The sequence below is a fragment of the Geotrypetes seraphini genome, chromosome 3 (assembly GCF_902459505.1).
Source record: "Geotrypetes seraphini chromosome 3, aGeoSer1.1, whole genome shotgun sequence".
Taxonomy (NCBI): Eukaryota; Metazoa; Chordata; class Amphibia; order Gymnophiona; family Dermophiidae; genus Geotrypetes; species Geotrypetes seraphini.
In genome coordinates, this window is record NC_047086.1 from 189464366 (window position 1) to 190041081 (window position 576716).

Below are 576716 nucleotides of genomic sequence, written 5' to 3' on the forward strand. Positions count from 1 at the left end.
AGCTCCAGACTTCCTCGCACCTTCTCCCCTCCCCCTTTGGATCGCTATTATTTTAAATGTTATAGCCGCGGAGCTGTATCCATCAGTGGAGATGTCTAACCGCGGCCTGCCCCGGAACTCTTACTGCAGCAGCCGCCCGTCTAGGCAGGAACAGGAAGTCACTGTTGCAGTAAGAGTTCCGGGGCAGGCCGAGGTTAGACATCTCCACTGATGGATACAGCTCCGCGGCTATAACATTTAAAATAATAGCGATCCAAAGGGGGAGGGGAGAAGGTGCGAGGAAGTCTGGAGCTGCAGGGCCGACATTAGAGGGAGTAAGAGTTGATGGTGCCGCAGGGTCCCGCGGGGGGGGGGGGGGAGGAAGGAAGGAAGAAGAGGAACCGAAGCATGGCAATTGTGGGGAAGTGCAATCCCCGCAATGCGTCCCCTTACCTTACCTCCCCTTACCTTTGCGACGCGTGTGTGCGCTGTGAAGAGAAACTTTGCGCTGCGATGTAATATTTTGTGCGCGCGCGCAGGCCAACGCACCTTAGCGGGAACACTGGGCACTATTATTTATTAGTTATTTATTATGCAGATGTTTGTTAGTTTGTTATTAGTTCAGTATTAGACATATGTTAGTTTAGAATAGATAGGTATAGATTAGTTTAGTTTAGGTTAGGTTAGGGCCCTGCTGAAAGAGTCTACCTTGACGTGGTTGCAGGCTTACAAATCTTTTGGTCAAAGAGTGCGGCGACAGAGAAAAGTATGTGTGTATTCGGCCCATGGAAGAAGGGGGTTCGGGGGGGAAGGGGTGCGTGGGGGGCCCAATAGGATTGCTCAGTAAGGGGCCCAGAAATTTCTGATGGCGGCCCTGCCTGGCAAGCATAGCTTTAGAAAGTTCTGGCAGTGTCCCACCGGACAAATGTCGGTACCTCAATTGTACAAATTAATATCTGAATTCTTGAATAAAAAAAACAAAAACTAGTCTTTGAGACATTTGGAGCATTGAGATTAAGCAGCAGATTTCTGCATCTAAACTGGCCACGAATTTGGACTTGGAGGATGAGATGTACAGTGTCAGCATCTATGAGACAAACATGGGGTTTTTTTTATTGCATAGAAGATTACAAAAATTAGATAGTTCTAATTCAAATAGATGCTGGCACTGTCATCTCGATATAGGGACACTGGATCATCTGCTCTTCTTTTGTCCCTTGATACTTAAATTTTGGTAATCCATTTGGAGTCAAATCAATAGAATACTGGAAGCTCCAGTGGCATTTGACATATGATACAGTGCTGTTTGGCACATTATTGAGGGCCAAGAATCCAATAACTTCATGTAATAATAGATTACCGGTACTTTTCATCATGACGGGAGTTGCCATATAACTTATTCTGAAAAATTGGGACAGGTTAAACTATAGTTTTTAGTGGGAATCCTAGTGCCAAACTTATAAATTTGAATGTATGAGAGCAATACAATTGGGACATTGTAAGAAATTTAAGGATGTTTGAGGACCCATTGAAAAAATTTTGTAAAGATTGATTATTGGTTTTAGCCCTTTGATTATACACATCCAGGAGGGGTGGGGGGGGGGGGATATGCCTTTAAATTATTATTTGATTGTAATTTGTTGGTCTTGATCATTTGTATTATTCTTATCTTTATACTGTATGAAAGGATGGGGGGGAAGTGTTAAGTATTTATTATATCATTTGATGGAATTAAGTGCTGTTTATTTTGTACATTGTTTGATAATATGTTTCACTTGATGTTGGTTTTTAAAATGAATAAAGATATGAAAAAAAAGAACTTCAAGTGCCTTCCTGTGCTAGTTTAACATTTTTCAGTTTGTTTCTCTCAGAATTTTTCCTTTTGTTGCCTTCCTTATTATTTTCATATTTTTTCAGGCCTTCAAGTTTTCTTTATTGATTTGTGGCTCTTTAGGCCGGCTTAGGCCTAAACACTGGCCTCGATTTGAATGTAGCCCCTTTTTCTGACCTTCAAAATTGAGGAGTTTAATTTGACCACTATTTTTTATCTGAGAAGACCCCCCCCCTCCACAACCACCACCACCACCACCAATGGCTTCAAAAGGTACGCCTGATTTAGCTGAGTAATTGGGTGCATGAGGTGTCTAGGACCTAACCACCAGGCTCTTGTTTTCTCTGTTTAAAAATGCAGTTGCAGGTTCAGAGAGTGTGTCAGGTCCAGCAGGAGAAACATTTTGGCTTTTTGAAGGCCAATCCATTGAAATCAGCACCGGAAGCATTGACCTTGCTGGCTGCTCAGACTACCTCTACTACTGGAAGTATACTGGCATCAAGGAGGTCTCCACCTTCCTCAACACTAAGCACTGATAGTAGGCCCCAAAACCGGTCAGCATCGGACTTGATACCAAGGATGCATAAGATTTCAGTATCATCCTCTTCGTCACCAAGAGACCATGATGCTGTGCATTGAGGAAAGCCTAAGAAACATCGGCATCAGTCCTTATTGAAGCACGGTGCTGGGAGCACTGCGGCAGAGTTGCCAGTCCCTGAGAAGCATTAGCACTGAGAAGATTTCTCCCCTTCTTTAGTAGAGGTGCCATTACGCTAGTCTATGGGCAGCTAGGCTTTCGCTTCCGGTATATTGACTTCTCTCCAGGCTATCTCTGAACCGGCTTTCCAGCCTTTGCTGATATCTCCTCTCAATGAATGATTCTGTGCCATGCTCAGGGAGGAGCTGCCACAGATGTTCCAGCTGCACAGGCATCTAGGGCACTTGCTGCAGCTCAGCCTTAACTCCTTCCTGAGGTCCAGGCTCTGCCTGTAGAGCTATCATTGACACTTGCACCTCACTGTGTATCAGTGTTGACACATGCAACACCGCCCTAAACAGGAGATGCATAAATTTTCTTATAATCTCTCTTTCAATGGTTTTGTAAAGGGGATGGCTTTGGCCATCCCATTTAATTTGGAAACCAAGGAAGTGCCCAGAGCTGAGATGCTATTAGTCTTGGATTATGAATCTCTTCCCAGGGAGCACCACAGTAGAGAATAACAAGAGGACAGGGACCTACTTGTACCCATGGTAAATCCGCCATAAAAAATACATTTAGGAGCATTTACTGTGAATGAGGGAGCAAAGTTTTTTTACTGCCCCACAGGAGCAGTAAAAAGCCTTGCATCTGCAGTTTAAAAAAAAAAAAAAGTGATTATCACAGGTCCGGCTGACTCTAGCATCTCTGTCTCCCTCTCCTGTCACCACCCTAGCCATACCTTATGGAACCTCAGAGCCACCGCCGACAACAATCCTCACAGGCCTGCTCTGGGACCTTCCCTCTGCAGGTCCCATCTTCTAATGCAACTTCCTGTTTTGAAAAAACAGGAAGTTATTTCAGAAGAAGGGATTCCAGTAGAAGGCCTTAGAGCAGGCCTGCAATCGTTGTTGGCAGCAGTGGCTTATGAATAACATGGCCCGGGGGCGGGAGGGGGTAGAATATGCTGATGCTGCTATTGTTGGACCTAGGGTGGGAGAAGCTGGAAGCTGCAGAGCTGGAGATGAGGAAGAAAGATGCTGGACCAGTGGCTTGGGGCTGGAAGGAAGGGAGAGAGGTGCTGGACTGCAGGGATGCTGGAGCAGGAACTGCAGCTGGAGGGATGAGACAGAGAAGGTGCCTGACCCGTGGAGGGAGGGGGGGGTGGCTGGAGGAGGAGGGAAGGGAGAGAAGCACTAGACTAGTGGAGGGAGCTGGAGGTAAAGGAAAAAAGGGAGTGCTTGACCTGCAGAGAAGAAAGGAGCTGGAAGGGAAAGAGGTGCTGGACCATGGGAGGTGGGGGGGGGGGGGGCTGGAAAGAAGGGAAGACAGAGAAGGTGCTGGACCCACAAGGGGGGGGGAGGGCTGGCTAGTTGGGTCTGGAAGGAAAGGAGAGAAGTACTGGACACATGGTGGGGGGTGGAGGGGGGAGGAATGGAGGGAGAGAAGACCTGGACCTGCAAGGAAGAGGAGAGAGAAGGCAATGGAAAGTGAGATGCTGAACTAAGAGGATGAAGGAAGAGAGAGTGAAATACTGAACACACAGCAGAGGGTGAGACACGTTGGTATAGAAGAGGAAGAGAAGGGAGAAAATGGATCAAGCTTTCATTTTCTTTCACACTGTAAGCACCATGCTCTCTATCGTACATTACGGTAGATAAAGACTTGACTAGTCCATCCAGTCTGCCCAACAGTTACACTCATTATAAAAATGAATGTTTAAATTAAATCATCTCTTTTTTATATATATATTACTGGGTGCTAGACCATAGAAGTCTGCCCAGAACTATTGGAGTTACTGTCAAAACTTGATACCTTGGGTTCCAACTACTGGAGCTGCCACTGAAGCTCACTCCAGCCTATCCAAACCATCACATCATTTGTGGGATATACTGTAGATTATAAAAATCCACCCAGCACATTCCTCATGTTCTAAATTACTAGGGTTTCCTTCGAAGCTCTCCCTAACCCATCAAAAACCGAATTGCCATATACAGAACAAAGACAATGCAAGTCTGCCTTATTCTTCAATTAATGCCATTCATTTTCTAATTAGAGATCCACTGTGTTCATACCACGCCTTTTTGAATATTGCCACCATTTTTCTTTTCATTTCTTCCCTTGGGAAGGCTTTCAGGCATCAACCACTCTCTCCACCATAAATTCTCCATGAAAAAGAAATTCTTTACATTACTCCTAATTCTACTACCCCGCAACCTCAATACATCAACAACTTCTGACCATAATGGATCTTCAACCCTTCCTACCAACATCAACTCCATTTTTGCAAGATTCAAAAAGAGTCTATGGCACATCATCCAATCATTAATTGCACACAAATATAATGTCAGTTTATCCTTCAACTCATTTTGTCAATCTCACAGAGGAAAGAAAAATTGTATGTTGTCTGCATACAGATGATAACTACTACCTAACTTTTTAAAATTATTTTATTTATATTAGTTACATCTCATAACATAACAAATCCAAGCAAATCGCAAATATAAATAAAGAAAAACCAAAACCAACTTTTTTGTCCACATTATTGGGGGCTATCTTGTTCCTTAATAGGCTAGAAAAAATCTCAAGAAATTATTTATTTATTTCAACAAACAGGCTAAATTTCAATCTAAAATCACTTGTTATCATCAACCTCTGTATTAGTTTCTAAAACATTCTCACATAAAGGCTTATCCTGAAGACAAGTTTCCAATTGGGATGGATCCACAAACACAAACTTATTATTTCCATTAGATATTAAACATTTGCATGGAAATTCAAAGACTTTAGGCTTAAATTGTAGGAACTGTCTCCTCCTAAATTGCGTTTGTTTGGCTACATCTGGAACCACTTTTAATTGTTGATCACAAAACAAAGCCTGCTTCTTAAGGAAATATAATTTAAGAATAGCTTGTTTTTCCAATTCTGACTTAAATGTAACTAACAATATTGCTCTTTAAGCTATATAATCCTTAGATGATTCTAAAAATTGAGAAATATTCAAACTATCAGGAGATACAAACTGATCCATCCCCCTTCCCATCCCCCCCCCCCATTCTTCAGCAGTACATTTGGAACTCCTGGGGATATAATAAAGATTATCAGTATAAAGTATCCACCTGAGTATATTGAAGAATATATCTCATATACATCTTCAAGAGCTCTATTGGAGCTAAATAATGGGAGATAGGAAAGTTTAAGAACCAAAGGTTCTTAGATCTCATTGCATTTTCCATTTTCTCCATTTGAAAATGCAAAAATGTGCTATCTTTAATATTTGATGTTGCTGACAATTGTAATGGTGTCTAATTTATCCACTCTATTTCCTATTAAAACTAATTGAGACTCACGCTCAGTTACTTTTATAGTGGTAATTTCCGATGAGAACTGACAAAGCTTAGAAACAGTACCTTGCAGTAAGGTTTCAATTCGATTTACCACCATCAAGACATCTTATATAGTAATAATTTTGTCATCAGGAACAAGACTTACACTTGGCCCTGACACCATTTGAAAAGGAGATATAATCTGTGTATTAGTTATTCCCATGTCTTCCTTAAGTGGATCCAAATCAGCTGGCTGTGGGGAGAGTGATTCTTTCCTATCTTTGGATTTTGAATGAACTCTCACTCCAAAGTTTAATGCAAGTTGGATAAGAAATGAAAGCTCACCCGAGGAGACTGAAGCAGATTGAGACAATAAATTTACCTTGCAATCAAAAGACATTGTTAAAATGGGGTGAAGATGACGGTCCATCGGACCCATTTCAGAAGAAGATGGGATAATCTTCGCCTTTCTTTTCCCCATTTCTTTTTGTACAAGAATCCCTGCTCCCTGTTCCTTGAGAGCTCCGAAGGGACATGTCCTGCACTTTTGGCCACACCCTTTTGGACTCATGGCCGTGGGCTGTATTCCGTGGCTTGATGTTGTTTATAAAGGGTAAGAGGACCTCTCCTCCCAGCTCTGATACTCAGCAGCTAGCTAACTCCAAGGTAACAAACAGCCTTCTAACTACTACCTAACTTACAAAAGAAATTACCCAACGATGCCAGATAAAGATTGAACAAAAGCGCAGACAGTGTAGAACCTTGTGGTGCCCCTATCTATAGTCAGCTTTGTAGAAATACATCAATTGCTTTTCACTTGCATAGATCTATCTTGAAAGTAGGAAACAAACCATATCAATGACAGAACCTCCTATCCCCATATTAGACAAAGTACCTAATAAAATCTTAGTATCAACCATATCAAAAGCAGATGACACGTCCAATGACACCACACAAAAGGTTTTACTTTTATCAATTCCTCTTCTCAATTCATCCATCATGGAAGCCATAAAAGATTCAACACTGTATCTGATTCTATAATCATATTGATGACAATCTAGTAGGTTCTCTTACTCCACAAAGTCCTGTAATTGTTTCTGAACCACCTTCTCAATGATTTTCCCCACTAAAGGCAGCACAGCAATTAGTCTGTCGTTCCCCCAAATGCACAAATCTAAATGATCCTTTTCCATAATGGTTTAACTGTAGCTGTTTTAAATACATCAGGCATAATACTAGTCTCCAAAGATCGGTTAATAATTAATGTCAGTGAAAGCACAACTTCCTCACCTGTTTCATTATAGACAAAGCGCACAAATCAACTATCGATCTTGTATGACATGGAGAGTGTAAACCTATCAGTACTTCAGCCTCTGAAACCTTTGCAAACTCACCCTATTTCACATGCTTTACCTGGATCTCATCTGTTTCTAAATTTTTCAATTTTTAATAAATTTCCTTGCAGCCCAGTAATTTTTTGAACCATAAATAGTATAAAATAATCCAAAAAACTAATAATATATTTTAAAAAATTATATAAATAGAGGATCCCTAACCAAAGCATGCAATAAATGGTTGTGAAGAATGACCAATTACAAATCTCAGACATACAGACGTGAGACTATCTCCCCTTTCCCATACAAAGACTCATAAAAATCACAGAAAAACATTGACATTTCTATGGTATTGAATTCAAAAATATATTTCTACCCTTGTAGTGAATGCCTTGTCGGGATACAGAGAATACATGGAGCACACTTACTCTTTAATTGTTCAACAGAGTGTCCTTTGCTTATCTAAGTACACTGTTCTTCCATAGGTGTTTCTAATTGCTTGGGTTTTTTGGTGCAACTTTTGTGTTCATCCAGTTTAGTGCATAACTTACTGAGCATGCAACAGCATGAATCATTCAATTTGTTACAATTTGAAAAAGTGAACAAAATAACATTTCCTTTTTTTAAGGTCCCTGGTACAGTAAAAGCAATTAGTCACTATTATAACCTCATAGAAAGAACACTTCCCACATTTAAAATGTTCCTTCTTCCCATTTTATGACCTAGGAGAAATGATAGCAGAGGGGTCCCATATATCATGCAAATTATGGACCCTAGTGTGTGCTACCCCAAATGTTTTGTTCTGGCTCTATAATTAACTTTCTTGATAAACCTCAAAGGGTAGCCACTGTCTACGAATCTATTATATGTATTATCAGATTGAAGTTCAAAATCACTTTTTGTAGTTACATACTGTAGCTTTCTTAGATGTAAGAATTGACTCTTAGGCAACTATGCTAAATATATCAATCTAACAGGAAAACTCTGATAGTGCAGAAGTCTATTCCTATCTGAGGTATCTTAAAAATAAACATTGTAATATCATGTAGTTTTATTTATTTATTAAAATATCTTAAAAAAAGAAATTTTGGTAGTACTGTAAGACATTTAGAACTTCAAATTGTAGTCACATCCATGTAACCATTCTAAAAATTCTTGTAAAAGGTAGACGTTCCCTTCCCAAATTATTAAAACATCAATGCATAGTTTCCATGAAAGAACATAACCCATAAAAACCTGTGGTCCTTTGAACAAGTTTATATGAAATCATACACATATAAATTGGCCTATAGCAGTGGTCTCCAATCTTTCTCATGTAAAGGGGCTCAGCATGATTACGAGAAAGCTTTGAGGGCCACCAAAAGATTTCAGTCTTACATATGCTACTAATTTTGTAAACTGCCTTCACCTGCTTGTTCAGACTGGCTATTAAACATTAAAATTTAACACTAATTAATACGAATACTCATTCTACAAAACTTCAGGAATATATTTTTAAAACTCACTTTATTCTGGATTGTCAACAGTAGCAAATTCCAATGGGCTGAGTGTGGGGCAGTGGTTAAAGCTACAGCACCCTGGGATTGTGGGTTCAAACCCATGCTGCTCCTTGTAACCCTGGGCAAGTCACTTAATCCCTCCATTGCCCCAGGTACATTAGATAGATTGTAAGTCCGCCAGGACAGATAGGGAAAAATGCTTGAGGACCTGAATAAACTCATGTAAACTATTCTGAGCTTTCCTGGGAGAACGGTATAGAAAATTGAATAAATATTTGCCCTCATGTTTCAATGGATAAATCTGGATGTCTGGTAACCCTAGATTGATGGGAGATGGTTTTTGTAAGATTTTTTTTTCTTTTAGCATATTGATTGCTTTTTAGTGTTATGGATCATAAGAACATAAGAATAGCCTTACTGGGTCAGACCAATAGTCCATCAAGTCCAGTAGCCCATTCTCATGGTGGCCAATCCAGGTCGCTAATACCTGGCCAAAACCCAAGGAGTAGCAACATTCCATGCTACCGATCCAGGACAAGCGGAGGCTTCCCCCATGTCTTTCTCAATATCAGTCTATGGATTTTTCCTCCAGGAAATTGTCCGAGCCTTTTTTAAAACCAGCTACGCTATCCGCTCTCACCACAACCTCTGGCAATGCGTTCCAGAGCTTAACTAGTCTCTGAGTGAAAAAAAAAATTCCTCCTATTGGTTTTAAAAGTATTTCCCTGTAACTTCATCGAGTGTCCCCCTAGTCTTTGTAGCATGCCACTTTTTTTGTTATAGGAATCAATGGTTTTGATTGATGTCTTGGTTCTAATGTATACAGTATTTGTGGAAACAAATACAATTAAAAAAAAAAAAAAATACAGAAAGACTGGTACCAAGAGCTGAGCTGCTTCTGTTAGGGATTTCTCCTCTGCATAAAAGAAGAAGTCACAAGAATGATTAAAACTCTTTTTTTGTTTGTTTGGTTGTTTTTAGCTGACGCGAAAAGGAACAGAAAAGGAAAGACCAGAATACACACAGAAATTTCATACATTCTTTTTGTTCCTGTTTCGTTAATGGTGCAAGTACAAATTGGCAACTAGTTTATAACTGCAACAGATGTAGTGAAGGAATTCTTATTTGAAATGACCTGGATCTAGGGGAAACTTTGGGCCACTCTGGTTTGCTGATACTACCTCCTCTTTTCCCACCCTCACCATCCTCCTTTCAGACTCAGAGAATACAGACCATAGCAGCTTTATCATCCTAAACCAAAACCCAGAACCTGCATTTGTTTTATCCAGTCTCTCCTCAGCTCAGTTCTTACTGTATCCCTGCTCTTTGTACTGAAGAGCCCTGGGCTAGAGTGCCCATGAGGTGGAGGTAACCTGGTGATGCTGCGCCTCCCCATGGTGGGAAGAGAGTATTATCTCCTCTTCCCCTCTGGTATTATCTGAAGGAAGGATTGGCTCCTCTTCACTGCTTGGCAGTTGGGACAGAAAAGAACAAGGGTGGTCCCAACCAGGCAGGAGGTAGGGCAGCAGATAAGCTTTAAAAGGCAGTGAATCGAGTGGCTTGGCCTCTTTTCCGTTCCTGCTGTCTTGGACTCAGATAGGTTAAACTGGTTTAATGAAGCCCTCAACGTATGCTTCTCTCTTCATGGAACCCTTTGCTTCACTGGTAGCTGTTTCCTACTCTTCTTCCTCTATTTCTCCCTTTCCAAGTTTCTCTTCTCCACATGCCTGAGATGTCCTGTGGCAACTGCTAGATTTCCCAGTAACAGGTTTCTCACCACAAGGGCCTCCCCTCCAGGACTCTACATTCCCTCTTTAGATGCACTCTCTGGGAGTGCGAATGTTGCAGTTGGTCCTGGAGTGGGGTAAATACCAGGGACACAATAGGGTAGGGTTCACTACACCCAGATTGGTAACCCCTGCTCAGCTTCCCAAATAACATGCCCACCTGACAAGTAGAGTGGAAGAGTGGTCCAATGATTAGAGCAGCTTTCTCTGCACCCTGAGTTCAATTTCCACTGGAGCTCCTTGCGACTCTGGGCAAGTCACATAACACTTCATTGCCCCTAGGTACAAGATAAGTACTTGTCTAAGACATGTAAACCGCTTTGATTGTAACCACACAGAAAAAGCAGTCTATCAAGTCCCAGCCCTTTTACCTATACAAGCAGAGCTGGTTATAGCACGGGTGGCCCTGCGGGCGACCTGTTTCCCATCTTCCGCATGCGCCACTATCGCATATTGGCATGCCACTCAGTGGGGGGTAAACGCTGGGGTTGGGTACACCACTTCAAGGGTTGGACCATACAGGTTATCCTGTACATCATGCTTCCTGATTAGAGAGTAGGAGTAGTTTAATGGTTTGCATGGTGGCAGGAGAGGACAGATTAGAGCTTAATGATATTTACAGCTCTACATGCAAGGGCTTAAAGCCTTCATAATCTGACTCAGGTGACCCAGCAAGGGTTCCAGTCCCCCATCGTGTAGCCTCCATGACTACCATCTCCATCCTCTGCCCCCATTAGTGAGTGCTGATTGATGATTCCTTGTGGAAGCAAGGAAGGCCCTTGCTCTTGGGGGGGGGGGGGGGTGGAGAAGGTTCCTGCAGATCAGGGTACAAGCTGCCTAGAGGGCACAGAGTAGCTTCTTACTAGGGAGGTTGGAGCAATTTGGCTCTGCAGCAATAGTTTGCACAGTGGAGGCAGCAACCAGAGCACATATGAGAACGGCCAGGAATTGGTTATTGTGGCCCTCCAGCCAGCAAGGCATCCACTGGCCCTTTCGGAGTAGCAGCAAGGTAAGTGGAGCTAGGGGTCCTAGGATTTACATAATTTTTAAAGAAAGAGAAAAGGGGGGCAGGTCTGAGTCCATACAATACCTAATAACTGTTAACACCATATTGGTGAAAGAGCTGTTCTTTGCCTCCCAGGTGCAGCGATATGCCCATAGTGCGACCAAATTGGAGTTTCAAGTTTTCTTAAAAATTTCTTATATCGCTCAATCAGGCTTCTGAGTGATGTGCAATTAGAAGTTGTACCGTATCCAAAAAATAAAACTGGTTAAAACTGACAAGTAATTACGACAGGGAGTATTAATCGAACAAAACAAACAAAAACTTTCAGAGACAAGAGGGGGAAAAAAGGCAAGAACGACAATATTCAAAGTAAAGAGAACAAAAAAGGGGCAAACAATAGGAAGGGGGTCTGAGGAGGAACATAAGAATATAAGAATTGCCGCTGCTGGGTCAGATCAGTTGTCTATCGCGCCCAGAAGTCCGCTCCTGCGGCAGCCCTTAGGTCAAAGACCAGTGCCCTAACTGAGACTAGCCTTACCCGAGTACGTTCTGGTTGTCTAACTTTGTCTTGAATCCCTGGAGGGATTAGCTGTAAGGGTTTTAGCCCTGATAAGGGCTGTTAAATGTCAAAAGCATATTGAAATAGAAAAGTTTTTAACTTTGATTTATATTTAGTTAGAGTTCCTTCATGGCGAAGATGATTAGGGATAGAATTCCAGGGAGAAGGAGCGGTCACTGCAAAATTATTAGATCTAAGTGTATTAATTTGTTTTAGGGAGGGGATTGTTAGGAGGTTTTGGGATACCGAACGGAGGGCTTCTGATGACCATGTAACTGACTGTTATAACCATAGTTTCTAAGGCAGGACCAGTGTGTTCCGGCAAGAGGTTGGGTAAGTGTGTGCCGGTTTCTAGTGGGATGACTATGGGGAGGAGGTCAGGCAGGAAGGGGAGTTGGATGGTATATGGAGTGGAGTAGAAGGGGCTATTCCCAGGAGAGACCATAAGAGTCATGGCAAATGGACAGCAATGGTGCTAAAAGGGCATCAAAGCCAACCTCTGGGCTCTGACGGAGAGATGGGAGGCATCGCCCCATCTAGAGGATTTGGATAGGGCTGACCTGGCATTCTTCCTGTTTGGTAGGGAGCTTAGCCTAGTGGTTAGAGCAGCAAGCCTGGAGGGGAAAGCCAGGATATACCCTGCGACAGCTGCAGGTAGCCTTGGGCAAGTCAGTCTGTGCCTCTGATGAAGGGTGATGGCAAACCACCTCATTATGCTAAAGGAACTATGAGACCACGTTGGTTGACTCAAAGGCACACATGGATCCATATTGCTAAACGCTCTTGCTAAGTAACATCTGGGGCAAATGTATGGTCCCTAAAGATTTGGAGGCACCCCTCTTACTACACCAGTGGGTCTGCTACAGACTGAGGGAAAGAACTGGCAGCAAATGCAAGAACTTTGTATGATGGTGTGGGAGTGGGAACACTGAGAGAGTCCATGCACTCATGTGTGTATATTTCTACGTCATATCAATAGAGGCTCCCTTTGAAAGTCCACCGCTACCAATGTACCTGTGTGCATTCTATACTTTCAGCCTGAGGAATTTACCCAGCTAGCTATTACATTTCCTGGATAAATTCCTTTGAACACTGACCTACTACAGCCTTCTCTCTATCTACATCCTTTCAAAAAGTGACTTTTTTATTTTGCTGCCTCTGTGAAGCTTTGCTCACATGCAAAACTTAGTAAATACAGTATATACCTCAATTAAGTTATCCCTTGGCACCTCTAGTTTGTAGCAGATGCAATGGAGGGTAAAAATAGCTTGTACGACTTCTTTGGTTCTTGGCTCACTGCTGCAGAGCTGTCAAATTACCCAGCTCCAGGAGGGAGACTTTTTGGGCAATCCAGTGGCTGAATTTACTAAGGCTCTTCATTTGAGGCATGTGCTTTGCAGGCTCCAGCTGCTCACTCACAACAACTAGGCTCTGCACGTTCCCTGCTACTCCTGGAGAAGTGAAATGTGGGGGGAGGGGGGTAAAATAAGTAAATCAGGGAGGGGGGAAGGGGAAATCCTGGTAGGGAGGCCCAAAAAAAGTGTTAATCCAGCCCTGTACGGAATGCCTATTCCGCTTCTTGATTTGAAACATGGAAGTGACATGGAAGGTGTCTGGGGTACTGGTTGAATTGCTGACTCACTCTCGTGCTTTAAATAGTTTTGTTACAGGAAGCTGGCACCATAAGCTACGGGAAGGACACGCAAGTGATGGAGGACATTTGAACACAGCAAAGAGAGTTATCCAGAGAACTAATGTCACATGGTAACAGGGGTCTATACCCTGAGCACAGTCTATGGATGCTTAAAGGGGAAGTGAGGTGACTTTCAAAGCAGAACAGGTGTGTCTCGGTGACTTATGCATGCCAAAGGCACAAGGAGTCTCAAAATGGACAGATAAATGGCACACTTAAAGATCTAGAGCAGGGGTGTCCAACCTTTTGGCTTTCCTGGGCCGCATTGGCCGAAAATTTTTTTTTCTGGAGCCGCACCAACGCTGCAGCAAGACAGAGGAGGGAGCTGGCAAGACAGTAAACACCCGGGGGCAGCAGAGGAAAACACTGCATCGTCCTCGACCAGGGCCGCACAAAATACTTCATGGGACCGCAGGTTGGACACCCCTGATCTAGAGTGATTCAAAGCTGTGAAGAGGAGAAAGTCAGTGTTCAAAATGTCATATCAAATTAATATTATTTATTTTTTTTTTTTTTAGATATTATATACTGCCTGAAAGGAATAGATAGGTTTTCTGTCTCTGTCTATGAAAGGACACATTTTAAGTTTTCTGTCTCTGTCCATGCTGGAAGTAATCAAATGTAGAATGTTGGGTGTTTACTCTCTTAATGGTTTGGGAAGAGGTCATTTAATTTATGTTAACTAGGTTAGTTGTCTGAGACATGAAGGCTCAACCCCCCCACAGCTCTTAACACCTTTAAGATTTAAACAATGGAGTACATATCCTGCTCACACACCCCCTCCCCTCTCTTGTCCATCCCCCTTTTCCTGTGATGGTTACCACTGACCCATGTGAAAAGATATATAACTGGATGTATTCTGAAAATTAAAACAGGTAATTTCTTTGGGCCTTCTGTGAATCCTTCTTACCTAAGGAAATTGCCTCCGGACGTCTGTAATAGATGATAGAATGTTTTGCAGAACGATTTCGGGACCTAGAAACGGATCATGTTCGTTTCACTGCCTATCAAAATTGTCTGAGCGGTTTACAATCAGGTACTCAAGCATTTTTTTCTTATCTGGCCCAGTGGGCTAACAATCTAATGTACCTGGGGCAATGGAGGATTAAGTGACTTGCCCAGGGTCACAGGGAACAGCATGGGATTCTGTATGCTATGCCTTAGGCCCTCTTTTACCACGGTGCACTAACCGATTAGTGTGCGCTAAACGCTAACATGTGCGTGTTAGTCCATGGACACATTCGCGTTTAGCGCCCGCTAATTCGATTAGCACGTGTTAATCGGTTAGCGCACCTTAGTAAAAGAGGGGCTTAGTGTCGACAACACATTAGGGCGTATTTTCTTGTCATGGGTTTAAAAACTCATATTCATATTATCTTATAATTTTTTGCATTTTCTCTCTTTTTTTTCTTTTAATTACATGCAAAAGTGAAAAAATGGTGTCTTCCATAAGCTGCTTCTTAACAAAAAAAAAAAAAAGGGGGCACTTATCTTTTTCCCGATGGTGGTCTGTATCGTTTCACGTCAAGGCTTCATCAGGGGAGTGCTTCTTTGTATTATAGTTTATTCATTTGTATCCCGTTTTATACAAAGAGGGTCACAACAAGTACATACTCAACAACACAAGATTACAATAAATCAAGATTCGATAAAACCACCGTCTGCAAAATAGTCTTAAAATTACTCCCCGATAAATAGGGTCTAAGATTATTTCATAGGCATAATATGATTATGCTGCTAATGAGACTATCTTATGCTGCTTCTTGCGGTAAGCTGCTTGTTAAGAAGCTGCTTATGGAAGACACCATTTTTTCACTTTGTATATAATTAAAAGAAAATGCAAACATTATAAGGTAATGTGAATATGAGGTTTTTGACCTATTATGAGAAAATATGCCCTGTGCATAGTATACAGAATCTTGAGGTCTTTTCCTCGTGTTAATAACATCTTTTTATGTGTTCACTAGTTAATATTCATTTGATATGATGCTTAAAGATCTTACATCTTGCAGGGTTTAGGTGCATTTGTAAGTCTTTTATATGTTAATGTGATGTTATGTTAATCAGGTTTTCTATTCTGCCTTTACCTATTCAGTTCAAGGTTTGATTACATTACAAGAGGTTTGTTTGTTTGTTTATTTATCTCCTGCCCTTATCCAGGGCAAGTAACACTTTTACATACAAAATAATACATTACATTTAACATACAAATCACATCAACACTACCATCATTTTGGGCTGGGTCAGTTACCCAAGAAGTTACAATGGACAGTTTGACATGGACATTCAATAGAGTTGCTAGAACGGATAGACCAGTACAGCTACTAATACAGTTAGGTTGTAGTTACAAGTTCAAGTAGGTCATCGTTGGCTCATCCTTATGTCCCAGGAGTTGCATTGGACAGTGTAGAAATGGGCTTATACAATTACCAATTCAGTTACTTCCGGGTTGGCTCCTTATCTTGGTTTAGAAACGCTTTAAAAAATTTTCTGAACCTGAGATAGTGATTACAAGATCGTAGTGTAAGTGGCAGTTGGTTCCAGTATTTTGCTAATTGATATTGGATGGATAAGGTTGTTTTCCTGGTAGACTTCATATTGTTGCATGTGGCAAATTCAAAGTGGAAAAGATTTCTGGCCAACTCTGTTGGGCAGTTGGGGGTGTTGCCTGTCAGGATCTTAAAGGCAGTGATGCCTAATTTAAACTTGATCCTTGCAGTTATGGATAACCAATGTAGTTTCACACAGCAGGGCTGTGTAGTTGTTCTGATTCCCGTAGTCCGTACTGTACACGAGTCTTACTGCTGCATTTTGAACTAGTTGTAGATGCGATAACAATGTTTGAGAGCAAAGAACTAGTGTTTCATTACAGTGTGAAAAAAACAACAGACCAATGTTGTAAAACTTATTCGCTGCAGACAAATAACCCAGGGAGGAACTTACGAAAAGGACATTTACAATGTGGAACGTGCTCAGTCTGTATGGTTAACGTGAAAATCCAGACGTTCATTCACCTCATCGATGAAGATAAATTCGAACAAAGGCATTTCTCTAATTGTAAAACAGAACATGTGGCTTGCACTGTTGTTTGCCCAAGTGGTATGATGTACATCGGGAAAACTAAGGTCCTCTTCTACAAAGCTGCGCGGTAACGGCCCTTAAGCCCATAGAGATTTAAAGGGCTTTGGGGCTGTTGCCAAACGGCAGCCGCTAGCGCAGCTTTATAGAAGAGGGGGTAAGAGGAAATTCAATGTACACAGTGGTAGGGGGGGGGGCAGGGGCGATCTGCCCCTGGTGCTGTCTTGCTAAGGGCATGGCCCCCTCCTCCTTTCCTTGTCATGCGCATGTGCCCCTTGCCACCTTCTGTACCTTTTTTTACTTCCCCAGTGCGAGGTTGCTGCTCATGTCGGCATCAGCGATCTCTCTGATGTCACTTCCGGGACCTGCACCTAGGAAGTGACATCAAAGAGCAAGCCAACACTGACATGGGCACGCTTGAGAAGTTAAAAAGGGACAGGGAAAGGGAAGGGGGCACGCGCATGAGCGTCAGTGGGGGGGGGGGTGAGGAAGAGGGTGGGGGAGGGGCACCACTGCCCGGGCACCACACACTCTTACTATGCCAATGAATGTACATATTCTGTAACATAAAAGCGCTCATAAGAGACAACTTAATATAAGCCACTGGTGGACCATTCCATTCAAGCAAGACATTCATTTGATGAATATAGATTTTGTGCCACTTCCTGCCCCGTGACCTTCTTGGAGAGGGGCTGAGGTGGATGTACTGCCTTTAAAAATGGAACAGAGATTGATTGTACTATTCAAAATGCTGACCCCCATAAAGATTTAACCTCCTCCCCCCCTTTTACAAAGCCGTGCTAGCGGCTGCCGCTGCGGTAACTGCCCCAAAGCCCAGAGCGATTTAAAGGGCTTTGGGGCTTTTGCCGTATACAGCTTTGTAAAAGAGGGGGGTTGACTTGGAAAGTGGTCTTTCCATATTTTTACAACTGCTCTTTTTATCTGGCATTACCTTATACCTTATTTAATTATTTATTTGATAGATCAGGTTTTGAATTGTCTGTTTTCATTTTAAGTGAGAATCATATTTATGATATTAATTAAAAAATTGATTTGCATTGCTTGAAGTGAAATATGAGATTTGTATGCATTTTAAATGTAAATGTGTAAGTATTCTTTTAATTTAAGCAACAAATCATTTTTATGGTTTTACATTATTTGAGGTGAAAGAAGCTATTTGCGGGCATTTTAAACATGTGCTAGGGAAGTTTTTTGTATATAATTTAACCTTTTCAAATCTTATCACATATACATACAATTTAGTGTTAGCCCCGATGTTAGAGCACCTGATGACATCACTGGACAGCAGTGATGTCATTGCAACATGGAAGTGAAATCACAACTGCTTGGAATTTTTAAAGTGATTTGAACACTTTAAATCTGAGGGTGCTCTTAAAGATGCAACCCTCAATTCCCCCCCCCCCCCCTTTACAAAACTGCGATAGCAGTTTCTAGCACGGGGAGCCGTGCTGATGGCCCACATTGCTCTCGATGCTCATAGGAACTCAAGAGTCAGGAGCAGCATGGGCCATTAAGCGCGGCTTCCTGTGCTAGAAACTGCTATTGCAGTTTTGTAAAAGGAGGCCTTAGTTTTTTAAGGCCCCTTTGTATCAAGCCACATTATGTTTTTTTTTATTGCCAGCCACTGCGGTAAAAGCTCCGACGCTCATAGGAATTCTATGAGCGTTGGAGCTTTTACCGTAGCAGCCGGTGATAAAAATCCCTAACGTGGCTTCATAAAAGGGGGCCTAAATTTTTCAGCATTTTGAATGCTTTTTAATATAAATAAAATATTGTTTTCAGTCCAGCAGAGCTATTTTATTCACACGTCAATCATGCACTGGCACCAGCTGCAGAATCGTGGCTACATGAAAAAGAGGTGCCGGAAATGTAGGCCAGAGTTTCGAAGGCCTACATTTCCAGCATCTAAGTTTCATGTAAATTGTGGCTACTGAGGCATGTAAGGACGCCTAAGGTCATTTCTGACGTTAGCCAAGCCTTCTTCAACCTTAGGCGCTATTAGGTGCCTCCATAGCTGTATTTAGGGTGCCAGTTCAGGAGGCGCCAGCAGGCAGCTAATTTTTTTGGTTTTTTTTGTAATGCTGGTTTAATTACTTTTTAATGATGCGATTAATGATTGCCCCCTAATCAGTAATAATTATTTTTTTTCAGTGGTTATAAGTCAGTTGTATTTTGTTTTGTATGTGAATTACTTCATTGAAGCTGGTCCCTGAAATTATAGCTCTGAAAAATGTACATCCTCCCCCCCCCAGTTTCTACTATCTTGGGAGCAATGGTATTAAAGGGGGGGGGGGTCCTAATTTTTCTGCTCCTAACTATGCCACTGGGCAGAGCTGTATAATTCTTGAGTTATTCTCCATACTGGAATAGGAGTGTAGCATGAAATGATTTTATAATTCTGCTTGGAGTTAAAATATGTAGAATGATATAGTTAATGTTGCTGAGGTTATTAATTTTGAATTTGAATTATTGCCTGACCCAATAGATCATTTATTCTGAGGGACTTAAAGTAAAAATGATATAGTTTTATAATTCTGCTTGGAGTTAAAGTATATCCATTTTGATGAATTTAAAAGTGAATTTCTGATGTGGTCTCTGAGCCAGCAGAGCCATCTGTTTAGAAAGGTGTTAGGGGGGTCACGTGATGCGTCTGACCTGAGCGGACGCGTGTTCTTGAGCTCTCAGACCCGCGGTCTCCAATAATCTGCATTAAATCATCTGCAGCCCTGCTAGACTGCTCCAGCTGTCTCCCGGAGTTTTCCGCCATATGCTGGGTGAGAGTGGGGCTTCCTAATTGCCTGTTTAGGCCCGGTATGCCGGTACGTTCGGCGAAGCAGCTGAAAGTTAAGCAAGCCAGCTCGGAGCACAAAATGGCGTCCTCGCCGACTGCAGCTTCTGCCCCGGCACAGTGGGGAGATTGGGCACAGGAGATTTTGCGCCTGGTAACGGCGGCTCTGGAGGATCGATTGCTCAAGCTGCAGTCAGCTGTAGACTGTATTAATGAGCGGTTTGACTCCCAGGCCAGCCGTATCGCGGCAGTGGAGCAGCGTGTCTCCGATGGAGAGGATGCAGCACTTCAGGATAGAACGCAGGTGGTAGCCTTGAGGGCTCAGGTGGCTGCTCTGACAGGTCGGCTGGATGAACAAGAAAACCACCAGCGCCGGAACAACTTCAGAGTGGTGGGTCTTCCGGAGCTCCGGGCTCATCAGGATATCTATCACTTTTTTCAAGTCTGGCTTCCGACTCGGCTTGGCCTGGAGATCCCGGCGGCTGGATTTACCTGTGAACGGGCGCACCGCATGGGCCCCCGCTCGGGAGATGGTAATCATCCCCGGGCTGTGATTGCTCGCTACATTAACTGGAAAGAAAAAGAGCTGATCCTGCAAGCAGCAGCACAGCACTTTCTGGATTCCCTGCCGGCAATTGCGGATGGTGGAGCGCAGGCAGCTGCTCCGGTGGTTTGATCATGTGGACTGTCCTTTGTGCTCTTCCTCTGCGGCCTCCACCAGGTCCCACCACTTCTGGGATGGCTTGGATCACTGAGGGCAGATTTGCCTGGATTCTCCTCTCTAGTAGAGTGGGAGTGGAATGCTCCGTTCAAGATGGCCCCAGGCAGCAGTACCGCTTGGTGCTCCTGGCCTGCTTCTGGGCTTGAGGGGTGGACTGTTTGCTGCCGGACCCTTTGTTTTTGTTTCCACTTTCTGTAGTTTACATACTGTAGCTATCTCTTAGTCTGGGTTGTTGGTGAAAGTCTTTTGGACCCGGAGCTGGCTGAACTTCCTTACGGTTCTAGCAGTGGCCATCTTTGTGGGAGACTATGGGTCGAGAGTTCAGACCTGGACTTTAGGTTGCTCCGGTCTTTGGGAGCGCAGTTTTTTGTTCTTAGTTTTTTCTTTTTGGGGGGGTTTGGAGGTTTGGGAGTACTTCTTGGGATGGGCTTCCCTGGGGGAGAGGGTGGGTGTGGTGGGAGGGGAGGGGGAGAGGGGTGTGTGCGTGGGGTTGTAGGAAGGTGTCTGTTGTGGTTGAGTGTTGGTATGAGTGGTGGTTGAGTCTGTGGGTAGGGGGGAGGTTTGGTCATGTGGTGGGGTGGCTTACCTGGGGGGGGGGGGGGGTTTGTCCTGCTCCGGAAAACCCTGAGAATAACCGGGGTGATACTGCTCCTGGAGTTCCAGATGGGGGGCCTAGCTGGGGGGCTTTCTATCTTTTTTCCTGTTTTGTTATCGGCTATTGCCTTTGAGCGCATTTTTCCTCCATGACTAAGTTGACTATAGCCACTTTAAATGTGGACGGAGTCCACTCCCCTGTTAAGAGGAAGAAGATTCTGAATTGGTTCCGGAAGAGGGGGACGGATATTGCCTTTCTACAAGAAACCCATCTCTCCCCTGCTGAACACCTCAAGCTCCGCCGAGATTGGGTGGGTGAAGTCTGTTCTTCCTCCTTTGGTACCCGGAAGCGGGGAGCTGCAATACTTATTCATAAACAGTTACCTTTCCATATACATAAAGTCCTCCAAGACCAAGCGGGGCGTTTTGTCATAGTGTTGGGGGAATTATGGGGGCATAAATGGTTATTATGCAATCTGTATGCTCCTAATGTGAATGATCATAAATTTTTTTCAGCTCTGCTTGCCAAGATAGCTATGTATCCAGATTACCAGCCACTGGTGGGAGGGGATTTTAACATCACTGTAGATCCTGCCCTGGACTGCAGTACAGCAAAGGCGGAGGCACGGGACCATGGAGCCAAGGGGGTAAATTTTTTCCTTAGCCAGTTGCAGTTGTTGGACACCTGGAGGATTTTGCACCCAACGGAACGAACCTACACCTTTTACTCCCATCCACACAATGTCTATGCTCGGTTGGACTATCTGTTGGTCTCGCCTTCTCTGCTCCCCAGGGTGTCTGGGATAGACATTGAGGAGGTCCCTTTGTCAGATCATTCCCCGGTTGTTATGGAACTTCAATTTACACCTGAGCCGAGGGAACGCCATTAGAAATTTCCGTGTTACCTTTATAGAGATGTAGAGTTTCATAAATATCTGCGGGAGCAGTGGTTGGAGTACAGTTCTCATAACCTTACTGCAGACGTCCACCCGGTGCTGTTCTGGGAGGCCTCCAAGGCTGTTCTGCGGGGATTCATTATTGCTTATCTTTCTCGTAAGCGGAAGAAAATGGATGCTGATTTATTGACTTTGTCCGGGGAGCTTCACCAATTGAGGGCGCGCCACTGCACTTCCCTTTCAGTGGATGATAAAGTTCGCCTGACTGCCGTACGGAGACAGATTGACCATATTTTAACGCAGAGGGCTTCTCGTGATATTTATTTTCAACGGTATAAATTGTATTCCTGGGGAAGCTGTTGGCCAACCTAGTCCGCCCCCCATGGAAGCGCCAGGTTATTTTGTCTATTCAGGACCCGAAAGGGAATCGTTTCACCCGGGAGCAGCAGATACAACAACAATTTGTTCACTTTTATGAATCTCTGTATGCAAACCGTCCGTTCTCAGACTCTGATCGAGATGCTTTCTTTCAAGGGCTATAGCTTCCTAGATTGACGGTTGATCAGTTGGAACAATTGAATATACCTATTAGTCCTGAGGAGGTGCAGCTAGGTATTAAGAAGCTTAAGTTAACTAAAGCACCTGGACCTGATGGGTTTGGCTCCGAATACTACAAGATTTTGTCGGATCAGGTCTCTCCTGTGTTGGCGGAGGCCTTTAATGTGCTGTCTGAGGAGCGGGGTTTGGGGACCCCTAATCCAGCCCATGTTGTGTTATTGCCTAAGCCAGGTAAGGACCAGGTCCAGGTGGGGTCCTATCGGCCCATTTCTCTTCTTAATCAGGATGCTAAGCTTTTTGCCGCGCTCTTGGCTAACCATTTGAATGCATTCTTGCCACTTTTGATCCATGAGGACCAAGCCGGGTTTGTGCCAGGTCGATATGCATCCATGAATCTGGCTCGCGCTTTGATGGCCCTTCATTCCAGACGCGGACTGGAGGGCACATCGGCTATTGTGGGCCTGGACATGGAGAAGGCATTTGATAGCATCTCCTGGCAGTATCTCTTCTGGGTTTTGCATCAGTTTGGCATTGAGGGCCCTATTCATCAATGGATCTGTAGCTTATATATCTGACCGCAAGCTTGGCTTTTAGTGAATGGTCAGTTTACTGATCCGTTTGCTTTGGGTAGGGGGACGCGACAGGGCTGCACTTTGTCTCCGCTGCTCTTCGTGTTAGCTATCGAACCCCTGGCCGCCAAGATTCGTGGAGATCCGCATTTTCGGGGTATTCGTCTTGGGGAGCAGGAGAGCCGCATTAATCTCTTTGCCGATGATATTCTCCTTTATCTGGACCGACCCCGCCAGGATCTGGGGCGTGCCCTGGCTCTTGTTCGGTCCTTTGGGGACATTTCTGGCCTGTGAGTCAATTGCGATAAATCTGAACTTCTCCCGTTGCGGTCCACTACATTGGAGCCTGGACTTATGGGCTTAGAGATACCACCGGTACGGGGGCCGATGCGGTATCTTGGTGTGTATTTAAGTCCCAATCTCAAGCTTCTGTACAAATATAATGTGAGCCGCCATCTGGATGAGATCCAGCGTTTGTGTGATAAATGGAGAAACCTTCCGTTGGGAGTCTGGGGTCGAGTGGCCTTGTCAAAGATGATACTTCTTCCCAAGATCCTGTATCCTTTGCAGACCATATCTCTTTGGGTTACTGATAAAGATGTGCGCCTGTTTCGTTCTATCATCTCCTCCTTTATTTGGCGTCATAAGCGCGACCGGATTAGCTATGCTACTTTGACTTTGGATAAGTTTAGGGGCGGTTTGAATCTTCCTGATCTTCGTTATTACAACGTGGCAGCTCTGGTTCGGTTTATTCATGAAGGTTGGTCGGGTTGTTATAAATTTTTTCCCCGGGGATGGGTGGAATCTTGGTGCGCACCCCACTCGATCTTGTCTTTTCTTCATGCTCCACTGTCGGTTATCCCAGGAGGGAGGCCAAAGTTTGCGTTTCTCCTGCCCCTGCGCCGCGTGTGGAGGTGGTGGCGACGACAGCAGGGGAAGACTCCGGCAGCTTCCCTTTTGTTGCAATTGTATGTGAATGTCGACTTTCCACCGGGAGTGGGTCATTCTTGGTTTCACCAGTGGGAGCGGAGGGGGTGTAGATCCCTTCAGGATTTCCTTACCGTGGGGGGTGGTCAGTTTCCTACCTTTGTCCAACTGCAATCTCACTGGCACCTGCCCCAGACTCATTTCTGGGCCTACCTTCAAGCTCGGCATTACTACTTGTCCCTTGGTCGCAAGTGGGGGATGCTTGGCTCTGTGGTCCCTTGGATATTCAGTTCTTTCAGGTGCCTCCTGCTTTCAACAAATTATCTACCTGGTATCAGATCCTGAAGAATGCTTCGGATCTGGGATCCATTGATAGGCTGGCCTCATGTTGGCAATCAGAACTTGATCTTCCCCTTGACCACAAGGCATTTCTTGATCTGTTTGCCAATGTGCAGGCCTTGGGGGGGCTCCACGGAATTTCAGGAAATGCAATTTAAAATTCTACATCGGGCTATATCTCCCGGGCGCAGGGGGCTCGCATGGGGCTTTGGGAAGGAGCAGTTTGCACTAAATGTAATCGCTCTTTAGGTACCCTTCTTCACCATTTCTTGGAATGCCCTTCTACAGCCTTGTGGCTGCACGTTCTTCCATTTTTGGAACGCCTTGTTCGGCGAGTTGTGCCCTGGAGCTATGGTTTCCTGCTATTGGGAGATCAACGAGAGTTGATTGAGCAGGGGATAACGTTGCCCCAGCGTAGGGTTCTTTACCTGGCTGTCTTGGTGGCAAAAAAGATCTTGCTGCAACATTGGGTGGCTGACTCAGTGGCCTCTTACCCGCAGTGGCTTGCTCGTTTGGCAGAGGTTGGGCGTTATGAACTCCAGCATCACCCTCAGTCTGGGATCCTTGCTCACCGGTGTTATTGCGCTTTATGGACTCGGGCCTTAACTTTATGTCCTGGCTCGGCGACGGAGCATGAGGAACCCATGCTTTGAGTCTTTTTGGAGTGGATTCCGTTCTCTCTTTTTTCTCTTCTTCTCTCTCTTCTCCTCCTCTTCCTTCCTGGAGGGGCTGCACCGGGGGGGTTGTACTTGTGTGGTTGCCACTGTGTGTTCGGTTGATTGGGGGTATGAATGCGGGGTGATTGCGGTATGACTGTTGAGACTTGGAGCCGAGTGTCTGTGGTCTGTGTGTGTTCGCTTGGGGGTTTTGCTATTCAAAACTGTTAATTGTGATGGACATCCAGCCACAGGTTTTCTATGCTATGAATCCCATGATGCTGTTCTGGTTTTCGCTTGTTGTTTTCTCTGGCTGTTGTATTTTTCTGCACTTACTTCCTACTGGCTGTGTGTGCCTTTTGCAATTGCTAATAAAGATAGATAGATATATATATATATATTAAAAAAAAGAAAGGTGTTAAATGCCCCATTCAATAGAGCACAAAAGAAAGGACTGAGCTATCACCTTCAGAAAGTGTTAAGTACACCTATTCAGATAAAACAAAAGACATGACCAGAGTGGATACCAGAGCTAAACAGAACTCTACTACCCCATAATAGAAGGTGTATCAGTAGAACAGGATGTAGATCAATAGAAGCCATTCACACCAAATTCATCTCTCGATTAGAAGCTCTTCACACCATTTTAAGCCACTCAAAGAAGATTCAATCAGATGAACAGAGAAAAAGGCTGAACTGCTATGCATCATGGGTCCAGAGAATAGATTCAATTCATAGAACAGGTCTCAGCCCTATAAATATGAGGGGAATTTCTTTCTAACACAGGCTCTTTTCCTCTTCCTCTGGAACCAGCCTGGATCAAGCTACAACAACTCTTCTTCTCCCTGGATCACCATGCTGCTTCACTAGGCCATGTGGCCTCTTCTCCATTTTAAGACTATTCACATCATGAGTAACTTTTTGAATCCAGATAATTTGACCCTTCTGCTTTAGCAACATTTGTCTTGTTTAATCCTATTATCATTGCTTAAAAAGATCCTATCTGTAACAGCTTCTACCAGATTGATTTTAATGCTTTTAAATAAATTTTCAGTTTGCTTATAAATGTTCTGAGCCTTAGTTCTTGATATTTAATTAGCTAAGTTTTAATCAAGCAAGCTAACTTTCCCCAAATTAATAGTTCTTTATAATATATGTTTCTCTAAGCCAGAGAGAGATATATATTATTGGTGGAGTTCCATCCATTTAATAATAATAATAATAATTTTGTAACAGGAGGGATTCCTGCAGAGCAGGATCATCGTACATTAGCAGGACTCTGTGATTTTCACTCACTACTGGAATAGCAGAGGGTGCTGCAGGGCAGAATTAAGGTGCACTGGCAGAACTGTCTGTGTGTTTCTCAGTACTGGAATAGCAGGGGTACTGCTGGGCGGGATTGAGATACATTGGCAGAACTGTGTGTGGTAATCTCAATACTGGAACAGTAGGGAGTGCAAGAGGAGAGTGCCTAACGTGTAAAATCTTAGGCGTTGATATATTCAGCATAGTTTAAAATACATTGAGCTGGCCAGCTACCAATATTCAGTGTCTTTTAATCAAGCAGCATTGCTGAATCTCAGCTCTGAGAGCTGCAGCACTGCCAGGGCGGTCAGAGGGCAGGATTGGGGCACTCCTGTATGTTATTCAGTGCCAGTGCTGCATAGTTAACCAGACAAGCAGAACCTGCATAAAAAGCAGTCCCAACTTTGCTCAGTTAGCTATGCAGATATGGCGCTGGATATCGTCCATACCCATATAACATCTGGAAATCCTTATTTACACGAGTGAAATGGTGTGGTGGCCATGTTAGTCCACTTTTCAAAACAAAAACATAAAGGAAATAAGGTGATGACCTTCTTTATTGGACTAAATTATTGCATTTTAGGGTTAGCTTTCAAAAGTAACCCTTCTTCCTTAGATCATTATTTACATGGATATTCAATGATGGTGCCCAGACATGGCAGGTCTTGAACATCCAGGTATAATTTGGCCGGCGACATGAGCAGTTTTCTAAATACTCACTGCCACTTGCTGGATATTTTCTGGTCAATGATCAACCTACATAGATATCATATTAAGAATTGCAATACCAATCAGGATGTCACCTCTGTCGGACAACGCTTTGGAAAAACCGATCACTGCATCAATGATTTTATGGTGAGAATACTAAAAGGGAACTTTAAGATGAAATCAGAATGATAAGGTATTTGACACCACACCTACCAGACAGGACTTAACAGAGATTTGGGCTTTCTTTCCCACTATAAAGACATTTAAAACTGCTTTGCCACCTTTCTGTCTCCTGCTCGCCCACCCCTCCCTCTTCCTATCCCTGAAATGCTTTCATGTTTTCTTTAAATATACTGAAATTTGTCAACATTTGCTTTTTTCTGATCTGAAGAAGAAGGGTTACCTTCAAATGCATTAAAAAAATCACCTTATTTCCTTTGATTTTTTTTTTTTAAATATTACCTGGTTAACGATATAATCTGATACAATATTTTGGTAGATTCTTTGGTCACTAGGTGGGGCTGCAGAGCTTTCCTTGCACGTGAACAGTACCTTCATTTCTGAAACAGCTAATTTAGTGTGATGTGTTTACATTTACCTTATTTCTGTCACATCTTCTGTTATTTAATTTTAGACTCGGTGGGATACAGTCAAGCACATATGGTTTTGCTCAAGGTTTGTTTGCAGGATAGATGAGGGAAACGAAGCTCCCTAGAAACAGACGGTAAATTCTTACGAACAGGAACTTACCACCCATGAGCTGAAAAGCAAGAGAAGGGGAAATTCTGTGCAGAGGATGAGGATCATTGATGCTGGGTGCTCCTGAGTGAGTGAGGAGGAGGAGGGATTATGATTGGAGATGGGTGTAGGAATACGAGATAGCACTGGTATGAGAATTGTAGGTGGATATTTGAGTTGGGTTTGTTATATTATATTAATGCATTTATTTGTATTATATTCTGCTTAGATTTTAAGCAGAATATAAAAAAATGTTCTTTCTTTCTTTTTTTAATTGATCATTATTTAATTACATATTTCAGTGAAATATGCAAATGAAATACAATAGTCCACATCAACGGGAGAAGGCAACAAAAACAATAAATTGTTTTAACAAATAATGCTATAAAGGAAATAATATGGAACCCATCTTCCTTTTTACATTCTATATCTAATTCATTCCTTAAATCTCCTGTCCCACAACAGAAACCTTTTTCAATCAACAATCTCTCAAGCTGAGAAGGATCAAAGTAAATACATATCTATTAGACTGTAAAGTTATTACACATTTGCAAGAACAAATACATAATAGGAAATGGTTGAGGGTTATCTGTGCTGTGTGCTGAACCAGGCTATATAATGTAAGAGAGGCAGAGGTTTTATTGTAGCAAGGATGAGGATCTCCACTGTGGTGTGCTTCTCAGTATTGCTAGGTGCTCTGGGCTCTTCAGCACTGCCATGTAATGCGGCTGAGAAGGAAGGATTATTGTGGATAGGATGAGGCTTATTTATTTTTAGAATTTATATACTGTCTACATCCATAACATTACAAAAAAGCTGACTCTTCATGACATTTCTTGCCCACTTCCATCTATTACCTGTACAAATAGAAAATAGTTCTTTACTTGAAAGCAAATAGCTGTGTTTTTCAATAGTTGGGGATTTTGGGTTTTTTTTCCAATCTGTCAGCATATAGGCGTAATTGCCTCGTCAATGCGTTCCACATTTTAACACCTGCCACACAAAAAGCAGCTGTTCTAGTCTCAGCATATCGCACTTAATAAATGTTTCAAGTAGCATGGCATTTTCTGAACGCAGTCCTCTACTAGGACAATATAACATCAGCAGTTGCTTAAAATATAAAGGTATTGGGTTGTAAAGCATCTCAGCAGCTCTGTTATACAAATGCCTGCTTCATTCAGCAGCTGGTCATAGAAAGGACAATGGGGGGAGGGGGGAGGGGGAAGACCAGATAAGAGGTTAGGAACTTTGGGCACAATATTCATACCTTGGGACATAGCATACCTAAGTCCCATGCCAGGTCTTTTCGGGTGACTGGCATTTGAAAATCTGGATTAAAAAAAACAAAACTGGTTACAATGGCATAGCAAGAGTAGGAGGCGCCTGGGGCAGTGGCTCCACAAAGCTCATTCCGTACCCCCCATGCCACATTTGTACCCTCCCTTCTCCCCCTACCTCTTTAAATCTTCGCCTGCCCGAACAGCTTCTCTGGCCTGCTGCTCTTGCCGGTGTTGGCTTCCTCATTCTATGCAGATATTTCAAGCCTGCACATCTGGTGCATTTGATCTCTGCATCCCTCCAAGAACTGATGCTGGAGACACGATAGTCTGTCCCAGTGGAATATTCCCAAATGGGTGACCAGAAGCTGCAATTCACTTCTTTTCCTGATTATTCTGACCTTATTCGGATTCTCACAGATACTTGGGTGGAGTTTGAAGGCCCCTTGATGCTTTCCACCAGTATTTATGTTTCCTCGAAGGTAGATTCCTCGGTGGCGCAGGTCACCAAGCACACTCAGAGAATAGTTAAGCTCTGGAATGCATTGCCAGGGGATGTGGTAAGAGCAGTTAATGTAGCTGGTTTTAAAAAAGGTTTGGACAAGTTCCTGGAGGAAAATCCATAAATTGATATTGAGAAAGACATGGGAGAAGCAACTGCTTGCCCTGGATCGGTGGCATGGAATTCTGCTACTATTTAGGTTTTTGCCAGGTACTTGTGACTTGGATTAGCCTGCCCTAGATGGACCATTGGTCTGATCCAGTAAGGCTATTCTTATGTCACTTCCTGGTCCCAGGATCATGAAGTGATTTCAGAGGGGTGCCCACCGGGACAGATAGGGAAAATGCTTTAAGTGCCCTAACCATGCCTCTACGCAGGCAGGTACCACTGAGGTGGGAGATGTCACTGTCCTTGCGGATTTCCAGGACAGGATCCAGGTGGAGTCCTGGACCTGCAGGAAGATCCCACTGTATGCAGATATTTCAAGCCTGCACATCTGGTGGATTTGATCTCTGCATCACTCCAAGAACTGATGCTGGAGACTTGATAGTCTGTCCCAGTGGAATATTCCCAAATGGGTAACCAGAAGCAGCAATCCACTTCTTTTCCTGATCATTCTGACCTGATTCGGATTCTAACAGATACTTGGGTGGAGTTTGAAGGCCCCTTGATGCTTTCACCAGTGTTTTTGCTTCTTTGAAGGTGGATTCCTTGGTGGTGCAGGTCACCAAGCGCATTTTTTCACCTGTGATTGGGGGGGGGGGGGGTCCTGACAGATGTCCAGGAACATTGAGTAGATTTGTTTCTTCAGCGTCCATTTAACTCGGTGGCTATTGGCATACAGGCAGCGACAGCCTCTTCCTTTGTTGCCAGGGTGCACCATTCTAAGTTCCACCATGATCCTGACACTATTGTGTGCCCTGTATGACATGTTGAAAATCTTCTCTTCAGCTCGCAGGATGTGGTGGGTCAGGTGATTCATCCTCTACAGTGACTTTGAGCCAGTTGCCCTTCTGTTTGGCCAGGGTCTGGTTGATCTCATGCTAGTGTGTAGGAATGCAAATTTAACTCTTTGCCTGTGAACAGGTTCTGCCCCTCTGGGGCTCGTGGTGCCATAATTTTTGCCCTTCAGGCGTTCTCATCTGTACTTGGGGGGACCCGGCTGGCCAGCGTTCCCCTCCATCTGCCAGATTTCGGTTCGGCAGTTCTCAGTGCCAGCAATCCACAGGGATGCTGTATGCATCTTCTCGGACAATATCACAATGCTGGCTTATGGCAGCCAACACGGAAGCACCAGAAGTGCCTCCCTGATCGTGGTGGCCCAGTTTCTCTTCCTGTGGACGGAGAGATGCCTTGAGGGCACTGTCAGTGACGCACATGGCCGGGAGTGATCTATGTTCAGGTAGATCTTCTCAGTTATCAGACTCTGGACTCCGGGAGAGTGGTCCCTGTCCCAAGGAGCATTTGATTGCATAGTGCAACAATGGGAGCACTCCCGATTTGACCTCTTGGCCTCAGCGGATCACCAATAAGTGGCTCGGTCTTTCAGTCAATGCCGTGAGGCCAACAGCAAGGGCCTGGACGTTCTGGTCCAGCTTTGGCCGTGGGAAGGCCTTCTGTATGTCTTTCCGCCATGGTCAATGATTGGGCATCTGTTGAGATGGATAGCGTCCCACAGTGGTACAGTGATCCTTGTCATGCCGATTGGCCAGTGCGCTCATGATGTTGAGCCTGGTTTGGCATCAGTGGAGTAAGGAGCTTCAGCTTCCTTGTCATCCTCGCCGCCTACAGTAGGGCCCAATCGTGCTGCAGGATTCGGACCGCAGTAAGAAGATGTCCATTGTGGCTGCCTACGCAAAAGCTTGGAGATGTTATCATACGTGGTATGTCCGGCAGCAGGAAGACCCATTCCTCCCATCAGGTCCTCATATTCTGGAGTTCCTACAGGCTTGCCTCTCGAAAGGCCTGGTGGTGGCTTCTCTCCAAATCCAAATTCCCAGTTTTTCTTGTATGGGCCCTACTCCTCTGAGGGGCTCCCTAGCCACTCATCCAGATGTTATCCATTTTCTGCGGGGCACCCTGAGGCTTCGGCCTCCACTGCGGCTCCCTTGTCCGCCTTCAATTCTGAACCTGGTTCTCCGCTCTCTGGCTTGTCTGCCTTCTAGCGGCCATTACCTTCACTGTAGGCTTGAGGAGCTTCACGCTTTTTCTGGCTGAGATCCCTTTCTGCATATTACAGATTCCAGCATTGTGTTGCGCACTGTTCCTTCCTTTCTTCCGACCCAATAAGACTATTCTTATGTTCTTATGAAAGTGGTATCTGTTTTCCACAGTAATCCAAAAGTCCAGCTTCCTGCTTCTGTCTCAATCTGTCCTCCATACTAGAAAGTTGCGCGGGGACAGAAATCCCACCCATCCCCGCCTGTCTCTGCCAGGATTCTCTCTGGCCCCACTCGTCCCCATCAGGATCCTCTCTGTCCCACCCATCCCCGCAAGGAATTACCTCCATCCCTGGCCGTCCCCATAAAAAGCAGCAATTATTTCTGACAGGATCATCAATTCCACAGTTTCTTTTGTGTTTGTGCTGCTGTTTTCCTTGTGGAATCTCTTTGGTGGAGCCCTTTTTTTTTTTTCTGTTCAGGTAATTAACTTATAATCTTCCTCTTTTACTAAGGCTGACGTGTCCATTATATTATATGGATGAATCCTGTTTCCAAAGCCTTCCATCCCCGTGGGAGTCCCGTTGGCTAGAGGGGGGTCCCCGTGGGAGTCCCGTGGGTTAGAGGGGATTCCCGTGGGACCCCCGCGAGATTCCCGTGCAGATCTCTACTCCATATTTCCGTTGCTTTCAATGGAAGTAAAACCTGGATGTCTCGATCCGCCCTCCTTTTTCTGGAGCCATATGGTAACCCTACATTCACTCACAGAAGGGACTGGAGGTGATTTAGTAAAAAAGGAACTTTTACTGTTAATGCTAATGCAAAAAAAAACAAAAAACAAAAACAGCCTAGCTCTGCAAGCTTCTCTCCCCATTCCTTTCATTATTTCCAAGATGATTACCTATAGCACCATCTAGTGATGATACTTTGAACAGTAAACATTTACTTTCAAGACAGCCACAGTGGTTTGCAATAATTTGCACTTTTTCTTCTGGGACTGGGAACAGAGAGAAATAGGATTACAAAGGGAGAGCTTCTACTAGTTTTTCACACCAAACACTGTGGTGCAAGAGCTTGGCAGCAGTAGAGCCCTTATGAATCCAGATTATTCAGCCTAAGAGGGCATATAACATCTGAAAAGTGACATAATGAGGCCTAGACTGTTCTATCATCAGCACAGAGAAAAATAAATCTCTCACATGGATCAAGTGACATGTCACAGAAGTGTTATCAGATGAATGATTGTATGATATGCGGTATTATCTTATGGTCCTGTGGTTTTTTATTTTCTGAATGGACTGTGAAAGCCCAAGGAATCCCTTTCTTTCTCAAAAACGGTGTCACAAAAACCAGAGAAAAAGCATTAGAGCTCTAGAACTGAGCCATTTGGAATCTAAACTCAAGCTTGCTTTGCTGTGTGAGTTTCCAAGAATGCTATAACAGCAGGTGGTACATTCTGGAACTGGGACCATTGAACCTTCTGCAGGGAAGTAATTATGGGACTGATTTCACAAAAAGCTAAGCTGAAAATTAGGCCTGCTTATTTTTAGGTTACTGAAGGTTTGTGTGGTTTTCACACCTACAAATAGTGGTGTTTACATGCACAAATAGCTTATATATGTAAATAATTTTGGAAAGTCATTATTCTCATATGGAAAAAGCCACAGCTCCCCCCTTGAAGCATGTCTGGAGTAGGCCAGAAAACTATGCATATATTTCTGATTTTACAATGGCACTACATGTATACTTTCATGAGTTATATTTCTTTTCTAAGATGGTTGACTGTAATTTTTGTCCAATACAGATTATTAAAATATATATTAACATCAGCATTTACACCTACATTGAGGTAGGCATGTCAGCTAATTGCTCAAGCGTACCTGGGGTTTGCACTAGTAATAGAGGAAGCAATTGTGCTTATCTTTCCAGTGTTTACAATCCCATTTTTAAAAAGTTATTTCATTTTATTTCTTCACTATCCAGGATTGATTGATTGATTTTAGTATTTATAGTGGTTTACATTCAGTTACTCGGGTATTTCTCCCTATTTGTCCAGGTGTGCTCACAATCTTGACTACTATACCTTGGGCAATGAAGTGTTAAGTGTAAGGTTACTAGACGTCTGGATTTCCCTGGACATGTCTGGGGGTCTGGACGGCTTTTCAAAACCCGACACTTTGTCCAGGTTTTTAAAAGCTTCCTCAAATCGTGTCAGTCAGGGAGGAAATCTGCGCATGCGGACAGACAGACATGACCTATAGGTTTGGGGGATGCAGAACCCAAGGTGAGAGGAGATACGAGTCAAAACCACTCTCAAAGAGGTGGGCTTTTAACTGGACCATGAACACCGCCAGAGACGGAGCCCGCCTTAGGGATTCGGGTAGCTTGTTCCAAGCATACGGCACAGCAAGGCAGAAGGGATGGAGTCTGGAGTTGGAGCTGAAGAGAAGGGCACAGAATGGAGGGACATACCAGCTGAATGGAATTCACGGGAGGGATCATAGGGGGAGATAAGTGAAAAGAGAGAGTGAGGGGAGCTGAGTGAGTGCATTTGTAGGTCAGTAAGAGGAGTTTGAATTGTATTCCGAACCCTGTGAATATGTGGAGGGGCAAAATAAAAAAAAACGTCTAAGTCCCCTTTTGGCCTAAGTCCCTAAACGTTCAACCCAGAAGCAGGGAAAGTGCCAAAACACTTATCCATGCCCTCATCACCTTGCGCTTAGACTATTACTGCAACTCTCTGCTCGCTTGCCTTCTGCTTAGCCATCTCGCTCCCCTCCAATCCATCCAGAATTCGGCTGCAGAATTCGGGAAGCCAATGAAGTGACTTTAAGAGAGGGATAACACGAGTATAGCGGCTCTCCCAGAATATAAGTTGTGCAGCCGAATTCTGGATGGATTGGAGGGGAGCGAGATGGCTAAGCAGAAGGCAAGCGAGCAGAGAATTGCAGTAATAGTCTAAGCGCAAGGTGATGAGGGCATGGATAAGTGTTTTGGCACTTTCCCTGTTTCTGGGTTGAACGTTTAGGGACTTAGGCCAAAAGGGGACTTAGACGTTTTTTTTTTATTTTGCCCCTCCACATATTCACAGGGTTCTAAACAATCTGTGCTGTTAACTTATGAGTTAACAGTATAAATGTAATGTAATGTAATGTAATTTATTTCTTATATACCGCTACATCCGTTGGGTTCTAAGCGGTTTACAGAAAATATACATTAAGATTAGAAATAAGAAAGGTACTTGAAAAATTCCCTTACTGTCCCAAAGGCTCACAATCTAACTAAAGTACCTGGAGGGTAATAGAGAAGTGAAAAGTAGAGTTAGAGGAAAAATAAAATAAACATTTTAATAAGACAGCATTGATCTAAATACTTTGGAAGGTAGAAGAGAGGAGAGAAAGGAATAGAAGCAGAAGGGGGAGCCGTTGAACAGTAGAATTCTGGAGAAATTTAAATGATAGAAATAGAACAAAACAAAGACAAAAGGCAAAACAATAGATAAGATTAAAGATAAATCATAAGCTGGAAAGAAAAATAAAATAAAACTTTGTCTTCAATCCACGGTTTCAGCGTCAGTGATGAAGTGGAGCAAGTAAGTTTAGGAGGAGCGATTGACGTTTATATGATTCTTCTTTTTTTTTTTTTTAATTTGAAACTGCCTTCCACTAACGTTTCATTAAACATTGGGATCTCTGACCACAAGTGATCCATTTAGGAAGAGGAGAAAACCTAGGAGTCATTCTGGGGAGTAGAACCCAAAGTTAACCTGATAGTGCCATTTTTTAGTGCTAGCTGATTAATTTTACCCATTTAAGTCAGACCATATGAGCACATGCCCTGCCTAACAGATATCCATTTAAGTTCTAAGAGTTGCATATAGTAGCGATTTGACTTAAATGGATAAATAGGCTGAAAATCAACTTAACCACAAAGTGATCCAGTTCACTTTAAGCAGATTTTACCTTAGAACATAAGAATAGCCTTACTGGGTCAGACCAATGGTCCATCAAGCCCAGTTCTCACAGTGGCCAATCCAGGTCACTAGTACCTGGCCAAAACCCAAGGAGTAGCAACATTCCATGCTACCAATCGAGGGCAAGCAGTGGCTTCCTCCATGCCGTTCTCAATAACATACTATGGACTTTTCCTCCAGGAAATTGTCCAAACCCTTCTTAAAACCAGCTATGCTATCTGCTCTTATCACAACCTCTGGCAATGCGTTTCAGAGCTTAACTTTTCTCTAAGTGAAATAAAATATTTCCTCCTATTGGTTTTAAAAGTATTTCCCTGTAACTTCATTGGGTGTCCCCGTGATCTCCATTTGTTTTCAAAAACGTCCATTTTCTGAGTTGAAGCTCTCTGACCAAGATGGTTCAATAAGGTTTGTTTCCCATTTATATATAATCTCTATAGTGCTTGTTAAAGAGAGACTGCTGTCATTTCAAGCAGACCCTGGGCGCAGGTGTAACGTTTGAGGGAAAAAAACGGTGACGGGATAATCGCGCGCCAGACACCAGCATGCTGACAATCCAGTTCCGACAATTCGGCGCAAGACAGAAGCGCGCGGGGGAAAAAGTAATTTTTAAAGATCTCCGACGGGGGGTTTGGGGTGGCAACCACCCCACTTTATTGGTTAGTGTTCGCGCTGCCGTTGCGGGGAGTGTGGGGGGTGAAACCCCCCACATTATAGAGAAAACGGAACTTTTCCTGAAAAAAATCAGAAAAAGTTCCGTTTTCGCTATAATTGAGGTTTCCAACCCCCCGAACCCCCCTCCAACAGCAGCGCGAACACTAACCAATAAAATGGGGGGGTTGCCACTCCAAACCCTCCCCCCGTCGGAGCTCTTTAAAAATTACTTTTTCCCCCGCGCGCTTCTGTCTTGCGCTGAATTGTCGGCGCTGGATTGTCAGCGCGCTGGCGTCTTGCGTGCCACTGACTATGAACCAAAGAACACATAGAAGGCTTTTATTTATGAGTACTGCACAGTGGCACAAAGAATGTCAGACTTTTTTAAATATCATTATTGTCGAGAGTCCCTGTAATCACTCCCCATGGGAGGCTATGATTTTAGAAACACCATATGTGGGGCTTTTTCTCTCTATTTTAACACAGTATTTGCAGTTGATGCTAAAAATATGAGCTTCTGATGCCGCTGTGGAGCTGCAGCTCCCCCTATACAGGAATCAGCTGCTCAGTTTCAACTAGCACCGCTGTTTAAAGTAGACATGTTTTTAAGAATACATGTAGTAAGACACCACTCTCCTCGTTTGTGTGCCATTCATTCATGTAAGTGGCAGTAGCATGCCTTCATGCTAAAGTGGCTTTTTTGTATACTCCCGCTCTATTCCTGGAGAAGTGGGTTATGCATCCCATGTTGCGAGACTGCTTGAAGGAAGCCTCATTTATATAATTTTTTAGACGCTCCCCTCTTACCTCAGGACTGCCCTCAGGTATCCAGTTGCTTTCCTACAAGCGAGACAGTAGGAGCTAGTTTTTTCTGCGCACTCTTCCTTCTTTTCTTCCGAAAGCAGTCTTCAGTTTCCACTTCAATCAGAAGGTACGACTTCCTATTTTCTTTTCTTCCGGTTCGAGAGAGCAAGACCGAGTGATGCGGTTGCTGGATGTGCGCAGGCTTTTGTCACAGTTCTTGGAGGTCACAAGCAAACTTCGGGTTTCTGACCACCTGTTCGTTCTGGTGGGTCCTGCCCGTGAGGACAGGCCGGCTTCATAAGCCATCATTTCAAGCTGGATCCGTATAGCTATTTCATCTGCCTACATCACGGCTGGAAAGAAGCCCCCTAGTTCTCTGTGGGCTCATTCTACTAGAGGCATCTCATCTTCTGGGGCAGAGCCAGCTATTTCTTTGGAGGAGATTTGCTGGGCTGCTACTTGGTGCTCCTTGCTGACCTTTGCCAACTTTTACAAGATCAATGTGTCGGCCAAGCAGGATTCTGCTTTTGGTCCCTCCATTTTGGTAGCAGGCTCATCAGTCTCACCCTGACTCTACGGGACTGCTCTGTTATATCTCACTTGTCCAGGAATAGAGCAGGATTGTACAAGAATGAAAGATTAGGTTCTTACCTTTGTTAATCTCAGGAATCTCAGGAAAGGTAATGAAATGGTTCCAAGAATTCCTAACAAACAGATCCTACCGAGTAACCAGCAACGGAAATTACTCCAACCCAGTGGCGTACCAAGGAGGGGGCGGGGGGGGGGGGGGCGGTGCGCCCCGGGTGCCAGCCCTAAGGGGGTGTTCACGGCCTTGCCGTTCAGTCCCCCGCCACCCCCGAAGGACCGCTCGCCCCACTGACCTTCCTGCACCACCTGTGAAGCAGCCCGCAGCAGGATCGCGAAGTCAGCGTCAGCGATCCCTGCGCTGCTTCCTGCGCCGCGATCCCGCCCCTCCTCTGACGTCAGAGGAGGGGCGGGACCGTGGCGCAGGAAGCAGCGCAGGGATCGCTGACGCTGACTTCGCGATCCTGCTGCGGCTGCTTCATAGGTGGTGCGGGGAGGCCAGGGGGGCGAGCGGTCCTTCGGGGTGGGTCGGGGCATCAGGCCTTCAGGGTGGGGCAGGCGGGCAGGCAAGCAGGCTTTCAAGGGGGAGGGGGTGACAGGCAGGCAGGCAGGCCTTCAAGGGGGGACAGGCCTTCGGGGGGGTGCAGTCCTTCAAGGGGTGCAGGCCTTCAAGGGGGGCAGGCAGGCCTTCAGGGGGGGTGCAGGCCTTCGGGGGGGTGTAGGCCTTTGGGGGGGGTGCAGACCTTCAAGGGGGTGCAGGCCTTCAAGGGGGGGGAACAGGCCTTCAAGGGGGGAAAGGCAGGCAGGCCTTCAAGGGGGGGGGACAGGCCTACAAGGGGGGGGACAGGCCTACAAGGGGGTGGGACAGGCCTTCAAGGGGGGTGCAGGCCTTCAAGGGGGGGTGCAGGCCTTCAAGGGGGAGACAGGCCTACAAGGGGGTGGGACAGGCCTTCAAGGGGGGGACAGGCCTTCGGGGGGGTGCAGACCTTCAAGGGAGTGCAGGCCTTCGGGGGGGGTGCAGGCCTTCAAGGGGGTGCAGGCCTTCAAGGGGGGGAAAGGCAGGCAGGCAGGCCTTCAAGGGGGGGACAGGCCTACAAGGGGGGGAGAAGCTACAAGGGGTTGGGACAGGCCTTCAAGTGGGGGACAGGCCTTCGGGGGGAGGGGTGCAGACCTTCAAGGGAGTGCAGGCCTTCGAGAGGGGTGCAGGCCTTCAAGGGGGTGCAGGCCTTCAAGGGGGGACAGGCCTTCAAGGGGGGGAAAGGCAGGCAGGCAGGCCTTCAAGGGGGGACAGGCCTACAAGGGGGGGGGAGAAGCTACAAGGGGGTGGGACAGGCCTTCAAGTGGGGGACAGGCCTTCGGGGGGGTGCAGGCCTTCGGGGGGTGCAGACCTTCAAGGGGGGGACAGGCAGGCAGGCCTTCAAGGGGGGGACAGGCCTACAAGGGAATGGGACAGGCCTTCAAGGGGGGTGCAGGCCTTCAAGGGGGGACAGGCCTTTGGGGGGGACCATGATTTAGAAGTACACGGAGGGAAGGGGATGTTCAAAGAGACGTGCATATGCCAAACTTTGGGGGGGGAAAGAAAAAATGGGTCTGAAAATAGAGGAGAGGGAGAGAGATGATGGACCATGGGATTTAGGGAGGGAAGGAACAGAAAGGGAGAGAAATTGGACACAAGGGATGGTGTGGAGGAGGGATAGAGATACTGGATAGGAGGGTAATTAGGAAAAGAAAGGGAGAGATGGTGGACTCTGGGATGGTGGGGAAGGAGGGAGAGATGCCGGATGAAAGGGTATTTAAGAAAAGGTGGATCTGTGGAGGGAGATGAAAAAAAGGAAAGATACCAGACTTCCTGGGAAGGGAAGGGAAATGGAAAGGGAGGACAGAGTTGGCAGATGGATGGTTAGCATTCAGAAAGAAGGAGACCCTGGCAAGCAAGTTATCAGAAGAAAACCAGAGCCTTGGACCAACAAGATTTGAAATATAACCAGACAACAAAAGGTAGAAAAATTAATTTTATTTTCTGTTTTGTGATTATAATATGTCAGATTTGAAATGTGTATCCTGCCAGAGCTGGTGTTGGACTGCAAACGTGAGCTAGGATTTAACAGAGAGAGGAAAAGTCCTTTTTGTTTCTTTATTTTATTTACACCACAGCGCCAGTGTGGTTAGGAGAAGCCAAAGGGGGTGAAAAAGCTATAAAACCCACCAGGAGTTTTGAAAAAAATCACCCAACTGGGCAGGAAAATCGAATTGAAAAACCAATTCAATAGGCTGAATCGAATCGAAATTTTTTTCCTGAATCTGGCAGCATTAGTTTGCGCTACTGTCTTAGACTTTAGGACCTGGGATTGGGGAGAGATGGCATCCTCAGTACTTTATAATGCAAGTGAAACGAGGATTTGGTCAGACTTTTGAAGGGTCTGCAGAAAAAAAATATTGTATAGGCCGGGGACATGAGACAGCAGGAAATGGGAACTTTTCTTCCTTCTATTTTTGTGAATGGAAAGGCTGAGGATGTCAGAGAGTTCAGTTAAAATATGTGCTTTATAAGAAAATATAATAATGTGTTTTATAAAGTTTATAGCATAGCTGGCCTACCCAGTGAGGTGTTCCTAGTGGTGATGGTGGCAGCGTGTCAATGTGTTGAGAGGAAGAGGTGGTCTGGGAAATTCTGCTGAGCAAACTCCGGGCCCATTTCCACCCCCCAGTTAGTCCACTCCACTCAATTGGTTCACACACTGAGTGGGTCTTTGGGTGTTGTTTTGGGATCTCTTCCAGTGGTTTATCTCCTTCTGGTCCAAGGAAGGAAACTTTGTTATCCTTAGCATTGACCTACAGAATATGTTTGTAACAGCGCTGCTTGTGTGGCATTAGGCTATGTAGTGATCGAAAGAAAAAAACAGGCCTTTGCACATTTTTGCACTATATGGTGGGTGTATGAGGAGATTCACATTTCCTGCACAGCTAAGTCCATGTGAAGTTACCTTGTGCTGTATTTGACATCTAGCAAGGTCTCTGTTTGAAAGGAAAGATCTAAACTTAAAAATGAAGTGGCCAGAAGTTATGTTAAAAGCAGATAGTGTAGCTGGTTTTAAGAAAGATTTGGACAAATTCCTGGAGGAAAAGTCCATAATCTGTTATTAAGACATGGGGGAAGTGTCTGCTTTGCCTGGATCGGTAGCATGGAATGTTGCTACTCTTTGGGTTTTGACCAGGTATTAGTATCCTGGATTGGCTACCATGAGAATGGGCTACTGGGCATGATGAACCATTGGTCTGACCCAGTTAGGCTATTCTTATGTTATGTTCTCATCTGTAGGGGCCTTTGTTTTCACTTCTTATTTTAATGTATTTTTTTTCTGGGAACTTATCAGTGTTTTTTAGAATGGGAACAAAAATGGAAGAGAATTAATGTGTGTGAGATGAGGGGGTAAATAATTTCTTCAGCTAAATAATTCAATCCACTTCAACCAGACATAGGAGAACTCACGCACCATTCACACACCCTCCAACCAAAAACGTCAAAAGGAAAAAAACTGTTCGACAACCTCCTAGCCATTCGAGCTGCAACACTCGACCCCCAACTCTACAATCAATTGACATCGACCACAGACTGCAAAACCTTCAAAAAGAAATAAAAACCCTTCTATTCAAAAAACACATAAAACCGAACTAACACAATCAGAACTGTCCCAAGCATCACCTGCAACTACTCCATATGTACTTCTGATGTCATGACAATTCAGACATAATTTATGTTATGTTATGTTTGGAATATAAGAAAATTTTCACTGCCTGTTTCTATTCTGACCATTTATTCCGTTTCATGGTCATTACAAAAAATATTTTTTTACATAGGGGGGTGTGTGTCAAAAAATGATGGGCCCCGGGTGCCACATACCCTAGGTACGCCACTGCTCCAACCCATGCTAAAAACCCATCAGGAGTGCCCCAAGGCTCCCCTCTATCACCCACATTATTCAACATCTACCTCGCATCCTTAGGTCACCTACTACAAAAATTAAACTTAAAACACTATATATACGCAGACGATATATCCATCCTAATCCCCTTAAATGACATCACAAATGAAACTATAGATAACCTCTCACACACAATGATAGAAATCGAAAAATGGACCACCAGCTTCAAACTAAAACTAAACACAGAGAAAACAAAAGTCTTTTTGGCAAGCCCCAACAACAAAATAACGAAAACATCGTTAAAAATAAACGGCCATGAATATCCAATCGCCAAAACCATAAAAATACTGGGCATCACTCTAGATACTCACTTAACCATGACTGACCACACAAACCTACTGGTGAAGAAATGCTTTTACATGCTGTGGAAGCTAAGAACTATTAAAAAGTACTTTGACACAACATCATTCAGATTACTGGCGCAGTCGCTGATCCTATCTACCCTAGATTACTGCAACATCGCCTACCTGGGCATCCCCAAAAAAACAGTACAAAAATTAAGATTAGTGCAAAACACTGCAGTTCGCTTGATCTTCAGACTGAGAAAAAAAGACCACATTAGCCCCTATTACAAGAAATTACACTGGCTATCTGTGGAGGCGCGAATACTGTTCAAATTTGCTTGTATCTGCTTCAAGCAAGTCTGGGGCCTAGCACCTTCGTACCTGCAAACACACTTCACTCTACACAACCCCACACGTACAACCAGAAACAAAAACATCTTTGCATACCCAAAGATCACAGGTTGCAAATACAAATCCTTCCTAGACAGAACCTTCAAGTTCCAAGCAAACAGACAGCAATCCTGGCTGGGAAACCACATAAATAAAGCCAGGCAAACCTACAACACATTCCGAAAATCAATTAAAACCGTTCTATTTAACAAATTCCTTGCTTAATGAGATCACCTCTCTCAGGTGTTTTTTTTTTTTTTTTTCACCTTATAACCCCATTGTATTATGTAACATCTTTCTTCTCTCATGTATTCTTTCACAATGTTTCTCCAATTCATGATGTACTTCCTTCTTCTTGCATTTGGTAATTCGCTGATTGTCCAGCCTTCTTTCTATGTGAACCACCTAGAAGTCAGTTTGACTATGGTGGTATAGAAAAATAAAGTTATTATTATTATTATTGTAAATTCACACTCTGTTCCTGGAACCCGCCCTGGGAGTTGCTGATTCACTGATTGTCTGCCTTGTACAGACAATCAGTAATTGTCTGTAATTACAGACAATCAGTAATTGGTAAGCTAGACTTATGATTTCTTGACCAGCCTTTCTATGAGTAACATCTGACTACCATATGCACTTTGCCTTGGGAGTCCTTAGAGGTGGTGCCCCCCCCCCCCCCCTCCTCTGTTAAGGCAGGCTGTTTCCTTGTAGCACTGTTTCTTTCAGGTTTAGAAACATAGAAACATGATGGCAGATAAATGCCAAATGGCCCATCTAGTCTGCCCATCTGAAGTAACTATTATCTCTCCCTCTCTCTAGATCCCACGTACCTATCTTACGCTTTCTTGAATTCAGACACAGTCTCTGTCTCCACCACTTCTTCCGGCAGACTGTTCCACACATCTACCACCCTTTCTGAAAAAAAATATTTCCTTAGATTGTAAAAAAGATTTATACTGTTTAATACACTGTTTTGGATTGTTTTATTTGTTTATGATAGTTATGATGTTTCATGCTATGAACAGATTAGACTGATTTGTCAGGGAGTTTTCCCATACCCCTCCCTTTTGTCTGTGTTCATTACAGGTGTGACTGCTTTTATACGAACTACATACCTGAGAGCAGTCCTGATGTAAGAGGGGAGGGTCTAAAAAATTATGTAATTGAGGCTTCCTACAAGCAGTCTCGCAACGTGGGATGCATAACCCACTTGTCCAGGAATAGAGCGTGGATTTACAAGAAGGAAGATTAGCAAAGGTAAGAACCTAATCTTTCATTGTGTTAGGGAGGGACATGGATGTGTCCTAGGTGAGATCAATATTTATACAGGCTACTTACAGAATGCGTTATGTGTAAATATACTGTATTTAGGTACACACATTTTCACCAGCCAGAGACCTGGTGTAAATGTGCATATGTATATTTAGACATGCAAGTGCTGGTTTCCGCTAGTATGCCACAAGACCGCTTACGCAGGTCAGAGTTCTTGTTGAATAGGCTCACTACCCGTGCAAATATGGTGCCTAATGAAAGGAACTGGACAGTAGAATTGGGATGTTAAATAAAACCAGTAGAAGCCAGATATCCAACAAGTGACTGTTTTCTCTGGGTTCATAATCAATTTATTGACATAAAGCCATTCAGATAGAGCAGAGAGACAGGGCTGTAATGGCTGCAGAATGGGAAGTGCATGGAACAGTAAAAGAATATCATATTTAAAGTCCTGGACTACTGTAGCAAGTGAGCTTAGGAAAACGTTAAAGAATAAAGGGGAAGAATCAAACCCCGAGGGGCCACACATGATAAAAGTTGCAGCCTAGAAATTTGGTCTGCCACATGAACTGAAAAAGAACAGTTTGAGAGAAATGAAGAGAACCGTTACCAAACAAGAACAGCACACCCAGCCTGATCTCCGATGTATGTGCTCACAGAAAATCGTGAACCACTTCAGGATACAGGGTAGAGAATGACAATGGGACAAATTTGTCCCTTTCCCTACCCCATTCCTGCGAGCTCTGTCTTAACTGCACAAGCCTCAAACACTTATGATTTTAAAGTGTTTGAGGCTTGTGCAGATGAGGACAGAGTTTGCAGGGATGGGGAGGGGCAGGACAAGAACTCATGGGGACGGGGAAAAATTTGTCCTCGTGTCATTCTAACTTGGATTTTCACCAAGTGCATTGTGCTGGCGGCAGCAGCAGCACATCTTTGACCAGATCACGGTAGCAGCTTATTTGCTACCTGTCCAACATATGGTCGCCAATATAGTTGTTTTAAATGCCACATTTTCCAGTTCCATAAAACCTGCTCTAGTTTCCAGGTTTGTGTGCTGCCTTTGTTTCTAGCAATTAGTCGGGGCCAGCTTAATCAGCCATAGCAGCACGAGGACCACAGCAGGGCACAGCTGCAACCAAGGGTAAGACCCTGCGTGCCCCTCTGCTAGGGAGTCAACTACAAGGGGCTGATGCATCCTGCTTGTCCTAAGAGAAAACATAGTTACTTACATGCAATGAGGGTTTTCTGTGGACACAATAAGATAGCCACACAATCCACCAGTTTCCCCTTCTCGCTAATCTGGCCCTAGCTAGTTACACACTAAGGGCTGAAACAGGAACAGCCTCCACGTATGCTGAGAGAGAAAGAGCTCTCTGAGCCATCAGGGGATGTCACCTGAATGTGGTTGACTTATTCTGCTCTTTACAGAGAACTCTTATTTCAGATAAGTAACTGTGCTTAATATTCATACACTCACCCAGGAACCTATACGTAATCTATTATACAAGGTAAAACCATACAGCACAGGAAATATAGAGCAACACCAACGAGAGGGTCGGATTCTCAAACCTTACCAGTTTAGCATGCCAGTATTTTACTCATTATCAGAATGGCTCACCGTGATCTTTTCCGAGCCCACTCCCTCCTGCCGCCACTGCTGGAGCCCCCTGCCCCCTGTGCCTTTAAATTGAAAGCAGGAGGGATGCCACCCCCTCCTGTTGCCAGCATCCTCCCCCAACCCCCTGCCCCCTCCATACCTCAAAATTGAAGGACGGCCGGAGGGAAGCCCACTCTTTCTTCATAATGGCGGGCCTTCTCCCTCCTGGTACATCCTGGGATGCACTGGGAGGGGCCTTAGGCACCTGAGTCAATCAGGGCCTTATGCCCCTCTTAGTGCATCCTAGGTGGGTCTGCCGACCAGAGGGAGTGGGAATCCCTCTGGCCGTCCTTCAGTTTCAAAGTACGGGAGGAGTGGGGGGTTGTGGGTATGTGGAGGACAACAGTGGTAGGAGGGAGTAGGCATCCCTCCTGCCGTCTTTCAATTTAAAGGTACTTGTGGGTGGCAGTTTGTTGGGGGAGTGGGGAACCCTGGCATGGTGGTGGTGGCAGGAGGGAGTGGGAACCCCTCCTGCCAATCTTGTTGAAGGGGCTGTCAGCTGGAGGGGTGACCTTTCTGCTGCTTTCCCTGCTGGTTAATCATCTGAGCCAGCAGGACTCGGGGAGAGCAGCTTTGACAGAAGGGAACAGCTGTGCTCAGTGATTGTTCTGAGCAAGCGCCAGGCACAGTTCTTCCTGCTCTTTACTGGCTATTCTCCGCACAAATAGCGTGCAAATAATTTGCACGCTATTATGCTGAAAATTGCTTGTAAAATAAAAATTTCTCCCATTTCGGCCACTACATTGACTCGCTGGATTTTACCAGCGAGTTTTGAAAATCCGGCCCAGAGTCATAAAGGGATCCACAGAAGAGATTGTTCCAAGAACCTTTAGAACTGTTAATCCAATTAAGGGATACTGTTAAGATGTGTTATTTTACCACAGGTTCCATTGTATGCTATGAGATCTAGTTATTAATAACTGGGTAGCCCACTTTGATAATTTCCCCCTTAAGTTGTTTGCTCATTTTTGCAACTATTTTGCATTGTTTTTGTTTATAAATTGCCTCATCGTCTTCACTGTTCTTTCACACACCGGGACTCTTTTACAAAGCTGGGGTAGTGATGCTGCAGCCATAAATGCACTGAAAGCCCACTCAATTCCTCTGGGCTTTGGTGCATTACTGCGGCTTTGTAAAGTTCAAGTTCAATTTCTTTGCTATACCTCAAATATAAACCCAAAGTTAAAATCTAAGCGGTTCATTATTTGTTACAATTGGTCTGCTCATCAAAGGAAGTTGTTATTTTAAAGCCAAATATTTTCTCCAGTTCTCTTTTTGCCTGCTTCGTTACCATGCTTAATTATTATTAATATTCCATCCAAAAAGATTTAAACTCAGTGGAGGGTGACATTTGCAGTCTCTGCGCTGTGAGACCATAAGAGAGGAGCTTTGGCACTAGACACCACTCATTGTGTAGCCACCTTTGGGGTAACCGTCAGCCCTAATACACAAGAGAAGGGCTAGTACATATGTTTTCTGTGAAGGGTCCGTGTTTTTGGAACATGTTGCTTATGAATGTATAAACTACAATATTACAAGTGAAGACTTTAATGTCATTTGGTGTATGTGTTTTAAACACTGAATTGAACATCTGAACACTCCATAAATTAAATGTACTGTATTATATAGCAAAGGAAAAAGACTTCAAAGAACCCCGGATGTCAAGTCAAATGAAAGACATCGCTTTTTGGGGTTTAAGTGTACTATCATTGGTCAAAATACCTCTGCCAATTTAAACTTGCTTGTGAAATTATTTAAAATAAAATCTTTCTGAATTGTGTGTCTATTCGTTCACTTTTTTTTTCCTTTTTTTCTTCTAATGCTTTAATGCTAGTTAGCCCTCATGTTCAAAGGTGGATAAGCAGCCATATATCGTATTTTTCGCTCCATAAGATGCACCTGACCATAAGATGCACCTTAGATTTAGAGGAGGAAAACAAGAAAAAAACTATTCTGCACCCTGTCCCCCCTCCCTGCCAGCGGCTCTGTAGGCTGTCTTGGCCTACCACTAGACTACCAGAGTAGGGACAGGGTACAGAGCCTGGCAGGGAGGGAGGACAGGGTGCAGAATGTTTTTTTCTTGTTTTCCTCCTCTAAATCCAGTACCTTTTAAAACACTCCCTGTACCTTTTTAACCCCCCCCCCCGTCCATGTTTTTTTGTTATCTACCTATACTCTAAGGAAAGGTGTCCTCCTGTTTGCCTGTCTGTTCAATAATCATCTTCCATATTTTATTAACTTTTTCTAGAGTCAAAATAAAATAAATGAAAAATGTCCATCTCCAATAGCATTAGATTTACTCACTGTCATACACAGAAATTCCTCCAATAGCATTAGATTTACTCACTGTCATACACGGAAATTCATGCTGCCGGCCAGTGCATGTGTCAGTGAGGGCATTACCTGCATCAGCCCAGACAGACAGCAAGAGCGGCTGCGCTGAACTTTTTTAATGAAGCGAATGGGAGGCAGACCCTGGGTACAAAGGCGCTCACAGAGAGGATCTTATGCTCGTACATGAGCACTGTAGGAACTGCTCCCGTCCCCCAGCTCTGGTTTCCTACTGGAGATCGCCCGCAACAAGTCCCACCCTCTTTTGACACAGCTTCGTGTTTCCAGCACATGCGAGATGCTTGCGAGGGAGAAAAGTTGTGTCCGATGTGGTCGGGGGACCAAAGAAGGAAGGCTGCGGAATTTGGTGATGGGCGAGCTCAGGTACCGATCTGATGGTAGGAAAAGGAGGGGGAGGATGTTTTAAAAAGGTACGGGTGGGTGTAAAAATTTGTATCTTCACTGCATAAGACGCACCGACATTGCCACCCACTTTTGGGAGGAAAAAAGTGCATCTTATGGAGCGAAAAATACGGTAAGGTATTAATATGCAACAAATTTCTTCTGAGGTACATATCACATTTGAGACAGCAAATATAGTAACTAGGCACTTATCATATGCATTAATTTATGAATTTAACTTTCCACAGGAGAATGAAGGCCTGGTCAAATGTCTGAGCTTTGGAGGGACAAATCTTTGGTCTGTTATGAGCTGGATTTTGTAGTACCACGTTTGTGTATATACCTTCCCTTTTACAAAACTGTAGTGTGGCTTATAGCACTGGACATGGTGATAACAGCCCTGATGCTCATAGAATTCATACGACTGTCAAAGCTGTTACCACCACGGCAGGTGCTAGAAACCACACTACGGTTTTGTAAAAGGAGAGGATAGAGAGATTCATTTTATATAAATGCTTGTGTATTTGTTTATTTTATAATAATTACCACTCAATAAAACTTGTGAATCTCACTCTCCACTTAAACAAAAGCGCTGTCGCACAAATTTTTCTTGCACTCTCACAGGATAATTAGAGATTAACAGGGGTCTCAAGTGCTCACAGCCAAGGATCTGAGATATTTTTCAAAACCAATGGCTGATACCGTGAGCTATCATCGGTCCCGTTTATATTCTCTATATCTCTGATTCGTGCATATTTATTTACTTTTATTAATTCATTATAAAACTATATATTTTCTAATAATTTGCCATTCCCTATTAGTCAGGATTACTTGGCTTTTTTTCTATTTTCTTTCTCCTTTTATTTGACTTCTCGTTCGATTTCTTTCTTATAAATTATTTATAAAATGTATAAATTAATGTTTTGCCATTCCATCTAATTCAGGATTACTTAGCTTTTTATGTTCTCCTGCTCTTATTCAACTTCTTATATTTCTACGGAAGATCTCCGTTTCGCCCCCAGGATTTAACACGGGGCTTCATCAGGAATGTGCCAACATTCTCTCATTTTTATCCATGGCACGATGTTCCTAAAGGCTGAATACTCTGTGAGATGCACTTACTCTCAGAGAGCCCGATCCTCAGAAAGCATTATTTTATAATAATGCCATTTATGTTTACAGCTAACAATTTAGATTTTTAATTTTAAAATAAGGCTAATAAAGTAATACTAGGTTTATTTATAGCAACACACTTAAAAAAAAAAACCTCTGTGGTGGTCTTTTCAATTTGACACTAATACTTGGATGTTTTTGTAGAGATTTTGCATGTCTCCTGTCTCTGGTTGTTAAATCTGTCTCCTCGTCTTTAACCAGATCCACTCCTGTATTTAACAAAATCCATTTGTCCATCCTCAATTCGTCATGTTCAAATGGGAAGAGATGCCTGCTTTGGGGTGAAGAGCTCAGCAGCAAGAAAGCCAGACAGCTTGGAATTCTAGGAGAAATTCTAGAAGGAGAGGCGGGAATAAAGACAAGGGAACATATGTAGGAAGCATAGTGGGGCTGGCTGTGCTGTACAGATGGATACAGCCATCCCCTCTCTGTTTATTGCTATTTCAAATCATTACATCAACACCTTCTGCAGCTCAGTATAGTTCATAAAAACAGTGTTCAGATCCTGTTTGAGTTCCAGTGAACATTGCAGAATCCAGTTTAATAAGACACGACTTGAATGTGTGCTGAAACTCTCCCGTTTGGGAGGCATGGTCCTGTGACGCCTTCCCACTCCAGACCTGCCTTGGTACTGTACCTTCTGCAGCTCTCCCTTAGGAAACCTAATTTAGGAGAACAGCTTTGTACTAGAGAAGCTGTAGGGCAGGACAATGTCAAGCGACCACAGCCAGGTTCATATTTTAGCCTGGTTCACCATCCGCACTTATACCGTTACCATTAGCTTGGGTTGCTATTACCAGTCATGGTTATAATCACACTAATGGTGTTCACACTATGGTCAGTAAGTCACACCACTGCCACTCATACACTGAGGTTAAACAGGTGACAGGGATGTCTTCCAAGCTAATTATTTAATGCCAAAGTGCCTTAAGAAAATAATAGGAAGTATCAACAGTAGACAATGGTTCTGAGATTGCTCAGCTAGCCAGGAAGCGCTACGGTTTTCAAGTCTTTTGATTTATATACATATGTAATTATATATCTTTATTTTTTTTTTTTAAAGTTTTGTTATTGCAAATTTCTTCTCAACAGACAAGGAGGCAGAGTTGGCCTTGCTGCTTGTCAGGTGTGCTTGGCAGAATATGGCAGCTTGTTGCAGTATGATCGGATTCTGGTCAGTGCCGGACGGCTCATGGCTTGTGTTGGTGCACTCTACCCTTCCTCCAGCCCCAGCATGCAAGCGCCCCCACCTGAGGAGGAAAGTCTGGGGAAAAGGTAGAGGAAGAGATCTACAAGTTGCTCTGTGATCAGTATCACATGCCTCAGAGGCTCAGTGTCAACAACATGGCTTATTCATGGGGGAGAACATCGATGAGGTTTAGTGAAGCAGTGCCAGGAGAAACCCTTAGACGCACAAGGCCTTGTAGAATCCCTTTTTTTAGCTCTGTGATGCATGGGGGGAACTCTTCATTTTCTCATGCCTTCCTGATATTATTACAGTAATATTTTTTTAAAAAAATCCATTCCCTGAAGTCATGAAGGGAATACCTCAGTCTCAAAGTGAAGTTAGGGCTCCACAATCCATTGTGATTAAAGATTAGCAGGGAGGTGAGAGAATTTGCACATGCTCTCCAGATTACTAACTGCCCCCCTTTGCCTTCTTTGACTCTGTATCCCCAAATTAAAGTAATAAAGTAGAAAAGGAAACAAAACAGCCCCCTCCAGTCTTCTTGGAAGTCAGTGAAAAAATGCCTTCCCCTATGAGGAGAGTTTTTTTTTGCTCAAGAATGTCAGAGAGGACATCAAGATAGGATGACTGTACGGACAGTTTGCCCATTCTGTTCCTTGATAGACACCTGTCCTCTCACTGAGAAAATTCCAGCGCTCCAGTTTAAAAACAATTGTCATTCAGCGCCAGTCATAAGTGGCTGGCTAACCGCATGGATATGAGCATGTAGGTTTGCATATGTGCGAAAGAATAGAAAAGGGATTTGTGCCATTCCAGTGAATTGCTGCTCTAAGGGAGGTGTGCCCATGCTGCTGGCATAAGGCCAGCACTTCCGTCTCCAAAAGCAGGTAGTTTCATTAGTAGGGTGAGAAAAGAATGGGTCCATGAGTAGTTCGGATCGGTCCAGGGGCTGGTCGCAGCAAGGGGTGAACTAGGGGTGGGGCCTGCAGTAATGGTGGTGTTGGGGCAGGGCGCAAGGTCAGTGGGGAAGACGCAGCTGCCGCCATGGCAGCAGCAAAGGCCAAAGGGTTATGAAGGATCCCAGCTGTGAGGGGTTTTGAAAGATCTTTAGTGAAGGCCAGGCTTGTCTGCAAGAAAGAAAAAAAAAAAGAGAGCCTATATTACTAATCATGAAGTCATAATATAAAGATTAATACTGAACATTTTAGGATAGATATGGTCAGGCTATGTCCTAAGGGTTCTGTGAAAAATTCTAGAACAGTCTACATGGACTATCTATCAATGATGACTCTCTACCAGACCAATCAGATTACTCCATCCTAACACTTTACTACTATTACTACAGTGCTGTGCATTAAACATTTGAGAGACAGTACCTGCTCAGTAGAGCTTACAATCTACCGTAATCAAGCAGACAAACAGGACAAGTAGAGGGTTAGGGAGTTTCTCAGATAAGGAATGATGAAAACAGGCATGAGTGCTTTACAAGCGACTGGGCGTTATGAGTTAAAAGCAAATTCAGGCAAATGCAGCACTTATTAATATTATCTCTTTATTGATAGTGTACCGGGAAAGGGAAGGCCCATCATTTTCCATGTGCGAGCCTTGGAACTGGAGGGACCATGCTTCCCTCCAGCTCCCAACATCTACCAAAGATACGGGGAGTTTGGGGAGTGGGGGTGGGGTTCGGGGGGGAGCATCTGGTAGCAAGAGGGGGTGGGCATCCCTCCTGCCTTTTTTAGGGGGAAGGGGGAGGGGATGGTTGGGGGGAGTGGTGGTCTGTGTATGTGTGAGAGGGGGGGTCCAGGACCAGGTGGGCGAATGGCGCAGGGGTATTAGGCCAGGCAGGAGGGATGACCCAGGATTGCTACCTTCGGCATTCACTGGGAGTACTATACTCTACCATTTTCATTGGTCTCTAAAACCTTTTTTTTTTTCTTCTTTTTATCAAAAGTTAACTATCATGAAAAATGTCTTAGAAGAATAAAATATTCTTTTAATATAAATGACACATATAGGAGTTTGAGGAAGAAGTCCCCAACTGACATAAATTAAGTAGCACAGGAAAAGAAAATGAAGACAAGAAAATACCAGGACTTAAATTGCATGTATACTAATGCAAGGAGCCTAAGGAACAAAATGGGAGAATTAGAAGTCATGGCCAAAAAAGAGAACCTAGACATCATTGGGGTCTCTGAAACATGGTGGAATGAAGAAAACAAATGGGACACAGTACTACCGGGGTACAAACTCAATCGCAAAGACAGGTCAGATCAGAAAGGAAGAGAAATAGCCCTATACATAAAGGATAACATACACTCGACCAGAGTGGACACAGTGGCGATGACCAACAAACTAGAATCACTATGGGTTAAAATACCAGGAAGAAATAGGCCTGAGATAAAGATGGGCCTGTACTATCATCCACCTGGGCAAACCAAAGTAAACGAAGAAATGAAAGCTGAGATGAGGCGGGAATACAAAAACGGTAACACCATTGTTATGGGAGACTTCAACTATCCAGGGATAGACTGGAGTCTTAGAAACCCAAAATTCACTATGGAAATCGGATTCCTGGAGGCTATACAGGACTGCTTCATGGAGCAGCTTGTCAGAGAACCGACGAGAGGAAATGCCACTCTGGACCTAATCCTCAATGGGCTAAGAAGACCTACAAAGGAAGTGGAAGTAGTGGGACCGTTGGGAACCAGCGATCACAATATAATCCAGTTAAAAGTCGAAGTAGGAATATCGAAGGGGAAAACCACAGCGACAACTTTTAACTTCAAGAAAGGAAACTACGAAGAGATGAGAGTAATGGTAAGAAAGAAACAAGAACAGCTCAAAGAAATCGCAGACTGTGGAGCAAGGTCTTTATTCAAGGACACAGTGAATGAAGCACAAAACCTGTATATCCCCAGATTTAGAAAAGGATGCAAAAAGACCCGACATGGATAACTAAAGAAGTGAAGAAAGCGATAGGAGATAAGAAAAAATCATTCCGGATGTGGAAAAAGGACAAATCCGGGGGAAACTGGAAAAAGCACAGGAAGCATCAAAAAGAATGTCACCGATTGGTTAGAAGAGCTAAAAGAGAATACGAAGAGAAGCTAGCCAGGGAAGCATGAAATTTCAAACCGTTCTTCAGATATGTTAAAGGGAAACAGCCGGCAAGGGAGGAGGTGGGACTGCTGAATGAAGGAGATAGGAAGGGAGTGATGAAGGAGGAAAAAAAAGTGGCGGATAGACTAAACATGTTCTTTTCATCAGTATTTACAAGAGAGGACACATCCAACGTGCCAGAACCTGAAAAAAATCTTCAAAGGAGATCAAGCAGAAAAATTAACATCCATAGAGGTAAGCCTAGAAGACGTACTCAAGCAGATAGATAGATTAAAAACTGACAAATCTCTGGGCCCGGACAGAATCCACCCTAGGGTTTTGAAAAAACTAAAAGAAGAAATAGCGGAATCACTACAGCAGGTTTGCAATCTATCCCTGAAAACAGGGGTGATCCCGGATTGGAAGATAGCAAATGCTACACCCATCTTTAAAAAAAGGATCGAGAGGTGACCCGAGGAACTACAGACCGGTAAGTCTGACATCGGTCCTGGGGAAGATGGCGGAAGCGCTGATAAAAGACAGCATCGAAGAGCATCTAGAAAGAAATAAACTGATGAAAACAAGCCAACATGGCTTCTGCAAGGGAAGATCGTGCCTAACGAACTTATTGCACTTCTTCGAAGGAATTAACAAACAAATGGATGAAAGGGCCCCCATAGACATCGTATACTTGGATTTCCAAAAAGCCTTCGACAAGGTACCCCATGAACGCCTACTACGGAAACTGAAGAACCATGAGGTGGAAGGAGATGTACATAGATGGATCAAAAATTGGCTGGCGGGTAGAAAGCAAAGGGTAGGAGTGAAGGGCCACTACTCAGACTGGAGAAGGGTCACGAGCAGTGTTCCCTCTAAGCGGGCGGGTGTTGTGAGCAAACTTTTTTCACTGTGAGCTAAAAATATCGGGCGCCAGCAAGTTATGAGCCAAATAAATATGTTGCTTTCTACCACAGAACTTCCTTACGTTTGTATGGAATCTATCCCCTTTCAACTTTAGAGAGTGCCCTCTTGTTCTCCCTGCCTTAGCTACTAAGTCTATTCCCTTCAGTACCTTGAATGTTTCTATCATGTCCCCTCTCAATCTCCTCTGCTCAAGGGAGAAGAGGCCCAGTTTCTCTAATCTTTCGCTGTACGGCAACTCCTCCAGCCCCTTAACCATTTTAGTTGCTCTTCTCTGGATCCTTTCGAGTAGTACCGTGTCCTTCTTAAAGTACCAGTGCTGGACGCAGTACTCCAGGTGAGGGCGTACCATGGCCCGGTACAGCAGCATGATAACCTTCTCTGTCTCTTCAGTCCAGCATCTGCCCCTTCCATTCACTGTCTGTCTTTCCCTGCCATCTCTCCTCCTGCCCCCCCCACCCCCCAATTTGGTCTAGCATCCATCATCTTCCTTCTGTTCCCCTCATGGTCTGGCATCTCTATCCTTCCCTCCCCCCTGTGGTTTTTAGCATATCTCTCTTCTCATTTCCTCCACTCAGATCTGATCATTCTCTGCTCTCTCTTCCCTTTTCTTCTCTGGTCTTCCTTCTCTATTTTCTGCCTCCATCTAAATTAAATTCTTTCTTACTATTTAGTCCCGTTTCCCTCTTTTCACTGTGTCTACACACAGCTTGTCACCCCTTTCCCTCACCCCTCCATTATCTTACTATTTTCTTCCCCCTTTATTTATCTCCTCCTTCCATCCAGTATGTGTTCTTTCCCCACTTCCATTCAGCATCTGCTCTCCCTTCTCAACTGACATCCATCTGCCTTCTGCTCTCTCTCCCTTCTTCTCACTTCCATCATCTGTCCCCTTCTCTCTCTCTCTCATCTCCTCTATTCCATCATCTGCCCCTTCTCTCTCTCTCTCTCTCTCCCCCCCCCCCAACTTCCATCATCTGCCCCCCTTCCCCTCACCTTTGTGGGTCACTTTCTTTCCCCTGAGGGTGGCTCATGTCACAGGGGAAGCTTTGGCCGAGCAGAACCGCTTGATTAACAGTGGAACTTACTTGATTGATGTCGATGCTGGGGCCCGTTGCCGTTTGAAGGAAAAAAAAAAAGGTGGAAAAAAGGAACCTGTAAAGGCGAGAGGAAGGGAAACCTCCAGGACAGCTGCTTTTTGCCCTCCTTCAGCGGCCCAAGAGTTCAGACCAGCAGCGGCAGCTCTGTATGCTTTTAACTTCGGCACAGAGCTGCCCCTAATCAATAGTTTAGCGCGGTTTCATGAGGCAGCCTCGGGGCCTTTGATAGCCGGCCCGCTTCGATGATGCGATGTGGGCCGGCCTAGTTAAAAGCATACAGAGCTGCCGCTGCTGGTCTGGAGGTGCGGAGACAAGGCAGGAGGCAAACGCGGTGGAAGGCAGGAGTCCCGGCACAGCGACTGCAACAGGAAGTTGCAAGTCAGCTGACGCCGACCTTTCGTTGCGGCGGGGACCGAATCCTTCGCGGACCGGCAAGATTTTATTTGCGGACCGGCGGTTGAAGAACTGTGCTCTACACTGTGTGCGCTGTGACGAGAAACATGTGCGCTGCGAGGTAATATTTTGTGCGCCAACGCACCCCAGCGCAGCTTAGCGGGAACACTGGCACGAGTGTTGTTCCGCAAGGGTCGGTACTTGGACTGCTGCTGTTCCATGTATTTATTAATGACCTAGAAACAGGGACGAAGTGCGAGTTTATAAAATTCGCAGATGACACAAAACTTTTAAGTGGGGTTAGGACTAAAAGAGGACTGTGAAGATTTACAAAGGGACCTGAACAAACTGGGAGAGTGGGCGAATAAATGGCAGATGAACTTTAATGTAGAGAAATGTAAAGTCTTGCATATAGGAAACAGAAACCCGATGTACAGCTATATGATGGGAGGGCTGGTAATGGGTGAAAGTAGCCTAGAGAAGGACTTGGGTTACTGGTGGATAAGACGATGAAGCCGTCGTCACAGTGCACAGGGGCCTCAAAGAAGGCGAACAGAATGCTAGGTATTATCAAGAAAGGTATTACAACCAGAATGAAGGATGTCATCCTGCCATTATATCGGGCAATGGTGTGCACGCATCTGGAGTACTGCGTCCAGTATTGGTCGCCGTACCTTAAGAAGGATATGGTGATACTCCAGAGGGATCAGAAAAGAGCAATGTGATTGATAAAAGGTATGGAAAACCTTTCATATGCTGAAAGATTAGAGAAACTGGGACTCTTTTCCCTCGAGAAGCGGAGGCTTAGAGGGAACATGATAGCGATGTACAAGATCATGAAGGGCATAGAGAAAGTGGAGAGGGACAGATTCTTCAAACTCTTGAAAACTACAAGAACAAGAGGGCATTCGGAAAAATTAAGAGGGGACAGATTCAGAACCAATCCTAGGAAGTTCTTCTTCACCCAAAGGGTGGTGGACACCTGAAATGCGCTTCCAGAGGGTGTGATAGGACAAAATACGCTATTGGGTTTCAAGAAGGGATTAGATGATTTCCTGAAGGAAAAGGGGATTGAACGGTATAGATAAAGAATTACTGTACAGGTCCTGGACCTGATGGTCCGCCGCGTGAGCGGACTGCTGGGAACGATGGACCTCTGGTCTGACCCAGCAGAGGCATTTCTTATGTTCTTATAAGTCATTTATATTAAAAGAATATTTTATTCCTCTAAGAATTGTTTCGTATTAGTTAACTTTTGATAAAAAGAAAAAAGATTTTAGAGACCAATGAAGATGGTGGAGTATAATACTCCTAGTGAATTCCGAAGGTAGCAACCCTGGGTCACATTGCTGAGGTCCGTGAAAAAAATTTGTTTTGAATACTGGACTTCTTTTCTTGCAATATGTTTATAATTATTAAAGAAAGACTACCATAAAATTGAGCCACTTGATATCAGGCATTTCCTAAAGCTGACATTTACAATTAATAAATAAATTTTAAAAAATCTTTTCTACTACTTTTGTTATTTGAGCATTGCTTTGGTTCTGGTCTCTCTTGTCTACATTCTCTCTAGTGTAGCCTATTCTTTTGACATTTCTTCTGTCTATGTTCAGCTTGCATCATTTGTTATATGTCCCTATCTATCCTATCCAGCGTCTGCCCTCTGTATGCCTGTCCTCTGTATGCCTATCCTCCCTCCATGTTCAGCATCTCTCCTCTGTGATCCTTTCCTTCCCCATGTGTCCGGTATTGCTCCTGTCTCTTCCATGAACATCTCTTCTGTGTCCCTTTCCTCCCCATGTCCAGCTCTCTATTCCCTTCCTTCTGCACCCCACCCCACCCCTTCCTCCCCTTCTCTCCTCTGATCTAATGTCTATCTCTTCTCTTTACTCCCTCCCCAGTCCAACATCTTCCCCCTCTTTTTGCTCGAGATATCTCTCTCTCTTCTCTGTGCCCCTCAGTTCTAGCACCTCTTCCCTTCTGCCTCCTTCCCAGCCAATTTGGCGTCTCTCTATCCCCCTTTGCGCCTGGATCTGACATCGCTCCTCTCCTCCCCCCTGCTTCTAAACACTGCACTAGGGAACATGGCAGCGACAGCCTGAGAACACTCTGGCTGCCTTTTCTTCTGTCACATCCTGCCTCTCTGATGCAACTTCCTGTGAGCAGGATGCAGCAGAAGAAAGGCCTCACTGACCAATGCAGCAGCTTTTAGGTTGTGCCTGCCGTGATTCCCACTGTAGTGTGTGAAGGCCTGGCTAGGGGGGTGGGGGGAACAATGTCATACCTTGGTGCAGAGGGAGGCAGATCAGGAGAATTCAGCAATTTATTTCGTTTCTAGCCCGTTGTCCCCAAAGAGCTCAGAAAGGGTTACAAGTTTAACATACATAATTTCTGTACAAGTTTACAATACAAGTTTTTATCCTAACTTGATACATGCTAGGAACTAATAATAATATACAGTTTACTGGTTACAATTTGCTATGGTTGACCTTATGATGCACGCTTTCCAGTACAAGTTATATCTAATTTGACACACAGAAAGTTACAGTGTATGATACAAGTTATCCTTATGTGACACATACCGGTTCTGGTATCAGTATACATCTCTTTGTAGTCTATTGGTCAAGGATAGGGGTTTAGGTGAAGAGGTATGTTTTTATTGCTTTTCTACAGCTGAGGAGTCCTTCAAGGGATCTGATCTGCAGGCAGTTGATTCCAATGACTTGGTATGAAGTAGGAGTAGGACCGTAGCTACAGGTGGCCCCTACCACTGGGCAACCCTTCCACAGACTTTCCATTACTTTGCTGAACCCCAGTGCCAAACTAACAAATCTGCAGTTTATTCACTTTCTTGCTGTTCCCGATCTTGTGTCTCTTAAAAATGCTAAACAGAACAGAAGTTTGAGGAGGAACCCTCAGTACCTTCTTCAGCGTAGTCTGAGCAGTAGCGTGTAAGGGCTCTTAGTCTTTCCCGAAAGCTATTTTTTGTTCATACTTTTTCTCCTCTGTTCTTGTCCCCTTGTTAACATGCTTCATACAATGATTTATTACCATTTCAATCTTACTTGTTATTGCTGCCCATACTTCCTCTGTAAACTCTTAGATCCCTTGTTCCTAATAACAACTTCCATTTCTTAAAATGACAGCGCTTCCGAGTTTTGGTCTGGTCTGTACTCCAGGCTGTTCCATTCTATAATCTCAAAGACACTGTCACCATTTGTTAGAACCAGGTTCAGCACTCTTTCATCAAGAGTAAGCTCCTTCACTAAACTGCTTAACAAATCTCTTCCAAGGACCTCAGTATCCCCTACTTTAGTTGATCCTATAGCCAGCATTCTCCAACCTGCCAATAATAAACTGATACCCTACGAAAACAGAATCTCTCTTTGCCATGCCATCCTTCTCTATGGTTCCTATTATACTGTATATCTATGTATCCATCTCTTCCCATTATGCTGGTAACCAGTTGATTACACTAGGTAAAATAGCAAATCAGTAGCTCATTGACAGCTTTGGATGTCGATGACTTTTTATTTTGTCCCTAACGTACAAAGCTACACTTCCCCAATTTTCACCTGTCATGTCCTTTCTGAAAAGAGGTATCCTGGTAAATTCAACTTCCAATACTCATTATGGCTTTTATATAAATCATTTGCAGACATGGCTTTCTAAATGTTTTTTCTACAACCTCTCTTGTTTCTTTTTTATCTTTGGAAACTACTTCAAGCTGGTCACCACCACCTGATCATCCACCCCTGGCTCGCCCCAATCCACACTCTTCTAACTTCGATCTAGTATTTAAACAACCTCCAACTTACTCCTGCTAGTAGTAAGCAAATTGTGACAGAACGTAAGTGTGATAATTTTGTAGAAATGTGATATATCAAACCTAAATAAAACTTGGAAACATTGGGTTAGATTCACTAAACCCTCCTTACCTTTCCGATCAAGTTCCAATCCGTGGCTGAGTCTTGCTGGACGACCAATCCACTAAAGGCCCCCCATGCAAATTACCTGATTGGACACATGCCCGCAAGCAATCCCACGAATCACTGAAGACCAATTGTGATACATGCACAGACCATCATTGTTGGTTGTAGATGCGATTTGTGCATGCGCTTGCTCTCCTGCCCAAGCGAGGTCAAAACAAAGGGGGAGGGGTGGCATAGGAGGTCACAGCTCCTGAAAGGAATCAATATTAAACAGTGCTTTGGGTCACATCTCCCGAAAGGAATCAAATATTAAACAGCGCTTTCAGAACACGCTTTAAACCCACCCCAACTCTCCTGCTCTCTGCCACCCTTCCCTGCAGTGCGAGTCCGTGGTTTTAACCCGTGGATTTAAAGCGGGGCTGCACTGTGGCGTGTTCTGGAACAGAACAGAACAAGCCGTAGAGCAGCCCCGCTTTAAACCCGTGGATTGAAACCGTGGGCTCACACTGCAGGGAAGGGTGGCAAAGCAGGAGAGTCGGGGCAGAGAGCAGGGTGGCAGAGAGGCAGGGTGGCAGAGAGCAGGGTTTAATATTTCAGGGCGGCAGAGAGCAGGAAAGAGCTCCTCAGCAGTCGCTTCTTTTTTGATCAGCCAGTCCAGTTGGTGTTCCTGAATTTGTTTAGTGAATTGAGGCCCTTTCTACTTTGCATGCCGTTTCCCCTCATTTGCATGCGCAGATTGGATCGGGTGCGGATTGGATGTAAAGTTAGTGAATCGGGTCGGGGTTGCAAACTGGTCGGAACACGATTGGTGGGCTTAGTGAATCCAGTCCATTGTTTTTTGTCCCTTACCTGTGATCCTCCCTTTTATTTTTATGTTGTATCTCGATGTATTTATTCACTTACCCGTCCCTCCTTTCTTCTGTTCCAGTATGTCTTCTGTTATGTTTTCCCCCCTCATAAAACTTTTATTTACCATACTAGTTTTTAGTATGTTTTATTCTTTACTTTATATTTATTTATTTTTTTACTTTAGTCTTCCATTGTAAACCGTTTAGGTACTTGTTGATTAAATGGTATATCAAAGGATAAATAAACTTGAAAACTTAGGACAGGTACCGAAGGTATTAATAGGAGTAGTTGGTAGAAGAAATGACCCGGCATGGATAACTAAAATAGTAGAAGAAATGACCTGGCATGGATAACTAAAATAGTGAAGGAAGCGATAGGCAATAAGAAAAATTCATTCAGAAAATGGAAAAAGGACAAAGCTGAGGGGAACTGGAATGAGCACAGGAAGTATCAAAAAGAATGTCACCGTGTGGTTCGAAAAGCCAAAAGAGAGTATGAAGAGAGACTAGCCAGGGAAGCACAAAATTTCAAACCATTCTTTACATATGTTAAAGGGAAGCAGCTGGCTAGGGAGGAGGTAGGGCTGCTGGACGACGGAGAAAGGAAGGGAGTGGTGAAGGAGGAGAAAGAAGTTGCGGAAAGACTAAACACGTTCTTTTTGTCTGTAACGAAGACACAACCAGCATACCGGAACCTGAGCAATTCTTCAATGGAGATCAAGCAGAAAAATTAACATCCATGGAAGTGAGCCTTGAAGATGTGCGCAAGCAGATAGAAAAACTAAAAACTGACAAATCCCCGGGTCCGGATGGAATCCATCCAAGGGTTCTGAAGGAATTAAAGGAGGAGATAGCGGAACTACTGCAGCAAATTTGCAACCTATCCCTGAAAACAGGCATAATCCCGGAGGATTGGAAGATAGCCAACGTTACGCCCATTTTAAAAAAGAGATCAAGAGGTGACCCAGGAAACTACAGACCGGTGAGTCTGACCTCGGTTCCGGGGAAAATGGCGGAAGCAGTGATAAAGGAAAGCATTGATGAACATTTTGAAAGAAACGAACTTCTGATAACCAGCCAACATGGTTTCTGCAAGGTGAGATCGTGCCTAACTAAATTATTGCACTTTTTTGAAAGAATTAACAAATGGATGGACAGAGGAGACCCCAAATACATCATATACCTGGATTTCCAAAAAGCCTTTGACAAGGTGCCTCATGAACGTCTAATCCGGAAACTGAAGAACCATGGAGTGGACAGAGACGTACATAGATGGATCAGAAACTGGTTGGCAGGTAGGAAACAGAGGGTAGAGGTGAACACTACTCGGACTGGATGAGGGTCACGAGTGGTGTTCCGCAGGGCTCGGTGCTCGGGCCCTGCTATTTAATATATTCATAAATGATCTAGAAACAGGGACGAAGTGTGAGATAATAAAATTCACGGACGACACCAAACTATTTAGTGGAGCTCGGACTAAGGAGGACTGCGAAGAATTGCAGAGGGACTTGAACAAACTAGGGGAATGGGCGACAAGATGGCAGATGAAGTTCAACGTTGAAAAATGTAAAGTATTACATGTGGGAAGCAGAAACCCAAGGCACAACTATATGATGGGAGGGATGTTATTGAATGAGAGTACCCAAGAAAGGGACTTGGGGGGTAATGGTGGACATGACAATGAAGCCGACAGCACAGTGCGCAGCGGCCGCTAAGAAGGCAAACAGAATGCTAGGCATAATCAAGAAGGGTATTACAACCAGAACTAAAGAAGTTATCCTGCCATTGCATCAGGCGATAGTGCGTCTGCATCTGGAGTACTGCATCCAATATTGGTCGCCATACCTTAAGAAGGATATGGCGTTACTTGAAAGAGTTCAGAGGAGAGCGATGCGTCTGATATAAGGGATGGAAAACCTTTCATACGCTGAGAGATTGGAGAAACTGGATCTCTTTTCCCTGGAGAAGAGGAGACTTAGAGGGGATATGATAGAAACTTACAAGATCATGAAGGGCATAGAGAAAATAGAGAAGGACCGATTCTTCAAACTTTCAAAGAATAAAAGAACAAGAGGGTATTCAGAAAAGTTGAAAGGGGACAGATTCTAAACAAATGCCAGGAAGTTCTTCTTTACCCAACGTGTGGTGGACACCTGGAATGCGCTTCCAGAGGACGTAATAGGGCAGAGCATGGTACTGGGGTTTAAGAAAGGATTGGACAACTTCCTGCTGGATAAGGGGATAGAAGGGTATAGATAGAGGATTACTGCACAGGTCCTGGACCTGTTGGGCCACCGCGTGCGCAGACTGCTGAGCACGATGGACCTCAGGTCTGACCCAGCGGAGGCATCGCTTATGTTCTTATGGAAATGGGGCCTAGGAGTTGGACTAGTTAAGAAAGCTTCTATGCTCAATCATATGGAACAGAAGAGGTCCATAAAGGAGGAAAAGCAAAGCCAACTTGTGTACAGTTGTGTCAAATCCCACCCCCCTCAAAAAAAAAAAAAAAAGATAAAGCAAGCTCTCCCAGCATGAAGAGCATAGTACAAGCTAAGATAGTGAGATATAAAAAGATGGTAAGACATGGTATGGTATAGAACTGGGGGAAGGTGGTAAGTTTCCAGGCATGGACTACTTGCACTTCTCAGCTAATGAGATCTGTGGGCAATCAAGTTTGACAGCAGGCAGCTGGGAGGTATCCTGATTTAGACTAGTGTAGGATGGTCCAACTGTTTACAATATTTGCCACTATAGTATTTATGACCACCACCTATCAGGAAGACATATCGTTTCATGTATCTGTCAATATATTCCATCCATCAACAAAATCTCTCTCTCTGTCTTGCCATTTGTGAATAAATGTCTTTAAGCAAGATCAACAAACCTTCAATCAGACGCATTTATTTTTAGCTTCTCCAGCAACAAAATATTGTGCCTCAAATCTTATATGTTTCTTATTTGACGTTGTTTTTTTTTTTTTTAAATTTATAGTCTAGCTTTTCTTTTCTTTTTAATTCAAGATTTTATAACATATCACCATCCACCTGGGATATAACAGAAATATTAGAAAAATATGAGAAGTAAAAATACAATCCAAGAAACTAACGGCCTCTTTTACAAAGCCACGCAGCAACAGCCCTGAAACCCTTTAAATCTCTATGGTCTTCGGGGCTGTTAGCGCAGCGCAGCTTTGTAAAAGAGGCCGTAAGTCATTACCAATACAGTCCACTATAAATATGAAATATGGACCCAAGAATCAGAAAAAGAAGAAAGGAAAAAAAAAACAATTTTGAGGATGTAATCCCATCATCCATTTCTAGCCAGCCTTAAGCAGCAACCATAAGGGTTAAGAACATAAGAAATGCCTTCATCGAATCAGACCTTAGGTCCATCTAGTCCGGCGACCCGCACACGCGGAGGCCAAGCTAGGTGCTCCCTAATGAAGACCCTGTTTTACCCGTATCCCTCAACGTGATTTGCAAAAAGGTGTGCATCCAACTTGCCCTTGAATCCCAGAATGGTGGTTTCCGTCACAACCTCCTCCGGGAGAGCATTCCAAGCTCGTTGTGTGAAACAGAACTTCCTGACATTTGTCCTGGGCCTGTTGCCCCTCAATTTCAGTCCATGACCTCTTGTTCGAGTCACATTTGACAACGTGAATAACGGTGTTTCTGGCTCTATTTTGTTGAATCCTTTTATTATTTTAAAAGTCTATCATATCCCCTCACAGTCTTCTCTTCCCCAGCGTGAACAAGCACAGTTTCCTGAGGCGTTCTTTGTAGCTCAAATTCTCCATACCCTTAACTAGCTTCGTGGCTCGCCTCTGCACCCTCTCCAGCAGGGTTATATCCTTCTTTAGGTAAGGAGACCAGTGTTGGATACAGTACTCCAAGTGTGGTCTGACCATTGCTCTGTAAAGTGGCATTATGAAGTCCGCCGATCTACTTGTGATTCCCTTCTTTATCATGCCCAATATCCTGTTTGCTTTCTTTGTCGCCGCTGCACATTGAGCCGACGGCTTCAGGGTCCTGTCTATCAGTACTCCCAGGTCCCTTTCTTGTTCGCTCTTGCCCAATGTCACACCTAACATTTTATGTTCATGGTTCTAATTGTTCCTGCCCAGGTGCATCACTTTGCATTTTTCTATATTAAACTTCATCTGCTATTTTTCCACCCACTTCTCTAGCCGGTTCAAATCGCTCTGGAGTTCTTCGCTGTCCATGTGTGACCCAACTGTCTGACATAGTTTAGTGTCATCTGCAAACTTGATTATATTACTTGTTGTTTCCTCTTCCAGGTCATTTATGAAGATATTGAATAAGATGGGCCCAAGAACCGTGGAACCTTGGTTTACGAGCATAATTCGTTCCAGAAGCATGCTCGTAAACCAAAATACTTGTATATCAAAGCGAGTTTCCCCATAGGAAATAATGGAAGCTTGATATGTTCCCACCCCCCATTCCACCGAGGCCAGCGGCGCTGCTCCCCCCTGCACCCTCCCCCACCACGCGAACCAGCACCCTCCGCCCGAACAACTTGAAACTTACCCCCCATCTAGCACCGGCATGCAGCCCACAGGACGTGCCGGTGCCGCTTGAAAAACTTCCTGCCTCTGCTGGGCCTTGAGCATGCATCTGCGCATGCTCAAGGCCTTCTAATTCTCCCTTTCGCCGAGATTCTTGGAGATCTCCGAGAATCTTGGTTTATGAGACAAGTTTTGCGAGAATGTTTTGCTCATCTTGCAAAACACTCGCAAATCGAGGTTTGACTGTATTCACATCTTCCTTAGCTTTAAGAAGCTCTTCCAATTGCTCAGGCTCAAAAACTGAAGTTGTTTATCCTCAAAAATTATAAAGCATACACAAGGAAATCTGAGAACAAAATTATCACCTAGGGCTATAACCCTGGTCTGAAGAACTAGGAAAGCCCTTTGTTTCATCGGTCCAGTTACAAAACAAAAGATACTACCAATGTAGTTCTTTGGGTAATTACTTTCAGGGATGATTCATAAAATGATGTGAGATTCATATTATCAACATATCCCCTTGTCCCCTCCCTACCTTATTCATGAAGTCTGGCTGGAGAGATGCCTACCTGCTCTGGCTGGCAGTCCCGCCTCTTACAAAATGGCAAGCCTTCCCCTTTCTGGTGAATCCTGGGATGCACCAGGGAGGGCCCTAAGGCTCTGATTGACCCAGGTTGCTTAAGGCCCCTCCTATTGGGCCTTGGACCCCTTTCCTGATTCACCACTGGATGGAGTTTATAGAATCTGGCCCTTAGATCCGGAAGCACTCCTTCCTTTAGGCATCGCTGGGCGCAGTTTATAGAATCTGGCCCTTAGATACTTCATATGAATTTGGGTGCTGGTCCTGAAGTATTATAGGAGTCTTTCTCTGGATCATTCTGGCCTATCTCTATCCTTTCAGAGGTATGGCCTCCAGCCCTACAAACAGTGTTCTATATTTCCTGCTGTTGTGCTTCTCCCTATATATTCAATCATCCCTCTGGTTATTGCTTTATCTGAATGTTTTCCTACCTTGAAACTATCAAACATTATCACCCTGAAATCTAGGTCCTGGCTGGGGAACAATAGTATCTCACCCTCCATCAGGTACAGCTCCTTTGATGCTGTGTCCCTAAAATTTTTGATTCAACACTTTTTTTTGCATTGAATTTTAATGGTCAAGCAGTCAAGCATTCTTTCATTTTTCTTAGATCAATTTTCAGCATGCCTAGTGCTCAGGGAAGTCCATTAGTGTCATCTTCAAAAAGCCAAACAATGTTACCCCCTTCCGTCCTTTATCTCTTGACCCCTAAACTTAGAAGCCCATTTGAACATTTCTCTGTCCTTTCCATGACGTACCGCCAACTCTGCCATACTGCGCTGCTTCTTGTGTCGGCTCAGTAAGGGGTTTGGTTTCCCGGCCACTCCATCACGGTGTCTCCTGCTGGAGATGTGCTGCAGCCAAACACACAAACAGGTTACCAACATGCAAAGAAACATATGTGTATGTTACCAAGATGTAAACACATGCACAGGCATGTAACTAGTACATGAGACATTCACACATCACTAATGTGAAAAGACATATTTTTAAGACACCCAAAAACTGAAGGGAATCATAAACTTTTTTCTTTTTTTTTTTTTGGAGGGGGGAGAATTTAATTTTAAAAAGCTTTCCTCACACAAAGTCTGTTATACATGCAGAAAAGTTTTTAAAAAAATAAAATTAGACCCTTATGCTACTCAGTGGCATAGCGAGGGAAGAAGGCATTTGGGCAGTGGCGTCTCCCAGCATCCTCCTTTCCACCTACCCCCCACTCCCCGCTCCTTCCCTGCCTCCATGCCCTTCCGCCCCCGTCCCCCCCGTACCTCTTTAAATCTTTCCCAGTGCCCTTCCGGTCTGCTGCTCGCACCAGCATGCTTTCCTTCTGACGTCACTTCCTGGCCCTGCAACCTGAGAGTGGGAAGTGACTTCAGAAGAGAGCCAGGCTGGTGTGAGCAGTAGGCCGCAAAAGTTGCTTGTACTGGCAAAGATTTAAATAGGTACCGGGGGAGATGGAGAGAAGAAGCGGGGAGGGCGGAGAGGAGAATGGATGCCAGCACCCCTACTAAGACGGCTCATAGGGCAGACCGCCCCCACCCCTTATTACACCACTGAATTCTACCCTCTTTTCATACCCCCAAAGGACTGATAATCTCCCTGTCTTCCATCCCTAGTTCCTACACCTTTCCCTCCCTATTCTCTTCGTCAGATTATCTCTCTTTCCTGTGATTTTTATCTTTCTCTGTCTCTCTCTGCCTTTCTTCCTCCACCTCCATGAGTAGTGACACAAATTTGGTGGTGAGCAGCACCAAACTCTTCTCATGGCTGCTGGATCTCACCACCTCAGCCATAATTTCCACCGGTGGTTCTTCTAGTTTTACTTGCGGGTCTGAAGATCATTCCCCTCCCCCACTCAGGTTTCAGCATCTGCCCCTTTCCCTTCTTCCCCTCCCCCCCTCCCACAACCAGTCTGCCATAAAGGCGGTTGGTCTACATCAGTGGAAGCGCTTTCCTGTTCCACTTCCTCTGACATCACTTTCTGTTTTTGAATGGGTGGGACACATAGTTGCCAGGTGCTTTGGAATGCTGGTTGCGGGAAATTTTGAGTAGCTGCGGGTTGCAGTTTTTTGGGCTGGTTTTAGATTTTTGTGCTGTAATTTGGGCTGCATCATGGCACGGTATTCTTGGCAAGTTGGCTCTGCATTCAGCAAATCAGCACTTAATGCACACCATGTGTTCAGTAATGTATCCCACCAATGACGGCCCTTGTCCTCCCTATCCCCAAAGCCAATCATAATCAGAGCATAGCCTTGTGTGTATCTCAAATACATTTCTCTTGGTCACTTCTCTCTCTTTCTCATGTTCTCCTCTAGCTGAAGATTGTTGTCCAGTAGTTCTTTGGCAGAAGGAGAAAAATTTTCCAGCTAAACCCTAGGAGGTAAAATTGCTTCCCCCACCCCACAAGATGGCTAGATTTAAGCATGGAAGGAAAAGAGAGGGAGCATACACCGGATTTGATTTGCAAATACAGCCCTTACCCTAGTTAAGGCAAGTACAAAGTATTCGAGGTTTTTGTTGTACATGTGCAGGTTCTCTTTCAAAATGAGCTTGTAAGTCCACAAGTGCAAAAATGCCCATGCTGTGCTAGCCGCTGTTTTTCCAGGTTTACTAGAATTGTTTCTCTTCATTGTGGGGGGTCTTGGATGTTTTCAGTTTGTTTTGGGAAATGTACAGTACATCTCTGAAAATATTTGTGTTATGCTGAAAAGTTTTCAGCCCGTCCAACAAAGTTGGGGCAGTCTCCATCGAGTCCAGTGATTTTCCATCGGTAAAGTACTGAACGAAAAAAGTGAAAACTCGCTGGACCCTTGATGGAGACTGTCATATCTGAAGTTAGTTGGGCCGAGAACTTTTCAGCACCCCCTCAGACATTGGGCTGTTTTTAGGCTGCTTTTCCAAGGTAACTGGGCGGGATTATAAAAAAGTATGTGGCAACACTGGTGGCACAGGTCAGAGAGAAAGATTTGGACCAGGCCTTAGACAGCATATATTCAACACTGCTGTTGCTGGGGCCAACAGCAGACTGCCTTTAAGGAAGACTGGCTGGGGGAGGTTGAGGAGGTGATGACAGATCATGCCAAGGACAGGGGATAGGAGTGGAAGAAAGCAGAAGAGATGTTTGGAGGAGACACGAGATGCTGCAACGTGATTAATTTTTTTTTAATCGTGATTAACAATGAATGCATTAATTGCAGAGTTAACTGTGATTAACTTACAGCCCTAATAAATAGGTTTCAAAGGAGGCTCATACCAAAAGCAAGATCTATGCTTATCTGCACTACTGGGTGGATGGTGGATGTTTCACAAGTTTTAGGTGTCTGGTTTTGAGTGATGTTTTATGCGAAATCACATACACAATGGGATTTTATAGCTTTTTGGTGGTTAGAGCTATAGCCTCAGCACCCTGAGATTCTGGGTTCAAACCCATGCTGCTCCTTGTGACCCTGGGCAAGTCACTTAATCCCCCACTGCCCCAGGTATATTAGATAGAGTGTAAACCACTTAGCCTATAAGTGGCATTTATAAATACTAAAATAAACAAAGGAAATAAGATGATACCTTTTTTGGACTCAATGCATTTTATGATGAGCTTTCGAAGGTAGCCCTTCTTCATCAGATCAGAAATAAGCAAATGTTGACAAATATCAGTATATATAATGAAAACATGAAAGCATTTCAGGGATAGGAAGAGGTGGGCAGGAGACAGAAAGGTGGCAGAACAGTTTTAAATGTCTTTATAGTGGGAAAGAAAGCCCAGATCTCTGTTAAGTCCCATCTGCTCTGCCACCTTTCTGTCTCCTGCCCACCTCTTCCTATCCCTGAAATGCGTTCATGTTTTCCTTATATATACTGATATTTGTCAACATTTGCTTATTTCTGATCTGATGAAGAAGGGTTACCTTCGAAAGCTCATCATAAAATGCATTGAGTTAGTCCAATAAAAAAAGGTATTTTATTACCTTGGAAAGTGGACTAACATGGCCATCACACAAATTCACTCAAGATGATAGCTTTTTGGTAAAATGAAAAGTTCTGGCAAAAGTCTGGTGTACGATTGTAATATTATTCTAGTTTTCATTCCCTTCCCCCTCCCCCCCAACCCCACGTCCTCATTCAGCACAGAGGAAGAAGAGAAAAGTATCTGATGCCAGTTCGCTTAATTATTAATATATTACTCGTAGCACAGAGCTGTTTTTAAAATCTGTTTCTATAACAGTCTATGATCCCCTCTTTTTTGGCCACTGTTAGAAACAGGATACTGGGCTAGATGGACCATTTGTTTCGTAGGCAATTTCTGAAACCACTTCGATGGGCAAAAACTGTCTTATCAGCATAAGTTGGTCTGACTCAGTATGGTTAGTCTTATGTTCTCATTTATAGACTAGGGGTAGGCAATGAGGGCCACAATCCAATCGTGTTTTCAGGATCTGCCCAATGAATATGCATGAGATCTATTTGCATACAATGGAGGCGGTGCATGCAAATAGATCTCATGCATATTCTTTGGGGAAATCCTGAATACCCGACTGGATTGTGGTCCTCGAGGACCAAGGTTGCAGAAAGATTTGTAGCATTTACACATATACCTGCTGATATTTTGATTAGTTCAGACAGTTTATAAAGAAGTACTATTGCCTTCTTTACAGAAATAACCCCATAAATGGGAATGTGGAGGACTGTCTGCCTGTTGGTATCTCACTCTGAAGCAGAGATCCTGTTTTGCAAGAAGGACCCAAAGATTTAAACTCTCATTTCCCTCATTCAAGGGAATTAAAGCTGTCGGTAAACTGAGCCAATCTTTCTCCTTTAAACTGACTTGAAATTTGGAATGGAATGCCGTTTGCTATAAGAGGTCCAGTGTCTTTTCTTTTATTTCGCAAAACTCTGAAAACATCTCTGTTTGCAAATCATTTTGCAAATCATTCTTTTTAAATTTCCTAGGGCTTGTTATTCTGTATAGTCTTTTTCTTCTTATCCCTTTTTTAATGTACTGTATTTTTATTCTTAGTTACTTTTAACCGAGTCGATCTCCTGTTTTTGGTAATGACCCAGTTTATAAATCATAGGTTTAGTTTTAGTTTCGTTTAGGAGCAGTGCTTTAGAAATCCCTCCGAGATGTGTTCACACACTCTGCACAAACTTACACCTGTGGCCTTGGAATTGTAGAAAAATTGCCAAAGTAATAATTGTGAATTTGGATCATCAGCTTACAAGACTCTCTAAAGCTCATCTGGTTCATATTACAGTGTATCGGACAGAAAACAGCTCAGAAGTACAAATTATGTCCAAAATGGCTTTGTTTATATCAAGCTAGAACCTTTAAAATACCATTAGGTCACATTATCCAAACCTTGCACTTTACAGTTGTATTTCAGTTTAAATGCTCAGCGTATAAGAACAAATTAGTCCAGCCTTAGTGTTTGGTCACACCTTCAGAAGAGAAAGATCATTGGAGAAGGATGTCATGTTTTGGTAGATCGAAGGAACTAAGCGACGAGGACGACCTGCAATAAGTATACACTAGAATAGATAACATGTACGTCGTATAGACAAGAGTTTATCAATGTTATGAGTGTCTGCGTGTGTAAAGATACAACCACCCAGATAAGCATCATTCTTTGACGTGATTGGCTCTTGAAAACTAATGGCAAGTAATTTGACTCACTCTGTGCATCGTTTGGCTGCATTTTAAAAAGGCTTTAAGGGGATTATTCTATAAAGAAGGTGATAGCATTTGGGCATCAGAAACGTGCTTAAATGACCAGAATACCAGTACACATGTGTGCATGTGAGCAGACACGTGTGGTAATGCCAATATTTCAGCTATGCATGATTCTAAACAGCACATAGTTGACAGATGGGTGTACACATTGGCCGAGAATAGGGCAGGACTCATACTTATGTAATTTATAGAACACCATGGCTCCTTTTACTAAGGTGCGCTAGCGTTTTTAGCACACACAGGATTTGAGCACGCGCTAAACCCACGCTACGCTTCTAGAACTCACACTAGCTCAATGCTGGCGTTAAGGTCTAGCGTGCGTGGCAATTTAGTGCACGCTATTCCGTGCGTTAAGGCCCTAATTCACCTTTGTTAAAGGAGCCCTATATGTTACACGAGTATCTATGGTACCTAGGCACAAGCGTTTACATCACTGTACAGCTAACATACGTTCAAGTTCAAGTTCAATTTATTTAATATACTGCAAATATAAAATCAAAGTTAAAATCTAAGCGGTTTACAATGAATATCAATCGGGGAGGTAAAACAATGCAAAAACAAACTCCATTACATTTAAAGGAAAAACCAATAAGATTAGATTACAATAAAATTTGCCAGGGAAAGTAGGGAAAGGGGAAACCATAATACAGTGTGTCTTAAACTTTTTTTAGCTCTGGCACACTAAACGGAGCAAATATTTTTTGTGGCACGTTATAATTTAAATTATAAAATTGCAAAACCAACAAAAAAATTAAATTTGAGAGTTATTTCTTTAAATTCTTTAAACTATGTATGGGTAATTGTTACAACTGAAACTAAGGCATGCTAACCGATTTAGCACACCTTAGTAAAAGGACCCCTAAAGTAGATAGAATAGAATTCTAATCAATGCGATGGATGAGCTTGTTTTTGAGTGCAAATTCATTCAAAATGCGTGTCGATAGTCTACAAGCAAACACGCATTTCATCATCCACCATCTGCAGTCGTTCTCTTTTTTTCAATTTAATTTCTGGCAGAGCTGATAGTCCAAGTTCACAAAGATAAGAAGAGCCAAACGGTAACAAAGCCTTGATTGCTTTGTTGCTCAAGTTAGGATAACTATTGCATAAAAAATCATAATGAGGGAGAGAAGTTTATGCTAATAAGATAGTTTTTGCCCATGTAAGTGGTTTTGAAAATTGCTTACAGGATCCTGTTTCCAACAGTGGCTAATACTGGTCACAAGTACCTGGGAGAAACCCAAACTACTACTACTACTACTACTATTTATCATTTCTATAGTGCTTAAAAGTGTACGCAGCCCTGCATTGTACCATCAACACACAATAGACAGTCCCTGCTCAGAAGAGCTTACAATCTAATTGGACATACAGACAGGACATATACAGGGGTTGGGGAGTTTCTTGCAGAGAGAATGACAGGATGGACATAAGTAATTTTATGGTGAGTGGGAGTTAGGAGTTGAGGGCCCTAGCTATAAAATAAGTACCTGTATACCAGTGTCTCTCAAAACTTTTTTTTAGCTCCGGCACACCAAACGGAGCAAATGTTTTTTGCGGCACATTATAATTGAAATGATAAAATTGCAAACCAACAAAAAAATGAAATTTGAGAGTTAGTTATTTAAAGTTCTTTACGCTATGTATAGGTAATTGCTAAAAACAACTACAAACAGTACAAAACACAGCCCTGAGACTAATTTATTCGCTGAAGAAATACAATTCACACTGGCTCCCGATAAAAGCAAGAATACAATTTAAATTTTATTGTCTACTATTTAAAGCAATCAATGGAGACAGCCCAGCCTACTTGAACAACCGCCTTATACAAACTGACACAACCAGGCAAAGGAGAACCCAAACACCATTCATGCACCCCCCCCAATCAGAAATGGCAAACACAAAAAAATGTACACAGGCAGCGAAATCCATTATCCAATCTACTGAGACAACACCAGACTACAAAACCTTCAGAAAAGAAATTAAAACCCTACTATTCAAGAAAGCCATCAAGACAAACTAACTCCACATAAAGTATCTTAATCCCCCAAAGTAAACTGCTCAACAATGTACCGTATTTTCACGCATATAACGCGCGCGTTATACGTGTTTTTACCTACCGCGCATACCCCTCGCGCGTTATACGCGTGAGCGCGGTATACAAAATTTTTTTTACATAGTTCCCACCCCGCCTGACGCCCGATTCACCCCCCCCAGCAGGACCGCTCGCACCCCCACCCCGAACGACCGCTCGCACGCGCTCCCACCCGCACCCGCATCCACGATCGGAGCAAGAGGGAGCCCAAGCCCTCTTGCCCGGCCGACTCCCCAACTCCCCGACAATATCGGGCCAGGAGGGAGCCCAAACCCTCCTGGCCACGGCGACCCCCTTCCCCCACCCCGCACTACATTACGGGCAGGAGGGATCCCAGGCCCTCCTGCCCTCAACGCAAACCCCCCTCCCTCCAACGACCGCCCCCCCAGCCGACCCGCGACCCCCCTGGCCGACCCCCACGACCCCCCCACCCCCCTTCCCCGTACCTTTGGTAGTTGGCCGGATAGACGGGAGCCAAACCCGCCTGTCCGGCAGGCAGCCAACGACGGAATGAGGCCGGATTGGCCCATCCGTCCCAAAGCTCCGCCTACTGGTGGGGCCTAAGGCGCGTGGGCCAATCAGAATAGGCCCTGGAGCCTTAGGTCCCACCTGGGGGCGCGGCCTGAGGCATATGGGCCCAACCCGACCATGTGCCTCAGGCCGCGCCCCCAGGTGGGACAGCGCACGGAGAGTCGGGGAGGGCGAAAGGAGAGTCGGGGTGGCCAGAGGAGAGTCGGGGCGGGCGAAAGGACAGTCGGGCTGCATGCGCGGTATACCCGTGAGCGCGGTATACAAAAGTTTTTGTACATAAAATCGTGGTTTCTGCGCGCTATACCCGTGTGCGCGTTTTACACGGGTGCGCGTTATCTGCGTGAAAATACGGTAATCTCCTCTGGAATTGTCCAGATAACCTCTAATGTAATCCGCCTTGAACAGCAAGGTAACGGTGGAATAAAAGTCACTAATATAATGTAAAGTAGATAGAATGGAATTGCTAATCGATGCGATGGATGTGCTTGTTTTTGAGTGCAAATTAACTCAAATGAGGCTCGATAATTGACAAGCAAACATGCATTTCATCATCCACCTTCTACAGTCATTCTCTTTTTTCGATTTCATTTTTGTCTGATCTGAAAAGCCAAGTTCGCAAAGATAAGAAGATCCAATCGGTATCCCACAAGTTTCCTTCTTATCCTATTTGCTCTTTAATATCTTTATGGCACCACTCTTAACCCTAGGCCAATCCATTGGCTTTACAATGTTTGCATACGTGGACGATATGCAATTGATTCATCCAATCAACTTTAATGACCCAGACGAAGTAATACATATTAATCAGAAACTAGAAAATGTCAAACTATGGCTAGATTCAAATATGTTAGCTCTTAACGTGGAAAAGTCCAAATTAATGATCTTCCCCATCATAGAAGGTCTGTCGATCCAGGCTCCTCTCAAACTTAACTCCTCGACCATTAAAATTGTAAATTCCCTAAAATTACTAGGGATTACCTTCGATAGTAAATTTACCTATCATCTTCACATAGTACCGTAGTTCAGCGTTGTTTTCATAGATAGTAAATGATCAGATCTTTTGCTAAACTGTTGGAACCTTCCTCTTTAAACATACTAATTCATTCCCTAGTGATATCATGTATTGATTATTGCAACGCCCTTTATAAAGGCATAACAAAGAAGAACTAAGACGCCTCCAAATTATGCAAAACACCACAATAAAAATTATATGACACTAAAAAATACAACCACGTTTCCCCTCCTCTTGAGCAAAGCACATTAGCTGCCTGTTGAACACAGAATTAGTTATAAAATTATATTACTTACATTCAAGACACCCCAAAGTAACCAACCTAAATTTATCAATAGCTTACTAATTCCCTATTGTCCATCTAAACCACTTTGCTCTATGACACAAAACCTTCTTGCAGTCTCATCTCTAAAGTATATTAACACGATAAGATCAAATAACTTTGCAGTGACTGCGCCATCCCTTTGGAATTTTGGAATTCTATTCCTAATTACCTTCATGAAGAATTATCTCTGCGTCATTTTAAAACAAAGCTGAAAACGTTTTTGTTTCAAGATGCATTCGATACGTAATTGCCCTTGTAAGGGCTAAACACATGCTGACAGCAGTTGGCAACATCCTTCCTCTCCCTGTCGTTTATCCTTAATTGTTCTCTTTTCTTAAAATATTGCAGTTCCTCCCCTTTTTCCATCCGTTCCCATCCGTCTTTGTCTGAGTTTCTCATGTAGATTTTACAGTGTCTTTAAATGCCAACCTTTATTTTATTTGATGAAAGCTGTATTTTTATTGTACAACGCTCAGAAGTCTGATTGAGCGGTATAAGAAATTTTAAATAAACTTGAAACTTGATTGCTCTGTTGCTCAAGTTAGGATAACATAACATAAAAACTGCCATCACCGGATCAGACCCTGGGTCCATCAAGTCCGGTGATCCGCTCACGCGGAGGCCCAGCCAGGTACAACCTGGCGAAAACTTAGTCACCGGTATCCCTCTATTTGCCTTCCGAGGAGATGTGCATCTAACTTGCCCTTAAATCCTAGAACGGTGGGTTCCGCAGCATTCCACCGGGAGAGCGTTTCAGGTGTCCACCACCCGCTGTGTGAAGCAGAACTTCCTGGCATTTGTTCTGGGCTTGTCCCCCCTCAGCTTCAGTCCATGACCTCTTGTCCTAGTCACATTTGACATCGTAAATAACTTTTTGTCCTGCTCTATCTTGTCGATTCCTTTTATTATTTTAAAAGTCTCAATCATATCCCCTCGCAGTCTCCTCTTCTCTACTGCATAAAAACTACTGCATAAAAACTAAAACTAAAATTACTTGCTGTTAGATTTCAAGGATCAATCACATAAAAGAATGATGCTTGTCTGGGTAGTTGTATCCTTACTCACACAGACGCTCACAACATTGACAGACTTGTGTACGTGATGTACATGTTTTTTTTTATCATTTTTATTCCACATATCCTACAATTCTATGCAGATTACAAATTATTCAGGTACTCAAGCATGATTCCCTAACTGTCCTGGTGGGCTCCCACTCTATCTAGTGTACCTGGGGCAGTGTGGGATTCAAACCCACAACCTCAGGGTACCAAGGCTGTAGCTCTAACCACTCCACTACCCCCTCCCCCCCCCCACACACACACATGTCATCTACTCTAGTGAATACTTATGAAGGGAATTTTAAAAAATAAAGTAAAAAATTCTGGAATCTTTCGTAGCACGCCCAGAATCTTTTCGGGGCACACAGTTTGAGAGACACTGCTGTATACAATATGTAAACTGCTTTGATTGTAATCACAGAAAGGCGGTATATCAAGTTTCATCCCCTTTCCTAGTTACACTAGTATTCTATAAAGGAAAGTAGGTGCCAATTTTCCTTTACAGAAGAGGCTCCAGTCACCCTCTAGGCACCAAAATCTAAGCATCCTGTTACAGAGTTGTCCTCTCTGTGCAAGGTTTTCAAGGTTTCAAGGTTTATTAAATATTTGATGAATCGCTATATCTTTATACAAAGCGATGTACATAATAATAAAATAAATTAAGTTAAAATACATACAGTATATATAAACAATAGAAATCCAACATGACCAACAGCAATTGGGAGGGAAGGGGGGTTAAAGTTACATCTATTATATTGAGAAATACATTTAAGGAAAAAACAATGGGGAGTAAGGGGATTTTAAAAGCAAAAATTAATAAAATAAAGTAAATTTTAAATATTAAAAGCCTGTTTAAAAAGAAATGTTTTCAGGGATTTCTTGAAGGATGAAATGTCTTTTTCAATTTTTATGTATTGGGGCAATGAATTCCACCATTGAGGGCCAACTACAGAGAACATATCTAATCTTCGAGTGCCTATTATTTTTAAGGAGGGAACAACTAATAGATTTTGGGAAGATGATCTAAGTGCGCGTGTGGAACTGTGGGGAATTAACATTTTTGAAATGCACTGAGGTTGATTGAATATCAAATTTTTAAATATAAGTATAAGCAGCTCCTCCCTTTGATTTCAGATGCACACCAAGATTCTTCACCCCTTTAATCCAGATGCTTCCCATGTGTTGCTCCCCTCTCACTCCAGATGAACACTGTGCAGTGCTCCTTGTCTGAATAAACCACATTTATTACACTCTGTGCGCCTTGTTCTGTCTAGCCACGCCCCATTCCACCTGTCATGCCCCATTCCACCCCTTCAACCTATTTGCTTGTCGGGATGGGATCTGAGCATGCGCTGGTGTAACGCGATGAGGTCCCGCACATGCATGTAACGTCGCCGCATTCCATCCACGCATGCGCAGATGCTGTCCCGCCGACGCTTGTTGCTAAAAGTGCCGGGTTTTGAAAAGCCGTCCAGACCCCCAAACATGTCCTCAAAAAGGGGAAATCCAGATGGCTGGTAACCCTAAGTAGAGGGCTGTGTCACTGGACGTACCTGTTTGAGTTGGACCTCCGAGTTCACTTTCACATTGCAGATCTCACAGTGAAAGGTCCTCTCCTGAGTGGAGGGGTCCTGGCTCCCGGTCTCCCCACTCGCCGAAAGGCCCAGCCTTGGATAGGCCTTTATTGGACCCAAACCACTGCGGGCTTCGAGAATGGTTTTGTGTTTAGTGCCTGTAATAAGAACATGAAAGACAGTGTAAATAACCAGAGCAGATTCTGTCCAGCTGTGTCTTACTGGATCCTAGCTTGAAGGGCAGTGGAATATCAGCATGCCTGTCTACGCAAGTATCTTGGATAGCTTGGCATGGCATTGAGAGTCTCGTGTACTTCACTCAAAAAAAGGGTTATGTTTTTTGAACGGAGCAGCAGGTTTTTGGTTTATCTGAATGGAGGAAGGCTGATATGGAATTTCAGCTATGCCTGTGAAATATCAGACTGATTGTTACATTCAAGATAAGTTTTATATCCTTATGCAAGATTGCTGCAGTTTGTGAGTGCCCTTTCTCCACTGCAAGTTGTAAGGTTGCATTTTTTTTTTTTTTTTTAATGCCTATAACTGTTTTGTGCAGTACAGGCAGAGTCCCCTGGTAGAGAATGACACGGTGATAAAATTCATCACCCTTCCCGTTACCGCGGATAACCGCGGGAAACCATCTTCATGTCATTCTTTAAGGAAAGAGGGAAGAATCAGAGTATGAATAGCCACAACCACTGACTCTCAAGCTTTGCTTTGAAGAATGCTGATGTAGAAGGATTGAAGTTAAGATAGACACTACAGAAATATTGTGATGTCATAATGCCTCATTCCACCAGTGCCTAAGAGCCAATCACATCAGTGATGTCACAATGGCTTCATTATCCTTGGCTCACATAAGAATCGGAGTATGAATGGCCACAACCACTGACCCGCAAGCTTTGCTTTGAAGAATACTGGTGTAGAAGGACTGAGGTTGAAATAGACACTAGAAAATGACATGGGATTATTTCCCGCGATTATCAGCGGGGACGGGAATGGTGTTGAATTTTGTCACCGTGTCATTCTCTATCCCCCCAGTTAGGAACAAGTTACATTTTAAAAGCTGCTCTTAAGTCGTATTTGTATGTAACTCAGAACTTATAGATTTTAAGATTCTTGCTGCTTACCTCTGCTCCCAGTTGACAAAAGGTACAGCATGCACAACCACACACTGTTCTTAATGTGGCCATGCATCATTCCTGAATCTGCTGCAGGAGTCTATGCCACTGGAAATACTGCTCAGTGAAATCAAATGAAGCCGCAACCAAGTTCTTAAATAAGAGTCGTACTTAAGACAGGCGTCTGTAACTCGGGGACTGCCTGTATTTGTAAGTTGGATATTTACTACTGCTGCTGTATTCTGAGGCTTTTTTCTCCACCTGAGTGTGTGCTTGCAATGTGGATTGTAGTTTCTCCCTCTGTCAGTATATAAAACAGTTCTTCCCCCTTTTTTGATTGATGGGTCTCACCCTTCCACAGTGATCCCCCATCCCACTTTGCATTACACAGCCCTGAAGCCTGCTCTGACCAAGGCCATTGGTTGTTTGAGGTTTTACAACTACAGCAACCACTAGAGAGATGAGAAGCAAGGCAGATTAAAGTCTGGCAAGGAAGAAGAGGATGGTGACAGGAGTTAGTGGTGAAAAACCAGAAGGCAGACAGCAAAGGAGAGAATGGGAAAGTCAAGATGCTTGAGAAAAAAAAGTCCAGTTCCAGGAGGGAGACTTGGTTTCGAACTTATATCTGAAATAGTAACATAGTAGATGACGGCAGATAAAGACCTGAATGGTCCATCCAGTCTACCCAACCTGATTCAATTTAATTTATGTTTTATTTTTTCTTCTTCTTAGCTATTTCTGGGCATGAATCCAAAGCTCTGCCCGGTACTGTGCGTAGGTTCCAACTATTGAAGTCTCAGTCAAAGCTCACTCCAGTCCATCTACATCCTCCCAGCCATTGAAGCCCTCCCCAGCCCATCCTCCCCCAAACGGCTATATAGAGACACAGACCTTGCAAGTCTGCTCAGTACTGGCCTTAGTTCTTCAATATTTACTATTATTTTTTGCTTCTAGATCCTCTATGTTCATCCCATGCTTTTTTGAACTCTGTCACCATTTTCCTCTCCACCACTTCTCTCGGGAGCACACTCCAGGCATCCACCACCCTCTCCGTAAAGAAGAAATCAGTGTGGTATTTGTGATCCCTGATTCAGATTACTAAAATCAGTGTTCCATGTCCCATAATGCATTAAAAATCTCCCTCATGTAAGGAGGTCAGATAAAAATAAAAGGTACACGACAGCTATTGTGACTCACCATTTCAAATGCACTACTATATCCTAAAATTTCATCATTCATTCTTTCATATTTGTAACTAGAACATAAGTTTGCCCACCAAAAAGTATAATTAAGTCGATCACAACTCTTCCAGTTGCGTGTTATCATCTGGATGGCTATTCCCGTTACACATCCAGGGTGGGAGGGAGGGAGTTGGGAAAACATTATAATTATTATTCATTATATCTATTTTTTTGAAATTATACATGTGGTTTTATTTTCATTAGTGTGAAAATGTTTGGTTTTGAAATATTTATATATTTAAAGTGCTTTTGTTTGATTTGATTATGTTTAAATTCACTGTATTGCACTGTTAATAATTGAAAACTAATAAAGATTTATTAAAAAAAAAAAAATCTCCCTCATGGAATGGGGTATCTTGGCAGCTGTGCAAAAGGCTCCTGTTATGGAGGTGAGGAAGAGGTGAGAGAAGTGGTCTAAAGGGAAAAAGTGGGATAAAAGGGAAGAAAACAGAGAAAAGAAAGAGCACTGCTAAAAAGATAACAGAATGAGTGAAAACTAATACTCTAGTCAAAATACATAAAGAACAAATAACTCTTTAGTATGTTTCAGTAGTACTTATACCACCCTTGAAGTGGAATCTCACGTTTTTTCCCTTAGAAGCACACATTGAAAGCATGTGGTAACAAACATTGATCTAGAAACCTTTTCTCTATGTTTACATCTACATGTGTATTTATATGTTTCACATAATAGTTGTTCTTAGATACAACCTTTTATAGTTTACTTGTATGTTTATGTATTAATTTCTTAGTAGTTAATGTAATATTATAAATATATTATGACTATTTAATTCATGTTTTACTATGTTCATACCCACCCCCCTCATTTACAAAACTGTAGCGTAGTTTTTAAAACATCTCTCCTCTTCTGTTCCACTCCCCCAACTTGCCTCTGTCTCTTCTCTCCGCCAGTCTGGAGAAAGGGAGATACACTGGATTCAAGGTGGGGAGAAGAAGAGAGATGTTGTCTGGACCCAGAAGGGATGCTTCTGTCGCCCCTGAGCAAGTATTTCAACTCACAGCAGCAGCAGCATGGGTGAAACAGTCAGGAATCGGCCCTTTTGTAGGGGGGGGGGGGGCAGACTGTGGGCAGGCTCTTTTATTAGGAGCTTTTTTGTCAGGGCTATATCAACCCACTACCCAGACATATGACAGGTTGGAGAAATTGTTTCCATTTTAAATAGCAGATTTTCAGTAAAATGTGCATTTACAGTTAAATTAAAATGCTACAGAATCTCAAAAATGGTACTATAAAAATTGTTTAACCCTTGCTGTACCCCTGAAAATATTCCTGAACTGTGGCAGGTGATTGAGGGGTGAGAAGGGAGTGGTTTTGGTTGACATTTTTATGATGGACTATGCTATCCTACTACAGCAGGTCATGTCACTATGCAAAAAACAAAAACATATATTTTTTTTTAGCCCATCCTCTCAAAGGAACTCAGAATGGGTTACATATCAGGTACTCAAGCATTTTCCCTATCTGTCCCTGTGGGCTAACAATCTATTTAATGTACCTGGGACAGTGGAGGATTAAGTGACTTGCCCAGGGTCATAAGGAGTAGTGTGGGATTTGAGCCCACAACCTCAGGGTGCTGAGGTACAGCTCTAACCACTACACCACACACTCCCCTTATTAAAAAGAAAATATTAACATTGATGAAATGCTTATTAAGTTGTTAAGGATCTCCAGCAAAAGAGAAGATACAACTGTAAAGAAAGTGGACAACTGGACATAGATCATCAAAGAGTAGGTATCCCTCCTGCCAAGGATCTTTGGGGGAAGGGGCTGTCTGGGAGAGTGTCTGGGAGGTTGCGATGTTCGCCAAGGGGAGGGGTCATGGGGGAGCCAGTGGCAGGAGGGAGTGGGAATCCCTCCTGCCTCTTTTTTATTTGGGGTCATCATTGTGGGGGGGGGGGGCGGGCTGGCACGACATTTTTTTTTTTAATGAGGACAGATATTGTACATAGGTAACACAAGCATAACATCTGTTCCCATTAAAAATAAAAATAAAAAATGCTTCCTGTCCCGAACAGCTGAACAGCAGGAGGCTGCTTTGGGGCTTCCACTGCAGCTCAGCTGTTCAGGATTACCCTACCAGCTCTGGTGGGATGGGATTAGGGCAGACATCTGACTCAACTCATTTGCATGGGAAGCCTTTTGAGCATGGATCGCTGTTTTGAAATCAGCTAAAAATTGCCCACAGCAACCTGCACAGTCTTAATGATCATGTTTAGTGTATCTAAGTCCTTGTCCTCACAAAATAGGAAAGGAAGTGAGCTATAGACTTGTAAGCACCTGTTTTAAATGAGAATCAGAGCTTGTTTCTTCAAAATGGTGGGCCTTCCCCTTCCTGGTTCATCCTGGAATGCAACAGGGAGTGTCCTTTTTGGTGCATCCTGGGATCCTTAGTGTACCTGGGCCAGTCAGATCCATAGGCCCCTCCCCAGTGCACCTCAGGATGCACCAGGAAGGGAAATACCTACCATTTTGAAGAGGCGGGCCTGCTGGCAGGAGCGAGTAGGCATCCCTCCTGCTGGCCTTCATCTTAAAGATACGGGTAGGGGACGCAGGTTGTTAGGGGTAGTGAACCCCGGTGATATGAGGAAGTGGGCATCCCTTCTGCTGTCCTTCAATTTAAAGGTGCAGAGGGGTGTCGGGATGGTCATCAGGGGGGCAGGGGATCCCAGCAGCAGGTGGGAGTGGGTATCCCTCCCACCAATCTTTGGCAGGGTAGCAGCAGATGAGGGGGGTGTTGGTGGAAGGGGAAACATTTCTTTCTGCTCCTCTCCCTGTTGGTCAATCGACTGAGCCAGCAGGACTCAGGAAGAACTATGGTTCAGTTGATCGGGGCAAGGAGAGCAACCTTGTCAGGAAGGAGGAGATGTACCTAACGTTTACTCTTCCAAGTAAGAGCTAGACACAGTGTGATAAGTCTGGCAATACACCTGCCCCTTTCCCTTTTAAAAGCCAAAAGAGAACAGTTCCCAGGATGAGAAAAATGGACCGAAATTACAGTTCAGACTCATTGACAGATTTGGCTGCCTATTCTGACACAGTTGCCCCAGAGCAGAAACCCTGGCAGGAAAAAGCAGGTTACTCCCACACCAAAGGAAGCAGAGCAGGAAGACCCACTATGGAGTGAACCTAAATTGGGCAAGGTAATGACGTGGAAATTTTGGAGGTTGAAGAACCTGACCACTTCAACCAGGCAGAGTCTCTAAGTCAGGAGATGCTAACAGAGATCCAAGAACAGTGGGCTGAGTGAAGGCATGGATGTGAGTTGAATCACTTGAGATGCTAATGTGTAATTTTTGCCTTTGGACAAGCTACTACCTGAATGCTAAAGTGACTTTAAAGCTTAAGAGTGTGGGCTGAAACTTAGAAAACTATATTGAATTTATCCAAACTTGAAGTCAAGAGGGACTATTTTTGGAGTTTCTTTTTTTTTTTATTATTTTTTTTTAAAGAAGCAGAATTTGTAGAGACTGTTTGCACCAGTTGCTGAAGAGCCACAGAGCCGTGCTCAAAGGGAAACTGAACCTGTTTTTTTTTAATTGAAAGGGGTTTTTTTTTCTGTTTGCTTTGCTGGTGCTCATAGTTGAGCTGAGAATTGAATGGGGGAGAATCCGCTGTACAACTAAGGGCCGGGCGTAAGCAATTGTTTGCGGATTTAACAATTGTCCCTGACCAGCTCCCAGGAGCTGGAGGCCCAACTTGATTGGAGATAGAGTGAGTGAAATGAACTTTATTATGCGTTTTTGAACTGAGTTTAACTGTACTTTTGGTTTTGAAAGAAAACCCAGGTAAAGAAAGCCTGAGCTATAGCTGGGAATCAGGCGTGGCGCCCGGCCGACTGAAGGAACTGTAAAGGAGTATTCTAAGGAAGGTTCATGCTTCTGTGACACCTAGGGCTCCTTTTATCAAGCTGCGCTAGCGAGGTTAACATGCGTGACTTTTCATCACACGTTAACCCCCGCGCTGGCCCAAAACTACCGCCTGCTCAAGAGGCTAGCGCGGCCGGCGGTTTGACACACGCTATTACGCATGTTAAACCGCTAGCGCGTTTTGATAAAAGGAGCCCCTAGTCATACTAAAGCCTTTTGGGCTGTTGTGTTTTTGTTTTATTTTTGACTTTTTGATATTGCTGATGTTTTGCTTTGCCCTGCTTTAGTGCTATATGACTGTGTTTGCTTTGTGAAATAAAATGCACTATATGAAGCTGAATTGAAGGGCTCTTTTGGAGTGAGTGCCATGTGCTGGGGCTGAACTTTAAAAGCGGTGTTTGGCAGTGGCCTATTTGTCAGCACCCATTTGTAGGGCTATCCATAGTCAGAAAGCACGCCAGTTCCAATTTGTGTCGCCCGATGGGGTGTTCGCCATAAAGCCTGTGGACCATCAGATGACAACAGTTCCCCCCTGTACCAATGCTTCTCCGCACAAATTGCGTGCATATAATTTGTATGCTATTATGCTGAGAATCATCGGTAAAAATCAAATTGCTCCCACTACGGCCACTACATTGACTCGCTGAATTTTACTGGCAAGTTTTAAGAAAACAGCCCTCAGACTTAAGGGTAATATAAGGAAATATTTCTCTAGAATTGGTGGATGTGTAGAACAGCCTCTCTCAGCAGAGATGGTAGAGACAAGGACTATCTGAATTCAAGAAAGCGTGGGACAAGCAGAGGATCTCTAAGGGAGAGGGAGGGATTATACCAGGGGTCTCAAAGTCCCTCCTTGAGGGCCGCAATACAGTCGGGTTTTCAGGATTTCCCCAATGAATATGCATGAGATCTATGTGCATGCACTGCTTTCAATGCATATTCATTGGGGAAATCCTGAAAACCCGACTGGATTGCGGCCCTCAAGGAGGGACTTTGAGATCCCTGGATTATACTGTGAAGCCTATTAATTGGTAAGGATGGGCAGACTGGATGAGATATTAGATTCTTTACCTGCTTTAAAATCTCTTTGTTTCTATTTTAACTTTATGCACTCCCATCCTGTATCCCTGTTTTTTGGGCTATGAGTTTTAAGTATTACAAATGGATTTGAAATGGATATGAAAGATGGTATAGGAGGTTTATTATATTTTTAAAAAATCATAATAAAAACATAACAGAGAAAAACAATCCATTTCCCCACTAGCCAGTGAATAAGGCTTAGCGAGAAGTGATGAAACAGAAAGAAATGGAGAATTAAAATAGAGCAGCTGATTCATTCAGTAAATATCTATATCCAGCTCATTTATTTTCTCAAGGAAAACTCAAACTCTATTTTAGAAAACTGAAGGCAAGATCTATTAATGGATTGTGCACTATTCCCATATATGTCTTGGTAAAAAAAAAAAAAAAAGCAACAAGAAAACCCATGGAAAAAGCAGCATATTTCAAAACAAAATAATAATAATAATTTTATTTCTTATATACCGCTATACCATAAGTTCAAAGCGGTTTACAACAAGTTACATACAATGAGAGTAAGAGATGTAAGGGGAACAGAAAAAGTACTTTCTGGGATACAAATTGCAAATGGAAGAGAACCAAGATGGTTTGAATCAAAAGGAAGTATCTAGTCAGAGATTGGGGTGCAGGGGAAAACAATTTGGGTGGAATACCTTTACAAATGGGAAAAAGGATGAGTTAATCTAAAATCAAGAGAATTGGGGAATGGGATGAGGATAGCTGAGGGGGATTGGGCAAGAATTGGGAATTAGAATTTGTTAAAGAGACGGGTCTGTTTGAGTTGAAGTGGTAGGGAACATTCATAAATGCGTTCCATCTGACCTCTGAACTGGAGGAACATGATCTCTTGACATTTTCTAGGCCAGATGTGCATGAGAATGCTGATCTCTGAGGGCTTCCGACTGGCCAAGTTTTCTGGATTCCTCAGACATACTTAGATAGTTGGGTTTTTAGGAGCACAGAGTGCCTTACAAGTAGGGTTACCAGACATCTGGATTTACTCGGACGTGTCCTCTTTTTAGAGGACTGTCCAGTCATCTGGATGGCTTTTCAAAACCCGGCCCTTTGTCTGGGTTTTGAAAAGCTTCCAGCTCGGGACTGCATTGGGAGGACATCTGCATATGCATGGATACAACTCAGTGACATCACACATATGTGCGCATGCATGTGATGTCATTGCATCAAATTTGCGCATGCGCAGATGCCCTCTCAACACAGCTCTGAGTACGAGAAGAGGTTGGGGGCAGGGATAGGGCAGAACAAGGTGTGACTTGGGGGGGGGCAGGGCGGGGCTGGGTGGAACTGGGCAGCCTGGGGGTGGGGTCATGGGTCCAGATTTTACGATTGTAAAATCTCGTAACTCTACACCTTTCTTTAGTGTGCTTCCCAGGACAATTTGAATGGGCTGATGTTACAGAGTGACTACTCAGGTAACTTAACAGAAAATTTTTATAATTCTGCTCAGTACTCCCTCGCCCCCACCAGGCTACTCCATCATCATGCCACCCAACTAGCTAAAATTTCTGGGGAAAACACCGTTGTCCATTTTTCACATTCTGATGTCTCAATATTATAATTTGAAATGCATTAAAATAGGAGTTTGTTTTTCTGATCCATTCCACACTACATACTCTATACTTTCAACCCAGAAGAACAATTATGGTGCCATCAAAACAGAGGTATGGCTCAGAATTGGCACTGGCATCAGGCAGACCAGGCATCTACCTAGACCAGGGGTGTCAAAGTCCCTCCTCGAGGGCCGTAATCCAGTCGGGTTTTCAGGATTTCCCCAATGAATATGCATTGAAAGCAGTGCATGCACATAGATCTCATGCATATTCATTGGGGAAATCCTGAAAACCCGACTGGATTCCGGCCCTCGAGGACCGACTTTGACACCTGTGACCTAGACAGTAGCATTTGAAGGACAACAGGAAAGCAGCATTGCCTCTCCCCTTCCCTACCTTTATCCTCTTCTATGTTCAGAATCCCCCCTGTTCCTGTCAATGCTGTCCAACCTCTTCTTGAACCTCAGCCAAAGTCTCAAGCAGACTCCACACCCACGCAGGCCTTTAAGCATAGGCTCATGCTCCAGCGTTGCCGCATCCCACGCTCCACCCAAGAGGGATACCTGAGTTGGAGGGGAGCAGGACAGAACAGTGCTTCAATATGGCCTGTATGTTAAAGCTGCATGCCAGTACTGAATATGCTTGAAACTTTGGTTTGGGTCCAGGAGTAGGGTTATCGCATGTCTTCAAAGAAATGAGTGAAGCTAGGAGTGGAAATGTCCAATAAAGACTGGTGGACTCAATCTATTTCTAAAATGTCCTTTAATTCATCCAAAAGCTCAATGACTCAACATGTACATGTTTCAGCTGCAAACATAAATATGCATAAATTATTAAATATAACACAATCACAAACCTTATTAAAAGTAAAATAAAAACAAATACATAATATATAGTGCATCACATCTTCTTCCAATAATCTTCGAGAAAAAGAAAAATCAATGACACAAGAAATAACCATGGTAAATAAAAAAAATTAATTAATAAAGAAGAAATATAAACATTCATATCTCAATATGGCAAAAATAAAATCAATCAAACATAATAAAAGTAAAAAGTAAAAATATATACAACTCAGGATATAAACAACTCAGGATATAAACATACATAATATAAAACCATGATCACTTAAAATCATTTAGATTTAGAGTGACATATGAAGCATTATATCAATCATTCAGGATATAGAATATGTTAGAGTAACACAAAAAGTTTTTCATAAAGAACCAGCAAACAAACAAAAAAAAGTCAATGAAAGTACATTGCATAATGGCAAAACTAAAGATACATTAAATGACCAGCAGTGAATTTTTAAATACATTATACATTAACAAAAAAACATATTTTAGCTGAAACTTGTACATGTCGAGTCATTGAACTTTTGGATGAATTAATGGGCATTTTAGAAATAGATTGAGTCCACCAGTCTTTATTGGATATTTCCACTCCTAGCTTCACGTCTCTGAGTTTGTGAATTTGGTTCTCCTGTTTTATACTCTTCAGAAAAAGGAGGCCAGATTGAGACATCTGGGTTTTACTTTCACTGAAAGCAATAGAACTAAAACCCGGGTGTCTCCTTTTTCTGGAACCATATGGTAACCCTCTCTAGGAGGATGGAGGGCAGCAGGGATAATCAACAGAAGGAGAACTTGAACACGAGACTGAATTGGAGTAGGAAAGTGTAGAAAAGAGGAAAGGCTGACTGGAGGAGAGGATGTGAAGAGGGTATGCAGGTTACCTGCAGGGAGGAAGGAGAAGGGAAGATGCTGGATCACAAGGGAATTAAGGAAGGGAAAGGGAAATGCTGGACTATGGGGATGACTAGCCGCGGGTAACCTGCCAAAACGGTGACCAAAAAAACAAAAGGTCACTGCAAGATCGGGGACAAGGCCATTCACTGCCCCGTGGAGCGGTGAATGGTTAGCACGCGCGGTGAACGAGCGTTCGATCCGGCAGCTCTCTCTCTCCCGCCAGCCATGCATCTCCCTCCCTCCCTCCTTTTCCCTTGCCTTTTCTTGTTGAAATTGGTGATTTCTATAAGGCTATGAGCTGTATTACAGCCGGAGCCTTGAAGTTACGTCACGTTGCCTGCTGGAAAAATCTCCTCTGACGCAACTTCCTGTTTCCGGTTGCATCGGAGGAGACTTTTCTAGCAGGCAACCCGACGCGACTTCAAGGCTTCGGCTGTACAGCGCATAGCCTTATACAAATTGCCAGTTTCGCCACAAGAGAAGGTAAGAGGGAGGGAGGGAGAGAAATGCACGGCTGGCTGGCGGGAGGGAGCTGCTGGACCGCGTGAAGGGTGCTGGGGGTGGGGGGATGGAGAGGAGAAGACGCTGAAGACGGGGACGGGGAGGTGAAAGGGAGAGTGGGGACGGTGACGGGGCGGTGAAGGGGTCAGCAGAGACGTGAACGGGGCGGTGAAGAGGATGGTGGTCCGGGGACGGGGACAGAATTTTTCCCTGTGTCATTCTCTAATAACAAGCTACAGATAAGGACAGATAAGGGTTCAAATTCTGCTGAGCTTTGTCAAGTCATATTACCCTTTGTTGCTAGCTTAACTAACATTCAAAACACGCATTAATAAATTTAGCACCTGAATGTAACTTACCTTGAACTACTACTGGAGCTAAACAGAACTGACATGTTATTTATTTATCTATTTAAAAACTTATATCCCCACCTAAACCTAAGCGGTTCACAAGATACTTACACAGTTTTTAAAAACAATACAACAAATTTTTTTTAAAAAAAACACCTCTCCAATAGAATTCAAGAAAAAGCCCCTATAAATAAAGTCATTATTAACACCTTTTAAAATCTCTGAATGTCACAGAACATCCTAAGTGACCTTGTCAGATTATTCTATAGTAGCACCCCTGCCACTGAGATTACTGAAGCTCTCAGTTTTGCGTAATGTACGTTTGTCAGCCCTTCACTAACTCCCCATAGTGTCCCCTCTGACCTCAGGGCTTGACCTGGTTGATATACTTCCAGCACCTGAGTCAGATACCAGGGGATATGAAAGTCTATCACTTTAAAAAATCAACAAAAGAACTTTATAAACAATCTGATATTTTATTGGTAACCAATGAAGTCGTTTCGGTAAAGGCGAGATATGATCGAATCTGCTCCCTCCACAGTTCAACCGAGCTGCTGCATTTTGATGCTTTACATCTGGCAGCTGTAATCCCCAGATACAACGCATTACAGTAATCTAATCATTGAATGATAACAGTTTGTACAATGATCCTAAAATCATAATGTGGCAACATCACTTTTAATCTATTAAGCACTCGCATCATCTAGAAGAAAGCAGACCTGATCACAGCCAACACCTGAACCTGCATACTCAAGGTAGAATCTAACTAAACCCTTAGTAAGTTGCTTATGTATTGGACTTCTCATATTATTGATTTCAATATATTGTGGCACTTGGCGTCTTCTTCCTTCCCAATCGACATCACATCAGTCTTTGTAAGACTGAGTGTCAACTTGTGATCCACCCATTCCAGAGGAAAGACTTTTTGGCAGGTTCTAGTTTAACTTACGTCCTAAAGTAATGTAGTATTTGTAGTTCATGATTCTATCCATCAACATTAGTGTTGCCGGTCACTAGGATGAGGCTAATAGAAATCCAGGACTAGCCAAGAAGTCTCCCTCCTGGAATGGGTAACTTGGAAGCTCTGGCTAAATCCAGAAAAATTATATTATAACTAGGGTTACCATATGGCTCCAGAAAAAAAAGAGGATGGATTGAGTCATCCAGGTTATACGTCCAGTATAAGCAATGGAAGAAACCCAGATGTCTCAATCCATCCTCCTCCTTTTATGGGAGCCATATGGTAACCCTAATTATAATAACAGATGGCTATATAAAAAAAAGATGCATTACTTTTATCCAAGAAACCACTAAAACAACATAAAAAATCAAAATCTATTAGAAAAACAAACAACAAAAAATTTCCACAGAGGTATAAAGATAAGACCAAACAAGAAAGCAGCACAGGCAAGGAAAAGGTAACCAGACATCTGGATTTTTAGGACCCAATCTAACAGCATGGTGCCCTGTTCAGCATCTGGGGCAAGGGAGCTTTATCTTGGGGCCCAAATTTCACCCCACCCTCATTGATTTCTTACCTTTGTTGTGGGCCTCCAGCTGGGAGAGAGAATTCACGGCTACTTTGCACAAGGAACAGTATAGCAGCTTTTTGGCTTTGTCTTCTTCTGACTCAAGGGTTGTCTCAGGGCCAAGGGTTCCATTGGTGCTAAGCATAAGGGAAGTGGCAGCACCTGGCGTGGGCCTGATCCCTTTCACCAGTTCACTTTTTGCCGCCTGAGTCTGGTCCAAGGGAGATGCCTGGAGAGCAGGTGCTGGCGGTGTTGAAGAGGGCGATTTCACTGAGGAGCTGGGAATAACAACAGGTGTGCATGCAGGAGGAGCCGTGATACTGAAATCATTCTGGTGCTCTGCTGAAAAAGATTTTAAAAAGGAAGAGTTAGGGGGATGAGCACAGAGATATATTAAAGCCTGTCACCTTTAGCACTGGATGGCTAAGGGGATGGACACAGGGATACAAATCCTCTCACCTTGAGCATTGAATGGCTCAGAGGATAGTCATAGGGATACAAAGAATCTCACCTCTATGTAGAGAATGACACAGTGACAGAATTTGTCACCGTTTCTGTCCCCGCAGATAACTGCAGGAAACCTGTGCCTTTCTTTAATGTCTATCTCAACCTCAGTCCTTCTACACCAGCATTTTTCAATGCAAGGCTTTGAGGGTCGGTGGTTATGCCCATTCATACTTTGATTCTTCCCTCTCTCCTTAAAGAATGACAAGGAAATGGTTTCATGTGGTTATCCTTGGGGACAGAGACGGTGACAAATTCCGTCACTGTGTCATTCTCTAACATTTAGTATTGAATGACTCAGGAGTTCAGCAAAGAGATACAGAGGGTCTCACCTCTTGAATGGGACAGCACATGAGAAGTGCTCAGGGATATAAAGCCTCTCACCTCTAGGATTGAATGACTCATGACAGTGTTACTCACTAACGATGCTCAACAGCTGCACACAGGTCAGGTTTTCTGGCTATTCCCTTTGAATGTGCATCACATAGATTTCCATACAACATGCTTGCAGATTTATCCCTTGTACACAGGACAGGATTAATTTTTCGAGGGCCCCTAGGCACACCAGTACACTGGACCCCCTGGCCCCATTCATTTACCTGTTTTCTTATTCACTTCTTTATTTCCACTTGTATTTATTTTTTTCTTTTATTTTAAAATTTAAAATAAACATCAAAGTTTTAGTTCCATGCAAGCCCCAAACATCTCTGAACAAATCCCCCCATTCCTTCCCTTCCCACCTACTTGCCCAGGACTTTAACTCTGAACCCTTTCTGTACGTATATAAAAGTGTTCAAACGCATTGTAAAGCAAGAATACTATCTGAAACATAAGTCTATATTAATAACCAAGTTTGCAACTCTTTTCAACTGCCTCACTCTATGTTGTCCAACTTTAACCCATATGTATTGTGACAGGGAAGCCCCTGTCCCTGCCAAAAGAACTACAAAACCCAGCATGCACCCTGCCCTGGGCCCGGGAAAACCTGGTATGGAGCCGGCACTGCCGGCCCAGTCCGGCAGGGAAGAGAAGAACCAGGTCGTAGCCCAGCCTAAGAGCCAGAATGGGAGGGCCCTTGAAGCTAGTTCTTCCCCCTATTACTTCTTTCCTCCTTCTCTGAAACCTAAACCCAATTTAGAAGAGGGTGGAGTTAACCCTCGGGGCGGGCAGATCAAAAAGCCTCAAATACAAACCAGGGGAAGTCAGAGGGGAAGCTCAGGTGGGACTAATTCCAATCAGCCAGCAACCAGGAAGGATTGCAGCTACCAGAGAGTTCCTGTGCCTCAGCCCCTTTGTTATCTAGGAGTCAGCCCCTAAGGAGGGAAAGCAAAGGCCCTGGACCAGACCTTGTCAGGCTGTACAAACCCTGGGAGGGTGCACCAAGAGATTGGCCGTGGAAAGGACTGGTGGGAAAAGAGCTAACATCCAGGCAAGACGGGGTTGGGAGAGGCAGTCCGAGAACACCGGGTGGAGAACCAGCCAGGGCTATGGGTCTATGGACTGGGAGATGAACCTGAGTATTCCTGGGGAGAGTGAGCCTGGGGAAGATATGGATTTAAGGGAGAATGATATATGAGAGGTCTGTCCCATTCTCTCAACAATCCAGTCCAGGCTAAGGGAAGCCTTGGACACTAACCGTGTTTGAAGCAGGGTCAGACCAATCCTGGCCAATTGAGAAATAATTATCAGAACTGTTTAGTTACCTTACTTCTGGTGGACTTGAAGGGGGTAAGTGACTTCTGAAAGTTAGCCCAGGGTGGGCTTTGTTACGTTTAGTGATCCAGGACATTCTGTGTAGGAGGATCTGGAAGCCAAACCTTTGTTTTATTTGTTGGGAGGTTTGGGGTGTTAATGTGCTTTGTTTTGTGGACCTGGAAACTCCAGGCAGGGCACAAGGACTGAAGCCCAGGTTATGCTTGAGGGTGAAAAGTGTGAAGAACATACTATATGTTCCAACATGTTTTTTTTCTTTCTTTTTTTTTTTAAACTTTAATAAATCCGGTGCCAGTTCCTAGGAAATCCGTCTTCCGGGTTTTCATTCATCCAGCCATATAAAAGGCGCAATAATAAATCTACCTGTGGTCCGAGCCCGGTCTCCCACCTACCTGGGAACCGGCCCGGTCACAGTATGTATAAACAACCAAATCTGTAACTCCTCTGGTACGTTCTACTCCATGTATGTTAATTTGTAACAAAACAACAAGGCAAGCAGTCCACCAAAGAATCCAACATGGAACAAAAGAAGATTGGCCGGCAATAAGGAGATTCAAATCAGGTTTATTCAAGGAGCTCCCAGGAACCATGCCTGATGAATTTCGCCAAACAAGGCTGGTCAATGCTAACAGAAAACCATATCTTTCATACACACAGGACACAGAACCATCCTCATCCAGTATGGAATAAGTAATCACAAACTAACCCCTCCCCTTTTAACAAAATCACAGTGCTGGCGGGTTGAATGTTCTGTGCTGTTCTGACGGGCATAGGAATTCTATGACCATTGGAGCAGTGCAGAGCATTCCACATGCTGGCTTGTGCTGCAAATCGAAGAAACTGTACAGTTTAGGGGGTGAAGAAACAGTGGTGCATATCCCCCCCAATACTGAACAAAATATAAAGGTAACAGATGTAAATTTGAAAAAAGAGAAATAACAAATCACTTTTCAAATTAACAAATAAAAATAAAACAAAAAAATGGAAAATAAGATAATACCATTTTATCGGACTAATACATTTTTTAATTAGCTTTCAGAGGTCAAATCCTCTTTCGTTAGGTCAGTAAATATACTGCTGTTACAGTATCCTGTCCTAACCTGAGGAAGGAGAATTTGGTCTTTGAAAGTTAGTCAAAAATGTATTAAAATTACCAGTAGTCCAATAAAATGATCACTATATTTCCATTTTTTTATTTCTAAACATTTATCAACACAGCTACAATACTACTTTATCCTAAAGCAAAAAAATATAATTTTTTGTACCTTTGTCATGTGGTTTCTGCTTTCCTCATCTTCTTGTCATTCTCTTTCTTCCATCCACTGTCTGTCTCTCCCTGCCTCCCCCCCCCTTTTTTGGTCTGGCATCCATCATCTTCTCTCTGTTCCTTCATGGTCTGGCATCTCTCTTCTTCCATCTCTCCTTCCTTCTCCCCTGTGGTTTTTAGCATCTCTCTTTTCTCATTATCTCCACTCAGATCTGATATCTCTGTCTCCTTCCCCGTTCTCCGGCATCTCTCTCTCTTCCCTTTCCTTTTCTTCTCTGGTCTTCCTTATCTATTTTCTGCCTAAATTAAATTATTTCTTACTATTCAGTCCTCAGTTTCCCTCTTTTTACTGTGTCTACCCACAGCATGCCACCCTTTCTTTCACCCCTCAACTATCTCACTAACTATCTTCTTCACCCCATCCAGCATATGTCCTTTTTCTTTATCCCCTCCTTCCATCCAGTATATGTTGTCTTTCTCCACTGCCATTCAGCATTTGCTATCCCCTCTCAACTGACATCCATCTGCCCTTTTCTCTTATCCCTTTCCCCACTTCCATCATCTGCCCCCTTCTATCATCTCCCCCTTCTCTCAATCTCTCCCTTCTTCCCACTTCCATCATCTGCCCCCTTCTCTCAATCTTTCCCTTCTGCCCCACTTCCATCATCATCTTCTGCCCCCTTCTCTCAATCTCTCCCTCCACCCCAGGCCCATCTCCCTCCCTTCCCCTCACCTTTCTTTCCAATTTTGGCAATTTCCAATTTTGGTAAGATCGCAAATGGCACCTCCCCCCTGGCGATGGCACATCAGATTGGCAACAGCCTCACCTCCCCCCCCCCCCGGCATCAACAGCACTTCAGATTGGCAATGCGATGCTCAGTCCAAAGCTTCCCTCTGACGCGAACTGCCCGGGTGGAAACAGGAAGCTGCATCAGAGAGGAAGCTTTGGGCTGAGTACCGCGTTGCCGATCTGAAGTGCTGTTGATGTGGGGTAGGGTGAGGGGGGCTGTTGCCGATCTTAAGTGCCGCCTGTCGCCATTTAAAAAAAAAAAGGCTCTCTCTTTGCCCTCCTTCAGCGGGCCCTCCTAACATTTTCGGGCCCTAGGCACATGCCCACTGGGCCTATCCTTCAATCCGGCCCTGATTGTACATACATTAGTGGCAGCTTGAAAACCTGACCTAAAAGTGGCCCTTGAGGACTTGAATTGAATGCCATACTTAAATGATAGCACGGTAATATTATACAGAGACTTTAATGAATAATATCAGACTTCTATTGTTAACAGAAACAGTTCTTAGAACACTTAAGTTTTGAGGGGCAGATTCTCAAACCTAAAATCTGCCTTAAACATGCTCGCTAAACCAGTTCCAGCTGGTTTAGCGTGCATGTATTTTAGCGGCAGATTATCAAAATGGCTTACAGAAGTCTTTTCCGAGGTTTCTAGCAGTCTCCAATATTGCCATGCAAATGTAGTACAATGAAGTCAATATTAAAATGATCACTTTGAGCAATTCTCTATAATCACCGAGTGATTCTCTAACCTCGTTGTGCCACATTTGCAGCCAAAATTTACCGACAGGTCATTGTTTTACTTTCTGATCATTGCCTGAGTGCTGATTGGTTCAGGCACTGACAGGAAAGTAAGGTTTGACAGCTCCAAAAGCAAATTAAAATAATAATTTATTTTTTTTTAATTGAAGATCGGCAGGAGAGATGCCCCCACCTCACAGCGGGAGAAATGCCCACTCCCTCCTGCTGCCCATGTCAAGTGACTGCCCACATGAAACCCCCCCCAGCAGTGGGAGAGATGCCCACTCCCTCCCACTACCACCATAAAGCAACTCCCCACCAGACCCCCCCTCCCCCCGTTGCAGCAGGAGAGATACTCACTCCCTCCTGCCACCAATGACATATCCCAGACACCTCCCGGCAGTGGAAGAGATACCCTCTCCCACCGCCATGCAACCCCCACCCCATCCCTCTTACCATACTTACAATGGCTGGCTAAAGGGACGCCTACTCTCTCCGGCTAGCTGGCCTGCCTCTTCAAAAATGGTGGGCTTTTCCCTCCCCGGTGCATCCTGGGATGCATCAGAGAGGGGCCTGAGGCTCTAATTGGGCCAGGTTGTTTAAGGCCCCTTCTATGAAGCTAAACATAAAAGTAAACATAATTAAATTGCAAGAAAGAATATGTAATTTAACAGCATGCAGATAATGAGAAATCAAAAGAAGAAAAAAAGGAAACGTGAGGCATTCTTTTCTTCTCTTTTGACCTCACATTTCCTTTTTTTCTTCTTTTGATTCTCATTCTCTGCATGGTGTTAAATTACATATTCTTTCCTGCAATTTAATTATGTTTAATTTTTTTGTTTAGATTTATTAAAATATCCATGACATTCCCAATTGTTAAGGATTCAATTTTAGTTCTGAAATATATACCGATATGTGAAACCAGCATAGCATTTGGGTATGTTGCTTCTCTTTTTTATATTTTTGTATTCGTTATTAAATGTTACATTTTAATTTCATATTCAATCTTACTCATAGTCAATTTTTTAGATTTTCAATTTATTCTGTTTTGAATAACTTTATGAATAATTATTTTTATGTACAATACTTCATATACTTCTTTAGTATTTATGATGTTTTATTTATATATTATTTAACACATATTCCATGTTATCCAGTTCCATTTACAGGTAATTTTACTAAGATACGGTAGCCGATTTAGCGCACGCTAAACGCTAACACATCCATAGACTATAATGGGCGCATTAGCATTTAGCGTGCACTAAATTGATTAGCGTGCACTACAACGCTTAGCGCACCTTTGTAAAAGAGGGGGTTAGTTTATTGGTTGTTTTTATACTTTTATGTTTTGATTTTTCATAGGTTCCTGATGTAGGCCTTAGGGGCCGAAACACGATTCGTATCGAGTCTTTTTAACGCCATCCATTGGTTTCCACAATAAAGGCAATTGAACTTGACTCGTGCTATCCAGTTTGTCTGACTCCGTCGCCGTTTCCTTGTGTTGGTCTGTCTGTGGTGGATTTTGTTCTTCTCTTTCTATATCAAAAGCCATTATCAAAGAAAGATACTGGAAATTAACAGAAACCCAAGTCTATGAGGGACAGTTTCTTTCTCTTTCTTTTCTCCTTCAGTCTTTCACACCGCACACACCTTCCTTACCATTGCACTAAAGCAAAGATGTAGTTAACCACAATAGATGCTATTTTTAGAACAAATTTCCAACCTATAAAAACCTCCTCTCTTGACCACCCCCTCTCTTTCTCTGGACCCTCTGGCTTCCTCCTCTCTTGCTGAATTCTCTTTTTCCCTTTCTGCCTATTCACACCTATACACCCATCATTCAGACCAAAGACAGGCACACATTCATGTGGGTAAACTGTCCATTCCCTCTCACCTCCCACAAGGTGGACCCTAGCATCCAGGAACTGTGATTTGGGTTATTCTTCCCAATATACATCACTTTGCATTTGTCCACTTTAAATTTCATCTGCCAATTGGATGCCTAGTCTTCCAATTTCCTAAGGTAGGCCTACAACTTTTCAAAATCCGTATGCATTTTAACAACTTTGAACAGTTTAGTGTCATCTGCAAATTTAATTACCTCACTCGTCGTTCCAATTTCTAGATCATTTATAAATAAGTTAAATAGCACCGGTTCCAGTACAGATCCCTGTGGCACTCCACTGTTTACTCTCCTCCATTGAGAAAAATTACCATTTAACCCTACCCTCTATTTTCTATCTGATAACCAATTCCTAATCCACAACTGAACTATGCCACCTATCCCATGACTCTTTAATTTTCTCAGGAGCCTCTCATAAGGAACTTTATCAAAAGGTTTCTAATAATCTAGATACACTACATTAACCAGCTCACCTTTATCCACATGTTTATTCATACCTTCAAAGAAGTCAAGAAATTTGGTGAGGCAAGATCTCCCTCAGCTGAACCCATGCTGACTCTGTCTCATTAAATCATGTTTGTCTACTTGCCCCACAATTTTATTTTTTTATAATTGTTTCCACCATTTTGCCCGGCACTGAAGTCAGGCTTACCAGTCTATAATTTCCCAGATCACCCCTGGAATCCTTAAAAAAATCAGCGTAAAATTGGCCACCATCCAATCTTCAGGCACTACAGACGATTTTAGCAACAGGTTATAGATCACTAACATCAAGTCAGCAATTTCATGTTTGACTTCTTTTAGTACCCTGGGATGTATACCATCCAGTCCAGGTAATTCATCACTTTTTAACTTGATGATTTGGCTTAGCACATCTTCCAGGTTCACGATATTTCTTTCAGTTTCTCTGCATCATCACCCTTGAAAACCATTTCCAGTTCAGGTAGATCTCTTATATCTTTTTCCATAAAGATCAAAGCAAAGAATTCATTCAGTCTCTCTGCTACAGCCTTATCTTCCCTGAGCGCCTCTTTTGCTCCTTGATCATCCAATGGTCCCACAGATTCCCTCACAGGTTTCTGCTTCTGATGTACCTAAAAAAATTGTTATGAGTTTTTGCCTCTTTTGCAAGCTTCTCTTCATATTTTTCTTACGTTTCTTTATCAATGCTTTGCATCTAACTTGCCAGTGCTTGTGTCTCTTCTTATTTTCTTCATTCAGACCCTTTTTCCATTCTTTAAAGGATTTTTTGGCTCTAATAGCCTCTTTCACTTTACCTTTTAACCATGTGGCTCTTGTTTTCTTTTCTTTCCACCTTTGCTGATACATGGAATACATCTGGTCTGGGCTTCCACAATGGTAGCATAGAGGCTGGAGGCAGTGGCTCCAGGACAGAGCTGGCAGCTACCCAACATATCAACTCTTTGGTGTTGAGGAGGACTTCAGTTGACAGAGCTTGGGGATCCCTGCCACAATAGGTATGCCATTTTTCTTGGGTGGTGCCATTTGGGGAGAGAAGCAGAAAATAAATTTTGGGTTGTTTTAATTGGGAATGGATGGGGAGAAATATTTGGCCCACCCACTTTCTTTTGTGCCCACCCTAAATCAGCTGTCTGGTTGCACAATTGGCTGTCACAATGACAAAATTCCGGAAAAGGCATGTTCTGCTGATGGTATTCCCACAGTTATCATTTACCTCCTTTTTTCTGAGTTCACCACTTTGGTAATACCTCTCTCACCACTGTTAGCAAAAAGACATCAGTGCTTCACAGAACTGGGAAATGAAACTAACTTTATTCTCATCCTCTTCATTTAATGGCCCTGATGTTTACTTCAAGTCAAGTATCCCCTAAGTGAACTGAGTCCCTTTGAGCTCTGCTCAACAGATATTTTGAAATAAGCATTCAAAAAACTGACATATTCTAATCAGAAAACAGAAAATAAAATTACTTTTACAATCTTTGTCTGATTATTTTATTTTTCTAATTGTGTTGGTCCAATCTCTGGTTTCTGCTTTCCTTCATCTTCTGTTAAATCTCTTGTAATTTTTTTCTCTCCACCTTTTCTCTTCAGCTTTCTTCCAACTATTTTTATTGCAATTTAGTTCCACTCTTTCTTTGCATTCTTCCATCTAGCTTCTTTCCTTTTCTCTCCCCCATCTTCCCTCCTTCTCTCCACATCGGTCTATCCAGCATATATCCTCTTTCTTTTTCCCATCCTTCCATTCAGTGTCTCTACTCTTCCATCTCCCCTCTATTTTTCCTCCAACCAGTATCGTTTCTCTCTTCTTCCATGCCTACACTTGCATCTTCTGTTCCCCTGGCCACTGCTGCCGCTTCTCTAGACCAGCAGCAGCACTGGTAAAACAGCATAAAGCAGATGAGAGGCCACAATCTTCATGTGCACATTGCTGGCTCTGCCAGTCCTTTTACACCTGGACAGGAGATTGACATTAGATGGGTCAGGAGACCGGCAGATTCAATAGCACTTCCATGTGAAAGTTGCAAAACTTTCAGTTCCACATGAAAGACACTTATGCAGATTCTAGCTGAATATCAGTCAGGACTCAGATTAAAAATTCTTGCCCAGATCCCAATAGCCCCTGTGCCAATCCCTGCCTCCTTCCCTACAAAGGAAAGAATTCCCCAGCTTGATTACACCTCACTCCCCCTGAACATATAGCAAGGTAGGTACACCCTCCCCCCACCTGAGCCTACCTTGAAGAAACCCTGGTGGTCTAGTGGTAAATAGGCAGGGGTGATGCCCATTCGCTCCTACCCATGTCTCGAGGCCACAACAAAATGGCTGCTATGACCTTAGCGACAACCTCATGCTCCTTCAACTACCATGAGGCTGTCGCTAGAGGTTGTGGCTGCCTGGCCGTTTAAATCATTTTGAAAAGCGGACCCTTAACGTTTGTAGCTGCCTTTTAGGTTTTAATAAATCATTTTCCTCATCTTTTCTGTTTCCTTTTTGAAAGTTAAATGCTAGTACAGTAGACTTCCTGACAGCCTGTTTTACAAAGCTGAGCTAGTGACTGCCGCACAGCAACAGCCCGAAGCCATTTAAATCTCTATGGGCTTCGGGGCCGTTACCGCACAGCAGCCGCTAGCGAGGCTTTGTAAAACAGGCCCTTGGTGTCCTTGGATAAATTAAGTCACAATTGATCACATTATAATTACTATTGCAAAGTGGCCACAGGACCAAAACCTCTCACGTCAAAATCCTGCATTCCACTAAGGGCAAGATCTAAAACCGTTCCTTCTCTTGCCACTTCCTGAAACAACTGCTCCATGAAGTTAGTTCCTATTCCATGAGTCATTCCTTTGTATCCTCCTGCTGCACTGTTTTAGAGCAAATGCACCAGTACAGAGATGGATTTATGTCTTATGCACAGAAGAGCCAACTGGCCTTAATGGTGGAAGCCATCTGCAAAGCAGCAACTTGGTCATCTTGGCACACCTTCATAAGACGCTACTGCCTAGATCGCCCACTGCATACCACGAACGATTATAGCCAAACAGTCCTCCAAGTAGCATAGGGTTACCAGAAGTCCAGATTTACCAACATGGTCCCGAGGATGAGAACAGGTTGAGGGGGGGGGGGGCAGGGCTGGGGGGAGTGAGGCTGGGGAGGAACAGGGTGGGGTTTGGGCGTAACAGGGCATGGCTGGGTGGGCCTGGGACAAGGATCCGGATTTTACAGGAGTAAAATCTGGTAACCCTAAGGGGATCACCCTCCCCTGGCCAAGGACAATAAACCCTAACCAAAACTACCTCACCAAATGGGACAGAGGCAAGTCTGCCTTCAGCAATGCAGCTTACCATTGAAAGCTAATTTGTTACATACCACACAGGTTGTATGTTCTGAAGCATAGTTGACAGGTGGTAATGTTAGCTTACTAGTGTTTCCAAAACTTTTTGTATTATGATGCCCTATTGGCAACAGTTCCCCTATCAGGCGTAAAGTTCAAGTTTATATAATGTTTGAAGTTACCTGCAATACTATGTAATAATAAAAGAACAAAAAATAGTTCTTTGTAAATTGAGGCATCACGGGCTCCCACAGCCTCATCCTACCGCAGCGGCAAGTCAAGCTGTGGAGAGGGTCCTGCCACCAGGCCTGGCTCCAAAATTACTGGCCCTTCCTTACCACTCAGCTAGAGAGTCACCATGTTGTGGCTGACTCATCCTGGCTGTCCATGGAGAAAGTGAAGTTACTTACCTGTAACAGGGGTTCTCTGTGGACAGCTGGATAAGTCAGCCACACAGAACCTCCCTCTTCATCTAAGGATGATGCTGCTAAGCAAAATTCTTGAGTCTAGCTGGGGAACATCTGAAGCAGGAAGAGATTAACTAGGGTATATAAAGGGGGCTAACACATTCTCAGAGGGAGGCTATAAAGGCTTTCCTCTGAGTTCTGGGAGAGCAAATCTGCTCAGGGCTCGTCAGATGACGTCACCAAGGTGTGCCTGACTTATCCTGCTGTCCACGGAGAACCCCTGTAACAAGTAAGTAACTTTATTGACTCACCTAGAATAATAGGACATATCCTCTCTTCTCTCTCATACACAAACACATACACACATCTTCGCATCTGTTCTCTGCTCTGCTCTCGCTCACACATAGCCTTCCTTAAACATCCACAGAAAGATCAAAATCTTATTTATACAAAACTAAAAAAAGCAGCTCTGTGACACATCTCTCCTCTAAGCATTGTAGGTTTGTTATAATAAACCTATTTCTATATATATAATATACTAAGGGTGACCAGGTTACCCATTCCAGAAGGGAGACTTTTTGGCCAGTCCTGGATTTCTGCTATCCTCATCCTGATGCATTATTCTATGTCAATTCTATTGTATTCTATTTAAAATACAGTTTGGAGACATCTCGTTAAATTTTCAAAAAAATCCATCTTTGAACTTAAGAAACAATGATACTTTTTGGTATCTAGTCATTAGGAACTTTTAATTCCACATAGGCATATCAAGCAGCAAAACTATGGAAAGCATTACCAAGTTTTCAAGTTTTTTTTAATTTTTGATATGCTGTTTATCAAACGAGTGTCTAAACGGTTAACAATAAAATGAAATTTTAAAAATAAAAAATGTCTTAAATGAAAAAAGTAATATCATATCTATAATTACCAACTAATACTAACCAGCAATCTAATTTTAAATGTTTCAAAACAGACCTAAAGAAATATCTATTCCATGAATTTGTTACTAATAATTCCTAAATATTGTAACACTAGTTTTTAATTTGTATCACCACTGTGAACTTCATGGAGGTTTTGGAGGTATACAAATAAAGATTGTATTGTATTGTAATATGGAACCTGCAGCACTGATTTCAATGGACAGAATCATGGACTACAAATATTACACTGCTTTGGGATGTAATGTTAAAAGCAGGACTGGCCAAAAGTCTCCCTTCTGGAATGAATAACCTGGTCACCCTAAATCAGGGGTGTCAAAGTCTCTCCTCGAGGGCCGCAATCCAGTCGGGTTTTCAGGATTTCCCCAATGAATATGCATGACATCTATTTGCATGCACTGCTTTCATTGTATGCTAATAGATCTCATGCATATTCCTTGGGGAAATCCTGAGAAACCAACTGGATTGCAGCCCTCCAGGAGGGACATTGACACCCCTGCCCTAAATACAAGGGCTGTTCAAAAAGTATCAGACCTTAATTTTTCTTGCGTAAATAAATAAAACTAGGGAGGCGTGGTTCAGTGCACATATGTAGGCAACTCTAATGCGCATGTTTGCATTTTTTCCTGCCTACAGAAGCTGTCAAGTTGCCGTCAGATCGCCGATGAATGAGGAAGTGTAAGTGAGTGTCGTCGTATTTTCTTTTTTGACAAAATGACAGAAAAAGTTGAACAACTCTACTGCATTAAATTTTGTGTAAAGCTTGGCGATTCCCAAGTGGAAACGATCTGCAAGATTCAACAGGCTTTCGGGGATGAAGCAATGGGCACCACATAGATAAAGGAGTATTACAACCGCTTCAAAGATGGCCGCAGATCAGTGCAGAGTGAAGCATGTTTTGGTAGGCCCTCAACATCCAGAAATGAGATTATCTTTGACCAAGTGAGGAACCTGGTGATGCAGGATCGTTGAATCATGATCAGAGAACTTGAAGACTTAGGCTTCAGGAGAATTTCTGCGAAGTTCATGCCTAAGCCTCTAATGATCGAGCAGAAGCAACTCCATTTGGAGATCATACAGGACATGCTGGAGACTGTGAACCGTGATCCCAACTTTCTCAGCACAGTGATCACTGGCGATGAGTCCAAGGCTTATGGGTATGACCCAGAAACCAAGTTGAAGTCATCACAATGGAAGCATTCAACATTCCCGAGGCCAAAAAAAGCAAGGCAGGTCCGCAGCAATGTCAAAGTCATACTGACCGTGTTCTTTGACTCAAGTGGTGTGGTTCATCACGAGTACACTCCACACTGCACAATCATCATCAAGGGGTACTACCAAGAGGTTCTGTGTTGCCTTCGTAACGCTGTGAGATGCAAACATCCTGACCTGTGGGCTGCGGGCAATTGGCAGTTCCATCATGATAACACACCTGCCCATTCTTCACATTTGATATGGAGTTTCCTGGCCAAACACAACACACCCGTGATTCCTCAGGCTCCCTATTCTCCCGACAAGGCTCCATGTGACTTCTGGCTTTTCTCCAAGCTGAAAATGCCCCTGAAAGGGACCAGATTTCAGTCGAGAGAAGACATCGTGCAGAATGCGATGGACCAGTTGCGAGCAATCTCAAAAGAGGCGTTCCAACGCTGCTTCCGACAGTGGCATAACCTTTGGAAGAAGTGTGTGGTAGCCCAAGGGGACTACTTTGAAGGAGATTAGTATAAGATTGCTGTATCTGAATACGAGTATTTTTTATGAATAAAGATCTGATACTTTTTGAACAGCCCTCGTATACCTTAACTTAGGGTTCCCAGATGCCTGAATTTCCCTGGACATGTCCTCTATTTGAGGACCGTGTCGGACGTCCAGGCAGATTTTCAATTTAACAACTTTTGTCTGGGAAAACCGGACATCTAGTAATCCTACAGTAGTTCAACCTATCCGGAGTCGACCTCCTCCCCACATGCACCTATCCAGGGTCCTCCTCCGCCCCTCCCCCACGCGCACCTATCCGGAATCCTGTTGCCTTTCTAGCCCCCCCCCCCCACACACATGCCGTACACCTATCTGGAGTCCTTCTCCCTCTCCCTGCTCCCCATGGGATATTGTGTTTGCTCACCCAGCACTTTTATAACTCTTCAGTCATCGTCAGCGTCAGTGAAAAAGCAGAGAAAAAGCTTCCGGATCCCCGAAGATAGCATGTTTAGTTCACTGACGCTGACAACAACCAAAGGGTTACAGCAGCGCAAGGTGAGCAAGCACAGGATTGGGGGGGGAGGGGAAGAAAAATGCTGAACCACGGGAATGGGGCGGAAAGGGAAGAAAAGATGCCTTAGACCTCCAGGGGAAAAAAGGGAAGGGGCAGATAGATACACCAGACCATGAGAGGAGGGGAAAGGAGTGAGATGTCGGACCACTGGATGGGGAAGGAGGTGGGGGGGGGAAGAAGAGAGAGATATCAGATAAGGGAAAGGAAGGAAGGAGGGGGAAGGGGAAAAAGGGAAAGACAGAAAGATGCCTGACCACAAAGGGGGAAAAAGGGAAAGGAATGAGGGGAAAGAGAAGCCAGATTATGGGAAGGAGAGGATAAAGATCCCAGACAATAAGAGGGGGAAAGGGAGAAGACAGATGGCAGACCATAGGAGAGGGAAAGAGAGGGAGGAGATGGTACACAGGGATGGAGGGGAAGGGAAGAGATAGGGAGGACATGGTGATGTGAGGGGTAGGGAAGGAGAAGGGGAGAATGAGGGAGGAGATAGCGTATAGGGATGGGAAGAGTGGGGAAGGGAAGAAAATAGAAGAAATGCTGTTTATAGATGAGATGGGAATAGGGAAGAAGAAAGAGGGAGAAGATGGTACACATGGATAGACTGGAAGGGAAGACATGGAAAAGTAGATAGATTTGAAGAGGAAGTAGAAAAATGGAAGAAAGTTTAATGTTAAAAGTTAATGCCAAAGAGGGATACAGATTCAAGAGAACAAGTCTCCCTTTATCCAAAAAAGAAGGGTGAAGGGAAGAGACAGCCCGAACAAAAAACTACCACACAAATTTTTGAAAGTGAACGGGAAACCCTCAGTCACACAGCTTGCAATGGGAACACGCCCCTAATGCACCAGCTGTCACATGCATACACCCAAAAGGCTGGCTACATTTCTAGTTCTACGGAGAAGCTAAGTACCTCCAGTAGTCTGTTCAGCTCGTGACTGTGCCTGCTTGGCTGATTTTGGACGCTCCTATACCCTTGGAAGAGGGGCAGAGACAGCCTCAACAATTTATTTATTGATGATATTATGTATTATTATTTCTTTCACTTTTAGCACACGTGGTTTGTCACGTTGAATTTATATACGGGTTAGCCCGGGGATGTTTCACAGATAATACCTTTTGGGTGTATGCATGTGACAGCTGGTGCATTAGGGGCATATTCCCATTGCAAGCTGTGTGACTGAGGGCTTCCCATTCACTTTCAAAAATTTGTGCGATAGTTTGTTGTTCAGGCTGCCTCTTCCCTTCACCCTTCTTTTTTGGGTAAGGGGAGACTTGTTCTCCCTTGTTTTGGGTTTTTTTAAAAAATGTTCTAAAGGGATACAGGGCAGAAAATGAAGGAGAGAAAACCAGCAATTGGATAAGAAGGCCATGGAAACAGTTAAGAGCACAGACAGAAGGAAGTGAAACCAGAGACTGGGAAAAGATGAGTAGAAAAATAAAATCACTAGACAACAAAGGTAGGAAAAGTTCTGTTATTTTCAAATTAGTGATTGAAATATGTCAGTTTTCAGAATTTGCATCTGTTGTCTAAATTTTGCACTGATCAGGAAGAAACATATTTCTTTCTGTTTCTCTGGTGTTGCACTGCATGCAGAGCTTGGCCTCTTAGGGTTTTGTTTGTGTATATTAGGACTTTTAGTTTGTGGTCCTGTATAGGGTTTATCTGTGTTCTGCATGTGTGACCAAGGCCAGGTGTTCTGGTAGGAATGAATGTCATGAAGCATTATTGGTGTGATGGCCCCAAGTACAAAGATATTTGTTGGCAGTTTGTCCGGGGCTTGGAAGGCCCCGAGCTCGGGGGCTGCGTCTGGAGAGCCTCTGCGCATGTGTGGATGTGAACGTGATAACATCATATGCATGTGTGTCTGAGCGTGATGTCAGCGCATCGATGTCCACACATGTGAGGAGGCCCTCTAAACACGGCCCAGAGCTCAGGGAAGGAAACATGAGGTTCGTGTGGGGGCGGGGCTGGGGGTGGAATGGGGTGGGGCCAGGGAAGAACAGGGGAGGGCTAAGTGTCCTCAAACGAGGAAATCTAGTAACCCTACCTTAACTTCACCACCAGGCAACCCCACTGCCTGTCTGAGGACTAGACCCGGGACCCACAAATACTAAGAAAAGACAAGACTGCCAGCCAAATCTACCGCCTCTCTGTTATTCAATCAACTCGGTTGTTGTTTTTCTGGCCTTAAGACTACTGTCCTCACGGTTCCAGATGATATTTTTGATAACTTCAGGGGGAACAATTCCTGGCTGGACAAAAACCACCAAGCACTATGAAAGCCAAAGGGAAAATACAAACTTACGTCAATCCTTAACTTTCACGTTCTTATGTGCTACAGGTCAGGGTCTGCTTCCAATTTAGTGCTCGCTTTCTGGACTGGTGGGAAGTAGAGATGGCTGGAGGCAAACAGGCTTTTCTTAATGCCAGAATATAAAGATATCCCTGATCATCTGCAACAATGTTTAGAAAACTAAGCATGCAAAGCTGCCCCCCTTTAAAAAAAAAAATAAAATAAAATTGAAAATCCATCATTAGACTGCTCGTTTAAAACAAAATCCTTATTATGTCAATCATCTTATCTCTTTTGAAATTGGATTTTCACCTTTTCCATTTCTATTTCTTTTATATCTTCACTTTCTCACTAGTTTCTCAAAAAACTTCTTGGCCTCTCAACTGTCTCTACTTTCCTTCATTTCACCCCTTCCTATCATTCCATCTTTCCCTTTTAATTTCAGTTCTCCCACTTCCCTTCTCCTCCCAGTTTCTTGAGATGCAAGGTTCTTTTTTTTTTTAAAAAAAAATCTTTATTAGTTTTCAATTATTAACAGTGCAATACATTGAATTTAAATATAAATGAATCAAACAAAAGCACTTTAAATATACAAATAATTCAACAACAAACATTTTCACACACACGCCCTCTCCTTAACTAATGAAAATAAAACCACATGTATAATTTCAATAAAATAGATATAATGAATAATAATTATAATGTTTTCCCATCTCCCTTCCACCCTGGATGTGTAAGGAGGACAAATATAAAGAAAAGGTACATGACAACTATTCTGACTCAATAAATGATGTCAATCACTTATTCAAATGCACTACTATATCCTAAAATTTCAGCATTCATTCTTTCATATTTGTAGCTAGAACATGTGTGCCCACCAGAAAGTATAATTAAGTCTATTATAACTCTTCCAGTTGCATGTTATCATTTGGATGGCTATTCCCATCATTATTAAGAAAAACTGGCTTTTATAGCAATTCAAAGAAGGTTTAACATGTAATAGAGTACTACAAATTATGGCTTCATAAGTCAGTGGTATCGATGACCCAAGTACTACATTAATTTGGGCCCATATCGACTTCCAAAAATTTTATTTCACACGTCACCAGTGGCATAGTAAGGGGGGGGGGGGTGAACCACCCTGGGTGCTGTATTGGTGCAGGCGCCAGCATCTCTTCACCCCCCTCACGCCATGCTCGCACTCTCCCTCCCCTGCCCCCATGCTTCTTTAAAACCTTCACCAGCACGAGTAACTACTCTAGTCTGTTGCTCACGCCAGCCTGGCTCCCTCTGAAATCACTTCTGGGTTGCAGGGCTAGGAAGTGACATCAGAGGGAAAAGCCAGAGCTAGCAGCAAGCTGGCAAACTACTTGCACTGGCAAAGATTTTAAGCATTACGGGTGGGTAGGAAGGGCACGAGTGTGGCACGGAAGGAGCGAGGGGGGGGTGGTCGGCACGAAAAGAGCGGGGGAGGGTAGAGAGGAGTGCACGGGGACGCCACCACCCCGGGCGCCTCCTACCCTCTCTACGCCACTGAATGCCGCAAAAGTCTTTTTTTTTCTTAAATCTTTATTGATTTTCAAACTAATTGAACATAAAATACTGCATAAAACCCACTATTAACTACACAAATAATACATAAAACAATCATTTTCTCCCACCCTCCTCCCAATTATTAATACAATATTACATATGATGTGATTACAATATTATAATTAAGTAATTTTAATCCTATTTAATCTATTTAAAATCTAAAGGGTCAATATTGAATCAGTAGCAGCCAGTGGCTTTAAGCTGCTGACCACTAAAAATAGAACTAAACCCAGACAGTCAATGCTGAGCCATATTGAGCTTCTAGCATTGAATATGGTCATCTGTGGTTACCTGGAAGTTAACCGAATACCAGCTAATATTCAGACTAATGCCCAGTTGATTGGGTGGATAAAGATAGGGCGGCGTTTTTTGCTGTTCTTTTTTTTCCAATTCTTTATTCATATTTTAAAAATTTGCTATGTCTTATATTTTACAATTAGATGTATTTCTATTATGAATTGTATGTTTTGCTGCATGTTCAGCTCTATTTGTTGTGAACTGACTAGAACCATTTCTGGTCTGGCGGTATATAAGAATAAATTATTATTATTATCACTGTTCAGCAAGCTATACAGTATACTTTTCATTTTGGAACACCATAGTCTGGGGTTGTCTTTATTCTAAAGCAGAGGTTTCAAAGTCCCTCCTCAAGGGCCGCAATCCAGTCGGGTTTTCAGGATTTCACCAATGAATATGCATGAGATCTATTTGCATGCATTGCTTTCACTGTATGCTAATAGATCTCGTGCATATTCATTGGGGAAATCCTGAAAGCCCGACTGGATTGTGGCCCTCGAGGAGGGACTTTAACACCCCTGTTCTAAAGCCACAAGAGAATATCACTGAATCCTACGATTTTGAAGCAAATTCTCCTTCCTGCTACAGGAACCCTCAGGGAACCCATGGGTTGCATGATGGAGCCGCAGTTCTCAGATGTGCCCCCTGCCCAATGTAGGATTGGATAGGGTTACCAAATGTCCAGGAAAACCTGGACATGTCCTCTTTTTGAGGACTGCCTAGGTCAGGGGTGGGCAACTCTGGTTCTTGAGGGCCGGAATCCATTCGGGTTTTCAGGATTTCCCCAATGAATATGCATGAGATCTGTTTGCATGCACTGCTTTCAATGCATATTCATTGGGGAAATCCTGAAAACCCAACTGGATTCTGTCCCTCGAGGACCGGAGTTGCCCACCCCTGGTCTAGGTGCCCGGAGGGATTTCCAAAACCAGGCAGTTTGTCCAGGTTTCGGAAGGCCTCAAGCTTGGGGGTGCATCTGGAGGGCCTCTGCGCATGCATGCAATTCGGTTTGATGTCACGCTAAGAAGTGTTATTATTTTCACTTTGAGTCTTCGCAGTGCTACTAATAAAGTGAACTTTGAACTTTACACCCATGGCTGAATTATTGACATCCCATCCTCACGGCTTCTCCGTTGTGCCATTGTTTTCACTTCACCAGGCTCATTGTTCTCTTTAGTTTTTTGACACTGATTGTCGGCGGTACATGAATGTTTCTTTGAACCACGCAGTGAGGGAAGTTTTCTCTTTTGCCTGAAAGCTCTCTTCCTACAATGCTGCCTTATAATCTCTGTTTTAAGAACAATGTGGACCGTACTTGTAAAGAATGCATCAGTCATAATGGATTTCTCTGTTCTTTGCATCATATTGGTACCTCATAATCGGCCACCCATAGAGTAATCATAAGATCACCTGCGGCGAATGTTTTTCTCTCATTCATAGTTTAGATTATCAACCTTTTTCACATATAATCACTAGTTCTATTTAATTCTGGATATCTGCTATCTGACTTCTGTCTAACCTTTCATTCATAGAAACATAGAAACATAGAAATAGACGGCAGATAAGGGCCCACGGCCCATCTAGTCTGCCCACCTTAATGTCCCTCCCCTACCTTTGCCCTGTGAAGAGATCCCATGTGCCAATCCCATTTGGCCTTAAAATCAGGCACGCTGCTGGCCTCAATCACCTGTAGTGGAAGACTATTCCAGCGATCAACCACTCTTTCAGTGAAAAAGAATTTCCTGGTGTCACCTCGTAGTTTCCCGCCCCTGATTTTCAACGGATGCCCTCTTGTTGTCGTGGGACCCTTGAAAAAGAAGATATCTTCCTCCGCCTCGATGCGGCCCGTAAGATACTTGAACGTCTCGATCATGTCCCCCCTCTCTCTGCGCTCCTCGAGCGAGTATAGCTGTAATTTGTCAAGCCGTTTTTCGTATGGTAGATCCTTGAGTCCCGAGACCATCCGGGTGGCCATTCTTTGCACCGACTCCAGTCTCAGCACATCCTTGCGATAATGCGGCCTCCAGAATTGCACACAGTATTCCAGGTGGGGACTCACCTTGGATCTATACAATGGCATAATGACTTCCGCCTTACGACTGACGAAACCCCTTCGTATGCAGCCCATGATTTGTCTTGCCTTGGACGAAGCCTGCTCCACTTGATTGGCAGACTTCAAGTCCTCACTGACGATTACCCCCAAGTCTCGTTCTGCTACCGTTTTTGCTAGGATCTCGCCATTAAGGGTATAAGACTTGCATGGATTCTGGCTGCCCAGGTGCATAACTTTGCATTTTTTGGCATTGAAGTTGAGTTGCCATGTCCTAGACCATCGCTCCAGTAGGAGTAGGTCGTGCATCATGTTGTCGGGCACTGAATCTTCGTCTGTTGTGCATTTGCCCACTACATTACTCAGTTTGGCGTCATCGGCGAATAATGTTATTTTATCTCGAAGCCCTTCTGCCAAGTCTCTTATAAAGATGTTGAATAGGATTGGGCCCAAGACTGAGCCCTGTGGTACTCCACTAATCACCTCCGTCATTTCGGAGGGGGTGCCGTTCACCACCACCCTTTGGAGCCTACCTCCAAGCTAGCTCCCAACCCATTTCGTCAATGTGTTACCTAATCCTATAGAACTCATCTTGCTCAGTAACCTGCAGTAACATTCCATCTTAGCCCTGCTCTTTTTCTATATTTCTTAGTAGTTTCTATCCTTTACCGTCTTTCCTTTGGCCTCTGGGGGATTTCTCATTTTCTGTTCCCTCCCCCTTCCTGCTTTTCTTCTTATTTAATCTCTCTATCTCCTCTTATAGTTATTGTATAATGCTACATTAAATAGTTTGGAGATTATACTTTTCTTTTCTATGAAACAGTTATTGAATTGACAGTATAGTCAAACCTCGGCTTACGAGTAACGCGGTTTGCGAGTGTTTTGCAAGACGAGCAAAACACTCGAGCAAACTGTAACTCGCAAACCGAGCATTGACTCGATTTGCGAGCCTCCACCCGACCCGACCGCGGGAACTGGCAGTATTGCTCCACCCGAGGCCACCGGCGCTGCTCCCTCCCTTCACGATTGTCTCCTCCCCATCTACTGACCGGCCCTGTCCTTACCTGTGTGCCGCTGGAGTTACAAATGGCCTGCCGCCAGTCTGCTGCTGAGCCTTGAGCATCTGTTCATGCTCAAGGCCTTCTGGATCTCACCCTCACCGAGATTCTTATGAGACTCGAGATCTCATAAGAATCTCAGAGAGGGTGAGATCCAGAAGGCCTGAGCATGTGCAGATGCTCAAGGCTCAGCAGCAGACTGGCAGAAGGCACTTTCTATCACCGGCAGCACCGGGGTAAGGACAGGGCCAGTCGGGGAGGGGTGGGGAGGAGGCGATAGTAGCGCCGGTGGCCTCGGGTGGAGCATGTGAGTCGGGGTGCATCCAGCAGGAGTGAGCCAGCACCTGAGAGTCCCAGCAGATGGGGTAGTGGCATCCGGGGGGGGGGGGGGGGGGGGAGGGCGGAGGGCAGCGTCCGGGAGCGGCAGGGCCAACGGTGCCTAGTCGGGCTCGGTGGCGGCAGCGGTTTGCTTACAGCCAGCACCCTGGAGCCGGGGCACACTTTCACCACCCGCACAACCCGCAGTGAGAGGCAGCGAACATTAGTGAGGCTGCGAACAGCAGCAGAGGAGGAGAACTGGAGGAGCCGCGTGGATAGGTTTGTGGTAGAGGCAGCGGTGGAGGCGTCGCTAATGGTAATTAAGTTTTAGGGGATATGGAACAAATTGTTCTAGTTTACACTAACTCTTATGGGAAAAGTTGCTTTGATATACGAGTGTTTTGGTTTACGAGCATGCTTCTGGAACAAATTATGCTCGTAAACCAAGGTACCACTGTATTAAGTTTTTCTTCATCCTTATTGATGGAATGTCTTCAGTTGTCTTCTCCCATTTTGTAATTTGCTAAAATTTTCAATAAAATTTCTTGAGAAAAAAAATTTCTGTATAACTTAATTTTCATTGTGTCATCATCTGTGACATTTTTAGATTGTCTAGTTTTAGAGTTATATAGTATTTTTCATCCTTTTCTTTTTATGCCCTTTTAAAAGTTTTAATATTCATGCTTTATGGTTGTATTTGATTTTACGTCGTGTCCCTTTAGTAAATACTTACGATATGTACTTTTTAAAATATTTTTAAAATGATATGTATGTTGTTATAATTCATTTTTACATGTTTGTTCAATTTTAGATTGTATATGTACCCCTGAGGCAGGCTTCTGAACCAAAACATGGACCGTGATGGGTCCACCAATAAAAGACTCATTAAGACTTGATTTATTCTGGTTGATGTGCACTGTTCCATCCCCACTTTCTTGTTGCCCAAAAAAATGAGCACTAAGTGGTATTCTTTAAAGGGCACTTTGAGTTGGGTGTCATCTATAGAACGTTGATTGGGTGATATCATTCTTGTTGAATATTAGGCTCAAGTGAAACCTGGTGTAAATCCTCATTCCTAAATTAGGTGCAGTTTGGCCTTTATCTGTAGCGCTGTGTGCTAATTCCAGGAACGCTACTGACCTGCACATGCCCCCTTATCAGATCCACACTGAAAAAATTACACGCATATCTTTATAGAATAATGACTATAAAGATGTGCCGATTAATGCCAATAATTATCAGTGCTAATTGTCTCACTATGAAATTACAATGCATGAACAAATTGGGCACATGCTCAAATTTGCGAATGCAATTTTGAGTGACATACATAGAATTAGGGGGTGCATGTTTATGTGGGGGACCCAGGCAGCATTAGGTAACCCTTTATTTGCCATTGTTGCTCAGAAGCAACTTGTGTCTTCTATGGCCTGTTACTTGGCACTGTTGCTCTCGTTCAACATCAAGTTATGTAAAGCAGCTGTTTCACCATCTGCCAATTAAAGGGTTAAATAGCAGGAGTCTCTCATGTTACCTAGTGCTGAATGTGAACCCCTGATTTTTTTGTACTCTAAGGGCTCCTTTTACGAAGGCGTGGAATAGCGCTTGCTAAAATGCCGCGCACGTTAGCCGCTACCCCCTCGGCAGAGTTTACATATCTAATCATAAACCCTTAAAATTACAATCTATAAAAACCTAAGAATACCCTTGTCTCAAAGTGTTGATACATTTTTGTGGGGGCTTCATCACATTACATGAGCACCGCTTGCACAGTGTGGGCCCCTCTCCTTCACCACCCAGATACAACATATTGCTAAAACCTGCCGCTTCTTCCTCTATAACATTACCAAAATCTAACCCTTCCTCTCTTAACAAACTAACAAATCACTTATCCAAGCCCTCATTACCTCGCGCTTAGACTACTGCAACTCGCTACTCTCAGGCCTTCTGCTCCCCTCCAATCCATCCAGAATTCAGCTGCATGACTCATATTTCAGGAGAGTCGCTATACTCACGTTAACCCTCTCCTAAAGTCACTTCATTGGTTTCCCATCCATTTCTGAATACAATTCAAACTCCACATACTGACCTACAAAAGCACTCATTCAGCTGCCTCTCATTATCTCTCTTCACTTATCTCCCCCTATGTTTCTGCCCGTGAGCTCCGCTAAGCTGGTAAGTCCCTCCTATCTGTGCCCTTCTCTTCAACTGCCAACTCTAGACTCCATCCGTATGCTTGGAGCAAGCTGCCCAAATCTCTATGGTGGGCTCAATTAAAAACCCACATCTTTGAGATTGTTTTCAACTCCTAACTCTTCTCACCTTGGGTTCTGCATCCCCAATCCTATATGTCATGTCTGTAAGTCCAAGTTAGATCGTAAGCTGTTCCGAGCAGGGACCGTCTATAACTCCTAACTCCTCTCACCTTGGGTTCTGCATCCCCAACCCTATATGTCATGTCTGTAAGTCCAAGTTAGATCGTAAGCTGTTCCGAGCAGGGACCGTCTATAAATATCAAAATGTACAGCACTGCGTACGCCTTAAGTAAGTAGTAGTAATAAGAATCCTGTTGAAATAGCTGCACAGGGTGTTAGAGAAGGAAGCAATGGCATCAGATCTGCAAGCCTGCTCTGCCAGATTTTCTAGGGCTAGAGAGATACAGTTCCACAGGGAGAATAAAGAAGGCCGCCATGATGGAATCCATATACCACCCACTCTCAACAAGCTCCCTTCATCCACTTCCATCACATCCTTTATCTAGATGTAACCATGCTTGTTTCAATTCAGTTCTTCAGCCAGGCTATCTCAGCAGACCGCTTGGCCCTTCTCTCTGATTGCCTGGGGAAACATAGAATCCTTCTCTAACCCACTGTATATCCCTGGCTCTTTCCACCCTCCTCTGTGATGTCCATTTAACTTAACAACTCTGGCAGGTGAAGAAAACCAGCCTCCCTCCTCTCGCCAGCCTTGTCATGAATACATTACAGATTTGCTGGGTAGACTTGTTATTTCTTGACTGATACAATGGAAAACTTGGAATCCTGGTAACCATGGAAGGAATACACAAACACATAGACATGCACATAGGGGTATGCATAGCACCAGAAAATTTGTAAATGTATGTGTGTTGGAGGGGGCTGTCTTTTTATAGCACCCTATATGCTATGGGGTTAATAATCAAAACAAGCGTCTAAGTCTTTAAACGTTCAAAGCAGAAGCAGGGAAAGTGTCCATAACCAAAACAAACTTCCTTGTTTTGATTATGGCCTGCGTCTTCTAAACGCCCAGATCACCACGACGTCTACACGTTTTGGCCATAATGAACCAAAAAAACGCCTAAGCCCCAAACGTCCAACAGAAGGGCTTTTAGGCGAAGGAGGAGCCAGTCCTTCGCCTAAAAGCTGGATTCTGTAACCGGTGTCTGTCAAAAACAACACCGGTTACAGAATCCCCCCCCCCACAACGATCCAGGCAGGATCCAAGGCCTCCTGCCATATCGAACCGTGAATCCCCCCCCCCCCTCCATGACAACATCAGGGCAAGAGGGAGCCCAAGCCCTCTTGCCCTACCGACTCCCTGACGATATCGGGGCAAGAGGCAGCCCAAGCCCTCTTGCCCCACCGACTCCCTGACTCCTCGACAATATCGGGGCAAGAGGGAGCCCAAGCCCTCTTGCCCTGGCGACACCCCCCCCCCCCGAGTACGATCGGGCCAGGAGGGAGCCCAAACCCTCCTGGCCCCAGCGACCCCCCCCTTGACTGGAATGGGCCAGGAGGGAGGCCAAGCCCTCCTGGGCCCGGCGACCCCTACCCCCCACCCCCTACTACATTACGGGCAGGAGGGATCCCAGGCCCTCCTGCCCTCGATGCAACCCCCCTCCCCCCAACGATCGCCCCCCCAGAATCAACGATTGCCCCCCCGGCCAACCTGTGACCCCCCCACCCCCACCCCCCTTCCCTGACCCTCTTAAAGTTGGCCGGACGGACTGGTGCCAAACCCGCCCGTCCGGCAGGCAGCCGACTCCAGAACGGGCCCGGATTGGCCCAGCCGTCCCAAAGCCCCACCCACAGGTGGGGCCTAAGGCGCCTGGGCCAATCAGAATATTTCTTAGCAATCTCATACTAGAGAGCTGCACGGGAACGGGGACGATGGGAATCCCGCGGGACCCGCGGGAACTCGCGGTTTCCCCCTTCGGGTCACGGGGATCCTGTGGGACGCCCTCTAGGGTCGTGGGCTCCCATAGGGATGCTCCCTAGGATCGCAGGGATCCCGTGGAGACGCCCCTCATTCTCTCGGGGATCCCGCGGGGTTCAATGCCGTGAGGCTCATCTGATTTTCCTACCTGCCCTGTTGCAAGGCTCGTCTTTCATTTCCTGCCTGCCCTGCTGCAGCACACATAGCCAAACGGAAGTCTTCCCCGATGTCAGCGCTGATGTCGGAGGGAGGGCTTAAGCAAAGGGAGGGGATGGGAAGATGGGAGGGGGGAGAAGGACGCTGAAAGCACATGGGGAAGACAGAGGGGGGAGAAGGACGCTGAAAGCACATGGGGAAGACAAAGGGGTGGAGAAGGATGTTGAAAGGACATGGGGAAGACAGGGAGGAGAAGGACGCTGAAAGGACATGGGGAAGACAGAGGGGGGAGAAGGACACTGAAAGCACATGTGGAAGACAGAGAGGGGAGAAGGATGCTGACTGGACATTGGGAAGATGGGGGGAGAAGGACGTTGAAAGGAAATGGGGAAGAGAGAGTGGAAGAAGGCGCTGGCAGGGAAGAAGACAGAGATGCCAGATTATGGGGGGAGCGGAGGTAAGAAGGTGGGTGCCAGACCAATTTGGAAGGGGGGGAGAAAGGAAGAGGCACAGTAACAGAGCAAATGGAAGACGCAGAGAGAAGAGAGACAGTAGATGGAAGGAATTGAATGAGAACATGAGGAAAGCAGAAACCAGGCAACAAAGGTAGGAAAAAAATTCTTTTTTTTTTTTTTTTGCTTCAGGATAAAGTAGTATATCAGTTGTGTTGATAAAAATTCATAAACATTAGAGGCTCTGGTAGAAACCCGTTTACAAAGTATGTATTCTTCCCAATTAATATTTCCAAATTAATAAAGTCTTTTTGCATATTTTTAAATGGGTTTCTACCAGAGCCTTTAATTCAGTTGCATAATTAACTGAAATAACTATTTCTGAAGTTTATAGGGACGGGTGGGGATGTAGTAGATTCCTCGCGGGGACAGGCGGGGATGGAGGGGATTCCTCACGGGGACGGGTGGGGACGGAGGGGATTCCTCACGGGGACGGGTGGGGGTCCTCACGGGGACGGGTGGGACTTTGGCGGGGACGGATGGGATTTCTGTCCCCGTGCAACTGTCTATCTCATACTGACCCAGGGGAGCTTTTAATATGGTCACCTATCGGTGGAGGTAGGGTTACCAGATTTTACTTTAGTAAAATCTGAACCCCCTAGATCTGCCCCCAGGCCCGCCCAGGTCCACCCATCTCCGCCCCATTACACCCCAATCCCGCCCCAAATACTCTCCTGCCGGAGGCGATTTCGAGGAAGCTTTTCAAAACCCAGACAAAGTGCCAGATCGAAAAGGAGGACATGTCTGGGGAAATCCGGACGTTTGGTAAACCTGAGTGGAGACCCAGACCCTTATACATCATGTTCTTGGTGAGCCAGGGTCCTTCCACTGCCTTTGCAGCAGAGAAAATGGCCACAAGTCAGAGATGGATTCTCTTTTGGTCCCCAGCCACTTCTTAGACTTGCTATTTCTAGCTTATGTACATTCCATAAAATGACGTATTGTAATTAACAAATAGGAAATAAAATTCCTTTTTCTACCTTTGTGAGAGAATGACGGAAGAAATAGGGAAATGGGTGCTTGTGCCATTTATTTTTGATATACCGTTTATCATACAGGTATCTAAATGGTTTATAATAAAATGTAATATATATTTTTTAAAAAATAAAAACTTATCTAAACTCACCCCCTCTTTTGCAAAGGTGCGCTAAGCTTTTTAGCGCGCAGTAAATATTATCGCGCGCTAAACATTAACGTGTGCATGTTATCGTATGGACACTTTAGCGGTTAGCACATGTGTTAATTCAGCACACACTAAATCCACGCTAAAACGCTTAGTGTGCCTTTGTAAAAGAGGCCCTAAGAGAATGGGGAACATTTATGCATATACGTACATGATACATTAGGAGAGAATGGGAAGGAGAGATTAATAAATACATCAAGATGAAAATACAATTAAAAAGAGGAAAATGGGAAAGGGAAGTACAGTTAGGTTGGGGAGGTCACTTCAAAAGAAGTGTTTTGTTTGTCTTAGGATTTCTGCAAAGGATGATCAATTTTCATAGATAGTGTAATTTACAGGGTGAAGGTGTCTTTAAAGAGGAACGTTTTAAGTTTGGATTTAAATTTATCTAAAGAGTTTTCTAGATGAAGATCAGTGGGAAGGGCATTGCACAGTGTGGGAGCTGTGACAGAGAAGATGGATTTGCGAGTGGTGTCTTAAAAGAGTTCTCGTATGGGAGGGACGGTGAACAGGTTTTGATTGCTAGATCGAAGGGTCCTGCAAGATGCATATGGGATTAAAAGTTTATCCTTATCATGACCAGGATTGCCATCCAGATGATAACCCGAAATTGGAAGAATTACGATCGTTTAAATTTCCCTTTCTGGTGGGCAAATCTGTGCTACAGTTATTGATGTGAAAGAATGAATGCCGATAGTTTGGGGCACAGTAATTCATTTAGATCGGTTGGGGGGGGGTCCGTTGACATCTTACATTTCTTCACTTTAGTAGGTATTTGATCAGGAGTTAGTTTTTGTTTGTTTTCATGCACATCCAGGGAAGTAGGGGGGGGGGATAATTTCTGTCTTAATTTTGTTCTTTGGATATTTGCACTTCAGGTGGGTGGGTGAATGGGAGGATATCATTAGTTTGGATTAGGAAAAGGTTTTTGCGGTTTTTTATTGAATAATCATTGGATGAGTGGGAGAAAATGGTTGACTATGAATATGTGTAATCTGAATGTGCTTTTATGCTTTTATTGTAGTATTATATGTTACATTTTACGTATTGCACTATGAAAGTTTGAAAAATCAATAAAGAATTTAAAAAAAAAAGTTTATCAATGAAAGCTGATTGATGGGAGTTTTTTGTTTTGAAAGCAAGAAGTAGTATTTTATAGGTGAAGTGGTGTGTGGCTTTGATGCTGGGAGCTATACAGGGAAGGTTTATGATCTGCCAGGGGTTGGGAGGGAGTGAAAGATGCCATGCTGAGGGGCAGAATTAAAGAGAACCAGAGACATGGCAGTCCATGGCAGTGGACAGCAGCCAATGTGTGTGAAAAGTACCTTTAGGAGAGCTGGAGAAGGGATTCAAATGTGTATGTGGTTTGACATGTCTGGGGTGGGGGAGGGGAAGCAAGTAAAGAGTAGAGGCTAACAGCTAACCCTGAACACAGCATGAGAGCCCAGTGTCAGAGGGGCTGCCATTGCCATCTCTAATGGGGAGTGTACTCAGGCGCAGAGGAGTTGGGAAGGAGCAGTGCAATGTTAGGCATGGGGGGAGGGGAGGCTGGAAGTCGTGTGAAAATGGTGGTGCGTGGCTGTGAGTACCTCCTCTTATGTCATGTCAGCACAAGCAGAAGGCTCTAGATTTCTTCCTCATCTTAATCTCAACTTCCTAACAAGTGGCATCAAAATTTGAAAAAAAATCTTGTGCTCAAATCACAGGGCTGCCAATTGGCTCTGGGTTCATTTGACAGGGTTAAAGCGATCATGGGTTTACTCCTAGGGTTGCCATATGGCTCCAGAAAAAGGAAGACAGATTGAGACATCCAGGCTTTACTTCCATTGCTTTCATTGGAAGTAAAACCCAGATGTCTCAATCTGTCGTCCTTACTTCCATTGCTTTCAATAAAAGAAATAATCATAATAACTTAATTTTTATATACCGCCATACCACAAACAGTTCTAAGCAGATTACAAGGGAAGAGACTGTATATAGACAGTGACATTACAGATAACTTTGGCATGTTAAGTTTAATCAGGTTTATCTGGAAATGTTTTGGAAATACAATCCATCCTCCTTTTTCTGGAGCCATATGGTAACTCTATGACTCCACTGTTTTCCTTGCTTATGGAATAAAATTGGGAAATTAGAACTACAGTTCCTTACATACAATAAACTAAGGACTGGATGAACCCTTTTAGGTTCATTTGGAACCCACTAGCCAGATAAAACCAAATTGTGCCAACATGCATTAGTAAGCACAGCACACACTCGGGTACAGATTCGGAACAAACTGAAGAGGGCTGGTGACAGAAGCCTGGAAAGGATGAAAGGAATTAAAATAGATCCCAGGCTACGGCTCCTGCATGCCCGGCCCAGACTGCAGATCCCCTTACATTACACGCATATTCCATTTTTAATTAGCGGACGTTCAATCAGAGCTCTTCTTGGTTTTCAGCCTCAAAAGGCCGCAGCTGTTTCCTGTGCTCTGTGCCAGTGGGAATGCTGAGGGCATAGGGATGGGCTCTTAGCTACCTGCTCAACAGCGGCAATGCCAAAGTTTGTTCCCTACACAGGACAGGAAAGATTATATCCACTTCCAATACATCCCAGACTCTCATTTGCTACTACCTCTTGCTTAAAGAAAGGAAGCCTGGAATATGACAGACAATACAAGCAATGTTTTTTTTTTTTTCATTAGTGCTGTGTTTCATTCCCCCACTCTGCTATTAACACAAAATAGACTCTGGAGATTATATCAGCATTTCATTACCAGGAGAGGTGTTGTAGAGGGCAGCCCATAAAATGCTCTTAACTGCAACTGAGATGAGCCAGGCACCTGCCTCGGGCATAACACACAAATGATTGCAAAGCATTTACTATGTCAGCTAATGATAGCTGAGGGACAGCAGTGGCAAAATAGCTCTCTCCTTTGTGGCCAACCAATGCTTTGAAGCTGGTCCGAGTCCCATGGCATGTGCCAGGAGAAGGGCACCCTGGCGAAGTGGGTGGCAGGAGCAGGTACCAGCTCTTGTTCTGGGTTTGCTAAAGAAAAGATGAATCCCAGATGTTGCTGCCTCTCTCTTTCAGCTTTTTATCAGTTCAACTTTGGGTGCAGCCTGGTGGGGTGGCCATGTGGAATGCAGGAAGAAGTATTTTTCAACCCACTGCTGCATCTCCTGCAATTCACTGGTTTACTCTACTGAGTTTGCTCAGGAGACCTAGTGATATGCTTCCCCCCTCCCACCCACTTGCCAGTCAATGAATATGCATGGAATTGATTTGCAAACACTGCCTCTACTGTATGCAAACCACTTTCATGCATAGTCATTGTGGATATCCTGAAAACCTGACTGGCAAAGGGGTACTCCAGGACTGACATGGGGAAACACTGACCTAGTGAGCCCTGAGAGAAGGGAAAAGTCTCTTCCTTTTCCTGTCCTAGCTGGGAACTACAAGCTGGAAATGGCACTAAGAGGTACAAGCCTGAATCTTTGCCTTGGGTACAAAACTAACTCACCTTCATCCATAAACTGTACATGTCAATTTCTTATAAAGAGCCAGTATTAAAGAGATTGACAGCTACAAACAAACCAAGTACTACCAACTAAGAGAGAGAGTGAAAGACAGAGTGTGTGTGTGTGTGCATACTGTCTGTTTGTATTAATAAGTGTGTGTGTGTGTGTGTGTGTGTTTGAAAGCTTCCTATTAGTGCTGCCCGATTTAAATCAATTTACCCATTCACTTCAGTGAATCAATTCATTATCTGAAAAAAATTGGACTCACCGATTCAGTGACCAACTCCCCTGTGAGATCTGTCATACCTCCAGGCCTCCTAAAGCAGCAGCAGAGGTGGCAGTGGCTGGCCTTGAAGAGGCAGCACTTGTAACGGTCTGCTCAAAGCCTGCCCTGCAAGGGCTATGGGTGAATTTTCCACACCTATTTTTCTCTAAAGTTTATGTCTTTTTTATGCACATAAAATGAAGAACATTTATAAATTGCATTTTCAAGCAAAAATATCTCAGTGACACTGTTTTTTCATTTTGCTTTTCCCTTCCTCAATGCACACATATCCAATGATTTCACGAACATGTGAAGTCTAAAAAAAAAAGCAAAGATTCTTACATCTGCTTCTCTGTCTCTTGTAAATCAATTTTCAATGCTTTGGAAGGGACATACCACAGAACATTCTGTAAAATTAGCTCAGTAAATGAAACATAGTGTGTGTGGGTTATCAAAACATTTTTTCATAGGTAGGTAAAGAATGGCAGATATCCAGAAGTTCCATTAAGTTCGATCTAGTTCCAACAGAAATCAAGACCAGAAAACTATAAAAGAAAAGGAAAGCGCTGGGCCTTGATGGTTACTGGAAGAGACCCACCCAGTCCCATCCACTCACCTGGTCTGTCAGAGTCAGTTTCACTGACGCTGGATGTAGGGCTACCTATGGAAGTAGTTTTCTCACTATCACGGTTGCCAGACTCCTTCTGCCTGCTTTTAGCAGCTTCCATTCCTTTAACACGGCGGGCATGGCGGTTCCCCTTGTAGTGTGCTTCAGCCTGACTCTGCCAAGTGATAAAAGAAAAAAGATTAGTCAATCAAATGTGGCCTTACAAGGTCAGTTGTCAATATTTATCATGTAAATATAATTCTTTACAGGTTAACCACTATATTTTTCAGAATTAATTAGCAATTATTTTAATAGCCATAATGGGTTATGCCTTCCTGAAGTGCACTGTCATATGAATATTATTCACAATGGATTTCTGGCTGCCTCTAGAACAGCTCAGATTTACCACCATCTGCATGAGAACTAGGGGGAGATACACTGAGTTTCAATCAAAATACTTTTGAAAAAGTGAGGAAAAGCAATGAATCTCTGCTCATTTTCAATCCAGAAAATAATCTCTTTTTTATTATTACTGCAACATTAATTATGCCACAAGGGACTAATTACTGAAATTAATTATGTTAATAACTGATACAGTAATATATTCAGGGGATCAATTTGGGGGTTCCAATTAACTACACAGAAAAATAATAATTATAATAATTTCATGAAATATACAACATGCTATTTTTTTTCAACACGCTGCACTGATGCAGGTTGATTTTTCACCCCCTCCCTTTGCTAGCCTCTGCCCTAATCATATTGCCCTTCCCAAGCAGTCCTGCCAATCCTAAATAGGCTGGGATTTGTTGTGGCCATTTGGCACCCTCTCTTTTCCTTAGCCAGAGTATTCTCAAAGCAGTCTTTCACTCTTGCACAGGACTGAAGTTCCTGTGATTGTCTCTTTGTCAGACCATATATATGTTCTTGGGGGGAGGGGGTCTCATGGCATTTTTTCTCAGGCTGGAGGTCCTCATTACAATCCGTTTACCTCTTTAAGAATGCGTTTGAGATACTGTACTACAACAAAAGTGGTTTGCACAATACATACGGGTACAGTAGGTATTTTCCCCTTCCCTAGTGGGCTCACAATCTAAGTTTTGTACTTGGGGCAATGTAGGGTTAAATCGCTTGCCCAAAGTCACAAGGAGCTGCAGTGGGAACTGAACCTGGTTTTCCGCTCATTGCACTAATCATTAGGTTACTCCTCTATTCCATGAAAGCCGATTATTAAAACAAGACACCAAATGGGTTCTTAAAATGCACCTCCTGCCCGCAGCACACCTGTCATCTTATCATATTCCAGGCATTAGGAATGGGGATGGACTTGTGAGGGGCAGTAACTGCTGCTGAAGTAGAGGAGACCTGGGTTCAAAACTAGCACTGCCACCATTTGAAATTATTTAGCGGTGTTTATCTGCATATAGCTAATGCTCAGTTTAAGCCTTGCTTGTCATCCTGAAATTCTACCCTCCTCTAATTGTGCCCATCTTTTCATCTCATAAAGCTGTCAGCTTTTGCATGAATCTAGTGTGGTACAAGCAGTGGCATTTCAAGATGTTTGGAGAGTCAGCACAAGCCAGAAATCAGCAAGGAGCAAGGGTTCTAAATGACACTCAGTACAAAACTAGCACAGGCTCCATAGCGTGGTAAGGGGGCACCATATCCTCTCCGCCCCCTGCTCCTGCCCTCACTCCACTACCGCTTCCCTTTTCCCGTACCTCTTCAACATTCCTGGTGTGAGCAGAAACCCCCAAGCTGCTCACACTGGGCCAGCGTCGGCTATTCCTCTGAAGTCACTTCCTGGACCTGTGCTTAGGAAGTGACGTCAGAGGAAGAGCAGATGCTGGCGTGACAGCAGCTTGGGGGGTTGCTGCTCATGCCAGGAATGTTACAGAGGTACGGGAGAAGGGAAGCGGTGCAAGCTGCAGCAGGAAGGGGTGGGGAAGAAGCGTGTGGAGCTGGGGGTGTAGAAGAGGGTGGGGGAGGGGTGCTACCACCCCAGGCGCTTCTCACCCTCGCTACGCCACTGAACAGGTTAGGGCTGGTTGATGGTACTGCCAGCGTTGTGTGCTAGAAACTCAGGATTTCTCAAACTGTCCATTATACCACCCAGGCTTTAAAAGTAAGGTATGGAGAGCTCCAGGAGGGAGGCGAGGGTGGTTCAGAGTCAGCCCTAAGGTTATTTGTGAATTTTTCTTATTTGCGAGGGGGCTGTGCCCCTAACCCCTGCAAATATGGAGGAGGAGTGTGGTTGATTTTGTTGTGTCTTGATTGGTGGGTGACAGTTGGTGTCGTATTGGCTGAATTTTTGTCTTGAAGTAGTTGACAAGTTCCGAGGATGGGGTGGTGGTCAAGTTGTTTCCATTTGCCACAGGATTAGTGTTGGTTAGTTTCTTCAGTAGTGCAAATAGTTTTTAATGTTTAGCTTTTTGTTGACTTTGATTTGTTTGGAGTAATATTCTGTTAGTAGTAATTTGTATTCTTGGACTTTTTGGCACCACTTGGATCTATTTTCTGCTGTGGAGTATTGTCGCCTTTAGCACTCTGCTTTTTGACATGTTCTTTTGAGGGAGAGTACACATCTCCCTTCATATTCCTGGGGGTTAGGGACACAGCTCCCTCGAGAATATTACATAATCAGAAATAACTTTAGGGTTCCTGCCCTGACTCCCTCCTGCCTCCCAGACCCCTCCACAGCTTACCTTTGAAGGCTTGTGATGTAGCAGTGAAGTAGGGCCGGAGCAATCTTCCTATGCTCCTGCCCTCTGCAGATCCGCCATAAAAAATGGCTGCCTCAAATTCCCATAGCAGTCTCGCGAGACCATGGGAAATCATGAGACCAATGTGGGAACTTGCAGCAGCCATTTTTGATTGCAGATCTGCAAGGGACAGGAGTGTAAAAAATCACTCATGCACTGCTTCACTGCTCTGATGAGCGTCGGAGCAGTATCAGAGCATTTAGTGCTTCAGGCCGCAGTAGAAACCTCTACTGCGGCTTAGTAAAAAAAAAAAAAATTGGTGGGGGGGGGGTGTAATTAAATCTTCTTGGCCCTGATTTAATTTGTTTGTAGGACTAGTCTCTTGATTCTACTGCTCATGGTAGAATAAAGCTTTTCATAGAGTAGATTAAGTTTTTCAATTTAGTCCCACATTGTGGATCTTTTCTACCTTTGACATGGCATAGCAGAATGGTCAGTTGGTCCCTGAAAACACACTCTCTAATTAAAGAGTATGTCAAAGATACCCCTTGGCAACTATATGCACTGGGCTTCATGCATTTCCTGTTTTTGCTGCACAGATGACTCACTGGGCTGGTCCTACAGAAACTCAACTTACAGGCAGTGCTTTTGGCTTATGCCAACAAACACATTTCATGATCCACAACCTACTTGAAATGCAAAGTGTTTATGCTTGTGAACAAGTCTTTTCTGCAGCACTATCAGCAATCTGCAAATAGGCTAAATATTTCTAAAATATTTCTATCTCTCAGTAGGAAAACAGGTGGGCATGCTCCCCAATGCATTCTGTAACCAGCACAGAGCAGAGAGACCTTGAAACATCTAGAAGTCTACTTGCCAACTACAGGATTCAGAGCTTTCATCCAATGGCATGAGGTAAAAGACAAATAGATTGCCTGGCATCAAGAATGTGTCTGCAGAAAACATTATCCTTCTGGAGAAGGGCCTTTGTGATTAATCTGCTGGTAGTAAGAATGTTCTGGCATTAGGTCAACTTGTAAATACAAGCCCTGAGTTCTTGGCTCAGATTTCTTGGCTCAGACCCTAGAGAAGAGTTATTTATTTATATTTATTGATTGCCTAATATTTCAGCCAAAACTAACTAATTTATTTTCATCATTAATTTACAAATAATAAAACTACATTCATAAAACAAAATCATAAATAAAAATAAAACACCTCCGCTAATGTTCTCCAAATAAAAATATCTTCCGACTTCACATTCTATTTTGTAAGATAACTTCAATAAGTGGGGCAATCATTTAACTACCTACCACAGTAGGAAAGAAATAATTTCCTACCACAGTAGGAAAGAAAAGAATTTTCAAAAAACTGTTTTATTTTTTCAGTATAGTCCCCTGATAGCTCCATACACTTCATCCACTTTTCCTGCAATGACTTTAACCCCTTTGAAAATAATTCTTCTCTTTGACCTTCAAACTAGGATGTCACAGCTTCCTTGAAAACCGCTGTCCACTGAGAGATTTCAAAACTTGGAACAGGAAATAATCTAAGGGAGTTAGGCTAGGACTGTAAGGTGGATGGTTTAGCTGCTTAAACTCACATTCTCAAATAGCAGCATGTGATTGCCATGACATGTTCACCAGCACATTATCATGAAGAAGCAGCATGCCTGCTGTGTGTTTTCCTTATCTTTTCTCCTTGATTAATTCCCACAAAGCAATCATTGTGTTGGCGTAACTCTCCCTAGTTATGGTTGTCTTGTGAGGCATGAACTCCAGAAGCAAAGTCCTTTATCATCCCAGAAGACAGTTGCCATGACTTTGCCTGCAGATTTTTCTGTATTGAACTTTTTTGGGGTGGGGGATGACTTTTGCTTCCACTGTATTGACTCCATTTTGGACTCAGGATCTCTATGATAGACCCAAGTCTCATCTCCAGTCACCAAATGATTTTAAAAATTCACTTGGTCTTTATGAAGCATCTCCAAGTTCTCCTGGCAGCACTGGAGCCCTCTAGCCTTCCGATATGGTGTCAGCATTCTTTGAACCCATCTTGCACTAACCTTGGACATGCCCAACTTTTCATTAATTATTTTCCCAAACTGTACCTGCCAAGATACTCATTTCTTCAGCTATTTGGGAAACCTTAATTTATGTCTGACAAAATTAAATCATTGACTTTCTTGCACATTTCTGTGGAAGTTGCTTCCACAGGCCATCCAGTAAGAGGGTCATCTTCAATGGACTCTCTACCCCACTTAAACTGCTTGCTCCAAAATTTTACTTTGTAGGATGATGGGGCAGACTCACCATAAATTGCAGTCATGCATTAAGGATCTCCATTGGCTTTTTCCCTTTTTTGAAAAATTTTATCACTGAATGGTGCTCTAAATCTAGCAGTTTCATACTTAATTCACATGAGGATTCTCATGACATCCTACCTCTTGTAATGTTAGGCTTGCACTGAGCCGCAACTGTGTATGAGTAACCTTGAGACATGTCACAACATTGGAACATGACGGCAGATAAAGGCCAAATGGCCCATCTAGTCTGCCCATCCACACTAGCCATTATCTCTTTCTCTCTCCGAGAGATCTCACGTGCCTATCCCAGGCCCTCTTGAATTCAGATACAGTCTCCGTTTCCACCACCTCTTCCGGGAGACTGTTCCACCCATCTACCACCCTTTCCATAACAAAGTATTTCCTCAGATTACTCCGGAGCCTATCACCTGTTAACTTCATCCAATGCCCTCTGATTGCAGAGTTTCCTTTCAAATGAAAGAGACTCGACTCATGCACATTTATATTACGTAGGTATTTAAATGTCTCTATCATATCTCCCCTCTCCCGTCTTTCCTCCAAAGTATACATGAGATCTTTAAGTCTGTCCCCATACGCCTTATCATGAAGACCACACAACATTTTAGTAGCCTTCCTCTGGACCGACTCCATCCTTTTTATATCTTTTTGAAGGTGTGGCCTCCAGAATTGTACACAATATTCTAAATGAGGTCTCACCAGAGTCTTATACAGAGGCATCAATACCTCCTTTTTCCTACTGGCCATATCTCTCCCTATGCAACCTAGCATACTTCTAGCTTTCACTGTCACCTTTTCAACCTGTTTGGCTACAGACTTATTTCAACATGCTACTTTCTTTCATACTCAGGTAGATAAATTATTGAACGCCCCTCGAAAAAGCCTGGGCAAAATAAATGGGTCATAGGCACAGTGTGACAGAGCGTATGAAACTTTGCCTCCAGCAATCCCCCTCCTGGCCAGCTGGAAGAAAGGCAAGGACAGCTCAGAAAGGGAAACAGTTTCAGGCGAGGGAGAGGGGAGGAAAGGGCCAAACCAGGAAGTAGAGGAGAAGAGTTTAAAAGGAAGAGCCAGGATTAGAACCAGAGGCCCCAGAGTAAACAAAGGATGGAGGGATCAGGAAATAACTGTAACTTATTGAGGTAGGAACCCACTGAACTGAAGTTTTTGCTTACACAGGAATAAGTAAAAAGGCTGCATCTTAAAACTCTCTCAAAGGCGGGGTTACATGAACCATGCTCCTGGCTGGACATGAAGGACTGTCACCCAGAACTTTGGACTGACTAACCTTCCCACCTACTTACTCAGGACTTTAATTCTGAACCCTTTCCATGCTTTTTATAAAAGTGTTCAAATATATTGTAAAGCAGTAATACTATCCAAAATATGTCTATATTAATAACCAAGTTTACAACGCCTCTCAACTGCCTCACTCTATGTCAACCAACTCAGTAACTCCTCTAGTATGTTCCACTCCATGTATGTTAACTTGTAACAAAAAACAAGGCAAGCAGTCCACCAAAGAATCCAACATACAATTCTTTTTTCCTCCCTGAATTTAATCTTGTTTGCTGTTTTACTTTTTTATCATGTCAGTATACTGATTGCGTTTCCTTGATGTGTCTGACATTACATTTTATTATGATGGGGATAGGGCTAAGGGGGGACAGTGTCTTTTTTGCTCTTTCTGGCATATTCTTTTACTGTCCTTCTTGGGTGGGGTGGGGGTGGGGATAAGGTGCTGGGCACTGTTGTTGAATACAAAAAAATATGAACATTTCCTGTACCTTATGTTGCATTACCTGTTTCTTTCTCTGTTTGTTCAATAAAAATTGTTGTACCATAAAAAAGGGACCAGGGGGGAAATAAAAAGTTACGGGATGGGACAGGGGGATTAAAAAAGGTTCGGGGGGGGGGGGGGAAGGTTACAGGGCAGTGAGACAGGGTACAGAGCCTGGCAGAGAAGGGGGGTTGGTGCAGAGCCTGGTATATATTAGTACACAATTTGGTTCAGAATGTTTTTTTCTTGTTTTCCTCCTCTAAATCTAGGGTGCGTCTTATGGTCAGGTACGTCTTATGGAGTGAAAAATATGGTAGTTTCCCTTTCTATGTATAAGAGAAATGGTTACATCTGATATTACCTAGGCAAGGCCTGCTTCTAACAAAGAAAATTAAAGAAATGATTCAGAAATAGTCCCAGTTCCATTAAATATTTTTGAAAGAAAGTCAGTGATAGCCTTCAGGTCCAGGGCAATCTCCGCCATGCAGAGCGTGAGCTGAAGTTTGAATCTGCTGAGCTTCCTGGCTTGTTTCTCCTTTCAGACCAGAAAGTCTGAATCAGCAAGAAATAAACTGAATCCGTCAGTCACAGCAACAGGGAAGTCAACAAACAGGGAAGCAACAGCTGATTAATCTCTGATGAGTTATGAAGTATTGTTCCAGAGCTATTTCTGATTAACCAGCTAGCAACCAGTCAGCTTTGTTACTGTGCTTGTAAGAGTAAACAAATGCACACTCTGTCAGAGATAACTGGTGAGGCTTCAGTTCACCTCTGACTGCCATCTGAGAACCTAGGGCTGGATTCTCAAAACTTACCGTGCCTTTAACAATGGTTACCAAACTGGTTCCAGCCAGATTATCAAAATGGCTCACCAAGGACTTTTCCAAGCTTCCTAGCAGCCTCCAACTCTGCCATGCAAATGTAGTACAACCATTAAAATGGTGGCAAAATAGGCTCATTAAAATAGGCGATTATCTATCATCACTGGGTGATTCTCCAAAGTGCTGGCTTTTAACAACCAAAATTACTGACTGGTCCAGGAGTGCTGGTACTGCAAAAAGCGCACTTCAGTCACGTCTTAGGCGCATGCATATTTCTGGCTGTGGCTCATGATAAAAAAAATTTTAAACACACTATTCACATCTTTCTAGCTCCCTTGATGATTCTCTGCCAATTTAATGCATTTATCTATGCTGATGACATCCAGCTTCTACACCCTATAGACTCTGAAAACCTTCAAAGACGTCCCATCGATTAACAGTAAACTTGAACACATTCATCAGTGACTTGATAACAATAGGCTTGCTCTTAATGTGACCAAGTCGAAAGCAATGCTCTTTCCATGGAAGACTTAAACTTGATTCCCCCATTACTTTTAAAGGCAACACTTTTCAGGCTGTTACCACTATTAAGGTCTTAGATATTATCTTTGATCAGAAACTTTCATATCATGATCATATCAGCAGCATAGTCAAATCCACCTTTTACAGATTACGTCAAATTTGCTCAGTTTCAGAATTTATAGAACCTCAATCAAAACATTCTCTGTGATTTCCAAGATCGATTATTGTAACTCCCTATTTAAGAGAATTATCCAAAAGGAAATAAGGAGCTTACAAATTATCCAAAATACATCTATTAAACTCATTATGAAAGCAAAGAAATTTGATCATGTTTCGCCACTTCTTTAAAAATCCCATTGGCTCCCAATTCCCATTGAATAACCTATAAAATGTTTATTAACTCTTAAGACACTTCTTTCCAAGGCCCCAGCCTTCATTGACAGACTTCTTATTCCTTATGCCCCCACTAGAATGCTCAGATCCAATGACCAACATTTACTGACAATTCCGTCCCTTAAATTATTAACACATGACAGCAATACATTTTTTCAGTCACAGCACCACAAACGTGGAATTCCCTCCAAATTCATTTACGAGAAGAATATTTTCTTGATAGATTTAAGAGTAAGTTAAAATTCTTTCTTTTTAAAGATGTATTTGACCTTTAACTCTTCAAGTTAAGATAATGTCTTCAACTTTTGACCTCTGATTTCTTTTGCAAAGGTGAAGTTCCATATTTCTTATTCTCTTTCTATATATTATTCCAAATACCTCATTTACATTTCATTCATTGTTATTTCCTCTTCTCTTTTCGTTTCTCCATGCCCTTCCTTTTGTCTTTCCCCTATTTGTCTTCTTTTCTATCTTATATTGTATTTCTCACCTCCCTTTCCCATACGTCAAGTCTATGGGCTCCTTTTACTAAGGTGCGCTAGCGTTTTTAGCACGCTAGCTGAAAAATTACCCCCTGCTTAAAAGGTGGTGGCAGCTAGCGCGTGTGGCATTTTAGCACACGCTAAAACCGCTAGCACACCTTTGTAAAAGGAGCCCTATGTCTCATATATTCTACTCCCTGAATATTGTAAAACTTTTTAGCTATGTTCATCGCTTAGAAGTATGATTAAGCGATTAATCAAATTTTAAATAGAATTTGAGTATAGTGATGGGAAAAAAATCTCAAAAGCATGTGTATTAGAGACGTGTATTAAAGGTGTGTCTTTTTGTTGAAAGCCAATGATTGCACCTCCACTCCCTTCCCCTCTATCCAATAGCGCTAGCGCGCCTATGATTGACACAATGATATAGCGTTGCTGGTAACTCTCCGCCCCTCCTATCCACCCTTGGCCTATTTCCATGGACTATTCTGCACATGTGCCAATTGCTATCACTAGTGACTGATCTCATGTAAATTTGGCAAACCTCCATGAACCTCATTTGCATGTACAGTTCTCCGAGAATGACTCTTTCTTTTGAATCATTAGATTTACAGCCATTACAGCGACCTGGCGGATTTTACCAGCGATATTAGAGAATCCGGCCCTTAAAGTTTTCTTCAAGTGATCTTCTTTAAGAGATTAACTTTTGCCAACAGAAAAGTTTTGTTTGGTAACTGTAAATAGCTAGTTTAAATGATTATTATATCCCCTGAAATCACCTCTAGTGTTACCTATCTCACAAATGGATTATAATTCAAGATCAAATTGTCAATATTGTAAGCTTCAGCGGTATGAGACAAGTATAGAAAAATGGGAATCACCGAGAGAAGTATTTAATCTTCAAGTTGTCACTCCTAATTTACCAAAACAGATATACTGTAGTGGTTACAGATACAGCAAGTTTGTATGTATTATGGTTTTGATTTATATCCCGTTTTATATAAAGCGGGTTCCAAAAACACATATACAGTAAAAATAAATACAAAAGCACACATTACAAAACACTTACATGCAAGCATGGACTTGCCTTAACTGCCTTGTCCCACATAAAATACACATCAAAAACAATCCACCCCACCCTCACATGCAATACTCACCCACATGCCACAAATACCCACCCCTGTCTCTTTATATCTTTTCTACATTTAAGTTGTAAAACTGTATCGCCTTTTCTCTTAGCATTCATATTTCATCTGACAGAAAAGATGATGTTTCAACAAATGTTTAAATAAAGTAAGATTCCCTTGCTGACATATGTAACCTGGAAGTTACATTATACAGTGTTCCCCCGCGAATTTGCGGTTTGCGAATCGCGGACCCAGTCATTCGTGGTCTGCTCCAACCGCCTCTTCCTGTAGTAAAGTTGAGCTACACCAATCAGGAGCTGCGTGTCAAAGCAGCTCCTGATTGGTGTCGCCCGACTTTACTACAGGAAAAGGCGGTCGGAGCAGACTGCGAGTGATTTCCTTCACCTGCTGGCACTCCAGCTGCCCTCTCCTTTCTCTCCAGCTGCCCTCTCCTGCCTTCTCTGCCTAAAAAACGCATTCGCAGTTTTTCAAAATTCACGGGGGGTCCTGGAACAGAACCCCCCGCAAATTTCAGGGGAGTACTGTATTACATTATATTTTTGAACATAAACAACCAGACCACTAGACTGGAGGAACCTAAGAAAAATACATAAATTCTACCGTACATACGAGTATATATGAACACTGGGTCGGGGCATACTAGTTGGAAAACTTAAGACTCCAGATGTCTGCAAGACCAAAATGTTTGATGAAGTCCAAAGATGCAGAAGGTGTCAGGGGTGGCAGCAATAACATGAAGACAGACTTTCCAAGTCCCACCCATAAGCAAACCAGATGGTTTGAATCCTCCCAGAGTGTTAGCCAAGCTGTAAAAGTGTTTTGGCCAGAACTCAGACTGTACAACACCTAAAGTAACTAGCAGAAAACACAGCACAGTCCAAAATAATGAGGTGGCCTCTGGGATCCGAGCAAGATCCTGTAATCATCATGGATTAAAATACAGGGCCCCCACCCATGAACCCAGAGTTAGTGATGCATTAAATATATCCGATCCACCCATTCTGCCTTTAACTTGTCATGTTCGTCTCTCATCAAATTAAGTCTTTTGGAACTGCTATGTGGGTTCTTGGTTTTAGTTTTTGTTCCAGAAACCGGCTAATATGGAGCAGCCTAAAGGTTAGTGTAGGGAAGCCTGGTTCAAATTCCACTGCTGCTCCTTCTGATCTTGAATTCACTTCTTACTCTGTCGTCTCAGGTGCAAACTTAGATGTCATTTTACTGAGCCGCATGTGCCTAGTGTGGTAAAAATGGCCTAACGCAGGACAAGCTACGGTGTTAGTTTTTGAATGTGCTTGCACTAACCATGCAGGAATATATATATATATTTTTGGAGGTAGTGTGTCAAGGGCAGAGAGTGAGCATTCCTGTGCTAAGTACTGCAGTAAAAATGACCTTAGTGTGTGGGGGAAGACCTGCGTAAGGGTGTGCTAAAGCCAATTTCTACCGTAGCTTAGTAAAAGGACCTCTCAGCTTGTACATCCTCCATGGCCATGAAAATTGTCTATTGTATCTTAATGTAATTTACTCTGAATTTCTAAGAAAGCTGGGAGCTAAATCCAACATATCTTCTTTCAACTGCAGAGGGCATGCCTTTTTTCTTTTTCTTTTTTTTTTTATAATAACATCAGTGGAAGTTGCTGAAAGGATTCAAACCAGTAATTGCTGGGAGAGAGAGTTTTTCAGACTTAGCAATGGAAAGTGGTGGTTTTCACAGTAAGAAAATTTAGAGGGTTAAGGGTAGCTTCCCCTTCCACTCCAGCTGAAATAGGGAAAAGGAAGAAAAGAAGTTCAAAACGTTCTGAGTCAGTGATGAAAAGTTCTGGTCACCAGTCCAGACTGGATTGGTGACCTGGCAGAAAAATCTCCATTGACAATGAAGCAGGGGTCACAACTTGCAGCTCACAACCCACATATGGCTCTTCTCCCATGCCCCCCCCCCCAACTTACCGAAGAACCTGGTGGTCCAGGAAGGTCTTTGTGGCAGAAGCATGGAACCTCTGGTTCCTTCCTCCTCGCAGCTCCCTTCTAAAATGGCTGATGCGACCTCTTGTGGCAGCTCATGGTACAAAAGGAAATGCCACAAGCAACCACAAAAGGTCACAGCAAACATTTTAGAAGGTAGATGGAAGGAGTCATGAGAAAGAAGGCCATGCTCCTGCCACGGACCCCCACCCCGGACCACCAAGTACCTCAGTAACAGCTGGGGGGGGGCTCTACCTATACATGGCAAAGTGGGAGGTGTAGGGGCATGATGGCAATGCTCCTGCTCCACAGACCTCCCCCCCACTGGACCTGGTACCTAAGTAGGCCTTTGGGGAGAGGGGGAATCATGGGGTTGGGAGGGAGATCAAAGGGTCACGGCATGGAGAGGGAAGAGAGTCTTGGCTATGAATTAGGGAAGGGGAGGGGCAGAGGAGAAATCTGCAAGGGGTTGGAGGGGAGAAAAAGGGCAAAGCTAGACCTTGGAGAGGGAAAAGAGTGAGAAACTTGATTGGCATACACTGTCTCTGTTATATGCAAATTTCTTTCATGTATATTCATTATGGATATCCTGAAAACCTGACTGGCAAATGGGGGTATTCCAGGACCCAGTTGAGAAACACTGTGCTATAGTAGAAGCAGCTGGTGTTAGTCCTTATGACAATTATTTCTTCAATTAAAGACTAAGAAGAAGAATTAAGCCTACACCTGCTTCTTGAAGTAGAGAGAGTTTTGTGTTGGATTGAACTACAAATTCAACTCCAAATGTACCTGTCATTGAACTCTAACCTTCTGTCCCTACTACCCTAAGTGATATCCAGATGTTGCAACAGATCCAGAAGGAACATGTAATCAATTTCATGTTTCAAACTTAACCTAAAAACAACAGACCAAGTACAAAAATGAAAGGAACCTATATGTACAGAGGTCCATAAACCTGAAATCAAGTATGACCATGCAGAGAGCCGACTCATAAGAACATAAGAATGTAAGAGTTGCCATACTTGGACAGACGGAAGGAACATCAAACCCAGTATCTTGTTTCCAACAGTGGCCAAGTCAAGTCACAAGTACATGGCAAGATCCCAAGGAGTAAAACAGATTTTATGCTTGTATTAGGAATACATAGTGGATTCCCCCAAGTTAATCTTAATAATGGTTGGATTTTTTTAAACCCTGCTAAACTAACTGCTTTCACCACATTCACCGGCAACGAATTACAGAGGTTAGAGGAATGGTCTAATGCCTGGCAACTAAAATTCAATGCAAAGAAATGCAGAGTAATGCATTTGGGGATTAATATTCGGAAGGAACCATATATGCTGGGAGGTGAGAAGCTGATATGCACGGACGGGGAGAGGGACCTTGGGGTGATAGTGTCGAAGATCTAAAGGCGATAAAACAGTGTGACAAGGCAGTGGCTGCTGCCAGAAGGATGCTGGGCTGTATAAAGAGAGGCGTAGCCAGTAGAAGGAAGAAGGTGTTGATGCCCCTGTACAGGTCATTGGTAAGGCCCCACTTGGAGTATTGTGTTCAGTTTTGGAGACCGTATCTGGCGAAGGACATAAGAAGACGTGAAGCGGTCCAGAGGAGGGCGATGAAAATGATAGGAGGCTTGCGCCAGAAGACGTATGAGGAGAGCCTGGAAGCCCTGAATATGTATAAACTAGAGGAAAGGAGGGACAGGGGAGATATGATTCAGACGTTCAAATACTTGAAGGGTATTAACGTAGAACAAAATCTTTGCCAGAGAAAGGAAAATGGTAAAACCAGAGGACATAATTTGAGGTTGAGGGGTGGTAGATTCAAAGGCAATGTTAGGAAGTTCTACTTTACAGAGAGGGTGGTGGATGCCTAGAATGCACTCCTGAGAGAGGTAGTGGAGAGTAAAACTGTGACTGAGTTCAAAGAAGTGTGGGATGAACATAGAGGATCTAGAATCAGAAAATAATATTAAATATTGAACTAAAGCCAGTACTGGGCAGACTTGCATGGTCTGTGTCTGTGTATGGCCATTTGGGGGAGGATGGGCTGGAAAGGGCTTCGATGGCTGGGAGGGTGTAGATAGGCTGGAGTAGGTTTTAACGGATATTTCGGCAGTTGGAACCCAAGCACAGTACCGGGTAGAGCTTTGGATTCTTGCCCAGAAAAATTGCTAAGAAAAAAATTTTAAAAATTTAAATTGAATCAGGTTGGGCAGACTGGATGGACCATTCGGATCTTTATCTACTATGTTGCATAAGTAAAGAAATATTCAGAGATACCTAGGACCATATCCCATTATTTACATGCAAAGTACTCTATTTCTCATTACTTTAGAGCTTGAATTGTCTTATTCCTTGGGAATCCAACAAGTATTTCATGATGTGAGCCTGCCAGGATAGACAGGGAAAAATGCCTCTTCTCTGTGTCCAGCTCCATGACCACAGAGAACATCAATCAGAATTTATTGATGGAAAATGCTATGAACTGGAAAGACACTCATGGGAACCTACAGATAATATCAACATGCTAGACCACATAAAATCTTTCCATAAGCAATACCTCCAGAAATCAGGAGGAAAACATAGAAGTGATATAGAAAATAAAAAGGAAGCCATAAAAAAAAAAAATTACTGAGTCAGAATAGATTTTTGTTATCTGGCGAAGAATACTTAGATACCCATGTTTTCCAGCTCGTGTCAGCTGGTACTGGACTCATTGGAAGTTTGTAATTCTATCTGGCAGGAGGAGGTCAACCCAGTTACATCATAGGGGGCCTTGCAGCTCTCCATAAGAGTTTTGTGCTTCTGTGGTCTACAGAGGAGTTATTATCTGGGGAACTGCATACCCGTATATTCCAGCTCGCAAGTCAGCTGGTGCTGGATTCATTGGAAGTTTGCTGATTCTACCTAGCAGGAGGAGGTTGACCCGGTGGTATCACAGGGGGCCTTGTGGCTCCCCATAAGAGTTCCGCACTTCTGTGGCACATAGCTACAGGGCGTGCCCAGAGGGGCAAACCCTGCCCCTTTGGAGCCCCTTGAAATGCCAGGGAGAGAAGCTTCAAGGTATTTTTTGTTTTTCTTTAGTTTTTCATTCAGCATGGGGAAACGCAAGGCAAAAACTAAAGTTTCCACACTAGTGGCAACTGGTCCAATGGATCAACATTTAACTCTACCAGATTGTTGGACTTTAGTAAAAATCAGGGCTCTTTCCCATTGGAGGCTTCATTGACTCCTCCAGAGTATATTCTTCCCTTCTCCCTCCCCCCCCCCAGATATTTACAATAGAGGGTTCTTGGTGGTAGGTCCCTTGATTGAGACAGGAAATGGGAAGGGACCACAAATTGATTCAAAATTGACTTTTACTAAGTTGTTTCATTGTTAAAATCTCAGCCAGTGATGACTATAACCGATGATAAGCAAGATATTACTTTGAGAGACTTATGGGATATCAATTTAAGGATGGAGGAGATGTTAAAATCTGTTGTGTATCAAGAAGTAGTTGATATATTTGTTAATGTGGACTCAAATATATCTTTTTTGGATAAATGTTTTAATATGGTAGAGTCACAAGTTTCACCTCTTCAAGCTGTTTCAGTTTCAGAAATCAAAGACTATTATAATATTCATTTCAAAATGGCAATGTTTGAGAATGCTGTTAAAGCACAAAATGTATATTTTGTGAATTTTCCAATTATATATTTGTATCACCTGAGATCCTTGTGAGGAAATACTTCAAAGAGATCCTAGGTATGGAGAGTGCTGCCACATTGTCTTTTTGAAATGTTATTATATGCCTTAAAAAAAAAAAAAAGCTCCCAGATGAACAAGGGGTAGATCATCAGAAGTGGATTTAACTGCTTTTTTTTTTTTTTTTTTTTTTTGAGAAGATACTCACGATATGATACAGACAAGATCTACTCTTTTGGTAACTTTTTTTTTTAATGAGGGGGACAAATCTTTGATATTTATTTATATCCTTTTTTATTTTATTTTATTTATAATTTTATACAATATTCCCAAGCATAAACATAGAACTAAAGAGTTCCTGGGTCAGAAAGTACAAATCTTTCCAGATGTCACCAAAGAGACTGAAAAACGAAAAAAGCAGTTTCTGTTATTAAAATCTGGAGTAACTACAGTGGGAGGAAAATTTTTCCTTAGATTTCCTTGTAAATGTATTGTTCATTATGGTTCAGATAAATATGTTTTCTTTGATCCGACACACCTACTAAATTTGTGGCGTTGAAACGTCTTGAGAAAGGTGAAAAAAATGGAAGTAACAACAGAAACTCATGATTAAGCTCCCCGCAATGTCATCCACTTAGATTTTCTTAAGTTTAAGATTATTATTATGATCTTTTCGATTTTTCTCACTCTATTGAAGTCTTGGATCCAATAATTGTGGACTAGAGATTGTCTTTATAAGGAGAAGATGTTAAGATGTTTAATATCTTCTATACTGTATTGTAATTTATTTTCTTTTTATTTGTCTTAATACAATCTTACTGTACAAGATGTTTATTTATATCCTAAGTGGTTTTACATTCAGGTACTTTATCATATTTCCCTATCTGTCCCAGTGGGCTCAAATGATATCTAGTGTACCTGGGGCAACGAGGGGATTAAGTGACTTATCCAGGCTCACAAGGAGCAACGAGGGATTTGAACCCACAACCTCAGGGTGCTAAGGCTGTAGCTCTAACCACTGCACCACACACAGATGAGATTTTCTATGGGGCTACGATTATGATATTTCCTGATGTTGCAAGGGCAAGTCAATTACTACTACTTTTTCTAGAGCGCTACCAGACGTTCACAGTGCTGTACAGGGTCACAAAGGAGACAGTCCCTGCTCAAAAGGGTAGATGTGAATCACTTGTTCACTCTTTCCAAAAATACTAGGACTAGGGGACATGCGATGAAGCTATTAGTCCCACTTTTTGTGTTTGATTTGCTTTTTCTTGGGGATTTTGTGTCGCTCTTCATGGAGGATACAAAACAAGCTTGCAGATGGCGCAGTGTTTCAGGGGAAAACGCCTGCTTCAGGAGTCACAGAACTAAAAAAAAAGACAACTCATAATTTGCAAAGTACTTGTAGCTTCTAGATTCATCGTTTAGTATCGGCATTTTTCTGAGAAGAGTAACCGGATGCATTAGCAATCTCCTGGCGAAACTGTTATTTGGCCTGATTGGTTGGATGCCTGTACTTGTAGAGGTGTGCTCTCCATTTTTCCATTCTTTGGAAGGTTTCAGATTACTAACAGTAAATCAGCTATTTCAATTTTTTGTTCTTTCAGTACCTTTTTTTTAATTTATGGCCACCTATGCACAGTCCCAAGCAAGTTGCAAAAGTGATCTGCATTCTGATTGTTCAGCAGTTTGCCAACAAAAACCTGTAAAAATCTGTTTCTTCAAGGGACTGGTATGCTCTGACTCAGTTCCACACTGCTTATTTAGCAAAGTGCCCACTCTCAGCATAAGAAGTCCTCTTCCCCTGAACCTGCTATGACCTATTTTTAAAATGTGCCTTTGTTCTGGGACCGATTCACTGCCTGCCACAGGGATGCATTACCAAGATGTGCTTTCTTTGGCCTCTTCTCAGAGGCTTGTAGATTCTTGGCTTCATTTTAAGAGGACACTTGAGCTCAGTTTATTTTTCGATATTGTTTTTTTCTTTATCTTTATTCAGATGTGGGAGGAACAGACTGCAAAGTTATCTTAATTTGATTTTGCAGTGTTCTCTGAATTTAGTTTTGGTGAAATGTCATGAACTAAGTATATGAGAAAATAACAAGGCTCCCCCCTCTCCCCCCCTCCCCCCTCGCTATTAAGAGAACAGGTACATCAAAGGCACCTTTACACATGCAGTCCTACTACAGACAGACAGATTGTCCCACCACACACACACACAGCTGATTCGAGTGGAAAAAAGAAACAGCCTGAATCAGTAAACTATGGTTGCTTCAGTGGATATTTTGGTCTTATTTCTAAATCTTATCTGTGTTGAACTATATTGGATTCAATTTGTTAAACCTCTTTGGAATAAAATATCTGTATCTTGTTATACAATTCCTTTCGTATTCATACTCTGTATGTCTCAGGGTACTACTGTCTCCTCTCCTGAGGTCGCTATTTAAATGTCCCTTCTGTATTCATATTCTTGGTACAGCTGTCTCTTTCTCTTAGGCCTCTCTTAAACTCTCCATGCTGTATTCATACTCTCAGGACTAGATACACAAAATATGATCGTTAAGATTGTGTGACTCGCTGTTGGCCGATTTTTTGGCTGACTCTAGAACAGCAATTCATGCACCAACAAACCTTCATACAAATTATTTGCACAGAGGTTCGTAGTAATCCCTGTACAATCAGTCACTCTCAGAGCGGCAGAGGAAGCCCCTCAGATGCCGGGGCTTTTTTTTTTTTTTTAATGGCACAGATGTTGTGGGTGTGTTACACATGCACAATATCTACCCCATTAAAAAAAATGCCATGCCGGCCCCATACTCCCACAGATACCAGTCCCCACCCCTCTCCAAAGACCTTTCACAAACTGGCACCGGGAGATCTTCCTCGTGGCACCAAAAATGGCAGGAAAGATGCCCACTCCCTCCTGCCAATGGAGACTCCCCCATGCCAGGCTCCCCCCCCCCCCACACACACACCTTTACCACATTTGAGTGTCACAGTTACCCCAGGTCTATGGCTGGTGTAAGTGTAGTTACTAAATGTAAGATATGCTGATCACAGGTTACGCTAGTATTCCATAGTAGAATCTGGGGTTCATCTAAAATCCCACCCAAATCGGCATTTCGACGACCTTAAAGACAGGTCGTCCAAGTGCCGAAAATCAAAATGGGTTTTAGACATATCTAAAAACAGCGTAGGCCTTTTCAGTGCAGCTGTATGCCCAGAGCTGAAAGGGGCATTTTAGGAGGAGTGGTGAGGGCGGGATTTGGCACAGGTTGTGGGCTGGCCTAGACTTAGTCGTACCGCAAGTATAATCGAAAGTTTAACAAGACTGCCTAGACAGAACTTATATGTAGTGACTTAAGCGATCTAAAAACAGGTCTAAATGTCCAGAAGGTATCCAAAGTGACCAGATAACCACTGCAGACACAAAGTATACAGAAGACCCACACACACTCCCCCAATGATCACTGACCCCCAAAACTGCCATAAAAATTGGAATAAAAACATACATACCTACCTCCAGAACATCAGCACCTGGCATAGGAAAGCCTAGTAGAGCTGCACAGAGGTGGCTTAAGTAGTCTGGGGGGTGGGCTACTGAACCATAGAGAGGAGGACCCAGGCCTATAAGCTACTCTAACCACTGCATTCATGGTGAAATATGGGCACCCCCAAAGCCTCCCCCCCAAACCCTATTGCACTGCCATATAGGTGGCACCTGCAACTATAAGGGTTATTGGGGAGGTAGACAGATGGGTAAAGTAGGTTTTGGGGGGCTCACCATGACCTATAAGGGAGTTGTGGTGAGATGGTTATGTGGCGCCCTTTTTGCGAAGTTCGCAGCAGTGCCCTGTAAGGTGCCCCACTATTCCGTTGCCATGACTAGGTGTCCAGTGCATCACTTTACTGACCCCTCCCATGTCCAAAAGGTCTTGTTCTAGACATTTTTGATTTGGATGAATTTTTGGATGAGTATGGGGTATAAAGGTAGATGACTTGGTGGTCTGGACGATCAAAAAACCCCCAAAAACTATTTTGGACATATTTTTCGAGAATGGACTTTAGACATGTCCAACTTTGGGTGACTAGCGACATAGGCCCAAAACAGACTTAGACATATTTTTTTATTGTGCCCCTCTAAGCTTTTATTGTACAGCATTAAGCAGTGGCATAGCGAGGGTGGGTGGTGCCTGGTGCCATGGCGCCCCTCCCCTGCCCTCTTCCCCGCCTCCCTTGATGCATGCATGCACCCCTTCTCTGTACCTTCTTAACTTTGGTGCGAGCAGCCACCAACTTACTGCCCGCGTTGCTTTTGGCGTTCTCTCCGACATCACTTTTTAGGCGTGGGTCCCAGAAGTGACGTGAGAGAGCACTGAGGTGATGTGGGCAGCACGTTGGTAGCTGCTCATGCCGAAGTTAAGAAGGTATAGTGGGAGGGAAGGGGCATGCACGCAGCAGGGGTAGGAGTGAGAAGGAGGGGCGGAGAGGAGGAGGGGTGCCAACGGACCTCCCCCCCCCCCACTACGCCACTGGCATCAGGGCTTCAAAGAAGGAGGCATCCACCAATAGAACTGTCTCTGTAGGGGGTAATTTTATAAGAGGGTGCCTCCTTTTAGGCGCCTGAGGTCGTGCAGTAAGAGTCTATTCTGTGACAGCTCCATACAAACTGATTCTCTTACAGAATACAAGCATAATCCGATATTGGCATGCATGCTTTATATTTAGGTGCCCACAGTTAGACCTGATCTAACGACAGGCGTCCAATGGCTGCAAGTGTGCATGTAACTTACAGTACAGTACTCCCCCAAAATTTGCGGGGGTGCGAATTTTGAAAAACCGCCTGTCAAAAGGCAGCGGAGGCAGGAGAGGGCAGCTGGAGCGCTGGCAGGTGAAGACAATCACTCGCGGTCTGTCCGACCGCCTCTTCCTGTAGTTGAGTCGGGCTACACCAATCAGGAGCTGCTTTGACATGCAGCTCCTGATTGGTGTAGCACAACTTTACTACAGGAAGAGGCAATCAGAGCAGACCGAGAATGAGCGAGTCCGTGATTCGCGAACCACGAATTAGTGGGGGAACACTGTATTCTATAAGTTGTGAGTATATGTGGCTGCCCTAACTATCCCTCCTGTGCTCTAGCCATTTGAACACCCTCTTGCATTTATGCACTACACCGGTGGTTCTTAAACCTGTCCTATGGGCCCCAGCCAGTCAGGTTTTCAAGATATCCCTAATGTTAGGAAATTCTTCTTTACGGAGAGGGTGGTGGTGGAGAAGAAAACAGTGACAGAGTTCAAACAAGTGTGGGATGAACACAGAGGATCTCTAATCAGAAAATAATGGGTTATACATTGAAAGAACTAAGGCCAGTACTGGGCAGGCTTGCACGGCCTGAGTCTTGTATATGGACATTCAGTTGAGGATGGGCTGGGATGGTTAAGATGGGCTGGAGTGAGCTTTGATGGAGACTCCAGTAGATAGAATCTAAGCAACCAGGCAGGGCTCTGGGTTTCTGGCCCAGAAATATCTAAGAAAAAGGACCATTTAAATTAAATGATTAATATACGGAGCATGTATGGTTGGGCAGACTGGATGGACCATTCGTGTTTTTATCTGCCATCATTTACTATGTTATTATGTAATGAATATGCATGAGGCAGATTTGCATATAACAGAGGTGAGCGGCATGCAAATCTGCCACATGCATATTCATTAGGGATATATTGAAAACCTGACTGGCTGGGGAGTCCCCCAGGAAAGGTTTAAGAACTATTGCACTATACTACGTTCATACACCCTGACAGGACGGTGCTTAGGTGTTTTGCTGCCACTTAAATGCATGTGTCCATTTACCTGTGAAAGTGACAATATTCTGCATAAATGTGGGCTCCCTGATATAGAATTGCCTTTATTGTGTCACTCACACTTTTGTGACTGCATAGGATCTTCCACTGCTCATAAAAATTAAAAGGAACATAGAGGTGGAAAGACAGAAAACTGTAATGAGTCAACTGAAAGTGACAATAACTCAACCACTAAACAATGTAATGTCTGAAATGTTTCCAGACGCTTGCTTTTTCCTTCTTTTGCTACTTAAGTTTATACAAAGGGCTCCTTTTACGAAGCCGCGGTAGCGGTTTAACGTGCGTAATAGCGTGCGCTAAACCGCCGGCTGCACTAGCTGCTACCGCTTCCTCTTGAGCAGGCGGTAGTTTTTTGGCTAGCGCGGGGGTTAGGACGTGATGAAAAGTCGCGTGCGCTGAAGCTGCTACCGCGGCTTCGTAAAAGGAGCCTATAGTTACAGCAATGTTCATTTTGTCCATTTCCCTGAAATATCCATATTATCAAATATTAGAGACAAATTTCCCCTAAAGGAAACTAGGTAAGAAATGTAGCCATATGCCAACCACAGGAACTAACCAATGGCAAGGCAGCTTAAAAAAATACTCAATGACATCACAATATGTTCCGGCCTTCCTGAAATTACAAGTGAACTGAATTGGCCTATTTCTGTATAGAAAACTGAGGTTTTAAAAATTGTTTTAAGATTAGGGAGTATGAAAATAAGTGATCTAGGACAGTATTCTTCAACCTTTTGACACCTATGGACTGGCAGAAATAAAAATAATTATTTTGTGGACCGGCACTGGTCTACAGACCGGCGAAGAACACTGGGCTAAGTTGTGGGCCAGACCCCGCCCATCTCTACCCAATCTCTGCCCCAGACCCCGCCCTCATAATAGTACTAATTGTAACACCATATTTTCCATTCATTTTTCATATATACGCACACACAAAATATAATCTTATTAAGAACACATAATGGTTAACCACAAAATTAAACTACACAAAGCACACTGTATGCTTCTCAACATTCATTCCTACCAGAAAACAGATAACCCCATGCAAATGTGGGACCAAAAACTAAAAGTACTAATATATACAAACAAACCTTAAAATGCAAGATTCTGCATGCAGTACAACCCCAGAGAAATAGAAACAAATGCACTTCTTCCTAAACAGTGCAAAATAAAGATAACAGATGTAAATTCTCAAAATTAACACAATTCAATCACCAAATTCAAAACTAAAATCATTCCCCCGACCTTTATTGTCTCCCTCCATGCTGTGCCTTAACTTCTGGCCTGCTCCCGCCTGGCCATTTTATGCCACCCCCGGTGTTATCTTCGGGCCGGCACCCTCTTCCTCAGTGCTGCACTGCACAAAATACGTGGGCAGTGACTCCTCGCGCGTCCTGCACCTCGTCTTGAAGCCTTCCCCCTCTGACGTTGCGACATCAGAGAGAAGGCTTCCGGTTCAGGCGCAGGACACGCTGCCTGCAGCTTTGTGCAATGCGGTAGTGAGGAAGAGGGAGCCGGCCTGAAGATAACGCCGCATCGATCGCACCGGGGACCGGCGGCTGAAGAACACTGTCTCGGGTCCGATGCCCTGTGGACCGGCAAGAAATTTCTGCGGACCGACACCGGTCTGCGGGCCAGCGGTTGAAAAACCCTAATCTAGGAGGTACTGGGAACTCTAATATCTCCGTCAGAAAATTGAATAAAATTGTATGAATAGTTCCAAAATTACTGGGAAATAAGACTCACATGGCCAGATTCCGTAAGAAACTCCACCGCAAAAGTGAGAAAGGAGTCCAAACTGCTGCTTTAAGAAGCTTTGGATCGAGGCAAAGAGGTTTCCTAAGAATCCTGCTTTGTTTGACAGTTCCAGCCAGAGTGTGTGGGAATGGGAAGAATGCACACTATGTAAATAAAGCAGCTCTTGAACTTTGCAAGCTGGGCTCGATTCCAGCATATTCTGTGATTTTTAACAATTTGCAGTGGTTTTTTTTTTGTTTGTGCTGCTAATTGCTAATACCTTACCTTTTCAGTTTCTTAGGAGTGGGAGAAGGGAGCTCGATTACAAAACTGAGTACGGTGGTTCTCTGCTCTATTCCATCTGCTCTAGTGTCACCCCCCCCCCCCCCCCCACACACACACACACACACATACACTTCTCCTCCTGCATTCTGCAGGCTATTGCCTGGGATGGAAGAGGCTACATTCTACAGACACTGTACCCTTCCCTTCTGCCTTGATGCGCCTTATACTTGGAACAAGCTGCCCGAATCCCTACAGCGGGCTCCATCTCTGGCAGTGTTCAAGGCCCAGTTAAAAGCCCACCTCTTTGAGAGTGCTTTCGATTCCTAACTCCTCTCACCTTGGATTCTGCATCCCCAACCCTATAAGTCATGTCAGTCTGTCCAAGTTAGATTGCAAGCTCTTCTGAGCAGGGACCGTCTATAAATGTCAATACTGCGTACGCCTTTCAGCGCTTATATAAGTGATAGTAGTAGTAGAGACAATACAGAACAGCATGATTACACTTTTTTTTTCTTTTTATAATCAATTTGAGGTAATTCTATACAGGTAAGAACGTCTTTGGACGTCGACTAGCCCGCCTACTTCGAAGGGCTTTAAACTAGGTAAGTTGGGGGAAGGTACCCACTCATACGCTGGAGCAGTAAGTAACTATCCTGAGGAGGTGAGTCGCCACTCTGAGTACGAGGTAAGTGCACACACTGAAAACAATACATTAGGGCGGGAAACTCTGTACAGGGACTTAGCAAACATAATACATGGAGAGCTATGTATGTCAATGCACACAGTTTGGGCAATAAAATTCTGGATTTAGAGACGGAAATAATGAACACCGACCTTGAGGTAGTGGCGATATCCGAAACTTGGTTCACGGACTCACACGGGTGGGATATGGTTATACCGGGTTACAACTTACTTCGTCGAGACAGGGAGGGCAAGTTAGGAGGAGGGGTAGCTCTATACACCAGAGAAGACATCAAAACTGCGATAATCACAGATGTCAAGTACACCAGGGAATCCCTCTGGGTGAACCTGGCTAGAGGAAACGAAAAATGCCTGTATCTTGGTGTGATATACAGACCTCCAAGACAACAGGCAGACAAGGATATGGAATTAATCGAAGACATTGAAAACATCACCTTGCGTGGGGACACAGTACTGTTAGGGGACTTCAATATGCCCGATGCAGATTGGAACGCACTTTCCGCAAAAACCAGCGGCAGCAGAAGGTTGTTAACCTCCATAAAGGGTGCACGGCTCAAACAATTGGTATTGGAGCCCACTAGGGACCAGGCGATACTAGACCTGTTACTCACCAACAGAGAAAGCCTATCAGAAGTTTCGGTAGGTGATACGCTGGCCTCCAGCGACCATAAAATGGTTTGGTTCAACCTTAGGAAAGGTTTCACCAGATCGACCACAACAACAAATGTCCTTAACTTTCGGGGCACTGACTTCAAACGCATGGGAGATTTTGTCCGTCGGGCACTGCAAGACCATGCTGAAACCAATAATGTAGAGGCTCTGTGGTCAAACCTGAAATCTACCCTATATGAAGCAACAAATCACTATATAAAAACAGTAAGCAAACGACGAAGAAATAACAGACCTCAGTGGTTCACTACAGAAATCTCGGACCTCGTTAAGAAAAAGAAAAAAGCATTTGTTTCCTACAAACAATCAGGAAGAGGAGAGGTAAAAGAAGACTATCTGGCCAGGTCCAAAGCTGTCAAAACGGCAGTCATAGAGGCCAAGCTTTGAATAGAAGAGAATCTAGCAAAGGACATTAAGAAAGGGGATAAATCCTTCTTCAGGTACATCAGTGATAGGAAAAGAAACACAGATGGGATAGTACACCTTAGGAAAGCAGACGGGACTTATGCAGAATCAGATTCCGATAAAGCCGAACTACTAAATGAATTCTTCTGCTCAGTCTTTACCTGTGAGGTGCCGGGGTCCGGTCCACAGTTGCAAGCAAGGCAAAGATCAGAAGACCCGTTCTGGAATTTCGAATTTACTCCCAGCAGCGTCTACTGTGAACTATCAAGACTCAAAATGAACAAAGCCATGGGACCGGACAATCTACACCCCAGGGTGCTTAGAGAGCTGTGTGATGTCCTGGCAGAGCCGTTATCCATGCTCTTCAATCTTTCCTTGAGTACGGGAAGAGTCCCCTTGGACTGGAAAACAGCCAATGTAATCCCACTCCACAAAAAGGGCTGCAGGACAGAGGCTGAGAATTACAGACCGGTGAGTCTCACCTCCATAGTGAGTAAACTCAGGGAAACACTAATTCAGCATAAATTAGATACGATCCTGGATGAGAAGAATCTACGGGATCCCCGCCAACATGGATTTACCATGGGCAGGTCCTGCCAATCCAATCTAATTAGTTTCTTTGACTGGATAACAAGGAAACTGGATGTGGGGGAGTCCCTAGACGTCGTGTACTTGGACTTTAGTAAAGCTTTTGATAGCGTCCCACACCGCAGTCTATTGAGCAAGACAAAATCAATGGGACTGGGAGAAACATTAACTGCATGGGTCAGTGATTGACTAAACGGTAGACTTCAGAGAGTGATGGTGAACTGTGCCCCTTCAAAAACGTCAGAGGTGATCAGTGGAGTGCCGCAGGGCTTGGTCTTGGGCCCGATCCTCTTCAACATATTTGTAGGAGATCTGACTCAGGGGCTTCAGGGTAAAATCACATTATTCGCCGATGACGCCAAACTATGCAACATAGTAAGTAAGAACACTTTGCCAGACAGTATGACGCAGGACCTACTTCTATTGGAACACTGGTCCTCGACTTGGCAGTTAAGCTTCAATGCTAAAAAATGTAAGGTCATGCACCTTGGCAGCAGGAATCCGTGCAGAACTTACACACTAAATGGTGAGACCTTAGCTAGGACCAAGGCGGAACGTGATTTGGGGGTGATCATTAGCGAAGACATGAAGACTACCAATCAAGTGGAGAAGGCTTCATCAAAGGCAAGACAAATGATGGGTTGTATCCGTAGAAGTTTTATCAGCCGGAAGCCCGAAGTTATAATGCCATTGAACAGATCCATGGTGAGGCCTCATCTTGAATATTGTGTACAATTCTGGAAGCCACATTACCAAAAAGATGTGCTGAGAGTTGAGTCGGTTCAACGAATGGCCACCAGGATGGTCTCGGGACTCAAAGATCTCCCGTATGAGGAAAGGCTGAATAAATTGCAGCTATACTCACTCGAGGAACGAAGAGAGAGAGGAGACATGATAGAGACGTTTAAATATATCACGGGCCGTATTGAGGTGGAGGATGATATTTTCTTTCTTAAAGGTCCCTCGGCCACAAGAGGGCATCCGCTGAGAATCAGGGGTGGGAAATTTTATGGCGACACCAGGAAGTCCTTCTTCACCAAAAGGGTGGTCGATCATTGGAATGAACTTCCACTTCAGGTGATTGAGGCCAGCAGCGTGCCAGATTTTAAAAAGAAATGGGATACACATGTGGAATCTCTAGGAGGGTAAAAAGGAAATGGGATACACATGTGGGATCTCTAGGGGGGTAAAATCAAGGGGGGTGGGTCATTAGAGTGGGCAGACTTGATGGGCTATGGCCCTTTTCTGCCATCATCATGCACCTAACTTTTGATGTTCAAAGAGAAGGCAATGGTAAGTAAGCGCCAAAAATGGGGGTTAAAACTGGCAGCTGGGCTCCTAAGTATACTTAGGTGCTATTCAATAAGGGGTCCTTTTACTAAGGCGCGTTAATGATTAGCACATGCTAAATGCTAAGGCGCCCATAGAATATAATGGGCGTCTTAGCATTTAGTGCACGCTAATCGTTAGCACGCCTTAGTAAAAGGACCCGTAAATGAGCGGCTAAGTATTCTAGCAAAAGTGGGAGAGGCACGGTCGCATCATGAGCATCCTGTTTCGGTGCACACTTTACAGAATATTATCATAGGCCCCTAACTCCTGCATTTAAGTGCTCATGTCTACACCTGCCGTAAACCAGGCATTAGTAGAGGTTCCTAAATTTCGGTTCCCAATTTCTGACTTAACGCTAGTATTAGGTGCACAAATTTGCTGTTACAGAATACAAACTTAGATCCTGAGATGCTTTATGGTCAGGGCAGGATTAACCAATAGGCCAAGTAGGCACGTGCCTAGAGCCCGAAATGGTCAGGGGGACCCGATGAAGGAGGGCATCAACATTGTTTTTTCCAAACGGCGATGGGCCCCTCCAGCATCGATTGGCAACGCGGCCCCCCCCCAATTGGCAATGCAGGCCCCACCCCGATCGGCAATGCGGCCCACCCCCCAATCGACGGAAAGTAAGACAAGCAAGCAATGCGGGTAAGAAAGGCAACGGGAACTGTAATTGTGCAAGCGGTGCTGCTTGCCCAAAGCTTCCCTCTGATGCAGCTTCCTGTTTCTGCCTGGGCGCATGGTGGGGTGGGACGGAGCAGAGGGCCCAATGTACTTGTGTGCCTAGGGGCCCTCGATGAATTAATCCTGCCCTGCTTATGGTAATGTTTTTCACTGGCACCACAAGGTAAAAGTTAAGCCCTTGGAACAGCCCATGAAGGCGAAACATAGCCATGACAGGCAGTATTTTAACCTACTTTCATAAAGATTTTTAAAGACCTTTTCAACTTTGACCTTGTCTGCCTCCACAATGTCCTCCTAGCAGACCACTTGCCTATTTGTTTCTTGGGACCCACATATGAGGGCCAGAGATTACCAGCGTGAAAGGGAAACCTAAATATTCAAATACCATACTTGGACCCATTGAAAGGATCTGTTAATGCTGGTTCTTTCAAACCCAATAGCCAAAGAGGAAATCAGAGATGTGCATCAAAAGGGTGACGGGTACAGTAAGACTTAGGGCTCCTTTTACAAAGGTGCACTAGCGGTTTTAGCGCACGCACCGGATTTAGCGCGCACTATAGCACACACTAGCCGAAAAACTACCACCTACTCAAGAGGCGGTAGTAGCGGCTAGCGCACGTGGCATTTTAGTGCGCACTATTCCGCGCGTTAAGGCCCTAACGCACCTTTGTAAAAGGAGCCCTAAGTAGTTCATCAACAAATAAGCACAAAGAGGATCAAAACAATCTTAAACTTTTGACGATACTCTCACCTTCCACGAACATATAAGTACAGTTGTAAGAAAATGCTTTTATCGTCTACGAATGATTCGCTCATTAGCTAAACTTCTCGACAAATCTGCTCTAAATACTTTAATTCATTCATTGGTTATTTCTTGTCTGGATTACCGTAATGCTTTATATCACGGAATTACCAAAAAAGAGTTAAGACGTCTACAGATAGTCCAGAACACCGCTGTAAAAGTTATCTACAAGGCTAAAAAATTCGACCACATAACTCCTCTCATGATAAAAGCCCATTGGCTTCCTATCTAACACCTTGTCACTTATAAAACACTATTACTGACTTTTAAAACAAGAAATACATTATTGCATATTAAGCCCCCCATGGACTGCTATAAATGCCGGCTTTTCCTAATTATGACCAGGATAGCCAAGCAAATGATTACTCGCAATTGGAAGAATTGGGAGCACCTTAGTTTTCCTTTCTGATGGGCAAGCATATGCTTAACTTATAAGTATGAGAAAATGAATGCTGACTTACTGGGGCATAATAAGATTGGTTGGGGTCCATTGACGTCTTTTGTAGATTTGTTATAGTTACCCTTTATCTTTATTTCCCGTTGTTTTGCACCCACACATCCTGTGGGGGAGCAGAGGGGTATATCATTTATTTTGGTATTATTCCTGATGGTAATGTTGGATGGAGAAGGGAATTTTATTTTTTGTATAGATTCTGATTGTTTATAAGTGCTTATTTGATTATTATTATTTGTATGTAAATTGTATTGCACTTTTTGTTGGCATTAAAAACTAAATAAAGTTAAAAAAAAATAAAAACCCAAGAAATACAGGCCAACCGGAATTTATCAATAAACTCTTGATACTTTATACTTCATCACGTCTTCATTCCTCTGATCAAAATCTATTAGCAATCCCATCTCTGAACCACATAAATACTGGAATTCAGCACCGAACGCTTAAGAGAGATAACAAACCTCGAGAAATTCAAGTCATTTCTTCAGACTTTTCTTTTTAAAGATGCTTTTCAAGTTCGAGTGTCCTTTTAAGGATTTTAAAACTTTTTCTTTGTAGTCCATTTGTATTAGACCTACATGTTTTTAACCCTGTCCTTTTGTTTTCTCCTTTGTACTTCACTTTCCTTTAACTATTGTTCTTCCCTTTTCTCCATTTGTACCTGTTTGTCTAGTAGTGTATCTTATCTTTTGTTTAGTTATGTTAATTGTATTATCTGTTTTACCCTAAATTTTTTTTATTATTATTATTGTAAACCACCTTGAAATAAATGACAAGGTGGTATAGCAAATCAATAATAAACTTGAAACTTCTCATCTGTCAAGCTTAAAAGAAGAGGAATCAGCATCGTCTACCTTATTGGTGCTCTTCAGAAACGATGGTTGCCGAGTCAGCAAATAGGGAAGGACTGAAGTCTGGCTGCTTAAGAATGCTGCTTTTTTGGACTGAGAGCTCTGTCAACTTAACATTAAGTGAACATAATTCATCTAAAACTAGGATTTTTTTTTTCTACAAACCAGCCCGATTTTATATTTCCTTGGCACCGGTTGTTATTCACTTACTTTATCAAAAGTTGATTGATTATTACTAGCTTGTATTTCCTCTGCTTTCTTCCCTCTCGACATTCATAGCTGTGGTTGGATTGTATCTCTTGCTAGTGGCAGTTGACTGGGCTTTCCAATACAAGTATATACAGAAGTAGGGATAAGAAAACGATGAGACAAATAAGTCCATAAAAACGAAAAGAATCAAAATGTCTCAATGGATTGGTAACTCTGAGCAGTATTCTATTTTTTTTTTTTTTTTAGTCACAGATTTATTAGTGAATTCTTTATTGGAGAAGGGGATGGTTCCTTTTTTTTTTTTTTTTTTTTAATTCTTTATTTATATTTAACATGAAAACCATCAAGAAAAAACTTTCTTGTTCAGATTATTGAGAAAGACATTACAATATATAATAAATGGATATAAAATACAAAGAAAACAGTTTTCTTAATCAATCTTTAGTCCATTATTTATAGATCCAAGAATGTTAATGAGTGAAAAAAAGAGGAAAATGGAATCATCCAATTAAACAATAAGATAGCGATTTCCTGACTGTGGTTACAGGATTAACTACTAAATTAACTTGATGTTATTGGACCCCCTTCAAGGCGTTTCATGGTGAGAAAACCTGTTAACTGAGATGGTTCAAAGAATATATATGTATTGGATCTATATTTTACAATACATTTACATGGATATCGTAAAAAGAAAACTCCCCCCACTGCTGCCACCCCTGGTTTAAGAAGCAAAAACTGTCGTCTACGTTTTTGGGTTTCCTTTGTCACATCTGGGAACATCTGTATCTTATGTCCAAGAAATTCTTTGTCTCTATTTTTGAAAAACAATTTCAGTAACCAATTTTTATCAGGTGTTAATACCACCGTAAGTAAAAGAGTAGCAGGTTTTACTATTTCTTTAAGAGAAGTTTCCAAAATTGTTGTTACATCCATTGGAGAATTCTGATTTTGTTCCAACTGAGAAGATTCTTCTTTTATTTTTGTTGGCAAGTAAAACACTTGTAGGAAAGGAGGAAGCATATCTTCAGGAATATTTAATATTTCAATCAAATATTTTTTCAACATTTCTTTTGCGGATATCGTTGAAGTTTTAGGGAAATTCAAAATTCTAAGATTATTTAAACGCGAAGTATTTTCTAAACTTTCAACTTTCCTTCTTAAATTGGTATTATCTCTGATTAAAGTACCCTGTACCTGTTTTACTTCTAATAATTCCTTCTCAATTGTGTCCACTTTAGTTTTCAGTAGAGAAGTATCTTCTTTCACAACTTTAAATTCTTCCTTTTGTTCCAAAACTTTCTTTTCCAAATCTAATATTTGTGGAGATAAAGTCTGTCCCAAGCTTGCAACTAGGTCCCAAATTGAATCCAGGGTGACATTAGTAGGTCTTATTGAAGCAAATGTACCTGGTTGTATTGATTGAATTCCTCCAGTCTCAGGGCTTGTCTCTCCTTTGCCTTGTTCTTCTAACTGCTCCACCGCTGTTTCTGCCTCAAGATTAAGGACTTCCGGGGCCAAGCTCAAATTAGCCTCCCGGGGTAGAGAGTCCAACACTTCGGTTAGACTGTCGTCCCTTGGTGAGCTGGCTCTCTGGGGCTGTGGAGGCGGGGATCTTACGTCGGGGCTCAGCGTCGACTCGAGCCCAGGGAAGTTCACTGCCGCCTCACTCGTTGCCGGAACTTCCAGCGGGCGAATCCCCGACAAAACTGGATCCCGTTGTAGGCGCTTCAGAAACTCGTCTATAGCCACCGTAGGAGGGGCATCTGCACGCCACGAGGCTCCGACTGCGCTTCTACCCCTTCTCTTCGGCATTTTGCAGAAAGGTAAAGTAGGGAGCTATTCCGAAAGCGTCTCACCCACAATCATTCCATCGCGGCCATCTTGGATCCAGAAAAGAGTCGGGGATGGTTCCTTAGGAATGGAAATGTTCAGTCAACAAACCCAAATTGAAAGGTGAAGAGAAAAATCCTAAGATCTGTGTGAACTATAGGCCTATAGCCAACCAATCATAGTTACCTAAGCTTCTGGATAAAGTAGTTTATGAAACAGATAACTGATTTTGCTCAGTAAGTATTTAGGAAAGAGTTCCCCTGAGCTTTGACCACTCTTGTATCCACTCTAGGGTTCCCATATGGCGTTTGGTTTAATTTTTGCAAATTAAAATTCCTGCACCCTGTACATTTTCCTGCAGTTTTGTTTTGTTTTCCAGAAAAAGGAGGACGGATTGAGACATCCGTGTTTTACTTCCCACACTGCTCCTTGTGACCCTGGGCAATTCATGTAATCCTCCATTGCCCCAGGTACATTAGATAGAGTGTGAGCCCAACAGGCCAGATAGGGACAAATGCTTGAGTACCTGAATGTAAACCACTTAGATTATAAGTGGTATATAAATACTAAAATAAATAAATCCAAGCGTGATGGTGAGGTCCAATTCATCAGCTTCAAGTTGAAGGGGCCCTTTGAAGTGCCTTTGTAGCTATATGACAATGTTAAGGTCAGCGAGAAATTGGCTTAGTTCCAGAGAGGAATTAATATGATCAAAAGACCTTAACATTTTTTCTGAAGCATGCCATACAGACCATGTCAGAGGTACGGTATTTACTAGAAAGAGAATGAAAACTAAAATATGGAGTTTATATTTTCCCTTGAGCCTTGTTAATCTCAGCATGTTTGATTTGAGCAGCATTTTTCATAGGGCTAGATTCATTAAGCCCACCAATCATGTCCCGACCACTTTGTGACCCTGAGCCGATTCACTAACCTTCCTCCCGAGCGTATCCGCACCTGATCCGATCCGCGCATGCAAATGAGAGGAAACGGCTTACAAAGTAGGAAGGGCCTCGATTCACTAAACAAATTCAGACACACCGACTGGGCTGGTCGAATCAAAAACAAGCGATTGCTGAGGACCAGTCGCTTGTGCAAAAAACTTGCTCTCTGCCGCCCTGCTCTCTGCCCCGACTCTCCTGCTCTTGTCACCCTGCTTTCTGCCTCGACTCTCCTGCTCTTGCCGCCCTGCTCGCTGCCCCAACTCTCCTGCTCTATGCCCCGACTCTGCTGCTCTTGCCACCCTGCTCTCTGCCCCAACTCTCCTGCTCTTGTCACCCTGCTTTCTGCCTCGACTCTCCTGCTCTTGTCACCCTGCTTTCTGCCTCGACTCTCCTGCTCTTGCCGCCCTGCTCGCTGCCCCAACTCTCCTGCTCTATGCCCCGACTCTGCTGCTCTTGCCACCCTGCTCTCTGCCCCAACTCTCCTGCTCTTGTCACCCTGCTTTCTGCCTCGATTCTCCTGCTCTTGCCGCCCTGCTCGCTGCCCCAACTCTCCTGCTCTTGCTGCCCCATCTCCATGGTTTTAACCCCCAGAACACACCACAGTGCAGCCCCGCTTTAAACCCGCGGGTTAAAACCAGGGTGTTGGGGCGGCAAGAGCAGGATCGGATCCGTGAGGTTAGTGAATCTCGCTTATCTGATGTTCTGGATTATCTGACATACCTAAGTAACATCACAGCATCATCAATGAGATGAGCACTGGTTTCTCTCTCTTTTTTCTGGGCATCACATTTAGTTAAAAGGCAGAAGTGCTAGGTAAGATTTTTGAGCGAAATAAAGCTGCACTAAAAAGTGACTTGTGCTGTTTTTAGCATGTAGGTTTCCCATGTACTGAGGACCCATTCTCTCATATTTCCTATTAATGGACACCCATTAATTTACCAATTAACACATAACCATTACCACATGAGCTCTTATTGCCACCTATTTATTACATGGTATGGACTCATGCACTAATTTATTTATTCAATTTTCCAAACTGTTCTCCCAGGAGAGCTCAGAATAATTTACATAAATTTATTCGGGTACTCAAGCATTTTTCCCTATCTGTTCCAACAGGCTTAGAGCTTATGTACCTGGGGCAATGGGGGGGGGGATTAGGTGACTTGCCCAAGGTCAGAACAACCACGGTTTGAACCCACAACCTCAGGGTGCTGAGGGTGTCACTTTAACCACTGTGACATATAGGGTATGCCAACCCCACTGTCTCCACGGACTGCTGGCTGTTTGCTTGAAGTATGACGTTGCAATTAGCTGGTAGAACGCGCCGGATATTTAAATGCGGGGTTGAACACCACCAGCATCTTAATGTTGGAAAAGTGGATGACAGACTAGGTATGTGGGGTGAAGTGGTCTGAGTTATTGAGTCTGGTAAAATCTATGTGACAGTATGTGAGTATGTTTATGCTGTTGTTGCGGGGATTATGCCTTGAAAAAGTTTGTGGCGAAACATGTTGGCTAAGCAATCCCTATCTATGGGCTAGATTCACAAACCTTCTGATCCGTGTCTGATCCATGGGCGATTGGAGGCAGGCCGACCGATTCACCAACCTCTTCAAGCAAATGGGAGTGATCGGAGGCACACTCCCATCCGATGACACGGATCACTGGGTAGCAATCCCGATGCATGCGCAGACTGTGCTTTTTTTTTTTTTTTAACTTTTTTACTCGCGAGCGCGTGGTATTAACTCGCAGGTTAAAACCACAGGCTTGCACTGCAGGGAAGGGAGGCAGAGCAGGAGAGTATAGGAGCAGCAAAAGGCAGGAGACTCGGGGCTGAGAGCAGGGTTTTTGCACAAGCAACTGGTCCTCAGCAGTCGCTTGTGTTTGGATCGGCCAGCCCAGTTGGTGTGCCTGCTTTTTGTTAGTGAATCGCGGCCCTTCCTACTTTGCATGCCGTTTCCCCTCATTTGCATGCATGGATCAGAATCGGATCGGCACAGAGATTAGTGAATCAGGTCAGAAGAAAATCAGGTCGCAAAGGGTTCGCAAACCGATCGGTACACGATCGGTTTGCTTTGTGAATCTAGCCCTATGTGACCACAAAGTTAAGTAAAAATTTAAATTATTTAAGCTTAGTAAAAGTGTTCTTTAACCGCCGGTCCACAGTGCGATCGATGCGGCGTTATCTTCGAGCCAGCTCCCTCTTCCTAACTGATTCAGTGGCTCCTACGGGCATCCTGCGCCTGAACCGGAAGCCTTCTCTCTGATGTTGCAACGTCAGAGGGAAGGCTTCCAGATGAGGCAAGGGATGTGCAAGGTGCAATTGATACTATTATGGGGGCGTGGTCTGGGGTTGACATTGGGTAGAGATGGGCGGGGTCTGGCCCACGACTTATTAGCCCAGTGTTCTTCAACCGCTGGTCCACAGACCGATGCCGGTCCACAGAATCATTTTTTTATTTCTGCCGGTCCATAGGTGTAAAAAGGTTGAAAAACACTGCCTTAGAGCACTGGTTCTCAACCTTCCTAATGCCGCAACCCTTTAATACAGTTCCTTATGTTGTGGTGACCCCCAACCATAAAATTATTTTCGTTGCTACTTCATAACTGCAATTTTGCTACTGTTATGAATCGTAATGTAAATATCTGATATGCAGGATGTATTTTCATTGTTACAAATTGAACATAATTAAAGCATGGTTATTAATCACAAAAACAATATGTAATTATATATTGTGAAATATTTATTTCTAATTACAAATAAATGTATGTGGGCGTATCTGCATGTGGGCGGACCCGCCTGGAGACGGATAGATGAGTGGTGTCTCGGTTCCTAAGACCAGTGTTCTTCAATCTTTTGACACCTATGGACCGGCGGAAATAAAATAATTATTTTGTGGACCGGCACCAGTCCTTGGATCAGCAGTTGAAGAACACTGGGTTAAGTCGTGCCCATCTCCACTCAATCTTCGCCCCAGACCCCGCCCCCATAATAGTACTAATTGTAACACCATTTTTTCCATTCATTTTTCATATATACACACAATAGAATTGTATTAACAACACATAATGGTTAACCACAAAATTAAAATACACAAAGCACACTGTATGCTTTTTAACATTCATTCCTACCAGAAAACAGATAACCCCATGTAAATACAGGACCAAAAACTAAAAGTACTAATATTTACAAACAAACCTTAAGATGCAAGACTCTGCAAGCAGTATAACCCCAGAGGAAAAGAAAGATGCATTTCTTCCTAAACAGACAAATCAATCACTAAATTAAAAAAATAAAAGCATTTCCCTTACCGTTGTTGTCTCTCTTCCTCCATGTGCTGTACCTTGCCTTCTGGCCTGCCCCACAGTGTTATCTTTGGGCCGGTCCATTCTGCGATCAACACAGCGTCTTCAGGCCGGCTCCCTGAGTGCTGCAATGGCACAAAGCTGTGGGCAGCGGCTCCTTGCACGCGTCCTGTGCCTCATCTGGAAGCCTTTCCTCTGACGTTGTGATGTCAGAGATAAGGCTTCCGGTTCAGGCGCAGGCCACATGTAGGAGCCTTTTCCCACGGCTTTGTGCACTGCAGCACTCAGGGAGCCGGCCCGAAGACGCTGCATTGATCGCACTGTGGACTGGCAGCTAAAGAACGCTGTCATGGGCCCGATGGACGTGCCGGCCCTTACAGACTGGCTCCAGTCTACAGACCGGCGGTTGAAGAACATTGCCTAAGACCATTGGTAATATGTGTTTTCCGATGGTCTTAGGCAACCCCTGTGAAAGGGTTGTTCAACCCCCAAAGAGGTCACGACCCACAGGTTGAGAACCGCTGCCTTAGAGGAAAGGAGGGACAGGGGAGCTATGATTCAAACGTTCAAATACTTAAAAAGTATTAGCGTAGAACAAAATCTTTTCCAGAAAAGGAAAATGGTAAAACCAGAGGGCATAATTTGAGGTTGAGGGGTGGTGGATGCCTGGAATGCACTCCCAAGAGAGGTGGTGGAGATGAAAATGGTGACGGTGACTAATGTGCTGATCCTTTTATGGTCTCCTTTCCTTTAACAATTTGTATTTCACCCTTAATCCTTTCATCTCCAGTTTGTCAATTTAGTTTAACTAGTCAATGTTTTCCCCATGATTTTAATAATTTTAATTTTGTGAACCGCTTAGACAATTTTTTTAAGCAGTATTTCAGATTTTAAATAAAACTAGGTAAAAGTGTGGGATGAACACAGAGGATCTAGAACAGAGGTCTTCAAAGTCCCTCCTTGAAGGCCTTAATCCAGTCGGGTTTTCAGGATTTCCCTAATGAATATGCATTGAAAGCAGTGCATGCACATAGATCTCATGCATATTCATTGGGGAAATCCTGAAAACCCAACTGGATTGCTGCCCTCAAGGAGGGACTTTGAAGACCCCTGATCTAGAATCAGAAAATAATAGTAAATATTGAAGAACTAAGGCAAGTATTGGGCAGACTTGCACGGTCTGTGTCTGTATATGGCCGTTTGGGAGAGGATGGGCTGGGGAGAGCTTCAATGGCTGGGAGGGTATAGATCAGGGGTCTCAAAGTCCCTCCTTGAGGGCCTTAATCCAGTCGGGTTTTCAGGATTTCCCCAATGAATATGCATGAGATCTATGTGCATGCATTGCTTTCAATGCATATTCATTGGGGAAATCCTGAAAACCCGACTGGATTCGGCCCTCAAGGAGGGACTTTGAGATCCCTGGTGTAGATGGACTGGAGTGAGCCTTGACGGAGACTTCAGTAGTTGAAACCTAAGAACAGTACCGGGCAGAGTTTTGGATTCTTGCCCAGATATAGCTAAGAAAAGAAGAAGAAAAAAAAAACCAAAAATTTTTTAGATTGATTCAGATTGGACAGACTAGATGGACCATTCAGGTCTTTATATGCCGTCATCTACTATGTTACTATGTCACCTGTCAACTCGTTTATGTCAGATAATCGAGACCACTGTTTGGGGGGGAAAGAGATGATGTCATACCTAGGGTAAAAATCATATGTCTTCCTATTCCTGAGTTCACTTTTTCTGCTGGCAATAAGAAAACTGAGACAATAATTCTATATACCGAACATAATAAAAACAGCATCTAAGGCAATAAAACAGATAATGTTATATCAGTTGCAGTTCTGTTACAAATTCATATCTCCTCAAAACTAACCTCACATTTTTTCTTAATATATGAAAAACCCAAGTAACAAATTTGACCCACACTCCTCAAACAGAAAGTAGGCACTAGAGAATGACACGGGGACAAATTTTTCTCCGTCCCCGCAGGAACTCAATTTCCCCGTCCCATCCCCGTGAGTTTTGTCGCAGTCCCTGTCCCATTCCTGTAAGCTCAGCCTTAATTGCACAGACCTCGAACACTTATGATTTTAACGTGTTTGAGGCTTGTGCAGTCAAGGGCAGAGCTTGTAGGAATGGGGCAGGGACAGGAAAAGAACTCGCAGAGGTGGGACAGGAAAATGAGTTCCCGCGGGGACGGGGATACATTTTCTCCCTTGCCATTCTCTAGTAGGCGCTACCTCTCCCTTATAGATTGCTGTAGGCAGACTTATATGTAATCAAGAGAGAAAAAAAATGAACAAATATATAAAAATAGAAAAAAAATTCACAAAAACACAAAAGTATTTTTGTCCCAGTTCTAAAGGCATTTTTCACTCCTGTTGGGTGTTGTTATTTTCTGCTGTATATTTAGACTCCCTTTCTCTATATGCAAATTCTACTCTAACATATTTTGCATTGGAAGTTGCTGCTAGTCTTCCAGTCTTAGATAACATACTGTATTTTTATTTCTTTTACAGTAAAGTGTCTTTGATTCCCCAGAGAGGATCCCTTCTCATATATTTTTAGACTTTTACAGGTCTTGTGATCTGCCTAGGGATGGAGTGTTCTGTAGTCCAGAACATATTCTAGGAGAATGAAGCAGAAGGATGACTACTAATGTGGTTGCTTTAGTACAGTAATGTTTTATGACTTTGGAAGTGCATTCAGCTGAACTGTGGATGTCTTGTAATCTGAGTGGTAACTTTGAATGGATCATGAAAAACCCAGGTCATAGGTTCAAGAGAATAACCTAATATTCCAGAGAGAAATTTGGAGACATGCTAACATGCATTCCCCATCCAGTGGATGCCATATTGCCATGGGCTCAAGTATAATAATGGTGTATGTTGATTTCTAGAAGTGTAATGGAAATCAGATGTTACGAGTTTGCAGTTTCCTGTTGGCAGGCAGAATAATGAAATCTGCATATGGGTATTTAATGTCTTGTTTCTTTCTAGGCTTAGGAAAGAAAGTATGGGGCTCTTAATCAAAAGAAAAATATATCTAAAAACCCGCCCAAGTCGGCACTTGGACAACCTAAAAGATAGGTTGTCCAAGTGCCGATAACAGAAACGGGATTTTAGTCATATTCAGAGACTTTTTAGGCCTTTGAGTCTCACTATGTGCCCAGAGCTGAAAGGGGTGTTTTTGAAGGAGTGGTTAAGGCGGGATATGGGCTGACCTAAACTTAGTCGTACTGCAGGGAAAAATCACAAGTTTAACGAGAATGCTTAGACGGAACTTATATGTTATGACTTAAGTGATCTAAAAACAGGTCTTCTCAGCTCGACCCACTATGTCGGCATCAACTTGTCGATCTACAGCTCTCCCCACTGCAGGGGTGGGGGTTGTGTGGCAGTGGGAGAGAATGGCATCTTTCCCACTGTTGCTGTGTTTTTGTTTTTATGTTTTTTTTCTGAGCAAGTGCCCATTGCTATCATCAGCGATGGGCACGTGCAAATTTAGCGAGTCTTCGTTACTCTCCGCCAACTTCAATTACATGAGTGTTTTGGGGAGAATGACTCACTTTTTTAAATTCACTACCAGAACAGCTGCGATAGCAGCCTATCGTTTTTTAACAACCTAGGCCTCAGTCCTTAATCAAGCTGAGACCAAGGTGCAATTGATAACTAGAACTTTTACTTGAACTTGATTGCAGCGTCAATGCATAGACTATTTACAATTTCTTCTGGTGTGAATACTGAAACTGGTTTACAAGCTTTTTTATGATAAAAGTTACTTCATAAACACTTCTATTATGTTCCCCAATCTCTTCATACAATTCCTTAATATATGTGGTAAGCCGCTCCAGGGACCCTCCCTCTTTCCTTAGCCCGGAGCCACTGTATCTTTCCCGCCAAGCTGAAACACTCTACACTACTACTACTATTATTTCTAGAGCACTACCAGACATACGTAGTGCAGAACAGAATCACAAAGAGATAGTTCCTGCTCAAGTGAGCTTACAATCTAAACCAGGGGTGTCCAACCTGTGGCCCAAGGGCCGCATGTGGCCCCGTGAAGTATTTTGTGCGGTCCCAGTTGAGGGCGATGTAGTGTTTTCCTCTGCTGCCCCCGGGTGTTTACCGTCTTGCCGGCTCCCTCCTATCTTGCAACAGCATTTGCGTGTTTGTGCGGCCCCAGAAACATTTTTTTCGCCCAATGCGGCCCAGGGAAGCCAAAAGGTTGGACACCCCTGATCTAAACAATCAAAACAGACAAACAGAATGCCAGGAGAGGGGTTACAATTAGATGGGATGGTTAAACTGCTGGCTAGGGTGGTGAGCAGAGGGGAGTAGGGTTATGAGTTGAAGGTTGTCTCAAAAAGGTAGTTTACTCCAGGCACATGGCTCTGCAAGAAAGAGTCTTTTCATTCACAGTTTCCCTTACCCTGTCCTCTCCTGGTGACCCCCTTGGAAATGTAAAGTCTCTTATATTCTCTTTTAGTGAAACTCTCCAGATTCTATTTTCTCTTCTCTCACTCGGTTATTTATTCAGCTTTCTATACTGTTCTCCCATGGGAGCTTAGAACAGCTTACATGAATTTATTCAGGTACTCAAGCATTTTTCCCTGTCTGTCCTGGTGGGCTCACAATCTATCTAATGTACCTGGGGTAATAGGGGGGATTAGGTGACTTGCCCAGGGTCACAAGAAGCAGTGTGCGTTTGAACCCATAACCTCAGGGGGGCTGAGGCTGTAGCTTTAACCACTGCACCACACTCTCCCCATACTTTTCTAACAAACCCTCTCAGACTTTCCCTCCACAAGCAGTCAGTACCTCAGGAGTCTCCCTCAGTACTAGGGTTCTGGCAGGAGAATCAGGATAACCAAAAGCCTCGATCTTACTCCTCAATCCTCTTGTATATTGTTCCCCCTCTTACTCATGCAAGGGAAGCCTCCAACTCCTGCCACAATGTTCTACTCTCTAGAGAATGACATGGGGACTGTTTCCACTAACCCGCAGGAACGGGGGAAAAATTGGTCCTTTGCCACAGGTACGGGAACAAGGCTTTTCACTGCCTTGTTCCCACAATTGATCTGCTGCAAGTCACCTCCCTTCCCACCCCTCCTTGCCAGTAGCCCCCCTTGTGATTGCAGGTCCAGAAGCCCCCCTAGAGTCCAGCAGCCCCCTCCCTCCCTATCGTGGTCAAATAGCCCTCTCCTTTACACCTCCCTTGCTCCTGATCTCGGGTCAAAACCGGCAAAAAAATCCAAACAAACCTGCGACTCCCCTGGGTTGGCCCCTTTGCGCCTCCCGGGGCGGGCCTACCAGCCTCTTAGAAGCTTCATGGAAGAAGTGGCAATATCGCATGCAGGAATGATCCAGGATCTTCTTCTGGCCGAGTCCCTCCTTCTGATGTAACTTCCAGCTAAATGTATGGAATGTAAGAAATCCTAGGATTCATCACCATTTTGGAGGCAAGATCAACAGAGCAGCAAAGAAACCAGAGGGGGGGGGGGGGTGGTTCATTATCTCTGAGGACCTTAAAAAGGTCAACCAATGTGATAAAGGATTTGAGAAAGCTAAAGATATACATGGATGTGAAAAGTGTGATTATCAGTTCTACAAAGAGGTTAGCAATATTAGCCTCTAATGAGAATTCACCTTGAGAACTGTGTTAAAACACTGTTTTAAGTGAGGCAATGGCTTTGAAAATTGCCCGCCCTGTATCTGGGTTAAAGAATCCATGTTGTTTCTTTGAAGCAAATAATCTCTTTATTGAAAGCTCATTACAGATGTCAAAGAAGCAAGGAACTTATGGGGAATAATTTAAAAAACATGGATATTAGTATATTAAATGTTTTAGAAATAAACTAAACAAATATGTTTTTTTTTAATAGGGATGATAAGCCTTGAAAAAAACCTTCTGTAGGTGAAACATGTTGGCTCCTATTTCCCCGAAAAGAAGACCACAATTAAAAGCTAAGTACCCTTGAAATATGCTAGAAGGGTTGTTGAATAAAAATTTTAAATTTAAAAGTAAAGTTTGTTAGTAAAAATTGATAGCGGCTCCAGTGAGGAGGTAGTACATAAAGCCTAGGGCAGTGAAACCTTTTGAGCCCAGGTGGTACTTCTGAGGAGCAGGGGATTATCTAATGGAGGTGAGGAATTTGAGATATATACTGAGTTTGGAGAGAGTTTAATTATTGAGGGAGGCATTATTGCCTTTTGATTTCAATTGAAGTTTGACTTCCTTCTTAATAATTATTTTGAATATATTCCCCTGTATTTGATTTTTTCACTGAGTCCTGAGTGCAGCAAGCAAGTTCTTGGAGTTGGCTAGTGGGTGGTATAGTGAACAGAGATGACACCTGCAGGCATAAGGGCTTTTGTTGTAGTGTACAGTTGGGTCTAATAGCTTTGGGTGGGTTTTGAAGAGCTCACTATATAATATAAGGGGCTTATGCTGAGATGTGTATCCACGCCTTTTTATGTGAAGTTCACTGCAATGCCGCTAAGGTGCCCCGCTGCTCTGCTGGGATGTCTGTGTGCCACACAGTGTGTGGCCAGTCTACTAAGAATTCTGGTCCCCCTTACATCCCAATGGCTTGTTTTATGTGGTTTTCTTTTGGATGTGTTGTTGTTGTTGTTTCTTCCAAAAAAGATAGACGCATCAAGTACAAGCATATCTGAGAAATGGCCATTTTCGAAACAAAAAGACACACTGTTCTGTTTCAAAAATGGTCATGCTTGCTACTGGATTTTTGTGCCTGTTCCACAAAACGTCCAAACTCTGATTTGGATGTCATATTGAAAATACCTCTCTAAGCCTCTTATATGGAGAACCTAAGGAGCGAAAGTATATTTGGTTGAGAGAAGTTGGGTGCTATTAGAGATAGATGCTCATAACTATTTTATAAAAGCACATAGGTGCCTGTGTGTCTTTATAAAATCTATTTAAGCATATTACCTGAAAAACATCCAAGGTGAGTAATCAAAGTGAAATAAATACATTTTTAGGCATCCCGATATGAAACTATCCCATGTGGCTGTACATTTACTTTGCATATAAATATACCCCTCAGACAATTTTTGATTAAAGTTTATATTTATAGTTATCAAAAAAAAATTCAAGATAACATAATCTAATCTCAGTGTTAGATTCTCATAATTAATAGAAAATAATAACAAGTCCCAGCATGAATTCAAGTAAACCTTCTTAAACACTGACTAACCCATAAGGAGTCAAATGCATCATTAAAGCATTCAATTCCTGCCATGGTAAAAGAAAAAAAGACATCAAGGCATACAATCAATGCACTAATATATATATATATATACACACACGTCTCTAAACTAGAGAAATAGAAGGTTACACTGCAAGAGTCTCATTACACAGAGGACAGCTGGGCTGGCTCAAAGAAAACAAATAGAACTGCCGGAAAACAAATTAAACACTTCCAAGGGCATCTCGGAGAGAAAGCTGCCTCTGACTACAGGACTTATCATCTGCCTATCATCCTCTCTTGAGTCACACATCCAAAAAAAAGCCTCAATCTCACACTCCAGAAAGGGCATCTTCCTGAATGTAAATGAACACTGGAAAAACAAATTCAACCTCAGCAACTAAGTAAATTTGACGGCGAAAGCTGGAAGGATGCTAGGGTGCATAGGGAGGGGTTTGGCCAGTAGGAAAAAGGAGGCATTGATGCCCCTGTATAAGACTTTGGTGAGACCTCATTTAGAATATTGTGTACAATTCTGGAGGCCGCACCTTCAAAAAGATATAAAAAGGATGGAGTCGGTCCAGAGGAAGGCTACTAAAATGGTGCGTGGTCTTCGTCATAAGGCGCATGGGGACGGACTTAAAGATCTCAATCTGTATACTTTGGAGGAAAGGCGGGAGGGGGATATATGATAGAGAAGTTTAAATACCTACGTGGCGTAAATGTGCATGAATTGAATCTCTTTCATTTGAAAGGAAGCTCTGGAATGAGAGGGCATAGGATGATAGGCTCCAGAGTAATCTAAGGAAATATTTTTTTATAGAAAGGGTAATAGATGCGTGGAACATTCTCCTAGAAGAGGTGGTGGACAGTAGACAGAGACTATGTCTGATTTCAAGAAAGCCTGGGATATGCACGTGGGATCTCTCAGAGAGAGGAAAAGATAATGGTTACTGCGGATGAGCAGACTGGATGCCTTTTGGCCTTTATCTGCCATCATGTTTCTATGTTTCTCTGTGACTTATCTGCTATCACAAAAGCATCAAAATGATCAGATTCAGTGTCTAGCAATGATGATGCCTGAGAAGCCCTTTGTAAACATACAGGGCCTGGTATTCAGACTGGGAGGCAGCCTGCCTAAGTCACGCAATCGGCGATGAACCCAGATATTGAATGCTGGGCCATTTCCAGTGACTGGCATTTAAATATCAATTTTTTTAACCAGCTATAACTTAACCGGTTAAGTCAATATTCAGCGTTGACCACTTTAGGTATAACAGACAAAGACAGGCATTTAGGCAGTCTGATTTGCCTACTAATTTTCGCTGGTCAACGCTGAATATTGCTGCTTAACTTTCAGCCATTAACCGTAAATATTCAGTGTGAAATAACTGGTTATCTCTGTTGCATATTTACGGTTAGCTGGTTAAATGCTATTTAACTCGTCAGCAGCCATTGCTGGCTTGTTAAATAGCTTTGAATATCGGATGGGGGGGTGGGGGAGGAGGAGGACAATAGGAGGAACCAAACACCACAAATATGGCGCCTAGATGTGGATGAGGGCTAATTCTATAACAGCATCTGGAGAGTGTGGCACAGAGATTAAAAGCTACAGCCTCGGCACCCTGAGGTGGTGGGTTCAAACCCACACTGCTCCTTTGAACTCTGGGCAAGTCACTTAATCCCCCCTTTGCCTAGGTACATTAGGTAGATTGTGAGCCCACCAGGACAGACAGGGAAAAATGCTTGAGTACCTGAATAAATCCATGTAAACCGTTCTGAGTGGTGTCAGGTCAAAAGCGCGCCAGGACAAAGGCGCGAGCAGACAACTGAGTGCAGCGCGGAGGCGCGTGCCCAAGAAAAAGACTGTTTTTAGGGGCTATGACGGGGGGCGTGGGGGGGAACCCCCCCCACTTTACTTTATACAGATCGCGCCGCATTGTGGGGGCATTGTGGGGGGTTGTAACCCCCCACATTTTACTGAAAACTTAACTTTTTCCCTGTTTTTAGGGAAAAAGTTACGTTTTCACTAAAATGTGGGGGGTTACAACCCCCAAACCCCTCACAACGCCGCCGCGATTTGTATTAAGTAAAGTGGGGGGGGGCTCTCCAACCAAACCCCCCGTCGCAGCCCCTAAAAACAGTCTTTTTCTTCGGCGCGCGCCTCCGTCTTGCGCTCAGTTGTCGGCGCGCGCCTTTGTCTTCCGCGTTACTGTCTATGAACCGAAAACTGAATAAATGCCCAGATTCCACTGTAGAATACTAGATTAAGCCAACATCTATGTGCCCATATTTAGGTGAGCCCACTTACACCGTATCAATAGCAGGCTGAGTGGGTACATGTAAATGCTTCACATTAGCTTATAATAGCCTAATAGCAAAGGGAGAGGAGAAGACTGCAAAAGCAGAGAAACAAAGATATACCGAAGACAACAGATTACCAAGATGGCAAAAAGGTGTTTATTGGACAACAGGAGACCTGAATCAGCCAGATTTCGGGCAGTTGCATGCATCTGGGATATACTTTCTCATTTAGATGTGTATATCATCTTTGCATATAGACTGTCATAGACTGATGACCAACCCCTTACATTTACATTCTAAGCAAGTTTGATGCTAAAATTAAAGTGTACCATTTAGCACCCAGTGGATAACTGTAACAGTGCTAGGATCGCACTCAGCATATAAATAGAGGTGCCAAGTTATAGAGTGGGGGAATAATATTTTCTGAAAATTGATGGGATGAATTTGGTTGCCATAAGCAATGCCTCAGACATTCTGGAGTAATTCTACAAAAGGATTTCTCATGCCTAAAGACCATTTTACATATGTAAAAGGGCTTTAAAACAATTACCTCGGGGGTTACGACTTACAATATGCACACTGCCCCCAATCCCATCTATAGGACATTAGGCTGCTAGATTCCTTTTTTTCCTGACATGCGCTTCCAAAAAGAATATTTTTCTCAGAAGCTTCTTCATTACTCCCTTCAAATATTGCCCCCTGCTCAAGTTAAATTGTCATCCAAGTTTCCCAACATCCTCTTTTTTCTTCTCAACACCAGCCTGGATGCTAGGCTGGAGGAGTAGGAGGTGGGAAAAAGGGGGGGAGGATAGACATACAAGCCTCCAGCCTCTGCCCTTTGCCCGACCTTAGCCTGGGGGGAACAAACATTTCTTATTAAACCAGTCCAGCTGTTTAAACATCTGTTTCCTTTGGCAGTATGATTACCCAGTGGAAAGTGCGCAGGAAAGCAGAAGATTATAAGATCCAACTGTGCGGATTGATTGGTGTCATGCAATTAGCTTGACTCGTCTCTAAGTACTGCTGTTCTCCAGAACCAGCTGGCCTAGCACCTTTCTAATCAAGTCAGAAAATAGGAGCCCAGGAAACTATAATCTTGGAATCCTTATTATTGCTTTTTGCTCTCGTGCCAGTGAACTGGCGGGGAGAGGCATCTCCATCTTTCCAGTTCAACATGTGCATCTCTAGCTGCCCCTTCCTTTCCCTGGATGTCTGGCATCTTTCCTCACCATGCTCGTGGTCCAGCATCTCTCTTACCCTCCCCATGGTATTCCCCCTCTCCCCTTTGCGGGATCCGGTGCTTGCTCTGCTCTAACTCTTCAGGTCGCTGGCAGCGTGACTGAAGTAAACACGCTGCCTTCGGTGACCTAGAAGCTTTCTTTCTGCTACTGCTTTCCGCCAATGCAGAGACAGGAAGCAGAGGGAAAGCTTCCGGATTGCCAAAGGCAGCATGTTTACTTAAAGCTTGATGCCAGCGGCCCAAAGAGTAAAAGCAGAGCCACTGGGAAGAACGTTGAGCAAGCACCAGATCCCGCACACGATGGGGGGAGGGGAGGGATTTGACTCCGGATAGGGGTGCGAGCTGCTATAGGGTTACTAGATGTCCAGTTTCTCCAGACAAAGTGGTAAAGTAGAAAAGCCACCCAGACTCCCGGCAGAGTCCTTAAAAAGAGTACATGTCTGGGGAAACCGGACATCTGGTAACCCTAGGGGAAACATCAACCTTTTAATAAAGGTTCACCAGTTTAAAAGCATTTCTGGGCTGTAAGTGCATTTTCTTAAGAATGAGTACAGTGACTGAAAGCTGCTGCCTTAAACCCTACAGCCTACCAGGATTTAGCCTGACCCCAGCCTGTGCCCAGCTCAACAACCTGAACTCTGTTTTGTACATCCTGGTCCCAGGTACCCATCCTAAAGAGCTTAGCTGGTGTCCAAAGACTCTGTGAAAGGGACAAGGGTTACATTAGTGTTCTTCCCTGAGACACCAGTGGCTGTGGAAAATGGGGTTCAGCAGCAGTGGTGACTCCTGTTGAGGGTGCAAGAAGTGGGTGGCAGGAACAGATGGACTCCCTAAGTCAGAGGAGGAGGAGAGCATGAGAAAAGTACACAGCAGGAGCTGATCCAGAGGAGGGAGCAAGAAAATTAGTTCACAGGACAGAAAGGACTGAGCTTCTGACCATATTTAGTCCCTGAGCCCAAGATTCCTCACTCCTCCTGCCATACATGCAAAGGGAAACCCCCCCTCCCCCCCGGATTGGATCAGTGTGGACGGTCGATTGGTCGAGTCTTCTTTTGGGTGATTCTTCCTGTTCCTTTGGGTTCCTTCTCGGGCCCTTTCGGACGTTGGTCACTTCTGGTCTCCAGTCACTTCTGGTCACTCAGTGGTCACTTCCAACTTCTGATCTCCTCTGGTTACTCTGTGGTCACAATGGTAAGTTTTGAGCTTACTGGGGGTTAGGTAGGTAACAGCAATACATCCTCCACGGGCCGCCCATAGGAGTCCTTGTTGCCAAGAATTTCCCTTCTGGTCTTCCTTAGTCTGGAGGTCTTGTGAAGGGGGTTCCCTAGTGCCTTAGGGTGAGATTACTCTGGAGGATCCTCATCTGGTCTGACCCCTTCCTTCCTTCAATGAGTCTCTATAAGTTTCTTTTCTCTTCTCCAGACACATCTTTTCCTTGTTTTACAACTTATATAAATGACATACAAATTAGGATTCTCTTCGTTTTGATTTATGGGTCGTGTTCAAACCCAGTTGGTCTTAGCATATTATCTGTGCTTGAAGGTTGCAGATCTATTGGTTCTTCATGATGGAATGTATACCCTGTCACAATCAGCCATTCTGCAGTGACTTGGGTCATGTGGTTGTCTGGTGCATTTGGCATACTCAGCTCCATTCCCTGCATTTTATTGGAGTCTCCTTTGGCATTTCTTGAAGAATCCATGTTCCCAGTCTGATAGAAACCCTTCAGCACAGCTCTGAAGGTCCTCAGAGGAGGAATGAAGAAGATGTGTGGTGGCATCCCACCCTGAATGGTGCCAGGGATAGTCCTGATGCCAGAGAGAGAGAGAATAAACCTGGCAGCATAAATATGAACAGACACTTCTACAGACAGGGCCATAAGGAGACCCTAAGGGGCCCATAGAAAGGAAGATGTTCTTCTCTGTCAGTTTAGTTTAAGATCTTAATTTGGACTGCAGAGAGCAGTTTCTCAGAAATAAAGAGGAAGCTTTTGTGCTACACCATTCCCTGGGTGCTCTTTACAACTTTAGCTGCTCATTCTGGAACTCACTTAACTCAGGATCCATTCATCATCTCTCTGTTCCTGAGGTCCAACCTCAATTCCTCTTAGCAGGTCTTTAGAAACCTGAAAGAACTCAGATTTTCAGAACAAAAATATGCAAAACTGAACTCAATTCAACATCCGAACATGCAGGCACAGAACTCAGAAACGGCTTTTATAATAACAGAGTACGTGACGGAAGAAACCAGAGACTATGACCCATGCAATCTAGCCAGATGTCCTCAGCAGATGAACAGAAACTCAGAGCTGTGCGCAGATCTCCAGCACCAGAATGCAGCAGCCTGCCTCCTTTACTCCCACATGGTTCCTGTTTTTAAAAGGCTCTAGCCTCAAGTTTGCTTTTCCCATACTATATATACTGGCATAAAACACATTGTTGTCTTCGCCTTTGTCAAACCCCCTACTATATTTATCCTTTACGTGGATAGGGGGCTCTGATGATGATTTATTCTTCAGTTCTTTGTGCTGTATTCATGTTTTACTTACATTTAATCTGTTTCCTAGCAGCTGCATAAAACTGCTCTTACCATCTGTAGCTACAGCACTGCCACATAACACCAGTGTTGTGACCACAAGCAAAGTATGTTGGCATCTGCTGGATCAGGCACCTCATTTGACTCTTCTCTGCTTATGATGATGATATGTCTGTATGACGCTCTGACGAAGATTCACTTTTCTGCTGTTTGTTCTGTATTCTTGCTTTACAGTGTTATGCCTACAAGGGGCTCTAATGAATATCCCATTTTCAGCTGTCTATGCTGTATTCATCCTCTACAAAGATAATTTTCAAGCAGTTTTACCCAGGTCCCCAGTTAACTGAGTTCATTCTCCCCCTATTCAGATAAAAGCACCCACGCTCTTTCACAGCATGTCTTACCCAAACCAAATCCAGCATGTCTGGGGGTGGGGGGAGGCTGAAGCCAGATGGCAACATGTAATGATTTCATTCTGAAATCCACATACATGGTATCAGCTGTGAATATTATCCACACTAGATAGATACAGGCAACCAAAAAATATTCATGTTGTGTAGTTACAGTTTTTCTTTTATGTTCCAAAATAAATGTTGTCAAATGTTCACATTATGTGCAGAGGGCGTACTCTTCTTAAAAACATTTCCCAATAGCAAGGGCATGCACAAATCATCATATATGTGTAAACCATTGCATATCTGTGCACATGTGTACACTATTAGGAGTGTTTACTCTTTAAGACTAGATTCCTTTTTATGGTGCCTAAAAATAAATCACTGCCCCACCCAAAAAAAATGCTGGGCACTATTCTAGAAACAGCACTCAAGATTAGGCACGGTTTATAGAAAGAAAGATTAGGTTCTTATCATGATAATCTTCTTTCTTGTAAATAGGTGTGCCATTCTGGACAAATGGGTAGTGAATCCAAACCCATACACTTTGCAGAAAGTATCAATCACAGTTTTCAACTCTTCCTACTTACTCAGTGGTGCCCCCTTCAGTTTGTACCAAAGCAGGTGATAGCCCTCATAACAGAATATAAGAAGGAGGGGTGCAGGGACACTCCCCGATAACACAGGTCTACAAGAAATATACTAATCACAATTTATGAACAAAGTAAACCAAGAAAAAAAGCAGTGTAAAAAAAACTGCAAGCTTAACATTTATGGAGCTCATACATTCCCCAATGGGTGACGTGGCTGATTGACTCTGGAGCATCGAAATCCTCCAAAATTTGAAGAAAAAAACAGAAAATATAAAAGTTTTAAACAGAGCATATCGGACACACACCTTATTGCAAATGTGCAGGAGGAAAATCTGAAGGGGGCAGAACACTTCACTGAGGAAGGAGGAGGAACTCAAAACTGTGACTAATACCTTCTGCAAAGTATGCAGGTTTGGATTCACTACCCACTTGTCCAAAATGACAAATCTATTGCACTAGAATAGCACTTACACCCAGGAACCATGTCTAACTTTAGGTACGGCCATTTGCACCAACTGACTTGTGGTCCAAATCCTTATGCCTAAATTAGGTGCGGATTCCCCTTATTCTATAACTACGCACGTACCTTGCAGGAATGTCTCCTGATCCACCCATGGCTCCTGATCTGCCCATGACCCTCCCATTTTCACATGCCCTTTTTGGACTCGTACATAAAATTTAGACATGGATCCCAAGCCTAAAATTGCATGAATAAATTTTCATTTACAAATTAACATCAATAATTGCTCGTTAAGATCCCCAGTTATAGGCACATTATTCAATTAAAGTGCATTTGCACAATTTATTAAAATATAATTTGAGGGATAGTGTGCCCTCTGTACGCTTACCCACTCATTCTATAACAGGTCACCTAAAGTTAGGCACCAATTGCACATGTAAGTTATAGAATACTAGTATCTAAATGCAAGGTTCTGCACTTTTGTTCAATCTCTATCTGGCATTAGTTATTGTCTGTATGCAGACAATGTACAATTTTTCTTTCCTATATCAGACTGGCAAAGTGAGTTGAAGGATAAACTGACTTATCTGCGTGCAATTAATGACTGGATGTTGTGTCATAGATTTGCAAAAAACAGAGTTGATGTTGATAGGAAGGGCTGAAGATCCATTGTAGCCAGAAGTTGTTGAGGTAGATAGCATGACGTGTACAATATGAAAGAAAATGAAAGTTTTAGGTGTTTGGCTAGATTTTCTTTTATCTGATTTCTTTCAGATGTGACTTTTGAGTAAAACCAATGCTGTCTCCATATGATTTTCATCTTGTAGTTCAGAATGTTGTATTGCAAAGGTTGGATTATTGTAAAGCACTGAATTTGGGTATGTCATCACCCAATTGTAGATTTTTTACAAGCAATTCAGAACATTGCAGTGCGTTTAATTTTTGGTGGCAGTAAATTTGAGCATGTGACAACTTTACTATGAAAATTGCGTTGGCTACCTTTTAAATCTCGAGTAGTGTTTATTTTGAGGTTTTCATCCACAACTCCATGATTTGGTGATTCCCTAGCATAGAGAAAACAGGTATATTGTTTTTGATGCTTTACAAAATCAGGAATATTCACACAAAGGACCCCTGAGGAAGGCAACATATTGCCGAAACACGGCCTTTGTGGGGTCAGGCCTTCAAACACAGCATCATTTTTATTGTTTATACCTAATAATCTGTTTGCATTATAAATCACATTGTTATAGTATAGTACTCCCCCAAAATTTGCGGGGGTTCCGTTCCAGGATCCTCCACGAATTAGAGGGCAGCCGGAGAGGCAGGAGAGGGCAGCTGGAGCACCAGCGGGTAAAGAAAATCACTCGTGGTCTGCTCTGACCGTCTCTTCCTGTAGTAAAGTCAGGCTACACCAATCAGGAGCTGCTTTGACACGTAGCTCCTGATTGGTGTAGCCCGACTTTACTACAAGAAGAGGTGGTCGGAACAGACCGGGAATGAGCGAGTCTGCGATTCGCGAACTGCAAATTCATGGGGGAACACTCACTGTTTATGGAAGTTGTGTAATAAACTGCTAGACACCTACTCCTTGGTGATTTAGGAACATGTTCTACACTGTCTGCTTTTGAACTTTCCCGTTTTGATTGTGGAACATTGGTCCATCCCATTGGAGGATTGGATGGTATTTCGACCACTCCATTGGGACATTTTGCCTTTGATTGATCTTTTTGTTTCAGATTCCTTCCATTTATGTTTTATTTGTACACCCCTTTCCCTCATCTTACCCTCTCATTCCCCTTCCTTTTATTCCCATCTTTCACTAACTCTTCTGGTATAAATGCTGGCACCAGCTTACCCGGTATTCATAAGAGATTACATAACTTTTCGGAACACCCCTGACACAACCATGCCCCCTCACATGGTCACAACCCATTTTGGGATTCACACTGTTAGAGTTAGGTGCCCTGTCTTATAGAACAGCGCTCAGCTAGATGTGCATCATTAATTGGTTGATAGCACCCAATTATTGATGGTTAAGAGCTCATTAACTAATTCATCTGCATGCACATCTCGGCAGCGTGCCCACTAAATGCTGGTGCATCAATGCTAACGTATGCTAGTATTCTAGAATGGAATCTGGGCACACATATTCTGTTCTAGACTTAGCAAGTATGGCCTGATTCTATAAACAGCACCTAGCAACTAAGCACAACTTGGTCCAGCTGTCAATCAACTGCTAAACACCATTTGTAGAATAATGCCTATCAGCATAATGTTAGGTGCTGGTGTCATAATGTTAGGTGCTGGTATAGGCTAGGGTATTCTTAGCTTAATTTACCGGCACCTAACATAAACGCCTACTGGCACCTAAGGTAATCCATGTCCAAACTTTTTTCCGAATCATGCCTACTTTTTGGGTAGGCGCTTTGGCGTAGACAACTACATGGCACCTATGTGAAAATTATTATTTTTTAAACATTTTTAATTGGTTTTTAGTGGTGCTGTTCAATTAATAGCATGACTGAACCAATTAAAAAGTTAAGTTAGGAGCCTACATCGGTAGGCATCCCAATCTAGGCACCGGTAGGCACCGTTTATAAAATCAGTGCGCTGTCTCCTGCCTTCTAATCTTGGCTGATCTTTACAGAATTATCCTCAAGTGTGCAGTTTTTAACAAGAGTGTGTACTAGTGCTGCCTCATTCACAATTCAAATTGATTCACCGATTCATTTCGGGTGAATCGATTTGAATCGATTCAAAACCAGAAAGAAAAAAAATCGGCCTCCCGATTCACTGTCTGACCCTCCCCCCTCACCCCCTAAAGCAGGATCGGCAGCGCTGCCTCTTGCTGGCTGGTGCTGCCGCTCCTGCTTTAGAGGGCAAGGGGGAGGATCAGTCGGGAAGTGCTGCATGTCCGGCTTCCCCCCTGGCCTCCTGCACCTCCTTTTACCTGATTGCAGCAGAGAGCAGCCTGCAGAAAGGATCACGGGTACTTTAGTGATCCTTGCAAGTTGCCAAAGGCCTCCGGAGTTGTCGTCCCCCTGCCGCGATCCTGCCTCTGACGTCAGAGGAGGGGCAGGACTGTGGCAGAAGGATGATAGCTCCTGCAAGGATGGCAACCTGCAAGGATCACTAAAGTACCTACAATCCTTTCTGCAGGCTGCTCTCTGCTGAAATCAGATAAAGGGAGGCGCGGGAGGCCAGAGGGGAACACACAGGCCTTCCGGGGGGGGGGGGGGGGGGAGAGACAGTCCTTCAGGGGAGAGGTAGAGTCCTTCAGGGGTGGGGTGCAGGCCTTCAGGGGGGATAGGCAGGCCATCATGGGTGGGGTGTAGGCCTTCAGGAGGGTGCAGGCTATCAGAGGGTACAGGCCTTCAGGGTGGACAGATCTTTGGGGGGAGGTGCAGTCCTTCGGGGAAGACAGGCCTTCAGGGGTGGGGTGCAGGCCTTCAGGGGGGACAGACCTTCAGGGGAGGGGCCCTGGTGTAGAAGTACATGGAAGGAGGGAAGGGGGCTTCAAAGAGATGTTCATATGCCAGACTTTGGGGGAAGAAATAATGGGTCTAAAAACAGAGGAGTGGGAGAGAGATGTGGATAATGGGATTTAGGGAGGGAAGGAATAGAAAGGGAGAGAAGTTGGACACAAGGGATGCTATGGAGGGGGATAGAGATACTTGATAGGAGGGTAGTTGGGAACAGAAAGGGAGAGATGGTGGACCCTGGGGTGGTGAAGAAGGAGGGAGAGATGCTGGATGAAAGGGTGGATGGAGATGAAAAAAAGGAAAGATGCCAGACCTCCAGGGGAGGGAAGGGAAATGGAAGGGGAGGACAGAGATAGAAGATTGATGGTTAGCACGGAGAAAGAAGAAAAGAAGGAGACCCTGGCAAGCAAATTATCAAAAGACAACCAGAACCTGGGACCAACAAGATTTGAATATTGACCAGACAACAAAAGGTAGAAAAAACAATTTTATTTTCATATTTGTGATTACAATATGTCAGATTTGAAAAGTGTATCCTGCCAGAGCTTTTGTTAGACCGCAAATGTGAGCTAGGATTTGTTTATTTTGTTTACACCACAGTGCCAGTGTGGTTAGAAGAAGGCAAAGGGGGTAAAGAGGCTATAAAATAAACCCACCAGGATGTTTTATAAAAATACCCAATTGGGCAGGAAAATCGAATCGAATCAAAAAATCGATTTAATAGGCTGAATCGAATCAAATTTTTTTTTCCTGAATCGGGCAGCACTAGTGTGTACTGATATCTGCAAACAAGTCTGTCGCAAAAGACAGCGCATCCTTAATCCTTACAGCAAAGCAGTTGCAAAGCCCATGGATACTGAATCTGCAAAGGAAACTCCCAGCATGGGATTTCAGAATTTTCCCCTTACACAAATTAAGATAATACTGAGCCTTACTCCTGAGCAGAGGTATCTGGAGTATGACCTCACTGTGTCAAATGTACTGTTAACACTCTCCGTAGTACCTGCACCATGCCAAACAGAGCTTCCTTCTGGAGTTCATAACATGTAATAAGAACAGATAACTTGTAAAGTGTGCTTGGAAATAGCTTTCAGTGAAACCTGTGGCACCCAACAAGCTGGGAAATATTTCCGTATCTTTTTGTCACATTTTCTTTCTCTCTGTCTGTATTGATTGGTGCTTGAGGATCTTCCCTCTCTGCACACAATGCACAGACTAATCGCATGCCACTGACACTTCTATTATCAATTAAGTTCTCAAGCATTTCTCTTTTACCACTATGGCGCTTTTCACCCTCAAGCTTTTTATCGGTTGGAATAGGTATATCCCAGGTGATCAGCATTTCGATTCAAAAATTAAAAACCTAAGAAACAACTGTTCGAAAAATAACACTAATGGTCATCAAATAGCTAACATACAAGGAAATGAAATACCAGCAGACATGATCTGGAGTTCCTTTCAAGATTTAGAATGGAATAATTATATCAAACTATATAACAAATACTCTAAATCATACTGTGGTCTGGACTCATGTCCCTCAGAAATTATGAAAGCGGCTCCACTAGAATTTAAACTATCTTTGCTGAATTACTTAGCCCATAACCTAAAAAATGGAAAGTTCCTCACTAATAATGGTCACATAATAATAACCCCAATTCCAAAAAATAGTAAAGAATCATCAGCACTGGTAACCAACTATAGACCAGTAGCATCCATTCCATTTATTGTAAAAATCATGGAAGGATTGGTACATACCCAACTGATAGAATATCTTGATCAGTTCTCTCTCTTGCATGAAACTCAATCTGGTTTTAGACCTTTGTTCAGTACTGAGACAGTAATTGCGGCTATCTTAGAAAATCTACATCTCTTGTTCAGTAAGAGCCTTAATCCTGGTTTCAACACAGCAGCAAAGAGGGGCCACTCTAACGCTGTCCTCTAGTGCCAAGTCACTTGTGAAAAAGCATACCAGGCTCTGAGGGAACTGTTTTTTCTTTCATCTCTCCTAACTGCTGCTCTTCCTGGGGATTCTATCAGCTGGTTCAACACAGCTTTCCCTGTCCCTATATAACCTGTATAGCTTGTATAGCCTGCTTATTTAACTTGTACAAACTGCATGTCCAGCATGTCATAGATTGTTATAAACTGCACCTATAGCCTGCTACCGCATGTAAAACCACATGTATAGCCAATATACGCCTGACCCTGACCCTGTTCCAAGTTCTCCTGTAGGACACTATTCAGTTGCTAAGTGCCTGACCTTGTTCAAAGTTTCTTATTTGACACTATTCAGTTGCTAAGTGCCTGTCCTTGTCCACAGCTTCTTATAGGACACCATCCAGTTGCTAAGTGCTTTCAATGTTAAGGGACGAGCACAATATTTAAGCCCTCTCCTTTACCTCTATACTAGTTCCATCAAGGTATGCTAAGTCTGTCTAGTCCTCTCTCTACCTAGTTGTCTAGATCCTCTTCTTACTTAGATACCAAGTTGCCTAGCTTTCCCCCCCCCCAAAAAAAAAAAAATAATAATAAAATATATATATATAATTTTCACAACCCAAAAGCTCACCAAAGGCTCACCAACCTCTCACCATGAAGCCACCCTCGTGGCCCTTTCTCCTCCTACTTTGCTTTTCCCTCAACTCCACCCTCTGCGTAATACCTCCTTCTCCCGATCTTCTCAATTCCGCAAATACCAATAATATCTGCCCTGGCCTCAAAATCCCCACGCTGATTCGCACCAGACCACATCCTCCCAAAAAAAACCCCCGAAGAATCAACCATGCTTCTTTAAAGTCTGTGTCACCTGCCTATCTCCCCAACCTTGCCTCCGACTTGCTCACCCCAGTCCCAATGCTTTATTGCAACGCAAGATCCGCTTGCAACAAGATTCAAATTCTGAAGGACCTACTTGAAGATTCTGACCCTGGTTTCCTATGCATCATGGAATCATGGATTAAAAAAGATGACCTATTTACACAAAATGAACTCTGCTCCCATGGCTACGAAGGTCTCTTTTCACCTAGATCTAGCCGTAAAGGAGGTGGCCTGGCAATTCCCTACAAATCCTTTTTCGATGTTCAGCTCCTCAAAAGGGGTTGCCACACCTCACTAGAATACATGCTTGCTTCCGTCAACGATGAACTTCACCCTCACCCACTGGGCATCCTGCTTCTATACCGCCCACCTACCCCTTGGAACAACTCCTCTGAACTCGTCCTTGAGACTATAACAAACGCCTTCCTCAAGTTCCAAAGATTATTGATCATCGGAGACATCAATCTCCACCTAGACGACATCACCAGCAAGGATACGATTGAACTTATTAGTTTCCTCACCTCCCTTGGCCTCACCCTCTCTGCACCATCCCCAACCCACGAAAAGGGGCACACACTAGACCTCATTAGCTTCCTCGACCTTACCGCTCACAAGACGTCAATTGACGACACTCGCTGGGAACATGTCCCCTGGTCTGACCACTTCCTAGGGGCTTTCTGTCTCCCCATCTTTATGTCGCACCTTGGGGCTCCACCCCGTACTTCCAACCCCATTACCTTCCGCAAAAAAATCACAAGCGACCTGTTCTGGTCTAAATTTCTCAATCTATTCTCCTCTGCCCCTAAGCCTGCAGATTCAGTCTAAATGGCATAACTGGGTCGCTCTCTCCAAATCCACCTATCTTTCCCTCGCCCCCCTTTCCACTAAATCCATCTCCTATCCCCACAAGGCCCCTTGGTTCCTCCCATATCACAGAGAGCTAAAACAGAAATGTTGAGCTCTGGAGCGCATATGGAAAAAATCAAAATGTCCTATAGTCAGACAGTCCTGGAGAGTCAATATCAAGCTGTACAATACAGCACTAAAAAAAGCAAGAAAGAACTTCTATGGTGACAAAATCTCCAGGTCCAGCAATCAAAGCAGTACTCTATTCAACATCTGGAGCTCCCTAACCTCCAAAAGAGACCCCACCTTGCTCCCCTCCTCTCCCTCAGCCGATGTTCTAGCAAAATTCTTCAACGATAAGGTTTCTTCCTTGAGATGCTCTTTCCCTCCTTCAGTCTCTTACAACTCCCTAGTGCCCACCGATTCCACTCCCACCCTAATGGTCTCCAACTGACAGATCCTGGACCACCTTTGAGCACGTATCTGAATCCCTGGTCCTCAATCTCTGCCTCAAACTGAAATCCTGTAATTGCTCCTTGGACCCATTCCCCTCCTACCTATACGAGAACATTCCCGCTCAGGCTATTTCTTCTATCACCATTCTCATAAACTCTGCCCTTCAGTCGGGCCATTTCTCCCCAGAAATGGGTCATATCGCCTTGACCCCACTACTGAAAAAATGTGACCTTGATCCTTCCATACCATCCAGCTATCGCCCAATTGCAAATATCCCTCTCCTAACCAAGATGCTAGAGTCCATCATTTCTTCCCAACTCTCATCATACTTAGAGAGATTCTCTATTCTTTTACCCTATCAATATGGCTTTCATCCTAACTTCAGCACCGAATCCCTACTGTCTTCCCTGATTTCAAGGGTTCAACAACTTCACTCTCGAAACAAGTTCGCCGTCCTCCTACAATTTGACCTTTCCGCTGCTTTCGATGTTGTTCACCATGATATTCTTGTTTACCAACTCTCTGAGATAGGTATCAACTTCACAGTCCTAGGTTGGTTCTCTAAATTCCTCCGCTCTCGTTCTTACATTGTTAACATGAATGGCACCTCATCCTCCCCCTGGAAACCGAATTGTGGAGTCCCACAAGGCTCTCCACTATCCCCTATCCTTTTCAACATCTATATGTCCTCCCTAAAATTCCTCCACCTATCCCCCCTTGAAACAATTTACACTTATGCAGACGACATCCTCGTCCTCCTCGAGACCGATTCGAACCTCACCGACCTGTCTAAGAACATATCCTCTTGTATAATGAACCTACAATCCTGGGCCCACACTGTGCAAATGAAATTGAATGAGTCCAAAACAAGACTTCTTTGGCTCGGTCCAAAACTAGATCACCTACCCACCTCCATCCCACTACCCTCTGGCTCCTCTCTATAGCTTGAGTTCTCGAGCAAGGTCTTGGGCATCATCATTGATTCTACATTGTCCTTCAATGACCACCTCCAATCCTTGGTAAAAAAAAAAAAAATGCTTTTTCAGCCTTCACATGTGAGGAAAGTTAGATCCTGCTTCCATCAAAAACATTTTACCCTCCTTGTCCAATCCATCAAACGCTCCAGATTGGATTATTGCAACTCTATCTACTTAAGCCTAACTAAGAAAAACCTCCACAGACTCCAACGGATTCAGAATGCCGCGGCCAAGCTCATCTTCGCTAAAAGTAAATTTGACCATGTCTCCCCGCTCCTGGCCAAGCTCCACTGGCTTCCGATAATCGCCAGGGTCCACTATAAATGCGCCTGTTTAACTTTCAAAATCCTATATGGTATCCTCCCTCCCTTTATCCCTCTTTCTTGGAATTCCTCAAACCCTAATACCACCAGATCCTCCCACAAATTAAAACTATCCTTCCCCTCACTAAAAGGCATTTCCCACACAGGAAAGCTAGGGACCTCCCTCCACTTCAAAATCACTGAGCTCTGGAACAACCTTACCTCCCCTCTTCAGAACTTGAGCTCTCTCCAAGTTTTCCGCAAACATCTGAAAACCTGGCTTTTCTCAAAAAATGTAAGTCTCCCTCCAACTTAGGAATCAAGGAAACTCTTATATCTTGGCATCCCAAGTCCTCTAAATTTTCTTCACACTTCTACCTCTAACCCTCTGTTGTAGGTCCTTCCTATTTCTCCTACTGTAAACCGCGTCGAGCTCTATGAACGTGGAGATGATGCGGTATACAAACCTAAGGATTAGATTAGATTAGACCATGCAATTTGATATGAGCTCTGCCTTTGACCTAGTTGACCATGGGAAAATGTTACAATGCCTAGATGCAATTGGTATTAGGGAAGAGGTGTTGGACTAGTTTCGAGGCTTCCTTATGTCCCGTACCTATCAAGTACGTTTCAATTACGATCTCTCCGATACCTGGAGCAATCCATCTGGCGTACCACAAGAATCACCACTATCCCCATTGCTTTTCAATGTCTACATGTCCTCACTAGGTGCACAATTGACCCAGTTGGGGATAAAATTATTCATTTATGCAGATGACTTTACGATCATCATTCCATTTACTAACTCTCTCTCGGAAATTACTCCCAAGGCATCGGAAGCACTAAATTTGATGGAGCAATGGATGACTGAATTCAAACTGAAACTTAACTCAGAAAAAACAAATTTTTTTGTAGCTTCGCCACATCCGTTTGACACCAAAACACTGCTATGCATCAATAAACTTAGTTATCCTATCCAATCTACTATGAAGGTATTGGGTGTAACACTAGACCAGGGCTTAACCATGAAGGACTATGTAGACTCCTTAATCAGAAAGGATTTTTTCACTCTCTGGAAACTTCAATCCATTAGAGCATATTTTGATATGCCAGCATTTAGAATCCTGGTACAATCCCTCGTACTGAGTCAACTTGATTACTGTAACATCACCTATTTAGCAATTTCCCAAAAGAATATGCGACGATTACAATTAGTGCAAAATGCAGCGGTCAAACTGATTTTCGGGCTGAAGAAGTTTGATCATGTGACACCTTACTACCAACAGCTGCATTGGTTACCAAGGGAGGCACGTGTGAAGTTTAAGTTTGCCTGTTTCTGCTTTAAAGTACTATACGGGTTTAGCCCCTATATACATAACTGATCTTTTCTCCTTCTCAGCCAACAGACATAAGAGAAGTTCACATTTAAACTTCGTTTCCCCTCCATTTAAAGGATATAAACTCAAAAGACACCATCAACACCTTTTCTCACATCTGGCAGCTTTATGGGGTAAAGATCTAGAACAATTACTTACGCCTACTACTTATGGGGAATTCAGGAAACGCCTAAAAACATATCTGTTCCTGAAATATCTAGGCAGCTAACCCGTACAACTCTCTCTCCTCAATAACTGATCCCGTGAGCTGTTAATCATTAGCTTCCACCCTGTTAAGCTCAATCTATTTATACCATCTTTTAATCTTTGTAAACCGCATAGAACTTCACGGTCCTACGGTATATAAACTGTTATTATTATTATCACAGCTGGCACTCACCTGTGGATGTTGCAAAATCACCACTTCCACACAGAAGCTGACAAGTTCATGCTGCTCACTTTTTCTACGCATATGACATGTTTGTAAATCATATGCGCCTGCTGTGCATGCCATGTGCACTCCTACACATCTTTGCATGCATTTTACAAAAGGCTCTGTGTTCAGCAGCATTTTGTAAAACCTCTGAGCATGCTGTGACCTGAAACTCCTAATTCCAATCTCAAAATGTTCTCTGTATAAACTGTATAGCAGTATGAGGACTGCTTGGACTTGCAATGAAGATCTACGTCTGGCATGTCCAGGCTCGTGTCGTGTTTTACATGTATCAGTGTGAACTGTACATGGAGTTATGATGGCAATTAACACAGCAGCCTTCCGATTTGGCAAGACTTATTACGACAGAATTTGAAATTCATACAGCATACACAAATTACTCCTCAGCAGGAAAACATAGATTGGATGGCATAAAGGTGTATTCAGTGATGTAGTAAGGGGGAGGGGCGGACCATCCTGTGCCAGAACCTCTCCTCCTCTCCACCCTCCCGCTCCTTCCCATTCCTCCTCTGCCACGCGCACACCTTCAGTTCACCCCCACCATAGCTCTAGCTCTTTCCCAGCTCCAACCTGCTCCTCGTGCCGGCCTTGGCGCTCCCCTCTGATGTCACTTCTGGGTCCCGCCACTAGAAAGTGACACCTGCGCTATGGTTTTGTAAAAAAAAAAAAAAAAAAGGGGGGGGGGGTTAATTTGTCAATATTTTAACTACATTTTTTAACTCTGACCAAAACTTTTAATTTCCCTCTGTTGTCCAGTGAAGAAGTAGTCTACTGGTTAGAGCAGCTGCCTCCGCATCCTGAGGTTGTGAGTTCTATTCCCACTGTGGGCAAGTCATTTAACACTTCAATGCCCCAAGAGCAAAATAATTACCTGGCTAAAATATGTAAAGTGCTTTGATTGTAACCACACAGGAAAAAGCAGCATATTAAGTCCCATCCCTCCTTTACTTTCTCTCCCCCCTGCCTATCCCATGGTCTAGCATCTTTTCTCCCCCTCCCCATGATTAAATGTGTTTAATAGTGAGATTAAAATTTTTAATCATATAATTAATTGTGATTAAAAAATGTTAAGTGTTGCCAATGCCTAATTTTAACTCAAAACTATTATTTAATTGCTAAATCTGCTGTAGGAAGTCAGCTGTTTGAGGAGATTATGACTGGGGTGAGGGGGAAGGACTAGTGCAAAATGGGATGGGGTGTGACAGAGCGAGTCAGCAGTAAAGTGAACACAGCAGAAAAGCATCATCTGCCTTCCCTGTTACTGAAGGCATTATGGGCTCCTTTTACTAAGGTGCGCTAGCATTTTTAGCACACGCAGGAAATTACTGCATGCTACGCGGCTAGAACTAACGCCAGCTCAATGCTGGCATTAAGGTCTAGCGCACGTGGCAATGTAGCACGCGCTATTCCGTGCGTTAAAGCCCTAATGCAGCTTAGTAAAAGGAGCCCTATGTGTACTGAATACCTTCCAGGGAAATATGTAGCAATAAAATCAGAATAATGCACATCAAAATAATCCAACCAAAAACCAGAAGAGAAATTGTCCTCCACAAATCGCCAACAAGCAACTCCACAGCGAAGGAGACGAAAACAAATGGTGTAAGCAAAGAAAAATGAACTGGGTAATTCTAGGAAGTACATTTTTTTTTCTTTATCCTCCTATTAGTTTTTTAATGCCTGTTTTAATTCAGAAAATACCTGAAGACTCACCTCTATGACAATTAAGTGTCTTCATCTCTATATAGCACCTCCCTCTTCTAGGTCCCTCCTCTTGCTTTTCCAAGACCCCTTCCCCTTCTACTTTCCCTTTCGTCTTTGATCTGTCGCCTTGAGCCTGTTTAGGTATGTATGACTCACAAGCGGAAGATTAGATTAGATTCATTTTATTACATACATGTTTTATACTTTTTAATTTGTTTCTTTAGATTTTAGCTCATTAGGTCTAATTAGAATATGCATGTGTTTTTATATTTTTAGACTCCTGATGCAGGCCGTTGGGCCGAAACACGAATCATGTTGAGTCTTCCTAGAATTACTCAATAAATTTTACTTTGTTTACACCATTGGTCTCCTTCACTGTGGTCTTGCTCATGAAAACAATACGACATATTAAATAGAATTGTATTTGCAGTATTATGTGCAGGTACTTTAATAATAATAATAATAACTTTATTCTTTTATACCGCCATAACCAAAAGTTCTAGGCGGTTTACACTAAAAAGAGCTGGACAATCAGCGAAATACAATAATACAGTAAAAAATACAAATATTTATAAAATAGAATTTCAATAATAAAACTCACTAAGTAATAAACTTATTGAACAAAGTGGTCTTAATTAATTTCCGAAAACTGCAATAGGATAACATAGCTTGCTGAATACATTTACCTAACCAAGATTGTTGCCTACCAGCTTGAAATGCTAAGGTCCTATCTAAGAAGGTCTTATATCTACATCCATTAATTTTTGGATAAGCAAATAGGTAGAAGTTTCTAGTTTCTCTCGATGGTCTATGCAACACAAAATGAGGAAAGAGGTAAGCTGGAGACAATCCCGTAAGCTGGAGACAATCCCGATATCAGCTTAAAGCAGATGCAGGAAAATCTGAATAATACTCTTGCCTCCAAAGGCAGCCAATTAAGTAAATGATAATATGGAGTAATATGGTCATTCTTTTTTAAACCAAAAATCAATCGAACAGCTGTATTCTGAATTATCCTTAATTTCCTTAGAATTTTTTTGGGTGCTCCTAAATAGATGATGTTACAATAGTCTAAAATAGATAAAACTAATGCCTGCACCAATAGTTAGCCCGGCTTTTTCCAGTTAGCCATGTGAACAGTGGTGTTCAGTAGCACTGTATCAGAAATCCTGTGGTTACTGGTAACCCATAACTTGACTTGCCTATCAGTTTGACTGGTTGCCGAATGGCTATCAGGCTTCAGATCTGCTAGCTTTTAATTTACTGTTGAGGTAGCAAACATGTTTGGAATATGGTTGCATTTTTTTTTTTTTTACAATTTGTGGGCAGGATCGATATTTGAGGATGCCATTAGATCACCAGTTTTTTGGGGAAGCCCATCTGGGGCATGGTGGTAGGATTGGAGGGAGAGAAGGGGTGCTGCTATAACCCTCTAACACTACTCTGGATCTGGCGGAAAGTTTCCTGTACTAAAACGCTCTTGGGAAGCTTTTATTGAGCATTGATTTAGGGAAATAAAGACATACATACTAACTCAACGTTAAATCCCTTTTAGCGTTAGTTTTGAGCATCATCTCCTTAGACTGCAAGCTCTCCACAGAAAGAAAAATACCTTCTGTATCTGAATGTAACACCTTGAGCTACCACTGAGAAAGATGTGAGATAAATCCAAATCTAATAACAGGAATTTGTGAAGCTATACACAACCCTGCAAAAGTCACTCAGGTCTTCCAACAGTTGCACAATAAAGGCCTACCTAAGAATAAGTAAATACACTGATTCAGTGGTGTAACAAGGACTAGACAGTATTACTATAACTTATTATGGGATATCAGATTGACCTTTTAAGTATTCTAACTTATCAGGTCTGTCGATTTCTCATTCATCCCTTTCTGTCTTATTTTTTCATTGACTATAGGTGATATAAATACTTTAAGTAACTTAGCTTTTAAGTAGTATTATTTCATGCTTCAAGCACATTTCTCCAGCATTTAAAAAAATGCTCCACATTGCCAACGCGTTTTGCCACTCTTTATCAAGGCTGGGGATACTGAATAGGTTGACATCGCTGTCTACTATGCCGATCTTTTGCTGATTGTGTACTTGGTTTAGTTAAACAGCTAACATTTATTACTTGTTCGTTAATAACAGATGATTTCAAATGTCATTTTTTTTTTGTACTTCTCCCCTACCAGGGACCGCTACACTCATCTCGTGGCATAATTAAGAAGTAAGTGTCACACACTTTCAAACATATATATTAGATTTCCAGTGTTGGTACATTTTTGAGAGAAAAAAAATAGTTGCCATGACTTATGAATCAACCCTCTTATGAGAGGCGTTCCATCCCCTTTATCATTTGGGTCACCCTTCTTTGAACCTTTTCTAATTCTGCTATATCCTTTGCATGGAATAAGTCTCTCAGTAGAGGTGGTGGATGTGTAGAATAATCTTCCAGTACAGGTTATGGAGACAAAGACTCAGTATGAATTCAAGATAACATGCGACAATCACATGAGATCTCTTAGGGAGTGGAAGAGGTAGTAGATGCTGCGGATGGGCAGACTGGATGGGCATTTGGCCTTTATCTGCTGTCATGTTTCTATGAGATATGGTGACAAGAATGAAATGCAGTACTCAAGGTGAGGTCACACCATGGTGTAATACAGAGACATTATAATATTCTTGATCTTATTTACCATCCCTTTCCTATAATTCCAAGCATCCTGTTAGCTTTTTGGGTTGCCACCACACACTGGATGGAAGATTTGAGTGTAGGTGTCTACAATGACACCTAGATTAGAGAATGATGTAGGGAAAATGTGTCCCCGCCCTCACTCTGTCATCGTGAGCTCAGTCCCTGTCCCTGCCCATCCCCATGAGTTCGGACCCCATCCTCGCAAACCATCTGATCTCATCCATACAAGCCTCGAATAGTTATGATTTTATATTGAACTTATTTTATTAAAGTATAAAAAGAAACAATATTCTGTACAACTGTCATTTTATAAACACAAATAATACAGAGCAAGGATCAACAAAACCCCTATCTCCCTTCCCTTCACAAATATCCCCTCCACTATCGAGAAAACTGAACAAGCCAAATTACTACAGAATGCTACATAGTGTTAGGGGAGTGCAGCTAGAGCGTCTGCCTCCTGGTCAGAGAGAGCTCTAAGCCAGCTGGAAGCTAAAGAAGCACAGTCTGGGCTTTGTGGTACCTGGTTATGTCTAACACCAGCTCTAGCAGGATACATATTTCAAATCTGATATATTCTAATCACAAAATAGAAAATAAAGTTTTTTTCTACCTTTTGTTGTCGCGTCATTTTATTCTTCAAATCATGTTGGTCTCAGGCGCTGGTCTCTATTTTCTTTTGTCTTCTCTTAAATCACTTGCCAGGGTCTCCTGACCATTTGTCATTTCTTCTTTCTCCATGCTCACTATCCATCTTCTATCTCTGTGTATGTATTGTTCCCCATGTTCAGCATCTCCCTTCTCTATGTCTCCTATATGTCCCTTTCTAGTAGTTCTCCTGTGCCCATCTCCCTGCCTTCATCATTTCATCATTCTATGATCCCATCCCCCTGTGTATAGTATTACTCTTCTATATGCCTCCCCTTCAGTTCAGCATCTAACTTCTGCATTCTTATTTTCCCCATGTCTAGCCATCTTCTCTCTATGTCCATATACACTCCCATGTCTGATATTACCCCTCTGTAATATGTCCATATACCACCCCCATGCAGCATTCCCCTTTTTGTCTCTGTTCCTATGCTCCCATCCATGCCCACCATCTCCCTTCTTTTTGTATATCTCACTGTGTCCAGCTTCTCCCCTCTCTTATTCCCTTACACTAATGTGTCTCTCACACGCTCTCTTTCCTCCCTCCCTCCGCTTTGTTCAATATTTCACTCACTTTTCCTTCATCCCCTTGGTTCAGCTTTTCTCTTTCCATTCCCTTCTCTTCCCTGCAAGTCCTGTACCTCTCTCCTTTAACCTCTATTCCCCTTCCTATGGGTCCAACACCTCTATCCCCTCCCTTCAGCACCCAGGTGTGGGTCTTGCTTCTCCCCTTCCCTCTAGCTCCAGTCCCCCCACCACATGAGTTCGGCATCTCTTTCCCTTCCCCCCAATCCCTAACTCAGACCCAGCATGTATCTCTCTTCCCTTCAACTCCAGCCAGTCCAGTAGACCAAGCAACCCCTTTCCCCTTTACAGGTGAAGCAGCAGCCCCCCCCACCGAACAGTAGTCCAACAGACCCCCTCCCTCCTTCCCTCACGATTGTGGGTCAAACAGTGAAAAAAACCCAAAAACAAGCCTTCGACTCCCCTATCGGCTCGGCCCCTTTGCACCTCCCACCCTGGGCCTACCAGCCTATTAGAAGCTTCATCGAAGAAGAAACATCACAGGTTTATTCTACCTCACTAAAACCTACAGAATGGGAAATGGTTTATGCTTTTATTTGATATACTGCCATTTCATGACAATGCGGCAAGGCAGTGCACAAGCAAAATAAAATATAAAGGAAAAGAACTATGCTGTTTAGTAGGAAAAGAGGAAAATAGCTAGGGTTATCATTTAATTCCAGAAAAATGAGGATGGATTGAGATATCCGGGTTTTACTTCCTTTGCTTTCAAAATCTTTCTTTTTCTGGAGCCATATGGTAACCCTAAAAATAGCAGATGTGTAATCATTTAGAAAACACACACACACAGAAAGGGGCATGTTCATGTCAACAAACTGCCCAACAAACTTACAGACTTAACAGACAGAGTTAGTTGTCCCCCAGGGTCACAAGGATGCAGCCATGAAAGGGAATAGAAATGATGCACTGACCTCCGAGTTGAAACGGATCTGGCAGACGTTACAGGATATAACAGGTCTCTTAGTTTTATTAGCGGAACGCCAAAGGTATGATTTATCACGGCCTTCTGTACTGGATCCATCTGTAAGGGAAGAGAAGAGGATGAGAGTCATGGGAACATCTGAAAAGACAGAGAGAAGCAGTGGGAAGAACATCTGGGACAGGAGAGAGGGAGAAGAGGCAAGAAAAACATCTGGGACAGGAAACAGAGAGAGAGAGAGAACATCAGCATTAGAGATCTCTAGGCTGCAAAGTAATTTTATGGAGTTACTGGAATCCTGATGGCGATCGCCAAGACTTACATTATAGAAAAAGCCATAATCCTGAGATTAAAACCGGTCACGTGTTAACCATGCTGACAGAACATCTTATCATCAGTGCATTTAAATTCCAGACAGCAGTTTATAGGGGAGGCCTCTTTAGAGAGCTAGCACATGCCAACTTTGGAGTCACTGCAGCACTAATATGGCCATGAATAGCACACACTGGATGGAGCCATGTCAGTCCTATCAGAAGGGTGTGAGCTAAGCCTAAAGAAATGCAAGAAACATTATGTGTAGTGAAGTCAGAATGCAGAGATTTCTTGTCAGGAAGAATCCGTTGCGTAAGAGGCATAACAATGCACCATCATTGAGACACTATAAGAACATAGGTAGTGAGCCTATTCTATAAGGACATTTATACACAAAAAGGGCCAAATTGTATAAATGGCATCCCGATTGTAGGCGGCAATAGGCATCCTACCACTGCTAAACAGCCAATCGGGATGCACGTTCACAAAAAAGCCCAGAGGAGGGTTGCCTACATTGTAGGCATTTTCACAAGCCTAGGGAGGTGCGTAGGGCTGTCTAAGCTTGCCTAAAGCTAGGCATGGATGTGGTTTCATCAAGAAGAGCTTAGGCGGCCCTAGGCGTCTCCCAGACGTTGGCTGATAGATATAAAGCTAAGTATCTATACATAAAAAAATTTTACGTACATACAACGGAAAATACTAGAAAATAAATATAACATTAATAATTTATTGTTACATAATAGAACGTATATGGGCAGCCAATGATGAAGTGCCACGTACTTCTTCCCGTAGGTATGAGGTAATACAGCGGTGGAGTGGTGGGGCTGAGGCTTACTCATAAACGATATGAGTTTTTGATATCCAGTTCCAAATGACAGATTGGAACTAAACTGATTGCGGCAGGAAGATTCCCTTGCTGCGATCAGCTCAGCGGCAACCCGATTCTCTAACCGGTGTCTGTGACATGGACACCAGTTACGCGATTCTATATAGGACGCCCATGTGTGATTCTCAAAAGCTTCTTAGGCGGCTTCTGAGAGTGGGCGTCCTATACAGAATCCGGCCCAAAGTATCCATATAGAATATCAGCCTATCCTGGCATCCGTGCACCTAAATGCAGGCATGCGCATTTACGGCAGGTCTTTTATAAATTGCCCACATAAATGTCAGCTGATTGTATAATTTCTTTGTGCTAGGAATATACCACAGTCTAATGCTATACAGACAAAATGAAATTTACCCTCCCTCTTACAAAAGCATAGTACAGTTTTTAGTGCTGGCTGCAGCGGTAACACCTCTGAAGCTCATAGAATTCCTATGAGCATAGGAGCTGTTACCGCTGCACTGGCGCAAAAACCCACGCTATGCTTTTGTAGAAGGGGGGGATTAATTTGGAGTACGATTTGAAGCATTCTAAAGTGGGGCCAAAACATATATAGATGCAGTGCAATTCAGCCCCTCTAATTCATATTAACATTTCATAATCCCTAATTGGAGGATCATAGTAAACAGGAGAGTGTGGCATAGTGGTTAAAGCTACAGCCTCAGCATCCTGCGGTTGTGGGTTCAAACCCTGTGCTGCTCCCTCTGACCCTGGGCAACTCACTTAATCCTCCACTGCTCCAGGTACATTAGATAGATTGTGAGCCCACCAGAATAGATAGGGAAAATGCTTGAAGTACCTGTACGTAAACTGCTTTGAGTGTGGGATCTCCCAGAGAAATAATGGTTGCTGCAGATGGGCATACTAGATTTGGCCTTTATTCCCTGTGGTTTTGGTTTGTTTTGCACAAAGAGAACAAATTTTTTCCTGCCCCTGCGGGAACTCATTTTCCCGTCCCATCCCGGCGAGTTCATGTCCTGTCCCTGCCCCATTCCTGCAAGCTCTGTCCTCCTCTGCACAAACACTAAAATCACAAGTGTTTGAGGCTTGCGCGGTTAAGGCAGAGCTTGCAGAAATGGGGCAGGGTCAGCGACAAAACTCACGGGGATGGGGAAGTTGAGTTCTTGCAAGGACAGGAATAAATTTGTCCCCATATTATTCTCTACTTTAGAGTGAAAGATGGCTCATTTGGAGTCCACATCAATTCTTAGGCTTGGCGATAAAGGGCATTTTTATACTGGGATCCCTGTTTTTGTTTTGTTTGGTCATTCCCACTGTCTTTTTGCCCTTGCTGTTATGATTTATACATGGGGGGATTGCTTTCTTCTTTTCTATGAATTTCAGTATATTCCACATATTCAGCAATGCCATACTGAGCAGAACTGAATTTGCATGGACATCGGTGACCATCAACATCTATGTGGCCTAAAATTCACATAGCTATATGGATAGCAACTGAATGCGTTAGAGATAATTGGAATGCCCAGGCTTCCACTTCACTCCAGCACTATAGCGCCAAGACAGCCTTTAAGAATTCTCAGCAGCAAACTCATGGATAAGGCACTTGCGAGGGTGTGCTGAAAAGTTCTCAGCCCAACCAACCAACTTCCTAAATTCTGAGCATTATTTTGCCGCTCTAGCTGAAAAGAGTATCTTATTTTGTTAAGTGCCAATTTGCAGAAATGGAATTCTATGTTTTGACATTGTTCAGATCATTGATTGAACCAGATCCACGTCAGGCCTGTCAAGGATGCCTGAGGTTTTTACTGTCTGGGCAGTTGCCCATCTGTGAGGACTTGTGTTCTATTATCTACAGAGATCACCTGCTCCAGGTATGTAACTTGGTTTTTGTTTTTAAAATGGTAGGTATAATTGCATTATAAATCAATAATTCAGAACATTTTCACAGAGCTAACAATGTATCCTCGATGCAAGAGGGTAACGCGTTGCCAGAGGATGTGGTAAGATCGGATAGCGTAGCTGGTTTTAAGAAAGATTTGGACAAGTTCCTGGAGGAAAAGTCCATAGTCTGTTATTGAGAAAGACACGGGGGAAGCCACTGCTTGCCCTGGATCGGTAGCATGGAATGTTGCCACTCTTTGAGATTCTAGAATCTTGTTACTCTTTGGGATTCCAGAACCTTGCTATTCTTTGAGATTCAGTATGGAATGTTGATACTCCTTGGGTTTTGGCCAGGTACTAGGGACCTGGATTGGCCATTGTGAGAACAGGCTACTGGGCTTGAAGGGCCATCGATCTGACCCGGTAAGGCTATTCTTATGTTTTTATGTGAATAGAAGGATCACTTCCTGCCTCTTACGGATAATGCTGTCTTTCCTGGTGACCCTTTTGCTCCAAGGCAGCATAGAAGCTGTCAGGATGTATGTAGATCCTCTCTATTGACCTGCCTTACTACTTGCAGGTCTACCATTCTAGCTTCCAGTGGCTATTCTACTGTAGTTTATCATTCATTCGTTATTTTTTCTGTTTTATATTCATCAGTTGGCAAATGCTTATGTTTGTACTTTTTGTGCGTTTCCTTGTACACCACTATGAGCTGTACTGTGGATTAACAAGTAATAAATCTGCCACCAATAAATAAATTTACCCTGAGTGCACACATATAACTTTTCCCAATAGGAAAATAATCATTCCTTTGGCATCTAGTATGAAAGACTGGAGAGCCCCCATCCTGTTGCTGCGTTGCTCTCCACATCTTTCCTTTTTTTTTTTTTTTTTTTAAACTCTGAAACAGTTCCAAGCAATAAAAATGTGAGTTATCTAAAACTCAGCAAACTCTAGAGTTTCTAATAACCTCTGAGAGAGCACTGAAGGCTTTATGCCAGCAAGAATCCCAAGAGCCCTGAGGGAAAAAAAAGATATTCAGAACCTGTCATTCCGCAAAACCAAGTATTATGGTAACTCCCAGAGCACACACAGTACAAAATCTACCGATGCATAGACATCTGTCACAACAGCAGATCAGCTCTTTTTGGGACAACCCAATAATACAGACTGCCACAGATTACCCACCAGCAGAGCACCTCATCACACAAGGAAAACACAGAAAGACCCTCTGCAAAATACAAAATAAGCTACTATCCATTAGAAATAGAATAAGCACATATTAAAAATTGGGAGGAGGATGGAAGGAAATGATTGTTTTATGTATTGGGGGGGGGGGAGCCTAAAGTGCAGGTCTTCCCATACTGCACGGATAAACAAAACCAGAGAACATAAGAGAATTGTTTTAATAGACATAAATGTAATATCATTATACTGAAACAGGCCACAGTTCCATCAAGACCAGTATCCTGTTTCCAACAGTGGCCAATCCAGATCAAAAGTAGCTTGCAAGATCACCAAAGAGTAAAACAGATTTTAGGCTACTTATCCCTGGAAAAAGCTGTGGATTTTGCCAAGTTCATATTAATAAGTGTTTATGGGCTTTTCTTTTAGGAATTTGTCCAAACCCTCTTTAAACCCTGTTACATTAACTGCCTTTTCCACATTTTCTGGCAACAAATTCCAGAGTTTAATTACATGTTGGGTGAAGCTACCCATTTCCAAAACTAATATATTCCAATCACATAGATGAAATTCATTTTTTTTTTATAGTTGTCATCTGGAAGGAGATGGCAGGAGAAGATGATTTTTACCACTCCTTGCAGCTTGCCACCTGGGTCATGCCATTCCTGAGAAGAAACTCAGTAATGCATGGATATCAGAACGATGGGGACAAGGATATACCCTGGAGAAATGCAAATATTTAAATATTATTAGAATTTTGAAAATCGAAATATGAAAAGGCAAATATATCTAATAATCCACGTAAACGGGGAAAACAGTACAACTAATAACATATTTTCCACTAGTCTATATCAAGTGGAGCAAGTGAAATTTAGTTAAAAAAAATAAAATCAAGCAAGTAAGGAAGCAAGCATTCCTTCCTAAATACAATCACAGTGTACACAACACACCCTCCCCCCATCCAAAATTACAGGAGGTTGAGGTTGCATGAGTAAAACATAGCACATGTCAGGTTTTGCATATAAAATAATTAACCCATTTTCATGGGCATATACGGTATTCAGATATTTAAATTAAAATTTAAAAAAAATCTGTTTCACTTTTTGTCCATATTATACTCTTTCTTTCTTTTCTTCTCTCATTTCCCGACTCCTTTCTCTGTTTTCTTTCTCTTACTCCTTGTTTTTCCAGTCCTCCCTCCTCCTTCCTTGTCACTTCTCCCCCTCTGGTTCTTCCATCTAGCACCATTTCACATCTCTCATTCTTTCCTATCTAGTCTATTTTTAACTCCATTCTCTCTTCCCATCTTGTTGCTCCATCAAGTCATCATAGCCCTCCAATTCTGGTGTCTGACTCCCAACCAGGCATCTTTCATTTTCCACCAATCCTTCCCCTTACTTTCTCTCTCCCATTCCTCATCCCCCCCCCCACTGTCACTCTTTCTTTGAGCTCCTTCCCTACTTTCATACTTCATTGTTTCTTTTCCCCTTCTGTCTTGCTTTCCTCTTTCCCCTATGATGCACCTCTGTATCTTTTCCCCTCCCTTGTGGCCATCTTCTGACTCTATTCCTCCCCCTCTTCTGTTGTGGCTGCCTACCTCTTCCCTGTACTTTCTCTGTCCCTTTCTTTTCCCTGTTCTGTCTCTATTTTTAACAGAGCAGCTCTGGACCTCAGGGTCAGGGATTCAGCATCGGCTGCTTTTGTTTCCTCCAACAAGGGAAGTCTGTATCAGAGGGGGAGGGACTGCCAGATGATGAACAGCTGAACCGGCTTCAAGGCTCCAACAGCTCTTTACTTTTACTTCTGTCAAGACCTTGGAAGATGGCAGCAGTGGCAAAAGCAGCAACAACTCCAGTGTGGAAAAGAAAAATCAGGAGATATGTGAGCTAGGAGAAAGGGAACAGAGGGAGAAGTGAGTGGTGGAATGAGCCTGATTTGCTGGACAGAGCAAGGGAAGAGACAGAGATTCTGGACATAGCAGAGTAGTGCGGGTGGGAGAAGTGCAAGGAAAGGGGACAGATATGGAAGACAGGAAGATAATAGACCAAGGTGGGGGGAGGGGTGATGCTGAACCAAAGGGGGAGAGGGGAAGATATTGAACTATGGTAAGGGGAACTGAAGAGAGGGGGAGATGCTGAATCTTGGGTGGGAAAGTAGGAGAGAGAGGGGAGATGCTGGACTGCTGTAGGAGAGAGAAGAGGCAAGGAGGCTAATGCTAATGCTGGGTGGGAAATAAGGCATCATTAAAAGAAGGATCTGATTTGGGGGATGGAAGCAGGGGGCAGGGGGCATGAGGCTGACTCTGGGAGATGGTGGGGATGGGAGAAAAGTCTGATTCTGTCATATGCTGGGGCTAGTGGTTGAGTTTGGAGAAGAGGGATGATTTGGGGGAAAGGTTCTAATCCTGGAGCTGAGAGGTGGGTATTACTGAAGGCATCTGCAAAGGCTGAGGCTAGGATAAAGCGTAGATGCTGGAAGAGTAAGAAGGGAGGACAGAAACTATGTGGGGGGTGGGGATAAGGAGGGGTAGAGCGATGTATACTGGAAGCAAGCAGATGTTAAAGGAGGGGGAGGGTTGTAATGGTAAAAAGGCAAATGGATGGTAACGATGGAGGAGGCTGGGGCGATGGATGCTGGGAGAGTGAGAGACAAAGAAAGGGAACCGATCTTTGAAAGAGAGAGGGAGGAAATGGGGAAGAAAAAGGGAGGGATGGCAGTCTGGAAAATGGGGTAAGACATAAGAAAGGGACAGGGATGAGTGACAGGGAAGCAACTGGGACTGGTGAAGGGATGAGAGGCAGTGGTAGATACAGCTGGAGAGAGAAGGAGTACAGAGGACTATAAACTGAATGAAAGGTAGCAGCCATATTCAGCTGGAGAATAACATTATAACAGGTCACCTATGTGGGAACAGCATGTAGTTACCTATTTGGAGCCTATTTTATAAAGACATTGAGGGCACCTAAAATGTCGTTATAAAATACTAGGGACAAAACCGAAGAAATCATACCTAGATTCAAAATGTGCACAAAATATGTGTCTATGAGTATTTTATAAAGAATGCACATAAATCGCAACTCTGGCCGTGCTCTGCTCAAACTCACCCCTGAACACGTCTACCTGAGTTCTTAGAATCACACATACCAGTTTAATGTGATTACCAACTTAATAAAGTGCATTCATGGGCTAAAAGAGAGACAGGTAGCCAACAACAGCAAAGAAAGAAAGTGGTCTTTGACAGTTTTATACATTAAAATGTAACCACCAGGGTAATTCCATAAAATCCCTTTGCCCAAGAAAATTATTTTATAAAACTATCTTCTTAGTGCCAGAGTGGTGACCACATTCCAAACTGTACAGAAGTCAGTGGTTTGGATAATGTGCTCATCTCACTACCTACTATTTAAAGACATAAATGGAGACAACCCAACCTACTGGAACAACCGACTAACTCAATCCACCTCAACCAGACACAGGAGAACCCACACACCATTCATACACCCACCAACCAAAATTGTCAAATGAAGAAAAATGTATGACAACCTACTGGTCACCAGAGAAGCAAAACTGCTATTTTCGAACACAGACTACAAAACCTTCCAAAAAGAAACAAAAACCCTACTCTTCAAAAAACACATAAAACCTAAATAACAAAAACAGATCCTCCCAAGCATCACCTACGTTACAATCTACTTCTTAGCAAATCAAAAATGTTCAAACCACTCCTTATGTTTCTCCTAATATCTTAAAATATAAATATAAATCAAGAAGGATGTCAAATAAATCCAAATGCACACAAAAAAACACCCTTAATGCTCAAGATTCAATCTCAGATCAACTTCAATAGGAAGAAAAGACCTCAGTGTCTAGGAGTTCACTAAATGGCTACCCACATAGACAAACTGATCTCAAATAGAACTTGAGACCAGAAGACACATCCTTGGTCAGAAAAACTCCCCAAAAAAAGGAAGATGCGATAAGATAACAATTTATAAAGTGAGCCTATTCCAAAAAACAGTCTTATAAATCTTAGCTCACAAATCACTTATCTGAAATTCGCTGTCTTCAGTCCATTGATACTAGTGGAAACTTGAGACTTGAACGCAGGAAAAAAACAGCTCCAAAAAGGGATCAGCTTAAAGGATAGCAGCTACTTTTATCCAACTGCTAGCCCGCCTCCATGAAATCCAACAGGGTTCCCCGTTTCGCTAATAAGCTTCTTCAGGGATTTGAGCGTCGATTCACCCGCTTCCACTCCTGACAGGAGCCGTTTTTTTCTATTTGAGATCAGTTTGTCTATGTGGGTAGCCATTTAGTGAACCCCTAGACACTGAGGTCTTTTCTCCCTATTGAAGTTGATCTGAGATTGAATCTTGAGCATTAAGGGTCTCCTAATATCTTGACATTTCTCATGGAATCCACTTTATGTATTCTGTATCATCTTGACAATCGTATGTAATCCGTCTTGAACCGCAAGTTAATGGCGGAATAGAAATCACTAATGTAATATAATGTAATGATTACCCCTTTGCTCATGAACCTTTATTGATTACCAATTAATATGAGAATAATTTTCAAATTTATTTATTAGGATTTATTTACCACTTTTTTGAAGGAATTCACTCAAGGCGGTGTACAGCAAGACTAAGGGCTCCTTTTACAAAGGCACGCTATGACCTTAACGTGCGGAATAGCGCATGCTACAATGCCATGCGTGCTAGATGCTACCACCTCCTTTTGAGCAGGCAGCATCGCACCTTTGTAAAAGGAGCCCTAAGTCAAACATAAGCGATAGACAATTACAGTAGTAAAATATTCAGATTACAATCAAAGTATGTTATAGTATGCTACATTACAATGTCAGCACAATACATGGCAAAACATTTTAACAGACGGCATAGGGTGTAAGCAAACCTGGAACATATATTATAGGTAGATAAGATAGAGTAGCAGGAGTAAAAAAATAAGGGGTCTAATTTAAAGAAGTTGCATATGAGGTCATAATGATGTTTGAGAATTATGTATGATAATATTTAAAGTCCTGTAAGGTAGGGATCCAGCATACATGTCAGGTATATTTTTGATACCCAGTAATAATGCTGAGTCCAAATTACGAAGTCAGATCTTTTACATTTTCCAACATCATAAAAAAAGAGCTGAAAAGCCATTTTGCTTTTTTTTTTTCATATCAAGCAGCTATTATCTGGAACTCTGTGCTAATTCAGATAAGATTGCAAAACATAGAAACATGATGGCAGATAAAGGCCAAATGGCCCATCTAGTCTGCCCATCCGCAGTAACCATTATCTCTTTCTCTTTCTGAGAGATCCCACGTGCCTATCTCAGGCCCTTTTGAATTCAGACACAGTCTCTGTCTACTCTCCACCACCTCTTCTGGAAGACTGTTCTATGCATCTACCAACCTTTCTGTAAAAAAGTATTTCCTTAGATTACGCCGGAGCCTATCACCTCTTATCTTTATCCTATGCCCTCTCATTCCAGAGCTTCCTTTCAATTGTAAGAGACTTGACTCATGTGCATTTACACCACGTAGGTATTTAAATGTCTCTATCATATCTCCCCTCTCCCGCCTTTCCTCCAAAGTACATAGATTGCGATCTTTAAGTCTGTCCCCATATGCCTTATGACAAAGACCAAAAAAAACTGTTATATATTTAGAAAGGCAGTAAAGACCTTCCTCTTTCAGAAATATTTGTTATCCTCTTCCTAATCTGTTTACTGATTGCTATATAATTCCTAATTTTGGTCTAGCCTTCTTTGTGAATCCACAAAGAACTAGAAGATAATTGCGGGCTACAAGAAACGTAATATACCAATTATTTTCGATCATGCTTCCATTTGTCCTGCTCTCAAAACACCAACTTTAGACCCTCCACTTCCTAGTGGTTATTGTCATATTTCTAGTCTGCTTTTTGTGGTGAGGGTTACAGAGCAGGTTGGCCTAAAACAAATCTGGGAGTTATTGGAGGAAATTGGCTGTCTGGACCTGAATGAATATGGCTTCCATAAACACCACAGCACAGAGACTCTTTTACTCTTATTGCTTGATACTTTTATTCAAAATTTTTCTGAGGATCAGGCTTTTGATGTGTTCCCTGCTGATATTTCTGGAGCATAGAAACATCTAATAAAATTGACCATAAGAACATAAGAATTGCCATACTGGGACAAACTGAAGGTCCATCAAAACCAGCATCCTGTTTAGAACAGTGGCTAACCCAGGTCGCAAGTACCTAGCTAGATCCCAAGTAGTAAAACAGATTGAATGCTGCTTATCCTAGGAATAAGCAGTGGATTTCCCCATCTCAATAATAACCTATGGATTTCTGTTTTAGGAAATTATCCGCCCCTTTTTTAAACCCCGATAAGCTAATTGATTTCACCACATTCTCTAGCAACAAATTCTAGACTTTAATTACACATTGTATGAAGAAATATTTTCTCCGGTCTGTTTTAAAGCTACTAAGTAGCTTCATCACATGCCTCCTAGTCCTAGTGTTTTTGGAAAGAGTAAACAAGCAATTCACATCTACCCTTTCCACTCCCCTCAATATTTCATAGACCTCTATCATATCATCCCTGACCTGCTCTATTGGATGATGTGGAAACAACATTTGCTCAAACACTTTGGACAGACCTGCAAGTTTTACAAAACAATTGATTCAAGCTGAACTTCATTCCGGTACTTAAAGAAGGCAATGATTTCGAGAGACTTACAGATCCTATAGGAGCCAAAAACCATTAGCAATGATAAAGCAATCATAGAAAAGTGGAATGCTATTTTAAAAGTGAACTGCAGCAGGGGCCTTATGATTTTGATAATGGGAGCCAAAACCTATGTTGAGAAACAATTGAAAGATAAGATCTTGGAAGTGGAACAAGATTTGAGATCAAGGACTGTACTGGATCAGTTTGAACAAAAATATAACGAGTTGAAGAAAACAATGATGGAGTACAGAGATTCAGTTAAACAAGTAAAAATTAAAAAATTATAAAGAGATGAACGTGATTACCAACTTAATAAAGTACATTCATGGGCTAAAAGAGAGACAGGTGGCCAACAACAGCAAAGAAAGAAAGTGGTCTTTGACAGTTCTTCCATTGACACAGATGAAACAAGTTAAGTGGTGTGGCTTCAGAATAAACGGGGGATGATTCGAGCAAAATGGACTACAGCAAAAGTAGCAGAACCAAGTTACCTCAAAGGTGGTGAACGGAGAGACCCACAGACACGAAGAATGTTGGAGAGTATATGTGATACAAACTGTAATAGCAATCCGGTGCTGTATGTAATAGTATGTCCACTAGCTTGATAACTACACAGATAATAATCTCAATATCACCTCATTGCTGAGTCTGGGTATTCAGCAATAGACTCTATCCAGCACTGAATATCTTAATTTAATTCAGCTACAGATGAATATTGACCTGTTAGTGTGCACACAGTTGATTTCATAAATACGAGCCTTTGAATTAACGTATGAACAATCAATTTGCATTAAGTTCTGAGCGTTACGATTGTTTATTACAACGAATGTGTGAAACCCACAAAAAAGTCTGGAGCCCTTCTATTAAGCAGTTCTAACACTGGCCAGCAGTATCCCCATTTTCCATTATTCCTATTTCATCAGTAGCGAGTGGTCCAAGTTTCCAAGTTTATTTAAATTTTCTATCCCGCACCAAGGGTCAAAGCTTTCTGGGCAACTTACAGTCTACAAAGCCAAACAATTAGGTTTACATAAATCAATATAAAAATAAAATACAAATAAATTAAGTGCTCCTTTTACAAGGCCGCGCTAGGGTCTTAACACACGCTAAATTGCCACACGCGCTAGCCGCTACCGTTTCCTTTTGAGCAGCGGGTATAGCGCGCACCAATCTGGTGCGTTCGATAAAACTGCTAGTGCGGCTTTGTAAAAGGAGCCCTAAGACAATCTAAATTAAAATTCATTTAGATCAAAGTCAATATCTAAATTTCTAATGTCTCCAGGGTCATCAGTGCATATGCACTTACTGACACTGACTCCTATTTTCTAGGCAGTAAGTTTAGGCCTAACCACGCACTAATCGGTTAGTGTACGGCAATATTGCTGCAGTAACCACTCTCCATTTCCAGCACTAAAAATAGATGTTATTTTTTAGTGCATGAGTTGCACACTCAGATCTCAAAACTACCGTGGGACGCCTAAGTAGGGTTGCCATATGGCTCCAGAAAAAGGAGGATGAATTGAGACATCTGGGTTTTACTTCTCTTGAAAGCAATGGAAGCAAAACCCGGATATCTCAATCCATCCTCCTTTTTCTGGAGCCATATGGTAACCCTACGCCTGAGCTTGCTCTGTATTAATCCTTTTTAAGCTGCAGTAAACAGGCATTAGTGCTTACATCAGTTTAGTAAAAGGGACCCTGAAAATATTTGTGTGCATATATATATATAAGTACAAAGACACTCATAGGCTGAGACACTTTCCTGTCTGCAGCCCTCACAGCAGAGTCAGATCTGTGCAGCGGTGTCAGCATCGTAGCACATGACGGCGGATGAAGACCAGCATGCTCTATCCAATCCACCCAGCAGGAAAGGAGAATTTTGGGGACCAGCCCAACTATCTGGGACACTGTGTTTCCCCTGCTGCCATATCTTGGCCACTCTCACTTCTGTGGTAAATTTTTTACATGTCCATTTCTAGCATGCCACAGGCACAGTTAGATCTGAAATTCAGGGTAATTCATATTATCTTTTCCTAGGCAAACGAGCACTGAGAGTGCTGTCCTGAATGTTCTCTGGAATAGCCTGCATCTGTCCAACAAAGTACATTCTTGTGTGTGGTCCCCACCCCTCTCTCCTTCTCTGGAACTCTTTGCTTCTGTCTTTATGAATAGAACCCTCTTTTCCAAAATTTAGAGAAGCATTGAAAACATTAAAAAAAAAAAAAAAGAGCCCATGAAAATCAGTAAGACTCGGGTTCCTTCGGGGCTTGTGGACAGTCTCCCTGTACTTATCTTTGTAACCTAATTCTATGTTTCTCTTTCTCTAATTGTCATGGTATTCTTTTCTCATTTTGATTTGTTGTAAGCCACTTTGATTTGTTTTAGGGAAAAGTGGTATATGATGTTAATAAACCTGAAACCATATACTATATCTTGAAAGTAAGACATACTTGAGGTCCTTCAGAATCAAAGCTTGGTGATTTTCATATAACCCCCTATCTGTAGGGTTGAGTGTCAATGCTGAACACTATCCTGACTTCTCTGAAACCACCAAGAATCAGTTCTTCTTTTACATGTTCTTTTACAGTTCTTCTTTTACATCTATTCCATGTAGAACTAGGGATGGACACTGGCCTCTGCTTTTCTGCATCCACCAAGAACACAAATTGCACCGGCCCACTCCCTTTGCCCTGGAGAGCCAGTGCTCATGACCTAGCATAAGATCGTTGGGAGTTAAATATCCCAAACCCAAGAACAAAAATCTGTGTAAAAGTTTAGGCCAAGCAGTTGAGAAGTACAGGCCTGTAACCAGTTGAAGGCTTTCAGGCCAGCTGATATGTTTCAAAATCTCAGCCAGACCCCAGGCTTCACCCAGACCCCATACAAGCAATGTGGTGAAAAGAGAGCTGGTCCTGCATATCAGTTCCCCTCCCAGTCTCTTGGGAGATAAGAACAAATTCCTGGCTTGTAATGTGTCCTGTTGCAGGGTGGTAGAAATAACCCAATTCACAAGGGAACATGCATGTCTTTCTCCGGTCAAGGTCTGGGATTACCACACCAGCTCTCCTTGTCAACAAGACCTTAGATTCTGAAATGATGAACTTCAAGCTACAAGTGTGATTCCAATTCACAGAACCTTCACACCCATCCCTACATACCATATAATTTATCAAATGTTGTAACCACTACAGGTATAAAACATGAATTTGTACATGAATAAAAATGAAAAAGGATATAGAAAAACACATGGAAAAGTGCATGCTTTATAAGCATAGCAAAAAAAAGTGTTTTATTGACTGGCAGAGGGAAATGGTCTTTGTAGTACGGACCACAGGATCACAGTCCACAATTTGCCAGGTTAACAGAGCATATGGTGGAAACTGGATATTGTGGTATGCGAAACAAGCCTGCTAAGTTTGGGCCTAGTACAAACCCCATGCCTAGAGCAGGTAATCCCTATGCTGTTCAAAATAAAGAACATTTTGCCTTCTTGCCTGACTTTCCCACTAAATCCAGCAGAGGGAGCTTAGGGGTTGAATTCCAAACTTCCCCTCCCCCTCACCTTCCCAAGGTTGATGACCGGAAATGCTTTGCACCTGGGAAGGTTGGGCGGGGTTGTAAGTTGCTTAACCTCAGAGCTGGGCAGTTGGAAAGGCAGAGGGAGAACTGGAGAGGAGGAGAAAGGTCACAGGAACAGCACTGGCAGTCTAGCTCAGGACTGAGAGCTCTGCAGGATCTTCAAAGCCCTGAATGCATGGAGATTACTGAAGCTGATACTGACCTGACTCCTGACATCTCTGCAATTCCACAAGCCATGGAGTTGGGGCCGGAACCGTGCTCAGAGGTACCGCTGGAAATACAACCTATGGAAATATGTTACTCCATGCCAAGTAAGGAAACTACCTATTGAAGATTTCCATTGCTAAGGAGTTTGCTGAACTGTTTTGTTTTTTTTTCTTTTTGGGTTAAGCTGTGCTTTGTTCTCCCTTTCAAGTTGATGCAGGGAAGCACAGACCCTTGTGACTGAATGAACCTAAGTACATTTGTTGGTTATGCTTGTTCCTGTTTTGGAGGAAATAATCTTTTTTCCAGCCAGTGTGGTGGGGGATTTAGCCCCACGTTTTTGAGGTGGGATTGAGGGCTCGTTTGTGTAGCAAATTATTACAACACGTGGAGCACACCACCTGGCCAGCATTTCCATTTGCTGCAGGAGCACAGTGCTGTGTCACTGATCTCTAGACCAGTTTCTATGAAAAGGAAGAGACTGTTTATTTTGGTTAGTTTTATTTTTGGTAAGAACTTTAAAGCTGAGACTCATGAATACAGAGTCCTTCTCACTTTAGCTGTGAGTTTGAACTTTAAACCAGATAATGTTGAAATTGTGTTTTTGAAGACTGCATGATTTTTGTTTGGAATCCTGAGGAAAAGTTTGTTTTTGTTTCTTGTTTACTGCTATGCAGCAGAATAAAGTCCATTCCTGATTTGCAAGAAAACTTACCTGACTTTTGGCAAAATCCTTGCTCTAAACCTGGTGTCTTTTTCTTTCCTTGTGGAGCTTTCCGCGGCTCACAAGGATACAAATCTTGCTCCCGCAGTCCAGGACCCATTGCCCTGAGAGTGCGGGTGACACTATACATCACATGGAGTTTGCTTAAACCTGATGTGTGGATAGGGTAAAGGAGTGACGTGTAAGGTGAGGTTTGCACCGTATGGGGTATCTATATCAAGGGTCTGTGTGTTCATGGAGTACGTATGCCTAACTGAATGTGGTTGTGAGGGGGCATGAAGTGATGTGTTTATATGCTGGCATTCTGCTCATATATCGTGTTCATGACACCTAAAAATAGGGAACAAAAAGGAAAAAAGTAGGATTCACCAATATTTCATAGAAAAATTTTATTTCCAGTTCATGGATGAAATGTTGACAAAGTACTCAACACAGCCATGTTTTGGCTGGCCAGCCATCATCAGGAGTCAATAAATTTTGGGAGCCATATATATCAAGAAACAACTAGAATGACTGATGAAAAAAAAGCAGCACTGCTGGTTCTATTCAGCAAAATGCATTGGGCACATCATTCATGGTGTATCCATTTGCCGATTACAATTGCTCTTCTTTTGTCAAGTGTTTTGGTTGTGTATTGATGTATATGATTCCCAAGATTTGTAGACTCCTGACCTAGGCTGACCAGCTGAAACTTAGCTGTGTTGTGTCCTTCCTCAATACCCCATCCAAGAACTAGAAATAACATTTTTCTATGGAATATTGGTGAATTCTGCATCATTGCGAATCTCACTTTTTTCCTCTTTGCTTTGGCATCCGTGAGGTGTATATCTCCATTTCTTCTTCCTCCCTAAAAACAGGCACACTTTTAGAATTACGGTACTCCCATTAAGGTGTGTCAGTTTTGGAGATATCATAATTTTAAAACGCAGTGCATGTGGGATCTCTCGGAGAGAGAAAGAGATAATGGTTACTGCAGATGGGCAGACTAGAGGGGCCATTTGGCCTTTATCTGCCATCATGTTTCTATATGACATTGTTATATTACGATTGTCTAATCCTAAGATTGACATTACATCCACTAGTTCCAGGTTATTTGATTTTTTTTTTATTATTTATTTAATTTTATAGATATACATTCATACAATATGTATATGAGAAAGAGAGATTAAACACATTAATTAAAAAGAAAAAGGAAAAAGAAGAAAACTAAATAACTTCCAATACAATATAAATCATCTCTCAACAAAAAGTCCACATTATTGGAAAAGCAATTCACATTAGTAGGGCCTTATATTATACAGAAATTTATAATACGAAAATGCAGTGTTACTTCTTCAAATAAATGAAAACTAGACCTTATTCCACTGTGGGAGCACTGGACAGCATTACCCCTTTAGACTCAAGAAAAAATCGTAATTGGGGGGGATCAAAAAAAATATATGAATGTTGATCCAACAAGATCAAACATTTGCAGGGATATCTGAGTTGAAACTTAGCCTCCATAGTTAATACAAATTGTCTCATTTCCAGGAACTGTTTCCTTCGGGATTGAGTTAATTTAGATACATCCGGAAACATGGAAATCTTTGAGTCCATAAAGGTCACCTCTTTAAGCCTAAAAAACAGCCTAAGAAGTGCCTCTTTATCTTGCTGAAAAACAAATGTCACCAGAAGTGTAGAATATTAGATGACTTTATCCTCTGAGGTTTCCAAAATTTTTGTAACATCCATAGGGCTTAAATTAGCTGAAGCCTTCTTTGAAACTGGAAGGTAATAAACTTTGTGTAATGGAGGAAAACCATTCTCAGGATATTTAAATATCTCTTTCAGAAATTTGTAGAATAAATCTTTAGGCGTCATTGCTAAAGTTTTAGGAAAGTTAAGTAATCTTAAATTCAACATTTTAGTATAATTTTCCAAATTTTCTACTTTCCTTACTAATAGCAATTTGTCCTTCATTAAAATAGTCTGTGTTAATTGAATGCCTTGGACCCATTGATCCAGGCAATCCATCTTTTCCCCCTGAGTTTTTATTTCCTCCTGCATAGAGTTAATCTTTATATTATGTGCATTTACCAAAGGAAGAGTTCCTGCATATAATTTGTATAGTGAGTCTAAAGCAGTCCAGATAGATTCCAGAGTGAATTCAGTTGGCCTTACCAGTGGGGGGACCGATGGAATTTGTCCCCCAACCTCTGATGCCAACTCTGCCTTCTCCAACGCTGAAGTCTCTGCCTAAGCAACCAGGGATACCGGTGAGCCCTCCAGCTCTCTCAGGGTGGATCCTTCCTGTCCCTGCAGAGCCGTCGTAGTTCCCTGGTCTCGCAGCTGTTGGGGAGGCTCGGGTCCTGCAGGGCTAAGTGAGATATCACTCCCGATAGCCGAGACCTCCCTCTGCCTCGGCTGAGCCGGTTCGCCCCAGGGGGAAGAAGAGAAGAAGCTCGAAATCGTCTCCTGTCTTCTCGGGGTAAGTTCAGCCTGCCGGGCTGTGGCAGCCGCTCTTCCCCTTCTTTTCGGCATATCGAGCCGACTCACGGGGGACGTGCGATCGGCGAGGAAAATAGTAAACGCAGGAGAACCGATAATGAGCGTCCTCACTGCACCGTGGCCATCTTGCTTCAGGTTATTTGATTTTTTGATAGCTCTGGCTCTGAATATTGTGATCCTCCACTGGAAGAATTATCAGTATGTCAACTTTCATGAATGGTAGAATAACTTATGTGCATATAGGAAATATGAAGAGATTATAGCATTACAGCACAATCATATATCATCCTTTATTAGAAACTGGAACATGACATATATTATACTCATTGAGCTGGTTAACTTTCGAGGTTGTTATGTATACATTTGCATTTTATAGTATTCTTGTAATATATTTGATTAATTTTATGAGCAACATACAAGTGCAAGAAATATAATACAATAAATACATAGAAGCACTTATGTTCTAACCATAAAACCCAAAATGCCAAAATACCTCCCCCCTACCTACTTCCCCCCCACCCTCACCTTTATCCCCTATTCAGGAAACTACAATAGAATAATGAAAGCAGACAGGAACAAGTAAAACCTTATTAGGGATCTTTAAAATAAGACTCCAATGGTCCCCAAATCTCATTAATTTTTTGGGAGACCTCTAATTCCTCTGCTAGAATTTTTTCATAACGGTAGTATAAACAAAGAGACTCCCACCAAAAGGTTAAATTTAATCGATCCCATTGTTTCCAATTTCTCATAATCATTTGCAAGGCTACACCCGTAATTATTAGAAGGAGATTATCCCTATGTTTTTTAAGTGAATAATTAGTCATGAATGAGGTACTAAATAAGACCGTTCTGTATGATAACAGTATGGGTACCTCAAGAATATATATTATCTTACTCCAAATTCACTTCCAAAATGAAAAAGATCAAGGGACATAAAAATAAAAGATGATCCAAGGTACCCACCTCCAAGTTACAATGCCAACACCTGTAAGATCGTGTTTTGTCAATTTTATACAATCTTACAGGAGTCCAAGGAATTCGGTATAATAAAAAATACTACGACTGTCTCATTGAAGCTGAGGCAGTGCATTGCATTCTGCGCTTCCATAAAAGGGGCCATTGTGCAGCTGAAATATTGTAATTTATCTCTACATTCCAAATATCACTCAACCCAGATTTAGGCTTTAGAGATAAGTATTCACGCATTACTTTGTACCAAGTAGATGCATGATGCCTTAGGAAATCTACCTGGAAGCACAAGAATGGCAAGGTATGTTGATCCAGTAATGTTCACCATTGGGGAATTCCCTTCTGGATCACTTGTTTTAATTGCAACCATTTAAGATTATGATTTTGCTAATCTGAATGCGCCCTGCAAATGGGAGAAAGATGTCAATTTACCTTGAGAACAAACATCTTCTAGTGTCCTAATACCTGCCTTACTCCAATCATTCCATAAAATTTTTGATTTTGCTATAGTAAATTTTGAATTTAACCATAACGATTGACTCTTTGACCCATTTACCGGTATTGGTAATTTAGCACGACTTGATCAACAGATTGGCTATTAGTTGAAGCAGTTCAGCTATAGCCCCTTTCAGTTCCTTGATTACCCTTGGATGGATGTCATTCGGTTCCAGGGATTTATCGTTTTTAAGCCTATTAATTTGCCTGCATACCTCTGCTAGACTGACCATCAACCTTGTCAGTTTCCCATCTTCGTTTCCTCTGTATAGCCTGTCGGCTTCCAGTATGTTGTGTATATCCTCTTCTGTAAATTCAGACACAAAAAAATGTGTTCAGTTTGTCAGCGATGGCTTTGTCTTCCTTTAACATTCCCTTTATTCCATGGTCATCCAACAGCCCCACTGCTTCCTTCGCGGGTCGTTTCCCCTTAATATATCGAAAGAATGGCTTGAAGTTTTTGCCTCCTTGGCTACTTTTTCCTCATAGTCTCTTTTGGCCCCTCTTACTGCCTTATGACACCTGCTTTGATGTTGTTTGTGCTTTTTCCAGTTTTCATCTATTTTTGACCTTTTCCATTCCTTAATCGAAGTCATCTTGTCTCTGATCGCTTCCTTCACCGATACAGTGAGCCATGCTGGTTACTTGTTCTTTTTCCTCTTGGATCCCTTGTTGATATGCGGTATATATAGATTTTGCATCTCGGCGACTGTGTCCTTAAAAAGGGACCCTTCTTGCTCTAGCGTTTTTACAGTGCATATCCTCTTCTTAATCTTCCTCCCCACCATGATTCTCATCCCTTCGTATTCCCTTTTTGGAAGTTCAGTGCCATGGCCATTGTTCTGGATCGATGTTTTGCCCCTGTGTCCAGGTTGAAGGAGATCATATTGTGATCACTGTTTCCCAGCATCCCTTCTACTTCTATACCTTGTGCCGGTCCTCATAGTCCATTTAGAATTATTAGAATTATAACTGATGACATCATAATCTGTTCATATAGTCCCAAACTGTTACATTCCATGAAACCTTTCCATAACTGATGACATTGTAATCTCTTCATACAGACCCAAACTGTAGCATCTCCTAAAAGCATTCCGTGACTAATGACATCATAATCTGTTTATGCAGACCCAACTGTGATATCCTCCAAAACCATTCCATAGCGGATGTCATTATAATGCAGGGGTGGGGAAGTCCGGTCCTCGAGGGCCGTAATCCATTCGGGTTTTCAGGATTTCCCCAATGAATATTCATTGAAAGCAGTGCATGCAAATAGATCTCATGCATATTCATTGGGGAAATCCTGACAACCCAACTGGATTACAGCCCTCGAGGACCGGAGTTCCCCACCCTTGTTATAATGTGTTCTTACATTACCAAACTGTTATATCCCCAAAACCATTCCATAACTGATGACATCGTAATCTGCTCATACAGATCCACACTGTGATATCCCCCTAAACAGCTTCCTCAGGCATCTGGCAGAGTTGGATTACTGCCTTTCAATTAAATATGCTGGTATATAGACAGGGCTGTGTTTATCCATGTAGATGCTTTCCTGAGTGTCTGCCTTTCTACTGTCCATGTCCCATAGACAGCACTGGGATAGGTACGGTTGTTTCAGGAAGTGGAACAATGGGGTTGTACCTGATTCCACCTTTCATTCAATGTATTGGCTGGAATAGGAATATGTTTAGCCTCTCCCTCCTGTCTCACTGCAAGTTTGAAGAAGGTATTGTTAAATGACAGGTCTTTGGCCAGCTTCTATGCAGAAAAGCATCCTCCACATACCATTTAAATCCCAGAGCAGCTGCTGTGCCTGTACACACATAAAGGTCATATTGCCTTCTGTGTTTCTCCTTGGAGCACAGCTTCTCCCATCTCTCTTTCATCGGGGAGTCATCATGTGCTCCTTCTTTCTTTCACCTGGCTCTCATCAGGTAGCCATCATGATGTACATCTCTCTCCTTTCCCATCTGTTTCTCATCAAAGAGCCTCATACATTACTATTCAGCTTCCTCCTTTTGTCTGGTTTTCATCAGGGAACTACCTGATGGTGATGATGGCAGATAAAGACTAAAATGGCTCGTCCAGTCTGTCATATACTGACAGGTTCAAGGGTATCCAATATTCTAAAATAATCTTCTGCCATATGCCCCCGCCACCCCTTAGGGCAGCACAAAACCCTACCCCCTGTAGTCTAGCATCTCTTCTTCCCTTATGTACTTACCCCATAGCCAGCATTTCCCTATCCTCCTTCAGGTCCAGCATCACCTCTTCCCCTCCCTACCCTCTCAGTTGGGTCCAGTGTCTCATCACCCCTTTCTTTCCCTCCCCCCCCCCCAGCTCCAGTATCTTATCTTACCCACCCCCAGTCTAACAAATCATCTCCCCTTTCTTACCCTGGTCCCATGTCCAGTATGTTCCTTATGCTGCCATCACTCCAACAGTTGCATGTGCAGAGAGATAGCTAAGGTTCTGCCTGTCGAGCAGTACAGGAACCTTTTAGTTGCTGTACCAGAGTAAAGAAATCCTGAACTTTTCTTACTCTCCAGTGTCCAGAGTAGGGCATTGTCTTCCTCTTCATTGGAAAAGTGAGAAGGGAAAATCTATGCTGATATAAATAAATACCCTGCCTAAGGAGGAGGGACGGGGAGGTTCTTATCATTGGCTCCAAATCCTTGGCCACTGCAAGGGGACCAGGATTTTGGATCTGGGTCCCTGACCATTTCCTTAACATCAGTGCAAGGGGACAGGATTTTGCTATTCTTCTCCTGACTGCATCTTTTTACCCACTAAAACCGGCATCTAGCATAGCTTTGACCCTAAAATACTGGGAGTGGGAATCAGCTAGAGAGCTTGGAAAGCTGCTGGACTGTTTAAGGTGAACACTGGAACAGAGAACCAGTCCACCACCACATGCTACAGAGAAGAATAAGCGATAATGGAAAAGAGGTGCTACAGAATCCAGCCTGAGAAAGGAGAAAAAAGCAGGAACTAGGTAAAGTCTCAGAAGATCAGAGTCCTTTTGATGTGGCCTGTGCAATGGTGGGAGCAGCAACAGGGGATTAAGGAAAGGAAGAGAAGATTAGATAATGTTCTCCTGCCACACCACTGTCCCCTAAATGTTTAGTCTGCCTATTGGCAGGGCTGGTCTTACCCAGTACAGTAGTTACGATTGTAATTGCGGCTCCATGCATGTTCTACATGGCCTTCTTTAGTCTTTCCAACCCAGTGAATCGAGAATATCTGTCTCTCTGGGGCAAAATAACTCTCAAAGTTTTGACAGAATGGGACCAATTTTGACATGGAGACACCCTCCCCTCCCCCTCCCCCTCCCCAGTAAAAATACACATCAAAGTTTGAAAATGGGCCAGGTCGACTCTGGAATTCCAGAGAAATAGTTGCCAACAAATGGCCCAATGCATTTAAATGGAAGAAGTAGTTCCAGGTTCTTCAGCATTGAAACTTAGTCTAATGGCTCCATATTTTACCAGATTTTATTTCATTTTGTTATTCTTTCCATATCAACTGAACATTGGGGTGCCACTCCATTCAAACCATCTCACCCTTCTCTCCTTCAGGGCAGCATACACCCAGAGACAACACAGATACACAATGCACAGAGGGGTTGGAAAGAAGAACTCCAGAAGCCAAGCTTGTTAGACATTGAAAAAGCTGTTTCACTGCTCTTTTGATCTGAAGTGCTCAATGTTTGGCTTTCATCTTCTTGTAACTTAGGGCATCAAGTATCACACATTATAATACACAGGGGGTGGAGAGAACAGAAAGACATCTGAGGACTCAGCTCTCCCTTTTCTTTCTGCCAACAGCTAACTTACGAGGGAAATATATCTGCTTGTGGAATCTTCAATTGGCACATCTGAGAGCCACCTTTTAAACATTTGGACCATGGTTTGCCTATGCCTTATTTTTGCCTTGAAAGACTTTGCAGCAGATCCTACATAGCAGACATGGGCAAAGGTCCCAATTCACAAACATTTCCATCTAATAGGGATAACACAACTGGGTAACCTCCCTGATCTGGTAGAGGAACATGGAGTGGACAAGGACTCGAGACATCCCAGAGACTCCTGACCCAAGGCACCCCTAAATTCGAGTGCCAAAATCTTAACTCTGCCCCTCCTTTTTTCCTGCACAGACATTTTCAAAGGATTTACAATTTAATCTCAACTGTTACTGTAGTAGATTTTCTTTGTAATCTGCTTTGTGTTGCTCAGATAACATTACTTTAGCTCCACAGAAAATCTCATCTTTCTTTTTTAAATATAATTTCATTATCAAAGATTTAACACCTTCATTAAGGCAAGTTACCAAAAGGGTAGATCTTGTCTGAATCACATCTTGAGAATCCTCTAAAATGGTAGATAAGTCTAATTTTGAAGGCACCAATCTACCCTTTGTTCGCCCAGGAGCTTTTATCTAGAAGAAATACACTTCTCCCTCCGTATTCGCGGTTTCTGCACTCACGATTTCAATTATTCACAGGTTTTCCATGAGTGCAGAAACAGGAACTAAACTGAAAAACCAGGAAGCAAAGTCTTCGCTCCCATCCCCATGAACTACATCTCCCAGGGCTGTTCTGCGAAAGAATGTGCCTTCCTACGCAGAGCACCGTAAAGTGCATGCCGTGACTCTCCACCTGAGTGACAGGACTTGCAGCGGCTTTGGAGGCAGGAGCGTGAGGCCGCGGCTGCTCTGTCAGGATTCCCAGGAGTGGGAGAGGAAATCCGTGGTGGGCTGCCTCCCCTCTCCCGCCCCCTCCACGCTCCCGTCCGGTTCCAGAGGCCGTGTAGGGACCAGCTGAGGCCAGTCCGTCCCCATTGTGAGGAAGCTGCCAACATGCTGAATATGTGGAAAGTGCAGGAGCTGGTGGATAAAGCGTGAGTATGGCTTCCTCTGGCCAGGGAAGAGGTACCCCTGGCTCCCCCTGCCCACCATCCCCCCTCTCTCAGCTGCTGAGGAGGACCCATCATGTTGGCGACAGGCTCAATTTGAAGGAGGCCGCAGGCAGGGCAGGGAAGGTTGAAACACCATATGATAAGTTATTTGCGGTTTTTACATATTCGCGGTTCAGTCTAGCCCCAATCACCGTGAATACGGAGGGAGAAGTGTATAATAACATTTTGAAAAAGACTGGGTGGCAGCATTCTCCATACATACCTAGAATCTCTTTGAGGTATTTCCTCAAAAGGATCTCAGGTAAAAGTAAATATATAATAGGAAAATTAACAAATCTTGAGTTTCTGGCTCTATCAGCATTTTCAAGCATTTCCATTTTAAAATGTATGTACAAGAATCTTTAATTGCTGAAGCTGAAACAGCTTGTAAAGCTGAAACTTGAGACTCTACCACACTACAACGTTTATCCAACAAAGAAACATTTGAATCCACATTAACAAATATTTCAACTACTTTGTGTGGAAAAAACCTTATTCTGAGAAATAACAGATCTTAACATCCCTTCCATCCTTTGATTAATATCCCATATCTTAAGTTACAGGTACAATAAGTTGGGAATCTAAAAAAACAACTACTTGAGGCATCTTAGTAAAAGTCAATTTTGTAGCACTTTGTAGTTCCTTTTCAGTTCCTGTTTCTGATAAAGGACCTTCCAACAAGGTCCCTTTATCGCAAAATCCAGGAGGAGGGGGAATATAATCTGGGGGAGACAATGAAACCTCTAAAGAAGAAGAGCCCTGATTTTGGCTAAGATTTAAACAACCAGCAGGTGCGATATGACAATCCATAAGGCCAACCAACACCAGAGTAGAGACTTTGGTTTTTGCTTTACGTTTACAAAATAAAAAGTACCTTTAATCTTCACTCCATGGAGCACCAGGGGCAGGGCGTGCCCCTCTGGGCACACCCTTCAGGCCATGACCTTTGGCTGTGTGCCACAGAAGTGATTGTCTCTTGTAGAGAGCCGCAAGGCCCCCTATGATGTCAGTGGGGGTGATCTCTTGTTTGCCTGGTGGAGTTGGCAATTCAAGGCAAGTCTGATGTTAGATAACCCGACAAGCTGGAAAAATGGGTTCAAAAATCCCCACAAAAGTATGCTCCAGGAAACAGTTTCGCCTATTTTGCACTGTTAAGGAAGAAATTAATTTATTTTTATTTCTCTGGTGTTGTACTGCATGTAGAATCTGGCATCTTAGGGTTTCGTTTGTGTATATTAGTACTTTTAGTTTATGGACCTGTATTTGCATAGGGATTCTCTGTGTTCTGCATGTGTGACCAAGGTCAGGTATTCTAGTAGAAATGAATGTTGAGAAGCAAACTGTGCAGTTAAATTTTGTGATTAACTATTATCTATTGTTAATAAGATTATATTTATTTATTTTTAGCATTTATATACCACTTACAACCTAAGTGATATTGTGTGTATATATGAAAAATGAATGGAAAGAATGACATTGCAATTAGTACTATTATTATAGGGACAGGAGCAGTGCTTGGGTTTAATCTGGGGAGGGTCTTTTGAGCACCCCTAATAATTTTGAAAAGTTGGCTTCTAGAGCTGGAACCCCTCCATTGTGCAAGGACAACAGAATACCCCAAAGACCAAAGGAAAGGAAACAGGATGGTTTGAAGCATATAAAAATCCCGCAAGACTGGATTTTACAAGTGCCCTCTAGCAAACAAAAATGCTTAGCTAGAATCCTGCAAAATATGACAGAAAAGCTTGTACACACCCTTTTTCCCTGCCCTCCAAAAGCATCCTATCCACCCATTCATTGTAGATTTTAATATAACATCTTATCAAATCTGGTCAAAGCAGCTTCTCACTTGAACTCTCCCAGCTTGGTTTTCTTTTCTTTTTTCCCCCAAATTTATGCACCAACCATTGTTGAATCTGTAACCACAGATTCAGAGGCAGCCACTTTCCACATAGAGCTATTCGTGATCACATGGCTGTACTATTTACCCTTCCCTCTGCCAAGGCCAGCCTTCTGATGCAACTTTCTGTTTAATAAAAACAGGAAGTTGCATCAGAAGGCAGGACCCTGCATAAAGCCCCAAAGCAGGCCTGTGTGGGGATCCTGGAAGCTGCATAAAGGCATTGATACCACAGGGAGGAAAGGGGTAGAAGAAGACACAGAGATGCTGGACCCACGGGTGTGGTAAACAGTTTTTTGTGTTTTTTTTACTGCAGTAGCAAAACATTTTTACCATCCTTCAGGGTAGTAAAAAATTTTGCTCCTGCATCTGCGATAAAGTGTGCTATATTTATTTTTACCACAGGTTCCTATCCCCATGTCATTCTCTAGTCCTGCAGAGCTTGCCTGTGCCTGCTATTAAAAATGTGATAATGACACAGCACCCCCCCCACCTCCCCACACACACATATATACACTTTCAGGACTGTAGATGGAGGACACCTGCTCAGCTTAAAAGGAACAGTGATTGCAGGAAATTAAATCTTTAGACCAATGTCTTGCAAACTTTACAAGTCATGGCACACTAAACTTGTAGCCGTGGTTCGAGGTCAACCAGAAGTGTGTGGACGCCCTCCAGATAGGGCCCTGAGCCACCAGTGGGGGATCCTGTAAACGAAGAGGCACGGAGAGGAGGAATGCCAGTGAGGAGGAGACATTTTTGACAGCCAGCGGCAGTAGAAAATGGATTAGGTTTACCCTTATCTCTTGTTCCCCCGACCTTGAAAAAGTGACACGAAACACGTCGGGAAGGGGAATCGATAAGGATTTAAAGATAAGTGATTTAACTTTTAAATCTATTTAATAAATTATAATAAAAAAATAAATTATAATAAAATTTAAAAAGTATATAATTTAACAGTGAGGAATTATGAAGAATCCCACTATCACCAACTCTGCTTGAGTAGGTAGAATCTGAATTCCCATTTGATAAGAACAGCTTACACTGAGTGGATAGTTGTGATTGGTATCTCTGGTGAATTGAGTTGTGAGTCATAATTATTTGGTAGTGAGGAGGAGAGGCACTGGCAGCAGCTGACTGCCTACAGGACCATGAGAGGCACATCCTGTAGGCCAGGGGTAGGGAACTCTGGTCCTCGAGAGCCGTATTCCAGTCGGGTTTTCAGGATTTCCCCAATGAATATGCATTGAAAGCAGTGCATGCAAATAGATCTCATGCATATTCATTGGGAAAATCCTGAAAACCCGACTGGAATACGGCTCTCGAGGACCGGAGTTCCCTACCCCTGCTGTAGGCAGTCAGCCGGTGCCGACACCTCTTCTCCTCCCCAGTGTCTCGTGGCACACCTGAAATCTCATGGGGCTCATTAGTGTGCGATACACTGCCTTAGAGAAATGATATGCTATTTGAGAAAAAAAAACCTGCATTGTAGCCTGTCTGCACTTCTCTTGTCTTCCGGACCCAGAGAGCCCTTGCCCCTGCTAAGCTGGAAGATACTATGCCCATATCTGCTTTCCTGTGTAAATATTCCCACAGGGGACTCGGGCAGATATCCAAGTTAGCTTCTAAACCAATCAAAGGGTCCCAGTGCTTTAAACAAACCTACAACAAATTCCCGACCTCGCCCAAACCACATTTATATTAACAGACAACTGGAAAGTTCACCAGGGAATCCGCTAGAGATCAACATAGAATTTTTGTCCTTGACTCATCTTTTGTATTCACTCACAGATTTAGTTCCAGTAATAAGTTTAACTTCTTGAGAAACAAAATCTCCACTCTACCCTGGGAGGGAAAACCCACCGTTAAGAGTACTAGTCAAAAGAGCTTTACAGACATTCCAATACAACAGAATGATATCACATCTGTTCAGTCACTTGTAGTGGTGATATATGGTGAAGAATCAGGCCACATAGATCCAAATATCCAGTTTTCACACAGATCTGTCAATGGCCCTCAATCCTGCCCTATAACACCTCCTGTTATTACAGTATAGGGATTTTGGATTCATTTGATGTTGGGGTGTACTGTATAATGTGTATGTTTGCACATATCTGTTAGGATTTATTTACAGCTTTTTGAAGAACTTCACCCAAGATGGTGCACAGCAACTATAACCCAGACATAAACAATTCCAGCAGTGAAATTATTCAAATAACTGTACACATTATGAAATAGTATATTGGTGAGAAACACTGTCCCACTGGCCATTTTGAACAGGCCTCCCAGGTATTCCAACCAATGAGAGGGAACCAAATGGCTCAGTTCATCACCCAGCCAAGGCTCTCCAAGAACTGTATCACCCGGAAGGTGGCTGGTCTGGACTCCTCTGCTGAATTTGCCATGATTAGCCAATTGTTGAGATGGGTTGCACTCTGACACCTTGGGAGTGAAGTTGGGTAACCAGGATTGTCCCAAAATCTCCAGCCTGGAACTGAGTAACTTGGCATCTCTGCTCCCCTAACTGTAGAGCGCCTACAGGGAGGGAGGGATGAACAGGGCAGGATTAACCAATAGGCCACGTAGGCACGTGCCTAGGGCGCGAAATGGTCAGGGGAGCCCGATGAAGGAGGGCATCAACATTGTTTTATCCAAACGGCGATGGGCCCCTCCAGCATCGATCGGCAACGCAGGCCCCCCCACCCCCGATCACCAACGTGGGCTCCACCCTGATCGGCAAAACGGTCCCCCCCATTGACGGAAAGTAAGACAAGCAAGCAACGCAGGTAAGAAAGGCAACAGGAACTGTAATTGTGCAAGCGGTGCTGCTTGCCCAAAGCTTCCCTCTGACGCAGCTTCCTGTTTCTGCCTGGGCGCATGGTGGGGTGGAGCGGGACAGGGGCCCCAATGTACTTGTGTGCCTAGGGGCCCTTGACAAATTAATCCTGCCCTGGGGATGAAGACACACTCCAAGAGGCATGGGACTGAGCCTGAATGTCTCCCAGCAGGCATCCTTAAGTACTGGTAGAGAGCTGTGAAACCCTATCTCTGTACTGAACTGGCATTGGCTGCAGAGATGCTAAGTTACCCAGTTCTAGGCTGGAGATTTTGGGATACTCCTGGTTTTGAACTTACATCCCAGAGCAGTGTGGGATTTGTAGTGCCTGATCCTGCCCATAGAAATCAGTGCTGCATATCCCATAATGCACCAGGATTGGATCCTCAGAAATCTAGGATGGTCCAAAAATCTCCAACCTGGAACTGGGTAACTTGGCATCTGTGTGGCTAATGGACTGGAGTAGAAGTGAGGCTGTTAGACTCAATTGTAGCACCAGGTTAAAGGACCTGTTCACCATAAAACTTGGCCTTGGACCAGCCCTAGCCTGAACACCCTTACCATCTGCTGGAGGTAAAAAATACTAGAAATTTGCAGGAGAGAACCAGGCAATATCCCAGGGGAGTCAATGCTTTAATTTCCTTTTGAAATGTTCTATAATCCAGTGTTTTGGATAATATTCTAATAACATCTACTGTATGTTTTATGTTATGTTGGGTTCCTGTATCCCGCAATATCTTCACCAAATGGGCCCCTTTTATTAAGCTGCATAAGGGTTTTTTTTAATCGCAGACCACTACGGTAAAAACTCCAACACTCACAGGAATTCTCTGAAGGTCAGAGCTTTTACTGCAGCGGTCTGCAATTTAAAAAAAACCCTTACACAGCTTAATAAAAGGGGGACTATCTATTTAAACATAAATCAGAGATGCATACATAAAATAGCAAATATCGAAAGCCTATCCTCCTAACAAAAACTTTGGAAATAAACAAAGTCTTCAAGTTTTTATGAGAAACAATTTAGAAAGTAATTCCACCAATCTCCAGAAGGAGTGAATTTCAAACCTGTAGTAGTTGATAACTGTGTATCTATTTATATTTTACACCACTCATACTGTAGATGGAAATGTCAGATACCTCCCCAACCCTGAAATGTCCTGTCTAAATTAGATTGTAAGCTCTTCTGAGCAGAGACTGTCTATTGTATGTTAAAATGTACAGTGCTGCGTACGCCTTCCAGCGCTATAGAAATAATAAATAGTAGTATGGGCCTGAGACTGTCCATGTTCTTGCAGAATAGTTTCCCTTAAAATAAGGAAGGTTAGCTCGTGGCCGCAAGGGTCTGCCCATGTCAGGTTTTCTTATTCCCCCCCCCACACACACACACGTACACTCTCAGATATCAACAATGAATATTCATAAATATGATTATAGTGCTCATTAGTTTAAATTTGCTGCTTCTGCTTTAAAGCACTACACGGACTTGCCCCTAAATACATAACTGACCTTTTCTTCTTCTCAGCCAACAGACACAAGAGAAGTTCACATTCCAATTTTGTTTCCCCCCAGTTCGAGATTGTAAACTGAAAAAAACCACCATGAACACCTTCTCTCACACCAGGCAGCATCGTGGGGTAGAGACCTAGAACAATTGCTTTCGCTCACTACTTATGGGGAATTTAGGAAACGTCTAAAAACACACTTGTTCCTAAAGCATCTAGACAACTGTAATGTAATGTAATGTAATTTATTTTTTATATACCGCTACATCCGTTAGATTCTAAGCGGTTTGAAGAAAATATACATTAAGATTATAAATGAGAAGTAAGAAGGTACTTAAAAAATTCCCTTACTGTCCCGAAGGCTCACAATCTAACTAATCCTCTCTTCTCTCTCCCCTCTATAGCGATTAACTTGTCCTTTTGATCTCTCTCTCCTCAACAATGAATTTCCTGTCCTATTAATTCTCTTTCTTCCTCCCCTCTTAAAGTCAATTCAATTTGTTACCTTTGCTTAATCTTCTGTAAACCGCATAGAACTTCACGGTATTGCGGTATATAAGCTGTTATTATTATTATTATTAGCATATTTTCAGTTTTCCTGAAAAGCAGATCTCTCTACACTCCTAGAGGACAGGAGTTAAGGCCAACCCGGACTTAAAGAGACATCATCAGAGCATCGTAACAGAAAATCATTCTTAGTTTGTATATTAGTTTAGTGGTGCCTTGCCTTTTATAGCTGCCTCGCTGGCTTTTACAGTTCTGGAGTGCTAATGTAGGGCAGCAGGATAGGCTTCTTGCTTAAAACTTGCATATTTCATATGCTGCATCCCAGAGAGGTGGGGGGGGGGGGGGGAGAGTGGAGGGAGGGAGGGACATCAAATCCATAAACTTGTTTAGGGAACTCAGTCATCATTCTAAAAGCTTGGAATAATTAGTTAGTTTCTCTGCAGTTTCTATGAAAAATATAAAATCATGTATTTTATTAATATTTTTTGTGATTCTCTGGAGTGCAGAAGCCAAGATGGGCACATTTTCAGAGTAATGCTTTAAACCAAAGTGCAAAAATAGTCTCGCTGTGTATCCTTTTGAAATGCGGCATCTCATTTTTACTCCCAAATGCTGGTTTAGTCAACGGAAAGCAGAGTAGAGAGCTGAACATTTCCGAATCCGTACCACTCACGCACTAGCAAAGGGTCACCTTTCCTTCTTCCCAAAAGGGCTTGAATGCAGCCCCTCCGCAATGCACTTGCAACTAGTAGGCAGGAGCCCTGGATTTGAGTGTCCATCACCACTCAGATCAAGCCATATCGTTTTCTTCTGTAGAGCAACTGTGTCCTGCAAATCTCTGGCAAAGCACAAATACACAATTGGGAAGATACAGAAAGGCAGAATATAGTGTGTGTGTGTGTGTGTGTGTGATAATCAGAAAATAATATTAAATATTGAACTAAGGCCAGTACTGGGCAGACTTGCACGGTCTGTATATGGCCGTTTGGGGGAGGATGGGCTGGAGAGGGCTTCAATGGCTGGGAGGGTGTAGATGGGCTGGAGTAGGTTTTGATGGAGATTTCAGCAGTTGGAACCCAAGCACAGTACTGGGTAGAGCTTTGGATTCTTGCCCAGAAATAGAAATTTTAAAAATTTAAATTGAATTAGGTTGGGCAGATTGGATGGACTGTTCGGGTCGTTATCTGCCGTCATCTACAATGCTATGCTACTATGTATGTGTGTGTGTAGGGGGGGGGGGGGTTAACGGCATCCTCTATGGCCATTTAATAAAATTCCTCCATTCTAGATAACAAAAATTACAGGATTCCCTGTATTTCTTGAACAAGGTCTGCAACAAATTAATGTCTGACTTTTCAGCAGGTCAGAAGCAATAGCAAAAGGAACTGAAAATATCCACCAGAAAGCAGAAAACATGATACTGCTCCGAGTGTATGTGGCTGATTTGTCTACTACTTAAATATCTGGTTTACAGTGAATGGTGATCAGGTACTGTTAGGTGTTCCACATACCTGTGTGCTGGAGCAAGCTCCTGGGGGGGGGGGGGGGACTATGAGATCTTTATTAAATTACTGTGGTATAATAAAGCGCCTTTCACCAGGCACAACAGAGCTCGAGGAAGCCCCCCACCAAAATAAGAAATTTGCAGTACATCACTACTGCTATTCACCCTACAGGGAGTGGCAACTGTCTCCCATACACGAAGTCTGGGACTCTATGGTCAGATCTCCTGTCCAGAGTGGTGCGGTGGGGGCGCGATGTGAGGGCATGTCCATAGGTAAAATGTCCAAGAGTTTATCCTTTAAGGAAGAAAGAGTGAAGCCTACTACAGAAGCATTCCCTATTGCCACAAAGCAACATTGAAAGATTCTGGACTTAGCTTCCTCTACCCCTCAACTCCTTCCCAGTCTTGGAGCAACGAGGAGGGGGGGGGGGGGGGGGGGGCTGCAATCTCTAGTTCCATCACCCTGGAGGAGGGAAGGATGGAGAGAAATTAGAAAACAATAAGAGGTTTGATGTGATACTTGTGAGGCACTTTTTCTTTTCCTAGCTAGTTTTGAAAGCATCAATTATATGCTGTATAACACACACACACACTCTCTTAACGGAATCTTATCTTTGCTGTGTCATATAAACTGCTCTCTAAAATAAATTGTTTTTACAAGACGGTATTGCATTATTTTTAGAATGTGTTCAAATCAGGCATTTTTAATCCACTCCACATAGAGTCTCTCTCTCTCAGTTAAACAGTGTATACAAATTTCAGAGCTTCCTATTCCTCACTATCCCTCTCCCCCAGCTTTCCTCTGCCCATAGGAATCTAATTCTCTGTTCCGCAGCTAATTGCAGTACAGACGCCTCACAGTAAAGTGTCTTCTAATCAGCTGTTAAACAGGACAAGAAGGGAAAAGGAGCATCCTCCATCCAAACTCTTACCCCGTCCGAGCGGCTGCAACCCCAGCCTCCGTCCCCCATGCCCCCGGGATGATCACCAGGCTGTAATGGGATGCTAACTCCCCCAGGTCACATCCCTGAGTAGCTGGATGCTGTCAGTGTACGCATGGCTCTCTGAGGAACACTGATGGGAGAGCGGCTGCATCCACTGCCTGAGAACTGAGAGGGGGGGGGAGTGTAGGGAGACTTGCTGCCCGCCTGCAATAGGCTGACCCTGACTGGGCAGCAAATAGAGAGATGAGAAGGAAGGAAAGAGGGAGGTGATCCACAGGCTTCGACTGAGCTCCCAGACTCATAGTATGTTCTGCCGCCTGCACTCTCTCAGCTCTGACACTAGCTATATATATATATATATACTGTATATATACTGCGCTAGGTTCTGTAAATGCAGCATTTATCAAGATTCCAAGTTTATTCTACGTTTGATACACCGCATTGGCAAAACATCTATGCAGTTTATATATAGTAAAAAAAAATAGTTAAAAATTAAAATTAAATAAAATCAGAAAATAGAACTACATAGTCGACAGTAAAGCTAGAGCTTGTATAGATATGTGCGACACACAAATGGAAGAAAGAAAGAAAATAAAGTATGTAAAGGAAAGATTTAAAACTGATCCAACAAGGTCATCTGTGCCCAGCTAGATTCCATTTGGCGAGCAACATATCAGAAGTCCGCTATAAATGCCAGCTTTTCCTTATTATTGCAGCCATGCAAATAATTACTCGCAATTGGACGAATTGGGATCACCTTAGTTTTCCTTTTTGGTGGGCGAGCTTATGTTTAACTTATAAATATGAGAAAATGAATGCTGACATGCTGGGGCATAATAAGATGTTCAAATTACTTTGGAGTCCATTGACGTCTTTTTGTAGATTTGCTGTACTTGTCCTTTATCTTTATTTTCTGTTGTTTTTCACCCACACATCAAGTTTTCAAGTTTCAAGTTTAATATATCTCTTGATTGATCGCTTAGTCAGATTTCAAAGTGATGAACAATTTAAAATACATTCATTAGAAATTACAAAATAAACAATACAATACAAACTTTGAATAGTAACATTGGGTTAAAAACTAAGACATCATTTAAAGAACATAGGGAAGGAAGGGATAGCGAAATACAACTAGGAATAGTAAAGCAATTCCTCCTGCGTCCCCGGAACCTTATCTGGTGGTCTAGCGGTGAAGCGGGGCAGGAGCAATCGTCCTGCCGGAAGTTCCCATTGTAGTCTCGAGAAACCGCGGATTCGGAGGGAGAAGTGTACACTGATTAAGATAAGTGTTGAGTTACTTCATACTTTAAATTGTGACCACTTGTTATTTATTTATGTATTCGCACAACATAGAACCTTTTTTAAGCTTCACAAGAGTAAAGCATCCAGGGGGGGTGGAAGCGGGAGGGGGATATATCTTTTGTTTTGGTATTATTCCTGATGGTAATGATGGATGGGAGAGGGAATTTTTATCTTTTGTAAAGATACTGATTGATTATAAGTGCTTGGTTGATTATCATTATTTGTATATAAATTGTATTGCACTTTTTGTTGGCATTAAAAACTAAATCAAGTTAAAAAAAACAAAACAAAACCAAGTCCAACTATAAAGCACACTGCATGGGTTAAATCTCATTGAGCTAGGCGACACGGTTACCGTGCCCCGTTTTGAAAGCTCACAATTGGAGGCAACACCCTGAGGCAGCATTATGTGAAACGCTGGCCAATACTGGTGTTCCGACCGAGCTTTACAACTGACTACACTTCTCCCTCAGTATTCACGGGGGTTAGGTGCAGAGCCGGACCGCGAAGTGTGAAAAATCACAAATAACTTCTCGGCCGGCTCTGACCCACCCCTGCCTCCCTCCTGCGTCCCCGGAACCTTACCTGGTGGTCTAGCAGTGAAGCGGGGCAGGAGCAATCGTCCTGCCGGAAGTTCCCATTGTAGTCTCGAGAAACCGCGGATTCGGAGGGAGAAGTGTACACTGATTAAGATGTGTTGAGTTACTTCATACTTTAAATTGTGACCACTTGTTATTTATTGATTTATTCGCACAACATAGAACCTTTTTTAAGCTTCACGGGAGGTTTCTGCCGATGAGGTTCCCCGCCTGAACACCTTATGCCACAATTGTGGCGGTGGGAGGGCTTTGTCTGAGGCTTTTCCTCCCAGTGGAGCCTTATCCGACTCATGTTGTAGCTTTGCCTATTTTGGGGATTTTTCACTGTTTCTGAGTTATTGGTATTAAATCTCATTGTGTGACCTCGAGCAGATCACGTTATCTTCCCTCCCCCAACTCATCACTGTGTTCAGTGGCATAGTAAGGGTGAGAGGTGCTCGGGGCAGTGGTGCCCCTCCCCCGCACTCTCCTCTGCCCCCCGTCCTCGCATGTGCACCCCTCTCCTTCCCCGTACCTCTTTAATGTTCACAGCACGAGGAGCAACCCCAATCTACTGCTCGCGCCAGCGTCGGCTCTTCCTCTGACATAACTTCCTAGATGTGGGTCCAGGAAGTGAGATCAAGGGAAGAGCGGATGATGGTAAGAGGCAGCAGGTTGGGGTTGCTGCTCGCACCTCGGACGTTAAAGATAGAGCAGGACAAAAAGTTATTTGCGATGTCAAATGTGACTAGGACAAGAGGTCATGGACTGAAGCTGAGGGGGGACAAGCCCAGGACAAATACCAGGAAGTTCTGCTTCACACAACGAGTAGTGGACACCTGGAATGCTCTCCCAGTGGAGATTGCTGCGGAACCCACCATTCTAGGATTTAAGGGCAAGTTAGATGCACATCTCCTCGGAAGGCAAATAGAGGGATACCGGTGACCCAGGTTACACCTGGCTGGGCCTTCGCGTGAGCGGATCACCGGACTTGATGGACCCAGGGTCTGATCCAGTGATGGCAGTTCTTATGTTCTTAAAGAGGTATGAGAGAAGGGAAGGGGGGCAGGGAAGGAGGGGGCAGAGAGGAGGACAATTGTTGGTGCCCCCACCAAGATGGACAACCCCCACCCCCCCTTACTATGCCACTGATTGTGTTGGACCTTAGGATGAGCCATTTTAACTCCCTGTGCTCCATTGCCCCCCCCCCCCTCCTCTCTGTTCTCAAGCAGTGGATCTCAGCTCTGCCCACAATTCTCTGTATGACATTGAGTTCGAGTCACATCCCCTTGTGCCTCAGTTCTAATCCCAGTTCTGCCACTGGCCTATGTGATCTGACACTTTAGCGCTCTCTGCTCCCTAATTCTTTGTGTGACCTTGGGTGAGCTGTATTATCTCCACAAGCCTCAGCACCTAGTTCTAACTGTGCAATAATTATCCTTTTATCTCTTTCCCATTATTCCCTATTTCAAATTTGTCTTTCTGACCATAAATTGATGGACCAATGCTCAGAACTCTGGCACCATAGGGAGCACCACAGGAAAAAAAATCCCAATGCTCAACACTAAGGGCCTGATTCTGTATAGGACGCTGATCTTGGTGGTTGCCTAAGAAGCGGCTGAGAATCGCGTACTAGCGACCTATATAGAATCGCGTCTACCTGAAAGAACAGAAGCCTTACACCCCCCCCTCCAATTCTCTAACCGGCACCCATGTCAACCTGCACCAGTTAGAGGATTGTGCCTGCCTGATTGCAAAGATAGGTGGCTCAGCCATCTATGTTTACCAAGGGATCCCCTGCCATCAGCTGATCACAGCACGGGAATGCATAATCAGCTGAGCTGGCAGGACTCCTCAAAACTTCAGCTTCGGGGAGTCCTGATAGTTCAGTTGATCTTGGGGAAAATACTCCTATCACCCGCCTGCCAGCTCCATTCAATCATTCCCCGCCACAACTCTGGGCAAGGAAGGGCCAGGCGCATGTAGCGATTGTATGCCGCCGGCCCACAAGCCTTCCTCCACCCCTCCCCTGACGTGAAACACTGATGTAGATCACCAACCATTTTAGTTGCCTTTCTCTGAACCGACTCCATCCTGTTTATATCTTTTTGAAAGCGTGATCTCCAGAATTGTACAGAATATTTTAAATAAGGTCTCACCTCTTTTCAATACCTCCTTTTTCCTACTAGCCATTCCTCTCCCTATGCACCTAAGCATCTTTCTAGCTTTCACAGTCACCTTTTCAACTTTTGTAACCACCTTAAGATCATCACAATCACACCAAAGCCCCGTTCCTCTTTCGTGCACATAAGTTCTTCACCCCCTAAACTGTACCACTCCCTTGGGTTTTTGTAGCCCAAATGCATGACCTTGCATTTCTTAGCATTAAATTTTAGCTGCCAAATTTCAGACCATTCCTCAAGCTTCACTAGGACCTTCCTCATGTTTTCCACATCATCATGGATGTCTACTCTATTACAGATTTTGGTGTCATCTGCAAAGAGGCAAATCCTACCTGTCAATCCTTCAGCAATATCACTTACAAAAATGTTAAAAGAACAGGCTCAAGAACCGAACCTTGAGGCACACCTCTGGTAACATCCCTTTCCTCAGATGAATCTCCATTGACCACTACCCTCTGTCACCTTCCACTCAACCAGCTCATGACCCAGTCCATCACTTTGGGACCCATACCGAGGGCACCCAGTTTATTTATTAGAAGCCTGTGAGGAACTCTGTTAAAGGCTTTGCTAAAATCTAAATATGCCACATCTAGCGCTCTTCCTCTATCCAATTCTCTGCTCACCCAGTCAAAGAAATTGATCAGATTTGTCTGACAAGACCTACCTCTAGTGAATTTATGCTGCCTTGGGTCTTGCAATTCACTAGATTCCAGAAACTTCACTATTCTCTGTTTTAAAAGCAGAAATCCTCTTCTGTAATCCGCCTTGAACTGCAAGGTAATGGCGGAATAAAAATCACTAATGTAATGTTTCCATTAATTTACTTATCACAGAAGTCAGTCTTACCAGCCTGTAGTTTCCTACTTCTTCCTTACTTCCACTTTTGTGGAGAGGGAGCACATCCACCCTTTTTCAATCCTCTGGTACCACTCCTGACTCTAAGCATTGAAAAGGTCAGCCAGCAGAGCTGCTAGAAATTCCCTAAGTTCCCTCAGTATCCTTGAATGTACACCATCCGGCCCCATCGCTTAATCCACCCTTAGTTTAACGAGACCCTAACAAACACAAACCTCTGAAACCTCCAGCCCTATTTGCTTTTGTTTTCCATACCTTCTCATCTACTACTTCTCTTCCACTGACAATTCCAGACTTCGCTCCTTTCATCTAGCTGCCTCCTATACCTGGAATAAATGACCCAAGTTTATCCGCCAAGCCCCTTCCTTTAGTTTAAAAGCAGACAAAAAATGCACCTTTTTTGATACAGCCTTCAATCCATAACCCTACTCCCCACTAGAGAGCTGCATGGGGACCGGGGACGACAGGAATCCCGCAGGTTCCCCCTTGGGTCACGGGTGTCCTGTGGGGATGCCCCCTAGGGTTGCGGGGATCCCGTGGGGACGCCCCCTAGGGTCGTGGGCTTCCTGCGGGGTTGGATGTACTCGCGAGGCTCGTCTTCTCCCTACCTGCCCTGCCGCAGCTCACAGACGATCGGAAGTCTTCCACGATGTCAGCCCTCCCTTCCTCCGACGTCAGCGCTGACATCGGGAAGACTTCCGGTCGGCTGTGTGCTGCGGCAGGGCAGGTAAGGAAATACTCCAGCTGCTGTAAGAAGGTAATTTAGATTCGCGGCTACAGGGCAGAGAGGTTTGTCGGACCGGGCCTGTTCTGTTGTTGGTCGGGCGGGGAAGCGCCACGAACGTAAGGGGCAGGGAGAGAGAAAGGGAGGAAAGGTGGAGTGGAGAGGAAAAGACGCTTAAGGGAAATGGGTAAAACTGAGGGGGGAGAAGGACGCTGAAAGCACTGGGGAAGCAAAGGGGTGGAGAAGGACGCTAAAAGCACATAGGGAAGACCGGGGGGGGGGGGGAGAAGGATGCTGAAAGGACATTGGGAAGACCGAGGGGGAGAAGGACGCTGAAAGGACATGGGGAAGACGGGGGGGAGAAGGACGCTGAAAGGACATGGGGAAGACGGGGGGAGCAGGACGCTGAAAGGACATGGGGAAGACAGAGGGGGGGGAAAGGACACTGAAAGCACATGTGGAAGACAGAAGGGGGAGAAGGACGCTGACAGGTCATGGGGAAGATGGGGGGGAGAAGGACGCTGAAAGGAAATGGGGAAGAGAGAGTGGGGAGAAGACGCTGGCAGGGAAGAAGACAGAGATGCCAGACTATGGGGGGAGCGGAGGGAAGATTGGAAGGGGGGAGAAAGGGAGAGGCACAGTAACAGAGCAAATGGAAGACACAGAGAGAAGAGAGGCAGTGGATGGAAGGAATTGAATGAGAACATGAAGAAAGCAGAAACCAGGCAATAAAGGTAGGAAAAAATTTTTTTTTTTTTTTTTGCTTAAGGATAAAGTAGTATATTAGTTGTGTTGATAAAAATTTATAAACATTAGAGGCTCTGGTAGAAACCCGTTTACAAAGTATGTATTCTTCCCAATTAATATTTCCCAATTAATAAATTCTTTTTGCTTATTTGTAAATGGGTTTCTACCAGAGCCTTTAATTCAGTAGCATAATTAAATGAAATAACTATTTCTGAAGTTTATAGGGACGGGCGGGGACGGAAGGGATTCCTCGCGGGGACGGGTGGGAACGGAGGGGATTCCTCACAGGGATGGGTGGGGATGGAGGGATTCCTCGCGGGGACGGGTGGGGACAGGTGGGATTCCTCACGGGGACGGGTGGGACTTTGGCGGGGACGGGTGGGATTTCTGTCCCCGCGCAACTCTCTACTCCCCACTGCCCTCCAACCCAGCCAGAAGATTAACCATTCCCCTTAACTGTATCTATGACATTCTGTTTGTCTGTTTAGGCTGCAAGATATTTCATGAAGGAACTGTCTTCTTTGTGACTCTGTACAGCACTGCATACGTCTGGTAGCGCTCTAGAAATAATTAATAGTATAGTATAGTACTTTTGAGAACCAAAGAGGCTTTCTTTTCCTCTTATTTTTCTCAAAAATTGGTTTGTTGCCCTTGCAACAGCTCTTTTCAGTTTTACCTGTTGCTTTCCTACTTCTTCCAGATGTTCCCATCCAGACACTTCCTTGAAATAATCTCCCATGTGAGCAAAGCTAGTTTGTTTGTTTTTTTTAGTTTAAAACCTTCAATTTCGAATGAGCCCTCTCTACACTTGCCTTAATATTAAAGCACACCACATGGTGATCACTGGATGCCAGATGATTACCCACTGTAACATCAGAAACACTTTCCCCATTTGTAAGTACTAAATCCGGTATGACCCCATCCTGCATGGGTTTCATTTCCAACTGCTGGAACAGTTCTCCTTGTAGAGAATCCAGGCTCTTCCTACTTCTAGGCGATCCTACAAAAGGGATAGCCCAATCAACATCTGGCATATTAAAATCTATTAATAGTACTTCACCTTTTAAAGCTACATTTTGAATGTCTTCTATTAAATCTCTGTCCAGTTCTTCCATCTGTGAAGGAGGCCTGTATATCACACCAATGTAAATATATTTTCCATTCCCTCTTACCATTTTGACCCACAGTGCCTCTTCCTTACCCTACCAATCCTGCATTTGTGTGGCTTTAATATAGTAGATGACGGCAGATAAAGACCCGAATGGTCCATCCAGTCTGCCCAACCTAATTCAATTTAAATTTATTTATTTATTTTTTTTTATTTTTTTTCTTCTTAGCTATTTCTGGGCAAGAATCCAAAGCTTTACCCGGTACTGTGCTTGGGTTCCAACTGCCGAAATCTCTGTTAAGACTTACTCCAGCCCATCTACACCCTCCCAGCCATTGAAGCCCTCCCCAACCCATCCTCCACCAAACGGCCATACACAGACACAGACCGTGCAAGTCTGCCCAGTACTGGCCTAGTTCAATATTTAATATTATTTTCTGATTCTAAATCTTCTTTGTTCATCCCACGCTTCTTTGAACTCAGTCACAGTTTTCCTCTCCACCACCTCTCTCTGGAGCGCATTCCAGGCATCCACCACCCTCTCCATAAAGTAGAATTTCCTAACATTGCCCCTGAACCACCCCTCAACCTCAAATTATGTCCTCTGGTTTTAGCATTTTCCTTTCTCTGGAAAAGATTTTGTTCTACGTTAATACCCTTCAAGTATTTGAACGTCTGAATCATATCTCCCCTGTCTCTCCTTTCCTCTAGGGCACAGGTGTCAAAGTCGGTCCTCGAGGGCCAGAATCCAGTCGGGTTTTCAGGATTTCCCCAATGAATCTGCATGAGATCTATTTGCATGCACTGCTTTCAATGCATATTCATTGGGGAAATCCAGAAAACCCGACTGGATTCCGGCCCTCGAGGAGGGACTTTGACACCTCTGCTCTAGGGTATACATATTCAGGGCTTCCAGTCTCTCCTCATACGTCTTCTGGTGCAAGCTTCCTATCATTTTCGTCACCCTCCTCTGGACCGCCTCAAGTCTTCTTACGTCTTTTGCCAGATACGATCTCCAAAACTGAACACAATACTCCAAGTGGGGCCTTACCAATGACCTGTACAGGGGCAACAACACCTTCTTCCTTCTACTGACTACGCCTCTCATTATACAGCCCAGCATCCTTCTGGCAGCAGCCACTGCCTTGTCACACTGTTTTTTCGCCTTTAGATCTTCGGACACTATAACCCCAAGGTCCCTCTCCCCGTCCGTGCATATCAGCTTCTCTCCTCCCAGCATATACGGTTCCTTCCTATTATTAATCCCCAAATGCATTACTCTGCATTTCTTTGCATTGAATTTTAGTTGCCAGGCATTAGACCATTCCTCTAACTTTTGCAGATCCTTTTTCATATTTTCCACTCCCTCTTCGGTGTCTACTCTGTTACAAATCTTGGTATCATCTGTAAAAATCACACTTTTCCTTCTAACCCTTCAGCAATGTCACTCACAAACATATTGAACAGGATTGGCCCCAGCACCGAACCCTGAGGGACTCCACTAGTCACCTTTCCTTTCTTCAAGCGACTTCCATTAACCACTACCCTCTGGCATCTGTCCGACAGCCAGTTTCTAACCCAGTTCACCACTTTGGGTCCTAACTTCAGCCCTTCAAGTTTGTTCAACAGCCTCCTATGAAGAACTGTATCAAAGGCTTTGCTGAAATCCAAGTAAATTACATCTAGCATATGTCCTCGATCCAGCTCTCTGGTCCCCCAATCAAAAAATTCAATCAGGTTCATTTGGCACGATTTACCTTTTGTAAAGCCATGTTGCCTCGGATCCTGTAACCCATTAGATTCAAGGAAGTACACTATCCTTTCTTTCAGCAACACTTCCATTATTTTTCCAACAACTGAAGTGAGGCTCACCAGCCTGTAGTTTCCTGCTTCATCCCTGTGACCACTTTTATGAATAGGGACCACATCCGCTCTTTTCCAATCCCCAGGAATCACTCCCGTCTCCAGAGATTTGTTGAACAAGTCTTTAATAGGACTCGCCAATATCATCCTTTAACATATAATGCTACTCCCCCCTCCTTTTCTTCCTACCCTGTCTTTCCTGAACATGATTATATCCCAGTCATGACGCTCTATGAACCGCGTCTCCATGATGGCCAGTAAATCCAACTCAGCCTCGAGATCCAGCACCTTGTTTTCCATACTTTGATCATTAGTATAAGATGCTTCCCCGGTCATTTGAGGTCCCAGTCATTCGCAAGGGGCAATGTCTGGAAAGCAGTACAGTACTCCCCTGATATTGGCGGGGGTTCCGTTCCCCGTGAATCTTGAAAAACCGCAAATATGGTTTTCAGCAGGGGAGACAGGAGAGGGAAGCCAGAGATGCCGGAGCGCCAGTGAGTGAAGAAAATCACTCGCGGTATGCTCCGATCACCTCTTCCTGCACTAAAGTCAGGCCTCACCAATCAGGAGCTGCGTGTCAAAGCAGCTCCCGATTGGTGAGGCCCAAGTTTAGTGCAGGAAGAGGCGATTGGAGCATACCGCGAGTGATTTCCTTCACTCACCGGCGCTCTGGCTGATCTCTCCTGCCTCTCCAGCTGAAAACCGTATTCGCGGTTTTTCAAGATTCACGGGGAATGGAACCCCCGCCAATATCAGGGGAGTACTGAACTGCTTTCCAGAAATTGCCCCTTTTTCTCATTTCTCATCTGGAGACATGCCTCTTGCCAGAGACAAACTAGAACAGCAGAGGGTACTGAGGGGCAGGAGTGAGGTGCATTAGCAAAGCTGTCTATGTGAATCTCTGTACTGGAATAGGAGGTGTGGGGGTGCTGCGGGACAGGAGTGAGGTGCATTGGCAGAGTTATCTGTGTGAATCTCTGTACTGAAATAGCAGTCTATTCATAAAAGAGAATCAGAACCTGGTCTGGAGTATTCCTCTTTAGCTTTCAGTAGATTCTCTGCACATGAGACCTTTGTGATGGATCTTGATCCTGTGGCTGTCAAGGATGGAATGGTGTGGTGTGATGTGGTATGCATTTGTTACCAGATGGCACACAGTCTGTCCTACTCATAACAAATTGGCAGTTTTTAGCAAATGTTGGAGCCTTCTTGACTGGCTCGGGTTCCTAGTTCATTTTCTTTCCTGTGACATCTTCTGTATATTATTGCTGTTTCCTGGTTTCCCTGGTGAAGTTCCAAGATTTAATGTTGAAATCAAATGAATTTATTGAATTACATGCAACGTTCATGCAGCTGTCTCTGAAGTGCATTCTGCAGGAGCTGCCCAGATCCAAGAGGAAGATTTGGGGAGAGTCCTAGATTTCTAACATTCCTGTATTATGGGACTTGCATCACTGATTTCAATGGGAAGAATTACTGCTTTAGTAAATTCAAAACCAAAACTGGCCAAACTTGACATTTCTAGGAAATTTCATGCCAAAATATACCAGGAGAGGAACTGTGTGCATGGTGGGTCTCCAGTGAGAGCCAGACGGGGAGGGGGGAGGTACTACAGATGATGGTTCCCTGATGAGACACAAATAAGTGTCACAAATAAGTGAGTGGCAATATAAGAAGGCTTCCTGAGAAGAGGAGAATAGAAAGACTGAAGGTTGTTGAAAAGATAGCAATTAGAAAAGGAGAACGTGTTAAAAATTATATAGTTGTGCAGATGGAAATATTTCACAATATATTTCTTCCTCAAGATCAGAGGAGTAGCCTAGTGGTTAGGAACCCAGTATATTTTCTCCTCACATTTGGACATGGGGAGGGGAGCAGGGGGGGAAGAAGGATTTGATGCTGAGCCTGCAAACCTGAGTATGACTCTCATATTTATTTAGCAAAGGATGTAGTGACATTGCATGCATAGCCTTCTCATTACTCTTTAAAATGAGAAAACTGCTTATTGGAGGCATTTAATCAGAGTGCCACAAACCTGGCAGGAAAGTAGAGTAGGGAGAGAAGATTGAAGCTTGGAGGGATGGGGGAGTCAGAACTGCCTTTGAGATTGAGGGCATTGAAAGGCAGCTGCTGTACCCAGTGAAAAGGATCCCCTGGCTCACCACAAAGTTAGGGGACTAACAAGATCCAGTGGCACCATCTAGTATTTAGCTATTTCAAATTATCCAGTTCCTGGATTTCTGCCAACCTCATCCTGATGCATTATGGGATCTGCAGCACTAATTTCGGTGAGTAGAATCAAGAACTACAAATCCCACACTGCTTTGGGATGCAAGTTTAAAACCAGAACTAGCCAAAAAGCCAAAAACCTCCAGGAGCTGAGTGAGTTGGCAACTCTATAGCACTCAAAGTCAAGGCAGGATTAAGTTTTTTGGTAGGCCCTAGGTAAACAAGTATGCTAGATCCCCCAATCCCCACCATAATATACAAACTTTTTAGAAACCCTTGATATCCTCACTCCCCTAACATAAGCACATCAGCCCCCTATCCTCTAAATCACAGGTGTCAAACTGAAGGCCTGCGGGCCAACTGCAGCCCGCCTGCTCATTTTATGCAGGCCGCGGTCCGATTCCCCCAGTGTTACCTTGTGGCTGGGTCCCTCCTCCTCACAGCCATAGTGTGCATAGAGCTGCGTGCAACAGCTCCTCATGCGTCCCACACCTCATCCAGAAGCATTCCCTCTGACGTTGCGACCCCAAAGAGAAGGCTTCTGGTTCAGGTGCAGGACGTACGAGGAGCCACTTCACGTGGCTCCGTGCACATTACGGCTGTGAGGAGGAGGGAGCCGGCCACAAGGTAACACCGGGGGGCATCGGACTGCGGGACGAATAAAACGGCCAGGTTGTAGCCGGCCAGATGGTTAGACACCTGCCGGAGGGAGGCACAGCATGGAGGGAGGGAGACAACAAAGGTAGGGGGAATGATTTTATTTTCAAGTTGGTGTTTGAATTTTGTAAATTTTGAGCATTTTAATCCGCTGTCTATCTTTTGCACTGCTCAGGAAGAAATACATTTGTTTCTTTTTCTCTGGGGGTTGTACTGCATGCAGAATCTTGAGTCGTAGGTTGTTTTTAAAAAAAATATATTAGTACTTTTAGTTTTTGGTCCCGTATTTGAATAGGGGTTATCTGTGTTCTGGTAGGAATGAATATTGAGAAGCATACAGTGTGTTTTATGTACAGTGGTACCTTGGATTAAAAGCATAATCCATTCCAGGAGCATGCTCGTAATCCAAAATGCTCGTTTATCAAAGCGAGTTTCCCCATAGGAAATAATGGAAACTCGCTTTGATACGTTCCCAACCCCCCCCACCCCCCGAGGCCAGGGCGCTAGTCCCCCCCGCTCGCAAAGTCCCCCCCCCCCGCGTGATCCGGCACCCCCCGGGAGAACAGGCACCCCCCGCCCGACCAACTTTAATTCACCCCACCCCCCGGCTGGCACTGGCACGAGAACTGCTCCCCCCCGCTCGCAAAGGCCCCCCCACTCGAATTGGCACCCCCCCCCACGAGAACAGGAGATTCTCGGCGAGAGGGAGAATTAGAAGGGCTTGAGCATGCGCAGATGCATGCTCAAAGCCGGCAGAGACAAGGAAGAAGATCTTCAAGCGGCACTGGCACTTGTGGGCTGCGTGCCGGTGCCAAAGGGGGGGTGAGTTAAAGTTGGTCGGGCGGGGGGTTCCTGTTCTCGCGGGGGGGGGGGGTGCCGATTCGAGCGGGAGGGGGCCCTTTGCGAGCGGGGGGGAGCGATGCCGGTTATCGGGGGGTGCTCGTAAATTGAGTCAACACTCGGTTTGCGAGACACGTTTTGCGAGAATGTTTTGCTCGTCTTGCAAAACACTCGCAAACTGGGTTACTCGCAAACCGAGGTTTGACTGTATTTTAATTTTGTAGTTAACCATTACCATTATTTATTAATAAGATTATATTGTGTGCGTATATATGAAAAATGAATGGAAAAAATGGTATTATAATTAGTATTATTATGGAGGCGGGGTCTGACCCGCAACTTAGCCTGTGTTGTGGATTTTGGCCCCTTAATGTGATTGAGTTTGACACCCCTGCTCTAAATAATCTCCTCATCTCTTCCAGCAACAGAAGTCCCTGAGCAGGGCTCCTCCTCTGTAGTCAGTCAGAACTAAATGATCACATGAACTGAGCATGCACGGAAGTGCCAGTTTCAGGCCCAGATAGATGCACTAAAGTCAGCGATCGTCTAACAATCATCGTTAAACCAGTTTTGACTGGTTTAGTGATGATTGGATTTACCGACCCAATGCACAAAATCACTCACCGCATGCTTTTGTGCATGATCACTTATTCTCTGATGAGGCCATGCAAATAAGGTCATTAATATTGAAGTGTCATGTAAACTAACAGAGTGATTGATGCTCTAACATGGCTTCCCGATGCACAAAAAAAAAGTGATTGCTTTTAGCGATCCAAAAAAAGAAACTAGTCAAGACCGGTTGCTTACCTGTCCTACTGATAGTTCAGCCCTGAAATTAATATATTTATAACATACCATACCTTTTTTTAATGGGTACAGATGCTGTTTGTATGTTAAACATGCACAATATCTGCCCCATTAAAAAAAAAAAGGTGAGTCGAATCACCCACCCCCACCCCCAAAAACGACTGCGGATCTCTGAATGCCCCGATAATGGCCACCCCCTTGACACACCCAAAGAGACAGGAGGGATGCCTACTCCCTCCTGCCTCAGTAACCCGGTTGTGCATCCGGACCACCTGGACTCCCCCGCCCCAATACTCTCCCCAGCATTCCCCCAAGTTCAAACAGACAGCCCCCAAACCTATCCAAAGATCCCCCCTATCTCCACCCCACCAAAAACAGCCCTTCAAGTCTGGTGGGCTCTGGGGTCAGCTCAGAACCCCCCAAGCTCGAGCAGCTCCCCAGCCCCTCCCTGTTCCTTGTTGTAGAATCTGGCAAGAGGGATGCCTATGCAGCAGGCTTGCCTCTTCAAAATAGTAGGCCTTCCCCTTGCCAGTGCATCCTGGGTTTCACTGGGGAGGGCCCTAAGGCCGGGATGCACCAGGAAGGAAGCCTAAGGCCCTGATTGGCCCAGATACCTAAGGCCTCTCCTATAGAAGGGGCTTAAGGTATCCAGACCAATCAGGACCTCAGGAAAGGTGAAGGCCCCTGCCAACCCTGCGCATGTGTGAGAGTTGCTCTCACAGCAATTCATCAGCAGGATTGGACAGGGATTACAACAAACCTCCACTCAAATCATTTGCATGCAATCTTGTTTGAGCATCAGTTGCTCTTTTGGAATCGGCCAAAAATCAGACCACAGCAGACCCATGCAGTCTTACCAACCCTGTTAGTGCATCTAGGCCTCAGAGGCTGGAGCAGTGTGCCAGGCAGCTTCCTTGCACTTCAGATAACAGGACCTCCAGACTCCAGCAGAGAATGTCTTCAACTGGCAGGAATTGTGCATCCCTACTAGCAAAGGTATGGTGGGGGAGGGGGCAGCAGAGGAAGAAACAAAGCAAATGCTTGTGTCCCCCATTTCACACCTGCCCCCCCCCCCAATCAAGTTCTGGCTATGCCCATGGCAGAGCGGATATCTCAGCAACAACAAATACATAGAGAGATTTCAGGCCAAGATGAGTTATAGGTGAAAAGTAAGCTTTTGTCCTACAGGGTTGAGGATCAGAAGAACAGAGAGAGACAGAATAATATTTGAGTGATGGGCCTCCCCAAGTTTGTTAAAGATAATGAACTGCAAACCCTGATTGAAAGATGGCTTCTGAAGGCTCTGGTTTTCCCAGTACTAGAGCAGCCATGAAAGCTGAGCATGGACATCGAGTGGGGACAAGATGGGAAAAGAGTGCCAGACCCAGGCAGATCACTGCAAAAAGTGAGCCCACTAGGTAGGGTTACCAGAGGTCCAGGGAAAGCCAGTCAGAGGACTGTACAGGGTCCCGGATGGACTTTTCAAAACCCAGTAGTTTGTCCGGGTTTTGGAAAGCCCTGATAGCTCTGGCTGCATCTGGAGGGCATCTGAGCATGCGCAGATGACATCACACACATCCACAACAAGCTCCAGGCCCTCCAGACACAGCTGGAGCTTGTGGTGGAAGAAGAGAGGAGGTTTAGTGGGGGCAGGGCTGAAGGCTGAACTGGGTGGGGCTAGGGTGAGGCTGGAGGCAGAATAGAGTAGGGCCATGTGTCCGAAGTTTTGCAGCCCGAAAAATGGAAGCCCTACTACTAGGGACATACGATATATGTAAACAGCTTTGGTTGTATCACAGAAAGTCAGTATTTCAAATGCCTGACCCTTTACCCTTTACTACCAATTATGCAGATAAAACTCTCCAGAGTGTACTGATACCTCCTTGAGGAAGGCAGTTGCTCTATAGTGGCTGTTCTCAGGGCTCACATGGTAAAAACACTATTTGCTCGACTTTCTTCCCAAACAGAATACCAGTGGTGCAGAGTGCATAAGCTAGTTTCAGATGAGCATCTTCACAGAGCCCTGAAGTATGTAACATGCTAGGCTGCATGCAGGAACAAAAATCTCTGGTTAATGTGTTAAAGCACGTATGTTGACCAAAAGAGTTGCTTACCACATTCTTCTACCTCAGATACCTGTAACTGGATATTTCGATTCATCTGATTCAAATAAATAAAAATAAAAGTTGTTTCAAACTGATTGCTTCTTTTGAAGACAAGTGTTTCCGAGCTGATATTTTAGAGATATGTGAGAAATGTTTCCTATCAGGCCTAGCATCTTCATCTCTTTCCCCAGAAGCTATTAGAAAAATCCTTTCACTTTTTTGCTTTTCTTATAGCTGATTCTACAAAAGAACATAAGACTAGCCTTACTGGGTCAGACCGATGGTCCATCAAACCCAGTAGCCCATTCTCACAGTGGCCAATCCAGATCCCTAGTACCAGGCCAAAACCCAAGGAGTATCAACATTCCATACTGAATCTCAAAGAATAGCAAGGTTCTGGAATCCCAAAGAGTAACAAGATTCTAGAATCTCAAAGAGTGGCAACATTCCATGCTACCGATCCAGGGCAAGCAGTGGCTTCCCCCATGTCTTTCTCAATAACAGACTGGACTTTTCCTCCAGGAACTTGTCCAAACCTTTCTTAAAACCAGCTACGCTATCCGCTCTTACCACAACCTCTGGCAATGCGTTCCAGAGCTAGCCAGACTTTCATCTGCAGATCTAACAGCAATCTAGGTTAGGGACCCCTGCCGTTTCCTTAGGTGCTTTGAGATACATATTTCAAAGAGCAAATACTTCTGCTAAACTAAACTAAACTAAACCTTAAGTTTATATACCGCATCCTCTCCATAAAGATAGAGCTCGGCACAGTTTACAGCAGGGGTGCCCAACACGTCGATCGCGATCGACCAGTAGCTCAGGAAGGCAACGCAAGTCGATCGCGGAGCCCATCCCGGGCTCCGTGATAGATTCGTGTTGCCGTCCTGATCTACCGGGCCGATCAGCCTTCCTCTCCAGTGTTCTCTCTAGGGCCTTTTAGCTGGGCGGTCCGCCCAGCTGTCATCTGCTGCTGCCGCCGCTGCTGAATATTAAAAAAAAAAACCGGCTTGGAGATTTCAGCCCGTAGCGAACTTATGCTCCGTGGCTCTAACGTGTGCATGCCGGCTTCCCTTCTCTTCCCTCCGAAACCGGAAGTTATGTCCGGGGGGGGGGGGAAGGGAAGCCGGCACGCACATGTTGAGAGCCCTGAAGCAAGCGTTTGCTATGGGCTAAGGCGGGAGAGAGGTTAGTGAAGCATTTACTCTTCTTGCTGCCGGGTCCTGCCTACTTTCTGTTTCCGCGAAGGCAGGACCCGGCAACATTTCCCTCAATAGGTCGATCGCGATCTTGGGCCAATCAGCCTTCCTCTCCCCGATGGCAGAATTGACGTCAGGGAGAGGAATGCTGGTCGGCCAAAGCAGGGAGAACTTGGGGCGGCGTCGGCTTTTGGGCCTGTTATTGGTGGCGGTTTGGGGCCTGTTATTGGTGGCGGTTTGGGTCCTGGTCCCCGATGGCAGTGGCTTGGGGGAGGGCAGGGAGAAAGAAAGAAAAAGGGCAGGCAGGGAGTCAGAAGGAAAGAAGGGAAACAGAAAAAAAAGAAAGGGAGGCAGAGAGAAAGAAAGGGCAGGGAGAGAGGAAGGAAAATTTGGGGGAGGGAACGAGGTCTGGAGGAGAGGAAGCATACAGGCTAAAAGAAGGGAAGAAAGATTGGATGCACAGTCAGAAGAAGAAAGTACAACCAGAGACTCATGAAATCACCAGACAAGGTAGGAAAAATGATTTTATTTTAAATTTAGTGATCAAAATGTGTCTGAAATTATATCTGCTGCCTATATTTTACACTAAGGTCCCCTTTTACTAAACCGCAATAGAGTTTTTTAGCGCAGGGAGCCTATGAGCGTCGAGAGCAGCGCTGGGCATTCAGCGCAGCTCCCTGCGCTCTAAAAACTGCTATCGTGGTTTAGTAAAAAGGGAGGGGGGTATATTTGTCTATTTTTGTATGGTTGTTACTGAGGTGATAGCGCATAGAGTCATCTGCTTTGACCTCTTTGAAAAACCCTGGAATAGGAATGATAATTAACATTTTCTATGCGTACAGTGTGCGTTGTGTTTTTTAAAAATTTTATTGTTGGTAGATCATTTTGACTTGGTCATTTTAAAAGTAGCTCGCAAGCCCAAAAAATGTGGGCACCCCTGGTTTACAGGAACTTTAACATAAGGAGGAAACACATAATAAGAATTAGTGATTATAAAGAGGGTAGCGAGATTTACATTTTTGAGAATAGCCTTCTGCTCTCAACTTAGTTGAATCATATAAGGTATTTCTTTTGTTAAGTGAGCAGAGCATTTGGAGAAGTTATATCCTTATACAGAGAAGCATTCCTGAGCAGAGGAGGCAAAAATCCGTAAACAGCTCCTTCTCCATATAGTGTGGAAGCTCATGGTAACAATGTGAATCCCCAGACACTTCTGAGTAGAAGGATTATTCTGGGCTTAGGGTTACCATATGGCTCAAAAAAGAGGAGGACAAATTCAATGGAAGTAAAACCTGGATGTCTCAATCTGTCCTCCTTCTTCTGGACAACAAAGAAACAAGTGGGGAATGGACTGTGTGTGCACTTCAGCCTCTAGAACAAATATAATTTATTACATAAGGTAAAAACATATCACATATGTAAAGCCAAGCCTAATATAGTGTCCTTTAACTTTTTTCTTTGGACCCATCACAGCCCATGTTTCGGCTTCTAATAGAAGCCTTCCTCAGGGGGTGAACTTGTAATCCAGTAGATGGCGCTGAAACAATGTATATCTGAAAGAATGGCTCCAGGCTTGTTATACGATGCTAATGAGCTTAAAAAAGTCAGTCCAAAATGGTGCCGAGAAATGCATGCAGCGTTAGCCATGTTTGTTTCTAATAAATTATATTTGTTCTAGAGGCTGATATGCAGAGTCCCGTCCCCTCTTGTTTTTTTGTTGCGTTTTGCTCTGCGTGGGATTGAGTTTTCCTCTCTCTTGTGTTGTGATCTCCTTCTTCTGGAGCCATATGGTAACCCTAATTCCGGTAACTGTCTAGAAAAGCATCTCCAAAGTCTGGATGACTGATGGACAAAAAGAATACTTCTCCATGAGCAGGAGATTCCTGGAATCTTTTGGCAGGCATGACCAGAGGCAGGATTTCTGTGAAGAATTATCCTTCATCTGCGTTTAATTTGTCAGAAAAATAGAAGACCATTAAAACCACTGGTCATGCATATTTGAGTAGTCTTCTGTTTAAGAAAGGACAGAAGCTGTGACAAGTATTCTTGGAAAGGACCAGGGAAATGATTTTCTTTGCCTTTTTGCCAATGAAAGACCAAAGTCTGAAGAAGTAGTAGAAGGAAACTGACAACTTGAGCGCCTTTGGGAGAAAAGGGTCCTTTTCATAGTTTCATAGTTTATTTAAATTTTGATTAAACACTAAACATAGAATTCAAAGTGTTGTACATTAAAATAAATGGGGAAATTAATATTAAAACAACAGATCTACTAACCTAACATAGGGTGGGATATAAAACAAGAGGAAAGGTGGAGAACTCCATTTATTAAAGAAAAGAGAACAAAAAAAAGGAAATAACATCAAGGGGGGTAGGTTAAAAATGATTAAATATCCAAATGGTGAATTACTCTTAAGCATCTTTTAAAAAAAAAAACATTTTAAATTGCCCTTAAATTTATCTACATCTTTGTTCTACTCTAATGTGTAATGTAAGGGAATTGGTAGTAGAAGCTTCTTTATACCATCAACTTTACACTGCGAATCTAGGCCTTGTAATTTGGGGGTGCCTTACTGAATCACATTTCAACTGCCAGGATCCATGTTGAAGTATCGCACCAAGAAGTCGCCGATCAGGGATTTTGCTGAGACTTTGCAGCGCAGGTTCTGCACTGATGCACTCGGCACCATCTGGTTTGATCCGTGATACATTGCTGACTTTGTGGGGCAGATCTCTGATGCCTGCCTTATGGCACCGAGGTATAGCAAAAACTTTGACAAGGTTTTAAAACTTTTATCTCACTTTTTCCAGTTCTTTCTGATCTCAGAACAGTACTCAGTCCCAGAATCATCAGAAAAGATCGCCCATTTGTACGGCGATTTCATCCTGCTTGTTGACAGAAAAATAGTAGGGCACCCAAAACCAGAGGCAGAGGAGGTGGGTTTAAGCATAACAAACCCGTGTACTTTTCTGTGCTATTGTGTATGTTTGCTTGAGTCTTAATCAGTGTTTGAAATTGACAGTGCATCTTAACCAGAGGACAGGAGCAATTCCATCAGTAAGTGACCCTCCTAGAGCTTTAAGATCTATTTCACAGTATAATCTTAATGTTCCATCTTTAAAAATAATTGGTACACGTCGTACCTCAATCTTTTCCGTGACAGCCCCTATGATTTGGAATTCTCTTCCTTTACACTTAAAAATGGAAAAAAACATGCAAAAATTTAAAAGCAATTTAAAGTGCTTTCTTTTTAAAGATGCTTTTAGTTGATCAACTGTCTTTTAGTAATTAACTTAATTTTGTTTCTTACATTTATTTCCCAATTCCCTTTTGTGTTTACCTTAATTGTTTCTTACATTTTCTATATCAAATGTATTTCTCCCCCCTTTCTTATTTGTGTCCAGGGGCTTTACGGTCCTTTTACCTAGTATGTATTTGTTGTTGGTCATGTAGTTTTTTATTCATTTAATTAATAATAGATTTGTTATCATGTTAAAGTATGTTTTATTTGTCAAAATTATTTGTTTAAATGTTAATTTTTATATTTTGTAAAACGCTTTGTAGTTTCGAATAAGCGTTTAATCAAAAACCTGAATAAACATAAACAGACAGAGGACTTCAAGGCATTTCTGGGTTGGAAAGGTCCCCTGCAATGCTCCCTCTAAAGAGTGGCTTGGTGCGTACAGATTTTTGGTTTTTTTCATGCAAGCGACAAGTTCTAGAAACCAACAATTTTTGATCCCTGTATTAACAATGCATTTCTGTATTTAGCACCAAAAAACCACCACACATATAGCAATCGATTGATTACTTTTTTCTAGTTTGATTTTGTTTAAAAGTCAGGTCAATATTTTTGTGAGCTATATATGAGCAATTGCTCACATGCACCACTAGGGAGCATACAGTAGACCCCATGTAATTTTAGCTTTTATTATAGATGCTGTGGCTTTTATTAAAACTTAGAGTGCGCTAACAAACATTAATCTGTGCCGTCACATGGCCCATAAGTATAAAATAGGGCACGAACCATTTAGCTCTTACTAATGTGTTAGCACTTGCTAAAAAACTTACCCCCTCTTTTACAAAGGTGCACTAAGCTTTTTAGCGCGTGCAAAACATACGCTAAACGCTAACGCGTGCATGTTATCCTATGGATGCATTAGTGGTTAGCAAACGCTAAATCCGCGCTAAAACGCTTAGTGCGCCTTTGTAAAAGAGGGCCTTAGTAAAAGGGTCCCAAAATGAAAATAAAAAGCACAATATATATAAAATAACCTTATTTAGTTACCTCTACACAGAGCATGATTTACCCCCCTTTTATATTACCGTGCTAGTGGCTGCCACTGCAGTAACTACCCCGAAGCCCATAGAGATTTAAAGGGCTTTGGGGCTTTTGCCGCACAGCAGCTGCTTGTGCGACTTAGTAAAAGAGATAGGGTTGTTGTTTTTTTTTGTTTTTTTTTACAAAAACAGATTTAGGGCCTCTTTTACAAAACCGCGGTAGTAAGTCCCAGTGTACCAAATGTGATGCAGTCCATAGGAATCGCTACCATAGCTTTGTAAAAAAGCGGCCCCTAGCTCTTAATTTTAAACCAAACAATGCTATTGTATTCAAATTAAAAACATATGTTTTTTTTTTCTTCTTTTAAAAGTATTCTATCTATATAACCCCTTGACATGACAATGAAATAATAGTGGACACAAAAATGGAGGTCTTTAAAATCAAGCTTTTGTAACAAGGGTATCTCTTGAATGTCAAATACAGAAAAATTGTAGCTGTAAATGGCTCTGAGCCAAGCTGTTCATTCACTAAATGGCAGTATACTGTACGCATTAGCTGCCAAGCACTTTGAAGCAGAAGTCTGCAAAAGTAAGTCTTTGAAGTTTTAGTCACTCTGGTTTTGTTTATAGCTTGCAAGCCTTTTTTTTTTTTTGGGGGGGAGGGGGGTTATTTAATACAGACAGATTAATTTTACTTAATTTCCATTGCCTGTTTCAGCATTTGGTTTTTGAATGGTAGTGTTTTGTTTTTTTTATCTTGTTTTGATAGCTATTGTTATACGAGAGGGTCGCTGAAAAGTTCTCAGCCCAACCAAGAAGAGAATGGCGTGGAGCCATGAAACTTACAAGTTAGTCCACTACTTTTCTCGACACTTGTCGTTTCATTCATGGCTCCACATCATTCTCTTCTTGGTCGGGCTGAGAACCTTTCAGCGGTCCCTCGTAGGATGATTTGAACTAGTGATCAGGTAAAACCCAGATTTTCAAAGCACAGTGGGAGCTCTTGACCTGAAATGTCTGGCACAGGCGCAAAGCCCTGTCATTCAGAGGTCCACTGGGCTACGAATGCTAGACTACAAAACAGAGCATTCTTGGACCAGGAGACAGAAGTAACATCAACTATCCAGTATGCCTGAAACTGGGGAAGTAGGGCAGTGATAAAGATTTAGGGGGAGAAATACCCTTAAAGCGAATTGCATGATATGGGCAACATTTATGATTTTAGTCTGTAGACGCTGTAAATCTTGCACTGGACTAGAGATATTGTTGATAATTATCAGAGACAAAGAAAGTTGGCAGAGAGATTCTGACCAGCTGGGAAATTACCAGCTTGGCTGTACAAGAGAATTTATTCATTTGCCTGCTAAGACTAGAATAAATCTAACCTTTCTGTTTTTGGAATTATGAAGTGTATGGGAGCAGTGCTACACATATGGCAATGGAGGAAGTGAAACTATCTTTCAGCACATGTTTTGGAAGACTCTTGATGATTATATCTAGTCAGTATCACTGGGAAGATTAAAGCCCTTTTTTTTTTAGCAGTGGGAGGACTGAAACTCACAGAGCTGAGCTAGCACAGTTACTTACCTGTAACAGGTGTTATCCAAGGACAGCAGGCAGATATTCTCACATATGGGTGGCAGAGCTCCGGTGCAGACATTTCAAAGTGTGCTGTCACTTTAAGAGCCTTCAGCGTGCCCTCACTGCATTTGTGTCAGCTGTCCCATATCCTCCCATGTCTCACAAGACATCCAGTTCAGTTCCAAGCAATGAAGCCAATAAAGGGAGGAAGGAGAGTTGTGAGAAAATCTGCCTGCTGTCCTTGGACAACACCTGTCACAGGTAAGTGTGCTTTATCCCAGGACAATCAGGCTAGATATTCTCACATTTGATAACATCTAGCAGCCAGGTTCATGCTTCTAGGAAAAGGGCTATTGTCAACCTCCATGAGTCTGGTAAGATTAAGTGGGAAGGAGGGAGATTGGCTTCTAGGAGGAGAATACATTTATGTAGAATAACTTGGCCATCATGCCTGGAATAAGGTCTCCAGGCAGTTGTGCGATGTGAAGGTATGAATGGAGGACCAATGGGAGTGGAGATGAGCCACTGTAGCTGCCATGGTTTGAACTCTGTGTGCTGTGTTACAGCCTTCAAGTGGTAGTCCAGCTCCAGCATAGCAGAAGGAGATACAATCCATGAGCCATGTAGAGATTGTCATCTTGGTGACAGGAGCCCCCAGTCTATTAGGACTGAAGGACAGGAACAGATGAGTGGAAGCCTGTGAGGCTTAGTGTGATCCAAGCAGTAAACAAGAGCTCACTTGCAGTCCAAGGTGTGTAGTCTCGCCTCTCCAGGGTGGGAGTGTGGTTTCAGAAAGAAGATTGGGAGCACAATGGACTGGTTGAGAAAGTCTAAGACTACCTTCAGGAGAAAATTAGGGTGGGTGCAAAGGATGGAGGTGATAGGACAGAGTACGTTTTTGGGTTTCAAAAAGGGATTGGATGATTTCCTGAAGGAAAAGGGGATTGAAGGGTATAGTTAGATGGTTTCTAAACAGGAAGATATTAAATAATTAGGGAATCAAATGTTTTAGGTAAAAGATCACTTATAGGTCATGGACCTGAGGGGCCGCTGCGGGTGCGGACTGTTGGATGAGATGGACCCATGGTCTGACTCAGCAGAGGCAACTCTTATGTTCTTATGACCTTGTCGTGGTAAAACACTGTATAATGAGAATCCAGCTCAAGGGCTTGGAGTTCACTGATTCGGTGTGCGGAGGTGAGGGAAATGAGGAAGGTCACTTTCCATGTAAGATGTCTGAGAGATGAAGACGAGTGGTTCAAAGATAGGCTTCATCAGCATAGTCCCAAGGCACCACAGGAGCCTTGATTAGTGGTCTGGTATGGAGCAAACCTTTCATGAATTTCGACACCAAGGGATGCCTGGAGAGTGGTTTTCCCTCCAACAGAAAATGAAAAGCACTGATAGTGCTGAGGTGATTGAAGTGGTCTGCACACCAGATTTAGAGAGGTGGAGGAGATAGTCGAGCACTTGCTAGGATCCAGCAAGTGAGTATTGCACCAAAGTGAGAGGCGAGTCCACTTGAAGTGGTAGGAGTGCTATGTAGAAGGCTTTTTAGAGGCTTCACAGGGCCTGAGAGGGCATCAGCATCTAGTGGATGGGAGAGAGGTATCATGCTATGAGAGACAGAGAACGTAGGTTGGGATGGAAGAGTGAGCCATTGTTCTGTGTCAGCAGTGTTGGAAATATTGGGATGGTAATGAGTTCCCAGGTCGTGAGTTGCAAGAGGAGTGGGAACCATGGCCCGCTCCTGGCGAAGCCTGAGGAGAGTTTTGCCAATTAGAGGGAAGGGAAGGAAAGCATGCAGGAAGTGGTGTCTTCAATTGAGGAGAAAGGCATCAGACTCCAGATGACTGGGGGCATGAAGCCTAGAGCACAAGAGTGGGAGTTTGTGATTGTAGGGTGAAGCAAAAAGATCCACCTCTGGATCTCCACCAATTCAGAAACAGTTGGTGTATGATGGCAGAGTCCACCAACCACTCATGCGGCACCAGCAGTCTGCTCAATCTGTTGGCAAGGAGATTTTCTGTACCTGCTAAGTAGACTGGAAAAAGAAAAGGAGAAGATACACATGTCTAAACTTGGTTTCTTCACTCTGCAGAACACAAGAAACTAGAGGTCTCATGAAACAAAGAGGAAATGGGACAGCAGATGCACATGCAGTGTAGGCATGCTGAAGGCTGTTAAAAGTGACAGAGCACTTTGAAATGACCTGGGATAATACTTGTACCCATCAGAAAATGTGTGAATTGCTGCAGCAGTGCTTGCTGGAAGCAATAACACCTCATCCTACAACTTTAATAAATTGTGTGATAGGGCTGTTTTTTATTTAGACAAAAGAAGGAAGAGTTCTATTAAAAGAAAGAACAATTTTAGGCTTTATCTGAAGTTCACCAGAATAATTTCTGCTGACCAGAGCAGGGCTAGGACTTGCTACCTAGAAGGACAGAGATATGGAATCAAAAATTAAAGGCAATTGCTAAATTACATGATAACCGGAACAGAGCTAGTGAAATGCAACATATGTACTTGTACACTGCCTTTAGTCATGTGGCAGCCATGAGGTTAGAAACATGGATGCTCCACTCCAAGATTGCATCATCGAAGAACAACGTGCAATAGTACACTTTCTTTGGGCAGAGGGAGTGAAACCTGTGGAAATTCACCATCAGATATTGACTCAGTGTAGACATAGCACCATGAATCAACGAAAGGTTTATGAGTGAGTAAAAAGGTTTAAAGAAGGAAGAACAGGTGTAACTGACGTCCTGCGTGCTTGTACGTGGTGCACATGTTGTCGGGGCGTCGGCCAGCTTGACTCAGAAGTTGAGAGGTCCTGCGCATGCTTCTGCAGGATGGCGGCTGGCTTGAATCGGAAGCCGGGAGGCGCTGGTGGATGGCAGAGGCATCGGCCGAAGCAAGAGGGCAGCCGCACGGGAGCCTTGAGGGAAGGAAGCCACCACGCTGAAAGCGCTGCAGCATCCACAGGCAGGTGCCCAACCCTGGGCCACCATAGCAAACTTTGGTTGTAGAACAAATTTTCTGAGTTTGCATTATGGCCTATGGGGAACTTTGCTTTGATATACGAGTGCTTTGGCTTACGAGCATGCTTCTGGAACAAATTATGCTCATAAACCAAGGTACCACTGTGTGTATATATATATATATATATATATATATATATGTGTGTGTGTGTATGTATACAACCCATTGATAGAAGTCAAAATGACCTGCAGATGATTTTCTCTGATTATTAATTAATTAAACAGGAACAAGCCTCAGATTGTGGAGTGATTTTCCCATTCTGGGATTTCTTCCAAGAGAAAGAAACTTCTTTTCTCTTACTCCTAGTTACATCACTGGCTTGAACCCATCCTCCCTACTAGTGCACTTTAAAAAAAATATAGCACAGTTGTTTCTGTCAGTTTTGAGTGTTGAAATGAACTGTGGTCCTTTAATGAAAAAATCCCCCACCTTGAAATATTATTGAATTGCAAAGGCTTTTTAGATTTTTATATTTAATTAATTTAATTTAATTGGTGAATGAAAACTAATTAAAGATTAATTAAGATTAGGTAAGGAGATATATCAATTTAAGGAATAAATAATAAATTAATGGTTTTAGTTATGGTAGAGAGGATGGGTTCAAGCCGGTGATGTAACATTTTTTACTTTCTTTAGTTATCAGACCCGAGCAGTTGTGGGACGGATTCCAGCAACTCCACCGCTTCAGAATAGTACAGGCTGTTTTTTTAGCTTTTGAAAGAGAGGTCTGTGTGCGGTGGCATGAGACAGTGATGAGCTGTGATGGTCTCATTAACAACTGGCTCCGTGTTTATTACTTGAGTTTGGTTGTTGGGTCTGAGCTTTTCACATTCACTAATATTTATATAATGCATTCAGATATTTAAAAGGAAAAAAATAAATAAAAAAGTGTTTTTAAGACATTTGAAGTGATTAGTATATTTTGAGTTAAGACTTTGATCACTCAATCACAATAGGGTTTCTCATTAATTGTTTTAGTAGTTTCTCAATATCAGACCACGAACTTTTCCTCCAGGAAATTGTCCAAACCTTTCTTAAAACCAGCTACGCTATCTACTCTTACCACAACCTCTGGCAATATGTTCCAGAGCTTAACTATTCTCTGAGTGAAAAAAAATTCCTCCTATTGGTTTTAAAAGTACTTCCCTCTAACTTCATCGAGTGTCTCCTAGTCACTGTAATTTTTGATGGAGTAAAAAATCAATCCACCTGTACTCGTTCTACTCCACTCAGGATTTTGTAGACTTCAGTCATATCTTCCTTCAGCTGTCTCTTTTCCAAGCTGAAGAGCCCTAACCTTTTTAGTCTTTCCTCATACAAGAGGCATTCCATCCCCTTTATCATCTTGGTCGCTCTTCTTTGAACCTTTTCTAGTGCCGTTATATCTTTCTTGAGATAAGGAGACCAGAACTGAATGCAATACTCCAGGTGAGGTCGCACCATGGAGCGATACAGAGGCATTATAACATTCTTAGTCTTGTTTACCATCCCTTTGCTTTTTTGGCTGCCACCGCACGTTGAGTAGAAGGTTTCATCGTATTGTCTACAATGACACCCAGATACTTTTCTTGGGCGCTAACCTCCAAGGTGGACCCTATCATCTGGTAACTGTGATTTGGGTTATTCTTCCCAATGTGCATCATTTTGCATTTGTTCACATTAAATTTCATCTGCCACTTAGATGCCCAATCTTCCAGTTTCTTAAGGTCTGCCTGCAATTTTTTCACAATCTGCATGTGTTTTAACAACTTTGAATGGTTTAGTGTCATCTGCAAATTTAATCACCTCACTCATCATTCCAATTTCCAGATTATTTATAAATAAGCTAAATAGCACCCGTCCCACTACAGATCCCTGTGGCACTCCACTGAGAAAAATGACCATTTAACCCTACCCTCTGTTTTCTATCCGATAACCAATTCCTAATCCACAACTGAACTTTGCCAGCTATCCTGGCAATATCTGAATTATACCTTATTCTAGAGTCCAGGGGTTCCATTATTAATACAAAAAAGGGAAAGGGAGCAATCCTGTCTGATGGCTAACAATACCTTCAAAATTAAATTTTCTTAATTTTAGCTCTTATCAGTGTTTAATCTCTTTACACATTTGTTTGAGAGTCCACCAAATTTTACGCTGGAGCTCCCCATTCTCTCTCCAGCAGAAATATTCTGAAACTGCTTCCATTAACATAAGCAGACGGGGAGCTATATGTAGCCGTAATGCATTTCAAGAAATTAGCCTCTAAAGAAAATTCCAGCTCACTCCATTGAATTCCTTCTCAGCATTGGTACAGAAAAGCATGGTAGGTATACTTTCCTGCTTTGAGTACCAAATGAGGTTGAATAATTAACTTCAGGGTTAAGACTAACTGTTGGGAGGCTAGGATTTTTACCAGCAATTTGATATGTATACTAAGAAATGATATGGGATGGTATGATTCACAGAGAGGGCTGTCCTTGCCAGGCTTTAGGATAACAGTAATACAAGTTGATTGCATAAAATTCGGTGACGGGTCAAAAGCGCGCGAGGGCAAAGGCGCGCCGACAACCGAGCGCGGACAACTGAGCGCAGGGCTTAATCGCGCCGAAGAAAACCCATATTTTAAAGGGCTCTGACGGGGGCATGGGGGGGAACCCCCCCACTCTACTTAATAGGGATCACGCTGCCTCACGCTGCCATGTTGGGGGGTATGGGGGGTGTAACCTCCCACATTATACTGAAAACTTTTTTCCTAAAAAAAACAGGGAAAAAGTTAAGTTTCCAGTATAATGAGGGGGGTTACAACCCCCCCAAGCCCCCCACAACGCTAGCGCGATCTCTATTAAGTAAAGTGGGGGGGTTCCCCACCAACACCCCCCGTCGGAACCTTTTAAAATACGTTTTTTCTTTGGCGCGATGAAGTCCTGCGCTCAGTTTTTCGCGCTCGGTTGTCGGCGCACCTTTGTCCCTGCGCGCTTTAGACTATGAACCTAAAATTCAGACAACCCCCTCCCTTCCTTCAGCAAAACACTGAATAGTTCAGCTAAAGGTTTATTTAAGCTATATGGTTTTATCGAGTTTAGCCATAAATCTATCTCTGGAGCTTTGTCTAATTTAAGGGCTCCTTTTACTAAGCTGTGATAGCGGTTTTAGCGCGCGCTAGACCTCAATGCCAGCATTGAGCTGGCGTTAGTTCTAGCCACGTAGCGCGGATTTAGCGTGCGCTAAAAACACTATCGCAGCTTAGTAAAAGGAGACCTAAGTGTTTAACGAATCCACTTATTCATGCTTCCTGCCTTATTCCTCTGCAAAACTACTTAGGGCTCCTTTTACTAAGGTGCGCTAGCGATTTTAGCGCATGCTACGTTGCCGCACGCGCTAACCCCACGCTACGCACCAAGAACTAACACCAGCTCAATGCTGGCGTTAGCGTCCAGCGCGCGCAGCAATGCAGCACGTGCTAAGCGTGCGCTAAAACCATTAGCGCAGCGTTAGCGTTTTTAGCGCACGCAGAATTTTAGCGTGCGTTAAACCCACACTACACAGCTAGAACTAACGCCAGCTCAATACTGGCGTTAGCGTCTAGCGCGCATGGCAATTCTGCGCACGCTAAAGTGCGCACTAAAACCGCTATCGCAGCTTAGTAAAAGGAGCCCAATTATTCAATAGCCCACTAGAGCAGGCTCTAGTCTTTTGCACATAATTTTGATATTTTTTATCTTTCAGTTTTAGTGCTAAAAGTTTGCCAGCTTTCTTCTGTGACTCAAAAAAAGTATGGTTTTGTTTTACCAGATTCAATAATATGAATAATTGCTTCTACCGGCAATGCTTTCAACACTCCATGCTCTGTGTTAAGTTGAGATAAGACCTCAGGCCTTGGCTATTGAATTATTGATGGCAGGGAGAATAGAAGCTCTAGCATGGCCTGAAGAGATTGAAATAGATACTATGAGAATACCAGAAAAGAAGAAAATTAAAGTTCTTGGAACTTGGTTAGATTCAACATTATCAATGAGAAATCAAGTGTTAGCTACAGTGAAATCTTCATTTTTCCAAATGCGGCTATTGAATAGACTGAAGCCAATGTTACTATTGACTTTTACACTGTGTCAAAGATCTTCGGAGTTTTAATGTAGTAATCCATCAGGTTTTTTAGAAATACTGCTGCAATCGTCATTGATCCTTTATATATATATGCTTTTTACTTTTTATCTTAGTTCAATACTTTAGAATTTCTTCTTAAGCACTTATCGCAGGTTATAACATTCTTGTCCAGAGAATAGATTGGGCTTGATGGTGGGACGGATTGTTATAGGGCAGTGGTTCCCAACCCTGTCCTGGAGGACCATCAGGCCAATCGGGTTTTCTGGCTAGCCCTAATGAATATGCATGAGAGAGATTTGCATATAATGGAAGTGAGAAGCATGCAAATCTGCTCCATGCATATTCATTAGGACTAGCCTGAAAACCCGATTGGCCTGGTGGTCCTCCAGGACCGGGTTGAGAACCACTCTTATAGGGGACAGCCTTGACATAGCCTGCGGGGCGAAACATGTCAGCAAAAGTCCCCAGGCGACAGAACTTCAGCTTATTGAGATAAGTGCTTAAGAAGAAATTCTAAAGCATTCAAATATGACAAAAAGTAAAATTCATATTTATACATACAAAAAGAATCAATGACGATTGCAGCAGTATTTCTAAAAAAAATGTTGAAGGATTACTACATTAAAACTCCGAATATCCTTGACACAGTGTAAAAGTCAATAGTAAAACTAATTGAGTGGTAAACAATTGCATGTTTTATGGAGTTAGTGCAGGCCCAGTAAGCAACATATGGAAATAGATGTTATTTAATGATAATGGTGAGTTGAAGAAGAGAGTGTCTGGGATTGCCTGAAACTGGACTCTTCATAATCACTGGGATGCTAAACCCAGGGGCAGACTGACCATTGGGACAATAGGGAAGTGCCTGAGAGACCACAACAGTAGGGGGCCTTCTGGGCCCTTAATCTTATCTAATTTAATTAGTTTGGAGAGGTGGTCGGGGGGCCTATTACCCCTGTTTTATTTTCAAATTGCCTATGACCCTTTTTACCCAGGTTCCTTGTCAGTGTCAGTCCACCCCCTGGCAAAACCCATCATAAGTTGCCTCTTCTAGGACAAAGTGAAGGCATTTGCTCAATATTGGGGATGCTCAGGCACTCATAGAGCTGACACCTATGCTTATGAGGGAAATTGATTGTTTAGCCTTTGAGTTATAAAAGAGAAAGGGAATGTAAAGACTTGAGTTTTTGCCAGGTGCTTGGGACCTGAATTGGCCACTGGGCTAGATGACAATTGATCTGACCCAGTAGGGCTAAATGTTCTTAACATGGAATTTATTCAGGGGCAATGTTAGGAAGTTCTACTTTACGGAGAGGGTGGTGGATGCCTGGAATGCGCTCCCAAGAGAGGTGGTGGAGAGTAAAACTGTGACTGAGTTCAAAGAAGCGTGGGATGAACACAGAAGATTTAGAATCAGAAAATAATATTAAATATTGAACTAGGCCAGTTACTGGGCAGACTTGCACGGTCTGTGTCTGTGTATGGCCGTTTGTTGGGGGATGGGCTGGGGAGGGCTTCAGTGGCTGGGAGGGTGTAGATGGGCTGGAGTAGGTTTTAACGGAGATTTCGGCAGTTGGAACCCAACCACAGTACCGTGTAGAGCTTTGGATTCTTGCCCAGAAATAGCTAAGAAAAAAATTAATAAAATTTAAATTGAATCAGGTTGGGCAGACTGGATGGACCATTCGGGTCTTTATCTGCCATCATCTACCATGTTACTATGTTACTATATTTATTTAAAAGACTTATAGGCTGCCTAAAAACTAAGCAGATTGCAACCACACATACCTAGACTTAGTTGTCCTGCAGGGATAATTGAATGTTTCACGAGACTTCCTGGACAAAACTTATATGTTGTGAGTTAGACGATGTAACAGCAGGTATAAGTGCCAAAAAAAGGTATCCAACGTGACCAGATAACCACTGCATAGACAATGTAAAGACCCCCCAATGATCACTGACCCCCTCACACTGCCACAAATATCAGAATAAAAATGTACATACCTATCTCTAGAACATCAGTACCTGCTATAGGAAAGCCTAGTAGAGCTGCATAGAGGTGTCTTAAGTAGCCTGGGGAGTGGGCTAGTGAGCCATAGAGAGGAGGACCCAGGCCCATAAGCCACTCTACATTCATGATGGAAAATGTGAGCCCACCAAACCCCGCCCCAAACTCTACTGTACTACCAAATAGGTGCCACCTGAAGCCATAAGAGCTATTGGGGTTGTAGACAGATGGGTATAGTGTGTTTTGGGGGTCTCACCATATCCTATAAGGGAGTTCTGGTGAGATGTTTATGTGGCACCTTTTTTGTGAAGTTCACAACAGTGCCCTGTAAGGTGGTACAGAGGTTACCATGTCTGGGTGGCCAGTCCATCACTTTGCTGGTCCCTCCCACATCTAAGTGGTCTTGTTCTAGGTGACATGGATAACCTGGACATACAGATGATTCAACTGGACATACTGGCCTCACTTGTGTATGCTGGACACTACAGACCTATATTTTCCCATAGCCAGGCCCAGCCTGTACCTTGCTGTCTGTAAACACCTGCAGCCTTTGCAATGCTAACGTTTTTGTCTCCATTCCCTGCTGGGAGGATATTTCTCCAAGGTTCTGCTGAACTGTTATCAGTGCTGTATGACTTCATATGCCAGGCACCCTGGAAAGCCATAAAACTTTTATAATGAATAAGGATCCCTGCAGGACGATGTGGGTGTAGCGAGATGAGAGAACTTGGTACCAAAACATTTGCTCCCTGTCTCTGAACCAAGTTATGGGAACCAAGCAGCTGGATTGTTGAAAGGTCACCTTTGCCAACTTTCAGCATACAAGGACACCATCCCGAAGATGCACAGACTAATTAACATCTACAAAGTGATAAAGTGATCTCAGCGCTGGAGAAAGAAAGTTCACCAAGAGTTCTCTGTTTCTGCAAGGCCCCCCTATTGGGGAGGGGGGTGGAGGAGAGAGAGGCGTGGACTGAGAGGAGGAGTTAGGTATACATTATTTTAAGTACCAATAGGGAATTACATAACCAGAATTCAGGGATGTACTTTTTGGAACAAAGGAAGAATTGCTCTATATAAAAAACACGTGCATTCTAGGTAAAGCCAGAGATTCACTTACTTATGCTACGGGGATCTGCTAGCTTCCCTGCTAAGCATATGGGTGCAAGTTCTCTCCATTGCATATTCTGAACTGACAATACATTTTTCTGATATGTTTCTGCTGCTGTAATACTGTAAGTTTGTTGTTTTTTTTAATTCTTTATTCATTTTCACAAATTACATTAAGTGTTAATATTTTTTCATTCACAGTAACAATAAATAGATCACTTATAAACAATCATTGGTATATTACATAGATTCTTATCCCTATCCCTCGCCCATCCCCCCCAACCACATACTCCATTCTTGTATGATATATGTAAAAATAAAATACCCCCCTCCCTACCTCATAAACTGATAAACATAAGGGAAATACTTCTACTTAATCCTGACAATATTTTGTTAATGGTTTCCATACATCCTGAAATTTCTTAAAATATCCCTTTTGTAACGCAGTAAATCTTTCCATTTTATAGATATGGCATAAAGAATTCCACCAAAAGTTATAATTTAGTCTTCTCCAGTCTTTCCAATTATATGTGATTTGTTGAATGGCAAGCCCTGTCATTATTAGTAATAATTTATTGTTATTCGCAGAAATCTGACTTTTTGCTCTCATATCCATACCAAATATCACAGTATCATAAGATAATGCCACTGGGTTCTCTAATAAATTATTAATTTGGTCCCAAATTGATTTCCAAAAATTCATAATGTATGGGCAATGAAACAATAAATGATCTAAAGTTCCTGCTTCTAAATGACAATGCCAGCATCTATTAGACAAATAACTATCTAATTTTTGCAACCTAACAGGTTTAAGAGATATTTGGAGCATTGAGATTAAGCATGAAATTACTGCATCTCAATGGCCACGAATTTGGTCTTGGAGGATGAAATGTACGGTTTCAGCATCTATGAGACAAACATGGTTTTTTCTGTTGCATAGAGCGTTATGGACCCCTGTTACTGTAAGTTTTTATACTAACAATAAACGAATATTGTCTGTTTTGGAAGATACAATGCCGTCATGTAGTTATTCCAATGAGGTAAACAAAGTAGCCTTTACTTCATGGGCATCTGCAACTTAGACAAATTTTTGGTAGAATATGTGGTATAAAGATAGATGTACTGGCGATCTGGATGATCAACTGCCTGGACATCCAGATAAAAGATTTTCAGGGAAAATAAAAATTCTAGATGTATTTTTTGAAAATGAACATTTTTCCACTGCTGACTTTGGGCATCTAGCGCCATACATCCGAATTGGACTTAGACTTTTTTTTATTATGCCCCTCTATATGTTTAAGAAAACAGTGCCACAAATAAGGTTATTTTCAGCAGCTTTTTAAAATTTTGTATATTGTCCATCATTCTTAATTGTCCAACTAAGTTGTTTCACATTTTCACCCCTGCTATCGAAATCGACTTCGCCATAATCTCAGCATATTTCACTCACTGCATTCCATCTAGGTACAAGTGCATCGCCATCTCAGATCTTAACGAGTGATGTGGGTGATACAATGTCATAGCTTGTGATAAATACCAAGATATTCCATTACGCTCTGCCTGAAAAATTAATACTAAAACTTTAATCAAAATTCTACATTTAACAGGAAGTCAGTGTAATTGTCACCTATCACTTCCAAATATCATTTGTGCAGCGGCATTCTGGACTACCTACTGTGCCCTACACTTAGAACATCCTATCCCCAGGCACAGTGCATTGCAATAGTCCAATTTCTGTAATATCATACATTGAACCACTATCCAAAAATCATATTTTAATAACATTGGCTTCAGTCTATTCAAAAGCCACATTTGGAAAAATGAAGATTTCACTTTAGCTAACACTTGATTTCTCATTGATAATGTTGAATCTAACCAAGTTCCAAGAACTTTAATTTTCTTCCTTTCTGGTATTCTCATGGTATCTACTTCAATCTCTTCAGGCCATGCTAGAGCTTCTTTTCTCCCTGCATTAAAACTCCGAAGATCCTTAAAACAGTGTAAAAGTCAATATTAAAACTAATGGAGTGGTTAACAATTGCATGTTTTGTGGAGTTAGTGTTCAACTACTAGTGCAATTAAAACTTATAACGCCATAATAATAAGCTTACTAGTCCTGTACATATCGCTTGATCAATCAATAAACTATCATTGAGCTTCCAAGTACTGTTACCTTTGCAGCCTTAAACCATCTGAAGAGCCAACTGAAATAGCACGTAACCACATCAATCTCTCCTTGAGACACCTGGGCTTCCAGCTGAGACTCAAATATTACTAAATCAGTAAGATCAAATTCAAGAGCAGTGATATTGGCTATAAGGTTCTGTGAACCAGTTCCAAACAGGAGAGGTCTGGTTACAGAGGTCTGGAGGCCCACATCTGTCTCACGATTCTTGGTGAAAAAACAAAATAAAGAAAGGGGCATACTGGTAAAGCTCTAGGCAAAATCACACAATATATGAAAAACTCACTACTGGTAAGTATTGGAAGAACTGCCACAGATGTTCAAACAAAAACTCAAATTATAGAAAATAATAAATAAATTGTAGAGCAAACAGGCCTCAATATAGCAGTTCCCATGCCGCAAGGTACTCAAAAGGAGCCTGTACGATCACTGGAATGAAAAAACTTCACCTGCGGCCCAGAAACCACTGGTATTGAGGCTTGTTTTCTCCACAATTTATTTATTATTTTCTATTATTTGAGTTTTTGCTTGAACGTCTGTGGAAGTTCTTCCAATAATTACCAGTAGTGAGTTTTTCCATATATTGTGTGATTTCACGATTTTTGGTACCACTCTCATCAAAAAAACTCTGTGGAGTGACGATGTTCCCAAATGGACTTTATTTGAAAGTATCAAAGTTCCAAAGGTACACTAAAATCATCCACATAAAATAATTCCATCCACATAAAAGTAAATCATCCACATAAGAGCCTTAAAGGACCTAGTCCGCTAGGGATACAGGACCCAACCCGGTCCGCGTTTCGACAAAAAATCTTCTTCAGGGGTCCCTGGGGGTCCTATAAAGGTGAGTACGTGGGAAACAATTGTGTGGTGAATAGGAAGTGAGATACTGCTTCCATTGCAAATGCAAGCAATGTCTCACTTCCGGTTCACCACACAATTGTTTTCCACGTACTCATCTTTATAGGACCCCCAGGGACCCCTAAAGAAGACTTTTTGTCGAAACACGGACCGTGTTGGGTCCTGTATCCCTAGCGGACTAGGTCCTTTAAGGCTCTTATGTGGATGATTTACTTTTATGTGGATGGAATTATTTTATGTGGATGATTTTAGTGTACCTTTGGAACTTTGATACTTTCAAATAAAGTCCATTTGGGAACATCGTCACTCCACAGAGTTTTTTTGGTTTTCTCTGGATTTTCTTCTTTGTGGATATTTTGGGGTCAATTCCTTTTGTTGTTTGCTTATCACTCTCATCAGCCATATTTTTCTCTCCTTGCAAATGAAGTCCCATACTGAAATAAAACTACTTCAGATCCACTGAGGATTTTTTTTGCTCGCTATCACCTCTTCCGTGGCTTATTCTAGTCATACTTGGACAGGTGCTAGGGGAGAACCTGGTAATCACCAATTTTTATCTTTCCCCTTGGATATCCTGTTCAGGTAGTTTGGAGCTCTAGCAGCTGCAGCCAATAAGGCAGATGATGTCACAATTTTATAAAGACTCATAAGGGAACATACTGCCTTTACAAAATGGGCCCAATACATCTTCATAGTCCAGACACTTGTTCTAAAAATTGCCATTTAAATATTTTTGCTCTCCATATCATAATCAGCTGTCAGTCTGCCTGTCATCAAGTCCCTGTCAGAATCTGTGACAAAATGTGTGGTAGGATTCACAGATTTCTGTAACCAAAGATCTCACACATCACGCTGCCTGCAGGTCTCATTTTCACACTGATTTCATCACCACTGAATCTTTTTCTAGTATTTCAAATCAACAAACCATAAATAAAATAAAATAGCATTCTATCATCTATTTACTGCACAAAAAAAGAGGCATGAAAACTGGAATTTTCTGTGACTGATTCACATTTCTATGTGTTTCCTAAACAAAATATCCTGAGCTGCTGACTCCAATGGCTTCTCTAACACTGATAAGATAGAGGTTTTTTCCAGTGGGTGTGAGGAGTACAATCATCATTCCCTTACCGTGTTGTAGCTGGTGAAAAGCCCCAGGGCTGGTTGGGCTTCCATGGGGAAGGACAGGAATTGCTTGACATCGAGCGGAGGCGCTGGCTGCACTAGGGCTGGACCTGTCCTCAAGAGGGTGGGGATCCCTCCAGCCCGGCTGATGCTCCCTAAAAAAATAAAACATATCAACACAGTTAGCAATCCAAGTTGACCAAGAACCAAATACGAACCAATTCTTGAAGCTGCAGTCGGGTGAAGTTACTTATTCCAGCCCGTCCCACTAATCTATGGAAGCATTCTGGAAACTGGGAATTAGGGAGGAAGATGTATGAGGACAGATAAGTGCCAGTTCTTCCACCTGCTTCATGTAACACAGTAACATAGCAGGTGATGGCAGATAAAAACCTGTACGGTCCATCCAATCTGCTCAACAAGATAAACTCATAGCATCGGGAAATGAGGACTGAGTATAAGGTTTTGACGATTGTGCACCAGGTGATCTATGGGGTAGCTCCCTGGTACCTAACTCAAGTGTTGAAACATTATATTCCTCCTAGATCTTTGAGGTCTCAATTGAAGCACTTGAAGAGACACACTATAGGAGGATGCAGAGGTTGACAATTTCAGTGGCAGGTCCACATCTATGGAATGCACTATCAGGATACCTGAGATTATGTAGGGACAAGATATCTTTTTTAAAAAACAATTAAAAACCTTATTATTTGTTAAGGCTTTCTATTAGCTTATTATTGGAAAGGCTATTTTAGAGCTTTTTAGCATATTCTTTTATGGAAAAGGTTTGATGATACTGTTTTTGCTAAGCTTCAAAACTATGTATGTTTTCATTGTTATCTGCTTAGTTATTAAGCAGAGAAGAAATTTTTAAAATAAAGAAGGTAATTGTCCTTGTTATTTTCAGGGCACAGACTATAGAGGTCTGCCTGGCTCTGGCTCATTCATACAGCCACGACTAGGGCACAGACAGCAGAAGTCCTCCTGGCACTGGCCCCACCCTCCAACCACCGAAGCCGATTCTGTCCAGCCATGATCATGGCACAGATGTAGCTTCTTATACAATAAATTGAAAAATTGTACTATATATTTTTTGTTATAGACTTTTGTGCAAGCAAAATTGTACATATAGAAATAAGAAAAGAATATCTCCTCCACACCCCTTTCAATAAACTCACACTTGTTTCAATTTTTTTTTTTTTTTCAATATTCATCGACCCTCAGAGGTGCCACCTTGATACTCAAAATATTTCACTGTATCCAGCTTCACGCACCATATCTTCACCGGGTCATACTTTTATAAACGTTTTTAATTAAATAATTTTTAAACATTTTATCAATAGCTTTCACCGCCTTATCAAACCACCAAGTATTGTGAATACTTGGTGGTTTGATAAGGCAGCGAAAGCTATTTTAGGGATATGAGCCTTAAAAAAACCCACTGGGTGAAACATGTCGGCATAAATGTCCCTATCAACAGACCACTAAAAGACTAAAAGCACATACTTTGTTTTAAAGAAAACTATTGATAAAATGTTTAAAAATTATTTAATTAAAAAGTTTATAAAATTATGACCTGGTGAAGATATGGTGCGTGAAGCCGGATACAGTGAAATATTTTGAGTATCAACATGGCACCTCTGAGGGTTGGTGAATATTAAAAAAAAAATTGAAACAAGTGTGAGTTTATTGAAACGGGTGTGGAGGAGATATCCTTTTCTTATTTCTATATGTACAGATTTAGCTTCAGCAGCCATAAAACAAGGCTAGCACTGGGCAGAACGCCACAGCCAGACAGACAGGCTAGTGCCAGGCAGACCTCCACAGGGACACAGAGAAGAAACGCTGGAGACCAGGGGAAGGATAAGGACATGCAGGGAAGATGTTGAATATAGCGACAGAATATGGAGCCTGAGAAGGCAGATGCTAAACATGGTGGGAGGATAAAGTCAGGGACACATATTAGAAGCACTGCACAGGAAGGATACAGACACAGGGGAAAGATGGATGGTAGAAGAAATGTCAAAAGGACACCTTGCATATAATCTTAACCGTATTATTTATGAAAGCACCGTTACAATGTATAATACACAGTGAGCCCATTATTTAAAATGATTTAAATGGCTAGAAGAAGCTGTGGTTAGTGTCTAAGCCAAAACTAGCTATTTTGAGGGTGTTCCGCAGGCAGAGTCAGCACTTGGCTATTTAATAAAGAAATTTCAAAATAAAATAAATAAAAAAACATGAAAATGCTGATATTCAGCACTTAGTCAGCCAAGGTAACTGCATAAATAGGACGGCATACAGGTCAGTTTTATCTTTAGTTTACTAAACCAGTTACTTGCTAAAAATCGCAAATTACCAGCTATATTTTCTTCAGCCTCCTATAACACACAGGGTTCCTTTTACAAAGCCGTGCTAGGGCCTTAACGCGCGGAATAGCGCACGCTAAATTGCTCCGCGCACTAGCCGCTACCGCTTCCTTTTGAGCAGGTGGTAGATTTTCGGCCAGCACGCGCTATAGTGCGCGTTAATCCGGTGCGTGCGCAAAAAAACGGTAGGGTTGCTTGATGCGCAACAAACTTTTTAAAGTTCCTGCCACAAACTTAGCAACAAATTTTCAACTGTGTGAGGCAAGCAGCCATCTTGTCCGTAAAGACTCCAGCGCTGATTACGCATTCACGCCCAACACTCATTCACCAGCGTTTCGGTTATTAAAACCTGCTTCGGGGGATTCATAGCACCACACACATCTGAAACAAGATATCCCAAACGAGACACTGACTTCACTAAAAGTGCCCCTAACTCAAAAACATTATCAAAAATAATATACAAGCAAACAACCTCACCACTGAATCAAACAATTCTTTTTTTTTTTTTAAATTCTTTATTCATTTTTGATATTAAATACAAAGTGCAAACACATGAACATTCAAGTAACGTACCATATTGCACTCTATTCCAACAATAAAATATAAAACTGTTTTATCCTCCCTTCCCACCCTAACCCAAACAATTCTAATGCCCACTATCAGTGCTACTGGCATACCATAATGATGTGACACACAAAGAACCCTTGATATAAGTCCAGTGTACTGCTACGCAAATGCGTCACTTAAACCTGCATCTCCAATACAGATCACACCATTCATCTATGTACATGCACACATGCACTCACTCCAAACGCACCCAATCTCACAAAAACAAAAGACCAAAAACTAAAATCTAAGCTGATTACCCTTAAACTCCTCCCATCCTCCAATTATGTAATAACTAACTATGCTTTACTCCTGGACACATTATCTAATGAAAAGGGAATGGTGACTTCTATACTGCCTTTTTGTTGCTTTTGTATTTCAAGGCTGGCATTCAAAGTGGTGGGCACTGGAGGATTAAGTGACTTTTGCCCAGGGTCACAAGGAGCAGCACTGGGAGCTGATCGCACATCCTCTGGGTGCAGAGGCAGCAGCTCAACCAGTGAGCCACAGCCCCTAAAATGTAAGCCTTCCTATTGTTAAAGGCCAAGGCAGAGAAGCTCGGATCTTGGAGATGAAAGCATGGCTGTGGGATGGTGTCATCAAGAACATTTTGGCTTCCTAGACCACTGGGATGATTTTCCAAAGGCTTCTGTGAAGATGTTGTGCATCTATCAAAGAAAGGAAGAAGTGTCTTCAGCAGCAGATTGGCTAACCTACTGAAGAGAGCTTTAAACTAGAATAGTTGGATATGGGTAATCAAAACCCCCCATAAGCCCTCAGGTAAGTGAATCATTAAATACCTCTGCATACATGGGTAAAAGAGGCAATGTCTGGAAAGCAGTATATACTAATGCTTGAAGTATGGGAAACAAGGTACTGGATCTAAAAGCTGTGATGGAAGAGGCTGATTTGATTTAGTGGTGATCACAGAGATATGGTTAATGGAGAACCAAGACTGGGATGTAATTATACCAGGCTACAATCTGTTCAGGAAAGACAGGATAGGAAGAAAAGGAGGAGGAGTACCAAATAACACCAAGGAGTCCAACAGGATGTGAACCCAATGGCACAATGAAGCAATGAAGTCAGTGGGAATGGACAATGAACAAACCACCAGAGCCAGGAGGATACAATCAAGCCTTCTTTATTTCAATCCAGGACGTACAGTAATAAGGACCCGACATAGTACACAAACGCCTGCATCAGGGGGTCACTGTATCTCAAGCTTCACAAAGAAAGACTTTACTTTTACAAATAAACAAATCTCATGAATAGCACAAGCTTCTTCCACTGTCAGTGAAATAACGAGGAGTCTATCTGCTGGCATCCTTTTAGTTGAAGAGGAGAGTCTTCATTGCTCTTCAGAATGTCATCAGTGAGCTCTGTGTTCTTATCTGTTCAGGTAGTTGGTTCCATAGTTGAGAGATAAAGTGGCTATAGGAGCGCTTACGAGCCGTTTCCATCTGGAGGGACATTCCTGGGGGTATGCATAGTCATCTCTCTGCTTCAGAGCGGAGTGGGAGTTTGGAGGTGTACTGGTGTAGCTTGGATGTAATGTAGGTAGGGGTTATGTTGTGGAATCTTTTGTGAGCTATTACCAGGGTCTTGAATATGCTGTGATCAGTTCAGCGGCTCAGGCAACCTGTTTCTCCCCCTCCCCGCAATGATCGCGGCAGGAGGGATGCCAAATCCCTCCTGCCCGAACCCGCCGCAACTCCTCACAAGCATCACCAGCAGGAGGAATGCTTAATCCCTGTTGCCCGAACCATCGCAAACCCTCCACAACCTTCGCCAGCAGGAGAGATGCCCACCCGAATGATCATGGCATGAGGGACTGGGCATCTCTCCTGCCGCGATCATTCAAGGGGGGGGAACGGTTCCATGATTCTCTAACTGGCAGACGCTGGTTAGAGAATTGTGCTTTTAGGCAAAGGACAAGTCCCTCCCACGCCTAAAAGGTCTTGTTATGGGCATTAGGGACAATTTTTTTGAGAATAGGGTTTAAGAGTAGATGTAGTGGCGGTCTGGACGATTAAATGCCTGTACGTACAGGTAGGCCATCCTCAAACACCTTCTTCCCCCCCCCCCCCCCACACACACACATTTTGGATGTTTTTTTGAGAATGGGCATTTCCCTGCTGCCTACTTTGGGCACTTAAAGCCTTAGGCCAAAAACGGACTTAGGCATTGTTTTTATTATGCCTCTCCACGGGTCCAATGTGGATTTTCAAAGTTTATACCTTTGAAAGATATCTTAAGATTTGACTTAATCTTATCCAGTTTAGCTACTGATCTCACACTCCATCCTCAGATGTTTCGCAGACTGATTCCTTCTATAGGACCAACACAAGACCAATCCAAAGCTGATATTGCCCTCAAGTTTCTTAGCCTCTGCTGCAGATTTTAGTGTCTAGTTCCTGCATCAGCACAGGAAAGCCTGTCAAGTTCCTTCCTGAATGAAGCTGTTGTGGCAAAGCTCCAGCCCTGGTGGCTTCTTCTTGTTCTCTACCAAGGAGGAAACATCTTTCATTTATAAGGCTCAATGGGATTTTTTGGCTTTTGAAGTCCACTTGGTCTCTGTACCTGCACTGTGATTAATATTCTAGCAGCTTCCATTGTCTCTTGGGAAAGGAAGCAATTCATACCTGCAGCAGAGCTCCCAGGACAGGAGTCACAGGCTCATGACACATAAGAAAAGCCATGCAAAGTCAAAGCAAAGTCCATCCTGTCCAGATGGCACGTATTCAACAGATCCTATAACTATTTCCCATAACTTCTCCTTCCTAAGGATGAACAATGGCTCACCCAAGTTTGCCTAATAATTTTATGGGATAGATTTATCAAAGTTCCGTCCCTTCAGTTTTTCAACTAATAATGTTGGGAGCTTTTAATGTCATGTGTCAAAATCTGAACTGATCGTCAGACAGCATGCCAGAAGGTTTTGTCAACCTCAAGGCTAGTCTAATTGGTGTTGTCCCTTCTGTCCCATCTTTTTCTGTCATTCATCTCAATCTCTCTTTCTCTTTCCTTAGCAACCTCCCTCCCTTATAGCATTCATCACACTGTTGCTCCATCTCTCTTGCTCTTTTCTCCATGCCTCATCCTCTCCCCTTTCTTCTGCATGTCTCACAGAAACCTCCTTATCCTCCATTTCATTCCTCACTCATTCTTCCCCTCACTTCTCTCCATTCTCTGCTCCTAGAATAGCAGTCACAATTCCCTACTATATCACAGGTATTTTTCACAGCATTTATCAGGTTTGCTCTAACTAGTTTCCTACCAAGGGGGGATTTTATCATTTTGATGCAGCTGGCACTTCAAAACACATCATAATTATCAGCCACCTGGTCTCCCTACGCAGCCATTGCTAGGGCAGGATCGCAGGGCTGCTCGCAAGAAACTGGATTTGCATAATACAAATCTGCAGAACCTAAAGGAAGCTTGCAAGCTGGATTCCTGAAGAGTTACACAGCAGAACAGCGCTGAGATATGATGGAGTGATGATCAATGAAACAGAATAAATTCCAGGCACAGCCCCTCCTAAGACTAATCTCTTACAGCTGCCAACAAAAACAAACTCTCCCAAGTTCAAGAGTGCAGGGTGGGGGACTAGGAGTACTTGAAGTGTGACAGCTCTCTACTAAACTTCTCCAAAATCACCCGTAATGGAACTTCAGGGACACCCAGAGTCTCTAATATACCACGGGAGATGTACCTAATCCAACAGGAAAAACAGAGCTCGTCCAAGCAATCTCTCCTAGTACCAGACAGCTGTGTTTTAACCAAATTCAGTTCTCAGAAAAAAAGCCATATTCTTAACAACATCAGCACATCACATAGAAAGATATCATAAAATAGGCATTTCAACATCAGAATGGCAACATCTTTTTTTTTTTTTTTTAGTTCAATCATCTTTATTGAAAGTTTCTGAATAAGTACAAAACAATAGGGCAACAATGGCCAATATCTGAAGCAGATAATAACTTTACTAATGATGTTTTTATTGTGATAATATTGCATTTTACACATCTGGCCAGCTTTCCTGGTTTTGTTACTTATGGTTATTGGTAGGACGTTTCCTACCCTGTTCTCTTCTTTCCTGGCAATGATGACTGCAACATCTTTTTATTACTTGAACATGGCATCTGTAAACAGAAGCATTTTGAGTGGCAACAGTGGAGGAGGCAAACTTTTGAGATTTGTGATTATATTGTAAGTCAGGAATTAGCCTCCAGATCTGGGTTTGAGTTCTGTGCCACTCCTTGTACCCCGGGACAAGTCACTTAACCCTTCATTGCCCCAGGTACCATGGCTAGATTGTGAACCTGCAGGGAAAGATATGGAAAAATACTCAGAGTACCTGCTTAGATTGTAAACTGATTGTGAACCGCTCAGATGGCTGCACCAAAGGGCAGTATTGCAAATAAAAACAAACATGACAAATCAAAATGAAATTTTCACACAGCATGCCTACCACCATAGCATGGCCCCTCCCCCACCCTTCCCCTTCTACCAGTGTGGCTCACTGGTAGAACTGCTGCCTCTGCACCCTGAGGTTGTAAAATCAAATCCCAGTGCTGTTCCTTGTGACCCTGAACAAGTCACTTTAATCCTCCAGTGCAGGGGGTCCCCAAAGTCCCTCCTTGAGGGCCGAATCCAGTCGGGTTTTCAGGATTTCCCCAATGAATATGCATGAGATCTATGTGCATGCACTGCTTTCAATGCATATTCATTGGGGAAATCCTGAAAACCCGACTGGATTCGGCCCTCAAGGAGGGACTTTGGGGACCCCTTGATCCAGTGCCAACTGCTTTGAATGTCAACCTTGAATGCCAAAGCCACAGAAAGGCAGCATACAGGTCCCCATTTCCTTCCTTAAATTAGTTGTACAAGAGGCTGCAAGAAAAAGTCTCAAGGTTTTCCTATACATAAAGAAATCCCCAGACAGTTTTCAGCCAGCCAATAAAAGAATCGCCAATAAAAGAATCATTATAACAGACAGCATCATTTAACAAATATTACCCCCTTTTACTAAACCACGATAGCGGTTATTAGCGCAGGGAACCACGCTGAATGCTCCACACTGCTTCCTATGAGCGTCAGGAGCAGCGCAGAGCATTCTGAATGATTCCCTGCACTAATAACCGCTATCACAGTTTTATTAAATGTGTGTGTGTGTGTGGGGGGGGGGGGGTTATGTATGTTAGCATTTATATACTGCTTGGATTCTATAGAAAATTAGGTAGAAGCTTACTTCTGTAGTATACCTTCTCCCAAGAATGGCCCTAGGATATTTCCCCTTACCACTCACCCCACAAAAAAATATATATTCAGATTGTAGTGCCACCTTCCCATACCATGCACTTTGCAAAGTAACACAAAACACTGCATAAAGCAAACCGCTGTATTCTTAATAGATGTTCAGCTGACCTCCTGTGCACACACTAACTGTCTTCCTGTTTATACTTCAGACTCCAAGTGTCTAATCCAGAACAATTAAATTAGACGCACGGTATTCTATTGCCTTAGGGCTAGATTCACTAACCTATCTTCCATGGCCGATCCATGGCCGATCCCAGCAGGCCCGACAAATTCACCAATGGAAAAAATTCAAATGAGGGCGATCGGAGGAACGCCTTCATCTGCGGACACGGATTGCTAGTGTGCGATCCCGCCCATGCACAGACCATCTGTAGATGGTCAGCATATGCGTCTAAGACTCCTCTGAGCCGTGACTTTTTTTTTTACTTTTTTGTAGCCTAGTGAGCCCATGGTTTTAACCCGCTTTAAACCCGCAGGTTAAAACCATGGGCTCGCAAGGTGGGGAAGGAATGGAGAGATTTGGGACGGCAGGCAGGAGAAATCCAGGGATGAGCAGGGCAGCGATTCAGGGCAGAGCAGGCAGGAGAGATCGGGGCAGAGCCAAGGCAGGATTAATTCATCGAGGGCCCCTAGGCACCCAAGTACACTGGGCCCCCTGCCCTGCCCCACCCCACCATGCACCCATGAGGAAACAGGAAGCTGCGTCAAAGGGAAGCTTTGGGCAAGCAGCACCGCTTGCACAATTACAGTTCCCATTGCCTTTCATACCCACGTTGCTTGCTTGTCTTATTTTCCGTCGATGGGGGGGGTGCGTTGCCGTTTGGGGTGGGGCCCGCGTTGCCAATCGGGTGGGCCCGTATTGGCCATCGATGCTGGAGGGGCCCATCACCGTTTGGAAAAAACAATGTTGATGCCCTCCTTCATCGGGCCCCCCCTGACCATTTCGGGCCCTAGGCACGTGCCTACTTGGCCTATTGGTTAATCCTGCCCTGAGCAGAGCAGGGCGGCGATTTGAGGCAGAGCAGGCAGGACAGATTGGGGAAGAGCAGGGCGGCGATTTGGGCAGAGGAGGCAGGAGAGATCGTGGCAGAGCAGGGCGGTGATTCAGGGCAGAGCAGGCAGGAGAGATCTGGGAAAGAGCATCGCGGCGGCACACAGGAGAGATTCGGGGCAGCAGAGAGCAGGGCTTCAATGGAGCTGGAGAGTCAGAAAGACGTTTGCGACTAGTCCCCAGCAGTCGCTTCTTGGGTTGATTGGCCAGCCCAGTCGGTTTAAAAAATTTTGTTGGTGAATCACGTCCCTGTCTACTTTGCATGCGTTTCCCCTCATTTGCATGCACAGATTGGAAGCGGATCGCAGGAGCGGTTAGTGAATCGGGCCAGAGGGAAATCTGGTCGCAAAGGGGGTCACAAACCGATCGGTCAACGATCAGTTTGCTTTGTGAATCTAGCCCTTAGTCTTCTGTTCCTTGTTGTTAATTGTTACATGTCTTATTGCTAACTGTTGTGTTACCACGTAACCCGTTCTGGGCTTCTTGGGGGGACGGGCTTTAAATCAAATTAAATTAATAAATAATTACCATGCAACCGCAAATAAATAAAACAATCCAGAAATCCTTCACAATCATGAGACATCTGAGACAAGTCCGGAAATTCTTTGAAAGAAATCAATTCCAGCTTATAGTACAATCCCTAATCCTAGGACTGCTAGACTACTGCAACATCCTTTTCCTCCCATGCCCTGCTACTATGATCAAACAACTTCAAACAATCCAAAATACAGCCTTGAGACTCATCTTCTCATTGAGAAAATATGACCACATCACAGAAGCGTATATCAACTCACATTGGCTACCAATCCAAGAAAGAATACAATTCAAATTCTACTGCATGCTATTTAAATCCCTAAATGGAGACAGTCCTGCTTACCTGAATAACCGCCTCAACCAAGCATCCACACTCAGGCACAGAAAAGCGCACTCCCCATTCATACCTCCTCCGATCAATGAAGTAAAAAGATCAAAGCTTCATGACGGCCTCCTAGCCACTCAAGCCGCAAAACTGGATACCCGGATCTCTAACCTGCTGATGACCACATCAGACTATAAGACATTCAGAAAAGAAATAAAAACAATACTTTTTAAGAAATTCCTAAATCAGCCCTAACTTCACCTACTATTAACAACGCCAAAATAGACAAAAATCTACCCTCACTACACCAGCAATAACAACTATGCTACTAATGTAACCTCCATTTACACACTTCCTGTAAACTGTATTTATCCTGGCCCGAAATTATCTATTTACCACTCTAATTTATCATCGGTTCCTCCATTGTAACCCAGTTTATAAATCTTTTGTAAGCCGCCTTGAAACGCAAGGTAAGAGCGAAATAGAAATCCCTAATGTAATGTAATGTAATGTAAGTCGAGTCTATATAGCAGATAAATTATGCCATAACAGCCCTAACTTCCAGGACTCAAACTACAACAACCCTACAAACTGTTGGGAAATTCCATCAAGCAAGACTGCTAGAGATCACTCACTGCACAGGGACTACACACTAACAGAATCCCTCACACACAGAACATGGTCAGACACTCGGCTAACGGAGAACAAGGGACCGCAAGCATGCAGGCAAAAACTAAAATGGAAGCCCCCAGAAAGCTATACTTGCAGTCAGGGCTGTGGAGTCGGAGTCGAGGAGTCGGAGTCGGAGGAAATTTCAGGTATCTTGAGTCGGAGTCGGAGTCAGAAGTACAAAAACTGAGGAATCGGAGTCGGAGTCAGAACATTTATCTACCGACTCCATTTTTGAACTTGGCATACCAATCACGAGCGATTCTTTCAGCTATAGCACCCACTATATACACAGCACAAATGTTGCGAGCAGCTTCTGCGGCCTTAGAACCTTGATTAAAAGCAAAAAGAAGGTGGTGTCGAAAATGCTCATTTCTCTCAACTTGACATTCCATTTTAACGATCTGAAAATTAACCAGTGCTGCGGAGTCGGAGTCGGAGGAAATTTCGGGTACCTGGAGTCGGAGTCGGAGTCTGAACTACAAAAAACTGAGGAGTCGGAGTCGGAACATTTATCTACCGACTCCACAGCCCTGCTTGCAGTGCACAACTGGAAAATGATACATTTCCTCTTGTGCTGTGCAAAATGCAAAATTAGAAGGCACGCACTTTTTTCAAAGCTGACACAGTCTAATAATCCCTAAATATTTAAAATAAACGGTTTTCTTTTTTATCTCTGATGTCCGGGTATTGGCTGGTTCCACACTCTCTTTTCCGCTTTCTTTGAGTATGTTAAAATTGGGCTTCACTTTTGTCAGTTAATGGCAGAGTGAACTCTTAGGATTGCTGCACAATAGATGTGTACATTAAGGGCTCCTTTTATAAAGCCACGTTAGCGGTTTAACGCGTGTAATAGCCTGCGCTCATTTGCCGGCCGCCCTAGACGCTACCGCCTCCTCTTGAGCAGGCGGTAATTTTTCGGCTCGCACGGGGGTTAGCGCGCGCTAAAAATGTGCGTGCGATAAAAGCCGCTAATGCAGCTTCGTAAAAGGAGCCCTAAGGTATTGCTTTTATTGTCAAATGTATGATTTTTTTTAATTCATTTTTCTCTATTATTATTTTTGTAATTTCATTCACTACCCCCCTCCTCCAAAGCATGCACACACACTTTTAGAAAACCGCAAAAGCGGTTTTTAGCGCAGGCCGGCACAATGAAAGCTCTGCGCTGCTCCCGACACTCATAGAGTTCCTATGAGCGTCGGAAGCAGCACAGAGCATTCAGTGCCCCGGCCTGCGTTAAAAACTGCTTCTGCGGTTTTGTAAAAGGATTTAGCACTCATATACATTTTGTATTTAATTTTAGATCATTCTTGTTCAACTCCCCTTCCCCCCCCCAACTGTGGCAAAACATAGATTTGTATCAGGGAAGATCTCAAAATGTGATGTAATTGTGGTGGATTCACTTTGGGGCATTTATTTGAGAAAGACAATTGAATTATTTGCCAGCACTTTTAACCACATGCAAATTCACATCTAATACCAGCAAGATAAATAAAAGGTTTGGTTTTTTAAAATCATGTAGGTAATGTAGGTAATCACTCTTGGTGATAATAATCTCAAATGCAGTGGTAGAAATATTTTATATATATTTGACAATAAGTCGATCCCAAGTATAAATCAAGGGCAGTTTTGGTATTAAAAATGGCCAGAATTGGTGTGACCAGTGTATAAACTGAGGCCATACACACAGCTAAATTTAACACACACCCTTCCCAACCAACAGATCTTCAGTTGGGGGGGAGGACATTTGTGAGGGGGCTTATCACTGTGATGCCTGAAATGACCCAAAATTATTTCCTAGTGAACTTTGAAAGAACTGCTTGCATGGCTGATTAGATAGGGTGACATGGACCATCTATAGGAAAACAGTTCTCCCTGCCTCATTCACACACCCCTCCACACAAAACTAGCATGTCCTCTCTGCTGCACCCCCTCCCCCCCCCCAACACAAAGATGCAGCATGCCCTCTCTCCCCCCCTCCTCTCCATTTCCCACACACATACTATATGATATATATTTATCCCTCACTGAAAAGTTTTTCACTCTAAACTTTGGCAAAATGTATTTTCACAAATCACTCACCTTCCTATCCAAGGAGAATGTTCTATTCAGGAATCAGTATTTCTCAGCACATACACACTCTCCTGTTTTTCTTTTACCCAAAACAATCAGAATTTCAGTCACCAACTCTTCCCACATGGTCTCAGCTAAACTTCCTCTTTGAAAAAAAAAAAAATGGTTTTAGCCATCAGTTAACCAAATGGCTTTTAGCTGTCTCCAGAACTCCTGGTTGTCATCATGCAAATTGAGTTCAGGCATGCGACATACCCTTCACTCAGTGTATATATTCAACACAAACTTTCAACCAGACAGAACATTTACAGATGTTAAACAATCACTACTACCGGTATTTATTTTTAGCACTCCCCAGTCTCACTTCCTTCAGAAAGAAGTGGCCACAATTAAATCCTATGTAAAAGATACCACGCATATGCTGAAAATGCTGTCCGAGAGTCAAGACATAGAACCTCATTGAATATTAGTGACTCTAGACGTTACAGCGTTATACACAATGATACCAGTAGACCAAGCTCTGAATTTACTTCAGAATATTTTCCAAAAGCAAACCATTAGATCTAATATTACTGAAGAATTTCTGAGCAAGTTAGCAAAGCTGGTACTTACTAAAAGTTATTTCTGGTTCTCTAATCAATTTTTCCTACAAACCCATGGGATAGCAATAGGTGCGTCATTAGCACCATCGCTAGCCACCTTATTTATGGCTAGGATTGAAGAAGAGCATATATATAAAATGATTGAATTTGACCATGTGGTAATTTGGAAAAGGTTTCTAGATGATATCTTCTGCATATGGTCTGCCACTGAGGAGGAATTACATATTTCTGTGGAGCATTTAAATCATATTGATGTAAATATACAATTTACAGCTACCATCCATACTCATGAAATCGCATTTTTAGATATAAAGATCACAAAATCAGAAGGAAGATTGTTGACTACTCTTTACAGAAAGCCTACTGACAGAAACAGTTTTTTACGCTTCCATAGTTTCCATCCGACTGGGCTAAAGCGCAGTTTACCGATTAGTCAATTCCTTCGTTTGAGAAGGATATGCCACTCGAGGGAAGAATTCCAGATTCAAGCCAAGGATATGAAGGCATGGTTCTACCAGCTAGGGTATCCTCGGGATGCTATCCAGAGAGCATATAAACGAGCTAAATATGCTCAGCGTGAACTACTGTTATCATATGATTCACAAAATAATGCTAATCAAGAGCCTATTGCTTTTGTTCAACAGTATTCTATTTGCCCAAACAATTTCAAAAATTGTATTGAAATATTGGCATATTGTAAGACTTGCGATTCCGGCTATATGCGATAGGCCTATATGTTCTTACAAGCGAGGCAAAAGCATTGGGGAAATTATTAATAATAGCATTTTTAGGGAAGTAAAACCCCATACTAAGGGAGCCCATCTACCCTGTGGACAGTGTCAGTGGTGTCCTTATACTCTGGTTGGAGAAACATGGAGCTACCCAATTACGGGCAAAGTATATCAAGCCAGGCATCTTACTAACTGTAACTCCCACCATGTTATATATCTTATACAATGCCCCTGCCCTAAGCTATATATCAGATGTACAACTCGTACGATTCAAACAAGGCTAACTGAGCACAAATCTAGAGTTAATACGCAGAATGAGGCTTCCCCCCTGGTCCGCCATTAGAAATTATGTGGACACAGGTTAGTAGATTTGAAATGGAGGGTTTTAGATGTTATACAGATTGGGTGAGAGGGAGGAAACTTTGAACGTACATTAAACCTTAGAGAACTGAAATGGATGTTTGAACTCTATACTATGGCCCCGGAGGGTTTGAATGAAACTACGGACTGGATGGCCCAAGCGGACAGCTGAATTTTGTCAGCTGCCTCTGTCAGTAATTGAAGTGATATCATGTGACTTCATGATGTCATAATGAGGGAGGGTTTATAGTATGAGTAGAGAATGCCGTGGCCATTTTTGAAATGGCTGACGGCCGATGATATGAGGAGAAGCTATGCTGTAATGTTCAGGTAACATATAAGTTATTTTTAACAATTCTGGGATTATAATGATTATAGATTAATTTATTCACTATTGGTGTTTGTATTTTTGCTTTTTAGTTCCCCCGACCTTGAGAAAAGTTAGACGAAACGCGTCGGGAAGGGGAATGAACTTTGAATAAAGCTAAGTCCATTTTTAATAGATATTGAATATATGAAATAATAAATAATTGATAAATAGTAGAAAACAATACTAGGAATTATGAAGAATCCGACCACCTGTGTCTGGTGATAAAGGTGGATATCTGAATTCCTAACAAAAATTAGAAAACATTGATAACATACCCAGTGTTGTTATATGGTTGAGACTGTTGTGGTGAAAAGAGTGAACAACATTTTCAAAAAATACATCTAGAATTTTTTTTTTTTTTTTTTCAAATATCGTCTAGGCTATTGTATGTCCAGACTTCCAGGACGTCTATCTTTATACCACATTTTTGACCAAAATTTCATCCAAGTCCCAAATGCCCAGAACAAGACCATTTGGTCAAGGGAGGGGCCAATCTTGTAATTGACTGGCCACCCAGACATGGCAACAGTCTGCACTGCTGTGAACTTCACAAAAAGGGTGCCACATAAACATCTCACCAGAGCTCCCTTATATAATAATAATAATAATAATAATAACTTTATTTTTCTGTACCGCCATAGTCAAACTGACTTCTAGGCGGTTCACATAGAAAGAAGGCTGGACAATCAGCGAATTGCAAAATGCAAGAATAAGGATGTTACATAGTAAATTGGAGAAGCATGAATATATGAGAGAAGAAAGATGATACATTGGAGTATAAAGGGGGAAGAATACCTGAGAATACCTGAATAGGTTATGGTGAGCCCTTGAAAACACCCCCAAAACCCACTATACCCACCTGTCTACAACCCCAATAATCCTTATAGCTGCAGGTAGCACCTATATGGCAGTAGAGTAGGTTGGGGGGGCACACATATTTTGTTTTGGCTGTGTTTTCAGCCTTAGCAATCCTAAATACAGTGCACATTCAAAAATTTTAATTTCTGTCATAACGGGATATGTTAAACAAAATAGCTGAAAAAGAAGAGCCCTGGGGTGCTCCTACAATCAAATCTCTCATCATTGGTTCTCAACCAATGTATAGTGTGTCACCAAAAGTTTGAAACAAACAGCAAGCCCATGCTTTCCTTAACAACCACATGTGCCTAAGTACTGAACCAGGTACTGAAACTCCTCTAACCACTCTGTTTTCCCCCACATCCAATGATCGTTGTTGTTGCAATCCCAAGCTGGAAATGTTGTAAGGTCTGCTTATCCCCTCCTTTCTACCAGCAAGCAGCGCCAAGCGTCCTAAACTTAAATGTGCTTCCACCAACCTGGGATGGAAATGCTGCACCTTGCTTCCTCCAATATTGCCAGCCTGGCCCAGAAATGCGGGCTTCTGGTCCTTGCTCTGTAGCTGCCATCACTGCTGCAAGCCTGGCCCAGAAATATGGGGTCTTGCTCCATGCCTGTGACCATGAGTACTGCCACTGCCATCCTGTTTGTCTGTCTTGCCTGTTTAGATTGTAAGCTCTTTCGAGCAGGGACTGTTTTCTTACTCTTTGTGATTCTGTGCAGCGCTGCGTGCGTCTGGTAGCGCTATAGAAATAATTAATAGTAGTAGTAGTATATAAGGCACAGTATTATATTATACTAGCTGATGCCCCGGCGTTGCACGGGTATTTAATTATAGCAATAACACTGTAAATGGATTCAAATAAAGATACTTTATAGTGGTGAATGAAATTATTTTTTTACAGCTTAATAAAAAGTACAATATTCAAATTATAATGTGAAATATTTGACAAAATGAATACAATACAACTAACGCAAAACGTGATTAGAAACAACATTTTTAGTTTCACCTCCTGGAGCAAGAACATATAAATTATTGGGTGAACCCACCCTTGAGCAAGCAACATAGAGTTGTGGGCCGCGAGACCCCCAGAACATATCACCCCAGGTAGTGAGGGATCTGCATACCAAGTTTCGTTCAAATCGGTCAAGCCGTTTTTGAATTACTGTGAGAATGGCAGCTTTTTACATTTTTTCCATTGACATGAATGGGTGAAATCTGATTTTATGTTTGTAGCTCCGCCCACGTGTGCAGGTGGGCCGCGAGACCCCCAGAACATATCATCCCAGGTAGTGAGGGATCTGCATACCAAGTTTCGTTCAAATCGGTCAAGCCGTTTTTGCGTGATCGCGGCACATACACACATACATACACACATACATACATACATACATACATACATACATACATACATACATACACACATACATACCTCCGATTTTATATATATAGATTGGAGATCCAAATAAATAAAGCCTAAAATCTGTATGCTGGATCTGAGGAAAATTCACAGCCCAATTTAATTATGTGGTGTCTGCAGTAACCAGTAGAATTTGGAGACCCGGGATGAAGAAAGTGAACATTTTGCCCAGCAAAGGCTTGCTTGGCTGTGAAGAGAACCATCCTTAAATTATCCTTCCGTGATACAATAATTGCAGGTTGTCCTGTCTAGTATTATAAATAATGTAAATTTTATATATACGTAAATATTTAGCAGTTTATGAATAAACTATTCTGCAGACACACAGCTCTGCCAGTATACCTCAACTGAAGTAAATTAAGCCGTCAAATGGAATGACAGAGTACTATTATGATGTAAAAAGCATCCATGGGGAGTAACTTGAGTGTCTAAATTCATTTCGTGTGTGACCTACCGTAATAGCACCTGAGTTACAGGGTTGAGCTAATCACTGTAATACTCTGAGGGACGTGCTGATGGCAGAATACTCCGGGCTCAACATGTTGAGGGTAATAATTTAAGGGCTGTTCTCTTCACAGCCAAGCAAGCCTTTGGCAAGGCTTCAGGTATGCTAATCTGACACCACAACTATTACCCAGTGCCCTATTTAAAGCCAGATAAGCACATAAGCTGGAAGAAATTCAACCAAGCAACCCCGTGGATTTCAAGAGGGACAGCAAGGTGTCAGCTTCAGGGCTCAGAGTAAATATCCATTGAATCAACTTATTTGCTCCCCCTTTTATAAAACTGTGGTAGCGGTTTTTAGCACTGGCGGGTGCGCTGCTCCCGACACTCATAGAGCTCCTATGAGCGTCGGGAGCAGCACAGAGCATTCAGCGCGCCGACCTGTGCTAAAAATCACTATTGTGGTTTTGTAAAAAAAAAAAAAGGGGGATATTTATTTATTCAATTTTCTATACTGTTCTCCCAGGGGAGCTCAGAACGGTTCACATGAATTTATTCAGATACTCAAACATTTTTCCCTGTCTGTTCCGGCAGGCTCATAATCTATCTAATGTACCTAGGGCAATGTTTATGTTTATTAAAATTTGGTATCCTGCAAATTACAACAGATTAATACGGCTTACAAAATACAAGAAAATCAGTTAAAACAAGAAAAGAGTGTCATTAGTTTGACCAACACCTTTCCAACCTACTGTTGAAACCACTGGACTACAAAACCCCCCGAAGGGAAATAAAAACGTTGCTATTCAAAAAATTTGTCAATACAGGCTAATGTATTATTACCTCTAATAACTCTTATCCAATGATCAGTGTATATCCCTGTATATCGCCTGGTAATGCCCACAACCTTCTTTTGTAATCTGCCTAGAACTGCAAGATATTGGCAGAATATAAGCCACCAATGTAATGTACTGTAATTATCAATAGGAAAGCCCTAATCTAAATACTGAGGAGAGAAAATTTTTTAAAAACTCTCTTTGTTGTGGTCTCATGAATGCAGTCTTCTCATTGCCACTGACAATCTAAAAATGACCTCAAATTAAATGCCAAATTGAAAAAAAAATGAGTTTTCAACATAGACTTAAATGGGGATCAGAGACAGAACAGGTGATTCCAGAGACACAGAGAGAACAGCCAGAGTCAGAAGAGACACAAACAATTCTGCCCCTGCACCACACACACTCCCTGAGCCAAGAATCTCACGTTTACCCTGCAGCACCCTCTGCTGTTCTAGTATTGGTATGACGGCCACAAATAAACCTACATATGCCAAAATAACAATGAATACTACAAAGCAAAAATTTGGCAAGAGAAACTTCAAATCCCCTTTTAAAGACCGAAACAGCACTCAATCAAAAAAAGATATATATTATTTCATATTTAATAAAAGGACAAATCAGTATGGGCCAAAAAAGTTGAATAATAAATACATCATACTTTTACAGCCCCAGGTAGGAAACTCATGAGTGACCAGCACCAGGTTAATAACCTAAATAAGTCCTGCCCCGTACATCATCTAGTCCTGGGCAAAATGCATACAAGCTGCCATTTAGGGCACTTAAGGTGATGGAACAGACTCTTCATTTTCGCCAGCCTCCTATTATAGTGACCACTGCTTTTCTTATGGACCTTACAAATTTGGTTCTTACAAAAAATTACTTTAGGTTCAATACGTCCTTTTACCAACAATGCCAAGGGGTAGCCATGGGGACAACTGCTTCCCCCAGCATTGCGAACCTATTTATGTAAAAATTTGAAGAAGATCATCTTTATTCCAATGAACGCTTCAAGCACATCCATGGCTGGATGCGTTTTATTGATGATATCTTTTTTGTTTGGACTTCTACTCAAGAACATTTAACAACCTTTGTATTCTGGATTAATTCCCTAACTCCTTGCTTACGTTTTACTGTAACCAGTAGCCAACGTTCTATTACATTCCTTGATACCATGGTGTCTTTAGAGAGGGGGAAGGATACAAACCAGAGTTCATCATCTATCTACTGCAAGAAACAAGTTTCAAGTTTCAAGTTTATTGGTTTTTTAATATACCGACCATCAAACAAATATCTGGACGGTTTACAATATATATAAAACAAGATAAAAGTAAGATAAAATATTAAGTATTAAAAATAAATATGTGTACATATATAACATAGACAGGACAAACTTGAAAGTGAGGGTAAAGGGGAGGGAAGGGGAAAGTTACATAGTGAAGAAGAACTGGTGACAGTGGGGAAGGGGAAAGAACATATAGGATGGGTCGCTTTATGAAAGCGGTTGGTTGAGATTAGAATGAGAGGGAAAAAAGGGGGAAAAAAAAAAAGAGTAAAAAAGAAGATTAAGGTAAGTCTGAACTTAGCCAAAGGCGTCACGAAATAAAAAAGTCTTTAAGTTTATCTTAAATTTGTCTAGATGAAGGTCGTCACGGATTTGCTGTGGTAAAGAGTTCCACAGTGTTGGCGTGGTTACTGCGAAATTTGTTTTCCGAGTATAGTAAAAGTCTTTTATAGAGGGAATGAAGAGAAGTTTTTGGTCTGTTGACCTTAGAGTACGAGGGGAGCATTGGGGAATAAGAAGTTTATCAAGAAATAAAGGTTGGTGAGAATGTTTTATTTTGAAGGTGAGTAGAATGATTTTATAGGTGATGCGGTGGTTAATGGGGAGCCAATGAGCCTCTTTGAGAAGAGGAATGACATGATCGAATTTGCCTTTTTTGTCTTTTTCTAGCTGTTATCCTGGACGTTTAAAATCTCCAATCCCCATTGGCTGGTTTTTACGGGCCAGAAGAATATGCACTACTGATACAGATTTTAAAAGAGAGGCAAAATTGCTACAAGAAAAATTCTTGTCTCAAGGTTATCCTCAGTCGGTCATACGCAAAGCCTATTTAAGAGCTTGGTATGCAAATAGGGAGCTCCTTTTAACCAAAAGGACTAAAGAACTTTCTTCAAATCATGTTTGTGTTCTTTCACATTCTACCCAATCATCTACAGTCGCCCACAGTATACGTACCCACTGGCATATACTTCAGTTTCATCAGGTATTTCAGGAGAACCCCTGTATTGCTTTTTCTAGAGGTAAAAAGCTTTCTGAATATTTGGTATCCTCTCATTTCAGACCTAAACATCATCTCCAACTGAGAAGGGGGTATTATTCTCCTTGTGGTCATTGTTCTCATTGTGACACTTCATGTGTTGGCACTCATTGGGTTCATCCCACCACAGGGAGGTCTTATAAACTGAATGTTGAAACCTCCTGTGGCTCCACCTTTGTGGTTTATGTCATCTCCTGCTCTTGTGGTTTAATCTATGTGGGTTGTACATCTAGGGCCATAAAAACCAGATTGACAGAACATCGGAGCTGTTTGAAGACTGAGAAACACGCAGCTCCCATGGTGTCCCATAAGGGAGGAGCTGCGGTCGTACCGTCCTATCAACAATATCTCACATATATTATGAATTTTTGGAAATCAATTTGGGACCAAATTAATAATTTATTAGATAACCCAGTGGCATTATCCTATGATACTGTGATATTTGGAATGGAAATGAGAGCAAAGAGTCAGATTTCTGCAAATAATAATAAATTACTACTTATAATGACTGGTGTTGCCATTCAGCAAATTACATATAATTGGAAGGATTGGAGGAGATTAAATTATAACTTCTGGTGGAATTCTTTATGTCATATCTACAAAATGGAAAGGTTTATTGCATTACAACGGGGATATTTTAAGAAATTTCAGGATGTATGGAAACCATTAACAAAATATTGAAAAAGATTAATTGAAATTGTTTCCCTTATATTTATCAATTTAAGGTGTAGGGAGGGGGGAATTCTCTTAATTTATATGATAATGGAATATATGGGTGGGAGGGATGGGAAAGGGGAAGGGATAAGAATTTATAGGATGTACCAATGATTATTTGTAAGTGATGTACTTATTGTTAATGTGAATGAATATATTTAACACTTAATGTAATTTTGAAAATGAATAAAGAATTTAAAAACAAAAACAATATCTCACTGAAGCTTATCGTCAACTAGCTGATACAAAATTTTACTGTAAATTAAACGAGGATCCTTTGCTTCAAATCAGGATTATTATACTTGAACTGATTTCTCACGTGGTGAGAATTGGTATGCATACGTCTAGAGAAGGAGCTTTCTTGATGCCTCAGAAATACAAGAAATCAACAATAAACTAGAAATACAAGAAATCAACAATAAACTAGATAAAATAAGTGATTGGCTTCACACAAATAAACTTTCTCTTAACATCGATAAATCATGCGGCCTCCTATTCCCAACCAAAAATAGTGAGTCATTATTAGGAAAATTTTTTATCAAATCCTCCCCTATAAAAATCGAAACAAAAATAAAATTACTGGGAGTAATTATCAATAAAGACCTTACTTTCCACGACCATATCAGCTCAGTGGTAAAAACATGTTTTTACAAGCTTCGCCTCATTCGTTCTCTTACTTCTATTCTAGATACAGACGCAATCACAACTTTGGTTCATTCCTTAGTTATCTCCCACCTTGACTACTGCAACTCTCTATACAATAGAATTTTCCAAAAAGAAATCCGACATTTACAGTTAAGCCAAAACACGGCAATAAAACTTATCTACAAATTTGGGAAATATGATCACGTCACCCCTCTCCTGAAAGAAACTCATTGGCTTCCTATTACACACTGTGTTACTTATAAAACCATCATGCTGACCTTTAAAATTAAACTCTCCCACCAACCTTCCTACCTTGATAGGCTCCTCATTCCACAATGCCCTACACGGACGCTCAGATCAGCAGACCAGAACTTCCTTTTATTCCCTCTATAAAGGATTTTTTCTACACTAGGAAATCAAATTTTTCAGTAGTTGCCCCAACACTATGGAATGCTTTACCATCTCAACTCCGCCATGAAAAACAGCTCAATAGATTTAAGATAAGCTTAAAGACTTTCTTATTTCTTTTCCACTCAACCAACCGCTCCTACGAAGCGATCCTATCCCAAATGTTTTATCCTTTCCCTCCATTTTCTTTCAACCTCCTTTTTTTGTTGTTGTTGTCTTCTTTCTCTTCCTCTTCTAATTATGTAACTTTACCCCTCCCTTTCCCCTTTATCATCACTTTCAAGTCTGTCTTGTTTATGTCTTTAATGCACACTTTTATTAACTCCTTTTTATAAATATAATCTTTTATCTTTAATTTTTAACATTTTACTGTAAACCGGCTAGATTCCAGTTGATGGTCGGTATATTAAAAATTAATAAACTTGAAACTATATATATTTCCTTCCCAAGGTCCATAAAGATATCGCTCACCCTCCAGGACGCCCTATTGTTTCAATTCGTCATTCAATTCTTGAACCCTTGTCTATTTTACTAGATAAGATTTTATAACCTTTTGTGTTTAACATGAGATCTTACGTTTAAAATACCACTCATATGCTATGGCTATTGACAGAACTGGACTGCCATGCCTATGAAAATATTTTTTTGGTACCTATGGATGTTTCAGCACTTTATACCAACATCCCCCAAGATCAAGCTCTTATTTTGATTAAAGATATCCTGACTACTCGGCCCCCCCCATTCAAGACTTTTTGATGAAGACAGCTGACCTTGTGTTAAAATATAATCATTTTTGGTTCGATGATGCTTTCTACCTTCAACATCATGGGTTGGCAATGGGTGCTACTGTCGCCCCTGCTATAGCTTCTCTTTATGTGGCAGCCTTTGAAAGAAACATGATTTATTCTTCTCATTTTTTTTGAACATATCGCTATGTGGAAATGCTACTTAGATGGCATCTTTTGCATATGGAAAGGCTCTGAAGATCTTTTGATTCAATTCCAATACTGGATAAACACCTTGGATCCTAATCTTCAATTTACCTTCTCTTAACACTCTTTTGAAATTGATTTTCTTGATATTCATATTTACAGAAATGGTAGTAATTATTTGACTACCCTTTATCGGAAATCAGTTGATAGAAACACCTATTTGCGTTTCCACAGCTATCACTCATATTCTTTGAAGAAAAGTTTGCCTATTAGCCAATTTCTTCATATCCGTAGAATATGTGCTACTGATGAGGAATTTTCTAAGCATGCCTATTTGCTTTTCCAGCGCTTTCTTGATCATGGCTATCCAAAGAAGATTGTAAGACAAGCTTGGTTGAGGGCACGATATGCTCAACGCCCGCTTCTTCTTCAATATAAATGCCCTACAGATGATGAAAAATTTACCTTTTTCTCCTTTAGCATTTAGAATCAACACTAGTATACATTGTCATTGGGAAATATTACAATTTCATACATGTTTTCAAAATCACCCAGTGACAGCCTATACCAGAAGTAGAAATATTGGTGAGACCTTGACAAAAAAGCGGAGAAGAAAAAAGGTTTCTTTACCTGCATATTGCTCTGTAGAGTCATGTGGCTCTTGTCAGTGGTGTGAACATCTGATATGTGGCCCAGAGTGGGTTGACCCTCAAACCAATACTTGTATTAAATTCTATATGTCAGGCTAATGTCTTTCTCAGAACATCATATATGCCATTATTTGCCCCTGCTCGCTAGTCTATATTGGAAGAAGCAGCAGAATGATTAAGACAAGACTTACGGAACATAAATCAAAAATCAACACTAAAGCGGATGAAGCCCCGCTGGCAAATCACTGGATAGAAAAAGGCCACACTATTACTGACATTAAATGGCGCATTATTGACCAAATGGACAGTGCTTGGGTGGTAATTCTCAAGATAATCTTAATTATAAAGAACAATTATGGATTTTCAAACTCAATTCAGTAGAACCTTTTGGTTTAAACAAAGAAATTGAGTGGATGACGTTGGTCTGATCCTCTGATTCGCTCTTTAAATCACATGACCTCGGCGATGCTCAACTCTTTCTTTTTAAAAAAACGCCGCAGCCATTTTCAAAGTTCACTTTAAGCCTTGACAAGCAGTTGAAAGAGCAAAGGGTGAGTTCCACAGTATAAAGTCTGTTCTAAAACACTGTTGGTTTATGTATTTCACTTTTTTATGAGTAGTTTGCCTTAGCTGCGTTCTAAACCTGTTTATATTTGCTTAGGGAGAGAGAGTCTTGAGACAGCCCTGGTGGCGAAACATGATTGTGTCGGCTTATTTTTTTTTTTCCTTCCCTGACGCGACCACAAAGCTAAGTTGGCAAAATCTACTTACTATTAATTTGACAAAAAGTTATTGTCATAAAGAAAGACACAAACAGTTTTTTTAATTATACCTATTGAAGATATTTATTGAAGATTCTAAGTAGTTTTAAAGCACAGTTTGCACTTTCATTACTACAAAATCAAAAAAATTGGACTATTGATAGGACACTGTGGTATACAATGAGTTCAACAAGTGTCTCTTCTAAAAGTCCTACAAAAAAAGCTATGTTTCAATGATTTGATTCTTATACATAAGCTAGTTAATCTTTTCCCATAATATACATCATCATAAATTTGCTGACCTAAGGTGGTGTGATTTGTAACAAATATGTCTCTTTTGAGTGATGAGAGAAAACTTCTGGATTTTCCATTTAAAATCCCATTCACCAGTGGGATTGAATGAAAATGTGGACAGATGTTTCACCAGCTGACTTGGATTTGAAATGAGTATTTTGTAGGTTTTCTGATTTGTTTTTTGCTCTTTTACTTACTCAACATTTTTTAAGCCTTAGATTTTTCACATATATTTTTTATTTTTACTTTTACACCCTCTGGGATTTATATGTATTTTGTTTTTTCATTCATTGCCTTGACGTTATGTTACACCATGACGCACAGTGCATTGCCAACGCAGATCTCCAGGGCATCTTCAAATTCTCTAGCCACTATTGTGCTTTACCTCTGTCGCAGGACTAATTTTTTTTGACCGGGACAAGAGTTTGATGCGGGAGTGCATTATTTTTCTCTCGCTAGTCTCAAATGACTTTTTTGTGGGACTTATTTTCAGTGTCTCAGCTCCTGAAGAAGGTTTTCGAAACGGAGCTCTGTCGAGCCATGACAGGAATTACCTGTGCTTTGAACTGTGACAAGAAAGCAATGTTACTTACCGTAACAGTTGTTATCCAGGGACAGCAGGCAGCTATTCTCACTAGTGGGTGATGTCATCAGACAGAGCCCGATACGGACGTCTCACAAGCACGTATTGCTTGTAGAAACTTAAAAGTTTCGAGATGCCCGCACCGCGCATGCGCCGGTGCCTTCCCGCCCGGAGAGCCGGGCGTGCCTCCTCAGTTCAGGTAGCTAGCCTGAGAAGCCAACCCAGGGGAGGTGGGTGGGACGTGAGAATAGCTGCCTGCTGTCCCTGGATAACAACTGTTACGGTAAGTAACATTGCTTTATCCCAGGACAAGCAGGCAGGTATTCTCACTAGTGGGTGACCTCCAAGCTAACCTCAGTGGGATGGAGGGGGAGTTGGCGACTTAAGAGAATAAATTTTTCAACACTGTTTGGCCAAACTGTCCATCCCGTCTGGAGAAAGTATCCAGACAATAATGTGAGGTGAAGGTGTGAACCGAGGACCAAGTGGCAGCCTTACAAATCTCCTCAATTGGTGTTGATCTGAGGAATGCTACTGAGGCTGCCATTGCTCTGACCTTATGGGCTGTGACCTTACAAGGAAGTGATAATCCAGCCTGGGCATAGCAGAAAGAGATACAAGCCGCCATCCAATTGGAGATGGTGCGCTTTGATACGGGTCTTCCCAACTTATTAGGATCGAAGGAGACAAAAAGTTGGGGGGTGGTTCTGTGTGGCTTGGTACGATCCAGGTAGAAAGCCAAAGCACGTTTACAGTCTAGAGTGTGAAGGGCCGATTCTCCGTGGTGAGAATGGGGCTTAGGAAAGAATACTGGAAGTACGATGGATTGGTTGAGATGAAATTCGGAGACCACTTTAGGCAGGAATTTCGGGTGAGTGCGGAGGACCACCTTGTCGTGATGAAATACTGTGAATGGTGGGTCCGCCATCAATGCCTGGAGTTTGCTGACTCTGCGAGCAGACGTAAGGGCTACAAGAAAAAGCACTTTCCAGGTGAGATACTTAAGAGTGGTTCAAACGGGGGCTTCATGAGATGGGAAAGGACTACGTTGAGATCCCAAACTACTGGTGGTGGTTTGAGAGGAGGGTTAACATGAAAGAGCACTTTCATAAATCTGGCAACCACCGGATGGGCCGAGAGGGGTTTCCCTTGTAGAGGCTGGTGGAAAGCTGCAATAGCGCTCAGGTGGACTCGTATGGATGTAGACTTGAGCCCAGATTGAGATAGGTGTAGGAGATAGTCCAGCACGGAGGATAAGGAAGCTCGCTGAGGTTCCTTTGATTTAGAAACACACCATGAGGAGAATCTAGTCCATTTCTGGGAGTAGCATTGTCGAGTGGCGGGCTTCCTGGAAGCCTCCAAGATCTCCCTCACTTCTTGTGAGAATTGGTGAGGGGTTACGTTGAGAGGAACCAAGCTGTCAGGTGGAGAGACTGCAGGTTGGGATGAAGCAGTGATCCTTGATGTTGAGTAAGTAGTGAAGGAAACACTGGAAGTGGTACAGGTTCCCTGCTGCTGAGTTGAAGTAGAAGGGAGAACCAAGGTTGTCTGGGCCACCGAGGAGCTATTAGGATCATGGTGGCCTGTTCGAGTTTCAGCTTGACCAGAGTCTTCTGGATCAGCGGGAATGGTGGGAACGCATATAGAAATCGTTTCCCCCAGTCCAGTAGAAAAGCATCTGCCTCGAGGCGATGAGGAGTGTAGATCCTGGAGCAAAACTGAGGCAGTTTGGAGTTGTGGGGAGCCGCAAAGAGGTCTATCTGAGGCGTCCCCCACTGTGTGAAGATTTGGTGAAGGGGGCTGGAATGGAGAGTCCATTCGTGAGGTTGTAGAAGACGACTTAGGTTGTCTGCTAAGACGTTGTTCTTCCCCTGAATGTAGACAGCTCTGAGGAAGGCATTGTGGCGAACCGCCCAGTCCCAGATTCGTAGAGCTTCCTGGCAAAGGAGGGCCGAGCCCGTGCCTCCTTGCTTGTTGATATAATACATGGCGGCCTGATTGTCTGTGCGAATGAGGATCACCATGTTGTGAAGTAGGTGTTGGAAAGCTTGGAGAGCATTGAAGATGGCTCTGAGCTCCAGTAGATTGATTTGATCTAGTCTGTCCGCACTGGTCCAGAATCCTTGGGTGCGGAGACCATCCAGGTGGGCCCCCCATGCATAGTTCGACGAATCGGTTGTGAGAACTTTCTGATGGGGGGGAGAGTGCAACAGCAAACCTCTGGATAGATTCGAAGAGGTCATCCACCAAAGTAGAGACTGCCGAAGAGCAGGTGTGACTACGATGTGTTTGGTTAGTGGATCGGACGTCTGATTCCACTGTGATGCCAGGGTCCACTGGGGGATTCTGAGATGGAGTCTGGCAAAGGGTGTCACATGTACTGTGGAGGCCATGTGGCCCAGGAGCACCATCAGTTGTCTCGCCGGTAGAGTTTGGCGAGTAGACACCGACTGGCAGAGATGAAGAAGAGCCTCCATGCGTTGCAGGGGCAGGAATGCTCGGAGTCGACTGGTGTCCAGGACTGCCCCGATGAAGGGGAGGGACTGGGTGGGTTGTAGGTGGGACTTGGAAAAGTTGATCTCGAAGCCCAAGTTCTGGAGGAGGTAGGTTGTAGCCGAGACCGCCGAAGTGACCTCTGGGGCTGACGGGGCCTTGATGAGCCAGTCGTCGAGGTATGGGAACACCTGTAGGCCCCTGTCCCGGGGCGGCCACTACCACCAGGCACTTTGTGAAGACTCTGGGGGACGAAGAGAGGCCGAATGGTAGCACTCGATACTGTAGATGCAGATTTCCCACCCGAAATCTGAGGAACTTTCGGGAGGCCGGGTGAATGGGGATGTGAGTGTAGGCCTCCTTGAGATCCAGGGAGCATAACCAGTCGTTCTGCTCGAGGAGGGGGTATAGAGAAGCCAGAGTCAGCATACGAAACTTCTCTTTGACCAGAAACTTGTTGAGGGCCCGAAGGTCCAGAATGGGTCGCAGGTCGCCTGTTTTCTTCGGGACGAGGAAGTACCGGGAGTAAAACCCTCGGTTCAATTGGTCTGACGGGACCGGCTCGACGGCCCGAAGCTGAAGTAAGGTTTGGACTTCCTGAAGAAGAAGGGCGGTCTGTGTCGAGCTTGAAGGATACTCTCTTGGAGGATGGTCCGGGGGGACCCGATGGAAGTGAAGAGAGTATCCGTCTCTTATGATGGTAAGGACCCATAGGTCCGTGGTTATGGCCTCCCATCGATGGTAGAAAAGATGGAGGCGGCCCCCTATGGGAGAGGCTGAGGGGTGCAGAACGGTGTCGGTTATGCTCCCCGGAAGGGAGTCAAAAGGGCTGGGTAGCCTTAGGTGCAGCCGGCGGCTGGGGTTTTTGCTGAGACTTCTGGGGAGGTAGTCTCTTCGCAGGTTGTCTAACAGCAGGCGTTTGTCGGGGCATGTAACGCCGCTGGTAAATCAGGGGTGGCCTGGAAGGTCGAGACTGTTGAGGTTTGGGTTTGGGCCGCAGGATGGATTGAAAGGATTTTTCGTGATCCGACAGCTTCTTGGTAACAGTTTCGATAGACTCATCGAACAGATCAGCTCCCGCACATGGTACGTTGGCGAGTCTGTCTTGGAGGTTGGGATCCATATCGATTGTACGGAGCCATGCCAGGCGGCGCATGGCTACCGCGCTTGCGGCAGCACGTGCCGAGAGTTCGAATGCATCGAAGGAGGATTGCATCAGCTGGAGGCGTAACTGGGAGAGGGAGGCTACCACTTCCTCGAACTCGAATCGAGCGTGGGTGTCTATGAAAGGAGTGAACTTGCGGAGCACCGGCAAGAAGAACTCCAGATAGGAAGAGAAAAAGAAATTGTAGTTCAGCACCCGTGACGCCATCATGGAGTTTTGGTAGAATTTTCTACCAAATTTGTCCATCGTTCTCCCCTCTCGGCCCGGCGGTACAGAGGCGTAGACCTGAGAGGGATGAGAGCGTTTAAGAGAGGACTCGACCAGTAGGGATTGGTGAGAGAGTTGAGGGCCTTCGAACCCTTTGTGGTGCACGATGCGGTATCGAGCATCGAGTTTGCTGGGAATCGCCGGTATGGAGTACGGTGTTTCGAAACACTGCATGAAGGTCTGATCCAGCAATTTATGCAGAGGAAGCCGAAGCGACTCCGTTGGAGGGTTAGGTAAATGCATGGTGTCCAGATACTCTTTGGAGTATCGGGAGCCCGTGTCAAGAGTCACATCCAGATCATCCGCCATTTGTCGGAGGAATGATGAGAAAGACAATTGATCCGCCAGCGTCGGTTTGTGAGACGGGCTGGAGGAGGAAGAGGCCTCCGGGTCCATGGACATCGGGGAATGGCAAGGAGAGTCGGGTACGGGTGTTTCCTCGTACTCCGGTCCCTCCGGTGGGGATACCTCTGATGAGGGGTATCCCATACGTTGCAGTTTTTTCTGCGGTGACACCTCCGAGTGGCGTGAAGAGTGCCAGGATGAGTGTCTGGATCGATGTCCCTCTCGGTGGCGGGACGGAGATCGGGATCGTCTGTGCATCGCATGGTCTCCCGAGGCCCCCAAGTGATGGATAGGGCTGGAGGCGGTGGATCGTAACAGGGGTTGCGATGCGGGTTCTTGCGATGCTACCCAAGTCTGGTAAGGAGTGCGGAAGAACTCTTCCTGACTATGCCCAGGGCTTTGATTATCGATCGGAGGTCTGGTCCCATGTTGGCGCGGAGGCATAATGGGCTCTAATGGCGGCATATCAGTGAGCGAGGCTTGCCGCATGGGCATCGCCGCCCTCCCCCGTTCGTCCTCGTCGGTTGTCGAGGTCGAACGGCGTGGGGGAGGGGGAGGGGGAGGACCGCCCCTTTGGACCGGTACCGGGAGGTCACCCTGTATGGCAGCGATGAGCCCGGGTCCCATGGTCTGCATGAGCTCAACGAATTGAGCTTCCAGCATGGACCGTAGCGAAGCCGATAGGGAGGGATCCGCACCGAAAGGGTGTCCTCCTGCACGGACATCGCGTTCCTTCGAGGTCGAGTGCTTCTGCTTGGTAGCTTTCGGCACTTTGATGACCACTGGTGGTACTGTGGAAGGAAGAGGTACCTGAACCGAGGAGACCGGGGCAGGCACCGACGTCGAGCTCGTGGATGGTGTCAGGATGAACGATGCCGGTTTCACCACACTCGATGCAGGAGGGGTCGATACCGGTTTCGCACGAACCGGGGAGGTATCAGATGAAGTGGAGGCTGAAGGATCCTTGGCTGCGTCCATCTTGAACATCGACTCCCACAGTAGGCAACGCCGTTTGAATGAGCGTGCCGTAAGGGTAGAGCAAGGCCTGCACGATTTCGGAATGTGGTCAGGACCAAGACACTGCAAACAGCGTAGGTGCGGGTCCGTGAGTGAAATCGCGCGTTGGCACTTGCTGCACTTTTTAAACCCGGTGATTGGCCGGGACATAGGCCGGAAAATCTCCGCCGCGAGGTCGAAGCCAGTAGGCCTGAGCCACGTGGCCGGCCCGTTCGACCCGCCGGAGGAAATAATCTTTTTTTTTTTTTTTTTTTTACTGAAAAAGAAATGTACTACAATTAAAATAAAAGAAAGTGAAAAACGCGGACAAGGAAGGCAAATTTAACTGAATTCAGCTAGCGCATGATGAAGTTGAACTTCTCAGCTCCGCGGAAAGAAAAGAACTGAGGAGACACGCCCGGCTCTCCGGGCGGGAAGGCACCGGCGCATGCGCGGTGCGGGCATCTCGAAACTTTTAAGTTTCTACAAGCAACACGTGCTTGTGAGACGTCCGTATCGGGCTCTGTCTGATGACATCACCCACTAGTGAGAATACCTGCCTGCTTGTCCTGGGATAATCTTGTTTGTGTTTTTGTGAACTGTGACAAGAATCCTCTGTGTTCCAGACAAGTTTTTTGATTAATACCATTTGGACATTTGTTTTTGTTATTGTTTTTGTGGACATTGATATCTTTTGATAGTTTTTTGACTTTTTGATTAGCTTTTCACTAGGGGATGGGTTTTTGTACCATCTTTTTTCCTTCTTTTCCCCTTTCAATATTGATTGAAGTGTTTCACCGGCAGTTTATATGCATTTTGCACAGGACTAGATGATGTACGGGGCAGGACTTGTTTAGATTATTAACCTGGTGCTGGTTACCTATGAGTTTCCTGCCTGGGGCTGTAAAAGTATGATGTATATTTTATTCAACTTTTTGGCCCATACTGATTTGTCCTTTTATTAAATATTCAAACCAAAAAACCAGGTTTCTATACCACAACTGGAAGTGAATGTCATAGCTGTCAACATTTCCATGAAACCCCTCCCCCCCCCGAGGAAGCCATTATTGATTGGCAAAATGGGCCCCATCGGGTGATCATTTCATTCCATAACGCACTTTGCACAAAGGCACTAAAGCACTTTTGAAGACGTTTTAAGATAAGTGCATTTTTTGGCTGATATTTATTGAGCATGATATTTATTGAGTATGATAGATTCACATAAGCTTTAAATGAATGAGTGAGAGGTTTTGGTCGATGAACGATAATCCTTCCTGCATTTGTAAATCCAATGCTCATTCATTGAATGAAACAGGATATCTGAGACCTTTCCTCTCAACATTGACATAACTTTTAAGTTGTGGTATAGAAACCTGATTTTTGGTTTGAATGTTTATTCAGAGAGGGTTCTAGCATTTTCTAGAAATTTAGTGTTCACTTTTATTAAATATGAAATAATATATATATTTTTTGATTGAGTGCCAAGTCGGTCTTGAAAGGGGATTTGAAGTTTCTCTGCCAAATTCATGCTTTGTACTAGTATTGACATCACATACAGAGCTTCACAAATGGTGAGATTTTGCCTACATTGTCGCACCTTCTGTGCCTGCAAGGACCCGAGATAAATGGTCTCTTGTTTGCGCTACTGAACATAACACTGCAATGCACCTGAAAATAAAGAACCCAGTATTGGCTGTTCCTCCGTTAGAGATTAATTATCTGCTACATTTATAAGCAATTAATTCCAGCAGCTCTCAGACCAGTTCCTTTCACGTAAAAGCAGCAGCCTGTACTGTATCTGTTTTATGGTGGGAGAGAGAATGTGTGTGTGTTTTTTTTTCTGCCTGTGCCATATCTCTTCTATGGTGAGGCAGTGTGTATGGACGAGAGAAGCTTACACTACTGCTGTCTGTGTTATGCAATTTGTCAGTCCCTAATGGAATCCCTCGGTAGCGGGGTTGTGCTTTGGAGAAGCTGCAGCAATTGTTGCTTTTCTGATCCTTAATAATCGGAGACATCTAGTGGCTGTGTTGACATTTTAGGAAATGAACTTTTCTTCCATTACCTTTTTATCTACAGCTTCAGAATTTAAGTTTAGGGTCAAACATGTAAGGGAGTTCCAAATTACTGTTTTCAATGAAGTCTTGATTCCTGTTAGCCAGAAGTAACCAGAGACTTTCCATTCTCTTGGCATCAGTTTTTATTGTACAGTTTTAGAGATTCCTCAGTGATTGGTGTGTTTGCATTCATGCCTTGGTGATTTATTACTGATGTATCTACCTCTATAAAACCTTAATCTAAGGGGAGTGGGGGATGGGAATACTATGCCTTTCTTCTGAATCTTTCTGCCCTTCTTGCAGACTGGTTTGGGACACACACTCAAGAGTGCTTAGAACAGGGGTGTCAAGCTCAATCACATTAAGGGGCCGAAATCCAAAACACAGGCTAAGTCGCGGGCCAGACTCCACCCAATCTCTGCCCCAGACCCCGCCCCCATAATAGTACTAATTAGAACACAATTTTTTCCATTCATTTTTCATATATGCACACACAATATAATCTTATTAACACATAATGGTTAATCACAAAATTAAACTACACAAAGCACACTGTATGCAAATACGGGACTAAAAACTAAAAGTACTAATTTATAAAAAAGAAACCCTAAAATTCAAGACTCTGCATGCAGTACAATCCCCAGAGAAAAAGAAACAAATGTATTTCTTCCTGAACAGTGCAGATTAAAATTCTCAAAATTGACACAATTTAAACACTATTCATTCCCCTACCGTTGTCGTCTCCCTCCCTTCATGCGGTGCCTCCCTCCAGTGGGTGTCTTACCTTTTGGCTGTTTTATGCGGCCCACGGTCCAATGCTCCCAGTGTTATCTTGTGGCTGGCTCCCTCCTCCTCACAGCTGCAATGTACACGAAACCGCGTGCAGCGGCTCCTTGCGCATTCTGCGCCTGAAACGGAAGCCTTCTCTCTGAATTCGCAACATCAGAGGGAATGCTTCTGGATGAGGTGCGGGATGCGCGAGGAGCTGCTGCACACGGCTTCATGCACACTGTGGCTGTGAGTAGGAGGGAGCCGGTCACAAGATAACACCGGGGGCATTGGACCACAGGCCGCATAAAACAGCCAGGCAGGCCGGATTCGGCCCGCGGGCCTTGAGTTTGGCACCTGTGGCTTAGACCTTGGCCAAGGTGGTCAATGGACAAATGAAAAAGTTTTTTCTCAGGAAGCTCAAATAGGTGTTTGTCTCTCTACCAATTTCTGGGGTACCATAAATCAAAGCTGAGTTAGAGGGATTTAGGGCTAGATGCACTAAAGTCACAATTGTCGCTAAACTTGTTTTCACAGCTTTAGCAACAATCACTATTACCGATCCGATTCACAAAAGAGCTCACTGTGTGTTTTTCCCCTCGATTGCCCATTTTCCGATCCGGCCATGCAAATTAGTTAAAACCCCATACAAAGTAGCCAAGCGACTGATGCACTAACATCACTTGGCTATCCTCCCAAAAATAAATAAAACAGGGGTTTTAGCTGTCAGAAAAACCCAACAGTTTAGACCTGTTGGTCTGCTTTTTGTTTACTTTTTTTTCCAATGGCATAGATATTATGCATGTGTTACACACGCACAATATCTGTCCCATAAGAAAAAAAAAAGCACCGCTGCTCCCCACCCCCCCCCCGCCAATGGCGGCCCTTCCTCTTTGATGAACCGGCACTGCAAAATGGCCCTTGTGCCAGCGAAAACGGCAGGGGAAATGCCCACGTCCTCCTGCCATGCTGCCCCCTCCCGGTGAAAGAAAATTGGCAGGAGGGATGCCCACTCCCTCCTGCCAAAGTGACTACCCCCCCATGGCAGCAATATGGCAGGAGGGATGCCCACTCCCCCCTGCCACCGGAGTACCCCCACCATCTCCTGTCGCCACTGAACTCCCCCCTCCATAACTTCTCAGAGACATTGGAGCAGGGTGGAGCTCAATCTGCCTGCTCTTAGGCTCACCGCTCCAGAATGGCGGGGTTCTCCCTCCCTGGTGCATCATATGATGCATGGGGAAAGGCCTAAGGCCCTGATTGGCTCAGATGCCTAAGGCCCCACCCCTTGGGAGGAGCCTTAGGTGTCTGAGCCAACCAGGGCCTTAGGCTCCTCCTTCTGTATTCCTGGATACAAGGGGGAGGAGTCTAAGTAAATTAAGCCTATGCAATACAGGACCTCAACCTAAAAGTCTTAATATACACAAACAAAACCCTAAGATGCCAGACTCTGCATGCAGTATAACACCAAAGAAATAGAAAGAAATACATTTAGAGTTTCAAGTTTATAAAAATTTGATATACCACTTATAATAGCTGTCTAAGCGGTGTAAAAAATTATAATGTAACCCTATCTATTTGGGTATGTGTCTGTTTTATAGAATCTGATCGATAAGCACCTTTCCTTTTTTCAACAGCCATTCCAACTGGACATTGCTTTTTTTTTCATTTTTTATTTATTTATACTTTCTTTACAACCATAAAATGGTACAGGAAATACTGAAATACAAATATTTAGTCAATACAGACTAAAGAAAATATACAAAACAATATACTAACTATATAGTCCTCAATTTAAGGAGGTAGGCAAGACAAAAAGAGAAGACCCCCTGGGGAGAGGGGATACAAGTACAATAAAACATATAACAAAAGGAGCAGCAATGAGATTTTAACCTACTTATTTAATCTAATTCCGCATTGGTCACTTGATTCATTCTGGCTGCGTTGAGATCCCTTTACTGTCCAAAAAGAAACCTATTTGGGCAGGCTCAAAAAATATATATTTATTCCCTTGATAGGAAATAAAACATTTGCAAGGAAATCTTAACTGAAAAGTTGCCCCATTGAAATCACTTTAGGATGAAATTGCAAAAATTATTTCCTCCTGGACTGTGTCCATTTTGAGACATCGGGAAATATGTATACCCTTTCACCTAAAAAGGTGATTTGTTTTAAATTAAAGTATAATTTCAACAGCATTTCTTTATCTGCTTTTTTTGAGTAAATGCACTGATTGTGGAGGTAAAAGCCAGAGGGAGCGTTAGAACCACAGAAGACAGGGCCTTGAAGAGATTTCTCCCCCCACTGCCCCTCATGGTTCTAAGAGAGAAGGGTTGCACTGCCAGATGACCCACACTGCTCACGAGAAAGCAGCATCGCTTCATGCCAAGAGCTGGACGAGCAACGAGATAAGGGAGAAATAGACTGGTACCGAGTATGGCCCTGCTCAGTAAACGAAGAAACTAAAAAACACTGTAGGGTGGTCAAAGCCAAAAGGCAGGCGGTACAACTCCTCACCGCAATAGGCCTTGGTACCACGAAAATCAAAGGTAAAGAAAGCAAAAGGTGGAACCAAGTCCTGGACTTACAGGAGTTAAAATATCAATGTTTGTTGGTGTATATTAAAAATGCAATACAATGTCATAAAAAACATTTTATAAAAATCTGACCGATGCCAACAGTTATATAACCTGAAAAAATAGTGCTATTTGTAAAATAAACAGGTCTGAGTAAGGGCTTCCAATTTAAATTTCCAGTGAGGTTGATTTCATTAGGAAATTACACAGTGCTCATAAAAGAAGCTTTCTTGCAGCCCGAGGCCTCCTCCCCGCTCTCCTCACCTCCCCCCACAGGAGTCTCTGTGCATTTGTCCAAGGGCACTGGCTGATTTTGTGCCCGATGACAGCCTGACAAATGAGCTTCCATTTAACTTTCATCTCCTGCAGATATCGGTGCTGTTCTCTAAATACAGGGACAAATGTGACTGAGGAGAGAAGGATTAGGGAACCTAAGACATGTGGCAGGTGCAGATCTCATCAGAAAGAGGGTGGGTGAAGGAGACTGAGGATTAGAGAAAACTGGAGGGCGCCTATATCGCTGGCTGTCCTGGATTTACCCCACTGTAGAGTTTACTGATCTGATATGTCACCTCATAAGCATGAAGCATATCGAAGAGACTTACAATACTAAACACTTTAAAAATAGTCAAATAACAGTAAAAAGAGAAGACAGAAAAGTGCTGATCAGGCAGTGTTATTCCTACACTTCTCTGCACTGAAAGGGAATTCCTAGCTCTCTGGAGCCAACCAATCATCTGGCATAAACTAAAGTTATCAAGTTAGATCAGAGCAGGGGAAGCAGGTACTGGGAGGAAGAACAAATTAGGTAACTATCTGTCTAAGATGGGTTAGCTAAAGTAGAACTTGCATATGGGATATGATGACATCTGGTTGTTAGAAGGACACGTAATTGGATCCTAGTGCTTTGTGGGATTTGTAGTCCTGCTAACTTTTATGATGACAGCTTCAGCTATGTGTCTTGTCAGAGGCAAGGGATAGAGCTGAAACACTCCTGTGGTTTATTGCATCTATTTCTATATCATTCTGTGGCTGGCTTTCCCTTATGTAGCATTTAACCTCCCAAAACATGGATTATTGGGTTGCTTCTCATGATGACGACTATTGTAGTTGAACTTAATGTTTGAATAAAAGAAAATGAAAAAAAAAAACGTCTATCAGAAAAACAAAATCAACAGCCTTTCAGTATAAGCAACAGACTGCCATTTGGCGTAGGACATTATGGCCCTATTCCCAGTGGTCAGCAGCCTAGGGTTACCATATGGCTCCATAAAAAGGAGGCTGAATTGAGACATCCGGGTTTGACTTCCATTGAAAGCAATGGAAATTAGGAGGACAGATAGAGACATCTAGGTTTTATTTTCATTGAAAGCAACAGAAGCCAAACCCAGATGTCTCAATTCATCCTCCTTTTTCTGGAACCATATGGTAACCCTACAGCAGCCTTTCCACTGAAAATATTTCATAGCCAAACATCCTTAGGAACAAGAACACAGAAGCCTGGTGTGACTTGGGAATGAAAGAGGAAAATTTTCACATAAAACCCAGAGCAGCCACTCAAGTGCTTTCTTAATTCAATACAACCACTGCAGAAACATAACCACAAACTGATAACCTTCAAGTGGGGAGTGTGTGACAAAGTGGTTAGCGCTACGGTCTCACTATCCTGAGATTGTGGGTTCAACTCCTATGCTGTTCCTTGTGACCCTGGGCAAGTCACTCAATCCCCCATTGACCCAAGTACATTAGATAGAGTGTGAGCCCACTGGGACAGGTAGGGAAAAATGCTTGAGTAACAGAATGTAAACCACATAGGCTATATAGATGGTAAAATTAAATAAACAGCAAATGTTCATCCTTTCTGATTTTGATGTACTACAGTCCAGAAAAAGAATTTATTAAAGCATATAGTCTGCCTTTGAGCTTTTGTAGAGGTTGTTAAGCTATCAACTTAAATAAATATCAATCCACAACCACCTTGTCCTTTTCATATCTCTCAGCTTTGTGTCTCTGTTCAAATAAGTCCTTCAGGGAGGGAGAGAGGAGGGCTTTGCAGCTTGGGACTGCTGCTGCGCTGGTGCATTGGGATGGGAGGGGGGAGGGGGAATTGAGAATGTGTTAGACATGATTTCTAACACACTCTCAATTAACCAGAAAAACAGTTATCTGGTATCCATCAATCCCTTTAGGTGCTGGATAACTGAGATTACTGTACTGGAAAAAAAAACCATATACTGTAACTATGGCAAATTGTAACCTGTTAACCGTATATTATGCATGTTGACCTGTAACCTGTTCTGAACTCTTTGGGAAGGATGGGACAGAAAACTAACTAACTAAATAAATACTCTGTGTATTCTGAACTTTGTGGCTAGTGCTGTTGCTAGAGCTCTATATTTGTATAAAACTTTATAGAATGCATAAAATAGAGCTAATTATTCAGAAAAAGGGGGATGAAAGGGGGAGAAAGAAGTTTGCTGGCAACTTGGTCACAGAGGCAGTGGTGTGACATCAGGGGTGTAGGGAAATGCTGCTCTTGGTCACATCACACGTGGCTGGATACTGGACTGCTCACTTTCAGTGTTCAATAGTTACTCTTTACACATCCTCACCTTCTCCACAAGATGGTAGTATTTCACCACTAATGTTAGGAAAATATCCCCCCCCCCCCCTCTCTCTCTCTCTCTCAAGCTTTGGTCTCGGAAAGCTTTCACAATCAATAACTCTAGAATGACACGGGGACAAAGTTTGTCCCTGCCCATTCCCTGTCCCTGCAATCTCTGTCCTCCTCCCCACAGGCTCTATCCCATCTCCACCCTGTCCCCATGGGCCCCGTCTCCATTCCTGTCCCATCCCCGCAAGTTCTGTTCTCATTTACACAAGCCTCGAACACATATGACTTTATATTTTAAATTTTTTATTAAAGTACTAATTTTTTAGCCCATTACATTAACAGGTGCTAGAATAGTTGTGTAGACTTAGGCTTTTCTTTTCTTTCTTTCTTTCTTTTTTTCTGTCTCTCCCCCCTGTCCAGCAGCACCCCTTCCCTGCTCCCCCTGTCCAGCAGTAGCCCTTCTCCCTTCTTTTACCTACCCATATTCAGGCTCCCATTTCCCCTTTTACCTTCCCTATTTCCGTCTGGCGCTGGTGGGATTTGGGATCCGGGGCAGCTGACTTGTACATTGGGTGCTGACACACTCTGGCGCGGGGCCTCTACTGGGCCGCGGGGAGCTGGTTTGCCCACACTGCGTCTGTGGAGCTCGGTGTCCGAGATTGTCGGGTAAGTAGGTTGTGTCTGGGAGCCGACAGGATAGCGCCGTGGCTCCCTTAGTCCCTTGCCGTACCCCCCTTCCCTTCCCGAGGTTCCCTCGATACATACCACAGCTTGTTTAACTTTCCGGCGGCTTCTCTAATGATCGCCACCTGTGTTGGAAGCCTTCTCCAATGCAGGAGTGGCTCGTGAGAGGAGCCGCTGCAGCACCTTTTAACTTAAAAAGAAACTTTGGTCGGTAGGGCCGTATTTCCGGGATGGAGGACTGCGCCAGGTGGAGAGCAAGGAAGCCATTGCTTTTCAATTTGTCTGGCGGCCACTGGCACAGCTAAGCGCGCATGCACACTCTTGGCGGGCAGGGACCTACAGATCACGCTTAGCGTTTTATTATAGTAGATAAAAAGGGACAATATTTTGCACAACTGTTTATAAATCACAGAGCCTTTCATTTCAGTCTGGTTTTAGTATAACCTTCCCAAAGTTTCAGTTGCCCATGTTTATTACATAATTTGGGAAGGTAATTAGATTGTCTTTCAGACATGGGTATATAAAAGAACCTACACTGTATAGTGGATAAATAGGAAAATAAGTGTCTAGTAAATGTTGGAAATGTTCCTTGATGCCAGCAACGATGGATGAATCTGTCGCAGTAACAGAAAGATGAACAGTTGGGTACGCGAAGGAAGGATGTTGCAGATGGCAGGAGTCTGATCAGCAGACAAGACTCTTGTTGCCACATCAAAGGCAGACAAGACACAAATGATGTAATTTAACAGTAGATCACTTAAATCCAAAAGCAGCTTCAGCAGTTGTTTGGGTTTTTTAAAAAATCATTGAATTCAGTTGCCATTTGTCTAAGATAGCACAGTTACTTACCGTAACGGCCATGGCAGAGGCCCGAGAGGTAAGCTCGAAGGAGTCGTATATCGAGCGGACCATATACTTGCGCATTTGGAGAAGGCCAGAGATGTGCTGTTGGAATAGCGGGACCTTGCGCTCAGGAAGGTACTTTTGGAGGGCAGACAGTTGTTGGACCAAATGTTTGAGATAGAAGGAAAAATGGAAGGAATAGTTGTTTGCCCTGTTTGCAAGCATGGCATTCTGGTAAAGCCTCTTGCCAAACTTGTCCATGGTTTTACCTTCTCTGCCAGGAGGGGTAGAGGCATAGACACTGGAGCCCTGAGTCTTTTTTAAGGTGGATTCAACCAGAAGGGACTCATGGGGCAATTGAGATTTGTCGAATCCAGGAATGGGAATGACACGGTAAAGGTTGTCCAGTTTACGGGGGGGCTCCCGGTACCGTGAAGGGATTTTCCAAGTTTTTGTAGAACGTTTCCCGTAGAATGTCATGCACGGGAAGTTTGAGGAACTCCTTAGGAGGTTGCTCAAAGTCTAGAGCCTCTAGAAAGGCTTGAGACTTTTTTGAGTCCGATTCCAGAGGAAGGGATAGGGCAGCAGACATTTCTCTCAAAAATTTGGAAAATGAGGACTGCTCTGGTTTAGAGGTGGCATCGGGTGCCGATGGTTCCTCATCAGATGAGGAGGGATCCTCCTCGGTACCGAGAGGAGTTTCCTCCCATAAGTCAGGGTCCCTGACTTCTGGTCGAGACACCGGGGTGGAGGGCGCGGTATGTCGAGTTTTGGACAAGGATTTTCCAGAGCGCACCGAAACGGTACCAGGGGAGGACGACCGGCGTCTATCTCGGTCCCGAGAAGAATGCCGTACCGCCTGGTGCCGAGGAGGATCCAATGTGGCATGAGAATGAACCACCGGATCGCCTTGAAGTTGTTGGGCCGAAAGGATCGGCATGGATGTGTTCACCGGTACCGAAGGGGTGGACACCGGGGGCTCGGGCCGGTCTGGTACCGGAAGGAGCGGTGCCAGGATAGTGGGCAACAGTTGTTCAAGTTGTTTCTTCAACTGTTCTTGGAGTTGAGCCTTTAAGATGGCCGAGATACGGTCATCTAGGGGTGGCATCGGAACCGCTTTCTTTTTCTTCGGTTCCTTAGATGCCGCTCCACGCCCCGGCGATGAGGAGGCCGATGACGAGGCACTCACCGAGATCGGGGCGGAGCGTTTGCGGGACCGGTGCGATGCCGGTAGGGACGGTGTCGCCACCGTAGCCGGAGGGCGCTCGAGGGAAGAGGAAGGCTTCTTAGCCGGCTTACCTGGCGCCAGTGACGCCGATGCGGGGTCGGTCGGTGTCGAGGACGACGGTGCCGATTTTTGAGGTACCGCTGTTGAAGGTGAGGAGTCCATCGCCGACTCGGTGCCGAAGAGGAGAGTTTGCTGAATTCTTCGGTTTTTAAGGGTTCTTTTTTGAAGAGTAGCACAGCGGGTGCAGGAGTCCGCCCGATGCTCCGGACCCAGACACTGCAAACACCAATTGTGTGGGTCAGTGATGGAGATCGGGCGTGCACACCGCTGGCACTTCTTAAAACCGACCTGCGGGGGCATGAAGGGGAAGATAGCCTCCGCAAAATCGAAGCCCGAGGCCTGTATACTGGCAACAGGCCCCGCCGGGGCAAAAACGAAAGAAAAGGGAAAAAAGCAAAGTTTTTTTTTTTTTTTTTTTGCAAATCAAAGAAAAATAAACCCGAAGGTAAAGGAAGAAAAAAGAAGGAAAAAAAGCGCGAGCGGGAAGGCAAAAAAGTGGTTTCAACGGCCGTTGAAAAAACACACGCGTCTTCTTCGCTCCGCGGAAACGAAGAAACTGGGGACCACGCACTCCTCCGTCGGGCGGGAAGGCACTCGCGCACGCGCGGTGCGGCCAACTAGAAACTTCTAGTTAAAAAGGTCCGTACCGAGGGCTCCGTCGGTGACGTCACCCATGTGTTAAGAATATGCTGCCTGCTTGTCCTGGGATAAATAAGTTTTTATATATATATATATATATATATTTTTTTTTTTTTAATAGCATTTATATACCACTTATAGTCAAAGTGGTTTATATTCAGGTACTCATGTGTTTTTCCCTATCTGTCCTGGTGAGTTCACAATCTATCTAATGTACTTGGGGCAATGGGGGGATTAAGTGACTTGCCCAATGTCACAAGGAACAGTGTGAGTTTGAACACACCTCAAGGTGCTGAGGCTGTAGCTCTAACCACTGTACCATACACCCCCACACGACATCAGAGAGAAAGTTTCCGACGCAGGCACAGATCGCGCGAGGAGCCGCTGCCCGCAACTTTGAACATAAAAATGACTGCAGCAAGGGAGCCGGTGAAAAACTAATCACTTGCCAGAGAGAGGCACAGAAGAGAGAGAGAGAGAGAGAGAGAGAGAGTCTTACAACTCGCTGCTCTTGCTTGCTTGCTTGCTTGGGGCCTTCCTTTGCGGACACAGAAAGTAAGTGGGACCGAAGCAAGCAAGAGCAGCGAGTTGTGAATGCTGTGCTGCTAACAGGTGTGTGAGACAGGGAAGGGGGGAGGGAAGGGGGAAGAGAAATGCTGCTGCTGCTGCACCCAATTGGGGAGAGAAATGGAAGGAGGGAGAAGGAAGACAAGGGAGAGGAGAGGATTGAGAGATGATAAGTCCAAGGGAGGGAGTGAAAGGAAAGAAGGATAGGAGATACCAGGCCATGAAAGGAGAGGGAGAGATGCCAGGGCATGGGGGAGGGAAGGAGACAGATGCCAGACCAGAGGAAAGGAAGGAGGGAGGGAGGGAGGGAGAGAAAGGAGAGGAGATGCCAGATAATGGAGGGGGAGGGGGAGTTAGAAGGAGAGGAGAGGAAAGAGATTCCAGGGCATAGGGGGAGGGAAGGGAAACTAAGGAGATAAATGCCAGGCCAGAGGGAAAGGAGGGAGAGAAAGTGCCAGAGCAGAGTGGGAGAGAGATCCAAGTTTCCAAGTTTAATATGTATTTGATTAATCGCTTTGTCATTCTTCAAAGCGATTTACAAGTAATTAAAATTACAGTAAAAAGATATATATATAAAATAAATAATGACTGACCGGACACGGACAATTGACAAGAACTGTAAACAAAAGGATAGGTCGGGGAAGAAATTACAATGTATAATTAAAGAGCGGGATACAATAATGGAAAACACATAAGGAAAGGGTAAAATATGAAAATGATTCGATATGAGATTGTGGAAAGGAGAAAAGGTTGATTTTAAGACTCATTAAAATTCTTAAAAGGAAAAAATTTCCGCTGGGGTTAAATTGTGAAGGCGTCGTTAACCCTTTCAGGACCAAGGGACATATTTGTCCCATAACTTTAAAATCCTATAAATTTTGATTGGGATAATCTACAGTTCTAAATTTGATATGTACGGATTCCATATGATACTGCCTTTATGTAAACAAACTGGTTCCGACATTCATTCATTAGTGTCGTTGCCAGATTGACGAGAAGATTCACTTGCCACACTGTCCATAAGCCAGAAGTTTGATTTAAAAAAAAAAAATAATGATATTTCACACAAAAAATCAATTTTTTGGCATCTGCAAGCCCTTTTTACCATATAAATGTCGTCAAAACCACAAAAATTGGCCTACGATCCTTATGGTCCTGAAAGGGTTAAAAAGAAAAGTTTTCAGTTTAGTTTTAAATTTTTCTAATGTGAGTTCTTCTCGTAAATAACCTGGGAGAGAATTCCAGTTTTGAGGAGCTGTGACTGAAAAAATATACTGCCGGCGCGTATTTATTATTTTTAATGAAGGGATTGTTAATAAATGCTGTTCATCTGATCTTAGAGTTCTGTTAGAAGAGTAAGGGATTAATAATTTATGAATAAAAGCAGGAGTTTTAAAAAGAAGAGATTTAAAAGTGAGCCATCGTATGGGGGAAGGGAAGGGAAGGGAAGGAGATAGAAATGCCAGAACATGGGGTGGGGTGGGAAGGAAGGAAGGAAAGGAGAAGAGAGAGATGCCAGAGCATAGGGGAGGGGTCGAGACAGAAAAATGGAGAGGGGGTGAAGCTGAAACGAATCATGTACAAAGGAGAGAAGGGGCATAGGATATACAGTTTATTGAAGGGAAATAGAAAGAGGGAAGATGCCATATGGAAGAGAGAGAGGGTAGACAATAGATGGAAACGGCAGAGAGGGTGGAGAGTAGATGGAAGGGGCAGAGAGAGAGAGGGTAGAAGCTGGGTGGAAGGGGCAAGGAGAGGGCAGATGTTGCATGGAAGGGAGTGAGGACAAATGCTGTATAGAAAGAAGAGAGCAAAGAGAAGATGATTAAAGCAGAAACAACAAAAGGTAGAAAGATTTTTTTTGTTGCTTTACTTAGAATCAAGTAGTATTGTAATTGTATTGATAAAAGTTCATAAATAGGAAATGGAAATAAGGCAATATTTTTTTGGACTAAACCCCTTTCCTCAGGTCAGGACAGGATACCATAACAGCAGTATACTGTACTGTTCTGAAGAAGGATTTGGCCTCTGAAAGCTAATTGAAAAATGGATTAGTCCAATAAAATTGTATTTTCTTTTTTCTCATTATTTGTTTTATTTCTATTTGTTAATTTGTAAAGTGGTGATTGTTATGTATCAATTTTTTCAAATTTACATCTACTGTCTTTATATTTTGCACAGTATTAGGGGACGTGTCACTGTTTCTGTGGTGTTGCATTGTATGCAGAGTCTGGTTTCTTGGCAGTTCAGTTTAACTTTTGTCTACATATTTCTATTTTTAGTTTGTGATTATTCCATATTGGGCGAGGGTGTATCTCTGTTCAGTGTGTATGAAAAGGACATGGTTTTCTGTTGGCATTGACTGTACAGTTTCAATTGACTGTGTAGGATCTGGCTTGTTTAGTTTTACAATGTGTGTGTTGGTGTTCTAGTACTCACTGCAGTCCTTAAGATGCTGCCTTTTCCTAGGTACACTCTTGTGTGATATGTGGATTGTTACTAAAAATCATGATTTTCATATAGATGAGGGGGTGTCAAAAAATGATGGGCTCCTGGGCATCACATATGCTAGATACGCCACTAACTACATATACAGTTGACTAAGCTGTGTGAAACTGATTTTGGTTATGTGGGGCAAGCTAGTCCAAATGTAAAGTGAGTGGATAGTCAGTCACCACAGTTGTTAAAGGCTTAGGAGAAGAGTCAAACTTTCACCTGTTCTCTTAGGCTTCCACAGCTAGTGACATGATTTTTGTAGTTGCCTGGGTCTCACTGCAGAAGTGGAGCTGATGTTTCAGCCATCGTACTGTGGCTTTCCTCAGGGTATGCTGTGAGGGCTACAGTTTGTCTTTATATATAGTGGGTTCTGAAACCTGATTGGCTGGGGTTTGATAAGGTAGTTAGTTTCCTAGGGTTACCATAAAGCTTCAGAAAAAGGAGGACAGATTTAGACATCTGGGTTTTACTTCTGTTGAAAGCAATGTCTCAATCTATCTTTTTTTATAGTCATATGGTAACCCTGTCTCCCACTAAATATCCTATTTAGCAAATTGGCCGGTGACCGGCTATATTTCACAATGCCAATATTCAGCAGCTCGCCAGCTAAGGTACTTGGCCAGATAAACCCACCATAGAAACAGGTCTGTCTTTGGCCGCTAGGCCTTAAGCAGCTGATGAATATTGGCTTGGCCATAGGGTTACCAGACATCCAGGAAAACCTGGACATGTCTTCTTTTTAGACGACTGTCCAGGTGCCTGGAAGGATTTCCAAAACCCAGCAGTTTGTCTGTGCTTTGGAAGTCCCAGAGCTCAGGGCTGCATCTGGAGGCCCTCTGTGCATGCACGGCGATGACATCGTACCCATGCACACATGCACTTGATGTTGCCTTGTCTACATCCACATATGCTCAGAGGGCCTCCAGACGCAGTCCTGAGCTCAGGGAAGGAGACCGGAGGTTTGTGTGGGGGCAGAGCTGGGGGGCAGAATTGGGTGCAGCTGGAGGCAGTAAAGGGCAGGTCTGGAGGCGGAACAGGGCGGGTCATTTTTAAAGAGTAAATATGGCAACCCTTCTTGGCCGACCAAGTCTTCGGCGGGTGAATTGAACCCGGTCATTCACTGCTGGTGGCCCAACACTGAATATCCGTGTTCGCCCCCAACCACTAGAAGCCAGGCTGCTTTCTGTGGTCTTATTATCAGGGCCCATATGGCCTATCTAGTCTGCCTGTCTACCATATCTTCTTCTTTAGATGTCCTATCCACTATTTCTTCCCCTCCATTAGACACTGGTCTGGACAGTTCATAGTCATTCACACACGAGACTTCAGCGCGCTGACATTGGAGCGCAAACAATTTGGCACAAGATTCCCAACGCGCCGCCGAAAAACTTACTTTTAAAGAGCACTGACACGTGGGGAACCCCTCAGTTTACTTCATACTCTTCGCGCTGCTTTGGGGGGGAAGGGTTGGGGGGTTGGAACCCTCCATTATAGAGTAAACTTAACTTTTTCCCGATTTTTTAGGAAAAAGTTACACTTTCTCTATAATGTGGGGGGTTGCACCCCCTCCCCACGGCATCGCAAAGACTATGAAGTAAACTGGGGGGTTCCCCACTCACACCCCGCGTCGGTGCTCTTTAAAAGTAAGTTTTTTGGCAGCGCACTGAGGTCTTGCACTGAACTTTCTGTGCTCCAATTTTGGCGCGCTGAAGTCTTGCGTGCTTTTGTCCCGTCACCGGTCTGGACAGTTCACTTAATGGGGTGCCTGAGGTGAGAAAGGGATGCTAAGCGCAAGAAATAGACCAGTGTGTCGCAAATGTTTTAAGCTGCTGGCACATTAATCTCGGGGCATCTGGAAATGCGCGGATGTCATCCAGCCACAGCCCCAAGACTCCTATTACTGCCGGTTGCTGCAGAAGGAGAGGTGAGGTGAGGACGAGAGGAGAGGTGCAGTTGCCGGCTGACGGACTACAGGATGTACCTCTCATTGTGAGAGGCATGTTCTGTAAGCAGTCAGTTGGTGCTGGCGCCTCCCCTCCTCGCCAGCATCTCTGGACAGACCTGGAATTTGTCGGGGCACACTAGTGCGCCGCAGACAAAGTTTGCAATAAACTGAAATAGACTAATGAAAAAGAGATAGTGGCTTGAGGGTTAGCCCTCTTCATGCCCAACTCAGCCCCAGAGGTCAGGAGCCTCTTAAAGTGAAGCTCCTCAGCCACCCGGGTCCTTACACGCACATCCAAAGGGCCAGACTGATCCTATTCTGGTCTTACCCTTCAATTCCTGTTGTTCTTACAAAAATGGGAAAGAGAAGTCTATAGATGCACTAGGGCGGTGGTCTCAAACTCACGGCCCACCAGGTACTGTTTTGAGGCCCTCGGTATGTTTATCATAATCACAAAAGTAAAATAAAACAGTTTCTTGATTATATGTCTTTTTAGCTATAAATGATAATATTATTATTAAAACTTAGCCAAAGGGAAAGATTTATAAACTATTAAGAGTTTTACCTCATGCAAAATTGTAATTTCTTTAATAAGACATTAACTTTTTTATTCTGAGGCCCTCCAAGTACCTACAAATCCAAAATGTGGCCCTGCAAAGGGTTTGAGTTTGAGACCACTGACTGGGGTAAACACAGGCTTGACTCAGCCTACCCCATATGACCTGGAGCTTTGTGGCAGCGGTAGGAGACTACCTCAAAGGAAGAAGAGATTTTACTTTCTAGAGAAGACAGCAAAAAAGATAATTTGGATTGAGCTCCTTCCAAAAGAATGTTAATTGCCCACTCTCAGAAAACTGCAGTGCAGAGCTTCTCCTATGTAATAAGGCTTCTAAATCTGCATGTCCCTGCCTGCCTTAGCTGAAATTAAACTTGAGTCATTTTCTTCTCTCTCTCTCTCTCTTGATTTTAGTCTAAAGACAGAAAGTAATTATTGGTTTCAGTGTCATCAGGTAATACAAGACATGCCCTTTCACAGCTCAGGGAAGCTGCTCAGGTGTAAGCAGGGAGCAAACCCTACCCTATAGGATTCACCCTTTCTTTAAGAGTCTCTGCCATGTAAGCAAGGAAGGTCAAGAGTCACCAGTGAGGCATCACACAAAGGAATTCAATGGGTGTCGTACAAGGGTTTATCACCTTGTTGGTGACATCATATTCAGTTTTAGCGAATCAGACCCTGAGTGGATGATGTAGCAATCTGACCTTGACAAAAACAGATGCTTTCAGGTCATCTGGAGTAGGCTGAGCCAGGCCTGTGTTTACCCTAGTGCTTACATAGACTGTTCCTTCCCATTTTTGTAAGTACAGCAAGAACAAAAGTGTGGGGGGTGGAACTGGTGAGGAAGAGGTCAGGCCATCTTGTACCTTTGCCTGGAGCGAGTGAGAAGGGACAGAAAGCCTGCTGGTGTTGCACACAGCGTCAGAAATGGAGACACAGAAGCAAATGGCCTCAGTTTACATGGCTGCTCCTTATGACTTGAAACAGCATTTATGTGACTATACAGCAGGGGTGCCTAAAACGTCGATCGCAATCTACAGGTAGATCACAAAGGCTATGCGAGTTGATCGCAGAGCCTGGGATCTCTCCCTGCTCTCCACTGAAGCTGCCGCAAGGAAGGGCCAGGTGCGTGCAGCAATTGCACGACACCAGCCCCCAAGCCTTCTCCTGACATCAATACTGATGTTGGAGAGGAAGTTCCAGACCAGCCAGGCAGCAATTGGCTGGCCCAGAACTTCCTCTCCAACATCAGAATTGACACTGGGGGAAGGCTTGTGGGCCGGACGTTGTGCAGTCGCTGCATTCGCCTGACCTGGCCCTGTTACTGCTGCGGCGGTGGCAGGGAAGCAGGGAGAAATCTGTGGTGACGGCGGTGGCTTGGGGGGGAGGGGCAGGCAGGGAGAAAGAAAGAAAAAAGAAAGAAAAAGTTGGGGTTTGGGGTTGTGGTGGGTTGGGGGGCAGGCTGGGAGAGACAAAGAAAGAAAAGGTTGAGGGAGAGAATAGAGTGTGTCAGGTGGCAGGCAGGGAGAGAGGAAGAAAAAATTGGACTCATGGAGGGACAGAGAAAGATGTTGGTTGGGGAATGGAATGAGATCTGGAGGAGAGGAAGCATGCAAGAGGCAGAAAGAAAGAAATATTGGATGCACAGTCAGAAGGAAGTGCAACCAGAAACTCATGAAATCACCAGATAGCAAAGGTAGGACAAATGATTTTATTTTCAATTTAGTGATCAAAATGTGTCCGTTCTGAGAATTTATATCTGCTGTCTATATTTTACACTATGGCCCCCTTTTAATAAACTACAATATGGTTTTTAGCGCAGGGAGCCGCGCTGAATGCTCTGCAAAGCTCTATACACTCATAGAGTTCCTATGAGCGTCGGGAGCAGTGCAGGGCATTCAGTGCAGCTCCCTGTGCTAAAAACCACTATTGTGGTTTAGTAAAAGGGGGCCATAGTAATGAAGAGTTTTGCAATCCCTCTGATATAGCTTTGTCGGTTAAGTACTGTACAAGTAGATGTTGGCGTATTTGAACTGTTACAACATTTAAATAAAATTGTTTTGACTTAACAGAGACCTACAAAGTGAATGCATTTAAACTTTGATTTGAGTTCCCTGAAACAGGAATCAAAATATGGTCCATGGCAGGACCCTATAGCTTTTTCAAGTTGTTTGTTTTTGAATTTTTGCATTATTGAAGAGTGTGGAGCTTTTTTGTAATAAGCTGCCTATATACACATGCATATGCAATGATTGGGTGGTGAGACTAATTTTGGGACTGAGTTTCCAGATGGTCTCCAGCATATATCACGTATACACTGCATACATCACATATGAAATTTGACAATTAAGTTTGTGAACTCGTCCTAGAAAAAGTGTTACATATCTCATTGCTAAATATCACTACGGTCACCTTCAAAGTGCTCCTCTTGGGAAACTATGCACCAATGCCAGCGCCTAGTTCACTCTTCAAAGCAATTTTGGAACACTTCTGGAATGTCCTGAATGTCATCAAAATATCTTCCTTTCAATATTTCCTCTATCTTTAGGTAATGAAAAAGGTCATTGGGGGCCAGATCCGGTGAATAGGGAAGGTGTTCCAATAAAATTACTGTATTTGTTTTCTGGCTAAAACCTCCCTCACAAATAGTGCTGTGTGAGCTGCTACATTGTCGTGATGCACGAGCCATGAGTTGGCGAAAAGTTCAGGTCGTTTTTGTCTAACATTTTCACGCAGCTTTTTCAGCACTTCCAAATAGTAAACTTGGTTAACTGTTTGTCCAGTTAGTACATATTCATCCCTCTGATATCAAAAAAGGTTAGCAACATCATTTTGACTCTTGATTTGAACTGGCAGAACTTTTTTGGCCATGACTTCCATTGTCTGACTTCCATTGTGCACTTTGACGCTTTTGTTTCAGGGTCGTATTGGTACACCCAGTGATAACAAGGCCCAAAACATCGTCTTGCCTCTCCAAAAGGTCTTGACAAACTTTGACTCTCGCCTTTGCTTTTGTTCATCAGTGAGCTCCTTCAGGACCACTTTTGCACACACCTTTCTCATGCCAAGATTTTCAGTTAAGAGTTTCCTAACTGTTCATACTTGGTCTGCAATGCTTCTACAGTCAGTTGACGATTTTGACGCACAATTCAATGAAGTTTTGCAATGTTTTTGTCAGTTCTGTTCATTATTGGCCGTCCTGACCTTTCTTCTAGAGTGATGCTATCTCTCCCCTCAGAAAACTGTTTAATCCATTTTTGTACTTCTGTTTTCTTTATGCCATTATCTCCATATACTGATGTCCCTGATTTCACTTCCACTCTTGCTAAGTTTAACAAGAAATTTAATGTTTGTTCATTGCTCTTATTCAAGCTCCAACATTCTTGCGACGGCACACAAAAACACACAATAACAATAATGAACTGCCACATGTCGACACAAACACAGCTGTGAGACAATGATATACCAAGGTTATGAAACCTTACCGAGTTGCTTGCACAGTACTGCCAATGTGAGTGCACGGAAGCAAGTTCATAAACTTAAATGTCAGACCTCGTATATTTTGGATGTCAATTTAAAGTTTTAGTGAAAGTGATTGCAGTATTCCTTCTTCACCATTTCTTTTTCCTTTCGCTCGTATGAAGGATTTTTGTGCATTTTTTACATAGTCGGCAATTTGCTAAAAGTTAATGCCAAAAATGGATGTAGATTCACTCCACAGCCCACCAGGAACAGAAAATCACTTCAAATCACTTTATAAGTCCCAACTTTAGAACTTCTGTGTGCTCATAAATCAATGATTCACCACATGGCGCCTGTGAATCATTGATTTAAGAGCGCACAGAAATTCTAAAGTTGGGACTTATATAAAATGATTTGAAGTGATTTTCTGTTCCTGGTGGGTTTTAGAGTGAGTTTATATCATATTACTCCCATAAATATATACTCCTCTATACCCCTTGTTTGTTATGGAATAAAAATGGATGTAGGGCAGAAAGTGAAGAAAGAGAGAAAAACAGCCAATGGATAAGAAGGCCCTGGAAACCCAGTTAAGTGCAACCAGAGTCTGGAAAAAGTTGATTAAAAAAATAAAATCACCAGACAAAAAAGGTAGGGAAAATGATTTTATTTTCAATTTCGTGATTAAAATGTGTCCGTTTTGAGAATTTATATCTACTGTCTATATTTTGCACTATATTTGTCTATTGGTCTGTAGCAGTTACTGAAGTGACATTGCATATTTTAAAGTCATATGCCTTGACCTCCTTGAAAAAAACTGAATATAAATGCTAATTAAAATTTTCTACATAGTAACATAGTAGATGATGGCAGATAAAGACCCGAATGGTCCATCCAGTCTGCCCAACCTGATTCAATTTAAATTTTTTTTTTTTTTTTTTAATTTTTTTCTTCTTAGCTATTTAAAAAAAAATAAATAAATAAATTTAAATTCTCTGTAGTTTACGGTAATTTTGTGGTTACCATTATTTATTGTTAATAAGATTATATTGTGTGTGTGTGTGTATATATATGAAAAATGATTGGAAGAAATGACATCACAGTTAATACTATTATTATGGAGGAAGGGTTGGGCAGAACGGGCAGGTCTGGGCCGGAGCTTGGTCAAGGGTACTCGGTTGATATTTGTTAGACTTAGGGGGTATTTGGCTTGAAGAAGTTGAGAAATACTGATCTAGAGATGGTAATAACTAGTGAGATAATTAAATTTCATGATCACACAAAGTTGTTAAATTGCAAGAGGACCTTTCAAGTCTGGGAGAATGGACACCAAAATGGCAGATGACATTTAATGTGAGCAAGTGATGCATGTGGGAAAGAGGAACCCATACTATATAGCTACTTGATGCAGGGTTCCCCATTAGGAAAAGGATCCAGGTGTCATCATTGAGGATATGTTGAAACTCGTAGCTCAGTTTGCAGTTGCAGCTAAGAAAGCAAATAGAAGCTTAGGAATTATCAGGAAAGGAATGGAAAACAAAGGGCTCCTTTTACTAAGCTGCGATAGCGTTTTTAGCGCACGCAGAATTTTAGCGCGCGCTAAACTCGTGTTATGCCGCTAGAACTAACGCCAGTTCAATGGCGTTAGGGTCTAGTGCGTGTGGCAATTCAGCGCGGGCTAAGCGCACGCTAAAACCGCTATCGCAGCTTAGTAAAAGGAGCCCAAAGATGAGAATGTTATAATGCCCTATATCGCTCCATGGTGCGGCCATACCTTGAATACTGTGTGCAATTCTGGTCACCGTATCTCAAAAAAGATATAGTGAAATTAGAAAATATGCAGATAGTGGCAACAAAATGATAACAGGGATGGGACTTCCCTATGAGGTAAGCCTAAAGTGGCTAGTATTATTTTTTTGTATATTGTGTATTTTAATAATGGGTTTTTTTTATTTACTTGTTTATTTTAAAATTTTCTATACTGCCAAAAATCTCAGCGGTTTCCAAAATTACATATATAAAAACATAAAATTACATATACACTAAAGCATTGCAGTTCAAAATCATCACACATCTGGTTAATAATAACTTTAACAGATACCTATCAACTGTAATTAAGGGAAAACAAAACAATTTCAGAGGAATAATTATCGTATCTTATCATAAATAAGCATCCACAAACAACTTGGTCTTAAGCAATTTTTTAAAAATGGAGTGAGCGTTCCACACATAATCTGATTTGACCAGTCACGTTATTCCACAAAGACATCCCAACAACCGTAAACATTTTTGTTTTTGAGGACATATATTTTATATTCATGGGTGACTGACATTAACATTTTAGACTGTAAGCCGCCTTGAAGGTTTTCTCTAGGGCTGGATACAAAATTTTAAATAAACTTGGAAACTTGGATATATGATAGAGGTCTATAAAATGCTGAGCGTAGTGGAATGGGTAGACATGAATCACTTGTTTACACTTTACAGAAATACTAGGACTAGAGGGCATGCGATGAAGCTACTAAGTAGTAGATTTAAAACAAACTGGAGAAAATATTTCTTCAATCAATGTATAATTAAACTCAGGAATTCATTGCCAGAGAATGTGACGAACGCAGTGAGCTTAGCAGGTTTGAAGAATTTCCTATAACAAAAGTCCAAAAGCTCATAAAATCTCTTTTACTCTTTGAAATCTTGCCAGGTACTTGTGACCTGGGTTGGCCACTGTTGGAAACAGAATACTGGACTTAATGGACCTTTGGTCTATCCCAGAATGGCAACACCTTATGTTCTCCTTAGAGCAGGGGTGTCAAAGTCCCTCCTCGAAGGCCGCAATCCAGTCGGGTTTTCAGGATTTCCCCAATGAATGTGCATGAGATCTATTTGCATGCACTGCTTTCATTGTATGCTAATAGATCTCATTCATATTCATTGGGGAAATCCCTCGAGAAGGGACTTTGCAGCCCTCGAGGAGGGACTTTGACACCGATACCTTAGAGGATGCATTGGTCACCATGCTTGTCCACTTTATGTAGTAGCCTTAAATTCTAATGCTGATTCTGCACACATCTTTTAAAAAAAAAAAATTCTTTATTCATTTTACATCTTACAAGAAGTGTATCATAAAATAACATTTGAACTTATACAATATCACTTGATTCTCTATCAATTTAACTTAAATTATAGTATTTAAACCCTCTCTCCCACACATCTTTAAAAATGGTTAGGATTACCAGATTTACCCGGACATGCCCTATTCTTAGAGGACTGTCCAGATGGATTTAGAAAACCTGGCACTTTGTCTGGGTTTTGGATGGCCTTGGCTCTTCCGGAGCTCAGGGCCTCCTCTGGAGGGCCTCTGAGCAAGCGCTGATGTGACATGATGATGTCACACACATGTGCGCATGCATGTGACATCATTGCATCACAACTGCGCATGCTCAGAGGCCTTCCAGACACAGTCCCCCAGTTCAGGGAAGAAGACGACATGAGGTTGTGTGGGGGCGGGGCTTGTTCAGAACGGAACGGGGCTGGGGGACCGAATGGGACAGGGCCATGTGTCCTCTTTTTATGCCATAAAAATATGGTAAACCTTACAAATGGTGCACCTGTTCTGGTATTCCAGTACTGAGATCCACACACAGTTACCTCAGTCTTATCTACAACCCCCCATGAATTACTAGTGAACTTAATTCCTGCCCTTCAGCACTGCTATCATAGTTCAAATATCTGTATACAGAGCCCTGCTAATGCATTTCACACCTGCTGTGCAGTATATTCTATTATTCAACTAATGAGCTGTTACTGTTGTCCTCATATAGACCAAGCTCCCATAAACAGCTTTACCAATGCACCCCACTCCTGCCCTGTTGCATCCCTGCTATTACTTTTTGCTGCTGACCTCATAAAGGGCAGGTTTTTTTTTTCTTTTTTAAAAAAGGAGAACTGAATGCAGGTCTGTGGATGCTTAGCATCTCTGGGTGTGAAAATGAATTTTCAAAGGGAAACTCCCAATGATGTTACTTTCGATGGGTCACAGTCTTTGTTGCAGTCTGTGTGAATAGTGTGCAGGAATTTAAAGTGAAATCCATTCCCTTCTCCATGCTCATGGTCTGCTAATTCTCTCTGCTCTTGGATCAGATATTTTATCTGCACAGAGGGAGGGCAATTTTCAGCTAAAAAATAGTTGCCCAGAGAAAAAAAAAAACTTTTGAAAATTGCTTTCTCTGATTTCTTTTTTTTTCTATGTTTCTTCTGGGCCACAAACCTTAGAAGTTTACCTAGCACTATCCTTAGGTTCCAACTACCGGAGTTGCCATTGAGCTTACTCTAGCCCAGTGTTCTTCAACCTTTTCACACCCGTGGACCGGCAGAAATAAAATAATTATTTTGTGGACCGGCAAACTAATAGGACTAAAATTTAAAAACCCCGTTTACGCTCCATCTCCGCGAGCTCGGTCCCCGCAAACCATCTGATCCCATCTGCACAAGCTGCAATTATGATTTTATATTGAACGTATTTTATTAAAGTATAAAAAGAAACAATATTCTGAACAATTGTGATTTTATAAATACAAATATACAGAGCACGGACCAACAAAACCCCTGTCTCCCCTCCCCTTCACATATATCCCCTCTACTATCAAGAAAACTGAACAAGCCAAGTTCATAGAAATATCATGCTAACAGAATACTGCAGTCTCCAGTTATGTCTCTAGCAGGATATTTATTTCAAATCTGATATATTCTAATCACAAAATAGAAATAAAATAATTTGTTTCTACCTTTTGTTGTCTCTGGTTTCTGCTTTCATCTTCTTTTCACTCTCTTCCTTCCAGCTTCTGCCCTCTCTGTCTCTTCAATCCAGCATCTGCCCCTTCCATCTACTGTCTGACCTCTCCCCCTTCCATATGATATTTGTCTTCTTTCTATGCCCCTCTCCCCTTTCCATCCAGCCTATGCCCCTCTCTCCTTTTTACACGATTCACTCCAGCTTCACTGCTCTCTTCATTTTTATCTCTCCTACACCAGATCTAGCATTTTTGTCCCTCTCAAATTTCTCTGCTGACCCCCCTTCCCATCTCATTCCTATCTCTCCCCTTCCCCTCCTCTAATCTCCCTGCAAGCTGTTTCCTTCCTTTTTTCTTCTCCCTTCCCTCCTTCCCCTGTCCAGCAGTAACTCTCTTCCTTTTCCTTTCCCTCCTCCCCTCCCAGCAGCATCTCTCCTTCTCCCTCCCTCCAGGTCCAGTAGCAGCTGTCCCTTTTCCCCCCTTGCCCAGCAGCTTCCCAGACTCCTTTCCCTCCTCTCCCTCCAAGCAGCATCTCTCCTTCTCCCTCTCCAGGTCCAGTAGCAGCTGTCCCTTTTCCCCCCTTGCCCAGCAGCTTCCCAGACTCCTTTCCCTCCTCCCCTCCCAGCAGCATCTCTCCTTCTCCCTCTCCAGGTCCAGTAGCAGCTGTCCCTTTTTCCACCTTACCCTGCAGCTTCCCAGACTCCTTTCCCTCCTCCCCTCCCAGCAGCATCTCTCCTTCTCCCTCTCCAGGTCCAGTAGCAGCTGTCCCTTTTTCCCCTTGCCCAGCAGCTTCCCAGACTCCTTTCCCTCCTCCACTTCCAGCAGCATCTCTCCTTCTCCCTCTCCAGGTCCAGTAGCAGCTGTCCCATTTTCCCCTTTACCCAGCAGCTTCCCAGATTCCTTTCCCTCCCCCCTCCCAGCAGCATCTCTCCTTCTCCCTATCCAGGTCCAGTAGCAGCTGTCCCTTTTTCCCCTTGCCCAGCAGCTTCCCAGATTCCTTTCCCTCCCCCCTCCCAGCAGCATCTCTCCTTCTCCCTCTCCAGGTCCAGTAGCAGCTGTCCCTTTTTCCCCCTTACCCAGCAGCTTCCCAGACTCCTTTCCCTCCCCCCTCCCAGCAGCATCTCTCCTTCTCCCTATCCAGGTCCAGTAGCAGCTGTCCCTTTTTCCCCTTGCCCAGCAGCTTCCCAGACTACTTTCCCTCCTCCCCTCCCAGCAGCATCTCTCCTTCTCCAGGTCCAGTAACAGCTGTCCCTTTTTCCCCCTTACCCAGCAGCTTCCCAGACTCCTTTCCCTCCCCCCTCCCAGCAGCATCTCTCCTTCTCCCTATCCAGGTCCAGTAGCAGCTGTCCCTTTTTCCCCTTGCCCAGCAGCTTCCCAGACTCCTTTACCTCCCCCCTCCCAGCAGCATCTATCCATCTCCCTCTCCCTCTCGAGGTCCAGTAGCAGCTGCCCCTTTTTTTTTTCACCATGCCCAGCAGCTTTCTCCCCTCCCAGCGACTCTCCTTACTTGCCAGCGCTGCGATTCAGTAAGGCAGCCTCGGGTCCTTTGTTGGGTCGCACTGCCTCTGAGGAAAGCGGAAGTTGCATCATCAGAGGCGGCCCGACTCAGCAAAAGCTCCAAGACTTCCTTCCTGAATCGCTGCGCTTGTAAGGAGAGCCGCTGGGAGGGAAGAAAGCACAGTCTGAGGCTCCCCATTATCTCTCCGGCCCTGCGCTCCTCGATCTTGCTGGTCCTGCACGGACTGGCAGGAATTTTCTGTGGACCGGCACCGGTCCGCGGACCGGCGGTTGAAGAACTGTGCTCTAGCCTATTCAAACCATCTCCTTTGCGAGATTCAGACCGTGAAAGTTTGCACATTCATATTCTAGTTCAAGATCCTCTGTGTTCATCCCACTCTTTTTTAAAATTCTGTCACGTTTTCCTCTCCACAACCTCCCTCGAGAGGACATTCCAGGCATCTACCACCCTCTCTGTGAAAAATAATTTCCTAACGTTACTCCTAAGTCTACCACTCCTCAACCTCAAATTATGTCTTCTAGTTTTACCAGTTTCCTCTCTCTGGAAAATATTTGAACATAAGAACATAAGAATTGCCGCCGCTGGGTCAGACCAGTGGTCCATCACGCCCAGCAGTCCGCTCACGCAGCGGCCCTCTGATAAAAGATCAGTGCCCTAACTGAAACTAGCCCTACCTGAGCACGTTCCGGTTCAGCAGGAACTTGTCTAACTTTGTCTTGAATTCCTGGAGGGTGTTTTCCCCTATGACAGACTCTGGAAGAACGTTCCAGTTTTCTACCACTCTCTGGGTGAAGAAGAACTTCCTTATATTCGTACGGAATCTATCCCCTTTCAATTTTAGAGAGTGTTCTTTCGTTCTTCCTACCTTGGAGAGGGTGAACAACATGTTCTTATCTACTAAGTCTATTCCCTTCAATACCTTGAATGTTTCAATCACATCCCCTCTCAATCTCCTCTTTTCGAGGGAGAAAAGGCCCAGTATCTCTAATCTTTCACTGTACAGCAACTCCTCCAGTCCCTTAACCATCTTAGTCGCTCTTCTCTGGACCCTTTCAAGTAGTACCGTGTCCTTCTTCATATACAGCAACTAGTGCTGGAAGCATTACTCCAGGTGAGGGTGCACCATGACCCAATACAGTAGCATGATAACCTTCTCCAATCTGTTCATGATCCCCTTCTTTATCATTCCTAGCATTCTGTTCGACCTTTTCGCCACCGCAGCACATTGCGTGAATGGCTTCATTGACTTGTCGATCATAAATCCCAAATCTCTTTCCTGGGAGGTCTCTCCAAGTACCGCCCTGGACATCCTGTATTTATGCATGAGATTTGGTCCTATATTAATACCTTTCAAATATTTAAATGTCTGTATCATATCACCCCTGTCCCTCCTTCCTTCCAGAGTAAACATGTTCAGGTCCTCCAGTCTCTTCTCGTACTTGTTTTGGCACAGACCCCCTAACATTTTCATTGCTTTCTTCTGGACCGCTTCATCTTCTTATATCCTTGGCCAGATGCGACCTCCAAAACACAGTACTCCAAGTGGGGCCTCACAAACGACCTGCAGAGGGGCATCAACACCACCTTTCTTCTGCTGGTTACACCTCTCTCTATACAGCCTAGCATCCTTCCAGCTACAATGTTAACACAATGCGCAATAAAACAACTTAATAGACAGCATAGGGAGTTAGCAGAGGTGGAACGTGTAGACAGATAAAACAGAGTAACAGGAATTAAGAATATAAGGGGACTAATTTGTGACTATGATAGAAGTATTCTAGATTGGAAAGAGTGTCCACTGGCTACAAAGCTGGATTAATAGATGTATTATATGGGCACAGAACAAAATGCTTTATAAAAGAGAGGTAAAAAAATCACCAAAAATTGAAAAAAAAAAGACCAAACCTCCCCCCATACCTTTGTCTTTTATTTTATGACTTGCTTACAGTTTAGTATGGAGCTTAGGAGGAAATTCATCAAAGGGCGTTAACTGATTTAACACTCACTAAACGCTAAGACGCCCATAGGAATAAGTGTGCGCTAAATTGGTTATCCCCGCACCCCCTCGAATTTCCCCCTAAATACTATAAAGGCAACTGTATAACTACAAGGTGAATGTACTGTAAATATCCAAGTTTGATTTCATACAGCCAGGACGTGATATGCATTAAGACATCAGTTTAGCTTGTTACTGTGCCGTTCTCCCCCGCAGCTACCCTGAGCAATATCCATATATCAGCGCATTTATGTAGTATTGCGATGCAGCCTATCTAGCAATGTTAAAGCAACCCCATTAATAATCCAGCGCACAAACTACAACCTAACAAATACTCCAATGTTAAAACGCAGTCATAAACCTATTTCCCCAACAGCTTACCTTACGTGACAAAAACAACATTCAAATAAGGCTGTTTCCAACCTTTTTCTAAACTGCAACAAAGTAGACACTCGTCTTAACTCCAAGGGTGGTGCATTCCAACACACTGCAAGGATAACATTGTTTTGCAACTCACTGATAGCTTCACAGTACTCAAAGGCGGCGCCACCAGACATATCTACTGTGTTTCTCTGAAAATAAGACAGTGTCTTGTCTTCATTTGGGGCCCAAAAAAAGGCTAGGTCTTATTTTCGGCTAGGGTTTATTTTTTTTAAGTACATGATCTCCTCTCCCTTCCTCTCCTTCACCCAATTCTTCCTCTTTCCTTTACCCCCACATGTGCAACATCTTTCCTAACCGCTCACCTATCCCCTTGTGCCTTCCCTCTGCAGCATCTTTCTATCCCTCCATCCCTCCTATCCCCCAGTGCAGCAGAACCTTTGCCCAGCTTCCATCCTTCCCTCCCTTCCATCCCTCGTGCAGCAGAACCCTTGAGCAACTGCCGCCACCCCTGCCGCGCAGCTGAACCTCAGCTGACCTCCATCCTTCCCTCCCAACCGATGACATGATCAGTAACGCGGCACACAGAAGGCCCCAGCGAGAAGGCTGCGTGCTGCTGGCCCGATGCTCCTCTGCTGGAAGGTATTTAGGGTCGCGATCGGCAGGGATCGATTGGGAGGGAAGGATGGAGGATCAGCGGGAGTTCGGTGGTTTGGCTGTGTGGAGGGTGCGGGTCAGGGGGAAGCGCGGCTGCCTATGACTAGGGCTCATTTTCTGGGATAGGGCTTATATTAAGACCTACCCCAAAATCATGCTAGGGCTTATTAACGGGGAAACATGGTATCCATAGATCGCAGAACACGTGCTGGCTGATATAACTGCAATGCAAGAGCGTAAGAGAGACGGACAATTGTCCTACAACAACCTGAAAATAATGCACAACACCTTGAATTAAGGGAGAGTGTGGCGCAGTGGTTAAAAGCAACAGCCTCCGCACCCTGGGGTTGTGGGTTCAAACCCACGCTGCTCCTTGTGACTCTGGGCAAGTCACTTAATCCCCCCGTTGCCCCAGGTACGTTAGATAGATTGTGAGCCTGCCGGGACAGAGAGGGGAAAACTGCTTGAGTACCTGAATAAATGCATGTAAACCGTTCTGAGCTCCCCTGGGAGAACGGTATAGAAAATTGAATGAATAAATAAATGAATAAATTGAATTCAACACACGCACCAATAGGCAACCAATGTACAGCAATTCACGAAGGATTGGTGTAATATGATCAGATTTTGAGGCAACATACAGCCTTCTGCACTAGTTGCATTGCTTGCAGCACACCCTTAAGTAACCCCAAGTAGAGAGAATTACAATAGCATCGTAACAATGACAGTTCTAAAATGATCACTCAATAGGTAGTCTCTCGGTCAGGGTTTGTTTTTGAATTTTTTATCGTGAAGAGGGTATTTTGTTTTTTGTTCTGTGCATTTTTATTGTACGATTCTTTTTTATTATGTATGTGATGCTGTTACCCGCTTAGAATTGTTGGATATGTGGGTTATACATATTTAAATAAATTAAAATAAATATCAAAGCTGAATAAATAGGGAGCTGTGACCTGAAGGAAGAACCCAAAGATCAGATGAACAGTGTCCCAGCACTATCTTCTGTGGCCGGTTCTCTAAACAGACTTACACCATTTTAACACTGTGGATGAAATCATCAGGGATTCAAATCTAGTCAACAGTAAATCAAGAATTACTGTGTCAAAAGCCGCTGTCAGGTCTAGTAGCATCATAATAACACATCTATCAGGTGATCTAAGCAAGTTGTCCATGAGTGTCAGTGTGGTAATGTGACTTGCGGCTGGCTGCAGGATGTCATAGACACAGGGAAAGGGCAGTATAAAGGCAAAGCAAAAGCTTTTTCTGGTGATCAAGTAATCAAAGCATGATAGTTCCTGTTACACATTCACTTCCATCCTGGGCAACAACTACATTCACATCTACTCCATTCTCTCGTACACAGTTCTGTCTTCTTCAGTACAAGTTCCAGTTACTCACACAAAGGCATAACTACCATTGAGCGAGCCCAACAAAATGCCCAGGGCTGCCTAATGGTAGGGACCATTTGCAACTGAACCCTCCCTTCTGTGCCCTGAGCTCCTTTCTGAGCGCTCAGCTACTTATTTGCCCGCTAGGTTCTCCACAGCCACAGCGTCAGAGACAGCACTAAAGGCAGCCTCTCTGGCCAGCCAGATTTTAACTTTGCCATGTCCCATTGCACTGATGCAACTTCCTATGGGCAAGAAAGGGAGGCCACCCTTAGCACTGTCTCTGCTGAAAATGAATATGCATGAGAGGGCTTTGCATGCACTGCCTTCTTGGTATGCAAAGCTCTCTCATGCATATTCATGGTGGATATCCTGAAAACCCGACTGGTCAGGTGGTCCCTGAGGACTGTGTTGAAAACCATTGACCTGTATCATATTCTGAGGACATCTGTTTCAAGCATTTTGTAAAATCTGAAGGGACAAGTTTAAAGCAAGGGTGCACTATTCTAGAGTGGATGACACAATCAGACTCCTGTTCTACTGTCTCTACACTAAGGAAGCTGTGACCGGACCAGAAAACTATAACATTCTTTAACATATCCGTACTGAGTAGAGAAGGGTTCTCAACCCAGACACCTCTTTCCAGTCAGGTTTTCAGGACACCTAAAAATGAACATGCATGAGTTAGATCTATATACAATGGAGGCTGTGCGTGCAAATATCCTGAAAACCTGGCTGGTTAGGCGGAAGGGCAGACCGCCCCTGGCATCATCTTGTTGGGGGCACCGGCACCTCTCCGTCCCCCCCAAATCATACTCACGCCCTCCCTTATCTACCCCCGTACTCTTTAAAATCTTTGCTAGTGCAAGCAAGTACTCTACCCTGCTGCTCATGCCGGCCTGGCTTCCTCTGAAATCACTTCCGGGTCACGGGGCCAGGAAGTGACATCAGAGGTAAAGCCAATGCCAGTGTAGCAGCAGGACGGAGAAGCTGTTGACACTGGCAACGATTTAAAGAGCTACAGGGGTGTGAAGGGAGGGTGTGGGTGTGGTATGGTGGTGCATAAGGAGTGGGGGAGCAGACAACAGGGCGTAGAGGGGCGCCACCGCCCTGGGCGCCTCCTACCCTTGCTACACTACTGCCTAGCGCAGAGGGAGCTGAAAAGGGATAGAATACAGAATCTGAAATATGTATCAGTCGTCAATCCTCTGGATCAAATCCAAAGAGCCATATGGAGGAGTAGCCTAGTAGTTAGAGCACTGGGTTGACAGCCAGGGAAACCTGGTTCATTTATTTAATAGGATTTATTTACCGCCCTTTTGAAGAAATTCACTCAAGGCTGTGTACAACAATAAGTCAAACAGAAGGCGTTGACAATTACAGCAGTTTTGTGTTTGTTTGTTTTTTTTTGCTTCTTCTAATCTTGGGCAAGTGGCGTAACTCTACACTGCCTCGGGCACAAATTGGTGGCAGGTCTACAACTGGGTGCCTCATGTGGGCAACCAAGGAACAGGAAGCAGGCAAACTCTGCGCCAAATCACGAAGAAACACATAAAAAAGGAGCAGAGAAGACCAGACCTTCAAGCTTGAAAGGTCACTTTAATGGCAACTGTATACAGTAGCTCCGTTCTGCTGTTTAGACGTTGCACAAGGCAGCTCTTCTTTATACTAGGTTTTGTTCCTGTATCAAGTGCATTCTTTCTGAGAACCCCTGATGCAGGCTTTTTAGCCAAAACATAGTCCATGCCGGGCCCATTTTTTTAGTTTTTACTCTGCATGGTTGCCATTAAAGTGACTTTTCAAACTTGAAGGTCTGGTCTCCTTTGCTCTTTTTTGTCTTGCCTCTTGTAGGCACCCACATACCGTGCAGTGAGAGCCTCCTCTAAACCAGTATCTGGGTGCCCAGGTTCCATTATAGAATACTAACGTAATCCGGTATTGGTGTGCCTACATACTGCAAGGATGCAGGTTACTTGAACCCCTCCCATATGTACACCCCCTTGCATTTACACATCACAGCACATACATGCACCCTTAGAGAACAGAACGTAGGGTACGAAGTGCTATTTTTTTTTATGCATCTGTTCATGCAAAGGGTGCATAACCACAGCTGCCTAGTTATAGAATTGCTCTTGACAGCTGCACACCCTCCGGGGACAGGGAAATGACCTAATGTAGCTGAATGCAATTCACCTGGACCTCCTACTGAAAAGGTGTGAGCTAAAGCCAAATAAATAATCAATTGCTTTAAAGCAGGCTGGTTTCATGTTACCTTCTGAAATCACCAAACATGGTGTAATATCTGTCTACTCAATCATCACTCCCAAAGACATGCCGTTGCCCCACCTCACAGCAGGGAGACAGCTACACAGATCTGACAGAGCTTTACTGTAACCCTGTGTGTGTTACAGTGTGAGACTGCAGAAAGCATGTCATTATACCACATGCCCTGTAGTTCGATTCAAAAAAATTGCAGACTGGCATTCAGCATGGAAACTCCTTTCGTTGTGGTCTCACAAAGCAGTGTGTGCATGCAAAGCCTGACAGTAGGGCAAGGAACACTCTTTTCCAGGTTTTTCCAAGGAAAAATAATTATGTCAATGACCCATAGACAGCAGAATGGGATAGGCCACCAGAACCATGGCCCTACCAATATGTTAGCCCATATGCATCAGTGATTATGAAGCTTGGAAAATGGGAACAAATTGTTTGGCTTCCCCAACCCAAATAATATTCCAGTTCCCTTTCAAAGATCTCTTGATCTTAATGGGAGGGCCTTGAAGGCAGCCTGTCCCCATTTTGATCCAACATTTGCTGCTCTGGGCAAGACGGTCCTTGCTCAAACGAGCTTACAATCTAATTATGACAGACACACAGGACAAAAGGGGGAGTCAGAACATAGTGCTTATGTAGGGAATTAGAGGGGGGTGGATGAGGAGGAATAACATAGGAGGCCAAACAGAAGAGCCCTCGTCTTGGTATATTGCCAAGACAAGGGGGATGTCGTAAATAACCGAAATAAAGCTTTATTCAAAACAGTAAATCCAAACAAGGATCCTAGTTTTGTCACTTGGAAGACACCTTCTTCAGGGGACACTTTGCTGAAGATGATGCAAATGAAGAGAAACGTGAGCAAAAAAAACCCCTTTGCATCATCTTCAGCAAGTGTCCCCTGAAGAAGGCGTCTTCCAAATGCCGAAACTAGGATCCTTGTTGGGATTTACTGTTTTGAACATAACATAAGAACATAAGAAGCACCATCTCCGGAACAGACCCTAGGTCCATCAAGTCCGGTGATTCGCACACGCAGTGGCCCCGTCAGGTGTACCATGGCATAGTTTTAGTCCCCATATCGCTCTAAGCTTCTCATAAAGAGAAGTGCATCTAGCTTACCCTTACCCTTCATGCCACTCATAAGGAGATGTACATCTAACTTACCCTTAAATCCTAGAACGGTGGATTCTGCAATTACCTCTTCTGGGAGAGCATTCCAGGTGTCCACCACTCGTTGCGTGAAGCAGAACTTCCTGATATTTGTCCTGAACTTGTCCCCCCTTAGCTTCAGCCCATGTCCTCTTGTCCATGCCACATTGGACATTGTAAATAATGTTTTTTCCCGCTCTATTTTGTCGATTCCTTTCAGTATTTTCAAAGTCTCGATCATATCCCCTCGCAGTCTCCTTTTCTCAAGGGAGAACAACCCCAGTCTCTTAAGTCTTTCCTCGTAATCCAGGTTCTCCATACCTTTCACCAGCTTTGTTAAGCTCGTCTCTGCACCTCTCTAGCAGTTTTTTTTTTCTTTCTTTAGGTATGGAGACCAATGCTGGACGCAGTATTCCAAGTGCAGTCTGACCATCGCTCTATAAAGCAGCTTTATAACTTTCTCCGATCTACTCGTGATTCCCTTCTTTATCATGCCTAGCATTCTATTTGCGTTCTTCGCTGCCGCCGCACATTGCACCAACGGCTTCAGTGTCCTGTCGATTAATACTCCCAGGCCCTTTTCCTGTTCAGTTTTTCCCAGAGTTGCACCTGACATAAAGACTTATCTCGGTTGTTTAAGACATCCCCTTTGTCTTTCCTTGTTGTTTTATGGAATAACATAGGACATAAAGGAGAATCTGAACTTAGTACTCGTCTATGTACAGAATAAGAGCAAAAGTACTATACATATGTGTGTTATTGGTGTCTAAATTTGGACACACTATATATAGTAGAATTACCCTTGTTGAGTTTACTTAACAGTTGGCTCAGAACAACTGCCTTGGAGTGGAGTGGAGTGGACTGGACTGTAGTGAGCATGAGGAGCTCACACACATTTATCTCAACCAGCCCGAGGCTGAAGACAATCACATAAATTTATGCTCTGTCCAAGAGACTGTATTACTTAGGACCTCCAGTGCAGCAACAGAAAAGTACACATAGCAGCAAGTAAACTCGACTGCAGAACATCTGTTAGTTGTCTCACGGGTTCTTGCTTTATTTTGAGATAGATATTTCACTTACAACAAATTAAAAGCACAATCAAAACACTGCACAAAATAGTCAAGTTCAAAGTCTGTCCAAACTTATACAGTAGATATAACTCAGAGAGAGTGTTCTTGTGTCTGTTTCATGGATATATCTGACTTAGGGCTGCATAGGGGAACAACGTCAGTAACTGAGTACAGCTAAGCCAGATTCACAATTTTTCTGATACTTATCTTCATCACCTAGATAAGTGTCTCTCAAACCTTTTTTAGCTCTGGCACACTAAACGGAGCAAATGTTTTTCGCGGCACACTATAATTGAAATTATAAAACTGCAAAACCAACAAAAAATTTAATTTGAAAGTTATTTATTTAAAGTTCTTTAAGCTATGTATGGGTAATTGTAACAATGGTGAAACTAAAGTAGATAGAATAGAATTGCAAATCTGTGTGATGGATATACTTGTTTTTGAGTACAAATTAACTCAAAACGTGGCTCGATAGTCAACAAGCATACACACATTTCAACATTCACCATCTGCAGTCATTCTCTTTTTTAAAATTTAATTTCAATCAGAGCTGAAAATCCAAGTTTGCAAAGATAAGAAAATCCAAACGGTAACAAAGGACCAATCGCGTCAAAGATCATTCTTGTCTGGACAGTTCATAGTCATTCACGTGCAAGACTTCAGCGCGCCGACAATTTGGTGCAAGACACCAGTGCGCCGCCTAAAAAGTGACTTTTAAAGAGCTCCTATGCGGGGTGTGAGTGGGGAACCCCCCCTCCCCAATTTACTTCATACTCTTCATGCTGCCATTGGGGGGGGGGTTGGACCCCTCCATTATAGAGTAAACTTTAAAAAATCGGGAAAAAGTTTTCTCTATAATGTGAGGGATTGCACCTCCCACACACCCCCAATGGCAGCACGAACAGTCTGAAGCACTTTTTAGGCGGCACGCTGGTGTTTTACGCTGAACTGTCGGCGCTGCAATGTCGGCGTGCTGAAGTCTCGTGCGCTTTTGTCCCGTCACTGTCTGGACGGTTGTATCCTTACACACACAGACACTCATAACCATGACAGACTCTTACGTATCCAATGTACATGTCATCTATTCTAATGAAAGGAATTAAATATAAAGTAAAATTCTGGAATGTTTCCTGACACACCCAGAATCTCTTCGGGGCACACAGTTTGAGAGACACTGCCCTAGATTCAAATCCCACAAATGGATTATCCTTATTGAGCCCATCAGGTGATATCTATGCAGGATAGCACTTTAAATGATTATTCCAGTTTCCAGAGGCCTCAGGCACAGCACAAAAATAATCTCCCTTTGCCTTTTAACTGTTTCCAGCTCAAATCTGGATCCAACACAAAATGTGGGCTAAAAAAGGCATATATATATAAATCTTGAAGAGTGGGCAAATAAATGGCAAATGAACTTCAATATAGAGAAATGCAAAGTCATGCACATAGGGAAGAAGAACCCGATGTTCAGATACAAAATAGGGGGATCAGTGCTAGGGGAAAGTAACCTTGAAAAGGACTTGGGTGTGCTGGTGGACACAACAATGAAATGAAAGGCGCAATGTGCAGCGGTCTCAAAGAAAGTAAACAGAATGTTGGGTATTACAACCAGGATAAAGGAAGTCATCATGCCACTGTATCGCGCGATGGTGCGCCCGCATCTGGAGTACTGTGTCCAGTTTTGGTCACCGTACCTCAAGAAGGACATGGCGATACTGGAGAGAGTTCAGAGGAGAGCGACAAAAATGGTAAAAGGGATGGAGAACCTTTCTTACGCAGACAGGTTAGAAAGGCTGGGGCTCTTCTCCCTGGAAAAGCGGAGACTCAGAGGAGACATGATAGAGACCTTCAAGATCATGAAAGGTATAGAGAAGGTAGAAAGGGACAGATTCTTCAGCCTATTAGGGACCACAAGAACAAGGGGGCACTCGGAGAAATTGAAAGGGGACAGGTTTAGAACCAATGCTAGGAAGTTCTTTTTCACTCAGAGGGTGGTGGACACCTGGAATGCGCTTCCTGAGATTGTAATAGGACAGAGTACCCTACCGGGCTTCAAAGAAGGATTGGATAAATTCCTGAAGAACACGGGGGTTGAGGGATACAGATAGAGATAGAGGTAGAGATAGGTTATGAAAGAGGGCTTACATAGAAGGATAAGGGGACTAAAAGGGTTTAGATGCCAACCACCTTACAGGTCATGGACCTGATGGGCCGCTGCGGGAGCGGACTGCTGGGGGTGATGGACCTCTGGTCTGACCCAGCAGAGGCAACTTCTTATGTTCTTAACTGCTCTTTCTAACCCTCAAGAGAAAACTGAAAACCAAGAAATCGCAAGGAGTTTGCCAGCCAAATACATCCATCTCTCTGTGTGCAGGGAAGTTTCCTCAGCAACCTCAGCTCCCTGTCACTGAACCCCCTACTAACATCTAGCCCCTTTTTTATTTTTCTTCCCTGCTATATAGTTTCCCCCATCCCCTTCTCAGATCAGTCTCTTTATACTGCCTCTCAACCCTACAGAGCTGAAAAGTAACCCATTCCAAAAGGGAGATTTTTGGGGGGTTGGTCCTGGATTTCTGTCAACCTCATCCTGGTGCATTATGGGACCTGAAGCACTTATTTCAATGGATAGAATCTAAATTTAAAACTAGGTCAAAATGTCTCCCCCTGGAATGCTCCTTTTGCACCATTTTTTCACCCCTCCCGCCAGATACTCTTCCCCTTTCTCATCCTCTTCCTCCATCTAGAGTTAGCAGAATTTTTCTTAAAAATAAAAGAGAATGTGCGGCCCCGTCCCATTCTGCCCACAGCCCTGCCCCACCCCCAACCCCACACAAACCGCGTCCCTTCAGGGCCACGTCTGGAGGACATCTGAACATATGCAGATGCCCTCCAGAGGCATCCTTGAGCTCAGTGATTTTCAAAACCCAGACAAACTGCCTGGTTTTGAAAACCCATCTGCACACCTGGATAGTCCTCTAAAAAGAGGTCTGGTAAATCCAGACATCTGGTAATCCTACATCCATCTCTCCAGTCTTCCCCTTCTCACCCCTGTTTTCACTCATTTTCTCCTCACCCCTTCACACCTGATCCCTTCTCACCACTTCCCTCCATTTTTTCTTTCCATTTTGACCTTCTCACTAGAAAGCTGCATGGGAATGGAAGAAGTTGCCCTGGGATTCCCACAGGAGTGTAGTCAAAAACCTCTGGTGACTCCAGAATGAGACTTGGAACACATGGAGAAAGGCAAATGGAGCACCAGAATGAGGCTTGGAATATATGGTGTGAGGCAATTGGCGTGCCAGAATGAGGCTTGGAATGCCCAGAAAGGCAGCACCAAATTCAGGCTTGGAACACTCACTGGTTGAATAGTGAATACTATTAAAAAAAAACAACAAAAAAAAACTGTAGGGTCATGAAATGGTTAACTATTGTTTAAAATATTGCTCTAGCCTACATAGCTGAAAACAGTGTACAATCTACTGACCTCATCTGCCCAAAATGTATGTCCCTACCTTACCACATTATAAGCTAAATAGATAAGAGTTTAAGCCATGATGTACCCTGCCCTTCTGTACATGTAACATTTAGACCTGTAAGATTTAGATAAGCAGAGAAATGAGCTAGTTTCCTTTAGGACTATAAGTTGTATCCCTGAACCTATCATAAGTGCTGGCTTAGGACCAATAATAATTGTAGAAAAGTTATAGAAGTAACAAATGAAAATTGTAGTTTTTGCATATATTAGTTTGCATATGTTTAGTAAAAAGGGCATAAATGTCCGTGCTTTTCCTGATTCTAACACTCTAGTAGGCAGGCTGTTAACTGCACTAGAGTCCAGCACGCTGTAATAAACCTCTTGTACTTTCTTCACGCCTCTGACTTTGTGTGTCCAAGTGACCTTTCACAACAACCCATAGGAGGCTGTTGGGAGTTGGGAGGAAATAGAGAGCTGCAAGCAAGTAAATAATACGGTTGACTCCTGTGGGTACGGGTGGGGATGAAGGAGTTTAATTGTGGGGTTGGGTAGGCAAGGATAGAATGGATCTTTGCAGGTACAGGAGGGTGGGTTAGATTCCATTGGGGATGAGTGAAATTTCTATCCCTGTGCAACTCTACTTCTCAAAGGAAAAAACAGGGGAAAAAACAAAACCACAAACACAAATGTACCAAAGGCTGAGTGGAATTGTCCAGATCAGAATGATGTGCACTAATGGAAGTGTCCTCGAATGCATCTGATAATATAGGAATCTTTATTCATCCAATGACATAAAAATACATCCAAGACTCAATGAGTCATTGGATGTATTTTTATGTCATTGGATGAATAAAGATTCCTATATTATCAGATGCATTTGAGGACACTTCCATTAGTGCACATCATTCTGATCTGGACAATTCCACTCAGCCTTTGGTACTCTACTTTTCACCCCATCCCTCTATCTCCACTCTTTCTCCCTTCCTCCCTCTTTGCAAACTGAGACCCTTCTCAACCTCTGCCTCCTCCTATTCTCCCTCCCTAGGACCTGAATCGTCCCCCATGCTCAGCATCAGACTCATCTAAATGTCCTAGCTTCCTTCTCTTACCTGCCCCCTGTCAGTCCCCAGGCCTAGTATTAGATTCCTTTTCTCACTCTTAGCCCTATGTCATCCCTAGGTCTCAGCATCTTACCCTGCTCCCTACTTTATTTCCAACATCAACTCCTTTCTGCCAGGCCTAGTTCCCAAGTACCAGCATTTTTTTTTTTTGTGACCTTGGGCAAGTCACCTAACCTTCCACTGCCCACCAGGGACAGGTACAGCATAATAATGTAAACAGCACTGCGTTCATCTAGTAGTGCTATAGAAATGAGTAATAGTAGCATCAGACCTTTTGTTTCCCTTCCCTATTAGAATCAGGCCTCGGCCCTGCTGCCCCCAGCTATGTCAACCCACAGTTCCCTTCTCCCAGGCTCAGCATCAGACCCCTTGTCTCTCCTCAGCCCCAACATCAGACTCTTCTCCCTGCTCTATTCCCAGCAGTGGCGTACCAAGGGGGGGGCGGTCCGCCCCGGGTACCAAGCCCTGAGGGGGTGCTCCCGGTCCGGTCCAGTTACCCCCCCCTGCGCCGGGTGTCGCGTCTGGAAACAGCCTGCAGCAAGATCGCGATGCCAGAGATCTTTGCCTGCTTCGACTGTTTCCTCCGCCACGGTCCTGCCCCTCCTCTGATGTCAGAGGAGGGGCGGGACCGCGGCGGAGGAAACAGCCGAAGCAGGCAAAAATCTCTGGCATCGCGCGATCTTGTTGCAGGCTGTTTCCCCAGGGCAGTAGCGTACCAAGGGGGGCGAGGGGGAGGTCCATCCCGGGTGCCGCCTTAGGGGGGGGGGGGTGCACAGCTGGCCCGGTCCCTATCGCGCTCCTACCCTCCCAGCGAAAGCAGCATCGGCGCCATTATCGAAAAAGGTAATGGCGCCAGGCCTTGGAGCACCAAGGCAGACCGCTTCTCCCCCCTCCCAGCCGAAACCCCGCTGACCATCCTATCTCTCTCCCCCCCCAAGTGAACCTTTCTGACCCTCCCAGCGAAAGCAGCAAACCTCCCTCCAGTAGCGTCGGCTTTATCCTCCCTCTGCCGCATCACTGATGACGTCATCAGTAACGCGGCAGAGGGAGAAGAAAGCCGCGAAGGAGGTTTGCTGCTCTCGCTGGGAAGGTCGGAAAGGTTCACGGGGGGGGGGAGATAGGAGGGTCAGCGGGGGTTCGGCTGGGAGGGGGGAGAAGCGGACTGCCTCGGTGCTCCATTACCTTCTTCGGGCAGCAGCAGCGTTTACAATTCGCTGCTGTTGCCGGCTTCAGGCCTTGTTCTCTGCCGGGTCCTGCCTACTTCCAGTTTTCATGAAGACAGGACCCGACAGAGAGGAAGGCCTGAAGCGGGCAACATCAGTGAATTGTGAATGCTGCTGCTGCCCGATGAAGTTCAGGACATCAGGACATCGGGGAAGGAGCAGGGAGAAATCGGCTGCTGGCTTGGGGGTGAGGGTAGGGAAAGAATCGTGGAAGTGGAGAAATCGGCACGATGGCTTTGTGCAGGCTAGGGGGAGAGAGAAAGAAAGGAAAAAATAAAGAGGGGGGCCAGGGGGAGAGAGAAAGAAAGGCAGAAAGAAAGAGGGGGACCAAGGGGAGAGAAAGAAAGGCAGAAATAAAGAGGGGGACCAAGGGGAGAGAAAGAAAGGCAGAAATAAAGAGGGGAGCCAGGGGGAGAGAGAAAGAAGAAGGATCAGAAGAAGGACCAGAGACTCATGAAATCACCAGACAAAAAAGTAGGAAAAATGATTTTATTTTCAACTTAGTGATCAAAATGTGTCCGTTTTGAAAATTTATATCTGCTGTCTATATTTTGCACTATGGCCCCCTTTTACTAAACCGCAATAGAGTTTTTTAGCGCAGGGAGCCTATGAGCGTCGAGAGCAGCGTGGGGCATTCAGCGCAGCTCCCTACGCTAAAAACCGCTATCGCAGTTTAGTAAAAAGGGAGGGGGAATATTTGTCTATTTTTGTATAGTTGTTACTGAGGTGACATTGCATAAAGTCATCTGCCTTGACCTCTTTGAAAACCCGCGGAATATAAATGATAATTAACATTTTCTCTGCGTACAGCGTGCTTTGTGTTTTTAAAATTTTATTGTTGGTAGATCATTTTGACTTGGCCACAAAGGTAAGGGGGAGGGAGGGAGGGGAACTGCTGAAAGACATCTAATAATCCTTGCAGGCTTGACTGCAGGGAATTATTTTTGTAAAATCATGTTTTGTTATGTGACTGGCATTATCTAGACTTTAATTTCTATGAATGAATAGAATGAAAATGATATAAAATTACTTGCTTGTTTTTATGTGCGTGCGCTGAAGGAAAGTGGAGAGAGAGTGGGCTGAGGATGCTGAAGGGAAATGGGGAAGAGAGTGGGGAGAAGACGCTGATTTATAAATTGACAATTGTACAGAATATTGTTTCTTTTTATACTTTAATATAAACAATTCAAGGCTTGTGTGGATGGAATCAGGTGGTTTGCGGGGATGGGGACCGAGCTTACGGGGATTAGTCCAATAAAATTGTATTTTTTTATATCTCATTATTTGTTTTATTTTTATTTGTTAATTTATAAAGTGGTGATTGTTATGTATCAGTTTTTTCAAATTTACATCTACTGTCTTTATATTTTGCACTGTATTAGAGGACATGTGTTACTGTTTTTTGTGGTGTTGCATTGTATCCAGGGTCTGGTTTCTTGGAGGATCAGTTTAACTTTTGTCTACATATTTCTATTTTTAGTTTGTGATTATTCCATTTTGGGCGAGGGTGTATCTCTGTTCTGTGTGCATGAAAAAGACATAGTTTTCAGTTGGCATTGACTACAGGACCAATTGACTGTGCGGGATCTGGCTTGTTTAGTTTTACAATGTATGTGTTGGTGTTCTAGTGCTCACTGCAGTGTTTAAGATGCAGCCTTTTCCTAGGTACACTCTTGTGGTGCGATATGTAGATTGGTACTAAAAATCATATTTTTCATATAGATGGGGGGGGTGTCAAAAAATGATGGGCCCTGGGTGCCACATACCCTAAGTACGCCACTGCCTGCAACTACTCCATATGTACTTCTAATGTCATGACAATTTAGACATAATTTATGTTTTGTTATGTTTGGAATAATGGTTACATATATGAGGTTCAATAAAAGAAAATTTTCACTGCCTGTTTCTATTCTGACCATTTATTCCATTTCATGGTTATTGCAAAAAAAAAAAAAAAAAAAATTTTACATGGGGGGGGGGGGGGGGTGTCAAAAAATGATGGGCCCCGGGTGCCACATACCCTAGGTACGCCACTGATTCCCAGCCTCAGATCCTATCTCTCACCTCCATTCCCTGGGTCAGTCTGCATTCCCCTTCTCTGACTGTCAGCTCCCATAATCAGAACCATCTCATTACTCTGTTTCATTTCCTACCTTTCCAGCACTTTTAAATTTCATGCATAGCAGCTGGACCTTATTTCTGTACTAGGCCAGCTCTGGCTGCTGGTACTGCTCAGGAGTTAAAATATAAGAGGAAGTACTTGATCTCTAATTTCTACAGCCATGCTGTGCTAGCTGTGAGAGCTGATCAAGGTCAGGAAGAGAGGTAGGAACAAATATAAAGGTCCAGCAATTATGCAGGAATTGTAAATGTTCTGGGCAGGTAGAAGAAGAGAGATAACTCTGATGCAGACCTGGAGCTGAAGATAAATTTCATTGGTGCCACGAACCATGCATTCTCCCCATTCTGATGTGGCTCTGAACCAGTTTGACAGATTTTGAGGAGGCTTAGCCTCCCCATCTTCTTAGGCCAGATGCCTATGTACATTGGTCATTTTTCAAACTACCTGTCTGGTTTTAGTATCTGTGGGATTGAGCCATGTATTTATTTAAGTTTCAAGTTTATTTAAATTTGATAATCGCTTATATATAATTTACTAAGCGAGTTACAATAAAATATAAAATAAACATATGATTTAACGTACAACTTAAAATGGGTTAGACGGACAGACATATAGACAAACTTGAAAACATAAGGAAAAAAAGGGAGAAAGTTACAAAGTTAATATTTTTCATTTTTAAAAAAGAAAAGAAGAAGCCATGAATGGAAGGTACATGAGGAAAGGTAAAATTTTTTTTTTTTAATATATAAATGGTGTTTGGAACGTTGGATATAAGTCATTTAAAGATTAAAAGCGTCTCTAAAAAGGAAAGTTTTCAGGTTGTTTTTAAATCTATTAAGATCTTTTTCTTCTCTTATATGTTGTGGTAGGTTATTCCAGGTCTGAGGGGCCATTACTGAATATATGTCATGGCGTCTAGTACCAATAACTTTTAAAGAAGGGACCGATAACAGCCTTTGAGCTGTGGAACGGAGAGTGCGTGACGTATTATATGGAATGAGCATCCGGTTTATAAATTGAGGTTCGTTTGTGGACAGTGTTTTAAACATTAGAAGCAGGATTTTATAGGTTATACGGTGATTAACGGGGAGCCAATGCGAATCAATCAAAAAGGGAGTTATGTGATCAAATTTTTTTCCGTTGTGGATGATTTTAACAGCGGTATTTTGAATTATTTGTAAACGTTTCTTTTCCTTTTGAGTGATATTTAAAAATAGTGAATTGCAATAATCGAGCTTAGCAATGACAAGTGAATGTATTAAAATATTTAATGATTTAGGTTCCAGAAACTTGGACATAGAACGGATCAAACGCAAGCGGTAAAAACAGCATTTGACAACATTACTAATATGATCGTGATACAATAGTTTGTCATCGATAATAATCCCAAGAGTCCATGGAAACTTCCAGAGATGCAAAGCAAAGTCCAAACCTTTTTGGAGATTTTGGGGCAATGCCAGATTACTGACCACCCTATCAAGGGTGTAGCCAGACATGTCATTTCATGTGGGCCCACAACCCATTCATATATACAATACAGTTTTTTTTAACCTTTCCCTCCACTCCTGCATCCATCTACCCTTGCTCTTCCCTTCCATTCCCTCTGCCTCTAGATAGTCACATGTTTTCATCTTTCTCCTTCTCTGCCCAAGATCCGGCATCTGTTCCTTCCCTCTGCCCATGACCTGGCATCTGCCCTGTCTTTCCCTGAACCCCTCCAGTCTACCTCAGAGCTGTTGCCGGCAGTGATTCATGCAACCTGCACCAGCCCTGCAAGCTTCCTTCTACTACATCCCCACCCTCGAGGATGTCACTTCTTGTTTCTTTACTGGTAGGAATGTGGTAGAGGGAAGCCTGCAGGTTGCCTATAAGAATCACTGCCAGCAAGGGCTCTGAAGTAGACTAGGGGAGAGGGGCCGGCCTCAGAAAGAGATGGACAGATGCCAAACCATGAGTGGAAAAGGAGGGAGTAGAGTAAAGTGCAGCCAATGAGGTATTTTGGGGGCTTCATGGACTACTACATTGGGTGAACCTGTGCCTGTAACTATACCACTGCATCCTATCATGGTACATGATGGGACTTGCAGTACTGATTTCAATGAGCAGGATCAGGCACTAGGAATCCCACACTGCTTTGGAATGTAAGTTCAAAACCAGGACTGTCCCAAAATCTCCATCCTGGAATTGGATAACTTGGTTGAAACAAAGTACAATTGACTCCATTGCTTCTCAACACAGTCCTTAGGGCACATCCAGATAGCCAGAGTTAATTCCTACAAAAAGAGGGTTACCCATGTATAAGTAAAAATTCAGTCTGCCTGTACTATTTTCCTGCACAGATCTACAGTAATTGCAACTCTTCACAGTCTGGTTGAAAATACTTGTATCGCTGAAGATCGCACATATTTCTAGCTGAATTGAGGGAGGGTAGCTTTTGGACAACTAATTTACCCTGATAGATTGCTCTTTACTCAAGTAAATAGCTTTGGAAATCATCTTTCCCAAGGCGCTTTGTGAGACTATCTCAGAATATTAACAGCACAGTATTGCAGCCTTTGAAATGTCTATCAATTCTTTCCCTCATCAGACATGGCATTCAAGAAGGATTTGACATAAAATTCCTAGCCCCACAACAATCAACCTTGAGGAGGGCAGGGAGCGCTGAGGAAACTGAAAACCAAATCTCATATCTGTCAAAAGTGATAGGAAGCAGGGTGGGAACTGGGAAGAGAAATGACTGTAGGGCAAGCTCCTTGATTGCAAGAATGGTGTAGTAATATAAAAACAGAGAAAAATGAAGGCAGATAAAGACCATATGATCTATCCAGTCTGCCCACCCATGCCATCTACTATCCCTTTCTCTCCCTTACAGATCGTTTGTATGTATGTACTTTTTCAAGAAGAAATTTTTTTTAATTCCTTCTAAGTCTACCCCTGTGTTCTAGAAATTCCTTTCCATTAAAAGGGGTTATTTCTTATGTAAACAGGCAGATATACAAAGGCGACCCGGTCGACATTGTATATCTGGACTTTCAGAAGGCGTTCGACAAGATTCCACATGAACGATTACTTCGGAAAATTGCGAGCCATGGAATCGAGGGTGAAATATTCACGTGGATTAAAAACTGGCAGAGCATAGGAAACAGAGAGTGGGGGTAAAGGGACAATACTTGGACTGGAAAAGCGTCACCAGTGGGGTGCCGCAGGGCTCGGTGCTTGGACCCGTGCTCTTTAACATCTTTATAAACGATCTGGACTTGGGTACAATGAGCGAGGTGATTAAATTTGCGGACGATACGGAGTTATTCAGAGTAGTGAAGACGCAGGGGGATTGCGAAGATCTGCAACGTGACATAATCAGGCTTGAGGAATGGGCATCGACATAACAGATGAGGTTCAACGTGGATAAGTGTAAATTGATGCATATTGGTAACAAAAATCTCATGCACGAATACAGGATGTCTGGGCCGGTACTTGGGGAGACCTCTCAGGAAAGTAACTTCGGAGTTCTGATTGACAAGTCGATGAAGCCTTCCACACAATGTGCGGCGGCGGCGAAAAGGGCGAACAGAATGCTAGGAACGATAAAGGGATCACGAACAGATCGGAGAAGGTTATTATACCGCTGTACTGGGCCATGGTGCACCCTCACCTGGAGTACTGCGTACAGCACTGGTCGTTGTACATGAAGAAGGACATGGTACTATTCGAAAGGGTCCAGAAAAGAACAACTAAGATGGTTAAGGGGCTGGAGGAGTTGCCGTACAGCGTAAGATTAGAGAAACTGGGCCTCTTCTCCCTCGAACAGAGGAGATTGAGAGGGGACATGATCGAAACATTCAAGATACTGAAAGGGATAGACTTAGTAGATAAGGACAGGTTGTTCACCCTTTCCAAGGTAGGGAGAACGAGAGGCACTCTCTAAAGTTGAAAGGGGATAGATTTCACACAAATGCAAGGAAGTTCTTCTTCACTCAGAGAGTGGTAGAAAACTGGAACGCTCTTCTGGAGTCTGTCATAGGGGAAAACACCCTCCAGGGATTCAAGACAAAGTTAGATAAGTTCCTGCTGAACAAGAACGTGTGCTGGTATGGCTAGTCTCAGTTAGGGCGCTGGTCTTTGATCAGAGGGCCGCCGCGTGAGCGGACTGTGGGGCATGATGGACTACTGGACTGACCCAGCAGCGGCAATTCTTATGTTCTTATTTATTATTCTCTTGCATAGATTTTATGAATTTAGACAATGTATTGATGCACTCTTCCGTGATCACCCTGAGCATTTTATTTTATAAATGGTTGGCATTTGGTATGTTTCTCAACTTCTAACTAGGGGCGAGTTTAAGGCTTTTAAGGAGTTGAAAAAGAAGTTTGGATTAGGGGGTGTCTCAATTTTACCACTGACTGCAGCTTTGGCATTGTTTGAAAGACAGCACATTGTTAAGGCTTGTTGAGAATGGTAATACTGGTTTGCGAGATTTCGGTGAAGGGTTAATTGGGCAGCTTAACAAAGCTTCAACTGTGTATCAAAAGTTTAAGTTTAAGGAGACTAATTGGTGTATAGTTCTGGAAGAAATCTAAGAGCATGATTTTGGGGAATCACTGGGAAAGGATGAAAGAGTGATTTTTTTGGACTAGAGTCTGTAAACCTACTTTTTTGGCCTTAATGACATAGTCCCTTTTTATGTGGCTCATTGGACCCTCTGGACACCTTATAAGGTGTCACGGTTGTTGAGGGCAGTCAGGTGTCCGTTGGTCATGTTTGGATGTGGGAACTTTTCAACATATGTTGTTTGCCTGCTCTTGTGTACAATTGTTTTGGAAGTCAGTAAGGGGAAAAATAATAACTATTTTAAAGTTTCATGGGATCTGTTAAAGAGAGGAAGAGATAATGGTTACTGCAGATGGGCAGACTAGATGGGCCACTTGGCCTTTATCTGCCATCATGTTTCTATGTTATCCCAAGCTTGCTTGAATTCAGATACTTTTCATCTCTACCACTTCCACCATGAGGCCTTTCCAGGAATTCACCATCCTTTCCATGAAGTATTTCCATAACCTTTTCAACCTATGCTCTGCATTCTAGAGCTTCCTTTCTGTTGAAAAAGGGTTTAAGTTCTGTGTTGGTATTAACCTCTCAATAGCAAAGGGCACAGCATGTACACCAAGACCCCTGTTCAATCTGTGCAGTGTTAGAGATAGCCTCAGTCTGGTACCAGGTCAAAACAGCCCCAACAAAAAGCTCTTGACAATATAGCTCCTGACAAATGAGCCCCTGACAAAAGAACCTGCCCACAATTTGACCCCTAACTGTTTTTCCCATTCTGTTGCTGCTGGTATTTGGGCCAATCAGGGCATTAGGCCACCCATAGGAGGGACTTAAGGTATCCAGGCCAATCAGAGCCTTAGGCCCCTCCCTGGTACATTCCAGGATGCACCGAGAAGGGAAAGGCCCAGCCATTTTGAAGAGGCGGGCCAAGAGGGATTGGGCATACCTCTTGCCGGCTTCTACAATAAGGTATGGGGGAGGGGCTGGGGGTTGCTTGAGCTGGGGGTTGTCTGAGCTGACTCCCTCCAGCCCATCAGGGTTGACTTTTGGGGGTTTGTTGGTGAGGTGGTGGGAGGGGGGGTTCTTCGTGTAGGGTGGGGGAGTGTTGGGGGAACATGGGGGATTGCTGGGGGGAGAGTAGGAGGCAGAGTGTTGGGGGATGCCAGGTGGCCTGGATGCACAACTGAGTTCCTAAGACAGGAGGGAGTGGGCATTCCTCCTGCTCTCTGGGTGGGTCACTTTTGCAGGGGCAGCCGTCATCATCAGGGGCGGGGACCCGCAGTTGTCATTGGGGGTATGACAGTTATGGTTGGGAGGGGGTCCGGCATGACTTTTTTAAAATGGGGACGGATATTGTGCTTGGGTAACACACACAAATCTGTGTCCATAAGAAAAAAGGTCTCCTGCCCCGAACAACTGAGTGGCAGGAGGCTGTTTCGGAGCTTCCCCTGCCTTTCAGCTGTTTGAACTTCCCCTGCTGGCTCTGCGCATGTGTGAAAGTCGCTCTCACAGCGATTCATCTGCGGGGTCGGATGGGGATTACGATGAATCTCTACTCAAATCATTTGCATTCCTCAATCACTCTTTTGTAAATGGTAAAAAATTGGAACGCAGTGGACCCACATGGTCTTACCAACACTTTTTGTGCATCTAGCTCCAGATTGGGGGGGAGGAATGGGGGTGGAATATAAGAGGAAAGATACTGGACCCAGAGATGGAGTTATGCCAGACCATGGAAGGGTAGGTAGGGGATAGAGAGGGAGAAGTTCTGGGCCTAAGATGTTGAAGGAAGGGAAGAGAGAGGGGTAGGGGAAGGACAAGGCACAGCCAAGAGATGTTGGGCATAGAGACAGGAATATAGGGAAATGCTGGAAAAGGGATAGACAGACACACTAAAAGGGGAGATGGTGAACAGGAGAGGAGAGATGCTTGACAGCACAGATAGGGAAGCAGAGAGGAGATGGATGGCAGACAAGGAGTGAGAAGTTGTGTCAAGGGCTATTTTGTTACAGGCTATTTTGTTTGGACTATTATGTCAGGATGCCCCTCAGACTGTGCCAGTGTCCCACACATCAAGAGGTCCCCTTAGACCAGGGTAGAAACTTGGGAAGGGACCCCAAGGCCCACCAGCGGACTCTATCTCTTTCACATTCAGGATCAGTATAGTTTGCCGGGCCTATGCTTCCAGATTGATTTCCTAGGACATTAGGCCGCCAAGTGGTATAAATTAATATCAGAATATTTGAACAAAAAACCAAAAACTAGTCTGAGAGACATTTGGAGAATTAAGATTAAGCAGCAGATTTCTGCTTCTCAGTGGTCATGGATATGGACTTGGATATGGAGGATGAGATGTACAGCATCAGCATCTATGAGACAAGCATGTTTTTGTTTTGTTTTTTGTTACATAGAAGTTTCTGGACCCCTGTTCGTTTGCAGAAATTAGATAGTTCTAAGTCTAATAGATGATGGCACTGTTGTCTAAACATAGGGACAGTGGATCATTTGTTGTTCTATTGTCCTTTAATATTCAACTTTTGGAGGTCAATATGGGGCAGATTAATACCATACTGGAGTCATCAATCCCATTGACATATGATGTAGTTGTATGTGGGATGATATTGCATATTAAAACCCCATTGGCCAATATAAATGTCGGCTTTTCCTTATTATGACCGGGATAGCCATGCAAATGGTTACTCGCAATTGGAAAAACTGTGATTGCCTTAATAAAAATTGTTATACATTTTGTTTCGTTCTCATGAGACATTATTGATACTGTGCGCCTGAAGTAAGGTAATGACACACTCTTCGTCCTGATCCCTGACGCAGGCTCCAGCTGAAACACAGGTCATGTTGGGTCATTTAAATTAAAGTGTCCTACATTCCAGTTCTCAAGGCCTATTGTGTTTTTATTTTTTTGTATGTTTGGTGCGTTTTGTACTTTTTATCCCTATATTTTTGCATACAGCTATCATAACCAGCAGCAAGCAGGCTTCTAGTGCATGAGAGTTAATTATCAGCTATTCTCTTCTTCTGACTGTACCAATTAACCAGCCATTGGGACATACATTTCAATTAACCTCTCTCGCTCTCTTTTGAAATTCATTCCACAGGTAAAAGCTGCCGTGCTTCTATTCCACAGGGTCTATGAAGGCTGCCTGGCAGCAGTCTCAGCCTCAGTCAACCTGAAAACAAAAGAAGTAGGGTTACCAGATTTCCTCTTTTAAAAAAAGAGGACACCTGGCCCCGCCCCCCAGCTCCACCCCATTCCATCCCCAACCCCATCCCCACATGAATTTCATGTCTCCTTCCCCAAGCTCAGGGCAACGTCTCTAGAGGGCCTTTGCACATGCACAGATGTCGATTCAATGACATCACATGCATGTGATGTAATTACATCAATATCTGCACATGTGCAAAGGCCCTCCAAAAGTGGCCCCGAGCTCGGGGCCTTCCAAAACCCAGACAAATTGTCGCTTTTTGGAAAGCCCTCTGGACACTCGGACAGTCCTCTAAAAAGAGGACATGTCTGGGTTTTCCCAGACATCTAGTAACCATAAGAAGAAGTAGCTTGAGATAAGGTTGTCAACAGCATTCACGCAACAAGGTTGTTCCAGTCCTGGTTTTGCCCCACTGCATGCAGGGAATTGTAGTCTTGCTTTTTGTAGGGAATGCATGGAAAAATCAAAACTACAAACCCTTGCATACCCTTACAACCCTACCTGGGACTTTTAACATAGCACTGCCACTGATTTGACCCATCAAAAACATTTTATTTTCTTCTGGGTACAGTATCTCCAAATGGGCTAATTGTGTGCATATCATGGCAGCAATGAATCTTACTCCTAAGCCAGGGTGTGTGGCGTATGTTCTCAATCTCTCAAATTTACTACTAACACTCTCACTGCCGTACTTGCTTCATGCCAAAGACAGCTTCCCTCTGGAGCTCATAAAAATGTAACATGTGTAGACAACCTATCCAGGTGTGCTTGACAATTCTATTTAATCAAACCAATAATATCAAGCATAGTTAGGGATATTTTTCTATATCTTTCTGTCACATATTTGTGGTCTCTGACTTCATTTCTTGGATTTTCTTCCTCTCTTTTATGCCATACATCAGGAGTCCTTGTTCTATTTGTTACTGCAGAATGACCATGGAATATATGGCTCAAGATGTGATTTATTTGCCTGTTATGGTCCTGCCTGGTGCAAGGTCTGATAACAATGGATCTTTTGCAGGCTGTGACAGCTTATATTTACCTGGCATCAGAATTAGCTATAGATCAGGGATCTCAAAGTCCCTCCTTGAGGGCCGAATCCAGTCGGGTTTTCAGGATTTCCCCAATGAATATGCATTAAAAGCAGTGCATGCACATAGATCTCATGCATATTCATTGGGGAAATCCTTAAAACCCGACTGGATTGCGACCCTTAAGAAGGGATTTTGAGACCCCTGCTATAGATGATGATGTACTAGAGCAGGGATAGGCAATTCCGGTCCTCGAGAGCCAGAGCCAGGTCAGGTTTTCAGGATATCCACAATGAATATGTATGAGATGGATTTGCATTCACTGCCTCCTTGAGATGCAAATCTATCTCATGCATATTTATTGTGGATATCCTGAAAACCTGACCTGGCTCCGGCTTTCGAGGACTGGAATTGCCTACCCCTGACCTAGAGCTTCTAAATTTGCAGCTTTGAAAGATCTGTTTAATCTGGAAATTCATTTCCATCATCTTTGGATAAATCTCTCTCGGATCTAAAAGTTACCATGGCCTGTTAAGGAACTGGGCTTCTTCAAGATTAAAATAACTAAGAACTGTGCTAGTATGGTAAGACTCTGGAGGGTGAGCAAATTCAGAATTCCTGATTTATATAACCTGTGATATACCTCGAAGAAACAGACAGTTTAGGAGACTCAGTAACATAAGGACACTCACTGACATGGTCCCCCAGATTCTATATAGGCGTCTTCTGTTCACCATCTATACTTATTCCCTTGGTGCTCTGATCTCCTCCCATGGTTTTCAACATCACCTCTGTGCTGACGACTCCCAGTTCTACCTCTCTATACCAGAAATCTCTACAGGAATCCAGGCCCAAGTCTTAGCCTGCCTGTCTGACATTGCTGCCTGGATATACCACCGCCACTTAAAACTAAACATGACTAAGACTTAGCTACTTATCCTTCCACTTAAACCCACCTTTCCTCTCCCCCCACTCTTTATCTCAATGGATAACACTCTCATCCTCCATGTCTCATCAGCTTGCAACCTTGGGGTCATCTTTGACTCCTCTCTCTCTCTCTCTCTGCCCAAATTCAACAGACTGCTAAAACCTGTTCTTTCTTTCTCTATAAAATCTCCAAAATCCAGCCCTTCCTCTTTGATCACACTACCAAAACCTTATCCACACTCTTATTATCTCTCGCCTAGACTATTGCAACTTGCTTCTCACAGATCTTCCACGTAACCATCTCTCTCCCATTCAATCCGTTCAAAATTCTGCTGCATGGCTTATATTCCACCAGAGTTGCTATGCTCACATCACCCCTCTCCTCAAGTCACTTCATTGGCTCCCTATCAATTTCTCTATATAGTTCAAACTCCTCTTATTGACTTATAAGTGCATTCACTCTGCAGCTCCTCATTTTCTCTTATCTCTCCCTATACTCTTCCTTGGGAACTCTGTTCATCATGCAATTCTCTCTTTTCTACACCCTTCTCCTCTACTTCTAACTCCAGAGTATGTTCCTTCTCTCTTGCTGTACTGTATGCCTAGAATAGGCTGCCTGAATCAATATGGCAAGATCCATCCCTGGCAGTATTCAAACCCAGTCTATAAGCTCATTTTTTTTCCGGGGTTGCTTTTAACTCCTAATCCCTACCCATGCCTGAGAAACTCCCTAACCCCCTACTTGTCCTGTTTGCCTGTTTGATTGCAAGTAGATTGTAAGCTCTACTGAGCAGGGACTGTCTGTTGAATGTTTTAATGTACAGTGCTGTATACGTCTAGCAGCACTACAGAAATGATAAGTAGTAGGACAAGGAGGAGGCATCAATTATGTGCCTAACTTTAGACACTCAAATTGAAGTTAGTCACCTAATTGCACATAGGCACTATTCTATAAGTGAGTGCATAAGTTCAGTAGCACCTAACTGCAAAGGGAGTGTGCATGCAGGCAGGGCACTTAAGACACCAACCATTTAGAATACTGTAAGAACATAAGAATAGCCTTACTGGATCAGACCAATGGTCTATCTTGCCCAGTATCCCTTATTTACAGAGGCCAATGCAAGTCATAAGAACCTGCTCTCCTAAGTGACAATATTTAGGCACTAACATTTACACCTGCCTTTTACATGGTATACATGTGAGCACCTAAAGGACCTCTTTTACAAAGCTGTGGTAGCGATTCTCCCACAGCAAATGAACCAAAGCCCACATAAATTGAATGGGCTTTGGTGCACTTGCTACAGGGGAATCACGACTACGGCTTTGTAGAAAGGGGGAGGGGGTCCAAAGTTATGTGCCTAAATGTTGACGCCCAAAAACCAAGTTAAGCACCCAGATACCATTCTAGAATACTTTCTTAGCGTACAGATTTTGGTCATCTACCAGATGATTTTTAGCTTGACTTAACCAGCTGGGAACAGCCGTTGACCAGTTACCGCATCTCGGTGAGTAACCAAGCATTTCCAGTGGCATTCAACTGGTTATCATTGCTAAAAATGCCATGTTAGCACAAAAAAAATAAGCCAATAATATTACAGGCATTCTGGGGTGTAGCCACTTAAGTCCCAGTATGCGGAACTTAATCAGACAGGCCTACTAGGCAAATAAGGCCACATAAAAAGCAGGCTTATCTTTGCCCACTAAGCCAAGGCTGGCTAAGTCTGAATATCACCTTAACCAGCCACACACTAGCGGGAGCTATTTCTTACTATCTGAGGACACCGGAGGAACATTTTCGCTGCCCCGATTGACCCTCTACAGCAGCAGTTTCGTCAGAATAACGGACAGGCAAACCCGAGGATGGACCCCTGACGTCACCGGGTCCGTCTTTCAGTGCCTTGCTTTTGCCTATAAATTCTTCACTGAAGCTGTGGAGAGATCGGGAGCTATTTCTTACTATCTGAGGACGCCGGAGGAACATTTTCGCTGCCCCGATTGACCCTCTACAGCAGCAGTTTCGTCAGAAAAACGGACAGGCAAACCCGAGGACGGACCCCTGACGTCACCGGGTCCGTCTTCCAGTGCCTTGCTTTTGCCTATAAATTCTTCTCTGCAGCTGTGGAGAGATCGGGAGCTATTTCTTACTATCTGAGGACGCCGGAGGAACATTTTCGCTGCCCCGATTGACCCTCTACAGCAGCAGTTTCATCAGAATAACGGACAGGCAAACCCGAGGACGGACCCTGACGTCACCGGGTCCGTCTTCCAGTGCCTTGCTTTTGCCTATAAATTCTTCTCTGCTGCCACGGAGGCGGCCGCAGGGCGTGCCCTAAGGGGCAGGTCACGCCCCTTGGGAGCCCCTTGGAGCAACGGGGAGCACTGTGGTGTGCAGCAGGATACCAGGTCGTATAAGTTAAATTGATTATGGGGAAAAGGAAAGCTAAGTCTAAAAGTTCGACACCTGTTGTTTTGGGACCCATGGATAGACACTTGACTTTTTCCCTAGATTCTCCAGCACAAAACTTATCTGATTTGAACTCTCCCATATCAGGAGCATCGATAAGTCCTCTACAAAGGACACCCCCCCCTTCATCCAATATCCGGGCCAAGTGGGAATATAACTCCCACTATTTCCACAGGCCAAGAGGTTTCATCCACTATAACAAGTAAATTGATTTTTACTGACATACCTAAACCACTTGAGTTTGCTAGTGTAGTGGATGAACAACCAGTAGCGGTGGAAAAACAGGATATCACCTTAAAAGATTTATGGTTAGGTATTTCTAGGGTTGAGGGGTTTCTCAGAGAGTCAATGAAACAAACATCTGATTTCTCACAGTCTGTGGCTCAAAAGTTTGAGAATGTGGACGCCAATTTAAATTGTTTGGAAAATAGATTAGGTACGATTGAAACTCAAAGTAACACATTGCAGGCTGTTTCACTATCAGCTGTAAAAGATTCTACATCATTGCATTTAAAAATGGAAATGTTAGAAAATATGCATTGGGGAAAGAACCTCCGCTTGGTTAATTTTCCAGTAACTCATTTGTTATCACCAGAAATATTATTAAGAAAATATTTTAAGGAAATACTGGGATTACCCAATGCGGATAGTTTTCCAATAAATAATTGTTATCATATTCCTCAGAAGAAAAAGGAAACTGTACATGATGTGGACCTTCTGGTAACAGATGATGTTAATTTGACAGAGTTTTTAGAAGATTCTCAAGATGTTATTCAGACTCGGTCCACATTGATTCTAACATGCATGAGTGAGACAGATAAAATGTTAATGAAACTTTACTTTAAAAATAGACTTACCAAGTTCTGTGGGGATTTGGTTAGTATATTTCCAGATGTCTCAAGAGCTACTCAGTTTAGAAGAAAAGAATTTCTGAAATTGAGAGCTAGAGTAGTGGCACTTGAGGCATCATTTTTCTTGAAGTTTCCTTGTAAATGTCTGGTTAAGATACAAGATATAAGATACTGAATTTGTCTTTTGGGATCCCATTCAATTGCAACAATTTTTGGTAGCTCATGAACAGAAGTGAGATCTCTTTTCTTTTTCTTTTATTTATTGATGAGGAATTAGGGTAGGAATGTCAGATGTCCTAAATTTAGTTGGGAATGATTTGAGTTCATTGGAACTCAACCATTTCTTTGTTTTCCTTTAAAATTTATTTGAAATAAGCAATATGTCTCCCCTTTTAGTGGGCTTGTAAAGGATTGTTTTTTGTAATATTTCTTGAAATGAAAATTTGTATGGAAACCCTTTTTTTCCTTGATATCTTTATGATATTGTAAAAGTATTAAACTCAATTAAAAAAAAAAAAACAGCCACACACTAACTGGCACTGGAAACAGCCCGCCATTGAATATCTAGGTTTAATGCCAGCGGATGAATATTAGGCAACTAATTTTTAAAACCCTTTATAAAATTGTTCTCAATATGCTCAGCTTCCACATCAGAGGCAGGGAGCTTATTTCGCACTGCCAGCCCAGCCCATGTTAACTCAGGAACGATACTACATTTTGGTGCTAAAATAGCAACACCCAGGCTACTTCAGGCATGCAGTAGGGGTAGGTGGAGGGAAATGGAACAATCTCTTCATAAAGGCTCCTGATCGAATGAATATAAATGATCGAATGAATATGAACAACATTTATATATTGGGACCAGTTTATTGCTTGTTTATTGAAAGCTATACTGCTGCTAATGACTGAGGGAGTCAATTCAGAGTGGTTTCGCTGATTGTCCAGCCCTTCTTCATTGTAAACCGCCTCGAACTACTATGGCTTTGGCGGTATATAAGAAATAAAATTATTATTATTATTTATGAGCTTTGTAATGGTGTTACAATACAGTGTTAGCGTTTTCTCGGATGGTTTCAATACAGACATTATTAAACCATAATCAATCCTCTTTCTTATTTCTTCCTATAACGTACTGTATAATCAATCTACCTGTTTATACATACCTACTTGTACATACCTATGTAAAATATGTCATATATTTATTCATATTATAACTTCTTATACCCACACAGTTAACTGCCTACATGAAGAGATTCACCTAAGGCAGTATATAGCAGATCAAGCTTGAGATTAAAAAAATTACAATTTTATTAAGAACATCACAATAATGAAATGTCCAAATATAAGTATAAATGCACTCAATGGGGAAAACCTGAAGATGGCAAACTAAATCCTAGTAATAGGACTGAAATGGTACAGCAACAGAAATATACACATTTAACAGCACTGAAGAACAACCTTATAACAAAAATATGATACACATCAGCAGAATGGGAATGATATTATAATAGCCTAGAAGGACATTCGTACTGTATAACATACTCAGGATGTCAGCATAATACCAAATGAAACAGCTCAATAGACACGCATCATATAGTGGAAGAGGGGCAGGAAATTGTTTGCATCTGTAACCTCCATCCTGCAGGGATGCTTCGGCATCTCCCAGCACTAACAACTATAACCTCGAAGCCTCAATTTGGAGAGTGTAGGCTCAATTTCATGCATCCCCACCCCCATCATTGCTTTATCGGGCTTTGCTTGTTTCTGACAACTGCAGACTGGCGAGGTTCTGCCAACATCCTTAACAATTGCACTGATCATCCACAGCCTTCTGGTGCCAGTGAGAATCTGAGAGTGGGGTATTTTATTTATTTAAAACATTTATTTACCGCAGCTGCAAAGTTCCGTGCGGGTTACAGATATAACATACATAAATCATAACATACAATTATACATATTATTTATTCAACCCTGAACATGTTAAGCAACACTGTTAAAACTGCCTATCAAGCATGATAAAAAGTAGGCTTTCCAACTTTTTTAAAAATTTACAAACGTAGGAATAAAACAAGCTGAATCAGGAAGGGAATTCCACAATTGAAGGCCTACTACACTGAACAATGGGTAGGAACAATGGTGACTGTAGCAACTTCCATTCCAGCTCGACCACTAATACATCAAAGTGAAATTATTGAGATCGACCCAAACCCTCCCCTCCTGCATACACTGCAATTTTAGGCAAATCACCTATTTCCCTGTACCTCACTTCTAATCCCAGCTCTGTCACTGACGCTCAGAGTGATTTTAGGGTGACATTTTCTCTCTCTCCATGATCTCAGTTCTAATCCCAGCCCTGTTACTGAAAACTTTTAACCCTATTGGTCATTTCTGGAATCCCTAGTTCTTGTGGGTAATCTATTACATCCCCCTGCAAGGCAAAAAAAAAAAAATCTCCTTCATGGACTTGGAAAGCAAGCCACTGGACTGTGTATTGTATGTTCATAACTGTCTTTAACTTTCTTACCTTCCTATTATATACTGACCAAATCTCCATTTTGGGCTCAAAAACCAAGCTACTCCACCGATTTTATTCCTCTAGAAATTACATTATCTTTAACCACACACACCTCATTTTTTTCTTCAGTCATCTCAATCATCCATTCCCAAGCACAATCTACCCCTTCAGCAATGGTTCAACTGCAGTAGCTGCAGGAAGACCCATTTCTAGGTTACCATATGGCTCCAGAAAAAGGAGGATGGATTGAAACATATGGGTTTTACTTCCATTGAAAGCAATGGAAGTAAAACCTGAGTGTCTCAATCTGTCCGCTGTTTTCTGGAGCCATATGGTAACCCTACCCATGATACTTGTGATAATGTAAACCAGAATCGGTGCAACACTCTTGTTTTTAGCTATCTCCAGTAAGTTGCTTATTTGCTTATTTATAATATTCCGCCTGGGAATCGCAAAGAAAGAAAAGGGGTGATCACCCAGGACTCATAAAGAGGAATCTAAGAAACTAGAAGAGACCTGCTCATTAGCATTCCAGTGAGAAGAAAGAGTTACCAGAGGGATTAATAGAGAAGCTTGCCATTCTGGTAAGCTCAGTTCCTGAACTGTATCTATTTGATATCTTCTACTTTTCATTTATCCTACTCTATGGCTGCTTTCAGGGTGGTCTGTTCTGAATGGTCCTTTTAATCATGTGACTTAATATTGTTTAAATGAGGCGTTATGATGACGTTCTGATGAAAATTCTAGAGCTGACGGCGGGTCTTTGTTGAATGGTGAGTTTTAATATAAACTGATTGATTATAATACCTAAGCTAGATAGAGGTTTTAATCTTTAAAATTGTCCTCTCTGACATTTTCTACTGCTGATGCTTTGCAGGGATTGCTCCTTGAAACAGCAAAACTGGCGAAACATGATGTCATATTGGAGCACTGAACAGCAGCTTTAAATATAAGTACTCATTTTCAATACAATTAAATAGAAATAAAAACTTTTGATATGGTTGTTAGTGGAGTGGTGGACCGATGAGGAGGCTAGCTACATATAACCCGAACGTCAATGAAGTACACTTCTCCCTCTGTATTCGCTTTGATAGGGGATTAGCAGAACCACAAATACAGAAAAACCGCGAATAACTTTTTCATATGTTATTTGCTGTTTTCTATTAAAAACCATCATGAATATGATGAAACCATAAATAACATGGTGGGAGACCTGGCCTGTTCCTGAAGGAGAGGCAAAACACGGTGAACAAAGTGCTGGGAATCATTGATTTTCTCTGTAAAAGCTTGGAACCAGCGATTTCTCTATGTAATTGGGGGGGAGGAGCCAGCAAGCTAAAAACCATGGCTAATCGAAACCGCAAATGCTTAAACCGCAAATACGGAGGGAGAAGTGTATGTTTGTTTGGGTGTAGCCACAGAGGTCTTTTCTCCAGATAAATGATTATACCAAACTCTCTTTTGAAAAATTTACTGAGTTAAAGAGAAGATATCTAAGGGGAAAGTAAGATTGAAAAATATATTATAAAGTTCAGAATACTGTGACAGTGAAGATCTATATATGAACTGATTACTGTGCTTCACTTAAAAATAATAATTGAGGAAAGAAACTGCCAAGTGATTAGAGGTTTGGGTTTAGCCATACTCCTAGGTTTCTTACCCCACTCCATGGAAGATTTTAAGGTGTTGCCATTCAAGGTTAGTTGGTTTCTTGGGCTATTTCCTCCCCATTTGTATTTTTTGTTTGTTTTTTTATTAAACTTTACTGATTTTCAAATCTAGAACAGTGCTTTCAAATTATACATACAATTATCAATTAGCAGTAATTCTGTTTTCTCCTTGTTGGCTCCGTTTGTTTGGAACCACTTGAAGATTTTTTTTTCTAGGCCTGCCTTGAGCCTCTGTTTAGTTTTCACATTTTGTTTCTTTAGTGGGATGATAAGTTGGATGTCATCTTCGTAAATGTAACATTCCTATCCCAGTTTTCTGATGAAATTTCCTAGCAGTTGGAGGAAAATGTTGAAAAGCATGGGTGACATAGCTGATCCCTGTGGTACTCCTGTCTATTTTTCCCTATCTGTCCCTACAGGCTCACAATCTGGGGTCTTGGACTGGGATACAAGATGTCTGGAAAAACCTGGCCATGTCCTCTTTTTAGAAGGCTTTTCAGACAAGCTCCACCCTCATCATGAGGGACCTCTAAGCATGCGTGGATGACCTCAAACACATCTGCGCATGCTCGAGGCCCTCCAGACATGGCCAGAGTTCATCGGAAGAGAAAATGAGGTTTGATGGGGCGGGGCCATGTGTTTGGGTTTGTGAGGCTTCAAATAAGGTAACCTTAATTTTGGATGCCCGGAGTCACAAGGAGCAAACTGAGATTGAACTCACAAACACAGGGTTCTAACCACTAGGCCATTCACTCCCACAAGACTAAAGTGAGTTCGGTTTATATTCAACTCAATCTTTTTTCTCCTTTTTTGGGAGGAAAAATGTTACCTCGGTTTATATGCAGATAGGTTTATATTTGAGTATATACAGTACTCTGTGGAGTGGAAAGATGGTGGGTGTCTGTGGTAACAGGAGGAAGGGAGGGAAGAAGTAAATGGAGTAGGGAAGAAATTTTAAATAGGAGCTTGCAGAGGATGGTAGAAAAGCTGTGGTCCTGCAAGGGAGCATGGAATATGAGTGAAGTAAATTGTGCATCCCCCTGCCCTCATAAGTTGTCTAATCCTCTACTTTCACTTTTGTGTGTCTGTACAAATCCTTTGTTGTTCCCATTTGTGTGAAGAGAAAGGCAGGAAACCCTAGAAACGGGAAAAGAATTACAACCAAGCGATGTTTGAACAACTCTGAATGCAAAGCAAAGAGCAATGAATGAACCCAACGTTATCAAGCCCTGCATCCTGCCTTCACACCACAGAGACCTCAAGGATCCCTTTTCACCAGCAGAGGGGTGAAACTGGGAGTTGCAAGGAGGAAGTCTGTGAAGCACCAAATGTTCCTAGTATCAATTCCTCAAACTAGTAAAATACCAAGACAGAATGCAGTCACTAGGTCAGGCAGTGCTTTTTTTTTTTTTTTTTCATTTCAGCAGCCATCAGCCTCAGACAAGTGAAGCTTTCATGCTTCATTTTGCAGAAACAAAGCAAGGCCCAAGCAGGGTCTTATACACGCTATAGGAATACAAAGTATGTATTCACTATGCCACCTCTCCCTCCTTTTGCTATGCCAGAAAGGGCTTTGGTCCTCTGACATCTCAAAGATAAATTGTCAGACCTATCCAATATTTGGGACATCTGCAAGTGCCACTGGGTGCAGCAGAAAGTGGAGGATCCTTTAGGAGACACCTTATCATGCGGGCTAGTACTGATTCAGTGTACCAGAATGGTATTAGGGGAGACTCTTGCCTCTAAATCAGTACTGACCTGCTGTCCCAGTATGGTCAGAACTGACAGAAAAGACAGACAAGAAGGGCAACTGCCTGGAGTGTCTGGCCCAGGGGTCACTAATATGCCTCATCAGGGTGCATGCTTGCCCTCTATGTTGCCCTGGGAGGTTTCATAAGCTCTTCAATGGCTTCTAGTTTGCAGCTGTATTATCAGAGGTGGGGGGATCCTAACCAGCTGGGACCTGCCCTTCTCACCAACCCCCTTCCCCTCCCACCCTTGAACAACAAAATATTGCCAGGGGGTACCAGTAGGCCTGGCAACAGGCTTGAGCAGACATGGTGTCAAGGGAGACACATCCCTTTTAGACAACACAGATCAAAAAAAGCGTGGGATGAACACAGAGGATCTCTAATCAGAAAATAATGCTATATATTGAAGAACTAAGACCAGTACTGGGCGGATTTGCAGGGTTTGTGTCCTGGATATGGCCATTCGGTTGAGGACAGGCTGGGGAGGGCTTCGACGGCTGGGATGGTTTGGATGGGCTTTAGTGAGCTTTGACAGAGACTTCAGTAGATGGAACCAAGCTCAGTATCGACCAGAGCTCTAGGTTTCTGGCCCAGAAATATCTAGGAAAAAGGACAATTTAAATTAAATCAGTAATTTAAAGAGAGAGTATGGCTGGGTAGACTGGATGGACCGTTCGGGTCTTTATTTGCCGACATTTACTATGTTACTATGTAATGGACATATTTTATGCTAGGCTGGCATACAACAATTAGTGGCTTTTCCAGTCACTGCGGTTTGGTTGAGCCAAACTCATGACAGGTTATCACTTTTCAGAACTCCTGTAGAGGTGCACTGTGAGAGTGACTACCCCAAATTATGAAAACAGCTAAAAGGGTTTCTATTTGTGAAGGCCTTTTGATCTGTGGCTCAGGTTTTAACTATATATTTTGAGAGTTTTAATTTACATGTTATTTTATCTAATCTTATTGTTTAATGTATCTGGGCACATAGTTCATCCTATTTTATGTCTGGGATATTATGACCTACAAATGTTAATAAATGAAATGTCCCAGCATGGTGCTAAGGGAGACTGTTCTCTTCCGAGCCAGATGGCGACATACTGACCGTGAGACCTTCAAAGGATTCAGCTGCACATGGTAAAATTCAGCAGAACCTCAGCAATAAGAGATCAGTTCAGCAGCAGGAAACTACCACAGCAGTGCTTCTCAACCATTTTTATTTTGGGGCACACTTTCAAGCAAGCCAAACCAAATTTCGGTCATATTTTTTAGCCATTGGCTTCTGGAAATATGACTCTGAAATGCCAGAAAACATTCTTTAAACTAAAAGGTACAATATTTAGAAGTCTAAAACATAATTAGTTAGGTAGAGATTTAGGAGAAGAGTATAATGCAATGACTGAGGTGCCCACTAGAGAATGACATGGGGAAAAAATTTGTCCCAGTCCCCACCCCAACCCCACGAGCTCAGCCTCGTCCCCGCCCCATCCTCGTGAGCTTGAACCCCATCCCTGCCCAACCCCCTCAAACCATCTGATCCCATTCGCACAAGCCTTGAATAGTTTTATACTGAACTTTTTATACTTTAATAAAATAAGAAACAATATTCTGTACAATTGTCATTTTATAAATCACAAATAATACAGAGCGAGGATCAACAAAACCCGTCTCTCCTCTCCTCTCTCTCACAAATATCCCCTCAACTATTGAGAAAACTGAAGTCAAATTACTACAGAATGCTACATAGAAAAATCAAGCTGACAGAATACTTCAGTCATACATGGCAGGAATAATGTTAGGGGAGTGCAACTAGGGCAACTACCCCCTGTGCTTTGCAGTCTCCAGTTATGTCTAACACCAGCTCTAGCAGAATACATATTTCAAATCTGATATATTCTAATCACAAAATAGAAAATAATTTTTTTCTACCTTTTGTTGTCTGGTCATTTTATTCTTCACACCACATTGGTCTCAGGCTCTGGTTTCTGTTTCCATCTGTCTACTCTTCACTCACTTGCCAGGGTCTCCTGACCATTTGATATGTCTTCTTTCTCCATGTTCACCATTCATAGAAACATAGAAACTGATGGCAGAAAAGGGCCACGGCCCATCCAGCCTGCCCACACTAATGACCCACCCCTACCTTCCTCTATGAAGAGATCCCATGTGCCAATCCCATTTTGTCTTAAAGTCTGGCACGCTGCTGGCCCCAATTACCTGTAGTGGAAGGTTATTTCAACGATCAACCACCCTTTCAGTGAAGAAGTACTTTCTGGTGTCACCATGAAATTTCCCACCCCTGACTTTCAGTGGATGCCCTCTCGTTGCCACGGGACCTTTGAGAAAGAAGATATCTTCTTCCACATCGATACGGCCTGTGACATATTTGAACGTCTCGATCATGTCTCCTCTCTCTCTGCGTTCCTCGAGTGAGTATAGCTGCAATTTATCCAGCCGTTCCTCATACGGTAGATCCCTGAGACCCGAGACCATCTGAGTGGCCATTCGTTGAACCAACTCAACTCTCAGCATATCTTTGTGGTAATGTGGCCTCCAGAATTGTACACAGTATTCCAGATGGGGGTCTCACCATGGATCTGTACAATGGCATTATGACCTCGGGCTTATGGCTGACGAAACTTCTTCGGATACAACCGATGATTTGTCTAGCCTTGGACGAAGCTTTCTCCACTTGGTTGGCCGTCTTCATGTCTTCACTAATGATCACCCCCAAGTCACGTTCTGCTATAGTCCTTGCTAGGGCCTCACCATAAAGGGTGTTAGTCCGGCATGGGTTTCTGCTGCCAAGGTGCATGACCTTGCATTTTTTGGCATTGAAACTTAGTTGCCATGTCCTGGACCAATGCTCCAGTAGGAGTAGGTCATGTGTCATATTGTCGGGCATTGAGCTTTTGTTAGGCACTGTGCTTTTGTCTGTTGTGCTTTTGTCTACTATATTACATAGTTTGGCATCATCGGCGAATAACGTAATTTTACCTTGAAGTCCCTTGGCCAATTCCCTTACGAAGATGTTGAATAGGATCGAGCCCAGGAACGAGCCCTGCGGCACACCACTGATTACCTCAGTCGTTTCGGAGGGGGTGCCGTTTACCACCATCCTCTGAAGTCTGCCACTAAGCCAATCCTTAACCCATGCAGTTAATGTGTCTCCTAATCCCAGCGAACTCATTTTGCTCAATAACCTGCGGTGTGGGATGCTATCAAATGCTTTGCTGAAGTCCAAGTACATGATGTCTAGGGACTCCCCAATATCCAGCTTCCTTTTTCCCAGTCAAAGAAGCTGATCATCTTCCATCTCTGTGTATGTTTTTCCCCCCATGTTCAGCAAGCATCTCCCTTCTCTGTCTCCTATACTTCCCTTTCTAGTATTTCCCCTGTGACTTCATCATCTTACCATTCTATGATCACCTCCTCCTGTGTATAGTATTACTCCTCTATATCCCCATGCCCCCCTGTCCAGCATCTTCCTTCTGCATTCATATTCTCCCCCAAATTTAAAGCCATCTTCTCTCTCTGTCCATATACAGTACCCTCCCATATCTAGCATTATCCCTCTGTGTCCATATACCACCCCATACAGCATTTCCCTTTTTGTCCCTGTTCATATGCTCCCATCCATGCCCACCATCTCCCTTCTTTTTCTATATTTCCCTGTGTCTAACTTCTCCCCTCTCTTATTCCCTTACACCAAAGTGTCTCTCACACTCTTTCTTTCCTCCCTCCCTCCGCTATGTTTAATATTTCACTCACTCTTGAACGGGCCAATCCAGGAGTGTTGCAGGTTTGTTTGTTTTTTTTGTTTGTTTGGGGGGTTTTGCCACCAGCTATCAGGAGGGGGGGGGCTGTTGGACCCATGATAGGGAGGGAGGAAGGCTGTTGCTGCACCCATGATCATGAGAGGGGACTGCTGGACGTGTGATTGTGAGAAGGGCTGCTGACCAGGAGGGGTGGAAAGGGAGGCAACTCGTGGCAGATACTTTACTGTTGGGACAAAGCCATTCACTGCTCCTGAAAACCCGACTGGATTGTGGCCCTCGAGGAGGGACTTTGACACCCCTGCTTTAAAGTTTGTTACTGTAAGCTATATTTTGAAGACAATTTGGAGAAATAAGAATATTTCTAAACTCTAAGATGAAGTACTGATGTGAAGTCTAAATGTATCTTAAGCTCCTTTTTTTGGAGTCATATGGTAACCCCACTCCACCCATTATTTCCTCTCCCCTCTGTCTACTGCCGCACCCTTCCACCAAAGCTTCATCTTTCTCCCTCTGTCCCAAGCTCTGTCTTCACTGCTTTCCAACCCGTTCTTCTCCCTCCTTTCCAAATCCCTCCCTCTGTCATATCTTCTTTCTCCCTACCCCTGTCTCTCTCAGCTCATTAATAAAGCAGCCGAAGAATTTGCCAAACAAAGAATGCGATTCAGTTTAAGGAATGACTGCAAGGTTTTCTTTGTGCGTTAGCTGCAAGGTGATCTGTGATACATATCTCAGGAAAGCCTAGTAAATGTAGCTAGTTATTACAACTTACTATCTAGCTGTAATCTGATTCCTTGCTTTCCCTAATAAATTATAGGGGGGAATGTATGTGTTGTTGGGGGGGAGGGGTGTTCTCAAGAAATAAATCTAGAAAAGCTATAGTAATGAGTTTCTTGGGAAGAATGAACAGATTACTTTTGGTACCGTGCCCCTTTTTCTGGTAGTCTTTCAGTTCGAATGCCTGGAGGAGGATTCTCAGGGGTGGAGGGAACAGCCAAATTAATTAATTTATATCTCAGAAGTGGAGCCAAGCTGTCACGGTGAGAGCGCTTTAAACAAAATGCTGGCAGCACAATACTGCCCCTATCCTGCTGCAAGAAGTGGAAACTCAGGGCTAGATTCTCAAAACTTTTGCAGTAAAAAAAACGATGGGCCGCTCTCGCAGCCGTTATTATAGCGATTTCAAAAAGATGAGTCATTCAAAAAAAAAACTGCACATGCAAATGAGGTTGGCAGAGAGTAGCGAAGGTTCGCTAAATTTACATGAGATGAGTTGCTGGTGATAATGACCGGCACATGCAGAGAATGCACCACGAAAGAGGCACAAATGTGCGCATGTGCCGGGTAAAGCAACGCCATAAGCAGTGTGTCAGTCATAGGCGTGCCAGAGCTACTAACTAGATGAAGGGAAGGGAGGGGAGATGCAACGTCGGCTTTCAACAAGTGCGCATAAGACATGTCTTGTTTTTAATGTTAAGTTTTATCATGAACTACAACCAGAAACACATAAGACATGGCTATAATACAAGTGTTCAAGAAGTGTGCTTTTGTCCACCGCCCCCCCCCAAAACGGCAATAATTTATGTGAATTGTGTAGTTTTTTTTTTCATGAGCCACAGTCAAAACACACACCAGGAATGCGCTTTTCACAGTACTGGTTCCCTGAACCAGTCAGATTTTTGGTCACCAAAAGCCGACACCGCACTTGGAGAATCACTCGGCAGTGTTGAAGAATCCACCGGAGTGCTCATTTAAAAATTGATTAGTCCAGAGGTGTCCAACCTTTTGGCTTCCCTGGGCCGCATTGGCCGAAAAAAATGTTTCTGGGGCTGACGCGCAAATGCTGCAGCAAGACAGAGGAGGGAGCCGGCAAGAAGGTAAACACCCGGGGGCAGCAGAGGAAAACACTGCATCGCCCTCGACCGGGGCCACACAAAATACTTCACTGGGCCGCAGGCAGCCCTTGGGCCGCAGATTGGACACCCCTGGATTAGTCCATTTGCATGGCAGAATCAAATATTGCTAGGAATCTCAGAAAAGACCACGGTAAGCCGTTTTGATAATCCGTTGCTAAAATACATGCACGTTAAACCGGCTGGATCCGGTTTAGCAACCATGTTAATGGCAACCTTAAGTTTTGAGAATCTGGCCCTCAGTAATGCCCTGTCATATGATCCGTTCACTCTCTGCACCTATAGCAAAATCCATTAAACAAGAGGAGCTGGAGTTTATTGCCTTTCTAGTTTTATAAGACAAGCTTGATGGTTGTACCAACTACTTTCTGGTTGGGTTTCAATACTTGTTTGAATTGTCCCGGATGAATAGTTCCAATCAGCTCAGTGCAATTTTTTTTCACAGGGGGAGGTGGGGATTAGAGAATGACACGGGAACAAATTTTTCCCTACCCCACAATAACTCATTTTCTCATCCTGGACAGTTCTTTTCCTGTCCCTGCCCCATTCCTGCAAGCTCTGTCCTCGCCTGCACAAGCCTCAAACACTTTAAAATCATAAGTATTTGATGTTTGTGCAGTTAAGGTAGAGCGAATGGGGCAGGGATAGGGATAGTGATGGGGAGATCGAGTTCTTACGGGGACAAATTTGTCCCCGTGTCATTCTCTGGTGGGGATTGGGCGGCGGAGAGGAGCATTTGGGGTGGGGAACTGTAAATAATTGTACTTGTTGAATCTTTGTTCGGATGGAATTTGTTCTGTAATGCGTTATTTCTTTGTTCAACAATAAAAAAAAGATTTTAACATAAACAAGAGGAGCCGTTGCAGCCCCCAAGAGCTCTATGCAACGATGTGTTTCTTTGTACACCATACTAAGATCTAATGTTTGTTGCAGGCACACAATTAATCACAAGGTAGCAGAACTGCCATGGGCCACCTTCCTGACCAAAGCACAGAGGAGAAACAAAGAGGTAATATTTGTTCATGAGCCATTACTTTTGCATTAAAAAAAATTCAAAAAGGAGTGACAGCAACTTTCAAAGCACTCCAGCTCAGAACATGCCCTCATAAGTGATGTGCAATGATGTCCAAAATACATAATTTCTACAGTATACAGAGGCAGAAATATACACACACACGTGCACACCCATCTATAGGAGAAAGGCCAAAGCATACCACCCTTTTACTAAATTGCGATAGTGGTGGTTAGCGCAGGGAGCCGCGCTGAATGCTCCGTGCTCCTCCCGACGCTCATAGGAACTCTATGAGCATAGGGAGCCGCGTGGAGCATTCAGCATGGCTCCCTGGCCTAATAACTGCTATTGCAGTTTGGTAAAATGGGGGGGGGGGGGGGCGTGTTAAAACACACGCACCTTATCACAGAATACTGACATTGCGTTTGGCAAGAAGGGCTGAGCTCAGGCATACCAAGATGAATCTGAAGCCATCAACTGTTACATCTGGAACAACCCCACGCCAACAGATTAAATGCTAGAAAACTGGATGGAGCACAAGGACTTCGCTGCTAATAATAATGTCTGTCAATATTGAGCGACTATTCGGTACTATATGCAAACAGATGCTTTCTTTCTTTGCTTGTTTGTCTATTGATTTATTAGGATTTATATCCCTCTTTGTTGAAGAAATTCACCCAAGGCAGTATACGGCTAGAAGAAGCCGAACATAGTGCAATAAACAACTACAGCGGTAAAAATATACAAATAACAGTGAACATTATGGGCCGCTAAATAGTTCTCAGTCCAACCAAGAAGAGAACGATGTGGAGCCGTGAAGTTTACAAGTTATGCCACACTTTTGGTTTCAGTGATATGAAATGAAATGAAAAGTGTGGCATAACTTGTAAGTTTCACGGCTCCACAGTGTTCTCTCTTCTTGGTTGGGCTGAGAACTTTTCAGCGGCCTCTTGTAAGTGGAGATGGAACAGACGGAGAAGACAATGTAATGGGAGTTAGATAGAGAATAAGGAAAATAACTTAAAGAAAGTTACTTGTGAAGTCAGACAGGTAAATGAATATAATCTCAGCTAGATAAGAAGGCGGTTTCATCGTCTATTGTTATTTGAGACTTGGGAAGTTAAGCATTCGGCTAGGAAAATTCGTATGTTTATGGAAATTTGGGATCCATATATTCAGAATGATTTACATTGAAGCTGTGATTATTTATTTAAAATTCCAGTTTTTTATGTTTTTTTATTCTTTATTTTTGTCAACTTTCATTGGGTTTGGGGGGTTTAGTATGATTCCTTCAATAAGATGTTCTAAACTAAATTTTGGGGGAGGATAGGGAGAGAGGTGAATAGGGAAAAGGGAAGGGGGTAGGAATTAGGGGGAGGGTATTGAGAGATGTAATGGGTAATTTGGAAATATATTTTGAAGAAATGAAAGACATTTGGAAATTAATATGATGAATTTTAATGTAATGACTATTTTATTGTATTATATTATTGTATATTTACTGATTTCTTCAATAAAAATGTTATAAATTAAAGAAGGCGGGTATCACATTGTGTAATGTCCTTTGGAGAGAATGTGGTTACGGATACTCCTTGCAAAGACCTTATTGGCCTTGGAGATGTGTAGAGGGAAATCCTGTTTTTCAAGCACTCTGGCCCATTTACTTTAAATGCCTTGAACATAAGAATATAAGAATAGCCTTACTAGGTCAGATCAATGGTCCATCAAGCCCAGTAGCCCATTCTCACGGTGGCCAATCTAGGTCCCTAGTACCTGTCCAAAACCCAAAGAGTAGCAACATTCCATACAGAATCTCAAAGAACAGCAAGGTCCCGGAATCCCAAAGAGTAACAAGAGTCTAAGAACATAAGAACATAAGAAGTTGCCTCCGCTGAGGCAGACCATAGGTCCATCCTGCCCAGCGGTCCGCTCCCGCGGCGGCCCATCAGGCCCATCGCCTGAGTAGTGGTCTATACCTATCTATACCCTTCAATCCCTTTTTCTTCTAGGAATCTATCCAAACTTTCTTTGAAACCATTTAATGTTTTCTTGTCTACAACAGCCTCTGGAAGCGCGTTCCATGTATCCACCACCCTCTGAGTGAAAAAGAACTTCCTAGCGTTTGTTCTAAACCTGTCCCCTTTCAATTTCTCCGAGTGCCCCCTTGTACTTGTGGTGGTCCTTAATTTGAATCTCAAAGAATGGCAACATTCCATGCTACCAATCCAGGGCAAGCAGTGGCTTCCCCATGTCTTTCTCAATAACAGACTACCTCCAAGAAACTGTCCAAACTTTTCTTAAAACCAGCTATGCTATCTGCTCTTACCATAACCTCTGGCAATGCGTTCCAGAGCTCAACTATTCTCTGACTGAAAAAAATATTTCCTCCTATTTTTTTTTTTTTTTTAAATTCTTTATTTATCGTTTTAAAATTCTTAACAAAATCAAAACATTTTGTACAGAAAGATTGTTAGATCAAACACAAAATTATAAGAAAATCATTTGCATGATGTAGAAAGAAAAAGTTCTAGTCAGACAATCTCAAGTCCTCTATAATATGATCCAAGATTATTTATGAGTGAACTTTAGGAAATCAATTTATAATTCTATACAAAGAAAACAGTATCGCGTGCCTGGCTTGAGGAATTATTCTAATATCAAATCCAATTAGTTTTACTATTACGTTGTTGTTACTGTAGTAGTTGTTGTTCCTTCTTTTTCCAGACGTTTCAGTGTCAGAAAGGCTGTAAGTTGAGATGGTTCAAAAAACACATACTTATTATCTCGATACCTTATTATACATTTACATGGGAAACGTAAAAAGAAAATACCACCCAGCTGTGTAACTCCTGCTTTCATCAAAAGAAACTGCCGCCTACGATTCTGAGTTTCTCTACTAACATATTTCCTCCTATTGGTTTTAAAAGTATTTCCCTTCTTTGTAGTTTTTGACAGAGTAAAAAATCGATCCACTTGTACCCGTTCTACTCCACTCAGGATTTTGTAGACTTCAATCATATCTCCCCTCAGCCAACTCTTTTCCAAGCTGAAGAGCCCTAACCTTTTTAGTCTTATATAGTTCCATCCCCTTTATCATCTTGGTTGCTCTCCTTTGAACCTTTTCTAGTGCCGCTATATCTTTCTTGACATAAGGAGACCAGAACTGAACACAATACTCCAGGTGGAGATTAGATATAGGGTTTTTAATTAGTCCTGCATTGTACTGGTAGCTAGTGATGCTTTTGCCAAACTGGTGTGATGCGGTCACATCACTAGTCTTGCTGCAGCACTCTGAATCAGCTGGAGCTGCTGTAAACCCTTTGTAGTCAGGTCAGTGTTGAGTGCATTACAGTAATCCGGTCTTGATGTTATCATGGCGTTCACCACTGTGAGAAGACTTGCCTTCTCAAAGTATGGAGAGAGGCAGTGTAGTTATAAATGACAGCTGCAACACTTGAAGATTGCTTGAATTGGGGGGGGATCGGTGTATTTTGGGGGGGATCGGTGTATTTTGTTATGTTTAGCTGATGCATGCCCATGTGTGATGTTTCACTAGTATTATTTTTGCTAGTTGTATTATTGTACACACTTTTTATCGCATTCACCTTGCATTTTATATTTTATTCTTTTACTAGTCTTATAGCCCGTTACATTAACGGGTGCTAGAATATATGTGTGTGTGTCTGTCTTTATTTCTTTCTCTCTCTCTTTCCTTAGCCACTTTCTGTATTTCTGTCTTTCTTTCTTTCTTTTTCCTTGGCTGTCCATCACCACCCCTTTCCTGCATCCCCCAGTCCATTCTCCCTTCCTTTTATCTCCCATGTGTCCACCACCACCCCTTCACTTCTCCCCTTATCCAGCAGCAGCCCTTCTCCCTTTGTTTTACCTCCCCCCTGTCCATCATCACCTCTTTCCTGCTCTCCCTGTCCAGCAGTAGGCCTCCATTCCTTTTTCTTCCCCCCCCACCGTCCATCAGCACCTCTTCCCCTGTCCATCATCACTTCTTTCCTGCTCCCCCTATCCAGCAGTAGGCCTCCCTTCCTTTTTCTTCCCCCCCCCTTGTCCATCAGCACCTCTTCCCCTGTCCATCATCACCTCTTTCCTGCTCCCCCTGTCCAGCAGTAGGCCTCCCTTCCTTTTTCTTCCCCCCCCCGGTCCATCAACACCTCTTCCCCTGTCCATCAGCACCTTTTTCCTGCTCCCCCTGTCCAGCAGTAGGCCTCCCTTCCTTTTTCTTCCCCCCTGTCCATCAGCACCACTTCCCCTGTCCCTCAACACCTCTTTCCTGCTCCCCCTGTCCAGCAGTAGGCCTCCGTTCCTTTTTCTTCCCCCCCTGTCCATCAGCACCTCTTCCCCTGTCCATCAACACCTCTTTCCTGCTCCCCTTGTCCAGCAATACGCCTCCCTTCCTTTTTCTGCCCCCCTTGTCCATCAGCACCTCTTCCCCTGTCCATCAACACCTCTTTCCTGCTTCCCCTGTCCAGCAGTACGCCTCCCTTCCTTTTTCTGCCCCCCCTGTCCATCAGCACCTCTTCCCCTGTCCATCAGCATCTCTTTCCTGCTTCCCCTGTCCAACAGTATGCCTCCCTTCCTTTTTCTGCCCCCCATCCATCAGCACCTCTTCCCCTGTCCAGCAGCACCCCTTACCTCCTTTCGCGTGTGCCCTCCGCCGACAGCCGCCTCAAGCTGCCGTGGTCTGCAGGTGCCGACAGCTGCCGCGGCCTACAGGCGCCAACAGCTGCCGTGACCTGCAAGCGCTGACAGCCACAACGCGTGCCTGAAGCCGACAGCCTCCTCGCCTTGAAGCCCTCCTTAAAATACCGGACATATGAATTTCATAAACAGGTGCTCTATGATTATTACACCTCTCCGTCCTCATCTGTGTCCCCATTCCCTATGTTACAAGTTCAGTTAGTATCTATTCTACACAGCTAATTTTCCAAAATGACTGGGATGCCAAACCAGCACAAATCAGGAGTCATCACCCAGGAAAAAGATCTAGGCATCACCATGGACAAAATGTTAAAATCTTCTGCTCACTATGTGGCAGTGATGAAATAAAACCTCAAATAGAATGTTACAAATTATTAGGAAAGGAATAGAGAGCAAAACGAACAATATTATAATCCCTCTGTATTGTGTGCAATTCTGGTTGCTACATCTTAAATATGATATAACCAAATTAGAAAGTATATAAAGAAGGGGGACCAAAATGATTAAGGTGACAAAAACATTTTCACTCATCGTATAGTTAAGCTCTGGAACTCGTTGTTGGAGGTTGTGGTGAAAGCAGTTAGCATATCTGAGTTTTAGGAAAGGTTTAGGAAGGTTCTTGGAGGAAAAGTCCTAAAACTGCTATTAAGGGAAACCTGGGGGAAGCCACTGCTTAACCCTGGGCGTGGTGACAGAATCTTGCTACTTTTGGGGATTCTGCCAGATACTTGTGACCTGGATTGGCCACTGCTGGATGCTGGGCTGATACGGTATGACAATTCTTATGTTCCTAAGTAAAGAAGGTTTTGGCAAAATTAGAAATCACTAGAGCATTATGGGGTACTGTTTTAACAAAATAAAGATCCTAATTTCTGTTTTAGGTTCGTTTTCTTCTGTCATTCATAATGACAGAAGCAAAAGCATGTTCAATCAGCCTTTAGCTTTCTCCCATCTACAGTCAAAGCGAGTTCTATACAGAAACAAAGAAAATTATGCTTATAATACGGCCTATGCAGTCTGCCCATCTATACCATCTACTATCCCTTCCTCTGCCTTAGAGATTCTATGTGTTTGTCCCATTCTTTCTCAAATTTAGACACAATCCTCATATCCACCATCTCCGCTGGGAGGTCGCTCGTTGCATCTACCTTTCACCATCATCCTATGCCTCCACATTCCAGAGCTTCTTTTCAGTTGAAAGAGACTCGCCTCCTGTGCATTTATGCCATGGGAGTATTATATTTCTTTTATCTCACCTTTCTTCTACAGTCGACTCCGCTTAAGTGCAAGCCCTTCGGACCGGTTTGCCGCGTGCGCTTAAACGGAGCGTGCGCTTAATCGGAGTACCATGTGAAGAGAGTCAAGCGCCGCCATTTTTCTCGCAAGATCAGCAGCTTGGGGGGCCAGGATTCCCTGCTTGCATCGATCACTGTCATCAAATATCTTAGGAGGAGTGACCTGCAATCACATTTGAAGTTTGCGATTATCCCTTGGCCCAACAGCTTCGCTACATTTGAAAACTGTATATAGGTCTCTATCGCTTTAATTGGGAGACCATACTGTAGTTCGTCTGTGCGAGCAACTGCAGAAGGACCTGGAGTACATCACTCTCAGGGGACAGGCCCTTCCAATTTATGTACAAGTATGCTGTAATAACAACGCCTAAGCGGCGTCTGACATCAGCATGGTGGACACGTTCAGCCAAAGACTAGAGAATGACACGGTGACAAAAATCATCACCGTTCCCGTCCCCGCGGGAAACCATCTTCATGTCATTCTTTAAAGAGAGAGGGAAGAATCAGAGTATGAATGGCCACAACCACTGACCCACAAGCTTTGCTTTGAAGAATGCTGGTGTAGAAGGACTGAGGTTGAAACAGACACTACAGAATGACAGTCTCTGGTATCCAGAGCAGATATTGTGATGTCATAATGCCTCATTCCACCAGTGCCTAAGAACCAATCACATCAGAGATGTCACAATGGCTTCATTATCCTTGGCTCACATAAGAATCAGAGTATGAATGGCCACAACCACTGACCCACAAACTTTGCTTTGAAGAATGCTGGTGTAGAAGGACTGAGGCTGAAATAGACACTAAAAAATGAATTGGGATTATTTCCCACGGTTATCCGCGGGGACGGGAACGGTGATGAATTTTGTCACCGTGCCATTCTCTACCAAAGACAATGATTTTTGTCCGTGTGACGCCACGGTGCAGCTCCGAAAGTTCGAACACATGGCCAGGACTAGACTGCTGTTGCGAAACACGTGACTCATCTACGTGATTGCTTTTAACCGGAGTGAACGCTACATGAAAGAATACAGGTGGGACCTACGACATCGGTGCGCAAAAGCAAACTGTGTGCTTATCAGAATTTGCAAATATCCGGAGTTTACGTCCATTGACTTTAATGTAAAAAAAAAAAAAAATGGGACCGTGGTGGCCAGGTGCGGATAACTGGAGCGTGCGCTTATCCAATGTGCACTTAGGTGGAGTCGACTGTACATGTTGCGATCTTTTAAGACTGTCCCATATGCTTTATGATAAAGACCACTGACCATTTTTGTAGCCACTCTCTGGACTGACCATCTGTTTATACTTTTTTATTTATTTATTTCATTTTACATCCCATCCTCCCCAGAGAGCTCAGAACAGGTTACAAGGTAACACACATAATATTTGGACAAACGAGTTACATCATGATAATTAGTCAAATGGGCTAGTGACAATTGTACAGTATAGTTTAACTTCCTAGAGACCTAGATTGAGACTCGCATATCCTAAATTAACATTCAGTTCCGAAATTAACATTCACCAGATGACATGGTTTGATAGTTGCAAATTTAGCATTGAAGAGTTTGGATTTTTGGTTTCCTCCCTGGATATCTTTGGAGCAAAATGAACGCTATTTGTAGAATAACCCCAACTGCTGTGGTCATGTTGTTTATCTGCCAATTTACTGAAAAGGATTATAAGTCAAAGGGCCTTGGAAAACTCGCTTTACCTCCCCTCATCTACCCAGGATCAGTGATGCTGGGTTGTTTTTTTAATGTCTGGCCTCTAGAATTTTACATAAGTCATAGTCCACATAGGATCTCACTAGACACTACCACCTTCCTTTTTTCTGCTGTCCGTTCTTCTGCCTAGTCACCGAAGCATCCTTCTAGCTTTTCCTGTCACCTTTTCTACCTGTTTAGTCACCTTAAGATAATTAGATATGATAAATTCCAGGCTGTACTCTTCCCTCACATACAGAAGTACTTCAGCCCTAATAATATACCTCTCCCTTGGATTTTTGCAGCCCAAACCTATGATCCTGCATGTTTTAGCATTAAATTTTAGCTGCCAAATTGAACACCATGTATCATCTCCCCATCATGTTTGTCTGGCTTCCTCATGTTTATCTATATCTTCCAAGGTGTCCATCCGATTGCAGGTTTTGGTATAATCGACAAAGAGGCACGTTCCCATCACCTCTAGTGTCAACTTCAAGCTGGTGAGGTTACCATAAGTGTATAAAAGATGAGAGGGTAATGGATGATAGGTGAGGACAAGCTGAGAGTTGTTAGTGAGAATGTTCTGGACACAAGGAGCAATGGTAGGAGGCATTACTGGGGATGTAGGCAGTGGCATAGTAAAGGGAGGATGGGGGACTGCCCCTGGCACTGTCTTCGCGAAGGGGGTGGGACGCCAGCACCTTTCCTCCTCTTTAAATGTTCACCGATGTGAGCTGCATATCCGGCTACGGTACCAGGACATGATGTCAGAAGGGAGCCGAAGCCAGCATGAGCTGCTCGTACCAGTGAACGTTTCAAGAGGTGCATGGCGGCGCCCAAGTGGCGGGGAAGAGTTATGTTCTTTACCTTTAGCAATTAGGGCCAAACTTTCTATTGCAAAATTCAAAATAAGTTTAACAAAGAGTAAACTTTCAGTATTGGGACTTGGGGGTGATGACTGCATGCCTGGCATGAATTCCGCTCTTCTATTTCTAATTCTAATTATTTCTTTGAATTTACTTCTATTTCCGCTTACTATTTCTCCTGCCTTAATAGATAAATTGCAGGGGGGTTTTTCTGGCTATATTTTAATCTGTAAAACACTGAGGGCTCCTTTTACTAAGCTGTGATAGCGGTTTTAGCGCACGCTGCAGATTAGCACATGCTAACCCCCGTGCTACGCGCCAAGAACTAATGCCAGCTCAATTCTGGCATTAAACCGCTATCACAGGTTAGTAAAAGGAGCCCTAAGGAAACACTTTTTTTTTACAGAAGGGGTGGTAGATGCATGGAACAGTTCCCAGTAGAGGTGGTGGAGACAAAGACTGTCTGAGTTCAAAAATGTATGAGACAGACATGTGGGAGCTCTTAGGGAGAGCAGGAGATAGTGGATGCTGCGGATGGGCAGACTGGATGGGCCATTTGGCCTTTATCTACCATCATGTTCCTATATTTCTAAGTTAACACTGATAGGCAATATAGCGAATGCCAAAATAAAGATAAAAGCCCTGATTCTATAAAGTCCACCTAAAGTTGGGCACATACATTGGCACACTTTGCTGCTCCTCTTTCCTCCTAAACCCTCTGCTCCTCCTCCTCCTTTCTCCATCTCAGTAAATAATACTGTCATTGTTCCAGTCTCCTCTGCTCGCAACCTTGGAGTCGTCTTCTATTCCGACCTCTCATTTTCTATGCATATCCAACAAGCTGCAAAGACCTGGCACTTCTGTCTCTTCAATATCACCAACATTCACCCCCTTCCTCTCTGAGCACACTACCCGGACCCTTGTTCACTCTCATAACCTCATGCTTGGATTACTGCAGTCTACTTCTAACTGGTCTCCCGCAACAATGCCTCTCCTCTTTGCAATCTGTGCAAAACTCTGCTGCATGACTCATCTTCTACCAACCTTGCTACACTCATGTCGCCCCTCTCTTTAAATCATTTCACTAGCTCCCTATCTACCTTCGCATACAGTCCAAGCTCCTATTGCTGACCTACAACTGTGTTCATTCTGCTGCCCCTCAATATCTCTCCTCTCTTCTCATATACCTCCCAGAAAACTCTGTTCCTCAAATAAGCCGCTCTTAGCTTTACCCTTCTCCTCCACTGCCAGTTCCAGACTTTGTTCCTTTCATCTAGCTGCCGGAATAAATTACCTGAGTTTGTCCGCCAAACCTCTTCCCTTGTTTATAAGCAGACTGAAAACCCACCTTCTTGATATAGCCTTCAGTTCTTAATTCTACTTCTCTGCCCTCCAACCCAGCCAGCAAATTAACCGTTCCCTTTAACTGTATCCATGACATCTTGTTTGTCTGTCTTGTCTGTTTAGATTAGAGAATGACACGGTGACAAAATTCATCACCATTCCCGTCCCCGCGGATAACCGCGGGAAACCATCTTCATGTCATTCTTTAAGGAGAAAGGGAAGAATCGGAGTATGAATGGCCACAGCCACTGACCTGCTAGCTTTGCTTTGAAGAATGCTGGTGTAGAAGAACAGAGGTTGAAATAGACACTAGAAAATGACATGGGATTATTTCCTGCGGTTATCTGCGGGGACGGGAACAGTGATGAATTTTGTCACCGTGTCATTCTTTAATTGTATGCTCTTTTGAGCAGGAACTGTCTTCTTATGACTCTGTAAAGTCCTGCATATATCTGGTAGCACTATAGAAATAATTAATAATAGTAGAAGTAGCGTGAAGAGTTTCAGTTTTTTGGGAAGCAGAGCTGAGCTTGTGATGTCATAATGCCTCATTCCACCAATAAGAGCCAATCTCATCAGTGATGTCACAATGGCTTGATTGGCCTGTACTCCCCTCTGCCCTCCAACCCAGCCAGCAGATTAATGACATCCTGTTTGTCTGTCTTGGCTGTTTAGATTGTAAGCTCTTTCGAGCAGGGATGTTTTTCATCTTTGTGACTCTGTACAGTGCTACGTACGTCTGGTAGCGCTATAGAAATAATTAATAGTAGTAGCAGTAGTAACTTAATTAATAGGCTAAATCAGTGCTCATAACTGGCACTTAAATACCTCATAATTGGCTTTAATTGGACTTAATTGGTTGTTAGTCTGAGGAAGGTGCCTACCACAAAGTCGGCGTGGTTAGGTGGCAGATCATGGGCATGTTTTGGTATGTTGGCACCTGTTTAGTACTTCGGCACCAGTGGACACCTAATTTAGGCACAGGCATTTAGGCCAAGAAAACCCTGGCATAAATAGGGTGTGCCTAAAGTTAGAGCGTTTAGCCATGCCTAAGTACGCTAAGGTGCTAAGCGTGATTCTTTTAAATGCACATTTAATAGAATCGCACTTAGCACCGCAAAAGTCGGCACCTAACGTGCAGGCGCCATATATAGAATCAGTCCCCAAATAACTGGTAGAGCAGGGACTGAAACTCAGAATTTTCTTCAGTGCTCTAAAGATTAGCCCTCGCCCCATAGCCTCATCCACAGAATCCTGTTACAGGAAATAAGCTGCTGTGCGAAAGGGCAAGTTATAAACATATTTCTCTGCCAGGATTACAATGATGTACACAGATGGCCCAGACAGACAGCTTACACAATCCCTAACTGTCCCTAATACACAAGAGCCATGCTAAGCCTTTCACACGTGCACCTCTCTACCGGTGCTTCTCTGCTATACTTTAATTATCTAAGAAGAAGTTGGTTTCAAGGGGCCTAGGACACACACAGAGACAAAGAAGCGACCCCCCCCCCCCTCCAGTATTTTCCCTTAAAACGAAGTTTCTTACTTGCCAAGGGAAGTATTGTTTCCAGGGATTGTCTAGGAGCTCAGCTAACCAGATCTCATCTGGCAGGTCAGTCCCCCAGGCGCTCTCTCTCTTTCTCTGCCTCCCACATCCCACCTGCATCAGGTAGGACTGCCTGCATGTTTCAGCTTCCAAACCTAATCCTTTCAAGTCAAATAAAGGAGAAAGAAGAAAAGGAAAAGGGGGGAGGGGAGGAGGAGGAGGAAGAAAAGCATGCCCTGGGGATAAGAGCCCAAAAAAGAAAGACCCGGAGCGAGACGGTGACAGGTAGAAAGTGTAACAAGCACAATGGAAGACACAGATTCCCCCTCACTATAGACCTACCAGCTCAGTGAATGCACAGAAAGGGCACTGCCAGACACTCATCCGCTGACATTCAAAGGGATTTAAGGGGGCGGGCCACTTAACCTTCCGAGGAGGGCTTCCAGGGCTTTTTAGAGCCTTTCAATAGTTATGTGGGTCCTGGCCAATATTTAGATGGGATCCACTTAACTGTCTTATGTGGGGCCCAGCTTAATATCAGCCAGGACCCCAATAAGTCTTGGCAGCCAGCATTGGGCAAATGAGCCCTGGATATTCAGTGTTAATATCTGACTATCTGGGGCTAATTTTGCTGGCCACGTTCAGCATTTAAAATAAACTGACCCAGTGGCATAGCAAGGGTGAGAGGCGCCCCTCCCTCACCTTCTTTCCTACCCCTACTGCTGTGCACGTGCCTCCCCCCCCTTCTCATTCCCTGCACCTTTTGAACTTCTCCAATGCGAGCAGCATGCCCTTTGATGTCACTTCCTAGGCACAGGACCAGGAAGTGACCTCAGAGAGAGTGCCGATGCCAATGTGATCTTTGTGGATAAACCAAAGAATGCTGGTTCCCAGGGCTGGAAGGACGATACTAAAATCCCTAAGGGGACTTTCTATAACTGCGCACATGTAATTAAATGCTCCATACATACATATGTGCGGAGATAACTGGCACTTAGGCATGTGTGTGGGCTGCACTTTATTCTATAAAATAGCACATATATGCATTAGCATGTTATTGCAAGGGGGTGTGCATGTAAGCAGAGCATGGGAGGGGCATGGACACGTCTTCAAGTTATGCACATAACTTATAGAATACTGTCAGTTATGGCTATGAAACAGATGCAAACATTTATGCCTGCCATTGGAGTTCACACTTAACTTTTGGCTCATTGAGATCAACTTACGCTAGGATTCTATAATGGCATTTTGGTGCAGAGATAATAATGTCATATAGCTGGCGTTCAGCATCGGTGCATCTACTTTGAGGTCATTGACCCAGATACAAAATAAGTACCTGTATATAATATGTAAACCGCTTGATTGTAACCACAGAAAGGTGGTATATGAAGTCCCACCCTCTTTCTCCTTTTCCCGGTTATAGAAATGACCCCTAATAGCTGGATGTTCTTCCGTTACTTGATGATTTCACTGATGAGCTCTAGCACTAGATCCCAAGGAATAGTATCTTTCGGTAGAATTAATGCTAAGTCTACACTGGGTTAAAAGCACAATTGATGCATTTCCCGTTTTAAAAATAATTAATTCAAGGACCAAGGGTCGTGGCATATAAAGTTGGAGGGAGCAAAGCATGAAGGAAATCTATGGAAAGACTGTTACCGAGAGGGCTCTGGATGCCATGTAGTAATAACGAACAGGGAGCAGATTTAAATAGTCGGGGGGGGGGGGGGGGCAACTGCAGAGGTCCAAAAGGGTGAGGGAGGCAGAAAAGCAGAGATCAGGCAGTGTGTAGTGATATCATAGTAGGAAACTGTGTTGCTCCTTTCTTTGCTGACCTGTGCTATGTCACTATGAAATTTTAACAATTCCAACTTTATAAAACAGGTAATTTTCCAGGGGAATTAAATGTCTTGAAACCCCCTCCCCCCACCCACCCCCCAAAAAAAATCAGCTCTAACTCCAGGTTATCATAAGCTGCTAGGTCACTCCTGATTTGCACTTATTTTTCCCCCCCAAAAAAATCTGGCCTTTGCTAACCTGGCCATAACTGCTGGAACACCAAGGCTGAACTAGCATCTCACAAGGAATGCCACAGAATACTGGCTGGTTGGCTCCATGGTACAACCTCATCTGGAGTATTGCGTTTAATTCTGGTTTCCTTATCTCAAGAAAGATATAGTGGCGCTAGAAAAGATTCAAAGAAGAGCGACCAAAGTGGTAAAGGGGATGGAACTCCTCTCGTATGAGGAAAGATTAAAATGGTTAGGGTTCTTCAGCTTGGACAAGAGATGGCTGAGGGGAGATATGACTGAAGTCTACAAAATCCTGAGTGGAGTAGAACAGGTGGATCGATTTTTCACTTCGTCAAAAATTACAAAGACTAGGGGACACTCGATGAAGTTACAGGGAAATACTTTTAAAACCAATAGGAGGAAATTTTTTTTCAAAGAATAGTTAAGCTCTGGAACGCGTTGCCAGAGGATGTGGTAAGAGCGGATAGCGTAGCTGGTTTTAAGAAAGGTTTGAACAAGTTCCTGGAGGAAAAGTCCATAGTCTGTTATTGAGAATGCACCTGCTTGCCCTGTATCAATAGCATGGAATATTGCTACACCTTGGGTTTTGACCAGGTACTAGTGACCTGGATTGGCCACCGTGAGAACGGGCTACTGGGCTTGATGGACCATTGGTCTGACCAGTAAGGCTATTCTTATGTTCTTATGACTTAACTGCTAGGCAGACTAGAAGGTCACTTAGGGCAGCAGCAGCTTCTACGGGGTGGCAAAAAGCAATTACAGTCAAAGCAAGCCAGTATGTCCTGACAGATACAGAAAGAACCAGTAGGGTGTGCTTTCAACCACAGGGAGGGTGGATAGTTTTCCAAGAGCTCATTTGCCTGGAAAAATTATGTCTAAAACCTGCCTTCATTATATACTGGATGGATTATGCTGCTGAGTTGGCCACTGACTCCTGGCAACATGCAGAGTGAGGAATCCACCCTGTGATGTTTCATGGCAGAGTACAGGAGTGGCTGGCCCTTGCCTTCTCCTGTGTAGTGTGTGGCTCCACTGTGTTGCCGCTGTAATGTAAACACTGTTCTGTAACCCGCCTCGAACTCCACTCCGGAGGATTGGGTGGGATATAAGATCACATATAACATAACGCAGTGTATCACAAACTGTGTGCCGTGGCACAATATTGTACCTCCTGAGATTTCAGGTGTGCTGCGGCACACTGGGGAGGAGGAGAGGCACCAGCACCTAGAGGCACGTCCTGTAGGCAATCAGCCAGCGCCAGCACCTCTCCTTCTCTCCAGTCCTCTTCCCTGCTGGCACCCCCCTACTAGCATCTCAGGGCCCATCTGGAGGGTCTTTGCGCATGCGCATGACATCATCATGGCGACGTCCACGCACTTCCGGATGCCTCGCGACGTGGCCACTATGTTTAGTGTGCCGCGGCTCGAGACAGTTTGCAGGACACTGGCATAACATAACCTTCTGGAAGGGCTGGAATTGGGGTGATCATAATTAATGCTGGAGAACCAAAATGACCATCTAGTCTACCCACTGTCTGGTCAGGTAATTAGGGTGGTAACTGCCCCTCTGTGCACACTGGCACCTTACTATATATCGTTCCAGAAGTGCAAAAGGTCATATCACTGCTGTTTTGAGCGGAAGCATTTGACACTTGATTTCCGTAATCATGTTCGGTTTAATTATATTCTCAGGATGGCCTGAAAGCTAATGGGGGGAGGTATGAAAAGCTGCAGAAGGTTCACCTAGAATGCCTAATACCATTGCACCAACCCTACATGGAATTACTATAGAACAGAAACATCAATCCCAGAGGGACGGAGAGTTTAACACCTAGATGAATATAATATTTAGCTGATGCAAGTGCTTACCTGGCAAAGGGCAAGTGATGTTTAAAGGGGGGGGGAGGGCAGCCAGGGTGTAGCCTCTACCTCAGCAGTCTCTGCCATTAATTACTACACCATGCTAATGCTGACTTCATATTCAGGTCAGATTCCTTTGGCAGCCAAACCCCACTGCAACTTGAAAAGTTTGCAGCATTTGTCAGTGTGTCTCTACCTCTCAGCCTGGGAGGTTCCCACCTCTAGCACACCCTTAAACCTCTGGGATATGCCAGGGCATTTTAGGATTAAACTGCTTCACAGTTGACTGGATAAATGAGATGGTGCACAGTCAACCTGTTTAATTTAATGGAGTGTTAGATAATTGGGAAGGATCATCTTAGTGGGAAGTGTCGGTGCCAGAACTCGGGTGCTAACATGTGCACTTCTCATCTTCCAAAACACCCTGTCCCGCCATATTTACTTAAAAGATAAGGTGGCATGATGGGATACAGAAACATTGCAGCCACAGTCACATTTGGGAGGTTCCTTTTTATCAAAATTGTGGGAGGTGGGGAGGCTTACAGCTCCTGTGAGGTTGCAAGGTATATAAATCAGGTTCTGAGAGTGCTACACAGAATGTAGACAGAAAGTGCTACAGAAATCTGATCCATAAAGAACTGAGGCCAGCCCACACGGCTGAAGGTTTAATCTAATCAAATCTGGGATTTATGAGTTGCGCTATGCCTAAAAAGGTTCAAGGTGACATGCAGTACAATTTATGGAAATACAGTTTAGAGCAGTGCGAGAATGCAGTAGAGATACATTATAGAACCTTTGAGATTTATGTGGTAGAGATTGCCAAATCGAGCAATTCAGGGATGCTGCAGGAAGTACATTACATAAACATATTGAGAAGAGGAGGCTGCGAGGGGACATGATAGAGACGTTCAAAATACTGAAAGACATCGATAAAATAGAGCAGAAAAACAAATTATTTACATTGTCCAATGTGACACGGACAAGAGGACATGGTTTGAAGCTAAGGGGTGACAGGTCCAGGACAAATGTCAGGAAGTTCTGCTATACGCAGCGAGTGGTGGACGCATGGAATGCTCTTCCACAGGAGGTTATTAAGGAATCCACTGTGCTAGGATTCAAAGGCAAATTAGATGCACATCTCCTTATGAGAGGCATAGAGGGATATGGGTGATTAGAACAATCAGGTGTATACCTGACTGGGCCTCCGCGTGTGCGGATCGCCGGACTCGATGGACCATGGGTCTGATCCGGAGATGGCAATTCTTATGTTCTTATATGTTCTTATATAGGGAAGGGGTAAAATACTGCGAGAAGAGCTAATAAAGCCTCAATTCCACTATATGTCAAGCTAATGGAAGGGCTCATAGCTAAACTCCTCACCAACTACCTAGAAAACCACAACTTGCTCCACCCTACACAGTCTGGATTCAGAACCAACTTCAGCACTTAGACACTACTAGGCTCCCTTCTGGACACAGCTAGACAACACCTCAGCAGAGGCAAAAAAAAAATGCTGATTATACAACTAGATCTCACCGCAGCATTTGACCTGGTAGACCACGACATCTTGCTACAAATACTAGATACAATAAGAATCACATGCAAAGTGCACACATGGTTTCAAGGACTCCTACAATCCAGGACCTACAGAGTAAAGACAAACAATGAAAAATCAGAACCATGGTCCAACCCCTGTGGCGTACCCCAAGGATCACCATTATCCCCAACACTCTTCAATCTCTACATTGATTCCCTCGGCACCTGCCTAGCCAAAATAGGCTTAACCTCCTATAGCTTTGCAGACGACATCACCATTCTCCTTCCTTTTGATCAGCCAACGCCCACCATGACAGACACACCACACAGAACTCTAGAAACAGTGGCAACATGGATGAAAGACCACAAACTAAAACTGAACCCAGACAAAACAAAATTCATACTTCTCGAAAAAAATAAAACCCCAGCCATAACAAACCTAGTAATAAACTCAATCACATATCCCATTCAACCCACTCTAAAACTTTTGGGAATGACGATAGACAGATGCTGCACCATGCAACTACAAATCAACAAAACAATAGTTTCAAGTTTATAAAAAATTTGATAAAACGCTACTCATAAATTCTAAGCATTTTACAATAAAATTTAAAAAAATTTAAAAAGGGGTCCAGTTAACAGACTTTTAATGATATAACATTACTTACATGGAACAATAGGGTAGTGGGGAGAAATACAATTTGAAAGAAAGAGAGAACAATTAAGGATAATAACATAGGGAATGGGAATAAATAAATTTTGTATAGAAAATGAATTTTTATATTGAAAATGAGCTAGAAAAGTCCCATAGACCAATTAACAGTCATATGCGTCTTTAAATAAAAAGCTTTTGAGGTCACCCTTGAATTTATCCAAATTATGTTCAGATCTTAAATACAGAAATTATTCGCGGTCATGAGAAACCTAAGGCAAGTTCAAAAATTCTTTGACAGAAAACAATTCCAGCTCATGGTCCAGTCCCTAGTCCTAGGTCTCCTTGACTATTGCAACATCCTCTATCTCCCCTGCCCCGCAACAATGATAAAACAACTACACACAGTACAAAACACAGCCCTAAGACTAATCTATTCACTAAGAAAACACAACCACATCACTGAGGCATACCTTGACTCATACTGGCTTCCAATTCAAGCAAGAATACTATTTAAATTCTACTGTCTACTATTTAAATCCATAAATGGTGACAGCCCAGCCTACTTGAACAACCGCCTAATCCAAACTACCACAACCAGACACCAGGAGAACCCAGACACCATTCACATACCCTCCAATCTGAGACATCAAACGGAAAAAACTGTACGATGGCCTTCTAGCCACACAGGCAGCAAAACTAGACCACCAACTCTCCAATCTACTAATCGTGACCCCAGACTCCAAAACTTTCAGAAAAGAAATAAAAACCCTGCTATTCAAGAAATCCATGAAGACTAACACCGTATGAAACATTTCAATCCTCTGAAGCAACCCACTCTACTCTGTAACACATCTGGACATGTCCAGAAATCCTCTTCTGTAATCCGCCTTGAACCGCAATGTGTAATGTAATATAATTAATGGTTCAAAAACTCAAAAAAATGAGGGTAATCAAATTATCAAAGGTGATATGTAATATATGCACTATCATTGATCACCTAAAAATATTTTATAAGTCTCAAAATATGTTCAATTCATGAATATGACTTATACAAAGTGAACATTCAGACCCACAACTTTAGCCCACGTCCCTCCCAAATCCTGCCCTCGACACTCCTTCTGAAACGCCCCTTTTAGCTCTGGTCGTTCAGCAGCACTGTGAAGGCCTAGGTCATTTTAAAATACGCCTAAAACCCTGTTCGATTATCGGCACTTTGACGTCTTTTGTTACTGATTGTCCAAGTGCTGATTTAGGCCGGTTTTTAGACGTTTTTCTGGTTTCATTATGAGCCCCATAGTCCTTAAAGAACAACAAAAGTGAAGAATTCATGGACTAAAAGATATATGGGCCCGTGAGTTAAACGTGGAAATATCTGATGAACAATGGGATCTTATACTACTCACACGTATTAGATGCTGTCAATCTGCCTCCATGAAGCAATCATTGTATTTTATGATGGTAAGGGTTAATTGGACTCTGGTTAACCTCAACAAAATTAGTGCTGAAAATTCCCCTCTATGCTGGTCCTGCACGAGTAAAAAAAGGAACGTTGGAGCATATGCTTTTCTATTATCCATTGTCCATTGATACAGTCATTTTGGATACAGATTTGGAGTCATGTTCACATATTATTATCTACAAACATGCCTTTAACATATGCAGGTGTTATATTTAATATCTTTGATGATTTGGTTGACATAAGCAAGAATAATATTAGATTAATAGCCATTTTGTCAGCGGTAGCCATTCAGTCAAATTTTAAAGCGTGGAAGGATTCAAATTCATTGTCATTTCCTTTTTGGTGGAATTCAGTATGTATGATCGGGAAATATGAAGCATCTATTATGGGAAAAAGGGGGGAAAAAGCTAAATTTGGCAAATTATGGTTGTCAGTTAATAAGTATGTGTGAAATAAAGGTTAAATGTAATGGATGTGTCTGAGTGGATATGAATGTGATAAATAGGTGTTTGCATGATACTACACTCTCTGCAGGGGGGGGAGGGTTGTTTTTGTGTGCAAGATACAACCCTAGCTTATGTTTATGACTGTTGTATGGAAATATTTTGAATTGCATATTTTTCTGTCTGAATGTTTTAAAAAGTTTTCAAAATAAAAATTATTTGAACTTTAAAAAAAGAAAACTCTTGTGGTAGAAAAATCCTCCAAAGTGCTAGGTATCATTTTGGACTAATCTAATCTAATCTAATCCTTAGGTTTGTATACCGCATCATCTCCACGTTCGTAGAGCTCGACGCGGTTTACAGTAGGAGAAATAGGAAGGAACTACAACAGAGGGTTAGAGGTAGAAGTGTGAAGAAAATTTAGAGGACTTGGGATGCCAAGATATAAGAGTTTCCTTGATTCCTAAATTGGAGGGAGACTTACATTTTTTGAGAAAAGCCAGGTTTTCAGATGTTTGCGGAAAACTTGGAGAGAGCTCAAGTTCCGAAGAGGGGGGGTAAGGTTGTTCCAGAGCTCAGTGATTTTGAAGTGGAGGGAGGTCCCTAGCTTTCCTGTGTGGGAAATGCCTTTTAGCGAGGGGAAGGATAGTTTTAATTTGTGGGAGGATCTGGTGGTATTAGGGTTTGAGGAATTCCAAGAAAGAGGGATAAAGGGAGGGAGGATACCATATAGGATTTTGAAAGTTAAACAGGCGCATTTATAGTGGACCCTGGCGATTATCGGAAGCCAGTGGAGCTTGGCCAGGAGTGGGGAGACATGGTCAAATTTTCTTTTAGCGAAGATGAGCTTGGCCGCAGCATTCTGAATCCGTTGGAGTCTGTGGAGGTTTTTCTTAGTTAGGCTTAAGTAGATAGAGTTGCAATAGTCCAATCTGGAGAGGATGATGGATTGGACAAGGAGGGTAAAATGTTTTTGATGGAAGCAGGATCTAACTTTCCTCAGCATGTGAAGGCTGAAAAAGCATTTTTTTTTACCTAGGATTGGAGGTGGTCATTGAAGGACAATGTGGAATCAATGATGATGCCCAAAACCTTGCTCGAGAACTCAAGCTGTAGAGAGGAGCCAGAGGGTAGTGGGATGGAGGTGGGTAGGTGATCTAGTTTTGGACCGAGCCAAAGAAGTCTTGTTTTGGACTCATTCAATTTCATTTGCACAGTGTGGGCCCAGGATTGTAGGTTCATTATACAAGAGGATATGTTCTTAGATAGGTCGGTGAGGTTCGAATCGGTCTCGAGGAGGACGAGGATGTCGTCTGCATAAGTGTAAATTGTTTCAATGGGGGGATAGGTGGAGGAGTTTTAGGAGGACTACCCGCAATCTCCAACCTCTGGAAGAAAACATTCTTTACTGAGACAACTAAGACACATCACACCATACTTTCATCAACAACACTTTTCCCTACATGTGCAGATGTTAATCCTATCACAGCTGGACCACTGCAACTCCATCTAAGTGGGATCAACACCACCCTTATCCGCAAACTGCAGCTTGTACAAAACACAGCAATAAGACATATTCAGGCTGAAAAAATATGACTCAATCTCTATCGCAAACAACTACACTGGCTACCCATCTCATCTTGAATAAATTTCAAAGCATTCTGCATTATGTACCACATATTTAACTGAAACTCCACCGCACCATTTATTCACTTAAGGCCTAGATTCACTAAACTCACCGATCTGGATCATTGTTGGGCGATTCGTGGCTGAGTTTTGCCGAGCGATCGATTTACTACAGATTCAGCATGCAAATGATCTGATCGAATGCACACCCACAAGCGATCCCACGGATCGCTGTAGAGCGATCGAGACACATGCGCAGATTATCTTTGTTGGTTGTAGATGCTATTTGCGCATGCGCTTGCTCTTCACACAGGCGAGCTCAAAATAAAGGGAGAGGGGTAGCTGTAGTTTACTTGCTGGCCCTACAAGTGGACATTTTAAAAGAAATCATTTCAATTTGTGCAGCCAGATTATGGAACAGAACACGCTCGTATAGCCAGATTATGGAACAAGAACATGCTTTGATTACGGAACAGAACACGCTTTAAACCCGCAGGTTAAAACCACGGGCTTGCAAAGTGCTTTTTGCAGAATAAAAAGGGAGTTCATATATACAGTTTAAAAAAAAAAATTATTTTGATGGCTGTTTTGTAACCTCGATACAGGGATTTCTGGTTGGCAGAGAACAGGAGAGTCAGCAAGGACAGTAAGCGACTGGTCCTCGGCAGTCGCTTCATTTTGGATTGGCAAACCCAATCGGTGTTTCTGCTTCCGCTTAGTGAATCGATGGCTTCCTACTTATGCATGCTATTTCCCCTCATTCGGATCAGATCAGGTGGGAGATTGATTGGGCAGAAGTTTAGTGAATCGGGTCAAGGTCAGGAAATGATCGCAAACCGGTTGGGACATGATCAGAACATGTTCGGTGAGTTTAGTGAATCTAGCCCAGAAATCTTGACAGGATACAGCTGAACCTCCTCTCAACAAAAAAACCTCAAGTATAAACGCATATTCAACACAATGTTCACATTCTCTGGCTTGAAAACATGGAATGATCTCCCAGCAATCATCAGATCTGAACTAAAATACCTCACATTTCGCAAGAAACCAAAGACCTATCTCTTTGACTCCATATATTCTACCAACAACCAAATCCCAACAACCATCAAAGCCAAACCAGATCAACCCAAAATACACCCAAGGAAACAGACCCAAGTAACCACATTTCACCCCATCGCCACCATGGTACCAAGTACATGGTACCGAAAGAGTGGTAGATCGCTGGAATGGTCTTCCACTTCAGGTGATTGAGGCCAGCAGAGTGCCCGATTTTAAGACAAAATGGGATCGTCACGTGGGTTCTCTTCACAGAGAAAGGTAGGGGTGGGTCATTAAGGTGGGCAGACTAGATGGGCCGTGGCCCTTATCTGCCGTCTATTTCTATGTTCTATGTTTCTATTACATTACCAACCACCAGTTAATGACTATAGCAGATTGTCTACCTCATGGCACCATTAATTATATGCACTATCATTGATCACCTAAAAATATTTTATAAGTCTCAAAATATGTTCAATTCATGAATATGACTTATACAAAGTGAACATTCAGACCCACAACTTTATCCCAGTGAACAAAGATCACGGAGTAGCTGTGCAGAGAGACCATCATAATGTTCACAGTCTCACCCACCAGAACCAGTACAGAGCTCTGGGTTCTGGTGGGTGAGACTGTGAACATTATGATGGTCTCTTTGCACAGCTACTCCCAGACGATTTAGTGGCTTGGACGATCAGATCGGCAGGACATATAATTAGGAACTCTATGAGCGTCGGGAGCAGCGTGGACCATTCAGTGCGGCTCCCCCTGCTAGAAAACTGCTAGCGCAGCCTAATAGAAGAGGTCCATAGTGTTTTGGGATTGAGAGGTTACATATGATTTAATCCAGAACTGAAGAATTTATTTTCCCATATTATGTTTAAGTGAAAACTAATTTATGTACATTAAGAAAAAGAAAAGAACCCTATCATCAAAAGGAAAGTAAAACTATAAAAAATTCAAAATAAAACAATGAATTACAGAGCAAAATTCTAATTAAAATTAAAAACATAGCATTATAAATAATAGAATATAATTATGAAAGCAGCAACTGGAAATCTCTCCCTCACTGTTGGTACCAATATGATACTAAGGGCTCCTTTTACAAAGCCGCACTAGCGGTTTTAATGCACGCACCGGAAATCTACCACCTTCTCAAAAGGAGGCGGTAGCGGCTAGTGCTATTTCGCACGTTAAGTCCCTAGCACGGCTTTGTAAAAGGAGCCCTAAATCTCCTCCGATAGAAAAAGGAGCAATCAAGGAAATGCTAATCTAAACAGATAAGTTTTTAACAGACTTCTAAATTTAGGGATCCTTTTACGAAGCCGCGTTAGCGATTTTAGCGCACGCAGCTTTTTAGCTAAACCCGTACTACACGGCTAGAACTAACGCCTAATGTGGCCGGAAGTGTAGCGTGCGCTATTACGCACGTTAAACCACTAATGCGGCTTTGTAAAAGGAGCCCTTAATACAGGGGTGCCCAACAGGTCGATCGCGATCGACCGGTAGCTCGCCAAGGCAAAGTGAGTCGATCATCCAGGACTCCCCTTGCCTTAGCGATCTATCGGGCTGATCAATCTTCCTCTCCCCGACGTCAATTCTGCCGTCGGAGAGGAAGTTCGGGCCAGCCAATCGCTTGCTGGCTGGGCGGAACTTCCTCTCCGACGGCAGAATTGACGTCGGGGAGAGGAAGATTGATCGGCCCGAAGCAGAGAAAGCATGGTGTGGCGGCGGCGGCGGCTTTGGGGCTTGTTATCCATTGGTGGCGTTTGGGTCCTGTTCCCCGAAGGCAGCGGCAGTGGCAGTGGCTTGGGGAAGGGCAGGGAGAAAGAAAGAAAGGGGCGCAGGCAGGGAGACAGAAGGAAAGAAGAGAAACAGGAAAACAAAGAAAAGAGGCATGAAGAGAGATAGAAAAAAAGAAAGGGCAGGAAGAGAGGAAGAAAAAGTTGGGGGAGGGAATGAGGTTTGGATGAGAGGAAGCATACAGGCTGAAAGAAAGATTTGATGCACAGTCAGAAGAAGAAAGTGCAACCAGAGACTCATGAAATCACCAGACAAGGTAGGAAAAATGATTTTATTTTAAATTTAGTGATCAAAATGTGTCTGAATTTATATCTGCTGTCTATATTTTACAATATGGTCCCCTTTTACTAAACCGCAATAGTGGTTTTTAGCGCAGGGAGCCTATGAGCGTCGAGAGCAGCGCTGGGCATTCAGCGCAGCTCCCTGCGCTAAAAAATGCTATTGTGGTTTAGTAAAAAGGGAGGGGGTGGGGATTGGTCTATTTTTGTATGGTTGTTACTGAGGTGACAGTGCATAGAGTCATCTGCCTTGACCTCTTTGAAAAAAACCCCGGAATAGGAATGATAATTAACAATTCTATGCGTACAGTGTGCGTTGTGTTTTTTTTTAATTTTATTGTTGGTAGATCATTTTGACTTGGTCATTTTAAAAGTAGCTCGCGAGTCAAAAAAGTGTGGGCACCCCTGCCTTAATATATGAGATTTCACTACATAATTCCAGTGGCAAAGAATTCCATAAAAAGGGCACAGAAGCAAAAAAAGCAGAATGACTTGTAAAGATTAATCTCACTAAATGGACTGAAGGCAAAGATGATTGATGACCGTTAGTGGAATGCAAGTTTCTAGCAGATCTATATGGGATCAAAAGATTAGCTAAATATTCTAGTTGTCCTATCCTTAATGCTTTGAAAGTTAGAGTCAAAGCTTTATGCATTAGTCTTGATTTTATCGGAAGCCAATGAAATGCTTTCAGAAGCGGAGTGACATGGTCATATCTACAGGCATTTGTTAGCACCCTAACGGTAGCGTTTTGCAAAGTCTGCAATTTTTGGAGAGCTATTTTTGGGAGACCTGTATACATGATATTGCAATAATCCAACTCTGAGATAACCAAAGTGTGGATCAAAGACTCGCAACGAGTTTTGTCTATGGGCTAGATTCACTAAGCCCACCGATCGTGTCCCAACGAGTTCGTGACCCCCAACCCGATTCATTAACCTTCTGGCCAATTCTATCCGCACCCGATCTGATCCACACATGCAAATGAGGGGAAATGCATGCATAAGTAGGAAGGCAGCGATTCACTAAACCAAGGAAGGAACACCGATCGGGCTGGCCGATCCAAACAGAAGTGACTAATGCGGACCAGTCACTCACATCTCTGCCGACTCTCCTTTTCCATGCCGCCCTGAAATTCCAGCCTTGCAATCCAATGAAACTTACCCCATAACCACCCTGCTCTCTGCCGCTCCGACTCTCCTGCAGTGTAAGCCTGTGTTTTAATCTGCGGGTTTAAAGCGGGGCTACACTATGGCGTTTTCTGTTCTGTTCCAGAACATGCTGCCGTGCAGCCCTACTTTAAACCAACGGGCTAAAACTGAACGTTTGGGCAAGGCTTCACATATCTGCTACATCACTCCTCTGGACACAGAAAACCATTTGCCGCTGGATATTCTAGGGATTAGAGGCTCTCCCCTGGGGCTCAGCGCTATATCACCTGTCACCAGCGTCCGAAGTTCTACAGAGCCTCCGGGCACCCCTCCTTTGCCAGCTCCCACTCCTGCGTCTCCCAACTCCAACCCAAACACGCAGCAGCCCCCAAAGCTGCCTGCAACGCCCTACAAAAATGGAAGCGAGCAGGAGCAGAGACATTACTGTCTTGAGTACGGGAGCAGAGACGGACAGCAAGCGCTTGCACAGACCATCTACAGGCAAAGAAGATGGTCTGCGCATGCGTCTGGATCTCTCTGCAGCGATCCGTGCAGTCGCTGTGGGGTATGCCTCCGATTGCATTAATTTGCATGAGGAGGCTTGGTGAATCAGTCGCCCGCAAAGCCTCGGCCACGGATCGGATCCCTAAGGTAAGTTTAGTGAATCTAGGCTTATGTAAGGATGTATCAGTCGAATTTGATCTAACTTTAGAAGTTAACTGAAATTTAAATGATAGAGAAACATCTAATTGTACTCCCAGATATCTCATATTTTCTAACTTGAACACCTAACGCCACCTAAGCCAACCACCCCTATTCTCTGCCCCTAACCATGCCTCCTTTTCACATAGATGTCAGATAGTGCCTCGACTTAGGTGTTACTAGGCATCCTAAGAATTCTGCATGGAACTCTTAATTGGTGACTTAAGTCAATTAAAAAAAAGTTGTGCAAAGTTGTCCAAAGTCAGGCGTCTTTGATTAGAGTGCCTAGTGACGCCTAATATAGGCATCCTATAGAGAATCAGACCCTAGATGCCTTGCATCCCTTTCAATTCTCTTCCAAGACCCTATGGCCTCCCACTGAGATTCAGATAATGAAATTCAATATTCATGATCACTCCAAACTCACTCTTCCCAGAACCATCCTGCAAAATGCATAACTGGACACGATCATTTCAAAATTTGTTTTGCATATTCATAATGCAGGCAATTTCCAAAGGGTGCTCGGATGGGTAAAGGGGCTCTGTAAAACTGCACGCTCCCTGCAGGAAAACATCCACGTTGATGGTTCATTGAGTTTCTGAACTGTGAACTTCTATTGCTTTGATTTGACTGCAGCTTCTGCCTTAGGCGAGTGCCTAGTTTATCAAATGGTGGAGCTAGCTTTGCATGCTGTGAGGTCCTATGTGGAGGGGGGGGGAGGGGTGAAATTTTAGCTGAGGGTGCTTTAGAGGCTGGGGATATGAATATGTCCTACAGCACACTTCTTGGCAGCAGCTCTTGTATCACTGGAATTTTCTCCTTTCAGGGATCTCAAAAATCCCATGTGTGTGCGTATTCATTTCATGTACCTAATTTCCAGGCCAGTACGCTCCCGCTATGCTCCCAAGCTGCATCTCTTTACACACATCACCACATACAAGCAAAGAATGCTAAGATCTAGATAACGTCTGCGCAGGGCTGTACAATGTAATGCTAGCACACACACACAGTGCACTCTGATCATTCAGTCCTTTACTGAACTTAACCAAATATAGTGAAGTGATCGTTTAGTCCTTGAATCTATAAAAGATGCCTAACTTAATAATTTAAAAAGCCTTAATTGTTGCTGTTAATTGAAAATTGCAATTAAATCACAATTAATTAGATAGTAAGTGCTTACCTAACGTGACCATACATCCCCTTTTGAACGGGACCATCCTGTTTTTAGGTAGCCTGTCCCATTGTCCCCAAGCACAGTATCGGGACGCCAAAATGTCCCATTTTCAGAAAGAGAGCAATCCACCAGGGCCAGTAGGCACCTAACAGCAACTCTCATTTAGACCAAGAAAACCCTGGCATAAACAGAATGCGCCTCAGGTTTTAATGCCTACCGATGCCTAAGATCACTTTACGCACCACTAGGTGTGATTCTAAAATGGCGCCTAACATGTAGGCGCTGAGGAGCGCAAGTGTCAATCATAAGCTAGGCGCCGTTTATAGAATCAGGAGAACCTACAAGCCAGTGAGCCTCACTTCGGTTGTTGGAAAAATAATGGAAGCATTGCTGAAAGAAAGGATAGTGAACTTCCAAGAATCTAATGAGTTTCAGGATCCGAGGCAACATGGCTTTACTATAGGTAAATCGTGTCAAACGAACCTGATTGAATTTTTTTGATTGGGTGACCAGAGAACTGGATCGAGGACATATGCTAGATGTAATTTACTTAGAGTTCAGCAAAGCCTTTGACATGATTCTTCATAGGAGGCTCTTGAACAAACTTGAAGGGCTGAAGTTAGGAACCAAAGTGGAGAACTGGATTAGAAACCGGTTGACGGACAGACGCCAGAAGGTGGTGGTTAATGAAAGTCGCTCGGAGGAAGGAAAGGTGAGTAGTGGAGTCCCTCAGGGTTCGGTGCTACGGCCGATCGTGTTCAGTATGTTTGAGAGTGACATTGCTGAAGGGTTAGAAGGAAAGGTTTGCCTTTTTGCTGATGATAGCAAGATTTGTAACAGAGTAGACACCAAGGAGGGAGTGGAAAACATGAAAAATGATCTACAAAAGTTAGAGGAATGGTCTAATATCTGGCAACCAAAATTCAATGCAAAGAAATGCAGAGTAATGCATTTGGGGGTTAATAATCGGAAGGAGCCACATATGCTGGGAGGTGAGAAGCTAATATGTATAGATGGGGAGATGGACCTTGGGGTGATAGTGTCCGAAGATCTAAAGGCAAAAATACAGTGTGACAAGGCGGTGGCTGCTGCCAGAAGGAAGCTGGGCTGTATAAAGAGAGGCGTAACCAGTAGAAGAATGAAGGTGTTGATGCTCCTTTACAGGTCATTGGTGAGGCCCCACTTGGAGTATTGTGTTCAGTTTTGGAGACCGTATCTGGCGAAGGACACAAAAAGACTTGAAGTGATCCAGAAGAGGGCGACGAAAATGATAGGAGGATTGCACCACAAGATGTATGAGGAGAGACTGGAAGCCCTGAATATGTGTACCTTAGAGGAAAGAAGGGACAGGGGAGATATGATTCAGATGTTCAAATACTTGAAACATATTAACGTAGAACAAAATCTTTTCCAGAGAAAGGAAAATGGTAAAACCAGAGGACATAATTTGAGATTGAGGGGTGGTAGACTCAAGAGCAATGTAAGAAAATTCTTCTTTATGGAGAGAGTGGTGGATACCTGGAATGCGCTCCTGAGAGAGGTGGTGGAGATGAAAACGATGATGGAGTTCAAAAAAGCATGGGATAAACTCAGAGGATCTAGAATCAGAAAATAATAGTAAATATTGAAGAACTAAGGCCAGTACTGGGCAGACTAGCATGGTCTGTGTCTGTATATGGCCATTTGGTGGAAGATGGGCTGGGGAGGGCTTCAATGGCTGGGATGGTGTAGATGGACTGGAGTGAGCTTTGACAGAGTCTTCAGTAGTTGGAACCTGGGGAGCAGCTTACCGGACTGGAGGAGAGTTTGTGGGGTGTCCCGTTGCTGGTCCCAGATTGTACAGCGGCGGCTTTCCTTCTCTTGATTGGCGGTGCATACAGGCACTTACAGAGACGGACCCCTGACGTCACTGGGTCCGTCTCCGATAGCATTAAAAGCACCCGCTGCTGCGGTTGCGGCCGCAGCCGCGCGGCCGCAGGGCGTCCAGGAGCCGGTAGTGGGCAATTTCATTTGGGGTACATAGACCCGGATCGGATCCTGCTCCCTATTATTGGATCTAAGATGTTTATTCCTTGTCTGCTGCAGTGAGGTTAGCGTTGAAGTTCTTCTTTCTTTCTTTCTCTAACAATGCCGAAAAGACGAGGAAGGAACACCGGAGGAGCCTCCCGGCGACCCTTAACCCCAGTGGTTACTATTGATGATTTTCTCCGACGTCTACAACGGGAACAAGAAGGGTCGGGTGCTAGCTCGTTGGGGATACCCCCGGAGAGTAGTGTGGTGGGTTCCCCTGAGCATGATGTCACTCTTAGCCCCGACGTTAGGACGCCACCCCTCCAACCGACGCCGCAAGCTGCCAGCTCCCCACGGGACCAGAATCCACCTGAGGAGGTGGTTACTTCTTTGTCCACAGAGGCTAGTATGGAGGGCTCGCTGAATATGACAACGGGACTTGCGACCGGGACAACAGAGGTTGGAGGAATACAAGACGTCACTGAGGTAAAGCTAATTTCAGAACACTTAGATACTACACCATTACAACTTTTCTCACCTACAAAACCTCCTACAGTCACACTTGAAGCATTATGGGACTTGGTAGTGAATCTAGGGAATTCCTTAAATCCTCAAATAAAAAGTTTGGATAAAGAACTAAAAGAACAAAAGGAAGAAATAAAAGTTTTAAAGCAGGATATGTTACAATTTAAAACTGAGACACAAAATACAAATAAGGAGCTAATGCTACTGAAACAAAATCAAGATATGTTGGTTAAAGATAATATATTACTCAGGAAGAAGCTGGAAGAATAATGGTCGAATAAATAACTTGAGATTTATAAATTTTCCAAGAATCCTGTCAACTTCTCCTAGAGAAATGGTGAAAAGATATTTTATGGAAATTTTGGAAATTCCTGAAAACTCCTTGCCTCCTCTTACAAGAGTGTATTACCTACCTGCTAAGCCCCCAATCCAAAGAAGAAGAAAAAATTGAGGAACTCCGGGAGAGATCATTGGACATTTCGGTAATACTGGAACAATCAGATAGAGAACTGGCTGTTCCAGCTACTCTCTTGTTGTCTGTTGCTTTGGCTCCAGATAAGGATTGGATATTAAAACTTTTCTTTAAAAATAGATCCAAGGACTTCCTGGGGTAGCATATTCAGATTTTTCCTGATGTCTCTAGAGAGACTCAGAAAAGAAGGAAAGAATTCTTAATTCTAAAACCTGGAGTGACTCAAATAGGGGGTATTTTCTTTTTGAGATATCCATGTAAATGTGTAGTTAGATATTTATCATTGAAGTATATATTCACAGAGCCATCTCAACTGATTAGTTTTCTCTCTATGAAACGTCTAGAAAAAGGAATAACAACATAACAACATCCATGGAAAGTTAGTTCCCTGCACTTTAGTCAGATAAGGATTTTTCTTATTTAATTAATTTGAATTATATATGTTCTACTCTTTAATTATGGATCCAATAATATTGAGGACTAGTGTGAGATCAGCTAGATTAGTATTTCCTTGTTGTAATATTAATTATGGAATTTTAGCTCAATATGTTGTTTGATCTCACTTTACTGTACAAGATGTATATGCTTGGAAATATTGTAAAATTTTATAAACAAATAATTAAAAAAAAAAAAAAAAAAAAAAAAAGGAGTTGGAACCTAAGAACAGTACCAGGCAGAGCTTTGGATTCTTGCCCAGAAATAGCTAAGAAGAAGAAAAAAGAAACCCAACAAATTTTTAGATTGAATCATTTTGGGCAGACTGGATGGACCATTCAGGTCTTTATCTGACATCATCTACTATGTTACTATGACCTATGTTACTATGTCTGAAATGTGCTCGATGGACATGTACACATTATGGACTAGATCCTATAAATGGTGCTCAAAAATGGCTTTGCTCCAGCATTTACACCAAGTTTCAGTAGACACAGGTCTGGCACCAAAGCTGGGTATGCTGATCCTTTATTCAGTAACAATATGCACAACTTTTCAGAATGCCCCTGACAGGCCCCTGCTAATTCCAAGACCACCCCATCTCCCCACCCCCCACCCCTTTGAGCTGTGCATTATAAGATTTGGGCACCAGTTTTAGTGTGTAACCAGATATGCACACAAAGTCCCAACTGGTACCAATTAACACCAATAATTGGTTGTTGAGAATTAATTATTGCTCATTAATGGCTCATTAATCAATTAAGATGCCCATGCATCTCAGCAGTGCACCTAAATTCAGGTGCTCCAATCTGAGCGCTATATATAGAATCTGGAGTTCAAGGGACAATTCTACAATGTGCACTAAAAAATATGTGTCCAAAACCTTTGCGTTAAGAAAGCAAGTTTCCATTACAGCACTGGGTCGCAACTGCAGCACACTAATCTCAGGGCTGCAGCTGGAAGGCACGCGCATATGCGCGGACATCAACGCAATGACATCACAAGCATGCATGACATCATCATGTCGATGTCCGCGCATGCACGGATGTTCTCCAGCCATGGCCCTGAGCCTCCTATTACTTCTGGTAGTGGTGGTGGTGGGGGGTGCTGCAGAGGGAGAGGTGAGGAGAAGGAACAGAGGCACCGGCGAGGAGGAGAGGCGCTGGCTGACTACAGGACGTGCCTCTCGCTGCCAGAGGCACGTCATGTAAGCAGTCAGCTGGTGCCTCTCCTCGCCGGCATCTTGGGACACACCTGGAATCTGCCGGGCCATACTAGTGTGCCATGGCGCCCAGTTTGCGATACACTGCATCATAGAATCAGTCTATTTTGGTTTTTGGGTACCAACATTTAGGCTCTTAAGGCACCTGCATTCAGGTTTCAGGTTTATTTAAAAATTTGATATACCACCTTATCAAAATTCAAAGCGGTTTTACATAATATATAAATACAAAGAGTAGAAAGGCATACATTAAAAACAAATTATAATTATTAAAACAGACAGTCAAACACATAGACGAACATTAACTTACCAAAACAAAATGAAAAAGGGTAGAAATACATTTGTGTAATGAAAAAGAGAGGGAGAAGGATCAAAACAAAAGGGAGGGAACAAAAAATAAATAATCTAGCACTTTGTAGAAAAGATTAAAATGAATAAGAAAAGCAAGGAGCGAAGTTCCATTACAGTCCTTAAAAGGACTATTATACTCCAAATGCGTCTTTAAAAAGAAAGGCCTTCAAGCTACTTTTAAATTTATCAAGTGATGAACTTTCTCTTATATAATTTGGTGCAGAGTTCCAGATGGTAGGGGCCATAACAGAAAAGATATTAGTACGCATGGTGCCAATGTGTCTTAAAGAGGGAATGAATAGCAGATTTTGATAAGAAGAACGTAATGTGCGATGGGGGGTGTGGGGGATTAATAACCTGTTGATGAAATCAGGTAGACCGGAAGCTATGGTTTTATGTATCAGTAACATTATTTTATAAGTAATTCGATGATCTATGGGAAGCCCATGGGCGTTAATCAAAAGTGGTGTGACGATCGAATTTTCGAGCTTTTGAAATGATTTTAATGGCAGTATTTTGAATAATTTGGAGGCGTTTTATTTCTTTCTTAGTGATGCCTTTATATAATGCATTTACCCTGTGTAAAAGGCAGGCCTAAATGTTGTCACCTAGGAGAGCAACACAGTAACCTATACATTTTGGCCCCGATTCTGGAAATGCAGCTGTAACTTAGGCTCTATAACACTGCCTAACTTAATCGCATTGTGTAAAACTAAATGCTTGTTTTAAAAAATGCAGGTGCCTACTGAAAGAGTGCCGAAACCACGTCTACAGAGGTGCCTAGCAGCACTTAAGGTCGCAGTAGGCGGTTCATAGTCAGTCGCACGCGAGACACCAGCGCGCTGACAATGGAGGGCAGACAATTCAGCGCAAGACACCAGCGCGCTGCGGGAAAACTTTGTTTTAAAGAGCTCCGAAGCGGGGTGTGAGTGGGGAACCCCCCCCCCCCACTTTACTGCATAGTGTTCGCGCTGCTGTTTGGGGGGGGTTTGGGGGGTTGGAACCCTCCATTATAGAGAAAATGGAACTTTTTCTGATTTTTTTCAGGAAAAGTTCCGTTTTCTCTATAATGTGGGGTTTTGCACCCCCCACACCCCTCCCAACGGCAGTGTGAACACTATGCAGTAAAGTGGGGGGTTCCCCCTCACGCCCCCCGTCGGAGCTCTTTAAAACTAAGTTTTCCCGCGGCGCGCTTGTGTCTGGCGCGCGATTGTCCCATCACCCAGTAGGCACAGTTTCAGCCAGAAGTGGCCTTAGGCACCTTTAGGCGCCTATGTAGAAGAGATTCATGTGTAACATAAAACCCTGGCCTATGTCAGATATAAACTGCAGTTCTACGCATGGCACTGTTGTGTGTCCGACATGTGATTGGCGCCGCTTTTGGAGGCGGCTGCTGATCACGAAGCTGTTTGCAGAATCTGGTCCTTTGGCCCTAACGGTGTGCCCCCTCTGCCCACATACACACTCCCCTTTGCAGTTAAGCACTAAGGTCCTGATTCTATAAAAGATGTCTACAGTTACGCGCCTATCTGATCTAGGCACCTAACTTAAATTTTTTAATTGGCTTAAACAACACTGATAATGGAAAGCATTATTAAAAACCAATTAAAAACCATTACAAAAATTTAATTTGCCGATAGGCATCTTCAATATAGGCGTCTACACTCAGGTGGATACTGGCACCTACCGGCAAGTAGGCAGAGTTTGGGCAGAGGCGGAGTTTGGGCATGGTTTGAGTTAGGTGCAGGTAGGCACCTTACCTTAGGTGCAGTCATTTAAGCTAAGAAAACCTTAGTCTAAATGGAGTGCACCTAAGGATTTTAATGTCTACCGGCACAATTCTATAAATGGCGCCTAGCAGTTGATTGACAACTGTGCTAAATAGTGCCAAGGAGTTAGATGCTGTTTATAGAATCAATGCCTAAAGCATGCTGGCACTCATTTATAGAATAACGCCTATGTGCAATTAGGCACCTAACTATTTAACATGCATTCGGGTGCCAAAATTCCATTTGAGCACCCAGTGGTGTAGTAGGGGGAGGGGTGGACCGCCCCGGGCACCGTCCTTGCATGGGGCACCGGCGCCTGCGCCTCTCCGCCCTCCCATGTACCTCTCGGAATGTTCGCCGGCAAAAGCAACATCTTCCAGTTGCTACTTGCGCTGGCCTTGTCTCCTTTCTGATGTCACGTCCTAGTCACGGGACCAGGACGTGATGTCAGAAGGGTGCCGAAACCGGCGCAAGCAGCAGGTGGAAGATGCTGCTTGCACCAGTGAACACTTCAAGAGGTACGCGGAGGGCACTCCAGCAGCGGGGAAGAGGGGTGGGGGGGTGGGGGGTGCACAGCGCGGGGATGCCAGGTGCCAATACCTCAGATGCCAATCTCCCTCACTGCGCCACTGTGACCACCTAACCTGTGGCGCACTACTGTGCGTTCTTACTATTTGCTGGGGTTAGGTTCCTAGAAAACCCAGTAAATGCTGAAAATGCAAATATAAAACCACTGATCTTATGGGAAAAAGGGAATTAGTTTCCTGTGCAACCCTATTCACTGTACGCTGTTGTTTCCTATTATCATTAACTAATCATTCCATGTACCCTTCTTGTAACAGCTTACTTAGAAACATAGAAACATGATGGCATATAAAGGCCAAATGGCCCATCTAGCCTGCCCATATTATATTGTGCATTTCATAAATGTATTTTATACACTAAAAGTACAGTATGTGTAGACTTTTGGTATAACTATACTCACACACAGCTCTATAAATATCTTCATCCTCATGGGAACATCCTGTGAATGGCCGTGAATAAGTGAAAATGCCCATGAATCATGAAAATAGTTACTCTTTATTATTTTTTTTGTATCAATAGATTTTTATTAATATTTTAATGGATAACAAGACATATCAAAATACTGTAGTGTTATATAACCTCCAGTAACAAAGCCCAAGAATATAACCTCCCAAAAATGTTTCCCCCCCCCCTCCTCCTTCCCCTCCAACACATCATGCTATCAAGGGCGTCCAATGTTGTTCCTTCAATGAACACCAAATTTACAAACCAAACACTTCTCCCCCCATAGAGTTTAGAGTTATTCTTCATGTTGCGTGAATAAGCGAATCCATGAACACATAATACGCAGATAACGAGACGCACTGTATATATAAATTAGGGGGTAAAGGTTTTAAAACTGCCAAGCCACCCATTTCTAGAAGAGAGATTTTAGGCTACTCCTGGTTTTCTGACAATCTTGTTGCATTATGAGACCTGCAGCACTGATTTCAGTGGGCAGAATCAGGCACTACAAATCCTGCACTGTACTAGGGGATGTAAGTTCAAAACCAGGACCGACCAAAACAAGGACTGGAGCCGGGCAACTTAGCATCTCTGAATACTCGGTCCCCCTTAATTGCAGCCCCAAGCTTTAACCAAAATGCAAAAGAAAGAGTGTCTCTTTTCCGGTGGCTTTATTCCTCACTCCTGAGATCTCTCCCAGTACAGTTATTGAAAAGCTCAGGATTAAGGAAGCTTTTCAGAAAACCTAATTCCGGAGCCAAGCGAAAGACAGGCGGGTGAAATCATCAGTCAGAAGGCCAAACATGTCCCATTCAGAGACAGAAAGCACACGGGAAAAAAGTGAAAGAGCAAAACTACATTATATAGAGAGAGGCAGATAAAACCCAAGAGAGAACAAGTTATGAGAGACAGTGAGAGACACGAACACAAGATGAGCAAAGCAGGTCAAAATGTGATGTAACCAAGACCTTCCGTACCAGCACCAGAACCTTCAATGCCTTTTCAGTACTTGTAATTTTACCTTAACTGTACTTATATATTTATTAATTTAAAATATTAATAACCTGCACATCCAGAGTTCTGAGCAGGAACAAAGCACCATACATAAGAACATAAGATTTGCCGCTGCTAGGTCAGACCAGTGGTCCATCATTCCCAGCAGTCCGCTCACGCAGCGGCCCTTAGGTCAAAGACCAGTGCCCTATTTGAGTCTAGCCTTACTTGCGTATGTTCTGTTCCAGCAGGAACTTATCCAACCTTGTCTTGAATCCCTGAGGGGTGCTTTCCCCTATAACAGCCTCTGGAAGAGCGTTCAAGGTTTCTACCACTCTCTGAATGAAGAAGAACTTCCTTATGTTTGTATGGAATCCTTTCCCTTCTAACTTTAGCGAGTGCCCTCTTGTTCTCTTCACCTTGGAGAGGGTGAACAATCTCTCTTTCTCTATGAAATCAATTCCCTTCAATATCTTGAATGTTTCAATCATGTCCCCTCTCATTCTTCACCTTTCAAGGGAGAAGAGGCCCAGTTTCTCTAGTCTCTCATTGTACGGCAATTCCCCCAGTCCCTTAACCATTTTCGTCACTCTTCTCTGGACCCTTTCGAGTAGTACTATGTCCTTTTTCATGTACGGCAATTAGTGTTGGATGCAGTATTCCAGGTGGGGGGCGCACCATGGTCCGATACAAGAATGAGAGGGCAATCGGAAAAATTAAGAGGGACAGATTCAGAACCAATCCTAGGAAGTTCTTCTTCACCCAAAGGGTGGTAGACACCTGGAATGCGCTTCCAGAGGGTGTGATAGGACAAAGTACACTATTGGGTTTCAAGAAGAGATTAGATGATTTCCTGAAGGAAAAGGGGATTGAAGGATATAGATAATTACTGTACAGGTCCTGGACCTGATGGGCTGCCGCATGAGCGGACTGCAGGGCGCGATGGACCTCTGGTCTGACCCAGCAGAGGCATTTCTTATGTTCTTATGATAACATTTTCAGATCTGTTTGTGATCCCCTTCTTAATCATTCCTAGCATTCTGTTTGCCCTTTTTACTGCTGCCGCACATTGCGCGGACGGTTTCAGTGACTTGTCTACAAATATTCCCAAGTCTCTTTCCTGGGGGCTCTCTCCGAGTATAGCACCGCATATCCTGTATTCATGTATATGATTTTTGTTACCGACATGCATCACCATGCACTTATCCACGTTGAACCTCATTTGCCATTTCGCGGCCCATACCTCGAGTGTATTTATGTCTCTTGTAAATTTTCGCAATCCTGTTTCCTCACTACTCTGAATAACTTTGTATCGTACGCAAATTTAATCACCTCACTCATCGTGCCAATTTCTAGGTCATTTATAAATATGTTGAAGAGCACAGGCCCGAGCACCGAACCCTGCAGCACTCCACTGGTGGCGCTTTTCCAGTCCGAGTATTGTCCATTCACCCCCACTCTCTGTTTTCTATCCGCCAACCAATTTTTAATCCATGTGAATATATCACCCTCGATTCCATGGCTCACAATTTTTCAAAGTAGACGTTCATGCGGAACCTTGTCAAACACCTTCTGAAAATCTAGTTAGACAATGTCGACCGTGTCACCCTTGTCTATCTGCCCTGGCATGATCAGCTGACCCTCCCCCTGACATCCTGACATCCACTTGACATCCCCCTGATATAGGGATGTGGGGGGAATTCCCAGGAATGTTGGGGGATGTGGGGGTGCAGAGATGTTGAGGGATGTGGGGGATATCAGAGGGATTTGGGGATGTGGGGTATATCAGGGGGATTTCAGGGGGAGAGGGGTGTAGGGCTCTGCGGCTCAGCTGATCCTGGCAGGGAGAATCCCAATCAGCTGAGCCGCCAGGAATCCCCTAAACCAGATCAGCTGATGGGAATTTCTTCTGCCGTGATCAGACAAGGTAGTTGGTGCACGTACGTCTACAAAACTTGCTTTTGTATATTTTTCGCGAGTATGTTTTTATTTTTGAAAATGGGTAAAAAAGGTCGATGTCCTAAGGACCAAAACTTATACCTAGCTCATTTTCAAAAATAAAAGAGAGATGTTTGGCAGCTTTGAAAATGGACATTTTTCCTGTTGGGTTTGTGGACATCTTGCACAAAACATCCAAGCTCAGACTTAGGCATATTTTTGATTATGCCCATCTATGTATGTTAACCTGTAACCCATTCTGAGTTCTTTGGGGAAGACTAGATAGATAGATAGGAATACATAGCATCTCCTAAATATGAGGCAGTAGGATCCTGATTCTATAAAGTCCACCTAAGTGCCAATATTGACACTGATTCTTAAAGGCGCCATTATAGAATCGTTCTTAGGTGGTGCTTGGCATCCTAACATTTAGATGTCCCTGCCCAATTTATGCCAGAGTTTTCTTTGCCTAAAGTTAAGCACCTGATTTATGAAGAGGCACCTGACAACACACCCACGATCTTCCCCTAACCATGCCCACTTTTAATGTAGGTGCTTTGGGCTAGGCGCCTACATTTTAGAGAAGATTTTTGTTTTCGAGTACTCAGGATCTAAGTGCTCCTACATTAATACTTTTGCAAGTCCTGTGCACAACTTGAAAAATCAGAATGGGACTTGCAAAAATAAAATAGAAAAAAGTTATATTTCAATGCTACAGTATGATTGGACTTAGCACGCAGGAAAGTCCTGCATTAGGATGCATTAAACCCATTTTTTTTTACCGCAGACTAGTAAAAAGGTCCCTTTGTCAGGTGGGCAGCCATAGTGACTTTTCCAATGTATGAAGTCCTTCAAAGCTCAGCCTCTGCCCCTCCTGGACCTCTGACTTGTGCCACCACCTGAAGTACGCCCTGCTCACACGAGAACAGTCACTGGAAAGCTGAGGTGTTCAAGGAATAGCAACACGTTGGTTCACTGTGACTTCTGTGGTAGCGTTAGTGTTGAAACAAGTCAGCAGGCAGTTAACTGAATCCAAATGCGATCTCTCCCAAGAAACAGTATCTTTCAGCACTGTGCATAGTAATCTGCTGCTATTATTATCTTTTCTCTTTTGGTTTTTCTTGGGTTCACCCCTCAGAGGTAGTGGCTCTGAGACCTACAACAAAAAAGGGAGTGGGGGTGGCACAGTGCTTAACGACCTAAAGCCAGGCTGATGATAAACTGGCAAACATTAGCGTGCGTACTGTTCCTTTTTCCATCTGATTTAAAATAAGCCTCGGAGCAGATTACATATAAAATCATATCAACCCACCATCAACATAATCCTACAGTTATATAACACCCATCTGCATCCAACACCCCCCTACTCTAATAAACCATTCAAAAAAAACAACCAAAAACCATACGCTTATATAGAGGAGTTGCCTAATGATTAGCGCAGTGGGTTGGGAACCAGGTTCAATACCTGCCAGAGCTCCTTGTGACTCTGAGCAAATCATTCCATTGCCTCAAGTACAAAACGAAAGCTTAGACTGTGAGCCCGCTAGGACAGATAAAGTACCCGAATATTAAACCCCTTCCCTTTTCCGTTCATTGGCATGGAGGAGTAGCCTACACTGCCTTCAACTCTTAAGTCCCAATCACTGCTGTCAGATACCTGTACCCACTGTATCATTTCCTCTACCATAATCTCCCCAGCCCTTAAATGTCCTGTCTGTCTAATTAGATTGTTAGCTCTTCTGTCTACTGTATGTTAAATGTACAGCGCTGCATACGCCTTTCAGCGCTATAGAAATAATAAATAGTAGTAGTGAAGTGAAGTGTCTCTCAAACTTTTTTAGCTCCAGCACACTAAACGGAGCAAATGTTTTTCGCAGCACGTTGTAATTGCAAAACCAACAAAAAATTAAATTTGAGAGTTATTTATTTAAAGTTCTTGAAGCTGTATATGGGTAATTATAACAACGGTGAAACTAAAGCACCTAGAAAACAATTACCTAGTAACACAGTAAATGACGGCAAATAAAGACCTGAACAGTCCATCCAGTCTGCTCATACCCGTTAAAAAAATACATGATTAGATTAAGTTGTCTCTTCTGTGATATTTTTGGGCCATAGACTGTAAAGTCTATCATTGTTCTAGGTTTCAAATGCTGAAGTTGACGTCCAAGCTCACTCCAGCCTATCCAACCATCCCGTTGTTTGCAGGACATCTACCGTAAAGTCTGGACAGTAACATCCTCCTGTTCCATATTACATTTCTCCCTCCGTAGTCGCGGTGGATGCGGGCGGAATAAAGCCGCGAATATGGAAAAACCACAAATAACTTTTATATGTTATTCGCGGTTTTTTTGTAAAAGTTAGCGTTTTTAGTATTGAAACCACGAATAACGGGAAGCAGCATTTCTTTCTATGGATGGAGGCAAGCAGCGATTCCCAAGGCTTTTAGGGCTTAGGACAGACAAGCAGCAATTCCCAGCGATAGCGATTTTTTCCATGCATGCTGGGAAGCAACGTTTCTCTCTATGGATGCTGAAAAGCAGCGTTTTTCTCTGTGCACACTGGGAAGCTGGGAAGAAGCGATTTTCAGTGTGAAAAATTTGAACCAGCGATTTTGTGGGAGAAAGCATGTAAGCAGCAATTTTCAGAGTGAATGTTGGTAAGCGCTAAACTTTTTTAGCAGTACAGTAAAAGAAAAGGAACTTTACTCATGATGTAATTTTGGGGGGGCGAAATCAGCATGCAAAAAAATCGCAAATAAGCGAAACCGTGAGTGCCGAAACCATGAATACGGAGGGAGAAGTGTAGCGGAGTTCACATTGATGCCCACCCCAGCCCATCCTACAAATCACCATACCAGTCTTAGTTCTCTAATTTATATCCTTCGTTTTCTAATTAGAGATCCTCTATTTTTATCCCAGGCTTTTTTGAATTCCATCACCATTTCTCTCCACCGATGAGATGGATGTGCTTGTTTTTGAATGCAAATTAACCCAGAACGCGGCTCGACAGTCGAGAAGGAAACATGCATTTCATCATCCACCATCTGCAATTGTTCTCTTTTTATCTAATTTCTGTCAGAGCTGAAAATCCAAGTTTGCACATATAAGAAGATCCAAAGCCTTAATTGTTTTGTTCCTCAAGTTAGGAAAAGTACTGCATAAAAAATAAAATTACTTGCCATTAGTTTTCAAAGACTAATCACCTCAAAGAATGATGCTTGTCTGGGCGGTTGTATCCTTATGCACACAGACACTCATAACATTGACAGACTCTTGTGTATGCAATGGATTTGTCATCTATTCTAGTGAATATTTATGAAGGGAATTTAAAAAAATAAAGCAAAATTCTGGAATCTCTTGTGGTACATTCGGAATCTTTTTGGGGCACACCACTGTGCTGTGGCATACAGTTTAACCCTTTCAGGACCATAAGGATCGTAGGCCAATTTTTGTGGTTTTGACAACATTTTTATGGTAAAAAGGGCTTGCAGATGCCAAAAAATTGATTTTTTTTGTGAAATATCATTATTTTTATTTAAAAAATCACACTTCTGGCTTATGGACAGTCTGGCAAGTGAATCTTCTCGTCAATCTGGCAACGACGCTAATGAATGAATGTCGGAACCAGTTTGTTTACATAAAGGCAGTATCATATGGAATCCGTACATATCAAATTTAGAACTGTAGACTATCCCAATCAAAATTTATAGGATTTTAAAGTTATGGGACAAATATGTCCCTTGGTCCTGAAAGGGTTAAAAGACATTGGGTTAGTGCCATAGGCTGGGAAGTGGGTTCAGTTCCCACTGCCAGGTCCTGGTGACCCTGGGCAAATGACTTAACCCTCTATTGCCCAGGTACAGCAAAAGATTATGAGCCCACAGCGGACATACCTGCATATAATATAGAAGAGGCTGCAAGAAAAGTGTGGAATAACTTGTAAGCTTCATGGCTCCACATCATTCTCTTCTTGGTTGGGCTGAGAACTTTTCAGCGGCCCCTCGTATATGTGGTTGTACCACATAAAGGTGGTATATCAAATGCATGACCCCCTTTATAACATACAATGCTACTCAACCAATAGTCTAACACAAAAAAATGTTAAATCATGCACCTGTGCATGTTATTGAATTTCTAATTTTTCCAGCTACTTAGCCTTCCTCTCCCTTATTTTGAAAAGCTGCCTAGAGCACCCAGATTTTTTAAAGAATTCCTAGCTAATGCTGGGAGAGGAGAGGTAGGTAGAAAGCTTCAGGTCTGTCACTACTGCTTTGTTTGGAGTATCGCTTGCATGCATTCCATTTCTCCTGACAAAACCTTCTGTTATTTTAACCTTCTTGTGGTTTTGTCTGCGCTCTATCCACTAAACACATGTGTTCCTGGCAGGTGTACAGTTCAGTCCCCTGCTCTGTGCATACATCCTTCCAAGTGCCATTCTGTAGTCAGCACCCATGCAAGGGAAGAATGCCATTTCTTGTACCAGCATTAGAAATTCCTGGCCCTTTCAGAAGCAATATCTGTGGGGAGATGAAAAGAGAACCACCGCCCCGGGACAGTCAGAGATTCTTAGATTAAGAGTTCCACAAGGAATTCCAAAGACACTGCCAAGCTGTTTGGCATCAACATCCCTAAACAAGCAGTATATTCATCCAAAAAGGAGCAGTCAAAAAAATGGTCCTTGAGCTATTTGTTCTTGTGGGTCAGCAGGCGCCTCCAGGTCCTTGGGCCCACTGTAGTTTTGTAAGCAGCCCTAATTCTATTCACAGGGAAGAGAGGGCCCTTTAGGCATTTCTTGTTTTAAATTTTACCCCTGTCTTCCATCCAGAAGCATAGCCAGGAGTGGGCGGGGGTGGGGCTTGGGCCCCCTCACCTTCGGTATTGGCCCACTCTGCTTTCATGGCCGCTAGTCGAAGGCATCTCTTGCCTGAGTCACACCTGCAGCGTCACTTAATTCAGCAGGTGCGCTTCGGCCACTTATGCTGGCTCACACATACTCAGTTCAGGTCTGAGCATGCGCAGGAAAGCAAGCATTAGTGGCCAAAGCGCACCTGTTGAATTAAGCGTTGCTCATTTAGAACAGGCGTGACTCAAGAGCTCGACATCTCCACCAGCAAAGGTAATATTTTATAGTATTATGGCAGACAGCTGTAGGGGGAAAGGGAAGAGAATATTGGGCATGCTCGGTACACTTTTAGGAACCCCCCCAAAATGGACTTCTGACTATGCCCCTGCTCCCATCTAGCCCAGCTGTGGCAAAAGCAGTCCTGTGGCAGCTACATACAAAATGCAGTCCCCTCTGAAACCCTTAAACCAGCCAAGAGCCTCTCCAATGAGTGCTACCTTCGTTGCATCCCCCCAGGTGGAGGTGGGTTGGGGGGGAGGAAGGAGAGAGGGGAAGCCAGCTCTCTCATACCAGTCTATATTTGCTACTAAACTAAAGATCATGGGAGGTCTTAGTCTATGCTCTACTCGGCTCTAACCACGGCTGCAGGAATATAAGACAAGTCAGCACTTCAGGACATCTTAAAGAGGGGGGGGGGGAGTGCGGAGCAGTGGTTAAAGCCATAGCCTCAGCACCCTGAGGTTGTGGGTTCAAACCCCCATTGCTTCTTGTGACCCTGGGCAAGTCACTTAATCCCCCCATTGCCCCAGGTACATTAGATAGATTGTGAGCCTGCCAGGACTGGGAAAAATGCTTGAGTACCTGAATAAATTCATGTAAATCATTCTGAGCTCCCCTGGGGAGAACACTATAGACAATTAAATAAATAAATAAATAAATAAATAAAGCACATGCTCAGCTGACTATTAGTAATAACCTTTGGCAGATTTGGATAACTTAATAAAAACATAAGAATAACCATATTGGGTCAGACAAATGGTCCATCTAACCCGGTATCATATTTCCACAGTGGCCAATCCAAGTCACTAGTACCTGGCAAAAACCCAAATAGTAGCAACATTCCATGTTACTGATCGGAGGCAAAGCAGTGGCTTCTCCTACCGTATGTCTGTCTCAATAGCAGACTATGGACTTTTCCCCCAGGAACCTGTCCAAACCATTTTTTAAGCCAGCCACGTTAACTGCCGATACTACATCCTCCAGCAACATGTTCCAGAGCTTAACTATTCTATGAGTGAAAAAAATATTTCCTCCTACTAGTTTTAAAAGTATTACTCTGTAACTTCATCAAGTGTCCCCTAGTCTTTGTAATTTTTGATGGAATAAAAAATCGATCCACTCACATCGGTTCTACACCACTCAGGATTTTGTAGACTTCAATCATATCTCCCCTCAGCTGTCTCTTTTAAGAACATAAGAAGTTGCCTCCACTGGGTCAGACCAGAGGTCCATCGCGCCCAGCAGTCCGCACCCGCGGCGGCCCATCAGGTCCATGACCTGTCAAGTGGTCCCTGCCTCATCCTAAAACCTATCGCTACTTCTATCCGTATCCCTCAATCCCCTTATCGTTCAGGAATTTATCCAAACCTTCTTTGAATCCCTGTAGTGTCTTCTGCCCTATCACAACCTCCGGGAGTGCGTTCCATGTATCCACCACTCTCTGGGTGAAGAAGAACTTCCTGGCATTGGTTCTAAACCTGTCCCCTTTCAGTTTCTCCGAGTGCCCCTTTGTACTTGTTCCCCACAGTCTGAAGAATCTGTCCCTGTCTACCTTATCTATGCTTTTCAAGATCTTGAAAATTTGTATCATGTCTCTGCTTTTCCAGGGAGAACAGCCCCAGCTGTTCTAGCCTGTCGGCATACGAAAAGTTTTCCATACCTCTTATCATTTTCGTCGCTCTTCTCTGGACCCCCTCAAGTATTGCCATGTCCTTCTTGAGGTACGGCGACCAATACTGGACACAATACTCCAGATGCGGGAGCACCATTGCACGATACAGTGGCATGATGACTTCCTTTGTCCTGAACAGCCCTATTCTTTTTATAGTAGACTTTACTCATGTGAGAGGAGTTCCATCCCCTTTATCATCTTGGTCGCTCTTCTTTGAACCTCTTCTAATTCCTCCTCAGAATACCCCTTTTCTATGAAACTGCGATAGCATTTTTTAGTGCAGTGAGCCATGCTAAATGGCCCGCGCTGCTCTCAACGCTCATAGAGTTCCTATGAGCGTCAGGAGCAGCACGGGCCATTCAGCGAGGCTCTCTGCACTACAAACTGCTAATGCAGTTTAATAGAAGAGGGGGTATCTTTTTTAATACAGTGACCAGAATTGAATGCAATACTCAAGGTGAGGTTGCACCATGGCGTGATGCAGAGGCATTATAACATTTAGGGCTTCTTTTACAAAGGGCACGCTAGAGGTTTAACGCACGTAATAGCGCACGCTAAACTGCCAGACAAGCTAGCTGCTACCGCCTCCTCTTGAGCAGGCGGTAGTTTTTGGCCAGCGCGGGGATTAGCGCGTGATGAAAAGTCACGCGCGTTAACCCCGCTAGCGCGCCTTTGTAAAAGGAGCCCTTAGTCTTATTTACCATCCTTTTTCTAATAATTCCTAGCATCTTATTTGCTCTTTTGGCTGATCGGGTGGAAGGTTTCAGCGTATGGTCTACAACGACAACTACATTTTTTTCTTGGGTGCTGTCCCCTAAGGTGGACCCCAGCATCTGGTAACTAGAATTTGGGTTATTCTTCCCAATGTGCATTACTGTACATTTGTCAACATTAAATTTCATCTGCCATTTGAATTCCCAGTCTTTAAATTTCCTAAGGTCTGCCTGCATTTGTTCACAGTCTTCATGCATTTTAACAACTTTGAACAGTTTAGTGTCATCTGCAAATTTAATCACCTCACTTGTCATTCTAATTTCCAAATCACTTATAAATAAGTTAAATCGAACCAGTCCCAGTACAGATCCCTGCAGTACTCCACTACTTACCCTCCTCCATTGAAAAAGTGGCCATTTAAACCTACCCTCTCTTTTCTGTCCATTAACCAATTCCTAATTCACAAGAAAACATTTCCTCCTATGCCTGACTCTTTAATTTTCTCAGAAGCCTCTCCTGAGGAACTTTGTCAAAAGCTTTCTGAAAATTCTAGATACACTATGTCAACCGGCTCACCTTTGTCCACGCCTTCAAAGAAATGCAGCAAATTGGTAAGGCAAGACTTCTCTCAGATGAACCCATGCTGACTCTGTCCCATTAAACCATGTTTGTCTAATGTCCGTAATTTTATTTTTTTATAATAGTTTCAACTATTTTCTTGGCACTGAAGTCAGGCTCACCGGTCTGTAATTTCCTGGATCACCCCTACAACCCTTTTTAAAAGTTGGCATAACAGAACAGTCCATAAGCCATTATTAAGAGGGACTTGAGGAAATTCACTACTTATTTTTAGGATAAGCAGCATAAAATTGGTTTTACTCTTTGGGATCTTGGCAGGTATGTATTTATTTCGATTGATATCCCATTCTCCCAGGAGCTCAGAACGGGTTACAGATTGACATTCACAATCACATTTAGGACAGACAATCATGACAAGGAATGGGATACAATTAAATGCAGATTTTATTCTAGAGTCTTGGCTGGTCTTAAAGAGGAGAGCATAAGAGGGATATTTGAGGAGATTGTTCATTGGTGGCCTGATTGGCAGAAGAGGAAAGTTTTCACTGATACTGATGTCCTGGATTGTCTACTGTTGGAAGCAGGATACTAGGCTTGATAGATCTTTGGTCTGTCCTAGTATGGCAACTCGCGCTCTTATGTATTTGGGAAACAGCCAGTCATTTTATTTTATTTATCAGGATTTATCTATCACCTTTTTGAAGAAATTCACCCCAGGCGGTGTACAGTAAGAATAAGTTGAACATAGCTAATAGACAGACAATAAAGTGGAAAGTGCTGTCACCCAGATGTAGGAGAGAGGTCTTGGGACTTTTAGACATGTTGACATGTGGCACAGAGCAGGAATTTCAGCCTCATGGATCAATGGTCATGAAGATGTTGAGCTAGATCCGGTTTTACCTCATTATACTACTGAATTTGTAGTTCCACCTTTCTTAGCTGAACAGCTTCAACTAATAGCGAATCTGTCGATCAAATCGGAAAAGATTCCGGAAGACTGGAAGGTGGTGAATGTTACTCCAAACTTCAAGAAAGGTTCGAGGGGAGATCCGGGAAACTACAGACCTGTTAGTCTGACCTCAGTACCGGGAAAGATGGTAGAGTCACTGATAAAGGACAGCATCATTGATCAACTTGATGGACACGGGCTGATGAGGACCAGTCAGCCCGGTTTTAGCAAAGGCAGATCGTGTTTGATGAACTTGTTGTACTTCTTTTGAGGGAGTAAACAGACAGATAGACAAGGGCAATCCAGTCAACATTGTATATCTGGATTTTCAGAAGGCATTCGACAAGGTTCCGCATGAACGACTACTTCGGAAAATTGCGAACCATGAAATCGAGGGTGAAATATTCACGTGGATTAAAAACTGGCTGGAGCATAGGAAACATAGAGTGGGGGTAATATTCGGACTGGCAGAGCGTCACCAGTGGGGTGCCGCAGGGCTCAGTACTTGGACCCTTGCTCTTTAACATCTTTATAAACGATCTGGACATAGGTAAGACGAGCGAGGTGATTAAATTTGTGGATGATACGAAGTTGTTCAGAGTAGTGAAGATCTGCAACGTGACATAATCAGGCTCGAGGAATGGCCATCGACATGGCAGATGAGGTTCAACGTGGATTAGTGCAAAGTGATGCATGTCGGTAATAAAAATCTCATGCACTAATACAGGATGTCTGGGGTGGTACTTGGAGAGACCTCTCAGGAAAGGGACTTGGGAGTTCTGATTGACAAGTCGATGAAGCCGTCCACGCAAAGTGCGGTGGTGGCAAACAGGGCAAACAGAATGCTAGGAATAATAAAGAAGGGGATCACGAACAGATCAGAGAAAGTTATCATGCCGCTGTACTGGGCACCTGGAGTAATGCGTCCAGCACTAGTCGCCGTACATGAAAAAGGACACGGTACTACTCGAAAGAGTCCAGAGAAGAGCGATTAAGATGGTTAAGGGGTTGGAGAAGCTGCCATACAGCGAAAGATTAGAGAAACTGGACCTCTTCTCCCTCAACAGAGGGATTGAGAGGGGACATGATCAAAACATTCAAGATACTGAAGGGGATAGACTTAGTAGATAAGGACAGGTTGTTCACCCTCTCCAAGGTAGGGAGAACGAGAGGGCACTCTCTAAAGTTGAAAGGGGATAGATTCCATATAAACGTAAGGAAGTTCTTCTTCACCCAGAGAGTGGTAGAAAGCTGGAACACTCTTCCGGAGGATGTTATAGGGGAAAACACCCTCCAGGGATTCAAGACAAAGTTAAATAAGTTCCTGCTGAACAAGAACGTGCACTGGTAGGGCTAGACTCGGTTAGGGTGCTGGTCTTTGACCAGATGGCTGCCGCGTGAGCAGACTGCTGGGCATGATGGACCACTGGTCTGACCCAGCAGCGGCAATTGTTATGTTCTTATGTTCTTAGAGGCAACAGAACAGCAGGTCCACAACTGAGACAGTAAAAACAACACTAACTCTATCTTCATTCCCTTCCATCCAGTATGTCAACTCTTTCCTTCTCTCTCTTCCTCCACTTCCATCCAGTGTCTCCCTCTCTCCCCATCTCCCTTCTCTGTTTCCCTTCCATCTAGTCACTAGGGCAGTGTCTCGCAAACTTTGTCGAGCCATGGCACACTAAATGTAGTGGCCGAGGCTTGAGGCATCTGGAAGTGTGCGGATGTTGGCGCAATGACATCATGCACATGCATGATGTCATCACGTTGACATCTGTTCATGCACGAAGACCCTCCAGATGGGCCCTGAACTGCCAGTGGGGTGTGCTAGTAGGGAAGACACATGGAGAGAAGGCGAGGCACCGGCGCCAGTTGATTGCCTACAGGATGTGCCTCTTGCCGCGAGAAGCATGTCCTCTACCAGCGTCTCTCCTCCTCCTCAGCGTCTCGCGGAATGTCTGAAATCTCAGGAATCACAGTTTGCAATACACTGCACCAGTGCATTCCTCTCTCCCCCCTTTTATTCAGTGTTTCCTCTCTATCTCTCTCACTCATTCATTCTCCTTCCATCCAGTGTCTTCCTGATCTCTGTTCCCTTCTATCATCTTTCCTCTCTCCACCTTCCACTTTCTTCTATACACCTCCACTTTCCTCCCCTCCTTCCAATCAGTGCCTTTTCTCTTCTTTCCTCCCCCTCCCCAAGTATTCTCTGTTTCTCCTACCCTTGCTCCCCTGGCATCCGAATGGCTGTTGCTTTCCAAAATCAGCCATGGAGCTGCATCCTCTATACACTTGGTTGCCGACTGTTGCTTTCACCTTATGTTCTCCAAAACAGGAACTGATGTTGGAGGAAGATGGGACCAACAGAGTCAGCAGCTGTACATATGCAGGCTGTGGCCCTGCAAATATCGCATTTCTTTTGCCACTGCTGCTGCTCTTTGGAAGCAGTATCAAAAGCAGCAGGAGGCGAGGGTGGTGGAGAAAGCGGACTAGTAGCTGGAAAACAATGACCTAGAGCAGAGGTAGGCAATTCCGGTCCTCAAGAGCCAGAGCCAGAGCCAGAGCCAGGTCAGGTTTTCAGGATATCCACAATGAATATGTATGAGATGGATTTGCATGCACTACCTCCTTGAGATGCAAATCTATCTCATGCATATTTATTGTGGATATCCTGAAAACCTGACCTGGCTCCGGCTCTCGAGGACCGGAATTGCCTACCCCTGACCTAGAGCATACTTCTTATAGGCAATGCAGAAGTGTAAACAGAGAAAAAGGAAGGGATTTAGCTCACACCTTTTCCAGTAGGTGAGTTTCATTCAGGTAAACTAGGTTTTTTTTCTGTCTATACCTGAGGAAATGGAGGGTTATGTGATTTACCTAAGGACAACCTGTAGGATTTGAACCAGGTTTCCATAATTCTCAGTCTACTGCTCTAACCACTAGGGTGCTTCTCCACTCTTTAATAAAAAGATGCCCCATCTCCCATATTCTGCTGAATCTCGACAATTCCATCCCACCCCAGATTTCTCTCTACACCATCATCAGGCTTTTTTCTATTCCTCCATCTCCATCACGTCTCCTCAGGCTGCCCTTAGCCCTTCTTTCTCTGCCATCACCTGCCCTCAGGCTCCTCTCTCCTCTTTGGACTCCACTCTTCCTTCACTCTATTTACATAACATAACAAAAACATTTGTATACCGCAAAACCATATGGATCCTTGCGGTTAACAGTCAATTAAGAAAAGCTGGACATCTGTCAGTGAATTATAAAAAAGAATTGTCAATTATAAAAATCTATCATAAAAATAAGATTTTAATTGTTTTTTAAAATTCACAAACGATGTGGAAGCAAAAAATAGTCCGCGGAGAACAGAGTCCCAGATAGCTGCTTGATATGAAAGCAATCTATTATAAAATATTTTATAATGATATTCTTTAACCGGTGGGAACTCAAACATTGTTGATATACATGGGGAACGTCGAAAACTAGAAAAATTGAAACAATCAACTAAATACCCAGGAGCCATACCATGCACCGCCTTATAACAGAAACATCCATACTTTAACATCACTCTTGCCTCAATAGGGAGCCAATGTAACTCTCTGTAATAAGGAGTTACATGATCTGCCTTTCTCAATCTAAAAATTAGCGTTCTTACAGTTATAGGTGCTGGCACTGTTATAGATTTTCTTGGATGTTCCCTCTACCTTTTGACCAAAGCCAGATGTTTCAGATAGGACTATACAATGATTTAATATTTTGGTGCCCACAGGCAACACCAGACAGTTGGGGGAGGGGAAGGAAGGTGAAAATGGAGCACAAGTTGTGATAGAGATCCCGAAAAGACAGGACAGCTGGAAAAACAGCAGAAACTTGTGTTCACAAATGGAGATATTGAAGTCAATATTCAGAGTGCGCGACAGAGGCCAGCTAACTCCCGCGGTCTGCACTGATTATGGATATTCAATGCCAGGCTGTTTCCATTGAATATCCAGTTTATTTTTGGGCAGCCTAAATGTAGCCAGTTAAGTCAAAATGGAACGCAGGTCGGTCAGTGCTCAATATTGGCAGTTATTACGCAATATAGCAGGCTACATTTTAGCCGCTAAGTGCAAATATTCAGCGGAGATAGCTATTTCCTGCTGAATACTGGCAGTTAATTGGCTATTGTTTATTAAAATCTTTATAGACCGCCTATACAGCCAAAAAGGATCAAAGCAGTTTACATCATAACATACTTAAATTTGTGAAAAGAACTCCATTAAAAATAAAAGGAAAGAAATTGATATTTCTAAAATATCATATTACAACTAAAATTAAAAATGTAAAAATATATGAATACAAATTAATTCAAATTAATACAAGTCAATGCAGACTGCAGTCCCAGATTCAATTACTCAATTTGGAAAGGCCATTTGAAAAAAAAAATGTGCTTTTAGATGTCTCTTAAAGTAGGCGACATCGTGTCAGTATGGGGCAATGTTTACCAGTAAATTTTACCAAGATTTGACCTACCATATATCAAATATGCCAAAAATCACACCGTTAGTCACACTTTCTCCACCAAAGCCCTGAAGCATGGCCATATGTATGTAGCAAACATTGAGCTATCTTGTAACCAGCCAGGAGCCATTCCTGACCAGTTCAATAGTGCTGAATATTAGGTAGACTGTTCTAACTTCCAGAGAGAAACCCACCAGGACAGCAGTGATTATCCTATAATATCTACAGCAGACTCGCCAAGCTTAAACATGCTGTTTTAACAGCGTAAGTCAATACCTGACAGAGGAGCTGGTATGGTGTAAGTGAAAGAACAGTGGACCAAATGGAAAGCAGTTATAAAAAGGGCAATGCATCTTAAGAAAGTATATAAAAGCAAAAGGAAAAGAAAACAATTATGTTTTTTCCCAAGGAGGCGTTTGCCAAAATAAGGGCTTAAAGGCTAGAGTTCACAAGGTGCAAAGAAGAACATAGAAAATAATATATCAAATAAAGCTGATTGTAAAACCGCTTAGATAGATAGGCGGTATATAAAATCCTAATAAACTTGAATAAACACTACTGCCACTAGAGCTGTAGATACCTTACAACAGTGGTCTTCATTGTTAGGCCCGTGAGCTAATGGTGGCCCTCTGAGACTTCTGTGGCGGCCTCTTCCCCAGATCAAGAGTTCTCAAGTTACTCAGTTTCAGGAGGGAGACTTTTGGCCAGGTCGGGTTTTGAACTTCCATCCTCAGACAAGTCAAATTACCCAGTTCCTGGCAGGAGATTGTGGAACAGTCCAGGAAAGAGACTTGGGAGTACTGGTCGACAAGTCAATGAAGCCGGCGAAAAGAATGCTAGGAATGATTAAGAAGGGGATCACAAACAAATCAGAGAAGGTTATCATGCCACTGTACAGCACTGGTCATCGTACATAAAGAAGGACACAGTACTACTCGAAAGGGTCCAGAGAAGAGTAATTAAAATGGTTAAGGGTTGGAGGAGTTCAACAGTGAGATCCCTTGAAAAGAGGAGACTGAGAGGGGACATGATCTAAACATTCAAGATAATGAAGGGAATAGACTTAGTAGATAAAGACAGGTTGTTCACACTCTCCAAAATAGAGAGAACAAGAGGGAACTCTCTGAAGTTAAAAGGGGATAGATTCCGTACAAACGTAAGGAAGTTCTTCTTCACCCAGAGAGTGGTAGAAAACTGGAACGCTCTTCCGGAGGCTGTTATAGGGGAAAACACCTTCCAGGGATTCAAGACAAAGTTAGGCAAGTTCCTGCTGAACCAGAACGTACGCAGGTAAGGCTAGATTCAGTTAGGGCACTGGTCTTTGACCTAAGGGCCGCCACAGGAGCGGACTGCTGGGCATGATAAACCACTGGTCTGACCCAGCAGCAGCAATTCTTATGCTCTTATTTCTGATTGCCCCCATCGTGCTGCATCATGGGCTTGCAGCACTGATTTCAATGGACAGGATCAGACACTACAAATCCCACACTGTTTTGGGATCTAAGTTCAAAACTAGAATGGCCAAAAAGACTAGAACTGGGTAATTTGGCATCTCTGCATCCTAAAGCAATGGGGTGGGTGGTCTATTTGTGGCCCTGATTCAAACAAATTGCTGCAGGTCCAATCATAACCAGGATAAGACTGTTTGAAATCCAAGACTGGTCCATAATCTCCCTCCTAGAGCTGGGTAACTTGGCAGCTCTGTGGCTCTATGTTCCCAGACAGAGTGCTGAATAGAGCTAGAAGGTGGGCTGAGGCCAGCCTCTTTGTGTACTGAAATACTGATATACTCTGTGTTCTTGTTGTATACAGTATACCAGATGTCCACAGCTATCTAGTTAGAGGTAGTGGGAACGGACTCAGGTGGATATGTGTGGCAGGGCACAGGTGTTAGTTTTGTGGGTGCAGCAAAACATGTTGATTTTGACAAACTCCTCACTCTGCCCAGAGAGGGATAATTTGTGTTGAGTTGGTGTCCCAGTCATACTCAGAGACAGATAGAGCAGAAGGAAGGCAGCCCCTTTCCCCCTGCTGAATTAGGCTTTTCATTTCTTTATTCTTCACCAAAGGCACTTTCTCTCTTCTTCTTTCATTCACTTTCATCTGGTTGTCATCAAGCCACCATTATGCAGAGGTTGTTTTCCTCGGCCCTCACTATGAGGGTCAGCAGACAACTATCATGCAGTCTCTTTTGGGACTTTGCTAGGTACTTGTGACCTAGATCGACCACTGTTGGAACAGGATACTGGGCTTGATGGACCTTTGGTCTGTCCCGATATGGAAATTCTTATATTCCTATATCCCCACCACCAAGGTAATAGGAGGATGCAGCTGGCCAAAGAGGATAAGGACAGGGAGCAGCCAGGGAGAGAGAAAGGATACCTGGCAAATGAGAAAGGGAGAGTGGAAAAGGACTGCAGGGAGATAGGGAGGGAGTTGGGGAGGGGGGTGGAGGAGGAGAGGAACTGAGGCTGCAGGACAGATTACCTTCAGAAAACTTAATCCCAAAAGGAAATGAGGTGATTTAAAGAACTCTTAAAAAGGCCAGTAACTTGTCCCCAGGGGATAAGTAGCTACTTTTCAGCAAATAGATACTCTGCAAATCTGAATGATAAGCATCTCAGGCAACAGAGTGTGCAGTTACATAAACAGTGCCGGGATAAGAACCTTCCACATCATTTTTTTTTTAAACTTTAATGGGTGAGAAGCTCCTGTGGGTTAATGAGCTGACCTCTTCACTTGTGCAGGTCAAAGCCCAGATAGGGCTTCAGGCACAACTGAAATTCATTTTAGAAGGTTAGCTGACAGGGGATTTCCCCCAGTTTCACTTCAAACAATTACTAGCTTTTGCAGGGGGAGGGAGGGGGAGCTGTGATGCATGGGCAGAGCTCTTTGCGGTGGGGACAAAGATCTCGCAGTGCTGGAAGAGCAGGAAGTACTGCAGGGCAAGAGGGGCTCAGTAGTAGAGGAGCTTTTTCTACATCCAAGGTGCCATGCAAAGGAGGGAAGGTTATTTCATCCTAGAGTGTGGCGCAGTGGTTAAAGCTACAGCCTCAGCACCCTGAGGTTGTGGGTTCAAACCCATGCTGCTCCTTGTGACCCTGGGTAAGTCATTGCCCCAGGTATGTTAGATAGATTGTGAGCCCGCCATGACAGAGAGGGAAAACTGCTTGAGTACCTGAATAAATACATGTCAACCATTCTGAGCTCCCCTGGGAGAACGGTATAGAAAATTGAATAAATAAATAAAAACTTTTCTGGTTCATAAATGTGGCATTTTGCTCCTCTTTACTTGAATTAAACCAGCTTTTTAAGATGTGCTCAAGAATGTGCATTTTAGTCCAACATCACTGGATAGTGAGACCTTACACATGGCACGTAAGAAGTATTTATGGAAAGATGATTAACAGATTGCAGTGATTATAGTGAAGACCGGCGACGATAAGACACATAAAGCTTAAAGACAACGAAAGCTTTCTTGAGGCTTAACTGGTGTCACTGAGGTCTTACAGATGTTTACAACTGAAATAGTTTGAACGTGGTTTTTGAAATTATCCAGCGATACGTGTGATATATAGAGTGTGTTGACAAGCTCACTGGATTTGAGACTTCTTGCTGATACTGTGTGGATGGAAATCTCCCTGGCATTCCTGTCCATCCCAGCACACAAGTATTTAAAACTAAGGGTCTCCAAATTACAGCTTGTGGGCTGTAGGTGGCCCTTGGAGCAAGCTTTTCTGGCCCTCTATGCTTTCCCTGTCCCCAGGAACAATCTGGCTCAAGAAGCAATTTTTCTTTTGCTTTTTGATGGGTTTCTTTTCTTTGTTTGTGTCTATGTGCTCCATTCCATCACTACCCCAAATCCCTGCTTCCTGCAGCATGGGAATTTCAGCCAGCAGACCATGAGAAACCAGCCTCAGAGGCAATCCAGTAACCATTATCTCTTTCTCTGTCCAAGAGATCCCACGTGCCTATCCCAGGCCCTTTTGAATTCAGACACAGTCTCTGTCTCCACCACCTCTTCTTGGAGACTGTTCCATGCATCTACCACCCTTTCTGTAAAAAGGTATTTCCTTAGATTACTCCTGAGTCTATCACCTCTTAACTTCATCCTATGTCCTCTCATTCTGGAGCTTCCTTTCAATTGAAAGAGACTCGACTCATGCACATTTAAACGTCTATCGAATCTCCCCTCTCCCGCCTTTCCTCCAAAGTATACAGATTGAGATCTTTAAGTCTGTCCGCATACACCATATGATGAAGACCACATATCATTTTAGTAGCCTTCCTCTGGACCGACGCCATCCTTTTTATATCTTTTTGAAGGTGCGGCCTCCAGAATTGTATTCTAAATGAGGTCTCACCAGAATCTTATACAGAGGCATCAATACCTCCTTCCTCCTACTGGCCATATCTCTCCCTATGCAACCTAGCATCCTTCTTTCACATGGGCTGGAATAATGTTCTGTGCACACAGGGCTCCTTTTACAAAGCCACACTAGCGATTCTAGTGCAACAAATGTGACAAAGCCCAATCAATTCCCATGGGCTTCATTGCATTTGCCACACCACAATTGCTAGCACGGCTTTCTAAAAGAAGCCAATGTTTGCACAGAACAGCATTCCAGCAGAGGTTATGCTCATGCAACGCTGACTGCTAATACAATTTTTGCAATACCAATATTTAGCCTCTCCTGGGGGGCTGCATGTGCATGAATAATGGACCTGTGCTGGAATGTTATTTTGCATATAAACATTAATATCATTCTGTGCGTTTCTTAACAGTACAGCTGGGGGGGGGGGGGGGGGGATTACCTAGTGATCAGAACAGCTGCCTCAGCACCCTGAGGCTGTGAGTTCAATTCCCACCGCAGCTCCTTGTGACTCTGGGCAAGTCACTTAACACTTTATTGCCCCAGGCACAAAATAAGTACCTGTCTAAAATACATATACTGCTTTGATTGTAATCACGCAGAAAAGGCAGTATATCATTCCATCCCCTTTACCCTTTCCTTCAAAAAAGCCAGAAGAAATTAGCTCACAGTAAAGAGAAGAAATAAGCAAGAGATCCTCACCAACATTGTTTGCAACAGAATGGGCTAACCAATTCAGTTTGTGGACTTGAGTTGAGTTAGCCATATATTTTTTCTTTGTTATAAAATCATGTTAAGTTGCAATGTGATTTATGTTTCCAATGGAAGTTGTACCTTGACTAACCCACTTTCTGTACAAGTGAATACTTGATATGTAACTTGAAAAACTTATAAATAAATAACCTTGTGTCAAAGTCCCAGCTTTGGAAAACCATTTGCTCAGACTTTGGGTCTATTGCATCTGCCATTAATAACTAATCCAGCTTTTAGTTGGGGTTATTTTTCCTGCTTATATAGGACTTTACATAGTAATGAGCTGTTTTACCTGCATTTACATGTTTTGTATCTCATTATTATGCACCCTGCGGTGACTTAAATTTCACTGCATTACAGCACAACAACCTGTGTCAGTGCCCTTTAAGTCAAGCTGAGAGGCAAGCAACAGGGGTTATCATTACAATGCAACTTGATAACTACCCCATAAAATAAATACATAAGAACTGCCATAGTGGAACAGGCCAATGGACCATCAAGCCCAGAATACTGTTCCTTTTTTTTTATTTTATAAATTGAATAGTTAAAATATCCAGTATTATAAAGAAAAAAAGGAGATAATCTCACAAACATTACATAATCATTCATAGACAATTCCTTTTTAAGCCCACATAAATGGGGAGACATGATACATTTTCACCAAACAAATTATAGGAAAAGATAAAGAAAGTACTTCTCGACTCACACCACGTGAGTCTGAAACCTTCCTTACTTTAAAGGGGTTCTCAATTGTTCCTCATAAACTCAGGTCTGAAACATACAAGAAAAATTCGATTCATTTCTGTTCTCGAGTAATTAAAAATTGTTGTAATTGAATAGGGTCCCAAAAAAACAATATTCAATGTCTTGTAGTTTAACAACCTCAAACACTGATGGGTTCTGGATAAATGATTTTTTATGTAGTTTTTTTAGTATACCTCAAGGAAGCCTCAGCCCCACCACTCCACCGCTGTATATTCTCACAACCGCGGGAAGCATTACGTGGTGCCTCATCATTGGCCGTCCCCTTTAATGTGTTAAGAGTAATTCTAATAATTTAATTTGTTCAATAAATATATAGGAATATAAAGTGCTTAGTACTTGGCTTTAAACCTGCTTAAAATAGCTTCGTGGTCAGCCAAACCTGGGAGTAAGACCACGAAGCTATTTTAAGCGGATTTAAAGCTAAGTACTAAGCACTTTATATTCCTATATATTTATTGAACAAATTAAATTATTAGAATTACTCTTAACACATTAAAGGGGACGGCCAATGATGAGGCACCACGTAATGCTTCCCGCGGTGTGAGAATATACAGCGGTGGAGTGGTGGGGCTGAGGCTTCCTTGAGGTATACTAAAAAAACTACATAAAAAATCATTTATCCAGAACCCATCAGTGTTTGAGGTTGTGATATATTCGGGCTGGATAGAAGACTTTTTGTTTCACATATTGCCATAGTTGGGGATGTTGTAGTTTAACAAGACATTTACAGGGAAATTTTAGATAAAAAGATGCCTCGAGAGCCAAAACTCTAACTTTTAAACTCAAAAATTCCTGTTCCAACAGTGGCCAATCCAGGTCACAAGTAAGTACTTGGCAAGATCTCGGAGAGTAAAACAAATGTTATGCTGCTTATGCCAAAAATAATTAGTGCCTTTCTCCAGGGCTACCTTAATTATGATTTATGAACTTTATTTTATTTTTTTTTTAAAATTTGATACCACCAAAAAAAACTCAGTGGTTTCCAGAATTGACACACATAAAAAATATAAAATACAAATAACACTTAAAACAAAAAAATCAAAATCATCATACATATAACTTTAACATCAGATATCCTCATAGCGATATTATCAGTAAAACACTTTGGCAATAGCCAATAAAAATAAAGCAGTTTTAGAATAATAGCTATTAAACCATGTTATTTATTTACCTCCAGGAACTTGTCCAACCCTTTTTCAAACCCTGCAACACTGCTTTTACAACAACCTCTCCAGCAACGAGTTCCAGAGCTTAATTATACACAGAGGGCTCCTTTTACTAAGGTGTGCTAGCGTTTTTAGCGTGCGCTAACCCTTGCGCTACATGAAAAATAGTAACGCAAGCTCTATGGAGACGTTAGCGTGTAGCGCACGCTAAAACCACTAGTGAACCTTAGTAAAAGGAACCCAGTTTTTAAAAAATATTTTCTTTTTTTTTTTTATAATTTTTATTGAAGAAATCAGGGAACATGTTTTGAAAACATAAACAATTGATTCTCATCTATCCATTCCACTCTACTCATGATTTTATAGACCTATATCATATCTCTCCTCAGCCCAAGGATACTGGACAGCCACCTCCAGCATCTTCCTTTCTCCCCAGGTGTCCAAAAACCCCTTTCCCCTCCCTAACTCCTCCCCTCAACAGGTGGCTAGCATCTCCCTTTCCCCTCCCTGTCTTGGCTCCCTGTCCTGCATCTCTCTCCCCTTCTTTTTCCAACATTTCACACTTCAATTATATTTAATATAAATAGCTTATCTAACAAATAGGTAATATTAAAATCAGAAAGGGGGGAAAGAATCACAATAAAAAGCCTAGAATGCAAATATAAAATTTGAAATGGAAAGTGGATATAATTAAGGGAGGGGGTTGTGAATAAAAATGGTCTTTCAGTAGAGGTCTCATATGGATTACTGCATATCGCAGTTTAATGATCTCACAACACAAAACCTAAATCACCTGCAGCAGGTGCAAAATGCAGCAATCTGCCACTTAAAGAACCTCAGCATCCAAGATCCCAACTCTCCCACACTAAGCTCAGCTCACTGGCTGCCCATCAGCAAGCGCTGTGTCTTTAAGGGCTTCATACTGGCCTACAAAAACTTCCACCACAAGGCACCAAGATACATATCAGCCAAACTGCAATCTTACACTTCTAGCCATTCCCTTCACTTTGAAAATGAGAAATGGCTCTGCATACTCCCCAGAAGATCCCTCCTAGTGGAAACAACAGCACGCAAGCGCTCCTATACCCACTTCCTCCCCAAACTATGGAATTTGCTGCTCACGCAAATCAGGTTTCTGGATAGCCTGATGGACTTCAGGAAAGCAGTAAAACCTTCCTCTTCCAATGACCCAACCACCGACCTGATACTTTGTATGTGGACTAAAGACCTATATATGAACTGACTCATTATGCATGTATTTCCCCATGATCATTGGCTTGCCTGTTTTGCTCTGCTCCTATGTGTTGTAGATAGGTTCCCCACTGTTAATTGAAACTACTGTATGTATGTTCTCTTGAAACCCACCCTGAGCTTTCTGGGAGGACGGGATATAAACTGAAATAAATAAAAAGGTCTACACCAAGCACTGCTGTCTTGCCCTCCCTGATGCATTTTCTGCCTGGGGGTGACACACAGCAGTGCTTGAGTGTGAGCCCAAACTGAGAGGCCCCACGCTGGCACCAAGTACCTTTGGCCAGCAAGAGGAAGGATGCCACAAGCAGGCAATATTTATTTATTTATTTAATTCGATTTATATCTCGTCCTACCTAGGGAGCCCAGAACGGAATAGGAGAAAGAGAAGGGAAAATGGGATACTGCTCTATTGCAAATCCTCCCCCTCCCCCTAAACCCAGCAATGTTGTTGCTTAATCCATCTCATGGCAAGGCCATCCCTGCTTCAGCTGAAGAAACCATGCGGATTTTTGAATTATTCCATCCCCCTGTATCATTTTGGGCAGCCTTCTCTGTACCTTTCTGTTGTCTTTTCTGAGATGCTGCAACCAGAACTATGCATAATACTCAAGTGAGGTCACACCATGGAATGAATAAAGGCATTATAACATTCTCACTTTTCTTCTCCATTCCTTTCCTAATAATTCCTAACATTCTATGTGCTTTCCTAGCCCCGTTGCACACTTAGCAGAGGGTTTCAATGTACCATTAACCATGGCACCTAAACCATTTTCCTGAGTGGTGACTTCTAATATGGAACCTTTCATCATGTACCCATAGTTTGGGTTCCTCTTTCTTACATGCATCACTTTGCACTTGCTCACGTTAAACGGCATCAACCATTTGGATGCCCAGTCTCTCCATCTCACAAGATCTTCCTGAAATTTCTCACAACCTGCTTGTGATTTAACAACTTTAAATAACTTTGTGTGATCTGCAAATCTGATGTCCTCGCTCATTATTCTCATTTCCAGATGATCTATAAATAAGCTACACCGCATCTGTCCCGGAGAGAACTCACCGTTTAGCCCTGTTTTCTGTCTTTGAACCAGTTCCCAATAGGCCACTGCCTCCTATCTCATGACTTTTAAATTTTCTTCAGAGTCTCTAATGAGTTTGTCAAATGCTTTTTTAAAAAAATCCAGATACACTGTATCAGCTCGCTCACCTTTATCCACAGCCTTAAAACATACCATAATAGTCTTGCAAAGCAAGATTATTATTTAGCTAAATCCATGTTGGATTTGTTCCAATAAAACCATGACTGTCTATGTCTTCATATACAGTAGTATGTAATGACCACAAAACATAATAGCAGACCAGTCTTGTGACTTACTGGCATGCCATGTGCAAAACCTGATTTAAATTCCTGGACCCTGTTTTTGCTCCCTGGGCATAAAAGGGAGGGTACATGTCCTGGGTAATAACCAACAACCGCTATAAGATGCATTGGCCTCTTGGCTAAGACTATCACTGCAATGGGCAAGCTAGGAAGGAACAAAAATTAGAATAAAACCCTAGGAGCTAACAGGACTGCTGCAGTGAGGAGCCCAGCCGCAAAACAGCTGAGCAATAGAGAGAAAAATGAAAAAAAAATCTTACAATAATAATTTCAGAGATGCAATAAGGCACCCCAGGTGGCTGCTGAACCAGGAAGTCATAGTATGGTTTCTCAGGCACTGAAAGGCACGCTGCCATTCCAGAAGGATTTTCAGTAGGCTGTGAGCTTTACCATCCTAGAACTAGTGGGGGGGGGGGGGGGGAGGGGGCTTGAAGTTTCCATTATATCTGGGTCAAAAAAAGAGTTTTCATTCCCACACTTTCCAATCCCCACATGAAACATTGCTCCAACTCCTCTGCATCTGAAGATGATAGGTATTTGAGAATCTTAAAGCTCAGACTGCAATATCTTTCTTGTAAGGCCCTATAAAAGAAAAAAAGTCAGAACCTTATTAAAATTCTGGCTTTTTCTCCAATACCAATTCAGCTACCACAGTACAGACATCCAACAGCAATGGCCTGGAGCCTTAACATTGGGCTGTGATGATTTAGAGCAGGGGTGTCCAACCTTTTGGCTTCACTGGGCCGCATTGGCCGGAAAAAAAAAAAGTTTCTGGGACCGCACAAACTTTCAAACGCTGCAGGAAGACACAGGAGGGAGCCGGCAAGATGGTAAACACCCGGGGGCAGCAGAGGAAAACACTGCATCGCCCTTGACCGGGGCCGCACAAAATACTTCACAGGGCAGCAGGTTGGACACCCCTGATTTAGAGTCACCTCCTTGTCCCTCTTTGCCTCACATGTACAGGGGGTGCTGAAAAGTTCTCAGCCCAACCAACCAACTTCCTAAATTCTGAGCGTTATTTTGCCACAGTAGCTGGAAAAAAAAAAGTGTTATCTTATTTAAGTGCCAATTTGCAGAAAGGAAATTCTATGCTTTTTGACATTGTTTCAGATCACGGATTGAACCATATCCACCTCATTCTCTTCTTGGTTGGGTTGAGAACTTTTCAGCACCCCCTCATTATTTAATGGCAGCACAATTTCTGGGCATTGTAACCCTAATTTCTACAAATGGAAAACAAAATTAGTAATACCGTTAAACCTAAGGCACTTGGTTTCTCCATTTCAGGGTATGTAAAATGTATATGTGGAGGAGATAGGTGGTGGATGCATATGGGAGCAAAATGGCAACAGAATACGGTACCTCCTTTTTCTCACCTGACTGCACATGTGTAAGATTGGGCTTGGGAACCTTACCTGATTTCTCTTCTATGGGGAGCTAACTGCTCTTTACTAACACTTACTAAATACTATACTGTAATACAGTATAATTACCAACAGCAAAGGCAACATTGAAATAGCCAGAGAAGGGGGGGGGGGCAGAAATAAGGTAACAAGCAGCCCCTGTTACCTCCTGTCTGTCTCGTTCACTCCTTGCCAGTCAGAAGGGCACGGAGGTAATAGGACATAACCTTGCCACTTTTTCCAGAAATCCTGACATCCCCTGTACCTGAGCAAGCATCAGAGGTTAGGGGGGGGGGGGGGGGATTGGAACGGGAAAGAAGACTGCACGGAGTAAACCTGCATTTCCAGCCAAGGAGAACTTCCACTAGTGTGTGGCGCAGTGGTTGAAGCTACAGCCTCAGCACCCTGGGGTTGTGGGTTCAAACCCCGCGCTGCTCCTTGTGACCCTAGGCAAGTCACTTAATTCTCCATAGTCCCAGGTATGTTAGATAGATTGTGAGCCCACCGGGACAGATAGGGAAAATGCTTGAGTACCTGATTGTCAACCGCTTAGATAACCTTGATAGGCGGTATATAAAATCCTAATAAACTTAAACTAGAATTAAAATCGCAACGCGCGGTCAGGCTTCATAGTGCAATCAGTGCAACCCATCTCTAAGGGGTCAGCGCAGTTGGTACATGGTCAATGCTTGCAGTGGGGCGCTGTGGAAGGGGGGGGGGGTCAGTGGAAATCAGAGCAACACGTCTCAAAGCTGCTGGCCATCCCCCCCACTCTCCCCCCCCCCTACTGCTTTTACTCACGGAGCTTTCAGAGAAGTGATCCGGGGAGGTTTAGGGAACTGCCCGACGGGCAGAGCTGGACAGTTCATACAAAAGTCCTCCTTAAAAGAACCGACTCCTTCCCACCCTCCCGCCTTCTGTGCAAGCAAATCACATCACTTTTGCTAAGGTCCAATAGAGCGCTATCTGCAGAAGTTATTTTTTTAATAAGAGAAGTGAGCTTGTAAGAGTTCCATGGCTTGTCCTACATAAGTGATCCCTATACACCCCCTCCCCCCCCCCCCCCGTCATCTTTACAGTCCCGAGGTTTTCCTTATCCATAAGAGCAGCCTTTCACTTGACCTGACCGTGCAGCCTCTTGTCATGCCTCAGGCGCCTGAAGAGGGTTCACTTTGTCTTGGGACCCCACTTGCGCCCGAAATAACGTAAAACCGAGCCTAGAGGCAGAGAGAAACTTCCCACTTACCCAAAATCATCGCTTCCCCGACAGCGTCGAAGCCAGTGCTTAAAAAAAAAAAAAAAAAGAAGCAACAATCCCCGTCTTCTTTCCCAGGGGAGAGACAAAAAAAAAAAAAAAGATCCCCTACCCCCTCGCGTTGGAAATCAAGAGCCGGCTGAGAGGAGGGCTTTGAACGCTCGGCTGCTCAGCCGGGGCTGAAGGCTCCGTGCCGGGAAGAAAGGACAGCAGCAGGCCGGGGAGGAGGAGGAGGAGAGGGAGACAGCCGCATATCACAAGTGGCAACGCTCCTTGGGGCTGAGGACACCCTGCAGGCAGGTCTCTGCACACCCTGCCATTGGCTGCGGAGCAAACGGTGACACCCAATGAAAGGGGAACAAAAAGCGGCGCGCACACATACAACAATGCACGCACGCACACACACACACACACACACACACACACACGGGAGGAAGGGGGAGGGGGGGAAGAGCGAGAAGTGCAGATGGAGGGAGAAGAGGAGCTGGAACTAGAGAGACGGAATACGAAAGGAAGCACAAGGAGAGAGGGAAAATAGGAAGGGAGGGGAAAAAAAAAGATAAAAAGTACAAACTTGGAGGGGGGGACGGACTAGACAAGGAAAGGAGGCTGAGCTCTATCAAAAATCTCAAGTTGCCCTTGCTTTCCTTCCATTTCCCCCACCCCCTCCCGCAGGAGTGAGCTACCTTTGCTTCGGATGGCTTAAAATGCACTACCCCTTGATTTTGCGAGTGTAAGATAGCCTGGAATAGGGTATCAATTTGAAGACAAGATATAGTAAAGACGGGGGAGGGGGGGTTGCACGTCTCCTGGGAAAGCAAAAGGGAAGCCCCTGTGTGCGCATGGAGGAGTGCAGCAAATGCACGTCTCCCTCAGCATGTGTGTTCAGCGGTATAAAAACTCATATATCCCCCTTCCCTGTCTGCGTGGAGGAGAGCAGCAGGTAGGGCAGGTAGATGTGCGCTCTCTCTCCCCCCCCCCCCCCCCTCCCCTCCCCTCCCTTGGGCTTGCGTGCCTTCACTGTGCACATACTGATCTCCACACCGCTTCTGTCCTTCCCTGAGTGAGGCAGCAGCGAGTGCCCAGAATACTAAGCAGCTGCCGCTGGCCCTTTCTGTGTCTGAGCACGTCTGAAAACAGGGGAAGCAGAGAAAGAAGGCAGGAAGCAGGCAACAGCAGCATGCCCAGACTTGGCTGCGCTAACATCTGCTTAGGACTGCCTACCCAAATGTACATTAAAAGATGTGCACTTCAATCCTTCCACTAGGAATTTTTTTTTGTCTGTTCTTTATTTTCACATACTCTAAACTCATCCTCCCACCTGCTTTATCTAATCTAAACTCTTACCTTAACAACCCCCCCCCCCCTTTCTGCTCTCCTTGACAAACCCTCACCTTAATCTTATCATTCCATCTTCCTTCTAACCTGTACCCTAAACTCAGCTCCCTGGCCCTTTCTTGAAATGCACTCACTGCCTTCCTTACCAATCCTTTTTCTTTATTTATTTGGAGATAGCCTGCAATAGGTTACATTCAGGTACACTAGGTGTTTCCCTGTTCCCAGGTACTTGAGGCAATCAAGGGTTCTGAATTACCCAAGATCACAAAGCAAAATAACAGCAAAGCAGTGTATTATCATTTCATGGAAATCTGTCATACTTTGCTAGTTCATATTGTAAATAGGACCTCAAAACATTTCCAATACAAAGTTATTTTGCTGACATCAGTGACTATAGATAAACACATCCTAAGTTTAACAGTGTGGATCAGACACCATGGATGAGGAAAATCACCTTAACTTCCTCTAGAACCCCCTCCCCCCCCATCTTATATACACATGGAGGGGCATAATCGAAAGGAACGTCTAAGTCCGTTTTCGTCTAAGTCACAAGTCGTCTAAAGTAAAAAAACAGCTTAGGACACATTTTCGAAAATTACGTCCAAATTTTTTTCCCTTTCAAAAATCGTCTAAGTATACGTCCTGCCGATCTGATTGTCCAAGTCGCTAAATCGTCCATCTTTATACCACATTTTCGGCCAACTTTTCATCCAAGTCAAAAATGCCTAAAACAAGCCCTGTTGGACATGGAAGGGGTCTGCAAAGTGATGAACTGAACACCCAGACATGGCACCTAAATAGTGGGGTACCTTACAGGACACTCCTGTGAACTTCACAAAAAGGGTGCCATGTCATCATCTCACTACAGCTCCCTTATAGGTCATGGTGAGCCCCCCAAACCATCTCCAGAATCCCCTAGACCCACTTATCTACCACCCTAATAGCCCTTATGGCTGCAGGAGCCACTTATATGCCAGTACAAAAGGGTTTTGGGGGTGTAAAGGGGAGTGCACATGTTTCAGTATCAATGCAGTGATTATAGGGGCTTATGGGCATGGGGTCCTCCTCTCTGGGTCCCTAACACACCCCCAAGATGACTTAAGCTGCCTCTGTGCAGGACGACAAGGCTTTCCTATGCCAGGCTGCCAGGTGATGATGTTCTGGAGGCTGAATTTTACAGGTGTGATTAAGATTTTTATGGGGTGAGGGGGGGGTCGGCGATCACTGGGGGTAGTGTATGGGGGTCTGTATTATGTGTTTGCAGTGCTTATCTGGTGCCTTTAGGTGGGTTTTGTGACTATGAAGGCCTAGGTCTTTTAGAAATATGTCCAAAACAGTGTAGTTACTTACCTGTAACGTAGGTTCTCCGTGGACAGCAGGATAGTCAGCCACATATGGGTGTTGTCCCAACAGCTCCCAATTTACAGATAAGCTCTCCAATAGCTCAGAGAGATTTTTTTTTTTTTTTTTCTGAGCACGTGCAGTGCCCGGGCACCACTGGGCATGCCCGAGCCCTACCCATTTCCCCCCTGCTTCCCCCTAATCCCCAGGATGTTCCTAGCTGTGGCCGGGTCGGCCATATGGGGAGGCGGGTGGGTTGTGTGGATGACTATCCTGCTGTCCACGGAGAACCTACGTTACAGGTAAGTAACTACACTTTCTCCTAGGACAAGCAGGATGAGTCAGCCACATATGGGTGACTCCCTAGCCGAGGGATGTACCGAATGGACCTGCGATTTAGCGCTCTGTGCATCCCTCGCCTGGCTGTGGAGGCCGAGCCGGGCAGGGTAATCAGGCAAAGCAGGCTCAGTTGTGCAAACAGGTTTCTTTAATAAAGTGCTGTGTTAACTGGGCAATAATACTTGCCGAACAGTGCAACTGGTCAATAACCGTCAAGGAACAGTGAGAAAAAGTAACTGGTCAACAGTAACAATTCGTAATAGCATGTAAACGGTAACAATTCGTAATTGCGTGTAACAATTAGTACTTGCATATTGAACCTCTAGTCTAGACATGTAGTACTGGCTGGCACTTAATCAATATCTGTGCCCCCCTACTTGATCAGTGCTTGTCAAGGCAGTGGTAGTGGTTGGTGTCCCTCCCGGGAGGGGAGGGCCGCTTGCAAGACTGTTTGGCCGAATGCATTCGGGGCGTGGAATGCTATGTCGAGGCAGTAGTGCTTGGTAAAGGTGTGCAAGGAGGACCAAGTGGCTGCATTGCAGATGTCCTCTATTGGTGTATGGTGTAGATGAGCCAGAGTGGTGGCTACGGCTCTGAGCTGGTGGGCGTGGGCTCCCACTGGCGGTTCACGCTGCGCTCTTCTGTAGGTGAAAAAGATGCACTGGGATATCCTGCGCGAGAGCGTGCGTTTGGTGACCGGCCGTCCTGGCCTGTTATGGTCGTAGGAGACGAACAGTTGTGAGGCTTGTCTGGTCTGTTGTGTCCTGTTAATGTAGGTGGTCAGGGTCCGTACACAGTCCAAGGGGTGTTGCTGTAGTGGCTGCGAGCCCCCCTGTGGGTGAATGTAGAGTGCGGGGAGGATGATAGACTGGTTGATGTGGAACGCTGACGCCACCTTCGGCAAGAATCAGGGGTGGGTTCTGAGCACCACCCTGTCCTCATGGAGCAGTTTGTAGGGGGGGTGATGGACCAGGGCCTGGATCTCGCTGATATGTCTGGCCGATGCAATGGCGGTCAGGAAGAGGGTTTTCCAAGCCAGGAATCTGGGGTCTGCCTCCCCCAAGGGTTTGAAGGGATCGAGGGTGAGCTGATGCAGCACCAAGTTCAGGTCCCATCCGGGCGGTGGTGGTCTGACCGGTGGGTGCAGATTGGACAGTCCCTTCATGAATCTTGCGAATACCGGTTGTCCCGACACCGGTGAGTTGTCCAAGCCAGCGTGGTACGCCGCGATCGCGCTTAGGTGGACCTTGATGGAAGTAGGTTTTAGGCCCATCTGAGATAGGCTTAGTAGGTACTGCAGGATGTCCGGTATGGGGCAGTTGTAAGGGTCTCGCTGTGTGTTCGTGCACCAGTGGTGGAACCTTCTCCATTTCAATCCGTAGCATTTTCGGGTTGAAGGTCTTCTGGCTGCCTTGAGAATGTGCTCCACGTCTTGTGGTAGGTTCATCCTCTCAACATCCATGTGGTCAGGGCTAGGGAGCGCAGGTTGTGATGGAGGGTGGCGCTCCTGTGTTGTGTTATGAGATCTGCGCTGATCGGGAGGCAGAGAGGTGGGTGAACCGCTATCCGTTGCAGGAACGGGAACCATGGTTGCCGGGGCCAGAATGGGGCAATCATGATCACCGTTGCTCTGTCCTGGAGGATCTTCTGCAGGACTTTGGGTATGAGAGGTGTTGGTGGATAGGCGTATAAGAGTCCGTGGTTCCAATTCAGGGACAGGCCGTCGGGACTGAGACGGCGCTGGGTCGGTCTCTTTGAGCAAAAGATCGTGCATTTTGTGTTCAGTTCTGTCGCAAACAGGTCGATGCTCAGTGTGCCCCAGGTGCTGAAGATCTTCTTCGTCACCGCTGGGTTGAGAGACCATTCGTAGGGGTCCAGCTGGCGGCTGAGACTATCGGCCAGGTCGTTCTGCTCCCCCGGGAGGTAGGTTGCCTGGATGGGGCACTGAATGGCGATGGCGAACTCCCAAATGCGGCAGGCTTCCTTGCAGAGCGAGGCTGACCCTGTGCCCCCCTGCTTGTTGATGTAATACATGGCCACCTGGTTGTCTGTTTGGATGAGGACTGTCCTGCCTGTCACCCATTGATTGAAGGTTTCGAGGGCATTCCAGTAGGTTGATATGGAGTGAGGACACCTGGGTAGACCATGTGTCTCCTGTGCGAAGATGGAGAAGGTGTGCCCCCCATCCATGTTTGGAGGCATCCGTGGTGACCACCAGCTGATGGGGTGGTGGTCTGAATGGTTTCCCCTTCGCTAAATTTTCTCGGGACATCCACCACTGCAGCGTCTTGTGTATGGGTCGGCGAATGGGAATCTTGGTGGTCAGTGGTTGAGTATGCTGGTTCCAGTGACGTCTGAGGTGCCATTGCAGGGGTCTCATGTGTAGTTTGGTGTGTTGGACAACAAAGACTGCGGCCGCCATGTGGCCCAGGAGACGCAGAAAGGAGCGTGCTGATGATGAGCTGCTGGCAGAGATGCTCTGGGCCAGGGATGTCAAGGTGTCGATCCGGCCGTCTGGTAGAAAGGCCTTGGTCTGTGTGGTATCGATGACTGCCCCGATGAATGATGTCCTCTGGGTGGGTATCAGGTGGGATTTTTTGTAGTTGATGAGGAACCCCAGTTCTTGGAGGAGGGTTATGGTGGTTGTCAGGGCTGCATGGACCTCCCCTGGTGAGCGGGCCACTATCAGCCAGTCGTCGAGATAGGGAAGGATGCATATTCCCTGCAGGCGAAGATGTGCCGCTGCCACGGCCACGCACTTTGTGAACACTCTTGGGGCTGTCGAGAGTCCAAAGGGTAGGGCTTTGTACTGGAAGTGTCTCTCTTTGATCTTGAAGCGAAGATACTTCCTGTGAGCTGGATGGATAGGCACATGAGTGTAGGCGTCCTGTAGGTCCAGTGAGGCTAGCCAGTCTTTGGGCTGTATCAGGGGCAGGACTGTGCCCAGGGAGTGCATCCGGAAGCGTTCTTTGTGTATGCACTTGTTGAGATGACGGAGGTCCAGGATTGGGCGTTTGCCCTTGTCCTTCTTTGGCACGAGAAAATACCTGGAGTAAAACCCCATGCTGATCTCCTCTGGTGGCACCGCCTCTATTGCATCTGCCCGAAGCAGGTCCTCTGCTAGTCGCAGGAGAACAGGCTCGTCTGAAGTTGGGTGCCCTGCCCGCTGTGGTGGTTTTTCTGGAGGGCGGGAGTCGAACCGTATGCGGTATCCCCGTTTGATGATGTTGAGGACCCACTGGTCGGTGGTGATTCTGGACCAGGCACTCACAAACAATCTGATCCTGCCCCCCACTGGCCCCTGCTGGTTCGGGGGGTAGTCAAAGATTCTGCTTTTGCTTTGGGGGGGGCAGTCTGCCTTTGATTGCCCCTTTCCCTTGGGCGACGCTTGTCCACGTAGGAGTTTCTATATGGCTGGGAGCGTAGGTTCCCAGACTGCTGCCAGCGTGGTGCTGCGGAGTGGCGTCTGTTGGCAGTGAAGGGCTTGCGATTCCTTTGCTGTCTTCGTGGAGGGGCCCAACGTTCTAGGCCGTCAGAAGCGAGGGTTTGAAGGGTGGTGCAGTCGTTTTTAATGCTGTCGACTGTCTCTTTGACCTTGTTTCCAAACAGGTGTTCTCCTGTGCATGGGGCATCCGCAAGGGGCTCGTGGAGGTCCTCGCGGAGCGCCAATGCACGGATCCAGGCCAAGCGCCGTGCTAGGATAGCCATTCCCCCAATGCGGTTGGATGTCTCGAAGACGTCAAAAACCGCCTTGAAGAGGTGCTTGTTGCATTCCCCTTGGTCATGGAGGAGGGATGAGAGAGAGTCCTGTACCGGCTGGGAGGCGAGCTGTAGAGCCTGTTTTATCTTTTTTTGTATGGCCTCCTGGTACAGCATCATCTGGAACTGGTGTGCGGCGATTCGTGCGTTAAGCATCGCGCCCTCGAAGGTCTTTCTCCCCATGGAATCTAGGGTTTTCAGGTCCTTCACAGGCGGACCGTTAGAGGCCGATCGCGCCGTCTTGTGTCTCTTGAGCGCTGAGGCTACCACGATGGAGTTGTGTGGCAGCTGCGGTTTGTCAAAACCTGGGACCGGGAGGACCTGGTACTTCACGCTCAGTTTCTTAGATGTGGGAGGCCCTGAGGAGAGGGTCCGCCAAATCTTGTCTCTGCAGTCAAGGAGGTTCGTATGAACAGGGATCGCTGTGATTGCAGGAGGCCGTCATCCTCTGGTGTGGGTTCTGGTGGTCCCCCCACATGGATCCCAAGGAGGGCAGCGAGTTTCTGGATAAACTTGGGATAAGCTAGGTCCTCCGGTGCTTGTGCCGGGGGCTTCGCTGTCGTCTGTGTTTGAGATGGCGCAGGGGATCGGTCCGAGTTGTAGGCGTTCAAGAAGCTGTCGTCGGATTCGTCCCCCGTGTTGATGTCAGCGGCTCTGTTAACTTGTAGAGCTTGGGCGCTGCTCATCTGGGTGCTGGGCTGCTGCAGTGTCTGGGGGGTCCCCTGCTGAGCGAGAAGCTGGGTCAGAAGCTGGACCAGTTGTTGATGGTCAACCCCCTGGCTGGTCGTCTGACGCTCGACCCCCTGGCCGGTCGTCTGACGCTCCAGGTGGGGCATTCCCTCCGTGCAGTCCTTGCGTCGCTTGGTCAGTGGTGAGGATGCAGAAGGGCTGGAGGGAGATGGTGTGCTGTATGGTCGCCTGCTGCCTCTCCCTCTGGATCTGTGTCCTGCAGGAGAGTGGTGATTGTGCCTTCTGTCACCCCTGCTGCGGCTGCGCTGGTGGTGGTGGCGGCGAAAAGGCTCCCCCCGGGGAGATCGGGAAGCATCCCGATGCCGAGTGTGCTGGTGGGGGGAGTGCCGATTCCTCTCCCTGCAGCGTGCCTCGTTGTGCCCCGTTCTCAGGCTGCTTGTAGCTGAGCCGGCATCCTGAGTTGATCGGGGAGGCGTGCCCCTGCAATCTCCCTGCCTGCTGATGTCAGGAGGGGTTCCCCAACGAGTTCTCTCTTCAGGGAGGCGGGTCTGGCTGCTGGTTGGCTGGTTGTGCAGGAGGGGCGGACCTGGGCGGCGATCTTCTGCTGCTTGGAGGCATGGCCGATCGGGGATTGGCTCCTCCGTTGCTAGGGGGCGTGTTAGGCCGGTAGCTGGCTGCTCCTCCATTGGTGGGAGGCGTGGCTGCCTGCAGGCTGGTTTCTCCCCGGGCTCCCTTTCCATTTGCTGCTCCCTTGTTGCTGGGGGGCGTCGCTTCACGCTGGATCGGGCTGTGGAGGAGCAGGGAGATGGCTTCTCTTCCGGTCCACACGTGGGGTAAGTGCGAGACTGGGAGGCGCCCCCAGCGATGTGCCCGTTCGGGCAGAGGCCGATGGTGTTCCCGATGACTTCGGGAGGGGGGGCCGGAGGGCGAACCCCGATCGGCTTCCTGCAGGGGCCGATGGCTAGCGACAGCATGCAGGACCTCCGGGAGAGATTTCTCGACCGGGCAAGTTGCAGTCGGGGGAGGTTGACTGAGCCAGGACGTCCTGGAGGCTCCTCACCGGATTCCTCTGTGGATCCCCCGCTGCTACGCTCCGATGAGGATGGTAGCTGGAGAAAGATTCTTGGGCCTCACTTCTCTTCAAGAAGTCTCTCAGTGCCCTCTTCCTTAGTTTGCGTGCCCGTGGAGACAGACGGACACAGTGCATGCAACACTGTTCCTCGTGTGCTGTGCCCAAGCAGCGAACGCACAGGTCGTGAGGGTCCAGTGTACTCATCCTTTTCCTGCATCCCGGACATTTCTTTGATGTTTCTGGCATCTTCAAGATGGTAAGTAGAACAAGTTTTGATTGTAGAAAAAATGGAGAGCTGTGGAAAAATCCGACCGATGGGAACGGGCGGAAACTAAAGACTGGGGATTAGGGGGAAGCAGGGGGGAAATGGGTAGGGCTCGGGCATGCCCAGTGGTGCCCGGGCACTGCACGTGCTCAGAAAAAAAAAAAAAAATCTCTCTGAGCTATTGGAGAGCTTATCTGTAAATTGGGAGCTGTTGGGACAGCACCCATATGTGGCTGACTATCCTGCTGTCCACGGAGAACCTACGTTACAGGTAAGTAACTACACTGTTTTGGACGTATTTCTAAAAGACCTAGGCCTTCATAGTCACAAAACCCACCTAAAGGCACCAGATAAGCACTGCAAACACATAATACAGACCCCCATACACTACCCCCAGTGATCGCCGACCCCCCCCCCCCTCACCCCATAAAAATCTTAATCACACCTGTAAAATTCAGCCTCCAGAACATCATCACCTGGCAGCCTGGCATAGGAAAGCCTTGTCGTCCTGCACAGAGGCAGCTTAAGTCATCTTGGGGGTGTGTTAGGGACCCATAGAGAGGAGGACCCCATGCCCATAAGCCCCTATAATCACTGCATTGATACTGAAACATGTGCACTCCCCTTTACACCCCCAAAACCCTTTTGTACTGGCATATAAGTGGCTCCTGCAGCCATAAGGGCTATTAGGTGGTAGATAAGTGGGTCTAGGGGATTCTGGAGATAGTTTGGGGGGCTCACCATGACCTATAAGGGAGCTGTAGTGAGATGATGACATGGCACCCTTTTTGTGAAGTTCACAGGAGTGTCCTGTAAGGTACCCCACTATTTAGGTGCCATGTCTGGGTGTTCAGTCCATCACTTTGCAGACCCCTTCCATGTCCAACAGGGCTTGTTTTAGACATTTTTGACTTGGATGAAAAGTTGGCCGAAAATGTGGTATAAAGATGGACGATTTAGCGACTTGGACAATCAGATCGGCAGGACGTATACTTAGACGATTTTTGAAAGGGAAAAAAATTTGGACGTATTTTTCGAAAATGCGTCCTAAGCTGTTTTTTTACTTTAGACGACTTGTGACTTAGACGAAAACGGACTTAGACGTTCCTTTCGATTATGCCCCTCCATGTGTATATAAGATGGGGGGGAGGGGGTTCTAGAGGAAGTTAAGGTGATTTTCCTCATCCATGGTGTCTGATCCACACTGTTAAACTTAGGATGTGTTTATCTATATTCACTGATGTCAGCAAAATAACTTTGTATTGGAAATGTTTTGAGGTGCTATTTACAATATGAACTAGCAAAGTATGACAGAGATTTCCATGAAATGATAATACACCGGTTTTATTATCGGCACTTTGACATCTTTCATTTATGATCGTCCAAGTGCCGACTTAGGCCGGTTTTTGGACATTTTTCTCTTTCGATTTTTAGCCCCATATTGCCCATATTGTCTGATATTACCAAGACCGGGAGCTGGGCACAAGTGTCCAAGTCATATTTGTGAACTCCCTAAGGTGGTCTATATTTGAGCACAATTTATACTCACAATATGGTTAGATCCTAATCTAACCCTGACAGAAGGATAAACCCCACTGAAAAAAAGGGCAATATCTAGAAACCTGTGTATATACTAATGCCTGTAGTATGAGGAATAAGGTTGTGGATGTAGAAGCAGACTTGAATTTAGTGATGGTCCCAGAGATCTCATTCAGTGAGAGAACCATGACTAAGATATAATTGTACCAGAGTTATAATCTAAGGAAAAAGAGGAGGAGGAGCATTATATCTTAAAGATAATATTAAAGCCACTCAATTGCAGGACTGATGGGTTAAGAAAGAGGCACTATGGGTTGATCTGGAAAGAGGGAATGGTGTGATATACGGGCAGAGGCGTGCCAAAGAAGGAGTTTGGCACCTGAGGCAGTGGCGCCCGGCATCGCTGCACTGTGCACCCCACCCCCACCGCATACCTCTTGAAATGTTCGCCAGCGCAAGCAGAAATTTCCACCTGCTGCTCACTTGGGCCTTAGCTCCCTTCTGAAGTCACATCCTGGTCCTGCGCCAGGAAGTGAAGTCAGAAGAGAGCCAAAGCCGGCACATGCAGCAGGTGGAAGATGCTGCTCACACCGGTGAACCTTTCAAGAGGTACACGGAGGGGGCGAAGAGGAGGAGAGGTGCTGGCGCTCCCATGACGATGGATCCCAGTATACAGGCCTCCTTCATTGACAGAAGAAGTAAACAGATTTCATCGAAGACATTCAAATTTTAGCCATGAAAGGGGAAGTTTTACTAATAGGTGATTTCAACATGCCAAATGTTAATTGGAGTGCCCCTTTTGTAGGGTCATCTAGAAGTAGGGAGATCATGGATTCTCTACACAGGGTGAACTGTTTCAGCAGCTGGGATGGGATGGGGGCCATACTGGACTTAGTGAGTACAAATAAGAAGAGTGTTTCTGATGTTATTTGTTCATCTGGCATGCAGTAGTCACTGGAAGGGCAGGATTAATCTTTTGGTGGACCCTAGGCACAAGAGTATACTGGGCCCCTTGGCCCTGGCCGTTTCCCATCCCCTGCCCATGCCTCTATTTATTTATTTATTTACTTTTTTATTTCCACTTTATTTCTTTTTTCCTCTTTATTTTAAAATTCAAAACACCCACAAAGAAAACCATACCAGCGCCAATGTACAGTTCTATAAATAAAGTGATAGTTACCATATATTATAATACTGTAAGCTTTTGTTTTGAAACTGGAGCCTGCCGATAACATTTTTACTGACTCTGACACCACTCAACATTGCTTGGAATAAATGTTATTGAAAAACAAAATATCCAGACAACAAAAGGTAGAAAAAAGTTTTGACTTTATTAACTGGTATATGTTTGGGAACAGTGGCATAGTAAAGGGTTGGGGTGAAGAGGGGGGACGGTCCAAATGGGCGCCATGTTGGTGGGAGCACCGGCACCCCTCCTCCTCTCCGCCCCGCCTCTTCCCATTCCTCACTTCCATGCGCGCCTCCCTTCCCCCACACCTCTAGTTGACGTTGTTCGCAGCACTCAATGTGCTTTTCGTGGCCCCATCGGCTCTCTCGCTGATGTCACTTCTGGGTGCCCAATATCTCTCTTCACTTATCTTCCCCTATGTTCTTCCCCATGATCTGTGTTCATCGGGCAAGCCTCTCTTATCTGTACCCTTCTCTTCCACTGCCAACTGTAGACTCCGTCCCTTCTTTCTTGCGGTGCCTTATGCTTGGAACAGGCTGCCTGAATCAATACGTCGTGCTCCCTCCCTAGCAGTGTTCAAATCCAAGCTAAAAGCCCACTTTTTTGAATCTGTTTTCAACTCCTAACTTCCACTCACTGCTGTCAGATACCTATCCCCACTGTATCATTTCCTCTACCATAATTTCCCCAACCCCAAAATGTCCTGTCTAAATTAGATTGTAAGCTCTTCTAAGCAGGGACCATCTGTTAAAATGTACAGCGCTGCTTACGCCTTTCAGCGCTTTAGAAATAATAAATAGTAGTAGTAGGGAGAGCCCATGGGGTCGCGAGAAGCACGTTGTTGAACGCCACGAGCAACAACTTCAACTAGAGATATGAGGGAAGGGAAGGGGGGCTGGCAGGATTGGGGAAGGAATGGGGGGTACATGTGGCAGACGGGATCAGGGAAGGAGGGGGTGGAGATGAGGACGGGGTAGGGGCGCCACCTCACTGCACCACATGCTTCGTGGATATCTATGTATTGTATTCTCAGTTCACTTCTTGTTTACACCCCACTACAACACCAGTTACCTGCAATTTGACTCTGGAATTAAGCAAAAACAGTTCCTCTGGATCTTCTGTATTTGCAGAATCCAACATATACCACCTTGGAATGGAGGAATGATCTAGTGGTCAGAACAGCTGGACAAGACAGCTAACACCTCATTGCCCCAGGTACAAAATAAATACCTGTCTAAATATGTAAACTACTTTGACACAGAAAAAGTGGTATCATTTCAAGCTTCAAGTTTTTATTTATTTACTATTCTGCCCATTGGGGATCCTTCTAGGTGGCTTACAATCTAAAAATAATTAGCTACTTAAAAGGGCAGGTGTTAAACAAAGATGTGGTTTGTTTTTTTGGGGGGGGAGGAACTACAATAAAAAATAGAAAAGTAGGGGGGATAATACAATAGGGAGGAGCTGCTGTGTCTCGGCTTGGTTCAATCTCATTAAGTCTAATATGATTAAGTTTTTGTCAAACATGTTTAGCCCAGGAGTATTTATCATGGAAGAGAAAAGTTTTTATACCCGATCTGAAGGATTCTAAGGAGGTGTGGAGGAGTATATGAAGTGGAAGTGAGTTCCAGAGTGTGGGTTCGTTTACGGAAAAGATGGATTGTTGGACGTGAAGAACAAACCAAAAATTGCAGTGATAGTGTACAGGACGCCAAGTCTTTAATAAACAATCATAAAAATAAAATCATGAAACAATTTGTATCCAAAAGGACAAATAAGGCTGGACCCAACACGGTCTGTGTTTCGAAGAAACACTCCTTCCTCAGGGGTCCTAGAATGTGTCAATACAAGAAAACCTGATGGATAACAACTGGATAAAAACTGGAATCAGCCGTGGATTGCTGAGCAGATGTGAAAGCTCCTACGTAGTGCAGGGCAAAAACGAAAGAGTTGAACATGCTCATGGACAATTTCTCTTTGCGTGGGAATCACTAAGTGTATATGCTCTGCGGAACAAAGAGCTCTTTGTGGGATGTAGGGTATAAGGTGTCACGAAAGATAGAGTGGTTCATTTGATTGTAATGTCTTGAAAACCAATAATAATATTTTGTATACAAGTCCTATACCCTTTAATCTGGAAGATATGGCTGTTACCCAGTCAGTCACATCCACAGATTCTCTGCTGCATTCGCTGGGTCTTTTTCTGCTCCAGCCGGACATACCCTGCCCAGGTATTTTTGGCTCTGAAGATGTCCTCCTGTCCTGATCCTTTCTTGATCTGCCCTGAACAATCACATACACAATATTGCAGTCTTCAAAAGTCAAATCAATAAACCACAACAGGTCTTGTATATACTAAAATGCAACTTGTTCTGTCAGTCGTTATACAAATTTGCTGAACTATAACCACGGATCTTCAGAATGCCAGCTGGGTCATCAAACTCATGCTGGCTGGACTCCTCAATAGTCCCATTTGGTTATTATATTTTATATTCTTGATTGTACATTGTACATAAATTCATTTGTTCAATCTTCTTTAAATAACTTCTTTATAATTAATTATTTGTTTTTTTATAACTCAATGTTATTCAATTCATCAATACAACAGCTAAATACACTTAATTTAACTATCGTGGGATAGTTCAGCAAATTTGTATAACGACTGACAGAACAAGTTGCATTTTAGTATATACAAGACCTGTTGTGGTTTACTGAACAATCACAGGCAGATTGATTCTTAACAATAAAGTTGGATTCTTAGGAGAGCTCCAGATCCAACTTAAATGTGAAGAAAAAAAAAATCCCTACCTTCTGAGGATCAGGCCAGGGCAGAACAGAGAAAAGCAGAGCCCAACCAAGCCAGCAGAGGATCCAAGGACATGGCTGACCGGCTAAACACCAGATACTCTGTATTTAAGGTGATATCCCTCTGAAGGGACACGTATCATGAACCTTGGTAATTTTCCTTAGGCATATGTTGTTTAAAGCTGTAAAGCCAGGTCCTGTTTGTCTTTCCTTCTTTGAAGAGAGTACAAGGACATTTATGTTTGAACAGAGATGTTCTTAACTTGTTGTGAAGTTAATTCAATTGTTTTTATAAGCCGTATTTGCAAACAGTTATAGTTAAGAAGTTCTGCTGGTCAAGGCTTTTTCTGACCTTTTGGACTCCAGCCAGAGATAGAGAAAAATGCTGATGTCTTTAAAGTTTCATGTGACCTGTGTCCATATATGGTTTGTGTTTACGTCACATGCTGACAACACTGATTCATGTAGAATAATATAAAAGAGATGTGAAGCTGATAATAAAGCGGACATGTTTTGGAGATCATTTCTTGCCTCTACAATATGTCCCCGGGTGCACCTGTCTTCCAAATGACAGAGAAAGAATAGGGCAGGAATTGGGACCTAAACCTTTTCAGTTGGGGGCACGTCCGCGATGGGCAGATGATATCACCAATATTTTGTGAGTATTTCTGAATTTTTTCTGTTCTTTAATACTCACTGGGTAGTAGTGACCTGTATCCACCCCTTATTTTAAGTTCAAGCTTTGGGTTCTATTATGGAGTTTTTTGGGGAAAATTCTCAGGGTACTTTCGGTAAGCGCCCCTCGTGAATATAAGCAGCTGCCATTCTTTCGGGAAGAATGAAATTATTTATAGAAACCCCCTGCCCACTCTGTCATTTGTAAGGTTAAAACTTTTATAGAGTATAAGATTTTATTGTCTCTTATTACTGTACCTCGCTTATAAGGTAAGATAAGTGAATATTTTTGCATTGTTATATTGTTTTTGTAATGAGTCATAAAGGCACTTAGGATTCTCCTAGACAAATGAGACTTGTACGGCTGTGTGTGTATGACGTTCTTCCTTCAGCTCACATCTTTCTGTGTCACCAATGTTTAACACTGAGGTAGGACGTGCTGTTATGTGAAATGAATTGCAAGCGCTGTTTGAATCAGTCTAAGATCTTTCCTTCGCAGCTTGTACACAAGCAGCTTTCATTATCAGGGTCCGTGCATGAATGCTTTTGCCCCTTCCCCCAGACTTCTCAGTTTGGGCTTACACTGACCCCCTATAGTGCTTCTTTGAAGTTACTCATTCTTGTTTTTATCAAGCAGTACGGTGAGAATCATGATTCCACTGCTTGTTACTGTTGTCAAAGTGGATGGCATTCCCCGTTTCGTCCTAGACTTTAGGGCTGTTAGTGTTTTGGTAATTCTCATTGCACTTATGTTTCTTCCACCATTCCACCGGCAGCCAATGATTTTTTTTCTGTCATTGTCCTAAAGAATGTTTTATTTTTGTCCCTGTTGGTGAGGCTTTTCAGCTATTTTTTGCCTTCACCTTTAAGCAACAGTATACCTGGTGTGGAATGCCCCAGGGCTATGTTGACTCCATTGCCCTTCGGGCTATTCTACAGTCATGCACTGCCCCTCATGGTCCTGCCCTTATTTTGTACCTCTTTTTGTGTTCCATAATTCAGGAGACCTGTCAGGCTGATAGTTTGCACCTTTTATAATGGTTGTCTGTGTGTGGTCACAAGGTGTCACGAAATAAACTGCACTGGTGTAAATCTGAAGTGAAATACCTGGGTTTTGTCCTGTCTCATGGTCAGAGGAAAATCTGCACTTTCCGCACTGCTGCTGTTCTGGGTCTGCCCTGCCCAGCTACCAAGAAAGACATGCTTACTTTTTTTGATATGATTGGTCACTGCCGCCAATGGATCTCTGCTTGTTCCTTCTATGACCATATTCTGAGACAGATCCTGGTTTCTGAAATGACTGCTCTTATCAGATGGACTCATGAAATGTGCTTTGGTTTCTAGCTCAGGTTTGGGTTCTCCTGCTTATGCCCACATGTTTTATCTCTTTGTTTGGGACCATTGTAACACCATGAAGGGAAAACATGGCGGTAAGTTTCGCTCTGTTGCCTTTTTTCTATAGTCACTCCTGTTCAAGAAAGCCCTGGCTGCTTGTGCTATGGTGGTAGAGATGGTTACTCCTCTGACCCTAGGTCACCCCATTAACCTTCACACTTTTCACGATGTCCAAGCCCTTCTTTTAAATGGGCTCCTGGGTCTCATGGGTGAATATTCTCTTTCTCTCTTTTTTCACACCTTCAGTCCTTTGTTACCCCCCCCCCCCCCCCCTCTGAACTTGATGCCTGGCGTTTGGCAGGTGCCCAAAGCCGCCCTTTTGGATGGACTTTGGTGCAAAGAGGGGAAACCCTGGATACCAGCTGCTAGCTCTCCCTTATTCATTGCCCAATATCATGGTATTGGTTATCGTAGTGCTCGCTCGACATTTTAACTTCTTGCTAGTGATATTTTTATTCATGACCTTTTGCTCCTTGATACAGATATATATAGCTCGATAATTACAGCTGGCACGTTTGTGAATTGAAAACAAATTGGAAAATACAATTCCTTTCTAGTGTTTTAGCTGAAATTAGGATGTTGCTAATTTAAAATGTTTTTTCCGGATGTATACATAGCCATCCCAGATTAGTTTTGGCACAGATATTTCTAATGTTTTCCAAGGGTCCTCTTTATCACTGCAGAGATAGAGACGCTCCAAAGAAACATTAGCTTTATGCCTTTTTCCAAATATGAGATGGTTATGATATATATTATTGTTTCTTTGTTTTGGTTTTTTATATCAATGTGTTTATTTGCAGAGTTAAATTCAGCCCTGCACACTTGACAGATGGAGTAATAGCGCCACGCTTAAAACTTTATGTTTTGTCTGTGTCATGTCTACTTGTTTTAGTTTAGTGGGTACCCCAGGATACATAATATTGGCCATTTCTAGAGCTCTTTTTCCACTTCTTACTAGCCTAACTGCGCAATGTTCTTTTACTTATAGCTTTTATATTCTGAATATAGTTTAGTTAAGGTTTATTTCGTGGTGTTCCCTACATATGATCCATTCAATATACATTTCTGAATACATTCAGTACATCAGTATGGTCTCTCTGAAGTGCATAATAGTTATATGCAGCACGCAAAAACATATCCTTTTGGATTGTTCAATTAAGAACCTTAAGTAACTGAGTATTGTCTCTCTTTTGCCATAGCTATACTAAGTAAATGAATTGGTATTGTTACATGTTGCCACATTCAGTACAGGCAACATGGTTTCTCTTGTTTTCTATCTCTTATTTGGATCACATTGGAGTACAGCTGCTGAATGATATTTGGAATGCTTTTCAAGCATTTCTTTTCAAGTATCTCTTTCTGTATGCACAGACATCTGGCTGCTCTCCCTTTGAGGTTCTCACGGGATGACCTTTCCCCGCCCCATGGGTAGATTTTCTCTTGATACAGGAGGAATACGTCCAAAAGCTAATTGAAATATTAGGGCTTGTTCAAAGAAACGTGTCTTGCACTTCTCCTTTCTCGCCACAGATTCCTACCCATTTTTTCCAGCCTGGTGATTGTCCAGAAGCTTTCCAAGGATCGGAAGCAGACGGATTTCCCCTTTGGCCTTCCCACTACTGTGATCGCTGTGACCAGGCCCGCTGCACTCACTGAGGAGTTTCCTGTTTGGATCCACGCAAGTCGCTTGAAGAGGGTTAACCTAAAACCCCAGAAGCAAGTCTTCCCTGCGCAGATTTCACCTCCTCCAGTGGAACAACATGATGATCTCATTGCAGCATTCTACCAACTTTATCATTCTCTTACTGGCAACGCTGCTGCTAGTTTTTCTCCCTGTATGGATCATTTCTAACTGGGTCTACAGGGATGATGTGTTCTGGGTCCACGACACTTTCTGCCCATACCCATCTGTAAATGACACTCCTGCTGTAAACAGTGGACCAAAATGGTAAATCACTGCTTACTTGTATGACCCTTCATAAGGTTGGACACTGTTATAGGAAAAGTGTTCCTGCACAAATTATTAAGCTTTCTCTTACTATTGACAACCCTAGACCTACTGATGAAGGTATGTACATTATGGACATGTGGTTTAAGGGTGGGTCTAGCTATCCGACTCATCAGTTTTCTTATGGGATCTATCTACCTCCTCTAATTTTACCGATCCCCTTTGTGCGCTGTGGTGTTCTAAATACCCTTTGCTGCCAGGACAGCAAAAACTTGATATTGCCGTTACCATCTATAAGGGTAATTACACATGTCATGTTTCTAATCTGACACAAGGTAGTTTTGTAGGTAATTTACCCCCAGGTTATTGTTCTGTCTTGGCTCATAGGTATGCCCTATTGTTGCTACATCAGATTTTCAACCTAGGTGATATTTACTGGCTTTATGGAGACTTTTGGCTCCCTGTTAAGCTACCCAGCCAGTGGATAGGCCAGTGCACTTTAGTTAAGGTTACCATGCTCTTGCATATTTTTCTGAACGGCATCTTTCCTATTCACATGGTTTTTCCTCTTTTCTGTCTCGATATAAATCTGATCACATGTATACATAGATGCTATAGGGGTCCCAAGAGGGGTCCCAGATGAATTTAAGGCCCGCGCTCAGGTTAAGGCTGGGTTTGAGTTCCTTATTCCCTTTATTACTATTAATAAGAATGTTGATCGGATTAATTAAATTTATTATAATCAGCAGCGCTTTGTGAACTACTCTAGGGACGCTTTGCAAGATCAATTAGGCTCCATTCTCAGATGGTTTTCAAAATCGTATGGCCCTAGCTATGATTCTAGCTGGAAAATTCTCCTCAGTACTTTAAGCTGTTGTACTTTTCTTTCTGACAATATAGGTCCTACTATGGCCATTCAGAAATTAGCAGACCTCTTTGCTGAGCTCAAATGTAACTCTGATTTATCTAATTCTTGGGATCATCACTTTAGTTGAATGCAGGGTTGGGTAAAAGACCTTTTTATTGTTATAATCTCTATTATTATCTGCACTCTTGTCTTGACTGCTCATGTACTGTGCTATTTGTATTACAGCTCCTAAAAAAAACCCTCCTCGAGAGACATATCCAGAGTATCACTCCCTTCCAGCTCATGCTGTGTATTTATGACGTCATTTTCATGACGTAAGAGGGGATTGAAGGGACACGTATCATGAACCTTGGTAATTTTCCTTAGGCATATGTTGTTTAAAGCTGTAAAGCCAGGCCCTGTTTGTCTTTCCTTCTTTGAAGAGAGTACAAGGACATTTATGTTTGAACAGAGATGTTCTGAACTTGTTGTGAAGTGAATTCAATTGTTTTTATAAGCCGTATTTGCAAACAGTTTTAGTTAAGAAGTTCTGCTGGTTAAGGCTTTTTCTGACCTTTTGGACTCCAGCCAGAGATAGAGAAAAATGCTGATGTCTTTAAAGTTTCATGTGACCTGTGTCCATATATGGTTTGTGTTTACGTCACATGCTGACAACACTGATTCATGTAGAATAATATAAAAGAGATGTGAAGCTGATAATAAAGCAGACATGTTTTGGAGATCATTTCTTGCCTCTACAATATGTCCCCGGGTGCACCTGTCTTCCAAATGACAGAGAAAGAATGGGGCAGGAATTGGGACCTAAACCTTTTCACCCTCCACTTCAGCCCAGCTCTTTATGACATCTTTCCTTTTGTTTCCCTCTCCCCCTCTCATTTTCCCCCCTCACCCACGAGTTCTGCATCTGGCCCTCTCCCTTCCACCCACATCCACTTCCCCGTGGCCCTCTTTGGCGACTTGGCAACGGAGGTGATCAAGATAGACTGCCGGCATCAAGACCTTCCTTCTGCAAGACCCACCTATGCGGAAACAGGAAGTTGAAACAAAGAGGCGGGACTCACAGAGGGAAAGCCCCGACGCCGGAAGCCTGTCTTTATCGCCGCCACTGCCAAGTTACCGAAGAGGGCTGCTGGGAAGGGGATGTGGGTGCAGGTGGAAGGGAGAGGAAGGAGCTCCAGAGCCAAAGCTGACCTGGACCGACATGATTTCAGTACTGCCGCCCTCTGAAAAGGCAAAAACCGGACTAAAGAGGTAGATTTAAAAAGCCGCCTGGATGCCCAAGGGAATCCTCAAAAAAGAGGGCATGTTCATGGAAACCTGGACATCTGCCAACCCTATACATAGTCCTATTGTAGGGTCATGAAATGGTTAACTGTTGTTTAAAATATTGCTCTGGCCTACATAGCTGAAAATAGTGTACAATCTACTGACCTCATCTGCCTAAAATGTATGTCCCTACCTTACCACATTGTAAGCTAAATAGATAAGAGTTTGAGCCATGATGTACCCTGCCCTTCTGTACATGTAACATTTAGACCTGTAAGATTTAGATAAGCAGAGAAATGAGCTAGTTTCCTATAGGGCTATAAGTTGTATCCCTGAACCTATCATAAGTGCTGGCTTAGGACCAATAATAATTGTAGAAAAGTTATAGAAGTAACAAATGAAAATTGTAGTTTTTGCATTTATTAGTGAAAAGGGCATAAAAGTCCATGCATTTCCTGATTCTAACACTCTAGTAGGCAGGCTGTTAACTGCACTAGAGTCCAGTATGCTGTAATAAATCTCTTGTACTTTCTTCACGCCTCTGACTTTGTGTGTCCAAGTGACCTTTCACTATCTTTATGAGGTTCATCCTAGCCAGTTAAGTGCTGAATATAATATTTAACCAGCTATGTTTTACCTAGCACCTATGTCTGGATATTCAAAGCTGGTGCGTGGACATTTAAAATCTGAGAATAAAGCCAGCAACAGTCAGTAAAACACTGACTGCTGCTGGCTGAATATCAGGTCCAATATATCTGCTACTGAAGAAGGATTATATAGCTGATATTGAGATAAAACCAGAATCAGATTTTGTTTTTTGTATGGTGAATTCTATGAGGGAATACTCTAGTTCAGCTCTGCACGCAGAGGAAGGCTCCTGTGAACACAGAATATATGTTTGCATTTAACACTGTGACAATGCAATTTAGGGGTCAGTATTTTTTTATATTAGAGTTCCTGGCAACATAATTGAACTCAATTATGTTGAGTATAACCATTGTTGGCAGTTTTTGTTTGTATAGCTCGGGAATATAAATTGCATTCTTCTTTTCTTGGGGCAACTGTCTGACCAGTGATTAGAATGAGGGGGCTTCTTCACTCTCCTTTCTGATAACAGTTTTCAGGGTACCCTGTCTTTTGGGTGCTTGGGGGGGATGCCTCTCCTCCTCTGACAGAACTTCCTGTTTCCAGGCAGCACACTGCAGAGAGGTCTTGGTTGGCACAGGAAAGCATCATATATTTGGCATATCAGCACTTTTATCAGGTTTGGAGGGCTGAGGAGGTCGGCCAGTGGAAGCTGAGAGTGGGAGGACGCTGACCAGGAGGGAGGAGCTTGACGGCCTCAACATAAAACATGGACCATGGAGGAGTAAGTGCAGGAATGCTGTTGGGGAGAAAAGAAGAGGAGGGGAAGGGGATACAAACAGGAGGTGGTGCCCATGGAGGGGAGAGGAGGGGTAGTGAAGGGAGGCAAGGGCAGGGGAACAGAAGAGAAGGGAGGAGATTCTGTCTATGATCACCTCAACTCTTTGATAAAAAAAAATGCTTCTTTTGCCTTCATATGTTGAGGAAGGTGAGATCCTGCTTCCATCATTCTCACTTTACCATCCTCGTTCAATCTACTATCCTCTCTAGACTGGATTACTGCAATTCCATCTATATAAGCCTAACTAAGAAAAACCTCCATAGACCAGCTAATTCAGAACGCCGCGGCTAAGCTTATTTTCGCAAAAGGCAAGTTCGATCATGTCTCCCCACTCCTCTCCAAGCTTCACTGGCTCCCAGTATACTCCAGAGTCCTCTTTAAATGTGCCTGCTTAGCCTTCAAGATCCTACATGGCGTCCTTCCTCCCGTTATCCCACTCTTTTGGAATTCCTCAAAACCACACTCCACCAGACCCTCCCAAAAACTGAAACTATCATTCCCCTCTATAAAAGGTATATCCCGCGCAGGAAAACTTGGAACATCTCTCCCCTTTAGAACCACAGAACTCTGGAACAACCTCTCATCCCCACTCAGAAACTTAAGCTCCTTCCAATCCTTCCGCAAACACTTGAAAACTTGAAAACTCACCTCCCTTTCTCCAGTATTCTGTCCCTCTCTTTCCTCTTAGTCCCTCTCCTTTATCCCTTATTGTAGTTCCTTTCCTCTTAACTCTGTAAACCGTGCCAAGCTCTGCGCTTGCGGAGATGGCGCGGTATACAAACCTAAGGTTTAGTTTAGTTTAGAAACTACTCTTCTCCCTCCAGATTCGCGGTTTCAGCAATCGCGGTTTCAATTATTTGCGGTTTTTAGCTTGCTAGCTCCTTCCCCCAAATTATGTCAGCTTGCATAGAGAAATCGCTGATTCCAAGCGTTTACAGAGAAAATTGCTGATTCCCGGCACTGTCTTCACCGTGTTTTGCCTCTCCTTCAGGAACAGACCAGGTCTCCCACCATGTTATTCACGGTTTCACCATATTCACAAAGGTTTTTAATAGAAAACAGCAAATAACATATGAAAAAGTTATTCGTGGTTTTTCTGTATTCGTGGGTTTGTTAATCTCCTATCACAGCAAATATGGAGGGAGAAGTGTAGATAGATTAGAGAAGGACGAAAACAAATTGAAGAAAATTGAATGTGAATGAATGATATAGGGCAGGAAGTGATGAACAAGATGATTAGAAAGGTAAAGTCAAAAGACAACAAAGGTAAGAATAATAATTTTATTCTTTATTTTAAAAGTCAATTGTGTAAGCTTGAAATCTTTTTGTGGCCCTTGGAATTTTCTCATGACCTCATTGCGACCCTATACATGAAAAAGATCAGAGACTCCTGCCATACTGGGTCAGACCAATGATCCATCTAGCCCAGTATCCTGTTTCCAACAGTGGCCAATCCAGGTCAACAAGGTCCTAGCAGAAACCAAATAGTAGCAACATTCCATGTAACCATCTCAGGGCAAGCAATGGCTTTCCTCATGTCTGTCTCAATAGCAGATAGGGAACTTTTTCTCCAGAAACTTGTCCAAATTTTTTTAAACCCCAGCTATGCTAACCACTGTTACCATATCCTCTGGTTATGAGTTTCATAGTTTAACTATTCACTGAGTAAAAAAAATATTTCTCCTATTTGTTTTAAAGGTATTTCCATATAACTTCACTGAGTAATGTGTAATTTTTGAAAGAGTAAATAGCCAATTCTGTTGCTTCCTTCCCTTTTGGTACTGATGGATTTTCAGCCATTCCTTCTTTTTGTCAGAATGTTTGGCCAGGTTTAATAATTGAAGTAGATTCTGGAAGTTTTCTTTTATATTTCAACACCTTTTGTGCATTAGGATCTGATGATGCTATTAGATAAGTCTGGAAGCCTATGATATTAGCTCATTTGGTCTAATCTACTTTTATGAAATCCAGATGTAGGAATGTTCAGTGGTGTACCTAGCATATGTGACACCCGGGGCCCATCATTTTTTTGACACCCCCCATCTCTATGAAAACATGATTTTTAGTAACAAGCCACACGTCACACATGAGTACCTAGGAAAAGGCAGCATCTTACATACTGCAATGAGCAGTACAACATCAATACACCCATTGTAAAACTAAATAAGCCAGACTAGTACAGATCAATCCTGCAGTCAATCCTAATAAAAAAACCATGTCTTTCGAACACATAAAACACCTTCGCCTAGTATGGAATATGTAATCACAAACTAATCCCTCCCTCTTTTACAAAACTGTAATGTGGATTTTAGCCATGGAGGTAACAGCTCTGACACTCATAGAATTCTGAGCATCAGAGTTGCTACAACCACGGCTGGTGTTAAAAAGCGCTCCAAAGTTTTGTAAAAGGGAGGATAAAATAGAAATAAATAGACAAAGGTTAAATTGAACCAGCAAGAAGCTGGACTCTGCATACAATGCACCACAGAAACAGTGACACATGTCTCCTAAAGCAATAAATAAATAGAAAATTTTTGTTCTACCTTTGTCTTCTCTGGTTTCTGCTTTCCTCATCTTCTTGTTACTCTCTTCCTTCCATCCACTGTCTGCCGTCTCTCTGCCCCTATATGGCATCTTCTCTCCTTCTGTGCCCCTTCCAGAAACTGTATGCCTTCCCCTTCCATCTCTCCTTTCACCCCCATTGGTCTGGCATCTCTTCTCTTTCCCTCTCCCACACCTCTCCTCTGCAATCCCTTTCCCTTTTTTCCCTCAATTTATTTTCTGCATCTGTCTAGATTACATTCTTACTACCCTCTCATCAATTTCCTTTTTTACTGTCTACCTAAAGCTTGCCACCTCTTTCCTTCACCTCTCCAGTGTTTCCCTAACTCAATCCTTTTCTCCCCATCATGTGCCCTCCTTTTATTTATCCCCTCCTTCCATCATGTATCCTCTTTCTCTAACCCTTCCATCTGGTACCTTCTCCTCTCTCTGTCCACTTCCATCCAGCATCTTCTCCCCTCTTTCTCTCCTCCCATTTCCTTCCTGCATTTGCTCCCTTATCTCTCCCATCTGCACTTCCATCCAGCATAGGGTCCCCACTACCATCCAATGTCTGCCCTTTCTCTGTCAATCCACCACTCTTCATTCAGCATCTGCCCCCTTTCTTTCCCTCCAATATCCTTCCCCCTTATGTCTCTCCCTTTTCTCTGTACATCAATTCCATCAGCACCATCCTTCCATACCACCCTGCCCCCTTTCTTTCCCTCCACCACTCTTCCATTCCAGCAGTCCTGCTCCTTTCTCTCCCTTCATGGAGCAAGGTCCCGCAATAACTGTAGTTGCCGGCTGCCAGTCCACCCCACTCCGACGTACTTGCTCTGGAGTGGACTCGGCAGCCGCATGCTGGAAGGTCCCGCGATGACTCGTCTGCTGGCTCTGCTCCAGAAGAAGTATGTTACATTGGAGGGGGTGGACCCGACAGACGCAGGGAGTTGCGGTAAAGTCCCACAATGACTGCATCTGCCGGGTCCACCCCATCCGACGTAACTTACTTCTTCCGGAGCAGAGCCGGCAGACGAGTCATCGCAGGACCTTCCTGCACCTCAGCGCGACTGCCGACTCTGCTGCAGAGAAAGTAAGTCAGAGATAACATGACCGTTTATTTTTTTCATCAACAGGGGACATCTATTAATTGACTGTGTATCCTTTCTTTCATTTCTTTCTTTCTGCACTCAGGCCCAACAATTGTCCCTTTCTATTCCCTCCCTCCTTCCTTCCCATGTCCTTAGTACCCCCAGTGCCTCCTTCCCGTGACCTTAGTGCCCCCAGTGCCTCCGTCCTGTGTCCATAGTGCCCCCAGTGACTCCTTCCCATGTCCATAGTGCCCCCAGTGCCTCCGTTCTGTGTCCATAGTGCCCCCAGTGCCTCCATCCTGTGTCCATAGTGCTCCCAATGCCTCTGTCCTGTGTTCTTAGTACCCCCAGTGCCTCTGTCCTGTGTCCATAGTGCCCCCGGTGCCTCCTTCCCATATCCTTAGTGCCCCCAGTGCCTCCATCCTGTGTCCATAGTGCTCCCAGTGCCTCTGTCCTGTGTCCTTAGTACCCCCAGTGCCTCTGTCCTGTGTCCATAGTGCCCCCGGTGCCTCCTTCCCATATCCTTAGTGCCCCCAGTGCCTCCATCCTGTGTCCATAGTGTCCCCAGTGCCTCCGTCCTGTGTCCATAGTGCCCCCAGTGCCTCCTTCCTGTGTCCATAGTGCCCCCAGTGCCTCCATCCTGTCTCCATAGTGCCCCCACTGCCTTCCAGATTTTGTCCACCCCCAAAGCCAGCCTGCTTACCTATCTCCCTTCCTCCCTGCTGTGCTAAAGCCAGCCAGCTTGCCTGCCTACATCCTTCCCTCCGTGCCACAGAAAAAAAAAAGCCTCTCTCCTTCCTTTCCCCTGGTCCGTGCCGCTGCAGTCTTACCTCCCCGCTGCTGCTGCTAATCGCCAACAAGAAGTCTTCTTTCCGACGTCAATTCTGATGTCGGAGAGGACGTTCTGGGCCAGCCAGGCAGTGATTGGCTGGCCTGGAATGTCCTCTCTGATGTCAGAATTGACATCGGAAAGAAGACTTCTTGTCGGCGATTAGCAGCAGCAGCGGGGAGGTAAGACTGCAGTGGCATGGACCGGGGAAAGGAAGGAGGTGCAGGTCCAGTTGCACAGTAGGGCAGGAGGACCCGGACCTGGCCGGCTGTGCACCCCCCAAGGCGTGCACCCGGGGCGGACCAACCCCTCCTCCCCCCCCCCTTGGTACCCCACTGGGAATTTGCATTCTTTTACATTCTAGGACTATACTGAATCTTATAGATTATCTTGTGGGCATGAAGGAATTTTCTTGTTCACACAACTAGTTTTTCAAGATCTTTAAGGGGCCAGTTTAAAATATCAAAGCTATATGAGAATGCCGAAAGTCCCAGTTAATTTATAGCCTTTATCTCCAATATCACTTTTACTTTCCTATAGTATCCTTGATTGATTTTTTTCTCTTAGCAATTTCAGCTTGATAAATTGTTCCTTCCTTCCTCCACTCCACTTCCTGTTCAAGTTCCTTTACCTCACAGTCATCAGTTAGAAAGATGTATCCAGTTTTGCTCAACTTTCCCATAAGAAAAATCATCTTAGCACATCTGTCCAGCCCAAAAGTCATCTTGATGTCATCTGAAAAGCTTTTCACCACTTGAAGTTGTTCCACTAATTGCTGGTCACTGGAACTGTAAAGTTTCAAGCTATCTACAAACAGTAAATACAATATAACCTTGAGGCAATGTAAGTGCCTCAGTTGTATGCAAATCTAATGTAACCAAGGTTATAAAAAATATTTCTGTACCTTTAAAAATTCAGAGCTGTACATGTCACTTTTGGAATTCTGGATAGCACAGCTCTCTCTCCAGGAAGTCAGAAGTGGCTAGTATTCTAATCGGCCAAGGAGAGCAGTTGAGTTTGGGTGGGTTTTCTCTGTAGACAGCTGTGTGTTGGAAGTTGTCTGTGTTTTTGAAGGTAAATTTTGAATTTATTGAAGAACAGTAATAATTTAGTTTTGGTTAGAATACTGTATCCTGTTTGGAGTAATTTGTGTAGTAATAATAGTATTTCTGAAACATTTATTCAATGTTTGGGGGTTTTTTCCCCCAAGTTTTAACCTTGGTGACATGCACTTGTGTTTTGGGGTTATAAGAGGTTTATTGAAATATTAGTTAATTGTAGGTGGGTATATAGTTTAGGGCTATCTCAATTATCTATTCTTTTATATAGTTAGTTTAAAGTGGAATCTTGGGGAGTAGTTAGCGTTTTCCTTTATTGATTTGTTAATAGATAGAGTAGTAGGGATCAACAAGAACTGCAATCAAACGCTAGCCCAAGCAAGAAAGAAAGAAGAAGAGAAAAATAAACACCTGTTTGCCTGCAGTCATCTGTCTTGGACTGGTGTGTGATTGGACATTAAGGAAAAAAAACTTCTCCTGAGCTACAGTTGTGGTAACTGTAATATATTGTTAATTTTAAATGCATATTAAATTTATTTTATTTGAAATATTAGAGTGAAAGAAATTTTTTATGTAGCTTTGGCTATTTCCTGAGTAACTGGAAATTGCCTGGGTTATACTAACTCATAAATATTCATCGTGGACATCCTGAAAACCTGATGGGACTAGCCCCCTCCTTTACTAATGCGTAGATTTGGATTTTAGCGCTAGCAGCAGTGGAATATATGAGCGTCGGAGCAGTTACCACCGCTGCCTGCGCTAAAACCCGTGCTACACGTTAGTAAAGGAGGGGGTAGGTGTGCAGTGGATTGCATTAACTGAAGACATTTGCGAGAGTAGAGTAGAGTGGTAAGTCAGAGTATAAAGAATTGTGGTAATCTAGATGGGACATGGCAAATGAGAGGATAAGAGAGTAAATAAATGAGGGAGGAAGAAAGGGACAGATGGCGTGGATGCAGTGCACTGCAGAGCAAAGAGGCATGAAGAACTACATCAATCTGTGGTTTGAAAGACAACATCGAGTCAAGGACAATTCCCAGAACCTTAATGGAACCCCTGAAATGAAGAGAATGACTTATTCCTTTCATCTAGCTGCCCCCTATGCCTGGAATAAATTACCCAAGTTTATCCACCAAGCCCCTTCCCTTGTTTAGAAGCAGACTGAAAACCCACCTTTTTGATATAGTCTTCAATCCATAACCCTACTCCCCACTGCCCACTAACCCAGCCAGCAGATTAACCATTCCCCTTAACTGTACCCATGACATCCTGTTTGTCTGTCTTGTCTGTTTAGATTGTAAGCAATTTGAGCAGCGACTGTCTTCTTTGTGACTCTGTACAGCGCTATGTATGTCTGGTAGTGCTATAGAAATAATTAATAGTAGCAGATCATTAATGAAGGCAGCCCCCCAAAAAGGTGACATGTAAGAGTCGGGAAAATGAATGGACTCACATTTGGAACCAAACCAAAGGGATACTAATTGAAAACAGGTATTGAGAATGGAAAGAGTAGAGTGATTATCAAGGACAGAAAGGTACAGAATCCTGACTGTCATCTGTATAAAAGAAAGGAGTACAGCCTTGAGACTGGATAAGAGTGAGCAAAGGAGAGAGGAAAATGTTGAACAAAGTAAGGTATGAATTAAGCCCTGAAGTATGCTCGAAGTAACCTGGCAAATGGGAGAGCGGAGCAGACCATGAGAGAGCTGGAAGATTCTTTCAGAGAAGTAGCAGCAGAGAAAAGACAAGACAGAGCCAGAAATACTGAAGGAGTGAAGATGGGAGAAAAAAGGGAGTGATCAACCCAATTGAAAATAGAAGAAAGATCAAGAGAGAAAACAATAACCGAAGCATATTGGCCAAGGGAGTCTCTGATGGTATTCTGAAAAGTAGTGAGGAGTGTCTAGGTACTATGGCCTTCTCTGAAGCCTGCTGCATGTGGATGAATCATAAAGGATTTTTGTCAAGGAATGAGTCAGGCTGACCTAGGACAAACTTTATTGAGAAGCTTGGAGAAGAAATTGAAATTGGGAATAGAACATAGTAACATAGTAGATGATGGCAGATAAAGACCCGAATGGTCCATCCAGTCTGCCCAACCTGATTCAATTAAAATTTTTTTATTTTTTCTTCTTAGCTATTTCTGGGCAAGAATCCAAAGCTTTACCCGGTACTGTGCTTGAGTTCCAACTGCCGAAATCTCTGTTAAGACTTACTCCAGCCCATCTACACTCTTCCAGCCATTGAAGCCCTCCCCAGCCCATCCTCCACCAAACGGCCATATACAGACACAGACTGTGCAAGTCTGCCAGTACTGGCCTTAGTTCAATATTTAATATTATTTTCTGATTCTAAATTAGCAGAGGAAGAGGGATCCAATTGAGATTGGATGGGGTCTGCATAAGTAGCACAAGTTCCTTTACTTTCTCTGATTCCTCAGACATCCTCCAGTCCCAATCTCCTCTCCATCCCCTTCCTGAAGACAAATAGAACCCTGCACTAAATCCGTACCCCTCTCCCTCTGTAGACCCCTTCGTGGACTACCTTGAATCTTCCGTGTGGTCTAGGAAGTCTTATGAGCAAGATCAATGTTCACCCTTCCTGCCCATTATAGCTCTAGCCTCAAGATGGCTGCTGCAACTCCTCAAGTACTACTCAAGTATTGAAATGATCTCCAATGAGCTGTGTGAAAGCTTCCATTTCTGCATTGATTCCAAATGGTTTCTTGTGTATAGTTTCAGATAAGGAGAAATATACTTCCAGTTGCTATAACTGTTCTCAGTCAGGGGAGATTTCAAATGCCCCAAAAATCTGGGACCCAGCATCCTGCCATTTTGAGTAAATGAGCATCCATGTTCAATAACTTCACCATTCTGTAACTTATGGTAATAATTGTCCTCCATGAATTGACATCTTATATCATTAAAAGAAAACTGAAAGCTCCTCACTTTATCAACTCAGGCCCTCTTTTACTAAGCTGAGGTAGAGGTTTCTACCGTGGACTAGAGCGCTAAATGCTCCGACGCTCATATGAGCATCAGAGCATTTAGCGCTCCAGGACATTGTAGAAACCTCTACCTTGGCTTAGTAAAGTATGGGTGTGGGGTGTGGGTGTGAGGGGATGTCAATCTACAATTAATCAGAAATATTTAAAGGCCAAATAGTTTGGTCATCGCAGCATCATAGGCACCAGTTTGCTTATCAGTATCAATCAAGTTTTCTATATTTGGAATTGTCACTGCCTAATATACTTACATTTTGTGCTGTTGAGTAATGCTGCAACCATCATTAGCTGGCACTGTAACTTTACCAGTTGCATTGCACTCTTCATCAATATTTATGTGTAGTTTGTCATCATCATCATCATCATCATAGGTCATAATCCCATGAACATGACCGTCACAGATTGCTTACCACTATACTCCTGCCCTACAGTGGTTTGAGGCTAAAAAACATACTTATCAATTTCAACAGCTCTTTACCCAGTTTCATCAGTTTTCTTCTCTGGCACCAGACATGTACTTTCTTCTCAACACACTTATTCTGGGCTAGTTTAAAATTTAATAAAGTCTATTTTCAATGTTTCAGTCTCTATCAGTTTCAAAATATTTTATCAACAAGTTGATAGAGCAATAATATACAAATGATAGTAATTGAAAGGCAGTGAAAAATCAGTCACAAACAATATGAACAGTATCTGATGTCAACAGGTGGTGACGTCTTATGTTGTCACTGATGTATGCAATAATACCCAACATCAACGACTGAATCAAAAATAGCCCAAACTAACTAATGTAACCAGTGTATTTTTTTTATTTGTACACATAAACTTGATTGGAATTATAGAACAATGTGCAACCGCAGACAAAGACCAAAATCACTGAATGAAGAACTTGCATAAATTAATTTATGGCCGCGTTAGGGTTTCTTTGTCGCCGGCCACTGCAGTAAAAGCTCCGATACTCATAAAATTCCTATATTTTTTTAAATGGAGGTATGTTTTATTATCATTATTATTATTAGGTGCCAATGACTTGTGTTCAAGTTCCAGTGACTTGATGAATTACAGATCTAAAAAGAAATTGGTTTTCTGTTAGTTCAGTAAGGTCCTCCAGTGTTATCCCCATGGTTGCTTTCAACATGTCCAGCCATCTGATTGCAGGTCGCCCTCTTCGCCTGGTTTCTTCGATCTTCCCAAACATGGTGTCCTTCTCTAGCGATTTCTCTCTTCTGACGGTGTGACCAAAATAAGACGATTGAATCGAAAATAGTCCAAACTAGTGTGGCCAGTGTATTTTTGGGATTTCTACACATAAACATGGACCAAAGCCACACTGGTGGCGCTTACTGAATGAAGAATTTGCATAAATTACTTTATATTTTTTAAATTGGAGGTATGTTATTATACATTTTTAATAAGTACAAGGTCCTCTGAAAAACCACAGGCCCCCTGGTTCATCCTTTAAGATCGCCACTACACATAGATTACATTACATTACATTAGAGATTTCTATTCCGCCATTACCTTGCGGTTCAAGGCGGATAACAAAAGAGTTATAAATGGTGGGTTACAATGGAAGATCATTGGTGAATTCAAGGGAAGTTGAGGAGAAGAACAGGTAGTGTCTGTGGGGCAGGACAAAGGTGGGAGGATGGAAGGTATTTGAGATGTTAAGAGTGTTACAATGATTTCTTGAAGAGAATCGTTTTTATTTATTTTCTGAATATCTTGTAGTCGGGGGGGGGGGGGAGGTTATCAATAGGTTGGAGATTTGGTTATCTAGTTTTACTGCTTGTGTTGCTAGGAGGCCATCATATAGTTTTTTCCGTTTGACTTCTTTGATTGGAGGGTGTGTGCCTTCTGGATACCTAGATATAGGCATATTCCCTAACTACTTAGCACATTTTAGTACAAGAAGGACCCCTAAGTATTGATACATGAACAGTGAACTGGAAAATGTTTGAGTGTGTCTTAGAGAGTCTAGGGTGCTTAGCAGAACCAGAGGAGAAAAGAAAAACAGCAGAATGTACATTACATTACATCATGTCTCTTTTATTCCATTGATACCATGTAGTTCAAAGTACCTACCCATGCACCCCCTCCTCCACATTGGCGTCAGGGAAGCAGGTTGGGTCCTGCAGTCCAACGGGTCAGTCAGCGACTGCTACAGGCTGCTTGCTGTTAACCCAGAAGCCTCTCCTCTGCCACTATTTACAACTTCCTGTTTCTGCTGGGGCAGGATGCAGCAGAGGCCCATTATCTCCTGCTGCCACCGTAAAGCAACCCCCACCAACACACCCCTCTGGCAGTGGGAGGGATGCACATTCCCCCCCCCCCCTGCTGCTATCAAACAACCTCTCAGACACCTCCCCGGCAGCGGAAGGGAAGCCCACTCCCTCCCCCTCACTACTGTCCTGAGAGTTATCTTTAGGTGTGGTGGGGGAGGGATAGGAAAGAAAGATTCTGTACCAGGTTGAAAGGACGAGAGAAGGATTTTAGGACAGTGTTTTTCAACCATTTTACATCCGTGGACCGGCAGAAATAAAAGAATTATTTTGCGGATCGGCAAACTACTAGGACTATAATTTTAAAATCCCGTTTCCGCCCCATCTCTGCGAGCTCGGTCACCTCAGTAACTATAGAAAAATAGACAAATATAATGCAAAATATAGACAGCAGATATAAATTCACAAAACTGACACGTTTTGATCACTAAATTGAAAATAAAATCATTTTTCCTACCTTTGCTGTCTGGTGATTTCATGAGTCTCTGGTTGCGTTTCCTTCTGTCTGTGTATCCTTTCTTTCATTTCTTTCTTTCTGCACTCAGGCCCAAGAATTGTCCCTTTCTATTCCCTCCCTCTTTCCTTCCTATTTCTTTAGTGCCCACAGTGCTTCCTTCCCATGTGCTTAGTGCCCCTTCCCATGTCCTTAGTGCCCCCAGTGCCTCCTTCCCATGTTCTTAGTGCCCCCAGTGCGTCCTTCCCATGTCTTTAGCGCCCCCAGTGCCTCATTCCCATGTCCTTAGTGCCCCCAGTTGTTCCTTGCCATGTCTTTAGTGCTCCCAGTGCCTCCTTCCCAAGTCCTTAGTGCCCTTTCCTATGTCTTTAGTGCCCCCAGTGCCTCCTTCCCATGTCCTTAGTGCTCCCAGTGCCTCATTCACATGTCCTTAGTGCCCCCAGTGCCTCCTTCCCATGTCTTTAGTGTCCTCAGTGCCTCCTTCCCATGTCCTTAGTGCCCCTTCCTGTCTTTAGTGCTCCCAGCGCCTCCTTCCCATGTCTTTAGTGCCCCCAGTGCCTCCTTCCCATGTCCTTAGTGCCCCTTCCTGTCTTTAGTGCCCCCAGTGCATCCTTCCCATGTCTTTAGTGCCCCCAGTGCCTCCTTCCTATGTTCCTCTCACTGCCTTCCAGACTTTGTCCCACCCCCACCCCTAAAGCCAGCCTGCCTGCCTGTCTTCCTCCCTGGCCAAAGCCAGCCTGCTTGCCTGCCTACCTCCTTCCCTCCCTGCCGCACAAAAAAAAAAAGCCGCCCTCCTTCCTTCCTTTCCCCAGTCCGCTGCTATCTTACCGCCCTGCTGCTGCTACTGCTAAAGCCGACACAAAGTCTTCTTTCCGACGTCAATTGGCTGGCGATTGGCTGGCCCAGAACGTACTCTCTGACCTCAGAATTGACGTCGGAAAGAAGACTTCCTGTCGGATTTAGCAGCAGCAGCAGCAGGGTGGTAAGATAGCAGTGGAAGGAAGGAGGGAGGCTTTTTTTTTTGCGTGACAGATAGGGACAGGAAATGATCGCCTGTCCCGTTGTCCCCGAGCACATTTTCGTGATGCTGTCCCTGAAAACTGGACATTTCGGCGTCCCGAAGCTGTGTGTGGGGACAACGGGACAGGAGGTCTGAAACAGGACCTATGGTCACCTTAATCTTGCCGGCCCTGCGCGGACCGGCAGAAATTTCCTGCGGACCGACACCGGTCCGCAGACCGACTGTTGAAGAACAGTGTTTTAGGACATGAGGTGGAGGGGATGAAGGGAGAGGTACTGCAAAGGGGTGGTGAGAGGCATAAAAGGGAAAATGTCACATATGTGGTAGAGGGGAGGAAGACAGGCTGCAGGGAGAGGGGCAAGAGACTGAGAAATGTTGGGGTATAGCCAGGGAAGGCTATCTTGCTGCCTGAGATGAGGGATGAGCTGGTGCCCCCCACCAACCAAGCATCCAAAATGGGTGTGTGCAAATGATGCCCCAACTATTAGACAAGACTGGCCAGCTGCCTATGGCAGTAGCTTCATAGAGGGTAGTAGCTTCAGTAATACAGTAAATGACATCAGAGCCTCACGCACCACTCCTTTTAGGCCCAAGTCATAAGAACATGAGAATAGCCTTACTGGGTCAGACCAATGGTCCATCAAGCCCAGTAATCTGTTCTCACGGTGGCCAATCCAGGTCACTAGTACCTGGCCATGGTGTAGCAATATTCCATGCTACCAATACAGGGCAAGCAGTGGCTTCCTCCATGTCTTTCTCAATAACAGACTATGGACTTTTCCTCCGGGAATTTGTCCAAACCTTTCTTAAAACCAGCTACGCTATCTGCTCTTCCCACAACCTCTGGTGATGTGTTCCAGAGCTTAACTATTCTCTGAGTTAAAAAAAATTTCCTCCTATTGATTTTAAAAGTATTTTCGTGTAACTTCATCGAGTGTCCCCTAGTCTTTGTAATTTTTGACGGAGCAAAAAAATCGATCCACTTGTACCCATGCAACTCCACTCAGGATTTTGTAGACTTCAATCATATCTCCCCTCAGCTGTCTCTTTTCCAAGCTGAAGAGCCCTAACCGTTTTAGTCTTTCCTCATACGAGAGGAGTTCCATCCCCTTTACCATGTTTAAAGCAAAACAATAGATCCTGCCAGACAAACTCAAATAACCATGTTTCTCGCCACCCATACTTTAACCTGCTTTTCAGTAAAAATACAAAGGAAATATATAATGCTCAAACAGCAAGGAGCAAAATGAGAAAGAAAGCAAAAGAAAAGCTCAGTGTAACACACTATAATAAAATAATTTATATGGGAGCTGATATTCTGCCTCCCCACAACATGCAGATCAGAACTAGAACATTTCTCCATGGAAGTCACCATACATTAAAAAAAAAAATCCTGATTTTAATGTTATCCAAGCAATAGCAACACAAAGAAGTCCACTTCCATGCACACTGTAAAATACAACACCTGAAAAGGGGCTCATTATTTTGTATTGAATACAGTACAAAGACATCTGCAATTAATTTTTCCCAAAGCTAACATATTTCAATTAATACATTCTAAACAATTAATACAATTAAAACACTTTATTATACCTTTGTTTTCTGGACGGTTACATGTTCTGTTATGTTGGTTCCAGTTACTTGTCTGCTTTACTGTCTTTCTTCTGTTTCCAGTGGCTGTTGTCTCTTTTTCAGTTCTCCTCTCTCCTCCTGCTTTGTTCCCTCAATATACAGTATCTGTATCTGACATACTGATTTTTCCTTTTTGGTTCTTTCCTTCCTTTTTTGGGTTTTTTCCCCCATCCACTCAAATTTCACTCTACTCCTTTCTAATTTTTACCCACCTATCAACTTTGTCTCCTTTTCTTACCCCCTAGCTCTCCCATTTTCCATCTTTCCCCTACCAGCCTCCTATTTCCATCTCTTTCTCTCCCTCCACCAAATCCATCTCTTGCTCTCCCCCCACCTCCATTTTCCACCTCCACCAAGTCCATCTCTCTCTCCCTATTTTTCCCCTCTACTCTCTCTCTCCCCATCCCATTTGCCCCCTCCACTGTCCATCTCTCCCTGACTCCCCTTTCACCTCTTTTGCCATCTCTCCCTTTCCTGTCCCCTCTGTCTTTCCCCAAGGTCATCTCTTCCTCTCCTACTCCCTTATCCCTCCCTGAATTCTGTCTCTCCCTATCCCCCTTATACCTCCCTCTGCTATCTCTCCCTGTTCCCTTTCTAACCCCTATGTCTTCCCCATCCATCTCCCAAATCTGACATCTCTGCCTTCCTCCCTCCCTTACCCCATCCCCATCCCTGTCTATCTTTCCCTCCTTTCATCACTTGATTCCAACATCTCTCCCTTCTTTCACTCCCTCCCCCGAGCCCAATATCTATCTTCAGGCAGCACTATTGAGGGAGAGGCATCTTGCTGCCAGACCTCTCTGCCATTTCCCTTCCCAGCATCTAATGCTTTTATCCTTCTCCCCTCAATTGGCATTTTTCCAATTCTACCCCACCCCCACCCCACCCCTACTGCCATAACATCTACGTTTAGTTTTCTGTAAAAGTTGTCAGATAGCAGTACCAATTTCCTACTGCTAGTCCCTGTGTCTTCTCTCCACTGCGGTATGCCTTCTCTGACAACTTCCTGTTTCCGGTGAAGTGGGCCACAGTCTAGAGAAGACGCAAGAACTGGCAGCAGGGAATTGGTACTGCCACCCAGCAACTTTTACAGAAAACTAAAGGTAGATGTGGTAGGGGGAAGGGGGTAGAATGGGAAAAATACATATTGTGGGGAGAAGGGTGAAAGCTTTAGATGCTGAGAAGGGGAGAGGCAGAGAGGGCTAGCAACAAGATACTGATCCTTCAAGAGTGTCACCTGAGGCCGCCACCTCAGTTGGCCTCATTATAGGGCCACCCCTGGATATAGGGATGAATGGGGTGTGAGGGAGAAATGTTAAAAATTATGGTGGGGTGGCCATGCAGTGAGCGGGGAAGTATGTTTTTCCTGAGCTCCGTAGCTCTCCCTCTCATACTGCTCATTTAATCAAAATTCTACAGCAAATATTGACCCAATCGTTTATCATATTGTTCCGCCTCCTCGTATGGACAAGTTTGTCCCAAAAAAAGGTATTGAAATGGCCGCAAAAGGTAGAAAAAAGGAGGGAATCCATGGCAAGGCCCAGGCGAGTGCGGAGGGGAAAATTGCAGGCCCTGCCGAAGAGCCGGAAGTGGTTAGTAACACACTGGTGGTGAAACTTACAGCAGCTGTAGTTCTGGCACAGGGTTCGCGGCTGGATAAGGTGCACATGACTCTACCCTCTCAACTTCCATGACTGAGTTTGCCTCCCAGATGGCAGAGGGTGGAGAACTGCTTGAGTACAGCGGAGGACTCTGACTAATGTGCACACGGAGCTCACTCAGCTGAAGCGCAAGCTAGATTCTTATGAGGAAAAGCTGGAGGATTATGAGAATTGCTCCGAGCGAAATAATCTCTGGTTGGTGGGCATACCTGAAGTCGTCTCGGATGCCGATTTGGCTGCCATTCTGGAAAAATGCTTCCCACATACACACTGGGCCCCCTGAGGATCGAGAGAGCACATAGGCTGGGCAAGAAACAGACTGGGGCTGCTCGACCCAGAGTTGTGATCCTACAAATTTTGAACTTTGCTATCAAGGATCTGATTATGAAAGCGTACCGGCAACGGAAGGATCTCACTTTCCAGAATCAGAAAATTCTTATCTTCCAGGACTACTCCGTGCAGGTGGCTTCCCTTAGGCGGGGTTTTTCACCTATTTACAAACAGCTGGCAGGCAAGAATCTTAGCATTACCCTGCATTACCTGGCTAAACTGCGGGTTCTATATAATGGTCAATCTTATGTGTTTGAGACCAGTGACGGGGCCTGGGGTCAACTGAAACAATGGTTTCCAGCATTGGAGCAACCTGTTTGACTGCTGGTCTGGTGGCAAATGGCTGGTGTAATTTCTAAGACTGCTGGATGAAGGACCCCCGTGTGGGGTAACAGTACAGTTTGGAAGGACCTTTATTGCCTTCTCTTGAGGTTTTTCGTCATCAGCTGTGCACCTCTCTGGGTTTTTGCTCCCGCATACCTGGAGGCTTGGTGATCCTTGATGCCAGCTCTAGCTTTGATGTTTGGATGAGTCTCTCCTCTTCTGAGACAAGGAACTTATTTGTTTGTTTTATGTTCTCTGTTTTTCTAGTTGCACAAGGGTTCCATTTTGGGTCTGGTAATTTGAGCAGTTGGGGGAGGGGTTATTGGCATGTGGGACTCTGTGATGGTTTGGTGGTTTGTGGAATACAAGATGGAAGGGAGGGGGGTTTTGGGGTGGGAAAGGGGAAAGGGGGGTTGGGGCTTTGGTGAGTGGAGGGGATGTGTTGTGTGGAAATGAATGTATGACGTATGAGTGTTCATATGGAGTCTGACTGTCAGGGTGAGAGCTGAGCACCCTGGCAGTGGTTATGGCTTGTTCTGCATGTGTCCTATCTGTATCTGTATCTCTGACTCCTAAAAGAGGTCTACGCTGCGTGTCCTGGAATGTCTCCAGGATCAACTCCCAGATTAAAAGAACTAAGATCCTCCAGTGTCTGGGCCTCTTCTCCCTCGAACAGAGGAGATTGAGAGGGGACATGATTGAAACATTCAAGGTACTGAAGGGGATAGTCTTAAAAGATAAGGACAGGTTTTTCACCCTCTCCAAGGTAGGGAGAACGAGAGGGCACTCTCTAAAGTTGAACGGGGATAGATTTCCTACAAACGTAAGGAAGTTCTTCTTCACCCAGAGAGTGGTAGAAAACTGGAATACACCCTCCAGGGATTCAAGACAAAGTTAGACAAGTTCCTGCTGAACAAGAACGGGTGCTTGTAGGGCTAGTGTCAGTTAGGGCCCTGGTCTTAGCCAGAGGGCCACCCTGTGGTCTGACCCAGCAGCAGCAATTCTTATGCTCTTATGTTCTTAACTTAGCTTTCTGACCTTGAGCATGGCAAGCTGCACCGCTCCTGGGTAGGGCAATGTTATTCTGCCTCTTCTAAAGCAAAGGCATGGGTGAACTTCCTTATCCACAAATCAGTCCCCTTTCAAATGACTGAGGTTATTTCTGATCCTGATGGACACTATGTGGTGGTACAGGGCACATTACATCAGAGCAAAATAGTACTGGCCTCTATTTATGCACCTAAAATTGCTCAGCGCACCTTTTTGAAGAACCTATTGGGTATTCTCTTGCCTATACATGATGTTTCCCTCACACATACAATTCTTTTGGGAGACTTCAGTTGAGTTCTGCAACTGGGTCTTGATTGCTTGGGTGGCTCCTCTCATTCCCTCACCCGCTCGGACAATGGGTTACATGCTTTCCTTCAAGCCCTTGATCTCATAGATGTATGGCGCACGTTACATCCTGTGGAACATGACTATACCCATACTTCCAGGGTTCACTGTACCTCTTTAAGGATTGATTATATCTTTCTTTCTAGTTCCTCCTTTCAGGATGTATATGGGGCAGATATTGGGGCTCTCGCTATCTCGTATCATACGCCCATATGGATGGACATAGCTGTGGGGGGAGGGGGAGGAATTGGTAAGGGGTGCCAGTGGCGATTTCCTATAACCTTATATCAGGATCCTGAATTTGCAAAATATCTGGTCCAGCAGTGGCAGGATTATGTTGTGTTTAATAATGTGCATCTTGGGGATGGTGAGCTCTTTTGGAGCTCCTCCTTAACAGGGGAGGGGGCCAACGGAGCTCAGTTAAACAAGTTTGGGCAGGCAAGCAGGAGGCAGGAAAGCAGAAGGAGAGAAAAGCAGAGAGGAGAGTGGGAGAGGGGAAGAAGGAGCATGAGAAGGCAGGAGAGAGCAAGGGGCATCGGCGAGAGGTAGCTCTACAAGCCCCGCCGCCAATGTCATCCACCGGAGCTCCTCCTTAAAAGGAGAGGGGCCAACGTAGCTCATCCATTCGGCGTGAGTCGAAGGCGAGTGTTAAAGGCGCTTGCTTTAGTGAGAGCGCCCTTACAAAGGACCTTAAGAAAGGACGAGCAAAGAAGAAACACTAAGGAAACATTAAGGCGTTTTACACAGGCAAGTACCACAAGGGCAACAGGACAGACAAGCAGTAGATAAACAAACACAGTAGTAGCAGAGGGCAATCGCAGCAGACATAGAGGACACACACATGTAACAAGTAACAGGGGAAGCAGGTTTAAAATCAAGAAAAGGACTTCACAGTAACACCGAGGACGCTACACAGATTCCTACACAAGGAGAAGCCACTTCAGATGACAGACTGGCAAGCGGACAGCAATGGATGCAGCAGACAGAAACAGGATGTTGAGCTACCCAATTTTCTGCACCATATGCCATATGTATTAGAGAATGACGCAGGGATGTTGGACATGGCAGAGAAAGGGAGAGAATGCTGCATGGAGATGGGAGAAGAGTGATGTTTGACCAAGGGTACAAGGGAGGGAGAGAGAGAGAGAGATGTTGAATATGTGGGTGTATGAGAAGGAAGGAGAGAATGATACAACATATGTTAACTTTTAATGTAGTGATTGTAATATGTCAGTTTTTGAAATTTACATCTACTAAACTTGAGTGCCTCCTTTACTCTGGATAATATTCACTTGGATCTTGTAACTTCATTTAAAAATACTTGGAGCCATCTTCAACGATAAACTCTCCTAGCATGACCACATAAGTAGTATTATTAAATCCTGCTTTTATAGGCTGCGAATGATTCGCTCAATTTCCAAGTTTCTGGAGCCAAAATCGTTAAATATATTAATCCATTCTTTAATCATTGCAAATCTCGACTACTGTAATTCTCTATTAATAAGTATTACACAAAAAGAAAAAAAGCGCCTTCAGATAATTCATAATAGGAGAGACACAAGATGGCGATGGGAGCGGACGCCTGAGTAGGAGGCTCTGTCATTTTTGGTCTGCTGGCGTTTTTACAGCATTACTCTTACCTAGTCATGGTTAAGAGGAAAGGAGCCCTTTGCGGCAACCCTCCGGCGGTGATAGCGGTACCACAACGGCTGGTGCAGACCACAATTGAAGGAGCATTTGCCCAACTGGGTGAATCTTCAGCTTCTACTTCAGGGGCAAGCCTGAATTCATCGGGCGAGCTCAGCCTACAGACTCGGGTATTGTTAAGCCCGGAGCAAAGGCAGCCACCACCGCAACCCGGAAGCAGTTCAGCGTTGGGAGTGTCAGAGGAATCAATGTCCCGGGAGGAGATTTCAAGCCTCAGCGAAGGAGGGTCGGTAGCTCCAATATCATCAGGAGCTGGAGAACATCAACAGCTACCCCACACTGAAGCAGAGGTGAGAGGAGCTTCTGGTGGAACTAAGATCATATTTGGGGTTTTGGAGAAGCCCGAAAAAATAGACATGGAGGCTTTATGGCAGGCCATTTCAGTTATGGACGCAAACCTCAAATTGTCTTTTTCTACTTTAAGCATTGACTATGGGACTTTCTACTCCAAAATGGAGCAACAAGGTTTGGTCCTTAAAGATATAAGTGAAAAGGTAGAAAAATAGGAGACAAAAATTTGTGAAATGGAGGCTTTGGATTTGGAATTAGTAAAGGATAGAACATTCATTGCTAGGAAAATTGAAAGCTTTGAAAACCAATTAAGGAAAAATAATTTGAGACTCCTTAATTTTCCTAAATGTCCCTTAATTTCACCAATGGAGATGGCAAGGAAGTACTTTAAGGAAATTCTGCTTATTCCTACAGAAAGTTGCCACCTATTGTTAGAGCTAATTATTTTCAAATAAAGAAACCTGTGGAAATGTCTACTCCAAATGAGATTCAAGGGGCAAATGAAGTGAAAACTAATCTAACAACTTTTCTGGAAAACTCTTTAGAGGTCATAACGGAAAGGAAAACCTTGTTAATAACTCTTGCTTTGGAAAGTGATAGAGAATATGTACTACGTTTGTATTTTCGTCAGTTTTTAGGTTCTAATGTTCGAATATTTCCAGACATGTCTTTAAGATCTCAGAGGCAGAGAAAGGAGTTTTTGGCATTGAGGCCAAGAGTCCTAGCCCTGAGAGCAAACTTTTTGTTGAAATTTCCTGTAAAATGTTTTGTTACCCATCAATAAGTTATCTATTTTTTGAACCTAAACTGTTAGGATTTATAGAATCAAAAGAGCAAGTAGTGCCTGTAGCTGAAAATGTATAACTTGTCATAAATGGATGTAGAAACTGCAGATAAGTGCTGCTTGCAAGGTTGAATAAGTTTTTTTTTTCTTTTTTCCACTAATATTTTCTAAAATCTCTCTCTCTATAACCTAAATCACTGGGTTAAGTGGAATTAGGTTTATAAATTTTCTGTTACTAATCTTTATAAATCTGTATGCAAGTATTTGATTTGCTTGTTTAATTTGAAAAATTGAATAAATAAAAAGATTAACAGATAATTCAGAATGCTGCCATTAAACTCATCCACAACAGTAAAAAAATATGATCATGTAACACCTTCTTTGATTAAATCTCATTGGCTTCCAATTAACCATCGTACTACCTTCAAAATTCTACTTTTAGTATTCAAAACCCTTTCTACTAATGAACCTCAATTTATTGATAAATTACTTATCCCTTATAGCACTTCACGTTCTCTCCAGCCTACTAATCAAAAGCTTATAGTAGTCCCCTCTTTGAAAGTTATTGGAACATGATGACATGATATGTTTTCAGTGATGTTTTCAGCTTTGGAATGCCATGCCTCAGCATTTAAGAGAGGAAAACGACTTGAGTCATTTTAAAAGTAATTTAAAAAGTTTTCTTTTTAAAGATGCTTTTAACCTTTAAATTATGTTTAAACTTTACATTGGTTTCCTTCTTTGATTGCACTCTTCCCTCCCTATTGTTTTCTCCATATATGGTTCTCCTCTGTACTTTAAAAATACTGAATTGTAGTTCTGTTCCCTCTTACCTTGTGTATTAGTCGTTCTGTAAGTCTATTTGTCTAACCCATTATTCTAAATTTTAAATTGTATGTCTAAATATATGTTTATATTTTTATCAATTTTGTACCTTGCTTAGTAAAACTAAATAAGCGATTCATCAAACTAAAATAAAACTTGAAACTTGAAACTATCTTTATATTTAGCACAGTACAGGGGGATATCACTTTTTCTCTTTCTCTGGTATTGCATTGTGGCTACTTGGGGATTCAATTTAATATTTTTCTCTATGTTTCTATTTTCAATTTGTGGTTAGTTATTCTATACTGTTTGAGGGTCTGTCTATGTTTTCTACATATGAGAGAGACATGGTTTTCTGTTACCATTTAACTGTGCAGGATGAATATGTACTAATCTGGCTTATTTAGTTTTCCAATAGTTTTATTGATGTTCTAGTATGCATTGTAGTGTTTGGCAGAGTTAAGATCGAACCATGAAGCACCCCCCCAAAAAATGTACCCAACACTCCTTGACCCCCATCCCTGACACTCGTGCTGTCTGATTTGCTGAAAAAAATTGGACTTGTCAATTCAGCAACCCCCACCCTTCACTCAATGACGGAGGGAGTATTAATCTCCAAACACAATTACAAAAAAAAAAAACCCCCACATTTCTGTTCATTATAATGGAATCTCCTAGAACTGGTTTGTTGACTTTGTTGCCTACATCTTGGAGGGGAAGGTCACAATGACTGCATTGTTCTACAGCACCTAGTCATGATGCTTGAAAGGAGCCATCAACTCACTGAGGCCCATCTTCTTCAAATTCCTCCTCCTTTTAAACATCTATATGGCAATAAGCATTTACAGAGTCATAGAAGAGATCATCCATGCTCAGTGGAGCTTAGAGTCTAGTCAACAAAGGGACACTGAGGACACAAGAACAGATAGACAGTAAGTATGAAATATGAATCCCAAAAGTCCATATTTGGGCTTCTATCTGCTCATGGTAATCCTAAAGAGAGCAATGACCCCTTTCAGAAATCCATCTAATAATGTCCCCACAGGTAAACAGAAGTAGAATAAAAGATTGTTAAAAAACAATTCATTGGGGGGAAGAGCTTAACCAAAATGGCTGCGAGACCAGGTTGAATGCACTGGAATCTCAAGCTTTGACGAGTGAAAGACAGTGGGAGTTTATATTTTAAACAAGAGATGTTGGAGAATGCTGTCAGAAGGTGTAACCAGCAGAATTATAAGTTTTCCCAAAGTTTTTTCAGTTACTGCTCAAGATATTTTCAGGAGATATTTATCTGAGAAACTGAAAGTTCCAGAAGCCTCATATCCTCCTCTCTCAAAAATCTATTATTAGCCTGAGAAGAAAAAGAAACAGTCCTAACCAGCAGAATTTATCTGCAGATAGTTTGGACTTAACTAACTCCCCCTCCCCCTTTAGTGTTTTTTAGCACAGGCCAGCACACTGAATGCTCCATACTGCTTAAGACACTCATAGAGTTCCTGGCCTGAGTTAAAAACAGCTATCGCAGTTTTGTAAAAAAAAAAAAGGGGGGGGGGGTAATTTCCTGGAGAGATCAGATATTGATGCACAGGTTTCTGCTACCCTTTTGGTTCAATTTGCTATTGATTCTGATAGAGAATGGCTGCTTAAATTGTTTTTTAAGCAAAGGGATATTTTGTTCCTGACATTTAAAATAAGAATGTATCCGGATGTTTCTAGGCTAACCCAGAAAAGAAGAAAGCAGTTTTTGTTATTATGACCTCAGGTAGTGCAGTTAGGAGCTACTTTTATTCTGAGATATCCTAGCAAATGTGTAGTTACTTATTTGGAGAGCAGATATGGTGTGGGGGGTTATTTTTGAGCCACAACAGATATCTAAATTTGTTTCTGCTAAAGGACAAATAACAAGTATTCTGTGAGAACTGACTTCACTCGATCTGAGAAAATGTTCTAGAACTGCTTCAAGCTTCATCTTTATTTCCTGAAAATACTTTTTGTTGTATATGATCTGCTCCTTTTTCAGTTCCTTTTCCTTAATTAGTAGGCTAACGAATACAATGTAGGAGTGGAATATTATACTTGATAGCTAATTTGAAAGAACAGGGTTGTTCTAAGTTTATTATTTCTGTTTACATTGTATATTTTTTTTTTTACTATTTTGTTATTATCAAATGTAAAATTGCATAAATACATATTTTTTTAAAAATCATTTTGGACTGCCAGGAGATGATTAAAGAAGATCACTGGACCAGCTCTCTGTCACTGTTAAAATCTCATTTGTACTTGGGAAGTGGGTGGCCCGATGATTTGAATAATGGGTTGGAAGCTAGAAGAGCAGGTTTCTGATCCTACCTCTCCCATTGACAATCTTCGTGGTTTTTGGTTTAATGAACTTGATTTACTGCTTTTCAAAGCAGTTTACAATACAAACATCAGAAGGAAAAGAATACCATTATTACACAGAAAAGGGTCAGCTAAGGAGAGCGGTAATAGTAGAGAGTGATAGTAGAGAGTGATGTGACTGTGGCACCTTCTTTTAGGAGCCCTGAGACCACACAGTGACAGTCTGTTCTGTAATGGCGATTGGGTAGATTCCATTATGGAATACTAACATAACCCAGCATCACATGCTTAACATATAGGTGTCTGCAATTCCAGCAGCCATAGACCTGGCCTAACTGCAGCTATGTAAATGCAGTAAAGGCACATGCGACTTTGCAGTAGGCTGTGAATTACATATATAAGTATGAGCCCCAACCATTGTTCGCCTATGATTATATCCCCTTGCATTTATGCTTTCTGCTGCTTATAGTACATGTGGCTTGCAGAATAACACTTGGGCGTCCTATTGGAATTTACACATGGAAGTGCTGCGTAAAAATGTAGGCGCCCTGTTCCAGAATAGTCCTTTGTATTTCCCCTTCCTTCAGGTAGCCACTTAAATTGTGAGATCTTTTGGACAGTTAGGATACTCTAAAAACAGCAAAATAATTCTGAACACCCAAAGATAATGGCAACATCCAGGAAGGCATCCAACTTTATGGAAAAGGGAAGTAAGTAAAGCTGTCTTTACTGGTAGTGTTTTCATGAACTGAACAGTGCTTAGCATACAGAGTCTATTTTTAATGCAATGAACTTAAGATAGACATGAATAGCTTGTTTACTTTCTCCAAAAATACTAGGACTAGGGGCCATGCAATGAAGCTACTACATAGTAGATTTAAAACAAAACAGAGAAAATATTTCTTTGCTCAATGTGTAATTAAACTCTGTAATACATTCCTGGAGAATGTGTTGAAAGCAGGGCTTAAAAAAGGTTTGGATACTCCCCTAAAAGAAAAGTCTATAAGCCATTATTAAGATGAACTTGGGGAAATCCATTGCTTATTTCTAGGAGAAGCAGCATAAAATCGATTTTACTTTTGGGATCTTGCTAGGTACTTGTGACCTGGACTGGCCACTGTTGGAAACAGGATAGTGGGCTTGATGGACCTTTAAATCTATCCAGTATGGCATCTCTTATGTTCTTAAGGTAGGGAGTGCCTGCTAATCACTCAATTCTGATCTAATCTAAATGTAAACCACTTTGATTGTGCCCATAGAAAAGAGGCATATTTGAGAGAGTCCAAAGGAGAGCAACGAAACTGGTAAGAGGGCTGGAACACTGCCCATACGCCGAGAGGTTGGATAGGCTGGGGCTCTTCTCTCTGGAAAAAAGGAGGCTCAGGGGAGATATGATAGAGACCTTCAAGATCATGAGGGGCATAGAGAGGGTGGATAGGGACAGATTCTTCAGACTGAAGGGGACAACAAGTACGAGGGGGCATTCGGAGAAACTGAAGGGAGATAGGTTCAGAACAAATGCAAGGAAGTTTTTCTTCACCCAAAGGGTCGTGGACACTTGGAATGCGCTACCGGAGGAAGTGATCAGGCAGAGTACGGTACAGGGATTCAAACAGGGATTGGACGGATTCCTGAGGGATAGGGGGATCGTGGGATACTGAGAGAGGTGCTGGGATGTAACACAGGTATAGAAAGCTAACCAGGTAATAAGTATAGAAACCCAACAGGTCGTGCATGTGCAAGACCGGAGGGTTAGGACTACGATGGGAAGATAGGACTTCAATGAGAAACCAAGGTGGCAAGGGAGCCCCTTCTGGTGACTCAGACAGGCCGTGACCTGTTTGGGCCGCCGTGGGAGCGGACTGCTGGGCAAGATGGACCTGTGGTCTGACCCAGCGGAGGCACTGCTTATGTTCTTATGTTCTTATGTCCATGACCCTTTATGCAGTTCATCTTAGCTGGTTAAATGCTTTATATCAGTTTTTTCCAGCTGCATATGCCCGGGTATTCAATGCCAGTGTCTGGACATAGCCTGGTATTGAATATCTCGGAATAAAGCCATTGGCAGTCAGAAAAATGTTGATCACTGCCAGTTGAATATCAGGCCCTAAACTCTTAGAAGCATACAAAAGTGGATGGTAATGGGATTTTCAGCAGTAGGCTCATAAATTGGGTTCATAGATCTAGGCAAACAATTGGCAGGCCTAAATTTACAAGCATAACTTTTAAGCTCCCAAATAAAAAATAATTTTCAGTTGAAAAGTTATTCTTCTAAGTTTGCCTGACAGTAGAACATAAGAGCATAAGAATTGCCATACTGGGACAGACTGAAGGTCCATCAAGCCCACTATCCTGTTTCCAACAGTGGCCAGTCCGGGTCCCCTAGCTAGATCCCAAGTAGTAAAACAGATTTTATGCTGCTTATCCTAGAAATAAGCAGTGGATTTCCCCAAACCTTCTCAATAATGGCCTATGGACTTTTCTTTTAGGAAATTAGCTAAACCTTTTTTAAACCCCGCTAAGCTAACTGATTTCACCACATTGTCCGGCTACGAGTTCTAGAGTTTATACATTGTGTGAAGAAATAGTAGAGGTGGCAGCAGTGGTGTAGTAATGGGGGGCAGAGGGGTAGTCTTGGTGGGAGTACCACCACCCATCTTCCTCTCCATCCTCCTCCTTCCCTGTCCCCCCCCCCCCCCACACTACCATGCACGCATGCCCCTTTTCTTCCCCCATACCTCTTTAATGTTCCGGGCATGAGCAGCAACCCCAACCTGCCGCTCATGCCAGCGTTAGCTCTTCCTCTGACATCGCTTCCTGGACCTGCACCTAGGAAGTGATGTCAGAGGAAGAGCCAACGCTGGTGTGAGCAGCAGCTTGGGGTTGCTGCTCACGCACAGAACATTAAAAAAGTATGGGGAAAGGGGCGGGTGCATGGCAGGAGGGGGTGGGGAAGGAGCAGATGGGGTGGTGGGACAGACAAGAGGGCAAGGTAGGGGCACCACCGCCCCAGGCGCCTCTCACCCTTGCTACGCCACTGCATGGCAGCCATTTTGAAGAGGCAGCTATGATTGGCAGGAGCGAGTAGGCATCACTCCTACCCATTCCCCAGTAGACTCCCAGGGATCAGGAAGGTAGGCCTGTGGGGATCTGGGGTGGGGAGATTATTGATGTTCCAAGGGGGTGGGTTGGAGGGAGAGGGATTGGAAGGTAGTTATCTGTGTACTGGTCTGGATGTCAAAATTAGTGCCAGGAATGGGGTTACCATATGGCTCTGGAAAAGGAGGATGGATTGAGACATCCAGGCTTTACTTCTATTGAAATCAATGGAAGTAAAACCCGAATGTCTCAATCCATCCTCCTTTTTCTGAAGCCATATGGCAACCCTAGCCAGGAACCACTTTATACCCAGATATTCACTTCTCATATCCAGGTAAGGCTGAGTGCTGAATATCTGGATATAAGAAACGCTGAGTGCTTTGGGCTGCATATCATCCTGCTGAACTTAAAGTTGCTGAAAGGACTCCAGAATGAAGCTGTTCAAAGTTAGAGATTTGGGGAAGGCTTTAAAAAAGTTTTGATGTATTTGAATATCCTTTGTGGCACTGTCAGGTTTATCACTGTAAAGTTGAAACAGTGTGGCACCACCAAGACATTGCCTTGAATAGGTTATTTATGTCCCTCCAAAATCTGTAACTGTGGGTTAAGGAAACTGCTGAGGAAGGTCAATGTGAAGCCTAAGATTACTGTAAAAAAAACAAAACAAAACTATAAGATCTCTGGCTGAGACTGGGCAAAATGTTGACTGTTCAACAATGTCAGGATTATTCCGGAAACACGGCCTGTAAAGGAGGGTGAAAAGGCATGATGTGGAAAGAAACAATTAAACAGCACAGTCAATGTGGGAGAAAGTTATGTGATCTGAAGAGATCAAAATGGAATTTTTGGGGGGTCTTGTGCAACCTGATATGAAAAACATCATTCCCAGAGCACAACATGTGGTGGTGACGTTACGTTGCGGAGATGCTTTGCAGCAGTGGGGACAGGATGGCGTGTGAAGATCAGGGAAAAGGCGAATGGTGCAATGTACTGACTGATTCTAGAAGAGAACTTGTTCCAGTCTATCATAGAATAAGACAGGGGAGTAAACTCACCTTTCAGCCAGGGGCAGAGACAAGGGTGGACCTGGGTGGGCATGGGCCCACCCACCTTGGGCTTAGTAAGGGGAGGCGGCACCCGACTTCCTCTCTGCACCCTCAGTCCTTCCCAACCCCACTGCTGCAAGCGTGGACCCCTTCCATCCCCTCATACCTTTTTAATTTTCCCTGTGCGAGCAGCATTACTTGCTACCTGCGTTGATGCCGCCTCTCTCTGACATCACTTCTGGGCCCTGCGCCTAGGAAGTGACATCGGAGGGATAGCCGACATGATGCGGGCAGCAAGTTTGCGATGTTGCTCTCACCTGGAAAATATTTTAAAGGGTATGGGGGAAAGGAAGGGGGCGCACAAGCCATTAAGGGGGGGTATTTGGAAGGAGCGGAGGGAACAGAGAAGAAGACAGGCGAAGTGCACCACTGCCCCAGGCGCTACTCACCCTCGCTATACCACCCAGCAGCTGCACACCCTTGCAGTGGGTGACAGGAATCCCAAAGCCTAATCCCCTAAAGGTGCCCAAAACACTTTTGCCCCATTTGGCAGTCAGCAGCACCCCCATGAGCCACTGACATCGACACCTGTGCATGCTGCGTTTTCAGAGTACCTTCTGGGGAGGTTTTCAGCTAGTGGGGCTTTGGGATCCCTGCCAGCTAGGTATTCTTTTTTTTTTTTTTAAAGTTGAATAGGGGAGGTACTTGGGTCTAGGAACGGGCAAGGGGCAACGGAGAGGACATTGCATGCCTCCCCATTTTTACTTTAGGCCCATCCAAAATCTGCTGTCTGTCTATGTTACTGCTTTTAGCACCAAGCACCACTGGAATGGCTCAGCAAAAAGAAAGTGAATGTCCTCGAGTGGCCCAGCCAAAGCCCAGACCTGAATCCAGGAAAGAAATATGTGGCAAGACTTGAAAACCACAGTCTACAGATGATCCCCAGCTAACATGAAAGTGCTCGAGCTAGTCTGCCAAGAAGACTGGGCAAAAACTGCACCATCCCACTGGGCAAAGTCAGTTAACTCTTATTTTAAATGACTCATGGCTGTTATTGCTGCAAAAGGGGCTTCCGCTAAGCAGGGAGGAAAGGGAAGTGAGGCCTATTTCTAGAATTGTTCTTTTACTTTCACTGTGTAGAGTACGTTGTGTTGATCAGTGAAACAAAATTTCACGTTATTGTTTTTTAAACTGTATTTTTTAAGCACAAAATGTGAAAACTTTCAGATAGCACTGTAGAAGTATAAAAAAAGGGGGAGGGGAGGGGTGTTTTAACTCCCATGTTGCAAATAGGGATGTTCTGTACATTTCATTTTCTTAAGTTGCATTTAGGAAAATACTATTTTATACTACTAGAACAAAGTTAGTATTAAGCTGAAAGACATGACATGTTTGTGTGAGGGTTGAATATTATCACTAACTATAATGGTGTAATCAATCCAAATTTGATCACATGTGAATGGTAAATTAGCTTTGCTATTCATTTATATTCAAATTTAATTTAACTTGTTTAAACAACTTCTGATAACAATTGTTGCACATACCTATTTAGTTTCCTTTCATCTTCAATTGTTATTGTATTTTTTAAAGTTGTAACAAATAAATGCAAATATTTAAATGTTTAATCTCTTTGTTGGTGTAAATTAAAGGGGACATTGTGATTATTAGAAGATTTTAATCCGATGTATGCATTTGTATTGTATCTATTGCATGATTTGTACTGCGATTGATTGTTGTAAACCACCTAGAACTCTTAGGTATGGCGGTATATAAAAATAAATTATTATTATTATAACAGCTCGTATATTTAACAGTAATAATTAAATTGTAATGTAATTGCATCATATTACCACTAGGGGATTTTACAGTTGGAGCAGGAAGGAAGGAAGTGGGAGCTGTGGGACTGTAGTAATTTGGCTGGTGAAGCTTGGAATCTCTACCAGCAAGGTAAAAGTGGGTGCTGGATTTCTCAAGGGGGCCTGAGCCCAAAGTATGTGTGTATGTGGGGGGTGGGGGGAGGTCACGGTTGGTGCAACCTTCTGTAACAAAGATTTGATATGTTGATACTTATGATGGTGTATTTTCGCTGCTGGCCCGTGCCTTTGAAATAAACTCCCTGGAACTCTTTGGATGCTAACATTTGTTGCTGAATTCAAGAGAAGAGTGAAAACCCTTTTGTTCATTCAAGCTTTTGTGGGATAAGAGGGCTTGGGATTGTGTTCTATGATGCTGTTTATATGAGAATTTGTAAAAAAAAAAAAAAAAAAAATTAATAAAGGTGAATATCATATTGGTTTTTTATTGTAGTTTAGATTTGATGTATGATTTGTAAAACGTTATTATTTTGTTTGGTTTTATAGTCTACTTTATTATGTATGGTTTTTTTTAAACATAAACATAAAAATTAGCTTCTAGACCACATAACCTTACAGATCTATGCGGTTTACAAAAGATTACATTAACTTAGGGGTCCTTTTACAAAGGCGCGGTAGCGGTTTAATGGGCGGAATGCCATGCATTAAACCGCCTGCCACGCTAGTACCTAATGCCTCCATTGATGAGGCGTTAGGATTTTAGGCTGCTGCGGGGGTTAGCGCGTGATGAAATGTCCGATGCGCTAACCCCCTTAGCGCGCCTTGATAAAAGGAGCCCTTACAACTGAGTGATCATCATGGAATTTAATTACCCAAAAATCTAGATAATAAGTAAGTTTTCAAACGTTTTCTAAATTCCAGATATTATTTATTTTTTATTTTATTTATTTATTCAATTTTTCTATAACGTTCTCCCAGGGGAGTTCAGAACGGTTTTACATGAGATAATTGTTTTTAAATTCTTTGTCCCAACTTGCAGCCTGATATGAAAGCTATGCGTTCATGAAGTCTTTTGAACTTACAACCCTTCACTGATGGAAAAACAAAAAAGCATGAGCTGTACATGAATGTTTATGAGTAGCAAAGGAAAATGAAGTAATCAAATAAGCTGGAGATTGGCCCAAGACCTTATAATAGACACAACCCAACTTAAAAATAATACGTACCTCGACCAGCAGCCAATGCAGATCACAATAAAAGGGAGTTAATGGTCATATTTCTTCAAACCAAAAATAAGTCTTACCATGGAGTTCAGAGAATGGCCACCCGGATGGTCTCGGGACTCAAGGATCTCCCGTATGAAGAACGGCTAGACAAATTACAGCTATACTCGCTCGAGGAGCGCAAAGAGAGGGGGGACATGATCGAGACGTTCAAGTATCTCACGGGCCGCATCGAGGTGGAGGAAGATATCTTCTTTTTCAAGGGTCCCACGACAACAAGAGGGCATCCGTGGAAAATCAGAGGCGGGAAACTACGAGGTGACACCAGGAAATTCTTTTTCACTGAAAGGGTGGTTGATCGCTGGAAAGTCTTCCACTGCAGGTGATTGAGGCCAACAGCGTGCCTGATTTTAAGGCCAAATGGGATCGACACATGGGATCTATTCACATGGCAAAGGTAGGGGAGGGACAGTAGGGTGGGCAGACTTGATGGGCCGTGGCCCTTATCTGCCGTCTATTTCTATGTTTCTATGGTATTCTGTATACCTCAGAGCCTAGAGATGGTCTTTTCTGTTCCGGCCAAGTAAACGATGTTAAAGTAATCCAAATGGCCCAACACTAGCGATTGAATTAGTAGTTTGAATGCCGTTATGTCAAAATAAGTTCTAATAGAACGTAATTTCCATAGGATATGGAAGCCCATACAGACTACCAAATCCACTTGGCTCTTCATGGACAAATTCTGGTCAAGAGTAACTCCCAAAATTCTGACCGAGGAACAAACAGGATATTGTGTATTCTTAATAATAAGATAGTCTTCTAATATATTCTCACGAGGTGAGGCAAAAAAAAAAATAAAAAAATTGGTCTTCTCAGAATTTAATTTTAGTCTAAAGTCCGACAGCCAATCCTCAATCAGTTCTATTACTTTGACAATAATATGAATAATATTAGAAAGCCGAGATGGACAAGGGATTACAACTATAATATCATCTGCATAGCTGAAGAGCTTTACTCCCAGTTTATTTAGTCTGCTATCCAATGAAGAAAGATATACATTAAATAGAAATGGAGAGAGTGGTGAACCCTGAGGAACACTGCTCAGATTTCTCCACTCTTCAGAACAGACATTATCCATTCGGACTCGGTAGATAAGTGACTTCAAAAATCCTTGGAACCAAGTAAGCACCCTATCATGAAATCCAAATGCATTAAGGCATTCTATAAGTTTTAAATACTTTTTGGCATTAGAAAATGTGCACATCTGATTACAACCATATCCTAGTTTGTTTTTGTTTTCTTTTTATTTCCCTATTCTATCTAAAAATGGCCTTTGGCTGTCCATACTGTATTCATGTTGTACATGTTTCAGTGTGATGCCTACATGAGGTTCTCTGTGCTGTAGTCATGCTTTATGTGTATCAGCAAGCATGACACCTGTGTGGGACTTTGAGGGAAATCTACTGTATGCCTATCCATACTATATTCTTACTTCACACATATTGGTGGGGTAGTATGAAGTTCTGATGAACAGCCACACTTCTGTTCATCTATTCACACTGTTTTCATGATTTACATGTATCAGTGTGACACTGGTTTGGAGCTCTGATGAATAACTGCTTTTTTCATCCATCCGTGCTGTGATTATGCTTTACATCAGTGGTCTCCAACCTTTTTTCATATAAAGGTCCACAGTGTGAATATATGAAAGCTCTGAGGGCCACCCAGAAATTTCAAGCTTAAACATATTACTAATTTTGTAAACCGCCTTGACCTGCTTGTTCAGACTAGGTATTAAACATTTAGAAATTAATACCAATATTGATTCTACAATACTTCAAGGATATATATATATATTTTTTTTTTTAATTAATTTTTCTTTTATTAAGAAAAGAAGAATACAAAGAAGTAAACCACAATCTGAATACAAAGAACCAGAAAAAAAGCAAAACCCAAGACAAAAAGGGTCTACCGCGTTGTTTCTGCGCGGAGACAAAAGATACTCATCAAAAGCCAAGAACAACCCACCCTCCAAACCCCCCAACCCACCCCCCCCCCCCCCCCCCCCCCCCAAGCACTCCAGTGTCAGAAATTCAGAAGAGCACTTCGGGCACCCGGAGACAAATTGTCCCAGACTGGAGCCCAAATCGCTCGGAATTTCCTCCATTGACCAGGGCCACTTTTCTTAGTATCCAAATATTCATACTTCAGCAAAGTAAGCAGTTCATTTTTCCACATTGTGAGGGTAGGCACCTCAGCCTGCCTCCATAACAAGAGAATACATTTACGAGATAACAAAAAGGCCTTCTGCAGCAACAGGGAATTACCCCTAGAAAGTCCCAAAGAAGTAAAGTGATAAAAAAGAAAAACCTTCGCTCCAAGGGGAAGTCTTGTCTTTAAGATTGTCTGTAGATGAAGCCCAACAAAAGACCAGAAGGTTTGTATTCTGTCACAGGACCAAAACATATGAAACAAACCCGCAGGGGCAGAACGGCATTTAGGGCATTCAGCATGAGTAGCAATACCGGCCACCAAGGCCTTATATGGTGAAATGTAAAGTCTCAACAAGAATTTATAGTGCTAAGGATATATTTTTAAAAACTCACTTTATTTTGGATTGTCAACAGTAGCTAATTCCATAAATGAGACACCTGAAAATCAAACGGACAAGATTGAAATTAACACATTTACAGGATTTGAAGAACACTTCGGTCAACTATTTGTGGGCCACAGTGGAGGGCTTTGGGGGCTGCATGCGGCCCTGGGGTCACGCACTGGAGACCACTGCTTTACATATATCAACGTGATGCCTGCATAGAATGGGATGAGGTGGGAAGAACATTTGGGGGTCCTTTTACTAAAGCTCGCTAACCGATTTAGCGCAGGCTAATCAATTTGCCGCAAGCTAATGATTAGCGTGTAATAAATGCTAACGTGTCCATAGAATTTAATGGATGCGTTATCATTTAGCGCACACTAATCATTAGCCTGCGCTAAATCGGCTAGCGTACCTTAGTAAAAGAGGTTCTTAAAGAGAAGGTACTTTCAAGAACTAGCAGCCCTAATATCACCTCAGAAATGGAAGCAAATCAGCAGAACGATGGTATTTTTTTTTTTCAGTTTAACCTTCCAAGTTATCTAAAACTTTTAAGGGCAGACACTAGGGCCAGACCTCAGTGCACATGAGACACTCCTAAGTTCAAAAACTAAAATTAGTTTTCATAGGGAATGAATGGACAAGGAAATGTCCAGTGACCAGCAGGATGGGAGCTTAGCGCCAGGTGCCAGTCTTTGTATTTTCCCATTTGAGTTGTACGTATAAATCACTGTTGTCCTGTATGTGTGTCACATTTATATTGTAAGCTCTTTGAGCAGGGACCGTCTCTTGCATGTTTGCTGTACAGTGCTGCAGAAGTAAATTATACAAATTTCAAAAGACTTTTTTAAGATGGCACTTGAATCTCCAAGAAATGTGGAAAAACATTGTACTATTAATCCTGGTTATAAAGTAATAGGACTATGAATGGATTTTCAGTTGAATGTCTGTCTTTTTGGATGTGGTTAGGTCTTTCCTATTATTTTAATGGAGTTCCTTTACTTCTTTTGAACTTGATTTTCTGGAAACTAAACCGCCCTAATCTGATATGGCCAGGCGGTATATCAAGCTTTTAAATAAAACATAAATAATAAATAGTAGTAGTAATAGTAGTCTGGTGCCAGTCTGCCCACAGTAGCACAGTGTACTCCTCTCTCCTGGTCACTGTAAATGGTAGTTTCCAGATTTTTTTCGAAGATGAGGTTGCCCAGGTAACCCACACCCTGGCCTTATCATGTCTCTCGTTGCCTTCCAAACCAGGTCAAATTTCACAGCTGAAATGTACCTTTGCACAATATGTAGCCAGATAAGCTGAAAGCTCTATTTTCCCCCTTATCTGAAAGTCCCTGACTGGATTTTTTTTTTTTAATGGAATGAAGGGGGATGTGACCATTTCTAATACTTAGAGCTGGAGAATGACAATTTTATTTATTTTATTCTCAGAGACCTTGCAAAAGATGGTGACTTGTAAAATCATAGGGGAGTTATAAACAAATTAAAAATACAGTATAAAAAAAAACGGAGCCATAGCATTCCTCCTTTGGCAAGTTACCAAATCATTGAGAAATGAAGTCAGTCCTTCAAGACATTCTCTGCTGTTGAAGGAATACATTTTGCTCACTTTCCCACACCTTACCTCTCAAACTCACTCACCTCCCTTTTCCTTCTGCTCCCACCCCTTTCCCTTAGCCTGCATCTTCAAACCCTACCTCAAGGCTGAGCTACCAACTAATTCCATCAGCCACTTCTAGTTTTGTAATTCCGAAATTGGTTCTAGAAACAGGAATACAAGCCCACAGAGACAAGGGACCAAACCCAGAAACATGGAATCATCCTAATTCTGTTTGACAAAATATTGTGTTAACCCCCCACCTTAGGGATACCAGACATCCAGGAAAACCCAGACATGTCCTCTTTCTAGAGGACTGTCCGGGTGCCTGGAGGGATTTCCAAAACACAACAGTTTGTCTGGGTTTTGGAAGTTCCCAAGCTCAGGGCGGCATCTGTGCATTTGCGGACGTCAACATGATGATGTCATATGCACAAATGCATGTGTGTGACATCATCAGGTCGATGTCCGTGCATATGCAGAGGGCCTCCAGACCTTGGGCAAAGAGATAGGAGGTTCGGATGGGGAAGGAAGGGCTGAGACGGAATGGGGCGGAGCTGGAGGTGGAGGGGAGGTGGGGAGGGAAGTCACTCATAGCAGTCATCTTTTACTGTGGGAACAAGACCCTTTACCACTTCTGTGAGGCAATGAAAAGCCTTGTTCTCAAACCCAGTGGCGTACCAAGGGGGGGGTGGCAGTCCGCCCCGGGTGCAAGCCCTGAGGGGGTGCTCTCAGTCCAGTCCCCCCCCCCCAGTTCTCCCCCTCCCCCAACATCTGGGTCTCCCGTTTGGTGTCTGGATTCCCCCCCCTCCGGCCTCCCCGCACCATTTACCTAGGGAAGCAGCCTGCAGCAAGATCGCAATGCCAGCGATCTTTGCGCTGCTTCGGCGCTGTTTCCTCCGCCGCGGTCCCGCACCTCCTCTGACATCAGAGGATGCACATGATGCACGACCTACTCCTACTGGAGCGATGGTCTAGGACATGGCAACTCAACTTCAATGCCAAAAAATGCAAAGTTATGCACCTGGGCAGCCAGAATCCATGCAAGTCTTATACCCTTAATGGCGAGACTTGGGGGTAATCGTCAGTGAGGACATGAAGTCTGCCAATCAAGTGGAGCAGGCTTCGTCCAAGACAAGACAAATCATGGGCTGCATACGAAGGGGTTTCGTCAGTCGTAAGGCGGAAGTCATTATGCCATTGTATAGATCCATGGTGAGGCCCCACCTGGAATACTGTGTGCAATTCTGGAGGCCGCATTATCGCAAGGATGTGCTGAGACTGGAGTCGGTGCAAAGAATGGCCTCCCGGATGGTCTCGGGACTCAAGGATCTACCATACGAAAAACGGCTTGACAAATTACAGCTATACTCGCTCGAGGAGCGCAGAGAGAGGGGGGACATGATCGAGATGTTCAAGTATCTTACGGGCCGCATCGAGGCGGAGGAAGATATCTTCTTTTTCAAGGGTCCCACGACAACAAGAGGGCATCCGTTGAATATCAGGGGCGGGAAACTACGAGGTGACACCAGGAAATTCTTTTTCACTGAAAGAGTGGTTGATCGCTGGAATAGTCTTCCACTACAGGTGATTGAGGCCAGCAGCGTGCCTGATTTTAAGGCCAAATGGGATCGGCACATGGGATCTCTTCACAGGGCAAAAGTAGGGGAGGGACATTAAGGTGGGCAGACTAGATGGGCCGTGGGCCCTTATCTGCCGTCTATTTCTATGTTTCTATGTATATGCCAGACTTTGGGTGGGAAGAAATAATGGGTCTGAAAATAGAGGAGAGGGAGAGAGATGATGGACCATGGGTTTTAGGGAGGGAAGGAACAGAAAGGGAGAGAAGTTGGACACAAGGGATGGTGTGGAGGGGGAAGGATAGAGATACTGGATAGGCGGGTAGTTGGGAAAAGAAAGGGAGAGATGGTGGACCCTGGGGTGGTGGGGAACGAGGGAGAGATGCTGGATGAAAGGGTAGTTAAGAAAAGGTGGATCTGTGGAGGGAGACAAAAAAAGGATAGATGCCAGACCTCCTGGGGAGAGAAGGGAAACGGGGAGGATAGAGACGGCAGATGGATGGTTAGCCTGCTGAAAGAAGGAAGAAGGAGACCCTGGCAAGCAAGTTATCAGAAGACAACCAGAGCCTTGGACCAACAAGATTTGAAAAATAACCAGACAACAAAAGGTAGAAAAACTAATTTTATTTTCTGTTTTGTGATTACAATATGTCAGATTTGAAATGTGTATCATGCCAGAGCTGGTGTTAGACCGCAAACGTGAGCTAGGATTTAACAGAGAGGAAAAGTCCTTTTTTGTTTCTTTATTTTATTTACACCACAGCACCAGTGTGGTTAGGAGAAGCCAAAGGGGGGTGAAAAAGCTATAAAATAAACCCACCAGGATGTTTGAAAAAAACACCCAATTGGGCAGGAAAATCAAATTGAAAAACCAATTCAATAGGCTGAATCAAATCAAAATTTTTTTTCCTGAATCGAGTATCACTAATTTGCGCTACTGTCTTAGACTTTAGGACCTGGGGAGAGATGGCATCCTCAGTACTTTATAATGCAAGTGAAACGAGGATTTGGTCAGACCTTTGAAGGGTCTGCAGAAGAAAAATATTGTATAGGCCGGGGACATGAGACAGCAGGAAATGGGAACTTTTCTTCCTTCTATTTTTGTGAATGGAAAGGCTGAGGATGTCAGAGAGTTCAGTTAAAATATGTGCTTTATAAGAAAATATAATAATGTGCTTTATAAAGTTTATAAGCATTGCTGGCCTACCCAGTGAGGTGTTCCTAGTGGTGGTGGTGGTGGCAGCGTGTCAATGTGTTCAGAGGAAGAGGTGATCTGGGAAATTCTGCTGAGCAAGCTCCGGGCCCATTTCCACCCCCCCAGTTAGTCCACTCTACTCAACTGGTTCATACACTGAGTGGGTCTTTGGGTGTTGTTCCTGGGTAGTTGTTTTGGGATCTCTTCCAGTGGTTTGTCAGTATCTCCTTCTGGTCCAAGGAAGGAAACTTTGTTAACCTTAGCATTGACCTTCAGAATATGTTTGTAACAGCGCTGCTTGTGTGGCATTAGGCTATGTAGTGATCGAAAGAAAAAAACCAGACCTTTGCACATTTTTCCACTATATGGTGGGTGTATGATGAGATTCACATTTCCTGCACAGCTAAGTCCGTATGAAGTTACCTTGTGCTGTATTTGACATCTAGCAAGGTCTGTTTGGAAGGAAAGATCTAAGCTTAAAAATGAAGTGGCCAGAAGCTAAGGTAAAAGCAGATAGCGTAGCTGGTTTTAAGAAAGATTTGGACAAATTCCTGGAGGAAAAGTCCATAGTCTGTTATTAAGACATGGGGGAAGTGTCTGCTTGCCCTGGATTGGTAGCATGGAATGTTGCTACTCTTTGGGTTTTGACCAGGTACTAGTGACCTGGATTGGCTACAATGAGAATGGGCTATTGGGCATGATGGACCATTGGTCTGACCCAGTTAGGCTATTCTTATGTTATGTTCTCATCTGTAGGGGCCTTTGTTTTCACTTCTTATTTTAATGTATTTTTTTCTGGAAACTTATCAGTGTTTTTTTTATAATGGGAACAAGAATGGAAAAAAATTAATGTGTGTGGAATGGGGGGGGGGGGGGGGGGGGGTAACTAATTTCTTCAGCTAAATAATTCAATCCACCTCAACCAGACATAGGAGAACTCACGCACTATTCACACACCCTCCAACCAAAAACATCAAACGAAAAAAACTGTTCGACAACCTCCTAGCCATTCGAGCTGCAACACTCGACCCCCAATTCTACAACCTATTGATCTCGACCATAGACTACAAAACCTTCAAAAAAGAAATAAAAACCCTTCTATTCAAAAAACACATAAAACCGAACTAACACAATCAGAACTGTCCCAAGCATCACCTGCAACTACTCCATATGTACTTCTGATATCATGACAATTCAGACATAATTTATGTTATGTTATGTTTGGAATAATGGTTACATATATGAGGTTCAATAAAAGAAAATTTTCACTGCCTGTTTCTATTCTGACCATTTATTCCGTTTCATGGTCATTACAAAAAATATTTTTTTACATGGGGGGTGTTTCAAAAAATGATGGGCCCTGGGTGCCACATACCCTAGGTACGCCACTACTCAAACCTGCAGCAAATGGCCAAATTTGTCCCCATTCCTGTAGGTTTGTTGCAGCTTACCATAGAAAACAGTCACCATGTTCATTCTCTACCCCATAGACCCTGCAGCACCACAGACTGGCTACTATTGGATTCCACAGTGTCCACGCACTTGCGTTTCACACCTTTGCTGTGTGTGGTCTCTGGTAGGGATTTTCTCTCTACCACTCAGACCCCCTGCAGTTTCACCACCCTAGAGGACTCAGAGGAAGCTGAGCCCGAGTCTCCTGCCCATCCCTTGCGTGCCCTGTGGCATGTGGTACACTGACAATCCTCAGCTAACCATCTAGTGCAAAACTCACATGACATAGGTGCATAATAGCCTGAAGTGTCCATCCCAGTTGATTTGAGGCAAATTGAGGGGTTTTGAAGCAGATGGAGGCTGTAGAAAAAAAGATCATCTAAAATCCAGTAAATTTGTGCCAAAAGTGGCCCATGGGGACTTCCCTGAAGTTAAAAAAAAACTCAGGAAAAAGGGTTTTGGAGAAAGAAGACCCTAGCTCTGGCCCCAGAAACCCTTTTTCTGATCCTCCAGATTTTCCCCATAGGGGATAATGGGAATGTACTCACTGTGCTTTGCTGGTGCCTGCCTGTGTCAGCTTTGCTTTAGCCTGACTGAAAGGAGAAGACTTTGTGCCTCAAGTCCTTTTTGGAATTAATCCACAACTAGGGATCTTCGGCCTGCCAGTCAAACTGACACCGACTGAGGACTCAACTCCCACGTATCCTCATGGTGCGACGGAGGAGATTAAAATGTACCTAGTTCCCTGATACCCAAGGGGACTCACTCAGAGGCCCTACAGCCTGCAGTCAAGCCTCTAATAAATCAGTAGGCAAGCTGACTCCCAGGAGAATGGAACCTGAGCCATGAAGACACTCAAAGCAGGCTGGCTCATCAGGTACACCTAGGGGTTGCCCTATGAGCTGAAGTCCAGTCTTGCAGCATCTGCATCTTCTCATAGGCAGAGTATTCCCAAATATGAGGTCCTTTGGACAACAAAGCCTCACAAAACCACAGAAAAATACTCAAAAATATTAAAAATTGAACAGAGCAGATCAGAACACACCTTCTCAGTTTGCTTGTAGAAGGGAAAACTGAAGATGACAATATACTCCATTTGCGAAGGAGGAGGAGCTGAAAGAAGTGATTGACATCTCTCTGCAAACAGTTTGCAAGCACGGATTGATCACTTAATGTTCAGACTCCTGCATTTATGTAACAGAATCACAGTTAGAATCTCATCCAAATTCCTCTGTCTTGTCTATAAAGCTTTTCAAATAGGAATACCAAGCTACTTGTCAGAAAAATTGTGCTCTTTTTGCACTCTATTAGATTTCCCACTACCAGAAACTGGGCTTTTTGTTATGATGGTTCTCTTCTTTGGAACTCGTCATTTATATTGAATTTCATAAAGCTCTAAAGACCTGGTTATTCAGAAGTAGTTATGTTTTTTTTGTGTTTTTTTTGAGGATTGTCTTTTCAAAAATTATTTCTGTTTTTTTTTTTAGTTTTGATATTTTTTTATTGACTGTTTAAGCTCATATTGGGGTCCTATTACTAAGGTGTGCTAACCGGTTTAGCATGTACTAACTGATTTAGCGTGCACTAATTGATTTAGCTCATGCTAAAGATTAGTGTGCGCTAAATCGGTTAGTGTGCCTTAGTAAAAGGATCCCATTGTGATTATGAAATATTTTGTTAATACTATGTGACTGCATTATATATTTTAAATTTATTGTAATTTGGTTGAATTTTTTTTTTTAATTATTGTAAACCGCTATAACACTACTGTATTAAGAGTATATCAAATCAGATCCCAAACCATTGTGAAACCAGCTGAGACTAGTGAATGGAAAACCATAGGAACTCAAACAAGAGCTACATATTTATGGCTATGGCTGCCAATGATTCTCTTAATGTCCAGGCTCTTATCAGATTTTGATAAATAGCTGGAAACCTTGAGACGTCACTGTTGAAAGTAAATCCCCTCAAATGGATACAGAAAAGCTGCTAGTCAAATTGTAAGCTGTGCAACTAGTGAAATATAAACACATTTACCACAGTAGAGGTAGATATGTGCAAAGGAGCCTTTACATAGGGTCTGTAGGCAAAAAGGGACAGACCTAGCTTTGCATATGTACAGTACATAGCCAGCCCAAGATTAGCTGATGCACATATGCCCACTCTCCTCTGAGACAGCTCAAAGCTCCTACTCACTATAGTCCAGCCCAGCATCCAGCACAATAAAGACTAGGGGGACACTCAATGAAGTTACAAGTTACAAGGAAATACTTTTAAAACCAATAGGAGAAATAATTTTTCACTGAGAGAATAGTTAAGCTCTGAAACACGTGGCCAGAGGTTGTGTGAAGAGCGGATAGCGGAAGATGGCGTCTGGAGCAGGACGCTGAGAGGAGCACTTCTCTCTTCTGGGGGAAAATTTCCTTTATTTCAACTTTAACGTTTATATTTCAATGCCTAAAAGAAGAGGGAAAACGAGGGGTATCCCTCTACCTACCTCGGGCTTCTCGACGCCGAGGCAAACTGTGATAACAGCTTTCACAGTTCCTCCTTCCATGTCGGGCGCCTCCGCTGCTGTGGAGAGGGAACTCCACAGCTTGGACAGCGAGATGTCTCTCTCGCTGAGCCCACGAGGACCGCATACCCCTCCCATCCCAGGAGAATCTTCGTCGCAGAGGAATTGGCAAGAGGGCTCCCCCGGAGTGTGGGGCGAGGCTCATTCACTCTCCGAAGTGAACCCGGAAGTGAAACACACAGCAGACACGCTGACTCCGATGTCGGAGAGTCAGCGTCCTGGGGGAGAGGAGCCATTGGTAACCAGCGTCGGGGAGGCTGTAGGAGTTCAGAATTCCATCGCAGGAGCAGGAGCCGTACCAAAGCCGGCCGGTATCCCCCTCCTCGGACCGTTGGTGAAACCACAGGCTGTTACCCTGGACTCTATCTGGACTGCGATAGAGAATTTGCACCTGGTATGTTCTAATTTTCTTACTACAACTCAGAATTCTACTTCCAGGATAAGTTCCCTAGAAACTATTACCCAGCAACACCAAGTGGACTTAAAAAAATTAGATAAAGAAACAACAGAGACTAAGAATTTAATTTCTAAACAAACAACAGATAAAATGATGATTTTGAGGAAGATTGAAAACCTGGAGAACCAGCAAAAGAATTTAAATTTGAGGATTCTTAATTTTCCGGTTGCCAAGTTCATGTCTCCTCAAGAACTGTTTAAGAACTTTATGTTGAATGTTTTAAATGTACCTGAAGTAAGTCTTCCTCCGATACAAAGAATTTATTACTTAAAACAAGTGCAGAAAGAAAAAGCTGTAGTGGATGAAAATGCTCAATTAGATGTTTCCGCTATTCTGCAATCTTCTGATATTGAAACTCAGGGAAGAACAACTTTATTGGTCTCGTTGGTATTTCTTCAAGACAAAGAGATGTTGCTTAGATTATATTTTAATTTAAAGCAGATTACATATTTGGGAGAAAGGGTATATATATTTCCTGATGTTTCGAGGTGGACACAATCTAGGAGGAAAGAATTTCTGCTATATAGACCAAAGGTGATTGCTTTGGGGGCAAGTTTTCAGTTGCGATTTCCTTGCAAATGTTTTATTTCCTATCAAGGAAGTAAATATATTTTCTTCGAACCTGCCCAATTAGGTTTTTTCCTTGAAGGTAAAGGTATCTCTACACAGTCCGAATGATAAAGGTTAATAATGCGGTTGATTTATTTTGGATAGGATAAGATCAGGCTGCTCTATTTCTTTATTTCTATTTTTCTTTTGTATATTTCCCCTTTCCCGAGGGGTTTTTATTTCATCTTGTCTCTTCTCTCCAGGTTGTGGACTGTATTATATGATTTATTTTGAATGTTTAAATTTCGATCCTTGGTTTGTATTATGACTAAGAGACAATATTTCTGTATTTCTTTAAACATCTTTGTATATAGGATGTATTAAAATGATAAATAAAAAAAAAAAAAAATAAAAAAAAAGAGCGGATAGCGTAGCTGGTTTTAAGAAAGGTTTGGACAATTTCCTGGAGGAAAAGTCCATAGTTATTGAGAAAGACATGGGGGAAACCACTGCTTGCCCTGGATTGGTAGCATGGAATGTTGTTACTCCTTGGGTTTTGGCCAGGTACTAGTGACCTGGATTGGCCACCGTAAGAATGAGCTACTGGGCTTGATGGACCATTGATCTGACCTAGTAAGGCTATTCTTATGTTCTTATCTCCCCTTCCCTTCCATACCCTTCCCTCATAGTACAACATCTCATCTCCTTCCCCATAGTCCAACCTCAACCCTTCTTCATCTTACTCTTCCCCCATAGTTTAACATCTCCTCTACTTTCCCTCTAACACAGTGGTCTCAAACTCGTGGCCCAGGGGCCACATGCGGCCCGCCAGGTACTATTTTGAGGCCCTCGGTATGTTTATCATAATCACAAAAGTAAAATAAAACAGTTTCTTGATCATATGTCTCTTTAGCTATAAATTACAATATTATTATTCAGAATTAGCCAAAAGTTAAGATTTATATAATATAAAGTCATTTCTTTAATAAGACATTTTTTTTTTTTTTCTGAGGCCCTCCAAGTACCTACAAATCCAAAATGTGGCCCTGCAAAGGGTTGGAGTTGGAGATCACTAGCTATACTGTAACCATGACAGCCTGTTTGCCTTTGGGAAGCAGAACTGAGATTGTCATGTCATAATGCCTCATTCCACCAATAAGAGCCAGCCTCATCAGTGATGTCACAATGGCTTGGTTGTCCTGTTCTCTCCTCTGCCCTCCAACCCAGCCAGCAGATTAACTGTTCCCCTTAACTCAGTGGTCTCAAACTCACGGCCTGCCAGGTACTATTTTGAGACCCTCGGTATGTTTATCATAATCACAAAAGTAAAATAAAAGAGTTTCTTGATCATATGTCTCTTTAGCTATAAATGACAATATTGTTATTAAGACTTGGCTAAAAGGAAAGATTTATAAACTATAAAGAGTTTTACTTCATGCAAAATTGTCGTTTCTTTCATAAGACAATAACTATTTTTTCTGAGGCCCTCCAAGTACCTACACATCCAAAATGTGGTCCTGCAAAGGTTGGAGTATGAGACCACTGCTCTAACATAACATATTATTTCTATCCCACAATACCTTGCATTTCTATGCGGGTAACAAACAATAAAAGAAACTGTTTGTGTACAGTTAATTACAAGTATAACTCACACAATAAATCAACAATCATAAATGAATATTTAGATGCTATACATCTAAAAATTTCTTAAGTAGGGTTTAAGCAATTTTCTAAACTGCGAAGAGACATGTTAAATACGTACAAAGTGATCTAGTATTGCTAACTATAATGGCGCAATCAGTGTACATTTGATCACACGTGAACGGTAAATTAGCTTTGCTATTCATTTATATTTAAATTTAATTTACCTTGTTTAAATAACATCTAATAACAACAATTATTGGGCATACCTATTTAGTTTTCTTTCACCCTCAATTGTTATTGTTTGGGGTTTTTTTTAAAGTTGCAACAAATGGTATAGGTGGAATAGATGTCCCTAATGTAATGTAAATACAGTTATTTAAAGGTTTAACCTCTATGTTGGTATGAATTGTAAGGGGAACCTATTGAAACATCTGACTGTGATTATAATATCTCATACATTTACCTCCTCTTTTACAAAGCTAGCCACGGCGGTAGCAGCTTGGACTCTCATAGGAATTCTATGCTTTGAATATCTATGCTTTGAATATCTATGCTTTGAATGTTGCCGCCGCGGCCGGTGCTAAAAACGCTAGCGCAGCTTTGTAAAGGAGGTGGGTAAATGTATGAGATCACCACTAGGGAGGTCTACAAAAGGAATGCCACTCTCCATCCTTGACACACCCCTCAAAAGAATGAAAAAATAATTATCACGCATTTAGGCCCTCTTTTACTAAAGTGCGCTAACCGATTAGCGCACGCTAATCGATTTAGCGTGCGCTAAACGCCAATGCATGCATGTTAGTCTATGGACGCGTTAGCGTCTAGCGCGTGCTAATTCGATTAGTGCGCGCTAATTGGTTAGCGCACCTTCGTAAAAGAGGGGGTTAGTGCATGCAAATGGAAAAAACCAACACAGGACGATTTAGCACATCCCGTGCAAGGCAATTTCTGCTGTGTTAAGCAAGCATTAGCGCCTAATGCAGTTTAATAAAAGAGCCTCTTAATTTTGTACAACTCTGGAGCTGCTACCAGAGAGGCAATCAATTAATATTTATTTATTTAAAAAATTTATATACCGTTTAAGCCTAAATGGTTTACATGTCTTTGTATACAAAATACAATAAAGCAATAAAATCAAATAAACATGATGAAAAGTTTAAAATAAATAAACGACCTTCAGCACAGTGGGTTTTGTATTGCGCACCATTGGTGTTATTGACTTTCGCACTGTTCTGGATGCTTTGTTTTCTACTTGTTCTACTCATGGTTGTATGTTCCTTTGCAATTGTTAATAAAGATAATTGAAAAAAAAAAAAAAAAAAAGAAAGTACCATGCTCCTAGTGGAGGTTTCTAATAGTTCTATTTGTGCAAATATCCCTTCCACGATGATGCCACAAATTTTCACTGTATGAGCAGCAGAGGAAGGAGGAGCATATTAACATTTAAATTTGCTAGAAATATAGTGGTTGGTTATGCTTCTCAGAGCTGTCTACACTCTTGATCCTGAGGTACTCTCTATTGTAAAGTGCATTGGTAGTCTATTTTGATAATAAAGAACCACAGCAAATTCAAGGCAAGCAATAAGGAATTTGACCCAATTTCATTATAATAAACCACAACCAGCTAAAAACCATAACCCAACACAGCCATGTTTCACCCCACTAAAGGCTGCATCAGGCAAGTAACACAGAATGAATGTCATGTCCTGTTCGTAAAATCGTAAACACATGACATCTTAAAAAAATTAATATTTATTATAAAAACATTTTCATGCATTCCCTCCATAGTATGCAAATCTACAAAATGCATATGCATTGTGGATATCCTGAAAATCTAACTGACTGGGTGTGTACTGAGGATTGGATTGAGAAGCACTATCCTAGATACAAATGGTTTTCAACCCAGTCCTAGGAAAAAACCAAACTAGGTTTTCAGGATGTCCACAATGTAAATGCAGGAAATAGATTTGAATAGAATGGGTAATGTATTCAAATTTATCTCATCCATATGCATTGTGGATATCCTGAAAGCCTGGCTGGCTGGGTGTGTCCTGAGAGCTGGCTTGAGAAGCACTATTCTAGCAGGGGTGGGCAACCACAGTCCTCAATGACCCCAGCCCATTGATTTAGGGTTACCAGACATCAGGATTTCCCTGGACGGCTTTTCAAAACCCGGCACTTTGTCCAGGTTTTGAAAAGCTTCCAGCCAGCAGTGACGTTTGGATGGATGCAATGTGGTGATGTCACGTGCATAAGAACAGGTTGAGCGGGTGGGCTGGGGGCGGAACAGGGCGTGACTCAGGTAGAATGGGGCAGGGGCGGGTGGAACTAGGCAGGCCTAGGGGCAGGGCCATGGGTTCGGATTTTCGTTCTGGAGAATTTGGTAACCCTACGTTGATTGCATGTACTGCAACCACTGTATGCAAATACAGTAGATCCTATGTGCATTTATTGTGGAAATTTTGAAACCCCCGACTGTTTTGTGTTCCTCCAGAACTGTGGTTGCCCACCCCTAGGCATATGCAGCATCAGGCTGTAGCAGCGTCTGATGGCAATCCTCCTATACAGCCTCCATTGAGCAATTGCCCTGTTTGCATCCCCTAATGCTGACCCTGAAGCTGAATCCAAAGTTCATGTTTGTTGCTTCAAAGGAAGCAAACATATTCCCTTTATTCCAAGGTAGTTAATAATGAAGATGCAAACTCATATGGCATGATTTGCATTTAAGAAGTTCAGCTGAGAAAAACACAGCACTCGAAGCACAAACAGCAGGATCCTCTAGAAACATAATCTGTCATGTACTATTACTTACTACTTCATACTGGCATTTCCATAAGCAGTTTAGATATAGTACCCTGTTATTCTTGTATACTGTCTACAATCTACATACAAAATCTTGGTACTCCTATGCACTGTCTAGATCACAGGTGGGCAGACTATGGCCTAGGGCAGGGGTAGGCAATTCCGGTCGTCGAGAGCCGGAGCCAGGTCAAGTTTTCAGGATATCCACAATAAATATGCATGAGATAGATTTGCATCTCAAGGAGGCAGTGCCTGCAAATCCATCTCATACATATTCATGGTGGATATCCTGAAAACCTGACCTGGCTCCGGCTCTCGAGGACCGGACTTTCCTTCCCCTGGCCTAGGGCCATAACCAACCCCAAAAAGCCTCTCTTATAATCCTTAATCACCTATGTTTTGGGCAATAGCCTCTGCCTGCCTCCTCCACCACCACTTCATGCTCATTCCTACAGATGATCATGCTAACAGATCAAGGGTTCTTAACCTGGTGTCTGTGAACCCCTAGGGCAGTGGTTCCCAAACCTGTCCTGGGGGACCTCCAGCCAGTCAGGTTTTCAAGATATCCCTAATGAATATGCACGAGAGAGATTTGCATATAATGGAAGTGACAGGTATGCAAATCTCTCTCGTGCATATTCATTAGGGATATCTTGAAAACCTGACTGGCAGGGGGTCCCCCAAGACAGGTTTGGGAACCACTGCCCTAGGGGCTCCATGGATGGGTTTCAGGGGGTCTGTGAGGGTCAGATAAAAATTAACATTTACATTAACTATACATCCCAGTACTGTTGATTTTTCTTGCAGATAACGAGAGAGTAGATGATGTAGTAGTAATGATAGTAGAAAACAGTAGTACCGTAGTAGATCTGTTTTAATTTGCCCAAGAGGATTATATTTATAATGAGTGGCCATTATTTTTTGCATAAAAAAGGAGTGGGCTTTTTAGATTGTTTATTTAAAGTTTAATAATGCTTTGTGTATGTCATATATCTTGATAAATAAAGTACATTATATTCATTGCATGCAAAGTTGTGTTTATGTGAATATTTCTGGGGAAGGGGGGGGGGTCCATAGTTTTCATCAGATTCTTAAAGGGATCCGTGACTTAAAAAAGGTTAAAAAGCACTGTAATACAGTGGTCTCAAACTCGCGGCCCAGGGACCATATGCAGCCCACCAGGTACTATTTTGAGGCCCTTTGTATGTTTATCATAATCACAAAAGTAAAATAAAACAGTTTCTTGATCATAGGTCTCTTTAGCTATAAATTACAAAATTATTATTAAGACTTAGCAAAAAGGAAAGATTTATAAACTATAAAGAGTTTTACCTCATGCAAAATTATCATTTCTTTAATAAGACATTAACTATTTTTTAATGAGAACCTCAAAGTAGCTACAAATCCAAAATGTGGCCCTGCAAAGGGTTTGAGTTTGAGACCACTGCTGTAATACATGATTAAAATTAATTAATTAACCCCCTTCTTTTCAAAGCCGCATTAACGCTTTTGCACCGGCCACCGTAGTAACAGTTCCAATACTCATAGAATGCCTAAGGGCATCTGAGCTGTTACCACTAGAGCTGACGCTAAAAACGCTAGCACGAGTTTGTAAAGGAGGGGGTTAATTACCGCAAACATGGGTCCAGTTGCAATTTTTTTAAAAGTAAGATCAGCTGTTTATAGGAAGAGCTGATCATCAACATGGAGGAGGTAAGGAGCGGGAAACAGAGGTGGCAGCGAACCGCAAATTTTGCAATTTTTAAAAAAATTTTATTTCTGCAGGCGTGATGAAAAGGTTCCAACCTTTGAAAGCTAGTCAAAAAATGTGTTGTTAATCCAATAAAATTAATATATTGTCTTATTTTCATGTTTTCTGTTCATTACATTTAACATAGATCAACACAGCAGCCACATTACTTTATCCAAGTTTGCAGTTAGTTACTTGTGCGAGAGCTTTCAGTCGGTGAAAACATTACATTACATTACATTACTGATTTCTATTCCGCCTCAACCTTGCAGTTCTGGGCGGATTACAAAAGAGACAACTGGACATTTCCAGGATAATTACAAAAAGACTTCTGGACATTTCCAGAAGAGTTACAAGAAGAATGGTGCAGTACAGTTTAGGGAATGGGAAGATTGGGCTATTCCTGTGGGTTTACAATTCGGGATGCTGTACAAATAGGAAATAGTGCAGTTCCAGTATATATACAGTTAGGGAAGCAGTTGACATGCTTGAGGCTTTGAAGAGAAGGGTAACTGGTGAAGGGGGGAGGAAGGGGAGTTACGCTGAGGGGAATCCAGTTTCGAGTTATGACATCTGTATAAATTTTTTGAATAGATGGGTTTTGATTTCTTTGCGAAAAGTTTTAAAGTCGCTTGTTGTTATCAACAGGTTGGAGATGGTATGGTCCAGTTTCGCTTCTTGCGTCGCTAGAAGACTGTCAAATATCTTCTTGCGCTGGGTGCCTTTGAGGGGGGGGGGGGTAGGTGAAAGGAGTCTTAGTTCTTCTTTGTCTAGTGGTGAGGTTTTGGTTCAGGCGGTTGTTAAGGTAATTGGGGGCTGTATTGCTTTGAATAGTAGACAGTATAGTTTGAATTGAATTTGCGCTTGTATTGGTAACCAGTGTGAGTCTAGGTAGGCCGTGGTGACGTGGTCAAATTTTCTGAGCGAGTAGATCAATCTGAGTGCAGTGTTTTGGATTGTCTGTAATTGTTTTATCATTGTTGTAGGGCAAGGCAGGTAGAGGATGTTGCAGTAGTCCAATAGACCTAGTACTAGAGATTGAACTACAAGCCTATATTGCTCTTTGTCGAAGAATTTTCTGATTTTTCGTAAATTGTGCATGGGTAGGAATGCTTTCTGGGTGGTCTTGTTGATATGGGCCTGCATTGTGCTGCATCTATCTATTGTTACTCCCAGGAGTTTAAGGGTGGGTTGTATAGGGTATTTGGTGGTGTCAATTTCTAGTTCTGTGATGGAGGGGTTCTTATCCTTTTCTAGCAAAATTTCTCAAAAAAAAAAGAGTTTAGAATTTAGAAAAAAAGAATTTAGAGAAAGGGTGCTGTTGATTACTTCATCAATACACTAGACTTGCTGACTGCTATTGGGAGTGCCAGGATGTTCTGGTTGTGATGGGTACTCTTTATGCCTAAATGTAAAGGCACAGGGGTCGATATTCAAAGCAATTTAACTGGCCAGAAATGGCTCCTGGCTGGTTATTACTACTAATCATTTCTATAGCCTATTAGGGTTACCATATAGCTCCAGAAAAAGGAGGACGGATTGAGACATCCGGGTTTTACTTCCCTATAATAGACATATACAGCTCTGTACACATTATTGCCCTGATTTTATAAATTAGGGTTACTAGATTAGAGAATGACACAGGGACAAATTTTTCCCCATCCCCAAGGGAACTCATTTTCCCATCCCAGCGAGTTCTTTTCCTCTCCCTGCACCATTCCTGCAAGCTCTGTCCCCATCTGCATAAGCCTCAAACACTTTAAAATCATAAGTGTTCGAGGCTTGTGCAGTTAAGACAGAGCTTACAGGAATGGGGCAGGGACAGGGACGATGACAAAACTCACAGAGATGAGACGAGGAAATTGAATTCCTGTGGGGACGAGGAAAAATTTGTCCCCGTGTCATTCTCTAAACCAGAAGTCTGGGAAAACCCAGACATGTCCCATTTTTAGAGGACTGTCCGGGGTGCCTGGAGGAATTTCCAAAACCCGGCAGTTTGACCAGGTTTTGGAAGTCCCCGAGCTCAGGGCCATGTGTGCGCCCTCCAGATGTGGCCCTGAGCTTGGGGAAGGAGACACGAGGTTTGTGTGGGGTGGGGGCTGGGGCACAACGGGGTGGAGCTGGTGGTAGAACTGGGCAGGCCTGGGGCCTAATAGGGCATGGCCAGGTGTAGGGGCCATTGAGCACAATTGTCAATCATCTGCTAAGCATCATTTGTAGAATCACACTTAGTGGCGTCTAAGTGGTCTTAGGTGCTGGTAGGTGTTGAAACCTTAGGTGCACTCCCAATTATGACAGGGTTTTCTTGGCCTAAATGAGTGTGCCTAAGTCAAACCATGCCCCAAATCTCTCCCCTCCCTCCCCCCAACCACACCTACTTTCTGGTAGGTACATCAGAGTAGATACCTACCTTGAAGTGGTAGACACCTACCGAGTTAGGTGCCTACCAGATAATTGCTTTTATTAAATTGTTTCTAAATTACTTTTTTAATGGTGCTTTTCAATTATCAGAGCCAATTAAGCTTAATTGAAAAAATTAAGTTAGGTGCCTAGATTGGCTAAGCACGCCATTTATAGAATGATAGCCTACGTGCAGGTTTTGTTCTCTGTCCCTAGTGGACTCACAATCTAATTATTATTATTATTTTTTTGTACCTGGCACAATGGTGGTTTAAGTGACTTGCCCAGGGTCAAAAGGAGCTGTAGTGGGAACTGAACCCAGTTCCCCAGAATATCATGCCACTGCAATAGCTATTAGACAACTCTTCATTAAACTGCTTATGTGGGGTTATCTTCTAATATTCAGTGGCACTTAACTGGTCAATGCTGGTAAATGCTGCTGAATATCACTATGGACTGGTAGAGTGAAAGCCGGCTATTTTGTGGGTGGTCTAGAGACAGAGATTGCACTTGTGCGGTGCCGATATACAGCAATTAACCGCCTAAGTTAAGCAGCCTTATCAAACCTTATAGAAGTCAGACCTATCTTTATGCAGTGTTGTGTAGGCGATAGGGTTACCATATGGCTGCAGAATAAGGAGGATGGATTGACACTTCTGGGTTTTACTTCCATTGTTTTCAATGGAAGTAAAACCCAGATGTCTCAATCCGTCCTCCTTTTTCTGGAGCCATATGGTAACCCTAGTAGGCGATTAGGTGCTGAACATTGCACTGAACTGCACAAAGGGTAGCTGGCCACATAAACCCAGATATTCAATCCTTGTGCCCGGATATGGCTCAGCAGCCACTGGCTGAATATCTGCTGCAAAATTTTTAAGCTCCTAAATAAAGATGAATTTTCAGCAGAAAACTTATGCTCCTCCACAGTTTTGCTCAAAATAAGGCACAAATTTAGGAGCCTAACTTAGAGCTCATTTTACAAAGCTGCAGTTGCAATGATGCCATGGTAAATATACAGATGCGATGGCTGGATTTCTCTCACACTTCAACGGATGGTGCTGACGGATTTGATTATTTTCTGTCGCCCTTCTAATGCATTGTTCTTTATTAATCTCCACTCCTGATGAAGGTGACGAAACGGAGCTCTGTCGAGTAGTGATATTAATTTCTACAGGCAGCATATATTCTTCACAAAGATTCAGCTAAGTACTTTTGTGCAATATATTTCCGGATGAAATTCTCTACATATCAAGTGATGCTATGAATTGTGCATAAGGGAATATGAACTTTATATAGGATAAGCATTGTCCTCGACTCAATGTATGAACTACATATTTATTTATTTATTTATCGAGTCACAAAACTTTTTATCAATTTTTCCATGAATTTTTATTATTATTTTTTTGCACCCAGTTCATCCAGTATTATCATGAAATTTTATTGAAGCACAGAGAATCTTAATCAAACATATGGAAGTGTGACACGGTCTATTGCACAATTTCAGCATGAATTTTTTGTCAGTATTTGCACTTGCACTTTAAGAACTTCAAGGACTTTAAGGACTTTAACACTGTTATGTTTTGGGAGCTTATTTATTCATTTCTATTATACTTATCATTTATTTTTTCATTTCTCTCCTTCCCCTGGTATGAATGTTTGTAAATGATTAAAAGTATATCCACATTACGTTGATTACACAAAACAGGACTATATGATGTGTGAGGCAGTTCTTATTTAGACTTATGTCTGGTGCTGGTCACCTATGAGTTTCTGCCTGAGCTCATAATCCCTCGTTTCTAAATTGAAGGGCTCATACTGATGTCCGTTATTTAAAGCACTTTTTATTCCAAACATTTCCCCCCAAGAGAATAAGAGTGTTAGCCAATTCCTGTTTGGATTATAGTTTGGACAGTATTGGCAACAGTGTCCGAAGGGTTTTATTGTTTGAAATTTACAGAAGACCATTCGGTTCCTATGGGCTTCACTGCCGTTACCACAGTAGGATCGCTACCACAGCTTTGTAAAAGACCGCATTTGTTGCTTAAATTGAACAACTTTTTTTTTAATATTGGGCATCAACCATACCAGTGGTTCCAAACCCTGTCCTGGAGGACCACCAGGCCAGTCGGGTTTTCAGGATAGCCCTAATGAATATGCATGAGAGAGATCTGCATATAATGGAGTTGCCAGGAATGCAAATCTGCTTCATGCATATTCATTAGGGCTATCCTTAAAACCTGACCGGTGGTCCTCCAGGACAGGGTTGGGAACCACTGATCTATACCATTGGCACTTAAAACTATAACCTTTTTCCTGATGCTTATTCTCAGGTATAATGGATAGCGCTGTGAGGATCTTGGAAGACAAAAGAATATTATTGATGTTAATTTTTGTACAATTTTTATTTTTGATTTATGTTTGTATTATGTGTTGATTATTTTTTGTATATTGTTTATTTAAAATTGTAAGCTGCCTTGAAGGTTTTCCCTAAGGAGGGATAGAAATTTTTTTTAAAAAACTTGGAAACTTGGATCATCATCATAATAATATAATGTCTGTCCAATTCATGGTCTAGACCAGTAGTTCACAACCCTATCCTGAAGGACCACCAGGCCAGACAGGTTTTCAGGATAGCCCTAATGAATATGCATGAGAGAGATTTGCATCGAATGGAGGTTTCAGGCATGCAATCCGCCCCATGCATATTCATTAGAGCTATCCTGAAAACCTGATTGGCCTGGTGGTCCTTCAGGACAGGGTTGGGAACCACCGGTCTAGACAGAGTATACTAAAGGGCTCATTTTCAAAAGAGAAAAATGTCCAAAAATGGCATAAAGGGGCAGATGGATGTTTTTCTCACCAAACCCTTCCAATTCATTTTTTATGAATCTGTTTTCTAGATGGATTTCTATGCTGCTCATCTAAATCTCAAGTGGATCCTGTTAGAAGTGTGGTGTGGGCAGGACTAGGGCAGGCTTGTGATTTGGATGTTTTTCTGCCATTATTGAACATTTAAGAATGTGTCTAGGACACAGTTTCGATGTCTGGGACTACACTTGTTTTAACAACGACTAAGTGCCATAAAGGTGCCCAAACTGACCAGAAGATCACTGGAGGGATGTAAGCATGACCCCCCCCCCCACATACACACATACACTTGCCCAGTGGTGACTGACCCCCTCCCATCCCACAAAGTGTGTGGCGCAGTGGTTAAAGCTACAGCCTCAGCACCCTGGGGTTGTGGGCTCAAACCCACGCTACTCCTTGTGACCCTGGGCAAGTCACTTAATCCCCCCCATTGCCCCAGGTACATTAGTTAGATTGTGAGCCCACCGGGACAGACAGGGAAAAATGCTTGAGTACCTGAATAAATTAATGTAAACCGTTCTGAGCTCCCTTGGGAGAACGGTATAGAAAATTGAATAAATAAAAATAAATACATACTTGCCTCTATGATAGTTTCAGATGTTATGACTAGTCCTGGTAGAGCAGCAAGCAGGTTCCTGGAGTAGCCTAGTGGGGGCGGTGTAGTCAACCACAGAGATGGGGACTCAGGCCCATATCCCACTCTAACTACTACACTCTCTGAGATATATAGATCGTTTACTCATTCCTCACATTCCTACCAGATCTTTACGTTCTACTAAACAAAAACTCTTAATTGTTCCCTCTCCCAGTCAAATAATATATGGTACTACACGTAAGACCATTTTCTCTATAACAGCGCCAACGCTCTGGAATGCCCTTCTGTCCTACCTTCGACACGAAACATCACTCACATAATTTAAGTCCAATCTTAAAACTTTTTTATTTAGTGATACATATGAGTAGAAACATTGATCCTTTCTGAGATCAAATTGGTTCTGTAGCTAGGCTGATGTTCACTGCCCAATCTAAGAATTTTTCCCTACCTTTCCCCATTTTTTCCTCATGTATCTTTTCCTTCCCTTTCTTTTCTATCATGATAATGTAGCTCATCTCCTGCTCCCTTCAATACTTACCCATCTGTATCTTTTTTGATGTCATTATGTATGCTTTTTTTAAAATAATTTACTAAGTTGATCTAAGTTATTTTTACCCCATTTTTTAAATTGTACACCGCTCAGTTATACATTGAGTGGTATATCAATTCCAAAATAAACTTGGAAACTTGGATATATATAAGCCCTCCAAAACCCACCCAAAACCTACTGGACCATGATATAGGTGCCACCTGCAGGCGTAAGGGCTATTGGTGTGGTGTACAGTTGGGTCCAGTAGGTTTTGGGTGGGTTTTGGAGGGCTTATCATACACTATACTACACAGAAGAAAGGCCCAGAAATCTACTTCTGTATTCTGCCATGTTCATCAAGTCGCTAGGACTCAAATGAGTTAATGGCACTTAACAGCCACACTATAAGGGGATTACAGTGAGATGTGGACCTGGGCCTTTTTATGTGAAGATCACTACAGTACCCCCTAAAGTGCCCCACTGCTCTGCTAGGATATCCATGTAGCCAGTGTGCTAAAACTTCTGGCACCCTCCTACATTCCAAAGGCTTGATTTTTTGCGTTCCTCTTTTCGATTTTTTTTATTTTTAAAGAATGGTTCAAAAAAAGATACATATCTGAAAAATGGCCACTTTCAAAAAAACAAGATTGAAGTTTTGCAGTTTTGAAAATAAGCATGTTTGGTATTGGATTCTTTTGTGTGCTCCTTAAAACTTCTAAACTTGGATGTAGATGTCATATCAAAAATGCCCCTCCACATAGTTTAATCCAACTAAAATATTCCTGTATACAATCCACTAATCTAATCTAATCTAATGCCTGGCTTTATATACTGAGACATTAGTCCAAGAAAGCTCGACTTGGTTTACAATAATTAACGTAACAAATAAAAACCATAAAGAATAAGATTAAGTTTCGGAAGATTAATTTTCAAAGTGTTTAGCAAATAAAATGGTTTTTAAAGATTTACGAAAAAGTTGGAGTGAACCGGAACTCCTTAAAAGGAGTGGAAGATCATTCCAAAGCTGAGAAAGCTTAAAAATCAGACTGAGTGAAAATCTTGACTCCTTTTATCCCTTTCTTGGAAGGAAGAGATAATTGTTGATTATCGTGGTCTCAGCTATTGATGATTACCGTGGTCTCAGCTATTTTTAAGGAAGATCCATTCTGAATCCAAAGGGGCTGAAGGAGAGGTGGTATAAAATATTCCCCAAAATCCAAATAAACAAGAAAGGATGTCCAAAAAACCAATAACCAAAAAAACACCCTCTAAAGCACAGGTCTACGTATCAAGTTATATCTAAAAGGAGAAAAGACCTCAGTGTCCAATAGGGGCTCTATATAGCTACCCACATAGACAAGCTGGTTTCAAACATAATTTGAGACTAGCAGACACATTCTTGATCAAAAACTCCCAAATAAGAGAGATACAGTGTATAAGTCTCTTTCAAAAAATCACACTCTCTTTCAAATTCAGTTATTTCAATAAAAGTCACTTTCACTTTCAAAATCAATTTTTTCAATAAAGTACTCTCGACTTCCTTTTTTATATACCCTTCCAAAGATCCATAAGAACCTCTCCTGTCCACCTGGAAGACCCATTGTATCTGCTAAAGGGTCTTTGCTAGAACGTGTGAATCAATATGTGGACCTATTTTTTAATCCGCTGGTTCCTATGTCTAAATCTTTTATACAGGACACTACTCATTTTTTGAAAATTTTGCAACAATACCATCCCACTAGTTCTACTATTTTGGTGACTCTTGATGTACAATCACTGTACACGAATATACTACAAGATGACACCTAATAATATATACTGCATACAGAGCAGTGACCACATTTACCTTGTCCTCTTCCAACATGGTAAATGTGGTCACTGCTCTGTGTGCAGTATAATGGAGGTATGCTCATCCTTTACGAACCCAGCAGATCAGAAATTGTATGCTTTATATCACACTACAGACTGTGCCAGTAGTGGAATTGTATATATTATCAGGTGTCCCTGTCAGAAACTATATGTGGGACAGACATCGAGAGCGTTGAAGACACGCCTCATAGAGCATCGTTCTTGTCTCTTGCGAGAACGGGTGGAAGCTCCTATGGTGCAACACTGCATTGATCACAATCATGTATTTGAAGATTTACGCTGCTGGGCTTTGGAATGTGTTTCTCCTTCTGCTCGGGGTGGTGACTTCAAGCAACTATTATTGAAAAGGGAACAGCGCTCCCACTGGTTTGAATAGTGGTGTGAACTGGAAACCTTGGTTTTGATTGTTACTTTTTTGTATTTTTGGTTTGCATTTGTGCATTTATGTTATCGCAAGAGTGAATGTGCAATAGTATGACGTCATTACGTGTGTGTGATGACGAGCGGAGCTGTATATCAGTCGGAACGCTGAGGGGCCATTTTTATGAAAGGAGTGGAAGTGGATGAATGGACGCTGTGAGTTAAGCTGCAGTTTGATTTTTTTGTGTGTTTGATTTTTCTGCTATTTTGAAGTGTTTGCAACTAGCTTGTTCTTTTTTTCTACAGCAAATCCCTGAAGAAGCGTGATAGTGAAACAGGGAGCCCTGTTGGATTATGTGGAAGTGTGTTAGTGGTCATGCTTGAATAGCTCTAAGCTTATCCTCCATGGAGCAATTTTTCCTGCTTTCCAACCTCAGGACTACGTTCAAACAGCAATGTTCAGATAAGTGACTTTATTGAAAAAATTGCAAAAAACTGAAAAAATTGATTTTGAAAGTGAAAATGACTTTTATTGAAATAACTGAATTTGAAAGAGAGTGTGATTTTTTGAAAGAGACTTATACACTGTATCTCTCTTATTTGGGAGTTTTTGACCAAGGATGTGTCTGCTGGTCTCAAATTATGTTTGAAACCAGCTTGTCTATGTGGGTTGCTATATAGAGCCCCTATTGGACACTGAGGTCTTTTCTCCTTTTAGATATAACTTGATAAAATATTCCCATACATGTCTGTGGCACTGCCAAATGCCAATGACCAAATCTCACCAGTTTCTCCCTCTCTTCCTGTGACTCCACCCTCCTTCCAGCAGGACTGGATTAGTCTGTTCCTCATGACATGGAGTCAGATGGCAACGCTCCTCTGTAATAAACATTTGGCTCAGTTCCCAGCATAGACAGTTGAATGAGATGGACAATGGGGCTGTGGCCTGACTTCTTTGCTGCCTCGCTTGGGCATCAGTAATAAAAATATATTTATTTATTTATTTAAAAACAATTATAATCCACTTTTATCCAAAGCGGCTCACAATTTACGTACACAGCTTAAAATACATGGTATTTAACAAGACCAAGTACAAAACATGGGAAGTAGAAAAGGTAAAGGTTACAAAACAACTATGTCATAGTCTTCTGGTAAAGGTAACATGATCATTATGGAGAAATACAAATCTAACAAAGAAATGCCTGGAGAAGCAGGAGGTTGGCTTGTTTACCTCTGCCTCGGCTTCCCAGTATTACGGTAAATAAGTATATCAGATATGAAGTCCATCTTGTTTGCTAAACACAGTGGGGTGGGGATGGGGGGATAAAATCCATAAATATTGCCTAAAGTTACGTGTCAGGATGAGGCCCACTAAGTGGTAATTCCATATTGGCAATTGAACGCATAATTACCATCACAGCATACTAGTGTAAGTCCTACATTTGTGTGCCTAACTTTAGTCGTGAGCGCTTATGCTAGCTCAGCGATCTCCATGTGGCCCCCAAAGTCCTCCACTATGGCCCTCAAATCCTGTAAATGTGTTCATTTCAATCTTACCCGCTTGATATAGTAACTGCAAGCAATTTCTTCACTGTGTTGTCTCATTTATGGAATTTGCTACGGTTGACAATCCAAAATAAAGTGAGTTTTTAAAATCTATCCTTCAAGTGTTACAGAATCAATGTTAGTATTAATTTTTAATGTTTAATATTACACTTCCCCCTCCCCATTCGCGGTTTCCCTACTCGCGATTTCACATAATCGTGATTTTTTTTGGGGGGGGGAGGAGGAGGAAAAAAAACAACCCCATATTTTTGTCTTCCCCCGGTATCCCAGCCTTATCTGGTGGTCTATCTGGTTTTCGGGGCAGGAGCGATCTTCCTACGCTCCTGCCCCGTGCAGATAGCCATTAGGAAATGGCTATCTGCATGGGGCAGGAGCGTAGGAAGATCGCTCCTGCCCCGAAAACCAGCTAGACCATCAAGTAAGGCCGGGATGCTGGGGGAAGATGGAAGGGAGGCGGGGGTGGGTCAGAGTCGGATATTCATGGTTTTTCACCATTCGCGGTCCGGCTCTGCCCATATCCCCCGCGAATAAGGAGTGAGAAGTAATAATATTTATTATTTCTATAGCACTTCCAGACACATGAAGTGCTGTACATTAAACACGCAAAAGAAGGTCCCTACTCAAAAGAGTTTACAATTTAATTATGACAGACATACAGGACAAATGGTGAATCTATATATGTTTAGGTATGGAATTACAGAGGGAATGATGAGGTAGAGACGATAAGAGACTACAGAGGGAATAGCAAACTGATTTTTGTGCCTTGCAAATTGGTAAGGTTAGGACTTAAACGCAGCTTTGAAGAAGTGGGCTTTAAGCCTAGATTTGAATACCATCAGAGATGGAGCCTGATATACCGAGCCAGACAGGTTGTTCCAGCACGCGGCACAGCAAAGCAGAAGGGGCAGAGGCCCAGAAGCACTAAAGTCAATGATCGAAAAAAACGATCATCGCTAAACCAGCTTTGACTGGTTTAGCAACAATCGCATTTGCCGACCCGATGCAGAAAACGACTCACCACATGGTTTTCTGCACAATCATTCATTCTCTGATCCGACCATGCAAATAAGCTCATTAATATTGAAATGCCATGTAAACTAGCAGAGCAATTGATGCTCTAACATGGCTTCCCGATGCACAAAAATAAAAGTGTTTTTAGCGATCCAAAAAAAGCAACTGGTCAAGACCAGTCGCTTACATGTCTTACCGGTAATTCATCCTGAAATTAATACAATATTTATAACACTTATACCATAAAACACAGTATAAAATACAGTATAAAATACTGCATTACATCACAGGTTGCCAGATTTCCTTTTTAAAAAACAGAGGCCTAGATTCACTAAGGGTAAATACATGTATATAAAACAGTTTTTATAACAACAGGGATGTAAATGTGTGTTTTATGCATGTTGTCAGCATGTATGTTGCAGGTGTGTCTTATGCAATCCCATTAAAAGCATACAATATATGAGAGGGCAGCGAAAAAATGGGGTCAGTGAGAAAAGATTACAATTTTTGTACAGGCTGGGCTAGAATTTATACAGCTCCAACCTCATTTATGCCCCGCATTTGCATAGTCTGCTGCTACCTCCGCCCCCTCCGTTCGGCCTCGACTGCCACATATTTATGATGTCACAGCGTTGCATTGGCTGCTACTCTACGTCTGTTGTGATTGCAAGATTACTCTACTGATCAATGGCTGGATCAGGGCTATATTGCAGCATCCCTAGATCCTGTCTGGCCTGAGGAATGAGAGCTGACTCGCAAATCAAAACCAGTGCCCTTTTGATGTTAACAAAATTAGTAGTATGTATAATCTTGAAATCTTTTGGCTGCTCTCAGAGCTTTCTCGTACAGTGCTCCCCCGCAAATTCGCGGTCGGTGGTTCGTGGTCCCAGTCATTTGCAGCATTTTCCGACTGCGAATGACTGGGCAGGAGAGGGCAGCCAGAACGCCGGAGAGTGAAGGAAATCACTCGCTGTATGCTCCGACCACCTCTTCCTATACTAAAGTAGGGCCTTACCAATCAGGAGCTGCGTGTCAAAGCAGCTCCTGATTGGTGAGGCCTGTCTTTAGTACAGGAAGAAGCAGTCAGAGCATACAGCGAGTGATTTCCTTCACTCTCCGGCTGCCCTCTCCTGTCTCCCCTGCCTAAAAACCATATTCGCGTTTTTTAAAAAATTCACAGGGGTTCCTGGAACGGAACCCCCGCGAATTTCGGGGAAGTACTGTATTTACAAGAGGGTTACCAAACGCCTGGAAAATCCTGGACATGTCCTTTTTTGAGGACTGTCCAAGTGCCCGGAGGAATTTCCAAAACCCAGCAGTTTGTCCGGGTTTTGGAAGTCCCCGATCTGGAGGCCCTCTGTGCATGTGCGGACGTCAACACAATGACATCATACACACGCGTATATGCTCATGATTTCATTGCATCAGTGGCCTCCAGATACGGCTCCCAGCTTGGGAAAGGAGACCAGAGGTTCATGTGGGGGTGATACTGGGGGTGGAACGGGGCGGAGCTGGAACCAGAATGGGGCCAGGGCCAGGTGTCCTCTGGGCTAGATTCACTAAGCAAACCAATCGTGTACCGATCGGTTTGCAACCTCTTTGCAATCCGATTTCCCTTCGACCTGATTCACTAACCTCTGTCCCAATCATCCTCCGATTAGAGAGCTGCACGGGAACGGGGATGACGGGGATCCAGCGGGACCCGCGGGGATCCCGCGGGTTCCCCCTTTGGGTCACGGGGATCCCGTGGGGACGCCCCCTAGGTTCGCGGGGATCCCGTGGGGACGCCTCCGAGGGTCGCGGGGTTCCTGCGGGATTGGATCGCAGTGCACTCGAGCCGCGAGGGTAGTCTCCTTCTCCTTACCTGCCCTGTCGCAGCACACAGCCGAACGGAAATCTTCCCGATGTCAGCACTGACGTCGGAGGGAGGGCTTAAGCAAAGCCCTCCCTTCCTCTGACGTCAGCGCTGACATCAGGAAGACTTCCGGTCGGCTGTGTGCGGCAGGGCAGGTAGAGAGAAGGCAATGGCGTACGAAAGAGGGGGGAGGGGGAGGTCCGCCCCGGAGAATGTGCACAGCCGGTCAGGTCCCCCGATCGACCGACAACAGGCCGGCCGACAAATCTCCCTGCCCTGTAGCCGCAAATCTAAATGACCTCTTACAGCAGCTTCACTACTCCAGCTGCTGTAAGAAGGTAATTTAGATTCGCGGCTACAGGACAGGGAGATTTGTCCGACCAGGCCTGTTCTGTTGTCGGTCGGGTGCAAAAGCGCCACAAAGGTGGAGGCAGGGAGGGAGGAAAGGTGGAGTGGAGAAGAAAAGACGTTTAAGGGGGGAGAAGGCCGCTGAAAGCACTGGGGAAGACAAAGGGGTGGAAAAGAACGCTGAAAGGACATGTGGTAAACGGGAGGAAGGGGGGGGAAGGACCCTGAAAGCACTGGGGAAGACAAAGGGGTGGAGAATGCCACTGAAAGGACATGGGGAAAACAGGGGTGGAGAAGGCCGTTGAAAGGACATGGGGAAGACAGAGGGGGGAGAAGGCCGCTGAAAGGACATGGGGAAGACAGAGGGGGGAGAAGGACGCTGAAAGGACATGGGGAAGGCAGAGGGGGGAGAAGGATGCTGCCTGACAGGACATGAGGAAGATGGTGGGGGAGAAGGACACTGAAAGGAAATGGGGAAGAGGGAATGGGAAGAAGACGCTGGCAGGGAAGAAGACAGAGGTGCCAGACTATGGGGGTAGCGGAGGGAAAAAGATGGGTGCCAGACCAATTTGGGAGGGGGGAGAAAGGGAGAGGCACAGTAACAGAGCAAATGGAAGACACAGAGAGAAGAGAGGCAGTGGATGGAAGGAATTGAATGAGAACATGAAGAAAGCAGAAACCAGGCAATAAAGGTAGGAAAAAAATTCTTTTTTTTTTTTTTTTTGCTTAAGGATAAAGTAGTATATTAGTTGTGTTGATAAAAATTTATAAACATTAGAGGCTCTGGTAGAAACCCGTTTACAAAGTATGTATTCTTCCCAATTAATATTTCCAAATTAATAAAGTCTTTTTGCTTATTTTTAAATGGGTTTCTACCAGAGCCTTTAATTCAGTAGCATAATTAAAGGAAATAACTATTTCTGTAGTTTATAGGGACAGGCGAGGACGTAGGGGATTCCTCGCGGGGACGGGCGGGGATGGAGGGGATTCCTCGCGGGGACGGGTGGGGACGGAGGGATTCCTCGCGGGGACGGGTGGGGACGGGTGGGAGTCCTCACGGGGACGGGTGGGACTTTGGTGGGGACGGGTGGGATTTCTGTCCCCGCGCAACTCTCTACCTCCGATCTGCGTGTGCAAATGAGAGGGAACGGCATTCAAATGTAGGCAGGCAGCGATTCACTAACCAAAAATTGCAACACCGACTGGGCTGGCCGATAGCAAACAAGCGACTGCTGGGGACCAGTCGTTCACTGCTTTCCGACTGCATCTCCTGCTCTCTGCCCTGACTTTCCAGCTCTCTTCTCCTGTTATCTCTGCCCCGAGCGCTGCCCTGCTTCTGCCCTGACTCTCCTGCTCTCTCTGCCCCGACTTTCCAGCTCTCTTCTCCTGCTATCTCTGCCTCAAGCGCCGCCCTGCTTCTGCCGCGACTCTCCTGCACTCTCTGCCCCTGACTCTCCTGCTCTCTCTGTCTCCAGCGCTGTCCTGATTCTGCCCTGGCCTTCCCCTGCACTGCAAGCCCATGGTTTTAACCCGCAGGTTTAAAGCAGGTTAAAATCACGGGTTCGCTGGGCTCGCAAAAGTAAAAAAAAAAAAAAAAAAAAAAAGTGTGTAAAAAAGAGTGTAAAAGAGTAAAAAAAAAGAAAGAAAGGTCATTGCTCTTTAAGCATGCGAAGACCATCTACAGATGATCTGCGCATGTGTCAGAATCGCTATAGAGCAATTTGGGTGCTCGGTTGGGGGCATGATTCCGATCGCCCTCATTTGCATAAGGGCGATTTGTGAATCAGCCCCCGGACATGGATCGGATCAGATTCTCCTAGGACAAGCAGGATGAGTCAGCCACATATGGGTGTTGTCCCAACACCTCCCAATTTGCGGATAAGCTCTCCAATAGCTCAGAGAGATTTTTTTTTTTTTTTTTTTTCTGAGCACATGCAGTGCCCAGGCCCCACTGGGCATGCCCGAGCCCTACCCATTTCCCCCTGCTTCCCCCTAATCCCCAGTCTTTAGTTTCTGCCCGTTCCCATCGGTCGGATTTTTCTACAGCTCTCCATTACAACTTTTCTACTCATCAACTTGAAGATGCCTGAATCATCTAAAGAAACAACTGGGATGCAGGAGGAGGATGAACACACTGGATCCTCATGAATTGTGCGCCCATTGATTGGATCCAGCGCTCGAGGTTTCCGTGTGGCTTGCATTGTGCGCACATGTCACCACGTGCACGCAAGCTAAGGAAGAGGGCACTGAGAGACTTCATGAAGAGAAGTGAGGCCCGAGAATCTTCCTCCAGCAGCCATCCTCATCGGAGCGTAGCAGCGGGGGATCCACAGACGAATCCGGTGAGGAGCCTCCAGGACATCCTGGCTCAGTCAACCCCCCCGACTGCAACTTGCCCAGTCGAGAAATCTCTCCCGGAGGTCCTGCATGCTGTCGCTAGCCGCCAGCCCCTGCAGGAAGCCGATAGGAGTCTCACCAGACCGAGAGATCTCTCCAGGAGTTCCTGCATGTTGCTGCTTACAGCCAGGCATGAAGAGAAGTGAGGCCCGAGAATCTTCCTCCAGCAGCCATCCCCATCAGAATGCAGCAGCGGGGGATCCACAAGCTACAGTGACAAGGAGCCTCCAGGATGCCCTGGCTCAGCTAATCCCCCCGCCTGCACTTGGCCCGGTAGAGAAATATCTCCCGGAGTCCCTGCATGTTGCCACCTACAGCCATCCTCTGCAGGGCAGCCGATAGGAGTCTTGCATGCTGCTGCGTAAATCCACAGCCTCTGCAAGCAACAGATCGGGGCTTTCACCCTCCAGATTGGGGTTCAAAGGTAAGTCCTATCTGCTTGTTTGTGGGAAAACCTCTGATAATCTGTTGCAGCCCTGAGGGCTCTGCCCCACCCTCCTCCCAATCTGAATTTAAGGAGAAAGAATCTCCCATGCTTCTTTCCCTTGGAGGGGACCTGCAGACCTCTCCCCCCAGTAGGAGACATGCTGCCCCACAGTTCAGCTTGTAAAGGACATGCTGAAAAAAAACAAAACAAAACCAACTCGATGTTTCTTTCCCTCTAGGGGTCCTGCAGAGTCTACAATTCACACCTTTCCCACCCCGCCCCCCTCCCCCTCTCATGTTGGGAACGAGGAGTCTGCCTTTCTCAGCAGGGTGCTGATATCTTCAGAGATGCGGCATGTCAGACCTTGCCTCTTCAAAGGTGGAGGTTTGAAACTCCTCAGTCTAAAAAGCTGTTTGCTCTTCATAAAACCTAGGCAGAGTGCTTTTCCAGCTAGCATGAGGGACTCTGTACTATTCATGATTTCTATAGCACTGAAAGGCATATGCAGCGCTGTACAGTTTAATATACAATAGGCAGTACAGCAGCAAAAGCCCACTCAAGAGGCATTATCACTCCTCTTTTCTCTGCCTCCAGGCACAGTGGGAAACGCAGCCAGGAGCACTGGCACAGATGAAGGGGTGCATCCTGCCCCTTCTCTGCAGGCTCTCCCCCCCTCTCAAGAAGGACAGAGAAGGGCGGTGGGGTACATGGAGCCACCCAACTAGTCAAGTGGAGCAGCACATGAACCTGCGAACCACCAGGGTGGGACCAGCAGCCACAGTTAATCCTCCTGCTGACCCACTCCTCTTTCAGCGGGCTACACTCCCCACTATGTCCCCCTTTAGAGGGAAAAATTATTCCACTGTCTTACCACACCTCATTCAAAGAGATTACTTATTCAATTTTTAGGTCCTCAGCGGGCCACCACACACTCAACGTTTTTTCATTGTGCGAGGCTTTATGCTCCTATTCGTCATTGGACCACTTATTTAATCTTAATTTTATAGAAAATACGTTTTAAATATGTGAATGCTAAAGGTACTTAGCTTAGAGTTTTGACGCTAGCCGGGAGGGTAGAAACATCCGTCACCAACATGTTTCGCCCATATTACTTAAGGGCTTTGTCAAGGCACCCTCTCCCTTAGCTGACTTCTTTTAATTTTCTCTTAACAAGCAGCCGGAGCGTTGAAGTCCCATGCGGCTGCCAGAAAGTCCTCCTCTGACACAACCAGTGCCTGGTGCTTCATTCCCCTTTAGAGGGAGCCACGCACAACAACATGGCGCGGTTCAGCGGCATGCCATGCACCCAAGCAACGGAGGAACAAGCTACACACCAGCCTCCAGCCACGCCCCGAGTCACCACCCACAAAAATAAATAAATATTTACTAAAAAAAATAACCCACAAACGAGGACTCACCCTAAGTCCCTCCAGAAACTCACAGCCTTTCTCAAGATCCACGTGGGTGGACAACAAGTACCCAAGACAGAGTACTACAAGGCCTGAACTACCAGTACTAGTACTTCACGCAGGCAGTGGCGATTCCAGTCCACAAGAACCTGGACTGCAGAGACAAGATTTGGCTGACTCCCTCCTCAGGGCAACCAACATCAAGGAGACTGGGATTGAAGTACCAGATCTTTCCAGCCCAGGGATTCGACAACCCGCAACAGCCATACATGGACATTGCGGTAGCTTAAGAGAAACAGGGCAGCACGACCCCCCCCCTCCAACCCCCGTCAGGGAAGGACCTGAAAAACCCTGGTTTCCATGGGGAAAAAGACCTTCGAGGGCGCAATGCTGAGCGCACGAATTGCTGCGCTCCAGTTCCAGATGCGGCTTTATCAGAAGGCCAGTGAGAGGAAATAAATAAATAAAATAAAATAGAGACTCCAGCTCACAACTGAGCCAGTCCACACTGGCAGCAGTCTGTGCCCCAGCGCTCGCAACATTAACATAACTGCTACGCAAACAAGCACTGCCCGAGGGGCAGGGGCATCCAAGGGCAGCCCTCTCTCCAAGACAAAAACAGAACCTTGATCACCCTCCGGCCCAGCAGGATCAGATTGTCTGCGAAGGCTTGGCCCAGGATCATCACCGACCAGTGGGCCCTCAGCATCATCAAGCAGGGATTCCGAATTCGTCTCCACTCCCGCCCCCCCCTCCCCCGAGTGGGCGGGGCACCCTCCATCTGACGACCCAACTTTCCTGCAGCAAGGAGAGGACCTGCTTCAGCAGAATCAATAGAGGCGGTGACGAACAGAGGAGATCACCAAGGGGTTTCTACTCCAGGAACCCCCGCGTCACCATGGACAAGGACAACGCTCGTTCCTGGATCTCTGTAAGCTCAACACATGCATACACAAGGTCCAGACGCACTCTCTGGGTACAGTCTTGGCCCTGTTACAGCCCGAGTATTGGCTAATATCCCATGCACCCAGCCCACAGGAGGCATCGTCGCTTCTAAAGCCAACACAGACGCCTCCAGTACAAGGTCCTGCCCCTTGGACTCTCAACGGCTCCAAGAGCGTTCACAAAGTGCGTGGCAGTGGCACATCCTCGCCTTCAAGGGGTGCGCGTCCTATCTTATCTCGACAGCTGGCAGCCCCGTCAACCACCATAACCCTCCTCCAAGAACTGGGGTTCCTCATCAACTACATGAAATCCCACCTGATACCCACCCAGGGGATATCGTTCATCTGGGCAGTCATCAACACCACGCAGACCGAGGCCGTCCTACGGGACTACCAGATCGACGCCATGACATCTATGGCCCAGTGCATCCCTGCCAGCAGCTCATCGTCAGCACGCTCCGGTCTTTGTTGTGCAGCACACCAGACTACTCATGTGATCCCTGAAAGGGCACCTCAGACGTCACTGGGACCAGTGTACCCAACCTCTGACTACCCACCTACTGGAGCTCAGGGCCTTAGGGAATGCCCTCGAAACCTTCAAACAGGCAGGGCAGTCCTCACCCAAACAGAAAACCAGGTGGCCTTGCACTATATCAACAAACAGGGAGGGACAGGGTCGACCTCGCTATGCAAGGAAGCTTGCCACATGTAGGAGTTCTCCAACTCCATTCAATGCCCCATCCAGGCAACTTACCTCCTGTGGGAGCAGAACGACCTGGCAGAAAGACTCAGCCACCAGCTGGATCCCGATGAGTGGTGTCTCAACCCAGCGGCGATGAAGAAGATCTTCAGCACCTGGGGCACACCGAGCATCGACCTGTTTGCAACCGAACCGAACTCAAAATACTCGACCTTCTGCGCAAAGATATCAACCCATCGCCGTCTCAGCCCCGACAGTCTGTCTGTGAGTTGGAACACCCTAAGTCCTGCAGAAGATTCTTCAGGACAGAGCAACGGTGATCATGATTGCCCTGTTCGGGCTCCTGCAACCATGGTTCCCGTTCCGGCAAGGGATAGCGGTTCACCCACCTCTCCCCACTCCCAATCAGTGCAGTTCTCATTACACAACGCAGGAACCTTACCCTCCACCATGACCTGCGTTCCTTAGCCCTGACCGCATGGATGATGAGAGGATGAACCTACCACAAGACGTGGAGCACACTCTTATGGCAGCCAGAAGACCTTCAACCAGAAAACGCTATGGGTTGAAAGGGAGAAGGTCCCGCTACCAGTGCACAGACACACAGCGAGACCCCTACAACTGCCCCATACCGGACATCCTGCAGTACATACTGAGCTTATCTCAGGGGGACCTAAAACCCACTTCCATCAAGGTCCACCTAAGTGCAATCACGGCATACCACGCTGGCCTAGACAGCAAACCAGTGTCGAGGCATCCAGTAATCACAAAATTTCATGAAGGGACTGTCCAATCTGCACCCACCGGCCAGACCACCACCGCCCGGATGGGACCTCAACTTGGTGCCGCATCATCTCACCTCGACCCCTTCAAACCTTTGGGGGAGGCAGATCCCGTATTCCTGGCTGGGAAAACCCTGACCATCGTGTCTACCGACACACTCCCTCATGAGAACAGGGTGGTACCCAGAACCCACCCCCGATTCTTGCCGAAGGTGGCTTCAGCGTGCCTCCCGGCACTCTACATCTCCTCACAGGGAGGCACACTGCCACCTCAGCAACACCTCCTGGACTGTGTGCGGGCCCTGACTATGCAGCAGATTAGACAAGCCTCAATTGTTCGTCTCCTACGACCAAATCAGACCAGGACTTCCGGCCACCAAACGCAGGCGCTCGCGCTGGATATAAGAGTGCATCCCTTTCACCTATAGAAAAGCACAGCATCAACCGCAGGTGGGAGCCAACGCCCACCAGCGCAGAACCATAGCCAACACAACGGCACTTCTGCACCACACACCAATAGGGGACATCTGCGATGCAGCCACTTGGTCCTCCATGCACACCTTCACCAAGCACTATTGCCTCGACATAGCATTCCACGCTCCAAATGCATTCGGCCGAGCAGTCTTGGAAGTGGCTCTTTCTTCCCGGGAGGGACAGCAACCACTAGCACAGCCTTGACAAACACTGATCAAGTAGGGGGTTATAAATATCGACAAACACTGTTCAAGTAGGGTGTTATAGATATTGATTAAGTAGGTCTTCCAGCACTCCTTCCTAGACTGAATGTGGAATAGGCAAGTATGAATTCTCACATGCAAGTACGATTTGTCACTGTTGACCAGTTGGTTTCTCACTGTTCATTGATTGTCATTGACCAATTTCACTGTTCTGTGAGTTAAGTAGGTCTTCCAGCAATCCTGTCTAGTCTGAATGTGGAATAGGCAAGTATGAATTCTCATATGCAAGTACGAATTGTCACTATTGACCAGTTATGAATTGTCACCGTTGACCAGTTGGTTTTCTCACTGTTCATTGATTGTCATTGACCAGTTTTCGCTGTTCTGTGAGTTAAGTAGGTCTTCCAGCACTCCTGTCTAGACTGAATGTGGAATAGGCAAGTATGAATTCTCACATGCAAGTACGAATGGTCACTGTTGACCAGTTGGTTTCTCACTGTTCATTGATTGTCATTGACCAGTTCATTGTTCTGTGAGTATTATTGCTCAGTTAACACAGCACTTAATCTAAAACCTTGTTTCCACAACTTTACCTGCTTTGCCTGATTACCCTGCCCGGCTCGGCCTCCACAGCCAGGCGAGGGATGCACAAAGCGCTAAGGCGCAGGTCCAGTCGGTACATCCCTCGGCTAGGGAGTCACCCATATGTGGCTGACTCATCCTGCTTGTCCTAGGAGAAAGTGTAGTTACTTACCTGTAACGTAGGTTCTCCGTGGACAGCAGGATAGTCAGCCACACAACCCACCCGCCTCCCCATACGGCCAACCCGGCCACAGCTAGGAACATCCTGGGGATTAGGGGGAAGCAGGGGGAAATGGGTAGGGCTCGGGCATGCCCAGTGGGGCCCGGGCACTGCATGTGCTCAGAGAAAAAAAAAAAAAAATCTCTCTGAGCTATTGGAGAGCTTATCCGCAAATTGGGAGCTGTTGGGACAACACCCATATGTGGCTGACTATCCTGCTGTCCACGGAGAACTTACGTTACAGGTAAGTAACTACACTTTCCTCATGCCCTTAGTGAATCTAGGCCTCTGTTTTTTAAAAAGGAAATCTGGCAACCTGTGATGTAATGCATGAGCACAGCACAGATGGGTGAAGTAAACTTAATTCCCAAGTTTTAACATGAAACAGTGTGGTTCCTCTGTTAGTCCACTGCAATGGGATCGGTTGACATGAAAGTTAGCAAACAAATTTCAGGACAGACCTTTTCACTGGGGCAGGGCTCTAGAAAACTAATCAGCAGTGCATTAAGTTAATCCAATTAAGGGGGGATCTCATTTCTACAGCTTGTTTGGCCTTTATTTCTACATGTTCAGAAATTTGAGCTTTCCCTGGGGGAAGAGGTAGGGCAGGCAGATGCAGCTTGATGATTCAAAGCCCCCGGTACTGTAACAGGCTGCTGGTTAATGGGTGTTTATCCCAGAGAGAGAAATACCTACCTTCAGTCTTCTACAGCCACAACTTAGCAAGACGCTAGTTAATTTACTGTAATTACCCAGTAAATAACACTTCTGATTACTGTTCCTTTCCAGGTAACCAAAGGTTCAATTAAGCAGTGTTTTCATGAAAAGTCAAATTATTGGTTACACTTGGAGCAAGGACGTAGCCCTTCCCTCCTGGCAGCGCTGCTGAAAGATAGATGGAGCTAGGTTACAAAAAGCCGGTTTCTCTTCCGTTCTTCTCTGCAGGATCCTCTTTAAGAAATTAAACTCCTTTTATTTGTACTAATTTATATGTGACTTGGGGATTGTAATCCGATCAGCAGCTGAGGAGAACGCTGACATATTTCCTCGACAAAAATAATGGCACCTAACCCTGAAGCCATCACTGACAGCTGGTGGCTTCTTTTTTTTTATTATTGCCTTGAAGTTCCTAGCGTGTTTGGTGATTAAATTAGCAGGTTACTTTTTTTCTCCAGATTCACTCTAGCAAAATTTTACAGCTAACACATATAAATAAATAAATGAGGAAAACTTAAAGAGTTTAGGGCTCTTCAGCTTGGAAAGGAGATAGCTGAGAGGGGATATAATTGAGGTCTACAAAATCCTGAGTGGTGTAGAACGAGTAAAAGTGAATTGATTTTTTTACTCTTTCAAAAATTTTAAAGACTAGGGGACACTCAAAGTTACAGAGAAATACCTTTAAAACAAATAGAAGGAAACGTCCATAGTCTGCTATTGGGATAGACATGGGGGAAGCCACTGCTTACTCTGGGATCGGTAGCATGAAATGTTGCTATTAATTGAGTTTTTGCCAGGTGCTTGTGACCTGGATTGGCCACTGATGGAAGCAGAATACTGGGCCATTGATCTGAACCAGTATGGCTATTCTGTTCGCTAATCATCCAAAATTTGCTGAAGGGAAGCGGTACTAAAATCTGAATGTGTACAGTGGCTTAGTAAGGGGGTGCAGACCACCTCATGCACCATGTCTGTGGTTCTGGCACCTCTCCACCAAGCCCCACCACACCACGTCATACTCGCGCTATCCCTCCACCCCACTCCATACCTCTGTAGATCTTTCCTAGTGTGAGCAGCTGCTCCTGCCAACCTGGTTCCCCTCTGAATCACTTCCAGGTCCCAGGGTCAGGAAGTGATGTCAGAGGGAAATCCAGCTTCCAGCTGGTGTGAGGAACATGCTGGAGAAAAGCCACTTGCACTGGTGAAGATTTAGAGGCATGGGGGAGGGGGGGAAGGGAGAGTGCAAGTGTGGAATGGGGGCAGGAAGGAGTAGGAGCAGGGGCATGGAGAGGAGGGCAAGATTGGGTGCCTCCACCCCGGGCACCTCCTACTCTTACTACGCCACTGAATGTGTGAATCCAGCAGGAAGACTGAATCTTCCCTTGAATACCTTACTGGCAGGCTTAACCTCAGAGCTGCCAAGTTACCCAACTCTAGGGAAGACACTTTTTAATTAACTCTAGTTTTTTTACTTACTGTATATGTCAGACCAATGTGGTATTTGTAGTCGTTGGAGCCCACAGCCCACAGTGGTAAACTGCTTCCAGCTGCAGGCTGAGCTAACCCCAGATATTCATTGCTGGGGTGGTATTGAATATCAGGGTATGGCAGCCATCCAAGATGTTAACTGGGCACCCAATATTCAGATTGGTGCCTGGTTAATTCAACACAAAGCCAAGACGGCTGTTTTCCTATCCTAACTTTATGTGGTGGCTTAACCAGTTAGCAGATTGAATATTGACACTAACCTATGTTCTCTCTAAGTGAAGCGCAAGAGCAATCGTTCATACAATTTACATGACCACTACACGGCCGCTCACAAAAATAATGACCCAACCCAACTTTCAAAGCCACACTAGTGATTCTTCTGCCACAAATGCACCAAAAACCCATTCAATTCTTATGGGCTTCGGTGCATTTGTCGCAAGAGAATCACTATTGCGGCTTTGTAAAAGGGCCCTAAACTAAATCTGTTATCATTGGTGTGATAGGTGGGGGTTGTGCTATATCCAGAAATGCATTGCTAATTCTGGAATCAAAAATTGTTGGTTTTTAGAACTTGTCGATCACACAAAAAACATTTGCACTCCTTAGAGGGAGCATTGCTGGTAACCAGCTAAGTTGCCACTCTTTGTACATTATGCCCATGGCCTACCCCCAACCTATCCGGTTAGAGGATGGCTGATTAATGGGCATATTTAGTGGTACTAACCATTTAAGTGCCACTGATTATGCCCATTTAGCCCCACACAAATGATGTATACATCCAGGATCCTCTCAAGGCCATTTAAAGAGTATGGCATAGTGGTTAGAGCTACAGCTTCAAACCCCACACTGCTCCTTCTAACCCTGGGCAAGTCAGTTAATCCTTCACTGCCCCAGGTACATTAAACTAAACTAAAACTCAGCTTTATATACCGAGTCATCAACCAGAGGAAGCTCGACACGATTAACAATAATTAATAAAAATATACTAAAATTGCAAGGAGATTACGCATGCTCAAGGCCTTCTGGCTCCCGCCTCTCTCCGAGATTCTCGGAGAGAACGAGAGCCAGAAGGCCTTGAGCATGCACAGATGCTCAAGGCCCAGACCGGCAAGCAGCACGATTTTCGGGCACCAGCACTGGCACCTCCTGTGGGTTGGTGCTGCATACCGGTGGCAGATTGGGGGTAAGCCTTCAGTTTGGGTGGGTGGGGATGCCGGTTCGCATGGGGGGGGGCATTTGCGAGGGGGGGCGATGCCAGTTCGGGGTGGCATTTGCAGGCGGATGGGGGCGATGCCGGTTCACAGGCGGGGGGACTCACAAATTGAGTCAATGCTCGGTTTGCGAGTCACAATTTGAGAAAATGTTTTGCTTGTCTCGCAAAACACTCGCAAATCGCGTTACTCGCAAACCGAGGTTTGACTGTACAGTGGTTTATTTTAAAAACTAAATTGGTAATATTTGAATCAATCTCAATCAATATAAAGAAATCATCCGCATAGGTAAAAAGTGTTTCCCAAGCTGACAACTTATATGTGTTCAATGTAGTCATATAAAGATTGAACAAGATTGGGGAAAGCGGAGAGCCCTGGGGAACCCTACAAGGAGGCTGCCAGGAATTAGAAACATTACCTTCAATATTTGACATTAGAAAGACTGTGAGCCCACTGGGACAGATAGGGAAAATGCTTGAGTACCTGATTGTAAACCGCTATTAAATCCCAAATGCTGGTGGACAAATCACATTGAACACAACATAACTTGCTACAGTCCTACCCAAAAAGCAAGAACTACTATGAAATGGGGGCAAAGGCACTGGAGCTATAGAAGTTTGACTAGTTATTCAATTTTGGTATGAGTGGATGGTCTGGGTAAATATCTGAGCAGTTTCAGCTGTAAGTTCCTCCTTTTTTTCTACCAGATATCTTAGACACTTTTGACCCAATCATCAAATTCTGTTGAACCATTTATAGTTCTTTAGTTTCTCAGGAAAGGGGAAAAGTGTAGCGCAGTGGTTAAAGCTACAGCCTCAGCACCCTGAGGTGGTGGGTTCAAACCCACACCGCTCCTTGGCCAAGTCACTTAATCCCCTCATTGCCCCATCTACATTAGATAGATTGTGAGCCCACCGGGACAGACAGGGGGAAATGCTTGAGTACCTGAATAAATTCATGTCAACCATTTTGAGCTCCCTGGGAGAACAGTATAGAAAACTGAATGAATGAATGAGGAATTGTCCTTGAGTGGCTTAGTTTTGTTTATTTTTTTTGGAAGGAAGGGCACAGAAATGAGAACAGGAGATAGGTTTTCCCATCCAATGAAAATAATAACAGGGGAATCACAAGGATCTTCCCTTTCCATTATTCTTTTCAATATCTCCCTTGTATTGGAAGTTGAAGGCACTGAATGTGAATTACAGGATACACACAGACAATAGATAATTCTATTCTTATATGGAATGGTGCTGCAGTAGCAAAGACCAAAGTGATGACGGTGAGCCGTACATCTAGCCAACATGTTCCGAGTTACATCAAACTATGAGACCAGATAAAACAAATTGCTCAGCAGGTCCATAACTTGGGAGTAAATTTGTGCTCTGAGCTCTCATTGAAGTCTTCAATTTTGAGCAGTGATAAAAAAAATTCCTTCTTTGATTAGTGCCTCTTAAGTCAACAAAGTCAATGGTTCCTGTGTTAAGGATTTCAGAATGATGTTGCAGAATATTGCCCTTTGTAGTTTAGACTATTGCAGCTCTTTACTTTGGCCAGTGGTGTACCCTGAGGGTTTTCAGGGGATTCAGTGACTCCCGGCTCTATAAACTTGCTTTTTTTTTTTTGTTTGTTTATTTTTGGCACGATACAGTTTGATTTGTTGAGTAGGCAATCTGCTGAACTAGTCAAACTGCATCAAACAAAAAATAAGCCCCCCCCCAAAAAAAAAAGCAGGGCTCTTGGGCTGGGGATTCTCCGAACCCCTTGAAGGCCCTCACAGTACTGATCTGAATTTGATTGACTAAGCAACATCTACCTGTTGCCTGCTCGACCAATCAAATTCAGAGCAGTCTCCTCAAGGCCTTTAGGGGATGGGGCAAATCCCCTGAAGGCCCTGACCGCAGGCTACTGACTGTGGCCTACCTGCCTCAAGCTTGGAATCATTACAAATAGTTCAGAATACAGCTGCTTGCCTTGTTAGCATCTCCTCCCATGTCCAACATAGTACACTTCACATAGGACCCAGAGTGAAATTCATTCCTGTCATTTGCCAAACTAACCCACTTGGAAAACTTGGCCCTAAGAACCAGCTCTATGAGTGCTTGATCACCCCAAAACTGAATACACTTCTTCACCGTATCTAGGGAGAGGTTGTTTCCATTGGGTTTAGCACCAGCAATAATTTGGGTAAGTCGGCTCCTATGACACCCCACCACAATGAGTTACATTAGCTACTAATAGAGTTGAAGATTAGGTTTAAGATACTTTTGTTGATCTATAAATGCTTTACTGAGTACGGTAATTTTGGTAGCTATTCTTGGCTTCAGAGCATTAAAGAATCGTAGTTCAGGCATCACTGGAGAGCAGAATTAGAAGTACAATACAATATACAATATACAATACAATACCACATTTTACCTTAAAGGTTTAGTTTGGATTACAAAAGAGTTTAAATTGATAATTAATCAATTAATAAAGAATATACATCCTAGAACATAACAATAGAAGTATTTCAATACATTATTTGTAAAATTAAACCTTCCAAAATCTCCTAAATAAATGAGCTTTCAATAATTTTCAACATCTTAAATAAGAGGGTTCCATTCTAACTTCTACAGGTAAAGAATTCCACGATTTGGCAGCTTAATTTAAAAAAAAAAGAAAAGAAAAAAAAAAGGATGCTGTGAAGAACTGTCTGTACCACAGTTTTTTAACCTGAGGATATTTCTAGCACATGAGCGTCTTCACAAAGGAGGAGCAAGGAGTAGGTGAGAAAAATAACTTGGGGCTGCTGCATGTATTATTCTAAAAACAACAATTCAAAGTTTAAAAAAAACAGTTGGCACGAACTGGCAGCCAGTGTATCTGAATCAAAAGGGGAGACACCCTTCCTTGGTGCTGCATACTGAAAAGTTGACTAACAGTGTCATTCTGTAATAATTTATAGTTTAAACTTATCCCCCACCCCCACCCCTTTTACAAAACCACGTAAGGGATTTCTAGTGCCAGCCAGTGCGCTGAACACTCTGCGCTGTTCTGACGCTCATAGTAACTCTAGGACCGTCAGAGCAGTGCAGAGCATTCAGCATACTAGGCGACGCTAAAAACCTCTTGCGCCTTTTTTTTTTTTTTTTTTTGAAAGGAGGGGGTATATGACGTCACTCTTTATTATTGTGAGTTGCACTGGCTCCCAGTAGTGGCCTGGGTGATTTTTAAATTAGGCTGTTTATATTACAAAGTAGCTTTTGGTGCTGCTCCTTTATATCTTGCTGATAGATTCGTTATTACAGTACATTAGTGATTTCTATTCCGCCGTTACCTTGCAGTTCAAGGCGGATTACATAAAGGATCTATCTGGCCATTTCCAGAGGAATTATAGAATAGTTAGATTGGTTCGTAGAGATGAGGTAGTTCTTGTGGCGTTAGGTTGTTTTAAAGAGTTCAGAGGCGTTGGGTTGGTTTCGATTGTTGGGAATCAGGGTTTGTGTTTTTTTAAAAAAATAGAATGGTTTTTATTACATTTGAGTATGTATTTTGGGATCCCATTCGGTTGCAACAATTTTTATTAGCTAGAGAACAGTAATGAACTTTTTCCTTTATTAAATATATTTCACTACTGAGAAATTGGAGGATGTAAATAGTCCCTTAATAGTAGGGATTGGTTTATGATTCATGGGATGAATCAAGATCCAATTCTTTATTTTCTTCTTGTTTTTATCGTTGAATTTTTGTAGTATGTCTTCCCATGCTTGTGGGCTTGGAAAGGAATTTTGTTTATATGTTTAATTACTCTTTATATATATGAATCCTTTTTTTCCTGGTATCATCTGATATTGTAATCATTGTGGCCCTGATTCTGTATAGGACGCCCAGGAGAGGTGTCCTATACAGAATCGGTCCTACACTAAACCCCGATTCTGTAACCGGCGTCCATGGAACAGACGTCGGTTATAGAATCGGGTTAAATTAGACGCGGCCGCTATACTTATGGCAGCAAGGGATCTCCCTGATGCAATAAGTATAGCGGCCGCGGCTGCTTGTCCCATCGCCGGCAGGAGGATGCCCAATCCTCCTGCCGGAACCCCCCTGGAACCCCCCTCCCTCCCAAACTGGTAATCGCCGGCAGGAGGATGCCCAATCCTCCTGCCGGAACCCCCCTGTAACCCCCCTCCCCCCCAAACTGGTAATCGCCAGCAGGAGGATGCCCATCCCCAATAATCCTAAGGCCTGATTGGCCCAGGCTAGGCACCTGAACCAATCAGGCCTTAGGATTAGTGGGGATGGGTAGCCCGCTATGCCTAAGGCCTGATTGGTCCAGGCTTCTAGAGCCTGGGCCAATCAGGCCTTAGATTTAGCGGGGATGGGCCGGGAAGGGGCGGGTCCATCTCATTTCTATGAGGCGGGCCTGTCGGCTGGACGGCAGCAAGACCCTTCCAGCCAACCAACATTTAAAGGTTAGTTGGGGAGGGAGGTTAGTTTGGGGGGGTCGTCGGGCTTTCCGGCAGGAGGATTGGGCATCCTCCTGCTGGCGATTACCAGTTTGGGGGGGAGGGGGGTTCCAGGGGGGTTCCGGCAAGAGGATTGGGCAACCTCCTGCCAGCGATTACCAGTTTGGGGGGGTTCCAGGGGGGTTCCGGCAGGAGGATTGGGCATCCTCCTGCCAGCGATTACCAGTTTGGGGGGAGGGGGGTTCCAGGGGGGTTCTGGCAGGAGGATTGGGCATCGTCCTGCCGGCGATGGGATAGGCGGCCGCAGCCGCTATACTTATTACAACAGGGAGATCCCTTGCTACCATAAGTATAGCGGCCGCGTCTACTTACAATGTAGACCAGCATTTTGCTGGCCTACATTTTAAGCGTCTCTTCCTCTACTAGGGAGACACGTAGGGCTGCCTAGGTTCGCCTAAGGCCCGCCTAAGGCCCTTAGGCGAGCTTAGGCGTCTTGCGGGCCTCCCTAGGCTCCCGGAGGTGCCTTCAATATAGGCGGCCTGCCTGGGGAGCATTTTTTTTTTAAACGTGCATCCCGATTGGCTGATTAGACAGCTGTAGGACGCCTACAGCTGCCTATAATCGGGACGCACTTTGTAGAATCAGGGCCTAAATGCGTAATAAAAAAAAAGAATGGTTTTTATTTCTTTTCTAAATGTTCTGTAGTCAGGGGTCATTATCAGCAAAGTAGAGAGTTGGTGGCCTAATCTCGCTACTTGTGTGGCCAGCGAGATTAGACCACACAAGGAGTAGGAAAACCCATGCCTTATTTACGTTCCCTTCTGTAAAGGATTGTAAAGGTAAGAGACATCTTGGGCATTGCCTTTCTTATCAGGCTGCTTCTCATAACAAAGATTTTCACCCGCTATTGATTAGATCTATATCTTACAAACAGTACAAAGAAGACTTTTCCCTTTTCCAAATTTCTGACTAACTAAGGGCTCCTTTGACGAAGGTGCGCTAGCGTTTTTAGCGCACGTTCCGGATTAGCGCGCGCTAGCTGAAAAACTACCACCTGCTCAAGAGGAGGTGGTAGCAGCTAGCGCGCGTGGCATTTTAGCGCGTGCTATTCCGCGCGTTAAGGCCCTAACACGCCTTCGGAAAAGGAGCCCTAAATTTTCATCCCATCAACATTGTATTTCCTCATAGCATAATGTTTTGTAAACCGCATTGAACTCACGGTTATGCGGTCTAGAAATCTGTCATTATGTTCAAGTTTCATGTATCTGGGCGGTATACAGTATAAAAAATTAGAAAGGTCTAATATAATTTTTGATTTAGGTGGGGTAAAATAAAAAGAGGGTAAACTTAAAACTATGGCAAATTAGGAATGATTAGAAATGAGAGGTTTAGGGGGATAGGGAAGTTTTAATTGCAATGATAAATCTATATATATAAAATCGGAGGTATGTATGTGTGTATGTATGTGTGTATGTGCCGCGATCACGCAAAAACGGCTTGACCGATTTGAACGAAACTTGGTATGCAGATCCCTCACTACCTGGGATGATATGTTCTGGGGGTCTCGCGGCCCACCTGCACACTTGGGCGGAGCTACAAATATAAAATCAGATTTCACCCATTCATGTCAATGGAAAAAATGTAAAAAGCTGCCATTCTCACAGTAATTAAAAAACGGCTTGACCGATTTGAACGAAACTTGGTATGCAGATCCCTCACTACCTGGGGTGATATGTTCTGGGGGTCTCGCGGCCCACCTGCACACGTGGGCGGAGCTACAAACATAAAATCAGATTTCACCCATTCATGTCAATGGAAAAAATGTAAAAAGCTGCCATTCTCACAGTAATTCAAAACGGCTTGACCGATTTGAACGAAACTTGGTATGCAGATCTCTCACTACCTGGGGTGATATGTTCTGGGGGTCTCGCGGCCCACCTGCACACGTGGGCGGAGCTACAAACAGAATATCAGATTTCACCCATTCATGTCAATGGAAAAAATGTAAAAAGCTGCCATTCTCACAGTAATTCAAAAACGGCTTGACCGATTTGAACGAAACTTGGTATGCAGATCCCTCACTACCTGGGGTGATATGTTCTGGGGGTCTCGCGGCCCACCTGCACACGTGGGCGGAGCTACAAACAGAAAATCAGATTTCACCCATTCATGTCAATGGAAAAAATGTAAAAAGCTGCCATTCTCACAGTAATTCAAAAACGGCTTGACCGATTTGAACGAAACTTGGTATGCAGATCCCTCACTACCTGGGGTGATATGTTCTGGGGGTCTCGCAGCCCACAACTCTATGTTGCTTGCTCAAGGGTGGATTCACCCAAGAATTTATATGTTCTTGCTCCAGGAGGTGAAACTAAAATTGTTGTTTATAATCACGTTTTGTGTTAGTTGTATTGTATTCATTTTGTGAAATATTTCACATTATAATTTGAATATTGTACTTTTTATTAAGCTGTAAAAATATAATTTCATTCACCACTATAAAGTATCTTTATTTGAATCCATTTACAGTGTTATTGCTATAATTAAATACCCGTGCAACGCCGGGGCATCAGCTAGTAAAAAATAAAAGGAAGGGTAGAGGGATGGGGAGTAACGAGAGGGAACCAGGGATATCGCTTCTTAAAAGTTGTTTTTTTTTTAAATCTATTTATTCCCTCCCCCCCTGACCCTCAACACACTTATTGGTAGGCATCTTTAAAGAGAAATGTTTTGAGGTTTGTTTTAAATTTACTTAAGGAATTTTCATTGCGAAGGTAAAATGGCATTGCATTCCAGAGCGAGGGAGCAACTACTGAGAAAATGGAATTTCTAGTATATGTTATGTTATGTTCTCAACCCAACCGAGAAGAGAATGATGTGGAGCCATGAAACCTACAAGTTATTCCACACTTTTCTTGACACTTTTCATTTCAGTGGGCTGAGAACTTTTCAGTGGCCCCTCGTATTCCACCTTTATACAAAGCGGATTACAACAGCACATTGTTTGAAGACAAGTATATAGCCGGAATATAAAAGATTACAGTAGGCAAAGGAAGCTTAATGGAGTAGGTACAGATAACAAAATGATCATGTAGAAAATAGTATTTTAACTGCTTACGTATTCCTATCTGCCCACCTGTTTTTCTGTTTTATAATGTTGTGTTGCTTTTATCATTTGTATTTGATTTTAATTAATTATGTTGTAATCTATAATCTGCCTTGGTTTCAGGCAGAATATAAATAGATAAACCACAACCAAAAGTTATAGAATGAGAAGTGGAACCAAGTTTCTACTACTTTATCGATTCAAAAATGTAACCTCCAGTGGTGAGACCAAATGTGTACAACTGAGTTTTCTGTTCATAAAATTTACAAGCTCAGATCTGCCTGCCAGTGCTATAATAATAATAATAATAATTTTTATTCTTATATACCGCCATACCGAAAAGGTTCTAGGTGGTACACAACAAATAAAATTGATACATACAATGTAGATAAAATACAAGTTAAATGAAAAAGAACTTATTAAAAGTTAAAACAATGCATCAAGATACCAACCTATGAAATAGTTGTGTCTTTAGCAGTTTTCTAAAATCAGCATAAGAAGGAACCTCTAACATAAGTTTTCCAAACCATACATTCAATTTAGCGGCCTGAAACGAGAGGGTTCTCTCAAGGAACTTCTTGTAACGACAGGATTTTATGGACGGATATGTGAACAAATGCACTCTGCGTGTACTCTTATTAGAGTGGCTCAAAGAGAAGTGAGGACCAAGATAGCCTGGTGACATACCAAAGACTGATTTATAACAAATGCATGAAAATTTAAACAAAATTCTAAACTCTGTCGGCAGCCAATGGAGTTTCTGATAAAAAGGAGTATAATATGATCCCATTTTTTTAAACCAAAAATGAGGCAGACAGCAGTATTCTGAACCACTCTCAATTTTTTTAGAATTTTCCTATAAGCACCTAAGTATATAATATTACAGTAATCAAGAATGCTCAAGATGGAGGACTGTACCAACAAACGAAAAGACGCTTCATCAAAATATTTCTTAATGGTGCGAAGCTTCCAAAGCACCGAGATACATTTCTTAAATAATAAATCAGTATGTTGTTCCAGTGTAAGATGTTTATCCAAAGTCACTCTCAATATTTTTTATAGATTATTCTATATTATAGTCCAAACCGTTCACATGTATCATTGTTTCGTTGATCTTGTCATTGGGAGTTGCAAGGAAAAATTTAGTTTTCTCCGCAACATCACGCAAACACATCGAGCCCACCATATTCTGGTCAAAAGTAGATGAAACAATCCAAGAAGATAACCCCAAAGACTTCATTTCACATTGGGGCAAATTGAGCAACAACATCCTTGATGAACAAGCCCCACTATGAACCAAAATCAGAACCTGCAGACGATCAGACCAATGGTTTGACGACAAATTACTCCTACTTAAGAGACAATGTAGATGACTGGAAAGCAAATGGAGAAAAACCAACATAGATCACACGAAAACCGCCTGGAAAAAAATTAACAAACAATACAAACTTCTATTAAAAGAAAAGAGAAAAATAAAAGAATAGAGAAATAAAAGAAAAGAGAAAAGAAAAGAAAAATCAACCTAATAGGCACGGAAACCCAAGACACCAAAAATCTATTCCAAATATTAAAAGATCTAACTAACACCAAACCCTATATGACCAGTAACAATAACCTCTCCCCCTCAGCCTCCCTTCTAGCAGAACACTTCACGAATAAAATTACAAACACCAGAGCTACCCTCAATAGTACCCCAGCCCAACTAATTGATGTCACAATACTTCCCACAGAAAATGAATCATGTGCGGCAGACAGAACTTGGTCCCAATTCCCTAAGATACATTGGACTGAATTCAACAAACTCTACAACAAGTACAGCCACGCATCCTGTGAACTCAACCACTGCCCACCATATCTCCTGATATCAGCGAGCACTAAGTTCCGTACCCTACTCCTACATTGGATACAAACCATGCTCACAGACGGCATTTTCCTGATTGACCTCAGCAAAATCATCATCACCCCAATCCTAAAAGACTCAAAAGGACCAACAGACCACCCATCCAACTACAGACCAATCGCCTCAATACCTCTATATATCAAACTAACAGAAGGACTAGTAGCCAAACTCCTTACCAACTATTTCTAAGACCATAACTTACTCTACCCATGTAATCTGGCTTCAGAACTAACTTCAGCACAGAATCACTATTAGGCTCCCTTATCGACACAGCAAGACAACACCTCAGCATTGGAAAAGAAATGCTGCTCATACAGCTGGACCTGACGGCGGCAATTGACTTGGTAGACCATAACATCCTACTGCAAATTTTGGACTTAATAGGCATCTCAGATAAAGTATACTCATGGTTTGAAGGTTTCTTAAAATCCAGAACATACAAAGAAAATCCAAACCTTGGTCCAACCCCTGCGGCTTACCACAAGGATCTCCACTATCCCCTACTCTCTTCAACCTGTATACGGCCTCTCTTGGTGTTTACCTGAACAAACAAGGCCGAACCTCTTATAGCTATGCTGATGACATCACCATCCTCATACCTTTCGACCAACCAAAGCTCTCAATGACAGACACACTACACCGAACACTAGTTACAGTTACAACTTGGATGGATGACCACAAACTGAAACTCAACCCAGACAAAACTAAATTCACCCTCCTAGAAAATAACAAAGTCCCAACCACAACCAACTTAAAAATCAACTCTATCAATTACCCTATGCAAACCACCCTAAAACTACTAGGTATGACTATTGACAGAGGCTGCACCATGCAACCACAAATAAACAAAACAATACAGAAATCTTTCGCAGTTATGAGAAACCTTAGACAAGTCCAAAAATTCTTCGAAAGAACACAATTTCAGCTTTTAGTACAATCTCTAATCCTAATTATACTAGGCTACTGCAACATCCTCTACCTCCCCTGCCCTGCAATAATGATTAAACAACTACAAACAGTTCAAAATACAGCTCTGAGACTCATCTACTCATTGAAGAAACATGACCACATTACTGAGGCATACATTGATTCACATTGGCTTCCAATCCAGGAAAGAATACAATTTAAATTCTGTTGTATACTATTTAAAACTATAAACAGAGACAGCCCAATCTGCCTAAACAACCGCTTCATCCAAACTACCTCTAACAGGCATAGAAAAACACACACCCCATTCACATACCCCCCCCCAATCAAAGAAGTAAAACAGAAAAAACTATACTACAGCCTACTAGCCACTCAAGTAGCAAAACTAGATAACCAAATCTCCAACCTATTGATAACCCCAGACTACAAGATGTTCAGAAAGGAAATAAAAGCTATACTCTTCAAGAAATCCCTGAATAAAGCTTAATACCACAAATACCTCCTTCTTACCATCCTCTCCCTAACCCCTGATCCTACCTGACCCTCTCTTGGAAATGATCTTTGATCTAACTTTGTAACCCTCCTTCTATAACTCTTTTTGTAATCCGCTTTGAACCAGAAGGTAATGGCAGAATAAAAATCTGTAATGTAATGTAATTTAGGGCTCCTTTTGCCAAGCCGCGTTAGTGGTTTAACGCGCGTAATAGTGTGCGCTAATTTGCCGGCCACACTAGCTGCTACCGCCTCCTCTTGAGCAGGTGGTAGTTTTTTCAGATCCCCATCTTCCCTTCCACAGCTTCTGACTAATTGAAGAGCTCTTCCAGTTTCCTAAGCTTAGGCCCAGTGTTGCTGACCAATCAAAGAGTTTTCCCAGCTCCCTATACTATATTGACTTCCACAACCTCTGACCAATATAACAATGGAACAATAGAATATACTCTCTTCCATAGATTATAGCCAATAGTTCTGCTTTCTGAGATGATTGTAGTCACGTACATAGTATAAAACAGTGGTTTCCAAACCTGTTGTTCGGGAACCCCCAGCTTGTCAAGTTGTCAGAATTTCTGCAATTGATAAGGCTGTGTTAAATTTGTATGCACTAGAAGTAGTATCTGCAAATCTACGTTATGAATATATATATATTTTTATTTTTTTTTGGGGGGGGGTTATTTTGAAAATCCGATTAGTGAATGGGTTTGAAAAAGCTCTGAGAGAACATCAGAGGGACTCCTACAATCTGAATAGCTCAGATAAGTACTAGTGTCATTTATACCTGGCCCTAATTAGCTGAATCATGAATCCTTATGGGTTCCTATGATATTTCCCCAAAGTGGAGGATACTCAATCAGCTATGGTGCCAGGGAAAATAATGCTGAGTTTAGCAAGAAGAAGAAAAAAAAATAATCAATGATGGCACTCCTGTGTGTGAGAGAACTGGACTTAATATGAGTGGGGAGGGGGGGAAGAGAAGGAGAGGCTGAAAATGAGGTATTAATAGCAGTTTTCAAATTAAGCTTTGCTAAAGCTAATTCACAGCTGACTGCACACTGCCTGCAAGGGACACTCTTTCTTCTCTTCTGTCTAGGTGAAATGAATAAAGAACCGTTTCATCTTCTGGCAGAAGAATTACTTCAATGTAAGAAAATAAAATGCTGCCTTGACCACAGAGTACTTTCAAATGAGACAAGGAACAAATAAAAATACAAAATAGTGACATGACAGGACATTGGCATAGTAAGGTGGGAGGGCAGTCCACCCTGGGCGCCATCTTGGTAAGGGCACGGCTCTCATCCTCCTCTCCACCCCCCATTCCTTCCCCACCCCGCACTGACATGCATACGCACTGCTTCCCTTCCCTCATACAAATTTTTAATTCCAAATACTCTCCAAATAGAGTTTTAAGATCCAATGAACAGAATTTACTGACTATTCCTTCGTTGAAGATTATTAATACAAGACGGCAATTTATCTTTTCAGTTACCGCACCACAGATTTGGAACGCCCTTCCAATATTTTTAAGGGAAGAACAGGAACTTGGAAAATTTAAAAATAACTTAAAAACATTTCTCTTCAAGGATGCCTTTGAAAACTAATTTTAATATCCCTTAGTCCTAATAAATTTCATCTTATAATGTTATATTGTTATTTTGTTTACCTTTTGTATCTTTCCCTCATTGTCTCTATTTTACTTTATTGAATTGTATTTCACTCCCCCTTTACCTAATGTTATAAGTATGTTAAGTTAAATTTTTATCCCTTGTCATTATTTAAATTTTGTTTTATTGTATTGTTTCCCCTCAAATGTAATTTTTAAACTGTTCATCGCTTAGAAGTATGATTAAGCGATTAATCAAAAAAACTATTAAACTTGAAACTTGAAACTTGATCTATAACGTTTGTGGTACAAGCAGCAACCCCCAACCTGCTGTCGCAGCTGCATCGGCTCTTCTTATGACATCACTTCCTGGATCCGCGACTAGGAAGTGACATCAGAGGGAGAGCCCATGCAAGCACAACAGCAGGTTGGGATTGCTGCTCGCACCATGAATGTTACAGAGGTACAGGGGAAGGGAAACAGTGCCCGCGCAGGCAAGGAAGGAGTGTGTAGGAGTGGGGGTGGGGGTGGAGGAAAGGGTAGGGGGTGGGGCCACCACCTCGGCCACCTCTCACCCTTGCTACACCAGTTAACCATTCTATGAACCATCCAGTTTCTATTGCTGTGCCCATCCCCTGAGCCATCCGCTCCTAAAGGTGAGAGGGTCTGTATCCCTGTGCCCATCCCCTGATCCAGCCATCTAGAGATCTTAGAGGTGGGAAGCTCTGTATTAGAGAATGACAGAGGAACAAATTTTTCCCCGTCTCCGCGGGAACTCATTTTCCTGTCCTGTCCCCCTGCAAGTTCTTTTCCTGTCCCTGCTCCATTTCAGCAAGCGCTGTCCTCATCTGCAAAAGCCTTAAACACTTTAAAATCATAAGTAGCAACATTCTAGAGCTCAGATTGTGATGTCATAATGCCTCGTTCCACCAATGCCTAAGCTCCGTCCTCATCTGCACAAGCCTCAAACACTTTAAAATCATAAGTAGCAACATTCTAGAGCTCAGATTGTGATGTCATAATGCCTCATTCCACCAATGCCTAAGCTCCGTCCTCATCTGCACAAGCCTCAAACACTTTAAAATAATAAGTACTCGAGGCTTGTGCTGTCCAGGCAGAGCTTACAGGAATGTGGCAGGGATAGGGATAGCGACAAATCTTGAGGGGACAGGATGGGAAAATTGTGTTCCTGTCATTCTCTACTCTGTATCCCTATACTCTCTAATCCTGTCCATCATCATTTTTCTATTCTGCCTTTTCTAGCTCCGCATCATGAACAAACACTGTCCTAAAGGAAACGTCCTTCCGTGAATGCTTACCCTCTAGCTGACTTTCCTACATGGAGTGAACAGACTTTACTTATGGCTTTGCAGAAACCACTTCCTGACGCTCTGGCTGAAACACACTGTGCCTTTTTAAATGTGATTATTCATCAGTTCCTTGACCCACTCAGCTTTCCCATTGGAAAGTTTAAAGGACATTTATTAAAAATAAAACCACTTTGAGATTATCTCCCCCTCCTTCCCCAATCCTTAGAGCGCTGAATGCCAGATTCTACCCTGATAATGGTCAGGTCTCCTTTAATGCTACATCCCAGTTTCAGTCTGAGGAAACAGCAGGTCTCCTTGAACGCTACACTGTTTCTTGGGCAGGTGTCCTTCAGAAAGCAGGTGCTGCTTCGACGACTGCGGCTTTTGTGCTTCAGGCCGGTGACCTTGCTCTGCGATCGGTTTCCTGTGGCCAGGCTCCTGTTTCTCATTACTTGAGAGGGCTGATTAATAATACAGGTGGCCAGTGTTGTGTTCAATCGTTTTCTACTAATTTGCTGTTCCCTCTTTTTGTGCACTGTCTGCTCCCAACTTTAATGGATGTACCGATGCACAAAGTGGAAACTTGAGATCACGGAGGATACTGGTATACCACTGCGTGCTGCTCAGCCAGGCAGCAGAGACATAGGCAGAGCTGCTTCTAGCTTCCCTCCCTTCCTCCCCAGGGATTAAAAAAAAATAAATTATAATATGCAACTGTCAGGACTGCATTACGTAGATGTGCCTATGATAACACAGACATTCAAAGATGCCATTTCATTTCCGATACATAAAGATGGAAATGTATCTTTTCTGCATGAAAGAATGTTGCTATGGCCATTGTCTTCCTAAGGCTCACAAGGCAAGTTGCCCTTCCCCAAGGTCAACGACCAAGGATAATCTAGAATTCTGACACTGTAAAAAGATTTAAAAGGAGAGAAAAGGAATTGCAAGAGCTGCAGAAAAAATAATAAGAAATAAGAAGGAACAGAAAACCTCTAACAAAAAGTAAGAACATATGAGACTAGATTCAGTAAACGGGACCCAGATTTGGCTGCTACAAAAAATATACGCTGAGCGCTAATTCATAAATGATGCTCTGAGTTGGGTGTAAACCAGGTGTAAATCCTTACCCGTAAATATGGGGTGGACCCCCGTGAATTCTATAATACTGCACACATCTTAAGTGAACACTCCTGACCCGGCTTGCCTTCCCATGGCCACGGCACCTTTTCAGTGATGCGCAAAAAAAATGTATGCGCACACCTTTCTAGAAAAGCACGTAGCAAAACGCTTGCACAGATCCAAATTGTTGCCAATTAACACCAATAATTGATTTTTACTGCCCAATTACTGGTGCTTATTGGCTTGTAATTCAATTAAATTGTGCGTGCAAATGGTGTGCCCAAATTTGAATACGCAACTGTAGGCGCCATAAATAGAGTTTGGGAGATAATGTGCTGGGTTACACCAAAAGCTCACTGAGCCCAGACAGTCTGGGTCACTAGCAGGTACCCCCATATATCCAGGGGGCATAGCTATCATTGAGCAAACCCAGTAAAATGCCCAAGATCACTCAGTGCTAGGGACCGCATGCAACTGAACTCTCCCCCTCCCCTCCAAACCCAGCACACCTTCATTTCTGTGTATCTTCACCCCCCTCACCCTCACCAGCACAAGTTAGGCACATCTCCAGCACTTCCACTGCAGTGGTCCCTGGTAGAGGTCTGCACGGGAACGGGGATCGCGGGAATCCCGCAGGTCCCGCAGTAATCCCCCCCCCTTACCCATGGGACTCCCATGGGGACCCCCTTCTTGCCCACGGGACTCCCACAGGGATGGAAGGTTTTGGAAGCAGGGTTCGTCCATATAATATAATGGACACATCAGCCTTAGTAAAAGAGGGGGTTTATAAAACATAAAACAAAAAAAGGGTTCCACCAAAGAGATTCCACAAGGAAAACAGCAGCGCAAACACAAAAGAAACTGTGGAATTGATGATCCTGTCAGAAGTAATTGCTGCTTTTAATGGGGACGGGCGGGGATGGAGGTAATTCCTTGCGGGGATGGGTGGGGACAGAGAGGATCCTAACAGGGACGGGTGGGGACGGAGAGGATCCTTGCGGGGACAGGTGGGGATGGAGAGGATTCTGGTGGGGACGGGCAGGGATGGGTGGGATTTCTGCCCCCGTGCAACTCTCTAGTCCCTGGCAGAAGCAGCCAGACAACCAGGATGCAGGCCAGTTGGCCCCACCAGGGCATCTCCCGTACCATGGTCTGTCTCTCTGATGGATCTTCCTGTAGGTGGGCCATGGCACAGGAAAGGCCTGTGTGGGACCTGCTGGCTGGCAGCCTCTTTTGACAGCTGCCTCTGCCAGAGACCGCTGTGCATCTGCAGGGCCAGCAACTGGGCCTCTTCTCCCTTGAAAAGAGGAGACTGAGAGGGGACTTGATCGAAACGTTCAAAATACTGAAGGGAATAGACTTAGTAGATAAAGACAGACTGTTCACCCTTTCCAAGGTAGGGAGAACGAGAGGGCACTCTCTAAAGTTGAAAGGGGATAGATTCCGTACGAATATAAGGAATTTCTTCTTCACCCAGAGAGTGGTAGAAACTGGAACGCTCTTCCAGAATCTGTTATAGGGGAAAACACCCTCCAGGGTTTCAAGACAAAGTTGGACAAGTTCCTGCTAAACTGGAACGTACACAGGTGAGGCTGGACTCATTTAGAGCACTGGTCTTTGACCTGAGGGCCGCTGCGTGAGCGGACTGCCGGGCAGGATGGACCACTGGTCTGACCCAGCAGCGGCAATTCTTATGTTCTTATGTTAACAGTACTGGCTAGATCTTGTGACTCCTGAGGCAGGCGTATATTGCTGAAGCACAGACCTGTGTCGAGTCTGGCAACATTTTCATGCGTATTGCAAACTTTTTCCTGTATGCAATTGAATCGGGCAGTCTGGGGTTTTGTTTGTATTTTATTGATTTCAAAATTTTTTTTATCATCATTGTTTTTTGGTCTATTCATCTCCGGAGTTCATCAGAATTTAAGTGGTCCACCCTTACTCCCTTCCCTGAGTTTTATATGAGAGGCTCATACAATTTATATTTAGCTCACATCTTTTCAGTAGGAGCTTAAAGTGAGTTACATTCATGTACGCCAGGTATTTCTTTGTCCATGGAGAGATTACAATATAAATGTATACCTGAGGTAATGAAGGGTTAAGTGACTTGCCCAAGATTACAAGGTGAAGCAGTGGGATTTGAACTGGCCTTCCCTGGTTATTAGCCTCCTGCTCTAACTGCTAGACTACTCCCTCCACAGTAGCACAGAAATAGCCTTACACAAATGTGAGCATACTTTCTCAGAAGAAAGTGTAAATTTATGTGTGTGTACAGCAGAGCTTTGGGTTTCTGGCTCAGAAATATCTAAGAAAAAGAACAATTTAAATTACATCATTAAATTATAGAAAGTATATGTTTGGGCAGACTGGATGGACCATTTGGGTCTTTATCTGCCGTCATATACTATGTTACTATATTACATACAATTTGCAGCTACTATGTACATATATTTCTACATTTAGGGCTGGATTCATTATATGCTGAAAAATCAGCACCAGAAGACTAGTACAGTACCCCCTCCGAATCTGCGGTTTCAGTACCCGCGGATTCGGTTATTCGTGATTTTTTTTTTTTTAGAAATGCTGCATCCCAGACCTTACCTGGTGGTCTAGTGGCGATACGGGGCAGGATCGATTGTCCTACGCTCCTGCCCCGTGCAGAGCCATCATTAAAATGGCTGCGATGAGTTCCCGTTGTAGTCTCGAGACTACAACGGGAACTTAAGTTGTACTAAAGTTGGGTGTCTGTAATTCAAGAACTGTCTGTAGTGTATTGCTTTTTTTTTTTTTTAAAGGCAACTTTAGGTGCCAGCATTTATGTCTGCATAACCTGGTATAAATTTCCTAAATTTCAGGAGTCCAGTGCTCAAATGATAGTATTCTGTAACATCGCGTCTAATTTCTAGGAATGACCTCTAGTCTGCCCATATCCCTCCTATGGCCATGCTCCTTTTTAATTGCACACTATAGAAATTAGGCACAGATGTCAAAGGATAGTGACTGGGGCAGATGCATGTACAAATGCAAATTGTTGCCAATTAATTCCTTGTAAATTAATTAATCTATGCGTGCATCTCCCCTGCATGCTCAGATTTGGGTGCTCAAATTATAGCGGCCTATATATAATCTGGTTGTTAGTAACCTGTCAAATCTGTGAGCATTTCTAAATCTGTTTCCTCATCGTAATTAGGTGGACAGTAGTAAATCCACACTACTATACTCCTTCCAATCAGGCATAGAAACTTCTTTGCCTAGAGATTCCAGAATGAAGATTTTTTTTCCTGCAAAATAAGGGGATGGAACAACTCTTAAATGAGGAAAGGCTAAAGGGAGATAGGGTTTGTTAACTTGGAGAAGAAACAGTTGAGCTATGATAGAGGTCTATAAAATTCTGAACAAAGTGGAATGGGCAATCATGAGTTACTTGTTTACTCTTTCCAAAAGTACAAAAATTATAGAGGTCAAACAATTAAGTTACTAAGTAGTAAAGATAGGAAAGGAGAGAGAGAGAGAGAGAGAGAGAGACCAGACCACATAGGGAGGGGGAGGAGGGAATGGAAGGGAAGGGGTGGAGAGAGTTGTCAGAGCATGAGGGGGAAGGAGACAGAGATACCTGATCTGAGGGGAAGAAAGGAGAAGAGAGAGATGCTAAAAATTTATGTGGGGGGAGGAGGGAGAGATGGAAGGGGACAGAGATGCTATACCATGGGAGGAGAGAAGAGAAGATGGATGCCAGACCAATTGGGGAAAGGGAGAGATGGAAGCGGAGGCAGACAGTTTCTGGAAGGGGCATAGAAAGAGGGCAGATGCTTCTAGACTTCACTCCGCAGACCCTTCTTATCACCAACTGTTATTATGCATGTAATCTTGTAACCAGTTTTGGGCTCTTCTGGGTGGACGGGTTAGAAAACTGAATGAATGAATAAATAAATAAATAAATAAATCAGAGAAAATACTGCAATTAAACCATGTTGTAAAAGAAGTAGCACAGCATGGTTTAAATAAGATTTGGAAAATTATCTAAAAGATAAGTATATAAACTGTTATTAAGGTGACTTGGAGGAAAGCCAATAAACAGCATGATAATAAACAGCATGATATCTATTGTTCTGGTGATCTGGATTGGCCACTGTTGGTAAAAATTACTGGGCTTGACGGACCTTTGGCCTCTCTCAGTACGGCAATACTTATGTATTTATATCTGCACCCTCTTGACTCTACAGAATCCATAGCATATGGTACCTTAAAACCACTCTTGTCTACTCTGCCATTTTGATATATACGTATTTTACCCTGTATCATGGTGTCCTATTGATTATCTTTTTTTTCTACCTGGTTTCTGAGATGCCTGTAATGTCTATATTTTCATTTAGTTTCTACATACTCTAACTCTCCCATCTTATGCTGTTTGCCATTTACATAGAATCACCCTAATGTATTCATTTTCAAACCCATTTATTAGATTTAGATAATTTGGAATCAGCTTTTTCCCTATTCTCACCCAGGGTACTCTAATTTTCCATTTATTGACTTTAAAAATTTTTTTAACCAATCCAGAAGATTCACGAGATCACTGTACTCCATTCCAGATACTCTTCAGGAAATTCCTGCAAACGACTTAATACCGCTAGCTCCTTCCCACTTCCCTATACCACTTCCCAATACCTTCCCGATTCCCCAAAGCAACCTCATCTACTCCTTATCTCCGCTAGAAATGACCAGATATCTTCTTCATGTAATACATTTTTTTGTAATTCTTCTGTAATCCGCCTTGAACCGCGAGGCAATGGCGGAATAGAAATCTCTAAAGCAATGTAATGTAATATTGCACAATTGTTTTACATGGCACATATTAATCTATAATGATTTGATACACGGCAGATTAGAGTGGCCACAAAAAAGAAAAGGAAAAGAAGGAATGAGAAAAGCTGTGAGAAAACGTGAGAAGCCTGTGGCCAGACAGGGGGGTTCTGATAAGTTCCTCATAGTGTCCACAGTCTGTATAAGATCTGATGTGGACAATGTGCTATATAAGGAAGAGGTGGGAAGGTGAACTGCAAGGACAGAGGAAGAGTTTTACAATTCCACCATTATTGGCAGAGGTCTGCGCGCTGGGAGCTGGGCAGTAGTGCCGAGGCTCCACCAGGTAACAGCCACTTTCCTGTGTAGAATCTGATGTCACAAAGGAGACAAACCACAGAACTTGGGCTGCCAGCCAGCCAGCATGTGGTAGGATTCAGTCCTGATGGGCTAAGAGAGAAGCAGTTTCTCTCTTGTCCTGAAAAAATAATGCATAGAATAGAACCAGAGAGACTCAAGTCTGCAGATACAAGAAGTATATACTGTATATATGTTTATTATTTGACCTTGAGAGGCATTTACAATATGACGTCTATGACAGCCTGTCTGTCCGACATTGCCGCTTAGATGTCTCTCCGCCATCTCAAACTGAATATGGCTAAAACTGAATTCCTTATCTTTCCACCTGAACTCACCTCCCCCACCTCGCCGTTCTCTATTTCTGTCAATAACACGCTCCTGCTCCCTGTCTCGTCAGCTGGCAACCTTGGGGTGATCTTTGACTCCTCTCTCTCCTTCTCTGCTCAGATCCAACAAACCGCTACAACCTGTCGCTTCCTCCTCTATAATATTGCCAAAATCCGACCTCTCCTCTCTGAACACACTACTAAAACCCTTATCCATGCTCTCATTACCTCACTCTTAGACTACTGCAACTTACTTCTCTCAGGCCTACCGCGCATCCGGCTCTTACCCCTTCAATCCGTTCAAAATGCTGTTGCATCACTCACATTCCGTGAGAGCCACTATTCTCACATTACCCCTCTCAAGTCATTTCATTGGCTCCCCATCTGTTTCCAAATATAGCTCAAACTCCTCTTACTGACTTACAAGTGCATTCACTCTGTAGCCCCCAATATCTCACTTCACTTATCTCCCCCATGCTTCCCCCCCCTGAACTCCATTCATTGGGTAAGTCCCTCTTATCTGTACCCTTCTCCTCCACGGTCAACTTCAGACTCAATCCCTTCTTTCTTGCTGCATCATGTGCCTGGAACAGGCTGCCTGAATCAATATGTCATGCTCCGTCTCTAACAGTTTTCTCTAACAGCTAAAAGCCCACTTTTTTGAATCTGCTTTCAACTTTTAACTCCCACTCACTGTCAGATATCTATACCCATTGTATCATTTCTTCTACCAGAATCTCCCCCAACCCTGAGATGTCCTGTCTGTCTGTTCAAATTAGATTGTAAGCTCTTCTGAGCAGGGACTGTCTATTGAATTTTTAATGTACAGCACTGCATACACTTTCAGCGCTATACAAATGATAAATAGAAGTAGTAGTAGTAGTAGTAAATACAAGCTTAGATATTTTGTGGAACATGCACAAAAGTACAATACCAAATAAGCCCATTTTCAAAACTGCAAAATGTCTTATCTTGTTTTTCAAAAAATGCTATTTTTCAGATGTGTTTCTATCTTTTTGAACCATAAAAAAACCCCACTTCCAAAAGAAAAACACACAAAACAAGCCATTGGGATGTAGAAGGGACCAGTATTTATTTATTAAGATATATTTATCTCCTTTTTGAAGGAATTCACTGAAGATGGTGTACAGCACGAATAAGTCAAACATAAGCAATAGACAATTACAGAAGTGTAAATGGGACAAGATTGTTTGGGTCATTTTGGTCAAGATGGTCATATCTCTGATCAATTGGGTCCAGATGGTCACTCTGGTCCCTTTGTTACAGAAGGTCCCTTTGTTACCAAGGGTTAGGCTTTTACTGGCATTCCTCCCCACATGGGTCGCCTAGGAGCCACATCTGCTCCTTCTAAATAGGCTTTTGAGATGGGAAGTCCTAAGGCATGGCACAGCCCCATAATTAGTGAAGGTGAGCCACTCAAAAGTCAGTCTAGGTACCCCTTTCCCTCCCCACAGGGATGTTTCCTCCAAATCCTTAGTTTTCTACCTCTCTTTGTTCTCTCTCTTGGCTTTGGGCAACTCCTTTTCCCCTCACAGATCTCTTGAGACCACATATGCAAATCAGGTTCCCCAAAGGCCCTATGGGAGCCAGGATGCTCAATTTTACACCCCATTTTCAACCACAGAAATGTCCAAGCTGAAATGTCCAAATCCAGACCATTTGATCATGGGAGTAGCCATCATTGTGATGGACTGACCACACAGACATGCCAAGAGAGCAGTGGGACTCCTTAGAGGGCACTTCTGTGAACTTAACATAAAGGGTGCCAGAAGTACATCTCACCATAACCCCCTTATAGTTTATGGTGAGCCCTCCAAAACTTATTATACCCACCTGTCTACCACCTCTATAGCCCTTATAGCTGCAGGTGGCACCTGTAGAGCAGTATAGTAAGGTTTTGGTGGCCTCACACTTCCCACCATAAATGTAGTAGTTAGAGTGGCTTATGGGCCTAAGTTCTCCTCTCTATGGCTCATTAGCCATCCACCAGGCTACTTAAGACACCTGTCTGCTGCTCTACTAGGCTTTCCCATACCAGGTGCTGCTGTTCTAGAGACAGTTATGTACTCTTTCATTAAGATTTTTTTTTTTGAGGGAGGTGGGAGGGGGGGGGATCATTGACCAGTGGGGAGTATGTGTGTGTGGGGGGGGGGGGGTCAGATCTTCATGCTTCCAGTGGTCATCTGGTCAGTTTGGGTACCTTTGTGGCACTTAGACGCTTCTAAAACAGGTCTAGCTCAAAACGTCTAAGTTCCGTTCAGGATATCTTAGGAAAGGTCTGATTATCGCCACAAGACTTCTGAGTAAAGCCCACTCAAAGCACTCCCATAACACGCCTCCCAACATGACCCCAGGAATTCTTGATGCACAGCAGGCAAAATGCCTCACTAGATGTCCAAAAAAATGGCTTCAAAAATTGGCACATGGACATCCTGGTGATTAAGACATCCATGTGCCAACTTATGACAGCTTTTGGATGTTTTTATCTTTTGGTTAGGAGCCCCATAGTAAATGAAAATTTATTTATTTATGTTTATTTCTTAAATTTCTATACCGCTTAAAACAGCTGTCTAACTAAAATATTTGATGTCATGAAACATGTTAATCAAGTCTCCTACCTGCCTGGGACTCCTGTGTCTCCAAAAGTGAGTTGAAAAAAAAGTGTTTTCAGAGCAGTTTTAAAGTGTGACAAATTATGTTCTGAGTGAAGAGATAGGGAGAGATCATTTCAAAGGGAGGGGGGCCAGAAACAAAAAGCCCTCTTCCTAGTACTGTCCCACTTTGCCCTGCAATGATCAACTAATGATTATTGATAGATCATAAGAAATGCGTACGGAATAATGTACAAAGTTAAATAATCTAGAAGACCAGTATGTAGTGCCTTGTGAGTCAATAATTTTAAACTTGATTCTACAAGTAACTGGTAAAACCATTGGAGCCACTGAACTAATGGAGATATTTTGTAAGATCATATCCTCTCCAATGACAAAGTAAATATGCAGACCGCATTCTGTAATGATTGTAGGCGTTTGTATTTGCCTAATACCTGCAAAAACAACATTACATTTAAAAATAAAGTTTTGGGGTGGTTGGGGGTTTAATATATATCTTGCTCAAACACGTTGTTTCACTGTTTTGCTTGTGCAAATTGAACTGGTTTGTTTGATCGATAAAAGAGATTTGAAATAAAATACAGTTTGGAGAAACTCCTGATTATATGCCACATCTCATTAATTTTTCTAATAACCCATCTTTGAACCTAAGAAACAATGATACCTTTCAGTCAGCGACTTGTACAAATCATAAAAAAGTGCATAATGAACAAATGAACTAAAACAGTAAAAACTTAGGGGTCCTTTTATCAAGCCGCGCCAGCGGGGTTAGCGCGTCGGACATGTCATCACGCGCTAACCCCCGCGGCCGGCTAAAAAACTAATGCCTGCTCAACGCAGGCATTAGCAGCTAGTGCGGCAGGCAGTTTAACGTGCGGTATTACGTGCGTCAAACCCCTACTGCAGCTTGATAAAAGGACCCCTTAGGTTACAAATCTATCAAATAATTGCATCTTAACTAATTTTCTAAAGTAATAGTAAGATGAAACACATGAAATAATTTTACTGAGCCAGTCGTTCATTTTGGCTGCCTGAAAAGGAAGAGTTCTATCAAGAAATCTCTTAAAATGACAGGATTTTATAGTAGAATATGCAAATAAATGAACTCTACGTGTGGGCTCATTGGAATAATCCAGGAAGAAATGAGAAACAAGGTAGACTGAAGACATACCAAAGATTGATTTAAAACAAATACAGGCTGTGAACTTCATGGAGGTATTGGTATGGAAATAAAAGTTGTATTGTATTGTATTACAGTAGCCGATTCAAGATATCACAAGGGCAAGGATCAATGTATGCAAGAGCAAGGAGGAGGTTATGAAACTGTCTAAATACCACTGCACTTTGATAAATTTTACTGGAGTTTCTATGTATACTTATATGAAGGAATTTGGTTTGCTGAAAACAGATGCTTTCAATTTTATTTCCCAGCTTACCTCTTTGGATTAACCCCCGATGCAGCCCAGTGGTTGGTGAAACATGGCCATATTAGGTCTTTGCTAAGTTTGGACAGTTTCTCAGTCTGTTCTTTGTCCTACCTGAGATATAATACATCCAGTCTGATGCCTGTCGGTGGAGAGCATTGAGAGTTTGCGCAACGCTCACTCCCAAAATACACGCCCTACACTCTCCCTCCAGATAGCTCTTCAAAGTTGATCACAATACAGAACTCCTAGATCTTGCCTTGATTAAAGGTTTTCCTTGAGGGGGTTGGAGGTGGGATTGAAGGAAGGAACAGGACTAAGCCGTGTGTGTGTGTGTGGCATAGTGGTTGAATCTACAGCTTCAGCACCCTGGGGTTGTGGGTTCAAACCCTGCCCTGCTCCTTGTGACTCTGGGCAAGTCACTCAGTCAGTTAAAGCTACAGCCTCAGCACCCGTGGCAAGTCACACCATTGCCCCAGGTACATTAGATAGATTGTGAGCCCACCGGGACAAATAGCTTGAATATCTGATTGTAAAATCGCTTAGATAACCTTGATAGGTGGTATATAAAAACCTAATAAAACTAAAAACAAAACCAAAACCCAACTTGCTGGATCTTGGATATCCATTGCTCCTTGAGAAATGAGACAGCCAAGTCCTGCTCCTACAGTGAAATCTAAGAGCTAGCAGACATGCGGCAGTGAGTGCCTGCTTCGGTCCATCCCTGTTTGAGCATGTTTCAGCTGGCATCATGCCCTTTCTACTGAAAGAAAAGTGCATTGTTGCATGATTTCATAAGTGATGTTTATAGATGCACTCTGAGGGGGGGAAAAAAATCCCTCAACTACTTAAATGTGGTGGGGTGTTAGAACAGTGGCACAGAAACCAGTCAGGAGGGGTTTTGTGCAAATCAAGATTGAAAAAATCCACTCATATGACAAAGGACTTCAAAACCGGGCACCAAGGGGCTAATAAAACATTCAAGAACAGAATGAAAAGGAGTATATTCATTGCCAACACAATTTATTTTATTTATTCAATTTTCTATACTGTTCTACCAGGGGATCTCAGAATGGTTTACATGAATTTATTCAGATACTCAAGCATTTTCCTCTGTCGGTCCCAGTAGGCTCACAATTTATCTATTGTACCTGGGGCAATGGTGTGACTTGCCATGGGTGCTGAGGCTGTAGCTTTAACCACTACGCTACATTCCCCCCCCCCCCCCCCCACCAAGGTTGCAGGACTCCTGCTTAGCCTCCTTAGGTCCACGGCCATCCTGTATTAAAGACAGAAAAATGTTTACAGTCTCTTCTCATCCGGCTTCCACTAAAGATACATCATGCAAACCCTCTCTTATACCTTCCCCCCAGCCAACTCATTTGACTGTCGTTTCCTCTCAGATTATCACAAGAATCATGCATATTTTCTCTCCAAGTTTTCTGAAACCCCTCTTCTTTCTCCCCAATTCCCCTTTCCCCCTCCCCCCAGAGACCACCATTATCATTGCCCCTTTACCTGTTGAGCAACATCTTGAAATAATGTCTGTGTCAAGCTGCCATATGAAGGAGGTTACCTCACTTAGGTCTAATTTCCATATGGGAGATAGGACAGCATCTCCATACATTGGAGCAAATCCAGGACTGGATCAGCCTGTTTCAGATGACCTCAATGAGGCTGCAACTCTACTGCTAATGTTCTATATCACAGCATGAGGACCAGGTTAAAGAGAGTGCAAACAAACCAACCTATGGTTCTCCCTCTCCTCCTGCCTCTCCCCCTTCCCCTAGCTCCTAGAAATTATTGGAAAAGGAATGGAAAACAAAACTGAGAATATTATAATGCTAGAAGGTGTGAAAGCACCTCAAAAATGAAGTGCAATTCTGGTCACCGCATCTCAAAAAAGTCATGAAGGGCCATTTTCGATATGGCGTCTAAGTCTGAGTTTACATGTTTTGTGGAAGACGCACAAAAATCCAGTACCAAACATGTCCATTTTCAAAGCTGCAAAATGTCTATCTTATTTTGGGTTTGTTTGTTTTTTTTTCTCAAAATGGATGTGTTTGTATTGTGTCTATCTTTTGGAACCATTTTTGAAAAAAAACATGTCTAAATGAAAAATGCATAGACCAAGCCATTGGGATGTAGAAGGGTCCAGCATTTGTAACAGACTGACCACTCAGACATCCCAGCAGAACAGTGGGTCACCTTAGGCAGCACTGCAGTGAATTTCACAAAAAAGGTTCCAGGTACACACCTCACAGTAACCCTCTTATGGAGTATGGTGAATCCTCCAAACCCACCCAAAACCTACTGAACTCAACTGTACACCGCACTATAGCCCTTATGCCTGCAGGTATTACCTATACGTAAGTTCAGAGGGATTTGAGTGGATTTTGGAAGGCTCACATATTCTACCATAAGTGTGGTAGTTAGACTAGGATATGGGCCTGAGTCCTCATTTCTATTGTTGACTACACCGCCCACTAGGCTACCCAAGGAACCTGCTTACTTCTCTACTAGGACTGGCCATAACATCTGAAGCTGTCATATAGGCAGGTATGTACTGTTCATAGGCAGTGGAATGCTTTTTTATTTGGGAGGGCCCAAAAGCTCTGCCCCAGACCCCACCCAAGCTCTGCCCCAGACTCCACCCCCATAATAGTACTACCATGTTTACCTGAAAATAAGCCTTTCCATGATTTTTAAAGATGCTCCTAATATAAGCCCTAACTCCAAAATAAGCCCTAGTTAAGATTGACCCCTGAAGACCAATCCCTGACTCCATCCCTGACTAAGGTGACCATTTATTTTTTTCATTAAAAGGGGACATCTATTAATTGTCAGTACCGCCCCCATTCCCGCCCTAGCCCTGCCCCAATCCCATCCTAGCCCCACCCCAATCCCACCCTAATCCTACCCTAGTCCCACTCCCAATCATGCCCTGGCCCCGCCCCCCATCCCGCCCCCAATTTCTTCCATTCATTTTTCAAGTACACCTAATATCTTATTAATTCATAATGGTAACCATAAATTTTTTAAAAACTATAAAGCACACTATATGAATAGAAAATGTTAATTATCATTTATATTTGGGGGTTTTCAAAGATGTCAAGGCAGATGACTTTAAAATATGCATTGTCACCTCAGTAACAAAAAAAAAAAAATTGACAAATATAGTGCAAAATATAGACAACAGATATAAATTCTCAAAACTGACACATTTTGATCACTAAATTAAAAATAAAATAATTTTTCCTACCTTTGCTGTCTGGTGATTTCATGAGTCTTTGGTTGCGTTTCCTTCTGACTGTGTATCCTTTCATTTCTTTCTGCACTCAGGCCCAACAATTGTCTCTTTCTATTCCCTCTCTCCTTCCTTCCTATGTCCTTAATGCCCCTAGGACCTCCTTCCCATGTCCTTAGTGCCCCCAGGATCTCCTTCCCATGCCCTTAGTGCCCCCAGTACCTCCTTCCCCTGTCCCTAGTGCCCCCAGTACCTCCTTCCCATGTCCTTAGGGCCCCCAGTGCCTCCTTCCCATGTCCTTAGTGCCCCCAGTGCCTCCTTCCTATGTCCTTAGTGCCCCCAGGATCTCCTTCCCATGCCCTTAGTGCCCCCAGTACCTCCTTCCCCTGTCCCTAGTGCCCCCAGTACCTCCTTCCCATGTCCTTAGGACCCCCAGTGCCTCCTTCCCATGTCCTTAGTGCCCCCAGTGCCTCCTTCCTATGTCCCTAGTGCCCCCAGTACCTCCTTCCCATGTCCTTAGGACCCCCAGTGCCTCCTTCCCATGTCCTTAGTGCCCCCAGTGCCTCCTTCCCATGCCCTTAGTGCCCCCAGTACCTCCTTCCCCTGTCCCTAGTGCCCCCAGTACCTCCTTCCCATGTCCTTAGGACCCCCAGTACCTCCTTCCCATGTCCTTAGGACCCCCAGTGCCTCCTTCCCATGTCCTTAGTGCCCCCAGTGCCTCCTTCCTATGTCCTTATTGCCCCCAGTACCTCCTTCCCATGTCCTTAGGGCCCTCAGTGCCTTATTTTGGTTCAAGCACTTATTCTATCTCACCTAGATTACTGTGATGGATTATATTGTTCCCTTTCTGACCAGTTAATTTCAAAATTTCAGATGTCCCAGAATGTTGTAGCTAAATTTGCCTTAAGAAGTTTGATAGGGTGATGCCCTCTTTGCATTGATTGTCTTTTTAGGCGTGTATTTCTTTTACATTAACCTGTCTGATTTTCAAGCTATTTGATGTTTGTTTTCTTTTCCTCTCCGTCCTAGTATTTCTTCAGCAGGATTATCCAGACTACTAGTTTTGATTCTTCTTCTTCCGGTATACAATATAAGAAATTTTGGGAAAAATCTTTTATCTGGTAGGCAGTTCAAATTTGGCGTGCATTGCCACCAGTATTGAAAAGGTTACTCCCTACATACCTTTTCGAAAGGAGCTGAAAACTTGTTTATTTAAGAATTTTTATTAGGTTAATTTCAGTCTTTTTCTGTCTTAGTTGGTTGTTTTGCAATTTGCCTTGAACCTGTTTTCCTCCAACAAGATTTTCATAATTAAACTCAGTAATCATGATCATTAAACAAAAGTGCTATTACAATGCAGGTTAAAGTGTGCTGGTGGTTCTTTAAGCTTGTATGGCTCTCAAGACTTGTTACACTGCACAACAAATTTTAACTTTTAACCTCCCTGCTGCTGCTGCTGACAATCGCCGCCCAGAAACCTTCTTTCTCACGTCAATTCTGACGTCGGAGAGGACGTTCTGGACCAGCCAATTGGGAAGAAGGCTTCTGGGCCGTGATTACCAGTAGCAGCAGGGAGGTAAGAAGGAGAACAGCGGCAGCGGCGGACGGGAGGGGGGGATTAAATCGGGCACCCATCTTTCCTTTTGGCTAAGTCTTAATAATAATAATATTGTAATTTATAGCTAAAGAGACATATGATCAAAAAACTGTTTTATTTTACTTTTGTGATTATGATAAATATACCGAGGACCTCAAAATAGTACCTGGCAGGCCACATGTGGCCCCCAGGCTGTGAGTCTGAGACCATTGCTCTAATCTAATCTGATATTTGAGCATCACGTAAAAGGAGGCGGGCCAACGGCGCGCAGCCGTTCGGCACACGACGAAGGCGAGCGGCAAAGGCGCTCGCCTTAGCGAGAGCGCCTTTGCGAAGAGCCTTGAGAAGGGCCTAATCTAAACTCTTTATTCTACCACTCGATCAATCACACTCATCCTCTCTTCTTCTAACACCCATACACTTTCTTACACTCTCAAACAGATAGTCAATCCTCCCTTGAACCTCTCAGACTCTACATATATTTAAAAAGCCTCTCAGACTCTACATATATTTAAAAAAAAAAAAAAAAAAAATTCTTCTTTAATATCTCTATCTACAACTTTCTCCTTACATACTCTCTGACATCTCAACCTTTCTTTCTACAGAAATAAATCCCTCTAACTTAGAAATGGCGGGGAGGACTACCAAGATCGACACTCCAGCATCCAAAGGGACCCAGGGGATGGTCGAGGTCTGTACACAGAAGGCAGAGAGCGACATGGATCAGAGGGCAGAGGTCTCAGTGCAGACCGAGACCTTCCCCTCCCTCCCAAAGTGCACTACAGTCTCTACGCAGACTGAGGAGCTGGGAAACTTAGACGAAGATATCTTGCAGGAACTACTGAGCCTCAGGGAGGAGGTACAACGCCTAAGAAGCATAAGGAATGACGAGGCCTTCATCGACGACGCCATCCTGGAACTGTCACACATCACTGAGAGAACCCACGAAAGGTCCATCCTAGACACACCCAAACCCACAGCACTGAACACAACGATTGGAGTACAGGAGATGATTGGAGATGCTGGTCCCTGGCAACTAGTAACCTCCTCTACGGGCAAGCGAAATAAACCCACCTCATTCTCACCCTCTTCTTCTTCTTTTTCTTTTTCTCTTCACCAGGATAGCCGTTCATCTATACCACAGCTAACTCTCAGAAACAGATTTCAGATATTACAGGATGGAACCACCGAGGAAACAGCGGAAGAGGCTCATGAGGATACCAAGCCCACAACGTCAAAACCAGAGCATGCAGACCGACCACCTCGGAAGGAATGAAGAGTGGTAGTCATTGGTGACTCCATGCTAAGGGGCACCGAGGGACCAATTTGCAGGCCTAATTTGCAGGAGAGAGAGGTCTGCTGTCTCCCTGGAGCCAGGATCCAGGATATTACCGCTAGCCTAGACAATATTCTAAAACCTAACGATCATTTTCCCATGTTTCTCATCCATGTAGGCACAAGCGACACTGCTAGGAACGACACAGAGAACATCCCCAGAGATTTTGGAGCGCTGGGAAAGAAGCTGAAGCAGATAGGAGCGCAGGTGGTCTTCTCGTCAATTCTTCCAGTGAGAAACAGAGGCAGAGCTAGAGAAGAGCGTATTCAATGGACTAACGAATGGCTCCACGATTGGTGCATAGAAATGAACTTCGGATTCCTGAACCACGGCGAGACGCTCCAGGGACTGCAGGGACCAGACGGACTCCACCTGACCAGAAGAGGTAGAAACGTATTTGGACATCGATTAGCCCGCCTACTCCATAGGGCTTTAAACTAGGTAAGTTGGGGGAGGGTACATACTTATATCCCAGAGCAGTAAGAAACCACCCTGAGGAGGCAAGTGGCATTCACACTACAAAGTCTAAGGTAAGTACCAAGGATACCCACAACATTTCAGGGAGAAAGATCACTGATAATTTAGGAGCCACACTAAATCACAAGGGAATCTCTTCACAGATATGGAGGGCTATGTATGTTAATGCACACAGCTTGGGAAATAAAATTCTAGAATTAGAGACTGAGATAACAAATGCCGATCTTGACGTGATAGCGATATCCGAAACCTGGTTCACGGAATCGCATGGGTGGGATATGGTTATACCAGGGTACAACCTACTTCGTTGCGACCGAGTGGGTAAATTGGGAGGAGGAGTAGCGCTATACACTAAGGAAAGCATCAAAACCACCAGAATCACAGATATTAGATACACCGGGGAATCCCTCTGGGTGAACCTGGCCAGAGGGAAAGAAAAATGCCTATACCTTGGTGTGATATATAGACCTCCCAGGCAACAGGAGGACAAAGACATGGAATTAATTGAGGACATAGAGAACATCACGCTGCGCGGAGACTTAGTAATGCTAGGAGACTTCAACATGCCAGATGCAGATTGGAACACACTCTCCGCGACTACGGGTAGCAGCAAAAGAATATTAAACTCCATAAAGGGGGCACGTCTCAAGCAAATGGTGTTGGAGCCCACCAGGGATCAGGCATTACCGTATTTTCGCGGATATAACGCGCACCCGTGTAAAACGCGCACACGGGTATAGCGCGCAGAAACCACACTTGTATGTACGGAAACTTTTGTATACAGCGCTCATGGGTATACCGCGCATGCTGCCCGACTCTCCTCTGGCCACCCCGACTCTCCTTTCGCTCTCCCCGACTCTCCTCTGGCCACCCCGACTCTCCTTTCGCCCTCCCCGACTCTCCTCTGGTTGCCCCGACTCACCGTTCACCCGCCCTGACTTTCCGTGCACTGCCCCGCCTCTCCGTGCGCTGTCCCGACTCTCCGTTCACCTGCCATGACTTTCCGTGCACTGCCCCGCCTCTCCATGCGCTGTCCCGACCCGGAGTTTTCTCAGCAGAATTTCCCAGACCACCTCTTCCTCTCAACACATTGACACGCTAGTGGGTTTATTTTATAGCTTTTTCACTCCCTTCGGTCTGCCTGTCCCCCTTGAAGTCCTGTCCCCCCTTGAAGGTCTGCCTGTCCCCCTTGAAGGTCTGCCTGTCCCCCCTTGAAGTCCTGTCCCCCCTTGAAGGTCTGTCCCCATCCTGAAAGCCTGATGCCCCCCTCGACGTCCGATTCTTCTCCCCCCACGGCAGGACCACTCGCACCCCCACCCCGAAGGACCGCCGACTCCCCGACAATATCGGGCCAGGAGGGAGCCCAAATCCTCCTGGCCATGGCGACCCCCTAACCCCACCCCGCACTACATTACGGGCAGGAGGGATCCCAGGCCCTCCTGCCCTCGACGCAAACCCCCCTCCCCCCCAACGACCGCCCCCCCCAAGAACCTCCGACCGCCCCCCCAGCCGACCCGCGATCCCCCTGGCGACCCCCACGACCCCCCCCACCCCCCTTCCCCGTACCTTTGGTAGTTGGCCGGACAGACGGGAGCCAAACCCACCTGTCCAGCAGGCAGCCAACGAAGGAATGAGGCCGGATTGGCCCATCCATCCTAAAGCTCCGCCTACTGGTGGGGCCTAAGGCGCGTGGGCCAATCAGAATAGGCCCTGGAGCCTTAGGTCCCACCTGGGGGCGTGGCCTGAGGCACATGGTCGGGTTGGGCCCATGTGCCTCAGGCCGCGCCCCCAGGTGGGACCTAAGGCTCCAGGGCCTATTCTGATTGGCCCACGCGCCTTAGGCCCCACCAGTAGGCGGAGCTTTAGGATGGATGGGCCAATCCGGCCTCATTCCTTCGTTGGCTGCCTGCCGGACAGGCGGGTTTGGCTCCCGTCTGTCCGGCCAACTACCAAAGGTACGGGGAAAGGGGGTGGGGGGGTCGTGGGGGTCGCTAGGGGGATCGCGGGTCGGCTGGGGGGGCGGTCGGAGGTTCTTGGGGGGGACGGTCGTTGGGGGGAGGGGGGTTTGCGTCGAGGGCAGGAGGGCCTAGGATCCCTCCTGCCCGTAATGTAGTGTGAGGTGGGGGTAGGGGGTCGCCGTGGCCAGGAGGGTTTGGGCTCCCTCCTGGCCCGATATTGTCGGGGAGTCGGCGGTCCTTCGGGGTGGGGGTGCGAGCGGTGGGGATGCGAGCGTCCTTCCGGATGATGAATCGGGCGTCGGGCGGGGTGTGAAATATGTAAAAAAAAATTTGTATACCGCGCTCAGGCATATAACGCGCGAAGGGTATGCGCGGTACGTAAAAATGCGTATAACGCGCGCGTTATATCCGCGAAAATACGGTACTAGACCTGGTCCTCACCAACGGAGATAGCGTCACGGAAGTCTCAGTAGGAGACACACTGGCCTCCAGCGACCATAATATGGTATGGCTCAACCTTAAGAAAGGTTTCCCTAAGACAAACACAGCAACAAGGGTTCTCAACTTTAGAGGTACAGACTTCAGCAGCATGGGAGATTTTGTCCATCGGGAGCTATATAAACAAGCAAAATCTGACAATGTGGAGGGTATGTGGTCGTCTCTGAAATCCATACTACACGAAGCAACAGACCGATACATAAAGACAGTAAATAAACGCAGGAGAAACAAAAGACCCCAATGGTTCAGTAAAGAAATTTCAGACCTAGTTAAACAGAAAAAAGACGCATTTATCACCTACAAACATCTAGGCAGAGAGGGGGCAAAAGAGTACTATCTAGACAGATCTAAAGCTGTCAAAACAGTAGTCAGAGAGCCCAAACTCCAAATGGAGGAAGAGTTAGCACGGAAAATTAAGAAAGGGGATAAATCTTTCTTCAGCTATATTAGTGACAGGAAAAGAAACAAAGATGGGATAGTACGCCTGAAGCAATCGGACGGTAACTTTGCGGAATCAGATTCTGAGAAGGCAGAACTACTAAACCAATACTTCTGTTCAGTATTCACCCGAGAAGCGCCGGGAGTTGGTCCACAGCTGCAGATGGGAGATAACCAGAAAGACCCGTTTCAAGATTTTGAATTTACGCCCAGTAGCGTCTACGACGAACTATCAAGACTCAAAGTAAACAAAGCCATGGGACCAGATAACCTACATCCCAGAATGCTAAGGGAGTTAAGGGAAGTCCTGGCAGAACCATTATCTGTTCTTTTCAATCTTTCCCTGAGCACAGGAAGGGTCCCCTTGGACTGGAAAACCGCCAACGTAATCCCACTCCACAAAAAGGGCTGCAGGACAGAGACAGCAAACTACAGACCAGTAAGTCTCACGTCTATAGTGTGTAAACTCATGGAAACACTGATCAAACAGAATATTGACATAATCCTAGGCGAAGAAAAACTGCGTGATCCACACCAACACGGGTTCACCCAGGGTAGATCCTGCCAATCTAATCTGATTAGCTTTTTTGACTGGGTTACTAGACAACTGGATGCTGGAGAGTCACTGGACGTAGTGTATTTGGACTTCAGTAAAGCATTTGATAGCGTCCCTCATCGAAGATTACTGAACAAGCTAAAATCGATAGGACTAGGAGACACTCTAACTACATGGGTTGGGGATTGGCTGAGCGGCAGACATCAAAGGGTAGTGGTGAACGGTACCCCATCTGAAGCATCGGACGTGATAAGTGGAGTGCCGCAGGGCTCGGTCCTGGGTCCGATTCTATTCAACTTATTCATAAGAGATATGACGCAAGGACTTAGGGGAAAGATATCGCTGTTCACCGACGACGCCAAACTTTGCAACATAGTAGGTAGAAGCTTATTACCTGATAATATGACACACGATCTACTGCTGCTGGAACAATGGTAAACTATTTGGCAGCTTGGCTTCAATGCTAAAAAATGCAAGGTAATGCACCTGGGAAAGAGAAACCCGTGTAGAACTTATGTACTAAATGGTGAAACCTTGGTTAGGACCACAGCGGAACGCGATCTAGGAGTGATCATTAGCGAGGACATGAAGGTTGCCAATCAAGTGGAGAAGGCTTCCTCCAGAGCAAGACAAATGATGGGGTGTATCCGCAGAGGTTTCGTCAGCAGGAGACCTGAAGTTATGATGCCGTTGTACAGAGCCATGGTGAGGCCTCACTTAGAGTACTGCGTTCAGTTTTGGAGACCTCACTACCGAAAGGACGTGCTGAGAATCGAGTCGGTACAGCGAACAGCCACCAGGATGGTCTTGGGGCTCAAGGATCTCACGTATGAAGAAAGACTAGAGAAGTTGCGGATGTACTCACTTGAGGAAAGAAGGGAACGGGGAGATATGATTGAAACGTATAAGTATATCACTGGGCACATCGAGTCAGAAGATGATATATTCCGGCTCATGGGACCCTCAACCACCAGAGGGCATCCGCTAAAAATCAGGGGAGGGAAGTTTCATGGCGACTTCAGGAAGTATTTCTTCACCGAGAGAGTTGTGGATCATTGGAACAGACTCCCACTCCAGGTGATAAAGGCCAGCAGCGTGACGGATTTTAAGAGAAAATGGGATACTCACGTGGGATCTTTAAGGGAGTAAACTCAGGGGGGGAGGATAATTGGAATGGGCAGACTTGGTGGGCTATAGCCCTTTTCTGCCGCTTTTTTCTATGTTTCTATGTTTCTATGTTCAAGGCGACTTACAGTGGGAAAAAAGGGTATCTTGGGGCATAGAGGGATTGGAAGGGTGGAAAGAAGAGAATTAATAGAAAAAAGAAGAGGGACCTGGCATACTAAACAGAATATTTTTGAAGGTTCATGTAGAATTCAGTTATCAAAGAGAAGGGTTTTCATTTTTTTCCGGAATAGGGTGAAGTTGGGTTCTGTTCTAGTTGTCTCTGCGAGGTCATTCACAAATTTTGACTCCCAGGGAGGTGAGCATGGAATGGAATATTCATCTGTACTTGACTTTTTTTGTTGAGGGGAGGTTTATTTGTATCCTGAAGAATTCTGCGAGAGGTGAACCATACATCAGAGAAGAGTTTACCTCAGATATTTTTGTGCTGCAGCGTACAAGTTTCAAGTTTATTTTGTATTTGATAAAATCAGTTTTTCGGGGATTACAAACCAATGAACAATAAAATTTTTAAATGTGGGAGACAAACAATTTGTGGGGTGGACAGACATACGTTCCATAAGAGGGAGATCAGGGAGGAACTACAATTTGGTATAGGAAAGAGAATAAATAAGGATAATACAATAGGAGTTATATTAGATCGGTGCTTGCCTACTTCAAATGGAAATGGTAACTGAGCTAAAAAGGCAAATTAATTGAAGGCGTCCCTGTACTGTACAAGTAACTTTTAAATTCTGAGTTAAACTTTTTGAGGGTCTTTTCTTCTCTTACCAGAGCTGGTAATAGGTTCCAAGTTTGTGGAACGATGACAGAGAAAAAGTGTGTTACGTCTAGTGTTTATAATTCGTAAAGAATAGTAAGTACACTTCTCCCTCCTTATTCGCTGTGATAGGGGATTAACAGAACCGCAAATTAAAGAGCTGCACGGGAATGGGGACGACAGGAATCCCGCGGGTTCCCCCTTCGGGTCACGGGGATCCCGTGGGGACGCCCCCTTGGGTCACGGGGATCCCGTGGGGACGCCTCCGAGGGTCGCGGGGTTCCTCGGGGCTGGATGTACAGCAGCTGTAAGAAGGTAATTTAGATTCGCGGTTAAAGGCAGGGAGAGTGAGTGGGGAGAAGACGCTGGCAGGGAAGAAGACAGAGATGCCAGACTATGGGAGCGGAGGGAAGAAGATGGGTGCCAGACCAATTTGGAAGGGGGGAGAAAGGGAGAGGCACAGTAACAGAGCAAATGGAAGACGCAGAAGGAAGAGAGACAGTGGATGGAAGGAATTGAATGAGAACATGAGGAAAGCAGAAACCAGGCAACAAAGGTAGGCAAATAATTCTATTTCTTTTTTTTTTTTTTTGCTTCAGGATAAAGTAGTATATTAGTTGTGTTGATAAAAATTTATAAACATAAGAGGCTCTGGTAGAAACCCATTTACAAAGTATGTATTCTTCCCAATTAATATTTCCAAATTATTTGTAAATGGGTTTCTACCAGAGCCTTTAATTCAGTAGCATAATTAAATGAAATAACTATTTCTGAAGTTTATAGGGACGGGCGGGGACGGAGGGGATTCCTCGCGGGGACGGGTGGGGACGGAGGGATTCCTCGTGGGGACTGGTGGGATTCCTCACGGGGACGGGTGGGGATGGGTGGGGACAGGTGGAACTTTGGCGGGGACGGGTGGGATTTCTGTCCCCGCGCAACTCTCTACCGCAAATACAGAAAAACCTCAAATAACTTTTTCATATGTAATTCGCTGTTTTCTATTAAAAATTATCGTGAATATGGTGAAACCGCGAATAACATGGTGGGAGACCTGGCCTGTTCCTGAAGGAGAGGCAAAACACAATGAAGAAAGTGCCGGGAATCAGCTATTTTCTCTGTAAACGCTTGGAATCAGCGATTTCTCTATGCAAGCTGATGTAATTTGGGGGGAGCAGCCAGCAAGCTAAAAAACCGTGAATAATCGAAACCGTGAATGCAGAAACCACGAATACGGAGGGAGAATTGTAGGTTTTTGTCCTCAGATCGTAAGGAATGGGAAGGAGTACACGGGATGATGACTCGGTCTGGAAATAGCAGAGCACTGAAATGTAGAACTTTAAATGTGATGAGCACCTGTTTATATGTTATTCTATGGTTGATAGGGAGCCCTTGTAGATGTATGACACAATAATGTGGGGGAGGTGCATGTGTAGATGCCTTTCTCATTGTTTAGTTTAGCTTATTCATATTTGCTATAGTACTTTTACTGAAAATACAGGCCAAAGAGGCCATGGGAGAAGAATAAGGAAATGTGCAATAGCTGGCAATCTCTAGTTTAGGAGGATAAAATGGTGTTTTTTCTGCCATGCAGAACAAAGGCTAAGTACTCAAGTGAAATCTCAGGCTTTGTGTGGCTTGTGGTCATGGACAGAAAGCTTGAACTCCAGAGTGTGAGGAATTGGACCTCGTATATTTACTCAAGGCAGGAGAAATGTCCTGTAATGTGGCAGTTTATTCCTGATTTTCACACACTAATCTTACTCCTGATATAGCCAGATAATTAGTGTGGAAAAATCAATAGTAAACTGCCATACGAAGGGGTTCTTTTGCTAAGGTGCACTGTGCCCTAACGTGGGTTTAGCATGCCCAAAAATGCTCACCACTGCGCATGCCATGGTAATTTACCTGTTTGTTTTGGTAATAGCACAGTAAAGATGTTTCCCTCTGCTACTACTTCGTGTCACCTGTCCCTTCATAGGTGGGAAGCAGCAGCAGAGGGAAAGCTTTTGGGCCGCTGAAGGTAGTGTGTTCACTCACGCTGCTGACTGCCCAAAGGATGAAAGAGTGGCTGCCTTACCAGATCCCGTGGAGGGGAGGAATGCAGGGGATTCGGGTCACTGGGGGATCATTGGTGGGGGGGGGGGAGGAATGCTGGACCAAGGAGATGAAGAGGGAAAAAAGAAAGATGCCAGACCTCCGGGAAAGGGAAGGGAAGGAGAGAAATGGCAGACCATGGTAGGGAATAGGAGGAGGAAAGAGAAAGAAAAAAGAGGATATCTTGGGGCATAGACTACAAGAAGGGAGAAAAGGAAGGAAAGAGATAGACTACTGGAGGGAGAGGGAAGAAGAAGAGAGAGAGTGAGAGAGAGAGATGCTAGACCAGGGAAGGGAAGGAGGGGAGAAAGAGAGATTCCAGACTAGGGTAGGGAGGAAGAAGGAAGGGAAGGAGAGAAATACCAGATCACAAGAAGGGGGAAAGGGAAGGTGTGAGATGGACTACTGGAGGGGGAGGGAAGGAGAGAGAGAGAGAGAGAGATGCCAGACTAGGGAAGGGAAGGAGGAGAGAGAGGGAGGGGAGAGGGAGAAGAGAAGGACAAAGAGATGCCAGATTACAAAGGGGAGGAGGGAAGGAAGGAGGGGAGAGTGATTGAGGCCAGATTGGGGGAAGGAGAGGAGAAAAATGTCAGACCACTAGAGGGGGAGAGAGAGGGAGGAGATGCTGCACAGGGATGGAGAGTAAGGGGATAGAGAGGGAGGAAATGGTACGCCAGAATGGGAGGGGTGGGGAAGGGAAGAGAGATGGAAAAAATGCTGTTTAAGAAAAGATGGGAATAGGGGAGAAGAAAGAGAGGAAATATGGTACACTGTAGCGTTGGCCGCGGTGGTAACAGCTCCGACGCTCATAGGAATTCTATGAGCGTCAAAGCTGTTACGCCATGGCCGGTGCTAAAAACTGCACAATTATTTTGTAAAAAGGTGGGGGAGGGGTAGTTTGTGATTACATATTCCATACTAGGCGTAAGTGTTTTCTGTGTTCTGTGTGTACAAAAGACATGGTTTTCTGTTAGGATTGACTGTGCAGGATCAATATGTAGTAGTTTGGCTTGTTTAATTTTACAACGGGTGTATTGTTGTTCTACTGCTCACTGCAGTATGTAAGATGTTGCCTTTTCCTAGGTACACTCTTGTGCGATATCTGGATTGCTACTAAAAATCATGTTTTTCATATAGATGAGGGGAGGAGGGATGTCAAAGAATGATGGGCCCCGGGTGTCACATATGCTAGGTATGCCACTGCAGTCTTGTTTGATGCCCAATTCTTTTAGGCATTCCAGCAAAAGACTAAGGTCTTTGGTGTCAAACACAGAGAACAGGGAGTCATTCCCCCTATCCATTTCCATCCAAATCCCATTGGTTAGCACCAGCAGAGCTGTCCCTGATCAAAAATGTGTATAGCTGTTGTTAGACACTGCCTCAGTGGTATGCACAGCTCTCTCATACCTATTCATTGACCCTATACAAAATAGCTTTACATACAAACTTATGAAATATTTTGTATTCTATTTATATTTTATTAGATCATCATAATTTTAAATATTAAATATCATTAATTCATAAACATCACTTACATACAAAAACAGTACAGGTGATGTCCTTCCAGTCTACCCAAATCATCTAAAATTCATGAAATGTTCATCAATTAATTAAAGTTACTCTCCAAGCAGCAGATCATTAGAAATCTTCATTAATGTGCCAACTCTCAGTTACTTTTTCCAACATTCAGTTGTTGTCTGTGGTTCCTCCACACCATTAAACACCACGATCATCAAAATCAGTCCAACCTGATCATTAAAAGCAGTCAAGACCAACACGGTTCTGTGTTTCACCACTCGGCGTCTTCAGGAGCTTAAAATGAACATGACTCCACTTCTTCAAATTCTCTACAATACATAATATCGTTGTTCATATCATACTAAACCCTAATAACTCACAACTTTATCAAAACAAATTACAACACAATACCTTGCAATTCATAATACTTTGTTTACGGACAGCACACAGAAATGAGAAATCCAAACCAGGATCTTTCACTAGCTAAAACGCTGATAAGACTGATGAGGCCTCCTTTTATGAAACTGTGCTAGCAGTTTCTAGTGTGGGGAGCCGCGCTGAATAGCCCACACTGCTCCCAATGCTCATAGAGTTTCTATGAGCGTCAGGAGCAGCTCGGACCTTCAGTGCGGCTCCCCATGCTAGAAACTGCTAGCGCAGTTTCGTAAAAGAGGGGTGAACTTCTCTCTACTAACCCATTTCCTCTTCCCTACTTTTACTCAATCCACACCTGTACCCAATTACAGCAGGTGCCACTCGACTTATGGTAATCCTAGGTATGGATATGGCAGGTGTGCTGAATGTGGGATCTTATGTGAGGCTGTGAGACAATTGTTCTGAGGGTGGGGTTGCTGACATGTCTTTTTTTCTGGTCCCTTTAAGAGAAAAGAGCCAGCCAACATTGTCATGTGGCCTCATGCAATAAAGAGTTTCTCAGGCTTCCTAGAATTCCTGTGGGAGAGCCCTTTCCATTTCCAAAGTCAGGTCATTGACAGAAAGCTGTGAAAATTTAATCTCAGGTGACAAAAAAACTGAAGCTCACAAGCCTAGGCAAAGACTGGAATTGATGGAGGATTTTTCCCCCGTGCCAGCTTCGGCTAGAACCAGCCTTTGAATCAATGATTTATTACAGGGAGAAGGGACTGGGATCCAGCAAGGGGGCACCTGGGGTATAGACGAGTGCTGTCAGTTACTACCTGTGAAGCTGCATGTTTTTGATACAGTTGAAAATGCATGTAGTGCTAGATGTGTGCTTCAGTCCTGAACTCTAGCGCCCCCCTGCTGTGTCAGTAGGAGAACTCCCACTTCTTTCAACTGTGCCAATACACCTCATTGCTGCCCTTCAATGCTACTAGCTCTGCCAAATCCCCTCAGTACTGCTCTGCAAAAGACACCCTGGAAACGAGGTATGTTGTATGAGACCGTTGAATAGGGCATTGCAGTAGTCCATGCGGGAAATTACTAAGGCTTAGAGTAGTTGGGTGAAGTCAGACTCAGAAAAGGAGTTTCTTATTTTTTGGACTTGAACTGGGTAGTAAAATGAGGAAGATACCACCTGAGAGATATGGTTGGAAAGCAACAGGTTGGAGTCAAGGAGTATTCCTAGGCTACGTGCTTGGTCCTTCGCAGTTAAGGTAGTTGAGTTTCAGCTTAGCGAGGGACGGGTGCAGTTGCAGCATTCTTTACAGCTCCAAAGGAATTCCGTTTTGATGGCGTTTAGTTGAAATTTGTTGACGGTCATCCAGTTTTTGGTTTCTGAGAGGTATTTTAGGAGTTTCGCAAACTGGGTGTCACGGTTTTCTCCCAGCGGTAGATATAGTTGGATATCATCCGCGAATGAGTGAATCTGTATTTGCGGGATATGTCTAGGACTGGTCTAATGTAGAGATTGAATAATAGGGGAAATAGCAGAGCCCTCTGGAGAACACCATATTTGATCGGTTTCAGTTTCGATAACGCATCATTGAGCAGTATTCCTTGTGAAATATGAAGGAAGGGGGAGAATAAAGCAGTTTAAGATCCCTTTTAACAAAGCCGCCGTAGTGATGCTTCCATGGTAAATGCACCGAAGCCCATAGGGATTGAATGAACTTCGGTGTGTTTATTTTGGCATTGTAAAAGAGTCCTTTGATGTGAGAGCAGTTATAATAAGTTCAACCAGAAGATGGCAGCATACTATACCGTACTTTTAAAAGGGGAAGTTAGAAGATAATCAGAATTCTTTTCTTTCTTTGATCCAAACTCTTTTTCATTAACTTTTAGAAAATATAACAAAACATAATTAACAATACAAGGTTGGATGTCACAGAACAAAGGCCTTCATTAAATAGAAATAAAATATGTAGTAATGGAAGCAATTAAAAGAAATAAGACCTAACAACACTACGATGGATATTGAGAAAAGATAAGCGTGCTTATTGCAGGTTAAAAACCACTACTGCACAGTGTGCTCAGGCATCCCATGGTAGCTTTGGCATCAGTGTGCAATTCCCACATTCTAGCGCTGGGGGAGGGTGTTTGGGAGGCTGGGAGACATGTTCTGTGTTAATTGGTTAGTGCAGCCATATTGCCGTGCATCAACCGATTAGCACATGATTAGCGTGGGAGCCCTTATTACCTCGGGACGTGCTCCCATGCTAATGGGAAAATTAGCATGTGGCCATTTCACAGCCTCACTAAAAGTGGCCTCAGCGAGTGGGAAAGCCCTGTGCTAGTGAAGGCGCTAGCCACAGTTTCGAGCAGCTTAGTAAAAAAAGGCCTCAGTGAAAAAGAACTGGAGCCTGGGAGGAGCCTGAGGTGCCTCAGCCAATCAGTGCCTTAGGCCCCTCCCTGTGCATCAGATGATGTGCCGGGGTGGGGCCTAAGGCCACTATTGGGTGGCGGCCAGAGGAACAGGAGTGGGAGGACTTTCCGCCTACTCCCGAAGATTGGCCTAGGAGCAGAAGGGGCCGGACACCCCTCCTGCTCCCACAAAAGGAGGGAGCCTTGTCCCAAGGAGCAGGAGGGACCAGGCACCCCTCCTGCTCCCAACTACTTTAAAGGTACATGGGGGGTGGGCCGGACCTGACCACGACCACCTGGGCTGACCTGGGGGTGGGCCGGTCGTGGGTGAGGCTCTGGGGCCGGTGGGCTGTTCGTGGGTGAGGCAATGGGGGGAGGGGTCGGGCAGGGCCGGTGTGTTGGACTGGTGGGTGGGGCTAGTATAGGCTCTCCTGCCTGCCTTGCTCTGCCCTGATTTCTCTTGCCAGCTCGCCAGACTCTCATGCTCTCTGCCGCCATTCCCCGCAGTGCAGGCCCGCTTTAAAATCACGGGCTTGCACTGCAGGGAACGGCAACAGAGAGCAGGAGAATCCGGCGAGCAGGCAAGAGAGATCGGGGCAGAGCAGGGCAGGCAGGAGAGATCGGGGCTGAGCCCTGACAGCAGTGACAGGAGACTACTTCACCTGTCACTACTGTCAGGGTGTGCGCATGAGCGGGGATCGCTCTCTGGTGATCCTGGCCGTGGGTACGGGTGTGTTAACAATCGTCCCCATTTGCATGCAGACCTTTAATGAATTTGTCGGCCCGCATGCAAACGGAAACAGATCGCACACGGATTGGAGGGTTAGTGAATCTAGCCCTATATTGCTATCAACAATGAAGTAAGCTAACAATGAAGTAAGCTAAAATGTAAGGTCAGTGGGAATTAGATTGAGCCAAATGTAGCGTTTCTGATTTCCATATATCTTTTAGTTTTATATATCTGTTTGATTTTTCAGCTGATTTCAGTTCAAATGTGAAAGCGTGGCAGATGGAGTGCCACCAAAATTCTTTGGAGATTATACCTTGATGGGAGACAGAAGGGTAGAGGAATCTAAGGGCTCCTTTTACTAAGGCTACAATACCGCACACACTAAACGCTAATGCCTCCATAGAGCTTGCGTTAGTATTTTTCATTTAGCCCGTGGTTAGCACGCGCTAATCTTTAGCGCGCGCTAAAAACGCTAGCGCACCTTCATAAAAGGAGTCCTAAGTCTCTTTTCCTTCTAGAAAGAAAGAGAAGACAAGAGCTGTACAGTACCTGCTGATCTCTTCTTCTTTTGCTATGTCTAAGAGGTCACGAGGAGATGTGAGATGGACCCAACATGGTTTCGACAAATACGCCTTCCTCACGGGTCCTGATTTATATTACGAAATCCAAGAAAACAAATATGGATACAAAGAAACCTGCTTAAAAAATCTGTGCTGTAAACAATTGTGCTCCTCTCATAATATAAATTAGGACCCCTGAGGAGGACGTGTTTTCCAAAACATGGACCGTGTTGGGTCCATCTCAAGCAAATGTGGATCAATATTTAACTTTCAACTGACTGAATAAAACACCTGCATCAAGAACATCTTTTCCACAGTTTTTATTTTGTTTTTTTCTATTTACTGAGAAATTGGTGGATTTTCTTCTTTTGTTGTTGACTTCGTCAAGAGGAGGTGATCATAGCTCTGAAGAAGACCCATTTAGGAAACCCATAGATCCTCAGAAATGTCTTCTCATCACCAGGCGCAGAGGTGCTGCTGGGGTGGGGGAGCAAGAGGATTGACTGCTCCCCCAAACAGATTTTGGGTGAGTGCATGTTTGCTAGTTGGCACCGTGACCTGCTATACTTTCCTGCTGCTGGGCTTACTCGCTTCGTAGGTCTCTTTTTCCCCACCTCTCAAACACCTTCTTACAGCCTTTGGCAGCTGGCTGAGGTCCAGCGCTTTGCAGCTTCTTCAGTCATGAGCCAGCACAAAATAAGTACTTGCATTTTTAGTGCTATCTTGTTATTAAAGAACTATTGCAATTATTTAAATGATTTGCATAGTACTGTGTTTGCAAATTAGACACATTTATGTAAGTTTGGCATGGTGTCACATAATTTTAGGAGAAGGCTCTTTGACACACTAACTCTCAAGTGAAAAAAATGTTTTTTTCACTTTATGGAAACTTCGTACCATTAAACACTATTTTGATTTCTTCTCCTTTCGACTGCTGGTTCAATCTCTGATCTTAAGTATTTTAGACTATTGCAATATTATATACTTGGGATCCTTCAAGAAAACCATCAAATGACTGAGAATCATTCAGAATGATGCAGTCCGTCTCATCTACGGTCTCAAGAAATCGGATCATGTAAGCCCATATTACAAAAAAATTACACTGGCTTGCCTTTGCTTCGAACCATAACAGGTTCATCCCCAATCTATCTATCTCATCATTTCGAATTTCCAAGCACAACTTGTACACGTAGACCTGGATTCTGTAAAGGACGCCTGGGATGAGTGTCCTATAAAGAATCGGGCCTACACCCGCCCAAACTAAACTCGATTCTGTAACCGACGTCCATGTTGCAGACGCTGGTTACAGAACAGGATTACTTTAGACACGGCCGCTATACTTAATCACGGCAAGGGATCTCCCTGCTGCGATGAATATAGCGGCTGCAGCTGCTGCCGCCAGTCTCTCCTCCCCCCAATGATCGCGGCAGGAGGGTGCCCAACCCCTTCTGCCGACAGACCCCAAGATCGCCAGCAGGAAGATGCTCAACCCCCCAACAAAACACCCCAACCCCCCTCTGCGGACCCCCACCAACGAAACCCCCACCCCAGAACACCCCTTCGGGCTTACCCACAAGTTGGCCGCACGGGTCCTCGCACTGTCCACCCAGCAGGCCCGCCTCCATCCAAATGAGGCGGGCCTGCCCCTCCCCTGCCCAACCCACAGGATCCTAGGGCCTGATTGGCCCAGATGCCTAAGGCCCCTCCCACCATAGAGAGGGGGTTGGGGCATTTTGTTGGGGGGGTCATTGGAGGGGTCCTGCAGGAGGGGTTGGGTACCCTCCTGCTAGCGATTTTCGGGGGGCGGGGCCTCCCGGCAAGAAGGGTTGAGCACCTTCCTGCTGGTGATTGTGGGGTTCTGTCGGCAGGAGGGTTTTGGCACCCTCCTGCTGCAATTGTCGGGGGGGGGGGGGAGAGTGGCGGCCGTAGCCGCAGCTGCTATACTAATCGCGGCAGGGAGATCCCTTGCTGCGATTAAGTATAGCGGCCACGTCTACTTACCATGTAGGCCAGCATTTTGCTGGCCTACATGGTAAGCATTTCTCGCTCTACTAGGGAGACGCGTAGGGCCGCCTAGGTTCGCCTAAGGCTACCACCTAGCCTTAGGCAAGTTTAGGCAAGCTTGCGGGCTTCCCTAGGCTCCCAGAGGTGCCTTCAATATAGGCGGCCTGCCTAGGGAGTATTGTTTTAGAAAATGTGCCTCCTGATTGGCTGATTATACAGCTGTAGGACACCTACATCTGCCTACAATCGGGACGCACTTTGCAGAATCCGGGCCTTAGTGCCTATTTGTTCGCTTTTTCAATCTTGAAGGGCTGTATCTACAAGAGATTCCTTGATAGAACACTATCATTCCAAGCAGGCAAATGGAATAAATGTTTAACCAACTTTATCTCAAACGCACATTCTTAACAAACTTTTAGGAAGTCAATCAAAACTTATCTCTTTGATAAATTTCTCTAACTCCACTTCTGCCTTGATGTACTTCTAAAACACTTCCAGGAAAAATCTGATGAATCTTACCATGCAAATGTAATTTTGAAAGTTTTTTGTAATATCGCTGTCTGTATACAGTCTCTTCCTCTGTAAACCACTCTGAACTGTGTGTGGTTTTGCGGTATATAAAAATAAAGTTATTATTATCATTATAAAATTATCAGAGTCTATATGGTAGCCACATGCATAGTGCTGGATAGATGACTCAGATTTACCATCTAAAGCATCTCATATTTTTATTTAAATATATATACATTTTTGATTGGTGTCTCATCCACAGAATTGTGTTTGATTTGTAGGGGTTACAAGTAAACTAAAATCCAGCAGATCTAAAGCCTGGTGGTCATTTGGCAACTTAACAAAAAATTTGATAGGTAAGCCATTTTATGGTTGCCAATAACCACAGGGTTTCTTTAACAGTGCTACTGAACATCACTCTTCACATGGCCAACAGAAAGATGCTGGACTAGGGAACTAGAGATGACTGGGAGCCAAGTACCTGCATATATTCCCAGACTACTGCAAATACTATTCTGTTGAATAATTTGTATTGATGTGATATATTATTTGGATTTTTAGCCACATAATTCCCTGGAGTGTATTCAGTGTACATAATACCATGGAGGAATTGCTGGTCCATATGCACCAGAGACACAGTGAATAGGTCCTTCCCCCATGTGCTCAAAATAGAGTCGCATGGGAACAGAAATCAAACCCATAACCTTCAGAATTCAGTTATTTCATTTAAGGGGGATGGGAGATGGTATACTTCTTTTTCTGCTGGTTCATAACAACCCCGCGAAAGACAAAGGCGCGCACCAACAATTGAGCGCAAGACGGAGGCGCACGCCGAAGAAAATTACAGTTTTTAGGAGCTCCAATAGGGGGTTTTGTTGGGGAGCCCCCCAGTTTACTTAGTAGAGATCGCGCTGGCGTTGTGGGGGGTTTGGGGGGTTGTAACCCTCCACATTTTACTGTAAACTTAACTTTTTCCCTAAAAACAGGGAAAAAGTGAAGTTTTTCCACAACGCCCCCACAACGCGGCGCGATCTCTACTAAGTAAAGTGGGGGGGTTTTCCCCCCACACACCCCCCCCCCGTCGGGGCGTGCGCCTCTGCGCTGCACTCAATTGTCTGCGCGCGCCTTTGTCCCGGCGTGCTTTTGACCTGACACCTTTTCTGCTTGGTGTACACAATCAAAGTAGTTTACTTGGGCAGTGGCCTAGTGAGGGGGTGCAGATTTAATGGTGACACCAGGAAGTATTTCTTCACAGAAAGAGTAGTAGATCACTGGAACAAGCTTCCAGTGCAGGTGATCAAGGCCACCAGCGTGCTTGACTTTAAGAATAAATGGGACATCCACGTGGGATCCTTACGAGGGTCGAGATAAGGAACTAGGACATTAGCACTCAGACTTAATGGGGGGGGGGGGGTCAGTAGAGTGGGCAGACTTGATGGGTTATAGCCCTGTTCTGCCGTCATCTTTCTATGTTTCTAGATTGCCCTGGGCAACCATCTTCATGAGAGCGCTGTAGCCTCTCCTCTTTTCCACCCCACCCCCCTACCCCCGTGTACCTCTTGAAACATTTGCCGGCATGAGCTGCACTTTCCACCTGCTGCTTCTGCCAGCCTTAGCTCTCTTCTGAGATCACGTCCTGGTCACATGACCAGGACTTTAAGTCAGTAGGTAGCCAAGGCTGGCATAAGTAGCAGGTGGAAGATACTTGCACATGCCAGCGAATGTTTCAAGAGGTACGCAGGGGGCGGGCACTCATGCGGGGGAGCACATAGTACAGTGATGCAGGGCGTCACTGTCCCAGGCTGCCAACCTCTCGAGCTACGCCACTGGAGAGTTAAGTGACTTGCCCTGAGTCATGAAGATCTGTAAGAGGAATTGAACTCACAAACCTCAAGGTGCTGAGGCAGCTGCTCTAACCACTAGGCCACGCCTCCGCTCATTTAATTATGCTACTGAAGTGTGTTAGAGGCTCTGGCAAAGGCACTCTATTAATTTGGACATATTAATTGGGAAGAATGCATACTTTGTAAATGGGTCTCTGCCAAAGCCTCTAATGTAAATATAAAATATAAATACACTAGCTGATGGGGATCCCTATGCTCTGCCAGCTGAAGACTTCTTCCGAAGGTGGCTAAAACTCCCTTTTGCCAAGCTTGGCAGGCAGCAATAACATCCCGGAGCCACAAATGCTGGCACCTCAGTGGCTCAAGGATGCTCCTGCACTTGATAGAAGGGCGTTCCAGCCACTTTTGGGAATCCCCACCAGCTACAGCAATAAATTTCAGTCAATACGTTCAAAATAAAATGCCTTTTTAACCTTTGTTGTCTGAACATTTATTTTTCTATCAAGTTGGTTCCATTTTCTCTTTCCTGTCTTCCACAAAATCTCCTTCAAGCAACTGCTATTCATTTGTCTTTTTTCCTCCCTACGGTCTGGTTCTATTTCTTCACTACAACTGCCTCAAACATATTAACCTTTCTTTTTTCTTTTCTACCTCAGTCCACTCAAATTTTACCCTCTTCTCCCTTCTCCTCTTTACTTTTCAGCTACCGTATTTTTTTTGCTCCATAAGACGCATCTGACCATAAGACGCACCCTAAATTTAGAGGGTTGGAATAGCCAGCCAGAATAGGGCAGGCCTGGGGGAGGGGCCATGGGTCAGGATTTTCAGTTTGGAAAATCTGGTAACCCTAGCCAAAACCTCTCACTGCAGCTTGTGATACTTCATGCCTCATTCCTGCCCCTGACCATCCCCAACTAGACCACCAAGTATTTAGATAGGACCAGAGTCCTACCTAGACATTGGGGGGAGGGCTAGCAGGGGGGGGAAGAGGCTTTTGATACCTGGAGGGCATTGTTGAGGGGTTCAGGATTCCAAAGTGTGTTTTTTTTAAAAAACCCAAACAGGTTTTTCAGCTGTCTTAAATACACACATTTAGTTTATCTGGGCCTCAGCTGAATATCACTGGGGTCGCATAAGCTCTGGCTCCTCCCCAGCACCACCCCTGGCTGGCCCCTGACCGGTCAACTTTTTGGGGTGGAGTCAGTCAGATCTGATATTCAACTGTACTACCCAGCTCACTGCTGCAGAATATCGGCTTTTTTTTTTTTTTTTTTGCAGTGACAGGCAATTTAAGCGAGCCAGAAAGGTTCTTGTCCCTTAAATGGTTCTAAATACTGGCCCCTATGTGTTTTTCCCTCCAACGCAATCTTCAATTCCTCTTTGCCTTCCCTATCAGTGTGTGTGGGGTACTCCTTTTCAGGAAATGCTCCCTTTTATATGCACATTTTAATGTAAAAGACAAGGATACTTTGAACAATCCGTAGGCGTCTACTTTCTCAAGATATTGTTTAAAATCTTGTCCATAAGTATAAACATTGGAAACCAATTCACTCTCTGTAACTGGAGGGGGGGGGAGGGGAATACAGTCACTGAATGCAGTACATTGTCTTTTTGCACTTCAGGCATTTCTTTTATCTGTCCATATAGTAATACTGCTGGGTTTTCCAAGTGCCCTCATGCCCTCAACAACAGTTGAATTGCCTACAGGTATTTTTGATCTTAATATCAAAGTCAGCCACTACAGCAGCTGCCTGAACTCTTGTTCATTTTTTCACAGCATAAGAAAGATCTTTTGGCCTATTTCAGGACACTTCAATCTTTTCTGGCATGTACCTCCTTTTGGACAATTTGATTTTGCTCTGGAACACTTTGCATCTCTGCTCAGCTTCTACATCCGTACCTTACTTTTTCATCTAACGTTTTACTAAGTCACAACCATTATAGACTGAATAAAAACACGATGACCATGTAAAAAATGTTAAAATCAAATCTAAAAAGTATTGTACACTAATGGGGGGTGTTGGGGTGGGGTAGCAGTGCTGTAGTGGAGTGCCACAGGTTCAGGGGTGCCATGGTGGGGTGTCACAGGTTCAGGGGGTGCTGCAGTGGAGTGCCACAGGTTTGGGGGTGTCAGGGTAAGGTGCCACAGTTTCAGGAAGTGGGGTGGGGTGTCAGGATTCAATGGGGTCCAGTGGCAGGAGGGAGTGGGCATCCCTCTTGCCAACTTTTGTATTGAAAGTACAGGGGGTGGGGGGATGTTAGGAGTGTTTGAGGATGTCAGGGGACTGTCAGGGGATGTTGGAGGGGAGAGGTATAATGCGGGGGATCTGTGGAGGAGGATAGGGGATCAGTGACTGTGAGGGAGGGAGGGAGAGAGGAATCTCCCTGCCAGTTCAGCTGATTCTGGCAGGGGGGAATCCTCATTAGCTCCATGTCTTTAAGCAATTAGTCCACTTTTCCCTTCCGCTTTGTTTTGCCAGTTCTGGTAGTCTTAAACCAGCAGTCTCAAACTCATGGCCCACGGGCCGCATGCGGCCCTCCAGGGACCATTTTGCGGCCAGCGGTCTGTCCTCTCCACTTCACAAGTTTTCCGATTGTGGAGAGGACAATCGCATACAGACCACGACTGCTGTAATTGGACTTGCGTCTCCCTGGAAGGAAGGAGTAATCAACCATAAGGGCAACAACAAAAGATTTAAAAAAAACAACAACCCAAACAGTGTGCCATTGTGGTCATCCTATTTCTAGAAAGTTAGAGTGGAATTTGAAAAGGTATAAAGGTAGCAAAAATGATAAATGGGATGGAACGGCTCCCTTATGAGCACAGTGTTGCAGCAGTGGAGTACCTGTTGGGGTGGGAACCCGGGCAGAGCACCCTCTTCCTCCAGGAAGTGGAAGGGGGCGTGGAGAGGTTGCGTGGCTAAAGCCTGCCTGTTCATGGCCATCGGCTCTGCCGGTCCACTGCCCCAGAACAGGAAGTTGACATCGGAGGGGGCAGAGGTTGGCAGAGCCAATGGCCACTTGTAGGCAGACAGCAGCCCTGTGACCGGTCCAGCACCCCCTAACTCCCTGCACCTGAGGTAGACCACCCCTGAGCTAAGTTGTCTTGCGCTCAATTGTCTTGCGCTCAACTGTCTTGCGCGCAATTGTGGTTACGCTCAGTTGTCTTGCGCTCACTTCTGGTTGCGCTCAATTGTCTTGCGCTCAATTGTCTTGCACGCATTTGACGTCCCACCGACCACTCCCACCGCCCTACCCTCAGTATGCTACTGTGTAGCAGTTCTTACGAGTTAAATATCAACATGCTCTGCGTCCACAAAAATCTAACCTCTGGCCAGTAAGTGAACGTGATATTTTGACTCTCACATCATCAGAGCAATAGCAACATAAATCTCTCCACTACCAGGCACATTGTGAAATACAAAGCATGAAAAAAATCCTAACATATATGTAGTAAACCCTTTAAACAAGAGTAGCACTAATCCCTATGATGCAAACAAGAAACCTGCTAATAATTAGGTAGCACTACAAATATTACTTTAGACACTAGAACGAGGACTGGGAAGTCAGTACACCATCCCTGAATCCTCTAATTTTCTATTGTCCGACTCCAACTCTAGCTTGTATTGATATTAGGATTTAATCCCCCCCCCCCCCCATTTTATGAAGCTGTGTTAGGGTTTTTTTTATCATCAGCTGTGGAGCTAATATCGCCATGGCCAGCGATTAAAAAAAAAAAGCCTAACACGGCTTCATAAAAATTTAATTCATAAATACAATATAATCTATATGTATAATGTGATAGATTTAGCATATATTATAATTTTGTAAGGTTTTAAATTTTTTTTATTATAAATACTTTCAATTATACAGTCACATCAAACAATGTCATTCTTAGGAAAATGGAAATACTGTATACAATTAGGAAATTCAAATCACTCAAATATAGGGATAGGACACAAAATATTGCTATTATCTTAACAGATAATGGAGCCAAGACAAATAAAATAAATCTTAAGGAAAAATATATTATAACAATGCAAAGCAGAAAGCCAAATTAAGGAGATATCTCAGCCTACTCTTACACTACACCCTGACACTAGAGGATTATCATGTTATTAATCTTTAGAACCCACAAAATCTATTAAACATTTAGGTTCACTAAAGACAAAAGATCTTCCATCACAGGTAATACAGCATAAATTGCAACAAAAAAGATATTCCCAGAGTGTGCACCCTAAAGAGCAGAGCCAGGAATTCCTGGTGACACTTATGTGTACACTTAGAAATGTCAGGAAATATTCTGATCTTGGAACCTAAAAGGACCTGATCCATAGGTGACCCGTCAAAAGCACACGGGACTTTGGTGGGCCGACAATCCCGCGATGACATTTGCGCGCAGGACAAATGTGCGCCGCTGCTTCTGCCATTCCCGTTAGCACTCTGAGGGGGGCGTGGGAGGGAACGCCCCCACTACACTTAGAAGTCTTCGCACTCCCATTGGGGGTGGGGGTGGAAGGGGGACCCCCTCCCAATACACTGATAACTCCCGAAGAACGAAAACTGGAAAGAAAACAGGACTTTTCAGTATACTGGGGGTGGGGGTTTCCCCAGACCAACCAACCCCCCCAACAGGAGCGTGAATACTTCTAAGTGTAGTCGGGGGGTTCCCCCCAAGCCCCCCTCAGAGCACTAACGGGAATGGAGGAAGCAGCGGCGCGCATATGTCCTGCTCACAAATGTCACTGCGGGATTGTCGGCACGCCAAAGTCCTGTGCGCTTTAGTTATGGAACTGATCCATGTGATGGAAAAGCATTTTAACAACTACATTCCTGCCTGGTTCCAAGGCAAAAGTCACAAACAAGGTAGCCCTCTGGATCACCAACAAACTTAGCACTGCTACAGAGATTGTCCTGCTGTCCACGGAGAACCTACGTTACAGGTAAGTAACTACACTATTCTACGCAGCAACTACATGCATACAGAATAGCACAGCTCAGTCACATGCAAAACACAGATAGACCTTCACCAAATTCAGAACATAAATAAGAAAGCATCCTTGACTGAATTCATGTTTTAA

General features: G+C 43.6%; 1 protein-coding gene across 1 annotated transcript; it reads right to left on the minus strand.

Annotated features, from left to right (window-relative positions):
• Window positions 1–49431: 49431 nt before the first annotated feature.
• Window positions 49432–427282, minus strand: ZNF385A (zinc finger protein 385A). Its single transcript, XM_033936775.1, is given in 9 exon segments — window positions 49432–51374; window positions 66407–66502; window positions 77948–78126; window positions 91007–91339; window positions 123383–123548; window positions 191853–191911; window positions 191914–191962; window positions 262910–263058; window positions 427253–427282. Coding segments are annotated over 9 exon segments (1272 nt in total). The 5' UTR covers window positions 427263–427282; the 3' UTR covers window positions 49432–51143.
• Window positions 427283–576716: the final 149434 nt, after the last annotated feature.